This window comes from Sphaerodactylus townsendi, linkage group LG08 (genome assembly GCF_021028975.2).
Source record: "Sphaerodactylus townsendi isolate TG3544 linkage group LG08, MPM_Stown_v2.3, whole genome shotgun sequence".
Lineage (NCBI taxonomy): Eukaryota > Metazoa > Chordata > Lepidosauria > Squamata > Sphaerodactylidae > Sphaerodactylus > Sphaerodactylus townsendi.
The window spans coordinates 73173141-73615324 of NC_059432.1; the positions used below are offsets into that span (position 1 = coordinate 73173141).

The 442184-nt window shown below is 41.9% G+C and overlaps 4 protein-coding genes and 1 non-coding gene across 6 annotated transcripts; 3 read left to right on the top strand and 2 right to left on the bottom strand.

The window, feature by feature from the left end:
- Positions 1-11270: 11270 nt before the first annotated feature.
- Positions 11271-107258, bottom strand: CROCC2 (ciliary rootlet coiled-coil, rootletin family member 2). 2 transcript variants are annotated; one of them, XM_048507049.1, is made up of 35 exons: positions 107037-107258; positions 98249-98399; positions 94769-94914; positions 92456-92614; positions 90077-90160; positions 86824-86930; positions 85031-85196; positions 79791-79897; positions 78432-78629; positions 77828-77924; positions 77559-77648; positions 76074-76286; positions 72160-72359; positions 67968-68150; positions 65429-65573; positions 63898-64044; positions 62232-62462; positions 59985-60178; positions 57605-57732; positions 56139-56308; positions 53275-53454; positions 52294-52428; positions 41825-41968; positions 38154-38392; positions 37874-38033; positions 36294-36461; positions 34796-35147; positions 33395-33579; positions 29845-29965; positions 26593-26756; positions 24603-25043; positions 21432-21581; positions 13637-13762; positions 12665-12820; positions 11271-12408 (listed from the first exon to the last, which is right to left on the bottom strand). In XM_048507049.1, the coding sequence occupies exons 1-35, from the start codon at positions 107088-107090 to the stop codon at positions 12325-12327; spliced, it is 5775 nt and encodes a 1924-aa protein (XP_048363006.1). In that variant the 5' UTR covers positions 107091-107258; the 3' UTR covers positions 11271-12324. The 2 variants fall into 2 exon arrangements, with proteins under 2 accessions (XP_048363006.1, XP_048363007.1); XM_048507050.1 differs by lacking the exon at positions 92456-92614.
- On the top strand, positions 67306-67412 carry LOC125438660. The gene has a single exon (XR_007245368.1). It is a non-coding gene; the product is annotated as a U6 spliceosomal RNA (small nuclear RNA).
- A 6893-nt stretch (positions 107259-114151) lies between the features above and the next one.
- MAB21L4 (mab-21 like 4) lies at positions 114152-138949 on the top strand. Its single transcript, XM_048506274.1, has 5 exons — positions 114152-114683; positions 123413-123635; positions 126628-126781; positions 132913-133269; positions 138136-138949. Exons 1-5 carry the CDS (start codon positions 114179-114181, stop codon positions 138226-138228), a joined length of 1332 nt encoding a protein of 443 aa, XP_048362231.1. The 5' UTR covers positions 114152-114178; the 3' UTR covers positions 138229-138949.
- A 6000-nt stretch (positions 138950-144949) lies between these two features.
- On the top strand, positions 144950-192737 carry ANKMY1 (ankyrin repeat and MYND domain containing 1). The gene is made up of 18 exons (XM_048506839.1): positions 144950-145177; positions 146815-147112; positions 149856-150002; positions 151223-151692; positions 152716-152932; positions 156876-157040; positions 158119-158456; positions 159647-159818; positions 162245-162394; positions 162929-163075; positions 173808-173915; positions 175438-175569; positions 177882-177995; positions 180972-181137; positions 182295-182352; positions 183181-183329; positions 187862-187930; positions 191025-192737. Exons 1-18 carry the CDS (start codon positions 145143-145145, stop codon positions 191228-191230), a joined length of 3141 nt encoding a protein of 1046 aa, XP_048362796.1. The 5' UTR covers positions 144950-145142; the 3' UTR covers positions 191231-192737.
- Positions 192738-193441: 704 nt separating this feature from the next.
- On the bottom strand, positions 193442-438777 carry GPC1 (glypican 1). Its single transcript, XM_048506840.1, has 9 exons — positions 437876-438777; positions 312641-312799; positions 229591-229982; positions 209125-209290; positions 203885-204015; positions 202554-202673; positions 201272-201402; positions 200141-200316; positions 193442-198962 (listed from the first exon to the last, which is right to left on the bottom strand). The coding sequence occupies exons 1-9, from the start codon at positions 438033-438035 to the stop codon at positions 198745-198747; spliced, it is 1653 nt and encodes a 550-aa protein (XP_048362797.1). The 5' UTR covers positions 438036-438777; the 3' UTR covers positions 193442-198744.
- Positions 438778-442184: the final 3407 nt, after the last annotated feature.

Consider the following 442184-nt stretch of genomic DNA (forward strand, 5'->3'; position numbering starts at 1 on the left):
TGATGAGTGGCAAATCGCCACTTCCCCCTCCTCGGGATCACCTTCGGTAACAGCTTTAGACGAGCCCGTTGGAGGAGGACCGGATCTCCGTGGTGGCTTGGCAGAGGGGGTGCGTGGGGTCGGAGCGGCGGACTTCTGTTTTTTCGGGCAGTTGGCAGCCAGATGGCCTGGTCCTCCGCAATAAAGGCACAATCCCAAACGTCGACGGCGTTCGGAGGTGGTTTCGGTAGAGACGGCTGGGCTTGGCTTGCGAGTCGCAGAGGTGGTCGTAGCAGCGGGTTTCGGGCGTGGACGCCGGAGCGAGCTTAATCCAAACGAGCCGCTACTTGCGATCCCAATTCGATCCATTCAGCTTATAGTGCGCGGGATACGGATGAGAAACACCGTTTCTCGAAGTTTGATGTCAATGGCATCAGAGAAGTATTCACATTTCATGCGTTCAGGCCACTCAGGAGGAAGTCGAGCAGCCGCCGCACGGAACTCACGAGCAAATTCGGCAAAAGAACGGTTGCCCTGCTGAATAGACTTTATGGTACGGATGGCTTCATTTTCAGCGTCCGGATTTTGGAAGCGGGCCCGTAAGGCTTGAAGAAATGCAGCCACTGTGCGAGTATCATCCGCTTGCAGCTCAAAAAGAGTCACAAACCAGTCAGCAGCCACCCCATCCAGGACAGACCCGATGTCCCGTATTTTTTCACGTTCAGATCGATATAAGTCGTCATACTCCTCCATATGTGCATCGAGTTGCAGGATGAAGGAGGGGAGTTTAGAAGCAGTCCCGTCGAAACGGGCAGGGATCGGGGGCCTGTAGTATCCCCTCTCCATGGCCCTTGGAGCCCGCTGGGGTTGCGGTTGCGCGGGTTGAGGCGGCGGAGCGGGAAGAGCAGGAATCGGTGGAGGCACGGGGCCTGGCGCCGCTGGCCCCCTTTGGCGAGCAGGACCTTGGGAGGCGGCAGGTGCGCGAGTAGCAGGACCTAGAAGCGTCGCTCCGATAGGAGGGGCATTGGTGTTGGGCGCTTGGGTGAAGGCGTAGGTACCAACTCGGGGCATCCTATCCCACTGTTTCTTCAACTCCTGTTCCAAGACAGCTAATTCCCTCTCCTTGCGAGTCAAGGCATCTTGATGCGCATGCAAGGCCGCTTTTTCTCGGTCCAGTTTGGCTAATTCGTCTCGTTGCATGGCTGCAGTTAGTTCACTTTATGCTCGATGGCTTTAATGCCTTCGCTGGATCGTTCCAGGTCCATTCTAGAGTGTTCCAGGACCTTATCATGGATCGATAAATCCTGCATATATTGCCGTTGCAACGCGTCTTTGGCTCGGTCCAGTTCAAGTTGGATGTCCTTGCGCTGTTGTTCACGGTCTCTTTGCAGGTTTTCACGCTCTTTTTGCAGCTGTTCTCGTTCCTCCTCCCATAGCTGGCGTTCACGGGCCCACGCTTCTTGGGCATCTCGCAGTCGGGCCACTTCCTCGTTCCAGTTTTCCTTGGACGGGAGGGGAAATAAATCCGGATGGGGAGTCAGACTGTCTTCGGATTCCTCCTCATCGGAGAGCAGCACCTCAAGTCCACCGACGGCTCCACGGGGCGCCTCTTGTGCATCAGCTACACTACGTCCGAGATCCGAAGGGCCCGGTTGGGAGCCGGCCCGGAAGCCCCTCCCAATCCCCGGTCCCGCTAAAGTCCCGGTATCAACTGCGGTCTTGGGACGAGCCCCGGTGCTATGCCACTGTGGATTCTTGGGGGCATCATCGAAATACGAGTCAAGGAACCGTTCAATTGACTCCTGGGTTGCCGCATGAAAGGTGGTCAGACCCATCTCCTCCGAGACAGGTTGCATCTGAGGTTTGTAATCCACACGAAAACGGGTAGAGATCCGATCCACAGGCGCACGATCCATAGACAGCGCCCCAAACGACTCATGCAACTCCGCATGATCGTTTCCGCGTCCCTCATCCCAACGAAGTAAGGGAAGACTCGTGTCGAGGCGAGGACGGGAGAGAGTCACCAGCGAGACCCGTTCTTCCGCTGGTTCCTCCAAGTCAGGAAGGGAAGGTTCGGAGCCCTCTATGGGGGCTACCGTGCCTTCCACAGTTTCAGGAATATTCAACCTCTGCATGTCGGAACACCAGAGGTCCACTGATATGTAGAAGTAAAATGAAGTCAGATTCCTGTCACAATGTAAGGAATTCCATAGAGCAGAAATAAAAGGCTTTTTTGGTTGAAAGACCGTTTATTCAGACATCTTAGAAAGCTCACGTACACGACGTGACAGGAATAAAGTCTCCCGCCAGAACCACAGGTTATAAGCTTCTCCGTCCCATCCCCCTCCCAGTTTCCCCAGTCCCATTCTCATGGGAACGGCATTCTCATCTCTTTCGGTGAGATAAGGCCTCTACCAGAGTAATATCTGCCGCTTCTGGCCCATCGCCCGAGTCCTGGAATTCAGTCAAGGCCAAGCGGCTGTGCTGAGAATCAACACCATTGAAACCTTTACACACAGCAAGATCCTTTCATGCTTCCCACCTTCTCTGTTGTAAATGGAGTTTTGTGTAAAACTGCCTAATTTAATCAAACTACAATTTACTTTGATGCCCAAATGCAAGTGCTTTGATGATTTGGAGTTTGTTTAGTCCACACAGAGTGGATCTCAAACTTTAGTTTAAACTCAGTTTAAAATCTCAGTGTGTACGGAGTTAAGCAAGGCAGGTTACGGCAGGTTATGGCAAGGCAGGTTCACAGGTTATGGTAATTAGGACCTTGATCAATTTTTGGATCAGATGCAGGGCTGGAGCGAGGGGGAACTGCACCCAGGGCATGTGTGCACCCTGCACGCCCGCCATGGCTCACAGCCGGTGCATAGCGCCCCCCGTCCCCTTGGCGCTATGCCACTGATCAGATGACATGCACAAAAAGAGGTGGGAGGAGCAAAAGGCACATCTGAACACAGTAAAAATTTTGCTTGTGCACAATTGATATTTAACTGTAGTTTGTCATGACCTCTGAATTCAACTTTCCTCCCTTGTGCAACTAATAATCCCAGGGTGCTATACTTATAGGTGAAATGGCATGCAGGAAAGAGTTAATCCACATCCTGCCCCAGCCCCACTGTTCCAATTCAAATCCCCCACTCAAATGTCTGCTTTTTTACTTAAACAAAATGTTGGGTGATTTAATCACTCTCATTTTTGCATTGTGCCTGTGTGCTTTAAAAACTGTCATTGCCAGTCTTGGTACATAATAGTTGTACAGCAAACATCGTACTGGAATTTTGTTTCTTTTTTATTTCAAAAAAATCTTTTTTATTAAAAAAAAATCCTTTTTTATTTCTCAAGGTGCTAAAAATATGACCAGGAAATTCTTTTTAGCAGCGCAATGGTTTAAGTTACATGTCAAACTCAAGCAGCCCTTTGTTTCAGTTAGTACCAAAACAAAAATCTACATTTATCTTTAAAAAATCTGTTTATCAGGCAGGCTCATATTATCTTTGCAAAGTCAGCACAAAGCTCCCTCACAGAGCTATGAAACTCCCATGGCACCGTCCATTACAATACAAATAAATTTAAATACAAGCTCAATTGAGACCTCAAACATAGCAGTGATTTCCTCCAAAATGCATTCCTTCTGCTTGGTGATTTTTAAATATGACCAGGACAGAAGATAAATAACTACTTTGAAATGACAATGTTAGATTTATGATGCTACAAAAGATTTTATTTATCAGTACCTAAAAAAAATTAATGATGTATATGTGTCACAAATCCTTTTAATTTTCTTTTTTCTTTTACAGCCATAGACTACAAATTCTTATCTACTCACCTCTGAGAAGTCTCAGTTACAAATAAAGACATGAAACAGGATTATTCTACACATAATTTCCCTGATTAAATAAGGAGGGCCAGTGTGATGTAGAGGTTGCAGTGTCAGACCAAATCTGGAAGAACCAGTTTCAAATCACCACTGTGCCCTGGGTGTTTTCTGGGTAACCTCAGGTCAGTCCCACACACTCAGTGTATCCTACCTCACAGTGTCTGACAAGGAGAACTTTGAATCTTGAAAGCTTACAACCTGAAACTCTTGTTGGTCTCTAAGCCACTACTGGACTCAAATCTAACTAGTCTACTGCAGACCAACACAGGTACCCTCTGAAACTACCTCACAGGGTTGCTGTGAGGATAAAATGGAGAAGATAATTATGTAAACAACTTTGCGTTCCCACTGGGGAGAAAAGTGGGGCATAAATGAAATAAATACATAAACTAGTGTCTTTGCACAAATGCACCAAGCAACAAAACAGGGATGAAGGGCTGGAAGTGTCCTTACCAGTAAGAGGGATATGCAGGGTTACTGGAAAATATTGCTTTAAAAGAACAGCTTATCCTAGTCGCCGCCCCCCAGCCCCCGCCCCCCAAGCTGGCAGGGATTGAAGGGTATGTGAATGCATCTGTGAATTTTGGCAATGAAGAGCACCACTCAGGTATCAGCCCTTGGAAGACTGACCATGAGATGGTCTGACTCAATAAAGGAAGCCACCACCCTCAGTTGGCAAGGCCTGAGTAAGGCTGTTAACAATAGGACATTGTGGAGGTCATTAATTCATAGGGTTACCATAAATCAGAAGCAACTTGATGCCATTTAACATACACATATCCCTTTTTACCATAATCACTGACCCAGGCTTGCAGGACAATAAAATAAAGTCCTCAAAATCTACCTCCCAATGCTGTTCCCAGACAATAGCTCCTGGCTATTGTCAGTAGTTCTAACTGGAGTTTCCATGGATTGTAATTCAATCACCTAAAATCAGAACCTCCAGTCCCTCCACCAATGGAGTCTCAAATCCTCAAAACACAACCCACAGTCCAACAGTGAAGAGTTCGAAGCTTTGGCCCAGTGCCTTCATAGATCTTAGTTCTGCAATCACTGACATCAATAACAGGGCTCCTCTGCTGGCACCCAGGTATATCCAGGTATATAATCCTCCTCCTTTGAAGTTTTCCCTCCAGAACTTTTGTCCATTGCCATAAGTCTGAAACAACCCTCTTCAAGACAGGTGAAGTCTGATTTTTCCCCCTTTTCTGCTCACCTTCACAACTGTAACCCTTTACATCTTTTAAAGGGTTTTCTAGCTCTTTCATCTTCCCTTCTTGACCAATCTGCCCTACTGCCAGTCAGTCATTTCCCCATTGCATCCCTTATCTGGCTAGGGACATCTTCCCTCTTAATTCTGACTTTCCCCGTTTATCCCACTTGCCCTTTTTGGTCCCATTCAGGGCAACTATTTACTCATCACTTCTGTCTGGGTTGGTTTGTTCTGGACTAGTCATGGGGGATGAACATAAATTGGAATGATTTAGAATTAGGCTTAAAAGTAGTTGCAATTGTACTCTGTCTTGTATGCTGTCTACAGTTTCCTGCGTTATTTTCTGTATCTGGATAAGGCAATAAAGTTTCTGGTTAAGTGCTTGTCTGCCTTCCATCTTTCTTTTCTCAAAGATTTATTGTGCAAACCTGAGAGCCTTGATTACAACAATTAAAGGGTCTCCCCTTTTAAAACGCTGGGATTTGAGTTCTGGTTCTTTGAGTGTAGGGGACACTCTTCAGGCTTGTCACAGCAACACACTAAGAGGGTCATACTGACCTTTTCTGCACTAGTTGTTTACAAGGTATCTTGCCACCAACTGCTACATTTTTTCCTTTTAATTCCATATGTTTTCCCTCGGTTTGGTTCCAGAAAATTCTTCATTTCATTTTTCTGTGTTGTTTTCCTGAGCGCTTCTACTGTGATCTTTTAAATCTATTTCTGAGCTAGCTTCCTTTGAGCAAGCAGTCCATTTGGTCTTTATTTCTGTGCCCCATCAAATACTTGGCCATTATCTACAGCCATGTGTAGTTGCCCTTCTGCCATTTTCTCCTTTCTCTCATCCTCCATTTCAAAAGGATTTTTTTTAAAAAAAATCTCTTTATCATATCACATTAGTGGTGTAACATTAAGGCACAGACACAAGCCAGGTTGATTGTATCTGCTTTGCCAATTTCATCTTGAATTAGCAATGTAACATTAAGGTGAAGATACATTGTGTCTGCAATTAGGAGCAACTGAAATTGATGAGGAACTGCCACAGAAATGCCCGTGTGCTACTGCATCTCTAATTTGGCCAAAAAATGTGGTTCTTTGAGTATGGGGGCGGGGGCGGGGGCGGGGGCTGCATGTTTCTGTTCCTTCAGATTGTGCCTATTCCAGTAGTGGGTTTTTTTGGCTTCCATTTTGTGCAAATAGCTGGCTTTATCCACATTCTGTGTAATTGCCCAATCTCCCTTTCAGCCATTTTCTTTCTCCTCCTCCTCTGTTTTCAAAAGGAATTTTTATTTTTTCTCTTTGTCATATCAAATTAGCAATGTAATATTGAGGTAGAGATACAAACTAGAATGGTTGATTGGATTAGCTTTGAAAATTTCACATCACATAGAACTTGTGATTTTAACTTTGAGGTAGAGATACAAATTGGCATGGTCAATTGGATCAGCTTTGTCAATTTCATATTGAACTACTGATGAAACAGAAAGGCAGAGAGTGTTCTTTAAGCTATAGGTGATTGAAAAGACTACTAGGAACAAATGCTGCATGAATTTAGGGACTACTGCAATATAATATTGCATTGCTGCAGATGGTTCTTTATGTGTGTGTGTGAGAGGGAGGTACACTATGTGTTTCTGTTCCTTCACCTGCTCCAGAAGTTGTTTTGGCTTTCATTTTGGGTTGGTAGTTCTCAATAATAGAAATGGATGCTGAGACATTTTTGAATTGCTGCTTCAAAATGTACCATCAAGTCACAGCTGGCTTACAGCAACCCCATAGGGCTTTCAGAGCAACACATGAACAGAGATGGTTTGCCATTGCCTGTCTCTGCAGAACAACCTTTGACTTCCTTGGTGGACTCCCATGCAAGTGTTAACCAGGGCTGACCCACCTTAACTTCTGAGATCTGATGAGATTAGGTTAGCCTGGACCATCCACAGGGGGCAGAAAAGTAGACAATTTGCAGTTCAATGGAAATGGAGAGAGTTGGGCAGAGAGCTGCATTTTACTGCGCTGTCTGGAAGCATCTTTAAGGCCACAGAAATCCACATAGTTGCTTTCTGAGAATCTAGTATAGGACAATTGTTATGTTTCTTGTTGTAGGGGTACATGTTTACTTCCACCATACTCTGTTTATATATTTGTAAGCAAGTGGATTTCTCACTGCTCAAGGAAGTGGGGAGAAATGATCCTGAATCTCTCCAGGAGGTGAGAAAAGCATTTCCACAAATACATCAGAGAACTTTTGTTGTGGTTACACTTAACAAACAAAATTTTTCTCATTAGTAATTTGGAATCTGGTTAACTGAAGCAACACAATCACTTTCAAACATATGGTGTTGTTGAAGTCAACACTGAAAAGCAAATCCTGACATTCTCTTTTGTGGGTTTATCCCCCTGGGAAAGTGGGAGCTCGAATAGTCAACTGTGAAGTCATCCAATTTCCTATGCATATGTATTCCTGGTATACAGTTCTGGTACCATCTGTTTGTTCCTGCATTCTTCCAGCTTTGGAACATTTTCACGTGAGGCCCAAATTTTACTGTCTGTCTCTCCCTGAGGGTTAAAACAGACAAGATACTAAGATATCTGAGATTAGATCTTCCCTATGCTGTTCTGAAGTGCAGCTCTTCAGGGCCTCAGTCTGGATAGTGGTCAAAGTCCATGGGAAAGAAGAGATTCAATCCTTAATGAAACTGACTCCCTTCCCTATGCTGTTATTAGCTTCTTTGAAGAACAAAAATGCAGGAACCTTGGCTTAGATTGTCTGTTTTTCCTTTAAAATGCTAATACAGTAAATAAAATTTGAAAAATTCTTTCAATCAGCTTGTACACCACCTCCAGTGAGATAGACAACGCCTCTTGACAGCTCATTCAAGAACTATTGCTGCTGCCATCTTGAGAAATTGGCTCCCAGAAAGGGCAAGGAAGGCTCATTCCTTACCAGTTCTGCAAATCAGTCCACTTTAAGAGAGAATGTAGTTGATAATTTTTTTTGGTTGCTGATGATTGTTGTAATTTTTCTGTAAATTGCTCTGAGCCATCAGAAGTATGAGGTATCCATGTTAAAACAAACAAGAAAACAAACAAAAGCAAATAGAAATGGGGAGGGGGTTGAATTTGCAAACCTACGGAGGGTCGGAAGGTAAAACTCTTTTCTCCCCATGCCATGGCTCTGAAGCCCTACCTAGCTGCAGTTGTCTTTGAAAAACTGCTGTGAAGAACCAGTCATATGCCCTTTCCCCACTTACCTTAAGCCCCGCGCTACTCGAGGAGAGTAGCGCGGGGTCCCTCGGCACTCCCCACTGAGAGGGGCGGCGACAGCGCAGCCGCCCCGACGCTGCTGCTGTCGCGCCCCTCAGCGCGAGGCATTCCTGGCGCTCTTTCAAAGGGCACCTTTTGATGACCCCGCGCAGAGCGCGGCATCGTGGGGACGCCCGGGTGCGCGCCAGGGATGCCACGCGCTGGGAATTGCGCGCAGCAACCCTCGGAAAAGGGTAAGTGGGGAAGGGGCCATAGATGCCTTAATTTGTTTTGATCTTGAGTCAGAGCAGTTTTCGTGGGTGTAATTCAAATGTGTGAATATTAAAATCAAGAGAAGTTCTCCTACCTATGCAAGCCCAGCTTGACCTGCAAAAATGTTTGGGAATATAAACTCTTGTGTAATGTTCAGTCCACTTGGATTTTAAAAAATGAAGGTAGAAAATAATGGGAAAAGTTGCATGAGAATAAGCTCTATGTACAGGGAGCCGTGGAAACTTGCTGGGTGACCTTGGGCCAGTCACACACTTTCAACCTCAACCCTGACAAGTATCTGGATGGGAGACCTCCAAGGAATACCAGGGGTGTGATGCAGAGGCAGGCAATGGCAAACCATTGTGACTCACACACATAGTGAGTCTTTAAGTAAACACTTTATTTCCACAGTTTTAACTAACACTAACCTTTTTCAAGACAACCCTAAATACAGTTACACCCACCAATAGACTTAAAAGGATGTAAATGTTTAGGATTTTACTGTACATTCTTTAGTGTGATCCTTTGCTGCCTGTTTCTTTTCTTGTTTCTTATTCCACTGCATATTTTTGCAAACAATGATTAGGGTCCCAGAGCCTTCCCTTTTTTGCTATCTAAATTTGTTACCCAATTTAGGGAAAGATTCTTAGTGAATATAATCAGATCAGTTTCACTAATGCCATGGTGTTGTGCTAGTATACAGCAACTGGGGATTGAGCTAGCAGTTGTGAAGGTGGGCTGGGCGGATCTTTGAAAAGTTCAGCAAGTGGTGAAAAAGCTGTTTGCTTGCTGCACCATGCACCACAATCTTACCTACTTTTCTGTGCCAGAGCCCAGAAGATACTATGGAAAAAGGGGCATATTTAGCTCATAAGACATCTGAAAGATAATAACATGGTTGCACATGGTGCTCAACTCTACATGTTCTCTCATTTTCACATTTTCAGACTGTAAATATTTTCCTGTGAACTGGCTCTTGTGCTCCAGTTATTCGTATATTTGGCATGACCCAAGCGACGCATGCCAAAAATAAAGCTACAATCCCATAACTTAGAAGTTGGCCTCACTGAAATCAGGGGGGCTGTCTTTCAAATGAGCATACACAGGATTCAGAGTGTCTCATTTTATTGCTTTCAATGGGTTGCACAGCATGTTTTGAGATATATATTTGCTAAGAATCAGTCCCATTAATTGTGTGAAATTTGTTCCCACATAAACATTCTTAGGATGACACCCTTAGTTGCAACTAACTTTCCTGGGATGTACCCATTTACCTCCAATGGCACTAAGGTCCATGCAAGGGCTCTAGTCTTGGTTGCTTTGGTGTTGCTAGCCTGGGCTATGAAGTCTTCTGCACAGCTCACAATACAATGGGGTGAGAAGTGGCATAATAAAGCCAACACTCTTTAATCCCTTTGCATTCTTTTTCTTAAACCCCTCATAATTGTTAAATATTTGCAACAAAAGGAGTCCTTGTGGTTTGTTGGTAGCTGCAACCTAGAATTTAGAAGATAAAACTATTTTCCCATTGGGAACATGCTTTGAAATTCTGCTTGTATTCAATACAAAGGCAATAGAAATATTAGCCATAATAATTACTGTAAGGTCTGTTTCAGTGCTGAAAGGAAGCCAAGGAACAGATTTCTATGAAAGGACTGAAACTGAGCAGAAAAGAACAGCAGGGCTCAGAAGGAACAGCAGCAGATTAGCTAAATTCCCCCATGGAAAGTTTCCTTTACAGAAGCTGGACTGTGCCAGCAATGCATAGAGAGTTGCTGGGATTCCCAGGTCTCTGCCTACACACAGCTCAATACCTGGTGGTGGAAACTGGGCAGTAGCCCACTTCTCCTAATACATTGGCAAGCAGGACTGGTAAGATATGGCCCTTCCTATCTAGTGCTTAATGTTCTTCTAGACGTTACAAGGTTAAAAACATCTGCTAGTGCTTCTGTGCAGATCCTGAGCACTTTCAGACGGAGTGAACCCAATATAATGAATTCTTACTTTATGCTAGTTTAAAGAACTGAGTCAGCCAGCTTTCTGGTGCATAATGCTGCATTTACCAACCAACATCAGTGGAAGTGTCATCTGACACCACTTGCAGTGGCTCTATGTATCTCAAACTAGGTGTGATGCCACACTAAGGCACAGCAGATCCAGCAGCTAGACAGTGACCCAAATGGCTGCTAAACATCAGGGTTTACCAAATATGTTCCATCTTGATGGGAGAACATATACTTCTTATGAATATAAGCCATCCTGAAACAGTTGTAAACCATCCTGGCTTTCTCCAAAAGTCTAGAAATTAGTTTTATGACAGCAATGAGTTCTTTAGCAAATATTAGCTCCCTTTACAGAATTACACTCTCCATGTCTCTCAGCTGGGAACCATGATCATTAAAGTGGGCAAGAGCCATTACTGAGTATGTGAGAATGTGTCGAAGCAATACCACTGTAATAAAATTAAATTACTTTCACCCTTAAGCAGATTAAAATGGGTAAAATAGTCTAATTTTTACTCTATGGGCCACTTTCTGGTTGTGCATCTTTATCCTGCCTTTACTCAAGAAGGAAACTATCTTGCAGTGCATCATGGTACAGGATTCAGGGCTATATACCAAATACTAAGCGAATTAGTGGGGAAATGCTCAGCATTCGTATTAAAAACAATGGAAATTGTTTTTTTCTCAATATCTTTAAGAAATGTTCTTTATTTCAACAATTTGCAGTGCACTTCAGGAAAAACAAACATTCATGGGGAAAAAATGTGGAACAGTACTAACAGGTGATGTTCACAGCAACTCCAATATGGTTCCCTGTTGTCACCAAGGAAACCAAAGTTTGATTCCTAAAGGGATTTCCTTGGAGCCTGTCAGCCGGCAGAGTGGGTGGAATGCTGAATGTTAACACTCTGACATGTCTTGGGGCCAGCAAGTCATAAGATGATTTGGCTTTGAGCTAAGCTCAGCCACCTGCCACCATGAAAATGGCTTGAGGTTCATAGACACAGCAAAGGATTTGATCCCTCCCGGGGGTGTGGTCACACTGTTTATAAAGAATTCTCTTCATAGCACACAGTGCAATTTTGATGCCAGTGGAAATTACCTGCCATGTCCTGTTTTCAGGACGGCTTGTTCACCATGATCTCTGAGATGCTGTAGCTGTATGGCTGCAACCAGACAGCTGCACTATACATCCATCAGATCAGTAAGGTTAGGATATTACACAATATGTTGTATCAATGCATTAGAAACAGCTCTCCAAACCCTGACAGAAAAAAATAAAGAAACCTACCGAGTGATGGAAATGCCGAGGTATTTCAATAATAGGTGCTCCTATCTGGCCCACAGAGTGTTTTAATTTGTACAACTTGCATTCATAGCCCTGTGGAGATCATATGGGGATACACCACAGAGAAACCCAAACAACGGAGAATCCCCTCCTTGTTAAATGCCCTAAATTAATTAGTTAAGCATCAGTGCCCTGGGTTTCAAGCATCTTAGAGAGAACAGCTGCCCCCACAGCAGGGTTTCCTCTTGGTTGCATGCTGCCAATTATTTTTTTCTCTCTCTTGTCATTCCTTCCAAATGTACAGGGTGTGTTCCTCTATTATTCAGCTGAGTGCCCTAATGAAGGAGATTGATGAGTTCAGTGCCTGAGCAACAAGTATCCTGCTGAAGGCTGGTTCTGAGGTTAGTCACGCAACACCAGAACACAATGTCAAAGTTTTGAATCATTTGACTGTATGTAGCATCTGGCTCATGTAGGCTTGTCTTCGCCTCACTTCTTGGTCCAGCTGATCTTTCAAGGCATGCACCTGGAGGAATACAACACAGGCACAGGCACAATGAATTACACCACAAATCATTTACTTCAGTAGTTGTGGTCAGTACTAGGCAATAGAAGAGCATACCCCCACTTATGCTCCAGTTTTTGACCTAAAACCCCACATTTCATGTCAGGTTAATAACCACCAAAGCTTGATACAGGAAATTAAACTGCTCAGTAGCCCCCAAACTTGGGCATTTCTGTGGGATTTGAAAAGAGCCATCCAGACCATTTCTCTGTGGTACCTGCTCCTCCAGAGCCTTCACCCTCTGCCGGTGGCTTCTCTCCCGGGATTCAAGCATACGTTCAGCCTGGAGTTGAGCACTGTGGAGCCTCTCTGTTTCCAGCTCCACATCCATTAGATGCTGGGCATGTGTTTGTTCCAGCTCTCGAACCTGGGCCTAGAATGAGAATACAACCCAACTCTGTGATTTGGTAATGTGAATACTTTTGGTGCTGAGATCTGCTTTGTATTGAGTATCAGGTGACTGCAATAGTATAACATCCCTTTTCTCCATCATGTACAAATGTTGAGGATAGAATCATAGAATCAAGTTGGAAGGGGCGATACAGGTCATCTAGTCCAATCCCTTGCTCAGTGCAGGATCAGCCTATATCCTCGGTATACATTCGTCCAGCTGCTGTTTGAAGACTGCCAGTGAGGCACCAGCTCCCTAGGTAGCCAATTCTACTGGTAAACTTCTGTTACTATAATTTTTCGCAAATATCCAGCTGATATCTTTCTGCCCATAATTTAAACCCATTATTGTGAATCCTTTCCTCTGCTGCCAACAGGAACAGTTCCTGCCCTCAAAAGAGGCAGTCCTTCAAATACTTAAAGAGAGCAATCGTGTGTCCCCCCGCTCCCCAGCCTTCTCTTCTTCAGACTGAACATTTCCAAGTCCCGCAGCCTTTTCATCAGAGGGGTTGCAAGGTGAACACAACAGAGCACACCACCAGTATCTATTCAGCCAGTTCAGCAGTTTCAGCAGAAGTTACTACCATTACTGCTTCCCACCCACCTGTTGTCATTAGGGTGCTTTCTGAGGAATACTAGCTTGTCAACAATGAATCCTCACCCCAGACACAGATAGCAATAGGCTTTGCAAATCATAATGTGTTTATATAACAATGAGAGAGATATGATATCCACGAAGGATTGTGGGGTACCACTCTGTAACCCCCCCCCCCCAAATGATTCAGGGAGGCCAACTGACCTGCAAGTGTTCATTCCGCCTCAGGGTGTCCTCCATTTCCTGTTGTAAGCTGCTCAGGGACCGGTCCAGTTGGCCCCTCATATGACTTAGTCTAAAGGTCTCATCTTCCTTCCTTTCATGCTCAGCCTGTAGAAGACATCAGAATCTCTCAGTACCTGACACATTTTTGTATTTCTATCCACATTTTTTTGCAAATGCCTGTCAGTTCTCCCAGTAAAAGTTCAGAATCAAAAGATTTTGCAAATAAGCAAAGGCACACCACCTTCAAATTACTGGGAAAATGTCAGTGTACCATTCTGGCATTCTTTGAAATAGCAGCCAAGCGCTGGTTTCATATCAGCAAACATAGTCCAGCAAACAAGGGGTTAACTCCACAGCCTATAGGCAACTGCAGTACAATCAAATGAGATTGACTTTTCCCTATTTTTTTCTAAATTTGTCTTCAATCTGAAATGCATGTGAACTTCTCTAATGCACTTAAAAGACACATCTACTCCCTCCAACACGGCAAATTTGGAGTCAAGATTATTGGGCAGGCACTTCCAGATAAACTAATTATGGTCTGGGAAGGATGACTTCCCAGGAAAAAGTGGAAGGAGTAGCCAGAAAAGAGAATGACTAGAAGGGAGAATTAAATGAACTTCGAATGTGATTCTTAAATAAGAGGCTAATAAGGTCACATTTATATGAAGATATGAAAAAGAGATCTTGGGGGAAAAAAGACAATGAAAAAATCAAGCATGACTTGGGATCAGAGCCATTCATGGGCATTACAGGCCAAAGAAAGACAAGAAAGAGCAGTTGCAAGCTGAAAGAACAAAGATTTCCATCCAGCAGAGATTCTGTGCACACTTTCCCAGGTGTGAGTCCCATAGAACACACAGAGACAAGGAAATGGGTATGTGAAGCCATGTTGCATGCAACAAATATTTTGCTGAAGGAACAGGGAAAATATCAGATGGGTGAATTAGCAGTGAAGGGAGGTACGCATATGGCAAGTGTAAAGGTGGATGCTAGGAATGTGTGAGTGAGAACTAAATTTCACAACTTTGTTTGTCTATCCTGAGTCCTAAACATTTAGGAGTTGGGCTATGACCATAACAGGCTTTCCAAACACTGGAAGTTGATTTGCACAGAAATCCAGGAATTAATGGTTTGTCATGTTGTGACTAACATTTCAATGGTTCCTTGGAAAACTGGCTGTTGAGGGTTTTCTGGGCTGCGTGGCCACGGTTTTGCCCACACGGTTTTGCCCACACGGTTTTGCCCACGGTTTTGCCCACTGTGGTTGGCATCTTCAGAGGCATGTCACAGTAAGATGTCACACTGCCACAGAGAGGAACACATATTACCATGACATGCCTCTGAAGATGCCAGCCACAGATGTGGGTGAAATGTTAGAAACAAAAGCTATCAGACCATGGCCACACAGCCCAGAAAACCCACAACAGCCAGTGGATATTGGCTGTGAAAGCCTGGTTCCTTGGAAAAGCATGCTATTAGAACTCATGGAAACAGCTCACCAATCACACAATATAAATTCCTTGTTTCCTTAAGGTAAATCAAATATATGGGGGAGGGGAGGCTTGTTTTCCTCTGTAACATGTTGAGGGTGCAGCATTATCTAGAAGGCAGAAGTCACATGAGAACCAAGCTTAAGTCCTCTTCTCTGTGGTTCTTCAAAGACTCACCCCCACCCCCCGGCAGGATCAGAAGACAAGGAAGGAAGCTGTTGTTAAAGAACATCTTGCCAGTTGAAGAAAGTCTCAGCTGTTTTTGTCCCCTCCACATCTGCAGGTATAAAGGCGAGTCAAGACCATATGCTTGAGTCTTTGAGCATGAGCCTAACTGCAAAAGCCGGAAGGGCCCTTTGGCTTTCAGCCTGTGCTTTCAAACAAGCCAGCCACGGAACTCAGAACTGGCCCAATATTGGAAATGCCTATTGCTGTTTCCTTTGTTCACTGGTTTATTTATATTGTGTGTGTTTTTGTATGGTTGGAGGTTGCTTTGGGTGCCTTTGGGGGAAAAAGCAGGATATATATAATTAAATAAATAATTTTCTACTCTATCAGTCATGTTTTTATCTCATCCATCTTCTAAGGAGCTCAGAACAGAATACATGGTTTTCCTTTCACAGAGAGAGAGAGAGATTGCTACAAGATCATCCAGAGAGTTTCATGGTTGAGTGGGTATTTGAACCTAGGCCTCCACTGTTTCCTATAACACACTATAATACAGCCTAACAGCTGTCTCCCGGTATATATGACTCTGGAGAACTCATAAGAAGCACAAGATGAAGACAATAATCTCCTGTTGCTTGTTCCCAGCACACTGGGTATTAACTGCCTCTGAATATGTATAGGCACAGATATTCCTACCCTGCACAAATCTGCCCAAAAGTCACCCAAGCAGCAGATCTTGTAGAGGCCTCATGAAATTTCATTTTCACACTACAGTGGAAATATGGGCAAGGAGCAGCCATGTGTCACTCATACTTCTTTGTCTTCTTCTATAATGGTGTATGAACTGGCCTTAAATTTGCCGCCAGAAGATCAAAATGAGGGCTTCCTTTCTTGAAAAGAGTCAGCATCACATGTATGGTAACATATGTATGGCAAACCCAGCTCTTTCTGGCCCTCCTCCACCGAATTTCTTTATTGCATATAGAACTGAGATCCAAAAAGGCTAAGCCAGTCTAGGGCCCAAGCAGGACTGCCAACCCCAAGCTGAGAAATGCCTGGAGATTTGGGAGAGGATCCTAAGGAGGAAGGAGTTTGGGGGAGGGCCTTGGCTGGGTATAAAGTCCATCACAGGGTATACAGTCCATCCACCAAAGCAGCCATTTTTCTTCAGGGGAACTGATTTTTGCTGTATGGAGATCTATTGTCATTCTGGAAGATCTCCAGGCCCCACCTGGAGGTTGGCAAACCTGGGCCCAGGTTGCTTTGAAGGATGAGGATCACAAATTAGGAGGGAGGAGGAGAGTGGAGAAAGAGAAACGGATTAAGGGTAGGGATTAGGAGCATGTTGTTTTTCAGCGAGAAAGACACTAACATTCAGTGAGGCTTGTGGAGTATTCTGTCCCTTTAAAACTCCATGCGAAATGCTAGAAGAAAATGTTAAAAGGAGAAGAGAGAGAGAGAGAGAGGCAAAATCCAGAATAAATAAACGGCCACATCCGGATTTCCCCTCTGGAGACATCAATAAAGAGTTTTATGAGCTTGATATGAATTACCCTCCCTGGCCATTTACAGCTGATCTTCTGGAACTCATTAACTAGCTTCTCCCCTTCCTTCAGCCCAGGGAAAGGGGTTGTCCATGGGGGAATTCAGGGGCACTGTACACAAGGCTGTTTTATGCTAGCAGAGATAAAGCTTGCAATGCTGTTTTAGCATAACAGGAAAATATCACATTTGTCACCCTCCTCATTTTCTAGCCAGAAAAATCCATTAGGATGGATAATAAATAAGTTCTAGCAGATGCCAAGCTTGACCCTTCCTACCACTCCTTGAGGGGCCTGGCAAGAACATTTTAACCCTTCCTAATGAGGCCCACGTCTGCTAGTGATGGCACGTCCACACCAGCTGACACACACCATTTTAACACAAGGCTGTGCACAGAGAATATTTCCAAGGCTAACACAGTACAAATAAAACATTTGCAAGAATCAGATAAGCAGAGCTCTATCTCAGAATGCTAGATCAAAATCAGAAAGGAAGAAACTTAATGGGTACAATGTGTGAGAGAAGGGAAATTTGTAGTATTTTATCAAAGTATAAAGTACAGCACCCATGTGTGCCCATTGTGCTTTTTATGGAATGTTATCTATTTAATAGAAAACAAACCCCATAGACTGCTTTTTCTAGCATTCAAGGAAACATTACAAAATATTCAAAAATGTTGAACAAATGTACTGTTTTTAAAAAGATGATTCTTTTCAATAAAAGATCATCTCACTATTCATCCCCCACAACTGATTTGCTTTTGTACAGTCCAGTCAATGATGGAGACATGAGCTAATGCTGCCTTCAGATGTCATGATAAACCATTGTATAATTAAATGTTGCTTGCTGTGGCAACTGAATAATGGCTGCCTTGCTAACTTTACACATGCAGAATAATACACTTTCAAACTGCTTTCAGTGCTCTTTGAAGCTGCGTGGAATAGCAAAATCCACTTGCAAACAGTTGTGAAAGTGGTTTGAAAACGCATTATTTTATGTGTGCGGAAGGGGCCAGAGCTTTTAAACCCCAGTTTGTAGTAAATCTGGTTAACTGTTACATCTGAAGGCAGGAATCTCAAGTTAATCCCAACCTGTTCATCCTACCCCTGTGGTACATAGTCACAACTGTAAAGTGGGAAAAAACCTTTGCTGTTCCCACAGCGGTTTATTCTCACAGGCAGTAGACAGCCTGGGATTTGTAAACAGACTCTGGTGGATTCCACACAGCATAAATATAACGTCTTCAGGAAGTTATGAAAAGATCCATTTTGGCATTTTGTGTTCCTTCAGTGCAGGAGAACACAAGCAATTCTAGCCAAAACGGATATTTTTCCCACCTGCTGCACGCAGCTCTTGTCAGTTTCCCAGCTGCGTCCACCATTTTGTGCTGCAGTAGATTCTCTGTGAAGATTCCCCACAGAGGTTTCTTCTACTTGCAGTGTATCTACGTGGAGTTTTGCTGTACAGTTTGTTTTGCCTAGTGATCCCATACATGTGTTGTTTTTCCTTTTTTTTGTTTTGAGGGGGATGTCTGAGAAGCTATGGTGACACAAATATGTGCATACTGCAGCTTTTCTAATCGTGCCGCTGTAGCTTTGCAGACATCCCCCTCAAAAAAGGGAAAAAATAACACGTGCACAATATCGCTAGGCAAAACAAACTTTGTGCATCTACTTTTTACAGTGTGGATGAGTTGCAAGTAGAGGAAACCTCTGGGGGACTCTTCACAGAGAATCTGCTGCAGCACACAAAATGGTGTGCATGAGCGGCAGAAACAAAAGCAAGAGGTTTGGGCGGGAGAAATAAAGTGTTTCCTGCCTGCTTGTGTTTGCTCAGCATGCAAGAAATGTCTTCAACCCGGGTTGGGGGCGGGAAGATCACGACTTTTGTGATTTTTAAAAAACCAGGTTGAGAGCAATAAAATAGGTGGAAGTCATTTTGGGAGAAGACAGATCTGCCCTAAATGTGAAGATCTGCCCTAAAATGCTTTTTTATAGTGTCCTAAAGATTTTATATTTATTCTGTGCAGAATCAACCTTTGTTTTGTTTCCAGTGTCTAACCATGGTTGACTCAACAAAGTTGAAACTGATTAATAGTGACAGCCAATAGTACAAATTTGGAACATTGCATTGCACAGATGACTTGCTCAAGGCCCCACAACACTATTGAAACAGCCCCACAACACATTGACTATTGAAACATGTCTGCAGGATCCAAGGCCAACTCTCTATTCTAATGAAGCTCACTGGTTTCCAAATTAATTAAATAAAGATATGGTCATGCTTGCTGAAAGCAGTATCAAAGCAAGCAATAATCAAACTCTCAGGTGTTCTTGGACAATGATACATTTGGAGCTGAGGGAAATGGGGATGACTATCAGGTTTCAGTTAGTAGAAGTATGATGAAAATAAGACTTGAATAAAGGAAGGTGCCATTGGTAGGAACACTTATTTGAAAATTTGGAAACCATTGCATGTTTTGGCATCCAAGCAGAAAATCTACATGGCCTCCCTAAAATTCAAGCACACTTTAATGAGCTCCAAGCAATACCTTGAGGCGGTCATCTCACTTTACCATATGGTAGGGCATCTGTGCCACTCAGGGCTACAAGATGCCCAGCTTTAGGATAGAATAGAATAAGTAAGCCTGGCCAACCAATCAGAAGTTCCTAACAGAGAACAGATTATAAAAATAAGATCGAAATACTTTAGTAGGTACTCTTTAGTCTAAATCCTAGATCTATGGCTGTTTCCACACGGGTGGAATACAGCGTCCCAGGGACGCTAAAAACAGCATCCCTGGGGAGGGGTTCGCATGGGTGCCGCTGCTGCCATGCGCAGTGGCTGGAAGGCGCCATTCCCCCCCTTTCCCGACCGCCTTACCATCCCTCCGACCTTCCTGTGCATTGCCCAGGCCAGGGGACACGCCCCCCTGCCCTGCGACTCCAGAGCTGTCGCGCAGGGCAGGGGGGCGTGTCCCCTGGCCTGGGTGACGCGCCGGAAGGTCGGATGGACAGTAAGGTGTTCGGGCAACGGCGCAGCCTCTGTGCAGGCTGCACCGTCTTCCCCGCCCCTACCGTCGCCCCGCCCCATTCATGCGAACGGTCCCGTGGGGGTGCGTTGGCGCCACATACGCCGACGTATACCCCGAGTGTGGCTGTGCGGAAATGGCCAAAGTTAGGGGGAAGGGAGTTTTGATATCCCTGAATCCTGATTTGGAAGTTGGCAGAATAGTTCCATATTTCAAGCACAGACAACGGCAGCACAGAAAAGTGCTATTCCAGTAATATAAATAAGTGGAGACAGAGATGAGGAATGTCTGGCACTTCAGCCTTAAGTTTAACGTTGATCACACACCTTTGTTATATAACAAACAGCAGCTAAAAATCTTTATTTGCTCAGGAGTCAGAACTACAAGATTTGGATATCCAGAGTCCCAGATTCCACGCTGTTCCCATGCTCTTGGGATCACTTCTGGAAGCAACTATCTACATGTTTCACTCACATCGAACTGATTGGAAGCAATAAAAACGAAGCAGGCATAAAAAAAGGGTCCAAGACTGCTGACAGAGAAGCGGAATGGGACAAGGGCTTACTAAAGACATGGACCATTTTTCCATGTATAAACGTTTGGAGGTTATGTGTGCAAGGCATGAAGGTCAGCTTGAAGAATCCTGCATTAAGTTTAGGAGAAGGATCTGCCACATGCTTTGGATTTTACTCCCCCATCGCTAGAGCTAATTAGGCTGATCCAAGAGTGCCCCTGCTGATACCAAACACATGTGTGACAAATTATTTCTAAAAACTTGAACCACTTCCTTGGAGCTATATGTTAGTTGCTTCCCTGAACAGAAGAGGAGAGCAGGTAGCCCAGGGACAGACAGGAAAACTCTGTATATATGAGAACAGAGATTTTATTTTAAGGGAGAACTCTGAAAGCATTATTTGGACTGCATTCAACATATGCAAGAAATCATGCACATACTGGGAAATAATGCGATGGGGCCACAAATCAAAAGTTACTTAAACTTGCAGAAAGGGACTGAAGCTTCGTGCTTCAGTATGATTCCCCTTCCATCTTGGCGTTCTTCATAAAGCTATTGATAGAGATTCTGTGTTTTACATATTCCATATGCAATATGGGTGCATTGCATGTCACTTGCATTTGCACATCTATTATAAAGACAAATGTATTTATATTTGTACCAAATTTACACTCAGCTTCTCCCAGCTAGAATGGCTTCCAAACCTGCTTACAACTCCAAACCAATGAATGGTGACAACCTGCAGAACTCTAACGGAGGAGTTGAATTTGGCATTGGGAAAGAAGAGGTCCCTTGTCTATACTGCAGTGACAGAATTCAGGTATGCTTTGACATCCATCTACTAAAACCATAGCACATAATCACAGCTAACACAGTAAATTGTAAGAAAAACACTTTGCCTTCACCTAGTGACAAAATATTCTCCAACATGTTTGAGCTGAAGTGGTATCCAGGTTGACTGAGGTTAATACAAGAGCAACGAGAACACTGCTGTTTGCATTACCTTTCTATCCCATCGCTCCTTACCTCCTGGAAATGTTCTACCTGTCCCTCCAGGTTTCTGCACTGTTTTTCCACCTCACTCAGTTGACCTTGCAGCAAATGCACTGTTTCTGTTAAGTTATGGTTCTGCCTCTTGCTATCTGACAAGGCCTGTCTCATGGAATCCAAGCGGTCCTGGCAAATAGAAGAAAGGCAATGAGACAAAATAAATCCAAAGCCACTTGATTCAGTAGGCAGGTACAATTCCATGTTCTTTCTTCTTCTGAAGCAGATTCTTTTCTGCTTCAGATACAAAACTGCAGATTTCTGCAGATTCTTTTCTGCTTCAGATACAAAACTAGAGCCCCGCACTTATTTTGGAGCATCCATATTATGTTGTTGTCTAATCATGGACCAATTGGCCTTTTTCTGATCTTGGTATGTTCTTTCTTGTTGGGTAAAATGCAGCCCAAGTGTCATGCCATCTGGGTAAGAAGGTGCCCGTTCTCAAAGGTCCTGACCACACTGGTGACATTTTATTTCTCTCAGTGCCTCACAGTCACCATTTCCCCTGCCATGCCTTTAATGAGCTTTTGGGAACTTTTAGTTTATTTATTTATTGTTTATAATTTAGATTGATTCCTTTTATGACAGTCTCAGGGCAGTTTACAATAAAAGCCATAATAAAATCCAACACAACAGTAAAACCACTATAAAACCAATCCCCAAAACAAAACATTCTAGACTCTAAAACTCCCACCCCAACCACTTGCAAAAGTGAGAGGAGTGTACAGGACACCTCCCCCCTCCTCATGCCAGTAGGAGGCAGAATCAGCCAAATGCCTGGGTGAAGGGGCTGGTCTTTGCCCAGCACTGAAACTCCAAGAGATTAGGCACCTGGTAGGCCTCCAGTGGGAGGACATTCCACAGTCCAGGCACCACTGTTAAGAAGGCCTTCTGGGCTGCCCCTACCCACTTCATCCCTGAAGGAAGGGCAGCCAGGCAGTACTCCCCGTCCAATCTCAGCACCCGGGCAGCGATATATGGGTGGATGCGCTCTCTCAAATACCCAGAATCAAAGCCATTTAGGGCTTTATAGGTTACCACCTGAACTTTGAATTGGGCCTAGTAATACATCAGAAGCCAGTATAGACGATCCAAATTTGGGGTGATATAATCCCTGTATGAAGCATCAATCAGCAGACAAGCTGCTGTTTTCTGTACTAGTTCAAGCTTCCAGACTATCTCAAAAGGCAGTCCTGCGTATAGCACATTACAATAATCCATGCTCTGGTGGTGGTTACCAGAGTATGGATGACTGTAACCAGGTCATCCCGGTTCATGAAAAAGTGGAGTTGGCGCACCAGCTGGAAATGTTGATGGGCCCTCGTGGTCGTCACTGACACCTGGGCTTCCAGAGACAGCCCCCCATCCAGGATGATCCCAAGATCCCACACCTGGTCCTTCTGGGATAGAACCACCCCTTCCAGTAACAGGTGCCCCTCAATTTCCCAGACTTGGGAACTTGGCACACAGAGCATCTCTGTCTTATCAGGATTCAATTTCAATTAAATTTCATCCAGTCCATGAAGGCTGCCAGGCAGTGGTCCAGGACTTGGGCTGCCTCACTTAATGCAGATGGAACTGAGAGGAACAGTGCGTTTCATCCACCTATTGATGACACCCATACCATATCCTCTGATGACCTCCCCCAGCAGCTTCATATAGATATTAAATAATCTAGGAGACAGGACTGAGCTCTAAGGAACTCCACAGGAGAGCTCCCAGGGACTTGAGCACTTGCCCACCATCTCCACTTTTTAAAGCCTGCCACTGAGGTAGGATGAAAACCACTGCATTACAGCCACTCCAGAAGGATACCATGGTCAACAATATCAAAGACCACTGAAAGATCAAGAAGTACCAGCAGGGACAACTTACTTCTGTTCCTTTCTCTGAGGAGGTCATCCATCAGGTGGCCAAGGCTGTATCTGTCCCGAACCCTTGCCTGAACCCCAACTGACAGCTATAGAAAATCAGTTTCATCCAAGTGTACCTACAGTTGCATCACCACCAACCACTTGAAGATCTTACCCAGAAAGATGTACAGGGTGATAGTTATTAAAATCTTCTGGATCCAGAGATGGCCTCTTCAGGAGAGTGCATAGTACTGCCTCCTTCAAGGAATAAGGCACCACTTACGTTCTGGATCCACTACCCGACCCCCTCTCTGCTGATCAATAGCTTTGATTATTCATTGAAAAACACACCTTAACCGCACTACAAACCCTGCCCCCAACCAGCTCCTAAACGGGGACCCCAACAAGCAGTGCCCTTTGACTGCCACCCTTTGGGCACTGTCTGAGGGTGCTGTCTCAGCCCTCGTACTGATTACATAGCCCCCAATAACTGTGACCGCACCTACTAGTGCCTCATTTGTATTTACAAGGGTTTTAGAATTCCCTCCCCCCCTGTTTGTGATTTACAGTACTTGACAAAATTCCAAAGTGGTCAGTCTATTACAATCTAAGATAAAAGAGCAGGAGAACTTAACACATCCCTTTCCAGAGGCGTAGCTAGGTCAGAGTGCGCCCCATGCACACTCTGGCTTTTTCGCACCCCCTGCAGCAGCCCCCCCATGGCACTCCATTCCACTTACTTTTAGGAAGGGAGCAGGCCGAAGAAGCCTGCCTGCATTGCCTGGGCCTGCTGAGAACTACATTTCCCAGGAGCCCCTGGGAAATGTAGTTCCCACCAGGCCCAGGCAATGCAGGCAGGCTTCTTCTCTGGGATGTTCCATTCCTAAAAGTAAGTGGGGGGTGTGCTGTGGGGGGGCGCCGCAAAAAGGGGAGCAGGGGGGCGCTGCGGGGGGGCGCAGGGGATTTTTCCGCCCCCCACGTGACCAGAATCGGTGTGTCCGGTGCGTTGCGCACCCCCGTCCCCTGGTGGCTTCGCCATTGTCCCTTTCCCAAGAAATAGGAAGAGAGTGAACACAAAGTACTTGTCTTAGATTACAGATGAGTTCTGTCAGAACTAGGGATCTCATAAATACTGGAAATGATATTGGTGATGGCTTTACAGCAAAATATTATAAGGTATTGAGGCGGTGGTGCTGGTCTGTACAACTTATTTATATCAACACATATATCGTCCAGCTCAGGAGCACATCTATGAACAGTCAGTTTCTGGACATTTAGAACATTTGGGATCTACTACCTGGAGTAGCCGACGGTCTTGCTCAGCTGCGGTCAAGGCCTTCTGCAGTTGGGAGATGTTCTCCTGCAGGGTGGAGGAGCCAGAAGTAGCCTCAGATAGTGCTTGGGATAGGCTCTGCACCCTGCTTTTCAGATGGCTTTCAGTAGTCTCTGTCCTGGCCAGTGAGTGAGTCAGATGGTCTAGCTCCTGCTGCAAAAGTGCAGATTTGCTCTCCCTGTCACCGAGCTGACAGCGAAGCTCCTGGGTCTGCTCCTGCAGGGACTGGATCTCTGCATCTCGTTCTGTTAGGCTGAGGTGGGCACGCTGTAGCTCTCCTTCCACAGCTCTGCGGCTGAGCTCCAGCTTGGTGGCCCTGCTTTCTGCTGCTTCTAGGACTTCCTTTAACTTCCATTTTTCTGTCTCGAGCTTGGCCTCCTTGGCTTTCAACTTACTTACTTTTTCCTAAACAGAAACAGAACTTCAGGGACAGAACTGCATGTCGCACTTGTCTATTTCTCATACTTAAGAAGAACAAGGGAAAATGAGAAGAGCGGATGCTGCCGGAGCCATATTACACACATCCCAGATCAAGGAAGAACATCAGGAATTGCTCTTACATCTGACACAAGTTATGTGAGCACCCATGTACTTATCAGTGAAGATTTAGAGATGAGTGAAGTAAAAGAAGGGAAGAGACAGATTAGACACAATCATTTCGTAATGAAGAGTTAACAGCACTTTGTTTAATTCCTTTATACCCTGTGCTGTCATTACTGCAAAAAAACCCACTACATATAACCTGAGAGACGAGTCTGGCGTGGGGCCAGAGTCCCTGGGCAGGTCGATGCAGCCAGGAGGAAGATCAACTTGGCCGTCCCCCGGTTCATGTTGGCGGCTGGTGGTAGAACCATTGCCCACCCGTCCATCTCCTTTCGAGATCCAGCTTGCTTCAGGGACAACGGCGTCCACTTATAGGAGCTGGGCATGGATCGGTGGCTGCGTAGCATTTAGGGGGGTTTGCAGGAGTGGCTGGGGTAGAGGGAAGCGTTTGGCGGGAGATGGGGGTAGGTCCCCATGCTCTTGTGGCGGTTTGGCGCATGGGTATGGCTCTGGAAGGGCAAGGAGAAGGGGGCTAGGGAGCTGCGCCTTCCCCTCGGGAACAGCAACAGCAACAAGAGGCGACCGCCCTGTTGAACCGGGCCGAAGGGGAACATCTCTGGCCAGGAGTGGCCGCCCGGCAGAGCCCCACAGTAGACTGAAGCTCGGGACTGGGCACCTGCTCTGCTGAGCTGTAGCACATACCCGCATGACCAGATCCAGACCCATGCTTAGCCTCACACTTCTGCTCAATAAAATGGCTATGACCAATTTATTACCCCAGCAATGGTGTGATGTGTGTCATTATAAAGGGCCTTGGACAAGAGGTGATCCACCCTTGGGCAGCAATACATTTTAAATGGTCCAAAACTTTGATGCCTAACTCATGCACCATCAGCCAAGTAAAGACCATACCTCTCACCCCACTGCCAACATCACAATGTCGATTACAGAAAATGTTTCCAAGGAAACTTACCATATCACAACCTCTTGATAGCATCAGGGAGAGAAACAGAAAAGATAATTATTCTGATGGAGACTGGGTTAAATGTCATCCAGTGCCATTATCACTTAACAATTCATGTTAGCTCATTGAAGTAAAATAGATGGATCATTGCTCAAGGCAACAACTGGCTTAATAATTTCCCATCCCCTTTAAAATATTGAGTAAAAGCGATCCTAAAAAAAAAGAACTAACCCTTTCACTGAAATTTCTCTAGTATTGAAAGATTCTCTTTCAGGAATTGGAATGCATATGCTGCACACATTAAAACAAGTTAGATTAATTTCACTGATTTCTCCTAAAAATGGAAAACTGATCCACTATCCTTAAAAATAAAGATATGCCACATTATTTCCAAGACAAAAGTTATTTAGATGGCTCTTCTCTCCTTGAAAAAAAGCTCACACTCACCTGCAGATCCCTATTTTTTGCCAGACAAATGTGCAAGTTGCGCTCTAAGTTGACCACCTGCTCTGCACATGCTTGCCGCTCCCTTTCTGCCACCCTAATGGACTCCTCTTGTAGCATCAGTGCTGCCTGTGCACTACTCAGACGTCCATCTGTTCCCCGTTTGCCTGGAGGTGAAATAAAAGTCTGTTTTTTTCTTTAAAAGGAAAAGTCATTGCAGATAGGATTTTGTGCAGAAGAAGGATTTATTCATACATTGTTCTTAATAATAGTATTGCTGTATCTTCTTCCAACCTGAATCCATGTTCCGGTAAAGACAGCTATGAATTGCCACGGGGTGGATAGGTGGAGCTGAGCTGGCTGCAACTGCCCAGGTAAGAGCGGAAGTAGAGCCCTGGCCATGTCACTGACAGTGGGAGGGCTGGCCTTTAAAGGACCAAGCCCTCCTTTGTGCCGGCCATGTGCTTCAGCCGGCTGATGATTTGCCCGCCCACCTCTCCCTATCTTTACCAGTTTTGTGAATGCATGTTCTCTTGTCATAGCCAGCGGCGGTTAGCGCATGGGTATTGATTTGGAAGGGTCAGGGGAAGGGTGCTAGGGAGCTATCTCTTCCCCACCCCTTTCGAGTGGCCGACGGTGGCAAGAGGCAACTGACCTGCTGAACAGGGCAAAAGGGGGAACACCTCTTGCCAGAGCGTCCGCCCAGCAGAGCCCCTCAGCGGAGCGGAGCTCCAGTGCGGAGCATCTGCCCGCGGGAGCTTCGCCATGATGCAGACACAATCAGATCACCCATGCTAGGCCTCACACTTCCATTTTGTTTAATAAAATGGCTGTGGCCAATTGATTTATCCCAGCAGAAGTGTTGTGTGGTTATTGGGAGAGGGTCCACCCAGGAGGTTCCCACCCTCAGACGCAATGACAGCTTTAGCTCACACATGAAGTCCCATTAATGTATTATCATATTAGGAAGGAAAGAGCTATGCCAGGCAGCACTTGAAATGGGGAAAACAGCTAGTCTATATTCTTCAAGCCTCTCTTTCAGACCTTCTCACATATAAAGGGAATATAAAGGGAATTAGATTTCTATTTTATGTGACTAACAGCCCAATCACAGCCCCTGAAGCGACCAGGGATGGGCCACCCTGTCACCTACAAAAGGGCTTTTTGACAGTATGGGGAAGTAAAAAATAAAAGAACCCTCCCTACTACCAAAACCCCCCTCCATTGAGCTCAATGGGCTTATGCCACCAAGTCCAAGCCTTAGGCATTGGTGTCCTGGGAGGCAAAACTGGGATAAAAGCCAACTAAGGTTGACTCCACCCCAGGTCATGCCTCCAGAATGCCCCTGCTAACACTGGCAGTGCTCTGTGCCACATCTGGCCATCATAGAGGGCTTTTTGGTGGCAGGGAGGGCAAATATGACAGCACAGGGCCCAGCTGCCTCCACAACTCTCTCCCCACCCCCAATTGGGCTGTAAGTTACATCCTTATACCCATTAGCTTCAATGGACTTAGAATGGTGTAACTCTGCTTAGGATGGTACTGTAAAATGGTTCTGATTAAGATTTCATCAAAAATTGATTGTTATTAGTTCAGAACTACCTACCTCTTTAAGATTTTCTCTAAAGGTTTTAAGAACATTTATTATAACTGACCTGGATGACCCAGGCTAGCCTGTTCTTGATTGATCTCAGAAGCTAAGCAAGGTTGGTCCTAGTTGGTATTTGGATGGGAGATGTCCAAGGAATACCAGTGTTGCTATGCAGAGGAAAGCAATGGCAAACACACACACACACACACACACACACTCTTTCTCTCTCTCTCTGTAACTTGCTTTACTGTAAATCTGTGAAACCAATTCCTACCAACCCACCTGGAAGAAAACTTGGTATCCTGCCTCTCTCAAAACAAATCTCTAACTTAACACATTGAATTAATGGTTGTATTTTTGTAGTTGTTTCCTTTTTTGTGTAACTCTTGTGTAACTCTTCAGTGGTGAACTGGAAGATGGTGGAGTGACCTTATACTAATATTTCATATGTACATATGCAATAAAATGGCTATGGGTGTAGGAGGAATCCCCAAAATTTGGGAACCAAAATCTTAGCTGTGCCACTGCAACAAGACTCAAAGGGGGAAGTCAAGCAAGCCTGACCCCCATATTTCATCTCCTTCTTAGAAGTGACTCTGATAGAGCTTGCTGTTAAGTTAAGACTCTGCCCCTTTCTCTGTGCTCTCTGTCTCAGGGGAGAGGTATGTCAAATCATCCTACTCTTTTATCTTAGATTATAAGAGACTGGACTTCTCCTAAATTTTGTCCAGTGCCTAAAAATACTCTCCCAGCATCAGATAAGCATATAACTGCAATGCGTGTTTTTTTTAAAAAAATCTTTCTACTACACTTTTCAATGAGAAGCCCCTGTGGCAGTTTCTATATTAAAAAATTAAAGAACCTATTAAACTTCCATGGTAGACCAGTGATTAAAATGTGGGTCTCTTCAATTCTAGTCCAACACTTTGGGTTTCTCATTTCTCATTTAAATGAATTTTACTCTCCAGGTCCCCAAACAGTTTAGTTTGGTGGGAATGACTATTGAGATGGAAGGGACATTCTAGGTCCCAGTATTTCTCTTTGTATGTTTACCTTGTCCTTGCCAGGTCTAAGTCGTAAGTTTACGCAGTATGGATGTTTTCCCCATCCCCTGTCATTTCACACACATTTTTAGTGATAGTATTCCAATGATATTATTCTCAAAGTAAGATGGGCCCACACCAACTCCTTAATTTCACAGGGGCAGAGCACTTATTATCTGAACTAGCTGGTAAGGAAATCCTAGCTTTTATTTTAATTAAGCCTTGAAGTGCTGCCATTTTGAGCCAAGAAGCAGAAGGAATTTTCTTCGAGCTATTAGTCCACCTAAAATGGCCTTTCCAAAGCCGTTCCTCTCCCTAAGGAGATCCATTAGTGGAAAAGCAGCTTGGGAGAGAGTGATTTTGAACAGTAAAACATGGAAGACTTCAGCATCCTTATTCTGATCCAGCAGCTCCTCTGCTCAAGTTGACAGCCTCTGATAGCTGCTTTTCACTTAAAACCGAGCTGGGACTTCATTACACACAACATAGAGATCACCACTATAAATCTTTCACTGATCAGCAAGCAAGAAGGCCACATTCACACAAGAAGGAAGGAAAGTGTCCCTTGATCCCCAAAGAGGTGGAGAAAAGGATGAATCAAGGGGAAAAAATAGAACGTGCCTTCTTCACAGTCTGCTAAGAATTTCTGAAGCTGCAAAACACGATTCTTTGTTTGGTCTTGGTCGGACTCCATTTCATTTATCTGACGGCTCATATTCATCACCTGAATCCTCAGGTCATCCTGGGGGAGGGGAGAGAGAGAGAGAGAGAGAGAGAGAGAGAGAGAGAGAGAGAGAGAGAGAGAGAGAGAACCATACTCTTAGTATTCATAGCTTGTGAACAAGCAAGATGGAGAAAGACAATCAGGAGTAAGGTACTATAGGTAATCACTTTTTAAAAATTATTTTGCAATTTCTAGCCTGTCACTCGGCTCAGGACAACTTATAACATTGTCAGATGTAAATCTAACAAGAATATAACCCATTATTTTAAAACTGAAATCAATAACTAAGTATAATATTACTTTAAAAACATGGCAGGTAATAAAAATCAATCTATGTGCCCAAATATCTGCCAAGTTTTTAAAAGAAAATGAGCAAGAGCTTTCCTGATGAATTTCTCTGGGGTAGGATCCATATAGGAATGCCACATCGAGGAGGCCCTGTCCCTTGTGCCAAGGAATCTAGACTCAGAAAATGAACAGCCTCTGAGCAAGGTCTTACTACAAATTTTAGTCTCCAGGGAGGTTATGTAAAATTCAACCAAAAGTTTTTTTTTCCTTATCTGACAAAGCCAATTTTGGTAGATTATACTGAAAACCCACTATTGAACTGTTTATTGTGGTAGAAATGGATACATTTTCAGAAATACTTACATAATATTACTGTGTTTATCTGGTTGTACATAGAAATACACCACTTTGTGGATTTCTGTGTACTTCATCTTAATTTAAACAATATTCCTACTCACTGGACAGCCTATTACTAGAATTTGCTGAATTGGTGGTTTACGCTGCTTCTGAACCCATTTCAAATGTCAGGAAACTGTCTTCAAACATGTGAATGAGGAAAAATGCGTTTGAAAATGAGCAGACAGCAGTATTTTTACTGTCCAACAAACTAGCCAACCAATCCACATATCATCTGGGACTAGTATGCAATGTTTTGCAACAGAAAATAACACCTAATGGCAAACTTGAACCTTTCGTTTTATCAATTTAAGGTTTTCCTTGAGTTGAGACACTTCCAATGCATTTTCTTCATTTCAGTGTTATTTTTTATTTATATCCTACTTTTCTCACTAGTGGGGACTGCAATACCCGTGCACATTTACTTAGGAGTAAGGTTTATTGCACTCAGTGAGATTTAGCATTGATGAAGTTACAAGAGTGTTAACCCAATGATGCTGTTGACTGTAGCTGTTTTGGTTACTGCAAGCCAACAATCAACAAGGCAGAGAGGAAGGAATGCCTTAGATTTTATACAGCCCAGAAGGAATTAACTGATTTCTTCATTTGTCAGAAAGGCTGTTGGATGATCTGGTGCTACAATTATTATGACAACCCATGTTTTTTAAATTATTCTGGTACAGTATAAATATTTATGCATTTTTATAAGAGGCATGCTTTTGAGCAATAAATAGCACATGACAGAGAAAGGCTGAACTGCCCTTGGATATTTCTAAACATGTGTCTTGGAAGTCAACTTGGGGTCAAGCTGAGCTAGGTTGGCTCATGTGGCCCAGCAGAGCAGTGCTGGGATAGCCAGATGGGCTGTAGTGCCAGGTACATGTACTAGATCCCTGAAAGAACCTCAGCATATTAGGGGTTTTGTGCTGAGTCTACTTGGTACCCTTCTTTTGGCTTATACTCAGAGAAGCATAGATGCATTCCTTGAGAACCTTATGCATTCGTAAAGTCTAAAGGTCTATGCTAAGAAATTCTGTACCTTTCATAAATCTGATATCTTTGCACATATTTACTTAATTTGCATGCTTTGGTCAGGCTGCAAAAATCTTTGCAGAAGTTTGGATTTTTCCCCTCCCCCTCATTTTTTTGTTTTGTTAGAAAGTCAGCATGAGCACTGGGGAAGAAAGCTTGGGACCTTTAAATCAAAATACTAGCGGCATGGAGAGCAGGGCACAAGAAGAGGTTGGGAACAATCCACAAAAATCAGAGTTCATAGTCACCATCCAGTTATTTTGTTGACCATTTCTACTGCAATCTTTCCAAACTAGAGCCCTATATCATTTTTATCATTTTCTTGCAAACAGGGAGAAATGTACCTATTTGACAGATAACTGTGGGGCTGTTTGCCCAAACTTTCATAATGTATGCAAACTGAGGTAGGACATGAATGCAAATCTTCTGGACTTCAATTCAATTTTCTGCCCATAATTACACCCACACCAATGTGCTTTTAAGTACATCTGTCTTTTTAAAGCCTGTATATTCAGTGTCACATATTTCACAACTTGCACCATGGTAATATATATGCTAATTCTTTTACATGTTGCATATAATTCTGCCAAGTTTCTGCTCTGTTATGTGGCATAAAATTAATCCCTTTTCCTGAAGGTAGAATTAACTGGAGCATTGCCTTTGGGATCCAACATGGCAGGGCCAACTTATTCCCTATAACCATTTAAAAGCCACTGAATAAAATCAAGAGAAGATAGATTTTGTACACATAGAACTCCCCAGACATCCAAGCACACATCCAGAAATTTTGATAGTTTGTGGTAACACCCTTAAAGCTAACATGGCACTGAAAAAGCAGCATGGCATGTTATCTTAAATGAAGTGCCTGGAAATACAAGCCTCAGATGTGCTTGAACGTGTGCAGAGAAGGACAGAACAGGCTGTGTTTTAAGTAAATGACTTTCTGAAGCCACCCTGTTTCTTTGCCATGCCAAGGCAAAGAAACAGCAAAGTGGGATGGGGAACACCCATGGTGAGGTCTATCACAAAAGTGACCCTGATTGAAAGAGTTAATGCTACCACATCCTAGGGTTGTGGCCTCAATCCAAACTGTGACTGACTGCAACTGCCTTTCAATAAAATGTTGGGAACTACAATCGGAGATATACTATTACATGTCTAATTGTGCCCTAAATCCTTTAAATATGAATAGGCCTCAGGATAGAATTATGCAGTACATTTAATTCTGTGATCTCTGCAACCAACTGTTCATTTCTTTTAACAATATAACTTCTGGAGCTGCAATCTGAATGGGGAAACTGCTGCATATTGATGTAGTTAGAGCACTGTGGCCCTTTCCCCACTTACCGTTTGCGGCGCGCTACTCTCAGTGCGAGTGATTTCTGCCGTGGGGTCGTGTTCCCCACTGCCCCGCGAGTCAGAAGGTGCCGTTTCTTCAGCACCAGAAATGACGCGCGCTGAGGGGACGTGAGAGCGGCAGAGTCGGGGCGGCTGCGTTGTCACTGCCCGGACTCGTGGGGAGCGCCACTGGACCCCGCGCTATTTGGGGAGAGTAGCACGCAGCAAACGGTAAGTGGGGAAAGGGCCTGTCTCTCCTCTTCACTATCAAGTATAGTTGTACCTCAATCAAGCTGTATCTATACTTTAATCAGACTCTGCACCTTTGATGTTTTAATTACTCTAGCGCCAACATGAATACACAATAGAAAGAGCCAAAAAAAGTTCTGTTACCCTTTCTTTCTGAGTGTCTCGCAGCTCTTGAAGAAAGCCCCTCAAAGTATCTCGGACCACTTCTGGGTCAATTTCACTTGTGCTATGCTCCCCTCTGAGAGGAGACGACTGCTTAAATGGGGAACGTGAGCGGCTCCTTTCAGGAGAGCCAGTGTGGGAGGCAGGTGTCTGTCGGCCACTGGTTCCTGTGAAAATACAACATCTCTATTTTTAAGCCCAAACGAAGGACCAAATGAATGCATAATAGCAGCAGAACAGCAATACTATGGACATTCTGTGACTATATATGAAATGGATTTAGTGCCAAGCATGACAATACATAATTCTGAGAATCTTTGCCTTAACTTTCTACAGTAGACCTTCACTTACAAAGATAGTCTTGAATATAGTCAAGTCATTTTATTTACAGTCAGTAGTACAAGATCAAGGTACATCCGTTTCAAGGTACTGTTACCATAGTATATATATAGACAAAAGAGTACTAGAAGCACTATTCAAAATGTTACATGTCTTGAATATATGTGGACAGTAGCTGGTGAAGTCTCAGGAGCCAAACTGGAAGAATGAACTGGAGTTTAGGGTTAGGAGGCAGGGACTTCACTAGTGCAACCACAAGGCATGTGCGACCACAACACAGATTCAGCCAGAATTTGGCCTTCTGTATGCACCCTACATGGGATGCTGAGGACAGCAGTGGACATATGAAGTTGCATTATGCAAAGTCAGACCAGAGATCCCTCTAGATTAGTACTGTCCATGTTATCTGGCAGCAGTTTTCCAGAGGTAGTGGCCTTCTGCAGTCTTGCTACTGGAAACTTGAATTGAAGAAACTAGGGAAAGACCTGGTGGCTGGAGAGCCAGCATGGTTAAGAGCACGTGGACTCTAATATGCAGCACCAGGTTTGATTCCCCACTCTTCCACTTGAGTAGCAGATTCTTATCTGGTGAACCAGATTTGTTTCCCCACTTCTACATTCCTACTGGGAGACTTTTTGATAGTCAAAGTTTGTTCAGAACTCTCTCAGCCCCACCTACATCACAAGATGTTCATTGTGGAGACAGGAAGGGAAAGGAGTTTGTAAGCCTCTTTGAGCCTGTTTACAGGAGAGAAAGGTGGGGTATAAATCCAAACTCTACTGAGCTATGGCCAACCCTAGCCAATTTTCTAAGGTACTTAAGTAGCGACAACCTACTTTAACTTCTGAAAATTTCTTATCTCCTTCCTCTGTCTTGGTCCCCAGAGTTCCCTTTGCACCCCATTACAGATATACACTGATGTCCTGTCTATGAGGCATGTTTCCCTTTCCAAATCCAAAGATGACTATTTTTCATTATCTTTTTCCTTTGCTGAAGTTTTGTGCTCAAGCACATGGGAAACAGCATAGTGAGGAGCATTCTGACCTTTGACTGGGGAGCTGGATCGTTGGGGTGATGGACTCCGACTGCCAAGGCCAAGTGTGCGGCGTAGAGTTGAGTGCAATGCCACCAGCTTCAGCTCAGCCTCCCTCTTTGCTGCCTCTGATTTGGCTAGCTCTATGTCTAAGCCATGGGTGCGTCCCTCACAGGTGCTGAGGCGCATCTGGAGGCTTTCGCCTGTCCGGTGAGACTCCTGCAGCTTCATTTCCAGGCTATGAAGATCCTCTTTCAGATTCTTCTCTCTGCTATGACTCTCTGCAAGGCTTCGTGTGAGATCCTGTTCTTGGCGTCGAGCCTCTGCCTCTGTGGCAGACAATCTTTTCTGCAAACTTAACATCTGTAAGAGAATAAGTTCTTCAGGTTATGGCCCAGGGGAACGGATATAGGGATTTTACGCAGCAGCAGTACATGTAAGTGCATAGACAACCCTACCTATACTTGTGTTGGATTTATATCCATTCACCTATTCCTGTTGCTCAGTTAGCCAAACATCTGTGAAGACCTGCCTACATGTTCATGGTCTAACAATGCAATCCAAAGTACAGACTCTTCTAAGTCTGCTAAAGTCAGTACGTTTAGAAGGGTGTTGCTCTGCTTAGCATATATGTATGGCGATCTAGAGGCACTTCCTCTGCTCAGTCTTAAATTTCTCAAATATTCATGCTCTGCTATCTGCACATACGTGACCCATACAGGCAGCCATTTAAGTGAGGATTCATACTCCTACTAGAGGTGCGCATTCAACTTTTTCAGTGGGAAAAAAACCTGACTCTTTTTAACAGCAGCTGAAAAAGCTGAATTTGAAAACTGACAAAAACAGCTTGTTCAGCTTTTAGGGATTTCCCATAGGCATTTTAAATATCTCCTTTGAAGCCTATAAGGAATCTTTTTGGGCATCTGGGGGCTAAGGTCGAGGCACCAAAATTGCAACACAGCTGCTAGTGATGCTTCTCATAAGAACAACTGAGTTTGGTAAAGATTGGGCCACAACCAGGCCCCAATTTTATTGGCCCCCATTTTCCTCTATTGAAAAGAAGGAAGGAATGGGGCAGTTCTTTGGGGGCTGATAAAATTGCATTCCCTATCCTAATATTTACTAAACTTGAAGGTTCTTCTAAGGAGAGTTATCAGCAGCTATGCAGTAAATTTGGTTACTCTACCAATTTTTGGAAAAAAATCCCCATACTGATATGGGAATTCAGCTTTTTTCAGAAACACCAAAAATATCAGGATCTAATATAACCAAATTTTAAAATACTGACTTATTTTGGGGAGGTGCACACCCCTAGCTCCTATATGTCCTGCATAAACAAAGGTGCCTGCTATGTTCTCAAATGGCACCCAACACATTGTTGCTATTTCATAAATGTTGGAAAATAAAAGAAACAGAATCTGCTTCTTCATGTACACAGATTCCTTCAATACTGTGTCTGTTGCCTTCTCAAATCTCCCAGATGACTCTGTTCTTCTTCCCCAACACTACCTCCTTGTTAGCAGATTCACGGCTAGTCTCTAGGTCATTTATCTTCTGCTTCAGTTCTGCAGCCTCTTTGCTGCTCTGCTGCGATTGCTGTTCTTCTTGCAGCAATCGGTGCTGCAGTTGAATGACTTCTTGGGCTTGCTTGCTGTTCTCACTTTCTTGGGTCCTTATCTGCAAAATGGGAGGAAAACAAGGCACTGGTCAGTATTCAGGAGTCATACATGGGGTCTTTTCTTCTGCAAAAAGAGTGCAATAGGTAGACCAAGTATTTGCTGAGTTTGTCCCATTAAAAAAAATGTTCCATGATTGACTGACCATCTCCTTATCCTTAGATAAGCCCCCCCCCCCCGAATTTGCAGTAAGATCTGGTCTCTACACATTCACTGAAAATATAAACAGACATGCTATTTTGGCGAACTATAATTTATTGAGGGTACCAGATCTGAGAAAGATTCAGATGGGCTGATTTTGCACACTGAAATTGCCCTCCTGTTGGCACAGGGAATGCCCCAATGCAGTCAGGACTTCTGCACAGCCCCTGGCCCTGCAGCATGTCTGTCATGTTTTTGCCGGCTTTGCTCCACGAATTTCCTGAATTGCAAAGGTTGAGACCCTTTTGAAAAGTCCCTTTGTTGCACCAGTGGTTTCTGTCAGAGTGCAGAACTCCTCAGCAGCAGAATCGGGCCCACTTTTCCTTTCTCGCCACTCTGGGCCACCCCATCAATCAGTGCCCCCCTTTGCCCCCCCTAGTACACAAGAGGAGTTTGCAGGGGTGTAAATGGCAAGAAGTTTAAGGGGTGGGGGGGAAGCTGGCCGGCGGTTCTCCTGCATGCCCGAGCAGTCTGCAAGGGGGAAGAATCACCAGTTTCCCTGCCAGCAAACTCCTCGCATATGCGAGAGAATCACAAGGTTTTAAAAATAAAAAAGTTTTAACAATAAAATAAAATACTGCTAGTGAGTTTGGGGGGGGGGGATGGGACAAGATTCGGCCAATTAGAAGGCAGGAAATGGAGCAAGATTCAGCTAATCAGAATGCAGGAAGCTGCCGGCACATGCTTTCCGTCATGCTTAAGGGAAAGCCTCAGGCTTGTGGGGAATCTCTTGGGGTTTCCCACAGCATCCCTGGCTGGAGTGAAGGAAGAGCTGGGGAGTTGTGGGGAGCTATGAGCAGGGTGAGAAGCCCCGCAGCAGGTACGCTCCCAGGTATACCACGGGGAATTTTGAAAGTGCAAAATCAGCCATGGAGAACTATAATAATTGAAGAATTGTTGTATATAGATAAGATATACAATCAAGGACAGGAAAGATGGTGCTTAGATGTTAAAATCAGGATTTATCATGGAGGATCAAGGATTCAGGGAGTTATCAAAGAGGTTTTCAGGGATCCATCAAAGAAGCAACAATGATATTTGGCACAGTGATGCTGCTTCTGTCACAGTTCACTCTGCTGAGGCACATAGAGACATCAGCTGCTGCTGACTTGTGGACTGCATGTCTAGTTATCTCAGATGTCCTCTGCTCAAATAGAATTTTGACTGCAACTATTACATCCTCACATTACCAAAAATGTGGGATGCACAGACCTGTCTGCGCAGCTCCTGTAGTTCCCTTCGAGCTTCCATGAGAGACTTGTCCACTTCCCGCAGATTTGCTCGGAGCTCTTCCAACTCTCTCTCAATTGCTGCTTTTGCTTCTTCCAGGATGGCAGCCTTCTGCTCCTTCTCATCCTTTGAAATCTGCAGACTAAAGTGGATGCATGTGCTGCTATTATTGTTGGCTTCTCTCAAAGTATAGTGCAGTGGACACATTTATGGCTGCAACCTGCTTGTCCTACCAGCTTGTCCTAACTCCCCACCTAATTACCTGAGCCTCTCATTCTCTGCTTTCTTGATGGCTGCTCTGAGTTCGGAGTTGGACTTTTGTAGTGCTTCCTTCTCCCTGCTCTCATCTGCCAGGGCCCTTTGGATTTCCAGAATCTTGTTCTGTTGATGGTCACGGATCTCTTCAGTCTCCTGCAATCTGCAGTGAAGTTCAGCCACTTCTTTACGAACTCCTGCATGGGTATCATCTGCCAACCGCAGTTGTGTCCTCAACTGTTCTGCCTTTAAAGATAAAAAAAAAATATACACTCTTCTGAGTCTGGAACTTTTAACATGCAGCACATGCCAAACCTACTTACTCACAGGCAAGCCAATTTGACTGAATTGAGATTCAAGATGGCAGATCCTAAAAACAGAATCCTTTTTAAAAAAATTGTGCTGCCTGGATAATGTGAATAATTTTTTTTTGTCAGCACAGTCCTCCAATTCACATGTTCGTCATTTTGCATGACTTGGGCAATTTATGTATCTTCCAACTATCCTCAAACTGTGGGTTTCTGACTGTATTTGCCAACTCTGGAAAATACATGTAATCTTTTCATTCAATAAAATGGTGAATATATGTATTGAGAGAATCAAGCTTCCCTAGTACACAAGATAAGAGTGCCAAAATTGTAAATAACTGAAGGGTACTGTGAACAATGGAAATCAAATTTTTCAGCTAATTTGCAGTTTAATGTAGAGTCAGAATGGAAGAATTCCCCTTAGCAACCACAGGATGAGAGAAATGACAGCCATTAAAAGAGTAGATGGTCAGATCCCCAAAAGCATGAAGTCTGAATAAAAGTGAAAGCCCCAGCGATGAACAATGACTTGCCCACGGACATAGTACATAACATGCCCTGGTCAATGCCAGCCAAGGCCAAAACGCCTGCATCCCAGCACAATGTACTATATCCCCGAGACTGCAGAGAGGACTCCTGAGGATAATACAGCTATTTCCTGTGCTAGTTCAGTGTCACTGCAGGGTCTTATTTGCAGAAGGAAATAAGGCTCAAGGGTTTTTTAATTTCACTTCTCTGAAAAAAATCCAAGTCCACTGTACTGTTTGCACTGTGCCCTGTCTGTTACAGAACTGGGTCAGGATATGGGTAGGCACATTCTATATGAACCCCAAATCACTGTTTCTTTTCTTCCTTTCCTGTTTTCTTTCCTACTAACTCTTTACTTAGAAAAGCTCTAACATTGTCCAGATCCTCCCTGTTGGTCTGGTTCATTCCACCCAGCTCAGTGTTATTGTTGTTCTGTTTTTGAGAAGGATTAGGGTGAGCCCCCTTCTCTCCCAGCCCCCACCCACATATGGGATCCACAAATGCACTCAGTACTTTCTGCTGAGCTCAGCAGGAATTCACTAAGAAAGGTCAATGACCAAAGAGAGGGACGATCCATCATAAAATAAACTGTTTTTATTCCCCAGGATAAGGGGGGAAGTTAGGAAGGGGGGGTGGGATTCAAAAGAAAACACTGCGCACAAACACCCCCTCCCCACTCTCTCACACATACTCTCACCCTCCTTCCTGTCCCTCTCCCCCAGCACGGGCAGCTTCCCTCATTTACAGGAACACTGCAACAAAGCTCTTAATGTGATTATTATAATTATTTCTTGACTAAAACTTTTTATAAACAGCCTCTTTTGAAATCACGCCTGGGCTGCCAAGACTCCAGCTGAGTCCTGGACACATGGAAGAGGGTATTTCAGGGTGGGAGAGAAAGAAGATACTACAGCGTGTGTGCGTGAGAAGGAGAGAAAAAAATATATGACTCTCCACTGAATTATTTGAAGCATACAGATGTGACAGCACACATAGGAGTGCCTGCAAATGCATGCAATGGTTTCTGCAGAACATGCATCCTGCATTCACGGACATTCAAGTTTGTGTGTATGGGGATGTGTGTAAGTTCTGCTCTACAGCTTGCATGCCCAAGAGGGAGAATGCATTTATTTGTGTGTGTGTGTGTGCGTGTGTGTGTGTGCGTGTGAGGAACAGAAGAGAGCAAAGAGTGAGCGATGTGTCTTGTTTGAACGTGAATGTGTTGTGAACATGAATGCAGTTACATGAAAGTCTGTGAGCATGCTTGCACGTTTGGGAAGGCAGGGCTGCTCTATGAGTCTTACTTCCTCAAGTTAAAAGGCTGTGAAAATGTTATGGTTCCCATGGCGATAAGTAGGTCAATGCTGGCGCCGGTGAGGATTTTGCTCTGTGTTTCTTTGCCCTCAGCTTGTTATATTAGTCCCACAACTGTCCTCTCCCATTCCCCCCTCTCTCTCCTGCTGTTGTCTCCACACTTCCTTCCCATGCTGAGTTAGTCTTTCTCTGCTCGTACCATGCCAATCCTCTAATATATGTACCCCTCTTCACCCCATCTCCATTCCTTTTGCCCTTCCTACTCTCTGGAACAGCCCCCTTCGGCTTGCTTGTGTGGTCCCTCCTGGGCCTGGACTTTGAAATCTGTTGAAAGGAGACCATTTTTTTTGCCAAAATAAACAGCCTGTCATGTTAAATTACTCTCTCTTCCTCTTTTATGTCCTTTAATTTTCTATTCCCCCCCTCACTCCACCCCATTCTTTTTAGGCTGGGGTCATTCCCTTGTTCTGCTGTTTCGGTGTTTGTAGAGACCCAGACTCCTGGAAGCTTCGGGCAGTGGGTGAGGGTTACCACCTGGGTATGTATTTCAGAGCTGCAGTTTTCTTCCCCACCCCAACTGTTACCATGTAGAGATGGATCCTTAAAAGATGGGACATGACAGGACAGATAGTCATCCCTCATTCTAGTTTAGCTAGTAGCATGACCCTTTGGAAACACAAGACACTGATTGGTTGGGGGAAGGCAGTCTGAAGCAAACCCACGCAGAGATACATTGGCTAGCAAAGCTTTGTACTAGCCCACTTTTATCTGTGTAACTCTGGGCTACATACACACAATAATTTTTCAGAGTCAGAAGCAGTATGATGCGCTCTATGTTGTACACACATACTCATTTCCTTTGTTCTTCCACTGTCTCTGGTCAGAGTTTTTTTTCTGAAACACTACCAACCCCCCTCCCCCCAACTACTAAACTAAATGTCTAGAAGGGAGAGTGTATATATATCATTGGCAAATCTGGTTCCATCTTACAATCTGAGTCCGAAACCTATCATCTACCTCTAACATACAATCTGATGAGGGTCTACAGCTCAGAGATAGTGCATATATGCTTTGCATAAAGAAGATCCTAAGTTCAATCCTCTGGCATCTCCAGTAAATAGGATCAGACAATAGATGATGGGAAAGGCCTCTCCCTGAAATCCTGGAGAGGATCTTGATAGACCAATAGATCTTGACAGACCAATGGTGTGACTCAGTGTAAGGCAGTTTCACTTGTCCATGTGTCCAACTGCTAACGTATTTTACCTGATCTCATTCTGCCCACCATCCTTTAGTATTCTTGAAATTCCTAAGAATAAAAGGCCTCATATTTCTTACTTATTCTCTATGCTATTGAAAATTGCCTGCCTTGGAAAAGGGTGTGTGCTTCCAACTACAAAGCATCTTATGAACAGGTTTCATTAAAGGTATGGGTTGGATCAAATATCACCCTGTTGACAATGGGATATTTAGGCCACAGAAAACCAGTCCATGACAAGAACAGCAGAGCCAGTGGGGTCATACATACCTCCCTCCCTATGAGCTCCTTTTCTCTTGCCAGTTCCTTTATGTGATCATTCAAGCGTTTGAGCTCTTTCTGGTGGGCAGCCACTGCATCTTCAAAACGTAGCTGGAAGGTCCGCAGATCATCAGTGATGCTGGCAACCGTGTTCTGCATAAAAGTAAGATGCCAGAAGATGTTTCTTTTGTGTTTCACAAAGATCTGAAATGTGGGGACTCATCTAGCTGTAGCTTCTTTGACACTTGGAACACGCACGCACGCACGCACGCACGCACGCACGCACGTAAACTTTTACATCCAGAGCTCAATTCTAGAGCAGCATGATTTGAAATCAGCCAGGAACAAGACAAATACCCTTTTAGGATAACAATAAAGCAGCTACATCACATGTTACAAAGTACTTGTGAGGGTTAGTGGATGAGAAGAGGACTTCTTATCGGATGTCTGTAAGAGTTTTCTGCCTTCCAAAAGAAAATCGGCCCTTTCCCGCTCACAGCTGAGCCACATGGGAGGGCATTGCTTCAGCCTTCTCACCCTGCACCATTTTCACATTCTCAAACTGTACCAGGAAACTGCTATTAGCTTCATTGTGAAAATTACATGAAGTCATGTGTAAGTAATTGATTTTGCAACAGAGCCAATGACAACTCCATGGGAGAGAAAATGTATGAAATTCTTTCCACACACTATGGTAAGAAAAAGTCTAGAATACATTTTTCAAGCACAAAATTTCTATCATCTATTTATTAATTTATGAGATTTTTATTCTTACCCTCCCCCAGAATGGGGTCCAAGATGGCTAACAACATAGCAAAACGGTGATAATAATAAACCATAATTTCATACTTTTTATCATATGTACATTTGATATAAAGTCCCTACAGCCCTGAGAGCTTTTATGTACGCGTTTATGTGCTCATGTTATCACGTACTGTCGTGACAAAAAAGTTCCTGCCCCTACACAGCATGACAGCCAATCAGGATAGACGCTCCAAGCCGATCGCGTGTAAGTGGGGATTGTCACATTCTTTGAAACCGAGATAGGCATAGATGCCTTCACTAGAAACATGCTGCAGTGTGGAGGTTGAAACCTCGATGAAAGGGTGCAGTTTATTTTGAAACCTGGTTGTATCTGTATTTAACATTTGGTGGGTATTCGGCCATAGATGTGTGTAATGGGGGGCTGCACCTTGGCTTGTGATGCAAAGTTTGGAAGAGAGGCATGTGGATTGAATTATTGGAAAATAATTGGATCAACAGCACTTAAAATATGGGGTACAAGCAATAAAGGTCAGTGTGAACTAGCTTCAGTTCAGGGCTAGCATTTTTTGGCAAGGAAGCCACAAGTAAAAGTCTGACACTGGGTCACTTTAGGGCAGGGGTCCCCAAACTTTTTAAACAGGGGGCCAGTTCACTGTCCCTCAGACTGTTGGAGGGCCGGACTAAAAAAAACTATGAACAAATTCCTATGCACAAATGATTGTAAAATGTTTGATTTCACCTTTCAGCCTTTCTGTCATGGTCTGTTTTTAGAACAGTGACCAAAGTATGTCAAGTACAGAGTGGGCTCCAAATATTGTTGGGGAGGCTGTGGAATACCTTCCCCTGTAAAAAAAAAAAAAAAGCAAAACTTTCCCAATGAAGCATTCCATCTAACCCAGGATCAGGTATCTTCCTGGGTTCTTTCCTCCCTAGCAGCCAGCGAGCGATTCGCCAGCCTGGCTGATGCCAATGGGAGTGAGGCGGAACAGGAAGCCTGAGAGCAACACATGGAGTAGCTGAGAGGGAAGGGCGGAGCAGGCGTTGCCACATGTAAGGTTTCCAACTCTGGGTCAGAAAATTCATGGAGATTTGGGGGTGCCATCATGTAACTGCAATCAACAGCCGTTGGGGCCAGTTCCTCCTCTCCCTCAAGCCCCCACTGCACATGAATGGAGCCATTGTCGCCATGCCTGGCGGGCTGGATAAATGCCTTCAGGGGGCCACATTTGGCCCCCGGGCTGTAGTTTGGGGACCCCTGCTTTAGGGTGCTCCATTGTACATGCAACTTACACCCCCATCCAAAGCCTGAGCCAGCTGGGGATGGTACTGCTCCCCTTCATGGGGCCAAATGGATTTGGGGTTGCATAAGTCCGGGGAACTGGCTATGGGACTCACAACATGAAAACCCAGATGGAAGCTGACTATAGTTGGCTCTACCCTTGGGAACGCCTCCAGAACGCCCCTGCCGTGCTAACTGGACCAACAATGTGGCCACCTGTTTATCTGAATTGTAACAAGCAAGATAAGCTGCCTTTATTTCCTTGAGCCAGGATGAATCTTTAGTCCCTTTACCAAATCACCCACCACCCATCATTAGTATAGATTATTGGTTCTTTCCCTGAAGCAAGAATGGAGATGGTGTGATCTTGGATTGCTCACTATAGACCTAAAAGGCCTGCCAATAACCTTTATCATTAAAAAGTTACAAGGCAGTATAGGATGCCTTCCACAGATTTAATATCAGCTTCATTTATTTTTTTCCCTCTCTGTAAAAATCAGTCAATGATTCTACAAGTGGAACTACATTTTATAGAATCACAACATGCCAAGATGGAAAGTGACCTATTAGATCATCCAGGCCACCCTGCCTTAATGCAGTAATTCTCAGGACATAATTAAGACTCCGGTAGTTGCTTTGGGTTTCACTGTGTAGACCATGAGCATAATTTGATCCCAGGATGAAAATATGCAGGATTCAGTCAGTGTTAACATAAATTCTATGATTGTGTGAATTGCTCTTAACCCCTTTGTCAAGAACAAGCAATTTCCCATTGTCAGCTCACCCTGCCCCCATTCCCCGGTCAATCATCAGACTGTAGAGGAAACAAAGGAGGCAATATGCATTCATAGCATTAATCAGCTGAATTACTTTTATGAATTTAAGGTGGTATAATGTGGAGTGGGTCACTGAGGGAGAAATAAGATGGCCACAAGAATAGACAGCTTTAAAAAATAATTAGACATAGATCTGTTGCTGGATACACATCATGGTGACTGAAGGGAACTTCTGTGTTCAGAGGTAATAAACCTCTGAATACCAATGCCAGGAGGTAACATCAACGGAAGGCCTTAGCCTCTATAGCCTGTTGTTGGCCCTCCAGAGGAATTGGTTGGCCATTGTGTGGGACAGGATGCTAGCCTAGGTGGACCATTGGCCTGATCCCGCAGGACTCTTCTTATGCTTTTAAGAATCCAAAAACACTAAGATTCTTATCATCCATGGCTTGTGTGCTCTCTCCCCAAGGCGACAGGTTCATTTAAACTAAAAGAATTGTGATGTGCACATTAATCATCCAACTATTGATTGGATCATGGGTCTCCTTTATGGGAAATGACCCACTTGGCAAAAAAGAGAGAGACACAGGAAAACGGAGCCAAAAATCCATGGAAGTTGGGAAATAGGAGACAGATATTTTTAAAAAATATTATTTTGCTGTTGCAACCAGATGACAAGAAATAAACTGAGCTTTAGGGGATGGCGCACAACCAGCTTTGTTTAACCAACAAATACAAATAAAATCCTTTAAGGTATCACAAGGCTCCTCTCTGTCTCAGCTGCTGACATCACAGAAATTTTGAACTGGACTACTGATAGATTGCATGCTGAGCTTGCATGAATGACTAAGAATTCAGTTGCCTCTGTAGGAGCATCAAGCACCCTCCAGTGTTGGAATCACATAATGTATTTTCTGACCCTCATTTCAGCTAAACTCCGGTTCAGATTTCTGTAAGGAGCCAAAGGTGATACCTGCAATATACATGAAAATCATTTTGAGTAAAGCAGTATTTGGAAAGATGTAAGCATTTGGAACCTGCTTGCTAATTAAAATGTTACACCTCTTTGGCTCATTCTGCACAGCATATTTGTAATGAGTTGCAATTGTTACAAATGAATTCATTTTCCATTTATAAAAAGGGAAAACGAGTTCATTTATAGAGATTGCAACTCGTTACAAATATACTGTGCGGAATGAGCCTTTCTGTCTCCAATGCCAGTTCTCCAATTAAGTTCTGGTATAAAACCATGCAAATGCTTCCTGTTAGCTGGTTCACACCAACAGTCCCATGCAGGAATAAGCATGAGGTTTATCAGAAGAGATGCTCAATTATTCCCGAAAGGTGTCCCAGAGAGCACTGCTGCAATAAACAGCTAAGAAGCAGGGTGAGTGGGAACTACCCAAGCTTGAGGCAATAGCATCAAAAATGCCATTCCCTGAAAAGGAAAGCTATAGGGTGGCTGACTTGAAGGACAGTCATCTACTGCTCCACAGTCAGTTGGCATCCTGCATTCGACAAGTAAGAAAATTCCGTTACAACTATTGTTCATAGTCCTTATTGAAGTACTTTACCAAATATTAGTTAGACTGCTCATTGTGTATGTAAAGTGCTGTCAATTCACTATTGACTTATTGCAACCCAATAGGATTTTCAAGGCAATAGACTAACAGAAGTGGTTTGCCACTGCTTTACTCTGCATAACAACCGTGGTAATTCCTCATCCAAGTACTAATCAGAGCCAACGTTGCTTAGTTTCTGACAAGATCTGGCTAGCCTGGACCATCCCAGTCAGGGCAGCAACTGTGAAATTACTTGAGGTAGTTCTACACCTTCAACTGCAAAAAAATAACTCACTTTACTATTTTACTTCCTCTACTACCTCAAATTTCTAAAAAAAATATATTCATTATTCTGCCGCAAACAGTTCCAAGCAAATCATGCTCCTTCAAATAAGAATTGACCAGCTTGTGAATTTCAAATGTCTACTACCCCAGTTAACACACTGCTCTTCTTCCTTGGCCATCTGAATTCTCACAGTGCTGTCTTGGATAGTGCTGGGGTTGGTTTACATCTAACATTTTCTTTAATCTTTTCATGTACACTGTCATAGCAGAACTGCTCTTTAGACTAGGGATGGGATTCACTAGTGGATACTGAGTGCCCCCTAGTGCTATCAAAGCAGCAACTTTCATAACTTTTGGCCCAAATCTGCCCACAGGACATAGCCCATACTAGACTCTCCAGCTAAGCCATTTTTAAAGCTCTATAGTGTGTACTATGAGCATAACATGTACTAGAGTCAAAAGTTCTTAGTATGGCCTTTGAGTATCTGGAAGCTCAAATTCCAACTAAGCCAAGACCCCATCAGGGTAAAATATTAGGAACTTACTATTAATTAGAACAATTTAGGATTGCTCCCTTAGATATGTTTAGTTTTAGGTTAACTTGTGCCATTTATCATCCACACAATGTTCCTTTGGCCAATAGATTACTGGTGGTTTTCAAATAATGCAAAGTATGTATTGCAAATAACAATTTAATTCTGTTACGCAGGTGATGGTACTGTTGGTGAGATGTTATTGTTTATGGTAGAATATGGAGGGGTTATTATTTGTAGGTTTAAAAGCCAAATTTAATGTGATATGGGAGAGTGATGAGAAGGTTCTTCTGTGTTTTGATCATTAAAGTTCCTCAAAATGCTAACGGGATATGGAATGTAGCACTAGGTACCTTAATCCTTCCCATACTGTGGGAGAAGGAAGCTTTTCCTCCAGGTCATTTCCCCCCACCAAAACAACACAAGGGTGGGGGGTGGGGAGCTTTGGGAGGGTTATTTCCTGGCTTGTGCTATAAAAGTATTCTGTGCAAGTGAAGTAGCAAGAAAAGAAGAAGAGTTGGATTTATATCCCCCATTTCTCTCCCATAGCAAGCAAAATTGGTAGTGAGTTCTCCCTTGAGTTCACAAGTCCCTAAGTTTGAGTAACTAACATTTCAGCCCTTTATTTTTGTTTTGTTGAAGGCTTTCATGGCTGGGATTAACTGGTTGTTGTGAGTTTTTTGGGTTCTGTAGTCTGGTAGTTTTAGCTCCTAATGTTTTGTTCGCATCTATAGCTGGTACCTTCAGCAGCATGTCACAATAAGATGTTTTCTTTGTGGCACAGGGTGGAATATTTTGTGTAGTTGCGTACATGTCTTCTCCACCTGCCAGGTCTTGGCCAAAAACCTGAGGGCCTTTCAAACACCATTCAACATCCCACCAGATACTACATATTCATTTCTTCCCTGCAACTGCCTCACTTTGTTCCTGTTTCTGAGAGGAGTCATACACTTTCAAACCACCTTGATACATATAAATGAAAGTGAACATGAACTCCACTTGGACAGATGTAAATGCGCTTCATCCCCCTCCCAAGTACACAAAATACTCCACACTGTGCCACCTTACCATGGCTGATTTTGCACTTTTTAAATGCTCCGTGGCTTAGCCAGGGAGCATACCAGCTGCAGGGCTTCTCACCCTGCTTGTAGTTCCTCACTGCCCGGCTCTTTCTTTTGCTAGAGTCAGGGACGGTGTGGGATGCCCCAAATTTTTTCCCCCACAAGCCCAGGGCTTTCCCATAAGCACTGCTTAAGCACCGCAAGTTCTTCCATAGTCTCTTTCATGCATGTGCGGGTAGCCTGTTTCCTGTGTTCGGATTGGCTGAATATCACCCCACTTCCCCCACTCACTTTTACCATTTTAGTTCTACATGATTTTGAACACAAAACAGGTGCTGAGAATCGGCGCCCTCACCCACCCACATCCAAAATGCAAATTTGAATCCCAACTTGTGCCGTGGAAGTTCACTGGATGATCTTGGGCTAGTCATACTCTCTCAGCCTAACCTACCTCACAAAGTTGTGTGTGCGACAGGATCGCCGTCCTCCACCCCCTCCTCAATCTAAAATGTAAATCTAAAACTCTTATGTGTGTGAGTAAATCGCCGCCCTCCTGTTTGCAGCGCCTGCACACACCGTTTTTCTGCCCAAGGATTCTCCCTCCTTTATAAAAACCAAGGTTTCTTTTTCCGTTTTTTTTTCACTGCAAGGGGGAGGGGTGCCCGCCCATTGGTGGGGCAGACCAAAGGAAAACTGGCTCTGTTTACGCTATCGAGGAGTTTTGCATGCCAGTGGAAGCCTCTGGAGCAACAAAGGGGCATTTCAAAAGGACCTCAAACATTGTGGTTCAGGAAATTCGCAGAGCAAAGCCATTGCCACGGGGAGGCTCTGAAGCAGAAATGTGGCAGTCAAACTGCAGGACTGGGGGCTGTGCAGAACTCCTGCATCGGGGCATTCCCCGTGCCAACAGGGGGGCAATTTTGGCATGCAAAATCAGTCCATGACATGCCTAAGAAAATGCCAGCCATATATTAAATGTTAGAATCTCTGGACCATGGTCACACAGCCCCAAAAACCCAACAGTTCCTTTATTCCTTGTGTCTTATTCCAAATTAATACATATGCAACAAGATGCATTTGGTCATACTGTGGAAACAGGAATATGGTGGAAATAAGATGCTATAAAATGCTTTGCTATTATGGTTTAGATTAGGTGAGGATACAGCCCCACTGATTAGGATGTAGTCACACACATGACAAAAGCAATTTCTTTTTTAAATGGGTTGTCTTTGGGTCCACCTGAATTAGGGTGTGATAATTCACTCCTTTTAAAAAATGAGGTACAGATGACAGGGAAGAAGTATAATAACAATTATAATAGAAAACTGGAAATGAGAAAAAAAATCACTCAGCTCCTAGGGAAATCTCTGTTAGGGGGTCTCATTCCCAGAATGAAACAGGGAGACACATGTTTCATTGCTGAATTTGTGAGGCTCTGTTTTGCCATCTAGGCTGAAGGGAGCTCCTCTGGGGATTCAGGGAGGGGGAACTCCAGGAAATGAGAAGCTCTTGGGCAAGATCTTTTCTTCTGATGCCAGGAACTTGCTCACAGCATTGCAAGCCACACACAAGCTTCTCCGGGGGTGGGGGGGTGGGAGAGACCAGACCATCCATGGAACACAGCCATGCAGCTTCCAGCGATGAATTGCAACATTTCCTCGGCCCTGGGGAGAAGTGCCTGGCTTGGATTCACTGCCTCACCCTCCTCGGTCCCAGCCTGGAAGAGTCCTTCCTATCATGTGTGACCTTACAGAAAATGACACACTATACTGGTCTCTCTGTTTTGATGGATCACGGTCTTTTGCGTAGATTGAACTTTTCTACTGAGCAAAAAGGCAGAGGGACTAGCAGTTCTTACATTTAGCAGGCTACAACAGCTTTTCATCTGCTAGTGCTTGCCAGTAAACCCCCTTGATAGCAAGTCACATTCATTTCTGTCATTTTGCCGTTCTAAGAGTTTGGGGTGGGGTTGTTGTTTACAGTCCTTTGGAGGAATTATTTGTTTTAAAGCTGGCTTCCCTTTGGTTCCCAGTCAGGCTTTCCAGCTGAAATGCTTTTCAGATTTGTTCTGGTGGGGATTTCTCACCCTTGTTGTGCTGTTTGTTTGGTTTGTCTTAGGAGGCTCTGCCTTGTGTGCCTGTGAACTGATTTCTCTGGAGATATGATAGAGCCCTGTGAACTGATACTGCCAATGTGTTTCGTATTTAAAGGCAGAACCAAACAATCTCATAATGGGCTATTTACATACAATCACAGAAAGTTTATGGTACATTTTGGGAAGCAACTAGTGGAGAGAGTTAACATAAGCCTGAGTCAAGCAAGCTCATGACCAGCAGAGTATTCTTACATACAAAACGTCCTCCAGACCCCTCATCCCAGTTACTGCTGTCTGATCAGCTTCTTCTTTTAGAAAGTGTCACACTTCAATATGTAGACGGGGACGATAGGGTTTGTCTGTACCAACTAGTTTTCTTGGGTTACTTTACAGAAACACTTGGGGCAGAAGTTCTTCTTTGTTTTGAAGAGAGATGTTTACTTATTAAGACAAAAGAAAAAAACCTATAATATACACTTAAATAAATATGAAAATGGGAGCAAAAAGGAGAACAGCATCCTTAAGACAAAGAAGAAAGCTACGTGAAATTACAATTTTCCTATAACCTTGAAAAGAATACATAGACTTGAATCTCACAGTACATCTCTGCTAGTGGGAGGCATCTTTTGTCTTCCTAGTCCCACTGGAATTCTAAGGCTGATTTTGTATGTTAAAAGTGTCCCATTGTTGGACAAGGAATACCCTGGTGCAATGGGGAGTTCCCCACAACACCTGGTGCTGCAGCGTGTTTGGTATGCTGTTAACCCGGTGCCGCCCCGCAGCAGTGGCTTTGCTTTGGGACTTTCCAGAACCGCAAAGGTTGGGGACCTTTTGGAATGCCCCTCCATTGATCCAGTGGTTTCCGCTGCCAAGAAACCTCCTCGGCAGCAGAACGAGGCCATTTTTCCTTCCTCGTTCTGGCCTGCCCCTTCAATGAATGGGCACCTTCTCCCCTGCAGTGAAACTAAAAACACGGAGGGAGAAACCTTGCAAAACCTTGCAAAAACATGAGAAACCTTGCAGAGAAGCAACGTGTGAAGGCTCTGTGAATGGGAGGGTGGCAATTCTCTTGCACACGCAAGGAGTTTAGACAGGGAGGGGGTGAGGGTGCCGATTCCCAGCCCCTGTTTTGTGCATAGTCAACTAAATTGGTGAAAGTGAGTGGAGAGAGCGGGGGGGGGGGCGGGGCGGGAGATTTGTAGAAGACATTGCCGAAGACCTCACGGTGCAAGTGGAGGAGAGCCGGGGAGCAGTGCGAAGTCAACAGCAGGGTAAAGAGCACCTTGGCAGCTGCACTCCTGGATATAGCACGGGGGATTTTGAAAGTGGAAAAACAGACTATGGCTCATTCCGCACATGCAGAATAATGCACTTTCAAACTGCTTTCAGTGCTCTTTGAAGCTGTGCGGAATGGCAAAATCCACTTGCAAACAGTCGTGAAAGTGGTTTGAAAATGCATTATTTTGCGTGTGTGGAAGGGGCCTAAGTGTTCTCCCAAATGTTGCTCATGAGAGGCAAAGTGGGGTATGAACTGATATCGGTGGATAACTGTTAGGATTTGTAAATCCATTTGTTAACTACTTACGTTCTACAAAACAACTTACCCACATCTCTTTTCTATTATTTACTCCTATTGAAACATTAAAAGCAGCCTCTTTCAATAAATCTTTCAATAAAATATCAAAAGCAGTATTTATGGTTCACTGAAAATGGAACCTAAAAATGTACCCACAGAAAGCTGTTAGCAGTAGGGAGAAGGCTAAACGGTTAATACTAGGTTACCATTTCAAGATCAGCAAGTAATCTTACTTTTAGAAAGTGATAGATGGATCAAATTAGCACTGATCTCTAATAAGGCTCCAAGTACAACAACAAAAGTTTTTGTCAGTTTTCTAAAAGTTTTCCAGAATTGAACCTGGCAACCTTTCCAGTAAGAAAGTTCTCCAAGATTAGTGCAAAGGAAGGAGATAGATGACCTTTCCCCCTTTCCTACTCTTGAATATGAAAATAAGGTTTTGCCTAATTTAAACTGTGCAGGCCTGGATTCCCCAATAATTTTTTGGCTATTGTGCCATTGCACTCCTTTCCTGAACATGAAAATATAATCAAGAATTAGGCTCACCTTATCTAGTTCATGCCGATTCCGAGCTTCCAGCGTCACTCGGTCAATTTCTGCCCTGGCAACTGTGAGATCCCGCTGAGCATCGCTCAGCTTTTCTAAAAGAAGATTCTTCTCTACTTCCTTCTGGGACAAAGCCTGGAGATAGTGAAAGGGCAAACCCACATATAAGGAGACAACATATTTAGGCAAGGTAATTAATTTGTACTAAACACTGTGGCATAAAAAGGAATTCCCCTTCTGCCATATGTTTAAAAGGTCAAGAAAATAAAGACTGGGGGAAGAGCAAAATAACAGAATACAATTAAGAAGTCTTTGCAATGTTATATAGGCTAACTGGGTTGGGAAGTGTCCAGGAGCCTCATCAGATAAATTCAGAGATTACATTGATTCTTTCTCCCAATGCTCTGGGTGTCTGACAGGTACCTGGCTGGCACCACAAAAACCATTAAAGTTGATCTTTGATTAGTTCTGTCAAACTGATCTTGTGTCAAAATAAACTGAACTAAATTGTTCAGCTCTGTTGGAGTTGTGAGTTGTCATTGTAGGGCTTGGACAAAATGTATGGTTTAACTGGAAGTACATTCTTCACTTGTGTAGAAACTTGTTTTATATTCTGTGCTGTGGAAAAAACTTCTCAGAAGAATGCTGTTTGATTCATGATATATCCAAGTATCATGAGATTTGCATTCTGAAGCTGGTAATTATGAATTTCAGCACTCTCATTAAAGCAGACCTGTATAATTTGTGATCTGATTGCAGATCAGTAACCATATGATGTTGGCCTGCTGGACCCACACAATTGGGCCAGTTTGTTAAGAATGAGGTGGACAGTAAAAGCAAGAGTCCCTGCTGGGCTACCATACATGGCTGCTGGGTTGCATTTTGATTGGTGGGTCACACGTTTTGGGTAACAAGTCCTAGATCCCCACTGAGAAAAAACCTATCCTTCCTGCTAATGTCCCTTCATGTTGTTCTCATTACCTTCTGTTTTTCATTTTCCAACAGGAGGAGGTTTTCTTCCTGGTTCTGCTGCAAAGTAAGGATTTCTTCCATCAGTTCTCTCTTCTCGGCTTCATTTTTAAACATTAGTTCTTCCTTCTCCTGCTGAAGATGATGTACAATCTCATCCTTTTCATCAGTCAGTGTTTGACGCAGGATCTCCTGGGAACAAAGCAACAGGATATCAAGTAAGCTAGTAGATCGCATAAGCAAAATCTCCCTGATTGAATTCCTGACTTCTGTAAGTGGCTGAAAAGAGCTACAGTGTACCATGGAGAAGCCAAGATGAAGAGAAGCAGCACTCTGAGAGAAAGCAAACATTCAAAATCTACAGTACCACTTTGCACTATACAGTTCTTTACATGGAAACAAATCTCTAAGCATTAAACATATATACATAGTGACAAGGGCATGAAGCATGTGTCTCTCTTTTTCACTCAGGGAATGAGAAATCTCTAACAGTGGGCCTTTCCCCACTTTCGTCCTTCCCCTCTATGCCGCGCGCTGCTCTCAGTGCGCAGCATCCCAGGCACGCGTCCCCATGACCCGGCGCTCTGCGCGGGGCCATCAAAAGGCACCGTTGAGAAGAGCGCCTGGGATGCTGCGCGCTGAGGGGCGCGACAGCAGCAGCTTTGGGGCGGCTGCGCTGTCGCCGCCCCTCTCAGTGGGGAGTGCTGAGGGACCCCGTGCTACTCTCCTCGAGTAGCGCGGGGCTTAAGGGAAGTGGGGAAAGGCCCAGTGACTTCCCTAGGAGCTGAGTGATTTTTTTTCTCATTTCCAGTTTTCTAGTGTAATTATTATTACACTTCTTTGCTGTCACCTGTATCACATTTTTGCTCAAAGTATTTTTGTTCTTTGGTAGGAAATCAATACATTGTACTAAGAGGTCCCAAAGAAACATTCGATAACGTCCCATCACAGCAGTGAAACTGGATACTCTAAGGCCAAGAGCACTAGAAGAATATACTTTCCCTTCCAAAGTGTTTAATTTCCTAGCCTCTTTATCCATGGGGGGGGGGGGGGGGGGGGCAGATGGGATTCAGATCTGTAATGTGAGGGGAGTGTCTCAGTTGATGTGGGGTGGTGGAAGAGGAGTTCTGACCCTTCCCACTTTATCTAATACAAATTCTCTACTTATATGTTGGAAGCTTGGCTACATGGTCTAACCTACATGCCTTCAGCTATTTCCTGAATATTGTTGATTAAAGGGAGGGCAATTGGTTGTGTATTGGCACCATTTTATATATTCGTTATTGGCTATGAAGACTTTGGATCCAACTCAGGACAGACAATGTCCAGAGCCTTCAGTGTTCAAATTATTTGCTTTGCTTAAAGGCTTCCATTGGCAAGACTGGTGCACAATCCCCAATATTTTCCTCCAGGGAAGGCACTGATGTGTTCCCAGACTCTTCCTCCAAGTTTGAAGGATCATGAGGTGGATGTAGTGAAGTAGAAACAGCCTCCTCATGTCTAGATGTCAAAGGGTGCTTGTCAATTGACATCGAAAATCAGCAGAAAAGGATATTGCATGGCAGAGGAATGTCCCAATGGGCACACGGGGGCACACACACCCCTGAAATACAACCACATGAAGGCTAGCAGGGATGAGAGGTGGAACAGATGAATGAGGTGCAGTCTTCAATTGCTTTCATTGATCCAAGGGAAGTAAGGGGGCATTGAAAACACCACCTTCTGAGGAAAGAGAAGATTCTCAACCAATAAAGGGGAGGGTGTGTTTTCAGATAATGGAGGAGCTCTTTCTGTTGGTTGACTGAATGACAGGAAACAACAATGTTCAATATTGAGGGGAGTGGAGATGTCAATGTTGAGAGACACCCCCCCCCCCCGACTCTGACCTCAACTGTGACAAGGACTTTGTCCAGGTGAGAAGATATACAATCAAGGAGACTGCAGACTTCGAACAGGAGAATCTTGGCATCAGTGGTCAATGTCAATAGGAGACATTCAGTTAAACTGGAGAATCAGACTGTGGATGTGCCAGCGATGAGCTTTGGCATCAAGGAGACAATGCCTTAGATTAAGAGATATTTTTAACTTTCTTGAGACCTGTTCATGTCTGGTCTTTGGAATAAAAAGCAGCAAGATAGGCACATCTCAGAGACACGAGTCTCACTGAGGCAGAAAAAATGTTCATATGCTCATCATTTTGAGGAATCTTTGTTCCATACTTAGAATATTTTTGCCAACTCAACAAAGAAGATGAAAGGAAAAATTCTGAGGTAAATGAAGCACTCAGCTGAAGCCAGTCCTCTCTCCATGGTGGCAAAGAGAGGACTGAGAGGGGAGCGCTCTCCTCACCTCTGTCACGAGACCATTTGTGTGGGGAACTGGCCCACTATCAGATTTGGATGAGAGGGGAGGAATGCTCCAAGTGCCCTGAAGCTTCTGGAAGCTCAGTTTTCCATGGCCATCCTGGGCCTGCCCAGTCCCATGCGGGAGTGCACTGAAGACATGTCAATGAACCAAAGTTACCCTCAATGGTAGCAGCAGATTCACCAGCAAACTGGAGAAGCATCACATTAAATCCTATTGCCTTTCAGAGAGTCTGAATGACTTCACTGTCCTCATATTTAGAATGTTATCCTTCATCCTAAATAAAGAGAATTACCAAGGAGCACACAACACATATATGAATGAAGTTTTAGGCTGAACGATCTCAAAGTTCAGTTAATGCATGTGATCTAGCGATGATAAAGCAAGTTTGCCATCACAGGTAAATTTTCTGTTTGGTGAGTGGATACTGTGCCTTTAGATATCATTTGATTGCCACTGTGTATCATCCTAGCATCATTGTCTGCACAGTGTCAAAGGCCTGAAGCTCTTACCTTCTCTTTTCTAAGGCACCCTAGGTCCTTTTCAAAAGTCAGCTTCTGGTTCTTTATGGCCAACTGGCACTCTTGTTCCACCTCAGTTAGCTGGTGTTTCAACATCTCTATCTCTCTTTTCAGTGTGGTTTCCTGGAGCTCAAGCTCATGCCGAACTTTCCCCAATTCCGCTGTGAAAGAAAACAAGTCTTCATTCTGGGCATATCATCTTTGTATGTTCCCTATTACAAGCAATGGGAAAACAATTTCAGTAATACCGAATTCAGTACAGGGAAGGAGTGGTTTTAACATATCTACCAATGTTTCATTTTCACAATTGTCATCTTTAATTAATGGAAGAAGAAGATTTTAAAACATGGGTTGGGTCCAACCAATTTTTCTGCTGGTGAAAAAGAAAGGAGGGGTCCACTTTGACCACTGAAAAAGGCTATGATGGGGGTAATGGAATCTGCATGTACAAAGGCCATATGGAATGGGGGCTACAGAATACTTTCCCACCTTCTTACAGGGGAGGATCTGGGGATCTTGCTAGATAGCAGTAGATAATTAACATCTCATCTGTTTGTCTTTTTTCTGCACTTAGGCATTTAAGCCTGAATGTGACCAGAGACAGAAGATGAACCACACTTTGGCTCTCCACCTGAGGGTTGAAATCTAGAACTGAGCAGAAGATCAGCTAGCAGAAAGAGAAGACTGCTTGGCAATCAGAAGCATCCTCTCCATTTCTCATTTATTCTGTTGTATTTTTTCTGTCTATTGTTAGCTGCTTTGGTCCCCATCAGAGAAAAAAGCAGATGGTAAATATGCAAAATGAATAATATAGTGAGGACGATAGGTGGGCAGGATTTAATGAAAAAGCTGTCTGGATCCAACTTATGGTATTTGTGTTCTGATGTGTTTTATTAAAGCTGGTTTTGCATGTATATAACAATGCTGTAAGTCACGTTAATGAAGAAAGGTGGGATAAAATGAAGAAAGGTGGGATAAAAATGTTGTCGACAAAATTATGCCACTCACCACCAGTTATCAAACGAATGTTTATTATAATAATCTCTAAGGTGCATTCTTTTAAAAAATACACAAACACACCCAAAAACACACAAATGTAGGCTAAATTCACACATGCCCCAATGCAGTTTTCAACACTATATCTGTGTGAAAAACAAAAAGGCAACTAGAAAGGCAAGCATATCAAGTTTCTGAAGTCTGAAAAACCGATAAGCAGTTTTAAATGTATTTGTAACGCCTTTCTAAGTTAATTGATGGCTATGTAGTAAGGCTGATTTCCTGCTCTTTACTATGCATCTTTGTTTTGGGTTACACTCTGGCATTCATGATGCACCTTATTCTAAATTGTTTAGTCAGGGTTTAGGGGGTAGCTTCTCTTCCCATGCAACACAGCAATTCAATGCAAAAGTCAAGCCTACAAAAATTCTTAACTGGATTTAGAACTCTACATTCTGTACCTTGGAGAGTCTGCTTGGTAAGTTCAAAGCCTTGCTTCTCTCCTTCTAGTTGGTCCTTGCGGGCTTCCAACTGAGCTACCAGCTCTTGTGTCTCAAAAAGGCTGGTTTCCAGGGATTCCTTCTCCACTCTAAAGCACATCAGCAAATAATCAGGTTATTTAATTAAAAATTCACTTTTCCTGTTCTACAGGTGATTTTGAATAGGGACTCATTTCACTGGACAGCCCATCCAACATTGAACCCTTCCTGTCCCTCACCATCCACAACATGGGTTGGTAGTAAAAAGCAGGTTTAACACATGTCCAGGGACTTTGTAGAACAGGAACTTGTACAACCAGCTTGTCAGGAAAGGTACATCTTTGAAGGTACCCTCTTGGTTAATTTTTCTATGCTTGTGGTATAGCCAAAAAGTACTGAAACACATGTAGAAGAACTTGCCATCTGGACAGCCAAAAGAGGAGAAAGGAAAAAAAACCTTTGGTTGAAATGAAGACACAGAAACCAAGACACTGGTCGATTACGTACAAGGTGTTTGCTGTGTGGTGGAGGCAAATGACCGCCACAAGATTTCTTGTATGGATGTATTTCCTCTACTCCCACTGTCACTTTCCACTCTCGCCGTGGCAAGCAAATCCGCTTATAATACCATTTTAATTTTTCTTCGCTGCCAGGGTGGGACAGATTTGCCAGTGGGCACAGCTTTGCCTAATACCTCTTCCCTCTGTCCGCAGCCAGCATGCCTAGCCTTACCCCCCACTCTCTTGTGCTGCTTTGCCTGCTTCCTTTTTGCCCATCTCCCTGTTCTTGACTACTTCCTGCTTCTTGTCCTGCCACATCATTTCCATTGCCCATAGTCTCCCCGCTCCTGCATATCTTTAGATCTTTAGATTTAAAAAAAACCATATTCATAGATCAACAAATCAATACTAACATTAAAAAAAATGATAGGACTAGGTAATCAGTCCAAACAGTCCTGCATTTGATCAACAAACTAGGGTGTCCCCAGACTCATAGTTTTATATACAATCAATCAGTGATTCCAGATCACACTGGGATAAGCCTGTCAGTCTTGACGCTTGGGTTGACAGCACATTGGGAGACGGACAATCGGGAACCTGGGGAGGTTTGCAAATGGCAGGTCACGTTGTCCTTTTGAGATTTTGCTGTTTGCCCACCACCATTACTCCCCACTCACTTCTTGCCATAAAAGCCAGTGTTTGGGCAAAGTATACAGATGCTGTATTCAAGACTTTTCCTTCATTGTTCACCTTTTTATGTTGATATATTGATCTATCGATAGATTGATCTATTGATAAGATTAAAGCTTAAAATGAAAGATCATGTTAAATATTAAAGCGTGCATGCATGACAGAGAACCCATAAAACATCGCCGCTGCCAGATGCAAGGAAAAAGCCAGGTGATGAGCAATGCCTGTCCCAGTGTAAACAGGGCAGTGGGTAAATAATGCTAAAAATGCCCCCAAACAAAGGCCCCTTTCGCACACGCAAAATAATGCATTTTCAAACCACTTTCACAACTGTTTGCAAGTGGATTTTGCCATTCCGCACAGCTTCAAAGAGCACTGAAAGCAGTTTGAAAGTGCATTATTCTGCATGTGCGGAATGAGCCAAATACTCCCTGGCCAATTCTCTTTGAAGTTGCGGGAACCTCACCATGCTTGATCAGCCGTTGGCTCACTTTTCATCATGAATAAAAAAGAAACTTCATGATATGCAGAAATCTGGCTATTAGCTGAGATCTTGCTCTCCTTTCTCACTCTTCTTCTCAAGTGCTGCACCGAAGAATGAAGATTGAAGTCTTCAACTAACATCAGTTTGTTGTGTGGGATCTTAATGCTGGCACTTTAACAAGTTAGAGACTGTTTCTTTCTCAGTAACTGGTATTCTTAACCAGAATTAAACTGCAGTTAAGAATTTTAGTGACTGGAAAGGAAAGAAATTTCATACCACATTTAAACATTACAACAAACTGGAGTTTACTGAAAAATTCTCTCCATTCTTGTTATGACCCCTGTCCTGAGATAGCCAAGGGGTCTACTGCTCAGAATGTTCTGTCACCACCCAGAGTGGCTCCACTAAGTCCCCATGGTCTCTAGGGATGGTTGGGAGACCCATGATTGCCTGGAGTTGCATCACCTTACCCTCCTCCCTCACTTTCCTGAACTCTAATCTTTCTAGTTTTGTTACTTATCTACAGGCTCTTGCATAAAGCAGATAAGAGGAAAGGCATGTCAAGTAAAGACCCCATCTTCTCAGATCGCCACATTCAAAAGACAAAACCCTCAATTTAATTCCCAGTGAAATCTGCAAGGGACCACCTGTAACTCCAAGCATCTTCTTTTTAGGAGGTAAAGAGTACCTAAGACTATCTGCTTCTTCTGTTAGCAGTTTGCCATGTCTCTCTAGAGCAGTGAACTCCACAGCCAGTTGTGCCTTCTCTTTAGCCATCTTTTCTTTTTCTTGTAGGGTGCTGGACAAGGAGTCTGCCTGCAACTCCATCTCTCGTTGGCTGTGTGCCAGTTGCTCACCTAGAGTTTGCTTCTGACTGCTCAGCTGGTACAAAGCAGAGAAAAACAGTAAAGACAGAGACAAGGGCAGGCACCAAAGATCCCGATTATGAGCTTGGCTGCACAGCCCTGTAAACCCTCCATGTTGAAGGTGCAAGTGTGGGTGAACTGTGCCTCCAACTCAATGCTGAATCAGGTAATAGGGTATCTCTACACAATCAGCCAACAAAGCCCAAACAAGAGTGTATCACTGGAGGATCCTCTTAACAAAATACATGATGAAAGCTCAATTATACGACAAACACGTTACATGTAAAGGCTCTTGATATCCAACTTTAAATGATCTCATGTAGATGGACTGGAAAAGGCCTCTGCCTGAAAATCTGAATAGGTTCTGTCAATCACAGTAAACCAGTAGTCCCCAATATGGTGAACCATGCCACCAAGTATTTTCAGAAAGTGGGTGGGGCCAGGTAGAGCTATTGGCCATTGGGGATTTGATTGGCTGTACTGATTTTTTAAAAAATTGCTTTGGTAGCAGTTGCTACCACAACACACAGATCTTCATGGTATGAATAAAACTAAGCTGTAGAAGCTATTTTGCGGCTGGCTCCTCCTCCCTCAGAAGCCATTTTTCATTCTTTCAACATTTATTACAATTAAGAGATCAGTCAACTTCAGTTTAACAGCACAGCAGCCATTTTGTGGCTGGGCCCACTATACTTCATCAGAATTCCAAGGTGCCCACAGGCTGAACAAGGTTGGGGATTCCTGCTGTAGACCACACAGGTCTGGATGACTCAGAGGCATGACTCATATCTTTTTGAGGCCAACAGGAGGTTTGGGATAAGTTACTACCCTTGATAGAGAAACAGGAGTCCAAACTTTGTTTACAGCACTAAAAGTTGCAAACAGCAAATCAATATGAGACAGATGTTACATTATATTATTATGTAATATAGATTAAATCCTGCTGTTCATAAGAGTGCTCTGTCTATACTGGCTACACTGTACTCAGTGCAATGGCTTCAGCATTTCCTAGTTGCATTCCTAAGACATCAAGTATCTTTAATATCATAACCATCCCAAATGTGAGTTTTAGTCCTGTTTAGCAAATTTACATGGACAAAGCTAGTGAACTAGCACCATCCTATAACCCTTTTAAACTCATTGGCTTCAGTAGGCTTAGAGGGGTACTGTTGGTCTTGTAATATAGCTTTAGGTATCTTTTCCAGAAATCTTTTTTTTAAAGAAAGTTGTTAGTCTTCATGGTAACTGAGAACTCCCTAAAACACTTGGAAAAGTTTCTGCTAAAATTTAGAAACCGAACAGAAGTTCCTTGTCATAGTGTTCTCCTTGGCTTATACTACTCATTCATTTTATCCCAAGTTTAACAGTGCAGTCTTAAACAGAGTTACACCCTTCTAATTCCACTGAACTCTGAGAGCTTAGGAGGGTATAACTCTGCATAGGATTGCTGTAAATGAGGTCAAATCTGCCTTGCAAAGATCTAAGCAAAAATTTGGAAAAAATATTCCACATTTAGTTATGCACACTCTCTTCCCACATTTTCTCATTACTAGGAAGACATTCAAATTCAGATTTATTATTAATACACCCACTGACCAGAAAACAATAAAAGCCCTGGATAAACTGAAGAATTAAAAATCCACATTAAAAACAACAAAAATAAAAACCCTCTAAAATTCCAAAATGTTAACACATAAAACTTAGCCCAGCAAGATCTGTCAAATGTTGTACAATACTGTACAAAAGTTTGCAGTTTGTGCTGAGACCTGCAAATTTTCATCTGAGAATAACATTTTGGCCAGCACCGAATCAGAATGGCCAGGGAACCTATTGTGCAGAAAGAAAGCAAAATCAAGTTTGCATATTTCATTCCAAATAGTAGTTTTTCCTGGATACAGAATGTGGGATTTTATTGTCTATCATCAGCTTCCAGAGGCATCCAGATGGAGACAGAGTGCTAAAGCAGAAGGACACAAGATCCAAAACAATTATTTTGTTCTTATCCATATCCTTACTGCATTCTATGATAAAAGGCAGTCTTGTGTCCTCTTTCGATGTCTTTCTCCTACCTGCATTATTTGGTCCTGCAGCTGGATTCTCTCCTTGCGCAATAATGCCATCTCTTCATCCAGCCTCTCCCGCTTCTCTTCTGAGGCCTGGCAGCTGTGCTCTAGACCTTGCTTCTCTGCCCTTGTGTGCAGCAGCTCCTGCTCCAAGTGGGCCAGCTGGTCACGCCAACCGCCTTGCTCTTGTTCTAGTTCCCGCTTCCTGCTCAGTAGTCTGCTCTTCTCCTCTTCAAGCTACAATGCAAGAAGGCAGCACCTGGGCTTATAAGATTGAGAACATGGGATTGTAAAGGAATATGAAAGGCAGACAAACCCTGGAGTTTTGCCTCCTGAAGGGGAAGACTGGTGGATCGTGGCAGACCTCACAGTGACACAGAACATCCATGTGTGAGATTTAAATTGCCTTTATGCCTCTCTCTCTCTCTCTCTCTCTCTCTCTCTCTTGCTGTTTATTAGACTGCACAGCTGTTAGCACAGTATGGAAGAGAGAAATGTTCAAATGTACATTCTTGACAATGTAGGATTTGCATTTACACTGAAACATAATTTAGTTGAAAATTTGTGTGCAAAAATGCACTGATCATGCAACAGGGTTGTTTTATTTACCCCTCCAGTTTTATTCTGGTTTTCATCCTGCCTGCCTCGTCACAATAAAGTGCCTGGTTTAAACAAATACCGATCTCCAATGGAGGTACATAGATAGGTAGACCCCTTGCATCATCTCAGCTTCTAATATTCAGTCTCATCTATGATCGAAAGGTCATGTAATTCTGAGCTTCAAAGTTACTTTGGTTTATTTTCCTTGCCTGTATGTGCTTCATTTCTTCCTTGTCTGGCAGGTGCTTCATTGCTTCATTGAGAACCCAGTCCTGAAGGCTATGCCAGCAGGATCTGAGTGAATTTTCCCATGTACTGTGTAAGCGGGTTATAAGATTCTATTAGGCAGCAAAATCAAGCTTGAAGCCTTCCGGAAGCTATAAGTGGTTGGCATAAGCTGTAGTGTGTGAGTACTGTGATTCCACCCCCCGCCCCCATTTCAGGCTTCACTGCAAGTTACAAGCTCTTGGCAGTTAAGAGCCCTGCAGGGATGGTGCTCATAAGGCTGAAAGTTTTCTGGCACATCACGGGTGTAAAGAGGCTCAAGGAAAATGTGTAATTTGGCAGCCAGCAAAACTACTGATGAGAGCTCTGTTTGCTCTCAGCAGTGGACACTCAACGACTGGCAGGAGACCCAGAATCCAGGGTATACGCTTGCAATGCATGGCTATCATGGCTTTAGAGAAGACTAAAACACTAGACTAGGATGCAGTGGAACTGCATTTAGTTTTCAGTTCTGGTAATTCTGTGATGAGGCTGAGTCAGAGAGACAGAATTACAGGAATAATCAAGGCTAGTTAGTACTAGCTACATACTGCCTTCTAGGCACAAATTTAAAATGGCAATTTTACACAACACAAGCTGTATCAACTTCTCTGCAATATGCTGTTATACTCTCCTAATGGGATTGTGCCCTTGTGTCAGACCTGCATCTCCTACTCGGCAACATTCCAAGGTGCCCAAAGTCCACTGGTTGAGGTGGCTATTCCATCCTGTCTGATGATTGGTGCATAGGTTTGTTGGCTGCATGCATTAAGCTATGGCCTAGCAAGTTATTTCAGTGTCTTGCTACCTGAAGGATTATGTGGTTGAGGTCGACTTTGTCTTGAGCCAATCCTTCATTCAGAGCTGCCATCTTGGCCAGTGAGTCTCTCAGTTCAGCATCCTCGGATTTCATCTTGTGGATGGAGAGCTGAAGTTCAGCATTGGTGGCTTCAACCTGACGGGGAAAAAAGGGGTAACATGCCCACACTGAAGCAGAGGAATCAAAACTGCACAGTTATGTTATTCAGATGGTTGTGGGGTTCTTGGAATTGGTTTTTTTAAAAAAATATCCTATGCCCTTTTATGCTCCACTTGGCTAAGTCCATTCTGTTGGCCTGAGCTTTTAACAACATTTAGTTTTTATTAGTTCTGGCTGCTTTTAAAGCTCTGTACTATTGGTTTCTGTACCATATTTTTTGTTTTGTTTTTTGTAGATTTCTTTTTTTTCTTTGTATTTGACATTGTTTTGTTGGCTCTGCTAGCCACTTTGAGAGTTTTTATAGTGGAAAGATGAGGTAAGGATTTTAAAACAAAAATAAATAAATAAAAGACCCACAATTGCATTGCACATATGAATTATCCAAGGCTGGGATTTAAATAATAGGTTTACAAAACACACTAATAAAATAATTGTATCATTGCACTCAACTCAATCCAAGGTCACTCCCCATATTTAATTATAAGCAAGGAAGGGGAAAGTATTCATGTTTGGAAAGGTGAACACAATATATCAATGTAAAAAAACCCATCCATTTTTAAAAAAAGATAAATTCATTATGTTGTGAGGAAAATAGTTTCTTGGCATTTTTGTCCTGGCCAAAGTGTGGGTGGCAAAGAGCTCTGCTGCTCATTTCAGCTCAGCCAATATGACTGCTTGTGCATTCTTCAGAGGAATGTTTTACCAAAATACTTACTCATTCAGGACCTTCCCAAACACCCTATTGGATCATGGACTCGATGGGCATGTTATTTCCAAGAAAAGTGATTAACTTAGCACACAGTTTACTGTTTGGAAATATCAAACCCTGACGATGTTGTAGCAAGTGCTGGTACCTCACCCATGGTTTCTTTTTTCCTTCTGATATTTACACATCAGGGCTGAAAGCTGTTGGGAAAGAATTCAGAGTTCTAGAGTGTCAAGCTGTCTCAGACACTATTACTCTGACTTCCTGGTTACGTCTCTCAGTTTACAGCCACAGCTGAAATTGATGCTCAGTGCTGACTATCAGGATCTTATATTCTCACCCTGTCCCCGCCTTCCAAACAGCGGGGGGACCCACATGGAAAGCAAGCATCCAGATATGTTTTCTGGTATTTTGCCATTCAGTCTGGCATGGTTCTGCAGAAAAGCTAGTTGCAGAAGCCTTCTGCTGAGAGCTAGTCACAATATTTCTCCCCAGAATATTTACCCAGCGATCAGCTTCTCTGGGGCCCTGCTAGTCTAGAACTTGGTTAATAAAAAAAACCCTCTGGTCTGAGCCTAGCCTAAGGCAATAACAGAAAACTAGTCACAGTATAGAGCTCTTTGGCAAGAGAATCACTCCTATTACCCTCCTTACTTTGGAAAGTGCTCTACTCAGACCCTCCTTAGCACTCTCTAGCACATCCTTCTCCAGCACTGCCTGGTTCAAAGACTCCTTGATGGACACCAGCTCTTTCTTCAGGGTTGACATCTTTTCTTCAAGTTGTTCCAGGGACTTTTGCCTGAGGAAGAAGACCGAGTCTAGTTAGTGTCTTACACCTTATTTAAACAGGACACATTGCATTTAGTATATTTCTGATTTAGACAGTCTTCACAACTTTTTATGACAACAAATTAATGTAGCTCCAATCCAGTTCTTTTTTTATTTTTCACTATTACAATTAACTTCCATTCATATGGAAGTTTTTTGTTGACAAAAAGGGACCAAACCTAATTTTTAAGACCATTTTTCAGAAAACTAGAGTAGATAGCCAAGCAAACTACATCCATTTGCTATTCATAAAGTCACTGCCGTAGGGCAGGGGGATAACAGTGCCATCCTAAACAGTGTCACACTACTATAAGGGCCAAACAAGACATGTAGTTGGGGTGCTGTGTGGTTTCCGGGCTGTATGGCTGTGTTCCTGCAGGCAAAACGTCAGGAGAGAATGCTGCTAGAACCACGGCCATACAGCCTGGAAACCACACAGCAACCCAGTGATTCCAGCTGTGAAAGCCTTCAACAATACAAGACGTGTAGTTATTTAAAGCATTGGATCCATGCAAGGAATACACTATATGGAGCAGCACAAATGAACAAATACCTCTCCCCCCACCCAAGAGCTATTTCAGCATGGCTCAACAGCTTGGGAGAAGGCAGGAGCTATCACCCCAAGCGTACTGGCACTCTAAATCCCAACAATTCTCCTTTAGGCATTCTCCACAGCTGGTGTGTGGCTGTGGGGAACTTGAGCTGTGTCTAGGGAACCCAGACCTCATTCATTAAAAATCTGCACGTTTAGTTTGGCCCTGAGTCTGTCAAAGTAAATGTAACTCTGCTTAGGATGGCAGTATAAGAGACTGAGCTACATGAGCTGAGCCTAGGCAACATGCACTCTCAGCTTTCCATCTGCTTAATACTCTACAGCAATGGTTCTCAACCTTCCTAATGCCCCGACCCTTTAATATAGTTCCTCATGTTGTGGTGACCCCCAACCCTAACATTTATCCATTTTACAGATGGAGAACACTGATGCAGAGAGTCTTAGGCGACCCCTGAGAAAGGGTCGTTCGACCCCCAAAGGGGTCCCGACCCCCAGGTTGAGAGCCACGGTTCTACAGGGTGCTGTGCTAAAACCATGCTTATAAACATTTTCTTTGTAATAAATACTTTAAAAATACTTTTAAAAATAAATAATAAATACTTTTTAAAATTCGAATGCTGGTATCAGTTCTCTGTACCACCACCTTAGTCACATTATTTAAAAAAGGGATACCAAGAGGGGGAAGGCTGGCAGTTGGCAAGTGGCTATTCCTCCAGGGCAGGGGTGTCCAACTCTGGTGCCCCAGATGTTCATGGACTATGATTCCCATCAGTCCCTGGCAGCATGGAAATTGTACTCCGTGAACATCTGGGGCACCAGAGTTGGACACCCCTGCTCCAGGGGCACACAAGGTAGTAAATTGTAGGGAAGAGGGAGACACAGAAGGAAGGCTCAGAGTTAAAAAGGAAGCTGGGGTGTCCTGAACCTTCCAACGGGCAATTCCTGCAACAATCAGGTGCTATCAACAATTATCCGAGAGAGATTCAAATTCCATATTTTTATATACACAAATATGAATTTTCATAGGAGACATTTTTAATCCACGAGATTGCAAGAGCATCAATAATTGAACAGATTTGGGTTGTGAATCCAAATGGACTACTTTTGAAGAGATCAGGTACCTCATGGCAGCTGAGCAACACCAGCTGCTGTGCTTGCTTCGGCAGCACATATACTAAAATTGGAACGATACAGAGAAGATTAGCATGGCCCCTGCGCAAGGATGACACGCAAATTCGTGAACACCAGCTGCTAAAAAACCTGGGTCTCCTGCTTCTTTGATCTTGCACTGGAGGGCAGCTCCTCTGCCTCTGCCAACTTCCCATCAATATCCTATTCTTTCCTGTTCCTGACCCCCCCCCCCTTTCTCTTTGCAGTTAATCTAATATGTTAGTCATTGTCTTTACAAGACATTGTCACTTCAGCCACCCAAATATTGTATGCAATGATCAAATGCACTTGACTGGATACAAATACAGTTTGCATGCTTTACTGGCAGAACCAGGGGCTCCTGGATGCTAAATTTTGGATTTGTGATTTACTATGGACTAAGGTGCTTGTCTGCACTTAACATGCCAATTTTCTGTCATGCACACAGGAAAGCACCAACAGTGCATTAGTAGATCTCCTTTGTACAACACGTCTGGCTGGCCAGTGTGTGTGGATGTATCACATTCACTCAAGTCTCATCCTGGTCAGACTGTCTCCTTGAGCATCAAGAGAGTATCATTGTGTCACCACTCACTACCATGGTGCAGAGAGCAGGATTGCCAAGTGCATCACAGTGCTATGGGGACAACTGCAGCACCTCACCCCCATTCCAGCTCCTTCCTTGTTCTCCCCCTGTCTTTGATCACATCTTCCTTCTGCTCCTGCAGGAGTTTCTGCTGTCTCTGCAGATCACCATTTGAAATTTTCAGCCTCTCCACCTCCAAGAGGGAGGAGTCAAGCTGCTGAGTCAGGTTTTCCACTGTTAACTCCAAGGCTTGCTTCTCCCTGAAAGGATGAGAAAATTATAAGCAACGGAGGGGAAGATAACACAGTCCTTGGGGAAAGCTTGGCCCTGGCTTATCTCAAGACAGAACTATATGTTTTGGCTCCACTGTATGCCTTTAAAACTTAGCTATTACTTCTGCTTTGTAAAAGAGGATCAGGAGGGCTTGGTTTCCAGTGAGGAAGACCAAGTGGTTCTTAACCCTTTTTTCAACCCATGCTTGGTCTTTCAACCCAAAGGTTCACACTCTTTTGACAGCAAAAGAATCACTGGTCTGGAATCCTGCGGTAGAGGAGTAACAATTGTATGTGTGAGGGAGAACGGAAGGGGAAAAGCACTGAACAAGAGTAAAGGCGTTCTTAGACTGAAAAGCCATAGCCTAGAGCTGGAAGGACTGCATATTATGAAGAAAGGGGAGAGGAAGACCTGTTCTGTATTCAGAAGCCCTCTGCTGCCTTTCTCGTTTGTTTCTTTTATTTTCTTCTTCATGTTGCAAGCCACTTTGAGTCCCCACTGGGGAGAACAGCTTGATATAAATAATGCAATACATAAAAAGGTTAGGCGCCTTCTGTACTGAAAATTGTAACCCTCCTGGTCCTGTTTTGCAAAGGAGAAGGGGTAGTTAGCCTTTCATGATGTCTTGGAGGAATGAACAGTCCAGCCCCCAATCCTTTCAGTATTTATTATCTGGGGAGAGACAAAGACAGGAGTGGAGCCTGTAAGAATACTAACTAGCAGGATGTGAGAAAGTCTGGTGTGAGAAGGGCTTGGAGTAAAATGAAAGGACTCCGGCTAGCTGACCAAAAAATTTAAGAAGAATCCTTTTAACAGCATGCCAGCAAACCTGTGGCCTTGTTTAGGAAGAAAAAAAGCTATCTAAGGAAGCATCAAGTTCCCTCACACATCCTGCTTTCACTAAGCTTTCCATGAGTAGAAAGATATATATAAATTGGTACAACATAATGGTTTTATCTGTGTTTGGGATCTCTGTAGATCTGCTCTCCATCTACAAGTGGCAAGAAAGGTATAGAGAGGGTTCATCATAGAGGCAGGCTAGATCAGGGGTAGGGAACCTGCGGCTCTCCAGATGTTCAGGAACTACAATTCCCACCAGCCTCTGTCAGCATGGCCAATTGGCCATGCTGGTAGGGAGACTGATAGAACCAACAGTTCGACTCTATTTAAGGAGTCTGGAAACTAGATAGAGATTAATTCAATGCTGTATGATTTGTCTGTTACATTTTGCATACAAAGAGCAATGGGATATATAGCTGAGATGAAGGTTTGCTTCCTTTTCACAGCAGGTAGAATGTTTTTTTTTAATCTGAACAAGTCATAATCTGAACAAGGCATAAGATGGTGAATGTTTGCTGTCCTGGCTTGTCAATATTAATGCCCTATTAATTAGAGCTGGTTTTAACAAAAATGAAGTTGGTGCTGATATCCAAGCCAGGAAGGCCTTGGACAGACAGCACAAAACCGGTTTTGACAATATGAGATGGTTTCATAGAAGGAAGAGTTAAGAAGTCATTTAGTCAAGTCACCCTAAAGACAGGAACACCATTTGCATCTCAGACCCATGTGTGCCGAACAAAAGAAACCAAACTGCCAGAAGAGTCTCTGCAGCATAAGAACATTAGCATTATTCAAGTAAAAGGAAATAAGCCAAAAACACAGTACAAGACAAAACAACTTTAAGGTAGCCCAGGGGTCTGCAACCTGCGGCTCTCCAGATGTTCACGGACTACAAATCCCATCAGCCCCTGCCAGCATGGCCAATTGGTCATGCTGGCAGGGGCTGATGGGAATTGTAGTCCGTGAACATCTGGAGAGCCGCAGGTTGCAGACCCCTGAGGTAGCCTAATCAATTTAACCCGGTAGAAAAAGTTCCTTTTCAGCATCAAATATGGTGACCAATCACTCTTGACCATGAACTCTTGACCCACACTATTGTCTCCTCCAAATATTATTGGGTGTTGTGCCATGCCTGATTTATAACCAAAATGTCCAAAATAAATAATACTGCTGCAATACGGATGGGGCTAGTTTGCAAAGGCATTCAGTATCCTCTGGCAACAAAAAATGCTAATGCATTTTATTCCCAGATCCAGTGAAGACTGTCTGCTACCTACATTGCCCCCTTTTAGGCATCAGGCCAGAACTTTTCTGTTTATCCAAGCTTTCAATTAAGGAATCGATTTTTTAAAAGCCAGAGTGGTGTAGTGGTTAAGAACAGTAGATTCCAATCTGGAGTACCAAGTTTGATTCTAGACTCCTCCACATGAAGCTGGCTGTGTGACATTGGGATAGTCACAGTTCTCTCAGAACTGTCTCAGCCACACCTGAGGGGGGGGGGTGATTGTAACCCACTTTGAGACTCCTTAGGGTAGAGAAAAAATGGGGTATAAAAAACAACTTTTCAACTCTCAACCCCTCTTTACACCATTTTAGTGTCTTTTTTGACCAGAAACTATTATTTTAAGCTGCTTAGTAGTCTATGTTTTTATGGGCTAATTTTAATGCTGTAGCTGGGTTTTTATAATGAATTTTAATTAATATCATGTAATGTTTTGCTTTTATTTTGAAAGTCACTTCCCTAGAGAGGTGGCATAATTTTTTTCTAAATAAATATATGTTAATAATGAAAAGAGCGTTGTGCTTTAGTTTCTCCCATTCATTTACCAGTGCCAAATTGTGCCATTTTCATTAATAATGATTTTTGTACTTGTCCTCAAGGACCTGGAAACCATGTTATGCATGATCTTCTCAGCAAATACACTGACCATTTTTTGTGAGTAGGCCAACACATTTTCCAGCTTCAGTACACGTGGATGCGTGCTCTCAAAAAATCTATGTCTAATCACATGTACTGAGGCTGGAAAATACACCCTACTCACACTAACTGGAAAACAGGTATTGAGAGTATTGTGTGAGGTGAACTTTACTGGCACAGGAGGTAGGAATACCAAAATCATAACCTTGGCCCCAGTCTGGTGGAACCCTCTGTCAAATAAGATCAGAGACCTGAAGGACCTAGAACAGTTCCATAGGGCCTATAAGACAGAGATGTTCAGCCAGGCTTATGGTTGAAGATTGCAATGGTTCTTTTAGCCTACCTCCCTTCCCCTTCCCCTTTCCTACTCCTTCCCTTCCTCTTTTCTCTTTTGAAGCTTTCCCCTTCCCTTTTTTTTGACGCCCTTTCTTCCCTTTCCCCTTCTGCTCCTCCCCCTTTCCCTTCACCTACTTGTTTTCCCCTAACCCTACTTTATGCCCATCCACAAACTCTTGTGCCTCCTCATGCTGAATGTGCATGGTTTCTCTGAATCTGGAAATGAAAACATAATTTGACAGCCATGATCAGGGTGCTATTATTGTTATTAATTTAATCTTTTAATTATGTTTATTATTACAGCTGCCAGTTCTTTAGCTGGTTGTTGGCCTTTCATTACAATTAGAGCCTCACCCAGAGGCCGAGGAAGTTGTAATGTATCAGCATAATATTCGTGGGGATCCTAGCAGGGCTGCCTTCTAAATCTGACAAATGTTGACTTTGTCAATTTGAAGATGTTTCAAGTGCTGCCCTAGTGTTTTTAGAATGGCGCCCAGGGTGCTGATTACCACTGGAATGACCTCAGCTGGTTTGTGTTGATAGGGTATTTATTATTTTAATATTTAATCTTTCTATTATTGATATGGTATTTATGATTTTAATTGTAATGTAATGGTTCTGTGTTGTCAGTGCCCCTCAGCTTTGCTTTAGTAGGGAAGGGTGGAATAAAAACATAATAAATAATAGTAAATAATAGTAATAGTCATAACAATGGGACAGGGCTCTAAAAAGTGGTGTACCACAAGGAGGTTTTGTAGTCATAGATATATAGTGAAGAGTGACAGGCATCCTTTCTGGAATAATGATTCAAAAGTCACAACCACCAGGAAGCTGAGTTAGAGTCATATCACCTGAGAACAGGGATAGATCTTGAACTTCCCTTTTCCCCTGTCTGTCTTCACCTTCCTAGATTTTCCACAGCAACTTTCCAGCGTTGCAGTTCCCGCCTGCAATCTTCCAAGGCCCCAATCAGCTCTTCACATTCCTCTCTCCGTTCCTGCAGCTGCTGTTTCACTGCCTGAGTTTCCTGCTGGCAGTCAGAAAGCTGCTTCTTGACAGATCCCAGTGCATCTCGGCAAGACTCCAGCTGCACGTGCATCTCCTGTTCATAGAAAGAGATCAAATATGAGGCTGCTTCCATGTCATATAACATAATATACTCAGGGGATCAGGCACCCCATTTAACAGATGGACCAAGTATTATGAACAACGCCTCCATCTACCATGAGAGCCTCATAGCAAAGAAAACTAGATTTTTAAAGATAAACATCAAATATGTGCTTGGGATAAATCTAAGGTAGTGAACATACATTTATTTAAAAACTAGTGTGAAAAAGATAGTGAACATACATTTATTTAAAAACTAGTTCAGATGAACTAGTTTCAAATGAACTGCACAGATATAAGATGGGTGACACTTGGCTTGACAACAGTACATGTGAAAGGGATCTAGGATTCTTAGTAGACTACAAACTGAACATGAGTCAGTAGTGTGATATGGCAGCCAACAAAGCCAACAAAGCCAATGCAATTCTGGAATGTATCAATAGGAGCATAGTGTCTAGATTGAGAGGTGTAATAATATCATTCCATTCTGCATTGGTCAGACGTCACCTGGAATACTGTATCCAATTTTGGCCACTACAGTTCAAGAAGGATATTGACAAGCTGGTCCAGAGGAGGGTGACCAAAATGATAAACGGTCTGGATTCCATGTCCTATGAGGAGCAGCTTAGAGAGCTAGGTATGTTTAGTCTGGAGAAGAGAAGGTTAAGGGGTGACATGATAGCAATGTTTAGATATTTGAAGGGATATCATATTAAAGACGGAGAAAGCTTGTTTTCTGCTGCTCCAGAGACTAGGACAAGGAGTAATGGATTCAAGGTGCAGGAAAAGAGATTCCACCTAAAAATTAGGAAGAACTTCCTGACAGTAAGGACTGTTCGATAGTGGAATCCATTGCCTCAGAGGTTGGTGGAGTCTCTTTCTTTGGAGATTTTTAAACAGAGGCTAGATGGTCATGCTTTCACATCCTGCATGTGAGCTCCCAAAGGCACCTGGTGGGCCACTGCGAGTAGCAGAGTGCTGGACTAGATGGACTCTGGTCTGATCCAGCAGGCTAGTTCTTATGTTCTTATGTTCTTATCTGTTAAGGGTGCTTTTGATTGTGTATTCCTGAATGGCAGGGGGTTGGACTTGATGGCCCCCGTGGTCTCTTCCAGCTCTATGATTCTATGCCCACATGAAGATACCTTATGCTGAGCTAGATCATTGATCTATCAAGGCCAGCACTGTCAACCCTTATTGGCAATGGCTCCCCGTGGTCTGACTTAGGCAGAGGTCTTTTACATCACTAATTCTTCTAACTGGAGATGCTGGGGATTAAGCCTGGGACCTTCTGTATGCAAAGCAAACACCCTACCACTGAGTGATGGTTCTTCCCATGGTTTTCAGTATTTAGTTATGGCACCCTATGGGTGCGGTGTGCCTGCCTGTCTTCCTGCCATCTAAAAGATGAGTATACTGCAGGATCCAGTGCAAGAAGTGATGGCAGGAACTGCCCCACCACATGGAAATGGGAATGAGGAGGGAAACCCTGCCCCTACCTGTCACTGAATCAGTGCCTGGCCATTATGGGTACCTTTTAGTGAAGCCTGGATGTATTTTCATTCCCTCCAACAAGGTTCTCTATATTCCACAGTCCTTCCTTACCCATAATGATGTGTATTATGTTAGTAACAAAATAAATGTGCAATATTAAATAGCACATTTTATAATTGAATATTATTATAGACATATCACTGTGCAAGGTATTATTCAGGGCCCTGCACATAGATTACAGTTTATATCAACAGTGAAATTGGGGGGGGGGGGGGGGTATTGGGATCTTGCAGTCAGTAATAGGGGAAGCTGGTAAAATAGCCATTTATCATATTTACACACCTGCCTTTCTCCTAACCAGGTACAGGAGGTTAAGAGCTCGTGTATCTAATCTGGAGGAACCGGGTTTGATTCCCAGCTCTGCCGCCTGAGCTGTGGAGGCTGATCTGGGGAATTCAGATTAGCCTGTACACTCCCACACACGCCAGCTGGGTGACCTTGGGCTAGTCACAGCTTCTCGGAGCTCTCTCAGTCCCATCTACCTCACAGGGTGTTTGTTGTGAGGGGGGAAGGGCAAGGAGATTGTAAGCCCCTTTGAGTCTCCTGCAGGAGAGAAAAGGGGGATATAAATCCAAACTCTTCCTCTTCTTCTTCTTCTACAAGAAGGGAGATAGGAAATGTCGGTAAGATGATGGGGCAATTTAGGCAAGGGCTTGTTATTGTAGTGGCTTTGAGAACTGACTAGAAAGAAAAAATGGGGTGCTCTGGCTATGGGAAGACTTAGACATGATGATGGTTATTCTTTGTCTTCATGCATGACTTGTGAAGAACAGTTGTGGAGCAAGGTGCTGGGAAGGGGAGACTTCAACCAGAGAAGCAGTGGGGAGGAACAGCTCCTCCACCTGCCACTTTTCCCTCTACAAGCCTTCCCCCATAATTTTTGTCATAGCTTGCTGGTTTTGAGAAGTGATTTACAGAGGACAACTGAAAGAGCAGTTCTGTCTCTCTCTCTGACCATTTCCACCTGAAATTGCTACCTTCTTTTGAAGTATTCAGCTCCACCTGTAACTGAAGAAATGGATCTGCCAGAAGACACATCCTAAGCACAGTTACATGCTTCTGTCCATTGAAGTAACTGCTTAGAAAGGAGTAACTCTGTTTAGGTCTGCACTGAATCTTACATACGTGTTACAGGGAATGCCAGGAATTTGGCAACTGATGACATTCACATGTGATTTTTTGTGAATGTCAGAACACTGAGAATTATATTGGTAAATGATAACAGCCTCCTCAATGTGATTGTCATAATGTATTGTCAAAGGCTTTCATGACCAAAATCAATGGTTTGTTGTGGGGTTTCTGGGAGGTGTGGCTGTGGTCTGGTAGTTTTGGCTCCTAACATTTGTCCTGCATCTATAGCTGGTATCTTAGAGGTATGTCATAGCAAGATGTGTTTTTTCTAGTGGCAAAGAAGATGCAGGTGAAACATTAGGAGCAAAAACTACCAGACCACAGCCACGCCACCCAGAAAACCCACAACAGCCCACTGATTGTCATAATTCACTAGCCGCCAAAGTTTTATAGATATAGCTACAGATGTGTATATTTTGAGGCATTCTCAAACTTAATCAGGAATTATGAACAATCACATGAAAAATTACAGATCTTAACTGTTGCATATTGATAGGCATTCCTCATTTTTCCAAACAGTAGGGAGTCCAGAGGCAATGTGACAAGGTTTTGTTTTATTTTGATGAAAAAGCCCTGGAGATATATATCTTTGCAATATTTGTCTAATGCAAACAGAGCACAGTGGAAGGAAGTAGACAGAAAATCTGCTAACACAACAGCATCAGATTCCCAGAACCCCCCCCCCCCCGCCGCCACCATTCCACTTTCAGCCAACTCAGTTTTCTCCATCTCCAAAGTCAAAGATATAAACTGTTCCCAAGCTGTATTTTGTCAAATTTTCACAAGTATTCAAATTATCTGCAAGAACCTTCACAAAAAACCACAGTTACAGAACATTAATCATATTCAGAACATCCAAACTCATAATACTAAATACAGTCTATTTTTAGGACTAAGAAGCGGACAATTGTACAAATATTTTTAAATAACATTTTAGCAACTTTTTTCTGATGATTATATTTTAATGTTACCATGTCATATTTATTTTAACCACAAATGCAGTGTACATTACAATCAAGCCAACCTGTTCACGCTGCTGTGATTTCTGGATAACAGCCTGTACTGACTGCAATGCTATGTTTGGACAGGGAGAACGTGTCCGGGATGGTGATGACCACCGATGATGGGGAGAGCTGGAGTGAAGAGGGGAGGTATGCCACTGGATCTCTTCCTCTGTTGTAGTTTTTGCAGTTTCCAAGGAGGTAAGTCTTGTGCTCTTAGATTCAGCCATTGCCAACTACGAAGAGAATAAAAAGGAAATGAATCCCACTCAAGCTGATCTACTAGGCAGCTACATTCAGCAAGCTTCAAAAGGCAGGGCTTGAAACTGAGATTCTAAACATTTCATTCATTCATTCATTCATTCATTCATTCATTCATTCATTCATATCCCACCCATCCCCAAAGGTCTCAGAGCAGTAACAACACCAAAAACATTAAACAATAAAACCACAATAAACATATTAAAACAATGATAAAAAACACTTACTAAAACAACCCAAGATGGTGACTTACTGACCCCAAATATATCCCCCTGGGAGGCCAAAAAAATAGATGTTAACCCAGCTGGCCTCAGGGAAAGCCTGGTGAAATAGCTCCGTCTTACAGGCCCTGTGGAAATTACCCAAGTCCCACAGGGCCCTGATCTCAATCGGGAGCATATTCCACTAGGTAGGGGCCAGGACTAAAAAGGCCCTGGCTCTTGTTGAGGCGAGCTGGATAGTTTTTGGGCCAGGGATTACCAAAAGGTTCCCCTTTGTTAATTCAGATGCCAATTACATATGGCTTTATGGAGAACAGAAATTGACCCATCCCTAATAAAAGTGATTTATTTTACAGTCACAAACAAGGTTAGCACAAAGTAATATAATTTGGTAATATTGGTATCATATTCTTTCAGTATTCTCAATTACTGTAGCTTTCTCCTGTTGCAATAAAAGAACAACAACAAAACTACCCCCTAAAGCTATATTTAGGACATTGATTGCTTGTTTTATGCATTCACATTTTAATTGACACTTATGAGCCCAGTTGAAATCTCAGATCAGTACTGGGGAGGGGCAGGTCACGTGCTTTACATTCAAGACAAGAGCTGTCTGGATCTCAAATGTGTCTGAGCTGTCTTTCTGTTGCCAAAGGCATGCTTCAGAAATACAAAAGTCCTTCTGCAAATATATGCCCTTGTAGAAATGTGGAATAATATGCATTTCAAGCACTTCCACTGAAGGAATATACACTTGACCTGAAAAGACGAAACATGCACAAAAGGCCTGTGTATATCTCCTCAGTAGGAAAAAAGGTTTGTTACACCGAGAAGGACTTTACAGGGAACTCATAACTTCCTGGTGAACTGTGGCCCTTTCTTTATTGACAATTATTAATTAGATTTCTATCGTTCGGCAACAGGTACTAAGTTATAGCTGTGGTGAAATTGGACCTTCACGTAAATGGACTTTCTGTAATTCCTTTATCCTTTAATGGAAAGGGGACAGGATGAAATTGCACAAACCTGTGCGACGCTGCTCAAGGTACACTGCAAAGAGTCAATTTCATCCTTGAGGTCCTTCATCTCCTCTAGATCTCCAACCTTACTGGCCTCCTAGTGTTCAAAGATAAGCAGTCTCTCAGAAATGGACATGGGGAAAGGACAAAGAAAGTATGTGTGGCAGGATGAACAAATGTTTGCGATTGTGTGCCTCTTTGTGAGAACATGTGTGTTGGCAGAGGTATGTGTGTCATATGACAGCAACAGAAAGAGGGTTTGGTAGATATGTGTACCAATTTCTGAATGTCCATTTTTAGGGCACAGATGGTCTTCTCTTTCTTTGTGTTCTGTTCTTTAAGTTTATCTCCTAAAGCAGCTAGTTCTGTAATCCTGGAACACACAACCAAACACAGATTAATTGATCACAAGGGAGAAAAAGTAACCTAAGGAGTTCCATTTTGTTGAAGGAAATAGGCTCATTAAAGGAAACAGAAATTGCCAGTTCACACATCACCTTGAAATAGAAGGCTAGAGAAAAACAATTTTGAGGGAGGTGAAAGTGGTCTCACTTCCTATGGTACACACATATACTTCTTTCATCCCAGTGTTGCCTGGGATTGTATTTCAACAAGATGTTGAAATAACACAAAAACCTGCAAAATGGTAGACCACAAATACCAGTGGGATTAGTGTTCAAACTACTAACAATAATCTCCTTCTTTGAAAGGGCCTTTTGTTTTATTTGTTTGCCCCACCACAATATTCGTTATTGCCATCTGCTGAAACAGATTGAGGTCTGTTTCTATATGGTAACTGAACAAGGAAGGAGTCTATTTATATGTCCTTTCAACCCCGCTAACATTCTGGAGACCACAGATTCACTAGTGGTCTTCTCACCTGGAGTTTAGGCCAGCTTTTTCTCCATCCCAGATACTCTGCAGCTGCATCATTTCCCGGGCTTTGTCCCGAAGCTGCTTTTCCAGCAAACAAACAGAGCTGCTCTCCGAGAGACGCAGGTTAGAATCCAAATTGAGACAGGCTGTCTGGAGGCGGCGGGCCACTCTTGCCATGTCAGTTCCAGTTTCAGCAAGACCTCTGGTAATAAAAGGGTTAAAAGTTGTTTTTTGTAAGATTTTACGCATCTCATGATCTCACACCTCCAAGCCTAACATGTACTGTTATCCACTACGCTGCCATATGCCTAAGATGTCAGCAACCACTAGGAATACATATAACTATTCTAATTGTGTATATGTATGTACATGTATACAAAGAGTGAAAGATCAGGTATATCATAATAAAACATTTTTGACAGTTTTCTCCTTTAAATTCTCTACTTTTGTCCCCAAAATTGTGCTCATATCTTTCAGAAATTCATATTTGCTGATTTCAAAGAAGTGTGCCTTTTCAGCAGCTAGTTTTCAGGAAGGCTTACAAACACTATGTTAAATTCAGAACAGATTCCACTCCACCTCAAAACAAAAAACTACTCAGAAGCCTTCAGGCCTCTGGCTGGTGGCAGAAACCAGTGTCCATTCCCTTGTGTCTGCTTGCAATTTAGGAACCCAAAATGTGAAACGTGCCATTGCTACATGTGGGATTTAATTAATTTGGCATATACCTGAGTCACAACCATGTAAAAATCCTTGTCATTGGAGTTCCCTTCATATTTTCTGCAGTGTAGCACAGCAATTAGAGCTTTAGCTAAGCCTGGAGGAGATTCAGGTTCTTCCAAAGCCTGCTTGCCATGAAACTAACTGAAGGACTTGGGACCAGTCATTCTTGTCTAGTCTAACCCATGTCAAAGAATTGTTTCAAGAAATAAAACGGAGAAGTATGTCACCCTAGCTCCTTGGAGGAAAGATAGGCCAAAAAAAGTACTAAATAAAAATAAATAATGGCCCCTTCCGCACATGCAAAATAATGCATTTTCAAACCACTTTCACAACTGTTTGCAAGTGGATTTTGCTATTCCGCACAGCTTCAAAGAGCACTGAAAGCAGTTTGAAAGTGCATTATTCTGCATGTGCGGAATGAGCCAATGTTATTTAAACCACATGGCTATTTAAATTAACATTCTTGAAAGCCATTGGAATGTCAATGACTAGACCCCACTGTAGTTTTGGAGCTGATGGGACTGAATGCCTCTGAAAAAAATAAGGTCGGGCAGCGGCAGAATTGTCAAATCTTTAGTGTGTTTCTTTCCTTGGTGTCAGGACTCCTTTTGCAGCAAGATTGCCTTTATGCAGCACCTACCTCTCCACAGTGGTGTGGAGCTCTGCAAAGTTGCCACGAAGTGTTGCAGCTTGCCGCCATAGCAAAAGGATCCCACTGTGTTCGCTGCTTAAATACGAACCATAACTCTGGGAAGAACAATGATAATAGCATGACTGGCACAGTGCAGTTCCAACACTTCATAACTTTCTCTTACATTTGTAATACCTACTGTTCCAAGGCATCTTCCAAGATCTCCTGTGTGAGTAATTTGACATTACGTAAAGACCTAGGCGATCTAGAGCTGATGCCACAGAAAACTCTATTCTCATGTAACTGAAATGATTTTATGGCATGTCTTGTTCTGGAATTTGTAATGCGTTTTTGTGAAATGCGAGAGAACATTTTAAAATGAATAAATAACATATAACCTAACCTTCAGTTTCCAATACACTGTACTTTCCAACGAAGCAGTGGTATTGTGCCATCCCTGAACACACACAGCAAAACTGCACAGCTAAAATATAAACCAGCGACTCAAGGAAATGCATTATTCCCTTCCAATACTGCAGTGAGGCTGGCATCAGCTCTGGCTGAGCAAATAAAATTCTGAGCTCAGAACTTGGCCAGGATACAAAATGAGCTAATTTTGCTCCATAAATGAGTATGTCTCAGTGCTTGTAAATCCATGTGTATGGATTATTCTTATGAAGCCCAATAAATAAATAAATACACTTTGCAGTTTAGAGGAGAGGATTTCTCACTAGATCTAGGCTTCTTCTTACAGAGGAGTCATTTACAATAATTTGTAGAGTTCCAGTAATGCCATGGTGGTCCCAAGGCCTGTGAAAGTGTAATACAACATTTAATTTTAATTGAGGTACTTCTACAGCAGGTTAGCAGTGGCAAAAATGACATTATTAATGTTTATATCCCACCCTTCCTCCAAGGATCTCAGGGTAGCGTACATAGGGTTACCTCATTTTATCATCATAACAACCATGTAAGATTGGTTAGGATTGGATAAAATTGAGTGATCCAGGGTCCTCTTGTAGGAAGTTTTGATGACTAAATTGAGATCTGAAACCAGTTTCTATGGCCCATTTACTATACCATATTGATGACAGAGGTTCATCTACCTGAGTGAAAGTATTATAAAGAAATGTCAAAAACCAAAGTGAAACCAGAATATTCTGAAAGATACAAATGGCTTCCAAATGAAGACAAATAACTTTCAGTGAAATCATCTAGCAATCAGCTTGTAGCCAAATGAAACCATTTTTTGTGACTATATACACATAGTATACAAAAAAGTTGCAGAGACAGATGTAGAACTCATAGGGGTGGATAGGGGATCAACAAATAAATTAATTGGCTAAAATGTCTAACATACAGTACAGTCCTATGCTAAGCTATTTTAAAAAATCAACATACTTATACTAGAACAATTCTGCATCGGATTGTACTGATGGAAACTCAATGCCAACTCAATACGGATCCAAAGAACCACTGACTGATGTAAAGCTCTTGCTTTAACTTTAATTGACAATATTGACCCAACAAGTGATAGCTGAAGGCCAAGCATTATATATTTGGTGCACAGCTTGTTTACAGCAAGCATTTTCAAGCACACTATTATGAGGAATAAGAATATTTATCTCTGAAATGGCACAGTGGAGGTCAAACCAGAGGCGTAGCTAGGGAAAATGGAGCCTGGGACAAAATCTGAGTTTTGCGCCACCCACCCCATATGGGTGGCCACCCTTCCCCACCACGACCAAAAAACATTTTTTTGCACCAGGTCATCTCAAAGTCACCATCACATTATGGAACGTGCCCCAACACACAAATCTGAACACACCCAGGGCTCCCTAGTTTAAACAACATTGAATGTGATGCTATTTTTGAAGGGGAGGAAATCCACCCTGAAACAGTAATGCTGTTTCAGGGTGGATTTCCTCCCCTTCAAAAATAGCATCACGTTCATTGTTGTTTAAACTAGGGAGCCCTGGGTGTGTTCAGACTGTGTTGGGGCATGTTCTATAATGTGATGGTAATAGCATCACTATTAATGTTGTTTAAACTAGAGATCCCAGATTTTCCTTTTAAATCCACCTTAAAGGGAGACTCTGGGCTCCCTAGTTTAAACAACACTGAAAGTGAGGCTGTTTCAGGGTAGATTCCCCCCCACCCCACCCCCAAACAGCATCATTTTCAATGTTGGTTGTTGTGGGTTTTCTGGGCTACGTGGCCGTGGTCTGGTAGATCTTGTTCCTAGTGTTTCACCTGCATCTGTGGCTGGTATCTTCAGAGGTGTATCACAGAGAGAAGTCTGTTATACACTGTGTCCAGATTTCTCTTATAACAGATTTCTCCCTGTGATACACCTCTGAAGATGCCAGCCACAGATGCAGGCAAAACGTTAGTAACAAGATCTACCAGGTCATGGCCACATAGCCTGTAAAACCCACAACAACCAGTTGAATCTGGTTGTGAAAGCCTTCAACAATACTTTCAATTGTGTTTTTTAATCTAGAGAGCCCTGATTCTCCCTTTAAATCCACACCAAAGGGGGTGGATTTAAAGAGAGAACCTGGGAAAAATTTGAGGGTGAACGTCAGGGGAGTAATGTTTAAGCAAACAATACCAAAAATTTAGGCTATCTTCAGGAGACTCTCCTGATGAAACCACCCAGGTTTAGTGAAGTTTGGTTCAGGGGATCCAAAGTTATGGACCCTCAAAAGGGTAACCCCATCTACTAATAGCTTCCATTGGAAACAGTGGGAGATGGGGACACCCTTTTGGGGGTCCATAACTTTTGACCCCCTGAACCAACCTTCCCCCAAACTTGGGTAGTATCAGCACGAGACTCTCCCCATCTATTAGCTCCCATTGGGGGTCCATAACCCCCTTTTGGGGGACCATAACTTTGGACCCCTGAACCAAACTTCACCAAATGTGGCTGGTATCATTGGGAGTGTCACCTGACAATAGCTGGAAATTTTGGTGCCGCTAACATAAAAACTGCACCCCCTGCTGGCCTACAAAGTAAAAACACTAAAAATACCCAAAAAATTAGAAATGAGTCCAATTTTTCTGCGCCCCCAACGTTGGGCGCGCTGGTCATTTGTCCCCGGATGTCCACATTGTAGCTACACCTCTGATTAACACAAGGGCAGGGGCTCAGGCTTGCCTTACTGTTATGTTGAGTGGGTAGTATCAGCAGGAGACTCTCTGGATGAAACCACCCAGGTTCAATGAAGTTTGGTTCAGGGGGTCCAAAATTATGTACCCCCCAAAGGGGTGTCCCCATCCCCCACTGTTTCCAATGGGAGCTAATAGTAGATGGGGCAGATGGGGACACCCCAGTTTCCCACTGGAAACAATGGCGGATGGGACAACCCTTTTTGGGGTCCATAAATTTGGACCCCCCATACCAAATTTCACCAAACCTGGCTGGTATCATCAGGAGTGTCACCTGACAATATCCTGACATTTTGATGCTGATACCCTATAAACTACGCCCCCTGCTGGTTGACAAAGTAAAAACACTAAAAATACCCCCTCCAAAATAGAAATGAGCCCAAATATTTCTGTGCCCCAATGGTGGGCGCCCGGGTCATTTGTCCCCGGATGTCCCCATTGTAGTTACGTCTCTGGGTGAAACTGGCTGAAGAGTTTAAATATGAGTATTGAAAGATTTGCTATTTTGATGACCAAGAATCGTGCTGGTTTTCCTCTAACAGTATATTGATATATATGACAATGCCAAGCAATTTCAGACATAAGAAAAAGATGCTGGTCATACAGACCGGCTCATGGTCATTGATACAACTGTGAATTAAAACAGGTGAGGACAAAGATAACAGAGGAATGATGTAACAGAAGAATATTTGATACAATGTTTTCCTTGATGGTTTCCATCTCTTTCCTCCCCTCCAAGATACTATATATATAAATATAATTTCTTTTGGATAAGCCACTGAAAACATTGAATATATCAGATAGATCACAGGTATTGAACAATGGGAAAAGGTTGCAATGCCCTGAATTCTATACACATAGAAACAAACACGCATTGATTATTAGCCGTCACCCTGAATTCACTGATTCTGCAAAAATGGTTCTTAGAGACAAACTACACACAACTTACATTTTTAAAATACCAATCTTATATTCTGTGATGTGGGATGAACTACTCAAAATGTAAGCAATCACAACAAAATGGATCTGTAGTGAAAATAATATAACAATTTTCTAGAAAGATAATTGCAGTTTGCTTTTTAAATAAACAAAAAGGAGGTGTCAACAAGGACCAAAGTGAAGGAAAGGGGAGATATGAGGGTCATGAGAGTGTAATGGGGAAAAAAAAGGAAATGATGGACTATGGATCCTCAAATGATTGAATCTAGAAAAACAGTAATTTATTTAATTCTGACACGTGCTAGAAATTGTCTCCCTTTTTGTAACCCCAAATACAGAAACATGGAAAAGAAGTCCTACATGATTTCTGCCAGTTTCAATGTCACCAGGAAGACTGAGAGAGAACCAACTACATTGTTGTTTTAGTACCAGCAGCAGGACTCAGCGGGGGTGGGGATGGTGGAGAGCTTCTTTAGCTATACCTTTTTCAACATAAAGATGACAGGATATCTGAGAATTCATCCACCATTTCCAGGACAATATTTGTTCCGTTTGGGTCCCAGTGCCTTGGGGACAGAACTAGGTAGGCCAGTGGCGTAGCACCAACCGGGAATGTGTGTGTGACTTCCCAGGTGCGCACCAGTACAGAGGCATTCCAGGCTGGGTGGTGCTGTGACAGGGTCGCAGGGCATGCGCGTTTCCCCGGTGCAGTTTCCCCCCGCTCCGCCTCTGAGGTAAGCACCAGGACACAAAAAGAACATTGTAGAGAACAAAGACAGTCCAGGAAATTGTGGATGAATTCTCAAATCTCCTGTAATAATGAAAAAGGTATAGGGTTCAACGGCAATCAATTCACCATCTATCCCTCCTCATTTAGTTCTAAAAGATTTTTAAAAAATATGGAACTGATTTAGAAAAAGGGAAAGTGATGAAGCAGGGATAGCTGATGTTCATGGAATTCACTGGTCTTGGATTTCTGATCTTGTCAATGGCTCACTTTTCATGCTGTCTGAAATTGTCAAACTCCCACCCATGATCCCTTGCCTTTTCTTATGGAATACTCTGTGGTAGCAGGAGAATGAATAGTATGTTCTTAAAGCATGGTTTTGCAAGGTAGTTATGAAGTTAATAGGATTTACCTCCCTGCCCTTGTGCAACTGTGATTCTTTCTGTTCCATTTCACTCCTCAGTATTTGCATATCCATAGCTGCCTTCTCAAGCTCTCCTGCTAGTTTCTGATTTGAAGATTTCATCTGATCCAGCTGTTCCCGCAGTAGACTATTCATCTGGGAAAGGTTGGTACTCCTATGATAAAAGCAAACTATAGATAATATTTTCCTTCCTGACCATCACAGGGTAGATGAGTTCTATTGTATTACTGAATTCCTGCATTTCTCCATGCCCATTTAGCAAAACATTTCAGTAATGACCTAGATGGAACATTTTCTCCTACAGGGGACATTTGGAAAAGGAACTCATCCTCTTGGCATACACTACTTCCTCAACCCACCAACACTGCCAAATAGGTACAATCTTCTCCAAAAAGATTGTTTATGGAACAAAATAGATCCAAGGTTCTGAGGTCACTCTCAGTGGGCCTTGCATTGATCTGGCCAGCTCTACTGACATAATAGGCACAGTGCTGGGGGCTTCTGCCTGCATCATTCATTCCAAATCCTTGCTCTAAAGTCCAGGCTCCCAACGCATTGATGCTTTGCATGAGCCACAATTGCTAAAACATTCATACTTTATAACAGTGACTGCATTCAGCCATCATGAGCAAACTGAGTTTGTGAGAAGACAGAATCTGGTTTATTTTCAGGACTGCACACTCACTCCCCACCCCTGCTCTCACATGCACAGCCAAGATGAAGACTTCCTGCTTTAGGAATTTCTCAATCGAAAGGAAACTTGTTGTGATGTCTCACGTGGATGCTTTAACAAATTGGCAATTTCCCTTGATTCGTTAGTAAAAAACAATCTAAAATTTGTTAATTTGGCCCCATTTGGACATTATGCAAAGCAAGACTATAGTAAAGCCTTCTGAAATTAGGAATTCTTTAATCTTGCCTGCATGCTCAAGAAGAGGGACTGACTGAGCCCTAAAAGAAACCAGGCTTAGTCTCATCACTACCAAACCATTTATTCATGAATACAGTTAGCACAAGAACATTAATTGATTATACCTGCCAAGTTATTATTTATTATATTGGATTTCATAGACCGCCTCATCCCCAAAGGACTCTAGGCGGTTCACAGTACAGTAAGGACCAATAAATTACTTTAAAAACATCTAAAAACATTTAAAATTCAATACGCAGCAATAATAACAAACTAATAATAATAATAACAAACATATTTATTAATATTTCTATTCCTGCAAATCACTCCTGTGTCTTCTAGATTCAATCTTCTCTGAGGCTTAATCACACAAATGAGAGTGAGAACAAGTACCATGGCAATGTTTTGTTCCCAGATCCTTAAGTAACAGCTCTGACCAGAAGCACCATATTCAGTGTGTCTGGCACTCTAGCTGCACTCTCTCTTTGATTACTCGGATCTCACCTGAATGATCCACACCTTGGTAATTTACACTGTAACATGATTTAGAATGTTCAGCCATTTATTATCACTCATACTGTGACATTGATCTACCCTCCACTCTTTACAGAGAATTTGTTAAATAGAACAAATCTAGATGGGAACTGCCCTTGAAAAAAAAATCAAAAACAAGTTTGTATAAAATACAGTGGACAGCTTTCTAACCAATACAGGCTGCAAAGACAGTGCAATTCAGTCATGAAATCTACCTATTGAAGGAGCTTGTCTTGCCCCTTAAAGCGACTTATGACGTCACTGTTTAGAACCTAAAGAAATGCCTTCCCCATACAGCCCGTGGGCATTAATCACCCTAAGCAAACTGTTACCTCACCTCTGTTGCTCCTCCTCCAAGCGGACGAGGGAGCTCGCCAACTCTGTACTGCGGTCATGCTCAAAACGACGTAAGCGCAACTCTGTTGAGTCTAAACGTGTTTGGAGCTAAGGATGAGAAAAGAAGACAGGTCTCACCAATTCCAGAGACCAATTTGTGCACCTAGAGTTTGGATTTATACACAGCTCTTCTCAACCTTTTCCCTGCTTCTGTCCCAGTAGTTCCATGCAGATATTAAGCAGCATGACAAGAAGAAAATGAACCTTGTAGAACATCATGCCACAATTCTAATGGTATTTACTAGAAACAAGGAGCCATGCAAGATTGAAACCACTGGAGCATGGTGTCCCCAATTCCCATACTAGCCTCATGGTCCAGAAGGAAACAATGGTGTGTATTATCAAGAACTGCAGAGAGGTCCAACAAAATTAACAGGGATGTACTTCTACTGTCCCATTCCTGGTAAAGGTCAGCAACTGACTGAAAATTATTTTGATCCTTGAGATCTAAAGAGGCTTTTTTCAATATAGCCTGAACTATCATCTTCTTTAGGCCTCATTCTCTCTTTTTAACAAGCACTGGTCACCTCCAGGATCACCTTCTACAAATACTCTTTACATTTTGTTATAAATGATGAAGGGCAAAGATCAAGTGAGGGCGTGGTAGGCTACAACTCTCCAAGCAGCTTGCCAATATCCTTGAGTTTCAATAACAGACAAGAATCAAACAGAATGTGATCAAACTGACAGGGACTGAGATTTGACTACTGCAATTGCAAAGACAGTTTTATCTGCAAAAGGCCTCACAGGCTTGCTATTGTGAGTTACTGAATCTTTCAATGAAATAACCTCTGTGGATGACATTCAGAAGCCCTTCAGTATTCAGAACAGTTCAGCTGGATGGCTACCTGCAATGCAATTGTGGCCAAGCAGTAAAAACCCTTCATTTACATCACTACCACTGAGCAGGCATGATACTGTGCTTCCCCTCATGTTCCTCTGAGTTTAGCAGCAGCACCTGACTATCTGGCAGCAGAAGGCTGAGAGAGAGAGTCCAGAACAGTCAGTGGTTGTTTAGTATGACTTTCTCTTAACTGATACCCCCCCTCCCAATTACCATATCTCTCTCTGGCCAGAGCCACTGAAAGAGTGGCAGCCCTCTACCCTAAACCATTCAGCCACTGCCAGAAAGCTGCATAAAATACCAAGCCCTTGTTCTCAAGCTCCACAGATCTCTACAAAAATAAGCATGGGGCTGGAGTCAGGAAGTTAAGAGGGTATGGACTCTCTCAACACTCCCTCCATGGCCATTTGTCAGGCAGCTGTTTTCTCCCATTTCTCCAGTAACAACAAAGGTGAGTTAAAAGGCTCAGATGGAGAACTGCTTCATGACAGTTTATAGATAGTCTGGTGCCTGATTTCATATCCTTTCCTTTTTTGAATCCCAAGCAACAGATCACTCTAAGAAAGGGGCCAAAACTAGAGTAACTAGAACTTTACAGGGTGAAATGGCGAACAGCCTCTCCTTTCACGGTATAGGCAGTCTAAACACCGACTCATTCCGCACATGCAGAATAATGCACTTTCAAACTGCTTTCAATGCTCTTTGAAGCTGTGCGGAATGGCAAAATCCACTTGCAAACAGTTGTGAAAGTGGTTTGAAAACGCATTATTTTGCGTGTGTGGAAGGGGCCACCATTTCTAGGAAGGAAATGGAGATGGAACTCTAGAGCTGAAACTCTTCAAGCTAAAATGGCCAGAAGCCTCTCCTCTCCTCCCAAACCCAGGCAGCTGGTCTTTATACCTCCATCTAGAAAGGAAGTAGAAAATGAAGCTTCTGGAGCTCTGCAGACTAAGATGGTAAATAACTTCAAGCCAACCAAAGGACATGCTTGCCTGGCATAGCATGAGCCTGGACTCATATATAAGAATGGCAGGGAGTGCAATTAACAGTCAAATATCAGTCAGATAGTCAACAGACTTGCATAAGAGACTGAAACTGCAGTACTTATCTTACCCTTTACTTTTACCACAAGGATATAATGCCTTGGACTTCTGAGATTATCTGCACTGATATGACACAATATGTAAATACCCAGAAAGAGGGAGAATCAGCAACTGGGGAGATTGAAAGGTGGACCCCAACCTTAAGGAAGTTCAAGTAAGAGAACACCACTCACAAGACGGCAGAGCTTGACAGGAGACAGGTTAGTTGATTGCCTCATATAGAGAAAAAGGCAGAGATTTAGTGGTTGGTGGCCAGGAGCCGTGGCAGAATTACTAGTTCCCTTAAATTTCAGTAGGTCTTGGGATACGCAGACAACCACCCTGCCAGTTATCAGGGGGCTGCAATGACCTAGACATGAACATTAACTTGGTTTTCCTTGGCCTTAAATTTTAAATATATAAGAGTACTGACAATCCTGCCATCACAGGATGAGATGTTTCTTCCCAAAGTCCTACTCTGGCTCCCTTGATCTTGAATCCCTTTACTGAGATCCTATAGTTTTAGTCACTACCTTGAGCAGTCCTGGTAGATTAACAGTGGTACTGAATGGTAAAACTGTTTGTTTTCAGGTAAGCCCTGTGTGTGATCCATTATGGATATGGAATTAAACAACTATGATAATTGCCTTCAGATGACCACGTGTGCTTGGGATTCACATGTATATTACACTCCTGTGCAGGCTTCCCTCCAGGAACTACAATCCTGTCTCTAAACCTCAGGCAGACTGTAAATTGCACTCAAGTGCTTTACTTATCTTTCAGAGATAGTTTGTACCCTGCTGTGAAAAAGGCTCTGTGCTCAATAATGCTTTCATGAAATAAAGTGCTTGGCTGGATAGCTATGTGACCCATGTATTAGTAAAACACTGGACATCTCGAAAACCTAGGGAAGCCTCCTAAATGACATGAACTATACCAGGGGTAGGGAACCTGCGGCTCTCCAGATGTTCAGGAACTACAATTCCCATCAGCCCCTACCAGCATGGCCAACTGGCCATGCTGACAGAGGCTGATGGGAATTGTAGTTCCTGAACATCTGGAGAGCCGCAGGTTCCCTACCCCTGAACTATACAAAGGAGTATTTGTACCAGATATGCCATTAGGCTAGGCTGTCTGCCAAATTCTTGCTCCAATTAAATGTGCGTGGCATGATGGGATAGTGATATACAAATTGCCCATGATGTTAAGAGTCAACTTGCCACATGCTTCATGATTATCATTTGCAACATGAAAAAAGCCATACAGACCATTTGTTTCTGATGCTCGCACTCAGAAGTTTTCTCCAGCAGTTGCTGCTCTAGCTCCCCACATCTTTTCTTGTATTGCAGCATCTATACCAAGAAGGAGAAAGGTCAACAGATTCAGGCAGAGATAACTGAAAGAGAAAGCAAGAAAGAAGTTGATGAGGTGATCCCAGATTAAGTCTGATCTTTAGTCCTCCCAAGAACTAAAATCTAGGCCAACAGTACTTTCTCCGCTTATTTTAATGGGGTTTCAAACAATCCTTAAGAGAAGTATAAAAGCCTCCTTGGGTTACTACTAAGATATTGCATAGGATGGGGGTGATCACAGTGCAATAAAAATAAACCAAATAATTGGAACTGTACTTCCAAATCTAGAGTCACACTGGGGTGATACACATCATATTTATGTTGACAATCTATATCCTAACATCCACTCAATCCTATGCAAACTCCACATTACAGAACATGTTCGAGCCCACTTGTCTGAAACTCAAAGATTTTCAAGAAACACTTCACTAAGACTGAAACTGGTACCAACACCGAATAAACAATCTCCTAGAAACATTCCCCAATCCAAACCATTTGGCTCCAGAAAACGCAGCGTTCATTGGTGTAAAAACAAGAAGAAATAAGGAGGTGCCCATTCTCTGATGTGGAGATGCAGAATAATTTAGGCTATTCCATGTGCAGTCCCTCACTTCCTGTCCCCACATGCAGTTGCAGCCAGTTTGTCTTCTATTTTCTCATTATGGTGATATACCACAGTGGATATATGCCACAGTAACCTTCTTTGACACATTTCCTTATGCAAAGTGATGACAACAAGTGGTTGTCCTGGTTCTCTTCAGTTTGTTCTGATCAGTTTTGTGCATTGCAGTCACTAACTACTCATGAGCTCCCTGCCTGAATCCTACTTGTTAAGATGGGTGAACAACCGACATTTTAATTTATGGTGTGTTGGGCCAAGTCTACAGCCAGAACTACTGGGCAGCAGAAGCCATCATAAGTTAAAATCCATGACCATCTCAGAAGCCAGAGAGAAGGGAACTCCAAGCAACTGCTAAAACTGGAGTCTTTGGGATGGGTTGTACAAAAAATACCAATTGTTACAAGTGTTCGGGAAGAATGATAGCTTAGGAAACTAAAGTTGTCTTCCCTGTCTGAGAAAAACAGCTACAAGGGGTGAGGGAATGACCATATTAAAGTAACTGTCTGGAAGAAATGCATCTGATGCAGTCCTGCTACAAGCACTAATGACTGGAATCTAAGGTCCCTTCTGCACACACAAAATAATGCATTTTCAAACCACTTTCACAACTGTTTGCAAGTGGATTTTGCTATTCTGCACAACTTCAAAGAGCACTGAAAGCAGTTTGAAAGTGCATTATTCTGCATGTGCGGAATGAGCCTAAGGCACAGGAAAATCACAATCTTGGCTGATTAAGCAGAACCCAAGAGAAACTGTGGCTGTCAATGTGGTTAGGAATGAGAAACATCAGATGAAAGACCTGAAGATGGAAGGGTTCTCTAGGACCTTTAAAAAGAATGCAATATTTATTTATGATACTTATACCACACCTCATACAAGCATCTCTAGGTGGCTTACAAAGGCATCAGGTCCACCAGTCCTTTAAATAACCCAAAGTCTTTCCATTCCCTTCAAGAAGATTTGAAGAAATATAGATGGGAGGGATCTCTCATTAATGTAGCATTGTTTGCCAGGCAGTTTAAAACAATACAAATACAATACTAAACACAATACAAATGGCTATACTGGTTCCTGCACCTTTAATGGGAATTGTTGCAACCTGCTGATTGGTCTTGCTTTCTTCTTTCTTTTCACCCCCTCCCATTTCTCCCTGTGATTCTCCCCTCCATGTTTCAATCTGCAGTCTAATCAAAATAAAAAGCACATGACAGGTGTCACTGCATAATGCCTCTCTCACACCTATTATCACTTCACAGGACCATTAAGCATGAACTCCACCACCCCGCCCCCTACCCACAGACCAGTCTGTATCATAGTCAGGCCAATGGTACAACCCAACCTACCCTGAAAGGGCATGCAAAATTGTAACTTTTAGCCATGAAAAATAATTTGGACGACCCATCTGCTATTTTCAGGCAGCAATCTGTGCAGAACCAAAAATGATCAGCCACGTGCAGTCATTATTTGAACAGTGAAGCAGAAAAGGCTAGAGCCGTGAACAGGCTATATTTTACTAAATCCATGAAATATATCTGTTAAACCTCAGAACGTCTGTACAAAGTTTCACTGTTCAGCCCTCCTGAATCCTTTTGAAGACTTCCAGTTCAGGCTCCTCCTGAAGAAACCTCACTATTTTCCTGCGCGAGAAACCTGGCCAAGGTGCCACCACCCACCTTATTCTGCATCTTCTGCACTAGCTGTGCCTGGCGCTGCTGCCCATCCTGGTAGGCCTGCAGCTTGTGCCTGTACGCCTTCTCATCCTCTTTGAACTGCTGTCTCATCTGCAGGAAAAGTGTGCTTCCTTCATCCTCTCCTTGCCGTGCTTGTTCCAGCTACAAAAGCAAAGACCTTCTCCTATTCAGTTGTCAAAATAAGAACCAAGAGCCCACGGACCTGCTCTTGAAATGCAAGGCAAGGCCAACAAAGCAGGATAGAACCATGCAAGTGAACAAAATGAACTCCAAGGAAAGCTCCCAAAACAACTGACATCTGTCCATAAAATGGCCGATTTTTCACAGTCAAAATGCCCCATGGTAGATCCAGGGAGCGTGCCTGCCATGGCGCTTTTGGCCCCGCTGTTGACTCTTCACTGCTCCCCAGTTCTTCGTGGGATTCGAGGCAGGGTTGGCGCATTATGCCCCAAATGTTTCTTCATGAGCCCGGTGCTTCTCCATTTGCACTGCAAGCTCTTCCGCAATGTCTTCCATGCATGTGCGGACGACCTCCATTTCCCGTGTTCTGATTGCCTGAATCTCCCCCCCCCCCCGCATTTCCCCCACTCACTTTCACTATTTTAGCTTTAAATGACTCTAGCTTTATGACTTTAGCTTTAAATGACAAAACAGACACTGAGAATTGGCGCTCTCGCCCCCTCCGTCTAAAATCCTTGCATGTGCGACGGAATCGCCATCCTCCACACCCCCATCTAAAATCTAAATCTAAAATCCTTGCACGTGCAAGAGAATTGCTGCCCTCCCATTTGCAGCGCCTGCACACACCACTTTTCTGCCCAAGGTTTCTTCCTCTTTTCTAAAAACCAAGATTTCTTCCTTCATTTTTTTCACTGCAAGGGAGGGGGAGGGCGCAGATTCTCAGTGCCTGTCCTTCCCCTCCCCCCTTTTGCTGCCTCCCCACGCTCCCTGGAAGCCCTCTGGAGGTGGCTCAGTGGACTTAACATCCTGTGGACTTTGCTGTTAAACACTAAATCAAGAAGTCTCCCATTCATTCTGCTTCTGCACTCCCATTCAACTATAACACTACAGTAACATAAGCAGCTGGGAGTAGGGCACCAGTCCCAGGCCTATTGGAATGGCTTTTGGGAGGGCTTGATGCTGAGTCAGGCCTGGAACTTCGTGCTCATCATGAGGATTGGAGTAAAAGATTGTTTGGACTTGTAATTATTTATGCTTCTCTGGATGGGAATCACTGTTGGGCCAAGAATGTGCTGCATCCTTGTCCTCTCCAGGCAGCAACCCAAGCAAGTTTCCCCAGAGGAAGAAAGCAACAGAGTTAAGCACCATGACTGGCTGCAACTGCAGGCTCCAGAAAATAGAAGTGTGTGAAAACAGGAGCTAACATCCTCTCAGCTTGAGCATGCCTGAGGAGTTATCACAAAAAGCTGGTTGGGTTTTAAATGGAGCTGCCATGATCATTCTGTTTCTCAGCCTCTTCATATATTGTTTTATCCCCGGTCAGTAGAAAATGCAGGGATCATTTTGCCTGAATATCATTTCTTTGTTTTCTATTATTGGACACCCCCCCCCCCATATTTTCACCAAACAAGGTCAAACAGTTTACTAACAATGTATTGTTGAAGACTTTCATGGCCGGATTCAAATGGGTTTTCCGGGCTGTGTGGCAGTGATACACCTCTGAAGATGCCAGCCACAGATGCAGGCGAAATGTTAGGAACAAGATCCACCAGACTACGGCCACACAGCCTGGAAAACCCACTACAACCAGTTCATTAACAACCCATTAAGTTCCTTCTAGTCCTCACTGGTCCATTCCACACAGAACAAATAAGATGTCTGGGGGATGTCTTAAAAAGAGGAGACTTCTTAATTTCACTCCACAAACTAAGTGGAGTTTCACTCCACAAACCAAAATAAGATGTCCTGGGGACATCTTTAAAAAAGTAACCTCTCATTTGTTTTCCGGACAGCACAGGCATCAGAGGAGGAAAGAGGTATTTTTCAGCATGGAGGCAGGGAGAATCCCTTCAGCAGCGCACAAAATGTTGAGCGCAATAGGAGGGTGAAACTGACCAGAGTGCAAAACGATCGGGCAGGAAAAATAAGATGCCTTCTGAGTTCTGTATTCCGCATAGTCAGACAAGGGATGTCTTGCAGGTGGCTTAGGGAAAAAAGGTGCACTTTAAAGCATCCTCAAAATAGGATGGCTTGAGCAGAAATACAGCATTTTGATGACGTCTTTGGGGGGGGGGGGAGTTGTGTGGAGTTCTTCCCCAAGATGCCTGATCTTACCCTTTCATTAACAGCCTGGTATTTGCTAGCTAACTCATCTTTCTCAGCCCGGGTTTGTGACAGCAGGTCTTCAAGGCGTGAGAGCTCCTTCTGCAACAGGCGGTTTTCTTCTTGCACGTTCATTGGAAAGGTTTTTTCCAACACACCTGGAAACAGTGAGAAAGGGATAAGTTAGCTGAGTGAACCAACCCGAACTTAGGACTGACTTGTCCTTTGTACAAACCAGATACATGAATTATTCTTTTATCCTACCAGGTTTAAATACTACTGAATGTGACTCCAAAACATCAGTACTGGAAAAAACAAAATGGATGAACCAATGCTCTAGCCTGACTAAAAGCAAATACCGGCCACACTACACTAGTAAAACAGAAACACATTTGTATATGTGCAGAGGAACTTTCCCCTTCAAATAACTTCCAGGTTTGGATAAAAATTCTGCTGTCAACGTACATTTGTTTTGCAAGAACCTGTGTCCATTTCTGTGCTCCTCCCTTAAGCAAACCTTCTGCTTTTTATGACTTCCTAGACTTGGGTTGTTAACTATGTAGGCATCTTTCGAGATGTAGCAATACTTTTTTCTAACTTCAGGTATGATTTCTATCTGAGGCCCCTTCCGCACACGCAAAATAATGCATTTTCAAACCACTTTCACAACTGTTTGCAAGTGGATTTTGCTATTCCGCACAGCTTCAAAGAGCACTGAAAGCAGTTTGAAAGTGCATTATTCTGCATGTGCGGAATGAGCCTGAGCTTCAATTAATGTAGTTTTAAACAGTTTCCAGGCATCCTGGAGGAAACTGAATCTCTTAATTCTCCCTTTTAACTTCCTTCTGACCAGTCTCCTCATATTTTTTTTTTGCAAAGTCCCCCCTTCTGAAATCAAAAGTGATTGTTTTGGACTTTAGGGGCAACTTTCCATGTTACAAATATCCAACTTAATAGCACTTCACCGTTACCAGTCAGTGCAACCACATCAACATCTCACTCAGCAGGGCTTGAGAACTGGATTCTTCTGAAAGGAAACACGAAGGAAATGGAAGAGACCAGACCAGAAGCTGAAAGGTGAGCCTGAGCTCTCTACACTCAAGATGGGGACAGAGTTCTTTTTTGAATGAGGGATATTCTTTATTTGTGTTGTGAGTAAAGTGTTTTTATTAAAACTTTTAGTGTTTTAATCTGGAAAAGCAAAGTTTTCCTCGTTTTCAAAGAGATTGTGCCTTTAAACTATTCTGTAAAACAGAAATAACAGTGTTTGAAAAAAGTGCTTGCCCTTTTCTTCAGCAAGAGATATCCGTGCAAATGTTATATTATCTCACTCCATATGTTCCTAATGATAAAACAGATTAGTGGACGAAGTCCTGCCTCAAAATATGTTCAGCCAATTCATGTGTTTTCAAAGTTGTATGGGAAACTGCCCAGAGAGGGCCTTTTAATCAGAGGCATCATGATTCCCTATTATGAGGGAGAAAAAAATTATCGTCTACATTGGGACTGTGGGGTAAAAGGCCTAGGAGCATTTTCTAACTCTGTCCAGACATCATTAGTGCTGTTACAGGTTGTTTAAACTTGCTGGTCCTCATATATACAGGGAAGGCAAATCTCTTGTCTTCTCTATGACTTCAACATAAGTATCTCACATTCTCTACTTGACTATCACTTATTCTTTTTTATTTACTAATATTCATTTACTAATAAAATTTCACCATAACAATTTTTTTAAAAAGAGTATACAGAAAAAATACAATATGCACACTGTTGCTAGAGTGTTTCTTAAAAAAAAATAAAAACCACCATGTAACTATTAAAACATAGCAGAAGCAATAACCAGACAAGAGCTGGGCAGGGGAGAAGGCATCTGCATGTGGTCAAGGAGCAAGGAGCTAGCAAAGAACAGAGGAATGGACTTGACTAGATGGGCACCCAGGTTCTGACAGTAGGCAGGTTCACATGCCTTCCCGTCCCATAGCCCGCTGTCATGCCCGCCCCCCTGTTGCAACTGACAGCTCCTTTGAAGAAGCCCCTGCAGTAGCTGATAGCTCGCCTGAGAAAGGGTTAATGGAGCCTTGCAGAGAGAAGCCAGCTGAACCCACACAGTAGAGCCTGAACCCACACAGGCTTCTGGCTCAGAACTAATCAGCAGGGCTAAAGACAATGCTAGCAGCTCTGAGTCTCCAGATGCAAGCCTGAGGTGCAGATGAAGATTGGGACTGGCCTTAAAGGAGAGATGCAGATGCTGCTCAGCAAGACTACAGGCTAGGCCAGGGGTAGGGAACCTGCGGCTCTCCAGATGTTCAGGAACTACAATTCCCATCAGCCTCTGTCAGCATGGCCAATTGGCCATGCTGGTAGGGGCTGATGGGAATTGTAGTTCCTGAACATCTGGAGAGCTGCAGGTTCCCTACCCCTGGGCTAGGCATTACCCAAAGCCTTTGCAGGACAGTCACAGGCAAGTAGCTCTGAGGAATAAAAAGCCTTGGGCAGGAACTGCAATTGTGGTTGCAAAGTAGATTCTACCTGCTCTTATCTGCACATCACTGCTGTCTCCAGACCTGACTGACAATGGACCGGCTTCTGACCTAGATTCCTGGATTCTCCTGGTTGCTGTATGTATCCCTGGCAATTGACTCCTGGCCTAATTGACTTCTCTTTGGACTCTCCCACAGACTTGGTAACCTTGGACTTTATTCTTGGTTGAACTGTCAGCAGCCCAGCCCTGAGCCTCTTCAGTACTGTGTGTTGCTGTGGCAGCACACCTGTCTCGCCCAGTCATCACACCCACACTCACGAGCAGCGCTCTCCTGCGGGCAGGTGGTGGAGGATGTGGACAGTGCAAAAAGTTGGTGTCGGATGGATGGCGAGGCCTGGCCCGGCAAGTGTGGTGGAATTGCAGCAGTCTCTACCCCCTGGAGGCATTACCAGCACCACCTTGGCCTGGTCAAGACACCTGCTGCAGCCGCACAGCTCAGTAGAAGCCACTTCCTGTGCTGGCAGCCACCTCCCACGGCAGCCTGCATACCACTGCTGCAATGGTGCCTCTGATGGCCTGGCGTCCCAGGGGAATGTATGGGAAGAGGAGACCAACTAACCCTGACTGCTGCTGGCTGGGGAAGCAGACAGCACTGCAGCCTTGGACAGAGCACATTGGTAATGCACCTGGCCCAGCAGAGCTGAGCAACTGGGTATCAGGGCAGCGGCCCTCCTTTTTCCTCCAAAGGGGTGGCCAGGGTGTGCCCAGTCCTGTGGTGCCTGGGGCACAAGCCCTGGCTTGCCCCATTTTTGTTATACATCTGGTGAGAGCACCCAAAGTAGAGCTTTGTAAGATTACCAGAGTGGACAGATAGTTTGTATGGGAGAAGTCCTTAAGGTATGCTAGCCAAGTTGAATAGGACTTTAAAGGTCAATTCCAGCACCTTGAATGCGGCCTGGAAACAAAATGGAAGCCAATGTAGATGGGCCAAGACTGCAGTAATACAGTACCTTGAGATGATGGTTCAGACAAACTCTGTGTGATGATCTGTCGAATCCTGGCTGGGACAGTTGTGGGTACAGCCCCTTCTCCTTCGCTTTGCACAGTCAGTGTTTTGTCGTCCTTGCTAGCTCTGGGATGCAGCACTGTATCCTCCAGTTTCTAAAACACACCCAGAAATCACAGCTTGATTATAAGATGTGCTTTGCCATTGCTAATTACTGTCCAACAGTGATTTCTAGAGGATTTTGGACTCACTTAAATATGAAAAAGAAGAATTTGGATTTATACCCTGCTTTTCTCAACTATAAAGAATCTCAAAGCAGCTTACAAACTCCTTCCCGTCCTCTCCTCGCAACAGGCATCTTGTGAGGTAGGTGGAGCTGAGAGAGTTCTGTGAGAACTGAGACTAGCCCAAGGTCCAGATTAGAGTCCACCACTCCTAACCATAACACTACACTGTCAGACCAATTTTAAAGGTACACCTAAGCCCACCAAAATGTATGGGGTTGCAGCTACATAGGATAAGGCTTGTATAGGGTTATGCATAAAATAGCTGGCAGGGGCTGATGGGATTTGTAGTCCATGAACATCTGGAGAGCTGCAGGTTGCAGACCCCTGCACTAGTACATGGTAAAAAAATTCACTGAACCCAATAGCAAGTTCTAAAGCCAACCACAAAGCATATCTTCTCACGTCAGAATAGGATTATTATTTCTGCTATATTTGGTATCTTTGAGTGCAACGAAGATACCTTTTGATTTTTTTTCAGGCAAAGCCATGGGAAATCAAGGAGCACTAACTTCAGATCTTCTGAAGATGCCAGCCACAGATGCAGGCGAAACGTCAGGAGAAAATACTACTAGAACATGGCCATACAGCCCGGAAACCACACAACACTCAAGGAGCACTAACTAAATGGAAAATAAATCTTAGAATAATTTACCCCATTTTCATGTGTAAGACATTTTTTTTTCAAAAGCCATGACAAAACTATTATCACATGGAAAATTCTATACCATTGTGGTACAACAGAATCCTCACTATTGTCTTAAAGTAATCAATGATGTGAAGTAATCTGTTAATGGAACTCTAACACTGAAGCAGAATATTCAGTAGGAGTAGAATGGAACAGCTATTAACAAGTTTTCCCAGTAAGCTTCAGGGTAGACAAAAGAAGTGTAATTAACCTTTAAACAAACAATATAAATCAGGAATTCAGATCCTCTTTGCAAGGATTCCCTTTCCCACAGTCTGTTTTGGTATCCTCTGGACAGTATGTATATTGTTGATTTGGATTGCTAATGTCATTTTAAAGTAGATTTGCCAGTGAGAAAAACAAGGCCTACTGAGAAGAAGATCCAGCTTTCCCAGTTTTGGTCATCAGTCTTTAACAGTACTGATTGAATGTCCACCGTTCAATTAAACTTGTAGGAGGGTGAAATAATGGCTTTGTATCAGGGACTCATCACAATTCAGGCCTGCAAGTTTTCAATGCCAGGGCTGAACCCTGGAATTTACAACGTGAAAATAAATTGCACCTGAACAGGTTCATGATGGATTTCCCCCTGTTTATCATGCTTCTGCCCCAAGATCATGATTTTCCATAACATCAGAGAAGAATGATTGGCCAAAGTATGATTGGCCACAAAGTTTTCTTGTCATCGTCTACTAATCACCTGTGGCCAAACAAACTCTTCACTATTCTCCCAGACATTTGTAAATTTTGTTTTCGGGGCCTTCTGTCACTTGCTTACTTAATCTTTATTGGTGGGCTTTTAAAATCTATTTTAGTTCATGCTGACTCATGTTTGCTGTTTCAACTGCATTATACTGCTTTATGTCCCATGTCTACTGAGGCCCATAGAGGTTCTCGGTGGTGGTGGGACTCTTTCACTTTTAGAACCTCCCCATGCCACTGGCAGAGGCGTAGCTCCAGGGGAACGGTGGGGAGAACATGATGCACTGGGCACGCACCCCTGTGGGGGTGTGGCGGGGCGTTCCGGGGTGGGGGCGGTGGACGCACAGGTGCACTGGGTGCTTTTCCCGCTTGCTACACCTCTGGCCACTGGGAGGCCTCTTTGTGGGTGGCTGAGCATGGCTTCGGTGCCACAGCCAGGAGTCTTGCTCTTGGATGAGGCTGCCCACTTCCTTCACCTCTTGGGAAGAATTTGGTTTCCAAAATCCAGGTACACTCAGCACATTCCTCCACTTCTGCAGTCATTCCTGGGACATTTTGTAAAAAAATGTTAGATAACTTCCAAAGCTCCTGTTGGATTATGGTCTTCATCAATGGTTTTGTCCTAGAGATTTTGGCTTGTGTTTTTAAAAACTCTGTCCTATCTTGTAAGGTTAGATGAAGTTTGTTTTTAAGCTTATTATAACAGATAGGGTGTCCACATCCAGCGATAAAACTTGCAAAGGTGTCTGGCTTTGATCTTCTCTTGCTTGCGTTGCTAGGGATTTGATGCTTTTCACTGTTGCTTTCTCAGGCTTTTAGAGCAAGAGGCAGAAAATGAAAGATACATTATGCTGTTATAATATGGCACAGAATGACAAAGGAAAAAGTAGTTGGTTGTTGTGGGTTTTCCGGGCTGTGTGGCCATGGTCTGGGATGGTTCTCAACCTTCCTAATGCCGCAACCCTTTAATACAGTTCCTCATGCCGTGGTGACCCCCAACCCTAACATTTATCCATTTTACAGATGGAGAACACTGATGCAGAGTCTTAGGCGACCCCTGTGAAAGAGGTCGTGACCCACAGGTTGAGAACTGCTGGGAGATCTTGTTCCTAATGTTTTGCCTGCATCTGTGGCTGGCATATTCAGAGGGGAATCACAGAGAGAAGTCTGTTACACACTGTGTCCAGTGAGAAGGGAATGTTTAGTGGGGTATCTATTGTTCATGTCCCAGGGTGGGGAACCAATCAGTAAGTGTTTGGATGGAACTATTTTGAATTTTTTTCAGTGGTTGCCCTATTGGTTTCTAGGTTCAGTTGAAAGTGTCAGTTCTTACCATTAAAGCCCTATACAACCTAGGTCTATCTTCTCCATCTGATTCTGCACATAGGGGTGTAGTGTTATAAAATGGCACCTGGGTCTTGCCCAGGCGTGTGCCTCACCCAGCTGAACCTTGCCCTGAACTCCCCAGTTTGAGGCAGGAGAGCCATGAGTGAGGCTTGCTCCTCCCCCAATCTCCACGTGGAATTTGGGAGTGGGACCAGCCACCTCTGATCTTGACGTGGAGGCTGGGAGTGACAAGGGGCCTTCCGGGTTTCAAGCCTGCACCTGTGTTTTCGATGTTAACCCCATTTGACAAGTTATTTTTTAAATGGAGAGTAATTCCAGAAACAATTTGTAATATATAAATCATATGAAGTCTCTCACACTTAGAAAGAAACTAGATTGTTTACTGCCATGTTTTCTGCCACACTCTAGGCCTCTAGCAAAGGCTACATTCTCAGCAGTACGGATTCTGAGACACAGTAGTACAATTTCCATCTGCCACATAAGAAGCACGGAGCTCTGGTCAGAACAAAAAGATGACACCCCTAAGAGAAATGGGCAGATACATTCACGTTGCTCAAATATCTTTATTTAGGGTTTTGTAATGTGTAAATGGGAGGGAAGGTGGGATCTCGTCAGATCTTGGAAGCTAAGCAGGGTCAGTACCTGGACGAGAGACTTCCAAGGAAGACTCTGTAGAGGAAGGCAATGGCAAATCACCTCTGCTTCTCGTGTGCCTTGAAAGCCCTGCTGAAGTCACCACAAGGCAGCGACAACTTGACAGCACTTTGCACACACATAATGTATAAATGTTATTGTAAAAAAAATATTTTATTACTCAAAAGTGTTGTTTAGGCCTTGAAAAGTTGGTTTTGAAGTAATATTTTTATCCCACTGGAGAGCTTTGGAATGATTTCTGAAGAAGAACAAGAAAGATAAATGAGCAAGATGTTAGATTCATACAGGCTCCATGTCATTTGCATGGACAATCCGTGCTACTTTTCACTTTCAGTCTCATGTTGACTTTTTGACAGAGAGTTTCAACAGATGCTAGAGGAAGCTAATAAAACCTGTTCCCCGATCTCTCTGGGAATACCTATGGATAGACTAATTGCAGCCCAGTGGCGTAGAGCAATCACCTTAGCTAGGTGTAATGCCCTGCCTTCTTCCTTTAGCCTTGGACGCCACCTTGGAATCCCACATAAAGAAAGGAAATGCCCGTGTGGCATGGGCTCTGTGGAAACAGTATCTCATATGCTGTTGGATTGTCCCTTTTATGAGATAGGTAGGAAGAAGCACATAATCCTGCATGGAAGTGAAGGCATTACAGATAAACAGAAGGTTATATATCTTTAAGCATTTTAGCTTTGCGAGCTGTTGGAAGCGGTGGCTACATTTTTAAATGGTGTTATTTTAACTCGTCAGAAATTGTAAAGTTGTAAAGGCTGTTATTATCTTGCTAAGCTAATCTTAAACAATCTATATGCCATTAAAGGTATTCGAAATCGAATCGATTAACATGCAGTCTCATGTTTTCCATAGCATTCCCACAGAGGGCAAAAATCTTTCATTAAGACAAGTCCTAACAGTAGAAGGGTAAAAAATATTTTAAAGGAAATGTAATTTTATAAAGATATCACATCCCTTTAATAACTCAGCCATTCCATCTAAACTATTTAAACATCTCATCTTTTAAAAGAACAAATGCCCTATGCGAGCAAAAAAACTGCAAGACCTGCAAAAATTCCAGTCATGAAACTGTCATATTCAGGGCCACCAATCAGCAAAGGCATTGATTTAGAACACTTGATTTGGCTAATAAATTTCAGCCACAGCATGCAGGCTGTGAATAGGACCCATGGAGATACCTATTCCATATGCAGCTGATGATGTCAGCACAGTTGGAACAGCTGCAGAAAGAGCAAGATTGGTGAGGTATCTGCAAATCAGCTGACACTAGGCTTTCCGGCATTCTCATTTTTCTCACTTGTAAGCGCCTGTCTCTTATGTTTTGCTCCCTCTAGTGGTTTCTTATGTTTTGCTCCCTCTAGTGGTTGATTTGATATCACACAGGTTTATGTCCACCATATCTCTCTGCAGATTTAATCTGCAGGTTTTTATGCTAAATATGAACCTATGTGCAGTGGTGCAGCGCCAACAGGGTGGGGGGGGCGACGCCCTGGGTAGAGCCCCGGCAGGGACATGGTGGGGGCACCCCGGCAGGGGTGCAGGGTGTGTGAGTGCCCCGGGCGCAGTTTCCCCTCGCTCTGCCTCTGCCTGTGTGCCAACAATTAAACCATTAGAGGGTGCAAAACATGTGTGTAACCAAACCCCCCTTGTCCCCAAGAAAAAGGAACTTACAAGTGAGAATGTAGAAAAGTCCTGTGACAAAATTGGGAACAGTATTCAAGAAAGGATAGCAAAGAACTGTCCACCAATAAATGTAACACTTTGCAGAAGTACAAACTAATCTCCTGAGAGGTAACAAAACTACATTAAATGGACATTCCTCCTCTCAGGCAAGCAGGCCTAAGAACACATGAGATCATTTAAATACTACTAATTCAATTTTATTTCAAGCAACACCAAAATATGGATGTTTTCAGACAAGATGTTTAGAGCTCCAGTATTCATTTATTTGTGTAAAACGTTTATTGCCCTTCTCCCTAGAGGAACTCAAGGCAGCTTAAAATATAAATAAAACATTATAAAAACACAGTAGTCCCAAACAGAGCACACTGCAATAGTCCAGTCTAGAGGTATAACTAAGGCATGGATCACTGTACCTAGATCGGACTTACTGAGGAATAGATGCAGTTGACGCACCAGCTGGTGCTTAGCAAACACATTCTGAGTCACAGCAGCCACCTGGTTTTCCAAGGTGTCAAGCCACCCTCAAGCTGGAAACATGGATTTTCAAGTGGAGTGTTACCCCATCCAAGGCAGGGGAGATCTGAAGTCCCTTGGTCTGCTTTTATAATAATCCAGAGAACCTCTGTATTGACAGGGTTAAGTTTCAAATTCTCCACCCTCATCCATCCCATTACTGACTCCAATCACCATTTCCAAACATTAACAGCATCTGGTTCTGGTGGGTTTTCCGGGCTGTGTGGCTGTGGTCTCGTGGATTTTGTTCCTAACCCTGTGACATCCCAAAGATTAACAGCCACAGGACACAGCTTGAATCCTCCAACACTAGCTTTTGAGACCGATCTCCCCAGATAGGACTCAGACTACTGTGATATGAAGCCCTTTAGTACCAGTGCTGAGAAGCTGGTCAGTTAGATATTATGTTCGATAGTATCAATGGCTTCTGAGAGATCCACCAACACTAGCAAGGTCACATTCCCTGTCTAGTTCTCCATAGAGGTCATCAAGGTCATCAAACTTATCTCTGTTCCAAAGCCTGGCCTGAAGCCAGATTGAAAATGTGTGTTTATAAAACACAGCCTCTCCAGAAATGTACTTGAGTCAGCTAACCAATAATAAACCAAAACATGAAAACTAAAGCATTAAAACAACAATAAATCAACACCACCAAAGCACAATCAACTTTTTAAAAGCCCACCATTGGGTAAAATGTTCATTCACAGTACAAATGCCTCTGATCAACATGACTATAAACACTATTAGCATAGCTCATAAGCTACTGACAGCTTTGTCCTAAATTCTAAGGGGAAAGGATCTAGAATGGGGACTATGGCAGCATATCTCTGTTATGCTGGTATATCTGCAGATATAGTGGTGCTGATTCTGCACTGGTATAACTTCTACACCCGCATAGATCTGGGCAGCGTTGGGGGGCATGGTACAAGAAAAGCATGATGTCGTTATATTCTCAAGCACCCATGGTACTGATTCAAGCCTTGGCTCCTGTCAGTATTGTCTGTATTCAAGCCTTGACTCCTGTCAGTAAAAGGCATAGAGAAGGGGGTTGGTCCTTACAATAGCTTTTTTGGGCCTTGAAGGCAGAATCATGGGGGCAGACCTGACAGGAGACCTGACAGACCACTGAGCAACTTGATACCACGATTCATCCAGGTCCACGGCTGCTTGCTACAACAGCAGACACCCCAAAAATCCAGTGTGGTGTAGCAGTGAGAGTTTCAGATTAAGATCTGAGAAACCCAGTTTTGAATTTCCACTCTTTCATGAAAACCCACTGAGTGACCTTGGGCCAGGTACACTTTCTCAGTCTATCTTACCTCACTGTTGTTACTTATATGGAAGAACAGAGACTGATATAAGCTGCGTTGGGTTCCTATTGTGGAGAAAGGTGGGGGATATATGAAGTAACTAAATTAATATAACTGAAGATGGGAGGCTGATAAAAGGAAGCTAATGGGAAGGAGATAAGGAAACAGAGAAGTGTGACGATATGGGAGTTGCCAGAAGGAGGGGAATAGTGTGGGAAGCTGGATATAGAGGAAAGTGAGATGTGTTCCGCAAGTTCTTGCATAGTTTGTCCACTGTATTACTGGGTGCAGTCCAACCTGGTGGCTAGAACTGTGTAGAGTTTTCTCAGGAGCAGGCTGACAGGGGAAAAAAGGACAGAAAACTGAAGACAAGGCATGTTTGTGACAAATGCAGATTGACTGGTGCATGGGAAAAGGAAGCAAGAAAGTGGGAGAGGCCCCAGGAAATTTCATGGAAGGGAAAGAGAGCACAGTGGGGGAGGAGAAAATGAGATGTCTCCACAATACCTTGCAGGTCCCCACTTGTTATTTACAATTTTGAAACTACCTAGTTTGCTTAATAATGTACTGACAATGGAATCTATTCATTGTTATTAATTTTATGGAACAGTGCGTCTTTAAAGATGGAAAAATGCATACAGGAACATTTTCCATCCTATATCTCTGTGTGTTCTCCTGTTGGAATTTAACTGGACCTGAGAGCCATACAGTGTTGGGCAATCCAATTCTAAAGTTGCAATTCTTTGCACACTGATTTGGGAGTAACTGCCATGTAACTCAGTGGGACTTCTAAGCAACATGTTTAGAACAAGGCAGAAAATTTGTTTTCTTGTTTGGTCACTTTTATCAAACCACTTTTGTCCCTTACAACCATTTCTGAAACTTTACTGCCCTCTAGAGCTTCCTAAAATGCCAGCCACTCTAGAAAGCAATTTATAACCCCATATATCACTGCTTAGAACCCTGCATGCCATTTTAAAGTCCATTTAAGTACAAATACAGCCGAAACCAGCCACTAGATACAAAAAGGCTTCAAACGTAGACTTTAATGGGCCATTTCTTTACAATTTCCCCAAATACAATCCTGTTCCAGGACTGCAAAGGGAGAAAACGATCTAACAGTCAGCAGCAGTGCTCAGGGTTAGCACAATTTCACAAACTTACGAGACAGGATTAATTTCTCGATACACTTTCTCACTGACATGATCATTTCCTATCATCAAATATAACAGCAGCCCTTCTGGAGCAGCCACTGCACATTTTTCCTGGTCTCTGAAATCGAATCGAGATCTAACGCAGCAGGAAAGCCACGAAAAGAGAAGGCCACGAAAGGGACTTCTTTTTTTGCTTCCATAAACTTCATCTCCGCTGTGCTGAGGGGAACGTAGCGCTTTCACAACGGCGTTATTAGTGTATTTAAACATCTGCCCAGCGTCGCCCTGCATATCGTAATTTTTCTGCAGTGCAGAATACCGGGGCGGGATTCATCATTTCCTCTGGCAAAGGGTTAGAAAGTTACTCACTCTATAGAATTACTCCATTGAACTCAGAGTGCTTAAACTGGAGTGTGTCTGCATACTATTACCGCTACTGACTGACCTGGATCGCAGCCTCCAGCCTTAGTTTCGGCTTCTCCTCCCTCCCTGTATTCATCGCTGAAAACCCGGGGAAAGGACAACCGGGGCAGACTCAGCGTAACCCGAGCCTCTCTCGTCAGTGCACGCGCGCGCGGCCAGATTGCAGACTTGTGCCTGAAGCCCGAGGGCGACCCTCCCGAGGCAAAAGACGCCTGAAGGGTCTCGCTGCACAGCTCCGCGTTCTCCTCCACTGTCTCTCAGCGCAGAAGAGGCGCGTGGCAAGGCCCGGCGGTGGTTGCTCAGGCGACGGGGACGCTGAGCGCGCGCAGTTGCCGGGGAACTGGAAGGCGGCCCCGGGGTTGCTGTGGAGATGAGGCAAGCCAAACTGTTTCACCGGGCCTGAATGTGGAGGAAGCGGGAGAATTTCTCTCCCCCTTAAAGTAGCCAAAGAGTTTATGCAGCTCTGGGGTCACTGTCGGTTTTCACTTTTCTATATCATAGAATCATAAAGTTGGAAGAGACCCCCTGGGCCATCAAGTCCAACCCCCTGCAATGCAGGAACACACAATCAAAGAACTCCTGATAGATGGCCATCCAGCCTCTCTTTAAAAATCTCCGAAGAAGGAGACTCGCTCCACCACCAACATATCTTAACATGGCTATCACGGCTCCTCTTAACCTTCTCTTCACCCAACTAAACATACCCAGCTCCCCAAGTCTCTCCTTGCATGGATTCCAGACCTTTTATACATCCCTCCTCCTCCAAAAAAGGGTGCATTGGTGTGATTCATATATCTGTGCACATATATATCTGTACTCACACACACAGACACACACAGACACATGAATCACAGTAATGTACACTTTTTTGCAGGAAGAGGGATTTGGTCAACCACTGGGTGGTAATAATTTCTATTAAATTGAAATTATAAATAAACAAATAAAAATAAATACATAAATAAAATACAGTGTGTGTGAGTGTGTGTGTGCGTGTTTGTGTGTTTGTGTGTGTGTGTGTGTGTGATAACATTAATGACTCATGATCCTACAGACTGCAAGCCTAAGAATACTTGCCAAGACACAAGGCTACAATCTAACACATACTTGTTTGGGACTATGTCCTATACAGGTCCATTCTGCACAGTACAAATAAGACATCCTGAGGACCTAAAAGGGGGGGTCTTGGGAAGGAATTCCGCACAGTTCCCCCCCCCCCCCCCCATGCATCTCAGGATGCCTTATTTCAGCTCAAGGAATCTTTTTTTTTTGAAAATGCTTCAAAGTGCACCTTTTTTCCTTAAGGAGCCTGCAAGATGTCCCCTGCCTGGCTGTGTGGAATGCAACACTCAGGAGGTGTCTTATTTTTTCTGCCCAACCATTTCATTTTCTGGTCAATTTCACCCTCTGCTTGTGCCCAGCAATTTGTGTGCTGCAGAAGGGATTCTTCCTGCCTTCATTTGCTGAAGGTTCCCATCGGATGTTTGCTCTGCAGGCTGTGATCTGGGGCACCTTTTCAGGCTGAAAAGTACATAGTTGTACTCAGTTCATCCTGATGAGTCCAGCAATATATAGTTTTCCTATTATTTTATTTTATTTTTGAGCGGCTATCTTCAAGCAGTTAATATTCTTTTATGCATGTCTGTGTATCTTTGAATATGGCTACTTGAAAATAATTTTTTTTAAAATAGTAAAACTATATATTGCTGGAATTGGCAGGATGAGCTGTGTACAACTATGTACTTTTTGGACTGAAAAGATGCCCAGGATCGGCGCCTGCAGAGCAAACGTCCTGGAGCAACCTTCAGTAAATGGAGGCAAGGAGAATCCCTTCAGCTGCACACAAAATGTCAGGCACAAGCGGATGGTGAAACTGACCAGAGAGCGAAACCATCTGGCAGAAAAAAGCCTCTTTTCCCCTCTGCACATTTGCTGTCCAGAACCAAACCAGCAGCTGCCTCTTCCCCCAGACATCTTATTTTGGGTGTGCGGAGCGAAAAGAAGCAGTCACCTCTTTTAAAGATGTCCCACAGATGTCTTTTTTGTGCTGTGCGGAATGGACCACAATTACACGATCTCTAAACTGACTTCGTATATATATTTGAGGCACTGTATAACCTTCCCCTCTTGAACAGCAATATCCTCCATCTAAAATAAAATATATTTTTGAAAAACCCAAACCATAACATTATATTTTGTGTATGTGTGATATCTGCATCACAAAAATAAGCCTGAGAAGGGGCAGAGAGCAATAACAAAAAAAGAATATTAATTCATTTCTAACTAAAGCATCATGAACCATATCTTTAAAACTTTCCTTCTTATGGGGGGTATAATACAGTACAGGTGTGCCAAGTTTCTTCTTAGAATATTTTTCATCCAGCCACTTTAGCCTGGCAGCACAAGGAGAACAGGCTAGTCAATGTCCAGCATTCATCAATATGTAAAATATTTGAAAGGCGCGAAAGGAATGTGTGTTTAGCTGCAAGAGCATTTGCAATTTCTTTCCACGGTACAGGCAAGGAAAGTGTTGGAATGTTCTAGTGCCTTCATCTGGTGAACTGATTTCTAAACATTATGTAAAGCGTATATATAAGAACTGTATCTTCCTAATCAGGCTTCTGCCTAAATAATCAACCCATGAAAATATTTATTGATATTTAAGAACTTTTCTACATAGGTAATAAGGTTGTACCTTAACAAAATGGTTCAGATTACTTGTGCAAAGGGTTAGGGACTGTAGTTGTGGATCATGTTACATGTAGCTGTATGTGGTGATAGAATCCTGTGATGTATCCTGTGGTGATAGAAAATAGTGTCAAATTGCAGCTGACTAAGGGTGACCCCATAGTAGGGTTTTCAAGGCAAGGGATGTTCAGAAGTGGTTTGCTATTGCCTGTTTCTGCATCTTGACTATGGTCATCCTTGGAGGTCTCCAACAGAAATACTAACCAGGGTCACCCCTGCATAGTTTTTGAGATCTGGCAAGATTGGGTACCTTGGGCTATCCAGGGCAAATAGGATCCTTTTATGTAACTTTTGCATTGTTCTAACACGTAATGCTAATATTTATGGTTTGCTTTAGTTTCCATATCCCATTGCATTATTAGATGTCCCATCCTGTTGATTGTATTTAATTACTACTCTGTGTAATCCATCTTGAATCTCAATGAGAAAGATGGACTATGAATAACATAAATAAATTTGAATAATGCCTATGAATCTTTTTGGCAGCCTGCTCTTTAACAGTTACAAGAGAGATATGGCTCCAAATTAAAGTTGCCACTTGTTTTATTAACTAGAGACTAGCAATGGTTACCCATCTAGAATTATCAACAATGCAGAAGAAGCCTTAGTTATTGTAAGTAGAATTTGGTTTATGTTTTTAAGGTCCCACAAGATAGTTTGCTGATTTTTGCTACAACAAAGTAAGATGCCTGGAATTAAAAAAAAATTATAGCTTTGGCTATAACTATTAATAATGAAACCACTAAACAATGTTACCAACAATGTTACCATAGAATTATTCACCATTCCTGACTACACTCTTGTTATTTTGCATTCACATTCTTCTGTATGAACTCATCCTACCCACCCACATATTTTACTCCAGCATTTACAAAGAGACTAATTGAAATCCTTTTCTATGCATGTCTCAGTCTTCTGTTTCCAACAAATTTATTATAATCCATAAGTAGATATGAACAAACAAAAAAAATCTGATAGTACGACTGTTTCTGCATGGGCCAAAATCAACTGTTTCAGCCCGGTAAAACACCATTTTGGGGGGAAGCCTTCGCACAGATGCTGCTGCCAAATTTTTGCAGTGGCGCTCCCCCCCCCAAACGGTGTTTTTGAACCTTGCTCGGGGAGCGAGGTTTTTGGAAAACACCGGCTTCCATGCTGAGCGAATAGCACCGGGTGAAAGCCAGTGTTTTTCCTGTGGCCCTCCCAAATGGCTCTTACCATCTACCTCCTTTTGTCACTTTGTGGAGGCCAAGGGACACGCCTCCTGGCCTCCGACCCCAGAGCTGTCACTCTGACCACGGGGGCATGTCCCCTGGCCTCTACAATGTGACAGAAGGTGGCAGAAGGTAAGAGTCATTTGGAAGCGGTGCAGCCTGTGCAAAGGCTGAACTGCCAGCTGCGCAGCCAGCAGGACGATCCATGCAAACGGTTCCGGGGGTGGGGTACATCGGCATAAACTATGCTGATGCAACCCCACTCAGCTGGCTGTGCAGAAATGGCCTTATACACATGCTACACAAAGCTTATGCTTTATCTTAAAAAAAATACTTTCATGAGAATGCACATCAGTTATACTAGATGGATCTACCAATGCAACTTTTCTAGTCCAGCTATGTATCTAGGGCTCATTCCGCACATGCAGAATAATGCACTTTCAAACTGCTTTCAATGCTCTTTGAAGCTGTGCAGAATGGCAAAATCCACTTGCAAACAGTTGTGAAAGTGGTTTGAAAACGCATTATTTTGTGTGTGCGGAAGGGGCCTAGGGAAACCTCAGCAATTATACAAAAATTTAGGTGCAACCTCTCTCAGGTCTCTGGTATGCACATGTTGTCATCCAATCCTACTTCACTGATTAGGCATTTCTACCTTAAAAATATTTAGAGAGAACAAAAGGAGTAATAGAATAATATAGTCCCTAGTAGATGAGAAACAGTGTTACCCACTTAATTAGATATGTGTTGAGCCTTAGGTGTAAGAAGCATCTGACAAGGATAAGAATGTATCACTAATGTATCACAGGAGTGAAGACATATGGTTGGGGTCAAAAAGATGATAATGTGTGCAAGAAACAATCATATGTTACTTCCACCATCTAATATAGTACCTCCATCTATTATAGGATCTAATATAGTAAAGGTAACTAGATGCATAACACTGCAATCCTAAGTGAAGTTTGCATCCTTCTAAAGATCGAACTACACAACAACATATGAGAACTCAAAGTCATATTACTTGCAGAAGTTCCCAGTGGAAACTACATTCAAAAGTTTTGCAGGTACCCAATTTGGATGAAGAGTGAGGTGCAGGAGAAGGAGGAGCAGAGGCCTTTTCCACATGCTGTTTGGTTTGGGAAAATGGTACACAGGAGATGGCAGGAACCCTTCCCTCATGCCACAATCCTGACCTGAGTCAGGACCCCATGGTATTTTTGAATGGAGTTCTCGCTGGGAACTAGCAGCAGGAGTATGGCAGTGAGCATGAAAGTTGTAATGTGTACTTTGACCCAAAGCTCAATAGACTTAGAACCATTTAATTCTGTTTAGGATTGCCCTACAAGGGTTCTTATGTGCACTCCTTGGTCACTGTCATTCAGAATACCTTGCTGTCTACACACGTGCACAAGCATTGGATCTCGGAACTCAGCAGCTGTGCCTCTGCAATCCACCAGAAATTCTGACTCAAGGGTTGAAGACTGATGACTCAGAGAATAGTTGAGGTAAAGACAACAAAACCTTTAGATACCAAGGTGCTGATGCAAGGATTACCTGTACTCCTTTTGGAGCTACATCATGAAATCAGAAAGACAGTCCTTCACAAGGCTGTTAATCCTTAGACATGCAGAGACAGCCTCAGCTGGCGGTACACACGAACCATTAGTTGTCTGTGAACAGCCCAATTCCACTTCATTTAGAAGGTTCCTGTCATCCCATTGAGATGTGTGGTATGATAAAATGAATGGAATTGTTGAGAGGCCAAGAACAACACACTAAGGCAGAATGCGTCTGAGAATGATCAATAACAAAAGAACTACATGATGAAAGTCATGAATGAAGACTTAAAATGGGAAAATAGCACAAGACTCGCTTTTTAGTGTGCTGTGTGCTGCCTTCATTCATCATCCATCTTATGCATGTTTGATGAATGCCATCTTTCAATGCACGTGTGAATGTTGTTCATTTTGGGGCAGAAAGCAGAAATTCGGGCTATGTCAATTTTATATCTACATGTCAGACAGTGGCCGTTTCCGCACAACCAAAATAAGGTGCGATTCTCATATCATGTTTTTGTGTCTTCAAAGACAGCTCATCAATGTTTTTTTTAAACATGGAAACTTTATATTGCTGGAATTGGCAGGAAGAGCTGAGCTGAATCATCTACTTTTCGAGCTAAAAAGAAGCCCCTGCATGCAGAGGACCCCCCCCCCCCCCACTTTAGCAAATGGTGGGTGTGATGGAGGTTTCAAGCAGCATCAAATTGCTGGCAGGAGAAAATGAAAGTGAGACCTTTTTTGATTGGGTAGGAGAAATAAGTCATCTCCTGAGCTCTGTACAGCAAGCAGGAGATGACTTTAAGCCAACTTGGTAAAAAAGAATCTCTGCTTTACCATTTTCACAAAAGCCCAGGTTGAACAGAAATAAAATGTCCTGAACACGTACTGAACACATCTCCCCAAAATGTGTTTTTTCCTGCCCTCAGGACATTTTATTTGTGCTGTGCAGAAAGGGACACAGAAAACCAAAAGTATTGTAGTGTAATATGCGAATGCCCTGACATAAAGCAGCCATTCACGTAGAAACTTGCACACAAGGTAATGGCAACGAATATATACCGCCAGTGGCACTATAAGATTCACTAGTGAAATAGATCATATTCTTCCCATTGGACTCACAGAAGGTAATTTATTCCATTCTTCTGGAATATTGCTGGAGGTGTAAATTATCAGTTGTGGCAAGCTAAAAATCTTTGCAAGTTTGAACCACACATTTTAATAGAATATTGCTTTCAGTGCCAGGCATGGGTTAGCCTCACTTTAATTACAGTGAACCATGTGGACTTTATACCTGTTAGCCCAGTTTTTCAAGGTTGCTGGGTGGAATGGTTTTATGATACCAGAATAGGAAGTGAGACAGCCAGATGCCTCTCTTGGTTTACCTTAACATACCAGTTTGACAATGACTGTTTTAAAATAGCTTGGCACTCTATCAAGTATGTTACAGGAAAACATTACATTTGTTAATGCTTCAATGAAATTTCACTCCACACTCTGCTCCTCCCTGTTCCAACTCGCTCTACCTTGCCATTCCCCTCCCTTTTTCAGACATATCCATGTGTATACAGCTGCATCAATGTGTTGTCTGCTTCCATACAGCATAAAGCAGCTTTCAGAAAGGCTTTCTTCTCTTCTAGCCTTTAGCCATGACTGCCAAGGTTCCTCAGTGGCAGAGCTATCTTCAAGTGATTCTGTCTCGTGAGGACCAGAGAATGGAGTATTTCCAGAAGGCAGAGAATATTCTGCTCATTGTGCTGGAAAGAGTCAGTTCCATGGACCCTAGGTTCATGGTTGATTATTCAAGAAATCTGGAAGCCTTGGAATTTGCACTCCGTGCCACGGAAGATGAAGTAACTATGGAGGTTCCTTTGTGCATTGATGCTGATGCTCTTCTTGTACAGGAGTGTTCAGGTGAACAGAGTGACTCTGAAAAAGTTACGTATGGAAACTACCAGATGCCAGGCTCTTGCTATTTGGCAGTTCCGAAGGAAGGAGATCAGCTGGAAAAGTGGACCAAAGAAGATGTATTCAGTACAGTAGGCAGCACTGAATCCAGTGGCCACATTGTACCAGGCAAGATCCTCCGACTTCTGAAAGACCTGCTTGTGGCTGCCATTGTTCACTGCAAGCGTCAGTTCCTCATCAAGCCAGGTAATCTAGGAGGAAAACAGAAAATCTATGAGTTTGGGAGGGGAGGGAAGAAAAGAGGGATTGGACAAAGAATTGACAAATTATATAAAAGAAGGTTTGCTATAGGGATTCATACACGGCAGGGTATGGCTTTTAGATAGATGATGTTTGACTGAGCTGTATGCACGTGTTTGTGCTGGGGGCACATAGTGACAAACAAAGCTGACTTGAATTGTATATGCTAAGGCAGGGTATGGCTTTTAAAATAAAATACATTGCTTGCATAATGGTAATACTCATAAACAAGGATAGCCGTAGGATGGGGTGGGGCTCCTTTTGTGCAGTCAAAATATCCGTTAACTGCATTTCAGCCTTTATTCAGTAGGATTCCATAGTGGAGTAACCTATTCAGCCACAACAAATGGGTTGATGAGGATAGCCATGTTGCTGCTGCTGCTGCTAGTAATACTTTAATGTCTAGCTATTCCCACGCAAGAGGGGTGATCTATTTTATTAAAAATAAAATAAAATGAAGGTTGCTGATTGCTTCTACATTTTCCCCCCAGATTTTTTTTAAATTATGCAAGCATTAGGTTGAAGAGCTGTGTATCTCATCATTAATTGAATCATACAACCCAACCCCCCCGGTGATATTCACACAATCACAGACTTGTATTATATCTAAGGCTGCAGTATATGGTAAAATATTTTATTTTGCTAAAAACAAAACACTGTATTTTTGAATACACGACAAAACTTATATCACTACAGCAAAAATACAACCCTGAGGGAAGCCTAGAGGAATGTGAAGAACCAATGAGCAACACATGCTGATTTATTGTGCAACTATAAATTGATCATGGGCAAAGAAAGGTTCTCAGTGAAATAATCCCATTTATATAATGTGAAAACAACATGAAAAGTGTGTGTGATCAGTATCAAGTTAGAGGTCTGGAAGCTGTGTGATTGCTCTGAAAAAAAATTCCACAAGTCTTGAAGACTGCTGGATCACTGTCTGGATGGATGCTCCAGTCAAATCATCTCTACATGACCATCTGATCCATTGTTCAAAAAACCAAAGGCAATGTATGGTAATCCTGGCCACAGCCTTATTATATTCCATACATCATGGAAGCATGGTAGAGCTAACTTCAATAATGACAGAATGGAACAAAGCTGTTAAATGTCAAAATGATGCCAAGCTGAAAGAAAGTCACCATCAAGGTATTGTAAAATAAGGTGGCACTCATGGAACTTTGTACGTTTCGGAGTTTTGCTCCTGAATTTTTGTGTTCTCTCTTTAGAGTAACTATTCCTTTTCCTTGTTGCTAAAAGGAAGGGTGTAGAATAGATTGTAACTGGAATTGCATCGAGCAGTTCAGATTTTATGTAAAATGCCTTCCTCTGTTCCATTTCTAAGATTCTGTGTTGCCCTGGCAATAGCATAACGTAAGTTGCAAAATTTGCAACATATTCCCATAAAGGGAGCATATCAAACCACATTGCTAACTGTTGGAACAGGTTCACCTCCGTGGTTGTAAGTAACAGAGGATATGGCTGGTAGGGATCCAGGACTCAGGAGACACTTCTTGGCAACATGTATTTGGCAGTTTGCCAACACATCTTCTTTGAAAAATGTGGACTTGGATCAGACACTGAAGGAGGCCGTTCTATATTTACACAGGGTGTGGTGTCAGTTCTTTCTCTAACCCTCCTTTCCCACCTGAAAATCCTCTCCAAACTATTTATGTATTATTTCTTCAAGCAGTGAAGGGTGTTATGTTTTGAATACTATGATATATTCTTTTTTTAAAATTTAAAGGCCTACCATTCTTGCAAGGAACTCAGGGCAGTGTACATGGTTTTTTGCCTTCATGGTGGCCGTGTGAGACAGGGTAGGCTAACAGAGAGCAAGTGGCCCAAAGTTACTCCATGAGCTTAATGGCAGACTGATTCCATGCCATCAGAAAAAGGCACTGAAATTTGGCAGGCAGGATCCTGTGGATGGGAAGGGGTATAATTATGGTGGCCAGCTTTTGGTTAGGAATTACCTGGAGACTTTTGGGATGGAGCCTTGGGCCTTTCCCCACTTTCGTCCTTCCCCTCTATGCCACGCGCTGCTCTCTTGAAGCGCCACAAGAGCATCCCAGGTGTACTGAGCCGTCTCCCACGCACCCCGCCACTTCTGCATGGGGTCATCAAAAGGCGCCGTTGAGAAGAGCGCCTGGGATGCTGCGCGCTGAGGGGCGCGGCAGCAGCAGCTTCGGGGTGGCTGCGCTGTCGCCGCCCCTCTCAGTGGGGAGTGCTGAGGGACCCCGCGCTACTCTCCTCGAGTAGCGCGGGGCTTAAGGGAAGTGGGGAAAGGCCCTTTGAGGTGGAATCTGGGGAGGGGGAGAGACCTCAGCAGGCTATTATGCAATAGAGCCCTCCGGGGGTGGGCGGTATAAAAGTAAAATAAATAAATAAATAAATAAATAAATAAATAAAAAGATGATGATGATGATGATGAGGATGATGAGGATGATGATGAGGATGATGATGAGGATGATAGTAATAGAGTTCACCCTCCAAAGCAGCCAGTTTCTTCAGGGCAGCTGATCTTGGTTGTATGACAGGGAGATTGGCAACCCTAGTTTCAATCCTCCAAAATTCTGTCCCAGTTGAAGGGCGGGCGGGGGGGGGGGGGATTACAGCCAGAAATGTGATTTCCCTGAAACCAAAACAAACTGAATAACTATAATAAATGAAGCTATTTGAACAAAACCTAATAATATTTTGAAAGGAAAATGGATTGTTTTGTAAATTGTACACATTCTTACTTGCTAGACATTCACAATGTTCACTGATGCAGTTCTAAGCAGAGTTAAATCTGTTTAAGCCCACTGAAATCCCGGGCCAAAATTACAATATATTGTTCCTTAGTGACCTTTGCTCTATCTCCTCTGTTTGGAAATAAAGACTATGCTGTTGCTATGCAAGTCTTGACTGGCTGGTAAGGGGAAAGTTTGGATGGAATTTTTGCTTGTTTTGAGCCAAAGGACGCCCCCCACCCCCACATTATACCTTTGTTAGTTTTCCATGTCTTCCTTGCTGATGCTACATCCTGTACTCCTTCATTGAGTTCAGTCCTGGTATCTTTGGCAAATTAGGAAGAAATCCCAGGAAATCATTGAACACTTGAATCACTGTGATGATCCCCCTTGAGTCAGATTTGACAGTGCGGATGGGGAGTCTCAGGTATTGCCTTATTTATTATCACTTGATCCTAGGATCACATCTCAACACTGAAGGATTTTGGCTGTTCTATGGTAGACATCTCTGCTGGAGGATTATAGGGGTTATCAACAGGGTTTTTGGGGCTGACTACAGAATTTGTTCAGTTCCATTTCTTCCCTGGCACAGACCTGACCCCATGTACTGCTCTGAGGTCTTGGAAGAAGATGAATAGAATAAAAAAGCAGCACCCTGTGAAATGAATGGTGCAGGAAAAGAACCAACAGACACAGCTAAGAAAATGAATGCTCACAAACAAATCAAAGCCTAAACACATCCCCAGCCTTTTCCCCTGTTGCTCCTACTGCACCCATGATGGTAGGGGATCTGTAACAAGATATTCCCAGGGTTTTAAAAAAGGGAATAGTGCCTGTGCAAGGGCTCAGTTCATGCTACAGCTGTGGTATGAGGGAAGAGGGGGCTTAATCCTCCCTCTATGCAGTTTTGTTGGTTTAAACCAACAGCCCTACCTTTATCAGCACCATAAACGGTAAGTAATTGGCAAAGGCAATAAGAGTTTTTGTATTTTTTTCTTCTACCAGGATTTATCACCCCAATAGGCTGGGGATTATTTGATCAGCAAGACTGCATGGGGGAGGAGGAGATTACTTCCTCTTTCCCTTTGCACTGTAGTCCCAGTTCAAATCAGAGTTGTATGCAACAACTATTTCCTTTTAAGAACTGGTGGGAAATTGGACTCAGTTTCCTATGTATCCTTCTTGCAGGAGTCCTTTCAGAATGGTACCTTTATCACTTTTAAGGATTCTTTCAACCTGTTTTGATTTTTCTGTAATGGTTTATGTTGTAAAATGTTGCTACTCAGACAAAGTTCTGTTGTTATACTACTCTTCCGGCAATGTTCCTTTGGTAGTCAAGGTATAAATTATCTCACTTGACAGGGGGCATATTTTGCTAGTTTTTAATTGCTGCTGCTTGCAATAGTCAGAGTTCCTGGAGCAAATTACTAGGATTGCTTGTTCAACTATTTGGCGAAGAAAATGTCAGTGTTAAACCCCTCAAGGGGACTAGAGCCCAAGAAGCAGCAGCTTGTTCAACTATTGTGTGGGTTGATTTATCCATGATTTGCTGTGAAGCAAGCAAAAAGTAATTTCACAACCAATTTACACTTCAGCTTATATTTTAGAAAGAATGCTGAACTCATTTAGTTTTGCACACATAATGTATGGTTCTACTCATTGTAGGTTTAAAATAATACTGCGTTTTATGCAAAAGAATTGAGAATAACAACACAATCAGTCTGAGAAAAATCAAACTATAGATCATGTCTGTTAGTGTTACTAAACTACAAAGAATGCTCAAAACCAAAATTACATCTGAGATTCTCTGGGGAAACAACATGACAAAGTTGTCATAACAAGCTGAATAAGGTTTAAAAATTAGTAGGAAGGATAGAGAACAATAGAATTGGCATAAGGAGCTCAATGGCTATGATTCAATGGCAATGAATCTATTTTTCGACTCTCTTAGTACTCCCATTCTCTCATAGGAAGATTACTACAAGGAAACCAGGGTTCAGTTCCATTATTCCTTGAAACTAACAGTATGATCTACCTCATGGGGTTTTGTTTATTTGTTTCATTTATATCCTACCTTTCTCTCCAGTAGGGATCGAAAGCATTTTACAGCATTCTCCTTTACTCCATTTCATCTTCACCACAACCCTGTGAGGATGAACAGCCACACATGTATGACTGTTCTAAGGTATGACTGTAGTAATACATCTAAGAGCAGTAATACATCTAAGATTGTATTACTGCTCTAAATGTATGACTGTTCTAAGGTCACTAGCAAGTTTCCAAGGCAGAGCGGGGATTCAAATCTGGATCTTATAGATCCTAGTCCAGGGGTAGGGAACCTGCGGCTCTCCAGATGTTCAGGAACTACAATTCCCATCAGCCTCTGTCAGCATGGCCAATTGGCCATGCTGGTAGGGGCTGATGGGAATATGGATATCTAGTGAGTTCCTGGATGAGTCACCACTAGAACCATTACACCAGACTGGTATACTACGCAGAGCTCCTTGAATGAAAGGTGGAATCAAAATGTTGTAGTAAATTAAATGGGTAGAGTCTGCCTCAGTAGTTTAGATTATGTTCTGCCAGACTACATTTAGAACCCGTTGGCATCCTAGTATTTTTTTTCACTTAAATAAATTATACCTTAGGGATTCTATACACCAGAGATCCAGAATGTTATGTTTCATATCTAATGTACATGCAGCCTAAGTACACAAAGGAACAGCTTTCAAGAACAATGGCTAGCTTTGCAGTTGTCATAATAGTAAATGAATATGTGGTCAGGATTTCTTAGCAACCTATCAGTCAAACAGAACCTGAAATACTATTGTAGAAATGGTATCATGAAGCAACGTGGGGCTCTTAAACCTACTCACTACAAGTTTATTTTTATCCACTTCTCTTTATATGGATATGAAGAATACTTTGAAATGCAGTATTCAGCAAATGCTGGATAGTGGTGGCTTGAGTCTTTAACCTACCATGAAAGTTACCCATGGAAAGTTACCCATGGAGGTCTGTTGGTGGCCAGGGGCAAGCCACGCTGAGGCTGAACAGCACTGCTAGTATTGTCGAAGGCTTTCACGGCCGGAATCACTTGGGTGCTGTGTGGTTTCCGGGCTGTATGGCCGTGTTCTAGCAGCATTCTCTCCTGACGTTTCGCCTGCATCTGTGGCTGGCATCTTCAGAGGATCATCTTCAGGATCCCTCTGAAGGTCTCAACCATCAGGCTCTAATGCTGCTAAGGAACACGGAAAAATGCTGCTAAGCTATTGTCAATACAACACCTGCTTACTATGAGTGCTAATTTAGTCAGCAGCAGAAGCAGACAACAAAAGCTTACCCCATGCCTTCTCCCGTACCTCTACTTGGTAGGCTGGTGCTGTTTGGCTCAGTTGCTCCTGGGACATTTTGATGACTCATTCTCCCCCTGGTCTGGAATATACAAAAATACCAAGAAAGAATCTTGGCTGTGGATATCAAGTAGCTAAAATGTCATGATAATAAGGAAGCAACTACTTCAGAAATGCAAACTGGTTTGGATAGCATGATAGTAAAGTATATGAAGAAAATGTGAAAGAAGATTGAGAAAGCACCTCCTCCCTCGCTGGTCACTGGATCTTTTGGATCCAGCCAACTACTGCCCAGTTTCACATTTGGTAAGGTAGTTGAGAAAGTAGTGGCTGATGGGTTTCTGCAAGAAATCAGAAGTAACAAGAGTAAAAGTGAACAATTTTTATTAAAAGGGTAAAAATAATAAACACACAAGCACACAAATCAAAGCAGCAGAAAATTCACACATTCCTAGGATATAGATAGTGATGAGGGTAAAAGAACAGTGAGGGATTTTTGAGGAATAAAGGTAATAATTACTTGATGTAGAAGTGGATTAGTATGATGAACAGAGTTCAGCGATCTGTATTGAGCTACGGTAGAAGAAAGGCAATGCGTTGGGAACAGTATCAACCAGACAGAGAGATGTCCAGGGAAATACTGAACACTAGGTGCTTGGCGAGGGGGCTAATTATGAGGAGAAATGGGCCCTCAGATTATGCGAAGTGACTCTAATCTCCCAGGGCAAAGGCAGTCCTTAATCTAAGTGGTGGATGCTTAAATTACGTGATGGGTACTGAAAGTTAATGTTTGACACTTAGACTTAATGTTCTAAGCCAAGGAGTGTCTGAAGATATTTAGATTTGGTGGTGGTGGTGGTGGGGAAGCTGACTCAGTCATAGCTATGGGTCAAATCCAATGTAAATGAAGGTGGTCTTGGGAGAGGTTATTCAGAAACTAGAAGACAAGATTAGTATTTTAGAAGAATGGCTGGCAGGAACTTCTTGATGAATCATATTAGCATAATCTTTGTTCACAGAGGCAGGTATGCTGAGGTTGGAGGTGAGAACTGGCTTTCCAAACTGTAGGTACTGTCTTTTCCTTAATCTCTTTAGGAAAAGGCATCATAGGCTTGCTTTGCAAGCTGATGTTATTGGGGGCTATTCAGAGGGGAAATTACGCCTGGGGTGCGCGTGCACCCTGTGCTCCTGCCGTGGTATTGCTCGTCCTGCCACACCCCCTTGATGGCCTGGCTACGCCTCCGCCGCTGCTTCGCCTGGGCGTCATGTCTCCCCTGCCCCGTGGGTGCTACACCACTGGGGCTATTTCAGATAGGACTCTATCCTTGTGGGTAACAAATGCAGAGGATGGTCTATGCCACGCCAAGGGTTGGCAGGATGGGTAGAGACATTGTTCTAAAAAGGGGGGCTCCTCCACTCACCATAGTTCTGTATGGTAACATTGGGATGGATGACACAGAGTCAGTTGAACCTAAATCCATTGAAGATGCAGATCTTGAGGCTGAGCCAGGAAGGGAAGGATTGGGACGCCAAGTCCCAGCTCTTGACAGAGTGCAATTGACACTAAATTGGTGTTTTTTCATTTGCAGGACAAGTTGTGCCCTACCTGTCCTGCCCTGACCTATCCACAGTGATCCATGCAATGGTCACATCCAGGCTAGACTACTATGACTCTCTCTTTGCAGGTCTGCCCTTGAGACTGCTCTGGAAACTTCAGCTGTCCTGGTTGTGACTTGGATGCTGTGGAAAACCTATATTAATCCTGTGCTCCATTAGCTGCATTGGCTCCAAGTGGAGCACTAAATCAGGTTCACCTTTCTGGTGCTAACCTTCAAAGCCCCAAATGGTCTTGGACCGTCGTACCTGTGAGACCACCTCTCCCAATACACCTCCTAAAGATCATTACACTAGGCAAATAACAACTTGCTGGTGGTTCTTGGCCCAATGGCTATCTGGCTGTCCTCAACCAGAGCCGGAGTCTTCCATCTCTGGCTCTGACCTATTGGAATAGTCTGTCAAATGAGCCCAGGGCCCCGTGGGATCTATCACAGTTCCACCGAGCCTGTAAGACTGAGTTGTTCTGCCAGGCCCAGTGTTGAGGATATCAACGTTATCTATTCAGCACAGCTGGCCTCCCTTGCCTTTAAAAAAAAATTAAGTATGAATACATTTAACCTAGCCCATCATTTGCTGGGTTTTGTTTTATTATATAACTCCATGATTGAATACTGACCATTTTGTATGTTATTTTATTGTATTTTATATGAGGAGTAATGTTGTAAACTGCTCTGAACTTGTGTAAGCAGGGGAGAGCGATCTAATAATAGAATGAATGAATAAATAAATAAACAAACAAACCCTCTGAGTTGGAAATTCCTGGGGATGTGGGAGTGGAGCCTGGGGAAGGGGGGATTGGGGGGAGGGGCCTTGGTGGGATTTAATGCATTAGAGTTCACCCTCCAAAGCAAAGAATCAATTTTCTTTGGGTAAGCTGATTTCTACAGGAAATAAACAGTAATTCTGATATCTTCAGGCTCAATCTGGACGTCAGGTTGGCACCCTAGTTCATTGTCTTGCCCTTCTTCAGGTGAACTCAGCGCAGAGAGGCTAAAGGAAGATGATATGCAACTTCCATTGCTGATATCCAGTGGCTGGAAAATGATCTGCTTCAACATTGTCCCTGTAGTGAGAAAAAAACAGAACGCTCTGAAGTTCAACAACAATTTGCAAGACAGAGGTTTTCCAGAGGGCATCATGTGGAAAGTCACTCAGGAGGCTGACTACATCCCTGCCAGTTACTATCACTGGAGGTAAATGTGATTCTGTGTTGTTCAATATAAGTTGGCCTGAGACAAAGGCCCCTTCCGCACATGCAAAATAATGTGTTTTCAAACCACTTTCACAACTGTTTGCAAGTGGATTTTGCTATTCCGCACAGCTTCAAAGAGCACTGAAAGCAGTTTGAAAGTGCATTATTCTGCATGTGCGGAAGGAGCCAAAGGGTAGATTTCTGAGAGCCTTTATGACATCCCCCCTTGCCAGACCCAATGGCCAATCTTTGCAGTCTTGCAGGATCACCCTCAGGCTCACCAGGCCTCAAAATGGGAATTTTCTAACAGCATGCAGAGAAGGCTGGAGGACATACTCCCACAAACCTGCATACTGGCCAAGTCTAACCTGTAGTACAAACAGCCTTTGTGCACCTGAGGCATGCATGAGGATAGCAAAAATTCCATGGATTCTACCAATCACTTTTTGATGTAACTCTAAAGTATTCTAGTTATTTTCTATGATAATATGGGAGAGTAATGAAAGAAAAATGTTGCACAAACATTAAACAGTGTGCTCAGCACTCCATATTCTGCCATATTCTGCCAAGGCTTTATTTAACATTTTAATCAACTCCAGAGAAAGGGACATCTATTTTTGCTCCACTTCCCAGCTTCGCCTAAGACTTATTTACAGAAATGCTAAAATATGGATTTTATGTTGCAAGTAAACATCATCTGGGCTAATTCACAGCTAGGCTGTTTTCAGCAATGAAATAAAACCCATGTCCACATTTCTCAAGCTTATAAGCAGAACAAAAAAAGCAATGCTGATTATAATGTGCATTTGATTTAAAAATGGGTCTTACCCTCTATAAACTATTCAGCAGAATTCTGTTAACAGACCAAAGAGTGTTACCTGTAAAATGCTGTTAATACTGCAGCTTGGAGTTCAGGTTAGCAAAATGCACATTTTTTTGCCTGCAGAAAAATGTTAATTCCTTCTGAAACTATTCATTACCACAGAATGCATGCCATATCATATTCCCTAATGAGATATAAACAAGTTGGATGCATATTCCTCAAAGATTATTTAGGTATATGGTTTAGATTAAAATAAGAGTTTGGATTAGATAATCAATTCGAGCTGTAATTCAGTGGTAAAATTCTATAATGTAAAATGACAATTCTTGGGACAATTAACTCAGTATCAAGAGTCTGCAGTATCCTAAACCATGCTTGATATTTTTTAATTACTAGAGAAGATATCTCCATTACTTTCCAAGTTAGCTTGTTCAGACATGAGTATCTCCTCCTCATCTCTTCATAAAATCTCTGAAGGGTGGGAATCAAACAGTAGGCTGTATACATTTTATAAAAATGAACCAGATGCTATTTTAAATTCTTAATTGCAGTGTTTTGCTCATAGGAATGTACAAGATGTTACCACTTTGGTGTTGAGAGGTATAGAACTGAAAGCCAGTACTGATGTTTTGCAAGAAAACTGTGCTATTTAAGCTCAAAATAATGACCTACACTTGAGACATCATTCCCACAACATGAATCCCTGTTTTCACATAACCTTAGCAGCAGCAGGGAGAAGGGAGTATAAGACCTGGTTCTTATCAGCCACTGGAGAGATTTTGAACTGCTCTTTGGAGAACTTGGTGTCTATCTGTGGAGGATTTAAATATTGTCTGGACAGTACTGTGACACTTGTTCAGATGATGTCAGTAAACAGGTAGAACCAAAGCTTTGTATAGTTCAGCATAAATAGATCCACTGGGTACATTGATCTTCACTATAATAAATCTGTCCCCACTTGCCCTCTCCTTAATTCTCACTGTAATGCCCACCTCAGAAACAGAGATGCCCATTCTTTGGAGAAGTGCTTGTTTAACAAGTTGAATATGTGGGGGTGGAGGATGAGGTACACTTTGCAGTAATTAGCTCTCAGAGGGCAGTTAACCATGAGAAGTTAACCATGAGAAATTATTTGGTAACCATGAGTTGTTAGCCATGAGAAATTATTTGAAACCTATGTGATTGGGAAGTCACAGCACAACATTATAGTCTGACCTGTTTAAAAGTAGCTTTTCTTCCACATATAGAAAAGGTCCTCCATTTAAATTAGACAAAGTGACCACCTTCTCCATATTTGCTGTACTCCCCATATAGCCATCTGCACAAAAAGCTTGGTGTATTAACAGAGAAGGATCATTGTTAACTTGTATCACCAACTCACACCATAAATGACAGTAAGCATTTTGGCACTATGTTTCATACATATACAAATAGGAACTCGGAAGGACTTGCAGGTGGCATATCATTTACCCCACCACTGCTATTTCCTCTTTCCTTTTCCTGTAAGTCCCCACAGCCTTTCCCTTTTCCCCACTTTTCCTCTCTACCCAACAACCAACCTACAAACAGCCAGTATGGTGTAGTGGTTAAGAACAGTGGACTCTAATCTGGAGAACTGGGTTTGACACTCCCCCTGCCACTCCTCCATTCCCAAACCTTGCCCTCCTCAGACATCAACACAAAATCTCCAGGAATTTCCCAACCTGGAGCTAACAAACCTAGTAAAAATGGGCCTGGAAAGGGCCCTGCCTTCTCCCCATGCCTTTTACTAGCAGAATCAAGACTGGAATCTCTGGCTGCCTAGTAATGGTCGCTATCCGTTCCCACACTTCAGTAGTTCAATTTATCAGTTTCAACTTGTTAAAAATCCCCAATTATTTTTTTTTTTTAGATTTCAGATTGGAAACCGGGGAGCCCTTTTTAGGTTTGCAGAAAAGTCTATCTTTCCCGTTTACAACTCCAGTCACCAGATATGATTTGACTGACCTTGCTATTCTAATATAAGATGATATTAGTTTGTTGTTTCATACCATTCCTTGTTTCATGTTTTAATGTCATGTGGTTGATCTGGTAAACTCAACTGCATTCTATGAGTGCAGAATTAAATACTGCTCTGAAACAAATGGAAAACAAATGATTTCCTCTTCTAGTGACATCTATCTCTTGTTAGATATTCTACCAATCGTCCCTCCCTGAAACTGCTTCAGATTGTGAGCACCCTAAAGGGTTACTATCTGGACAGTCTACGTCTCCTTGACCAAGTCAATCATGAATACTGGAGAGATGAAGACAAGAAAAACTGTCTTACTTTTCACCACTTAAAGGTAGGTGTTTCTGCATTGCTTATCTCCTGATCTTGTGATGTGCCAAAAATTGCCATATATATCCAAGATGTATGGATGAGGCAACCAACTCTAACCCATCTGCTGTTTTTTAAAATCCCACCCTGAAACAGCATCACTTTCAATGTTTAAACTGGGGACCTCAGATTCTCCCTTTAAATTCATGCCAAAGGAGGTGGATTTAAAAGGGTAATCTGGAGACATTTGGGGGGTGCCTGCTGTCAGAGGTGCAATTCTTAAGCTAGCAGCACCAAACTTTCAGGGAATCTTTAGGAGATTCTCCTGATGATACCACCCAGGTTTGGTGAAGTTTGGTTCAGGGGGTCCAAAGTTATGGACCCTCAAATGTGTAGCCCCATCTCCTATTAGCTCCCATTAAAAACGATGGGGGCACCTCCTTTAGGAGTCCATAACTTTGGACCCCCTGAACCAAAACTCACCAAACCTGGGTGGTATTGTCAGGAGACTCTCCCAACAAATCTCTGAAATGTTGGTGCTGCTAGCCTAAAAACTGCGTCCCCTTCAGGCCAAAAACTGAAAAAACCACTTAAAATACAAAAAAACACAAATGGGGGGGTGGAGCTTGGGACATGTAATGGATTTTTTAAAACCTGGGTAACCCCCCCCCCCCTACCTACATCCTTGCTATAAAAATATGAAGACATTAAATTCAAGAAGCAAAATGCCCTGTAAAGAAAGAAGGTTCTTCAGAAATCTAGAAAACATTCTTAATACATTTTGGAGATTTTAGAAGGCTGCTAACATTTGTTTGTTGCTTTTGTCCTGTTCATTTTTAGTGATGTATTTTTGTTAAAAAATCTGCACTCGAATACAGAGTTTTTTCAGTCTAAGATCCTTAACTGGACTAACTGTACATAGGATTGCACTGCTGGTCTTCTGCATTTGAACCATACTATTTTTATCACGTATATTGTTTTTAATATTATTATAAAAGGATTATTTCTGTTTCTTTAGTTTGCATCTATTTTTATTGTAAACCATCTTGGTTGCCCTTGAGCAGAAAGGAGGGGCATAATTGTCTAAATAGAGAAAGAAATGCAAGGTGGAGACACAATGTTCTGATTGGAGAAAATAGGCAGGTTGGTGGTGCACTGCTAAGGCTTCACATTTCTCAGGGAAGTTGGCTCCACAGTTCAAGGCAGCAATTTTGAAGTACCCATGTCGTGTGCCTTGGATAATCCATGTGGATATTTTGGGCCATTTTTGCTAGTATTGTTGCAACTTCACACCTATTGTTTTTACAATGGCAAGTCTCAACATGCTAACTTCAAGAGATTCTATGTGGTTGGCTGGTTTGTACTACTGTTTTTAAAACATGCTCTATCTGTCAACTCTCCAAGGGAGATAACATGGAGGAGCTGAACACGTTTTGCAGAATCTGGGTGTGTGCCATTAACCTTGCAGGCATTTTACTTCTGTAGTTGTTACACCTTGTAATTCTAGCTGGCTGCAATATTCTAGGAAGAATGCCAGTTTTCTAACGAACACATTTTAATAGTTTTGTTTGTTTGTTCTGCTTTATTTGCAAGTTCTACTCTTAATTGGCTTGAAATTGACAGAGATTTCCTTTTTTTGCCTTAATTGCACAAGCACCTTTGTGTCTTGTATTATTTGTATCTTGTTTATCTTATTAGAACTACCTGGGAAGTAATAATACAGTGGTAAGCGACAAATGAACAGGTTGAAAGGCCCATCTCATTAGATAATTTAGACTGGCAAATTTTTGGATATCAATCCTCTGGACACAGACTCTGTCAGTTTCTTTCTAGAGGAGAAGGGGAGAGCCAAGTTGGTACCTATCTACAGCAAGCTCCCCAGGAAATGAATAAACAATTATGATGGTGCTTTCTGGATAATGCTGTTGTTTGTCATATGATGAGACCAATGCTATGCAGCAGTGGGATCAGAGCTAGAGGCTTAGACTTCTGCATTTCTTGGGGGTGGAGTGTGGGATATGAGGCTGAATCTGGTCCAAGATCTAATGGAAATCAAATGGAGATCAGATGGAAGGGGAGGCCAAAGTTGTTAACTGTTGCCACCTCAGTTGTATTCCTGGTGGAATAGCTCTGTCTTACACACCTCTCGAACTGCATCAAATCCAGAAGGGCCTTGGTCTCATTCGACAGAGTTTTGAACCAGGTCAGGGCCAGGGCTGAAATGCCAGGAACCACAAGCAAATTTTAATTTGCTGATTGAGGCCTCCTTTGGAGGATGTAATGGGAGAGATGCTGGCCCCAGACCATTTAGATCTTTGTACGTTAGTACCAAAACCTTGAACTTGATCCAGTACACCATCTGGAGCCAGTGCAGCTGGCAGAGCACAGGTTGAATGTGTGCCTGCCATGAAGTTCCAGAAAGGAGCCTCACTGCTGTATTCTGGACCAGCCGGAGTTTCTGGAGCAGGCTCAAGGGTAGCCCTGTGCAGATGCAGAACTACAAGGGGACCAGGGGGTGCGTATTGCACCAGGCATGTGCCTGGGGGGAAAGCAAAAATTTCAGGTTTGTTGTATTTTTTAGTGTTTTTCAGTTTTTGGCCTGCAGGGGGCACAGTTTTTAGGCTAGCAGCAATAAACTTTCAGGCAGTTTTTGGGAGACTCTTCTGATGAAACCACCCATGTTAGGTGAGGTTTGGTTCAGGGGGTCCAAAGTTATGGACTCCCAAAGGGGGTGTCTCCATCCCCCATTGTTTCCAATGGGAGCTAATAGGAGATGGGGCTACACCTCTGAGGGTCCATAACTTTGGACTCCCTGAACCAAAGTTCACCAAACCTGGGTGGTATCATCAGGACAGTCTCCTAAAAATACCCTGAAAATTTGATGTTGCTAGCCTAAAACTGCACCCCCTGCAGGCCAAAATACAAACTAAAATACAACCACTAAAATACAAAAAACACAAACGAACGGGGGGGGGGGGGGCAGCAAAACTCAGATGTTGCACCGGGCCCCATTTTCCCTAGCCACGCCTCTGGCCCTGTGTAAAGTGAGTTACAGTAATCCACTCTAAAGGTTACTGTGGCGTGGATCACTGTGGCTAAGTTGGTTTGGGGCAGATTGTGTGCCAGTTGCTTCGCCTGGCAAAGATGATAAAATGCCATGTGAGTGGCATGATTCACCTGAACTTCCATCGGCAAGGAGGCATCATGGAACACACCCAGGCTCTTGATATTCAGTGCCGCAGCAAGCTGCACCCTGTCAAGAATCGGCAACTGACACTTTCCCACCCACCCTCTTCGGCTCAGCATTTGTCTTTGCTGGATTTAACTTCAGCTGGCTCTCTTTCATCCATTCCATCACAACCCTTAGACCAGGGGCGATGCAAGGGGGGAAAGCGCCCGGTGCATTGGTGCATCCTCCACCCCCATCCCGCCCCAGAACGCCCCTGGCTTGTCCCAGAACACCCCCGCCACACCCACGCCCACGCCACGCCCACACCACACCCCCACAGGGGTGTGCACCCGGTGTGTTGCGCACCCCTCCGTCCCCTTGGAGCTACACCTCTGCCTCAGACAGCTGACCAAAACACTTGGGGCAACATCTGGATGACTGTCCATCATCAGGTACAACTGGGTGTTATCAGCATATTGAGAATAACCCAGTTTCAAACCACCGGATCAACCCAGCCAGAGGGCAGTAATAGCCAGTAACTATCAATAGCAATATCTGTTGTTTTCCCTTTTTTTCTTTTCTGTCTCTTAATAACAATTAATAAAAATACGTACATGAATAATTAGGATGTATGTGTATTTCTTAATATTTACGTAAAAGGTTTGTTCCAAAGTATGCATGTAATGATCAAAACATATGTGTGATATTTTCTCATGACATCTGAAGTTTATTCTATGTGGTTCTTACATTATGCAAGTTTGGCCACCCCTGATCTAGGTAGGAAGAGGGTCCTTGGTAACACTCCCCCATATAGCAAAAGATAAATTGGAGATTTGTTTCTCTAAGGCAGGGGTACAAGGACACAATAATAATGCAGTTATTAGTATGCCATCTGTGAAGTCAAACCATAATTATCTTGATCCATTAATCACATCAGTTCATTTCAGAGGTACCCATTTTGATTTGTAGTAGTACAGCTAGATTCAGTAGCACTTTGGAGACGAACAAAATTTTTGTGGTATAAGCAGAGGCGTTCCTCCCATTTGGCAAAGTGGGCAGTTGCCCAGGGTGCCCCCTTGTGGTGGGCGCCAGAAATGCAGGTTCGTTTGTGGGATTTTTCTATTTTCAGAGTTTCTTTCCTGTTTTTGGCCTGCAGGGGGCGCAGTTTTTAGGCTAGCAGCACCACAATTTCAGGGATTTTTCAGGAGAGTCTCCTGATGATATCACCCAGGTTTGGTGAGATTTGGTTTAGGGAGTCCAAAGTTATGGACTTCCAAAGGGAGTGCCCCATCCCCCATTGTTTCCAATGGGAGCTAATAGGAGATGGGGCTACACCTATGAGAGTCCATAACTTTGGACCCCCTGAACCAAACTTCACCAAACCTGGGTGGTATCATCAATAGGTGCTCACGAAGATACTCTGGAATTTTAGTACTGCTATCTTAATAATTGTACCCCTGACAGCAGGCACCCCCTAAAGTTCCCCAGATTCTCCTTTTAAATCCACCCCCTTCCTGCCAATGCTTGTTTTCTTTATTTCCACCTTTGACATGGATTTAAAGGGAGAATCTGAGGTCCCCAGTTTAAACATTGAAAGTGATGCTGTTTCAGGGAGGGAGAGAATCCACCCCAAAATAGCATCACTTTCAATGTTGTTTAAAATGTTGTTTAAGGTGGATTTAAAAGGAGAATCTGGGGTCCCCAGTTTAAACATCATTGAAAATGATGCTATTTGGGGGTGGATTCCGGCATCACTTGTTTAAACTAGGGAGCCCAGATTCTCCTTTTAAATCCACCTTAAAGGGAGAATCTGGGGTCCCCAGTTTAAATAACATTGAATGTGATGCTGTTTCCCCCAATTGGGGGGGGAGGGCTGCATACAACACCATAAAATGTTTTCATAGCAGTAATAAAACATTTTGAAAGCATTTTGAAATTGATCTCAAAAATTATTTCTGCTGTGTGGCGTGGCCTATTGCTGTGTTCAGATTTGTGAGTTGGGGCATGTTCTAATGTGACAGTGACTTTGAAATGACCTGGTGGAAAAAATCATTGTTTGGTCATGGTGGGGGAGGGTGGCTGCCCATGGGGGGGCCCCCCATCAAACTCAGGTTTTGCCCAGGGCTCTAGTTTGCCTAGGTACGTCACTGGGTATAAGGTTTGGGAAGTCAATGCTCCTTTGACACTTGAAAGCTTATATCCCCAAATCTTATTGGTTTCTAAGGTGCTACTGAACATAAAATTTAGCTGTAGTTACATCAGAGTTTGTTGCAGGCTACAGGAAATACATTCTTCAGTTCAACCGCTGATTGCCAGATGGATTGAACTTTCTCTTCCCCTTCCATGCTTTTTTTCTCTCTCTATGGTTCCTTCACAGATAAAATTATCCACTGAAGGTCCCCTCCCCCTCTTATCTTTACCAAAACAAACCAAACAAACCAGCCCTGTGTCTCCTAGGAATTTGTGAAGTTGCTACAAAGACAAATAGGACTTGCTGAACATGAGCACTGTATAACATGAGCAGGCACATGGCAACCTGGAAGAGGCATTCCCCCAACTGGGAAATCCAGGGGAGGGTGTGGTGGGAAGAGCATGAACCCTGCTTTCCATCAGGAGCTTAAACCCTGAGTTTAAGCTCCTGATTACAGCAGGCCTTGGGCTGGGGAATGCAAAATAGCGATTGCCATGTAGACCACATATAAAATTTGGGAGCTCTTCTGCCCTGAAGGTAGATTTGGCAGTTCTGAAGTATATTTTGCCTGCTCAAAGGGCTTATCTAGTCTTTTATGCTTTAATTATCCAAGGCAATAGCAGTGCTCCCCAGGTAGTAGATTACATAGCCAATCAGCCTCCCCTACCTCTGTTGCTTGCCTCATTCAGATTCTGCTTCTTATTGAGAAATACTAGACTTTGATAAACACTCAAAATATAGATTGGAACCTTTTTTTCCACATTGACTTTAGCAATTGTTTATTCTTTCCTCCTAGATGGTGTTGCTCTGGGCCACTCGCTTTTTCTCTTCCCCCGAAGACTGGATGAACCTGGAAGGGTCAGTGTATCGTCTTTTGGTGATTTTGCTTTGCTGTTTAGTGACCAACAATCTCCCACATTTCCTGTATCCTGAACAAAATCTGTTCCAAGTAGAAGGTGCTGACCTGAGTTCATTGTACCCTAAAGTGGAGACCTTTGCTAACAACCCTAAGCGTTTCCTGAAGTTCCATTTTGCTGGAACAGAACACAAAGCACACCACCAGATAGACAATGATCTCAAAGCCTTACTTCACCTCCCAGCTGAAGATAAAGCCTACTGGGACACTGCTTTTTTTGATATGCTGCTTAATAAGGTAATTTGATTCATAACTATTGGGTTTGAGGTGTGTATGATGGCATTCAAATAATAATTTCTTGTCTGCTTCAGTAAATAGCCATGTTGATCTAATCTGAGTCCAGTAGCATCTTAGAGATCAACAAGATTTTAGGGGTATGAACTCCCAAGAGTCAAAGTTCCCTTCATCAGCTACCTAGTCTAAGGTGCTACCAGATTCAAATCTAGTTCCTCACTTTTTATCTATTAATGAGATGTTGGGACTTATCTATGCCCAGTTTCCAAGTGTAACCACTGAATCAGATGACTGTGATAGACAGGAGGCTGTACTGCCTTTGAACGGAAAAACAGTTACTCACCTGAACCTATAGGAGTGCTACTCCAGTATCTAATCACCTTTGAGAAGTGGGATGGAATATTGGAAGGAAGGAGTTGAATTCAGGTCTACCTCAAGGTCTGATTCAGCATAAGAGCAGATAGAGTGAAGGGTAGCTCTTCCTGATAGTGTGGCAGAGTAGATGAGCTCTATATTTAGGAGATAACAAAGTCAATGATTGTTAGGTCTGTCTCTGGTAATGAGCAGTACTTGTACCATTTGGTTTGATTCTTTGGAAGGAGCAGGCTGATGTGGGTGGAATCGTCTGGGGATCTGACCTAATAGCTGGTCAGCAAAAGCCTGTTTGAAAGCATTAAAGGAAATGTATTAAACTACTCAATGAAGCCATAATTTTTAAATTTATGTGCCACAGGCAGGTTTCTCCTCTGTCTGCCAGGATACCTGTGCTGTTGAAACCAACCTGTATATAAATCTTTGTTGTTTACATACTAATCCTGTGTGAGTGATATCCATAATCTCCTTGTACACCACAAAACTTGTGCATTTGCTACTTTTAGAATACCCAAAAAGGGGAAGGTTTGTAGTTTAAAACCAACCTAGATCCTCAAAAGTCATAGGAGGCTGCGTGGGTCCCCTCAGTTGATAGAAAAGGTCTGTCGCAATGATCCATTAACAACTGGCTTATAGGGTTCTTCGGAAGCTGCTCATAGGTAAAACGCCTTTCATAAAAATAAATACGGGGAAGTAATTTTACATGACATTGTATGACATTAAATCAACAGGTAGGTATCTATACTGAAGTTTTTACCACCTTTCAGTGTTTCAACACATAGGTGTTTGAGTTTTGAAACTGTAATTATTGCATTTACATAATCTAAATTTCACATTGAAGAGAGATTGTTAAAAATTATTTTAAGCAACTGTTTTGAAAAATGGACACACCTCCCTGATGAAGCTAAATGTCTTAAGTTATGAAACCATCATTGTCTTAATGAATTTGGCTTAGCTTCCTTTTTAAGATAAGTAATTGAAACTGTCCCCCAGGCTCCTGGGAAGAGTTAACGGTGTGTCTAATTGATATATGGGAGTTAATGAAAAACACACACAATTAGAAGTCAGATTGAAACCAACAGTCCTTCCATGCCTCAACTTGCTATCTTTTCTCAAGGCTACAGTCAAACACAGTGGCTGTGCTTTTCTCCAGAAGCAGTAAGGCATTTATTTTATTATATTTCTGAGATTCACTTTGGATACCCCCATAATGTCTCAGTCCTGACATTCAGAGGGGATAAAAACAAACTATAAGATGTGTTGGAGGTCATTAATTCATAGGGTTGCCATAAATCTGAAGTGACTCAACAATACTTAACACACACATGCATTGCAGTGCAGTCATATGTAGAGAAGTCCTAAAATCCTCCATTGTATTTACAAGTGAACACCTCATGCCAGAGGAGGTGTAGGTTAGGAGATTAATCTTTTTCACTGCCAAACGTATATCCCCTGAAATTTCCCCTTAGTTGCTTTTATCCCTGCCGTATTCTGGATCCATGTCTACCTTGCAAACATTGACCTGGAATCCTGCAGTGATGGAAAATGGAAAATAGGATTAAGCACATGGCACATTCTCTGGTGCAAAATTTTCCCTCTTAAGGTCACTTTGTCATATCTGGATGCAGTGTAATGTGTTGTTTGAGTCACAGGCCCATTGTTGAGGTAAAAGGATAATGAGGAGCTGACTTTCTCCTCTGTTAATAGGTACCCCAAGAGGTAAAAATCACCATGTTTTCAGGGGAAAGAAACTAGCAGCTTTATCATGTGCAGCAGTGGGAAGACATAAGTTCACAAGACAATTTTATAAAATGAATGTTGAGAGGAAATCTCTTCTAGGGCAACCCAGTTCAAAAATGGCAACGCAGATTGGTCCTCAGATCACAGAGATCATCAGAAGAACTATATGACTTTTTCCTGATTTATCTTTTTTGTTTTAAGAATAATCCCAGGATGCAGAATTCTCGGAAGTCTCACGTAGTCCTACAATGGCTTGTCTTTTTAAGTGGGATTGCAATGAACAAGCATCAAGATGCTGCCAAGAAGTAGAAGGTTCCCATAAATCATTGTTTATCTAGATGACATGAGGGAGACAAAGTGTCTCACAGCAGACTACAACTGAAGTGAAAGTCAGACTAGATGAGACAAAGGGGAGATCTCTGACAGAATCTCATTTTTTTAAAGTAGCAGAAAGATGAATAATCCAGTTTGGGGCCATGAGGCTGGGAAAAGGGTGGTTTAACCCTTGCCCTGCCTGTGTCATTTTCCCAATCTAAATCATGCCCCCCTCCGCAACTGCTTTTAGTCATGCAAGGGAAAATATACAGGCATGTGTTTGATGCTTGTTTTTTTGACTGCAAGATAGGCAGATGTATATAAAATACTGTGAGTGGGAAAGGTAAAGTCTTCTCCCTCAACCTGCTTTTAACTTTTTAAATTTTTTTTAAATGGGAGACCTAATAAAGATATATCATTCTATATAATCCTGTCCTATACAGTTCTATATTGTGTCATTCATTTTGGACATAGATGAGTTGAAATGAGGTTTCATATCAACCTTGAGGTTACAGCAATGTAAAATGGAAGTAAGATCAACTTTATCACTAAGTGACCATGATTTCCCTAGTCAGGAGAATTTTTTTGTTATAGTTGTAGATGTGTGGAGTTCTATTCACAGTAATATCAATCAATCAATCAATCAATCAATCAATCAATCAATCAATCAATCAATCAATCAATCAATCAATCAATCAATCAATCAATCAATCAATCAATCAATCAATCAATATGCCTTTTATTAGCATAGTATAACAACAAAATATATAAACATTTAAATAACTAATTAGATATAGATCGGCAGCAACAAGCAAATAAAAAAAAAGCTATCGTTTTAAAATAATGGCCAGGAAGGAAGGAACTGCACAAGTAACATCAAAAGAATGGTCCTGTAAAAGAAAATGTGCAGCATAAGTAGAGTTTTGTATTTTCTTTGCCAATAATAGAGGGTGAATCAAACTTGATCGTACATCGGTATTTAGGACACATTCAAGCAGAATATGAGTCAGGGAGTCAAGTGAGCCACATCGACAGAACCTTTGATGTTTCGGGATTTTTTGGTATCTGCCAGATGACACAGTTAAAGGAAGGCTATTAAATCGGGCCAACATAAAGGCCCGTCGCTGTTCAACAGATAAGGTAGAAACTAAGTATCTAGCTGGGACTCCATACTTAGGAGAAATTCCCAGTGCTCGAGGTGAACAGGTTGGGATCATGATTGAGTAAAAAAAAATGTCTCTCGTGATCTCTCAACCTATCACTAGTTTGAGTCAAAATGAATTTTTCGTTGCTATTGTGTAATGCGGTTATGTCAATTCCAATATGCCTAATTTTTTGGATAATCATTTTAGACCATTTTGAAATATAATTATCTGTAAGAAGATAGTACATCATAGTACTATCATATCATTTTGATTTGTTCTAAAATGAATCTTAAGCCAATACTTTATTGTAGTGATCCAAGCCTTGGTCTCAATTAATGATAAGCCAGCTTCAAGGCATAGTGTGGTAAGGGTTACACTATTAGGAACACCCATAACTCGCCTCAAAAATTTTGTTTGAACATGTTCAGTAAAGGCTTCTATCCATATGGGGATTCCATAGAGGATCTTTGGGACTACTTTAGCTTGAAAGATCTTTAAAGCAGCATCCAGTGAATGATGGCCCTAGTAATATCTTGGTAGCACACACTTCCGCTTCTTAGGGCAGTGATTGGCAGTCGGATGGCAGCTTGATGCCAAATGTATTTACTTAGTAAATTTATAGGGGACGCGTTCCATAAAAATGCTCTAGGGGCTTATAAAATCAAAATACAAAATAACAATTTTAAATAAAATTATATAAAAATATAAATAAATAAAAATAGCAGATTTAAAAAGTAATAAAACAGATTCCAGACAGTCATTAAAACAAATCCTAAAGAAAGACAAGGCAGTAGGCAAAATGATTCTACGTGACACAGAAGAGGGATTCAGTGATCCTGGGGGCCAGCTTTGAGTTCATATTAGTAGACGTCCACTGGAGTCTGAAGAGCAGAGGACTACTGAGAGGACTGTGGTGGAACAGGCAGAAAGAGATGTAGATGTGGGATGCACATGTGTGAAAGAGAAGGAAGAATGGGTCCTAGAAGAAGCCACAGGACAGGTGATGAAAGACCATGAAGTCCATAAGGACACTGACATGTGTTGAAGGGATAAGAATAGGCGTTATGTTTATATATCTTGAGAAACATCTACTGCCTGCCAAAACAGGAACTATTTTCTTCCATTCATCAGAAATAAATACAAGTCACCAAGAATGCATGCAAGTGAAGGTTATCTACCTTAGTTAGTATAACTAAGTACTACCTGTGGATTTGTTTAGAACATTTAATCTTTTGCCCAGCTGCAGTGGTAAAGTCCCAGATGTGTCACACCACTGAACACCTAATTTTTTGTTCAGTTTCAGATGTATGAGATTACGGACACACAGCGAGTTTCCGCTATGTCAAACACCCTGTCAAAAACCAAGAAAAAGGTGACTAATCAGAGATGAAAACATGGAGATGAAAATCCCTGGAATCCCTGACTGGATTTGCTTATTCAGCTTATTTTCTGTGATAAAAATCTGTCTACTTAATAGAACAAGTGAATGCACACAGTATGAGCAAGTTTTTTGCACAATGTAATATACAATCTGAAAGTATTTTGAATCTCAGAGAAGCAAGAGCTGTGAAATACATGGAGAAAGGTGTAAGCTACTTCCACATCCAGCAAGGCAGATTTCCTTTACTGCCTTCCATCTTTACAGACCTGGTGATAACAAGGACAGCAGATGTACTTGCCCTCACACAAGTGAGGCCTTTTTGTGTTAAAGCTCAAGATGCTCTATCTGAAGGAAAAACAAACAGGCTACTGTTTCTGTAGGCTGGTGACTTAAGGGGGGGGGGGTTCTACTGCTCCAGAAAGAGTTTCTAATCCAGCTCCTTCCTTTATCCCAAAGTTCTAAAGAGCGTATTCAGAGTATATCTGATTCCATATCCCTGCAATACAGAGTACATCTGTTTAGAGGACCGTATTTGTGGGCTCTATCTGTGCATGTTTATGTATGCTTTAATAGCAGATGTGGGGACTCTGACAGTTCCAGCCTTAGTGGAATTGCATCCAACTACAACCTATGTTCCTGATGCTTTTATGTGGATCTGGTTACTTGTAACATTCATTATACCTCTGCTAATTCTTATTTGTGGGAAAGTGTACAATATTAAAGCAGTCCTTCATAACCACAAGGCCTTGTGTCTGGTCATTAAATCACTCACTTCTTACCCGTTTCTGGCTCAGAGTTCTACTGTTATATTGTAAATGCATCATTTTTAGATGCTGGCAAGATAAATTGGGTATTATATTTTTAATACAAATCTTTGCCATACATTTGTAATGTACTAAAAACATGTTTATATGCAAGTTTACTACCTATGTGAGGTTAGCCTACAGTGCTAAAAGTGGGCCTGATACCATAGGTTAAGGTCTAAAGTTATATGCAGGTATTTGCAAATTATACCTTTGAAAGGATGTGTTAGGAGAACCTACAGTCCTAGAAACAAACTGACATAGTAAATTGCATTTCATATGCCATTGCAAAGTCATTACTAAAATGTCCGCAGCCTAGATCCCTTTATGCAAGCCAATATACTTTTCTTCCTAAACACCCAATCTGAATAACTTTCACTTTTCCAAGAATGCTATTTGAGTTCATAGCTTCCCTTCAGCAAGGTAAGTGTGGATAAGATTGCAGCCTTACAGAACAATCCTGAACAGGTTTACTCATAAGGAAGTATAGCTGAATTCTTTGGGGCTTGCTCACAGGTAAGTGTGCCTAAGAGTCCAGTAATTTACTCACATCCACTATGCCCTCTAGTAGCAGCTGCCCCTGGATATTCAGGACATAAATTCAGTCACAATAAACAGACGTCCACTGGCACCTTAACAACTAACAAAATAATTGAGCTTCCATGAGTTTGAGTTCTCCTTCTAAAAGGCATATGAAAGTATTGAACTCATGAAAGCTCATGCTAGAGTAAATTTTGTTAGTCTTTAAGGTGCCACTGGACTTGTTTAGTTTATTGTGTTAGAATAGACTAACACAGGTACTCTACAGCAAAAATTCTATCACCATCTCTTTGCTGAATATTGATGTGGAAAACACATGAAAATTTGTTCCTATCTGAGATCCAATTGAGGCCAGGCATGACTGGTAACAGGAATTAGGTTTATTTGCAAATAGACAGTGCTGGCCATTGGGGCTCCAAAGGACTGTACATGCCCACAGGAATCAAAACTTTTTTATACAGTTCAGGTTGGGTCCCAAGATGTCCTTTTTTTCTTTTCTGTACATGTACTGGTTGCTTGGAGTACACTTTGGGCCTAATGTTAGTGGACATATCATGGGGGGGAGTCTCTCATTTTCCACAAAAATATGAGAATGTGAGTGGGAATGTCATGTTATGCTGTGCCCCATTGTTTTTTGCAGCTGCTTGCTGTGTTGAGGTTTGCGCTGGGCCCTATCCAGAACTGGAAAAGGGGGGCTTGTTTCCCCCCACTGCTGCCCCAAAACAACAGCCAATCAGAACGTAAAACACCGGGGATATTTGCGCATGCGTGAATACGTTTGCGGTGTAAATACAAAAGACCCAGGCTCCTGTGAAACAAACTGGAGTATTTTCTCCCGGTCTTCACTCGATTCCTTCACAGAAATGGGCAGCCATACGAAGGGAGAAGCTGGGATAAAACAGACCTGGATTGTAAGATACTGATTGTTACCCAGTATAATTGTGCCATGCAGAAACGGCCTTGGTCACAAAATGTAGCAGATAAGTGGTACACACATGGTAATAGATGCAAGTTCAGTGGTTTCCCAAGGCATTCAAAGTTCATGATATGTTCTTTTCGGTTAGTAAGACAAACCATAAGCTCAGCTAGTACACCACAAAAACTCTTTGGACCCTCTCCGCAATTGTTCTACAAGTTTGCTAGTTTTAAAACCATTTCCTCTTATTTTGTTCATCCTGCTTGCATAAGTCAGAAATTGCTTTTAGAAGTCTTTCCTGCAAAATGGCTGCTGCTGTGCTAAGTTATGCTAATAACAAAGAGAGGCCCCAGAGACTGGCGTTTCTATCTCAATATGGAACAGAAAGACATCTTAAGTACAAAACAGACTTTTAAAAATGAAAGGCATGGTTCAGTTACTCATTTCAATTTGTAACATTCGTATTTTCAATTAGATTTTAAACTGCTTTCCCATTTTTAAAAAATGGGAAATGTACATTAAAAATGTTTTGCGTCCAGGTGTTGAATTGTTGTAGGCATTTCCCCTGAAATGTATATAGATTGTACTCTTCATCAAAAAATTCAGCAAAGTAAATTTCATACTGTGTTGTAACCCACCCTGAGCCCTTCGGGGATAGGGTGGGATATAAACAAACAAACAAACAAGTAAATAAATACTGATATAAGAAATTTTTATTATTTATGGAATTGAATGTTCACAGTTTTAACAACAAATATATAGTCCTGTCATCAGCCATCTGAAGATAACACAGCACATAAGAGCCCAGCTGGAGTAGATAAGTGATCCATCTAGTCCAGCTGGGATTGTCAACCTCCAGGTAGTGGCCGAAGATATCCCAGAATTACAGTTGATCTCCAGGTGATAGAGATCAGTTCATCTGGAGTGAATGGCTGTTTTGAAAGGTGGATTCTATGGCATTAGAAGTCCCTTCTGTCTCCAAACCCTTCTTTTCTCGGGCTCCACCCACCCCAAAATCTCCAGATATTTCCCAACCCAGAACTGGCAACTCTAAGTCCAGACTTCTGTTTCACACAGCAGTAGCAAGTTTCCCTGGAGGCATCGAAGCAGGGCATCGAAACCAACAAGAGATGTGGCTCCTAGTGCTGGTATTCAGAAGATTAGTACATGTCAATATGGAGCTTTCTTTTAGTCTCATCTCTATGGCTAGTAGCCACTGATGGATCAATCCTCCACGAATCTTTCTAATCACCTTCTAAAAACATTGCATCCATTTGATGAAAGGCTGCCACAATGTATTTGTTAATCTTTGAGGTACTACTTTTTTCCCCTGAGCAACACAGTCCTACTTTTGAAAAACTGAAATGGGAGAACATAGGACCATGGAGACAAAACTGACAGCATAAACTGCAGTTCTAAATGCCATTGTGAGGTCATTTTTTGCAGATTCTTTCAACTCTCTCATTCGCTCTCATACCACACACAGGGACGGAAATGAGGCTGAGTGGTTCTTGAAGTCATGGTCCCATAAACACAGGTTAGCTTATAATTGTGTATAGCTGATATTGTCAAACCTTTGTAAGTGGTGATTTGTTAAAAATGGTACCCATTTTTGTCTTCTGTCTCTCAAAGCCTTAGGTTGGCTCCTACAACCCTGCCTATTTTCCTTTAAGATTGTCTCTCTCATACTGAAGGACTTTATGAATCTTGGCAAACACTGCTGCATCATATTTTGAGAAGCTGTACCCTGTAAGGGGAAGGTTGGCACATAAATCCAATGATAAATATATAAAATAAAAAGTATGAAAAATATTGTAAAACTACTCCTTCTAATAGTAAAGTGACTGGCCCCAGTTATAATCCCTAAAACATCAAAACTGGATCAGCCACTGACAAAGTATCAGTCTACCCATACTTAAAGAACTTTCTGGATATGTAAAAAAATACAACTTTGTACATTAATTTAAAAAAAAACAAGCAGAAAACTTGGCCAAAATGGCACAATGGGGACAAAGTATGCTTCAGAAAGCATAGCATTTTGAGAAGTCCAGGAAGAAAAAAGATGGGGAAAAGAAGACTAGCCCGCCAAACTCCTGACTTCTGTAGAGAGAGATTTAGGCCCCTTCAGCACACGCAAAATAATGCGTTTTCAAACCACTTTCACAACTGTTTGCAAGTGGATTTTGCTATTCTGCACAGCTTCAAAGAGCACTGAAAGCAGTTTGAAAGTGCATTAGTCTGCATGTGCGGAATGAGCCCTAGGCATTGTGGTTTTCCAGACAGTCCCTCCCCATGATTCTTCACAGACTCCCAATTTAGCAGAAAATCTAAGTGTAAAGTGTAAAAAACCTCAGGGTCTCTACATACTCATGGGACTCACCAGGTATGCAGAAAAATGTGATTTTGTAAATTAACTATAAGAAAACAGCAATCTCCTCCCCAAAAGACTGAATATGCTTCAGGAACATAAAATGTTGAGAGCACTTAAAGTTAGAGTGTCAGTCTCCAGGTGGGGCCTGGAGATTTCCTGAAATTACAACTAATCTCCGAAGGACAGAGGTGAATTCCACACAACATATAATATCAGGTTGCAGCCATTATTTTTGAATCTGTGTCCATTTTGTTGCATTTTTGTCCTTCGCATGAGTGCCCTTTTCTGTGAAGGAATTGGGGGGGGGGGGGGGGAACAATACACTTTCTTTGTGCCCTTTGCATGAATGCCCTAGTTTTTTTTTTACAATACAAACTTTCCCCCCTGTATTCCGATTGGCTGTTGCATCACCACAGCCACCCTTCTGCCTTTTTCTGCCCTCTGCTAAGGGAACGCTTCTGATTGGTGGAGAATTTACAGGAACCCTGGGAGCCCAAGCAGGATCTCTTATTTCTCCAGTGTGGAAAAAAAGCTTAGGGCATTGAAACCACAACACATGTAAACATAAAGCATGCAACACCCACTGTCCCCCACCCCCGTTCCCGCACACATTTGGGTGAAATGGCGCTCACAGTTGCTGGCGTGGGGAAAAATGTGATTGGAGGACGTTTTGGAAATTGCAAGGTATCACACCAGCTGGAAGCTCAGCAGAAACGAAACTGACATGACATAAGGTGGGAGAACAGGTGGTGGGTGGGAAAAATAATATGGTTGGGCACCTGTGCTATTTGCTTGGGAGTGGGTTCAACACAGGATTTTGCAAAAAGATTGTGATTTTGGTGATTTTTGAAAAATGTGGTTTGAGGGAAATATAACTAGTCAATCCCGCTTTGGAGAAGGGACCTGTGTGAAGTTCTTCCCTAAACCGAAATATTTCCCTTCATCAACATAATGGTATATTTCTACCATGCAGAATCTACCACAGATCACTTCACCTAGACAAAATGGCTGCTTTGGACATTATAACCCCTTTGAGTTTCCTCCCCTCCCCAAAACCCAGAGTTGGCAACTCTAATTTAAAGAGGTTTCTTTGGGGGTGGGGTGGGGGGGAATTAGCATGTGCAATGCCCGGTAAATGTATACATTTTTTTTCCCTGCATGCAATTTGTCCCTGATCCCCATTTTATAATGTTCACAGAATATTAGATCAGAAGGGAGCAGGCCTGGTGATGTAAAATCCTGCTTTTAAAAAATGTTTGGTTTATATGTATAAAGCATTGAAATGACCTGACAAGGGAGTTTACAGCTTTCAGAGATTAATAAAGAAGTAAACATATAGAACGCTGTTAAAGTCAGAGCAAATGTAGACATTGTTCTTTGAAAGTTCACATTTCAAGTTGTGGAAAGAGGTCGTATCAATTGGGCAGTCGTTGCACTATAACCCGTCTTTCAGAAAGAGGCTGAATATTTTAAAACCTTTTTTCCCAAATAACAGCCACAATGTGACTATATACCATACTGAACTAGATAGCATTATCTATATGGAAATATGGGTCCTCCTCACTGTCATACTTCGGAATAAAAAAGCATGTATAAGACTGACAGTACATTTCTTCCTTAATGTTAAATTCCAGATTGCAAGTTTCTCAGACTTGTTACCTTGAACACTTTAAAGCACCATATATACATTCACACAATTAATTTCAACAGCCACAAGTAAAAGGCTAAATGCCTGGAGTATAAATAAGTCTGAATAACGAATCGACATATCATGAAACTGATGAAGTGAGCTGCTGCATGAAAGCCCGGGTTGGAATAATTTTTGTTAGTCTTCAAGGTGCCCGTGGGAGTTTTGTTTTCATTTCCTAACCACAAGCGGTGCATTTCAAGTGTGACTTTGACGGGGGGGAGGGAGAAAGAGCGTTCTCTGCATTTATAAAGCTCGTTGTCCGAAGAATCATTTTCAGAAAAAACAATCTGGGAGTTTCAGCAGGACAGGGAAAAAATGCACCGGTCATCTTTGACCGCGGGACAAAAGACCGAAGCTCCGCCTCATAATAAAACTCCTTCTCGGTTCCTATAGAAACGGATACGCGGCTCAGCCCCAACGGCGGCGGGGACGGGGTGGCCCGAGCGAGGGAGCGCAGCCTCGGCCTCGGCCTGTGCGGTGTGGCTTTCGGTTTAGGGTCGGCCGCGCTCCTGTCCTTTGCGACGTCCCTCCTTCCTCCCGCCCCGCTTGGGCTGCGGTGAAGGCCGCGGACGGAGCCTTGCTCTTCCTTCGGTGCCTGGCCGGATGGAGGTTCTCCAGGCTGCTGAGGCGGTCCCGGGGTGGGTACTCGGTCGCTCCTGGAGCCGGCGGGGCTTGTCATGGCCAGGAGTTCTTCATAGGATTAGAATTGCAGTGAGGACTGGAAGCGCCCAAGAAGCGGGCATATAGTGGGTGGGGGATGAGCACGCGTGCACGCTGCCTTGGGGTCGTGTGAACCAGGGGCACTGTGGAGCGAGCTGCACGCTCGCGGTCCTGTCAATGACAGCCCTGTTGGAGCTGATCTGGGTACAGAAGTCGGATGCAGATTTCACATATTATCTAGTAACACAGATTAAACCCGGGGTCCTCAGCCTGTGTCCTAGGTGTAACAGTTACACGTAACGTGTGTATGCTTTTCAACTAGCGATCTGGGTTACAACTGTGGCGTGCATGGTGGGAGTTTAACAACCCCCCCCCCCTTTCCTAATCTGAAATTATCTTGGTGCAGTATTGATCTTTTGGGGAAACACCTGGGCCACTGCTCACATACTTCACTGCAGGACCTATTTCAGGTAGAGAAAGTGATGGTGGTGGGTAGAAGGCTGAAACCCCTTCTCTACATACACTGCAGTAACAATCTGAATCTGACACGATGTGCATGGAAATGGAAGAACAAAGGCAGGTGTGACCATAATACTGGATACAGGTTGGGTACCTGGGATCTAGCTTGTACTCTGTAATATGTGAGGACGTGTGTGTGTAGAAGTATGAGGTGTGTGTTTTGAGTTATTATGCAGGGTTTTTTAAAAAAATATGTCCACAAATAGCATCAATAATAAATCAGGATATACCATGTATGTTACCAAGTAACTAATATGTAGGTGTGTTTGGGTTTTTTTTTTTTTTTTTGCAGATCTACTTATTAAAAAAAGAAAGAGATAAAAAAGTAAAAGATAAGAAAGACTAACGAGGAGGAAAACAAAGAAAAGGGGGAGGCTGTTTCCAAGATCTCCATAACTTCACTTACAATGGTGCTTCTGGATTTTTTCAGAACTAGTGGGTCTAAAATCCAGACTCTTTCAGTCTACCTGTCAAATTCAAAGTCCCCAATATCTGGGGAGGCGAAAGCTAAGGAAAACTTGTTCTAATGCTGACAAAGTAGCCCCTATCAGCAGTATGAAGTCTGGGAGCACTTGGAGGCTCAAACAGATTGAAACACCATTCCACTTGAAGTCCCACTAATATGTAGGTGTAAGTTACCTTAGAGAGCCAGGTGATGTATTGGTTAAGGTTGAAATCCCCACTTGACCCCTGGAAGCTTGCTAGGTGACCTTGGGCCAGTCACACATTCTCAGCACTCACCATAGTTAGTATTTAGGTGGCAGACCTGCAAGAAATACCAAGGTCATGATGCAGAGGCAGGCAATGGCAAAGATCTGTTGCCTAGAAAATCCTGGAAACCCTAAATCAACTGTGTTTGATGGCAAAAAAAGTTGTTTTGAGCCATGAAGAAAGGCTGAAAAGGGTTTTTGCTGTTGATTTTTTAAACCTTGAGTTTTTAACAAGAGGTATGATAAACATGCTGTGCAATCAGTCAATCAATTAATCTCCTTTTAGGTTAGATAAATGTGGGGTTTGGTGTATTTAGGATTGCAGAGTAAGATAATCTTAGTTTGATAAATTAAAAATTGAGGCTCCTTCTTAATTATTATTTCAGAGTTTTGAAAGATGAACTAGACAATGGCATTTTACAAAGAGAAGAGAAAATAGAAGAAAATGAAACTGACAATGAGCCAGTGTCTACTCAAGATTATGAGGCTGATGAAGAAGAGTCAGAAGATTATGAGGAAGAGAGTGGTGGATGGCAAGGCAGGTTTAGTGAAGAAGACTTCAACAATAATAGTATTGAACTTAAAGTAGGTGTTCAAGAATGGCCTGATGGCTCCATCTATAAAGGAGAATTTGGATTTGATCTAAAACTTGGATATGGAGAGTTTGCGTGGGACAGTGGTGAGGTAAATTGATTTAGACATTTGTGCACACTATGTTCCCGCACCACAAATAATGCTGTTGCTAATAATAACAATACTGATAGATGGCAAATAAGAACATTCTGGCAATTTTTCACTTGAAATCTCTGCAAAGTTGTTTAAAGCTCCAAAGGCCAAATTTGATATAGGCTTCTGCTCCAAGGAAGAGAACAACATTCCAAAAATCCCAGTAGTCTTATCCATCAAATATGAAATATGGAGTCGTATTTAAAAACCAAATGCAAAAGGTTCATTGGTTTGCTGTAGTGTTATTGTAAATTGCTGTTGTCTACAATCAGTTTATCATTAACTATGAAATACAGTTCACAGCCACAGTGTTTGAAGAATGCAGTTATTTCATTTTGAATATGTATTTGTTTATTTAAAACATTTTTATACAACCTTTCAACCCAAGTAGGCTCCACAAGGCAGAGAACATAAAAACAGTTAAAATACAGTTAAAATTTTGAAACAATTCAATTAAAAATAAACAGTGCTAGAGGGAAAACCAATAACCATTACTGGGGCCTCTAAGGATGACTGAAGTGAGTGGGTAGGTGTATATGATCCCAGTTTGTGTAAGGCTTTAAAGGTCAATACCAGCACTTTGAATTGAGCCTGGTATCAAATTGGATTGTAGACAGAAAAAGACTGGAGCGATGTGGTCCCTATGACTCGCTCAGTCAGCACGTCTGGATAGTTTTCAAGGGTCACACAGAGCGCATTGTAGCATCAAAGCCATCGTTACATACTTAGAAACTCTCATGGTCTGTGATGCACAGAGGACTTAAATTCCTAAGAAAGGTGTGTACATTGCAACAATAGGATGCTTGTTATCAACAATCAGTGTTTGTAGTCTTTGTAGTTTGTCTATATGTGTTGCTGCACCTTTGTATATGAATCAAGCACTGGCACTTTTCTCCTTGTGGGGTTTTTGTATGTTATAAGTTGGACAGCCAATGGGTATTGTGTGTTTGTTTTCTATATTTAATCACATTGCCCTATAGTATATTGTAGCAATGTCTAATGTGCAAAGGAACTGAGAAGAGGATCCGGCAGGGGGCAGGCAAATGGTCAGCTAGAGAGGGCTGTAAAATTAGTGGCTCCTCTATCCTTTTGTGTCACCTCTTGTCTGTCCTTAGACTGACACTCTCAGGTCTAAAATCCTGCTTTCTTCTAGGAAGTTAGTTGCAGAGACTTTTCCTATCCTTTATGATGTACATTATAATAAACATTTACTTATTACCCTTTTAATCAGTGTGTTAACTGCTCCTCTGAGTGGTAAACTCCAACAATACATTTATTGCACTATGCACATTTCAAATTTGGTATAACTGCTTGCATTCTGTTTTTTCCTTTTGTCAAGTAGATTGTTTTGACTTTATTGATTATACTTAAATCATGTTTACTAGAGAAGTACATCAGAATTCAATAAATCTTTATAATAGTGGGTGTATACTTTCCTCCTGTTTTTCTGATTACAACGAAAGTAATTCTCAGTAATAATATTAATGAAATTTTCCAAGGCTGCAAATCCTGGGTTGAGCAGGGTTACTAGCTCTGTTTGAATTTTATCCTCTGTATATTCAGTTTTTATTAAATGTTGTAATTCTCAATATATTTCTTTACAGTCATTTCCCCTGAATGTAGTCAAGTGGAATAAACCCCCTGACTTGCAAATGAATGGTACCATGTTCAATCTCTCTTGAAAATATGAGTTAAATCCTGTCTTTATTTCTTTCCACAAATTCTTTGTCAGAGCGGCATGAAAGGTAGCGGTAGTCACTTGGAAAATGCCATTGTACTTCACCTCTTTCCATCTTTCTACTGCTTGGTTTATTTGGACATCCCTGGTCTGAATGCAACCAAACTCTGGCCCAGGGCCACTGCCAACCCCTAGGACCATGCTGGCAATGCTGGCAGGGGCTGATGGGAATTGTAGTCCATAACATCTGGAGTGCCAAAGGTTTGCCACCACTGCCCTAGGACATTTTCATCCAGCCCCTGAGCTCTCCCTAAAGTCTCCTAGCTCCACTCCTGTTCCCAACTAGAGTTCTTTAGTGGCCAGCTGTCCTTGCCAGCATTGCCTGAGCCTTAACACCTGACTCCTGAAGCTCTCAGACATTTGGAGAATGGTTTTTATTGAGTATTTTTTGAAAGGAAGAATTATACCCTTCTCCATATGTGGGGACAGAACATAATGCACGGTGCTTTAAATTTTCTTAGATAATCTAAGGCGAGGGTAGCGTGTACACATATTTAGAAGTAAGTTTCACTGAACTAATGTATCTTACTTTTGAATAAGGTTACGTAGAACTGGTAACATATCTCTTTGGGTTCCTCTGTTCAAATTCCCTGCACATATCCTTCGCCTCTTTGAACATACATCACATCCACATGTGGAAAACTACATTCTTTCACCCTGAGTTACTAACTTTCTGCATGCAGGAAGATTTAAATGTAATTGAGCATTTAGTCATGAAGTTCAGCATCTGTATGAACTTTCTGGAGACTGCATCACATCTCGTTTATTACTATTTGAAATGGTGTTTCAGTTCAGCAATTCTGATGTATACATTTTACTGTATATTACTTTCTTTAAAGTGCCAAATGAACACCTTGTCATGAAATAAATAAATTCATGTTCTGCTTACATTTTGTTGAAGAACAGTGATGGCTTGTGTTTTTATGTTTTAGTATCTGCATAATTTTTTCTCCTCTGTTACAGAGATATGTGGGTCAATTTTATAAAGACCATCGTCATGGCAAAGGTATTTACTTTTGGCCTGATGACTCTAAATTCACCGGGTCATTTTTTCTTAGCCATAAAGAAGGCTATGGGACCATGGAATTTAAAGATGGAAGAATATATCAGGTAATTAGATAGAAACAGAGTAGTGATATTATAGTGAGCAAGTTTGACAAATAATTGCAGAATCCATTTTTGTCTCAGCTATGCATAGTTCGTGCAGATTTGCTTATTTAAAACTGAAAATTTAATATATTTCAGTCTGTTGGTATATGTTTTCCCCAAAATAAGACCTACCCTGAAAATAAGTCATAGTGCATCTTATTTTCGGGGAAACATGGTAATTTGTTCAATGCCAAGAACAGTATTGGATATACATCTTCAGGTGGTGATTTAGGCGTTTTCTGCATGGCCAGTATATCCTGGGGGAAAACTGGGATCATTTTTTAATATTATTATTATTTTATTCGATTTGATAAATCGCCCTACATACCAGGATGTTTCTATCTTGGTTTCTCCCTCCACACGGCAGCCCATCAGCGTGTTCAGGCCAGGAGGAAGAACTTGCATAGCCCCTGGTTTAGTTTCATTTTCCTTGCCGACGTTGCCGCACATGAATGAACTGTCCCGTTTTTCCGATGTTCTGATTGGCTGCAGGCAGCGAGGCAGGAAAAATAACCGGTCCATCTTCCGCAGTGTTTCCATGGTTTTTTTTTTAAAATAGCCAATTGTATCGTTTTTTGAAAGGCACAGGATAAGTGAAATCTTGTGGGGTGGGCCCGAGTTAGACCCGGAAGCCATGCGGAAGTCATGGTTGAACCGAGATGTTTCACCTCCTTATCCCAGGATATATTGGCCGTGGGGAAAATGCCTTATAGTTCATCTGCACAGTATTCAGAAAATATGTATGAAAATAGCAGATCACAAATTATCACTTCTGGATGTATATTGAATCTTTTGCCCTGGTACAGATTGTACAGAATGAAGTGCAGGAAGACTGAGAGACTGGTGTCCTGGTCCGAATGGTAGTGAAGGTAACACTGGGAACAAGCCACAGTTAAGCTTGATTACCTGATGCTATAGTTTAACTGTAGGCAATAAACCAACTTCGAACTATAGTTTAAGTTTCTGGTTTGACTGTTCCTAGCTAACCATAATTGATGGAGCGGCCTGCGTTTGGATGAGTGTACTAAGTATAGTTAATTTAATTTACCCATTGTTTTGCCTATGTCGGAAACCCTAATGTGATCATTCTAGGGATATGTTTTGGCAATCTGAACACATTATTTATGGAAATATACTTAAAACTGTGTCATTTCACATCTTTCCCCGTTTTTCTTCCAAAGGGACTTTACAAGGCTGATGAGCGATTTGGTCCAGGGATTGAAAGCTACCCAGATGATAGTCAAGATGTTGGCCTATGGCATCGAAATCATATAATTAAACTGTGTACTGAAATTCCTAAGCATTTTTCTCTTCTGCAATTCCCAGAACTCAAAATCTATTTTGAGACTGAGGGCAATGAACAATATATTTCAGAAGAGAACAGTACAGTGTGGAATCTGAATGAGGAGAAGGACCCATTTTTCTACAGCTATAAACATCTTATCTTAAACGATGACAACTATACGTTGCCTGAAAAAATGTATATATACTCAATTGATGCAGATCATCTACCTATTACTCACACCTTCAGGAAGGACTTTGATTCCCATTATTTTAAGAGAAATAAACTGTTGCCGTATGAAAAACTGTGGCCGGTTACCAATATAACCCCTTTACTGATCAGAATGCTTAAACACATCTATAAATACAGGTAAGCTTTGGTGGGTGGGATGGAGTGAATGCTAGGTGAAATCTGATCTTTTTAGGTGACAGCGTAGAAGTGCAATGCTAAGGAGTGTTAATTGTTATGTTTTTTTTCTTTTGAGTAGTATACTGCAGTTCACCTTGCATATTATTTTTAAAATCTTACACTACCTTTCCATGTTCTTACCTGTTCTCTTAGCTGCTGCTGAATTACTAGAATACTCTGTATTTACGCAACATTGACCTAACTGGCTCCAAAGAGTCCTGTCACTGGTTTTGTTTTTTCTCTTTATCCTACCAGTAGTGGTTCTGTTTGTCAGGCATTCATAGTCTTCTGGGAATTTTTTTTAATTTTAAAGTATGAGAAGTGACCTTTTCATCAGACTCTCTCCCATTTAGCTTGAGGAGGATGGAAGAGGTATTCAGAGGATATATAGAAATTTAATGGCCCTGATCTTTTTGACTTTGCATGGCTGTGCCTTCTTTTATCCCACTGCCAAAGAGCCATTGTCTTGGAACTATTGGAAGAAGGGAGTGATAGAGGACCAGTTTTCACTGAAATAATGCAGGACTGTCTGTTTCTGAAGCTGAAGCACTTATGATTTAATGTTAAAAAAGAGCAAAATCTACAAACTAAACTAGCATGACAACAAGAAGGCTGTTTTGTCCTGTCATCTAGGAGCAGCGATGGCATAGTGGTTAAGAGCAGGTGTATTCTAATCTGGAGGAACTGAGTTTGATTCCCCGCTCTGCTGCTTGGGCTGTGGAGGCTTATCTGGGGAATTCAGATCAGCCTGTACACTCCAACGCATGCCAGCTGGGTGACCTTGGCCTAGTCACAGTTCTTCTGAGCTCCTTCAACTCTCAAAGTAATGAGAGAATTACCCACATATGTAGATGAGAAAATGGAGAATTATGCATCCTTTTAGCTGAAGAAAGGTGAGGCTGAGAGAACGTTTTGGGGAGGTTAGAACCATGGAGATTATATACTTGAATTGTTTTACTGTTTGACATTACTGTTCACATTTAGGCACTGTCAGGCAGAGATCGACTGGAATGTTAATTTCATTCTGGAAGGCCATCGCATTGGTTTTGGCCCCAAAGGCCCCAAAGAAATTGCATCTGAACTGCTGATTGAGAAGTCAGCTGGAGGGGACTATCATAGAGTATATGCAATTTTGAAGGACAGCCTGGCCCACCCTGATATTGCTGACGTACATGGCTACACAGCTCTTGCTGCTGCTGCTGTAAGACTCCAATCTTACTACATATATTATGCTGCTTTAGGGCAAAATATGTTTAATTTAATTTTCTCTTTCCTGCTGTGACAGTATACCTCTTTGTTAATAGAGTAGCTGTGAAAAAAGTGATGATAAACTTCACATCAGCAGGTGTGAACATGGGCAGTACGTTCAGGTGGAATCTCCTATTTAGCAACATGAACATCTCTGTGTGGAGTCGAGGTTCCCAAACTTTTCGGGTCGCCCCCCCCCCCACCACTTGGTTCCATAGATTCATCCTCAGCACCCTCTACCCTACCCCAGCGATATGGACAACCTACCTAAAGAAGATCATAATAAATTACAAAACTGTAACAGTTAATTGCCCATTTATTCAAAAATTCAAAGTGTTTAGTTTAATTTATTCAACACAATTGATGAACTTGATCCAATTATACCAGTTTTTCAAAGTCTGACAGTTATTTTGCAACAATCTTAGCAGATTTAGTAACTAACTACTTCCTGGTTCAGTTAAATCTTAATAAGATAGATGGGCTTGATGAAATGATACTAGTTTCCCAGTGACTGCTTTAAAATCAGCAAGAGTCTTAAATCGCCATGTTAGGTAATCTGGAGTCAATTTCTTTGCTTGGAGTGAATTTAGATGACCACACTGAAGTCACGTTCCACCAAATTTGTCAGAAATGCAACAAGAAGCTTCTTAACCACTGTCCACAGTTCCAGAGAGTGATCAGAAATTTCCCTCTGTAACCTAAACTCTTGGTACAATTTGTTAAGGATTGGCTTCAGCTCAATGTCATTTTGTAGCTCAACTTGTTCTTCCTCAACTACCCCAACTGAAAATGATTTATAAGAGGGGAAGTCCTCCTATGGATTAAAAACTGGTTGAGAAACAGGAAACAAAGAGTGGGTGTAAATGGGAAGTTCTCACAATGGAGAGATGTCGGGAGTGGTGTCCCCCAAGGATCCGTTTTGGGACCAGTGCTCTTTAACCTATTCATAAATGACCTGGAAGTAGGGGTGGGTAGCGTGGTGGCCAAGTTTGCAGATGATACCAAATTATGTAGGGTGGTGAGAACCACAAAGGATTGCGAAGAGCTCCAAGCGGACCTTGATCAATTAGGTGAGTGGGCTCAGAAATGGCAAATGCAGTTCAATGTAGCAAAATGTAAAGTGATGCACACAGGGGCAAAAAATCCAAACTTCACATACACGCTACAGGCGTCAGTTCTATCAGTCACATACCAGGAAAGGGATTTTAATGCCTTAGTTGATAGTTCCATGGGAATGTCAACTCAATGCATGGTAGCTGTGAAAAAGGCAAACTCTATGCTGGGGATCATTAGAAAAGGAATTGATAATAAAACTGCAAAGATTGTCATGCCCTTATATAAAGCAGTGGTGCTAATGCGACTTGGAGTACTGTGTCCAGTTCTGGTCGCCGTGATCTCAAAAAAAGCTGGTACTGATGAGATAGAAAAAGTGCAGAGAAGGGCAACAAGGATGATTGAGGGACTGGAGCACCTTCCCCATGGTGAGAGGCTGCAGCGTTTGGGACTCTTTAGTTTGGAGAGGAGGCGGCTAAGGGGGGATATGATTGAAGTCTATAAAATTATGCATGGGGTAGAAAATGTTGACAGAGAGAAATTTTTCTCTCTTTCTCAGAATACTAGAACCAGGGGGCATTCATTGAAAATGCTGGGGGGAAGAATTAGGACTAATAAAAGGAAACACTTCTTCACGCAACGTGTGATTGGTGTTTGGAATATGCTGCCACAGGAGGTGGTGATGGCCACTAACCTGGATAGCTTTAAAAGGGGCTTGGACAGATTTATGAAGGAGAAGTCGATTTATGGCTACCAATCTTGATCCTCTTTGATCTGAGATTGCAAATGCCTTAACAGACCAGGTGATCGGGAGCAACAGCCGCAGAAGGCCATTGCGTTCACATCCTACATGTGAGCTCCCCAAGGCACCTGGTGGGCCACTGCGAGTAGCAGAGAGCTGGACTAGATGGACTTTGGTCTGATCCAGCTGGCTTGTTCTTATGTTCTTATGTTCTTATCACCCAGGGTGGAATTTCCATCAAAAGAAAATCCTGATATTGCTCAGATGTATCTTAAAGCAGCATATCCAAATGGTTACAAAAAACGTGTGTATCATCATCTTGTATCCCACCTTTCTCTTGTAGCTCAGATCTTTCTCTTCTGTCTCAGACAGGCTTGGGAATTGGTATAGCTCATGATGGCCTCTATTCAGATGTTAACTGAATAGAGTTAACATTGAAATAAATGAAGAGATGGTCTTAATAAGAGTGACCTAATTTCCTTGCAACTTAAAATTCATTCCATTGAACTTTGGAAATAGTTCTGATAAATAAGCAGTGTTATACCTGATCTCTTTGAGTTCATCACTGAGTAGAGTATTCACAACAGTGTCAAAGAGATCTTGAAAGCATCTCACAGAATTGCCTTTTGACAGAAAACTAATTTCATTATGAAGCAGCAGATGTTCAAAATCTTCATAATTCTCAACACAGAGCTCCCAATCATTGAAGCTTTAATTTTATTCACTACAGAATGTGTTTTGACTTGTACAGGTGATCACTGATGTTTTTTGCAATCAGATGTGTATTTCCAATATAATCTTAGATGGCATTTCCAGATAATGCAAGCCATCAAATCATCCAAACAGAAGACATCAGCAATAGCTAAATGTTTTCATACAGTGGGCAATATTTTACAGCTGCCATCAAATTATTTTAGACCCAGCTACTACCCCAAGCTCTCTACGGAGCTCCGCTTTGGATTTGTGGTCTTAGAGCTAAAATTGAAATTATACAATCCCATTTTGCTTGTTGCCTTCTTGGCATCCCAAAATGTGTTGCTTATTTTGTTCTCTGTTACGAACTTGGTCTAATGTTGATCGAGACAAAAGCATGGTTGCTTACCTTTAGATTCTGGTTACGTCTCCACTCCAGGACTAAACCCAAGAGCCTTACATATTACATGCTGTCAGATTCTTTCCAGTCAGCATGGTATAATAACAACAAAGAAGACACAACACTCGTTTGACTGCTCAGCGTCAGTCAGGTCTCAGCTATGATGGAAAGCATTTGCAGGAACTGGTCTGATGCCAGGTGCACAGCATCTCCAGCAGCCAAGTAAGCATCTGGCTTAAAAGAGGCCAAGGAAAGAGCTGCCATGTGGTCGCAATGTCTCTCCTACATGCTTATACCACTGACTTTGCTGTGGCTCCTGCTTGCTTGCCTCCCCTCCTGACTTCAGCTTGTGCTCTGGCTTCTGTTTGCTGCCTCCTGGCCTGACCTTGGCTTGGGCTCTTGACTGTTGCCTTTTCACACGTTAGGCACATGGCCAGCTGTGGTGGCAACAGTTTCTCAAAATGTGGTATACTGGTTTGACTGGGCTCTGGTGGTGTATTTAATAAAAATTCTGATAGGTTCCACCAGATTTCAGCATTATGCAGAGGCAGATAAGAACTGTAAAGCTTCCAAGATAAAGTGAGGATGGTGTTTTGCTCTAGTCCAGGGGTCTGCAACCTGCGGCTCTCCAGATGTTCATGGACTACAATTCCCATCAGTCCCTGCCAGCATTGCCAATTGGGTTAGGGTTAGGGTTGGCCATGCTGGCAGGGGCTGATGGGAATTGTAGTCCATGAACATCTGGAGAGCCGCAGGTTGCAGACCCCTGCTCTAGTCTGATCAGTTGTAAATAAGGGAACATTGTGGTTGAAGGAGCCCACCTCCAGCACTCTGTTCCTCCTCCTTTCCTAGGTAATCCCACTGCCCACTTTGGAACCACTGGGGTAGAGTATGTTTCTGTCAGTAAACGGACACCTGAAACTCTTTTCCTCAAATGAAAAATATTAGGATTCAGAAAAAAAAATGAAATGACTGTATGAAAATGACTCAGTTTTCTTCCTTTGTCAGATAAATTGCCATGATGACATCATCAATCTTCTTCTTGATAATGGGGCTGATGTGAATAAATGCAGTGATGAAGGATTGTCAGCTCTATCTATGTGTATTATTCGTTATTTCCCTGCGCAGTCATTTCAGCCCAATATTGCTGAAAGGAATCTTCTTAGGAAAGAGGTTAGTCTTTCATAAACCTGTAAGCCTGAAATACAATTGTATGAATTGTACAATTGCATGAATTGCATTCATACTAGATTCTTTAACAAATTGCTTTGGGTTTACATTGTTTACTTGAATGATTTTGCTATTCACTCAATGCTGATTGAGTGCAAGACACGATAACAATGGGACAGCTGCTTTGTCTGGCATCCCAAGGCTTTGTCTTGGAGTTCAGTGAGTTACTCCCTGGTTGTGTAGTTAAGTGAAGTGTTGAACACAATACACAGTACAGCGGTCAAATCATTGGATTAACAGTTGGGGATGTTAAAAAAATCATATTTCAAAACAGGAAAAGGGAGTCCAAATCCAATTTTTGGCAAAGTGCAGTGCATAAAAAAGGAGAACAAATCAGATGTAGACCCTGAAGTGTGTGTTCTCAACTTTAATTTCAGTGATGCTAGATAGTAGGCTGGAATGTGCAATTATCACATATAACAATTAGTGTGAAATTATCACGTGTAATATGATAACAATGATCATGTATAACAATTAAATGACATGTCTTCGAAACTTTGCAGACTCTATATGAGAATCCAGGCTGAGCACGCTCAGTCCTGCATGCAGGGTCACTCACCTCATCTTGCTTCCCAAAGTCTGTGGGCCTTGGGAAGCAAGGTATGGGGAAGGGGGCGGGGCGGGCAGGAACAGACCAGCCCCAAAGGGGCAGAGACAGAAGAGGCAGGAGGTTTGAGATAGATGCATGCATTCCCCACCATTATGTTGGATTCATTGGAGTGAATGTGTTGAATTTTGTATAAAAAGTAAGGATCCCTTCTCGCTTATGACTACTAGATAGTTTCTTTACTTGCTTACTAGCAGTTGTCTCTTCTCTGCTGAAGGAGCATATAAACATATTTTTTGAGAGTAGTGGTTGAATAAAATCCCTCAGTAATGTAACTTGATCAGACTTTTGATGCACTTTCCCGAATACATATGTATTCAAATTTGAATTCATAAAAATGATGTGGTCTCTTTTGTTGGCACAGAGTTGTCCCTTTCTTTGAAGTAGCTGTACCTTGTGTTTTTCCTTATATAGGAACCAGAAGAAACAGGTTCAGCCGCACAGTCAGAGGCTCCTCAGCTTTCTACGGACGCTGCAGAACACAGGGAGTTTTCCGATTCTGCCCACGGAACCCCTGTCCACAAGTCAGATTCTGGCACAGAATCTGAAGGTGGGGGGTCTCGAGCTGGAGAAAAGAGGACTGCAGGCAGCACTGAAGGCATTTGCGACTTTAAGGTGGCTATTTCTGCAGAGATGTTGCAGCATGGTGCAGCTATTCTCAGCCGACACATGTTATCTGTACCCTACACCCCTGATGTTGAGGAACTTCAGCATGTAGGCACACTGAGAAAGATGGCGATGTCCTTAACAGAGTAAGTGGGAACAGAAGAATCCAGTGGAGCATGCCAAGGTTGCTCATTGAGTACCTGCAGTGTGACACATGGAGAATGACCAGAATTATCCAGCATGGGAGAGGGCTAATGATATCACTGGTTTCCTGTAGGGCAATTTGGCTACTGCCTCGGTTGTCTACATTACTGCTGATCTGCCTTCCTGCTCCTCTGACAAACAAATAATAAGATATTACTGTGAGACATATATAACTTTAAAAAAAAGAATAACCAAAACATACTTCCAATCTTCAAAAGCACAGACAGGTGGTATATATAGATGTCTGGTTGCAAAGAAGGTAGATATTTTGTAGGTAGCTGTTGAGATGATTAGCATTTGTTGCAGCCAAATATAAAGCAGGGGGTTTTTTGGCGGTGGGAATTTAGATGAGACAACAATTTATAGCAATTGCATGCTTGCAGTTTACATTTTGTGATGTATCATACTGTATCAGTTATTGTGCTAAGTTTTGAAATCTTCCAAGAGGCTTCTGTGATCATTATGGATTTCAGGCCTTTGTCCTGTCCAGTCACATCCAGAAAATTGGCTCCTGTGTCTTTTGTTTGCATTCTCCCTTCTCCAGTTGTTAACACTGTACAGGATGTAGACTGGAGTAACCGTGGCCTGGATAACTCAGGCTGTCCTGATCTCATCAGATCTAAGAAGCTAAGCAGGGTCAACCTTAGATAGTATTTAGATGGGAAACTTCCAAGGAATACCAGGGTCATGATTAAGACTCTGAGGCCCCTTCCGCACACGCAAAATAATGCGTTTTCAAACCACTTTCACAACTGTTTGCAAGTGGATTTTGCCATTCCGCACAGCTTCAAAGAGCACTGAGAGCAGTTTGAAAGTGCATTATTCTGCATGTGCGGAATGAGCCTGAATGTCTCTTGCCTTGAAACCACACTAGAGGTTGTCATAAGTCAGATGGAGACTTGACGGCAGACCCCCCCCCCCCCCCAAAAAAAAAAAAAAAAAGAGCCTCTGCATAGAACTACTTTTTGAATGCAGGCCAGCCTTTTCCTCCAGAGTTATCACAGCTCATGAATGTTAGAATCTTGTTTTTAAATCACCATGTGTCACTCTGGGATTCAATATGATGATTTTTTAAATAATGTTACAAGAGATTTTAACAGTTGATAGGATTCGAAACTTCTGCTGATTTTAGGCACCAAAGGAGATTGTCTACAATCAAACTGCTCCTAAAGAGAGGGGCAGATCCCAATATAAGCTGCAACCCTATGCATGTCCTTCTGTTTGCTGTGAAATCTGCTGATGTGAAAATGGTGCGGCTACTTTTATTAGCTGGAGCAAAGACAAGTTCAAGACTTCCAACCAAAGTAAGGATGACCTGTTGGCTTAATCAGTATCAGTACAAAGAGTAGAATGTGGTCGTGAGTTATCAGGCATCAACACTCTTCCGTTAATTTTAGAATCTAGATCAAACTGGCTACAGGGATGGTGGTTTGACATATGCTAGACTAGCTGTGTTTTTACAGAGTGGAAATCCATACCAAGAGATTAACTGATCCCTTGCTGGTTAATTTTATATTTCGCTTGATAGATCACAGCTTGTGAATACCTCATCTGCTGAGATGCTGGCTTTCAGATTCAGCTTTGGTAGTTCAAGAAGAAATTAATGAATTGACCAGTTCACTATTAAAATACTTTCTTCCCTAAAATTAGGTCTTTAGAAATATTATCAGACCAAAAAAGAAATCATGACATTTCTAGTTTTGAAAAACAAAAATAGAATGGCTTTTAAAGAGTACTTGGTTTCTTTAGATTTGTAGTGTGTATTGAAAATAAATCCTACAGTATTCGCACACAAAGTGGTTTATGTTCTTAAGTGCACCCATTCAATTGTGTGCTTCATCCCCTTCGCAACTGAAATTTTTGTTTCAAGTCATCATCCTTTGTGATGATTGAAATGTATTTTAGGTGATATGTGGATAAGCATAAACTATCTCTTTTTCACTCTTTGCTGTGCAATTCCACATGTGGCAATGAGAGGTGTAGCCAGTTCAGTAGTACCAGCCTATCTTGTTTGTGGAACTGCTGGGCAGCCCAATCTGAGGCCATGCCAGTATGTTTGCCCATTGCCTACCCAGTTGCCTGGAAAACTGCCTCCCCAGTTTTCATTTATTTTTATTTATTTATTTTTTAAGCTTTTATACCGCCCCATCCCCGGAGGGCTCTGGGCGGTGTACAGCAGAGGGAAAACAATGTAAATAATTAAATTAAAACATTTAAAAGCAGCGACAACCATAAAACATTCCTAATAATATGATAAACTACTGTAAAATAGATGGCGTTCACTAATCTACTATAGTAATTTCGTCACCTCCCCCAAAAGGGGGGGCGTCCAGCATTCTAACCTAAAAATTCCCTCCCCCTTCCAAAAGGGAGGAATGGCGAGTCTGAGATGACAGCTGGCCCAGATGTCAGGGCCCGGCCCAAGTATCAGGGCCGGGCCAGGGGCGGGGGCACCATCAACGGCTGAGTCCTCCAAAGGCCCGGCGGAACAGCTCCGTCTTACAGGCCCTGCGGAACTCGCCAAGGTCCCGCAGGGCCCGGACAGCTGGAGGAAGAGCGTTCCACCAGGCCGGGGCCAGAGCCGTGAAGGCTCTGGCCCGTGTGGAGGCCAGCCGTATCATCGAGGGGCCAGGGACCACCAGTAGATTGGCCTCCACCGATCAGAGAGGCCGTGCAGGGACGTATGGGGTGATGCCTCCCCCAGCTGCCTGGAAGCCTTTGAAGGTGGCACAGCGGTGCAGCAGCAGTGCCTTCCTTGGCCACCGCAGCCCCTGGATTTGGCTATTAGAGCAACAGTTTTCACGGTGCAGCAATAGATGTAGCAGGCTGCTTTTATTTTCAATTTTATCAGTATGGAAAACTAGTTTTACAAAAGATCCACTGTTTTTAGACAGTTTGGTAGTGGATCAGATTCCAAATTATTTTAGTTAGTTTCCACATGGAAAAGCATCAGTAACTTAGAAGCCCAGTAACAATTTTGTGTATAAATTGAGCTGGACCAAATTCCCTGTATCCTCAGTTGATCTTGGGCTGCAGAGGCTGTGAAGATGCATTAAGCATATGGAATAGTTTTGGGTTTTTTAAAAATCCTGGATTGTTGTACAGAATGTTCCCAAGGAAAGGGTCAGGCAGGAAGCGTTGCTTTGACATAAGCTGTTCAGAGTCTTTTAAAACCAGCATGCAGCGTATATGGCCATGGTGGCAGGGGCTGTTGGGAATTGTAGTCCATGGACATCTGGAGAGCCACAGATTGCAGATCCCTGGTCTAATCAATCCATTCAATGGAGGTTGGCTCTTTTCTGATTGGAGTGTCAGAGTAGGATCTGGGAGACCCAGGTTTGAACCTTCACTCTCCCCTAAAGGGTACTTTAGTCACACACTCTCAGTCTTATCTACCTCACAACATTGTTTTGAGAATAAAATAGTGAAGAGGAGAACTATGTATTCTGCTTTGGGTTCCTGTGGGAAAGAAAAGTAGGTTGGAAACGAAGTAGTAAATAAAATAATGTAAAATACAAATAAAAGGTTTCCAGTTTTCAACGCCCAAGCGTCAGGCAATTATTCTACCTTGGGCTTTGTTGTCTTTAACAAGCTTTAATCGTAGCTGACATGGTTTATATACTTCATTTTAAGCAGGGTGACTCCGTGCCATAAGATACTTTGCTAGGAACACATATTAGTGAAAGTTTGTGTGATTGATTTGGGAGTAAATATAACATTTATTTTTCAGCTTGGTGGTGTAGCTCCTCTTCATATTGCTGCTGCCCTTCTTGATGAAGAAGGGGTGAAAATCACAGAATTGCTTCTTCATTCAGTGACAGACCCTGATGTTAGGGCAGAAGATTCAGATGACATATATAGACACGACAGGGATGTCCAGGTATGTTTGTCTTTCCCTACCACTGCCATCTAGCTCTATAAGAGTGTAACTGAGCAAAGGTTTGGCTTTTTTTGCTTTTGTTATTTTGCAAAGCGATGTCTAAAACAGTTGCACTGTAACACTGTATAATTCTACTGCTGATTATGTAACTGCTTCAGAAAACAAAACGCAAAAATAAAATGGGATCACAACAAATATAACTTGGTTCATTCAATTCCAGACTGTTATATGACTCCTAAGGGACTTCAGGCAGTGTGGAAAGGAGGGAAATTTAAAAACCTTCCTGCTGCCCAAATTGCTCCGTGGCATAAGCAGGCTTACACCAAACGTTTAGGTGTTGTAAGTGTGCAGCCTCGGAAAATTATCATTTCTGGGCTGGAATGCCGATGGAAGCCAACTAAAGTTAGTTCCACCCTGGGAATGCCCCCACCCTGCCCCATCATTGAGGGAGGATTATTCCTGACTCCGTAACGGGGAACAGACTGTGACTTCTTGAGGTCCCTGCAGCCTTCTGCATTTGTGATTTCCCTATAGGTTGATTCTCTTGATGCGCCATCAATGTTGAAGCTATATAATGAAGCTGGACCACCCAAAGCCTTTTGCCCACAATGCCCCATTATCCCAGAGGAAGGTGGGAGGACACCCCTTCATATAGCCTGTGAGAGGGATGACAATTATAAGGTGAGTGGTCACTGTACGAATCCTCTTTTCCATTAAGTTGAAGTATTTTGCTAACAATGATGATCTTTAAACCTGCCAGTCTTTCAGTTGTTATCTTGGTAAGGAAATAATGTTTAAAAGTGAGAACTGTATATTGGTTTTCTATAAGAGACATCCAAGTATCTCTGCTTTGCTGATATCTGATCTCCAAGCCTTAGGGCCCAGTTATTTGAGGAATTTCAGTCATCTGGGAACTGGCATCCAGGCTGCTACAGTTAATCATAAGCTCAGTCTATGCTGCCAGATGTGCCATCAGCACTGAGCTACTTGGAATCTTTTCTGCTTCTACAGGTATCCTGTGCAGGGATCTGAATTCTTGACCAAGAATGCTAGATTGCCAAGCTGGATAAATATTTTTATTCCATTTTTATTAGACATGTCATTTTGCTAGACATTTTTAAAGTAATGGAAACAAAGATATTATTACATGCAATTCCTGTAATGTTTTACATTCAAGAAAATAGAAGTTTGCTTAAATCTAACGGGTGAGTAAAACCTCCAGAGTAGAAAAGGAAGCGGAAGACATTGTTTTAGTCTGTTCGTTCACTCATTATTTCCCCTAAACTGTTTGGAGCCCTGGAGTTGAACAATGTCGGCATGATTGGTTTAGTTCAGTATTGCAGGTGTATCTAAGATGGTGAATCCAGGCAGTGGTGCCTACCACTAGCCATCTAGTGATGAGAGAAATTAATGCTAGAAAAGTTAAAGAGGGTCTGTGTGTTTCAGGGTTGCTGAATACCCAAACTTCGCTTATTCAGACCAAAGGCAGAGTGAATGCAATGTAGGCCAGGACAGTGGTTTAGCTAGAGAGGACCATTTATGTATGTATGTATGTATGTATGTATGTATGTATGTATGTATGTATGTATGTATGTATGTATGTATGTATGTATGTATGTATGTATGTATGTATGTATTTATTCATTCATTCAGTTTTGTATACTGCCCTATCCCAAGAGGGCTCAGGTGGGGTGGAGCCGTGGGCAGGGCTGCAACCCTCCTCTCAACACAGCAGGGCTGCAACCCTCCTCTCAACAGCACCCCATGCCAAACTTTTGGCAGGGTGTAGTTGAGCTCACCCCCCCCCTCCGCCCTCATCTCCAGATGCAGGCTGGAAATGGGGCCAGCTGGCTCACCCATCCCCGATTCCCATGTGGAAGTTGGGAGCAGCAAGGTCCTATTTCCGTGGTGGCGAACCTTTGGCACTCCAGATGTTATGGACTACAATTCCCATCAGCCCCTGCCAGCATGGCCAATTGGCCATTCTGGCAGGGGCTGATGAGAATTGTAGTCCATAACATCTGGAGTACCAAAGGTTCGTCACCACTGGCCTATTTGATCCAAGCTTCATCCCGACTTGAATCAAGCCATATGCTCCAGGCTTTCAGCCTGCATCTTATTGCTCAATCCAAGCCTGGCTTAGACCAGGCTCAGACTGACCACAGGTGCCAAGCCTGTAGCTTTAAGCTGTTGCCATCACCAGCCAACAGTATAAAACCAGGCACTTGAGAGCACCTACGGTCAGTCTGAGCCTGACTTCTGCCAGGCTTGGATTGAGCTATAAACTGCTGGAAGCCTGGAGCTTATAGCTCATCAAATTCTGGCTTAGGAATGGGTACTTGCTGCCTCAGACCTCCACATGGGGATTGAGGGTGGGGCAAGCTGGCTGGCACCATTCCTGACCTTCACATGGAGATGGGGGCAGGGCAAGCCTGGCTGGCCTCGCTTCCGATCTCCACATGGAGATTGGGAGTGGGGTGAACCCTGCTTGCTGGTGCTCAACTGTGCCCCACCCCAGATTTCCTGGGCAGGGGTTCATGGTGAGGTGCAGCTGTGAAGGGGGGCATTTTATTAATTTTATTAATTAATTTTATTAATTTATGCCCCTGGGTCAGGAGGTTGGATTTTGAGACTAAAGCTGGAGGTTCAGCAACAAACACAAGAAGAATTCTGCAACACAGAAGCTTGTGGACTTGAAGACAGGTAGTCAGGCCAGTAGGTATCTCTTGAGACATGAGAGAGGGACATACATTCCACTTCATTTCTGGGCTTACATTTTGAATGAGCTTCTCCTCTCACTGTTGAGAGAGGTCACAAGAAAAGGTAAAGCCTCACATTTCAATAGTCAAATCTAGAGTAATACTGTCCTAGCTGTTCTGCTTTGATGACTTGATGTAAATGTCCTGTTGTTTGGGAGCAGTCCAGCTGAGTCAGCCAGGCCACCAAAATAGCAAGGGAGCTGTCCAGCAGTCCTGGCAAGCTGGGCAAAGATTCCATGGGGTGCCTTGTAACAAGGGAGCTATTTAGGTAGTGCAAGAACTAGATAGTAGGAGCTGGTGCATAGGAGTGTTGCACTTTTGTAGCTTGCTGACCACTCCATCTTTGATGGTGCTTAGAGTGGTCTTGGTTTTCACAGGGCTTCAAGCAAAATAGCCTCTTCTCAGGCAGGGTTGTGAAATGGGATGCCTTGTGCTGTCAGATGAGCACCAGATCTCTAGTTCAGCCTTGTTCTTGGCTTTTTATGTTCTTGAGGATTGTGTGTGTGAGATTACAACAGATCTGGAAACAAACTAGTCTGTGGAGTGCAGTTGATTTCTCAATTCTTCTGGGTTCATGAGAGAGACTCTCTCCTGGGTGGCACTTAGAGTTTTCCTCTGGGAAGATACCAATGTGCAGCAGGGCGTACAGAGGGAAAGGGCTCCTTTCTTGGGAATATCTCACCTTGTTTAGATGTTGGGCTTGTTCATGTCCTGATGACAATTGTCCATAAATGCATTTATATAACATAGACATATAATAAATTAGTATAAATGATATCAGTAATCAACAATGATATAAATATTTGCAAGGTGGTTAGCGAAGAAAAATGTAGAATTGTGAAAGCAAGCAGAGATTTTGGATCTTGGGGCCCAGGGATGCCCACTGCCCAGTATTGTACTCCCAAAAGCCACAGTGGAAAATAATATAACCAGTGGACTGACATAGAAATGGAGATTTATTTGCGGTTCTGGTGTGAAAACAGAACAGTTTCTCCAGAAGGCCACCCAATTAAGCAAGCAGAGAAAGCCAATAAGGTCCCTGGAGAAGACTGGCCCCTTCTGGCCAGTAAACACAAAATAGAACATCTGACCAGAAAATTTAGGAAGACCCCTAGGGCAGACAGTTAGAAATGGGATTGATGTTAACAAGCCCAGAAGAACACCCGTGGAACACTTAAAGATAGGTTTGCCAGTAAAGAAACTTTTCTGTACAACCTTCCCTTCTGGTTTTCAAATTTTCCTGGGCAACAGTGGAGGCACCTGGGCTAGCTCCAGCCAAAATACTACTCCAGATTTCATTCTGTCTTTTCATTGATTACTGTAAAGAAACTGCGGACCAGAGGGGGCATTATTTTAAGATAGAATTTTAAGATAGAATTTTAAGATAGAATTTTAAGATAGAAGCTGCAAACATTTTCTAAATAACCTGAAGTGTCCTGCATTTAGATGTGATGGCTCAAAACTTGACAGTGTGGATATACTCAGGAAAGACAAAAAGTAAATACTTCTTCACACCGCACTTTATTAATTCATGGGATTTGCTGCCACAAGATATAGTGACCGCCATTAGTGTCAGTGATTTTAAAAGTGGATTAGTTGATTAGGCAAATTCAAGGAGGCTAGGTTTCTCAACAACTGTTAACTAAAACAAGTTAATGGAAACTTGATGTTCATAGATAGTGTGCCACTAAATGCCAGGTGCTTTGGGGGGAGGGGCAATACTGAAGGAAGACTATTGCCTTCTTGCCCTGTCTGTCAGCTTCCTAGGGCATCTGAAAGGATGGTCCAAAGGTTGGTTCTCAGGCATCTGAAAGGTTGGTCCAACATCTGAAAGGTTTCCGGAAGTGACCTATCAGTCACTCTGGGAAACAAGATGTCAGACTAGATGGATCTTTTGTTTGATCCAGAAGTCCTCCTCTTACATTTTCAAGTACTGTGAAAATATTGCTTGCCAAATAGGGCTGCAGTTAAATACTGTTTATAATTTTAATAAAAAGCTTGTATTTTGTATTTTATTCATTTGCATTGATAAGACTTTTCTTGATTATCAGTCAGTTGCATTTATTACCATCCCACTACAAGCGCTTCAGAAGTCCTCTTTAAGGGTAATCGGTATGTGATATTGTATTTTTCCATCACTCAAACTGCAGTGACTCATTCTGTGCATTTGTGTACAGTGCAATCAAGTCGCAGCTGACTTTTGGTGACCCCAGCAAGGGGCTTTCAAGGCAAGTGAAAAACTGAGGTGGTTTGCTAGTGCCTTCCTCTGCAGAGTCTTTCTTGGCAGTCTCTCTTCCAAGTACCAACCCTGTTTAGCTTCTGAGATCTGACAAGATTGAGCTATGCCAAGCTGCCTTCTCTCAGGCCCCTTCCGCACACGCAGAATAATGCACTTTCAATTCACTTTCACAATTGTTCGTAAGTGGATTTTGCTATTTTGCACCGTAAAATCCAGTTGCAAAGTGCATTGAAAGTGGATTGAAAGTGCATTATTCTGCATGTGCAGAAGGGGCCTCAGAGATGCATTCCTGGAGAACATTTCATTTTCTCTGTTATTTGCTCACCAGTTGCCATGGTCATGACTCTTGTGTGTGTCACATGTGGGAAGAGCCTGTGGCTCAGTGGTAAAGCACTTCCCCTTTATGCAGAGGGCCCTGGGTTTGATCTTCACTTGGAAGGTAGTAGGTGAAAGGGAAGAGGAGGCCTCTGCTTGGAGCCTTGGAGAGCCGCTGCCAGTCAAAGTTGGCAATACTGACCTGGATAGACCAATGCTCTAATTTGGTGTAAAGCAATTTCAGATCTTCATCTGTGTGTGTGTGTGTGTGTGTGTGTGTGTGTGTATTGCTATCAAGGCACTGCTGACTTATGACAACCCCACAGGATTTTAAAGGCAAGAGACTTTCATATGCGGTTTGCCATTGCCTGCCCATGCATTATGACACTGGTATTCCTTGGAGGTTGTCCATGCAAGTACTAACCAGGGCTTGAAGTCAATTTTTAAAAATTGTTTTATGCATGTTTGAAGAAGATTATTAGTCCTGTGGTATATGCCCATGTAACTGAAAATCAAAAGATGGCAAACAGTAAGGCTCATTACTTTGTGGGTCTGATGTTTTTAAAATAGGTGATTTGATCATTTGACTGTTGTTTCCTGCACTTTTGTGCACCTGTCTTCTCAGTCTGCCCTACTCCAAAAAATGAACATGGATGTAGCTATTCAACCTCCTCCCTGCAAGGCTGTTTCACAATATTGGGACTTCATATTATGTTGTTGGCTAGAGGGAGTCTTGTGGCAAGACAACAATTTGGCGCAATGTGAAGCTTTGGCCAATAGAGGTCCTTAGTGTTTCGTTAGATTGGAAGGCAAGTTTCTTTTTCAGCCTGCTATAAATCTGTAATTTAAACCGTTTAATGGCAAGGAAACCCTGCTGGCTTATGATGCGGGGGAAACAGGCAGCCACCAACGTAGCTGACAAAAGAAACAGCAAACAAAAAAAAAGCTATAGAAATTGAGTATAATTTAATGCTTGAGCCAAACTGTAGTCAATTTGGCTGTGATCATGTCTGATGGCTAAGGGCAGTTTACACAAATGCCTTCTTATGAGATGTGTGTGGGTGCAGGGAGGAGAAGTAGTGTTCAGGGATGGATGAATGAACATGGTTTGGCCTGTTCACTGTCTTGAATAGAAAGCATGGAACAATTCATAACTTCCTGCTACTATTTGTAACCTGTAAAGCCACTCAAAGTTTGGGTCAACAGCATATAGAACGTTTGAGGTTCTTGCAGTTGTTTCCTGTGTTCAAATGGCTTTCTCAGTCATTCTTCTATATTGCAAAGTTCTACACCAAACTGGTTCTCGTGGGTTTTCTGGGCTGTGTGGCCGTGGTCTGGTGAATCTTGTTCCTAACGTTTCGCCTGGTATCTTCAGAGGTGTATCACAGAGGGAAGTGTAACACCTCTGAAGATGCCAGCCACAGATGCAGGCAAAACATTAGGAACAAGATCCACCAGAACACAGTCACACAGCCTGGAAAACCTACCAGAACCAGTTGAATCTGGCCGTGAAAGCCTTCGACAATACATTCTACACAAAAGTTCAACCATCTATTCTAGTCTTGGATCAGAGAACTGAGATGAGCCTTTTGTTTTTTCCATTGGAGGTATATTCTATCACTTTAGTTAAAACATCTTTTTTAGATCTCAGATTGCAATTGATTCTAAAACAAAATATGATGAATCTATTGGCCACCAAACAACTTTTATAAATGTTGATTAACTATGACATAGCTCTGAAGGCCAGTGGAATCTCAAGATTCTGAACCTGTCATCTTATTTTAATTTTACAGTATAGTTTAGTCTGTGCCCTTGTTATGTAAGATTTATTGAAATACCCCAAAGCCTGCCTACTCTATAAGAATTTTCTTGTAATGTTAGAAGGCAAGCTATTCCTCTGGAAATGAAAAATAAGTGAAGATCTCTTACTTCTGGCAAATCACAGAATGGAATTCTGAAATAGGAGAGATGCCCACAATAACATTCAGCAAATCAGTTTTCCATTAGAATAACTGAAACAGCTTTGGATCTCCTTCCTTCCTTCCTTCCTTCCTTCCTTCCTTCCTTCCTTCCTTCCTTCCTTCCTTCCTTCCTTCCCTTCCCCTTCCCCTTCCTCCTCCTCCTCTTCTTCCTCTTCTTCCCCTTCCCTCCTTCCTTCTTCTTCTTCAACCCTTCCTTCCCTTCCTTCCTTCCTTTGGCCTTCCGCTGTACATTTACTTCCCTTCCTTCCCTTCCATTGCCTTCCTTCCTTCCTTCCTTCCTTCCTTCCTTCCTTCCTTCCTTCCTTCCTTCCTTCCTTCCCTCCTTCCATCCCTCCCCCCTTCCTTCCTTCCTTCCTTCCTTCCCTCCCCCTTCCTTCCTTCCTTCCTCCCTCCCTACTTCCTTCCCTCCTTCCCTCCCTCCCTCCCTCCCTCCCTCCCTCCCTCCCTCCCTCCAGTATAGTTTACGTTGGTGGACCTGTGTTGGAGCAGCCCTGCACCTCTTCCAAGGCTCCATTTGCCCCCTTCCCCCTTTGGTTACACTTGTGGACAAGCAGAGCGGTCAGGACTCTCTGCACGTTTTTACTCTGATTTGCTCTGCTGTTGTCTCTTTGGCCTTAGACTGCTGTTGTCAGGGAGCAACAGCAAGATACGCCTGTCTTAGCATTGGCAGATAGTTTAGAATATTATCCCTGTGTAATATGTAGTTCCTTATAATAAAGAAATACAATTTTAATGCTGAAGCATCAAGTCTCCTGTAAACTTATTTCCTAATCAACCGTGTAATTCTGCTGTTCAAAGGGGTTCTCTCTTAACATCAGATAGTGGGATGGGAGGAAAGGAAGGAAGAAGAGATGTGAAAAATGTTTATTGGTGATTACATTGTTAAAATGGTTTAAAAGATGGGGGGAATTGATTGTTATGTTGAAAGCATTTACAGATTTCTCATTAAACAACTAGGGTTTTTTTGTTAATTACTTTTGATGATTGTTCTAGTGCAAATTAGCAGACTTGGAAAAAGTCCTACTTGATGAACCCTAATGAGTTGTGACCAATACTCTTTCATTCAGGAGTTGATTACTTCATTGACATATATTTCTTACCTTGCGGTTTTTTATTGCTGCCTTCAGTTGCATAAATAAAAAGTCAATAACTTTACCTCTTCATTCTCTCATACATAATTAAGAAACTGTAATTGCAGTAGGTCTTTATTTACATCAATGCAGTTCTTTTTTTAAGCATCATTTTGCTGCTGCTGTTGAATTTTCATGTCGTAATAGAAAATCCAGCTTTTAATGCAGTGTTTCTTCTGTGTTTCTGCTTTCAGTGCCATCACCTAAAAATGTTCATTTGCTATGTACAATTCTTTTCAAGTTGAAATTTGGGACAAGCTCTTGGAGGATAGTTTTGACTGCAGTTGCCTTTTTGGGTTTCTGTTTGATGGATATTCTTCTGTTTCCTTTCTAGCTTCCTTAGAAACTTTTGTGCCAAGGATAGCTCTAGCCACTCACAAAGCACAGCCTGATACAATCACTGGTTGGCTATTCTGGCTACACTCTCCATTTCAATGCAGTATGTCCCCAAGGCATGGCTACTGCCTTCTTGCATGTTGCACTAACTACATGTAAAAAAGATCCCAAACTTTTCATCTACTGAGGAAAATCCTCATGAAAATCCGCATTTAATATGGGGCAGGGTCCCAGTCCAGAGGATTGCTGCAGTGTGCCTGAGGGTCTTGGCCACACCCAACATAATTTTTGACCCCATACTATCCCACAAGCTGCTTTGAAAGTTCCCTCATTTTCAAAATGGGTTTCTATGTGTCCTGTAGTGCAGTTGCTTGAGAGAATCAAAGCCCACTTCGATATGAGGTGCTAGGCGTGTGGTTCTTTGGTTCCTGGCTGTTGTCCTATTCATTACTCTGACAACATTTACGAGCCATTCATTTAAAAAGCTATATCAATATTTGATGGCAGTGAACGTTGCTTCTTTATGTGCGGTCAGTTCTGTGTGCGTAGGGTTTCAGCGGGGAGGAGTAATAGGCTGAAACGATTGCCTAAAAGCTTACTTTGTTTTATTAGCCACTGCATGAAACTCCAAATATTAAAGTTCAAGGTGCTTTTTGTTTCTTGATTGAGATGAGCTTTCCAGAAAGCACCAAAGGAGCCTCTCTTTTCGTTATCGTTTATTAAGCACTGCCGTCGGTGCCTGACATTGCTTTATAGAATAACCAACATAAGTAAAAAAGAAATACAAGTCCTTGCTCCGTGGCACTGGTATTTAAATTCCGGTAGCAGACAGAAGTGGGGAACTGGAGTCAATGATAAAAGGAAACTCTCGGGCATAGGTGTGAAACTCGCGGCCCTCCAGATGTTATGGACTACAGTTCCCATCATCCCCTGCCAGCATCATGCTGGCAGGGGATGATGGGAACTGTAGTCCATAACATCTGGAGGGCCGCGAGTTTCACACCTGTGCTCTAGGGTTTAGTTTAGCTTCAGTTAAGGGGTGGTGAAATCTTAATGATTAATCCCAAAACTTCACATGTCACCCTAACATGCCCTCTTCTGTTACAGAACAGGTATATTCTATCCAGGCACTATGATCCAGAACCCTTTCTGTGCTGAAATGTACAGAGCTCTTCTGTGCACAGGTTCATCCTTTCACTGCAAGAAAGTAAGGAAATCTACACATGCAAAGGAATGTACACGGGGATCTTTGCTGAAGTGAGAGAGCACATATTTGTGCATGGGGGATCTTTGAATGAATTGGAAACTCCATGTTAATCTCGCTGAATGAGGATCTAAGAATTTATTTATTTGTTTATTCACTGCATTTATTATCTCCCTTCCTTGATCAGACTCCAGGCGAATAACAGAATTCTATAAACCATGCAATAAAACTAGTACAATGTATCCAATAAATAGTGCAATAAAACACTGTTAGGCAATTAGGAATGCAGTAAAGTGAGCTTTGAGAGCTGGTATGGTAGTGGTTAAAGTCAATTCCATTCAATGCCTTTTATTAGCATACCGTGTTTCCCCGAAAATAGGACAGTGTCTTATATTAATTTTTGCTCCCAAAGATGCACTATGTCTTTTTTTCAGGGGATATCTTATTTTTCGGTGTTCTGTTCATCCGGCATGCTTCCAAACAAAAACTTTGCTACGTCTTACTTTCGGGGGATGCCTTATATTTCGCACTTCAGCAAAACCTCTAGTACGTCTTATTTTCGGGGGATGTCTTATATTCAGGGAAACAGGGTAGTAGTGGTTAAAGTGTCAGACTAGGATCTGGGAAACGCAAGTTTGAATCCCCACTTTGCCTTATAAAGTTGCTGGGTGACCTTGGGCCAGTTGCAGTCTCTCAGTCTTGACCCTGGCAAATATTTGGATGGGAGACCTCCCAAGGAATGCTAGAGGCATGGCTCAGAGACAGGCAACAGCAAACCACTTCTGACTGTCTCTTGCCTTGGAAATCCTGTGGGGTGGCCATGAGTCAGCTGTGACTTGACTGCAAAAAATCAACAACCAGGGGTCATTTGTTTACATTATAGGTGGACAATATTAGAGAAGGCAGAAGTGAAAGCAGTAGAATATATAGTAAACAAAGCAGTAGGATGAGGGAGGGAAAAAGAAGAGGACGCTTTCTGAAAATACCCTCAGACAATTCAATCTACATCCCAATTCCCGGTATTAAAAAAATGTTTTCCACATTCCTGTTCCCTTTGTAATAAGCAAATAATCAGTGCAACCCTCAACAGAGTTATACCCTTCTAAGACCACTGGCTTCAATGGACCTCAGACAGTTTTAACCATGCTGGGGCTTGCGCTACATCTGTGTATTTTATGAGCTAATGTGACACCTGTGGGGTTGCATTCCGTGTGTAGTTTCTGCCAAGTCAATTTGAACTATTTTTGCTGAAGGGTATAGAGGTGAGTGCCTGTTCAGCCTTAGCTTTGGTTTATTGCTTCAGATTAAGAAATGCCTGCATGTTGTTGTTTTTCATTGTAGCCTATTTTAAGTGTCCAACTTATTAAAAACAAACATTTAAATCCCACCATTCTGATAAATGTGCATTGTCTTTGTTGATTTTATTTTATTTTGTATTTTCATTTCAGAATGCCAGTGAGGTTGTTCATCTTCTTTTAAGTCATAATGCGAATCCAAATCTCCTCTGGAGCGGCCACTCCCCTCTTTCGTTGGCCATTGCTAGTGGAAATGATCTGGTGAGCATTACTCTCTCCCCATGCACAAAAAATATTTTTCTTCTTGCAAATAGATTAGGGTTCCTTTTAAATAACTATTTTGAGTACTGCTTTCCCAAGTGGACGAGGGACACAAAAAACCTGAGGATGGCATAACACCAGTTTCCATTTTCTCCTTGCATCCACCCTGTCGGGTAGGTAGGGTAGGTTGAAGGTGAATGACTGGCCCAAGCTTCATGGCAGAATGGGGATTTGAGTCCGGCTGTCCAGATGATCATCTAACAAATCCTTCCTCTCATCATGCTGGATCTCCAATTGGGATAGAACTGATAGAGAAGCAGGCTGATGTGAAGTTGCCGACTGCTAGTGATTTATTTTACACGAGAAGAGCCCTACTGGATCTAACCAAATGTCTCACTGATCCAGCATCCTGTTTCCCACAGCAGCCGATACCAGATGATATCAGAAGGCCTACAAGCTGGCCAATGTAATCCAAAGCCTTCCCTATTAGTGCCAGCTCTCAGCTGGTACTCAGTGGCACACAGCCTATGAATGTGTGCGGAGGTCAGTGGTGGGATTCAGCAGGTTTGCACCATTTTGGCAGAACTGGTTGTTAAAATGGTGCTTGTAAACAACCAGTTGTTGGATTATTTGAATTCCACCACCGGAACTGGTTGTTAAATTATTTGAATCCCACCACTGGCTGAGGTCCACTATGTGGACCTGTCCTGCCAGACCAATCACTGGTATTTGGAACGTGGGACACTTTGCTAACATATCCCCAGAGCAATTTTAAATGGTTGTTCTTGCTCTGGGTTGAGCAAGGAGCAAAGGATGTGGTTTACAGATCCCTCCTTCTTCTGGCTGCTTGGGGTGTTCCACTTTGGGTTGAGTGGTAAGAGATCAAAAGGGCTGTGAAAGGGGAGTATTTTTTCATTTTGTTAAAACTGTTCATTCTTAATGCTACAGCAACTTGGTTGCTCTGAGGGAAAAATGTATTATTCTTTTTTTTTAAAAATCAGGGACATGTTCTTTATTCAAAGCAAAACTGTAGACCAGATTCAGCAAATGCTTAACAAAAGGGGCTTTTGTTTCCACTGGAGCCTATGGTGCCTTAAGAACAGGGAAGCGAGGCTGGAGGCTTTCCTACAACCCACTCTTGCCATCTTGGCGATAACAGCATTGGGGCTGAGCTGAGTTCTGATGCTGATGCCTTTGGTGCAGTAATAGATAGATGAAGCTGGTGTTGGTCTTCCTGTGCCCCTTCTCTTTTGCTTTGGTGACAGTGGAAGAATAACATTTTGCAGCCTAAGCAAGAAGAAAATGGTGGTCATGGTGGGGTGGGGGAAAGGTGAAGAAGATCCATTGGCTTAGCTTTGCTTGTCTCTTGCACCAGTAGAGATTTTAACATTTAGTGACCAGCAGTTCAGCAGCTGTCTGTCTGTCTGTCTGTCTGTCTGTCTGTCTGTCTGTCTGTCTGTCTGTCTGTCTATATATATTCATGAGATAGACTTAACTGACTCCACTCTTTCAATTTACACAGGCTGTGGCTGAGCTTTTGGCTTCGGGAGCCGACCCAAATCTCCCATTAGGCCAACCTATTGGAAGTGCCCTGTGTGCTGTTGTTAACCCTGCATATGAGCAGAACAGGACATTGGCAAATAAAATTTCTTTGGTAAGAAAAGTGGTAAATGTTCTGATCATGACTTTCCAGATATAAATAAAGGAGGATGCCTTATACTAGATATATTATTATTATTGTTATTATCTAGTTCCAAATTGTCTACCCTCATTGGCAGTGGCTCAGGCAGATAAACATTTCCCCCAGCACCTGCTACTTTAAATTTTGTAACTGGCGTTGGGAGGAATTTAACCTGGAACTTTCTGTTTGTAAAACACATGCTGTGTCACAGATGCAAGGTCCCTCCCTACAGGTGGGTGGGGAAAGTGAGTAAAAGAGAAGGGTTGATTCCGCACAACACAAATGGAATGTTGTACGACTGAAATATAAAAGGTTTTCTGTTGGAATTCCACACAGCTTCCATTTTGTATTTTTCCCCTGAACAACTTTTAATTTCGAAAACACATTCTAGTGCAGAAAGCAGGAAACGTTTCATTTTCCCGCCCGTTTTTGCAGTCTCCTCTACACTTCTTCTTCTCTGATAGTTTTGATAGTTTTCCTGCCGGCTGCCATTTTGTGATGCTCCCCAAGCACAGTTTCTCCCCTGGCAGCAAGGCTGTTTGTGATTTCCTTCATCTACGTGCAGTAATAAACTCATTGTAGTCTCCCCTTTCAGGAAAATGCTGTATTTCTTTTTTATTTGTATTTTTGTCTGTGGAGGATTCGATGCCATAGAGACGCAAGTATTCAAACCATTGAATCCATGAAGGGCCACTTTATATGGGGATAGGGCAGATTATCACAGTTATTAGTATTAAATTCTTACATTCTTATTTAAAATGCCATTACTTTTATGTATTATAAGGGGTGGTGATTTGTTTGCATGGTATTGAACTGTGGTGAAGAAAAGGAGGGATGGGGGGCAAATCAGGTCCACTCTTGAAAGTCTTGAAAATTTGCCTTTGCTGTGTGTGTGTGTGCTGACCAATGGAATCAAAGCAGACGGGCAGCAACACTTACATCCAATCATAGCACAGGCAACAGTAAGATCCAATTAGAGAGCGGGAAAAATCTTTGTGGCTTTGAATCCTTCTATGCAAATTAAAAGGAGGGGGAGAAGTGTTTTCTACGTGGAGGAGCCAAAATGTTTTATGTAAGCTAAAACATTGTCAGAATGTTTTGGTTTGGCACAATGTGGAACAAAAACATGAGAACAATTCTTTTCAAAACATTTTCAAAACATTTTGCAAACATTTTAAAGCCTTTGTATGGAATGGACCAAGGAGATGAAGATAACAAAAATGATACAACTGTGTTTCTCCGAAAATAAGATAGTGTCTTATATTAATTTTTGCTCCCAAAGATGTGCTATGTCTTATTTTCAGGGGATGTCTTATTTTTCCGCTCCACAGCGGTATGCTCTGGTGTTCTGTTCGACGGGCATGCTTCCAAACAAAAACTTTGCTACGTCTTACTTTTGGGGGATGTTTTATGTTTAGCACTTCAGCAAAACCTCTACTACATCTTATTCTCAGGGGATGTCTTATTTTCCGAGAAACAAGGGAAGTATAAAAGATAAAAGACTTGCTTGTCAACTCTGCTCAGTTCAATTACTGCTGGACCTTTCCTTCTGTTCGGAGGTTGATTTGGCCTCAGTGAGGGTACTAGTTTCTTGATGGTAGCCCCTACCCTGTGGAACAGTGTGTCATAGGAGGTGTGCAAGGTGCATTTGCTACTTACATCCCACAAACTTTGTAAATGTAAGTGGCTTTATTCCAGAAGCATTTGCCTGCTTATTTTGAGAGTTACAGCTTCAATTGAAGGTAGTCTGGTTGACCATGATTTGCAATTTTGTGGGGAAAACAGATTTCTGTAGTTTCTGTTAGGGCTGAGTTGCACTAAATGCTCTACTGGAATTGATATTTTGTGTATTTTATTGTACTCGTTTTATATACCATTGAAAGCTGCTTTGAGCACAGTAAGCAGCGGAGTATAAGTTTTTTAATGAAACAGAGACGATAACTCAGAAAATGGCAACCATCGAGAGAATGGGAGACTGTGGGTAAGAAACAGGAAAAGTAGAGTTAATTGATGGCAAAACCAGACATGATGCCGGGAAGATCTGTTCATTGGTTTTGCACCACTGTGTCTTATCTGGCTCAGAGATATGGGAAGCAGTGCTAGAAACTGGGGATAAGAAAGAGAGATAGAGATTCAGGTAATAGGTAGTGCGTGGTAAGAGAGAATGGAATGGGAAGTGGGTAGGAGAAAGATGAAAAGGTTAACTGTGTTCTGAGTTCATGAAAGCAGCCCCAAGATTCTTTGTGTCCTGCATTTGTCTATTTTTGTTTCTTTTGTCTCACCAGATTAATACGTTAATAGCTGGAGGTGCGGACATGCTGATGCCCATTACCATTGGGGACAACATTAAAAGTGCAGTGGGAACAGTAGTGGACTATGCATACTTCAAATTCTATCAGGTATTTCTTCAACACCTAGAATTTCAAATTCACTTGAAAATTACTTGAAACCCATTCCAGTAATTACCTAAAGTGCTAAATACTACAGATGTTCTTGCATCTGTTCATACTTTCATTAGCTGTCTAATTCATTTGTCCACTGACCTTTCAGTGGAAGAAGATAAATAAACTACTTTTTTTCACAGACAGTGTTAATGGGAAAGAAAAATGGTGGGTAAGACTCAAGCTGCCCATGCATTTCTCTCCTATATGCACAGATATTTTGGGACCTTGGCCAATATCTGTCCATCTTCCATGAACTATTTTTGGAACTTGTGGCAGTGGTGGGATTCTAAAAGATTAGCCACAGGTTCGCTCCCCCGCCGCGCCCTCCTGCTGTGCCCCCACCGCCCACATACATGGTTGCTGTGCCCTGCCCCCCCTTCTGATGTTGGGATGAGGGAAAGCAGTGGCTTCAGGGGGCTGGCTGTGGGAGACTGGCAGGGGTGCAGTTGCTGCTCAGGTCATAGATGCCTCTGGGCCAATGGTGCAGCCTTTGGGAGAGGCCTGCTAGAGTGCTAGCAGGCTGTGCCACGTGTGTGGCCTGATCTGCAGCCTGTCAGCCCCCCCCCCCATGGGGGGCTGACTGACTGCCAATCGGGCCGCAGGCACCTCTGGGCCGGCTGTGGGGCCTTCAGGGGAGGGGGTTTCCAGGTGGTTAGCTACCAGTTCGGGAGAACCAGCTGAATCCCACCTCTGACTTGTAGGCAATATATGGTTTATGCCAGGCATGCATATTTAGGTTTGCTTGCTTGTAGTAGCTTACAGAACAATGAGAATGATTTTTATATTTGCCGAAAGCAAAAAAGAGCACTTAGAAATGGGGTAGGGTGCTCCAAGCCTCCTCCTCTGGGCACTGATGCAGTTACTCCAGTGGTTAGGCAGGAAGAACCCCTGCAACCTTCCTCTGAACATGAAAGTTTTGACCTTTTCCAAGGATGGTCTTGCCCCCTCTGGGTGCCGTTCTAAAGAGGACCTATATCCAGTCAATAATTCTAGAGAAGGTTTAAACCATAAATCACATTTATTAATTAACGGAGTACTACTGACTGCAAAGTACCCAGTCCAGGCAAGGAAAACAAAACATAAACCTCATTAACTCTATCCAGGGTTTTACCAACTATAAACTTACATACACACAGAATACTACCATCAGCATATCTGTCAAACCTCTTTATAATCCCATCAGCACTTTAAGACTATTTTTGTGCAGGAAAACAGGATGTTGCCCAAAAGTTCCCAAAGGTTCCTCCCTGTACTACGAAAAGACTAGTCCTTTCTAACTCAGACATCCCACCCAGTAAGCCAATTAACCTGCAAGGCTTGGGCGTGAACAACATCAGCTGTAAGCAATTATCAGTTCCCCAGATGCTTCTAAACAGGGCAGATCCCAACAAACCTTAGAACCCAAGTCTGAGGTTCCAAGTTCTTTTCAGCTGCTAATATTTGTACGATAACATCACAGTGGAGCAGGAGGTCTCAGATATTCAGAATTTTCTCACAAATCACAGTGGTCGGTTTTTTCACCTAAAATATTGCAGAAATGAGAAATTTCTGGGTTTTTTAATGGCTGTTCTGTTCTCTGTAGGGAGCAGATCTGTTTTCCTGCACAACCTGCTGTCATAAAAAAATGGTCAGGTTTTATTTTTTAATAAATCATCACCAATTGCACCAATTAGCAATTATGCAGCATTTGTATTGCTGCTAGCCTGTGCTTTACATATAGCTGAAATGGAGATATAACACTAATGTAAAGTGTTTGAAAACAATTTTGGATTGGATTCAATCAGCTTTTCTGCCGACAAAAAATTAAGGAAGTGTTCCTTTCGTCACCCAAAAAGGCTGTAGTAAGGAGATTGAATGAAAAAACTGCCTGTGTCCAATCCTTTGCTTTTCTGAAGTCAGCATTTTTGTTATACTTGGATTGAATTTTGGTGCTGGATATGGTACTTCCTGGGGACCAGATGAAAGTAGTTTGGCTCACAGTACTCTAGTTCGTCAGCACTGCTCTGGAACAACTCAGCATGGCACATCAAGGGAAAATCAGAACTGGATAGATGTGAGGCACCATCAAAACGCCCATTGGAGTAACCCTTGGTCTCTAGCAGGCAAGATACATTTATGGAAATGGGATATCAATAAACATTTATTAGCCAAAGGCCATCTACGCATACATAACCATAATCAATAGCCCTGGAGGTGTTGCTCCAAGGGGACGGGGGTTGTGATGCACCAGGGGTGCACCCCTGTGGGGGCATGGCGGGGGAGTTCCGGGGCATGGCGGGGCATTCCGGGCTGGGGTGGAGGCGTTCCGGGCTGGGGCGGGGCATTTGGGGTGGGATGGGGGTGGAGGGCGCACTGGTGCACCGGGCGCTTTTCTCCCTTGCTATGCCTCTGAATAGCCCAAATAGCCCAAATAATTGCCCAAAGAAACATTTAGCCTCAAAAGTTTAAAATACTAAATACATAAACACATAGTAAAATCTAAACCTAATTTCAACTTCGTAATTCCATCCATCAAAACATACTGTCAGTTTTTATATATTGATTTTGTACCTATTTGTCTACTGACTGCACTTTCATGGTCCCTGCAGAGTTGGTCACCATATTGAAGGCTTTGTGCAAAACTTGTGTCAATGCATGTTTACTCCTCTTTCCAAGTAGGAGAGAAAGGGCCAGCAGAGAATCCTTTTACACACATACACATCAGAGCGGGGATAGATCAGGCACTGATTTGTGAAAAAGGGCCTCTTTTCCTAAGAAAACTCAGCACCTGAAATGGATTCTGTTTCTTCTCACAAAAAGATGGCAGTTTACTGAGCATTCTGTCTGGTATTTTCAGTGCTAATCTTTACAAGTTTTACATTTGTTTTCCTGCCACACTTCCAGGCCTAATCACTGCTACTTGTGTCGGCTGTATGGTGTTGTGTGTTGCAGGACAAGAAACTGATGCACACCCCATTCCATGCTCTATCGCTGTCCGAGCGGGAGACCTTCACTAATCGTAAAAAGTTGCTGGAGTACCTTAGTGACAAGCTTCGTGAGTGTGTCATCGCAAAAGAAAAACTGTGGGACAGGGAAGAACTTCGAAGAATCAAGCATGGTGAGCTCAAATTAAAACTTGTAAAGCTGCACAAATGTTATACAGTGCTTTATGAAACTGGCATACACTGCAGTGGGAATGGAACGCCTGGTAAAAATGCTTCCCCACCAGTTAGGGTGGCTTTAAAAATCAACAACAAAAAAATGAGAGCTGGCCTGTTGGAAAGTCAGAGTGTCGGAGTAGGATCTAGGAAGCCCAGGTTTGAATCTTCATCTGCCATGGCCTCTTGCTAGGTAACCACAGGCCAGTCACCTCCTCACAGTCTCATTTAACTCACAGGAATGTTGTGAGGATAAAGGGCAGTGGCGTATTTGCTTAGGGACGGGGGTACCCTCTGTCCCTGGGCGTCACTGATCTGGTCATGTGGGGAGCACAAAATCAGCCCCCCACATGACTAGAAAGACAGCAAGGCAGCAAGAAGTCCTCAGGGGCGTGGCCCTACTCCCAAGCTTATAAAAGCAAAGGCCCCAGCATGGAGCCTTCCAGTTGCTTCTGTCCTCCCTAGAGGGGAAGGCAGAAGGGACTGCCGGCTGCTGGCTCAGAGCCAGCACCTAGGAGGGGGAGGGGCTTGGGGTGGGGCTTGGGAGTGGGGCCGGGGGTGGGCCCTGCCCCAGGCATAGCGGGGTGGGGTGGATAATGGATATCTCCGGGAGCCATTTTCCCCTGGTACGTCTCTGATAAAAGGTAAGGGAAAAGAAGAGGGTAAGCTGCTTTAGGTTCCCATTTAGGGATATGTATCTAAATAAAAATAAACCATTGCACTGGGAGTTCCCCTGCCTTTGCTATTTTCCATTGCAAGGGGTGGGACAATTTGCAGTGTGATGTCAGGCCATGTGTTTTAGTTTACTAGATGTTACAGGGCAGAGGGAGAGGAGAGGAAACGCGAAGCTGCCGCAGCCTTTGGTGGCAGCCATTAGTCGTCTTAACATCCGGTTTCAGCTTCAGACTTGAATGGTTTGGCTGACCTCTCCTTTCCATTTGAAAGACTGGATGATTCTGCCAGCAGTCCAGAGACACATGAGGGAAGGATTTGTGGAACAATAAGAAGACCACACTGAGCAAGTCATTCGAAAGCCCTGCAATAATTCTTATATGAATGTAAATCCAGGTTTTAAGGTGAAAATCTTAATTTAATTAATTTTCCCATTCATACGCAGCAGGTTCAAAAAAGAAAGTAGGATCCGGCGGAGCAACACACGAAACTGATGCAGCAAAGTAAGAGCGAAGTAACTAAATGCATCTTGTCTATAGCAGCATGAATAGTCTCTAGCTAGCTATGGGCCAGCCTTATATTGCAGGGCTTGTGTTCCCAACACATTTAAGCAACTTTTTGGGTTTATTTTGTTGTCCCAGAAGCCAAAATTTCCCTGCCGTTCTAATCACAGTTTTCTTGATTGTACCTTTTTCCTGCGTAGTGTTAGAGCAGCCCGCTTCCTCTCCAGTCAGGTTCTAAAAGGGCAGTATTTAAAGTATCTCTTGTTCATGGCCTGCGTCTGTCTCTGTGATATCAAGATTGCTGCAAGAACTGTCACTGTTAAGCATGCTGATATATGGCCCATTCTGACTTCCCCTTCTTACTTAGCCACATGACTAAGAACATGAGAAGAACGCAGCTGAATCAGACTAATAACATCCTATTTCACACAGTGGCCAACCAGCTGCCTTGGAGTATCAACAGACAGGGCATAGAGGCCAATATATTGTATTGAAGCTGCCTAATGCCCTCTTATCAATACAGCAAGACTGCCCCCAACAAAACTCTGGCTGTCCTGTGTGTAGAGTTTATGTCCAGGAATAACTATATCCTCCTCATTTTCCCCATTCCACCAGGTTTCTGAAATACCCACTATAAATATATTATCATTTAGCATCAAGCGTACCAGTGTCTCTAACTTGTCTCAGAGGCTTGGCATATAGGCATCTGTACCTCATTTCCTGGTCTAAGGATCCCCACCTCCCTCCCTGATTTGTGTGCTGTGTTCATTCCAGAAAGTTAATGTGTAAAAATTGACTGACTTTTTTTTTTACATTTCTCTATTGCAGTCAATTCTTTAAATATTGCTATCAATGTGGGCGATCTGTAGGTGTGAACCTCACTCCCTGCACACGCTGTTTTGACTGCTTTGCCTGCAGCAAGTCTTGTAAAGTGAAAGTGTGGAATGAGCGTCATAAACGAGAGTGTTTGATATCAGGTACGGTTTGTTTGATGGTGGGATGCAAAGCCAAGGTGTGTGGCCGGTGCTTATTGCAACAATATTGCTTGGCTGAAGGTGTTGTTAGCGGTAGTGCAAAGGTTAGTTGCTCTTTGGACAACTTCGACTCACTCTTCTGCTTTGAGGCAGCATCTATTTATTAAACAGTCTAGTAATTTGGTGATGGTAGCAGCATCAGTTCGATCTTGTTAAGGAAAATGAATCAAAGTGTGATAGATTGCAATGGATACACATATTGATTCATTCTACATTTGGTTTTTTCAAAGAAAAATGATCTTTTATGAAAGCCTTCGACAATACATTGATCTTTTATTAACTTTGGTGTTTAGTCTTCATGGCTTTTTCCTACCTCGTTGACTCGGATGCATCATGTGATTGGCGCCATCTGTCAACAGTCAGAAAGGAAATGCAGGCTTTATCACAAGAAAATGGTCAGCACTTCATTGGAACTACTGGACCTACCTACAATATATTGTGTTATCCTGAGTCTTGTGGGAGTGCATATATTAATTTTACTGAGAAACACATTGAGGAAAATGAGCTATGGAATCTACTTCCATTTCTCCTGTAAATGTAGTTGACTCTAGAAATGAAAAGAAAAAAACAATCTGAAATGTTGCAAGGCATGAATAATCTCAACACAACTAATGTTTTTTTTGTGCAAAAATCAGTTGCATTGCTTTTCTGTGTGGAAAGTCGTATACTTTTAGACACAGCGACTGCAATACAAAGCCCAGAAAGTGCTGGAATTTTATTTGTCTTTTGTGAAAACAAATGTTCTGTGTACATACAGGAATCTAGGGAAGCTTGAGGTGCTTATTGAAATTACTGAATCATGGTCAAACTCTGTGCAGTATTTCACAGTATTTTTGTGTAATACAGAACAACAGTACACATTTGTCACCTAACTGATTCAGACATTCAGCCTTTCAGAAATAGTTGTTTGGGAGCTATAATACTGGTAGGCAAGTTACTGTGCTGAGTGCGCACATAAAACTCCCTGGGACACATGAAAGTGCTTTATAGTAGTCAAAACTGTTGGCCTTTCAAGGTCTTTGTCTTCTGTGACCTGACTCTCCAGGACCTCACAGTCTTTCACATTGCTTAGTACTGATCCTTTTAATTGGTGGTGCTGGGAGTTGACCCTAGGACCTTCTGCACTCAACACAGTGCCACAGTGTGAGCCACAGCTCCCTTCCTAAATTTGTCTCATTAATTGTGATTCCACCAGCCATCTCCCTACTCTTTCTGGGGAGCTACTGGTGGGACACTTCATGTGATAACCAGTGGTGGGATCCAAAAATTTTAGCAACAGGTTCCCATGGTGGTGGGATTCAAACTGTGGCATAGCGCCAATGGGGCTGGGCGGGGCACGACGGGGGCATGGCTGGGCATTCCGGGGGCGGGGCATTCCTGGGCAGGGCTGTGGCAAGGATGCAGCCGCTGTGCTGGTCCTTGGGCAGGAAACGAATGCACGCAGGTGCAGGCTGCCATGCACTCCGGTGCACCTCCTGCTAGACTGCTTCAAGTTCTGCGCGCTACAGCTGAGAGGAGGGGCGTAACTAAGGCAAAAATCACGTCGCAAAATCACCAATCAGTAACCCCCTCTCGACACACACAAATAATTAGTAACCTACTCTCGGGAACCTGTGAGAACCTGCTGGATCCCACCTCTGGTAACCTCTAGTGATATGGTAACTTGTTACAAATTGTACAATTTCAGCATGAAATGCTTACCACACAGATACTTTGGGCAACTCCTTCGTAGCTGTTGTATGGCTTGAAGAAGCCCGTTGTATATCAGCATCCAAGTTTTGATTTGCAAAATCAAGGAATAACTGTGCACTTACTTCAAAATCATGGGCTTTAACTTTAGCCTGTACAAGGTTTTCACTGATTCTGCAGACTCCACACAACATAATGAACATAAATGGGTCATGTTGTGCCACCTTGAGCTTCCTTCAGATTTTTTTTTCATTATCAGCCTTACATCTTTTCTGTATAGTCTGGATTCCGTAAAAATGTTGTTGACTTAATTTGAAATTCAGGTGCAAGTTTGTTTAAACTAACAGTCATGTACAGTGTATCCAATGCAAAGTAATGGACCTAGAATCATTCACACATGTACTCTGGTTCTGTGACTGAAACAAACGATGCAAATAGCATGAGATTTACTTGATATAAATATTTATACCCCTCTGTTAGATTTTGGGAATTATCCATGTACGCTGTGGATAGTGAACAGAGTTTACAGAATGTCAGTTCCTTCTTTGACTCCAAAAAGGCACAAGAATTTCTGGAAAAGCTAGCCTTCAAGGTCCTCTAGCTGACTGATTAAATGTCATCATTGCAAAGACCAGGTTCTTTAATGTAAACCTGATACATGTTAATGATATTGAAAAAGGATTTCTGCTATCATTTATATAATCTGTAGGTAACAAGCATACAGTCTTTACAAACCTAGGAGGTGCTTGTAACATCTATGGGATCTTGCTAATTGGTAATTGGTTCTGTTGAGATCAGCTTAAAAGCCTTATTCAAATGAATGAAAACTATGGAAGAGGATACATAAATGGGCTACATTCATTCTATGCATACAGAAAAAGCGAAGATTGCATAGTCTGTAGATGCCTATGAAATGGACCTGACATTGTGTTTTCTAGAATGGGTGCTATTCATTTCTTCTGCAGTTACATTTGGAAGCTAATGTGATTAAAAATGCTTATAAAGTCCATAAAGTATGATTGAGTTGTGAAGATACAAAGAAGATAACTTGCCTATGGAAAACCTGGCATAAAAGTCTCATCACTTGAATAGTACAGCCAAACACAAGACTTTTCTAATCTCTCAGATATTGAAACAGAAAGATGCATTTTTTTTAGTTGTACTGCCAACAAGTATACTGGAAAAGCAAAGACCTAAGAAGGAGCTGAACTATTGTGCCATAGATTATACTGGTTGAAGATTTCAGTTTATTATATTGGAAGATGGATCTAGCATTCCTTTAATTATGAGAAACTAATGCAATACTTGGATGAAAAAGAACTGTGCCAGGAGTAACAAACTTGCTTCAATCTGAAAACCATCTTAGTTGGTTATAATCCTCAAGTGTAGCTGCATTTCAAATCTACAGGTAAAAGGCTGCGTAGGCCAGTCTAATTGAGAAAGCCAGCCAGCAAATAAGACTATTTTATAATCTGCTCTACAGAAGCATTCACTGTCCTAACCTTTGCCCTCAATGCTGATGCTGAGAATGTAGAGGAAGGGGAGCATCATTCCGGAGGAGATATCCCAACAGCATTATTATTGGTGTTACATAGTTGTGGAATGGGGACTGAGAGTCAGTGCCTTGCCGGAAATCAGTTTGTGATTCCTTGGTGGAGCAGTTGGTTGGAACCAGGTTTATGAGCAGCATTCCTTCACTGGACTACACAGGCTGTTGAGGTTTCCATTGGAACAAACCCCTGGATTGTTGAGCAGGATTTAATAGAGATCGGGTTCACTTCCTCTGCCCTACTTCTGCTGAACAGCAAGAGAGACCAAAAAAAGCCTCGTCAAACATCACGTCAAACATCCTCGTCAAACATCACGTGAACAGTTCAAAACATTATAGGAAATGTGGTTTAACTGAAGATAAGTCAAAAATTGATTAGTAGCTTTCAACAGCAGTTTCTAATTATTAATTGGTTGAGTTTCCAATTAATATTGCTGTAGAAACATAAGGCTATGTTCATATGGACATTACTGACTAGTTTCAAATAATGATTTTAGGCCTTCGACAATACTAGCCTTTGACAATTCAATGATTTTAGGCTTTATGCCATTGTTAGCCACCCTGAGCCCTTTGGGGGTTGGGTGGGGTATGCATAAACAAACAAACAAACAAATAAATAACAGTATGTGCTTTATCATTGTGTATGAACACATTGTCCACTTTTCTCCTTAAGGAGTAGCTTGTTTGGAGAAGCCATGAGGTAACACTGAATTATTCTCATTGACCTTGCCTCTTAGAGGATGGTGGTAGAGAACAAACATTTCCACAAACAAACTGTTCTGGAATAGAGACTGCACATTTCTTTTTAAAGAGAGGTGCCTGTGTTTGCTATACCTTCGTATTTTAAACTTTCGCTCAAGGACAGAACAGCTCTGCGTTGAGGTGTATTCCAAATACTAACTTGAAATTAATTGTTCATATGAACATAGTCTCGAAGAACTGTGTCTGTGTAAAACACACTGATGGTTTAAAACTATGCCATTTCCAATTGCTGTATAATACGTTTTGAAATTATTGCTAAAATGGAATCATGTGTACTGTATGAAATGTATGTAATATGATCAGAATACTTTGTTACTGGCAGGATTGCAATAAATTGAATTTATAATTAATACTGTATAGAAGCAACTGTATTTCACATATCCATAGAAGAAACAGTTTCTTTGAGGCAGTCACAGTATTTTCTTCCTTTGAACATTCTGAAATGTCTTTGCACCTTGTTTTACTGCTGCAAAAGAGGTTTCATCTTCATCATCCTCATCTGATGATTCATCACAGGTGGAGCCGGTGATGGACCACATAGAAGGTAAGTCGGTTTTCATTAAGCGAACTTTGCTTTTTAGTGTTTCTTGTTGTTCAGTGATGGTACCCATCTGATGCTGCTGGATTTTTCCTTTCTTTGTAGCTAGAATTACTGTACCACTTATTATTGGTTTCAAGACTGCTGCTAAGATCCCTGTTGTTATTGGTTACTTTTAAATGATGATACTTTTGTTGATACTTATGCACATATGTTGTAAATGGAGGAGCATTAATTTGAAGAATGCTGTCATTTAAGCAGTGAAAACAAAGCAACATCTCACAGTTCTTTTATTGGTTAGTAACTGGCTAAACAAAGAAATGTTCAGGTGTTTAAAGACTGAGAAGAGGGAGGCTGGAAGCTGCTAGCTGGCACAAGATGCACAAGGAATATTAAATGTGAGGAAAATAATGCAGCATATTTTTGTGGTAGTACATATTTCTAATGGGACTATGTTGAAGGTTTGATCACTCTGTCTTTGGGGCATGAAGAATAGTATGGCAATCCCTCTACCAATGAGAAAGTTTGTCATTTTTCATGCTTGTTCATGATTGGCTACTACTTTTACACCATTTTTTCTTCAGGGTTTCTTTCTCCTACACCGCAGTTTCCCAATAAATCAGGGGTCGAACCCACACAGCAAATGTAAAGGAACCTGTTTTCCTTTCCCCCATTCACATGCAAGCTATGCAGGCAGTGGTTGGAGCCCATGGGAACAATCCAGGTTACTTTCGTGCCTTCACATGGAGATGCTTCTCTTTTTTTTAATTTCATGCAACCCATGTGTAGCTGTGCAGGCATGCAGAAATGAACCCCCACAGCCATGCTGATCGTCCCACAATACGATCAGCTGCATCTGTGTAGCTGTGCATGTGCAACAGGCAAAATGAAAAAGGGGCCTCCCTGCAACAGCAGGATAATGGCAAGCGGATTCAGTGGAAGGGAGGGAAATGAAGTGGCTCCTGCCTGGCCATTCGCGCAGGAGCAGCTCCAACCCAGGATTTTACAAAAGTATCACTTGTTTAGTGGTTTTGAAAATCCTGGGTTGAAGGAAATGAAATGGGCCACACTTATTTGGGGGATGGGATCTTTGCGATATCCACACCCCCTCCCCCACCCAAACGGTTTGTATTGTGTCCTACACTCATTGTATCTGCCCTGTGTGGAATCCACTAGGGATCATCTCAGGGACATGTTGAAATTGCTATTCTTTGTACAAGTTTTAGATGTGACTGTGCTGGCAAACAGTAGCCTTCCAAACCTGGTTGTTTGGGTGATGCCAACTAATCAGAGAAATGAGACCTACTACTAAGTGTGTGAGTTATTTAAGCCAGTGGGTTTCAACTGACAGGGTGTTACCCTTGGGGGAAGGGGTTATGGATCCTTATTATTTGGGTTGCAAGGTACTACTTTTTCTTATTTTATGAAGAACTTGCTTGCTAGTGTGCATGCATAGCGGTCAGGAGCACTATGCCTCCAACTTCGCCATGCACACATGCTGAGAGGAGCAGTAGGTTGGAAAGGGTGGAAATGATTCCTTTTAACCACAATAAAAGAGAGCCTCCCAAGCCCTTGCCATCTACCATACCCACAATCTTATCACTTTGTTCTCCAGTGTTCTGTGCATATGTGAAAACTTTCCCCCCCTCCAGTCCAGTCCAGTCAGTCACAATCACCATCTCCCACAACTCAATCCTCCAGGGCTACACACATACTTATGCTTTGAAGCTCTCCTCCCTACTAGTAAGATTGTAAGTGTGGCTTCTCTTCTTATTGTGTGACAGTGATGTCATATTCTTTCAGCTCAGTAGGTTCCATGCTGCCTCTTGGGGTTAAATGTAAATCCTGAGTTTGAAAGGGTGAGGAAACAGTGGTGTACAGAGGTAGTTTATTCTGCAAGTGCTGTATAGCTACTATGTTTATTCTCCCATCCATAATCTCCCCTTTCAACATATTTCTCTTTCCTTATGGCCATTAAAAAAAGATATTCTCTTACTATCTTGTTCATTAAAACAGAATTACTCCCTATCCAGTTCTTTGCTCACAATTATTAAAATAGATTAAATCCATTTAGTGTTCCAACAGGCAGTTGGAAAATAATGGGCAGTCATTTGAAAGCTACTTACCAAACCTAATATCTACCAAAGATACCTACCAAACCTAATCTGTGAATTTGTGTGTGATAGTATGGTCTGCTAACAACATTGCTGTGGATACCATGGATGACTGGAAACACAAACCAGTGTCACAGGAGTAGGCAAGGCAGTTTCTTAAGAGACATGCACTAGGGAGCCTTGTGGTTTTGGATTTAGCTGTAGGATGACTCACCTAAAGGCCATTATGGGTAAGAGTCAGGTCATAAGTAAAGAGGAAGCTAACATCCAATGGTTTAAATTGTTTTGATGAGGGTTTGTGTGTGTGATCCAATAGCTCAAGTGAACTACACTGTTGTGTCATATGAGCAGTCTAAGAGCATTCTATTCCAATTTGTTGAGAGTTTTGTTAAGCATGTGGAGCAAAGGGGAAGAAAGGAAATACAGTTACACAAGAAAATAAAGCCATAACTTTAGCTGAATCATGAATAAATGTGATGAACAGCATATTATGTACAGATTATTTTGTCACCAGCCAATGGTTCAGCATAGGGCTTTGTTTGTACCTGATGACTGACAAGTGATCATTATTTTCTTGAGACATTTGAGAGGTTTCAGGAGGGGAGGGGGATTTGGACTAATCAAAAGGAGGAATGGTTTCAACGCTTCTTATATCAAATATTTCAAGCCAATAATGTTTTTTTTACAAGATAGGATACTGTTTGACAGGTTGGGATGGAGGATGAAGTCCTTATTTCTTTTGGCAAAGATATGCAAAGGATTTGGGCTAGCTTGACTTGTGCTAGGCCACCCGTGATCAGTGGATGGTACCATTGTCGCTAGAGAATGTTCTCATTAAGAATACTTGTCTAAGACATTCTGAAATTCTTTGTACAATTGACAGTCTTTCTTAAATAATTACTCCCTGTAATTCACTTCATTGAAGAAATGCATCTAATACTTTATGGTAGTTCCATGGCTGATTTTGTTTTTGTTTTCTCCCACAGTAAAGCGAAAAGTCCGGTCAAAAGCCAAAGACAAAGAAAAAGACAAAGCCAAAACAGCTCCCACCGTAAAGCGGGAAAAAGAAGACAAAGATGGCAAACAAGATAAAGTGCAAAAGCCACCGAAAGAAGAAAAGCTGTTGAATGTTACTGGGGAAACCAGTGATCGTGCGGATCTTCCTTACACTGGGAACTACAGTTACATTTAAATGCCAGCATTTGGTATCTTTTAGCTGTAATCTGATGCAAATGATGTTTTATAAGGAAGATGAAATGAATAGAAAATGTGATTTTGTGGACCACTTGCATTCTTGTATCAGGAGTAGTAAAAAGCTACTTGATATTTTAAAAGTGACTGATGTCGGATAATTTAATTGACAGATGTAGAAGTGATTTACTGAAACCCACCTTTGTTGCAAGAGCATGAAACCAGTCCCTTTAATATAAAGTGTATAAAGTGTTTAAAAGTTGTTAACCTTGGATTTGGTGGCTGACATTGTGCAGTTAGAAGCAGCTAGGGCCGAAAGTCCTTTTGTCTGTGACATTTCAGTGCCAGAACCTCTAACCTAATATATCTACCTGTAAAAGGGATTTCTGTGTTGGGGTATATTTGTTGGTGTATATTTTGTATAACATTGCAATTTTCAGTGGAAGGTCAAGGAAATACCCCTTTTCAGTATGTGTGCTCCCTTCCACAGTGAATACACCTCCAAAGGAACTGAGGACTTGCATTATGCCTTTGTGGAGATCTAGCCATTTTATTTTCAAGAGGTATGAGGAGGAGCTGATTATGGAGACTCTTTCCCAATGTTGATTTAGTGGGAAAACAAACAGAGCTGGTCATAAGGCATGCCTGTCCGAGTCTTCAAACCCATCTGATGTAAGGAGCAAACCCTTTGCTGCTTGAGAGAAGTAGCTGATAACCCTTTACTGAAAGATGTAGGGTACGGATTTGAGGGACTGAAATAGAGGACTCTGTGAACCAAATCTTCTGTTTTAGTTAAACAGAAAAATATATAATTTATCTTAACAGAAGTTTAATTGTTGAACATTTGTTGATCTTATTGGCAACTATTATTTTCAAATATGGACTGATCAGTAGTGAATCGTCTCAACACCTATGCCGTAGTGACCTTGCAATTATAGGTCCTATTGCAGTTTGTGAAGTCTTGGGGAATTTAACAGACCTTTGGATTTGTAGGTCATGAGAAAAGAAGGCCACATAAACCTTCTGGGCTGTATTCCAGCAGAGACTCAAGTATTTGAAGATAACCAATTTATGTTACTGTGGTCCCAATCTTTCTATATTGTACATGATTTGTTTGTGTGATTTTGTGTGTATTACGATTTTAAATGTTGTATTGTAAATTTATTTTGGAAATATTTTCATTCTCTATTTTAATAATAAACGAATAGAACATGTGTTATTTCATTGTTGTTTTATAGAAGTACAATTCCATGTAAAATATTTGGCTTTTAGTGCAATATTCAGCTTGTGTCCTTAATTATTGTTGTGACTGGTCATTATCATAGCATCAACCAAATTCAGACCAAGTCTGCTTAACTTCATGTACTGAGCTGAATAATGCATTGAACCATTCATCCTGATTTTTTAGATTATTGTGGAGACTGTATATAATTCACGATTATCTCTGCAAACTTTATATAGTACATGCATAGGAATCTTTTAAAGAACGGTTTAAATCAATAAATACTTTTTAAAGAACATGTGCTCGTATTTGGTTTTTCTGAGATTAATGTGTACACAGTACAAAGTTCTTACTTAACAGCTGTGCTGGCTGCAAAAGCAAAGTGCTGGATAGAGATTATTTTCTGCAGTGGCAGGTTGTTGTGCCCCTGGCTGCAGATCTGTGTGTGGAAAAACCTGTTTACAGATATGGATCTCTATTGGTTGATCTCACACTTTGAATACAGTCCTCATTCTGAAATAACAGCAGCACAAACTTTTACGTTAGCCTGTTTTACACAACACTGCAGAAATGTGTGCACAGCAATCTTGTGATTCTTGGACTTTAGCATACTCAAATTTCAATCCTGAACCCATTTCTTCTGAAGTGAGAAGTGATGGAACAATCCCCTTTTGCTTGTCTCAGAAGTGATTTTTGGATTTATGAATGTTCTTGTAGAATTTTTTGGAACTTCCTCTGTTTTCTTGGCTTGCAGTGTGAAGAAATGCAGGCTGGTGGTGCTGTATGCATTGTATTTTCCTATGAGTTGTTTGGTTTTACCCATCCTGCATCTCTTTCCTCTACACCAGCTACAGAGCCACTTGGCAACTGAATCTCCTCCCTAAACACACACATACCTGGAAACAGGACAGAGTTTTACACTTGATGGGATATAGCTATGACATAAAACGTGTGCTGGAAACGAGAAAGTCAGCAAAAATTGAGACGATACCAAGTAAAAGTCAGTTTACTTATCTTGTCACAGTGTTCACAACCATAAGTGACAGATTCATTGAGTGTAATGGAGTTAACATTAAAACTTTTGTGTATGGGCCTAAATAGCAGAACATTTTGTAGAACAAGGCACTTGGCCATGTACCTATTGCTGCTACTTTGACCTTGCTACTCTGATGTAATGGCTGGAACATGAGCGAAGAGCCCTGTGAATCACCAACCACAGACAGGTCCATTTCAAAAAGTCAAGATGTATTCTGGATATAATTTGCTGTCAGAGTTGAATCAGCCTATTTTCACTGCAAGGAAAATTAATTGAATCATAGAACGTTGGAAAAGACCACACAGTCCATCCCCTGGAATATACTAAGAGTCAATGTAGTGCTTAAAATCCCCACTATGCCATGGAAGCTTACTGCGTGCCTTTGAGCCAGCGATGTACTCTTAGTGTAACCTATCTTGCATGTTTGTTGCGAGGGAAAAAAATGAGAGGAGAATGATGTAAGCCACTTTGGGACCCTAATGGGAAGAAAGGCAGGGTATAAATGAAGTAAATAAAAGGAAATGAAATATGAAGCTGCCTTAAACTAATCCAGACAATTGGCACATCCAGCCCAGTAGTCTCTATTCTGGCAACAGTAGGATCTCAGGGAGAAAATGCTTCTATACCACCTGCCTCTTGAGATTTCTTAGCTGTATATTGTAGAAGTTTCTGCATGTCAGTCATGGGCTGTAGCTAACTCTCGACCCCTTCCACAGAGCAGTTCAGACCTCATGGAGAGGACCGTGCAGAATATTAAACATGCTTGCAGAGCAAACAGCTCTAGATAACACATTTTTGTTTGAGATTTCTAGTGTTAGAGAGCTTGGGTTCCTACCAACACAGGTCTTGGGCAGAATGGCCAATGCCTATGTAGACATCATAACAACTTTGCCTGTGGCATATACATAGGCATTACATAGTGCAAGCTGGCGCGTGCTTCACTATTAATGCTGTTCCCCTGGCACACGTTGCTGTTGAAACTCAATAAAAGTGTAAGAAATAAAAGAGCCTTTTGTTTCAAGTGGCATTCATATAGATTTAAGTCTCCAGCCTTTTTTATTTATATAAGGATTCAAAGAACATAGTTCAACAGTGCAAGATAGTTACAAGTACCTTGGTAACCAAAAGAAATATATAAATGGCCAAGTATGCCAATAAGTGAAATAAATCTTAACTTTGCAGAGAGAACTGCATTTTAAAGCCAAGGTGCACACTGGTTATAGTTGTACTTGAACTCCCTAATAAGCCCACCAGAATACTCCCTAATAAGCCCACCAGAAAACAACAGGTTGTTTGTCATTTGTAAAGGATAAATATCAGTGCTTGAAAAGCCTGTATTGACCTACCCTCTGCTGAAGTAGACATTATGGCACGAAAAAAGAAAAGAATAGCTTGTATGTCCACGATTTTGGCTTCTGGTTGACAGCTTTTCAAGGGGTATTAGTGCTCAGTTTCTTTCCTTGATTGTTAAATCTAACAGTATCCCTTGCAGCAAAGTGCTTTTAAAAATCAAAATGAGGACCGCCATCTACATGACAAAAATAAAGTTTAAAACAAATGAAAAATACCCTCAGATCTTGTGATCATGGGACACCACACTTATCCAGAAACTTGCGACCCAACCATGTATGACTGTACCAGTCTTCTTCTATAAATCATATAAGGAGAGCAAGAGATGCATGTGTGTCCCTCAATTATTAGAACAAATAGTCTCAAGGTACAAGGGGCTCTCCCCATGGGGTATTTTCCCATGCCCTCTCCCCAGTGCCACTTTTTCTTTAGCCGGATGCTATTCCCAGAAGAGCTATACTGGTCAGAGACTGAACAAACATATTGATTGTAAGAGATGCTGGCTGGGGAAAAAAAAGTATTCAGTACAAGAGGCTATGGAGACATTAAGCCACAAAAATGGAAGGACCCAAGAGTCCCTTGTTTCCAGCCTTCCTTGACTCTAAAAATTGTCCCTTGCCACTCTTTGCTTTAGATATGATTGGGGAAGACCCATGATCAAGTCTAGGTTGAATCACAGGGCCCAGGAACTGTTTACAGCTTTCCATCAGATTGGCAAATATTTTTTACATGGGAAATGGCCGGGGTGTGTGTGTGTGTGTGTGTGTGTCCCCTGCAGTATCATTCTCTCCTGCACTGTGAAGGAGAAATTATCTGCCAAGTTTATCAGTATTTTTACCATACACAAAACTGTTTGAATGTGGAACTCCAATTTGCTCTGGGATGTGAAATCTTATATTAAAAGGAGGCAGGATATTTGATTTCCATGCCTCATTTGTATTAGCTATTATTTTAAGACTGGCATAAATGAAAACAAAAATTAATGTAGTAGATTGAACAAGATCAATAATGGAAGCGGATGGGGTATTGTTCTATTCCCAAGGCAATGAAAACAAATGTGTGCAAAAGCAGGTGTGTTTTGGAACAAAGACTTCATGCTGGCACCAGATTTTGCTTGAGTTTTGAAAATACAATATCAATATGATTGGCAGTCTCCAATACTGATTGGGGTGATTAGGGGAAAAAATTCTCCCAGCATTAAAACAAACAAGAAGAATGATAACTCAATAGAATTAATTTTCTTGCATTCACCGCCTCTAACAATGTGATGCTAGAAATACTTCCTCTATCTGTTTTGCAATTGATGCTAGCTTCAGTAGTTCTGCCTTTTAAAACTCTCTGATTAGGACACACAGTTGTCTTTGATGCAAAAAACTGAACAGAAATGTTTCAACATTATATATAGACTATAAAATTTTAAAAGAAAAAAATGCCTTCACACTGCCCGTGCTCCACGAAATAAAATAAAATTTAAAATCATGATACACAAATATGAATTAATAGCCAAGCTTATGCCAAAGTTGCCTATCATTCAGTTGTTCAGTAGAATTGCCTTGATATGCTAAATAATTTTGTAAAAGTAAAAAAAAATACGGTTATAGATCAAATAAACCTAAGGCCCCAAATAGGGAACTATGGAAGCATAGATGTCCAACAGAGAAAGACATATGCATACCTGACTGTGTAAATGGACAGTCAGCCACTCGTGTGGTCAGTCTTTCACCACTCTACCACCCCTCAACCTCTTGAATATTAATATCCCTGGCAAATTTGTAATAACGATTAGAAAGAGAAATAACAAAAGTGGTGAGGTGGTGCTAAACAATGGTTACACAGCATAGGATTGTTTGGTTTGCTGTTCAGTCCTAATAGTTACACCATTCTAAACTCATTGGTTTTTACACAGCTGTTGGAACATGGGGCAGAATAAAGACCTGCAAATCTTTGAGGATCTGATGTTGCATTCAAGTAAACTTCTAGGGATATCTGAAAGTGGATGCATTGAGATGTCATCATAAACCAGTTTATAAACAGTGGTTTGATTAAGTTTGGCTTGTTGTGATGTCTGAATGCAGGCTGCCCAAGCTGTGGTTTCAAAACCATGGTTTGTACATGGCATGTTTACTGTGGCTTGTATTGATTTTGGTTTGTGGTGTTGTCTGAATGCAGAAATCTCAGTTCATTCAATAGTGCCACAACTTAGCCATCTGCACACACAAGAGGAAGTGCACACCAGCAGAAAACCTTGCTGATCCAGCTGTACTTAGCTATAAATGGTACTCTAAGCACTCCTCTTCAGTCTTTCCATCTACTTCCCTTTATGCTCTCCCTCTGCTAAGGATGAATCAGCAAACAGGAATGTGCTTCAAAGACTTCAGCCTCTTCTGAGGGGGAATGTAAAAGCAGTGAAATCACATAAGAGAAGGGGAGAGGGCTGTAAAAATATACTTTGTGTGAAACAGCAGTTTGGGGGAAACACTTAAGTAGCTAGTTGAAAAGGGGGAAGGGGAAGGCAGGCTATAATTAGAAAGAAAGAAGGCATATGGGAAGGCTGTAGAAAGGTATTGTTTCAGAATTTTAAAATTCAGGAATTCCAGGAAGCACCTACACAGAAAAGGGAAAGGGAAGGGAGGGGATGGTACCTAGCTAAGAATGAGGAGGTGGAGACAACTTAGCCTGCCATAAGGTTCTCCTCCAAATACCCCTCCATTTATTGCATTTGACCAATAAGCAAGAGGGTTACATATACAATGAGGCTTTGCCAGCAGTCAGGCAATGCAAAGGAACTTGGGATAGTATCTGGGGATTCTGCTTAGAGGTCAGAAAGGAGGCAAACAGCAAAACTAACTGGGATTTAGAAACAAACTGTGGTACATTATGTTCAACTAGTAGACTACACAGAGTTTGTGCAACTATCTGTGGTTTAAACAAACCACAGCTTATTGTCTGAATGCAACCAGCATTTTTACTGTTCCCTGGTCCAGCCAATGAGCAGCCTTCAGTACTTGCAAATGAAACAAGTAATAATACATAAACCTCAAAACAGTTTCTTTGCATTATCCCTTTGGTAAAAGTCGTCTGTTATTAGTGATAATAACAAGAAGGTTTTCATCTTCCAACTGGAAGCAAAGCTTTCCAGACAAAAGTTTCCCCATGCATATTTTTATCGTAATAGTTGCATATTACGACTCTATATTGCATTTCATCAGTTTGACTGCTGTTTTCCCATGAACATGCAAAACCTCAATCTCACTTCTAATTGCTTCTCTGTAGGAGAAATAATAACTGACTTTCAGTACCCATTTTTAGCACACATAAGGATTTGTGAGTTAAAGGATTTTTGTTCCAGCTTCTACGATAGTGAAACCCTTTACTGATCAGGCTTACACTAACATATAGAATAGATAATCCTACATCGAGGGAAGGGAAGAACCCTTTGCCATTTGCGAAATGGACAATTATGAACTGACCCCCTATCATAGAACTTTGAAATTCTTTAAATTAAAAAAGGTATGTTGTTCTCAATCCATCAACTTAGCACACTCATGGCTACCTTTAAATAAGACTAGATACTTGCAATATTTTATTGCAGTCAATAAAAATGATGTTGACTTGTGGGTCATTTGTCCTTGTTCCCCATTAAATCTTTACGCCAAGGACTGTTGTCGGCCTCCAGATGCCTCTCTATGGCAAATTAACGGCATTTTAAAAATGAGGTACAGAAAGAAGGGCCCAGCATTCAAAAAAGACCAAAAGAAAAAGACCAGTTCTAGCACTGCCAGGTTATCACAAACAATCAAGAACCTTTATCTCCCTTGTTTTGCCAAGATGAATTAAATATAGTCCACGTTTTTGGCAAAGTTAAGATTTCAACCACCACAGTCTCTTTCACGGCTGCAGCAATGAGTTATCGCCACAAGTACTGTGTCGCAACAGCACCCAGAGAAAGTAATAAAAGGAAGAAGGAAGGCAAAACTGTGCTGCCATTTCCACTGACGCCTTGTCCTGACAGTTTAGGCATAGGATGTGTCTCTGGTTGCCGGGTGCTGGAGCTCTTGGACTGTTTTTTGATGCAGACGTCGTCAAGGCAGCCATCACCACTGCCAGACCCACTGATGTCGTCACCTGTGCAAGAGAAAATTCAGGTAAGCAGGTGGTTCTGCTTGTGCTGTCACTTGTGCAATGCCTAACAGCCAACACCGTGAAGCCTGCAAAATGCTAATGCATAGGAATTAGCTAGCATACTAGTTAGATTAAAGCAGCATTTAGGGCACCGAGGAGCTGTCGTTCAATTACATCTTGCTACCCATGCCCTCCATATTCATCAGACCACCTGAATGTTGCTGAAAGTGGATTTAGTGATGGCATAATCAAGGTGGACCAAAGAGAGCACAGGCAACTCAAACTGCATTCAAAACTCAGCAATTCGACAGTTCTCCTATTGGAGCTTGTAGAACTCAAAAAGCTTGCAGTCTCAAAAAGACAGGCTTGCCAAGGAACAATAGAGGAAGGAAAAAAGGTGGTGAACTTATAAACACACAGTCACAGAACTCATTTCACACTTGATTATGCTCAAAGGCATGTGCTTGTATGTTATCAGTCCTGAACTGTTACTGCCCAGACTCTATGGTACAATTATCTTGGGGATGCCCCTGAAAACCCCGTCTCCATTAACCTTGGTCTATAATATTTGAGACTACCCACTACTGGAATCATTATCATGAAATTAAGTTTGTTCATGCCAGAAACATCTGGTTCTTAAAATTATGGAGGTGATCTACAGAGTGATTAGTTTTAAACTTTATAAGTGGGGCAAGGGTCACTTGCCACAAGGAGGCTATGTCAGTAGCATCCCCACATCAAGCTTTCAGTGCTTTAAAATGCTTTCAGTATCAGCACCAATATCAATATCTACTGCAACAACTGACAGGTCAAACAGCACCAAAGAATGCATCAGACCTTTTTTGGAGCCCCACAACACTCTGTGATGTAAGACTAGGCCAGGCAGGCCAGAATCAACTGGCATGGATGAACAGCTGAGAGACAGCAGTTCTGGCCCACTCCACAAGCTCTCCGACAGTGCCTTCTTCAAGAATGATAGAGCTTGAAAGTCAGCAGACGGGGACAACAGTTTTATTGCCTACTTGCAGCTGCCTCTGGATATAACTACTATTATTAAAGAAAACACATTTGAACCCCCTGATATTTCACAGAGTTCTGGAGACCTCTGACGTCTGACTATTTAATAATACATGTCATCGCTATAGTACCAGACTGACGTCCCCTCCTTGCAGCTCACTTACTTGTATCCTGGAAATCCACATCATTTCCTTTGTAGGCATTGCGCAGGCGATTTGTCATGATCTTTAACTGCATGATTTGCTGGCGAATGGTCATATCTGGTTTTGTAATGTCTACTTCCACTTCTGGGTTATTGATCTGATTGGCAAGCCCATCACCCATCACATCTGGAAGATACCTGCAGGAAGATTTCAAGCAAGAAATAAGCTCTGGAATATCAAATTAACACACTACCTTTAGAAGATATAGGAACTTTTGCTGCTCACTGACATTACTTCAGTCTTTAGTCCTATTCTGGGCACAACATTACAGTGTTGACCTATTTGTACTTTCAGTCCCTAGCAAAATAAGGTTCTATTATGTATTTATTTTTTTTAAATTATACACTGCCTTTCGGCCCTCATAAGGGCCACAAGGCTGCTAACAAATTAAATCATACATAATAAAATCATATCTTAAAAATAGTTAAAATTAACCAAAGTATCTTTGCAACAATTAAAACAAAAAAAAATACAGAAATATAAAAACAACAATTAAGACATGTTGTGGATGTGGGCATTACATCCGGTATGATACTCTGACATCACAGTTTAGGGACTATGTATGAATTCCACACCCAGTCCTATACTGGTTTGGTGTTAGTCCTATTACCAACTGTGGGGATGAGCATTCTAAACCTGGTTCACAGTTGAACTTTAGGTACACTTTTATGAAGACTTGTCGAAGATGCACTGCTATGCTGATCCATGGCAAAAAGGAGGGTGTTTACATGTGCGGTTGGAGTGCCATGCCCTGCAATATCACATGATCTGAACAGGCCCTAAGAAACAGAAAACTGGATCCTTTGTTTTTTATATATAGGAGCATTTTATAAATATGAACATTTTATAAATATGAGCATTTCTCTGGAAATTTTCTAAATAAATAAATTGGGGGAGGGGGCAGAATGAGGCACGGGGGAAGAATGGCGGGGTTTTCTTTCTAAGCAAGGAAGAAGACAGGATTCTAGGGACATTATTGTGTTGACTCCCCTGACTGCCTTTTCTCTCCCACCCACCTCCACAATAGAGTTTACATTTACTAGCATTGTAATCAGGTTACCTTCACGTTGTGACCATGTTCTGTATCCTTACCTGGCTCTGGTCATTCCATTCCAGCACTTGTCCTCATTCACAGAACCAGATATTTTCTCATTGCAAAGTGTGACTGGGAGAGAAACCCAGAAGTCCCTTACATCCTTCAGTTTCCCTTTCACATCTGAAACCTGCCAGACAGAGGAGAATTGGGGCTCAAAAAAACATGTGGTGTCACCGATGCATTAACATTCTAAATGCTTGCATAGTCAAATGTAAGGAATTTTTCATTCCACTAAAAAGGCTGCTGTTATCATTTCTGCATGTTTATGACAGTATTTAAAGACAGACCACTCTGCCAGATGTATTGTCTGATACAGAAAAAAATATTAACACCAAATTTATGAAACTCCTATGATGAAAAATCAACGCAGAAAGAGGACGACACAAACGGCATCAAGGATGCCCAGATGAAGAACAGTTGAAGAGCTTGTCACTGAACTGGGATAAAAAGGTAGGTGACCAAGTAGTTGGATGACTCAGGTTAGCCCAATCTCATCAGATCTCAGAAGTTCAGCAGAGTTGGTACTCTCAGTACTTGGATGGGAAATCACCAAGGAAGTTCAGGGTTGCTATACAGAGGCAGACCACCTATGGGGTCATTATGAGTTGCTATGACTTGATGGCACTTTCCACCAGCAAAGAAGACAACTGATGACAACTTTGGCCTAAATCAACAGCAGAACTTGCAAGTGCTACTTTGGTAACCCTCCTGTATCAGATGAAGACTATCTGTTCACTTAGACTTTGTGTTGAAAGCTGGTTCATACTTGGTTGCTTATACTGCTGTTTTTGTATACTGTTGCTTAATTGCCTTGTATTTACTTAAATTACCCAATCTTCTGCTATTTAATTTGTTTAACATGGGAGCATGGGAAGAAAAAAAGACAACATTTTAAGAGTTTTCAGGAGAATCAACTAGACTCTTCCAAGTCATGTGCTGATCATGGTGCATGATAAGTGCATGCTGTTAGATGGACTTAGCATGGTTATATAGAAGGTGCTTCATGTCCCAATATGTGAATGCCAGTGTGCAAGAAGCAAATGAGTGGCACCTCACATTCCACCTGCTACCCCAGCTGTTTTTCCAAACCATTAACCACAATACCATCTGATACTAAAGGGTCCTTAAACAGAAGACGAATCCTACACAGCTGGTTCTTAAAATAGCCATGAATGTCCTCAGTAAACCCAACAAGTATTGTGAAGCAAGAGATAACATGGGCCATTCCAGCTTAGAAACATCTTTAAATCAGTAGGAAAATCCTAATGCTGTACTCACCAGTTTTTCCAAACCTAGAACTGATGATTTATCTTCATTAATGGATTTTACCCGCCTCTTCTTATCTTCAACATTAGAAGGCTTTGTGTTGAGTTTGGGGTTTCCACAACCTTGAAAGACCTGGAAAAGTGAGAACACAACCCAATATTTTGGTAGGGGATTCAACAAATTTCTCCAGTAATTCCTGGGTACATGGTATTTTTCCTGTTAATCATATTCTTCCTAATTCCGCACTGATTTCTACACACACATGATTTGTATACACCAACAATCCAATAGCAAGTGAAGGAGAGGCATGTAAGTTTTCTTAATGGAATGACTGGATGCAGGCCAGTGTGCCAAAGTAGATGGATTGGGGAAATACTCACAAAAGCAAACGCACTTCCTACTAGGGTTACAAACCTGAAAAATTCTGTTCGTCTCTAATGCACATGTTAACTATAGCACACTCTGGTTCACAACAGAAATTTGCACAGCAATAGAGATAGTTTCTTTCCTTGCTAACCAAAGGCTATTAATAATTGTACCCAAAATATTCTAGGGGGAGGCAAAGGTATCTAGCTTCATCACAGCAGCTTGCCTATTTAAAGTTTATTACTGTGGTTATTACAAAGCAATTCTTCAAGGGGTATTAAAACATGCAAGAACAATGAAAAATACCTTCTGGGAGGTATAGATTTATTCATCCCTTTGTACTCTCTTTGTGTCTCTCTCTGAACTGATGGCTTTATTTCTGCACTGTTCAACATTGTATTTTGTGGCTGCACTGCTGAGCTCTTTTCCTCCCTCTCCCTGTAGGCCTATCAATGACTGATCTACTTGCCAGTCAGTTTAATTCATTCTCCACCAGAATCTGTTAGTTACAATTCTTAGGTGTCATGGGAAAAGCAGTGGGGTTTTGGAACACAAATTATTCTCTTCAGACTCTGTCAGAGGAGAAGTAACACAGTTCTAAGAATGATGGAGCTAATTCCTCCCATGAATCATATTCTACCCAAAACTGCTGTTGTGGGAATCTACTGAGGTTGATGGGGATGAGGAGGGGTCCAATCAAACCCTTAGAAGTGGTTGGGCCTGGTCCTGTGAAAAATAGGTTTGAACAAATGCTTACAACTAAAGAAGACAGATCTAGCAAGAAGTCCTCATCAGATAACATGCCAAACCTTCTTCAGTATTCAAGACAGAAGTAACCAGGGAGGAAGCCTTCCTAGTCCTTACCAGCAGGAATCACTGGACACCCACATGTTTGATTTGCCTTGAGAAAAGAGGGTGCTGCTGAAATGGATATGGATGAATTGTACTCATAGCTGCAAAAATAAATCATTTTTTACCTTGGCTGTTATAGATTCTCTGTTTTCCTGCATGGTAGAAATGGCTTCCGCAATCTTGCTGTGAATTGTACCAATGACTGGTTCTACATTAGATGGTCCGTCAAAGCGCTCAGCTACCAATAGCAATGAATCTGGGGGAGTGAATAACCAACAGCTTGTTTGAATATATGCTGTGTATCAACAACCAGCATATACAGCCAGACTAGACATTAGAGTTTTCATTTATTTACTTCATATCTACCCTACCATTCTCCCAATAAGAACCCAGAGTGGCTTATTCTTCTCTCCTCCATTTTACCCTCATAAAAACTATGTGAGGTAGGTTAGGCTGGAAGGTCCAAGGAAGGCCTGAAGCCAGAACATTTTTATCGGGGGGGGGGGGGGGTTAATATGTCAGGGGGCCATCCATCACTATTTACTATATTTATAGATTCCTTTTCTACTTGAGACTCAAGATGGATTACATGGTATAAAGCAGGGATCCCCAGCCTATGGCCCTCCAGATGTCCATGAACATCTGGAGGGCCATAGGTTGGACATCTCTAGTGTAAAGCAATGTAATCAAACAGCATGAGAGACATCTCTAAAGTACTGAAACAGGACTAGGGGTTACAAAAATTTTAAAAAGTGCAAAAAAAATCAGACATGCTATGTCAGGCAATGCAGAAAATGCAATCACAAAAAATGAAAACAATGGTATACGATCATGACAGAATAGAATACACTGTGGCATAGGCTTCAGTCCTGTTTTCTATTAGCGTGGTGTAGTGGTTAAGAGCAGGTGGTTTCTAAGCTGGAGAACCAGGTTTGATTCCCCACTTCTCCACCTGAATGGCAGAGGTTTATCTGGTGAACCAGATGTGTTTCCGCACTCCTGCATTCCTGTTGGGTGACTTTGGGTCACAGTTCTTCAGAACTATCTCAGTTCCACCTACCTCACAAGGTGTTTGTTATGGGGAGAACAAATTAATTTAGTTTTCTAAAAACTCTTGGTCTCTGTTGCAGTTCTATTCTTGAAATGTAGCTATTGCTGGATTATAGTTGGGAATTTATCCATTTTCTTACAGGATTAAGTTGGTAAACTGAGGCCAAATTAGATTAAAATAACAGTTTTAAAAACTTTTATAAAATAATTTACAAATTGATCACAAAACTAAATCATCAGCTCAAGGCTTTTAATGGCGCCATTCAATAAATGCATAAGATCAGCAACTGCACATAGGTAGGCATTTTCTGTGGAATGGCCTTTTTAAGGATGTTAGCAAAGCTTCTACACTTTTGCTATTCTGCAACCTATGTAAAGCAGAACGGTTCAAGAAAGCATTTTAATAAAGACAATAGAGCTACATGATAATGGAATAATTCAGGAGGGAGCTTTTATAAAAGCAAAGGGATTGTGGATTACATCATTGTATGATATTAATTATGTTTGCTGTATATATTATCCTGCTCTTACTTAATTCCTTTCTACCTTTCCAAACAGCTATAATCCTAGTCTTATTGCATTGTTTATTAGTTATCTAATTGATTGCATTGAGTTACACTGTGTAATCAATTTTGAGTCTCATTGAGGAATGTGGACTATAAAGTGAATAAAATAGATTAATAAAATACATAGTAACAGGCTGTGAGTTGGATTCTTTTCTAAGTGAACATGAACATGCCAAGCAACAAGGACATGATCCCTGAGTTGCCCACAGATAAGGGATACTTTCCCTGCAACTTTCCATCTTCAAGCAAAAACCACAACCTTGCCCTGTGAACAAGATTCCTGTGGGGGCACATAAATGAGCAAAAAATTTGTGCTCACTTATCTCTGGACCCAAATGCCTTATTGTCTCCTGGCCTATCAAAAATAACTTCCTCAGCAATAAAAGTTCTTTAGGATTATTGTGGAACACTGTCCTGTTCTCTTTGACTTTTTCTTTGTTGAACATGATTTTTACCCCTTCATTACTTAATCTCTGTCTCTCCTTTTTCCAACATAATTTTACTTCACTGCTTGCAGGCTTTTAAAATCAGGACTCTTTAGCCTTGCAAACTATTCATTTCGTTTTAGCATATTGCATAGAGAATTCACACTGGGAAAGATTTATGACAGGACTCACACCTCTTTGCCTCAACTCTTTCCTTTTCCCTTTCCCTTTACATAGAGAATTTATACTTGAAAGGCTTGTGGCAGATTTCACACTAACCTCTAGTGCTGATTGGAGGGGCGTGACAAATGATTCATGGGCCCCCGCCCTCTTTTGCCCCACTGTGGCTATGGGCCTGGTCCAAGGTCACCCAATGCAGAGAGGGGATTCAAACCTGTGGTTCCTGGATCCTAATCCAACACTCTAACTAATACATCACACTGACTATCATATACCTCACTAGATATATTTAAATTTATTAATTTCTTTTGGACAGTTAAGGGCCATTTTTCCAATGTATTAATTTGCAATTTAGTTTGTTTGTTCAAAGCAGCTCACAATTGACAACATAAAATAATTATTGGGGTGTACCAAAAAGTTGGTATTTACTGGTTTTCAATATACTGGATTTGAAAAATATTGGTACTCTCAATATTCTAATTCCCATATCGATATGATTTTTTTGGGGGGAATCCAAAATTATGGGCTCCATTATTCCCTTTGGGAGGTTGCAAGAGAGCTTCTGGTACTTTCACTTTAAATAACCCCCAAATTTCAAGTAGAATGGACAAGGAGTCCGATTTTATGGGCTCCTGAACAGGGTTCCCCCAGCCATCCTCCATTATTTCCTATGGAGGGGAAAACAAAGAAACCTCCAAGTTGCTTCCGGGGCAAAAGATCTGCTTCCATGATCGGATCAAATGTCTCCCATAGAAGAACTAACACAACAAGGCCAACATAACCATTGCAGAAGCCAGTAATCCCAGTGGAACCACAAGTCAAAGTGCCATGCCAAACAGAACCAGAATCGACCCAGAGAATTTCTGCAGTGAAAACTCAAAGGGTTGTGGTGCATTTTTGCAAGCCCAGAAGAACCAATTGGAATGTGCAGTTGCCCAGCAGAACCCAGAGACACATTGGTAGTGCAAAGTACTACTGTCAAACTGGAGGATCATTGCAGAACAAATCCAAGCAAGGATTGGGGAGGTGGGGTGTGCGTTGCAACCTCAACAGAGCAAAAGGCAGCGTACAGAATGTCCAGCAGAATCCAGTGCAGGGAGAAAGGACAAACAGTCCCTGGAAAATGCTGGTTTCTGATCTTTTTGGTAGATCTCAAATATTTTCAAGATTTTTGGGGGGACCTTTTTTCATTTTTCTGGAAATTTTCCAGATATATTTGGGATGCTGAATGTACCCCCCAAACACTGATAGGGTATTTTTCAGGTTTCTTTCTAGTTTGGGTGTATCTGAATGCACACCCCTAATGATGTTAAAGCAACAAAATCCAAGTTAAAAGCAGTTACTTCCCGCAACCATAGATTGGATCTAGACAAGCATTTCAAAAGATAGAAGGGTTTTCACCCATGAAGCGTGATTTTGCTGCCCCTTCTCCCATGACAGCCCAAAATTCCCACTCTGGATGAGATGCGAAAATTGTGATTTGTGAGTGGAAATTGCACGCGCAGAAATGCTAGTCTAGACTCAAGCTATATGTTTTTGTCAGTTTGATGGGGGAATAAGTGAGTCAAATATCTGTTCCCTCAGCTAAAGAGGCTATAATGATAAAGGCACCTTTATGGCTTTTAAATATTAAATCCATTCAGATGTAGCCACGCAGCCGTTCATCCAAAGCAGATCAGGTGGAATTTAGTTTATAAGAAGCAGACATATATCCTCCTCATGTTCTTCAGATCACAACCAAGCACGTACAGCAGGGAAATACTTCTTTAAAATGTATTCCTTTTCTACGACTGCTCTGCAGACAATTCCTTTTCTCAATATATATATATTTGTCATCTAATCACAGCTGACTTATGGCGACCCTATAGGCTTTTCAAGGCAAGTGACATTCGGAGGTGGTTTGCCATTGCCTGTCTCTGCATCATGATCCTGGTATTCCTTGGAGGTCTCCCATTCAAATACCAGCCAGGGTCAGATTCTTCATATACAGTGCTGTATATTCCCACATAAATGCTTTCTTTTCATAAAAGAAGTCTCCTGCACATACATGGACATGCAAGTCTCAAACGTCCAAAGATCAGGAGACAGACTGTGCATCATCATGCCACTGTGCCAACCATCACAAAATGGCATAAACAGATTAAATATGTTTTTGGGATGTTTGCCAGCAGGGGACTTTTGTAAACCTTTTTTTTCTGGAAGAAAGAAGAATGGGAACTTGTTTTGAAGAAGACACAAAGCAAAGAAATCTGAAAACAGAGACTACAGTGATTTCAGCCACAAAACCTTTACAACAGCGCCTGTTGCCATGAAACTGACGAGCTAATTACAGAAAATTAGCAAATCTAGATTAATCTTTCGTTCTTTAGTAAGCCCAGCAATCTTCATTGTTATTTTGTTGATGACTCTTAACTGTGCTCTGCTCCTTTGTCTGAATGCAAAAAAACCTTCCGTATTCTTGGGAGAGAAGGGAGGCGTTGCTACTGAATTGTGACTAATTTAATTCAGAGACCTCACTAGCAAAGCTGACATTTAGCCCAAACAAGGATCTGCTTTGAATTTTCAAATGTTTTCCAATGGACTTTCCACCTTCTCTCACAAAGGCTACACATGCTGAAGGCTTAACATGTGCTGACGCTCCCTTTCTTCCCTTTCCAAACAGGTGCAGCTGAGGGATCACTGAAGGCTATGCATTCTGCACAACATAACCCTCAACACTGGCCCAGGCATCTCTCAGAAGAGAAGGATTCCCCACGGCCATACTTAGTGTAGTCTTCAAAGAACTATGTTCCAAGAGCATGGGTAGCTAGGATGCAGATATGCTTGGAGAGTGCTAGAATGCAAAGCAGTGGAGGGCACAAAAGATTTAATAATTACTTTTTTCTAGAAGCATTATAAAATTTTCCAAAGCTGCTGAAGAACACTGGAGGGTGAACTTTCCAAAGGACGGAGTACCCCTTCAAAAACACACATGCTGATTATGTTTAGAGCTTAGGGCAGAGAGATCTTCAATACATTCACTAATTGCGGTTATAGTACTGCTTGCTCTCGACTGTTCTCTGTTGATCAAAAAGAGGATCAGAAGCTATGTACAAAAGCACAGAAGATACAAAATCCTTCTCTCAGGCTCTCTGCAGCTCTTACCTATCAGATTCCTCCATTCTGGGTCCAGGTCTGCTTGGTTGGCCAGACACCCTTTCAAGACGTTGCGGCAGTAGCTGTTGCATGACTTGACATTTGACATGCCCCGGCAGTGTGAACAGTACACCAGCTTCATAATGGCTCGAGTGCAATATGGGCTCAGAGGGACCTTTAAAAACACACACATATATATTTGCTTCAGCAATTAAAATATGTGCTGTATATAAAAAAGAGGACCATGAAAAGTCACTATCATGCTAAATATAATATAGAATTGTGTATACTTACAATGTATGTGCAAAGATACACAGAAATGTACATGAGTCCAACTGATTATAACATTATAAATTCAAAAATAGATGTACAACTTGACAACAACACTGCAAAATTCCACAGAGAAGCTGAACTTTATCTATAATCTGATTGGAAGTGTGGGACTTCAACCTCAAAATGCTGGGTGTGGATTTCAGACTTCAGGAATGAGTAGCGCAATCCAGAGGGAGGAAGGAGAAGCTGAGCTCAACTAAAGACAACACAGCAACGGTGTAGCTGAGCTGCCTCCTAAGCGGGCTCCTGTGCTGTGGTGAGTGCCAGAATGGAAAAAAAGGTAACAGTGGGGAAAGGTGGAGCATCAACCTGGAAAGGGTGGGATGGGGTGTGCCTGAAAGGTTGGCTAGCAGCAGCGGTGCGGAGGAATGGGGGAGGAGGAGCAAAATGCAGATGGAAGCCCGGGGAGGAGGACCAGCAAAAGGAGAGGGAGCAAGGGGTTGCCCCAATGCACCCCTGAAGAGGGCCACCAGGGGAAGGTGGGCACCAGTGAAGCACCAGGGGTGACAAGGGATCAACAGCATCCTCACCAGTCTGAGGGATAGCCACGCTAGGGAAAGGGACCCCTCTGGACAGACCCAGTGGGTGCTGCTGGCAGGAAGGCATGGGCTAGCACTACAGGGGCCTATAGAGAGAGGCACAGGGCATCCAAGATCCCCTTTATCTGTCCCTGCTCTCAATGGCACCCTGTACCATGGCAAGCAAAGCCTCAAGATGGTGTGAGGCTCTTCAGATGGTGGCAGATAGACCTTCCATTCAGCTATCCATCTGGGAGGTGAACTTCAGCCACTCTCAGTGTACCTCAGGGCACTTCTGCTTGATGGCAATTTGCATTAGGGCCTGGACTGGCTGGGACCCCAAACCTGAGGGTTGGGAACAGGGCCAGACTCACTGTCCGTGGTGGAGGAGGCTGGCTGGAGGTGACTAAGGGCACTGAGGAGCTGTGAGAGGCATCAGGCCCCCAGTAGGAGCTGAATCAGGAACAGGGTCAATATCAGACTGTAGGGACATTTCAGCACCCTCAGTGACCCCTGGTAATGCAGCAACGTTGAGAGAGCATAGAACCCCTCCCTTCAGCCATCCCCATCTGCGGCCACTGTAGTGTGTTTTCCACCATGGATCATGTTCCCTAACAAGGGTGCAAGGGTGTCCAGAGCCCGAAACAGCCAGTGGCAGAAAATATTCTGGTTCTGCTTTGTATGTGAATCTTTGAAATTTGCCAGAGGACTGATGGAAGGGAAATTCTGAGGGGTGGCCCCTCCCTATCGCCCATGCAGGCTCCTGTCCTTTGTTTCCTGGGAAGACCCACTCCAAGCTCACAAAAGACCTAACCACCAGCCAGTCTACCTTCATCTATCCCAACTTCTGCTTTCCCTCTTTCCCTTCCCCTGGTTGCAACCCCCTGAGAAAATTCTGTGTAGAGTTCCCTGCCAGGCTGGGCCCAGTGGAATACTGGTGAACCTGCAAAAACTTGAGGAAGCACTTCGGTCCTCCCTGTATCCCCTTCTCCTCAGTATTTCTGCTTTTCTTTCCCCTTTCAACCCCCATATTATCATCTGTCTTTGCTCATTCTTCTGTTTTTCAACTCCTGCTTCCACCCATTTGGGTGGTTTTAACCATGCAATGTTCATGACTCCAGTCTCTGGATTTAAGTATCCACAGATTTTGCCACATTGAAAAGTAGATATATCGTTATGGAAGGGAAGAGATAAACAGAGGGCTGGATGCTATAAGCAGATGTTTCCTACTTTCCCTTCTTCACATCAGCATTTTGTGACTCCTAACAAAGTACTGCCGGGCATCAGAGGACCCCTGCACATAAAAAGCTAACATCAGGAATTCCAATGATGGAGAACACGATAAAACAGCCATACCCCTTCAGTCAGGTTCTGCTAGCAGAAGAGAGAAGCATTTAAAAATTGATATTATCAGAACTGAAAACTGCCTAGTGCTAAAGATATTCACCTTTTAAAATGTGACCGCTTAATCAAAGAAAAACAAATGTTTACTACACAAATGCAGATATAGAGTTGGATCTTATGGAAGATTTCCATGTGGGGAGAAACCATGGCTCAATGGTAGAACATCTTCTTGGCACGAGGAAGGTCCCAGGTTCAATCCGTGGCATCTCCAGTAAGAATTAAGTCATGGATGATATGAACAACCTCAGCCCAAGACCCTGGATAGCTGCTGCAAGTCTGAGTAGACAATGATGGACCACTGGTGTAATCAAGTATAAAGCAGCTTTATATGTTCAACACTCCATGCGTACATGAAGTGAAAAGGGTCGTATCTTCAGTATCTCTTTCAGAAGTACAAGGCATAACACAAGGTATTTCTTCCAATAACAATTTCCAAAGCAAATTAAAACAGAACCATGCAACCCATCTATTGTACATTCCATTAAAAAAGTGTAGCTGACCCAAAATAATATTGTTACTTTGTTAAAAATTTCATTGAAGTCCAAGATATTGCTGCAACTGCAAGTTGCACTATAGCTTGCACTATAACTGCACTATAGCTTGCATAAACAGAACTGCACTAAGTACATCTTCTTTTCCGCTCATTGGAATCCAATCCAATGTCATGGGTAGGGCATTGATAGAGCTGTAAGGGCATTTTTGCAAAAGCTAAAATTCCAGCAAGGAGCTATTTGGCAAGCGAGGTGGTGCAGGGCTCTGAATCTAGCTCTCCACTCTTTCTTGTAAATGGACAGTTATCAGGAGGGGAGTACTGGAAACAGCGTGCACTCCCTTGGCTGCTAGACTGAAGATGGGACAGCATACAAGGCATTTAATTATTTATTTTATTTTATTTTATTTATTTCTTAAATTTATATACCGCCCGATCCCCGAAGGGCTATTATGCACTTAGTTCCCATTCAGCTTGGGATATATACATAGAAATCCACACCTGCCCCTAGTTGGATCGGAAGGTAGGAATCTATTGTGTGGAATTTAGTTCTACCTAGATGACACCAGTACCCTTTAGGTATCACTGGGTGGCGCTTTAGTCCTGTCAAATGATAGCAAGGCAATTAAAAGATGTTAAGTTTTCAGGAACAAAAAACAATCAACCAAACAGAACAACACACCCCAAATCCCATCCCTTTCATTATTATACTGAAATAGCAAGGCCCATTTAAAAGTGTTATTTAAAATGCAAGATTTTCATTTAACTCCCTGGGCTTGACTAAACATTACTACAATGTCAAGGGAGGGTGACAAACTAGAATATTAATGCTTTAAAAAGCGGAAAGCATGGCAGAGGCAGGCTGTTCAGTTGACAAATATTGTTTATAAAGCATTAGGAGAGGCTTTTTCTGCAGCTAGCCGTTTGCCGTGCATTGGCACTGAACCCAGTTTGTCTTAATGGAGAGGGGGGAAAAAACCATGGGTAATTTTTTGTTCCTTGTTCTTATTCAAAGAGGCCTTTAACTGCATATGACAAGCACAAGATGAGCACAGGAACTTCCCGTGGTATGAGGCCACTGAACACAAAGGGCCTATTAAAAGGAACATCATTGTATCAATTCCGCGTCTACAAGAAACTACTATAAAACACAGCCTGGGGGACTGAAGGGTAATGCAACCCAAATGCAATTGAAACCCAGCTCCGTTTCTCCTCAACAGCTGAGCCGGGTGGTTCTGTGGAAACCTTGAACATGGAGATGGTGGGGATTAGGGCCAATAAATTGAAGTTCAGTCCTGGACATGACTCAGGAGCTGCTGGTCAATGACAAGGCTGCTTGAGGGCGGAAGAGCTGGCCCGTCTTAAAGACTCTAGTGTCCTCTGTAGCACTCAGCACATTTTCTAGCTATTCCTCAAAAAGCATGATCTGGCCATGGGGATCGGAGATCTGGTAATATCCAGGCTAATGTACTTTATACAGAGTTGTCTTTTAAAAATGTCCAGGAAGTTCCATTGGTCTGGGAGCTGGACACTACGATAATATCATTTCTGTGCTGAAAGCTTGGCACTGGATACTCAACTGTTTTCATGCACAATTCTAAAATTAAAGGCCCTTATGACTTGAGGCCAGATCATCTCATCTCATACTGTCTAACTTGCCATTCGAGTCCTCTTCCAAGCCCTGTTCTTTGTGGCCTGAGGTAAGGCAAGCAGGCTTTTTCCAGTGGCCACACCATGTCTTTAAGGCTCGCTTGGCACTTACGTTACTCTACATTAAGTGCCACACCAAAACTTTCTTTTTATCCACTTTATTAATTGAGATGTTTGTTCATTTAAGCTGTCTGCTTCTGGTCTGAGGTCTGATATATTATTTATGCCTTTCTGTCCTCAAAAGGGCTATTAGGGTGGCTGACAATGTAAAGCATACATGCTAAAATCACATTTTAAAACGATTAAAATCAACCCCATCATAAAATCATTGAAACAAATAAAAAACAGTTAGGTCGTTTCCGCACGGGCATTTAATGGCGGCCTGGGGACGGCAAAAACGCCGTCTCCAAGTCGCCATTCGCACAGGGGGTGCAGCTGCATCGCAGCCGCGCCGCCCTCGGGCTGCGAAGCCGGCGTTTCCCCAGAGCGCTTGGAAGCGCTCTTGTTGGGGAAATGCCGCCTTGAAACCACTGCCGAGCGAACGGCAGCGGCTTTGAGACGCCTCCCCCACCCGGCACTTACCTTGTCCCCGGGCCTCCAGCGCGTCGCCGAGGCCTGGGGACACGCCCCCTGCCCTGCTGGAGGGCCAGGCTGCCCGAGGGCCCCAGAAGTGTCCCCAGGCCTGCTGGCGACAGCGCCGGAGAGCCAGGGGACATGCCGGAAGTCAGGCCGAGGCAGAGCCAATGGCATATCTTCCAGCAAGCGCCGGCTGCCCCGGGCTGCTTTCCAGGAACCGGGCCCGATGCTTGAGGACCCGGGTCCCAGCGTCGTCGGGTGGGCGTCGGAAACGCCGACCCGGCCGCTTCCGCCTTCGTGCGGAAACGGCCTTAGAATACTCTCTCTCTCTCTCTGGCTCATTCCGCACATGCAAAATAATGCACTTTTAAACTGCTTTCAGTGCTCTTTGAAGCTGCGCGGAATAGCAAAATCCACTTGCAAACAGTTGTGAAAGTGGTTTGAAAACGCATTATTTTGCATGTGTGGAAGGGGCCTCTCTCTCTCTCTCTCTCACACACACACACACACACACACGCACGCACGCACGCACACACAGACAGACAGACAGACAGAGCAATTAAACATTGGACAGGAAGGAGGGACCATTGAGGGAATGCCAAATAAAACAAACAACAAAAAACCCTTTTCACTTGTTAGCGGAAGATGTCAACAGAAGGGAACATGCAAATCTCCCTGGAGAGGACATTCCAAAGTGTTGGTGCCATAACTGAGAAGGCTCTCCTCAGGTTGCCACCCACCTGACTTCAGAAGGTGTCAGCACCTGAAGCAGGGCCTCCACAGATTACTGTGGAGGTGGATTCATAAGGGAATAGGTGTGGTGTGGCCTAACCCCTTTTGCAGGCATATGTTTACATCCCTAGCTTGTTTTAATATTGAGAATTCTCATGTTGTTTTTATAGTTTCATTGTATTGTTTTTTATTTTATGAATGGCATTGAGCAAGTCTCTGGAAAAATGACATATACGTTTTCTAAATAAACTCATCCAACCAGCTCAGAAAGTGACAATACTCAGGGGCCTTAAGCTCTAGAAAGCTGAGCACCCTAAAGTTCAAATGACTTCAATAGCCTGCAGCAGAGAGCATCTGCCTTTTGCCAAAGGACCAAAGCAACTTCACCTGTGTCAAAAACCAGGCTCTTTTCAGTTAGCCGGACAGGCAGAATCTGAACTCAACAGGCTTAGAAGAATGCAACTCTGCTGAGGGCAGTACTGTAATTCTGCCTCTAACTCACTCAGCAGGCTGCAAGAAGCCAGAAAAAAATGACTTCAGACTTTGGGGGATAAAATTTGAGCCTTGAAATATGTCACACAAACACAATCCTAAAGAATCTCTATATATGAATGGAGAATAGCACTGTGTGTATAATAAAACCGGTAGCAGGAAACCACTTGCCTCATTTTAGTTTGTATGACAGAATTCCTGTGTTGTTCTTTTCTCTTGTGCCTGTCAAGTGCTTATTTATAGTCAGTTCTGAAGTGCTTGGTTTCTTAAAACTGCCATGTTAACATTCTGCATGTTGACATTTTCCAGTCACAGTTTCACTCCTGAGAGCGATTCCTACGGAAATATTAAAAAGAAAGACTCTGTCTTTGTAGCACCTTAAAGATGTTACTTATTTTATTTTAAGAGCATGAACTTTCATAGATTACAGTCCACTTCAACAAACGCTTTCCCCCTCCAGATGTTTCACAGTGAACTGTAATTCTGAAAATGAAAGCTCCTGCTCTTAAAATGAAATAAGTTATGTGTATAGGCGCTAGAAAGGCCAAGTTTTTCTGCTTTTAATGAACAATCTTAAATGAACATGATTTTGAACCAGAATTCCCTATGGAAATAAAGAGGGTGTGTTCCAAACATGATATTTTACCAGTCCATGAACTTGCATGGGTTTCTCAAAAACAAGTCATGCCAGAAACAAACAAATCTAATGTCTTTTTTTTTTAGAGTTACAAGTTTGGTAGACAAAGGGGATGGTGCGGATGTAGCATACCTTGACTTCAGTAAGGCCTTTGACAAGGTCTCCCATGACATTCTTGCAAAAAAGCTAGTAAAATGTGGGCTAGACAGTGCCACTGTTCGATGGATTTGTAATTGGTTGAATGACTGAACCCCAAAGGTGCTCATCAATGGCTCATCTTCATCCTGGAGAGAATTGACTAGCGGAGTGCCACAGAGTTCTGTCCTAGGGCCAGTGCTATTCAATATTGTTATCAATGACTTGGATGATGGAATAGAGGGCACGCTAGTCAAATTTGCTGATGACACCAAATTAGGATGGGTAGCTAATACCCCAGAAGACAGGGTCAGAATTCCAGATGACCTAGACAGATTAGAGAGCTGGGCCAAAACTTTCAAAATGAATTTCAACAGAGATAAATGTAAGATACTGCACATAGGCAGAAAAAATGAAATGTGCAGATACAGGATGGGTGATACCTGGCTTGATAACAGTACATGTGAAAGGGATCTTGGAGTCTTAATAGACTACAAACTGAACATGAGTCAGCAGTGTGATGTGGCAGCCTAGAAAGCCAATACAATTCTGGCTGCATCAATAGGAGTATAGTGTCTAGATAGAGAGATGCAATAGTACCACTCTTTTCTGCACTGGTCAGACCTCACCTGGAATACTGTGTTCAGTTCTGGGCGCTGCAATTCAAGAAGGATATTGACAAGCTGGAACAGGCCAGAGGAGTGTGACCAAAATGATAAAAGGTCTGGATTCCATGCCATATGAGTTGTGGCTTAGGGAGCTAGGTATGTTTATTCTGAAGAAGAGGAGGTTAAGGGCTGACATGATAGCCATGTCTAAATGTTTGAAGGGATGTCAAAGCTTGTTTTATGCTGCTCCAGAGACTAGGACAAGGAGTAATGGATTCAAGGTGCAGGAAAAGAGATTCCACCCAAACATTAGGAAGAACATCCTGACAGTAAGGGCTGTTTGACGGTGGAATCCATGGTTTTGGAGGTTGGTGGAGTCTCCTTCTTTGGAACTTTTAAAACAGAGGCTGGAGGGCATCTGTCAAGGCAGCTTTGATGGTGTATTCCTCATGGCAGTGGGTTGGACTTGATACAAACACTAGATACTTTTTCCCTACCAGCCACCTACACATGTATTACTTTTTAGGTAGCTAATCCATTCTGATTGAACAATTGTAGTGAAAATACGTGGTGAACTTTAATTAAACAGAATACTCCAATGAATAGGAGCTATTGGGATATTTATTAAAATATTCATACCCTGCCTTTCCTGTTGGCTCAAGGTGGCTTAGAGTTACCAAGGCAGGATTAGCACTATGTTATGACAGAGTTGTGTGTATATATACACATACAAATTTTGTCTCAGCCACAATTAATATTGCTCTTAGTTATGAAAATGATAAGACCATTGCATAATCTCCACATTTTTCATTAATATTGAAGTGAGAATATATTGCAGCTTTTGAGATGTGAAACTGGTGACTGATAACCTCATCCAAAGCTATTACTTCAATAGTACTGCACTTGAGCGACCTTATTGATGTAGGAATATCCTGTTAGGAAAGGGTTAGGATATCTCAGACACTGGTTAAAGAATATAATTGTTTCTCAGTCTACTCACTAGTGATGTTCAATGAACTTGCATATTTTTAGTCTTGATTTTATTCTCTAACTCTGATTTGGATTATATTCTTCATCTAGAAAATATAATACCCCAAACTAGAAGTCTGCTTCAAACCACTTATAAAGATGAAATAGATACCTTCTATAACAGGTACACACTCACACAAGAAACTGTAATGGCTGAACCTTCTGCTCACAATATGGGGCAGAATCTAACCATTGGCCACTTCATTGTTTTCCCCTGGGTGGAATAAAGTGAACATCACTACATATAACATCACTGTTGAAATCAATGGAAGTTGGAAGTGCTCAGTTTTGGCTAGATCATATTCATGATTTGCAGAAATTTTCACATTTGTGGCAGCTGGAAATAAAGTGCTGCTTTGATCTAAGAAGGTGCTTCCAAAACATACTCCCACCCAATTCTGAACTGCTGAAATAGATCTGAAAATGCTGCTTAACTTTTCATTCAACGTGCTGACAAGTCCAACTTCTGTGGCTAATTAAAAACTGATGAAAAGTTACATGGGTGTGGAAGGAGAGGGCTCCTTCTAAAACTATAATGAACAACGATCAGCAGATCAATAATTAAATTAAAACCTGCCATTTCTGGGTGGCTGACCATTAGGTCAGAAGGACTGTAGCCAAAATGAGTACCCACATAATTTGTTCATCTTTAAATAATCCGCTGCAGCATTGTGTACATGACAACAATTGATTTTGTCAAGCACCATCAATCCTGTTCTGGTGATGGCGTCTGCTGAAATACCTGTCTGCACTCCTGTCAATGCCATTTTTATTAATATAAGAATTTCATTAACATCAGTTCATTTGAGGTCAAATCTCCAAGAATGTAAAGTCTTTATTAATGTCATTTGACATCTCAGTGAAGAGAATTAACAATGCAATCTTTATACAAACACAGATCCTGTAAAGTTTCTTATTCATGGAATCACTCAGCAGAACTTGCTGCAGGGATAAATCTTGGCATTTGGGCTCCTCTCTCTGACATGTGTTCTTGCATGATTACTTTGAGCAGGTGTGGAGGAATGCTCTGCCAGACACCTGAGATATGTCTTTACCTTTTAATTGAAAGGAATTAGAGGCACTTTCCAAGGGCCATATTAGGGAGGGGTTAGGGTTAAGAACTTGTTCAGACTTGCCTACATTTTTTGTGAAAATGCTGATCAGGAATAGACATTTAACCCCATCAGAATAAATATGTAACTCATGAAAGACAAATCATGGCAAATGCAACACACTATGTTTTCAGTGTATGTTTCATTGTTTGTGTGCCAAGATATTCTAATTAAGAAGTTAACTAGAGGCTTGCTACTCTCTTCAAACATACAACACATGGGTCTCCCTTGATATAATCGAAGAATAGCTGAATGAAGTTTTACTTCGGCACCAGTTTCAGCATCTGTAACAATTTCCCACAATAAAAGAGAATATGAAGTTTTAGTCACTCCCCTGTCAAAGGTGAAACCACAACTTATCTGGGTGTATAGAACTGGTATAGATTAGGGAGGTGTGATCTACTCCCAAGAATTCTTTACTATCCTGGCTGTCCATATATATACTACCTGACAAAGGTACCTGAGTTTCTATCTACCTCCTTATATTTTTTATTTTTATTCTCCCCCACCCCCATGCTACTTCCAATTCTGAACTGGCTCAACTGGGACCTTAACAGTGATACTTCCCTCCTGAAGAGAAAGGAAACAGGGCTGTGTGCTCTCTCATATACTGCACAACCTAATGAAGGTCTATCTGTAACACAGAGGACTTCCCTAATCATACTCCTTCAACATATGTGCATATAAAACCCATTGTGATGATAGTTGTTTCACAAGTTCTAGTATTAAAAACTTTAAAAATGACGACAAGTTGTGTTGCTAAACCTTGATATTCCCTTTTATTGTGGGCTTGTTTACATTGTCTTGGATCCTGGCTAAACAAAGGCAAGGAAACAAATGGTGCTGAAGGAAACAAACTCTTTTATATTTTTGCAACTCCTATGTGTTTTGCATGCAGCTTCATCAGGGGGAATCTTTAATCTTTTTGATAACATTTCTACACATGCATTAACTCTCACTTTTGCTTGAATGCTTTGATGCATAAATAGGAATGTTACTTAACAGAATCTGAAAGATTCCTCCTGACAAAGCTGCATGTGAACTTGCAAAATTATTACAGAATTTGGTTCCCTCTGCAACATTTGTTTCCTTGCTTTTGTTCTGTCTGGGTGCAGCCCCTTTCTTTTCCTCACTTGAATCCAGGCTAGATATTTCCACAGGTGGAAGGATTCCTGCCCATAAAGAACAATCTACCTGCCTCTCCCCTCCTGTGGCAGCCCAAAATGTCCCCTGGTATTCTGTTCTTGGGAGACAGAAAATTCCCAGGCGCTGCTACAGAAACAGGAACTGCATTTTGGGCTGCTGTGGGGAAATCCAAGAGTTGAAATCCTTGTACCCCTGGAAACTTTAGTCCAGAACCAATCCATGATCAAAAACATTGTGATGAAACTGACCAAGGGTTTTGGCCAAAAATACTGGGTGAGTATTCCTAGAATAGTACATTTCTTCTAAAGGAAAAACCGCAAATAAGTGATTGGTATGAATTTTTTTTTATGTTTATGGATTTAGATCTAATATAATTATCATGACAGACAAATGAGATGTGGAAAAAAGAAGAAAAGTGGATGACATTAGAATTTTTTTTTTCAGGACAAATTTAACATCGCCCAACAATGAAGTTAGGAGAAGTACATAATATGCAGTTTGAATAATTATAAAACTATGCAATTTATATCTGATTATGTCTAATAAGTAACCTTCTATTTTGTTCTTATCTACGCTTAGGAGTGGGATAGAGAAGTCCACCAAACTACTGATTGTAAATTGTATATTATCTATTTTGCCTGTGTATGACTGGAAACTCCAATTAGAGGAATCTCCTGTTTTGGTTTTACTATATATATATGTGTGTTTTTTTCTTGTTGTATACTGTTGAATTCAAATAAACTTTTTCAAATAAAAAAAAGAATAGTACATTTCTTTTGAGGAGGTCAGCAGTACGTCAGGAACCTGAAATGAAACCACCAAAGCTTTTTTGGGAGGTCGTGGAAGTGACCGACCATGTTCAGGATATAGACAAGCTCACAAGTAAATTTTTGAGGGTTATCAAAGGGGGTGGGGCTTAACTGAACAAAACTCAGGCAGTTTGAAAATGGTAAGTACAAATGTCAGTTCCAATTTTAGCCAAGTTTTCAGCACTCTTGCTGCAAAGTCAAATCGGTGAAGTAATGTGAGGACGAGGACCTGAACAGGACCCTAACCAGGATGAGTGAGGATGGTATGTTATTATATATGGAAGTTGATTTCAGAGGCTAATACAACAGAACACCCCTCCCCACTGGCAGTGTCTTGTTTACTATAAACACTGACATTTCAAGAAGGCTGTCACCAACCATTATTGTGCAGCTATGATACAAACAAAGAGACATGCTCGACACCCTTCTGCAGTTCTTCTAGGAGTATGTTAATTCTTTATTTAAACATAAACAAATAAATACCCAAATATCTGCCTTTCAAGTGCCACAATCAGCTGTAATAGAAGACATTTACAGCACAATTCTGGGGGAAGGGAGAATGTACAGGAAGGTGACTAGGCACTAGGCAGAGCAACCCAGCAGTACTGTACCTAGGTAGGGTGCTAGCAAGGCAACACCGGCACAATCCCCTGCACTGCCAGGGAAAGGGGTGGACCCAGGAGCATGGTGGGAGTTAGTTGGCTCACTAACCCACCCCAGCTTCACCCTCTCTTCCCAATCTGTGGAAAGTTACACCATGAAAAGCAACAGCATAGCTTGTAGGCACCCATACAATGAAAACACCCAAAGTTGCAGCCCTGCTCATATCCCTGGCAGGGTACAGGATGCCAACTGCAGCCACAACCTATCACCTCCCCCTTCCCAGAGGGGACCAAATCCCCTCTTTTGCTCCCAATAACTCCCTCTCAGTGCTAATTCAGTAGGGTGAATGGCACTGGAGCTCACTACCATGCACATTTACATTGAACGGCGTTGCACTTCAGTGGTGGAAAGGCACAGCGAAGGCACTCACCACCACTGAGGAAATACTTAGCACTAATGCCCAAGAGGGAGAGCAAAGTCCATGCCATGTGGTGAATGCGTCTCATTTCAAGCCCCTAACAGGTATTCCATCTCTGGAGGCTTATCCTGAAGGCACTGACAAGTGAGCAAGGGTGGGAATCTAGCTACAAGTTTCTCACATGTCCTTTGCACAAGCCTGGGCACTACCCTGACAATGCTGGCTCCCACAGTCGAGACCACTAGTGGGGGCTTATAGAGTCAACCTGAGCTAGATGACTAAGGAGTGATGCCCATGATGGAGGAGGGCAGGGACACTGGCAGTCCATACTGGACTATTAACACACTCCTTTGCCAGGATATCCTCTCCTCCCAGATGGCTTTGGCAGCCTGGCAGCTGTTCCACAGTTCTCAGTGGATCAGTTGGCCAAGCAATCATGAGAAACATTGCCTTGCAACAGCAGCAGTAGACAGAACAGCTGCAGACTACCCACTCACGTGATCAATACTTGATATTTGGATCAATACATGTCACAGCATGTACCTCAAGAGGATTTCCTGGCAAATTAATATCCCGTGGAGTGGAACCACATACCCTGACAAGGCCCTACAAACATGACTGTGGCTACTATGGGGGCTTGTGATGTTCACCATTGCTTCACATGTTTATGTTAGCATCTGAGCAGGCAGTGATTCAATAGGGAGACATGGTAGCATGACCTGTGCAGTTCTTCCCATTTTGTTCAATCACCAGTTTTATCCTTCAGCAGCCTTCTGACCAGCAAGTGGAGTGCCCAAAGCCTGCTGTTGTGTCTCCTTTGAATCTACTTCCTTGGCCCAGTGGTTAAGATTCTGGTCTTGTGTGTGAGGGTTTATGACTGGCCTCTGTCTTTGTGCTGTTATTGACCCAAGTATAATGTGAATAAGGCATGAACCAGCAATGCTGTGTTTGCAGCAGCTGCTGGCCATGACCACCACAGAGGCCCTCAGGATTGTACTGCCCATGCACTTCCATGTTGCATCTAGCTTGGTAGCAAAAATGTGCATTTCACAACACTATAGCAACAATGCTCCAAGATTTACTATATGACAGTTCATTTTCGGCCCCCTTCCCTTTAAGTCACTGGATCCTTCACAGAAGAAAGGTAGTTGGAGCCAACAGGATAACAAAGCAAGAATTTATCCTGAGACTTTGTATGTGAGAGGTCATTTGTTCTCCTCATTCCCATACTTACCTTCACAGTATGTATTACTCAAATCAGTCATTTCAAAAAGAAAGGTGGGTGTGTGTGTGTGGGTGCCATTCAGCAACAAAAAACAGCATTCTGATGCTACAGGGTTTACATATTCCCCACTCCTCCCTTTTCATATGTGATGATTTGGCTCTCTGAAAATGGAGAAAGCATGAGCTGGTCTATGAAGTGGCTGTTCTGAGATTGAAAATATCAAACAGGCACAGAGCAGAATGAGGCAATGCAATTTTGAAGGGCCCCTGGACTGTGCCCATTCACACTCGTGTGCAATGCCATTTTAGAATGTTCCCTAACCTTAAAAAGCCATTCAAGTGTAAAACGAGTACAGACAGAGTGAAAGAGACTACCTCTGCTGTACTAGTTTCCTATGTAAAAAGGGGGAATAAAACATCAATATATTAGAGCTTTCTCCAAGGACCTTTGAACATAAAGCAGAATTAAAACAGTATTTGTTACCAGTGAACTGAAGTGGTACAGTCCATTCTATTTCCTTAGAACTCAACCATCCCATTCTGATGATGGTGCAGAAAATGCCTGGGCTAAACATGATGCTAGCAAGACAAACCTACATGACTTGGGTCGAACGTCTTGTTCAACATGGGCTCCTTCCCACGCAAAACCCACATAAGGTTAGTTAGGACAACAGTGCAACACCCACATGGGCTATAGTCAGTTGCACAATTAAAAATATGTAGCTGTTTTACACAGGAAGCAACCCAGCTTAAACAGGAACCTGGGCTGGAGCAAAGTTACACAAGAGAAATGCTTTTTCCTCCCCAGCAACATGTAAACAATTCCAAGTTACTATCTGTGAGAGTTCTATGAACCATAGCCAAGGAGATGGCAGGAAATTTATGTTTCATTAATCTACGTTAATATATGCATTTAATGGCATCGCACGTACATATTTTCTAAGCTCAATAATTAGTATTAGATTTCTTTTCATCCTTTGCTGTTCAATGTGTAGATCATTTCTGCTGGGAAGGTTATACCATTAAAGATGGGCAGAACGACGGGTCGTTGAAATACACCAGCAGAGGCCATTGAATGCCCAGTTTCACAAACGACTCCAAGAGTGCCTTTTTACATTGTATGTGTATTTGATTTGTAAGTATGGCTAATGGGTATATAATTTGGAAACACCCATTTCTAATGGCTTTTGAGTTCGAACAAATCTGCACGTACATATTGTTCCTAAAATAAGATGAAGTCTGATTCATTGCCTGCCACTCTCTTTATCACAGACAAACACATAATCTAAAATGTGTGTGGCGGGGTTATCAAGGAGCTTTCTTTCTATCTAGCTTAAGAGAGGGTTCCTTGTCAGGACGTCTTTCCTTATTTTAACTGCTGGGAAGACAAAGATCAAATGACGCAGGCGTAATCGTAGATATTTGAATAACTGCTGTTTGGATTATAGTAGGGGGTCTTATTAATAGATTGCAATTTTACTGGTTATATTTAATATAGTATGATGTTATGTTGTTCGCCACCCTGAGCCTGACTTTTGGGGATAGGGTGGGATATAAATTTACAATACAATAAAAACAAAGTAAAATAGCATTTGTATGGGTAAGTTTGGGGTAGAACAGGTAACAAAGGACATCTGTGCTTCCACTGTACTTGTTCATAATCTCTGCATTTGGGCTCAAATTAGGCATCATGGAAGCAGATCCACTTGTTTAAACTTAGGCCTGCTCCAGTTAAGGCAATAGACTGATGGTCCAGTCTATGAAGTGCTAACCCAGACTGCGAAGTGCTAACCCAGAGGTATCCAACATGCAGCCCAGGGGCCATACTTGGTCCCCTGAGAGGGCTTATCAGGCAAGATTGAGTGTGGGGGTGGGTTTTGCCTCAGCTGGCTCATGGGCCTAATATGCCCTCTCAAGATGAGGTAGTCACACACCCCCAGTGCCAGTCTGGGCTGCAGAGCCTGCTGGGGGCTCACCAGCTGAAGCAGCCATGCCCCCCCTCCCCAGGACCCATTTATGTTATATCTGGTCCTCGCAACAAATGAATTCAACATTCCTGTGCTAATCTTTCCCTCAGATTGCATCCTGAGTTTGTCCTCTGCAGATGCTATTCTCATCATTTGATTTGAAATACCAGAAGTGAGTTCACCTGAAAAAAGGGATTGGAAGGAGAGGCTACAGTGGAAAATAAAAGGAGAGTTCAGTTCTCATTGTCCACCTGCAATAATTGATCTAAAAGTTGGATCCCTCCTTACCTTCCATGTATAATAGTGAGATGACTGAATTTAGAAAATGGGTCTCCTGACATTGTGTGTCATTTGATCATTGGTGCTGCACTACAACTAGAGCAGGTTCCAGGTTTGGGAGATGTCTGGGCAGTTTCCATGGGTGCCCTCTCTGCCTACCACCAGGCCCCACTGACTGCACTTCCCTTTCCACCCTCACTTATAGGTTCCACCATCTGTCTGTGAGTCCTTCCCCTGCACACAAGCCTTCCTACCACCTGCATTCACAGCTGCCCACACCACATGCATGTCCTTCACCTGATGACACTAGATAGATCCCGCCAATGTAGTTGGTAGGGCACCATAACCATGCTATTCCTCAATAATGGTGGGCAGCATGTTTAAATGGGAGCATGGTTGGTGGAGCACGTGTGAGCAGGTGGGAGAAAGGGAGTCAGTCGACAAGGTGGGTGGATGGGTAGGTTAATGGCAGTGGGACCCACCAAAAACCATGGGTCTTGGCAGCTACCCCAGTTCAGGGTATGCTAAGATCAGCCCTAACCACATTAGTGATAAACTAAATGTATTGTGTTTTTAAACACTAGTGTGATTTCTAAAACACGCTATCATGTACAAGTGAAACATGAGGAACAGTTCTAGAGAATCAGCATAAATCCATAGAATATATGAATGAAGAATGGGATGTATATATAAAACTATTCTGTTGTTTATGTTACCCAGCCATATTAACATTAAATGTTTACATAAGTAGCAAGCAGTCTTAAATGTACTAACATATCAATAACCACTTACATCCTTTATTCTTTTGCAAAAATTGTCCTTCCATCCCTAGGAAGGCAACTTAGTCTCAAAAATCAGTGCTAATTGTTAGACTGATAATAAATGAAAAGGAAATGGTGAAGCAGAGATTGTGCTGGACTCTGCCAATCATCACTTAGAAGCTGTTGTAGTCAAGACTACAAATGTGACAACTAGAGAGAGATCTATAAAACCATAAGCTTAAAAACCATGAAGATTGTACACCAAGACATTTCTCCTAACACAGTGCACCATTTTAAAATAACATGCCAAACTGTAGACCCCACTGCATGCTGGGTCTTCTACTTGCCCTACTTCTATATCAATCTCACCACAGGGTGACTGACAAAAATAATAACGTGGGGTGAGAAAAGAAGCTGCATGAAACTATTAACAGTTTCTCGTCTGCAAAGGGGCAAGATGATACAAATCAGGGTGATACAGAAAAGTTTGCTGGACAGTGGATAATACAAGATCCATCACAGTCTGTTTAGGAGAAAGGAAATGATATTTCAGTCACAGACTGGAGTTCTTGAGGAAAAGCAGGTGGTGACACCTTACCAGACAATGTACCAGGATGTGCAGGTTCACTTTAGTGAAACAGCTCAATAGGCAAATGTTCCATTCTTCTTAAGTAAAGCAATATTTACCTAGCTAATTAATTAAGTTCAAAGTATGACATAGTGGTTTCCATGAGAGAATGGTTTTCATCAACTATTGGGAAAGATATCTCTGGATGCCCTTTCTGGAGAGAAAACAGTGTGGTTGTAGACACAGGGCTGTTCTAATGCTTGGTACTCCTTAAGGAGCTTCCATTCTGTCATTTCCCCTGCGAGGTTTGCACACTTGCCTTTCAATCACTGCAAAAACGTCTGCAGCACACGGAGCCTACTGAAGTACAAATTGAAAAGGCAGATGGCTGAAATGTTAGAGGGATATGAGGTCTGGCAGCTGGTGGCAAGAAAATAAATTTGATTGGGCAAAACGTGGAGGCAGGAGGTCATTAAAAACAAATAAATCACTGCATCCTGCTTGTCATGTGGCCAGCGATATATTCTCACTTGCCAATTACTTGCTGGCTTCCTCAGAGACCCTGTTATGAGTAGCACAACATCTCTTCCTTGTGTTTGTTCCATAACCTATGGGGAGGAAACTATCATAGCTTTCACGAGGAGGGAGACTTCAGATTGACAGATACTTGTTTGTGATTGCAAAAACAAACACAGGTGAACTCATTTACTAGGCTTAGGTATCAAATAAATATTAGACGAATCAGAAAAGTAGTTCTTACTAACAAGGCATATGGAGCAAACTAACCCTGTATTTTCAAACTTTGGCATACCACTTTTTGTTTGGCTACCCTAAGAGAACTCTGCTTTACCTCCAAACAGCTGCAAGCACACTTTTAAGTGATGGCTAGAAGCAAATCATTAGAAAGTGATTCTATGAGGGTAATGTAGCCAACTTCTTCAACACAAGGGCAGAGGGCAATTGAGACATGAACATATTTACCTAGTTCAGGTCCTGATGTGCATTTTGATGATTCCAAATGTGAGTTGCTTCCGAACATTTCATGGGAAGTAACAGACTAGTCACTAGTGGGAGGGAAGGTGGCGTGATCTAGCCCAATATTGTGAGTTCTCAGGAGTTAAGCGAGGTTGGTACTTGAATGGGAGATCACCAAAGAAGGCAATGGCAAACCACTTTTGCTGCTTCCCTGGCAAGCCCCTTGCTGGAATTATTGTAAGTCAGTTGTGACTTACCAGCACTTAGATATGCAACAGGCTCATGTGAGCAAACATGGTCTTTCTGCATCTCTTCAAATGAATGGGCCACCCTTTACAGATAGGTGAATTCCCTACCCTGTAAGGAACGGATGGAATGAGGAACTGCCCGCTATAGTCTTGGAAATAATATCAGGTTCCCTGAAACCCATCCTGTGGTATTTATACTTTCTACTCTCTCCTTGAACACTGGAGACAAGGGGGAAGGAGGAAAGAGAAAAAGCCTGATTAAAGTCAAACTCATTTATTCAGGCCCAGCACAACAAGGCTGAAGTGATAATGCAAATGAGGATCAAATACAAACTGCACCACAAAAGAGATGAATAAAAGGTTTTACTGGGCTCTCATTTCAATTTTGCCATTTCCTGCTCTTCTTTATCTTCCTTTTTCCCTTAAAGCTTCTTGAAGGGTCACAAGAGTGTGATGCTAATGAGATATACCAAGGCTTTGGTGCTTTTGAATGATTTTATAATACCACATTTATAAATGAAAGATTGTACCACTGTTAACATATGAATATTTCTCTTTCTTCAGATTGAACTTAAGAGCATCAAAGGATCACTAACCCTTCTTTCTGATGAGATCAATTGCTAATACAATTCATGGTTTTACATTTTGGTCACACTATGACTATTTTCAAGGCTGGTGAATCTCATGGTACAAAAAGGTAAGTGTTACTGGTCTTCCTCCCTCTTTTCTTTCAAGTCACCCCTTGCACCTATGATCTGAAGAATTATCTAACAAAAAGACAGCACACGTATGCTGAGAACTAACATAACTTCATGGTACAAAGCATGTCAATATACTTCCTTACAGTTTGCACCACTCCCAGAATATGTTTGTGTGTACATGAAGTTGTCCAAATGTTTCTGTATTCAGAAAGACAGAAAGTATATGAGATAAATTATTTGCCCATGCTTGGGAACCAACTTGTTTTGGAAACCTTTCCGACGTTGCATACATTGTGATGTGGATCTTTTCTAAGGCACGCTAAAACATCAGAAAACTATAAGAGGAAGACGAAAAGTTGGTTTTATACCCCATTTTCCTCTACCTTAAGGAATCTTACAGCAGCTTACAATCATCTTCTCTTCCCTCTCTCCCCACAACAGGCACCTTGTGAGGTAGATGGGGCTGAGGGAGTACTGAGAGAACTGCAACTAGCTGAAGGTCACCCAGCAGACTTCATGAGGCAGAGTGAGGAATCAAACCCAGTTCACCAGATTAGAGTCTGCCGTGCTTAACTACTACACCACACTGGAACATACACCACAGCATCATCACATCACACTTTACCAGACTTTCTGTGAGGGTGACATTGACAGGAGGAGGGGTTCTGATGCCGGCTTCTCACACATGATGACAGATATCTGACATGAAGCTTTGGGGGAAGAACCATGTTGCAGCTACTCCCATATCACTAAAGGTAAGACTACAATGGCCTTTAGACAAATAATAATTTTATGAGAGTGACCAAGGCATATGAGTATTTTAGGGAAATTAGTTTTTTTTAAAGTCATGCTTATTCTGGTTTCCTAGGACTGTCCAGAAGCATGTGATGGGCCACTGTTGTTACACTGTTACAGCTTCCTGCTAATGGCAGCTGAACCTTATATAAACTGAAAAAGAACCATCATCAACAGGCTTGGTTGTCTTCCTGATCAAGAGATAACAAACACTTAAAAACTTCCAGGAAAGGTGACTATGGAGGAACTCTTGCTAATGACCTACCTGAGAAACCTTTTTGATAACATCATTGGCCACCCCGAGTCCCTGCACAAAGGAGCGGACAGCAATGAAGGCTCTTGTTGCCTTCAGCTTCAGGTCCCTTGGTACTTCTCCAAATGGCTTATGTTGCTCAGAGTGCTTCACCATACATTCCACGTAATCATCAGTCAGGTGATACTGAGGATTCATCAGTTTGAAAAGCCTCTCTAGCAGGTGAATCCAAAACTCATTGAGGGCCTCTTCTAGGTTGATGTTGGCGCCTCGGTAGTAACGCCGGAGATCACTATACAAGTCTTTGAAAACCTTGACGTTCTGGTTGTAAAGGTCCCCATACATACCAGGAAATGTTTCATAAAGGGACTTCTCTGACTTGTTTAACAAATCTTGGAAATAACCTGCAAACAGAAAAAGGTAGGGGGATTTAATTAGTGAGAATTGAAAATCTCCAAAAAGTATGCAGACATGAATAAATAAAGTGTTCCAAGGTAGCATCCCAAATTATCTTTGCACTTCCCACCTTGTAATTTCTACAACATTCCTGGAAACCTGCTTGGCACAGGGCCATGTTTACTCTTGGTTAATATACATGTGGAAACCAGCTCTAGATTCACCTTTGGAAAAAAATGATAAAGGCATTTATCCATGTGAAATCTGCAAGATTAGAAAAAAGATACCAGCGAAAATTAAACATAATTGCACTTTTTCTGACTGTTTAATTCCTCAGGATAATGTATGCAAATCACTGTGTAAATCAGTATGACAAAAGGCTGACAGGATTAAAACATGCTAAAAGCTTCTTTTCCATGCCATTGCTTCTGACAAGGAGTTGTGCACATAAGCTAACAATCCCATTTAGGAGAATACACCAAAATTCACACTCACAGGAGGAAAAAAGCCCAAGTGGCTCTTAACACTAGTTCACAGTTTCAAAAAGACATGAAAAAATGCTTGATATCTTACAAAACATTTGCCTCCAAGAGAAACTGTAGAGCAGACATTGAACTGCTACATAATTCCTCAGTTCATAATTAGCCAATGAGGAAAAAAAAGTTCTTTCAAAGCATTCTGCCAAAGTGTATTTGACATTTAGGCCATGGAATATTTCCTTTCAAAACTCATTGGTGCAATTAACATTAAGGATGGGAACAGCAAGTGAATTAAAGTCCAACAAAATGCTGTTGGAATGTCTTAATGCAAGGTTTTCAATATAAATGGAAAGTGACTTCAAGGATTTATCAGTTCTATGTGCCCCATCCCTGTAAATAAGCAAAGCTGAGAGAAAAACAGAGGAGACCTTTCCCATCTTTGGTAATCAGCTGCATGATGTATCATTCTACATCCTGAACTCCCAGATTAGATCCAAACCAATCCAGAAACCTCCAGGCAAGTTCAGTTTTGCAATAATGATGTACCTAGACGGAATAGTGATGATTTATTATTTTAATATATTTAACATCAACTCTGTTTTTTTTTTAAAACTATCATTTGGCCTACACAGTCTGCTTCAAACTAGGTGCCCTTTTAAACAAACATTTAATCCTAGGTAAGAGGTAATGCTTTCCCTGGAACAGCCCCCCATTTTAAACTATTGACCTGCTACAGTCATGCATAAATTGGTTCTTCTCAAGCAATTTGCTTTGTAAGCAACTTTTCTGTAGTGCAGCTGCCAATATTCTGGTATACTGCTGGCTCCCTATCATTACTCTTTCTGTGTCTTTCTTTCCCTCTCCCCTGCTACTCTGTGGCTAATAAGCATCCGAGCCAACAGCTTTGAAGAATCTGTAAGTTTATGCAAATGTACAGCCTGAGACCTATTCTGTGTAAACAAAATATATCACACACGTAAGTGTACCACAAGTTCTTTATGGGGAGTAGACTGGTTACTGAAAGATATTCTAACTCTCTACAGCCACCACCTGCTACTGGAGGTTACCAGAGTTCCTATATGTACTAATGTAATACATATGGTAGTTTTGACAGGGAAAAATATCTTTGAATCCAGAGAACTCAAAGAATCTTTTAATTAAGTCCCCAAAGTGCATTTGACTAATGGTAAAGTTAGCAAAAGAAGGAAATAAATTACCTGTGATAGAAATGTGAGGAGAGAGAGGATTGGGAAAAACATGGTAACAAGCAAAAAAAAAAATCAGCAATTTTGGTATTTTTGTGTGTGTGTGGAACCCTAAACAAGCTTAGTCTACTGACTGAGAAAAAAAAATTAAACCAAACACAATAATTACCCAGAATCTGATTCACTCATAGACAGTGACTTCCAGGGGAAAGCATAGTTTTAAGGTGATGTCAAGTGACTAAAAAGCACTGTCTGAATATGTCTTGGGGATGGCTCTTGGGTTGCCAACAGGCTGGAGAAATGTCCTCTCTCTCTGTGTGTGTCAACTGCTGTCAGGTCATTTCCAATTATGACTCTAAGAATGAATGTCCTCCCAAACCACCTATTGTTAACAGCCTTGCTCAGGTTTGCAAGCTGAGGGCCATGGCTTCCTTTACTGAATCAGTTCACCTCATAACGGACATTCCTCTTTTCTGGCTGCCTTCAACTTTTTCAGCCTTGTTGTCTTTTCCAGAGACTTTTGTCTTGTAAGTAGTAATTTGCTACATTCTCACACACTGTGGGATCCATGTTGTTCAAAAGCATAGGTATCTTAAGAGCATCAGTTAGATTGTTATACAGAAATGGGATAAGTGCAGATTGTGACATTCTGATTTTTGCAAACCTTACACAATGAAAGAGGGTATGATCGAGTGTCTCCACCTGACCCATATTGCATGTTTATCAATTTGTTGATATCTGCCATAGAGCAGCATAGAAGGCATTAGATTGAATCTGGCCAGTGTTAAAGCTCTTCTTAATTTAGGGTTGGTGATCCACTGTAAATAATTGGCCATGTGTCCTTGTTCAATTGGAATAAGCAGGGTCAGGGGGGAACACGTTTTCCTCGCAGCTGTTATCATATCCCGATACTCTTGTTCTAATAGCTTAGTTTTCAAGCAGCTATATGCTTCTGATAGGGAAAGAGGGACTAACGACTCTAATGAAAAGCCAAGAGTGTTGATTTTTCCCTCAACTAGTTTCAGCCACCTAGAATTTGCATAGTCGGAAAGCATGAGGTGTAAACAAACTGGAGTGATCCTGCAAATAGTGGGATCATTAGCCAGTATCTGACAGTTCTCAGCCAGGCCATGTCGTGGCATATGATATTTGGCCCGAGGTTCTAAACACATAGGGGCTGCATACATGAAGCACAATTTGAGTAAGCCCATGGTACATTTTGTGGGAAGAAACGTGGACTGGAGCTGTGTTTATATTTTTGTTTATAGCTCTGATCCAAGTAGGTGCTCCGTTGAGAAGCTGAGAGCCGCATTTAGCATTGGAACACCTTCAATGCGGATGGGTATATACTGGTGGCCTCAGCAGTGAAAAAGAACGGCTGAATTGCTAGGGCACTGTTGTTAGCTGCAGGCGAGTGCTAATTTCCTATGTACCCGCCCAATTAAGGTTGCTAGTAAGAGTTATGCCCAAATATTTGAACTGGTTTAACTTGTTCTATGGGTCTGTTATTGATGGTCCATGTATGACTCAGGGGGGGTCTTCTAAGCGAAGCACCATTATTTTTGGTTTTTTTCATAGTTAATTACCAGTTCGTTCCTCCTTACAATATTCCCAAAGCACAGCAATTTAAGAGACGAAAGTGAGACCAACTTTAGTGTGGGGAAAGAAAGAACGGGTCAATCGATCAGCATTGTACAATGCTTATGTGGTGCACGTGTTTAGTGCTTAGTTTGGGAACATGCCCATTGGCCTTCTGGAGGGTTGGCACTAGATCACTAAGGAACAGATCACTAAGGAAGTGGGGGCCAATGTACAGCCTTGTTTGACCCCTCTGGTTGTGATGATATTTTCTGTGAGCGGTCCTTTTGTTGCGGCTCTTATTCTGCAGCTAGTGCAAGTGTGTAGCTGTTTTATAAGAAACAGTAGTCTGGGGTCCCATGTGTAACTTGATCAATTTTCTCCACAGTAGGGCTCTAGATATGGAGTCAAATGCCCCTTTTACAAATCCAGGAAGGCTGCAAACAGTTTACGGTTATTATAGTGAGTTATACTTTTGTTAGCTAAGTTATTGCTAAAACTGTTACATGATCCAGTGTTGATTTATTTTTAGTGTAGATCCAATTTGCTCTGGTCCTATTACTTCTGCTTGCTTGAGCCCAATCTTCCACTCTCCTAAGGAGAGTAGTTTTGCATATTAGCAGTTTGCCAATTACAGATAATAGGCTTATAGGGGCCCGATAGTTTGAAGGATTAGTAATATCACCCTTTTTTGTAGATTGGGGACAACTATAGATGCCAGCCCCATCTTTGGGATGCGGCTCGATGTTATTTACATGGGTAAAATAAGGAAGCCAGGAGTTGTAGCCCACCACTGGTGAGGATTTAAGTATTTCTAGGTATTATTGCATCAGGACCTGGGGCCTTTACCGCTTTTCAAACCACTGATTAGTTTACTCACTTCTTGAGGATTAACCTCAGGCCAATCTGGTAGCTCCTCTGGTATTGAAGAAGTGGAATCAGGAATTATTCAGTTAAGGCTAGCACTTCGAACAGATTAGAAGCGCAAATAACTGAACCATGCGATTTAATTGCGGAAATATGGGGCAACTGGATACTCGTACGTTTGGGCCCTTCTATTTATGATCTGCCAGAATTGCTTAATGTTATTTGTTAAAGTGGCTTGATATAGTTGTTCCCACTGCTGTTCGAATTGATTTTTTTGTTTCCATTGTACCATAATTTGAAAATCCTTTTTCAGTTGGGTTATATTGCTGAGTAGCTTTTCCTCACCTGTGCTGCAGTAACTTCTAGATGAATACCAACCAATGTCTATGGCCGTTTCCGCACGGCCAAAAGCAGCAGCGATGGCATTAAAGCAAGTGCGACGCATCACGAAAAAAAAGCGTTCACACAGACGAAGCCCGGGCCTAGAGCGTCCGCGGCCCACTTAAATGACGGTTAGCACTGAAGCGCTCTGCGGAAGCTGGCGTCTCGGGTAGCCTGCGCGCGAAACGATGCAGGCCAGCGTCATGCCCAGCAGTGCGATGGACAGCGAGCACCCTGATGTCCTGCCGTCCCCATCTGTCAGTGCCTCCCCTCCAGCTACTGTCAGTCCAGTTACTGCATGGGTCTGGGAAGGTTGGCAGCCATGCAGGAAAGCACCAGGAGACGAGCGTGTGTGTGGGGGGCAAGGAATTTGACCCAGCGGCGTCTGGCGGTCGCCATTTGAAGGCGGCTCCCTTGCGTGTTCGCGCGAGTGCGTCGATGCGTCACAGGGGGAAAAGAGTGGTTTAAAAGCGTTTCTGAATACGGTCTTAGCCCGGTTTAAGCGTTCAGCGGTAGCGGTCGCAGCACCTCCGCTTCTGGCGTGCTGACGCTCTACGCTCTCTGGCGGTTCTTTTACCCGTTCCGCGGCGTCATATTTGCATGCGTCGCGGAAGCGGTATATGGTCGCTTCAACGCCAGCAGCTGATACGCAAATTTTAATGCGATAATGAAGTTTCATTACCAGACATGGAGCTGCTGGCGCCCGCAGAGCCCCGCAGAAATGCGCATTTTGCCCGCACTGAAGCTGGCGGAAGCCGGGCGCTCGGGCTGATGTTGCTTCGGCAGACTTATGGTAGTCGGTGGTCTGACGTCAGCGTCATTTAGCAGTGCGATGTGGACAACGGATTCGTTCTGATGTCCCGCTCCGCCCCCCCATTCCGCCGTGCGCCTCCTCCCAGCTACCGTTGTCAGTCCCAGTGCGTATAGGTCTGGGAAAGGTGCTTGGCCATGCAGGGAAAGCACCAGGGACGAACGTGTGTGTGTGTGGGGGCAAGCAGACTCCAGCTTTACCTGCCTTTGGCAGTCGCCATTTTGAAGACGGCTCCCTTTGCGGTTGTTCGTGACCGAAAGTGCGGGGCCGTACGCGCTTCAAGCAGGGGAAAAAAGAGGGTTTAAAGCGTTTGAATATCGGCGCTCGGTTTAGCTGCTTCACACGACGGCGCTGAATGCGCATCTCTGCCGGCTACAAGCGTGCTGCATAACGCCTCGCCTGGCGTTCTTTTACCGCTTCCCATCGTATCGCCAAGCCATTTTCACTCGCGGTATGCAAACGCCTATGTATTGGTTATGAATTCACATATAGCCAGCAGTAATTTTTCTAGCTTCTGTCAGTATCCGATGACGTTTAAGTGAGTTAACTTAGCTGAAGGAATGTCCTATAGTTACAGAAGGACCATGTATATATTTTAGTATTTAGTATTTTAGTACCAGTGTCTTGTAAGTAGTGTCATCTACATATCTCAAATTGTTAATATTCCTTCCACCAATTTTCACTTAGTGTGTAGAAATGGGCAGGTGAAGATTTTCATGGCAAGGAGGGAAGTAATATCACCTGGTGAATAGCATCCTATTAAGCTTTTGTTTCAAAGAGACAGGACATTTTTTCTCTCCATACTGTTCACCACACTAGTTGTTTCACCTATGCAAATCATCACTTGATCAGGAACCAACCTATTGTTCACATCATTTCACTGTTAAATATGTGTACAAATTGAAACTATACTGATGGACTTACACAAATCAGTTTTGAAACTAAGCTCTAGTAACTGTTTTGACTTCCTGGACTCTGGAAAATTGAACCAAATTGAGTTTTGATTGGGATCCTGGGCTCTGATGCATCATGATGACATTATCATGCCACATCAGAGTTTAGAGGCCTTGGTCCTTCCCACAATATTCATGCTTCCTCAGTTTAGACATTGCTTATTGGAAGCAGAGAAATGATGGCACTGGAAACAGGGAGAGGATGGCATAGTTTGGAGAAAGAATGTGAACTCAGATATTTCCAATCTGAACATATACCTGAAAAATACCTTATTGATACTTTTAGATATATTTTAAGTGTCGGAATTTTGCATAACAACATTAAGTGGGTTCTGAAAAATTCCAGAAACATTGAGTATACAAAAATGTCTCGGGTCAGAATTTTAGGGCTCCAAGGGTTGTTTTTCTTCAGTTTTATAATGTGTTTGTCAGTGTCTTTTTGCCAGGTGTTGTTACTGACAAGTCAAGTTGGTTTGGCTTGGATTCTCTGGTTTATAATTGGCTGAGCTGGTATTGAAACAATGTTGCTTTCTCAGAGGTGTACCTACGGTGGGACAAAGCAGGACATATTCCCTGGGTGCTATTCCTCAAAGGGCGCTGGCCCATGCCTGAAGCTCCTGGAAATGATGGTGCATCCCACTCTTGAACTCCATGTGGAGTTGGGGGTGGACGAGCTCAGTTGAACTGTGTTCAACTGTGCACCTGCCCCAAACTCGAAGTCTGCAATTTAAAGCTTGACCCAGTCGAGCCCAGCATCAAGCAGGTGTGCCCTGCTCCTGAACTCCCTGTGAAGTTTGGGGCAGGCAGAGCTGTAGTACTTGCCCTGGGTGCTGTTTTCAACAAATGCACCCCTGTCCTTTCTTAAGTAGGTTCTGTTGTGCTTGAAGCAATGCTGCTTGCTTCAGTTGGTGTGGCTTAGATTCTCTGGTTTGAAATCGGTTCTGTTTGTATTGGAAGTCTTTTGATCAATGATTGCTCGTGTGTGTTTTGCTGCTGGCTTTCAAAAGCACGAAATTCCCCCTCCAATAGAAAACAAACAATATTGGGGTACTCAAACAACTCAATACCAGTATTTATGACCCTCCCAAAATCCAAATCTGAAAAATACCAACTTATTTTCAGAGCCACATCTCTAGCACAGAAAGCTCCATTCCAAGTCCCAAACAACACATGAAAGCTGGAGCAAGGGTAGGTCCATAAATAAGGACATTGTTGTAAGGATATTGCTGTAAAAAATGAATTGTAAAAAATCTGTGTGTGCAGGCGCATGTGTAAAAATGCCAGGGAATACTGCTGAAATGCCTGCTTCCGGTGAGGACACATCAGCAAAGACAGCGGCCTCCAACTATATGGCACATTTCATGCATTCAAAGTGCTTCACACATATTACTTCACTAATCCTACAACAGTCAAATAATACATGTTAAGATTATTATCCATTTTTCGCCAACAGGAGGCTACCAAAGGTCTGGAATCTCGTGCAATTATTTACCAGAATGTCAATATTTTAAAAAGAAACATTTACAAATCTGATATTTGTGAATGCTGTTTAAAAAAGGCATTTAGCCTGGAGGAGGTAATTTCTATCTGAAGCTGCTGTGTTATGTCAGAAGTGAATGTTTTTAAAGTCAATTTTGTTTGCAAAGGGGATCACCTCAGTGAGAAGAATTCTGATGCTCTTTAAAACTATTGACATTCTATTTACATTGAAAGAAGTAATAGAAGAAGCAATCTCGAAATGCAGAAGGAAAAACTAATTTCCAGTTCTCTGCAAAGAATACGCTCTGGGCTGTAAATTCAGATCTCCAAGAGAACTGTAATGCATTTGTCCTAATCAAATTCTTCCCTTAACCCAAGGGACCATTTTTAAATATGCAGATGTTAATTTCGGGAGTCATATCCTCCCTCTAGGAATCTTCACAGGACCATGAATTTTTCAGAGTTTACAGTTCCATTCTGAGTTAGCATTCTTCCTCCTGCTGCTAGTTGATAGACTGTCTGTGCTTTAAGGCACTCTTCTTTTTATCAACTCCAGCAGTGATGTTCAAGATACACTCTGAGACTCAAAAGCAAAATGTGGGAGCTTTTTAAATTTATAAGTCACGACATCCTAAATGGTAAGAGTTCACAAAACCCACTACCCACCTGCAACAACCTTTTGTTCAATCAAGGCACACACTTCTGAATAAACTTCTTTTTTAATTTAGGCTTGGTATAACTATGAGTCTATGTTCTGCTACCACAGCAATATGGGTCTACGTTACCATCGTGCCCAGTTCCTGAAATATCTATTTGACTGAACCCATACTGACGTAGACAAGTAATTGGTATAAACTGGCATAGCAATTCTGCTATTCTTTGTATACAGTGATTTGTCGAAGGCAACAAAATACAGCCATTTAAAAAGTGTGATATTACATAATGCCAGCAAACCCAAATAATTTAACATCCAGGCAACTAATTAATTTAAATCAGAGACTTTTTAAAAACCGGAGTGCTTTACTACTTATGAAAGGCAGAGAGGGAGGGTGTGGCCTGAACATTTGTCACTGAGAAAGCCTTGAACTGAGTTGTCCCAGTTTTCGTCTTTCTAAAAGGTGGAGCAGAGAAAGGAATTGACATGATGATTATAAAAAGAGCATAAGCTCACACTGAGGCTTTCAGATATGAAGATTCCAATCCAGGCTATGTCAAGAAATTGACTCCAAATTACTAAATATGCTGAGTACTTTAAACCAGACTTTGGGAAACCAGTAGCACTTCATTAACCCACCCATTGCATTAAGAATTTACTGAAGAGTGAAATATTTACTAAAAAGGGGTATCAAGGATTCTTGCTAAATAACTATCAGACTTTGAAAACCTGATATCACAATCAAGTTCATCAACTTTACTGAATAATTCAAACTAAGCAGTTTTAACTGGATTTTAACAAATGTGCAATTAATTGTTACTATTCTGAGTTTTTTGTTATTATTTTTCTTAGTGGGTTGTGCAACCTGCTATTCTGAATCTTATTTTTAAAGAGTAGGGTGGGGGCACTGATGATAAGGCCCTTTCCGCACGGGCAGAATACGGTGCCCTGGGGATGGCAAAAACGCCATCCCCAGGGAGCCATTTGCACAGGGGGTGCAGCTGCTTCGCAGCCGCGATGCCCTCACTCCACCCGAGCAGTGCGAAGCCGCCGTTTTCCAACCTTGCTTCCCCAGCGAGGTTTATGGAAAACGGCAGCTTGGAGCCGCTGCTATGCGAACGGCAGTGGCTCCAAGGCGCCTTCCCTTCCCCCATGTCCAGGCGACCTACCTGCCTTGCGGCCCTCCGGCGCATCGCCGAGGCCTGGGGACACGCCCCCTCTGCCCTGCGACTCCGGAGCAGTCGTGCAGGGCAGGGGGCGTGTCCCCTGGCCTTGGTGACGTGCCGGAGGGCTGCAGGGCAGGTAGGTCGACCTGACGACGGCGCAGCTCTGCGCCGTCATCCCGGGAGGTTCTTGGGATTTGGCAAGTGTTTGACCCACAACTGAGCTAGGAAAGAGTTAATATGTTAAATAGTTGCTGAGGTCACTGCCTAATTAGAAAGACAATTTATTAGCTATTGGTTAGTTTTAGCCTGATATTGCTAGGGAGCCAGACAGCATGTATGACCAAGTTTGTAAAGGCTAACTTGTTCTCGTTGTTCAGAAATCCTCTTGCAGCAGACAACAGAGAGATTAAGAGAGATAAGAGGTAACTATAGACCACATGTGTAACCCCTCTTTTTGTATTTTAATAGCTAGTAAAGTTTTTCTCATTTTAATAGCAACTAAGACTCTGACACATTTATTCTTGCAGCTCTGCTAATGAGCATATACATATATATCTATACCATCTCTCTCTCTCTCTCTCTCTCTCTCTCTCTCTCTCTCTCTCTCTAAATATAAAACAATAATAAGTTTATGGAACCAAGACGGCAGTGACCTGAAAAAGTTTGGGAACCATTTCTCATGTCCAGCCAAAATGAACCTACAAAGCACATGATGGCTTATGGGTCTCCATGTCTTTTGATGTTAGAAGTCTCTGAATGTGTATACTAGGTTTTCTCTTTAAATGGGGGGGGGGGAGCATTTAATGTTTTGCTTCCTTTTGCCAGAAGACATTTTGACTTCTCTATTGAAAGCTTTGAAAGAAGTGTGCTTTCACAACAGTGCCCATAATGTCAGGGAGTCCTTGTGATATTTAACCCTTTTTATCAGCATACTTTGTAGTGGAGGATTCTTGTTAAGGAGAAAAATCAGATGCTGATCCATTACTGCATGCTTTAGCTGAATTTTTTGGCCTAATGAGCAGTGAGAGTGCATGAAGCACAAGCTGATAGTTAATTCATCAGACATTCTATTTATCAAAAGTTGCTTGTTCATCCTAAATAACACATCAGACGTTTCTTTTTCCCCACTTTCTGTGTCTCCACTTTTTCCCCACTTTCTGTGTCTCCATTTGCAAAGAATGAATTGGATTGGCACCCAATTCTAACCAAAATTATTTGGAAGCAGTTTTTATTGATTTAGTTGAACATACTTAAAAGACAACAGTTTTCATGTCCTAATGAAGACAAAGTTAACTTAGAACGAAGCTACGTAAGCTTAAGGCCTCATCTCATAGGGTAGCAGCGTGTGATGATAAGATATTGTTCGGTATGAATTCTTGCACAGCTCTTTAAGTAAACTAGGCCATAAAAACGTCTTTCTGAACCTGTTTTGTTTAGGTAGATCCCTGAGATATTCACACCACAGAAATACTATTTCATGGTGCTTAATTTTTTGTCCTCTTTTAAATGGTTAGCATACGTATGCCTTAGGTTGCGATAGGTATTAAAACAAGTCTTTTCCTGGGTAATTTTGCCACTGGATGCAAAGCGTTACATGGTATTTGTTAGTCTTTAAGGTGCTACAAGACCCTTGTTTCTTTAAAAAGGGGGGAAAGTTCTACAGAAAAGAAACTGTCATAAAGAATCAGGGGGAACAGTCTTCCAAAATATTAATAGTTTATGGGATTTTAAAAACATAGTTTTCAGAATTTTATATAGCAACAAATATTCTATGTAACTATCATGTTCTAAGGGTATATCTACAAGTACTGATATATATTATATATTTTATATATAGGTCATAGTATTTTAACCATCATGGCTTTCCCCAAGAATTCTAAGAACTGTAGTTTTGAAGGTATTAAAAATTCTGCATTAGAGACTCCTACTCCCTTTCCTCATACTATTCTTAAGGTACTTTGGGATGAGGAAAGGCTATAGAATCAAGTTTGCACTGCCAGTATGACCCAAGAGGCCTTGGCTACGGTTTATAACATAACTGCTGCATGTCAATCAATTTGAATTGCTAAGGGCAGATTTAGCTAACCAGTATTACAAGTTTTGTAAGTATAAAGCTACGTAAATATGTTACCACCTGGGTTATCAGTCATATTTGACATACTGTATATACTCGCGCGTAAGTCGAGTTTTTCAGCCATTTTTTTCAGGCTGAAAAATGCCCCCCTTGACTTATACGTGAGTCACGGAGGCTGCCCAGCTTGCTGGGGAAGAGGAGAGATCTTCCCCTCTTCCCCAGCCAGCCGAGCGACCTCCGTGCAAGAGAGGAGCCCCAGCCAGCAGCCCCAGTTGAGGGCTGCTGACTTGGGCACCCCTCGTTTCCATGGAGGCTGCCCAGCTGGCTGGGAAAGAGGGGAGATCTTCCCCATTTTCCCAGCCAGCTGAGTGACCTCCGTGCAAGAGAGGAGCCCCAGCCAGCAGCCCCAGTCGAGGGCTGCTGACTTGGGCACCCCTCGTTTCCATGGAGGCTGCCCAGCCTAGCGACCTCCATGGAAGAGAGAAGCCCCAGCCAGCAGCCCCAGTACTAACTAAGCTGCTGCATTTCCCACCCTTGACTTATACACAAGACAATAAGTTTTCCAAGTTTTTTGTGGTAAAATTAGGTGCCTTGACTTATACTCGGGTCGACTTACACACGAGTATATACGGTACATACAATTGAGCAAAATTCTGTAAATTTTGATTTGCATGTGAAGTAAGAGAGAGTACTGTATACACACCATCATAAATTAATTAGGGAGCAACCCTAAACAGGTCTGTTTAGCAGTATCTCCCATTTTAGTCAATGGGACTATTGTGAAATGAGGCCAGTTGGCAGGATGCTGTGAAAATTTTAGTGATGAACAAGGAGAGGTAGCATCCCAAAGACTGGCAATGTATAGGGAAACATATACTTCACCAGATAGAGAGAGTAATTTACAATCTAAAGGGGAAAGCACCATCTCTTTGCTGTATTAGAATCTCTCAGTTTGCTGCTCTGATTGTAGCTGACTTGAGACCAAGGACCTGGCGTGCAGATTGGTGAATGCCCCATGAGCCTATGAGGGAGGGGGTCTGTAAAGGGGAGTTGTTCCTTTATTTGGGTAAGTGAGAGAGAGAGAGAGAGAGAGAGAGAGAGAGAGAGAGAGAGAGAGAGAGAGAGAGAGAGAGATCAAAACCCTGTTTTTTCCATATATACATCAAGAAAAAGAGAGGTCATTTAAAATTTGCATTCAAACTGCCATTATGCATAGTAATTTAAATATTCTAATCCATATTACCATTTTCTAGGGGATCATTTTACATTCAAGGTCATCTACTTATCTTCCTTTCAGGTAAACATGGCAATGTACTTAACATGGAGCTTTTGATATTTTGATATTTATGTATATGACATAATGCTTCTCTTTTTATGCTATAGTCCAAGTAGAAGAAAACTGCACTGTGAACATGTAAAATACTGTGAATATTTAATCCAACTGCATAGATTTCAACTTGGCCCAAACCTTGATTCAGTCTAGTAGAAGTTTTTTTTCCCCAGTAAAGGAGGAGTAGAATAAAAATAGCAAACTAGTAACAGTTATTTGTCAGTTCATTTTAAGACTGTATGTCAGAACAGTCTAACTCTCTAGAGCTCATCAAGCTAGAAAACAATATACAATTCAGCTTGTTTTTGAAAAGAACCATGCACAAAGAAAAGACAAACAGAAAGCTATCAAATGCAGCATCACTGTTTCTCAACTCCAAATGAATACAAATCTTTCAGGAATGGATAGATGCCAAGGAAGATTTTTCCCCCCAAGACTACCACAGTGAAAGAGACATGAGTGAAATACACTCCCTGCCAGTACAGCTATCATATCTCAAGGATTTTGGTTTATAAGAATTTGAGGAAGAAAAATAGACTGTGAGGTGTCCTACATAACAATAACAAAGGCAAAAGAAACAGGCAGGTGTTTCTTTTCTTTTTTTATAGTTCTTAGAACTCCTGTGGAGAGGAGACTACATCAGTGCGAAAGCTAGAAGCGCATTTGAAGTCTGTATTTATTATCCCAAATTCCAACACCTTATCATTTCCAACATGCTTCTCAAACTGGCTTTTATGCTGCAACATGAGAAATGATGCAGGAAGTACAAAAATAGGTTTATGCCTTATTCTCACCACCCCCTCTACCAATTTTATCTGTTTTGTTTATCTGTTTGCACGGCATTCTTTTATTCATACTGAGAACATAAGAGTAGCCCTGTGGGATAAATGCAATATCCTTTTTCCAAATTTCCAACAGCTACATGCTTCTACAAACTTAGTCCACAAGCGTAGCACAAACACCCACCTCTGGAGCAAGTGAGAATAATCAGTTGTTATGGCCAACAGCTATTGGTATACCTATCCTCAAAGCAGTTGTCAAATCCTTTTTTAAAAAGGCATCTAAACCACTGTCGATCACCACATCTTGTGGTAAGAAATACCATTTTAATTATGAAGTATTTTCTTAGAACATAGTATCAGAATAATTCTTTGTAATTAATTTACAGGCCAAATGTGTTGTTCTTCTAATTACTAGCTCTTACTAAGAGAGTCAGGCCGCTTCCGCACGGCCACGCTGGGGGGTGCATCGGCGTATACGACGCTGATACCCCCCCGGGACCGTTCGCACGAACGGTCCCGGTAAAGCCAGGGGAGACGGCGCAGTGCTGTGCCGTCGCCCGATCGACGGCATCTTCTTCTAAGAGCATCTCTGGCCGGGCTGCCGCGTAGCCGAACCAGGGACACGCGCCTGCACCCTACTGCACGACCTTGGCTTCTGGTGTTGCAGGGCAGGGGTGTGTGTCCCCAGGCCCGGGCGACACGCCGGAAGGTTGCAGAGAAGGTACGTCGATCGGGAAAGGGGGGGGGGATGGCGCCTTCCAGCCGCTGTTTTCCAAAAACCTCGCTTGGGAAGAGAGGTGAGAAAATGGCGGCTTTGTGCTGCTGGGGGGGAGCGAGGGCGGCGCGGCTGCGATGCAGCTGCGCCCCCCATGCGAACAGCTCCCATGGGACGCAGTTTTGGCCGTCCCTAGGGCGCTGTAAATGGCCCGTGCGGAAAGGGCCTCAGTGTGACTAGAACGCTGGACTAGCATTTGGGAGACTCAGGTTCAAATTTCCACTGTGCCATGGAAGCTTGATAGGATTGCCTAATCATACACTCTCACGTGAATCTACTTTACAGGCTGCTGTGAGAATAAAATGAAGGCAAACGTTGTGGGCTACATTTGATCCCCACTGTTATGAAAGGAAGCCTATACATGAAGTCTCTCTCTCTCTCTCTCTGATGAGGTGGCATGTAAATGTTAGAGTGTGAGACTAGGGTTTGGGTTCAAATCCCAGTGCCATAGAAGCTTGCTGGGTGACCTTGGGCTAAACACACTTTCACAGTGTTGTTGTGAGGATAAAATGGAGGGGGAAGAAAATGATGTAAGCTGCATTTAGTTTCCTTTGTGGAGAATGATGGAGTACATGTGAAATAAATACAAATACATTATTTTTTTTATTGTTCATTCCCAAATGTCAGGGGATTGGGATACGTAGCAACATCACTTGAATTGAATGTATTCTTACAGGGTTACATTTTATAGAATGGGAACAGAAATTCCATGACCAAATTCATCAAAATGTATTATCCTTTCAGATATTAAGCTTATTCAATGATCTGATTTTCAATATCTTTGATCTGTTAGACTCTTCCAGGATAGAGGCAGAAGAAGAGGAAGAGTTGGTTTTCATATCACACCTTTTCACTACTTTTCAAGGAGATTCAAAGCTGCTTACAATTGCCTCCCCTCCCCTCCCCCTCCTCAACAGGCACCTTGTGAGGTAGGGGGGGCTGAGAGAGTTTTGAGAGAAATGTGACTAGCTCAAGGTCACCCAGAAGGCTTCATGTGAAGGAGTGGGGAATCAAACCCAGTTCTCCAGATTAGAGTCCACTGCTCTCAACCACTACATCACACTAGTTAAAATAAGTTAATTGAAATCTCCAGTGTATTTATTGAGAAGCAGGAAGATCAGCTCAATAATTTATGCCTCATTATTTAAACAGCATTATCATGCCTCAAAATTCTGTCATCCCATGCATCTGATATTTGGCATGCAGAATCTACATCATTAGGGGGTCTATTTTGACAAAGCTAAGAAAAATCTGCAGAATAATGACACATTACAGGAAGTTTTTTTAAAAAATCAGATACTAAGAATCAGATTCAGAATCTTTATTACAATCATAAACCAGTATAAACCAGCAGTCAGCCCCATCCAAAGCTGGAGGCAATTGGATTCAGCGCAAATGCAGCCCCCCTCCAAGGTCGATTCCCCACTGGCAGAGTCGACCTAGGTTCGACCTAGGTTCAACCTAAGTATTCCCCACAGCAGCTGAGTTCAATGCAGTTCCGTCCCAGCTTCGCTTCCTCTAACTGTCAAAGAGGGCTTTCTGGAGGTGCAGGAAGCAAAAAAACCTAAACAAATTTCCAACCCCTCACCCCATGAAAGCCCCAAAGGACTTACATGATTTGAGTGGCATAAGTCCGAGGACAGGGGCACCTTGCTACCAGCCTGAAACCCCAGAAGGGAGACAACCAATGTCAGCTCTGCCCTTGGGAATGCCCTCCACTCCAACTGGTGTCCATTTGGAATGCCAGGGCAACCCTACTGCAGTCTGGTCTTCTGGGTTTTGCTGTGGCAGGAGTGGGCAGTCACCAGTGCATCTGCCTCCTCTGCCAGGGTAAATACCCTGGAAAAGGCAAACATGATACCACAAGGCTACACCACTCCCTCCAGCCCTTCTTTCCCCTTTGGAAGGGGCTCATAAACACTATGAATGGTTGTTGTTTGTAATGCACTATGAATTTTTGTAATTTGCTGTTATTGCAATGAAGTTATATTAACTTTATACATGGGTATTTTGCTATTTTTTGTTTCTATGTGCCAGTACACACAGTGCACACTGTTTTACTTTGTTGCAGATTTACAATGACATTGGGGTGCTGTGTGGTTTCTGGGCTGCATGGCCGTGTTCTAGCAGCATTCTCTCCTGACTGTTCGCCTGCATCTGTGGCTGGGCTGGCCTTCGACAATACAATGACATTGTCTCTCCTGGTAGCTCCCCAAAGGGCCAGTAACAAGACTCCCCCTCAACACTCCCACGCCCCAGTCCAAGTTATTCCTCAGAGCAGGGAGGTGGCGAAGAAATTCATCTGGTACAAGCTGTCTGCCCTCCCCAAAATCATAATTCTCAATCTTTCCATGAGGTCTGCCTATTGTTTGCAGAAATTCTGATTGTTCTACTGCAGTGACTAAATGAAACTGCAGCCAAGGTGGACACTAAATTTGCAACTGATGTTTTCTGTAGAGGAAACCTTTCTTTGATATTTTATTTTGGTTTGAGAAAGACGGTTGAGAGAAGTACATAGTATGAAAGTTCTCAGCATGATTCTGTATTCATCTAAGTTATTTGCATCTCCATTTAAGGAAGGAGACAATATGTCTTTGAGATGGGTGCTGCAGGGCTATGCTGCCAGGAACCAGAAGAATGAAAAGCCCATAGCTTTGTTTACAATTTCTGTGCTTTATGAAGCATGGGCATATTGACTTGTGGTTTAACTCGCCTCTTAAATGAAAGCATTTTTAATCCTAAAATATTTCTCATTGTACACATGAATAATGTTAAAAATTTGGCTTAGAGGTGTCCATTCCAGTATAAAAGAACAAACAATGGCAATGGTTGGCCTATGTCATCATCAATCTGACTTTTGTCACCTCTTAACAACTTTTGCCTATGCATACTTTGGATAGAAGCTCCATTTGTGGCATGTTGACAACTGTGTTCTAGGGGAGGAAACAAAAGCTATAGAGCAGCTCCTTATGGACAGAAACTGCAAAGTTCCTAAAACATTAGGAACTTGCATGTTCATACCATGCGAGTTCTGTGATGTTATTGTAAGCTCTTTCCTCTTCTAAAAATATCATTTTAAGAATGAATGAATTATAAATTTATTGTATACAGCTCTAGGCCTTTACAATCTAAAACATATAACCATCAAGTAAAATTTAAAACTAGTAAAATTCCCCCAAATTTTAAAACTATGGCAATCATTAAAATTATGGCAGTCATTAAAATTCTAAAAAAAAACTCTATTTGTACACCAAAGGAATAAAATCATAGAATTAAAACTGTTGTTAACATTCTCAATAAAACTATTTTTATAACCCAAGGAGATAGATATAACCCAAGAAGAAGAAGAAGAGGAAGAGGAAGAGGAAGAAAAAGAACATCTTTGAAGACTTGTGAAGTCTTGCTTCCCTTGTCTCTTTTGTCACTGCTTTGTTCCTTCTTATATCATTTTACTTCATTGTTTGTTAAATATATTATCCCACTTTTATTGTACGTAGGATTTTATTATATTGTATCATATATAGTATTTATTGTTGATTGTATACTTTTTAGTTTAATAAATTCTGTAATCCACTTTTCACTATATTGTTGATGGTATGTATACTGCTACTAGCAGGATACCCGTGCTTCACTACGCATACTTAATTACAGCCTCTCTATGAATTTCGGGGTGACATTCAGCATACTTCTTTACAGCCTGTTTGTGAACTTTGGGGTGACATGCAGCATATTTCCTCACAGTCTGTCTGTGGACTGACGGGTTGGTTTTCACATATTTTGCAGCAGCTTCCTGTAGTTGTCCTTTTCTAATGCAATGTGTAAATCACTTTCTCTTCTCCCTTTAGCGGTTTCAGCAGAAGGAACAGGTTTGTATGCATTGAGGAGGGCGGTGTTAGAATGTAGTTGGCGCACCATTGGATCAATCGTGCTTGTTGTTTATATATATATAAAGCGAAATACCACTGACTGGAGCTGAGCTGGACTGGACTCATCAGGGAAGGAATTTAAAAAACCTAAAATCCAAAAAAAAAATACTCTTACATGTTGAAGGACATGCCCATAAACTCCCGTAGAGGTGAGTTTAACTGTCACCCTTAGAATGTTTGTGCAGATGGCCACAGTTGAACAGTAAATATTTAGTAAGTCGAGTGGAAGTGAATATTTTGGAAAATCCTTTCTTAGCGAGCACCTGAAGCACATAATGAACCGGTGTGTCAAATTTCAACTTTGTAATTTCGGTGGTTTTTGAGTTCTTTTGATGAGTCAGTCAGTCAGTGGTATTTCGCGTTTATATATATAGATGATTCCATTAGCTTTAATTGCATATTCCCCCATGAATCAGTGGGAAAGGCAGATTTGAGCAGCCCCACCCACATGGTGGGGCACCTGAATGTGGTGTCACAATTGCCCCTCTGCACCATTCCCAGGAGGGCTTTCTGATGGCATGGGGAGCCAAAATAGCAACAGAAACCACCCACTACCAGAAAACCCTCCAAAGGGCTCCCATGGAATTATGCCACCAAAAAGGTGGTGTAAGTCCAAGAGCCGGTCACTAGCGTTTCTGGTGGCAAAGCAGGGGAGGAAGCTAACTACTGTTGGCTCCACCACCAAACATCCATCCAGTAGGCCCCGTGACACTGGTGCAGGCAACGGGAGTGCAAGGGTACTGGCGTAGTGTGGGCCACAGCGGCTGCCCACTTGTGGATCCACCCCTCCACTGGGGCAAGCGCCCTGGGAAAGCAAACTTGTCGACCAAAGCCTATGCTGCCTCTACTGCTGGATTCAGTCCCTCCTTTGGATGGGTCTGTCAATGACATAAGCAAACAAATAATATTCTGATACATCGGTCCATAACTTGCTACTTCATCTCAGCAGTCCAGAGTTCTGCTATTACTGCCAATGACTCTCACTTTCTACTTTGTTGCCCACTGAACCTAGAACTGGCTCCCAGAATGATTGCATGATAACACCTCTCTCACTTTTTTCAGACCCTTCCTCAAAACTATTATTTGATATAACTCATGAGTCCCCATTCCCAACTGAAACCAAGACTACATTCGTGTCTCTGATATAAACACATGTTCTTCCTCAGTTTATCGTGATCTCCCTTCCTTGCCTGTGCTTTCTGCCCCAAATAAAATGTTAGACTACAAGCTGCTCAGGTCAGGGACCCATCTTTTTGAACTCTTTAAAACACCACCCACATTGATGATGCTAGATAAATTTAAGTAGATAAATAATGCCAAATAGAATCAAGAGCATATATTTCAAAGGTTAAACCAATTAATATAAACATATAATACTACTGTATTCCACACAAGGCCACTGGTCCTTCTAGTTCAGTATAGTAGCTGACAGCAGCTCTCCAGGGTCTCAGGCAGAGAAAAGGCAGAGATCCTTTTAACTAGAGAGGCCAATAATTGAACCTAGGACCTTCTGAATGCTATGAGCACATTACATGCTGCAGGCCCTACAACAGGATGCCAATAACACAGCTAGAGCTGTTATCAGTACCAGGAGTTTTCAAGCTTGGCCTCCCAAAGTGTAACAGACAGCCTCTTCAGATGTCAAAGAAACAATGGAAATTGCTTTTCACTGCTCCATGTGGTGGCTATCACATCATGATGTGACCTGTGTCTCCATGTAGATTAGGCAATTATCCCCACAACACTGCAGACCACAGTGGTGGATGTGTAAGTCTGTGGCTTCATGGAGAAAATCCCTGAAATAGCTAGTGAGCTAGTGCACACAACAGCTAACTACTTGGAGAGAATTCAAAAAGCCTATACCTTCAAATGCCAGAAAACGTCATCACATTAAAAGTTTCACTTGATAAACTATCTCTTTTTTTCCTGGCATACTTTGAATGCTCCTATGTCCTCTACTTTTAATCCATGATCCGGACATTAAAAGCAACCCAAAGAGAGTTTTGAAAGGCTTTTTTTTAGTGCTCCAGGGACTCCCTGAGTAGACCACAAAGCAGCAATTGGTGCCCTGAATGAACATGTAAAAGACAAGAAAAAAAACTTCTTGCAAAAAAAAATCTTAAGAGTAAGGTAAGCATAGGCAAAGTTTATCTAACTATTCTCTAGGAATGCTCTGAGTAAGACTTTTCCTAGTCTGTACGAGTATAACAGCCAGTCAGAACTGGGTCCAGATCTTTTGGGGTCCTGGTGTGATAGCACCAAAGTCAACAAGCACATGTATCAAATGTTTTTCTGAAGATCTTTCTGAAGAGTGTTCAGGGCCCTCTCCTCTCTTTTGCCTCACCAGGCCCCCCTCAGGCCTCTCTTCCCAACTACTGACCCAGAGGCCTGTGCCTCCTTCCGCCACCCCCTCATGAGCCTACTTACCACCTGCACTCACAGGTGTCTGCACCACTCACCTATCTGTTCCCTGATAATTCTGGGCAATACATATGGTTGGGAACATGGATAGCAGTGTTCTTGCAAGCAAATGGGTACAGGGAGGGTGGATGGGCAGCAGCAATGGCACACAGTCAGTGGCAGTGGCCAAGCCACAAGCCCTGGGCCCTGCCCTTCCTCAGCATATGTTGACACCAGTCCTGCAGCCAATGTGCCCTAAGCTGAACATCCTATGGGGTAGCTGAAGGATTACACCGTTCATTTTGAGCTTGTGTGAGTGCTAGTTGAATGAGTGAGTGCCATGCCCAAGTCACTAAGATGTGGAGTGCTCAGATTGACTGAAGACATCATGTTTATGTAAATACTGTGCAGATCCACTGAAATGTATTAAAAACACTAGCCAGCATTACAGGATAAACCACTGGCTTCTTGCTGTGAACAAAATACTCAGTGGACCTAAGTTGCTAAAGCGATCCAATGTAACATATTCCCGTCCGCCCATGTCTGAGTTGTTCCACTGGGGACTTTCAAATTGGAAAGATTAAAAGCATTTTTATTATGAGATACTGATGATTAAAATCACCTTTTAAAAACTTTGCACACATGATGTGGTGTAGGAGATGCAGTGGCTTTAAACCTTTAAATTAAATAGACACTACAGACTATTTAAAATCAGCAGAATTACAAAAAGCTTTAAGTATTTCAGCAGCGAACTTTTGGAACAGCTATCTTAATTTTTGTTTTCCTGAAATATAATTACAGCACTGTATTCTTTTTCCATCTCTAAGGAGGGCACAGTGGATTTACTGTTTAGTTTTTCTCTTGTAGAATACACTAGTGGCCACCATGGAGAATATTGGGCTGATATCTTCAGATCCCCTCTGTTATACTCTTGCCCTGAATAAAAGTGCTTTATGAAGATGAGACACTGGAGAAATCAATAATTTCAAAGTTAAAAATAAACTTCTTAGCCTAAAGTGGTAGAGAGAGATGAATATGGTATGAGTGCCTTCACTTTAAAATGCTCTTCCTCAAAGATATGAGTGAATTTTCATATATTACTTTTCACATATAACTCCCTCTTTTGAAATTAAAATTTGAATTTCAATCTTATTTCAGTGATTTTTAAAGAAGAAACCTTGTATAAACTTATTCTACTGCAAAGTTCTGAAAATTCAAACTTGATATAGAAATCAGCTCCACAGAACCCTTAAATAGGCATAGTCATTGTAAGTTATTTCACAGTAGGCACTGAAAGTTCTTTTCCACAAGCCAGTGAGCATAGTGCTTAGAGTGTCAGAACTGCAGTGCAGCCGAGAAGAGGCACTGAAGCCCACGGTGAGTGGGTGAAGAGGGGACTCCCACCCACAGCAGAACTCAGAGCTGGGTAAAGGCTGATTGATTGAATGGTGTTCTAACAGGTTGCCTTAAGAACAGAAGCCAGTCAAGATATGCTTTGTAGGAGCAGAACCATTTTAACAGTTATAGAATATAATAATATCCTGAAGGAAGCCTCTAGCCTATTTTCTCCAGAAATCTGTAATGTGCCAAGAGTGTGACAAAGCTATGCTGCAGTTTTTCCAATAATGCTGGGGCCTTGTTAAACCCAAGCTCAGTGGTCATATGGTTCTTCTCTGGTAAAGAGGCAAGCTACCACGTTTTCCATTCAACCAACCCTAAGGTTGCTTTTCTTAAAAAAAAACTAGCACCTAGGCTCTGCCATACATATTCACACATAAAATGTAGTCAGTCCTTCATAGTGCTATTCTGAGCGGAACTACCCTTTTCCAAGCCTACTGAAATCAGGCTTAGAAAGGTGTATCTTTGCTTAGGATGATACTCTTAGATTCTCTGGAGTTTGCTGACAACATGTTTCTATGTTCAATTGCTTATCCTAATATTGGAGTAGCCTGGAAACACTGAACAAAAGAAGATGATGACTGTATTAGAATTGAGCACCAATACAAAATATTGGTAAATTTTGAGTTCAGGTTTTTTTAATCCTGAATTTTTTGGTAAAGCCGAATAAACCGGATATCCATCAGCTTTATTCAGGTATTACTGAAAATATTCGGGTTAAAAAAAACTCTGAACCCAAAATGTTTCAGTTCTCCCTCCACCCCGTCTAGGGCTTGGCAAAAAAGCTCGGGTGGGAGAAGGAAGAAAACTGCCCCCATCGCTGTAGGTGGGGGGACAGATCCTGCATGTGGGACTGACCTTCATGCAGCATGCAGGATCTGGCCGGTTCTTCCTCCTTCCTCCACACCAAAGGCCTTGAAAAGTGCTGGCAGGGAAGATCTCCATGCTTGCTCAGAACTGCAAGGAGATCACTGTCTCCCTCCCACCCCTCTGCTGCCTCCTATTGACAGGGGAGGGAGATGTAAAAAGCTGAATGTCATTTGGCTTTTTTGACCCCAGGTATATTTGAAAAGCTGAATACACCTGGGTTTTTTTAATCAGCAAAAGAAAAAGGCAAAAAATGTCGATATGGCTTTTTCGGGTTTTTATGTGATTCAGCTTTACTGAATCACCAAGCCTAGACAGTACAGCTACCAGGATTGCTTTATCATTAAAATATACATAGAAGAGCTGAACTTTTGCCAGGCTCTTCTGATAAGATGTGTAACCATTGTCCCATCTTTCAATAACCCAGCCTCTAGAGACCGAGCTAGCAAAGACATGGGAAATCAACATCAGCAAAGCATGCTAATTTAGAACATCAGGTTGTATCATATGACAGTGTTGCTGGACAGATTTAGGGACCTGAGATATTTGAAACACTCTGCATTGTAACTATAAAATGCGTACAAGCCTGCTGTTACTATAATCTCTAATAAATCCACACAACAATATCTGTTTGGGAAGAGGTAACACTTCATTGCACATCCAATGCAGCAGCTGACTCCTATTTGCTTCAAAGGAGTGACAGCACCAAAGCCAGTGATCACACATCTCAAAGATTTTCTTCTGAAGCTCTATCAGTTGTTGCCCTAAGGGCCAAACTCTAGCTTTTACAACCTCCTTTTGTGCACAGCAATCTGATGCTAATTTCAACAAGGGAGCTTCAGATTTCTTTATTTAAAATGTCACTGCTTGTTCTTTTGAACTCTATTATGCGTTCACCAAAAGAATAAGTGATCCAAATTTTGACACCGTCTTTCTTGAAGATAAAGCACTTTCCAAGTGCATGGATGAAAAGGTGGTAGGGTAGAAGACGAGAAGTAGAGCAAAGGCCAGCATTTGGTGGTGTGATCACACCCTTGAACTATATCTTTTTGTGAACAACTGTAGTTCCTGGCTCTGGACACTGGGCCACCATATGCAGCCAAACATTCTGCATGTACAGAAGCCCTAACTGTAAAGATCTGTTCTTCATGAACCCTGGTTCCAATATAAACACTTAACATTGTTTCCAAGCAGTGGTGTGTTTTTATATTTCCAGGTGCTAACTGCAATCCAGATGAAAACTAGCAATAGAGAAGGAAAGTGAAAGTAATGATGAAACTCTGTGCCATCATCCCACAGTATAACCCTCTAAAATGTGAACTGCTTTGTTAAGAAATAAAGAAGAAAGCAAATGATGGAGATCTCAAGGTATATTCTGTAATACCCTTAAGCATTTTATTTTTCTAATGTTCTCGTAGTATTCCATCTATAATTCTTAGTAGTAGCAACAGTAGGGAAAAGGTCAAGCATCTTCCTCGAAGGGGCTGGTATAGGCCATACATTATTATCAGACACCCACTTTTAACAAAGTTGCTTACAGTGTAGTTCATATCCTTCTAAATTAACTGAAGTCAAGGGGCTTAGAAGAGTGTAACTGTTTAGGATTGCACTGCAGGTAAAAGGAGAGCAAAAAAGACTGTTGAATTTAGCATATTTTCAGAACAGAGAGTGCAATGTTACTGGCAGCAGAGACTTAGACTATCAGCATATGAATTACCGCTGTATCATGGAAGCTTGCTGGGTAATCTTGATCCAGCCACACTCTCCTTTGAGACCTTGGAGAGATTCTGCTAGACAGAGTAGATAATATCAAGCTAGTTGGGCCAACAGTCTGATTGACATGGCAGCTTTATATGTTCATATGAATTCACATTGGCTGACAAAGGAACAGTCAATATTGCCATTTCTAAGTCCAGACAGCTGCACAAAGTAGCACAACCCAACAAACTAATTTGTTATTGTAACAAACCCCAGTACAAACTGTAGTTCACAAACCTGCTAAATATCCTATTTTGAAATGTTTGTTTGGAACCAACCATCAAGCCATGGCTTGCTGGACCATCAGAATCCAGTTATCACAACAAATCACAATTTAATCAAGCTGTGATTTATTACAATAGCTGAATGTTGCAAATAACTTTTGTGCTGTCCAAGCAAACGCTGTATTTTTTTTACATTAAAACAGTGACTCATAGTGAGGACAGGCAAGAAGGGAAGAATGAACAACTTGATCCATACCATAACCCGTGCTGCTCCAAAGGTGGGACTGGCTCCTTCTCCTTTCCCCAAACTTGTCTACACATAAGTCACTAAAAGAACTGTTCCTTTATCCATTACCAAAAAGCTATTTGGAGTTGAGGATAGGCAATAATATTTTTGAAATGTTAAACTGGGATGTAAAGCTTGTCCATATGGAACAGCTACACACAGAAATATAAGGGATCAGACTCCACTGCTATATTTTTATTTCTTTATATAGGACTAATATGAAGGTATCCAGGTTGCTTTGCTCTGAGGGGGCTTTTGTCTGCCAGGGTCTACAGTTTTAGGTGAATAGGCCCTCCTCCCCCTTTTGCTCCCAAACTAGTCTTAAGGGCACTATTGATACATTGACTCAAGTAGTTTTTATTGTGGGTAGAGGAAAACTTGTGGAATATAACTTTGATGTCTAATGTTATTATACATTAATATTTTCTGTCACTTGTGTGAGATCAATTGTATGCACATTAAAAGGTATGTACCTTTCATAAGAGGCCTACATCTTACCATAGCTGCATTTGTCTATCTAATCAGAAGTTATAGGACTGTAGAAACATCATTAAATATAGTCACCACTGATTCAGTATTAGTTAAAACTTGTGTGTGTGTGTGAGAGAGAGAGCCATCAAGTCACAGCTGACTTATAGTGACCCTTCAGGGTTTTCAAGGCAAGACACATTTAGGTCAAGGAGCATGCAGAAGTCTTTATTCTTGATATTTTTAAAGCTTTCAGCATAATTTTCAATAGGATTCCTTTGATTTCCTATTTTTTAAAAAAAGGCATCCAAAGTCTCCCTAGACAAAGTCTGGAAAATAGGGATCATTGGAATGTATGTATTCTAATACAGTATCTTGCTTTAGCATGAAAGTATCACAATGAAACCTGGTATACAAGTTTATTTTCTTTGAAGTCTGAGCACAGACTTGATTCCTGTTCTTGTGTGCATGTGAGAGAGAGATGACAAGATGCAAAATACATTGTAATGAGAGTAAAGGCAGAGATCTGAATGAAAACTGAAGTGCACATTCACAACACAGTTCTGTAAGCCTCTGCACCTGTTGTTAAAGTGGGGGGAGGGGAGGGAAGATATAAAACATTGTAATGCGATCTCTGCCTTGAAGACTGAGAAAACAGAATAAAAGTTGCCTTGCATATTTGACATAGTGCTAACGTCCCACACCTGTTTGGAAAGAAGAGGAAAAGAAAAGATACACAATATGTTGTAATACAATCACAGAACAATTTTATTGCTATAAGATTTAGCATTTACATGGTGTAAATTATTCAAAATGTTTCCCACAATTATTTTACATCCTTACAACAGGGCTAAATGTAAAAAAGGTTTTTTTTAATTTTTTGATTCATTTTTTTTTATTCTTACTTCAGGAGGGGGTGGAGTGGGGTGGGATGGTTGGAGGATGAGATTAGATTTGCCTAATGCTAGTTTGCCTAAAATTAGGTTTGCTTTTGGTTTGCCTAAGGCTATCTAGTTAATTTGCTGTTGTGTACAGCAGGCAATGCCAAAACCATCTCCAAATGCCCCTTGCCTTGAAAACCTTACGGGGTCACCATAAGCCTGCTGTGACTTGATGACACACACACAAAGCTTCAAATCTATCCTCCCATCTGAAAGCCCTCTCAGTCTTAGCCCTTTCTGCATGGGCCAAAAGTGGCAGCGTCAGGCCGGTAAAACACTATTTTGGCGGGGACCGCTTGCACAGTCGTTGCTGCCAAATCGCTGCAGCGGCGCTCGGTTCCCGCCAAAACGGTGTTTTTTGCAAATGCCTCCTTCCATTCGGTGCCATGCGAACGGCACCGGGTGGAAGCCGGTGTTTCTCCCCCGGCCCTCCCAAATGCTGCTTACCTCCCGTTGCCTTCTGTCATGTTGTGCAGGCCAGGAGACACGCTCCCCTGGCCTCATTCTCCAGGGTCGTCGCTCTAGCCAGGGGGGCGGGTCCCCTGGCCTCCACAATGCGACAGAAGGCGATGGGAGGTAAGCAGCGTTTGGGAGCGGCGCAGCCTGTGCAAAGGCTGTGCTGCCGCCGCCGCTTCCAGTGGGACCGTCCATGCGAACAGTCCTGCAGGGGTGCACTGGCATAAACTATGTCGACGCACCCCCCCTCAGCACCCATGCGGAAAGGACCTTAGTTGCTATGATTAACCAACTGTAACTGGACCCTCTATGTATTGCACTCTATGTACTGCACTCATTACTATTTTCCCTTCCTCTGTATTGAGCCAACACAGAAGAACAGAAGTATGGTCTGTAGCCCACACCAAGTAGCAGCAACAGTAGTAGCAAGCACTGTAAGAGAGAGAGAGGAATTCTGTTGATAGATATATAACTATACTGTAGGGACGTACTAGAACAACCCTATAAAAGTGGTAATACCATTCATTACCTGGCAATCTCAAACACCAGATACCTCTCATTTTAGAAAATGTAGGACCACAACTTATCACAGCTCCCTTCCACAGGAAAAAAAATTACTAATGATTAAGTTGGATGTCCAGTTCTAAAAAAAGGGATCATATATTGGGAAGTTACTAGGACATCTCAGAGGTAGAGAGGGGCTTGGCCTACTTCCATTTTTTGAGACTCCTGGTGTATCAAAAAATGAAGAAATGCCAAAACAGGGTTACAAAAATTACAAGTAGTCTACATTTGAGGCAAGGGCCAAAGGGCCCCTCTGACTCAACTGTGATAGTCCCTTGAGTTTACTGGTTGGTATGAAAGTTACATTCTAATGTAATACCAGCGTCTGTATCCAAATGACCATGGACTTTGCAGAGAAGAAACTTTCCACCTTCTTTCCTATACCCCCTGAAATTTTCTTCCTGGAGAGGTCAGTGGAACCTGAAGAACTGCATAAGGGGGGGGGGGGTGCGCAGGGAAGAAGAAATTGACAGAAATCGTTGCCCCCTCCTCCATGAATGGAAAAACCATTCTGTTGGAAGGAATGTATACATGCTACTAGCATTGTTTCTTAAGCACTTCAGTAAATTAGTGCTTCTAATATATTTAGTTTTACCATGAGAGAAGTGCAAATACCTGAAATAAGGCTTGAATAGATTATAAACAACAGGAATTGAGTGAGAAATTGCAGTTGGAAGAGCTGTTTTTTTACTACTTTCCCCTTACAAAAGTCAAGACATGGTATGGAATTTCCCCAGTAACTGGAAAATATACTGTCTCTCACTATAATGGGAAGAGAGACCATTACCAGCAGGAGATAATGTAATCTTCATTGTTTCTTCAAGGTTGTCCGTTCCAAGGTTTTTCAAGCCTTTCTCCCTGGGGGGGCTCTTTCTTCTGGACTTTAATATCTTTTATTATAGGAGGAGAGGGGAGGAGCGGAATGAATCTGCTACCAAATTGGATATTGACTTCTGCTGGAGCTCAAGTTGTCTCTCCTGGCTCAGAAACATCTTGAATTAATTTGGCCTGAACAAATAGACAATAAACCTAAAACACCCAGAACACGAGAAAAGCTTATTCTATATTATTCTGTCTAAATGAAAAGAAAACAATCCCACATTTTTTTTATTTTAAATGTCCAAGCTATTCCCAGTATTGGAACTGCTGAGGTCAAATCTTGCCTTGTACTGCCAATAAGGATTTGTTATGGGAGAATTCTATGGTCATTATTCATTCCTGGAAATAACTTACGGTACCTAGAAGATTATTAATATTTCCCACAATTTGTAGAATTGGAAGTTTGTATATTATTTCTGACTTATTCCCCTCATCCAATTAAATATATTGCCCAGGTTGTACTCCATAGCACATTTGATGTTCCCTTTTTTGATCAGCGTAAAGCGTTTATGTTAGCTCGCCATCTCCTGCTCCTGATCATTGGCATGTTTATAGGAAGATAATTTTGATCGTGTTCAATGGGGGTTTATATCTGAGTAAACATATGTAAAGTGCCAGAGGTGGAGCTCAAAGCTATGCATGTTTTTTTGAAAGTACTGCCCACTGAGTTCAATGGGATTTGCTCTGAAGTAACAATGCATAACACTATGCCTTAATCTCGAAGTCCAACATATATCTGAACATAGTTGGTCTATAATGAGATCCAATTTACTTGGAGTGAACAAGAGAAATGACAGGAAGCAGTCTGCAACAAAAGATGTCAAAAGAGAAAACAAAAAATGATGGAAAAGGAGGCAGCTAATGTATTTTGTTTGAATGTACAGTGCTTCTCACTTTTGGAAAATGCAAAGACCAGAATAAATTTAAATGACAGATGAATACTGCATTCCTGGGTAAAAAGATTAAACATCCTCCCTTTAATTTGGAGCATGCAGAGGAATGCAACCACACTTGTCTGTTCTTTAGGAGTAAAGGAGATTATGACAGACAGCTGTCAACTGGGTTCCTACAGCTGGCCCTGCTTCTTCGGTTGTGGCCTTCCTATAAACAACTGTTTTGGTACTAACCAGAGCCCTTCAAAGCACCCTCCATCTGTTCATATCACTGTAATCTAGCTTTGCTTACTGGTTACAGCTGCTCATCACAACTGGTCTCTCTTGGTGCTTGTGCTCTCCGAAACGGAGGCAACTGTGAAGCCTGCCCTCAGCTGTAGTCCACCACCACATTCCACAAGGTCTGTCTACAAGTAACTGGAACTAACCCGCTCACAACAAAGCGAGCATTGCTGAACTAATATATTCCAACTGTGACAACCAAGACATCTGAGCCTGACTTTTTGAACTAACCCTAGCACCACAGAGAGATTACATCTTTTATTTTAACAAGGTTATTATGGTTTCCTTGGCAATTCAGTCCACGTAAACAATGAAACTAAACAAAATATCATGGATAGACAGATTGTTTTAGTTCTCTCAGACTGTAAAACATCAATTTCCTCAAGGGGGCTTTATTGTGGAAGGAAAAAAATAAGTTCAAGGGACATTTAATTTTGATGAAGAAGCCTCGAGACTGGCAGATGGCATTGGACCTGCTTCTTAGGGAATGCAGTGCTGAAGGACTAGCTCTACCTTTTTCTAACAATCTGTTCTGCTGAGGAACATCGGCTTTCCTGAAATAGTCTGATACAGAATGAAAAATAAAATCTGTGCATATTTTTCACACAAGGAACCTGTACAAGGAAGACAATGGTATCAGGAGACAATGGCATTGAACTTAGAGTCACATTTATGTTTTCATATTGTGAAGCAGTTATTTGAAACACTATCTATTTCTGTTTCAGTGTCCTTCAAAAAGGTTTTTAAATGTAACACCCCAGCTGAGATCCAGCAATCATTTCCCACATATGGAACATTCACCAAAAATGCAAGCAAATGGTTTCTTCAAATGACCATTTGTACATAACAGGATTATTTTTACACAAGAGACTTTTTATATATTGTGCAATGCTGGTGTTCATGAGAAGTAGTAACAGCATTTTTCTCTTCCACAGCATTTTTGCTCAGTCCATTGAACCTAGTCAGGGTAATTTTGTCCAATGTTTGGGTTCATTTTATAGACAATTCACTTGTTTTACTGATCTGTCAACACTCATCAGATAGTGGGCCCTCCCCTCTGTCTCCAGAACAGGCTTTCAGCTACCGCTGGCACCAGCAACACAGTTGCCCATGGTTATTACAACTGCATCTGCAAAATCACAGACTGCCAAACCTGATGACAGCTCCATAATCAAAGAGCAATCAGATATATGACCATGCCACAGTCAGCTGGTTTGTGTTGGAGGTTTGGGCTTCACATACTTTCTGACTAATGTAATGCTTCAGATTCAAGACGGAAAGACGGAAAGAAAAAAGAAGCAGCCAACCTACAGTTTTCGGGCCCACTGTGGTCTGAAGTAGTGGTTCAGACAGAAGCAACCACAAATAGCTCGAAAACATCCAATGGTCTCTAGGTAGTGTACACAGGGCTGGCACACAGAAAGCAGCCTTTTAACCCTAACTGCAGTTTCGAGATTCACCATGCAAATCTGCTTTAAACCCTGGAGATGTAGTAGGTGCTCTTAGTACACTACTAACATGCCTTGAAACAGAGCTAGAAAAATAAAAGTTCATTCAACTTTGAAAAATGTATTGCAATCACTGATCTCCTGAGTGATATAACACCAGATCGTACACTTTAGTTCAGCTGTTCAACCCAAATCTCATTCCTTCATGTATATATATTGCATTTTTATTGTCTTTTCTTCCAATAAACTGACCTATAATGCAATCCTATGCAGAATTACTCCAGTCTAAGTCATTGAAATGAATTGGCTTAGATTGGAGTAACTTTTCTCAGAATTGCACTCCTGTTTTACTCTCTCAGCAATACTGTGAGCTGAAGCTGAAAGGGCAAGTGTGGTCTAACAGCCTCATGACTGTGTGGGGATTTCTGAACAGTTTTCCCTGTTCAAGCATTTTAGCCATTATACCACTCCTGGCTCCTGACAGGCAAAAGGGACTCTTGTCCCCCTCAGTCAGCCTTAGTCTACCCTCTCATCTCCTTGCTGCAGAATCTCTTTACATACAGCTCAATTGTCATGGGGTTGGGAAACACTGCATTTTAAAATCTCTCTTTCTGAAATATAATTTCAGTTGCTTTCTATAATTTTATTATTCAATATTACCCAATGATTTTGGGGGACATGCCCACCATTTACCTTCTCGTTATCCTAAGGTGAGTTATTTTAACAGCTAGCTTTTAACCTAACAACAAGGGCACATGTTGTTGATGAGATTACTGGGGCAGCAGAATAAGAACAACCAAGTGACAGTACCATTATAGTAAATTATGAAGATGGCATGAGCTGCAAGGAGCCAAAGTATTCATATATGTGCCAGAATTTGAAAGGAACCCCTATTATATTATTATACTAATGTATGTGCACACTGTGACAATTACCAATACTTAGCCTTATTTAATGCAAGTGGACTGCAGCCCACAAGGAGTTAAGTCAGGACTGCTTGTGATTGGCTAGCTGCAAAGAGCAGAATTCTAAAGACTGTGTGAGGAGATTCTGAAGTAAAGTTTTGATCAGAGTGGCAGAGTGAATGGGTGTGTGCTGACTGGGCTCTGTTCTAAGTTGGTTAAGCTACTCTATTTGAGGTACTGGAGGGTCAGATTAAAAGAAGAATCTGTACTATATCCCTGGTGAAAACAAAAACAGTAACACCAAATAAACACATGGGTTACTTGGTTGTTTTACTCAGAGGAAAACCCCACTCAGATACAAAGCAGTGAAGCTCGTGAGAGAATGGGATTTTTAATATAGAAATAAAGAGAGGAATTGGCTTCCTGAGGCATAGCTGGAATTCCTGCTCTTTGAAGCAATGTGTGATCTAGACATATCTAGTGGAGAGGATTGTTTGGAAGTTAGTGCTTTAAAGAACTGTTTTAGAAATACTTACCTGAGGGTAAGATGAAGATCTTTTCAACCAAATATTAAGATCATATAGCATCACCAAAACTGGTTGTGTATGTCTGTTTAAATTAAATTGAATGTAACATCTTGAAGGCACAAAGCTAGTGACCGGAACCAAACATGTAACACTTATGAAGAGAGATACTGCAACTACTTGTATATAAGAACCACTCAATACCAGCCTCTTGTTCATTAATATTTTCTTTTGCCAAAATCCACTTCCTTGGTTCCTGTAAATAAAAACTTCTTGTTTCATCATTTGACTTTAAAAAGCCTCTGGTGCCTGTTTTTTATTATCTGACAGAAGGAAAATGGGTTATTTTGGGGCTCCCTCAGAGCAGTTTTCTCAGAGTGACTGAAAGGTGCCAAGCTGAGCAGCTGAAGAACCTTTTCAATGTTTATTATAAATATAAAGGTAGGAAAACACGAAAGGGAGAAAAATAAAGTACAATGTATTGTCGAAGGCTTTCACGGCCAGAATCACTTGGGTGCTGTGTGGTTTCCGGGCTGTATGGCCGTGTTCTAGCAGCATTCTCTCCTGACGTTTCGCCTGCATCTGTGGCTGGCATCTTCAGAGGATCCTCTGAAGATGCCAGCCACAGATGCAGGTGAAACGTCAGGAGAGAATGCTACTAAATTCGGCCATGTTGTCTCGAAACCACGCCATACAGCCCGGAAATTGGCACTAAGCACCTAAAATAGTAGCGCCAACTTCACCATATTCACGCCAATGTATCACAATATTAATAGACCAAAGGGCTGCTCAGGCAAAGCATACATGACAGTTAAAACTTTTGGATGGAAAATCTCCTCAGTGCACTAGTGGGCAGAGGGAAGGCACTTGGGGTTGCCACACACATCCATACCCAGACAGTGACTGTGTATAGAATTCTTCTTTACATTTAAAAGACACAAATGAACTTGGGTGTCAAGATACAGAAATTTCAGTTCAGACTGCATGTTCATTTTATGCATGTTTCTTGAAAAACTTCATTAAATTTTCAAACCTGTATTGTAATAACAAGTGAACTGGGACACAGGAAAGTGTTGAAAAGACTAGTGAGGGAGCACAGAAATTTCCTTTGCAATCTTTGGTTTATATTAATTTTCAACATTTGTTGAGAAGGATTTACCATATACACCAGTAACTTTGCCAACTGGCAGATGCTCAGCAAAGGGTAAAAAAGGAATTCCATCTGTGAAAGGTCTGAGAAACTTTAGAAACAACACAAATTCCATCACCTTAACCAATCACGCCCTAAAATAGTGACTCACAATCTAGAAAATAAAAATACATTTCATAAGAAGTAATGGTGCAGTGGCAGAATGCCTAGAACAATATTTATTTATTTTTAAATTCTGTCAGCAGGAAATCTGGAATTTGTTCGCAAGTCAAATTAACACTGTCTACTTTCTGTAACAGTGGCACAGTTATTTGTAGCACAGAACATGCCATCATTTGTTTCTTTTATTAAGCCATTTCTACTTTCTTTAAAACCAATTATTTTGGCAATGTTATCCTCATTTCTCTCATAACCACCTCTCTTGAAAGGATTCGACTGTACTGGGTGTACTCAGAAGTAAAACTTATCAATAATAATGTGATTTAGACACCCTTTACATGAACTTTAATCTGTGTTAACTACTGTGACCACCTTGGTTCCTCCCAATTCCCTTGGTCCCATATGAAGGTCTGCACTCATGTGATTTCTCTCAGTGTGTGTTCAACATACCACATACACAGCATCAGACATCTTGGGAAGTGAACTGCTTATACAGTATGTTAAACACACAGTTGCAGGATCCACAGGAGTGGAAACCTTTACATAGTAATTACCATATAATTTGTAACTGCAATGATTGGGGCATATGCACAACTAGATGTTATAGCATCTATAGATCTGATTAAATATTTTGACACTTGAAAAAGTGCATGGGGAGTATAAAAAAAGGAGCACCTGGCCTCACTGTGTATTTTTAAATGACCTGAATTCAGCCATAAAATGGTGTCATCACCCATGGGTTGGACATATGGACATCATAGCTTGTAAAGTGGGTTCTGTTTCTCAGGTAAACCTGCTTATGATTGTAGCCCTTATCAATATTTTTGTCCATAGCAATGTTCTCATGACAAACCAATTCAACATCTATCTTCTTTTTATTGAACTGATTTTTGGGTTTAAAGTGAATGCTACTGTTTTTGGTTGTTGAATTTTACATCATGATTTATAAATCAGGCAATATTTGTTTTAAAAATGAAACTACCTTAATGATAATGTCCCATTGATAGATTCAACTGAATAACATTTTGGCTTATCAAAAGAACCAACAAACATTACAGTAGGGACTTTTGTCTCACCTTCAGTTTACAGTAGGCTGACCAGACGTCCCGCTTTTGGACAGTTATAAAACAACTTGTCCAGCACGTCCTGTGGGTTTTCAAGTGTCCCGATTTTGGAAGGCTGCCGCTGCCTTCTGGTGCGCATGAGCAGTGCGGCAGCCTCGGCCCGCTGGGCCTTGCACCTTCTGGGGCTCCCGTTTCCGCCCTGTCACAGGGCGGAAATGAGGCGCCCAAGCTCAGCTCCCTCTTGTCTGCTATCTTGCAGGCTACGCATAGCCTACCCGCCCATCCCCGTTCACAAAGGTGACCATCTGGTCACCTTAGTTTACAGCCTTGTTTATCTGACCAGTATGTATGCGTAAAATGTGGCAAATCTTATAAAACAGAAAAACAAACAAAAATCAAAGAAATCTAGCACAAGGAAAGAAGAAAAAGGACTGCAATAAAGACTGTGGATGCAATTTGTACAAAAATGACGGTATCTGATCAAAGATCAGTTCTACCTTTTCATCCAGGAGCCCAGTTTTAATCCCAACCTGTAATATAAAGCACACTTCTAATTTTACTGAACAACTTTCTCCCTCTTACTTTTTCTCAAATGCCCTCTTTTTTCTCTGCCTTAAAAATACTCTCTGCCACTGATATACCCAGCATAGGTTGCAGGTTGCATTACTAATCTGTGACGTAAAATATAAACATCCTGTATTATTCAAGCAATGGGCATCAGATTGTACCAGACAGATTATTAGCTCCTTGCACATGAGTCATGGAAAGAAAATACGCAACTACAGAAGAAAGTGGATTAGATCTGGAGTCTGGAAAATGTCGTGGAAAGGCAGAAAGATTAACAACTTTAATAACTTGTTCCACCTTTTAGAAGGTCCAATACTTGTGAATATATTTAATTTTGTTTGCATTGTAATTCTCTTGTGTCATGTATTTGGATGGGTCTAGTAATTACATTTTGTAGAAAACCTTCTGCTACTAAGAGGTACACGTCTCTAAAGCTTTTGGTGCTACAGGCCTTTCAAAGACGCTACATTTCTGCCCTCCTTGCAGGAAATACATTCTGTTGCTAAAGAAAACAACAAAATCCATAGAAGATCCTGGACAAACATTTGTCAAGGGCAGGAGCAAGAACAAATATGTATTAGAAGAGAGTTACAAGGTCTAGACCATCATCTCAAGACTGCGACTTTTAGCAAGAACCACTGAAGACAAGCTGACATTTCCAAATTATAACATCATTTTAATGGATCTGAATAAAAATTAAAGCAAATGGACAAAATTTCACTGCAGGTTTTCTTTAGCACATTAAACTAATTTAGCATCTAAAGAGACAAGATACTGCAAGTCAATCAATCAATCAGGCCTTTACTGGCACAATAAACAATAAAAATAAACACAGTAGGAAAAAAACTGGTAAATACATGGATACACAGAGCAAAGCATAAAATGTTAAGTAAAAAATTGCTGCTGCCTTTTGATAATTTCCAAAAGGAAGTCTGCTACTATCGCACAGAAGGAAGGATCTGGATTATCCAGTAAGTAAAGTAATCTAAATAAATCAGGGAGATCAGCTGAAAATAAGGGAGTAAGATTCACATACTGCAAGTCCATGAATGCAGCTCTCAAGTCCCCCCTCCCCACTTTAAATAGCTGGAACATAGCACCTCACTTAGGAACTAGTACTATTGGGGGTCAAGACCCCCATCTATCCATTTTCTCACCCAGCAATGACCCTGGGAAAACAGGCACAACATTTCCAGCATCATCTGACTTGGCCTCTATTTCTACTTATTTTCTTCATAGAGAAAATGCTTTGTGTGTATGTGAAATGCTCAAAGGGATTGACTCATAACAGTGCTCTGGGTTGTTGCACAAGTAATCAAATCTCATTGAATGCACAGTCACTAAATTCAGCTGAAAAACAAGAGTCATGCTGTAACTCTCCATGAAGAACTGGTTCAATTTAAAGAAGTATGCCACAAACAAAAACAACAACCAGAAGCCATATGGTCAAAGAAAGGATAATTTAACGGACCATGATCTATTACTTGCATGTACTGGGATGCATTATTTAGTAATGCACAGTTCACACGGTTCATACATTTCTTTTCCCCAAGCCCCTTGAGGACAGCTGTGTTATAAAGGCAATAAGTCTGTTTTTGTATGTGAAAAAAATGACAGATGGATAGAAGTTATGGTAATGAAGAATGTATTTGATGGGATTAATTTCATTTCGGTAATGATTCATGTTTTATTAACTATTTCTTTGGCTTCTCATACTAGGAAGTCCTTTCTACAAAACATAGCCAGGTTTCTACAACGAGCTCACTAAGGAATGTTCTTTTTGGGGGGATGGGGGTGGGGTGGAGAGTTGCATAAAACAATTAAAAGGGTTTATTCCATCTGTGCTCATATCTAAACAGGAGAGGTGATCTTTTCCCAAACAATATCCTTAGGCAGTTATAAAACAGTTTGCATCAAAAGAGTTTCGCTGTCTTGCTCCATAAGAGGATGCAGCCATCCCTGTACACTGTGCACTGGGAGCAATTGTGTATCCCAGGAGTCTTTATCTAACAAACAGCTGATACCTGAAGGAGTCAAGGGGTTCTGTAAGGAATAGCTGACCTATGCACATGATAAATAAAAAGCTCTTCAATAATTATGCTACCAACACAAAAAATCATTTTCTCATGCAAAGATGCTATGTGCGAAAGTCCAGTTTTAAGACTGAATGAACTTAAGAACACAGATGACAGACTTTTAGCTGATTTTGATGGCATTCTGACCTTTCCATATTATTTGATCTGTAAGATATTAGTAAAGAGATTTGGGAAATAGCTTAGAAACGTAGAGGTTTAAATGACTCAGAGGTTATGTGGTGCTCCCTGCTGGCAGGGGACCACTTTCTGCGCCCTTGGACAGGAGTGGCTCCAGTCCTCTGCTACTCCCATAGGCCTCAGAAGTGAGGAAGGAGGATCACAGGCTGCCTCTCCCTCCAGGCTTGGCAAGTTCCCCAGCTCTGCAGAAACTACCAGCCCAGGCTTCCACACTGGCCTTCCCTACTCTTCCTTCCTTCCTTCCTTCCTTCCTTCCTTCCTTCCTTCCTTCCTTCCTTCCTTCCTTCCTTCCTTCCTTCCTTCCTCCCTCCCTCCCTCCCTCCCTCCCTCCCTCCCTCCCTCCCTCCCATCGATCCATCCATCCATCCATCGATCCATCCATCCATCGATCCATCCATCGATCCATCCATCCATCGATCTATCTCTTCGATTTTTATACCACCCACCCCCTTTTTGTCCCACCTCCAGGTACCCCACCCTCCAATCAGAGCTTCTGGGCATGGGCTAAACCCACTCTTCCTGGGCCTAGGGGCTGCCTGTCTGCCTTTAACCCCACCCCCTTGAATATCTCATTGGGACCCCACACCCTCCTTCCTGTCTGCATTGAAACCTGTGCTGACCTCCACCCCATCTCCACCGTGATCAGTGCTGTTTGGGGTTGTATGCCAGTGGAATGGATTGGAGGGAAGGGAGCTGGGGAATCCCTCACTCTGAGGCTCGTAGAGAGTTGAGGTGGTGTTTGCGTGGCTTAGCGTGGCATTCCCCGCCACCCTGGGAGCCATTGGAGCAGGCCAGCACAGCCTCAGGCAGCTCGGGGCTTCCCCCACCCAGCCCTGGAGCAAAATGGTGTGGCCTCAGGTGGCTCAGGGCTTACCTCACCACCTTGAGAACCACTGGAACAGACTGGCATAGCCTTGGGCAGCTTGGGGTTTCCCCTGCCACCCCGAGAGCCACTGGAAAGCAACTGTGGGACCCTGGAGGCATCCCGGATGGTGATGAAACCTGGTCATCTCAGGACAGGTTAAGCCATTTTGCCCTGGGCGCCATTTTTCCTTCCTATGGCACTACCTAGAGGTAAAGCTGATAGCTTAGAGGCACCTCCAACACCTAACTCTGAGGCAGCCAAGGCAGACTAGCCACCCAGCCCCAGCTCTTCAGGGTCACCAGTGTCACCCCCATTGAATCTCATAAAATGAAACTGAGGGCAGAACTGCAGGCACAAAGATGCAGTGCGTGCTTGGGTGCTCAACGCAAGCTACAGATTGACAGTGGAGATGAGTCTTCACAGGATGACTCCTGAGAGATAGGCTGTGTGCTGAGTTGTGGGTGGTTATAAAGCCTTCTAGAAGGAGATGCTGGGTGTGGATGCAATTAACACTGAACCTGTTGACACCCTCCTGATTGATTCCTGGAACTTTGACCCTTTCACTATATAACTGGCTTCTGTAACTTCTCTTTCTTCCTTGACCTGAACTGTTTGGCTATCCTTGTGGCATTCCCTCTGGACTGGTCTTGCTAGAGCTGAGAGAGATGTTGTAACCGGAGACCAACAGTTGGCAAACAGCCAGGACAAGGTCCCCCTGGACGTTCCCAGAACCGTTAAGAGTTATGTTACAGGAGTACACAAAGCGCTTCTCTTAAGGGGGGTGGGGTGGAAGGTGGAAGCTGCACCTGTTAAATTTCAACCTGCCAAGCAGGTATTACACACTGGATTAGATTACTTACTGTTCCCACACATATAAGACATGTGTGCTCTTTAGCTAGATTTAATCTTTTGTTAAAGACAAGACAGTTTTCTAAATGCTTGCACTACCGACAGAGGATGAAAAATAACCTGCTTTGCAATTTGCATGTGCAATTGGTGTCGATGCTGTTGATCACAGAAAGTTCAAATTCTCAGTAATGAAAGTATGGAGTTCTCAGCAACTTGCATGGTGCGCCAGGAGAAACTGCACCATATGTTATTGGCAATAAGGCTCTGTTGGCACAGGCTGCAGTTGGCTGGAGCAGCTATCAGCAATGATAGCTGCAAAAATCATTTTAGTCTTCCCTGTGCAACTTATATCTCTCCTTTCACTTTCTCTTAGTAGAATTTTGCTTTTCTGTGCAGCAGCGAAGGCAAGATAATCAACTCTTTGGGCACTTGTAAAGAACAGACCAATAAAAAAATCAGTCAACTCAAGTTTTAACTTAACTGGGATCAAATACTAGAGTAGCTTTATTATGAGTTTCTGGGGCTATAGCTCTAGAATGGCATTTATCCTATAAAGAAAATGGCTATAGATAGAGGTCTCCCAAGACCATTAATTCCAGTGTAAAGCGCTATTCTCATAAGTAGCCCATTTTCTTCTGTCTTTCAAATATGAGCTCTTTATCTTCTCAGACAAGCTCCAGCACTATGAAGGTTTGTTAAGTGAAAATGGGATAAGTTTCTCTTTTACAAGCTACGCTAAGTAATAATTCTTGAGTGGTGAAAGCCTTGATGACAACTCATGCACAAAAGAGGCCAAAGCCAAATGAATGCATAGTAACAAACATGAAAGCTGATGCAGCAATAGCAAAAATTTGGTTTCCCTCATTTGGCCTCTTTGTCCATAAATATTGAATCAGTTGCTAAGGGGATTTTGTTAGACAATATGATATCACTTGGTTATTTCAGTTGCAGCCATAGATCATCCTTGGAAAACAAAGGAATGTTGTTTAAACCTGGGTCATAATTTCTTGTCAATACAGCAGGGGTGGGATAGTTTCAGGAATCCATTTTGTAAACTGCTCTCTTCAGCCTGCTAATCCTGCCAATATTGTTTTGCTCGCGCAGAGAATATGTTTCTCTTTAGAGTGCAATATCGTAGAATGTATTTTAAAGGAGAGAAAGGATAGTTTGCAAGCAACAGCTTTTCACAGAAAGAGCAGTTTACAAAAGCTGTAAGTGATTTATTCCAAGATTACCAAGACCCTTATACTGAAAGACAAACAATTCTGCCTTTCTTTCCCACTCTACCATACCTTCCCATAATACTAAATACAGCGCAGTTTAAAGCTGAAGAAGGAAAAGGATGCTGTTGTGTTATAAATGCCACCATAAAGAAATCCTATCAATAATTCTTTCTTTAAACCAGTGGTGGCGAACCTGTGGCATGGGTGCCAGAGGTGGCACTCAAAGCCCACTCTGTGGGCATGCGCAAACACAATGCCCCCCCCCCCCCCTGCACATCTAGGCTGGCCTGGGCCGCTGGGCTTGATTATTAGCATTAAACCTAAGACCTAGTTTTGAGGAAGCAGTGTAGGTGCGCTATTAAACCCTACTGATTTTCATGTGAAGAACAAAGCACGATTCTTTACCTGGGAGCAAGCTTGGTTGCTGGCAATGGGGTTTGCTTCTGAGTAAACCCTCCTAGGGTCATGATTCACCCATTGGAAGAGTTGCACGGTTGCTTCAAAGCAAAGCCACTGACTACCACCAAGCTTATTCCCGAGTAAAGCACGCCTCAGAGCCAACTGTTTTTTCTAAACTAAAACCTCAGTATTTGGGTTAAATTGCCGTGTTGGCACTTTGCAATAAATAAGTGGATTTTGGGTTGCAATTTGAGCACTCGGTTTTGAAAAGGTTCACCATCACTGCTTTAAACTATCCTTTTTCCAAATGATCCCTTCCGCATACATCTCAACTGAGAAGTATTTGCTAATTACCTTCATTTTACAAATCTTTCTCATCTATGTTCATTGACTGCAACGATCTCATAGTAAAAGGACAATCTAGGCATTGGCTGATACAGGAATCCAAGATAAAAAAGCAAATGGAAGGGGCAGATGAACAGGGCTTGAGGACAAAGATCCCCGAAGTTCAGACACGAACGGCCCTTCTGTGTCCTTAAGGATTATATAGAATGGATAATTCTGTCTGAATTTTCACAATTATTAAGCAGCATTATAAAACAGGCAAGGGCCAAGGAGCAGCAATGGCGTAGGAGGTTAAGAGCTCGTGTATCTAATCTGGAGGAACCGGGTTTGATTCCCAGCTCTGCCACCTGAGCTGTGGAGGCTTATCTGGGGAATTCAGATTAGCCTGTACACTCCCATACACGCCAGCTGGGTGACCTTGGGCTAGTCACAGCTTCTTGGAGCTCTCAGCCCCACCTACCTCACAGGGTGTTTGTTGTGAGGGGGGAAGGGTAAGGAGATTGTAAGCCCCTTTGAGTCTCCTGCAGGAGAGAAAGGGAGATATAAATTCAAACTCTTCTTCTTCAATAGGCAGAGTTACAGGGGCTAGACTTCCTATATTTATTTCAACCAATCAGTCAATACTTTGACTGCACCATTATCCCTTATATAATGAAGCTAGGGGGAAGTTCCTGGCACCTCTGTTGATTGACAACAGTATTCTCACAGACCAACAGAAACCCCTCTTCCTTCTGGACAATGGCTCAAGAGAAGTCTTAGACTTTACTGCCAGATTCCTCTGTATTGTTATTGCAAGGCGTTCTTAATGTGACCTTTGAAACATTTAATTCAGTTTTTAAATTATCATTTTAGGGGATTTTTAAAAAATATAGATCACTATTTTGTTATATGCTCTTTTATAAATTTGTATTTTAAGTATGTATTATTGTTGTTATCTAAATGCCATTAAAGGTTTCAGTTCAGTGTACTTTGACTGTAGCCCTCTCAGAATTCAAAAACACAAAGACAAACAGTTCAATCCAGAGAGGGGGGCTGAATCTCCGGTGGGAGCAGCATGGTTGTGCACCAGCGGATTTGCCCTCCCTAGGGCACTTGTCCCACTGCCCTCCCTGGTAATGGGACACAGCAAAGGAAGCGACACCAGAAGCTCTGTTGTAGGAGGAGCAGTCTCCTCCTGTTGTAGGAGGAGCAGTCTGGAGGCATAGCAGGGGGAGGAGCTGATGTTAGGGTACTAAACTAGCACATTCTGAATTTATCTACACACGGTGGGTAATCTGTTTCTGTCCCTTAACAGAGTGATAGAGATGTTTTATCAGGAAAAGCGTCAGGAAAGACAGTGAGGGTGTGACTCAATTCGAACATGGAAATAAGCAGGCGGCGTTAGTCAACCTCAAAAACTAATCATAAATGAAGTCACCAAAAAATGACACTGTTTATATTTTTGTGCCGTTTTAACATTAAAAAATGACCTCACCCAGAGCAATCAACATGTGTGTGGTCCTGTTTTTGACACTGACCCTTTCTTTTTGCTGTGCTTCCAGATTAAAGTTATTTCTTGAAAGCAACTACTAATTTGCTCTTTTCAGTCAACTTTACTGAGTGAGAAATTCCACATAGAACAAAAATGCAACACACTTTTTCTTTGGTTGTTTCACTTTTTCTGTACCACTGGCACCATAACAGTTGGATCACTTATATAGAACTTCTGATTCATCATGTGTTTTAATTAACTATGCTCTGGGATGGATCCCAGTGGCTGATTCTCTTTCCTTTCCAGCCACAGGTGAGTTCCTTGCATGAGAACAAACAATAGCCCTGCTGAGTGCTGCCTGATCTAAGCAGATTCTGAGCAGCATAATAGGACTGGCTCGTACGTTAGTCAATTTGGCTGAAGTTATCTATGACATATCAACTGCAGAAAATATTTTTTTGGGGGGGAGAGGGAAGCATTTCTTTCACAAGCATGGTATGTGCCTGTGATTTGCCCTGTTCACATTAAAACCATCTTCGTATCTACTAAAAAGTACAGTAAAGAAACAGCAACTTTGAAGCTCCAACAACTGCGGGATTTTAACGTATACAAGGGGAGGTGCTTGTAAAAATGGATTTATTGAAACAAATTACTCTGTTTTTAACAGTGAAATCCTAAGCAGATGTCAATAGACTTATAAGGGTGCAACTGTTTAGAATTGCACTGCATAGGACCTACCAGTAGTTATAAAAGCAATACATATTAGATATTTGCCAACATCTCTTCTATCTCAAACTTTTCCCTCTACTTTTACAGTTAAATGAAAACTGTGCAAGATGACAGCTCTTGCATTTTCTGGAATGTGTGTGTGCTCTGTCATTTTCCTTCGGGGTAAAAAATAAACCCCAAACACAAACAGGCCAATGTTATTTAAAGTCTAAAATTGCAGTACAGATGTTTGGAATGTGCAGCTTGGACTACAGCTGTTTGGTTTTTACAAAGCCTAAGGTGTGGCATGACCCACCCACTATGATTTCCAAGATTATGAGTTTTCAGCTTCACTCTTGCACTGATGCAAAGCAGAAGCTGTTGAAAGCAAGGATTAAAATCTAAAGAAAGGAGAATGTTTACTGCTGAGTCAAAACAAGATAGAAAATAAATAAGTGTAACTCTTTCAAGTTTGAGGGGGGCAACCCTTTGCAAACCGTGAAGAAGCACAGAGAGTATTTCCACATGAATTCTTTGACTGGATATATCAGCCCCTTTACATTTTTATTGCATCCAAACATAAAAGATTTAACAATCATACCTGCATCTAAGTTTTTCCCACCTAATTTCTGGATTAAATTAAATTCTTCAAATACTCTTTATCACCCAGTAATAATCATTTAAATCACTGTGTCCCCATGGACTAACACCCAAATTTTATGTACTTTACAATGACAACATTCTAAGAGTCAGGGCATTCACCCCAAAAGACCGTCAGCTTATTTATGTGATTGAGTGACTCTGTTGCTGTCCTGGCCCTTTGCAAACACTATATGGCATCATGATGATTCATCGTACTGGGTGAGGTTTGTTGTTTGGTTCCAAAGAACCCACCCAGTATGTTTTCCAGGATTATGGAAGAAGTGCTGTATGAGGCCTTATCCTGTGGAAGACCAAGAACCATTTTAGATGTGAAGTGGGAGATCTGTAACCCTTGCCCCTGTTTTGTATCAAAGATGCCCTTTTCACCAGATTACTACACATTGTTTATGCATTCAAATTTTTATTATTAATAACAAGAAGCATGAATATTTGTGTAGATGTCAGCAGACTGCTGTATTGTCTGACTGCTTCTGACAACCATTTGTTTAAACTTCCATTCATTATGTATAAATGTGGTGCATCTGGAACTGTGCCCCTTCAGTCAGAATATTTCTCAGATGCTTGATATGGATTTTTTTTACATAAACAGTAACAAATTTTAAAAGGGGATTGGACAAATTCATGGAGGAGAGGGTCATAAATGGCTACTAGTCATGATGACTACTAGTCATAATGGATATCTGTCTTCAATGTCAAAGACAGTATTACTCATTATATCAGTTTTTGGGGACTTCAGGTATGAGGATGCTATTGCAGCCATCCTGCTTGCAGGCTTCCTAAAGGTAGCTGGCTGGCCAGTGTGCCTTCTGGCACATGAGGGTTGCGTTAAGAGTGCCCAATGCCTAAAGAGAGCCTCATCTTAAATCAAAATATAACAAAACTATTAACCCATTTGATCAAAAGTGAACATTCAGAGGTCAATGATGAAATGTTAACTTGAACATAATCCATTTTAGAACAATATTTTACTGTGGAATCCTTTTAGCTAGTAGTGTGATTTTTGCGGCTGTTTTCTGTTAGTCAAGGAATTAATGTCCAAGTCAAGGTTTGTGACAATGTCACGTAAATGTTCATCTATAAGTCTTGACTTTGTTGGAAAAAGCAACGAGGCCTAATTTGCATTACTGTTTATGGAGGGAGGGGGCTATTTGCTCAGAATGTTCACTTCAGAACTAGCCCCTCCCCTCTGTGTCACTTCAACTATCAGTAAGTGTCATATTCTCCTCTGAGAAAGATGTTTGCCTTTTGCTCTGTGTGCTGTTTTACTATTGCGTTTCGATAACATTGTTATGAAGTTATTATTTTTTTCTTCAAAAGAAACACTGTTTAATATCTCTCTACAAAAGCCATCCCAGAGTGATTTTTTTTCCTGAAAATAATAACCATGGCCACATATGCAGAAGCTCTGAAAGTTTTGGAGTCTGCTGTTTCTATTCTTACTTCAAGAAACTATCCTTTGTGGAGGTTCAGGATAGAAAATTAGCTTGTGAAAAAGGATTTCTGGGAGACAATTGAGGAGTCTCCACCAACAGAAGAAACCCAGAAAGTCCAGTGGGAGAAAAAGGACAGTTATTTACATACCATAAGAGATTTCAATACTACCAAAGAACTGTGGCTGGGTTTGAGAGGGTTTTATGAACGAAACACTCTCAATGAAAGATTATATTCATCTAGAAAGTTGTTTAATTTGAAATTAAATGAAGAAGATCTAGAAAAATATATCTTCATTGCTTACCTTGCAACTAAACCATTTTTACATCCCACCATATTTCTTGTACCATAAGTTGTGCACATACATATCACTGCCTGCCAGCCAAGCCTCAATTATGAGAAGCAAAATTGCAGCCATGGGGAGGGAAACTTGGCTGGAGGAAGATGTGGGAAGATAATCCCATAGGCTTCCCTGAAAATAATACTCCTTTCCTCTCAACTCAAGGGGCACCCATCGGCTCCTGCAATCACAGATCCATGAGAAGACTCTTAGCTAGAGTGAATGGGGGAGGAGAAGCAGAAGCAAGCAAAGCAAGGAGTCAGAGCAATTGACTCTTGTTGAGGAAGGAATAATGCTTTTGCCTGCAGCAGCAACCTCACCAGTATCCTTGGAAATCACTTCAAGAACCCTTGATGAGTGAAACGTTTAGAAATGAACAGTATGCAAAACACTTTTTTTTGTGCAAAAATACAAACCCTTTTGCTGTCCTTCTCTCACCTTTTTTTCAAAAGCCGGCCAGACATTGAAACAGCTGCTTTATCTTCCTTACATACATATAGCCTTCAACATGGTAATGCATAGAAAGGGGCAGTGGTGGGATCCAAAAAAATTAATAACAGGTTCCAATGGTGGTGGGATTCAAACAGTGGCACCGCCACATACACGCACATCCAGTCCCTATTGGGCAGGGAGGTTGCTTTAGTAACCCCTTCTCGGCACTCAGAAAAAATTAGTAACTACTTCTAGAGAAGTGGTGAGAACTGGTTGGGTCCCACCTCTGGAGAGGGGGTATAGAAAGGCTGAGTGGTATGGTACCTGTACTTTGCTGGCTAGTGAACACCCAGGATGGCCAAAATGCTACTATGCAGATAAGACCAAGAGAGGGCTGACAAAAGGAATCAGGGACACTAAGGAAAACAATGCTGCCGCTGTGTTTTTCGCAAGAAAGGAACAGGAAAAACAGCTGTAAGCAATGCCTCTTGAGGCAGGGAGAACAGTGTTGGTCTGAGGAAAAATACCTGGAGGATGTTGGCAGCAAACAAGAAGATTGGAGGGCACATGCAGATCTTGCGGACCCCTACTGTAAACAAAATACTCAATGAATCTGATCCAGCATGGCTGTTCTTAAATTATAATAGAATATGGCTGTTTTTGATTACTTTCCTGAATTCTATAGCCTAAAAAAACCTAAACATTGTTGCCAATAATAATAATTTCCAGAATATGAAGTATTACCAACAAACACAATAATGATAGATACCAAAGTCTAATCCTCCCACTCTCTCCAGTGCATGAAAGGAAGGTGTTTTGGGCACAAGGAGTATTATTTCCTTCTCTCAAGGCTCATTTGGAACCCATTTGAAGAAGGTTTTCCTTCTCTCAAGACTCATCTGGACCCCATCTGAAGAAGGTTTTCCTTCTCTCAAGACTCATTTGGAACCCATCTGAAGAAGGTTTTAGAGGAGACTGCCACTGGAAGGGGAAATTTTTTTTACAACAAGAATTTCATATACAGCACTTTGGAATCTTACTTATATCAGGGATACTTCAGTACGAAAGCACAACAGATTCCATTCATAAAACAGATTTCAGAACTTCTGATTTCTAACAAGTTGAGATGTACAGTCTTCCCAATGAATTCTGTATAATTTAAGAACAATTTACAGCTGTAGTTCAAAAAGCAAACTTAAAGTTTCCACGCCCAAGAACATGGGTGGGCAGCAGGGAAGAACAGACATGAGTTCTGAGAAGTAATAAAAAGATTATTATATAAAAATTGTACCCTGCATACATTCAGCAACCTCTGAAATATTCACTAGAGAACTGTATGTTAATTTGGTTGGAACTCATAAACCAGAATAACACCAAAACCAATGAACAGGAACATCTTGAATTTATTAGTGGATGTATAAGCAATCTGAGCTTTTACTTTTCAGAAAGAATTTAATATTTCTTTTCCCTCTTTCTGTCTGCTAATGAGAACATAGAAAACATCTAGTTTTGCAGTGCCATTGGACTTTTGAAGAGCTGCAAACTATTTCCAAGGAATGGGCAGTGGATTTACTTTTATTCTCAACCATGTTGTATTTCAGTAAAGGTCCTATTCCCAATGAGCAATCTGGAAATGTTCTGGTCTGTGCCACACTGATTTCACTGTGCTCTAGCCCTGAACTACTTGGCCTTGAAAACTGTAGTCAGAGGCATTGTTAATTCCTGAGTTCTCAAGAGATTCCAAAGTCAAAGTCCCAGATTCTCCAGAGCTCATATCTCATTCAACTACATCACTACATCTGAACATGACCTAAAGCCCAAGAACAGATCCCTTATGGCAGTGATACAAGCATAAACAAGCATTTATTTATTTAAACTATTTCTATCCTGCCTCAAGGGAAGGAAGGTGGCATGGTAAAGCCGAATCTTGTCAGATCTTGGAAGCTAAGCAAGGTCAGTATTTGGATAGAAGACCACCAAGAAAGACTCTGAAGGCAATGGCAAACCACTCATTTCTTACTTGCCTTGAAAGCCCCTTGCTGGGGTCGGGGGGGGGGGCGAGTTGAGAGAGTTCTGAGAGAACTCAGCCAGCAGGCTTTCATGTGCAGGAGCACGGAAACAAAATAAGCCTTTTGGGAACCCATAAAATTGAACCCCCAGAAGCAAAGGTCTCCAAACCTGGATGCTATTACCAGGAGGGCCTCCTGGAGCCACCCTGAAAGTCTGGTGTCTCTATCTTCAAAAATGTGCAGCCTGCCTACACACTCAGAAATTCCCCATTGGCTACAATGGAGCAAAGTCACTGCGAAACAAAGCATCTTGGGAAAATTTCTTGGGGTGCCTGTAAGGGGTGTATTTTTAAAGCTAGTGACACCAAAATTTCAGGGTATCATCTGGTAACTATTCTTATGATGCCACCTAAGTTTGGTAAAGTTAGGTTCAGGGGGACCAAAGTTATGGTCCCTCTAATGGGTAGCCCCCATCTCCTGTTAGCTCCAATTGAAAACAATGGGGATGGGACACTCCCTCTGGGGGTCCATAACTTTGCTTCCCCTAAACCAAACATCACGAAGCTTTGGTGGTATCATCAGGACAGTCTCTGGATGATACCCTGTAATTTTGGTGCTGCTAGCTTTAAAAATGCGCCCCCTGCAGGCCGAAATGTAAAAAACACTAAAAAAATTTAAAAACACACGAACAACCCTGAAATGATGGCGCCCCCCCCACATGACCAAATGGGGGCGCCCGGGGACATAGGGTACCCCCTGTCCCTAGGCAGGTACGCCACTGACATGTCCCCGTGGGCTGTACGCCTGTGTTTGCTGGTTCATAAACATTCATGTGCAAATTAAGCAAAATGTAGTGATTCAATCTGGATTGGACCAGAGCACAGATAACTGAGTAGATCTGCTTTTCCAATACATACACAATAACCAAATCTGGTTAAAAGTACTAAGGTCAACAGATGGTATATGAATTTCTACAACATTTCTACAAAATGAGACTTACGCCTTTGTGTGGAGTCCAACCGCACTTATACAAAGCTGGCTGCTCCATCCATGGCTTGTCGTATTACCAATTTACAATTCCTCAGTCTTTGTCTAGAGTGACCTTTCATTTTTTGCTCCTCATCGCACCATTTAGCAATTCCATATTATTGCCATTATATTTAAACAAGACCTCAATGTCCACATAACCTACCCTGGTACAAAAATCCCCAAACCATAAAAGCAGGAGGTTTAAAAAGGTAGATTAAGAGGTTCCAATAAAGAACACAATATAGATACACAAGAGAAGCTAAGGGGCACTTTAAAATCTATTTATGATCTCCTGAGTAAGCAAGTGGACTCTCAGAGGAGGAGGCATTAGCAAAAGCTAAGAAGAATAAGTTATTATTCTTGTTTAATTGATAAGGGAGGGCAATTAAGCAACATTACAGAACTGATTCTGGAAGGCTTGGAGAATGATCTCACAATTGCCAGAGCAACCCAAACATAGTTCTTAGGACAGACCTTCTTCAGATTCTGCCTGAAGTAATGCAGTCTTGAGTACTGGCTTTGCTTTTATAAAGTCTATGGCAAAAGTCTATGCACTAATCCATACAGACCAGTAAAAGTGATGGCAAACAAGCAAGAGGTAACACAACACATTTTGTGGGACCCAGATTTTTGACAGCTCAGATGTTTACAAGTTTGTGTGAGACGCTGTGTGGCAAGGTTCCAGCTCTGCAGGCAAGCAACAGCAATGGAACGAGAGGAGGTACAAGACCTGAAAAATAATGATGTCAAACCACAATGGGTTGGCTTCTGAAGAATGAAGGACACAAATTAGAAAGCAGCCATACAACTAATCAGTTTTAGGTTTAAAAGGGGTTAATTAGATAATTTTAATACATTGTTTTAATAGATGTCAAATTTTTGAAATACAAGCACACTCTGGGGAGTTTTTATGTTAAAAAGTTATGGCCCTTGAGAACGGTTTTATAAAGATTTCCTTTTTCAGACTTTGCCCACAGCTGAAAGGTGAAAATCCCTGTAGTACATTTATGATAATTGGATAGTAGACTGTGGGGAGCAGATTTTTGTCTGAAATTCTTGACATGCTTGCAGACTTTTGACAAAAGTTGTATTTTATTCAACAAGATGGGCAACATATGTAACAATTTGTGCGTTTTTGTAGCAGAATCCCACTCCCCAAACATATGTGTAACAGAACCTAATATTTTATCACAGAGAACAATTACTTTATGATGTTGTGCTTTATGCTTGAGGTCTTATTTATTTTTTCCTTTTGTAAGAACCGTTGGTTTTCAGCAACTGAATTCAACTGAACTATCCTAGTCCTCCTTTGCTTTCTTAGGAAGGCTCTCTCATTCTGAAAACTATGGCTTTATTTTGTACAAAGCTCTTTCTCTCTTTCTCTCTCTAGGTTCCAAAACAAATCTGATACTTCTCAGAATCTGAAGTGTCACCAAATAGAGGCAAGATGAAGACTCATCACTAATCCTCTAGGACTACTCAAATGGCGAACTGACTCATGGTGACAACAGAATGGTGAAACTAATGGAAAGGCTACAAAAATGATCAGTGTCTTTATAGGGTAGAGGAACTTCAGCCTGATGAATTTGAAATAAAAAAGTTGAACTCTGATATAATCCAGGAAATCTGGCTACATCATCTGGTTCACAGTAAAGGGCTGCTACCCATACACAGAACAAATTGAAACCCAGAAGCAGCTCAAAAGAAACAGCTAACAATTATACCAAGGAGGTTATAGGAAATACACTGGTTAGATCTATTTAGAGATATTGCAAGCCTTTAATTTGAAAAGTAACTATCTTCAGTTTCTTTTCCCCCCTCAAAATATTTCACCCGGAGTAGCTCAATATTGCATATGTTTAGACACACATACAAAAGTGTAGTTTCTGGAGATAAAGCTTGGTATAAACATCAGCATTGCTTGGCTATAGCAGAGCCTTAAGCAGAGACATTGCTTGACCACTGCAATGTCTACTACATGGCTGGTCCTAACTTTCCCCAGGAAGCTATATGACTGAAGCCACACATTTTATCCAGGTATTGGTACCTGGTTTCATTTGTAAAATGAAGGCACATTGGCTCTTTCTTTCAAACAGATATATGTCCAATATGTCCAATGTTCACAGCCGGATTCGACTGGTTGTGGTGGGTTTTCTGGGCTGTGTGGCCGTGGTGCCACACAGCCCGAAAACCCACCACAATCAGATATATGTCCATTCACAGTAACACATGAATAGGGATGTAGACTATCACATGTCAGAAAGAAGATAGCTGTAGCAGAATGAGTAATTTTTTCAGAAACAATGTTTTTACTTATTTATTTTAATTAGAAGTTTCTAGTCCTCAAAAGAGATTAAATAGAGTCAAAGATGTGACAGTGTTATTTTTCTGACAGGTTAGGAACAAGATGCAAGCTTTCTGTATGGTTCCCAAAACAAACAAGGGCAAAATTATACAAACAGAAAAAATTTAAATAGTTCTGAATCAAGAATATGAGTTTTCCTGGAACAGAATTTGCTTTTTTAGCTCAGAAGCCAGATCAGCTATCAGTTTAATCCAGTATGTTGTTGCCACTTTGTTTATACATTAAATCTTCAGAGCAGACAGGTCAATAACCTTTAAAGTCCAAGATAAATGGAAGACTGTATGCTTGTAGTCTCCCCAGAGCAATTCTTCACATGCCTTCCCACTGATAGATCCTGTTCCAATAAAAGATGTGCCTTGGATACTTGCTTCCACTGGTGCACAACTTCCTGAAGAAGCAATGATAGGAGGACCAAAAGGACAACTGGTTTAGTAAAGTAATATCACCTTTCAAACGCTGGATTCCATGTTGAAGTCCCAAAAATTGACATTTCAATATGCGTTTACTACTTCCACACAGAATGCACAGCTTTCCCCCCCTACTACAGCACAAGAGACCTTACTTTGATACATTATCAAAAACCTTCAAACATAGTTGAAGATCAACTGTGGAACAGAAAACCTTAGAACATCATCCAAAAAATGGCGATAGCACTCAGTATCACCTGATTAGGATTTTTTTTAAGGAGTTGAAGTGGATTTGAAGAAACCGAGTGCTATATCTATGTCTCAGCACCCCCAAGATGAAGACATGAGACACCAAGCAGGGCTTCAACTAGTTTGTTTATTTAACTTTATTCAACTTATGTAAGTGGCTGATCTACATCACTACTTTTAATAAGCGTTGGTACAGTCTACTTTCTGAAACAATCCACCCCAGCTTCAAACTCAGCAGGCATTTACCTCTGGCCTTTGCCTATCACTGCCTGCACAGCCCTATGTGCAGAGAGGTTCATCCCTCTTCCCACAATGTACCACAAGTCTCTTACCAGGTTCAAAAGATGTTGCTCAGCACCAGGGGCACTCCTTCACAGCACATCCAGCCCAAGGCATGTAACTGCTTGTCCTGGACACTCCCCTCAGCACTTGAGATGCCCTGGGGTGCTTGCTGATTAATTCTACCCACCAAAAGAATCCACTATATTCCTGTTAGCTAGTTGTAGCCTCATCAGTTATAAAAAGCGGTCCTATTTAATAGGAAAAACCCACCCAACAACAACAACAACAGTCTGGAGAAGGTGAAAGAGAGGCTCCCAGCATAGCCAATTCCCAGGAAGCCACCCCATATAGCAACCAGCTAATCCTGTGCTGTTCCCAGGGAGCAAAGAAATGAGAGTGAGCAGCAGGACAAAACAGCTAGGTGCACTCATCTGATTAGCTGGTCTGTTTTCTCTGCACCCAATTGAGCCCTACAATTCAATTAAAGTAATGCAATGTAATATAAGTTGAGGAGCTAGAATGGTATAGTGGTTAAGAGCAGATGATTCTAATTTGAAGAACCTAGTTCTATTCCCTGCTTCTCCACATGAAGCCTGCTGGGGTGACCTTGAGCTAATCACAGTTCTCTTAGAACTCTTTCAGCCCACATGGATGCAGGCAATGGCAAACTGCTTCCAAAAGTCTCCTGTCTTAAAAACCCTATGGAATTGCCACAAACAAGCTGTGACTTGGTGGCACTTTCCACCACCACAAAGTTCAGGGTCAGAGTAGATCAACCACCTTTGCTGTGAGTTTTGCTTATTACTAAACGTGGTGAGTTCTCTATTGTTATTGTGAAAATATATGCCTTTGTTGTGGAAATGAAATATAGAATTAAAATATTTTCCGAATCTCCATAAGTGTAGTCCTTTCTGAGCATATGTATTTCTATGTTCCTATGCGCTAAAATGTATTCTATAGTTGCTAACATTAAAAATGTAGGTCCCTTTTCATTTCCATCTTGCTCCCTGTCGCCATACAAATGTAGAGTTCTTTATGTGGCATCAATGGTTTACTGATGGTTTATTGAGAAACCATCAATCGGTCATTCTGTCGACATACTGGGCATCTCAGGATTGTGGTCTGTCAGGAAAACCACTGTGTTTGAAGGCAATACTTCAAACTGCATTTCAGCAAATACTTCTGGATTACTTCCAAATTCTAAGAGAAAGCTCAGACTTACAACAGCCTTTTGGAAAGTTAATGGTAGTTTTCAGTCTACTATATGAACAAAAAATTTGTTAGTTTTGCAACATGCCCTTGTCCTCAAAAGTACCTCACATTTTTCCTCCCCACTCTGAACATTTCTCTGGATTTACAGCTGTTACTGCTAGCTTGCCTATTTTAAATAATGCTAAAAGCTTCAGGGCTAATATGCTGTATTTGCTTTTACTTGTAATATATAAAAGTCTATAATTATCCATGCTTAGTATGTGTATATATCTATCAATATCTATCTAAATATAGCTAGTATTGACTTGTATACTTACCTTAATTATAATCTATGGTCAGAAAAATAAATAATTTAATTTGTTCCACTACTGTACTTTCTTGTGTAACACAGCCCTTTCTTGCACTGTTCGAGGAGAACTTGAAAAAATTTACTCAAATTCTTAATGCAGTACCCAAAACCATAAAATCTAAATTTTCTTTTAATGAAAACTCATCAAATTCTTAGAACTCATGTTTACATTACTGAAAATACATCCCAATATAGATGTTTTTTTATTTTTACATGAAAGTTTAAGTCAACAGGTATATGTCTAATTTTGGATAAGGTTGGCAACAATGCAACCAAGTATTTCTGCCATACTAAATTATCACTTTAAAGCACAGTGAGAATACTGCCAGTGAATTAAATAAATTGAGCAACTGATATTGAGCAAGCCCCAAAATGCTGCCTAGCTTTCAGAATGAATTATAGATAGGATGTTTGAGGAATAATTAAAAAGTATATCTATCACCGATGAAGTCATTTTTGATGTAGTATTTCTCTCCCATAATAGAACTAGCCAGCTGTTGTTCACATTTCAACAGAATTAAAGAACAGAGTTTTTTTAAAAGTAATCATCTTATTGTTTATGACAGTAGGATTATTTATAAACATATTCTACAAAAAGCAAGTACAGTAACTTTTAAAAGCCAGTAAAAACTACAAAACATCCAGTGGGAAGCACATGATTCTATATTGGAAAATTTTGAAGATGCATTAATCTAGCTTAGCTGAAAATTTATTTTACCTTTCTTGTACCACAAACACCTGACAGCACACAATTTGGAGAGATTTAAGGGTAGTGTCTAAAACTAAATTATAAGGCTATTTACAAATTATGTCTCAGGGAAAGCAGCAAACACTGAGAAGAGCAGGGGTGCACCTACTAGTGTGTTCATTCTACGAATGAAATGCTGTGTAATTGAATAATTGGGAACCCTGGCAAATGCAAGGCACCAGTCATCTCTATGGAGTGTCTTCAGTGGCAAGTATAAATACTTGTCAAATTATAGCAAACGTGTATGAGGGGGCCCATTTCCTCATGTGCACTTGTAACCTCAGCTTGTGGGTTCTGTGGGGCAGTACTTGGAATGAGTTGCAACAACAATTTTTAAACAACAAAATGGTTTACTTTTCTTTACAATTTACACTTTTAAAACATCAACATTTAACGTTACAATTCAAGGTCCTGTTCAGGTTGCATTTCAAGTCCTTCTATTTACAGTCTACTGATATTGCCAAGTCCAATTTCTTCTTTGCGAGTTGGCTGGCTCCTGAAGACTCCAAGGGCTTGATGAACAGGTTGCAACATGATGAAGGTTTCCAGGAGAACTCTCACCCATTACAACCACAAAAGAAAACCCTGAAACAATAAACTCCAACATTTACAACACAGCAAAAACAACAACTACCTTCCCAGTAGTTTCCAACAATATTGCAATTACCTTAACAAGGTGTTAAGGGCTTATAGAAATCAAGGTCCGAGTCTGGTAGCCTTGTTCTTCTGCAAAGAGCTCTTTCAGCCTCTCTCTGCTGCTCGAGTCTCTCCACTCCCTTACTGGGTCAGCCCATTTCTGGAGCCAACTCCATTCTGGGCATGGGGTTACATTCTCCCCACACTAAAAAATTCTGTGCGTCTCCTAACAGTAATTGCAATGCTAACTTGAAATCATTAAACAATGATTTCCCCAGAGATTCCCTGTACTTGGAGGGACCACCACATTTGGTGCATCTGAATGCAAGAACATTGTCTTTCCCTTAAGCTTTATGCTTTGCACTGGCCGTTTGCAAAAGACTCTTTACAGCAATTGTTGCAGTTCAGCCAAGCAGCGGTTTGCAGAAGGGATGGGGAGATTGCAACTGGAATCCCTTCCTTCATGCAACTTCTTCAAACAGTGTTTCAAATTAACACAGCAACATCTCTTGAACTTACATCACATAACAAAACAATTGTATGGGGATCAAAACCCTGAACTTGCTGCAGGCACACTTCCATTGCAAGCAATTTATATTTGCAATCTCACTTCCAGTTTCCACGCTGAAGTTTCATTTGTAACCTCAGCTTGTGGGTTCTGTGGGGAAGTACTTGGAATGAGTTGCAACAACAATTTTTTAAACAACAAAATGGTTTACTTTTTCTTTACAATTTACACTTTTAAAACATCAACATTTAACGTTACAATTCAAGGTCCTGTTCAGGTTGCATTTTCAAGTCCTTCTATTTACAGTCTACTGATATTGCCAAGTCCAATTTCTTCTTTATTGAAGTTGGCTGGCTCCCTATGAGAGACTCCAAAGGGCTGGGATGAACAGGTTGCAACATGATGAAGGTTTCCAGGAGAACTCTCACCCATTACAACCACAAAAGAAAACCCTGAAACAATAAACTCCAACATTTACAACACAGCAAAAACAACAACTACCTTCCCAGTAGTTTCCAACAATATTGCAATTACCTTAACAAGGTGTTAAGGGCTTATAGAAATCAAGGTCCGAGTCTGGTAGCCTTGTTCTTCTGCAAAAGAGCTCTTTCAGCCTCTCTGCTGCTCCGAGTCTCCACCCCTTACTGGGTCAACCCATTCTGGGCCAACCCATTCTGGGCATGGGGGTTACACACTCATTCCAGATTATTCCTTCTCACCAGTCCTAAGATCAATATTATGGACAGCTGCATAAGATAACAGTCAGAATTTGTATGAGTGGTTTTAATTCCCCTTAAAAGAGAAATTGGGGAATGGAGATCACATTGGAACAACAACACAGTGATTTTATGGGGATACAAGTAGAAAAACAAAACAGAACAGTGATAACATTTTCAAGATTCCTAGAGTTCTTGGACAGGATAAACATGCACACAGAGACCAAAATATTCAGTCAAAAATTTGTGAAGAGTTTTTTAAAAATTGTAGTTTTATTGAAAAAGCTATAACTTTCATGCTATGTGAGGACAGCACTGGACATTCTATTTTGTGACTTTAAGTGAACTATGACAACTGCCCCAACAAAGGATGAACCAGCAATATGATAGGCACTGGGAAGAAACATAAGGCATAATTCAAGGGAAAAAACCCCTTCTTTATACCATTAATTTAAATTGCAGAGCTAGGCTTAACTCGCTGATTATTGAACTCAATGGACCTAAAAGTGCTTAACTGGCTGGATCATGCCCATTATGTTTAATCTAGAAAAAGTGCATTATTACTGAAATATTATTAACACAGCACTCTTGATATGAAGCATCTAATGATTATATACAGAAGTCTATGGGATATAATTGTCTCTGCACACAGTTAGTAATCATAGCTATCCTTTCAATTCAAATTAATATTGATTAAACTATAAAGTCACCAGTAAGATGCAAAAGCATGTGAAGGTGAGCACAATCTTTAAATATTGTACTGAGTTTTTAACGAGGCTTGTTCAAAATCCTGGTCTTCAAGATGCTGAACCAGTGATTTTTAATAGAGGCTACATTGCCCACTCTGAGGGGCAATGTACAGATGAAGGGAGAATTCAGCACTTTGGGGAAATATGAAAGCATATAATATTTTACGCAAATCCTTCTCCACACTCACAATGACTTCCAATAGCAAGCAGAGGAGACTAATTTTTTATGCCTGATTCTGAACTGAAGACAGAATTCCAGTTCCTATAGTTTTTCTCTCAGATCCTTTGAAAAGTAGCAATCAGCACATGAATCAGAGAAAACATTAAAAATGTGGCTGATGGTCATTCAGCAACCTTGTATGCCCAAGATCTGTGCACTGCATACATCTATATAATAAATACACCAATATAAATAACATTTCTTCATCTAGGGGCCTAGTTTAATGTCCTATTTTTTATGTCTGGCTTACGATCATTTGATGACAGCCTTGAGTATTTGGTAGGTGGTAGTGAATGGAATATCAAGAACCATTGAGGTAAAGTCTGACCTTATTGACGTTTTTAAAAAATCACTCTTCTTTGAATTCAAGAAAATAATTGGCCTTTTTATTGCCAATTGCAATGCTCAAGACTCTAGAGTAGATGCCAGTAGTGCAGTGAAAATGGGAATGTGGAAAGGCAGTCTATGGATAAAGTTTGACATGTTCATATTAAAGTTACCCTTGTAGTGACCCTGAATCTAGAAATTAAACTAGAGAAAACAAACCCCTGTAACATTAGCAGTATCCAGTACCTCAAAAGAAAATGTAAATAACAATATTTGGTAATCTTACCGTTCAAATTGCTCAAATGACATACGTCTTTGCGTCTGACAGGAATATTAGAATATGCTATAATGGTTAAAAAAAACCAAGGTGTCCTCCAGAACAGCTACTTGCCTGCAGAAAGATGCAGTATGCCTTTTTGCTTGCTAGCAGCTTCTCCCTTTAGGACTGCACTGTTAAGAGTGTAAAATCCTAAAATATTTATATCACCTATGAACATGGACTACTCAGTCCAGAGCTGAGGTGGATGGGGACGGGCCCACTTGAACGCCGGTCTGCCCATTCCACAGGGCTATCCTGTGGTGATGGAAGCCTGAAAAAGTTTAAAACAAACAAACAAAAACTCCAACTCCCTCTTAAGGGAGAATAGAGATCTGCCAGCAGCTCCACTGGTATATGGGAGCCAAGAGGATTCTGGAGACCAACTAAGGTTGACCCCAACCTCAGAATGCCCTCACAATGCTGGTGTAACTGGGGGAAGCATGCAAACACTGACATGAGGCCAGGTGTCATGGCCAGTGTCACAGGGTGCCACAGTGACTGGGTGCCAGGAGGTTTGTCCCTCTGTCAGCATAAGGGCCCTGAAGAGGGCATTCATACTGGCAGGAGGATTTGGCCCCCTCTTCTGAATTGTGCTGTTCATCAGAAATAAGCTCCCTATGATCAATAGGGTTAACTGTCAAGTAAGTGTCATTGATTGGAGTTACAGACTTTATACAGTATGTCTGAGTTGTTATAAAAATACCGTTCTTGAAAATCTGCAAAGTGATTAATCTTTTCTCACCTCAACTTTCTGAGGTGAATTCCTCTAAGGTAAGATTTCATGTTACCAACAGGAAAACTGTGTTGAGATGTAATGTGAGTTTTAGAGCTAATTTAGGAGTCCATGGATATGCTGGAATATGAAACAAGGTGTACAGGTCCATGTCTCTCTACTTTTCAATAAAATGAGGGGTTCAAGTAACAGAGGGCTATAGTGACGCTGGCAAGTGTTCCCTTCTCTGTATATACCAGAGGTGCCATGTTTTGGAAGTCAGTACTGTAATGGTATGATCGTGATGCAGAATGGAAGTCCAAAAAAGACACTGGAGAATGTTGTCTTGTTTCACCAATTGACACCACTGTCCCCTCAGAGAAACATTTAACAATTGAAAAGGACTTGTGAAGCATATAGTACACTGACAGGTTCCATGGAAAAGTAATCAAATCATATGTGATTCTATTTTAATATAGGACAAATAAATCCAGCCACACACAACAGGAAACATCCAAGTCAACAGAATTGCCAATTAGTGTTATTCTCTCATGGCGTGTTCGTTCATGAAACTAGCAGCATCAGATGTAACAATGATCATGATAATTTGCATTAAATTACATACAGCATACACAAAAGCCCTGAGAGAGAAGGGCTAACAGGTTTAATTCTCCAGCAAGCAAGCACTCAGGGAAACAAACACTGCTAATTGCTGCTTGCACTATGAGTGTAAAAACATGCATGTCTGCAACCTGCTGGAATATAATTTTCTCCTCATCAGAACTAAGCCATTAATCTTTTCTGCTTCAAACTTGCCTAACAGTATTATATTAATTCATCTGGAGCAGGGTTCAGGTGGCCAATGAACACCTATTTTGCACAATTCCTACCTAGCACCCCTGTGTCTTCTTCCCTTTTTGATGTGTCCAGAGAAATAACATTCCAGGGACCATGGTCATTCCAGGACTCCATGGAGCCTAGCTAGTCAAGGACCTTGGTCTCAGATTATGTTTGGTTTAGGTCTGGATGGTGTATGTGGGAAGGCCCAAAAGAATTTGTCTGAGGACCCATGGCTGCTCTCAGAAGCAGCATCCCTTTTGATATCCACCCGTAAGAACATGGGATCTTTTACAGTTTCTCACTTTCTACCACTTACAAGCTGCTTCAAAGGAAAAAGAGATTCTTCAGGTTGTTGACCTGACAGCTCTAGAAAAGTTTATAATATTCCCTAATGGGGAAAGTTTCAGAGGGTTACAATGTTGGACTGCAGCTACATTTGAATCCAGTAGCATCTTAAAAGACTAACAAAAATTATTTCAGAGCATAAGCATTCTAGAGTCAAAGCTCCTGTCCTCTGATGAAAGTAGGAATGGGAGATCTTGGAGTATTTATATGCTAGTCAGAAGGTGGGAGGAGCGTTGTAAAGAAGAAGCTCAGGATGCAAAGGTACTGTGTATATTGTAATCAGCTTGATTAGAGCAAAGGGGAAATGCTCAGGGCCAGAAAATTAGCACCTGTGGCGACATAAGGATCCAATGTCCCTATTCAGTCTTAGGGAATCCATGGTTCTGAATTTGGGAATGATCTCAAATTCAATAACCTCACATTGTAATCTCCCCTTGAAGTTTTTCTGTTGGAGGACTGGTTCTTTTAGGTCAGCAATGGTATGACCTGGAAGATAAGGATGTTCTCCCACGAGTTTTTGAGTGTTGTGGCTGGGCAGCCTCATCCACAATGGAGGTGGTGGGCTGCAACAGTGCCCCACTGCCCCCAAAGAGGCTTCCCACAGGCATGGGAGGCTCACAAAGTGCAACAGCCTCACCAAAATGCAACTGCCCTCTCCACTCTTTGGAGGAACTCTATAATTCCCGCTGCTTAAAGAAAGTTCAGAATATTCTGAAAGACCCGTCTCACCCTGCATACTCTTTTTTTTTTAAAGTTAACGTCTGGAAGACGATATAGGACCATAAAAACAAGGACAAATAGGCTCAGAGACAGCTTCTATTCTAGAGCCGTGGCTATGCTAAACTTCATGGTGTCGCGTTGACGTGACTGGGATGGTTGGAATGAGGAGGGTGGAAGATGGGGTGTGAGGATTGAAGTAGTGTGCATCGGGGAATGTGTATAATTTCATTGTGCGTGCACAATGACAATAAAGTTTTATCTTGTCTCTTATCTTAAGAAGCCTCAATGGGCTGTAGTGGATTTACACCAGTCAAAAATCTGGCTTTAGTCCAGATGGCATCCCACCAGTGCACCACCAACAAAGGCCAGGAGGAAGCCAACTAATGTCAGCTCTTACCCCGGCTCACGCTTGCTACGCCAGTGGTGGAGGTGCAGGGACACTGCAGTGTCTGCGGTGCATCTCACTGCCAGGGGAGGAGGATGGTGGCTGCATGGTGGTGATTTTGACCCTTTGCTGGGATAGGTTCCCTGGAGAGGGTGAATCCACCAGCTTGGACAACCCACCACTCCCACGGGTGGATTCACCCTCCCTCTTTGGATGGGGCTCTTAACATCAGATTTATGTCCATTTATACAAAAGAATAAATAAAAGTTTTTACTCATGAAAGCCTGTACTCCAAAAATCTTGTTGGTCTCCAAGGTGCTGCTGGACTTGAATCTAATTGTTCTAAAACAGAAAGGCTCTGAATCAATGGTATGGAAGAGGATAAAGATTTACCTGTTCTGTGCTATAACAAGTCTTGTACCTTCAACAGAAAGTGACTAAATTCCTGTGCCAAACATGAATTTTACTTGCTTAGTGGATTTAACATGTATCAAAGTGAAGCCTACAAAATAACTTAACTTTTAAAATTTGAAATAATTTTATATAGTGTATTATTTTGTAAATGCGTAAAAGTGCAGTCTTGCCACGGCTGACTTATGATGACCCCATAGGATTTTCAAAGCAAGTGATAAAGCACAGAGGTGGGTTGCCATTGTCTTCCTCTGCAAAGTCTTCCTTGGTGATTTCCCATCCAAGTACTGACCCTACTTAGCTTCTGACGAGCTGACAAGATTGTGCTGTACTATACTATTCCACATCCTATGTATTACTCTTTTAATATTTATGATATATAGCAATATATTCTAGTCTTATTATTATGCTCTCAGTGCAATCTTATCCAGAGTTATTCCAGATGAAGCCCATTTATTTCAGTGGGCTTAGAATGGAATAATGCATCATACAATTGCACTATAAATTATCCAACATAAAAATAAATGAACATGTACAGAAATATCTAATGGAATTTGATCATCTGAAGCATTTAGATCACTCAGGAAACTGTGCATTTAGCCATGAAGCCTCATAATTCAATAAAAATTCCATCAACTGACAATATACCATCCCATTGTGTAGTTGTCAGATTCTTCTCCATGTTTCTAAAAGAAATTCTAGTCAACATGGAAGTATTTTTTATTTATTTCCAAACATCATCAAAATATTTTGAATAGACTCAAACTCTAGATGTAAATGAGATTGCACTATATGTCTAACCAATCTTTGATGTGAAATTGTCTGAAAACATTTTCCTACCAATTCTCATTTTGTCTTTTTATTCATGGATAAGTCTTTGAACTTGTTCAATATATGTACCATATATTTTAAAAACATATTTGCACCAAATGCTTTATTTCTAATTTATTACCCTATGCTCCAGCATAAATCTCAAAATGAGAGTGTTAACTAAAAAGAAGTTGAAACAAAAAGAGGGTCTATTTTATTTTTCAGAATGCCTGGAAGCTATTTAAATTTACAGTAACTGATGGTCAGATAGAATTAATATCACAGGCTAGGTCCAATCCAGAGCGGGGAGGCTGAAGTAACTCCTGGAGGTGGCATGGCTCTACACCAGTGGAAATGCCCTCCCTGTGGCATTTAACCCTGTGGATGAAAAATATGCTGGCAGGCCTCCGGAGATGCCCCAATTCGGTGCTGAGTGCTGTGTCAGCACCCCGTGCTGCTACCATCTCCACCAGTATAAAAGGGGCACTCTGGAAGTGTGCCTGGGGATTAATGTTGGCTCCCACCCTGGGACTATACCTCCAGGTGCACCTCAGCCCTGGGCTCTGGAGTCCATAGAGCCCCATGAAGCCCTATAGAGGGATTTCAGGTGATGGGAGATTTACTTTTTTTTTGCCTCCCCACACTGCTGAAAAGTTTTCTGGAGGTGGTAGGTGGTGTGGCAGCACCACCATCCCTGCCTGCCTGGACCCATGGATTGGACTGCCCAAAAAAGCACCATCAAAATTAAGGATACCAGTATAATTAACTAGCAAATAAAGGAAAAGAAAGTGCAGTTTTCAGTTCTGGACAAGGGAAGGGGGGAAGGATGAAGGAGGTTCAGGGGCAGACACTGGTTTAGTCTTCTCCCTGATCTGTTTGAGCCTGGGAATTCCTCCTTTCTGTGGTGCAAAGTCCCATAGAGCTCCATTGTAGCTATTTTTCTGAGGCTCCCAAAGGTACAGCTTCGCCCACATGGTCCATAGCAGTTTAGGATGCCAACTAAGCAGCTGATCAATAGAGAGGATTCCAAGAACTGGCCATATCATCTCCCCAGGCACCTATGGTGGCCCCATGATAATAAGAAATCCTGATGCACCACACCTCAAAAAGTAGGGCACGCAGCATGTGTTGCTGACAGTTATCTCTCATCTAGACTTAGAGTGAGTAGTGCAGCATCTAGGGGGCAGGATAAGCACACAGAGAGCACTTGGCACCACAGGGCAAGCATTTTGCACCAACATCCTGCCACAAAAGTAAAGTCCACACACTCTGTGGCTGAACTCTCCACGTTCAGAACCCTTACATAACCCTTCTGAGCTAGGACTTGATGGAGCAGACACATGCTGACAGGTAAACTGGGGACCACCCCAGCTCTTTATGCTCCCACTTTTTTTCACCTGCGGGGTGGTGCCCTGGGCATGACATCTTTCACATGCCCAGCAGCTTGCAAGGCCAGCAGCAGACTTAACCTCCAGAGAAAATTCCACTGTTCTTGTACATTTAAGATCTGCAAATGGGCAAATACATATTGTCTGTCAAGCCATGCTGAATTTGATTAGCTATTAGATAACTATTTTGTTGAAAACATGTGCCATAGAAACCAAAACGATTTTACCTTAATTTCTAAATGAAATACCTATTTTTTTTAATCCAGCCCTTCCACAGAGAAGTGCAGGGCAGTGTTTATTATTCTCCACTTCCTCCATTTTATCCTTAGAACATCCCTGTGAAGTAGATTAGGCTGAGATAGGATGACTGGCCCAGGGACATCCAGGGAGCTTTAGGACTGAGCAGGGATCTGAACGCAGGTATCCCAGATCATAGTCTGAGACTGTACCTGCCATACCACACTAAATAAAGGCTGCCTAGCTAAGCTTTCTATAACAATGGTCGTTTGTAAACTACATTAATTTGGAACTAGCAAAGTCTCTAGTCAAAGAAAAACAGCACTGTGTAAAGAGATTCTTGCTTTATTTCTGGACTGGGAACTCTGTAGTTTACCATTCTGGGCAGAACTTCCTAGAACAGGATTAATTTACTGAGCAAACACTATATTTACAGATTTATTGTAAAGATTAATATACAGTAAAATATACTGCTTAGGTCTGCAAAGATGTAAATTTGCTGATGTTGGATCTTGCCTTTGTGGCCTGTTTGGCATAAACACAACAGGAAATATCAAATGGTTCAATGGCAATGACTACAGTGCTCAGTTTATGTGCCACAGCCAATCATGCTGGCCTGGTAAGGAAACATTTCATCCATGTTGTGCTTTGTGGCCTGCACAGATACCAGCCGCTATCTTGGAAGAGTTGTCCTTTTCAAATATATCACAGAAGAGGGAGACAGCCATTTTTATGACAGCACAGATTCCAATCTATTTAATCCTTTCAATGAAAATTCATCAGTGCATCCTTTCAGAAGAGGAAATATTGCCCACTGACACACTGCTGTAACCCATTATTGCTGTAAATGCTCTTTTTGTTGTTGTTTCAGATCTCCCCTTTTCCCTCTCTCTCACTGCAATATTGTCAGCTGTTTCAGAAATAATCAGGTCGGCTCTTTATGTTTTTTTCACAGGCAGTACCTGTGTCTCTGGGCTGACAGACCTTTGAAAATTAGTTCAGTTTTAGCATGCAACAGAAAGGATACAGAGAAATCTGAAAATCCATTGGGATTTGGTACCACTGGTACTTGGCCAAAGTGCCCATGTTAGGGGAGGGGCAGCAAATTTACTGAGTCCTGGTTCGTCTTCTCTCAAGAAGAACCAATGAACTGAAGTTTCATGACACTTGTGTGGTAAATGGTTTAGTATTATCTGTGAACTAGTTCAAACAGTTGGTCCAGGCCAGAACAAAAAACTTTACATACAGCTGATTCCAAATTAACTGAAAAAATTAACCAGCTGAGCTTCTTCCCAACAGGAGTTGGGTCAACACATTAGTGCTTTGGGGCTACATAAAATTATATTCCCCTTAATATTTGAGAGTGGGTTCACATTTTTAACAACCAAAATGCTGGTCATAAAGCTTTTGACCTCATCAAACCTTCCTGAAAAGAGTGCTGTTTAAAGGGTAAAAGGATTACTTTCATCTTTTCAAATCATATACAAAGTTTGAAGGCCAAAAGGCTCTACAGAAATCACATGATTTCTCTGTAGCCAGGGCAGAAAATGATAAAGCCTGTTTTCTTCATTTTAGATGAGAGTAAACATGACAGTGTTTTATGCTGCTTTTCTTTTGTCAGAAAATGTTATTTTTCATGCCACCTAGTTATTTATAAGCATTCTTTGTTCTCTTTAGCTATGTCAGGATTAAACTTAAGGTCAATTGTATTTTGACAATATAAACTTTTTTCAGGTGAGCACTTTCAGAAACACAAACTCAAGAATAAGAGCCGAGCATAATTCTGAGCAATACTATCCTCTATTTAAAATTAAAAGGTACCGGAAATCAATTAGTAGTATTTAATATCTATTATTTAACAGGATATCTTCTACAACTAATACACACAAACAAACCAAGGCACTCCTATTGAACTCAAAATAAAAGTTCTTTCGTATTTTGTACACTGAATACTGATTTGGAATGCTAATCCTGTAAAAAAGCCACAGGGTAAGTAATAAATGTTGAGCCTGGGAAATCATCTTTTTTTTTTTTTTTTTTACCAACCATCACTTAAGAAAGATCAAATGTATTTCCTGTGTTGTTTCAGAGCTGAACGGGTCACACTCTTTAAAATTGTATTTCATGGAGCTTTAGGCTTATTGCTAGGACATTACATGCATTTACTTTCTCAGTAGCAAGTCATGCAACACAAAGCCCCTGGTAATCAGCTGATGACTATGTGTACATTCATTTGCAAGGATAACAATAGCGGTGCACTTAAAGGCTACACAATGCTTGCCAAAAAGTGATGGGAACAATATGAAAACAAGTTCATACATAATTGATTACGGCTCTCTTACTGGGTGTCTTGGATAGTATCAAAACAAAGAAAAGGGAATTTGGACATTCTTTCAGAATCGCTTGTTTATTATGAAATGCAATACTGGAAGAACAAAGCTGACCCCAAAATCAGAGCAATATAAAAATATTGGTAAGCTTATTTATACTTGTCATTCATACTCTATGCAATGACTTTAATATCAACTAAAAGAGGACATTACCATATACGACCCCAGCATATACTTGAATACTGATCTGGAAGGTGTTGTATTATAGATCTCATGTAGCTCAAGCCAAGGAAGAATATTCTCCAGAGAAAATGGCAGTATCAAACAAGGTCTAAGAGTCAGTATCCTATTATATCAGCACAGCCAGCCAGATCTCCAGATACTAGAATCCCAGCAATCTTTGTGACTCAAAAAGGGGAGGCAAGATTTTGCTCAGACATCAGTATATCAACCTGCCTCAGTATATAAGTTCTCACTCTGGATCTGACAGTTTTTGGAACCGGATGGTTTATAGTCTTTCAACAGACAATAATGAATGAGTACATTCTGCTAATAAACTAATACTTGATTGACTATCTTTTGAAATCAAGACTTTAAAGTTGTCCTGCATTGTTCCATCTGCAAGTTATTGCTCCCTACTGCTTGAACTGCATGACTCAAATCTGTCCTCACTGGCTTCTGTATGGGTTCTGGGGCCCTCAATGATCAAGAAAGAACAGTATCAAGCAATGCACTGTGTTTTCTCTTAAGGTTGGCTGTAACTATACCCTTATTGGCTGTATGGCCGTGTTCTAGCAATCTTGTATTATCCTCCTGAGTGGTCATTACAGCCGGGAAACCACCACGGCATAACACCCAGTGATACCCGGTACCCAGTGAAAAGCCTTAGACCTTAAATACATTATACCCTTATTATTTGGCTCTAGCATAAAGGAATGCCTACTTAAACCCTATTCTGCTTATCATCATCAAATCAACATGCATGATAATCTACATAATAGAAAGATATTGAAGGTGATAACAGAAGAAGGGGAAGAAAGTAAAATGAGCAAAAGAAGAAGTCAGAACTGTCATAGAAAAGGAAGGCTTTCAGGAGGAATTTGAAAGAAGGTGACCGCGGTGTCAGTTTTGGAAGGTAGTTCCAGGCATAGGAAGGGAAAATAAACTGACTAGTTTTAGAATAGGAAAACTTTGGGCCAGTGAAGGACATAAATATTTGAAGAAGGAAAGTCAATAGAGCGGCCATAACAGGAAATAAAGGCAGAAAGAGGATGGGGGCAAGGAGATATAAAAGGTCAAAGAAGATCCATCAGATAAAGAAAATACTGCTGCCTGGAAATTAATGTTGGTTGGCAATATTTAAACGTGAGGCAGTTTGAAAATAAATTTCAGCATATGCTAAAGAATCAAAGGACAATTTGACACAGCTACTTCAGAGGTGCAAGTTAACCAAACAGTACTCCATTCCCTACTGAAGAGAATCTCAACAGCAACTCAACCACATTTTGCAGAGCAATATCTTTATTGCCATTTGCTACTCCACAAAGACCAATTAAAACAAGGATTTACATTTTATAAGGAAACAACTCTGCTATCTGAGACCATCACAGTCTCCTGGTTGACTCCAGCATTTTCAACACCGAATCCAGAAATCGTAACAAATATTTTCTCATCTTAATTGAGGGGTGCTATGACCTCTGATTTACAGCACCAGTAAAGCCCACTGTAGGGAAAAATGGTTGTTCCCCCACCATTTACTAGAGACCATTGTATCTCTCCCACAGTGGGCTTTGCTGCTAGATTATATATATAACAAGTGGTAGTTAATAATACAGGCTTGGATCCTACTTTTCTGTTCCATCATGTCAGATTCTTCTCTTCACTGTAACCACTGTCCTGCATGGGCTGTGTTCCCAAATAAGTACCGATTTCCAGCATAGCTTAAGTGGTCTCTTTAAACTGAAGAAAGACTGGTAGGATGCAACCCACCCTAAATCTATTTGTTAAGTCAATATTAAGGCTTCAATTGAATAGTTACCAGAATCAACTATTGTCTGCCACTTTATGCTGTTTTATTTTTAAGGCAAACTGCACTGGGTACCCTTCATAAAATGGAATGGAAAAGTAAAAAAAATGTTTACATAAATAAGAAATTTAACTGAATCAACTTTTTATGGGAAAAGGAAGAAGGGAAGACCTGCATAGGTCTTAATAACAGTTAATCAGGATCCGGTGCAAAAGGATTCTTTGAAATAGTATGAAGGAAGAATTTAGCTGTTCCTATTATATTTTTACAATTTCGACCCTAAGCCACCTGGCACAATTGTAACCATATTCAGCAGTAAAGTGTCCTTCAGTAGCTGATGGCAACGTTACATATTTATAATCAAAGCTAATTGTGTGTATACTCTTTGAAACAGAAGGTTCCAAAAGGATTCAGACATTAGTCCCATGAACATTAAAGTAGAATCCACCAATTCTATCCTCTGAAACAACTGACTGTACTTCATTAATTTAGCGTGCCATTGTATATCGCAGTAAAACTTGGCTATATTTGAAGTCCCAAAACAGATGTTGTTCCACTGTTGCCTGAAGACTGCAGATCCATTTGAGACACAACATGGCAACATCTGCTATACTAGTGCATATAGAGGAAACACTTTTCTGACCCAAATTTCAGTTATTTTAAGCACAGCAGATTGTGATATATGTCAGCGATTGCTCTCTCTTGTTGGTTTGTTATTCCTTGTCCAGTGAACCCACAAGCATCATCTTCTCATCCAGTTGGCAAGCTTTTTTTTTTGAAGAAAGAGAGAAAGATTGTGCTCATATCATTCTTTAAAACAAACTGCTGCACACACATAAAACCATGCCCTGCAGCCTACAATGGAGGCCGACAGCTTTAATGGGAGGAGAAGGGGCTTTAAGGAGAAAGCAAACCTCCAGGTGCTCAAGCTGTTACAGGTGAATAGAAGCCTTCACTTCCCTGAGGCAGCTATCTGTCAGGTTTAATCTCCCCAAGTTCTGGAATGTGCTTTTTGATAGACACCTTGCCCCATTTCAGTTAAACCATAAATACTGAGAGGGCTGCTGCTGCTCACTTTATGAGAAAGAATTGACTCTTTGCCAAAGCTTGATTCCTGTTGAAAGCAGCAGCAGGGTTGTCATAAATCACTTGTGTTGTTTGTGTTTTCTGAAGAAGGATTCGCCTCCCTCCTTCAAAAAAAAAATCCAACAGGGCTGCTCAAAACTTCCTCTTGCTGTGCTTCTAAGAATAAAAGGAGGGCTTGCTTTGTTCTGAGCCTTGTTTATTTCTCCTATGCTAGTCACAGACTCACCACTCTGTGGGATAAAATGCTATGTTTGTCAGGTTCATAAACTGCTTCCCAAAACAACAGCCACGGCACAAGAAAGAGAGATGATTTCAGAGAACTGATTCTGAAGTTACCTTTCAAGAGTTCCGTCACTGAGTTATTACGCTCCTGGGTTTTCATGGCTCTGACAGGAGTTTCACTGTTGAAGCTAATAGATTGCTTCCTATATTCCACTTTTCTTACATGAAGATGATATCTGAAGAGAGTCTGCATCTTGAAGAGAGTCTGCAAACAGTGTGATGCAGTGGTTAAGAGTGGCGGACTCTAATCTGAAAAACTAGGTTTTTCATTCACTACACCTCTACATGAATAGCGGATGCTTATTTGGCAAGCTGGGTTTGTTTCCCCACTCTTCCACGAGAAGCCTGTTGGATGACCTTGGGGTAGTCACAGTCTCACCTACTTCACAAGCTGTTGTGGGGAGGAGATGGGGAGGGGAGGGGAAGGTGATTTATCTCTTTAAAGGGAAAGAAATGTGGGGTATAACGGCGCCGCGCCATTGCCTGATCGACCTACCTTCCCTGCAACCATCTGGCGCGTCGCCGAGGCCAGGGGACATGCTCCCTGCCCTGTGCGACCGCTCCGGAGTCAAAGGGGGGCGGGGGCGTGTCCCCAGGCCTCGGCGACGCGCGGGATGGTCGCAGGGACGGTAGGTCGATTGGGACGGGGGGAGGGATGGCGCCTTCCAACCGCTGCCATTCGCACAGCAGCGGTTGGAAGCCGCTGTTTCCCAAAAACCTCGCTTTCGAAGTGAGGGTTGGGGAAACTAGCGACCAGCTTTCGCGCCGCTGAAGGGAGAAGTGAAGGCCCGAGACAGCTCCCTGGGAGACCCGGCGTTTTTACCGTCCCAGGGCGCTATCAATTAGGCTTCCTGTCTTGGAAAAGGGCCTATGATCATTTCAGAACTGGTAACTTACAACCAAGACAAACTGGTTTATGTTGAGAAGGGCTGAGGGCTATCCTGTGGATCTAGCTGTCCTATATAGGTGGCTTAAAGAAGAATCAATTAAAATCAGCTAAGAACATAAAACCAGTGGCAGTAATGAAACAGCAAAAATAAAAGCAGTGTCACAACAATGGTTAAAGAGCAATCAATAATATCAATAGCAAATAAAAGCTGCAGCGTGCCCAGAATAGAAACCAAATAAATTAGCAATAAATAAGCAATAAAATAATGGGACCACAATGACACAACAATTAACAGCAATTAAACAATTAAAGTACCAGCAATTAAGCAATAACATACTGTCCAGATACCAAACACAGTTAATATGTCATCCACTAATGTAACACTGAAAAGACCTGGGCAAAAAACCCACCTCTTTACCAGCAGCATAAAAAGAAACTAGGCATCAGGAGAATATTTGTGGGAAGGGCATCTCATAATTTAGGGGCCACCATTTAAAAAAGATTGCTCCAGAAGTTAGTGGTATACTGAGCAGGGCGTGAGAAGCTGATCATAGCTGATAAGCATGTTGGTACAGCAGAAGTCAGTGATTCAGCTACTCTGGTCCCAAACATTCTGAGGCTTTAAAGGTGAAAACTAGAGCTTGGACTGTGCTTGGAAATGAGCAGAGAATTCATGTAGTTGGGACTGGTGTGAGATTTTTCTTCATAATACATGTCAGTCAACAATCTAACTGCTGCATTTTGTAGCAGTTCATGTTTTCATAGTGTTTTAAAAGGCTGCTTCATATAAAGAGCCTTGTAATAGTTTAACTTGGATACGATCAGGGCCTTGATAAAAGCAGTCATATCTGACTTACTGGCAAATGATGTAAGATGTGGGTAAGTGGGTGAGGACTTACCAATAGCAAAATGAGACCTGGGTCTCTGTTGCCAGTGACTTGGCGATGTCATTTCTGGTGCACACTGAAAGTAGCGTCATGCTGCTGGTGTATTGGGGACTCTCTGGTATTTGGGCAAAAACTCTATGGTAAATGCCACTTTTACCATAGAGTTTTTGCCCAAATACCAGAATGTCCACAAGTTGCCAGTGATGTGATGACATCACTTATGTTACATGCCAGACTTGATATTTCTGCATCACTTTGTAGCCTGTAAGTTTGTTGCCCATAAGTCCCTCCACCGACATGCTGGTTGGCCTCATTCTCAGTCCTGATTCTAGCTAGTATTTGATGGGAGACCTCCAAGGAATACAAGGGTCATGATGCAAAGACAGGCAACGGCAACTACCTGTGAGAGCAATTTTTCTTGAAAACTCCACAAGGTGACTTGATACCTCTGGCCGTTTCCGCCGCATTGCTGTAGCGATGGCGTAAAGCAAATTGCGGCATCCCAAAAGCGTTCACACAGACGGGTGGAGCTCTTGATCACTTATTGCCAGAAATATGACGTTGCGGGCGCTGGGCGGCGTCTGGCGGCGATGCGCCTGCGCGCCTTAACCGTGCAGGCCCGGCATCATTTGTGGCGGCAGCTCCTGGCGGCTGTTCGCCGCGAAGTCGCGTCGATGCGTCACGCGGATGGTTTTAAGCGTTTTCTGAATACACCGTCTTGGCGGTTTGGCGTTTTACGACTGACGCATTCGCCGCTCTTGGCGCTGAGCATTTCGCTCTGGCGGCTTCTTTTTTCCGTTCGCGGCGGCGTCATATTTTGCCACGTCTTGAGCGGCCTCTGATTTTATCAGGACAATGTAACTCTCCAGGAATAATGTGCTTTAGTATATGTGGTTGCACTTGTATATATTCACATGCATAATTCTTAAGCTATAGGCCACTGGCCTCTAGGATGTGTTATTTTAGGGGATTCATTAAAGACCCATAACTGTCTAAGGTGGCCCAACAAAAGTGTTTTTTTTGGTGAATTTATCTCCTCTTTTAAACAACAGTGATTAAAAGAATTACAAAAATTCTGCAATCTCTTCTCCAAATCAAAACACTAACTCATTAGATGTTTATTTTTGTTCTTATCCTTTCTTTCAGATATAATTCATCTACACTCTTAGAATAGCTGTGCTGAATCCTTCTGCAGAGAAGAACACTTAATATTTCAAACTGTTTGCTAATATAAATGAGTTCCTTTTTCATAGAGGCTCTGGTTTGGGCTTGAAATTTGAAGCAGGAATGGTGAAACAGGAAATTTTAATAAATCAGACTTTTAATCTTTAGTTCATGACAACTTCCAACATAATCTCCCTCAGTATGTGAATTCACTAATTCACAGTTTTAAGAGCATATATGACTATCAAATAAAATGCCACTGATGTGGTTTAAGCAGTCTGCTTTGCCTGGTTCATTAATGTAGAACTTTTAAGATGGCAACGAACTTTTAAGATGGCACCGAATAGCTTCGTAGGCTACCTGATAAAAATAATTATTTATTTATTATGTGTGACAAAAGCTGTTTACAAATACAATAATTTGTCAGCCTTTAACTACTGTGGAAATTATTCAAATTCTTAAAGGAACTAGGAACTTTTAAAATTGCACATTAACATTTTCTTAAAAGGTCCCAGTGGTTTTGAAAATTCAAATTCCTGGCTCCCAACTAAAGGTCAACTATCACACCAAGCTTTTCAACTAAACAACATCCAATTATTTGGGAAGAGTTGACCAGTATAATATTACAATCAAAGAAAGAGAGGAGGGAGGTGGGGGGGAGGGGGATTTGTGTAACAATGGGGCTTTGATTAATGCCATAAGAACAGCCTTGTTCAGCTGAAAGTGCAGCCCCTCTTTGTCACTTCCTATTGACACATGTCTCTCTTATTCATTGCTTTTTGCCAACTATGGTACCAGTGTGAAGGATACAATGGTATGTTGTACCAGTCCTAAAGACATGACTTGCTAAATAAAAGGGGATAGCCCTACTATTGGTGATGAGTCACATTCAAACGTTTAAAGATCCTTCTGGCAGTTATTAGCAAACAGCTTTTTGAGTTGTCTTAAAATTCTTTTTTTGGCATATGGGTCTGATCCGTCTGGGTCTGATCCATCCATTGATCAGTCCATTGATCAATCTGCAAATATTCCAACTTGTCCCAGGGTCTGCCTTATATCCAGGGCAGGTAGTGTTTAGGGAAATATACATGTAGGCAGATATGTCATGGATGATATTAGAAGAAGAAGAGTTTGGATTTATACCCCCCTTTCTCTCCTGTGGGGTACTCGTTTCCGTTCCTGTCCGCACAACAGACACCTTTTGAGGTAGGTGGGGCTGAGAGAGTTCCGAAGAACTGTGACTAGTCCAAGGTCACCCAGCAGAAATGTAGGAGTGTGGAAACACACCTGGTTCACCAGATAAGCCTCTGCCACTCAGGTAGAGTAGGGAATCAAACCTGGTTCTCCAGATTAGAATCCACCTGCTCTTAGCCACTAAACCATGCTGATGTATTCTTTCTAGGCAGTAAGTCTCATTACTTATGAGTATGCTTCTGAATATCAGAGGGTTAAGAATTCTGGTAGCAGTTTCGGCAATATTTTGCCCGACTACCAGCAGAGGGCACACCAGTCACTATATGCTGAGTTGCACCGTTCTTCCTTCCATAAAGAGCCAGTTGTCACTGTTATGTTAAAAGTGGGCGTGAACTAATTTTCCTTAATGAGTTCAGAACATTTTAAACCAGGCAGATTTTGGGGATCAAATGCAATGGTTCTCATGGAGTTGCAGTCTGACTGCAGTCTGCAGTCTGGCTGCAGTCACCACACAAATGCTTGGAATTGTGTACCTACATCAAGAGTCTACATCAAAGGGATAGCTCACACAACAGACACCTGCATGTAATCTCAGTCAACCTCTAAGCCCACTAAAAACTCCATGAAAGGCTGAGAGTTACCAGTTGTATGCAGACATTTCTGATACTTTTTTTCCCTACTGAAGCACATGACTTTTTTTTTCCCTACTGAAGCACATGACTAACGCCTGGAAATATTGATCCTGGCTCCTGTAACAATGCTGTTATAAAAAAAATTCTGCAGGATTGTGTTGGTGATGTAAACAGATACACAACAAAACATCAAAACATCTGGGATAGCACTAACAAATACTGTTGCTTGATGTTGTACTAATGGGAACATTAATGATAGAACTGGGCACAAAAGACACATTAGAATGGCAACAAATTTGGTACTATGTGAAGGCTGATTTTTTTTAACCTATATGGGGTCCATTGAATCAGAGCTATAAAACATGACATATATTGCTGCCTGCTATTAGGGGGATTGCAGCTAATAGCCAGTACAGGACAAACTCAACCTTAGTTAAATAGGGCATGTTTACACAAGTAACTGTTCTGATTTGTTTCTTTACCCCCACCCCAATTTATTAATATAAAGTATGCTTCAGAGGCTATAGGGAGTATGTCAGCAACTCCTTTCAATATGAAGGGATCTTAATTAATTGCTTTCATAATTAGATAAATGAAGTCACATTGGGGGAAGTTACTCTGTGTGCCACCTGTGAATAGAAGAAGAAGAAGAGTTTGGATTTATATCCCCCCTTTCTCTCCTGCAGGAGACTCAAAGGGGCTTACAATCTCCTTGCCCTTCCCCCCTCACAACAAACACCCTGTGAGGTAGGTGGGGCTGAGAGAGCTCCAAGAAGCTGTAACTAGCCCAAGGTCACCCAGCTGGCATGTGTGGGAGTGTACAGGCTAATCTGAATTCCCCAGATAAGCCTCCACAGCTCAGGCGGCAGAGCAGGGAATCAAACCCGGTTCCTCCAGATTAGATACACGAGCTCTTAACCTCCTATGCCACCACTGGCGTAATGCCCATTGGGCAAGGTGGGCAGCTGCCCAGGGCATCACCTTGTGGGGGGCATCAAAATGCTGGGTTCGTTTTTGGGTATTTTTAGTGGTTTTCCATTTTTGGCCTGCAGGGGGCGCATTTTTAGGCTAGCGGCACCAAAATTTCAGCGTATCATCTGGAGACTGCCCTCATGCTACTCTCCAAGTTTGGTGAGGTTTGGTTCAGGGAGTCCAAAGTTATGGACTCCCAAAGAGGGTGCCCCATCCCCCATTGTTTCCAATGGGAGCTAATAGGAGATGAGGGCTACAGTTTTGAGGGTCCATAACTTTGGCCCCCCTGAACCAAACTGCACCAAACTTGGGGGGTATCATTAGGGCAGTCTCCTGATGAGACCCTGAAAGTTTTGAGACTGTGCATTCAGAAATGTGCCCCCCCCCCCCCGCCTGCAACCCCCATTGACAGCAATGCAGAAAACTCAATGCAGAACAAAGATTCTTGGGCAAATTTCAGGATGTTCTTGCAGGGAGCGCATTCTTGGACGTATCAGCACCAAAATTTCAGGGTATCATCTGGAGACTGTCATGATGGCACCCCCAAGGTTTGGTGCAGTTTGGTTCAGGGGGTTATGGACCCTCAAAAGGGTATCCCCCTTCTCCTTAGCAAAGAATGTGGGATGGGGTACCCCCTTTGAGGGTCCATAACTTTGGACCCCCTAAACCAAACTGCACCAAACATGGGGGGTCCCATCAGGACGGTTTCCAGATGTTACCCTGAGGCCCAATACATCCAAAAATGGGCCCCCTTCAGGAACATCCCAGAAATTTGCCCAAGAATCTTTGTTCTGCATTGAGTTTTCTGTATTGCTGTCAATGGGGGTTGCAGGCTGAGGGGGGGCACATTTCTGAAACAATGGGGGATGAGGCACCCCCTTTGGGAGTCCATAACTTTGGACTCTTTGAACCAAACCTCACCAAACTTGGGGAGTAGCATAAGGACAGTCACCTGATGATATGCTGAAATGTTGGTGCTGATATGTCTAAAAATGCACCCCCTACAGGCACCAATGTCCTGGTGCAAAAAAAATTTGGTCGTGGTGGAGAGGCCACCCATGGGGGGGGGACATCCAACTCAGGTTTTGCCCAGGGCTACAGTTTGCCCAAGGCTGCCTTGTTACGCCCCTGTACGCCACTACGCCAAGAGAGTAGTAGTCACTTCATCCAGTTAAGAAGATAGTTACAGAACACTTCTGTTACTAATGACAAAACCACTGTTTGGTCACTACAGCTTTTGCAATCAACAACTTCACACCAGACTTTTCTCTGTGATACGCCTCTGAAGATGCCAGCCACAGATGCAGGCGAAACATTAGGAACAAGATCTACCAGACCATGGCCACACAGCCCAGAAAACCCAACACAACCAGTTGAATCTGGCCATGAAAGCCTTCGACAATACAACTTCACAACTCTTCCAAACTCATATAATAGGACAGTGCATTATATGTAGTCTTCCAGATATGCATGGTTGCTATTTTGTGTGAATAGGACAACGTGCATATTTTCCAGCTTTGGTATGCATAAATATGTACCCTCAAAAATCTGGGCTTCAAATCACACGTATCAAAGCTGAAAATTACACGTTATCCTATTCACACAGTGAGGGAAGTGTGTGGCGGGAGGGGGAGAAGAGAGAGAGGGAGAGAGGATCATACGCAACATGACTCTGCCTCTTACATGGTTGGATTGCGAAAACAGAGCTCATATCTGAATGCATCCTGTCTCTTTGGATACTCCTCAGTTCTTCGCTCAGTAGAAACTGAGTTCATTTTAAAAAGCAGTAAAATAAATCTTTGAAAGGGACAGGAACTGAAATTACCTTAAAGAAAGCAGATCCATTCTATACAGCACTTTCTACTTTTCTGCCTGTCAGTTGGCTTGGAAATGTCAGATGTTTTAAAATAATTGTAGGAGGGTAGTTTGTTACAGGAAAATAGAAGAAATGGTCTTATGGCAAATAAACAGATCTACCATTTATTGTCATAGAAGCTTCTGTGGCCAAGAGCTCAATTCCTTCAATTGGAAGACTGTACTGGGCTGGATCCTACATATCCCATTCCATTTAGGGCAGAATTTGCCTCCAGGGCATGTGGTGCAAGATGCTGGTGTGGGACTGTGCCACAAATAGGATGGATCCCAAAGACCTATATATTTTATACAGGGCACACAAACACATGTGGTAGATAAGAGAAAATAGTAAGTAGTGAGGCCAAAAGTTCATGAAATACAGCAGTTCAATGATTTAGAGATTTCCTTACAGCTTGCAATATGACAGATTATACTTCTTGTATTTCATGAACTTTGGGCTGTTCTTTGTACCCAGTATCTGTGGACTGCGGATACACCATGCAGCTGATGAAGTGGACTCAAATTCACAACAATAAATCTGTTCTTTAAAATCACTGTATTATTGTAGGAGTTGCTGTTAAATTGCTTTTGGTTCCTCATTTAAAAGATCTACTTGTATTAAAAATCATGTCATTCATGACATTTCTCAGTGCCTTTTTTACTAGCTCCTTTTAATGCAATAGTAGTCACTATAAGGAGCCCTTTAAAGCAGCAAAGATTTATTTAAATTAATTGCAGTGATTTGGTACTTTCACTAAAATAAATGTGATTTGTAGCACGCTGGAGGGCATGCTGTGATTTGGAAAGCTTGGTGGGATTCTCTCCATCACTCAACTTCTCTTTTAACATACAGAAAACCATGCCCTCTCCCATACACCCCTGTTTGAAAGATTAGGTAGCACTGTCTTCATGTACCCATTTCCTTCAGTCCACAGCTCCCTGATATATTACACTGTCCTACATATAGAAATATGTGTCAGAGTTAAAATAATAGATCAAGCTGAACATAAGTTGTGTGATGTGTTGCAAAAAAGGTGAATGTAATGTTATTATGTAATGTAATGTAATGTAGTTAATGTAATGTAATTAATAGAACCATATTACTGAAGTCCATGAGACATGACAGTTCCCCTAGTTTCAGGCACAATATTCAGCTTCTGGAATTTCAGCAAAAAACCCCCCACAACCCTTAAAAAAATACAACAAGCTTGCCTGCAATTAAAATGGAGTTTTTGGAAGTGCGTCCTCCATAGGCAAGAGTGGGGAAGGAAGGAGAGCATGTTGGCACCCTTTTAAAGGGACAAGGCCTCACTATCAGCTGATAGTCAAGCTTTGTGAGGCTCCAGAACTTTGTGAAGCCTCCTGAAAGCTGTGACTCCCATGGCCCCAACCCAAGTCTTACAGGAATGCAAACAGACATCCCATACCAGCTGTTGGTGCCCAGGCAAGCTCTGCCATGAAAAGGACCAGCAGTTGCAACACAGTCCCAGCTCGCAAAGTGGTTGTCCTTTTCAATTAGGAACACTGAAAAGGCCACTGTGAAGGAAGCTTGTCCCTTTAAATGGATGCTCTCCCTCACCACTCATTAAAACACTCATGAAATACTGGGAGATAACTTCTTGTTGCTCTCAGAATTCCAGGATTATTGTTGTGTTTTTTTGCTCAGATATACTGGGGCCCAGCCAAAATGTCTTAACTATGGGTATATTTCCTGGAGCTGCCTACAAATATCCAGGGATTTTCCAAGTTGTAGCTGGTAACACTATTTACATTTTTTTTCCCTAGTGAACAAACAGCAGCTCCCCAGAGCTTTTTCAGGGATGCCAGACACTTAATCCTTTCATGTCACAGTCCTGGTCTGAATCAGAGCCTTATGCTCCTAATAATTAAGTTTTAAAAATGCTGGGAGTTGTGGACACTTCTGGTTTGACTCCCTTGCCTAACATTCTAACCATAACACATTTGCTTAAGTCATGAACAGTCAATTTTGTTTTGTTCGGATATACCTGGATACACACGCTAATAGGAGGGAAGAAAATTAGGAGACAATTCCTAATGGGTAAGGGTGACTTGACAATAAGACTACCTGTGGGGAGTGGTGATCTTTAAGTAGAGGCAGGACAACCACAAGGAAATGCTCCAGCATTGGACAGGGACTATATAGCTTTTTTTTCCAATCTGAGAACTCTACGATCTTTCACCTATATTGTGAAATAGTACAATTCTATGAAAACTGTACTATGTGACATTTCTGAATGAGTTTGGCATTCAATATTGAGTCTTTCTATAGGTCATGCATACATATGTCCTAATATCCAAGTTTTTTCAAGCCAGTCACCAAAGAAATAATTTACTACTAAGATTTCTTTTCTCTAAAACATCTAGAAACTCTAAAAATAATTAAACTATAGTTTAATCCAAATTACACTGCAATCCAGATGGGGGGAGGAGATCAGAGGTGGCTGAGGATGGCGCGGTGAGGGCAGCGCTGTGATGCCTCCACAGGGACTTTGGGAGGTGCAGAAAGGAGGATCTTTTGAAAACCTTCTTGCTATTCAAATTGCCCATAGTCCCAACCGGCTTACACCACACAAAAGTGTGTGGTGTAAGTGTGAGGACTCTGATGGCAGCATTCCTGAGCTGGAACAGTAGTGGAAGCTGACTACAGGTGGTTCCACCACTAGGAATGCCCTGAACTACCCCCACTCCCATGCTGGCATGCCAGCATAGCTCTACAGTGGCCCTGACTTGGGTTTTGCTTCAGTGAAGCTGAGGGGCACCCAGGCATCAGCTTCTTTGCCCTCTTTACTGGTGGGGGTATCTCAAGAGCCAGTGGAGTGGGCAAATACCCCAGTGCCACCCTCTACCAATCCGTAGCCCATTTATTCCCCCCCTTTGAATGGCAGCATTAGTCCTAAAAAATCAGCCCATGAATGATATTAACTTGTATGACTTGTTTACTGTATATACAAAACACACATCTCAGCAGTAGTTAAAAGCAATCTGAAAAAATGTGATGGAAGTAGAAGACATCTTCTCTGGCCTAGGGGCTCAACTGAGGTTATGCATGCCAGAGAGAAGAAATCATTTGTATATTATGGTTTGATAAAGTAATATATTATTTGTTCTAGAGAGCACAGATGTGGTTTCATGACTGAGAACAGAAATACATCTTACAGAACTAAAAGGAACATTTTTTTGAACCACTGAAAAAAAACCACACCCTAAAGTCAAGGAAACATGCAACTTCAGCCAAAAGACCACAAGACTATGGTTTGAAAAATCATTAACCCAAAATGTATATAATACGTTGCTATCAGGCAATCTCTGTTTATCATATTGCATGGCCTAACCCTGTTTTTAACTATTTCAGTGGTGAGAGGCTGGATTTGTTGGGGTAGCCTGCACTTTAAACAGGTAAGAAGTCCATCCTTTTGCCAAGATATTAAATGAATTAGAAATGGGCGGGGACGGGGGACAACATGCTTTTGTTGAAGTATGTCATTTTAAATATCCAAATGATCAATATACTTTAGACCTAGGCACACACACATGCAAAGTTTATAGCTTGTGGAAATGAGGAATAGTATCCATATATTATACCACTAGCTCACTTGGTGTGGAATACAATAGTTAACATGCATAGAGTCCAACACAGGAGGCTCAGTCGTCATGATCCTAGGGTAATATCCTGCTTGAATGGATCCGAGGCAGGCAGTGGCAGCATGCAATAAGGTACATATCTCTTCTCTTGCTGCCTAGACAGCACCTGACAGGCAGACTACAGCAGAACCACTCTACAGTCCCCATTGGAACTTTAGGATTAGTGGCAAAAATGCTAGAGATGATAGCAGGAACACCACATCTGTTGCCTTTTCCCTTTTGGTGTGTTTCTTACTGCTCTAGTAGTCTAAGTAGCCACTTGGGTGACAAAACAACCCTGGTTGTGAGTGTAGTGAGGGGAGGAATCTGGAATCAGGAAGTGGCCCATATAATTTCTGGGTCAATTATGTTTATATCTGGTCTAGCTGAATATATTATGCACAACATTCCTTGGGAATACAAAGAGAATAATCACCCCAGCTAAACAGGTTGTGGTTAAAAACCCAACCAGGTTTTCATATTGTATAGAAATTGAAGATGCTTGACAGATATTGTGGACTAGTCATTCCTCTGGATGCTACGGTGCTCACCAATGTGTTTCCTGGTCTTCTTCGAAGCATCTTTTTCCTTAAAACAAAGAGTCAGTTCTGGTCTTTCCCAATTTCACTGGAGTAGATGTTTCAGAAGACCCCAGGAGGCAACACCTTTGTGTGTACAGGCACTACCGCTTTAGAAGCAGCTATATTTATTGCAGGAGAATGCTTGGCTTGTAATCTCCTAAAATTTCCATTTTGCAATTAGACCCTTCCCCATCCCCTCCCAAGCAGACATTTTTTTGAGTAGTGCCTATTTCCAGTTCACAAAATTCCAAAAATGCCTACAGGTTCATCAAGGGATTTTTGTTCTAGACCTAAACTTTCTTCTCAGTGTTGTTGAGTGTTTTACATCTGTATGGATACTTCACTTATACTGATGTTTTAAATCAATTACAACAAACATGTACAGCTTGGCTTGAAAGCTGCAGGTCAGCGCAGGTGTTAAGCCAAACTGGGCCCGGTTATATCTTCTTTGCTTTACTTACCATCAAAGCTCTTATACTGGGATGTTAAGTTTATCTGCACTGAGCGAGTAGCTTCCTTCAACATACTTTCGAATTCAGTCCTACTCTTGTTGGCAAAGTTCTCCTCCATCTCACTGGTACAGCAAGTGTAGCCTTGTGGGCAAATCCTCAAGTGTTCTCCTGAAAATAAAATAAACATACAACTGTATAATTTACTACAGTAGATATTAACATTCCTCCATCTCACTGGTACAGCAAGTGTAGCCTTGTGGGCAAATCCTCAAGTGTTCTCCTGAAAATAAAATAAACATACAACTGTATAATTTACTACAGTAGATATTAACATTCAAGAATATTTTACTAATGAGCTGCTCGTGCAGCGTGAGTACAGAATGGGTTTCTTTTTCCAGGTATCAAAGATCATCAGTTCACTCCCACTAGATGAAAAACTAGAAACTTGTGCAGTATACCTTGGTTTTTTTCTCCTCTTTACTTTCTAATAGGAATTCACTTAGCTGAACATCATATACTCTAATAAATAACTTGTCTATCCAGGCACTAGATAATCCAATTACAAGCAAGTCAACACATATCATGTAATTCGATGGCAACTGCCAAAATCTTGCTGGCACTTCTGCAAAATGGCTGCCTTTAATGTCATCCCAGAGAGAAGGTGATTATTGAAACCCAAGTTTAGTATGGTGTGTTTTGCAGCTTGTTCCTAAGAAGTTGTAAAAAACGAAAGCATGTCATCAGAATACACACATGTTCTTCTGAATATATGTTTTTCAGTGCTGGGGGCCTGAGGTTCATGTTCTTGAAGATGACTCTTAATCACTCTGTAAATCACTGAGTAAACTATGGTGCCGGAGAAAATATTTTCAGTGATATTTCAGATTGGCTGGAAAGAAACCATTCAATATTTGGCAGCAAGATCATATGCCTGTCAAGATTCACTTTTCTCAAATGCATAGCAGGAACACCAGGCTTCAAAATCCATGCTGTGTATCCTTAGGGCCTATATTACCTGTTTTACTCATTTCTGGAATGGATAATAAGTTCTGGGAGGTAGCAGGTGGGCAGGGTAGAAGGAGTTCTACAGTTAGACCTTTGGGAAATACAATTGGAGAAAACCAATGGGGAAATTAACTCTCCCCTACCCCCACATACCCATAAATAATAGAAATGTTGCCCCCCAAAAGACTTTAAAAACTTGCCTGCACTGGCAGAACATGGGAAATATTATAAGGAAATAATCAACTTTGTGATGCACACCAGGAAAATGGGTCATGCCATTTTACCTGTCCAACCAAGTAACTTTGTCTCGCATTACAGTGAAATGATGAGTTATGAGAGGCAAACTTTGCTTGCAGCCCTTTCCAGACTGTCTGACATTTCTCAGGTGAAAAGAGTGACATGCCTGAAATGCCCTTATTCTCATACCAAGTATAACTGCCTAGGCTCCCACCTCTGACACAATGATACACAGTTGATGAAGGCTCTGCTATGGGGGCTGAGGCTCAGTGGAAGAGCCTCTGCTTGGCACACAGAAGAAACCAGGTTCAATCCACACCATTTCTGGTTAACAGATCTGGCATAAGGCGATGTGGAAGACCTCAGCCTAAGACCCTGGAGAGCTGCTGCCAGTCTGGGGAGATATCACTGACCTTGATGGACCAAGAGTCTAATACAGTATAAGGCAGCTTCAGCTGTTCCCAACCATTGTTAACTGTACTCATTTACAACTGCAACCATTGATCCTGCAGTGTTTCAAAAGCTAAGAAGGCATTTGCTCATTAGGACAGTGGTATGCTAAAAAAAGTTGCCACAAAAAAAACATAACCATCCGTTAAAAATGAACCTCACCAACATGTGAAACAGCAACGCATGTATTATGTGACAGCCTTAATGTTCATTAGGATATATTTACATGCGTGTGCAGCAGAGAGAAGATGCACCCCTTCTCTGCTCAAAGATCTAACTTCCAGTAAGCCATGAAAATAAAATCTTAACAAAGTGCTCCCAAAATAAAAAATGGAAACAGCATAATAATTTAGGAGGGGCATATTCCAGAAAACAGAGACTGCCTGCTATTAAGTAGGACAGTTGGAGTGTATGTTTTCCCTAAACCCTTTATCATTGTTGTTGCTGTCGTTGTTGTTTGGTGGGGGGGGGGGGAGAGTTTAAAAGGCAATGAAATTTAAAGAGTAACCAGTGGTTCACCTTTCCACATATACACTAGGCTATACTGTTACAGGCTCTAGTAACATCAACTACACCAGTGGTTCCCAACCTTTTTTCACTCACATACCCCTTGGCAACCCATTTACCTAAAACTGTACCCCTCTATTAGCAAGCCTATAATGTACTTTTACATGTATCCCCCAAATGCTCTGGGAACCACTGAACTACGCCATCTGGAGCTCATCCACGGTACATCATCCAATTTAATGTATGCCATCATGTGCCAACAAGGGCCTCCTACTATCTACTTTGGCCTAACATATCAGACTTTGAATGAGAGATTCAGTGAAAACACACTGGGGAAAAAGAACCCACTGGATGCAAGAAACTCCTGAAACCAGCAAAAGAATATTTTAGTCTTCCAGGATATACTACTACAGACTTGAAAGTCACTGCCTATGAAAAAAATCCAATCATATATACAATGAGAAATTACTGAATTAGAACTCATCAAGAAATTAAACACTACATGTAATCCTGACTTAAACAGAGACTTGGATTTCCTTAGTACAATCTCAAATCATTCTACTGGACCTACTTTTTATGTTTATCCACAGTCCATTTTATAAGAGTTCATGGACAGAATGCATTAAGTACTCTTGAGAAGGCAACAGCAGGAGGAGGAGGGACTTCTGATGCCACCGGCATAGCAAGGGTAGATGGGGGTGTGGTCAGGGAAGGAGCTGACGTTTGTCGGCTCTCTCTCAGCTTTTGCGGGCATTACGCCAGTGGGCCGTTCCTCAGACTTAAGCCACCCTTTTGGTGGCATAGGGCTATTGAGGCCTACAGAGGCTTCTTGGTGGCAGGGAGACTCTTTCACTTTTTGAGCCTCCCATGATGCTGGGAAGCCTCTTTGGGGGGTGGGGGGTGGCCGGGAGCAACTTTGACACTGCAGCCAGGCGCCCAGGTCTTGAATGGGGCAGCCTAAAAATGAAGGGTCAAATAATTTTCTGGCTTGTTTTGCTGGCAACGGAGAGGAAAACGGAGAGGAAAAAAAGGAAGACATTTATAAGAACTACATTGTCTAATTATGGGCATGCCCAGTATGCTCCAGACAAATTCATTTGATTTATCTTCTAACAACCATCACTTTGGTTTGGGTGCAATTTATATTTAACCCATTTCCTTTACAATATATCCCAAAATTGTCACAGAGTCTCTTCAGGCCCACCTTAGTCAAGGAAACCAGAACCATATTTTCTGCATACAGAAGGACTGACACCTTTGTCAAACCAATCAGTGGTGACATAAACTCTGGGCCTTTCAGCTTATTTGCTATGATATACAGATTAAATAGGAAAGGAGTCAGCATGTACCCCTGCTTCACACGCCTGCCCACTGGTATTTCCTAGGTCAGAGAACCTGATTTTCCTACCTTGATTCTTATAGAGCTGGTTAAATGACATTGCTGTATCAGATAGACTAAATGAATCCTGGCTTTAGTGGCCCTTTCTTACATGCTATGGTGTTGGGATTTGGCAAGTGTTTATCACACAGCTAAGCCAGGGAAGAGTTAACTGTTAGTATGATAAATAGTTTCTGAGGTCACTGCATAATTAGAGAGTCAAGTGATTACCTGTTGGTTAGTTTTAGCCCAACATTGCTAAGGAGCCAGATAGTACATATGACCAAGTTTGTAAAAGCTAACTTTTTCTCCTTGTTCAGAAATCCTCTTGCATCGGACAACAGAGAGAGAGAGGATAAGGGATCTATAGACCACATGTATAACCCTCTTTTTGCACTTTAATAGCTAGTAAAGTTTTTCTCACGTTAATAGTAACTAAGACTCTTGTCTCGTTTATTCTTGCAGCTCTGCTAAGCTCTGCTAATGACCATATATGGTATATATTTAACAATACATGGGTACTGCCAATTGCTACTTTGGGGTCACGAATCCTGGAAGTTTCTTCTTCTGTATATGCAACAGTGGCCACTGGGAGAAGGGGAGGGGAGGTAGTTGTGAATTTCCTACATTGTGCAGGAGGTAGGACTAGATGACCCTGGAGGTCCCTTCCAACTCTGTGATTCTATGACTTTACCTCAACTCCTTGCTTTTCCCCTTATGCAGGCAATTTACAAGTGAAAGATTCATGATGGAATTCACACCAAGCCCCTCTACCTCAATTCCTCCACTTCCTCTCCTTGTAATTTTCCCCATTAGAATTCTATGAGCTTCCTTTCACATATGTCAAGAATTGAGCTGTGACTCATGAAAACTTACATTGAAATAAATGTTGTTAATGTAAGGTGCTGGACTTTTGCTTTACTAACATGGCCATTTTCAGCCACCTTTTTGAAACACTGTTAAATGAGTCATGGTTCCATGGTGTTATAGGCAAAGATATTTCCAAAGAACTGAGGAAGGAATAAATAATTCTTAGAATCTAATTGCATGCCCATGTTATTGACATCAACTTCTTAATAGCCAGATGGGTCAAGAAAGCTAACTGGAAGGATATTGAAAATGAAGAAATGTAGAAATTTGTACTTGCCTCTTCACAGCTCCAACATTACGCCTGACAAAAAAAATTTCCCCCAGAAATCTATAGGATACAATTCATGAAGCCTTCAAGTCTCTTCTTCCACCCACAAAACAATTACCTCAGATATAATTACAGTACATCGGAGACAAAACCGAATAAAAGGCACAGCATCCTCAGGATATCCAACAAATACTAGTCTTTACAACCTACAAAGCTGTCTTTCCAAAGAGCCTGAAATAGCATCAGCTATTTTAAGAAATCCTAATATTTATTTAAGGACATATATGTGGCATTCAGCATAATAGTATGCACGCTCAACAGGAGGACAACATTTTCATATTTTCCCTTTGCAATTCAGATTTCACACAACGTAAAGGGAATTTGTTTCAAAGACATGATTTATTTTTTGATCTAACCCCATGGTGGTGGCAGTCACTGTCATTTTTCAGCATTTATTAGTTGGCAAGAAATTATGGATTGCCTGTGTTTTTGCTTCCTTGGAATCTCAGAGCACTGCCTTGATCACTTGGCTTTGTTTTGTCATTTCTTTCTTGCTGACAGTGCATTCTTAACAGAGAAAATTGGGGGGCTTTCTTCTTTGCTTGGAAGCATGCAAGCAACTAGATAGGTAGCAGCTTTCGTGCTGGGACCATAGCCAGAATCTCACAATGATTAACGGTCAACGATCCTTGGGGCTGGGCAACTATTTCCATCTTTGAGGCCACAGCTGACTAAGCAAAACAGCAATGCCGACTCCAATGAAATATTCTGAGAATGGTATAATGAAAGGATTAAAGAGAAAGCATAACAGGTACTTGCATGGGGTAGAAATATTTCTCTTTTAGCCACAGGGCCATTCCTGTGATTATAACATTTTCTATGTTGGTTTGCATTTTAGCAAAGATTTTAGAAAGAAGTTCTCCTGTGGCTATTGAAAAATAAAGAAGGGACTTCTCAGCAATAAGACTATATTTTCCTCCTCAGAAACCAATGATTTGATATGTGATACCCCAAAATAAGTCATTATTTTATGGGAAGCTAAAACGGGGCAACACTTGTATTTTCTTCTTTGTTAAGATAGCAGTCTAAATGGACCACTAGCTGGATCCAGTAGGATATCTGTTATGTTCTTATGAAATAAATTAAGTCCTCTATATAATATTCTAAGCTCCATGATAACATTATCTGATAGCCACACACACACCCCCCCACACACAATGCATCAACCTAGGATCATGAAGTTCCAAAGAACAACAAGCAGCTCAGTATAGAATAGTGTGTAACTTGAGTGCCACTTACTCGTGATTCATCCTACTCTGCAGACAATGCACAAGTAGGATTTTTCTTACAATATGACCACATAATCTATTTTGCCACCAAGATAGGCAGGTTCTACGCCAAGGAAACTCTAATTAATTAACTCAAAATAAATTAAGTAATAAATTATAGCACTTATACAAGTATTTTTTCTTTTGTACAAAGTGCTCACATGTATTTTTCAATAATTTACTGGCACTTTTAAAAATAGCGGCACTAGAATCAACTAGGCAATAATTGTGACAGGGGGCAGGGCACATGGTGAACTCTGGAGCAGTGAGCATACATGCCCTGGGCCGGCTGTGGTGCCGAGCCAAACTAGCCTGATCATGTGATTGTGGAGCACGCTCCTTATATATTACGCAGCACGCGGTTGCTCCGGCCTTCTTTGATGCCTGGAACAAACTGACCCTCCCACCTCCCTGTTTGGGCAGGGTTTGCTGCTTACTTTGTTGCAGCCTTGGTGGTTTGGGCCTCCCTGTGGTTGGAGGCCTCCATTAGAGGCTTGGGGTGGGGCAGGCTCATGGTGCATGCCGCGGAGGTCTTTGCAATTCCCAGCAGGAAGGGGACCACAATGGGAGAGTGCCCAGGTGGCCCAGTACCTCTCTGTCCCCCCCATATGAATTGGGGTTGGTGCCAGGGTCAGCCATGGGTGCTGACTGGCTGCTCGGATGTGCTCCTCTTGCTTGCCCAACTTCTGCCTCAATAAAAAGGGCTGCAGTCCATTTTAATTCCAAGACGTGTCCTGTGGTTATTCACCAGATGGAATCTCTGCACATCTGGGCGCCATTTGTTTTTCCCAATACTCAAAATATTTTTGGAGGCACAGTACAGAAATGAAAGAAGTAGGTGAGAGATGGAAGAGATATACCATAATGATATTTTGAAAAATAGTCATGAGGAGGAAAGGTAATCAGGCACAGCACAATACTTCTCTGAACACTAGGATATTTTACTAACAATGGCTGCATTCAGATATCATTAACAATATTAGTGTTCTTGTGATTAAAGTCATATTTATTCTCGGCCCCAAAGCTTCCTCATCCATTGTGCCAAAACAGAAGACAACCTAGGAATTTTGAACAGCAACAGCCTAGGATATCACAACATATTTTGTTGTGATATCCAAATTGAAATGATTTTCACATTACAGACTGGGCTTCTAAACTAGGATTAATCCGTGGAAGCTTTTGAATGCCTGGTGATCATTTCATAGTTGATCAGACTCTAACACCCAATCCATCAGTGCATCTAAAAGGGCATCCAAACAGAGAGCGGGGGGGGGGGGGGGGCACATAGCATTTCAGCCCACAAGTAAAGATTTCTCAGCAAATAGTTTGATCAGTCTGACAAGGGCTCTCTAAATTTTCCTGCTCCTTTCATTGGCATAGGGCTAAGTCGATCCTTTTACATGTGCCTAACTCCCATTAATGTTTGTAAAAGTCAGATGATGACACTGATAGGAAAATCAAACTGTCAGTCACAGCATATTCTACTGACTGTTCAGGCTTCAGGTTATGTGTAATATGTGACAAGAAATGATGTCAACAGATGTGACAGCAATGATGTTACAGCAGATGTCAAAATACATTTGAATACATTTTACACAGAACTGGGGAAAGTGCTCCATCAGCTTTAGGGTTAAAACACAAATCCCCTTCATTTTCAAATTGTATCCACCTTCTGCCTACGAGTCGAAGTCATGCAATACCTCTCCAAACCTCATGCAACCAGAGGAGTGTCTACAGAAAATGGCACTTGGGGCAAGCTCTCAAACTGCCCCAACCCAACCTTTTGCGATCTGGACAATATGCCCCCATTGATACTCCCCAAGATCATGTCAGACTTCTTTGTTGCTGCATTATGCTGACTGCCCATATTTAACTTGACTTGGAGTCCACCTGTACCGCAAGATATTGTTCTCACACTCAGTAGTATATCCTCCATCTAGAAAGAAAGAGGGGGGAAGACAGAAAGGGGGGAAGGGGAGAGAAAGGTAGGGAAGAGAGAGAAACAGGAACATCCACCCTCCAAAATATCAAAGGAAAAATGAAGAGGAAATCTTTCTGGAACCAAATGGGTCAAAAATGTGCAAAATGGAAGCAATGAAACAGCATCTGGTGGCAGGAAACACTGTAAAAGATTTGTGCAGAAAGGCCTACATTGTGAGATCATGGTAATTGCTGAAGCTTCTAAGTCTCAGTTAGAGTCAATTTAGGGGCAGGAGGAGAGAAACAGAGCTAAAAAAGGTAAAATATAGGAGGAAGGGAAGGTAAACAAGAAGGTGGGAGGAGCAGAAAAGGTAAAAATGGAATGCTAAAGAGGAGTGAAGGGAACAGAAAAAAGTGGGTAGATGAGCAAGTGAACAGGGATCGAAACTTCCAGGAGAAGCTGCAAAACAGGTAGGTAGGTAAGTGAGGGCGATTTTCCACTGGTGATTAATCCCGGGATAGTCAACCGAAATATCCAGGTTTCCTCGCGATCTTCCCAATGCTGAACTGCGGAACACAGATCAATCCCGGCTCTGTCGCTCCCCCTCTCCCTTATCCCGTGTTTCCCCAGTACCTGGTTGCTTGTGCAACTTTTGGGCAAAACAAGTTACCAATCTGCATCAGTGGGGAGGTTCGGGGGCCTGATGTAGTTCAATTTCCCGCTGTTCACAGTGACGCAAATGCTGCCGGCCAATCAGAGCGTGGCGGCCTGTGCGCAATGCGTGCACAGTTATTTCTTTTTGTTTTCGTCTCATTTGTTTTCTTTTGCTTGGCTTCTTCTGTTTTGGTCTAACATTTAACCTCTCTGATGAGAGAATGAGAGTAAGGGGATATAACGTTTAAACTCAGAGTGGGTGCCTTGCTCACGGTCTCACATCCAAGTTAGGTGAGGCTTGGTTCAGGGAGTCCAAAGTTATGGACTCCCAAAGGGGGTGCCCCCATCCCACATTGTTTCCAATGGGAGCTAATAGAAGATGGGGGCTACACCTTTGAGGGTCCATAACTTTTGACTCCCTGAACCAAACTTCACCAAACTGGGTGGTATCATCAGGAAAGTCTCCTAAAGATACCCTGAAATTTTGGTGCTGCTAGCTTAAAATTGCATGTCTGACAGCAGGCACCCTCAAAATTTCCCCAGATTCTCCTTTTAAATACACCCCTTCGGCATGGATTTAGAGGGAGAATCTGAGGTTGAAACATCGAAAGTGATGCTGTTTCAGTGTGGGGGAGAATCCACTCCAAAACAGCATCACTTTCAATGTTGTTTTAGTTGGGGACCCCAGACTCTCCCTTTAAGGTGGATTTTAAAAGAGAATCTGGGCTCCCTAGTTTAAACACCATTGAAAGTGATGCTGTTTGGGGGTGGATTCCAGGATCACAGCGGCTGCCAATAGGGGAAGGGAACTCAGATTTTGCACAGGGCTCCATTTTCCCTAGCTACGCCTCTGGTGCAGAAACAGCAGTGTACAGGTTCAACTGTGAGGTCTGCATACTTCTTTGCATTCCCACTGCCACAAGGACATATGAGAAAGTTGTCAAAGGGTGGGATGGATTTTTTTTTGGGGGGGGGTGATAATATGCAGAGAGAGAATAGTACTTGGGGAGGGGAGGAAGCCTAGCAGGGATGTCATGCCATGGTGTCTGCCCCTGAAGATCTCATGTCCTCTAAGGGAATAGATCTCAGTGGTCTGGAGATCAGCTACAATTCTGAGAGAAATCCAAGCCATACTTGGAGGATGACAACTTTAATTGAGGCCTCATCAGCCATGGCCTACATGCAATTTCACTCAGCCATTTGTATTGTGAAGATAATTGTATTACTCTGCTTCAGAACGTTTGATTAGGTTCCAAGCACTGGACAAAATGATATTTACTGTGACAAATTACCACTTGGGAAATGCTGTGTTTATGTGATCATATGCTACTAATAAATATGGGCAGCAACAGGAACTACTTTCAACAGGCAGAAAAGAGTATTAATTAATTTGTCCATGATACACAATTGTGATCTCAGTTAAAACAGAACCATTGTAGCCCAAGAAACATTCTAGGTTTGTACATATTCAGTATAGATATAGAGGAGATTTTTTGGCAGTATGGGGAGGAAAAAAGACAAAAGATCCTCCCTGCCAGCAGAAAGGCTTTCACAGGGTTCCATGGATCTACATCATTAAAAACACCAAAACAATTCTCTCATTGTATGAAGATAAACGTCGTAATATTTAGTACATCTAGTACATCTCTTTGGTTCTCTCAAGTCAGGAAATTTAAAAGAAACCTGAAACTGTAGTAATTTAACAACTTTTTTATTTGCAGGGGTATTTCCAGATCATACCATCTTCACAAATTCACACAAGGACGGGGCATACCACCTATAGGAACATAGGGTCACACAATGTCCCTGGGCGCACACCTTTCGGTCACATGGGGGGTGCTGGGTGGGTCTCTGAACCCGGCCTCTCCCATGGTGCGGAGACCTGGACGGTGCCTGGCGGCTCTCCCCGGTGCCAGAGCACCGTTTGCTGGTGCCCAAGGCTAGGACCAGCCAGAAGGCCTCTCCCCTGCTGGGGGTTTGCGCCGGCGCACGAGGCCATGCCCCACTGCGAGGCTGGGAGCCATCCCTCTGCAAAGCACCCGCCAGCTAAGGTAAGTGGGGTGCAGCGGGGGAGGGGTGCCTGGAGGAGTGTTAGGATTAGGCGCCATTTTCCCCAGTACAGCTCTGCACAAGGATCTGATTTATTTTTACAAATAGTATTTCTAACCTCATTTTTTCAATAGCTCAAGTGGTTGACAATAAAAATGCAATTGTATTTGTGCAGTCAACAAACAAAGCAGCTCTCCTAAGCTCTTTTGTTGGCAATTACTATAAGCTGTGCAGCTGTGTTGGAAAAAGAGAAGCGCAGCAAACAATCTGAATGAGGGACAGGTAGAGAGTCTAAGCTTGCCCATAAAGGATAAAACTAAGGGACTGTGCCAGTTTAGTGCACAAATACACCCTGTTGTAGAATACAAACAAGTCTTGACTTGAATTGGTAATGAGCAAAAAAGAAACCTGGCTGAAATGGATGCAGATAACACACTCACATTTCTTGGAGGATTATCATCTTCTACAACCACATTTTACCACATCTAAACATATTCATATGTCATTTTAAAAATCTATTTTATTGCAAAATTTAAAAACAGGGAACTGATTAAATTTGACAAATCAGGTTCTACGAGGTATAAGCAAGAGATTGGTAATGGCCAAAACACCTATATTAGCTTCTGCTCAGTTGCAAACTTCTGTAGAATATTTTATAACTCAAGATTACATTCTTTGCAGAAACAGTTATTTTTTAAAAAACAACTATTTGGAAAAAATCACATTGAAAATACAATAAGGAAGGATCTAGCAGGTTTTTTGGTTCAATGGAAAGGCCTTAATATATAACCAGGATTTATTTTTTTTAACCAGTATTGGCCATTCCATAAAACTTCGTGTTGGGACTCTATGCAATTCTATATATAACTTTGACCAACATCATGCACAATCATTTTGTGGTTAATCATAGCTGTTTGCTCAGCTCCAGTCAGCTTATAGAAATCTGTGCACCAGAAGTCAAAGGAACGAAGAAAAACAGGCCACATATAAAATCTACTCACCAAACCATCAAACAGCAAAAATGCACAAGTTCTAGCATGATAAGGTCTCGGTACAATCATGTGGGAAGTAATTACAGTAACTCTATTCATAATACCATGTAGTTACTGAGTTAGTCAGGGTTTCCACTTAAGGGTCTTGCATTTAGAAAAGTGTATAGCTTAGCTGCAAAATTAAAATTAGTCTCTGATGAAACATGGCAAAGGAGGCTCTAGTACCAAAAATGATATTTTTATTTGTAATCTATTTTTAAATTACATTGTTAACAAAATTAATCCATCCTTCTTGTCTATATACTATTGGATGCTTTTGACTTGTTTTGTTTTTGAAGTTCAGCCAACTCTAGGAATTGTAAAACCAAACTCAGGTTGCTTTGATTAATTCTCACAAGAAACATAAGGATGCAGTCATAAACCACTCACCAGGGCCAGCTGGAGAAGCTGGCACAGTTGGACATTTGCCATGACCCCATACCCAGCAAAAAGCACCATTTCACTTTGCAATGGAAAGGTCAGAAACACCTTGCAAAAAATCCTCTATTTGCATATGTGTTAAAAGCCCTTTATCTGAATCCAGGTTATTAAAAAATCTGCACTGCGCAAAATCATAATCTCTGTTCTCCAAGTGGCTCTTGGACAGTGTGGTCATTTTTAAATGGTAGTACTGTTTGCTCAAATATCCTGATGCTGTTCCAGTATAAACAAATAAGTACCATTGTATTGCACTTTATATAGTGTTGATTTCCATGACCATGTCAGATAAAATCACTAAGCAGGTAATCCATCCATTCTTTCGGGAACACAGTTGCAATGCTTTGTCCACAGAGGTCCCTTCCACAGGTCACAATATCAATGGTCCAATTTATCAGCCTTCTGAACTGTCTTCGGTCTCCCAACAAATAAACAACACATTTAATTTGTTTACATCTCACAAACTGATTAAGACAGGAAAGATATCGAGATTCCTACTGGTTTTCACATGACATTGTTTGAAAAACCAAATGAGCTGTGGGGAAAATAAGGCAAGAAGACATACGGTACTGGTTCTGCTGCCGTATTTCTTGGATTCTGCAGAGAATAAGGGGGCTGTATCCTTTTTGCAGTTTTCTACAGTTTGTGCTTCAAGGTTATGCTTGATAGCACGAAGTAGAGTGTTCTTGTGGTGCAACAGAGCCTAGAAGGCTTGAGAAGTTACTTTCCATTGTGGCATGTGTACTTCTCATACATACCGTTTCACGTGCCAGAAAGCTTCATTTTTCAGTTTTCCCCTTGCTACAATTGCCCTAATCCCCCATGCCAGCAAGATACTTTTAAAGATCACACATCTTGGGCAACATCATTGAACGAGAACTTTCTGATGTCCAAGCTGGATTCTGCAAGGGCAGAAGAACCAGGGATCACATTGCAAACCTGAGATGGATTATGGAAAAGGCAAGGGAGTACCAGAAGAAGCTCTACTTATGCTTCATTGACTACACCAAGGCTTTTGATTGGGTTGAGCACAATAAGCTCTGAGAGAAGCATTAAGAGAGGTAGAAGTGCCTATACATCTAATCAAATTGATCAAACCCAGAGGCGTAGCAAGGGGGGAAAGCACTCAGTGCACTGGTGTGTCCTCTGCCCCCGCCCTGCCCTGGAACACTCCTGCCATGCCCTCACCACACCACCACAGGGCGCGCACCTGGTGTGGTGTGTGCCCCCACCCCTTTGGAGCTACACCTCTGATCAAATCACTCTGTGACAACCAAGAAGCCACAGTGCAAACCAGGTATGGGGACACAGACTGGCTCAAGATCAAAAAGGGTACTAGACAAGGATGCATCCTCTCCTTTTCTGTTCAACCTCTATGCAGAAGTGATCATGAGGAAGCTGGACATAAATACTGGGGTGAAAATTGGTGGAAGAATCATCAGCAACCTGAGGTATGCAGATGATACAACCCTAATGGCTAAGAGTGAGAAGGACCTGAAGAAACTGGTACTAAAACTAGAAGAATACAAAAAGATGGTACTTCACCTAAACATCAAAAAAACCAAGATCATGACCACTGCCAACAAAGTCAATATTAAAATCAACAACGAAGAAATAGAAGTGGTTGACAGTTTCATTTTCCTTAAATCCCTCATCCATCTTAATGGCGGCTCAACAGTAGAGCTCAGCCCTTGGGTGCACAGCCATGGTGAGTATAGACCAATTATGGAAGTGCAAAGATGTCTCAATTACCATCAAACAAAGACTGATAACAGCCATCGTGTTCCCAATCACAACATATGGTTGTGAGACATGGACACTGTCAAAAACAGATAGAAGAAAAGTGGATGCCTTTGAGCTGTGGTGTTGGAGAAGACTTTTACAAATCCCATGGACAGATAGAGTCACCAACAAAGCTGTCCTGGAGCGTATTAACCCAGAGATGTCCCTGGAGGGCAAGATCACTGGACAGAAGCTGACCTACGTCGGCCATGTAATGAAGGCAAATTCACTGGAAAAAGAGATACTACCAGAATGGACAATGATAAACGGAAACGGGGTAGCCCAATGACATCAAGAGGGACATGGGCATGAACATCAACCAATTGAAAGAAGTTGTGGCAAACAGGGAAGCATGGAGGGGACTGGTTTACAGAGTATCCAAGAGTTGGACACGACTAAACTGATAAACAAGACTGCTCTACAAAACTTGGTCAGGGGAGGGGGGGATTTTTGACACAATCAACAGCAGCTGTCATAGCAGTCTTAGAATGGCTCCTCATTTCATACTACAGTGTTCTTGTCCATGTTTCTCAGCATTTACCCCCACTCCCAATTTCAGTGTCTATTGTCAATTTGTATTTTACATAGCACTGGCCAACATTATGTACACTTCCCGATATGTGCAAATAATATATTTTTTTAAAAGGCTTCAGTCTCTGAATATTTTCCTGCCTCCATACAAATGGCATGGGCAAGTCCAGCAGCATCAGGGAAGGCCCTGAGCAAAGCATGCCTCAGATTGGCTTTAGATTCCATACATACTTTTCTATAATATTGTATCATATTGTGTGTGTGTTAAGTGTCTTCAAATAGCTTTTGATTTATGCCGATTCTCTGCATTAATAACCTCCAAAACATCCTATCACTAACAGCCTTGCAAATTAAGGCTGTGATTAATGAGTCAATCCATCTCGTGTTGGGTTTTCCTATTTTCCTGTTGTCTTTTTCCAGTGATTCCTGTGTTCTCGCAAATGTGAACAGCTTGGTCATTTTAACTTCCAGATAGAGTTTAGGCTTGATTTGATCTAGACCCCACTGATTTGACTTTTTTGGAGGTCCATGGTATCCATAAAACTCTACTCCAACACCATTTTCTTTATTGTCCTTTTTTACACCCATACATAGCAATGAGAAATATTACAGTATGAATTATGACAAGACATAGGTATACAGAAATGTTAACGTTGGCAAAGGGATTCTTCAAATTTGACTCTCACATCACCAGCTTTAACAGTGACGACTTTGTTTTGTTCTCTGTGAGGGGACATATGAGGACCAGTTGGACCAATGGCTAACAAAGCTGACCCCTAAAACTGGTACTGTCAAGGAATTAAAAAAAAGATTGGGGAACTGAATTTCTGCCACAAGTAACACTTTGCAGACCTTCTCTGACATTCCTACCCCATCAACGATAATTTTTTTTTTAACTTTAAGTCATTCATGTGCTTTTCAGAAGGCTGGATCTAAAACATTTCTAATTGGCAGCCTCATTTGCAATGTTCAGATCCCATCTGGACAAAAGGGCTCAAAAATGCCACAGGGATTTACAACCTGTGCCCAGAAAACAACTCATGGGATCAGGAACTTTCTCATAATTTTAAATATGTCACCAAGGCTCATAGCTTAGCGGCAGACTCATGGCAGAATGCAAGAGGCTACCACTAAGTGGCATGTGTGGAACGAACAATGGGCATTGCAAGTTATGCACAACTAATCATGAGACTCCTGATACATCTGCAATCTAATCAATGGTACTGAATAAGTTACAAGTTGTTGCCCCAGTCCAGGGTTTCTCAATAAGTCTAATAATTTATCCTCACAAAGAACTTCAATCCAATTTACTGCTGTGGAAAGCTGCTAAATGTAACATTTCACCTTCAGTGTTCATTTCCACCTTACAAATCACTACAAACCTTTCCCACCCTGCCCTCAAGGAGTTCTACATCTGTCTCGATAAGATATTTATAAATAACAAAACCTGCACTTTGATCAGTAGTTGCCTTAAGCAGAAAGAGATGATGAAATTACCACCTTCTGAAGCTGCATTTGATGAGGCAAGCACACAGGAATTTATCTCATCTTTCAGAGGAGCTGCCTTTTAAAATCCTGCTCCTTTTCAACATGATGGGAAGCATTTGCTTTAATTTTCACTTGCTGTTCATCTAATGCAGGGGTCCCCAGCATTGTGCCCATTGGTTCTCAACAACACCTTTTTCTGGTGCCCACCAAGTGTTTTTAGAAAGGGAAAACCACAGTCTCTATAACTTTGAATGTACAAAAGGGAAACAGAAAATAAAAAACCTGTCGAACCCAATGTGCTACATGCTTGATAAGAATAATAATAGCAATTACAGCAAGTTTAAGACTTTTTCCTGTAGCAAATGAAACTACGTTGTCCCTTAACTTCTACCATTAACTTGGCACCCAAATGCTTTCTCCCAGTTTGGCCCCAAGCCAATTTCTAACAATTTGTTCCAACAATTTGATGGCACTTGAAAACATATTCTGCATCTAGCAGAATCGAAGGCCCCTTCCACACACGCAAAATAATGCGTTTTCAAACCACTTTCACAACTGTTTGCAAGTGGACTTTGCTATTCCGCACAGCTTCAAAGAGCACTGAAAGCAGTTTGAAAGTGCATTATTCTGCATGTGCAGAATGAGCCTAACACAATCCAAAGTAATTCATTGTAATCTCCACAGCATGCTGTTTTCTATTGCAATTTTGAATTTTTCCTTTGTCACTCCCTCCTTTCTATATTACACATGATGCAGAGTTCTGGAAATGCAAAAGCTTCCATACTGTTTTGCGATGCACTCCCAGATAAACATATGAATTCCTTATGCGACTTAAACTAATGTTCCAAAGACATTTTTAGAAGAAATTTTACATTTCCTTCCTGAAACTGAGGAGACCGGGACCAAGGACACATTTGTGTATTGATTTTGTTCCACTGACTCAGCTTTCAAAGGGGTTATGAATCAAGTGAGGAGATATAAAGGAGCATCATTGTGTCTTAATGACATCACACCACCTTGTAGGAGATCATTATGGTATACCTTTTTCTACAGAAAGATAAAAGTAGAATTGGATATCCATCTGCCATATCCTAGACCTTCTTTGTTGCTCTGCTTGGGTCCTACTGCCTACCTAGTTCTGCTCCCCACCTCCATTCTAATTTTAAAATAAAAATTTAAAAAATCCACCCTCAGGGTTTTCCCTGTCTGCCTCAGTCACCAACAAAACCTTGAGGGCTGATTTTTTTACTTTTTATTTTTTTATTCGAATGGAGGGGCGGGTACGTTAGCCCTGTATTCTCTTTCCTTGACCTGTTTTCACTTATTCCTCCTCTTATTTGATTTTCTGTACCTCATTCTCTTTCCCCTCAGTCTTAGACACGCTTGACAGACTTTTCAGCTAAGCTCTTTTTTTGCACCAAAAGGCAGCTCCTGCAGAATGGCTCATAGAGCAAAGGGAGACGGCTTCCTTGCCGAAGAAAAGCTAATGGCTGTGGAAGCCACTTCAGGGAGTTTAACACTTGCCCAGGACCAAGTCTTCTGGGCTATCCTGAGTCTGGGAGTGATATGCTGAGGCAGCATGGCATGAAGCTGTGCCTTTCTCCCCAGCCAAGGAGGGATTCTGCTGCCATTTAAGGGCGAAGAGAGTTCTCTGAAGAGTTTGAAAAGCCCACTCCCACTTCGTCAGCCATTTTTTCAACAGGAAAGAATGACACTTTGAAAAAGGCAAGTTTTGCTGATAGTTGTTTGAGGCAGTATAAATGCTTTTAAAAAATCACTATACCATGTTTAATAATGCAAAAAATGATGTTTTTGATGAAGGCTCCACTTAACAATGAATTTTAATGTTCATAGATATTTAGGACTAATTTCTACTGTGGAAGCACACTTTATCTTCTCCCGCAACACTACTGACAACCCTTTTATCTTTAGGTGGAAAATAGTATAGCTGTCCCACTGATTGGAAAACTCTGACTTGCAAGAATCTTCTTTATTAGTTCCAACATCCAACAAAATAATATAGTAAAGCCGCTCAGGGAATAAGCAAACATCTTGGCTTCTGCACAGCATGTGACTCTTTGAAGAACTGATACATTGAAAGCTACCAAGAATTGTTCTGAAGCCAGAATTACAAGAAATGTTTTTTAAAAATCCATTTCAAGTCTCTTTCTATGCTGTCACATGAACAGTTCTTAATTTGTACAGAATTCACATCATTTATTTCTTTAAGTCCTTGGCATCCCATGCCAGCAAACATTTATTGGAAAAATTTATGAGGAACAGATATCCTGCATTACAGCATGAACAGAGGTATTATACACTTGAAAGAACTATACTTCTGGAAGAAACTTCATTTTCAAAGCCTCCTTCTCTCCCATTTACATCTCAAGAGGTAAAGTTCTCTAATACCCAGTTCAGATACACAATTTTAAAGCTGCAAAAATGTATATAATATTTGACCATGGGAAATAATAGTGATTTAAATAAAAAAACTACATTTTCCTCTGATGAAAGGTATTCCTGCCAGCAAAAGATTTGAGGAAAATACTTGCTGCTGATTTCCCCCTCCCCTCTCACTCCAGTACCCCATGGCACTGTTCCACATCCACCATCTTTTAGAGCAGTGGTTCTCAACCTTTGTAATGCTGCGATCCTTTAATACAGTTCCTCATGTTGTGGTGACCCCCAACCCTAACATTTATCCATTTTACAGATGGAGAACAATGATGCAGAGAGTCAGCAGCAGCAAGCCTTTATTGGCATAGACAACAGTAGAACAATAGTAAAAAACTGGTTAAAAGACATATACAGTACAGGAAATAAATGTTAAGTGGAAGGAAATCTACTGGCATTTAGTAATTTCCAGAAGAAAGTCTGCCACTATCATACAGAGAAAAGGATCAGGATTGTCCAGCAAGTAGTGTAATCTAAATAAATCGGTGTAGTAATTGGTGGGCCAGAGATTCAACTGAGCCATCATTACACGGGCACAATCTATTAGCCTTTTCTTGCTTGTTAAATCTGCCATGTAACAAGGCAGAAGGGATAACATTAAACCTGGTGAGCATTATGGCTCTCCTTTGAGCAGGGTTTATTAAGCAATACAGGTAGTGTGCCAAGTGGCCCTGTTCAAATAGGAGAGAAAAATACAGGGGGGAGCATTCTTTCTTGGCTGTGGTGATTAGGGTAGTGAATAGTGAATAGGCTACAAGCTTCTGAATAGGACAAAGGGCAAAGTGAATCCACTGACAGTCCAATAGAAGCCATTTTTCTTTGATTATGGAAAACCAGGGGTTGGAATGGGTGTCAGAGAGCAGATGGTGGACCAGGGAATTACAGTCCGAGAGAAAATGAATTTGCAGTCAGAATAAAAGCCCTCAGCCAAGCAGCTAATTCCAAGGAGTTTTGACCTAACTCCAGACAAAGGGCTGCATAGGGCACGCAATTTGGGAGTCCAGTTATCTTATGAAAAAAATTGGATTGAAGGAAATTCAAGGAGTGGTTAATAGCTTGAATCCAAATTGGGACTCCGTAAAGCAATCTCGAGGCGACTTTGGCATTGAAAAATTTGAGGGCAGGAGGGATAAAGGAATGGCCGCAGCTGTAGAAGAAACATAATAATGCTGACATACTGTTAGATGTATCTAGGAGAGTGGCCTTCCTATGGGTTGCCCATGAAAGGTTATGGGAGAATGAAAGGCCAAGGTACTTATAGCACTTAACCTGTTCAATTTGGGTGCTATTCATTGCCCATGTGAGCTTCTTGAAGCGCCTAGAGAAGACCAATACCTTGGTTTTTTCATAATTAATTGTCAGTCTGTTAGATTCGCAGTAATCCACACAGTGCTTCATTAAGCGTCTGAGGCCAACTCTGGATCGAGAGAGAAGGACAGCGTCATCTGCATAGAGCAGAATTGATACATGGGATGTACCCAGTTCACTGCTGAGAGAGCAGAGGGGAGGTCACTTAACAAAAGATTGAAAAGAGTCGGGGCCAGGAAGCAGCCCTGTTTGACCCCTTTGGAAATTGAAATACTGTCTGTCAATAGGCCTTCGTGGGAACACTTGATCCGGCAGCTGGTATTTGTGTGTAGTTGCCTAATTAAGAACAGGAGTCTGGCATCAATGTTGAGGGCAGCCAGTTTTGCACAGAGAAGTACTCTCAGCACAGAGTCAAAGGAAGCCTTTAAATCAATAAAGGCAGCGTAGAGTTTGTTATCTGCACTGATTATTTACTGGCTAGGTGTAATAGCACCAAGACGTGGTCCAGAGGAGATTTCCCCTTACGAAAGCCTATTTGTTCAGTACCCACTGCACCAGAGTGGGAAAGCCACAGCTGAAGTTTCTTCAGTAACAATTTAGCATAAATCTTCCCTATCACTGAGAGGAGGCTAATGGGGCAGAAGTTGGCGGGCTCTGAATGACTTCCTTTTTTATGAATGGGAAACACAGTCGCAGACAGCCAAGTCTTGGGTAGCATACCTGAGCTATTTACTCGGGTAAAAAGAGTGGCCAGGATAGGGGCCCACCAATCAGTATGAAATTTCAGAATCTCTGGGATTATAGAATCAGGGCCAGGGGCTTTCCTTCCTTTGAGGTCCTCTAACAGCTCAACTACTTCTTGAGTTGAGACAGGAGGCTAACTTGGCAAAGGGATAGATGAAGGAGATCCATTGCTTAAAATATCATCATTAAAAAGTTTGCTAAAATAGTCATGCCAAATATCAGGGGTAATGCAGGTAGGGGTAGGAGGCTTGCTTCGGTTAAAATTATTCAGGACAGCTCAGAGTAGCTTGGAATTGTTAGAAGTTACTGCAGAGTGGAGATGTTCCCATTGAGTAATGACATGTTCCATTTGGTTCTTCCAAACTAACTGGCGAAAGTTGTTCCTAAAATTTATTAGTAGGACGAGGAGGTCCTGGTCTCCTGAAGCCAGAGGAGGGATCCAACCAGTTCTCACCACTTCTCTAGAAGTGGTTACTATTTTTTTTCTGAGTGCCGAGAAAGGGTTACTAAAGCAACCTCCCTGCCCAATAGGGACTGGAGGTGCATGTGTGCGGCAGCGCCACTGTTTGAATCCCACCACCATCAGAACCTGTTATTAAAATATTTGGATCCACTGCCTGAAGCCCTAAAGTTCCGATACAAGGAGCGAATTTGACTATTGTGTGATGCAGAGAGTCTTAGGTAACCCTGTGAAAGAGTCGTTCGATCCCCAAGGGGTCGCAACCCACAGGTTGAGAACCGCTGTCCTAGAGGCAGCAGTTGGCTGGCAGTGGAATGAGCTGGGATGTTCTGGCTTCGTATGTTTTCTCAGCCATTATCTACAATGTACACACAAAAGTATTTTCTCCTGGAAAATTTGGGGGAAATGGAAACATATGCAGTACTTATATTTCAATCAACACTAATCTAATTTTATTAATAAAATGAAATGTATTTATTAGTAAAATAAAAATAACATAAAATGCATTGGTTAGAACTTAGACACAAGACTGTGCTATTTAGCAAATGTAATTTTCATTAATGAAAAGGGGATTCAGAAATTTACCATCATTTTTACCTTTCTTATAAGGCCCCAATTATTTTTTATTAATTGAAAAATCACTCAACATCTTAAACAGTAGTCTGTTCTTATTTCACCTGCTCTATGGTTTTATTTAAATTGCCATTCTCCGTTTGATTAATATCTGATTTAATTACAAAACAAAGATCAGGTTAATTTTATCTTTTATTCTGGATTAACTGTTTCATAAGACAAGAGCTAAAACAAATCATGAGACGATTCCTGTAGGTGAAAGGAAGGTTTCTTCAGTGATAAAAGCAGTTTACATGTTTTGACAGAACTCTTGTGTTGTTATTACAGTACTCTAAGCAGAGCAAGGAATGCATGAACTGTATTTTGACAGCCTTCTTAATTTCTTCTGGTACATCATACTTGTCCATTCTTGTCTACCTTTTGTGGGTTTTGTTAATAATTGGAGGGATGAAAGATTAAACCATATTTCATTTATGAAAGAATAATGGTTATGTTGGTATATTGCCTCAAAAGTGAACAGCTGAAGGGAAATAAGTTAGCAGCCACCTTCAAATCAGATGCTATACTGTGCTCTTCTAAACTGAGTTTAACCCTTCTAAGTCCACTGAAGTCAATGGACTCAGACCGGTGCAGCTTTGTTTAATGTAGCTCTATCTCCAAGCCCTACTCTGTTTTAAGGTGAGTTCAGATATAAATGTTTTTCTATCAAACACATCAAGCTTTCAGTTATACGCCTGACATAACAGCTCATTCTTTCACTCCAGTACCCAAGAATGATGGAGATCAAATAAGTTAATACATCATGGCAAAATATCATTAACTGAAGGCAATAAGAAGAAACTTCCAGAATCAGAGAGTATGGAGATGACCATGGATCCCATGAACTATGTAGCACTTACAATGTGTACTTTTTCTGGCATAAAAATAGATATTCCCCAAAGAATTCCTGCATTACTATGCATTTAAACAGTGTTAGAAACACCTTATCTGTTTTTAACCTAATGGGCAAGTTACACAATGCAAAGTTGATAAATCTATTTAAGTGTCTGCCATGGTGAGCACCATAAAATATGAAGGAGAGGTGCTCATCTGTATAAATGAACTGGACACACATCACAAAATAATGATTAATTGCAGATTCCCAATGCATGATTTATTGCATGCTTACCAGCTCATATCTCCTCTTAATGTTTTATAGTGTTCACCAGGAAGCTCAAGGTGTACAAGTGGCAAAAACATCTGACCCTGGAGTGAAATTGGCCCTACAATACAGCTGCAACAATCTGTTCTCTTGAAAGTATTAAATTTTGTTTGAAGTCTTGTTTAGAAGGAGGCAATGGCATTAGACAGATAAAGAACAGTCTCACTGTATAATTGTTTCAGCATCCAACCATCAACCACACACTTTTTGTAGTCTGTTGGGACTTGGAGATATCATCATTTTTAATCGCCCTTGCTAAAGTCCTTCAGATACCATTTAACAGCTTTATTCAAACCTACAAAGCACAATTTGGAGCTGTCTGTCATTGCTACCTGCAATCATTATTTGGCAGCAACATCTTAAAAGAGGCTGTGACAGTTAATTGAACCTACAGTGTTTCTCTGTCCCTTTGGGGGGAAAAGAAAATAGACATAGGAAAAGCATTTCATTCTACAAGTTCTTACAGATTCTTGGGCTTTCCAAAATCCTCATCAAGAAGCTTTGATTTTTCTTTCACCTATACACAACACATAAGCAACACAAACAAAAAATCATACTTGGTCAATTGCTTGCAATTATTATCTTCATAATTTCAATACATTCTATGTGCCAATCTATGTCTGAACAAAGAGGAAATCAGATATTTTAGGCAGAGAATTATAGTACAAACTATTTATTAAGCTGGATTTATTCTAGCCAAGAGGAAACTTAGATCACGCCTAATGGAAACTGAAAAATAAGTGAATAACAAGATACTTTCTCCATTTTTCTAGCAAGTAACATTAGTTTCCTTCAATAATGATGACCTGATTAGTACAGTGGAAGCAGTAGGATCCTTAGGTGGGAGTGATCATGTTCTCCTGGAGTATGTTGTGCAGTGGAAAGGGGGTGCTAAGAATAGTCATATACATATTCTAGATTTTAAGAAAGCAGATTTCAGTAAGCTTAGGAATCTACTGGGTGCGATCCCATGGTATAAAATACTAAAAGAGAAGGGAGTGCATGATGGCTGGAAGTTTCTTAAAAGTGAGATCTTGAGGGCACAATTTCAAACTGTTCCAATGAGGAGAAAAAATGGGAGGTATCTAAAGAAACCAAGATGTCTGTCTAAAGAACTTTCAACTGATTTTAAAAGGACATGTTCAAGAAATGGAAAAGGGGGGAGAATTCAAACCAGGATGTGTAGGGAGAAAGTCAGAAAAGCTAAAGCTCATAATGAGCTGAGGCTTGTCAGAGAGGTCAAAAACAACAAAAAAGGCTTTTTTGGTTATGTACGTGGCAAAAGGAATAAAAATGATAGGACAGAGTCACTGCATGGAGTAGATGGTAAAATGCTAACAGGGGGTGGAGAAAAGCCAGAACTACTGGCTATTCAACACCTTCTTTGCTTCTGTCTTTTCCCAAATAGGAAACAGTGCTCATCCAGAAAAAAATGGAATAGAAGATACAGTAGGAGAAATTCAGCACAAAATAAATAAAGAGGTAGTGAAGGAACACCTGGCTACTTTAAACGAATTCAAATCTCCTGGGCCTGATGAACTGCATCCAAGGATATGAAAAGAACTGGCAGAAGTAATCTCAGAACCACTTGCTATAACCTTTGAGGACTCCTGGAGAACAGGAGAAGTCCCAGTGGACTGGAGGAGGGCTAACATTAGGTGGCAGTTGAGCCAAACTGAGATGAGCAGCAAGCATGGGCCAGCTGGGCAAGGTTGGTTGGGGCTGTTGTGAATGCTCTACATGCCTTCACATTCAGAGACCTGACTGCATATTTAAGAATACCATTTACATTCTAGCACCCAGCTTTTATAAGTGAATAATTCCATGAGTTCACCTATAACTTCCAAATGGCAATCATCAGCAAAGTCCTGCTTATGAGCTTTCAAGGTATACTGGCTAGGTCACTGTTGGAAACAAAGTACTAGAGCAGATGGCTCCTTGGCCAAATCCAAGAAGGGAATCCACATTCATAATTACACAGCATTTGATGTGTGATGAACAACTTCAAATCTTGAGAATCTTAGATTTTCAATTCAAAGAAAATAATATTTCTAGTCCTTAGGCCCCATGAAATTAGTTGGAAGTCCTCATCAACCATTTGCAGACTGCCTTTTAAATAAAGTTATGTGGTTCCCAGAACACTTTTCTTCATTTTCTGGTTTTTAAAAAACCTTTGAAGCCAAGACTAAGTAGTCTTTTCAATATTTAGATGTGGATTTTAGTGTTCCTTATTATCCCTGTTATGGCTAACAATAGCACAAACTGCTTTTTTTTTTCAGAAAATGATAATTTCATATACTGTATTTGTTCAATTTCTTTGCTAAAACTGTAACTGGAAAGGTTCCAATAAACTTTGAAATGTTTGTGATAATTGAAGGACAAACTGTTACCAAGCAACATTGCCAGCAATCTACCATTTCTTGATAGGAGATCCTGTGATCAGTGAATTCCATCTCTACATCCATGATATCTGATCATAGCAACTATTGTGCAAAGGAACAGTATATTAACGATTCATTATGCCTTAGCATTTAATATGCAACACACAGATACCATTATACCATTATATAGTACCCCACCTTAGAAAACACCAGAAATATCTAAAAGTAGGAAATACACATAACCTGAAGTAAGCCAGCAATAAGCCTCCATAGATTCATCCTGTCAGCTCCATTCCAGAGCAGTAGGTTAAAAATGAGGGAATTAATTCCAGTAATTAATACATAGCAAACTGTTTACATTGTTCATTGTCCAACGAAAATCACTGACCAGAGTCTGATCCATACCCCTTGGAAACATTAAAAGCAAAATGAAAGCACTGCATAAAGTCCAATTTCAGAACAAACCCTCTTTTGTCACTTAACTGCACAGCTCACATGGCGAAAGTACATTGAAGTTTAACTGAACAGCGAGAGCCAAACCTCAGTGGTGAATAAACAGGATGCAACCTTACTGAAGATACATGCTGAACCCAAAGATAGAAGAGCGTTTTCAATAAAAAAAACAAGCCACGTGTGGATCACTAAATCTAAAGAACAACAACACAACATGGAAAATGTTCCAGATCACCAATCAAAACTGGGAACATGGCTTAGAAATCAAAAAGAAGTTATTGGTAATCTTATTTCCAGTTACCACCAGAAAAAAGTCTTCTGGAGCTGGTAACCATAGTGCCACTTTACTTCTGTGCAGGAAACGACAAATAGCTTAGATTTCAGTAGCTTGCAAATACTTCCCCCAAATTCATGGGTTTAGGACACTCTCTTCTGAAACATGCAGTATAACCACCTTTTAGTAATGTTTCAAATAAATATCTTGGAAGGTGCATAAGCAAGGACAGGTGAGTATTCTATTTCTTTTAGTTTTGCGTAAGACATCAGAAAAGGGGGAAAAGGTTTAATGTGATTCCAGTTTATCAGCCCATAAAATAATGACTTCCATCCCTTCTGGTATTAATGAGCTTTTCTTTAAAAATTGAAGGTTCTATTCATTAAGATATTGTTGTTATTTCATCTCCATGTTTAAAGTCAAATATTTACAAGAAAAAATGAAAAATAGAATTGGATTTGATCTTTTTAAAGGTTTTAAAATGAGTTCCTACCTGCACTTCACTCAAAAGCAAAGAGACATTATCATAAAAATGGAAGGAAGGGGGATTTATTACATATTCATGTCACATCAGTTGTAATGGGCACTTTAGTTTGAATCACAGCTGAATGAGAAATCCAGATGCAAACAGCTGACCTGTGCCTACCATCAGAAAAAACTCCCCATACTGTATGTTCCAATTCTTACTAAGCCTCTAACGGGAGCCCACTTTTAATTTTAAATCAAAATTTAAAATACCAGTAGTATTTTCTTCTGGTAAAAACAAAAGACCATGCACACTTACTAATTCTCCATTCAGACATAATGACGAATCACAATGTAATCAAACCTCAGTTGTGCAATGTTTGGATTCAGGTAATCCAACAAACTATGGTTTATTTGCATGTATCAAACTAGGATTTCAATCTGGATTTAGTCTATAGTCATAAACAGTTACACTCCTCTAAATCTATTGATGCCAATGGATTTAGATATGTTAGGATTTTTTCCACCAAAAGAACTAAGTAAAACTTCATCCGCCACATGCTGAACTGTTTTTGTTTTAGAATGCGCTGCTTGAGTTCTACTGCCTACTTAACCAGGTAGGCACAAGGGCCCAAATGGACCATTCTAAAACAAAGACAGTCTAGCATGTGGCAGATGAAGTTAGTTCTTTTAGTGGAAAAGGATGTAGTTGTTCCAATAGCAGTTCTATGGCCACTTACGGAGCACCCTCTTGCAAGCTCATTTTAGCACCACTTATCCTTCACTGGATAGGACCAAGCTGGTGTTCTGGAAACACCAGAGAGAAACAAGGAAGTTCCAAGGAGTATAGGAATGTTTGCGGGGGAGGGTGGGCAGAAATGTTACTCTGAAGCCTTTAAAATTCCTGAAAATATGCCTGCAGATTCCATAGCTTAGACCAGTGATGGCGAACCTTTTTGAGACAGAGTGCCCAAATTGCAACTTAACCCCCACTTATATATCGCAAAGTGCCAACACGGCAATTTAACCTGAATACTGAGGTTTTAGTTTAGAAAAAACGCTTGACTCCAAGGTGTGTGTTACTCAGGAATAAGCTTGGTGGTAGTCAGTGGCTTTGCTTTGAAGTAACCGTGCAACTCTTCCAATGGGTGAATCACGACCCTAGGAGGGTTTACTCAGAAGCAAGCCCCACTGCCAGCAACTGAGCTTACTCCCAGGTAAAGGATCGTGCTTTAGTTCTTCACATGAAAATCAGTGGGGTTTAACAGCGCTTAACGGGGTTACCTACACTGCTTCCCCAAAACTAGGTCTTAAGTTGAATGCTAATAATCGAGCCCAGCGGCCCAGGCCAGCCTAGATGTGGGGGGGGGGGCACTCTGTTTGGCGCCGCTGCGGCCCACAGAGAGGGAGCCTTGAGTGCCAATTCCTCTGGCAATCGTGCTATAGGTGGTTCGCTTTACCACTGGCTTAGGATCGACACTTCTGCATAACATGTCTTATACTCAGGTCTTCCAATTCTAGGTTGAGAAAATCCTAGAGATCAGGGGGTGGAACTTGGGAAGGAGAGGGAACTCAGCAGGAATATGATGCCATAGACTCCGCCTTCTAAAGCTGCTATTTCCTCCAGGAAACTAACCACTTTAGTCCAAGGATTAATTTCAGGAGAACTCAAGAACTCACCTAGAAGTTGGCAATCTTACATCTTCTTTGGAGGTCTAGGCCGCTTCCGCACGGCCACGCTGGGGGTCGGGTCGGCGTACATGACGCCAACCCAACCCCCCCAGGACTGTTCGCACGAACGGTCCCAGTAACGACCGGGAAGACGGCGCCGCACTGAACTGTCACCCGATCGACTTACTGTCCCTGCGACCGTCCGGCACGTCGCCGAGGCCAGGGGACACGCCTCCCTGCCCTGCGCAACTGCTCCGGAGTCGCAGGGCAGGGGGGCGTGTCCCCAGGCCTCGGCGACGCACCAGACAGTCGCAGGGACGGTAAGTCGATTGGGCAAGGGGGGAGAGATGGGGCCTTCCAGCCGCTGCCGTTCGCACGCCAGCGGCTGGAAGACGCCATTTTCCAAAAAATGGGGAAATGGCGGCTTTGCGCCACTGGGGAAGAGCGAGACGCGCCAAGCCGCAAAGCAGTTGCTCATGTATCAGGCTCCCTCGGGACGGCGTTTTTGCCGTCCCCAGGGCGCTGTAAAAGGCCTGTGCGGAAAGGGTCCTAGTCTAGGTAGAAGACAAGTTATAAGAGGGGAAACTCTTTAGAACCAAGAATAAGGCAGAGGAGGTAGTTGTTATTTCTGTTAACACTAGAGTATATTTTTAATAGTTTTCCATCCGAGTTGACATATTGCTCACACCAGAACTGTAGCCAGTTAAATGAAGCAAGTTCAGCAACAAAAATACTGACCATACTGCCCAGTATCAATTCAACGTCCAAGTACTACCCATGTTTCCCTGAAAATAAGACAGTGTCTTATATTAATTTTTGCTCCCCAAGATGTGCTATGTCTTATTTTCAGGGGATGTCTTATTTTTCCACTCCACAACTGCATGCTCTGGTGTTCTGTTCGACGGGCATGCTTCCAAACAAAAACTTTGCTATGTCTTACTTTCGGGGGATGCTTTATATTTAGCACTTCAGCAAAACCTCTACTACGTCTTATTTTCGGGGAAACAGGGTATCAACACATGATAGAATTCATTCCTGCTGTGGTAGATGTCCTGAAAGTAGCAGTGCAGTCAAGAAGAGACTTGGCCAGGAAGAGCAGAGTGACCTGCTGGTGTTCATTTTGGAGGGCTTTTCTCAAAGCCACAGCTTTTAAAACAGTGTTATTTTAACAGGGGTTATCTCTTTTTCTCCTTGTAAGGCTGCTGAATCTGGAAGGTGGGGCTTAACAGGGGTTAACAGAGTTCATCTCTTTTTCTCTCTCTTGTCCCAGAGAGGTGGGGCTTTTGTCCTGAGAGGTGGGGCTTTAATTCAGTCTCTGGAACCAGCAGAGAGGAGTAGCAGCAGAAGAGACTTGGCCAGGAAGAGCAGAGTGACCTGCTGGTGTTCATTTTGGAGGGCTTTTCTCAAAGCCACAGCTTTTAAAACAATTTTTTTTAAAAAAATTAATAAGGACATATTTGACAGATAGTACGTGCAGATAGCTCCAGGGGGGCAGTGACTAAAAGCTTAATATCTAAATATCTAAACAAATCAGATATGAAGGCAGAAAGCCAGCAGGGGGATGGGGGCTTTCCAGTGTTTTGCTCTGAGTGTCACATGTATGATTATCTGCCACTAGGACAGAAGTCGTGGGTGTGCCCCCGCTGCAATGCGCTCCTGGCACTCAAGGACCGTGTGCGTTCTCTCGAAGCCAAGGTGGCAGACCTTGAGAAGCTGAAAGAGGCAGAGAGGGTGACAGACGAGGGCTTTCAGGGACCTAACAGCCGGGTCCCACTCCCAAGGTGACATCTCTTCAGATGTCATGGAGAATGAAGGCCTTGGGACGTGAGGGTGCCAGTCTGAGGTGGGGGAAGATGCTCCCTTAGATGGGGATCCTCCTTCCTTAACTGGTGAGATCACATATCCTCTCTGCACTGAGGATACCCCTCGGGGAGTGTGGGGGGCTCCTTGTAGTGGGTGATCTGGATCATTAGAAATGTAGAGAGTTATTTGTGAGAGAAGTGATGACCGTGATGGTGACTTTGCCTGCCTGGCGCTAAGGCTGGGTGGATGTCACGCTGCGTCTAGATAGGCTTTTAGACAGTGCTGGGGTGGAGTCAGCAGTTGTGGTCCACATTGGCACCAACGACATTGGGAAATGTAGCCGGGAGGTTCTGGAAGCTAAATCTAGGCTGCTAGGAAACAGGTTGAAGTCCAGGACCTCCAAGGTGACATTCTCAGAAATGCTAAATTCGCCCAGACGCCAGCAGGGCTTGTGCCAGGGCAAGCCGGAGATACAGGGTCTCAATGCGTGGATGAGAAGGTGGTGTAAGGCAGAGGGTTTCAGATTTGTCAGGAACTGGGGAACCTTTTGGGACAAGGCGTGAAATTGTACAAAAGCGGGACGGGCTTCATCTTAACCAAAGAGGAACCATAGGGCTGCTGGCTTCAACATTAAAAAAAAAAAAGGTGGCAGAACAGCTTTTAAACTGATCACTGTGGGAAAGCCGACAGGAGCTGAGGTGACTTCGAGGTTCGGAATAATAGCATCTATGGGGATGCAGACAGAGAGGGAGGTTTTCTAAATCAACCACATGGCCAAGCCGGTGAACATAGCAATGTGCATGTGACAAGGGATAGCGGCTCACAAAGACTTGAGGGTAAAGCACATAAACCTAGGTTACAGACAGAGATAGGTATACAAGTGTCTCTATGCTAATAGTAGAAGCATTCGACCTAAAATGGGGAGCTAGAATACAGAGTTTTGAAGGAGGACTTTGATATAGTGGCATTACAGACATGGTGGAATGAGGAGAACCAGTGGATGCTGTTATACCAGGCTACAGGCTCTATAGGAAGGACAGACAGGGCGCAGACAGTGGAGCTGTCTCCTTACATCAAAGAGAGCATAGTATCACATAAAATAGACAATGCAAGGGGAGCTGGTTCCCCACAGAATCACTGTGATATCAATACCAGGTGTGAAGGACAAGCCAATATTAGAATATATTTATCGTCCCCGACCAAAGTGCACAAGAGGATTCTGAGATGGAAAAGAAATTAGAGAGGCCAACAAAAAACAAAAATGTAGTGGTAATGGGTGATTTTAACTATCCCCATATAAACTGGAAAAAATGCATGTTCAGGTCATAGTAAGGAGAGAGCATTCCTGGATATGCTAAATGACTGTGGTTTAGGAGCAGATGGTTGTGGAACCAACCAGGGAGAGAGGTGATCCTAGATTCACCTCCCATGTGGGACCCAGGCAGGACCTGGTGCAGGAAGTCAGTGTTGTTGGAGCCGATAGGGGAACAGCCACCACAATGCTGTCAGATTCAGTATCTCAGCATGCTAACAAGTGGCAACTAATAATGTAGTTACATTCGCCTTCAGAAAGGGAAATTCTCAAAGATGAGGGGATAGTGCGCAGGAAGCTGAAAGGGAAAATCAAGAGAGTCAAAACTATCCAGGATGCTTGGAGGCTATTTAAAACACAGTAATAAAAGCTCAGCTGGAAATGTGTTCCACAGGGTTAGAAAAGGCAGCACCCAGTCCAAAAGAAAGCCACCATGGTTAACAAGAGAGGTTGAGGAAATTATCAGAAAAAAAGAAAATGTCTTTTAGAAAATGGAAGTCCAGTTTTGTCTGATGAAGAATATGAGAGGGAACACAAATGGTGGCAAAAGAAAAGCAAGTTAGCTGTAAGGGAGGCAAAAGGATTATGAGGAACGATGGCTATGAACATCAAGACCAAAGCAACAAACAGTTCTTCAAGTACATCAAAAAAGCAGGAAGCCAGCAAGAGAAGCGGTAGGTCCGAGATGACAAAGGAACAAAGGGTGTGCTAAAAGATGGCAGGGAGATGGCAGAGAAGCTGGAATGAATTCCTTTGCATCTGTCTTCACCCAAGAGGAGGTGAGGAACAAGCCTAGGGAGGCTTAATCCGAGAACCAGCCGGCGATAGTGGTAAGATGCGAAGAAGTTCTGGCAGCCACTGGATAAAACTAAATGTTACCAAACTCTGGCCCAGATTGGTATCTTTCACCCAAGAGTTCTTAAAGAGCTCAAGCATGAAATTGCTGATCTTCTCACTTTAATATGCAACTTATCCCTGAAATCAGGCTCCATCCCTGAAGACTGGAAGATGGCCAATGTCACACCAATCTTTAAGAAAGGATCTAGGGGGACCTGGAAAATTACAGGCCAGTCAGTTTGACATCTGTTCCTGGTAAATTAGTAGAATCTACTACAAAGATAAAATTATAAACATGTAGAAAAGCAAGACCTGCTGAGAAAGAGTCAGCATGGCTTTGCAGAGTAACCTGTCTTACAAACTTATTAGAGTTCCTTTGAGGGTGTAAACAGGTACGTGGACAGGGGTGAACCGGTGGACATTGTCTACTCTGGATTTCCAAAAGGTTTTTGACAAAGTTCCTCACCAGAGACTGTTGAGAGAAAACTCAGCAATGAAGGAATAAGAGGGGAAGTCCTCCCATGGATTAAAAAAACTGGTTGAGAAACAGGAAACAAAGAGTGGGTGTAAATGGGAAGTTCTCACAATGGAGAGATGTCGGGAAAGTGGTGTCCCCCAAGGATCCGCTTTGGGACCAGTGCTCTTTAACCCATTCATAAAATGGCCTTGGAAGTAGGGGTGGGTAGCGTGGTGGCCAAGTTTGCAGATGATACCAAATTATGTAGGGTGGTGAGAACCACAAGTGATCATGGTGGCAGCTCCAAGCGGACCTTGATAAATTAGATGAGTGGGCTCAGAAATGGCAAATGCAATTCAATGTAGCAAAATGTAAAGTGATGCAATATAGGGGCAAAAAATCCAAACTTCACATACATCGCCACAGGGGTCAGTGCTATCAGTCACAGACCAGGAAAGGGATTTAGGCGTCTTAGTTGATAGTTCCATGGGAATGTCAACCTCAATGTAATGGCAGCTGTGAAAAAGGCAAAACTCTATGCTGGGGATCATTAGAAAAAGGAATTGATAATAAAACTGCAAAGATTGTCATGCCCCTTATATAAAGTAGTGGTGCTAATTGCACTTGGAGTACTGGGTGGTCCAGTTCTGGTCGCCGCGATCTCAAAAAAGGATATTGAGGAGATAGAAAAAGTGCAGAGAAGGGCAACAAGGATGATTGAGGGACTGGAGCACCTTCCCTAAGGAGGAGAGTGGGCTGCAGCGCTTGGGGACTCCTTTTTTTTTTTTTAGTTTGGAGAGGAGGCGGCTGAGGGGGGATATGATTGAAGTCTACAAAATTATGCATGGGGTAGAAAATGTTGACAGAGAGACATTTTTCTCTCTTTTTCACAATACTAGAACCAGGGGGCATTCATTGAAAATGCTGGGGGGAAGAATTAGGACTAATAAAAGGAAACACTTCTTCACGCAACGTGTGATTGGTGTTTGGAATATGCTGCCACAGGAGGTGGTGATGGCCACAAACCTTTATAGCTTTAAAAGGGGCTTGGACAGATTTATGGAGGAGAAGTCGATTTATGGCTACCAATCTTGATCCTCCTTGATCTGAGATTGCAAATGCCTTAGCAGACCAGGTGATCGGGAGCAACAGCCGCAGAAGGCCATTGCGTTCACATCCTACATGTGAGCTCCCAAAGGCACCTGGTGGGCCACTGCGAGTAGCAGAGAGCTGGACTAGATGGACTTTGGTCTGATCCAGCTGGCTTGTTCTTATGTTCTTATGTTCTTAATGTGTATTTACAGGGTCATTGACAGCACAGCAACCTAATAACAAATAGCTGGTAAAATACAGGCTTAAAACACAGAAATGCATCTCCTATCTATTTCAAGAGTCCACACGTTAAGGGATTTTACAATTGCAGTAACTGCTTGACAGTTGTATGCAAATAAGACTTGCATTTTCATGCCACTCAATCTTTATATTCCTTCTAGGCACCATATGATAGCATTGAATGGAATACTACAAGGATTAGGAAGAGTGGTGTCAATGAAACTTATTTTCATTTTTCGAACTGCCAAAAACCAAAGAACCCTTTTCCTCATGAAATTATACTACAATGAAAAACAAATACCTTACATTTCCAAGAAGCACTAAAAGAATGCAATATACCTGTTAGCCATTTCATAAAATCTCTTCTGACCCTACTATCACCTGGGGGTCAACAGCTATGTTACATAGCATTATAAATCTTACTTTATATGCTGAGCAAGTACAGCCACATATATTATCAGATCTAGAACTTGCAAGAAAAAGTCTATAAACTGAGGGGAAAAATGCACCATTAATATTTGCTCTACAAATTGGCCAGCTTACTCCCAAATAATAATAATAATAAAAATAAAAAATATTCCTAATTTATACCAACAGGCTGAACAGTGATACAAACAGTGCAATCTTGGAAGGGATGTACAGTGGAACCTCGGTTTTCATTGCCTTCGGTTTTCATCGGTTTAGTTTTTCATCGATTTTTTCAGTGAAAAATTTGTCTCGGTTTTCATCGATTTGCAGTGAGGTGCAGGGGTTTGTGGAGAAAAATCACCCGGGAAAAGCTGTTGCAGGCCGTGTCTGCAACTTGTTTAATGACAATGTCTTGCCCCATTTCAGACAAATCTTAAAGAGGCGTCAGAAACAGACCTCTTTGGACAGCTTTCTGGTGCGACATTGGTCCATTGGCTCTGAAACTGGTCCTAGTGTTATTGTTATGTTTTCAGCTTTCAACACTATGTTTATTCACCAAAAAATGTTTTTTTGGTATGTTTTTTGGAGTGCCTAGAACGGATTAATTGGATTTACATTGATTCCTATGGAAAAGTTTGCCTCGGTTTTCATCGGTTTCGGTTTTCATTGATTCTTTTTGGACGGATTACCAACGAAAACTGAGGTTCCACTGTATGTGAAACCCCTTAGGAAGCAGCGTGACATTGGTGCCTGCCAAATGCCATTTGTGCTGGCATAAAGGGCATTGACAGTGGCACAGAGGCACTTATGCTAGCACTTATGCTAGCCATACAGGAGTGTGACACCCATGAGCCAGGCCAGCTGCATCACCAGTGTTCCTCTGGTGCAGGAGCCCATGCTATAACTGAAAGTGCATTCCCAGGGATGTAGCTGATTTTTGTCAGCTTCTTGACCCCTTTAGGCTTGGGAATGCCCTTATTTGCTGGTGCATACTTACACTGGCAAAAAGGTAGGTGCAGCCCATTGGCTGCATAAGAGAATTTCACAGAGATTGGGAGAATGGTTTTGCTTTTGGCTTACTGGCCACAGCATAGCAAGCCTCTTAGGCAGCAGTGCAGCTGCACTATCCCTGGGCAGGCTACAACTACTCCCCCACCCACTCAGGATTTCACTGCCCGTCTCAGACAGAAACTGTCTGGAAAAATAAAAAAAACTTTCCTCAGTTGCACTGTAGAATTTTGTGGATGTAAATTAAGGGTCAAATACGCATCTGGAGGCTTGTTTAAGCTTCCTGCAACCTTGATATAACTGGAATGTTCCAACTGACCAAACTAATAAAATTCATTATCAAATTATTTTTCATGTGAAAAGCATTAAACTACTAGAGATACATTTAGCCTGCAAAGTTAAAAAGAATTCTAAATGAAAAAAAAAACCTTCCTCAATTACTGGAGAGCACTAATTAACTGAGTGAAAATAACACATTCGCCATTTATTATGCTTCTTTTGTTCACTGTTCAAGGAGAAACTGTTCAGCTTTACGTTCTAACAATCTAAAAAGTTCATTCAGATAAGAGCTGTTTGCCACTGTGAATAAACTGTGAAATTTATTTCCAATGGATAGGTTAATTACATTGTTTAATTATGCAATAACAAGGGTGCAGCAAGCTTGACAGCCCCCTTCTGGAATACTGTTAGAGTATGGTAACAGCAGAAGATTTGCAAAACTCAGTGGGCACAATCTACCAGGAAGTTTTGCATGATCCAGAGTTAATAAACATGATTTTCAAAATGACCATACCAACAAGTTTCCCAATCTTAAAAACACAGCCTGAAAATTGGTTCCATTGGATTTAACATGTTCAAGAGCAGGGCAGAAGACATCTAATGATAGTATGACAGTTATTAGTAGGCTGTAATCATCTACCTCAATTTATATTATGTTTATATCCCAACTTTTTTCCATCATGATGCTCCCATTGTGGTAATGACTAGATCCTTCCTTGTTTAAGATTCAGCAAGATTGTTCTGTCATGTATAATCCGATCACACTAAGGCCGTTTCTGCACGGCCACGATGGGGGTTGGGTCGGCGTACATAACGCCGACCCAACCCCTGCAGGACCGTTCACACAAACAGTCCCGGTTGCGATGGGGAGGACGGCGCAGCATCCGCACAGGCTGCGCCATCCCCCAAACGGCTCACCATGTCCTCCGGCCTCTGGCGCATCACACAGGCCAGGGGACACCCCCCCTGCCCTGCACGACAGCTTGGAAGTCGCAGGGCAGGGGGGGGGGTGTCCCCTGGCCTGTGCGACGTGCCGGAGGCCGGAGGACACGGTGAGGCGTTTGGGAAAGGGGAGGGGGAATGGCGCCTTCCAGCCGCTGTTTCCCAAAAACCTCGCTGGGGAAGCGAGGTCGGGAAACAGCGGCTTCGCGCCGCTGGGGAGGCGCGAGGGCGGCGCGGCTGCGATGCAGCTGCGCCTCCCATGCAAACAGCTCCCTGGGGACGGCGTTTTTGCTGTCCCCAGGGTGCTGTTTATGGCCCGTGCGGAAAGGGCCTAAGTTTCCATGGGTAACCTTTGAGGTGTCTCAGCAATATTTCTGAATTTTAGACAATGGCACTGGTTTCACTAATGCACACATCATGCCTGTTCACAGAAGAACACTATGTTCTTAAAGATGTCTGGGCATGATGCTTTCATTTGAGGGAGAAAAACATGGATACTAGAAAAAATAAATTTAACAAAAACATTGTTGGTATTGAAATTGAGAAGTCAATAAGTAGTGATCTTCATTCAAATTGTAAAAGGCTGTTTTCCCCAGTAGGTACTACAATTTTAATCATGTTCAAAACAAAAGCATGTTCATGAATGGAGCCACCGTCTCACTTGTGAGTGAACACTTTCTGAAGAATATCCAATTATGCCCTTTCTTCTTCTATTCCCAGTCAAGTAATGGTACACTGCTTTTTTCCATCAAGCAAGTCACCCTAAAGGACACTCCTGAGCAAGTCAACTTTGATTAAATATGTGACATCTGGATCCAGAAGCAGCTCTCTGATATGATTCCCTCTACTGGTTAAATGGTAAATCTTAAAAGTCATTTTCAGTCATGACTTTTTACCATTCATATGGGAAAAATGTACTAGAAGTGAGCTCATTTGATACACATGATCACCATTTTAACTGAAACGGTATATGTGTGCTGTCACTGACAATACATGTTCACTGTTCAGTCAAAATAATGAATTTCAATCAAAATAATGATTGCATGTATTGGGAGGAACATGTATAGTGTGTTCTTCCCATAATAAAAATTAAGCTGTGTCAAGCTGCAATTGACTTACAAGCATCCCTCTCCCCATGTACGTAATCCAATGTAACATCTAAGAAAACGCTGAAGTAGTTTTTAAAATGTATACTTCACTCTAAACCAAATGCTTCTAATTATGATGAGCCCCCTTATAAATACAGCAATTTCCTGGTTAGAATTTTTAGGGGCAATTTCATGAGATTCAGTTATCTGTGCATTTTAGATGCTTCCCCAAGACATATTTTGGATGCTTTCCCAAGAGCTGTGCAGATAAATGTTATTGCATTTTGGTCACTTTACAGTCTCTCCATTAGAACGTTATGATAGACAGATGAGGATGATAACTTGAATCTTTCCTAATATGCTTTTCTCACAATGCTTTTCAATGAGACTTAAAAAAAAGTTTTAAGCTCAGTTTATCTCTGTCCTTTATTAGGCTAGTGAAAAGAAGCCCTGTGGTGTCTATTCCACTATAATAAAATATACTCTGTTGGGTTCCAATAAAAATATGCATTTTATTAGAGAAAGAGGAAATACCCACTTGAACCAGTTTGATTCCTCATTTAATGACCCCGACTATCTATCCATAAAACAAAGCAAATCACCCCGACTCTTGGGTTTGCTAATTTATGCAACACTATGATCTACACACAGTATTAAACAATCAAGTATACCCTGGACCTTTAAAGAAGGACTCTGTATGACTTCATTAGTGGAATGACTTCTATGGTAATGATCAGAAAGAGTTTCTTCAATGGCAATTTTCTTACAGTTCATTTCTGAGGCCTGAGACAATCTGCTTCAAAGAGGAAGAATTGTAATAAAACCATTTACAAATCTTCAAATATTACAAATTACACTATCACAAATATTACAAACTACACTATAATTTTGTTTTTATTATCCTGTACTCATAGACTATAATTAAAAGCTGAAAAGCTAGAGAAAAGAACAATCTCAATAACTTAGCCAGAAACTCATTGTTTAGGAAAGTCTGTAATGTGCAGAAAATAAAGGCTATTGAAATTTTAAGCCGATGAATATGCATCTGTTTTCTAATTGATTGGGTGAGGGTATGAAATCTTTTCAGCATGAGGACAGTATTGGAGATCATTACCATCACACAATCACATCCATCTCTGCCACTGTGATGGCTAGGGATGCCTGGAGGGCTCTTGGGGTTCTAACAGTGAGAAAGAAGAGTCATGCACAGTAAGCAAACGTGGTCAGTGGACATCTTATCATGGATGAACAAAGCAGTCCTCTGAAGTGTGTAGCTCACTGATGTGTTAGAGTTTGTGATGTCCCCTTTTCAAAAATTCCATTTTAGATTAAACCTGGGTCTAAATTATCAGAAAGAGTTTTTCCAATGGCACCCAATTTTCTTACAGTTCATTTCTGAGGCCTGAGACAATCTGCTTCAAAGAGGAAGAATTATAATAAAACCTTTTACAAATCTTCAAATATTACGAATTACACTATCACAGAAAAATCTTCCTGAAACGACTGTGTTACACATTCTGCAAAAGATACTAGTAGGGCAACCTTCCTGACATTATCAAATAGTTTGTTCTATCAAGAGAAAACTTGGTTATGGACAGCCACTGATTTTACCTGTTCACAGAGTGGTACCTTCGAAGGGCATGCTCAGATAAGCAAAGCTGTCAGGGAAGTACATTGAGAGAAATGTGTTACGTTTCCTCTCTGAGGACAGGAGTGGAATAATAACTGAAATGCTAAAATAAATGCTAAAATTTCTGAGCCCCTTTTTGTTTTCTTAAGGTGCTGTCTTTGTAGAAACAAATAGTAATAAAAGAGCAGATTAAAAAATAGTACAGCTGGGAGTCCTTGATCTTGGTATATTGTACTTAGTGGGTTAAACATAGGTCAAGGCACAGTTTATTCCAGAAGAAAAAGCTGTATTTTGATTCAGCCAGAGAGGGAAAAGGCTTAGTGGTTTATCAGTACTGGGCTCAGAACTGTACAATACAAGCTGAGAATATACAATTCAGTAACTGCTGCCTTCAAGCTTGGCTTTTACTAAAGGATGTCACTAAGAGCTTAATACTCATTAGAAGAGGCTTATGATTTTCTCTTCTCCAAAGAAAAGCCCTCAGTGTGAGGAATTTTGAGGCAGGTCAGTATTTCCTAACTTTTCTACTTTCTTTTACTCAGCCCTATTTGGCAATTTAACTGACTTTGTCCATCCCTCTCCCAACTCTCCTGAGTGGCTGTTTCACTACTGAGTGGTGACTGGTTGGTAAGCACCTCCTGGAGGCTGTACATGGCTTTGACTGTCACACAAGATAATCTGCAAACATGTCCTCTGGCTTCCCAGTGCACTAGTGGGGGAAAAAAAACAGGGGTCGGGCAGTGCAATCGCAGTGATTTAACTTCTGGTCACGTAACCGTAACTGACATCATACATCAATGGGACACTCTACCAATCCCCCAAAACTCTATGGTAACTGCTATCAGTTCTGGTTGTGCAACCAGAAGTGACAACATGGCATCATACAATGCTGCATGCCTAGCCCTGCATGCCTAGCCCTAGCCCTGCATGCCTAGCCCTGCCCCTCCCGAGGGTTGCCAGTGTTGGCAACTCTAGTCCCACCCAAAACAACAACAAAAGGAAGGCAGGTGTAGCAGAACAAGCTAATTAAACCAAAAGAATACCTACTACAACTGAGCTACTGGCTTGTGAAAAAAATACCAAAAATACCAATAATAATATGCAAAGTGCCAATTTAATAACAAGGTGTAACAGTTCCGTATCATAAGAACAACATATGAACAAGAAGACAGATAAATGTAAGTACATGCATATGTATCTGCTAACCAGCCAGTAAGCAGTATGAAAGCCCCCTTAGGGAAAATCAAACTGCAAAAATGTACAGTAGGTCATCAAAACATATACTGGATCAAGCTTCAAACAAATGCACTCCAAGTAAGTGCAGGTAAGTGAACAGTTCACAAAAATCAATGTGTAATAACAATATGGATGGGATTTTCCAGATGATCCCCATTTGCTGTGCATAGCTTCTTCAGGAGGAAATAGATTTTTTTATACTTGCCCAGATTGGAACCAACAAGTCAAGTCTGAGGCAGTTTATATAAAAATTCCCAAATACCAGGCTAAATGCAAACGGATGACTTCTCATCAGTTACATATTATTGGTAATTTTTTCACTAGGCAGTAGCTTGGGTGTAGTAGGTACTCTTTTGGTACAATTAACTCTAGTCCCAGGGCAGTGGTGGGATCCAAAAATTTTAGTAACAGGTTCCCATGGTGGTGGGATTCAAACTGTGGCGTAGCGCCAATGGGGCTGGGTGGGGCACGACGGGGGCATGGCCGGGCATTCCTGGGCGGGGCTGTGGCAAGGATGCAGCCGCTGCGCCGGTCCTTGGGCGGGAAAAGAATGCACGCAGGCACAGGCTGCCACGCACGCCGGTGCACCTCCTGCTTGACTGCTTCAAGTTCTGCACGCTACTGCTGGGAGGAGGGGCGTAACTAAGGCAAAAATCACGTGGTAAAATCACCAATTAGTAACCCCCTCTCGGCACACAGAAATAATTAGTAACCTACTCTCGGGAACCTGTGAGAACCTGCTGGATCCCACCTCTGTCCCAGGGCATGAACAACTTTAGAAGTAATAACCACATCTTGAATTGAACTTGGAAACTAGCCAGTAACTAATGAAGTGACACTAAAATAGGAGTAACATTATCATTCCACCTAGCTCCTAGCAGCTTTCTATACCAGCTGATGCTCCGGTATTGCCTTCAAGGGCCGTCCCACGTACAGTGCATTAGAATAATCTAAATCCGGAGGATTTTTTTGTGCAGATTAAGCCCTCTGACATTTTAGATTTTTTGGATGTTGAATATCTATTTCTGCGACCTGTTTAATGTTGAATTTGATTTCTGCCCTTTTCACGGCTAATACAGGCTATCCATTTTTTAAATTTTTCTTTCCACAACTGATTTGCGGGTTGACTGAAACAAGTCCACATGCCCAATAAGATAACATCTAGGAAAAGTCATGTTATAGGGCTTTTATACACATGTGATCTCCTTTGCATTCATTCGAACCCCTCAGATTTGATTCTCAGTTACGCCCACATTTTCTCTTCTTTGGCAGTTACTCTCCATCACATCAGAGAATTCCCGTGTTTTCCACAAGCTCTTAAAGTGTGATTTTCTCTCTCTCTCTCTTTGCAGGGAAAGTGAAGGAAATCACCATGTGTTACTCTCTCTTTGGATTTTCTCACCCTTTCCTGACTTCTCCCATTCATACCACAACAATTTCTCCCACTCTTTGGGCCACCATTTCAAAATGATAAGAAGGCTTTCTTTTTAAAAAAAAATGCTGAATGTGTATTGCTGGAGCAATAGACCCTGTGAAACCCTCTGACTGACCAACTATTGCAGTACTGAATAAATGATCAACACAGAAACTCATATGGTATATTCAGAACTACTGCACATATCAACACCATTTCTTGAAAGTTATCTTAGTGTACAGTAATTATATATCTACTCTTGTAAACTGCTGACTACTACATGGTTGCAGAAACATTAAGCTCAAATAGATCTCAAGATAACAGAAGCAAAATTCAAAATCGCTAGTTGCCTGTTGTTTTCTCTGCTGGAGAAACAGAACAAACAGTTCACTTAGCATGACTGTGGGAAATAGAAGACCGCCTAAGGAATGAATCCAGACAAGCCACAGGGTACTGAACGGAAATGGAGGAAAAACTGCAGAAATTAGTTTTGGAATGCTTTTCAAACAACTCCATTAGAGTGGTTAACACCTACAGTTAAAAATACATAAATAAGGTGGGAAAGAAAATGCAGTCACATTAAGAAAACATGCTGGCCTTTGCCAGTTCTTGTTGTGAATTCTGACCACAGGCTGTTAAAAAATTGATTTGGAATAAAAACCACCCAGAATGCCTTCTAGCACATTTCCCTGGCAAAGTTTTTTCTCTTCTTATTCAAAAACATTATTTCTAGTGCAGAAAACCAGGCTGGTGGCTCTGAATAAGGGAGGAGACCAAATGCAGTTACATTTGAAATGAAGTTGATTTAGAAGAAAAAGAGGAAGAGGAAGAAGAAAAATGCTGCAGGAAAAATAGAAATAGAAATAAATGTTACAGTGATTATAACTGTGATTGGAAGCTGTTTTCTACTCTTTGCATGTTCCAGATATTTGGGATGACAATTCTAGGTAGATTTGAGGTTTAAGTGAACTCATGCTCAAGGTAAGTTGCAGTGGGCCATGACCAGCGTGGCTAACATTATGTAAAACTTCAGGTTTCCTTGTCCCTTTCTAAATTATTAGAGGAGCATAAAAATGACTGTTTCCCATAATTATTACCATCACCAGTTGCTAGAGAACAACTTGCAAGTCTGATTTCTGTACATCACCTAAGTTTGAATGCTGTGAAAGGAATTTTGGCATGATGCTTGGCAAAATCCAAACTGGCATCAGCACCCAGTGTCTTCTTTTAGAATTAGTTTCTGCTACTCAAAGGATAAACTGTCAAAGCAGACTGCTCAGCCACCATGACAATGCATAAGTGAGTAGTGGTTATCTACATTCACTATGCACATGTACATCCACAGCCACAAAACATCAAAGCATAATTTGGTTCTTGGTTTGCCAGGTTTTCTGTACAGTTGTGTTACACACCACATGCCATGCTCTCTCATAGCACATTTTTCCACAAAGAGATCCTGTAATATAATGGCATCATGACTACACAACCCCTCAGGAAATCCTTCACAGGGCCCAAGAATGGGGGGCAGGGGAGAGAAGGTAAAAATGGGTACACTTTACCTGTGGAGCAGGAGGGTCTGGTCTAGACTGCAAAACCATTACCATGACATGTTTTATCTATTAAACTGCAGAAATAAAGTAGGATGTTTTGCTTTCATGACTATGTGTGGGTTTAACAGTAGCCCTGTTCATAACTTACACAGTGAATAAATGTACAGTACATGTATAGCATACGTTTGATTTTTCTTTGTGTTGAGCAATTCTCAATGCATGTATTTATTTATTTTCTCACATTTCTTAATTGCCCCTCCCAGACTGACTCTGGGCGATTTACAGAATGAACAGTGGTACAATAAAACTATCTCAGCATGCTTAAAGCCCATAAAAGTAAAGGCTGAGTAGGGATCTAAAATGTATGTAGTTAATTCAATATAATTAATCTAATTTAAAAATTAATAATTTAATAAATTATGTACAGTTGAACATGTGTTTTAAACCCCACATTTACCCAGATAACAATGCCTAGTTTCATTTGTGAATTGAACACACAATGGCTGTTCCTTCTTACAAACGGATGTACGCATACAGGTAGAACTGTAACAGGTCAACATGGCTTATGTGTTGGGAGGATATTATAAGTTTGCACTGGACCTAGAGAAATTATGATTCAGTTCTGCCTAGAGCACATTCCTCATGGCCACGTAAGGGATTATATCAAGACACACACCATCATGGCAACAAATAGTGGCTCAGATCTTACCAAGTGCAAGTGAAGCTGTGCTCTATCTGTAACTTTATGTATTCCCCCCAAAATTATGTTGCTGGGAACAGTGTTCAGGTCAGCGAGATCTGCCATGAGGAACTAGCAAAAATCTCTGGGAGAAGTGCCTTTTGCAAATAGAAAAGAACATTAGGTACTAAGGGGGTTCCCAGCGTGGTGCCTATGGGCAACAGGGAGCCTGCTGGCACTTTTTCTAGCGCCCAGCAAGTGTTTTTAGGAAGTAGGTAGGGATTTTGTCCAGCAAGGCTTCTGATTTACTATTAAAAATTGGTTGTGCTGATTTTTTAAAATATTGCTTTGGTAGTAGCTGCCACCACATCACAAAAATCTACACTGTGTTACTGATATTAAGCTGTGGCAATAATTTTGTAGCCGGCTCCACCTCCTGTGGTAGCCATTCTGTGGCAGCCATTTTGGTGTTGCTTCCACCATGCCATGTCAGAATTTCAAATGTGTCCCCATACTCAGAAAAGTTGGATCCCCTGGTCTATTATGCAGTAGAGCTAGAGGGTCATTCATGTGCCCCACCAAAATGTAAGTGCCAGAACAGTCTGAAGGTGACCTACCCAGTATAGTTTATTTAGTTATCAACATTTCTAGATTTGTGAGGTTTCTAGGCATTCTTAACTTCTTATTGAAGCTTTCACTGCTACACCCATTTTATAACTAAATTGCTGCAATGATGATAATTAACTGCAATGAACTGCCCTAGCCAAGGTTAAATTAATTAAGACTGAAAACAAAAGAACATTAATTAAGGGCAGGCTAAACTTGTCTTGTGACAACTCCTTCCAGCTTTTTTAAAGTTTGCTAGCAATATATAAAACTCCAACTGATGAAACAAAAGTCCTTTTCCTTCAATGTGGGTTTTCTTATAGTTGTGTTAACCAATTTTGACACCTTCAAACAAGCACCACACACATTATGTTAGGTTTGTTTAGCAAAACTATGAACCTGTTTATGTAGGATGTTTCTAAGGATACCGACTAAAACAGACTTAGTCAGGGAATAACTAAGTGCTGAGGAAATTCCTAAAGGACAGAATGCAGAGCATAGCAGCTGAGCGCATTTTATTTGGGAGAGAAGCTTGAAGCTTCTTTAATTGTTCATCAATCAATTAACTGGACTCTCCAATGTCTAATTAAGCAGACTACTGGAATTAAACAAAGGGCAACTATAAAAGGCCAGCCTCTCTCTGGCAGACACTTCCTGCATTCATGCAACCACTTGATTAAGGTGTGCTCACTGGAAAAGAGTAGTGCATTTTAAAGAGAGCCCTCCGTCAACCGATTAGTATGCCTCTCAGGCAAATATATGAGGGGAGGGGATCAATCCTTTGTAATGAAACTTAACCTTCACATCTACCAGCAAGTGCTTAAGAAAGGCTGTGAAGTGCAAAATGAATTAGCCTCACTTAGCATAGAGGATTGTGGCATAAACATTGAAATGCCCTCTCAGGCAACATTCCAGGATTGAATATGTAAAATGATAGCAGCCACAGCAATATGACTAACTGCAACAAGAGAAATGAAGATTGGCAAGTGAGCTGTGACTCACACATGCTCATACTGAAATAAATGTTAGTTTTTTAGGGTGTCACTGAACTTCCATCTTATTTCCTATAACAGACTAAAATGGCTACCCTTTAGCAAGGACAAAGGCAGCCAGAGGATATCGTCTGCCATTCCCTAACAGCCACCAGCTGCAGGCGGCCATGTCAAACGAGGGCTTGACCCTCTTATGCATAAGGAAACTGGCAAGCTTGAAGGAAAAGGCCATTAATCAGTGACCTCCTCAACAGGGGCAAGGAGTTCAGTGGTTCAGCAGCTACTGGTCAGGACACATCAATCAAAACTGTGTGGCGGGGGAGGTAACAAAAGAAGAAATATGTCTGCTAGTATAAAGCTGTAATATTAACCCTGGCAAGTCATTAAGTCATCTTGCACAGCCTCATACCAGGGTGGTTACTTTTACAAAACTAGGGGCAACTCTTACATTATTTTTGCTGTTTAAATCCAATGGCCCCTGAAATTTATGAGCAATAGTTCCTTCAAAGAAAAGTGGAAATGCTAATGGAAGGAAATGCTGAGGAATAGAATGCACTAGGTAACACTAGCACTGCTGAAAAGGAAAGAAGCCATATTGTCATCTTGGATCTGAAGTGTTTATTCTTTGAAAAGAATGTTACTTGCAGAATGTTACTTGAATATAATATAGCACTGTTTAAAAAAAAAAGACTGGGGCAGCTATTTTGTTAGCAGGGTGTGACAGATTCCAGGATGCTACTAAACTTGGGTGCTGTGTGGTTTCCGGGCTGTATGGCCGTGTTCTAGCAGCATTCTGCTAGAACACGGCCATACAGCCCGGAAACCACACAGCACCCAAGTGATTCCGGCCGTGAAAGCCTTCGAAAATACATGCTACTAAACTGTTACTAAACAAAGACAACCTGAATATAAACAGTTAACTATCGAAACATAAGCAAGAGAGAGATTGCTTCTGATTGGCTGGAGGAGAGAGTGCCAGTTAATCAGTGGGTAGTTATTTTGAACAGTAAGGATGGTTGGAGGGGAGTTTTGAAGAGGCAGAGGTTGAATGAACAACTCAACTCTTGGCAGAAAGCTTTGCTTTCTGAGGGGATTGTTAGACAGACATAGCTAGTCTGATCTGTGTTCCCTTGTCACAGTTTAACACACACACACACACACACACACACACACACACACACACACACACAGGGATATTGGTTATTTGAGAAAGACATACTGAAAGAGAGAGGGAAGGGTTTCTTCTGAGGGACGGAAGGGAAAATCCTGATCATAATCCATATGAAGAAGAAATAATCCTATGTTTGATGGACTTTACCTCAGGATAAATGTACGCTCTCAAGCTATCTAGAGGTGAACTAGTTCTGATAATTCTAGCATCAAGAGGGGACAAACCTAACTGGAATTATAAATTACTAAGGAAAAGTGAAAGCATTTAAAGCTCTCTCTAAATTAAGTTACTTCCAACCTCTTGTCAGTGATTGAGAAACATGTCCAAATCGGGTAACAGTGTCTAAACTGTTTTACAGAGCAACATTACTCTGTAAATAACTGCCTGATTTTGAAACTTACCTGTTTTATCTTTGTGAAAACACCAAACAATTTAGTTGGTTTTAATAATTTTTTTTCTAGTTCTTTTTGTTTAAACTGTTCAAAAGCCTCTGGTGCCAAATCATTTATGACAAGGAATAGAATGTGGAAATTCAGTGAATCTCTATGATTTTCTGGCAAGGTCCTTAGACAGCGATGGGAAAGCTTAATTCATTTAATATATGTATTTTAGTTAAGGGTGGGACAAGATTTGTATACCTATGTAACATCGCTCACATGCTATACTCATAAAGCTGCTCATTTCCTGAGGGGACAAACTGATTATTCTTTTGAGAGAAAATTTCCTCAGTGCATCTGAAACCATAGGGGCATCGCACAAGGCATTGAATAAATCATTCTGATTGTTTAAAATCATATTTCTTGAAATCAGCAGGATGGCTTCCAGTATGATTTAAAATTACAGGTAGCCACTCTGATCCTATAAGGAGAGGGGCAGGATGTAAAACAATCAAACAAAATATCGCAAACATTTCAGTGGAATACAACAGGCCTGTCATGATTTCATCATGTAAACTGGTTCTATTCAAGGCCTAGTTCTAGCACCTGAGGTTACTTCCAAGGGATACTATCATTAACAGCCTTCCTCAGGTCTTGCAAACTGAAGGCTGTGACTTCCTTTATTGAGTCAATCCAACTCATGTTGGGTCTTTCTCTTTTCCTAGCATTATTGTCTTTTCCAGTGAGTCTTGCTTTCTTGTCAGAAGTGACTTCATGACATCTAATACACACACACTAAAACATTTAACTTTTGGAGAAGGCTCAGTCAAGAGTTTTGCTTACATGTTAAAGCTATGACACGACAAAAACTGTTTTTCTGCTGCACGAACAAGCCTTGAAGGGAGCTTCTAGCTCATTCACACGAAGCCTGCTCCTCTCCCTTTATAAAATGAGATAGTTAGTTACTTCTGCCTTAAAGGCAAACCAGAAAATTGCAGAGTAGACTTTCTCCTCCAAATCTGAATCATACCACTGTTTGGAATCATAATCTGGAGGGGGAAGCACAGCTGTTGTTTAGTAGTTGAAAACAGCAAAATATTGTTCACTAAAAAAGTGGAAGCAACTGTCTAAAGAGACTGTGCAAGGGAAGCAAAAGGGGGGTTTGCATGAGCTAGCCAGAAATTACCCCATGGTTCTTTCATATATGGCAGCAAGCCAGGTTGTGCCATTATATCTAAACCTTGAGTGACTGCTTGGTTTTATACCAGGGAGAAATATTTTCTTGACATCCATTGTTCCTAGTCTGTTCTCTGAGTTAATGACTACTAGCAGGTGTTTGCCTTTAGAAGAAGAAGAGTTGGATTTATATCCCCCCTTTCTCTCCTGTAAGGAGACTCAAAGGGGCTTACAAACTCCTTTCCCTTCCCCCCTCACAACAAACACCCTTTGAGGTGGGGGAGGCTGAGAGAGCTCCGTGACTCCGTATAGCAGCAGAGTATCTCTGTCCTAGAGGAAGGCAGCTGTGGTTTAAAATTGCTACCAGTTGTCAATCTTGAAACTCTCTGCAGCTATACCTACAGGACAACGATGTCCAGTTGTTCAGGCACAAGGAAGAGAAACATCAGGCTAATAGCTACAAGTAAAATCTTGATGATCAGGAGAGAAAAAGTAAAATATTCAATGACAAAAGTAGTATGAAGTTTATGTGAGCAATTGCAAAACTGAGGCAAGTGGAACACAAAAGATGTCTAATGACCTAATCCAGGGGGGTGGCCAAATAGATTTGTGGACTACTGCCCTCCTTGGTGCACTTACCATGGTGGAAGGGCAAATGCACTGGCGAGTGGATGTAAATCGACCTGAGGCCCCAGGGAATGAATAAATAAAGTCCTCCGGCTTGTGGTCCAGTCAGTGAGAGTCTGCAAGTCACCTGCAAGTACTAATCAGTGGTGTGAAGACCATTGTTCTAGAATCTAGATTGACACATGCAGGCAAACAAAATATAATAATATCATCTGTAAAAAAGGCAAACTCTATGCTGGGGATCATTAGAAAAGGAATTGATAATAAAACTGCAAAGATTGTCATGCCCTTATATAAAGCAGTGGTGCTGACCAAGCATTTACTTTGGAGTACTGTGTCCAGTTCTGGTCAGCCGCATCTCAAAAAGGATATTGAGGAGATAGAAAAAAGTGCAGAGAAGGGCAACAAGGATGATTTCGAGGGACTGGAGCACCTTCCCTATGAGGAGAGGCTGCAGCCAGCTTTGGGGACTCTCTTTAGTTTGGAGAGGAGGCTGCTGAGGGGGGATACATGATTGAAGCTCCGCTAAAAAAATTATGCATGGGGTAGAAAATGTTGACAGAGAGAAATTTTTTCTCTCTTTCTCACAATACTAGAACCAGGGGGCATTCATTGAAAATGCTGGGGGGAAGAATTAGGACGAATAAAAGGAAACACTTCTTCACGCAGCGTGTGATTGGTGTTTGGAATATGCTGCCACAGGAGGTGGTGATGGCCACTAACCTGGATAGCTTTAAAAGGGCTTTGGACAGATTTATGGAGGAGAAGGTGATCTATGGCAACCAATCTTGATCCTCTTTGATCTGAGATTGCAAATGCCTTAACAGTCCAGGTGCTCGGGAGCAACAGCCGCAGAAGGCCATTGCTTTCACATCCTACATGTGAGCTCCCAAAGGCACCTGGTGGGCCACTGCGAGTAGCAGAGAGCTGGACTAGATGGACTTTGGTCTGATCCAGCTGGCTTGTTCTTATGTTCTTATGTTCTTATCTATTGAGCTACTACAAATTTTATATGAGTGCTTGCTCCAGCTGGACATCCCATGAAAACGAATCTGTTCATACCAATGTGGATTGGCTATACCACTTCATCATCATCCTCTCATAACAATGTTTGTAAAACCACAGGGATTTTTTGGCAAATTCAGTATGACAGCAGTATTCATCTATGAAAAGTTAAATCTCAATAAACTTAGCTCTCTTCTACTTGGTGGTCATGTCAGTTAATCTATTAGGGGGGGATATTAGTCACATGATGTCCTAAATAAAATAATACCTCAGTGTCTGCTAATTGAAAGATTTGACCTTTCCCACTGGACACAGATTTTGTTTAAGTGATCCAAAAGGGAAAAAAAAAAACAATACCCAACACAATATAAATTGGGACAGCAAGTGGGAAAACATTTTTATTGGATCAGTTAGGCTGTAAAGTATTGTTAACAAGTTTCTGAATTATTCTTCAGGTTTCAATTGTGTTGTCTAACACCACAGTCTAAGCATGCATAAAATTTTTCTTTAGTTCTTGCCTCCCTGAGAAAGGCTTGGGAAATCACCCATCCAAGATTCTCTCAGTCGCCTTCAGGAGAACAACTGTCTACATTTTCAGAACTTTTACAATTAAGATTAGAAAAATCAATAGGTGAAAATTCTATTTGCAATGTTTTTCATTAGGTGGAAGGGCTGTGGCTCAACCATACAGGTTCAGTCCTCACCATCTCCAATTAAAAGGATCAGGCGATTTGTGATGTGAGAGGAGAGCTGTTGACAGTTAGAAAAGACAGGGCTGACCTTGACAGACATAATGATCTGACTCAATCGAAAGCAGCTTCATGTGTCCCAAGAGAATGTGTCCTGAACCTACATTCAAAAATTGTTTGATGGTGTATGAATCCGTGGACAAAGGCCACTGATTCCAACTAAGCATAGTCAGCCTAAAAATGCGTGTGGGTTTTTTTTGCTGAAAGGAAAGTCAGAGTGTGTATCTTTTTAAAAAAGGATTTAGTTTCAAATCAAAAGTCATCTTTAAGTTTATTTTTTCATCAAATTTAGGACCAGAAGGGTGTGTCTATGTAAACAGTGAAAGGTTGTGCTCTTCCATAGTCCTGCCCACTGACTGAGGTACAAATTTTAATCTACCATTAAAACATCAGTGTTTTCATCTACTGATTTAACTGACCAAAGCTTGTAGCACTGTTCTCTCTCTCATCTTCTCTTCCTTTAAAACACACAAAACAAGAATGAGAGACAGAGAGAGAGCTTTGTCTGATAAAACTGAGCCATTAAGTTTAGAAAGCAAAGACAAAATTAAATGCCAGCAATGCTCTTTTTTTAGCAATGGGTTTCCTCTCCTACTCCCCCACTAACTCCCTCCACATCTAGTTCTGTGGGAAGCTGAAGAAAAACATTGCAAGGATGCCAGCATCACTTCACCCCACTGAACACACACTGGAGCATTCAAAGCAGCCCACAGGGGGAAGAGCTCTACATGTCGCTATCTGCATACATAACCACCGTGGACATGTTAGCATTGCAGATCAGCTGTATCTCATTCTTAAGATGAAACATACGCAATAAAGCATTAAGTCTGACTCTGCACCAGAGGTTTGGATTAGTAACGTGTTAAAAGGTCATAGCAGGCATGGGCAGCCTTGACAATACAAACATATTCATCTCCACTCAAGCAGCCCCCATGAAATATTCATCTTTACCCCCTCCCCACCAATTCAGTTATGTTTCTTTGCCACTTTCTAATAATAGTATTCTGAATGCGAGAAAAAATATTTTACACAGCGAAGGGTCTCAGAAAACTCTTTCCTTTCCTCCTTAAAGTTAGGAAATATTACATATATTTAAATTTCCCTCATGTTTCCATTTTTGTCTGACTCCCTCAGAAAAAAACTTTTCCTATAGCATCAAAAGTTCTACAAATTGTACATCTAATTTTAATACACATTTATTTTCCCAGCTATATATGCCACATGTAGATAAGAAAGCTACAGTACAATATGCTTCTAGTGATTACACTGATTTAGAGAAGAGCTCGGTGACCTGCTCAGTGACTCAGACTTGGAGCCAAGGCCACCAGTTGAGGAGGATCAGCAGGACCAGGGAGAGCCTAACATAGCCAAGCACCTGTTGACAATGGTCAAGCAGCAGCAGAAGCAATGGAGGTCTTGCTACAAGTCCTTAAACAGTCACCAGGGCTCTGTTGGACAGGTCATGAACCCGAGACCATAGCTGCCCCCCGCCCCAGACTCTTCCACTCTGCAGGAACATCAACAGCAGAATGCCAAAGTCACAGCCAGAGAAAGAGAACAATACTTTCTCACAGGATCCTGCCCCAAGCACAGGACAACCACAGGTTAGACAGGGAAGCTGAGCTGGATTACATCCAAGCCTATTTAAGCTGAGGCTTGGGAAAGCTGCGTTGCAAGATCAACCGGACCATGCAAGCCTATGCGCCAGATCCAGCTCTTTGTCTCCAGTTCCTACTCCTGGCTGCCTGCACCTAGTACTAATGCTCCCAAGCCTCACCACCTAGCCCTGAGGGTATTGCTTCAGAGGAGACCTGACTGGGCTGGCTTGCAGAGCACAGATTCAAAACTCAACAAAGAACTGAGAGGCATGGCAGTGATGTGACTTTGTATAATCATAGAATCATAGAGGTGGAAAGGACGCCAAGGGCCATCAAGTCCAACCCCCTGCAATGCAGGAACACACAATCGAAGCACTAAGGTAGCTAGCAGAAAGAAATTGCAGTTTTCAGTCACTGAGAAGAGAACCAAATTTTCCCTAAACCCAGTCTAGGAACTGTTTTCAGAATGAGATTGTACAAATGAAAAAAAAATGCTCTGCCTCTCTTCTTCCTTGAGACCCATTCCTGGATTGGGACGATAATAAAGGCTGGAGCACACACAGCTGAATTGCTTCATAAACTTTGTATGTTATAAAGTTGTTACAAAAACATTAGTTGGAATTGTAGGACTGAATGTGAAGTCACCCAGTGAACTGGCCCAAGAAATTGTGCATTTAGGGAAAGACAACAATAAGATAAAAACTGGTGTCATTTTAGATGGGTGTTTTTAGGTGAAGGACAATGGCTTTAAAAAAAATGCACGCACACACCTTTGGAAGTGTGCTGTAATGTTTTTCAATATGAGATTCAACACCAAGTCTATTTGACTGCTGAATACTTTCCCACTGAGAACTAATAAAATAAGTTTAGCTCCAATAGTTTCTATACACATTCTCAATGCTGCTCTGGTCAGTTAACAAAGAAGAGAATGTAAAAAACTGATCTCCCATGGGAAGTGGAATCCAGAAGAAAAAAAGGAGGAAACTTTCAATCATATTATTGAGAACAGTGACAAAATCTGAGTTTTCTGAAGATGAAAGAAATTAGAAAGAGGAAAACGGTGAAACTTGAAATGCTACCCATTGTTTTCCTTCACCTTTTCTGCTCTTCCTAAATGTCAACTACAGCCATATTTAATAGATATGGAATCAAATTATGTCCAATACTCCGCAAGTGTCAATCATGAAAGGAGGCCACATTCACTTGCCAATTATTTTGCACTCACAAGGCACAAATGACAAGAACTGGGAGTTTATGCGATGTAGGCAACTGTCCGCTTGAAAATTGGACAAAATCAATTTTGAGCACAACACTCCAAGCCAAAAATCGGGCACTGTATTAACAACGGTTGGTCGCTAATAACCTCAGGCAAATTCAGCTCACACAGTATAACTTTTCCAGTTACCTAGACACTGTGATTTAAAGCAGGAATCCTATAAAGCTTTTCCAGGAGGTTACTATTCTCAAACGATTAATTAAACTTGGCATCAATTTTTTAAATAAAAAATTCTTATCTATTCCACCATTCATGCAGGTGCTACACAGGCACAGCAACACATGCAAACATTCCCATTGCCATCCTGGGGACATCAGTATAATAAGTAGATATGCTCTGTACCTCCAGCACTGCACATTTCCAACACAGAAGTAGTGTTGGTTATGTAGCTTTAAGCAAAACCTTACAGGACACAAGTTGGAAGTCCATTAAGAGGTAGGGACAGGAAATCTAGTTCCTCACAACAGCTACTCCATGAGTGAGCACAATACTTCTGTAGTTTTCAGGTTATTTTCTCTGTATTTTGATATTCCCTTCGTCATTATTTGGAGTAGGTATCAAGTACAGAGTGCAATGACTTGTGCCAACTCTATTAAAACACAGTGCTATAAATTCTCTCACCATGTAAAAGCATTTGCAAGGCAGCCTTGCCACCAGCAGAAAGAGGGTGATGATGAAGGTGACTCTCAAATGGAGAGAGCTTGAGCAGAATCAATGTGTTCAACTGATAAAAATGGGCAACACAAAGGATGAATGGAAATTCTGAGTAGCCGTGAAGAAGAGAGACATGAACTGGGATGATACTTTTATCACATCAGGTCATTTGAGGGAAAGCATCTCAAGGGAATTGTAGACCCAGAAAAAGCTGGACCTAAGAACTAGCATGACCTTCCATAGGCTAATGGCAGAAAAAAGACTGATGAAGAAAAGTGGGGATGGAGTCAAAATACAACAGGTCAAAGGTCACATCAGTGCAGAATATATAAGTCAAAGTGGCACTTTACTATGATGTGTTAACTGATAACCCAACCAGCCAGGAAATTGTATCACTCTGTTTCCTCTGTGTTTGACTGCCAGAACGGTGAACATAACCACTTGGGAAACCAGCTAGGTGGAAAGCAGGAAAGATTACCACTTGCTGAATTTGTTTATGATCTTTAAATCTTGCTTTGGTTTCCAATAGGAACCCAAAATGGTTTACATTGATCTTCCCTCCTCCTTTTCATACTCTCAACAATAATTCTGTGATAGTTTATGCTGAGAGAAAGACTTACTGGTCCAAGGTCACACTGTAAGTTTCCATGGCAGAGTGGAGAATAGAAACCTGTGTCTTCCATATCATAATCTGACTAAACCACACTGGCTCTCTCGAAACTGTAATTTTTTTCCAGTACTATCCTACAGACACATTCTAGGGAGTATGCCCACCTGAATAAAATGGGACTGAGTAGATCTGCTTAGGTTTAATCCCTTTGTCCACTCATTGCCAATCGTAGTGTTACATGAGAACTGAGGACCTAAAGGAAGTATAACCACAGATGGACAGAAGGCTGGATCAGAAACAGGTCCTGAGATTTTTGGAAAAGAGCAAAACACTGAACATTAACATGAAAGAAATCAGTGGAAACCTTTTTTATTTGTTATCTCTGAATGAAAAAAAAGAATGATTTACTAATATCAATTCAACCCATACAAACCAAGGTGGGTGTCCCTGTGCTTATAGTTTTCTAGTATGCATTTTAAATTAAAATTGTGAAATAACTGGTTCATACTGATGTGCTAAGCATGTCTTAAGAAGGGAGGGAGACTGTCATCACACGAGGAGGTATGCCATCGAAAGTACACTACAAAGATATTACAAGAGACATTTAAAAGGTAAAGAACCTAAAGACCTCTCCACAGAAACTGAAGTAGACATGAAATAATCTATTCAAAAGGAGAATGTTCTTCGACTAAGTGGGATTTGAAATCAGCCAGGTGAAATTCTAAGTAAGCATTCTCCCTACATATGTATAAGGATCATCATAAGCAAACACTACTTGGTATTGGCTGAAAGTACTATCCTGAAAGATTACAGGGTCAGGCAGGCAGGGGTGAGGTGCAAGTTGTGTGCAACCATCAACCCTCTTGAAGTGAAAGAGATTTATTCAGGGGGTAGCTGAAGGGAGAAAAAAGGGCTGTGTGACTTGACCTGCTATAATCTTCCATAAAAGCTCTAAACATAGAGACAGAAAAAGGTTAGGGTTCTACTAAAAAGCGGCAATAAAAGTGAGGATTTATATCTCTAGAACGGCTTCATCCCAATTATATTAAATATCAAATACACATGATGGGATGAAAAAGATAAAACCAAACTGGAGGAGATGTTTGCATCTGACCTTGGCCTATCCATTAGTTTTAAGTATCTTGCTTTATATTGATCAGCAGGTACAACATCAGAATCAGATCCAGTTCCAGGAGGGGAATACATTTAGACTTTTTGATTATGGCCACAATCCAAATCTCCATGGGTGGGTGAGTTTTCCATAGGTCACTGATTTCCAACATGGGCTCAAGGATGCATTAGCATTGCATGAAAGAGTTGCTAGTGTGCTGCAAAAAACAGATTTAATTAAAGGCTCCAGTGAGCCCAAAGCACCCACCCACTGAGATGGCTGATTGTTTCATTTTTGCATTATTTACTGTAATAGTCTTGCTATTTCTTATCAGTCTCAACTAGGACTGGATAATTTGGCATCAGATGTGGATCAATTCAACTCCTCATACAGAGTTTCAACACAATGAATCACTGCTTTGGACCTGATCCCTTTCCTTCCAATCATGCTCACATCAGTTATTTATGGAGAAACATTGCAGTAGGCTGATAATTTTTCTTTTTGTGAAAATATTGCTGTTTGAAGAGTGCAATGTTCTTCAAGTCAGAAAAAGATGTGTGCCCCAACTAAGAAAACCCTGAGAACTATTTTGAGGCATGTGCATCTCTGAATGTTGCAACTCCCCCCTCCATTTATGCAGAAAAACAAGTGTACCTTTCCAATAGTTGCTCAACCAAGGCTGCTCCCTGAGGTTGCAGCCCTTGTCACCCCCCCTCCCATCTCTCACTGTCCCCAGTCCAGCCCAGGAGCAGCTACCACAACATGCTTCTTTTTTACCCAAATGTTTGTAAAGACAGCACAGTAAACTGCCCTTATCCATTTGGGGCTTCCTAAACTCTAAAGCCTAGCATCTGGGCGGCACTGATAGGAAGAGTCTGAGGCTCAAGCCCTCCCCACAACTTACCACCTGACACCACTATTCCACTTTGCCTTATAGTAGAGCTGGTGTTGAGCTTTCAATGGTGTAGTACTGGTCCAAGTCTGCAAGGATCCAACTTACAAAATCCCTGTTCACAAGAACCTCAATAGTTGATCATGGACAGGAGGTTTTTTAGACTACCTGACAGAGCTGAAGAGAGAATCAAATGGAAGTTGGGAGAACCATACATGCTGCTGGACTGAGCCCCACCGTTGAATGGCCAAGTAAAAATGAATCATCAGACCAAAAATATTGGGGTTGGGATGCTGATGAATGTAAGCTGAGCTCAATTAAAAACTCAAGTCACTGGTACTTCTCTTGAAATGAAATAGTGGTCACAAAAAAATTAGGATCTTGATTATATGGTGTTACTTCACGAAAGGCAGGATGGAGTTACATAAGTAAATATTTCACAAAGAAATCAAAATAGTTCAGATCGTTCTTGTTTTACCTGCTAGCCTCGCTGATTGCTACCTTCTTACCTAACACGCTAGGGAGAAAAGAAGGGAAGATTCAGTCCTTATTGTGAGAAAGGTAACCAACTACTGTATATAGAAATAAGCACCCCCCAGGGCATTTTGGGGGACATTCAGAATAAGTGGGATAAATTTTAAATGTTTAGACAGACAGCCTTGAGATTTAAGCAATCTACTAATATTAAACCTGAAATTAAAGAGAATGCGGATGGCTACTGACCAAGAATCTATGTACTGTATGTATCATAAATAAAGATGTCTTGTCTGGAATGCTGTGTTTATGTCCCAACTTTTTACTTATAGCTTGGAGGATAGTAAATGATAATGTCGCAAACTTTGGCAGTTGACAGTGGATTAACAGTTAAGGATAGGGTTGCTAGTTTCCCACTTTCATTGACTGTCACTGCTCAGCTGGGCAGAAGAAGGACATTTTTAGACAAAATCGGGGGAACTTACACCAGGTGACTTTATTTCTGGCTGGAAGTAACATCCTCAGATCAGGTGACACTTTTGTATTTGTCCAAAAACCTATGTTAAAACCATAGAGCTATTATTTAGTTTTTTGAGTAAATGCTAGAGTGTTAGTCCCCCACATGAGGAAGTCACTTCTGGATTGCACTAGAAGTGATGTCATTGTTATTCCCCCCCCCCCCCATTTAGCTTGGAAATTTCCTCCTGCTGCCCAGCTCAGCAGCGGTGGCCAATGAAAACAAGAAACTGGCAACCCTATTCGTAACCATTAATTCACTATCAGCCAATGTTATCATTAAATGGCCCCAAGCCATAAGTAAAAAATTAGATCATTAAAAAACAATTTCCTGCCCCACTCTAAATCCCTGCCTCCCCCATTTCGTATCTGTTGCCAAGCAGCCCTAGTTAAGAATTATTGCTCTAAACTAACTGTCCTACTTGCATTTGAGCTACCAAACATGAACAGCAAGAGCAGTAAAAATGTTGAACAAAACCCAAGGGGAAAGACCTGTTATATTCAAACAGAAGAAACTACATCTTTCTTGACTTAATTTATCAGAATTCTATTTTATATGCTCCTGATTAGTCTGCCTTTGATGGCTGGCAAAAGAGCCATTTTTGGAATATAATGGAATATGTCCCATTACTGAATGGTTGAAAATTTTCATTAAAGGATCCAAAATGAGCAGAATAATTGGATGCTAAATTACATACATATAGGCTATGTTTTCTGCTTCCTCTTCAGAACACAGGTACTAGTGATTTGCTCTGGGTGCTTTTAGCGAAGATGTAACCCATGAGAATTGTAAGAAATAGGGAAGAAATATTATGAAGGTCTAAATTTCTCATTTGCCATAAAGTGATGACCAGGTCAAATTAAAGGTGAGATTAAACAAGCTGGAGGAAATACTACACACCTCCAAATATTATGCTGAAGGAAAGCTTAGAAAGCACTATGAATGTAAGATGAATTAATGCAACTAATGCAGCGTCAAACAAGATTGCTGAGGTGGACCCTATGGAGCCATTTGGCAAACAACGAATGCCTCTTAGAGGAAAAATCTGTATTATAAGAATAAGTATGAGTGATTAAAAGGCCTTTTCCAACTCCTCCCCAAGTGTTATTTCTTATTATTTTCCAATAACCATACAGTATATTGAAACAGCATATTAAATTCTTGCTGGCCTTTAACATTTCAGCTTACAAGAGTTTAATCTTTCTGTCTGTCCAAGAAAGGATGAGCCAGCAGAGGTTTGAGCCACCTTGCTTAGTGTAAAGCTTCAGTGATTTTTATTTTTATTTTGCAATTGAAAAGCTATATAGTAAAATAACATTCTAGCTGACTTGAAAGAGCCTTTCAGCCTCTCTGTCAGTCACTATGAAAGCTAACTATTAAATGTGAAAGCAACACACTGAGTTAAGTTTCAATTTTTATAAACTGAATTGGCCTTGCAAGGTTAACTAAACCTCTGTACATGAGCTCTTAACTACTTCACAAATACTCATGCTCACACACATTCCACCTTTCTCTTGAGATTCAAGAGAAACTTATTATTAAAGACAATAAGCAGACTAGGGGTCCCTGATACGGTGCCTATGTGGACTATGACGCCTGCAGACACTTTTCCTGATGCCTGCCAAACACTTTCAGAAAGTGTCTGGGGCCAGGTGGGGTTTTCTGATGTTTATGGAATAATGCTGACAGTGGCTTTATGCAAACTATTTTACCAGCACAAAAAGGGAATTCTAAACACACAGTGGGACTTCACTCTTACTAAAACAATTGAGTTGAATGTGACCAGAATCTCTCTTAATGTAGACATGTGGAAGATGTTCCCCTCAGCTCTTGTTACAAATAGTGCAGATTAAAAATGACTGGCCTTGTGAGAAGGACTCATATAAAAGGAATAGCCAGGAAAAGTCTTTTTTCCTTTCCCTTGTACATAAGTGTGTTAGTTGCCTATAAAATTAAGACAGATACTGACAGATAAGGACTTTGTTGCTAACTCAATAAGTATGCTTGTTTTGTTTGCATACAAGAACATCCTTTTGAACATATCTTTATTTTAAAATGCAACCGTTTAAGCATGGCTGATTCCTGATATATTGAAAAGCGACTATCAGAGTTATACGTACATTTTGTGGATGGATTCACCTACCACATCAGCCATTTTGTGGCAATTCCAACCACGCTATTTCAAAATCCCAAAGGTTCCCACAGAGTCAAAAAGTGTAATAGAAAGTGTAATAATATGACCAACAGTTGAACAAAACAGGATTACCTATTTTAAAGGCTCATTCCGCACATGCAGAATAATGCACTTTCAAACTGCTTTCAGTGGTCTTTGAAGCTGTGCGGAATAGCAAAATCCACTTGCAAACAGTTGTGAAAGTGGTTTGAAAATGCATTATTTTGTGTGTGCGGAAGGGGCCTTAGGGAACAAATCACAAAAAAACCACTCCAGTATAATACATAAAATAGAACAGTATGATACACAGAACAAACAATACCACAAAGCTGGATTGCAAAATTAGAGAACAAAGCAATAAATGCAGCATAATGGACATAACATGGAAAGTGCCTACAGTTCCAAAGACATTAACTACAATGTTATTTGTCCTATAAAAATTGCCCTCCTTAACAATTCTGTTTTATATGTTCTGTGAAAAGATAAAAGAGTAGAGCTCTTCTGATCTCAACAGGACCTGGACCTAATAAGTGTGACAAGGTTATCCAATACACAATTTCTAAATATTTGTAAACACAGTGTTATAGCACGCTTCCCACTCAAACAAGCTTTAGTATTTATTCCATAAGTAAATATAAACAGCTTAATTCTTTCCTGTTTTGTGCCAATAAAGCTGGGTCCTCAGGCTGAATATTCTCTCTAGATATCAATCCCTTTGATGTCTTTCTGTAGGGTAGCTCACACAACAAATACCTTAGGTTATATGGTATCATTTCATAAGAAGTGATGCTGGAAGATAATTCATTCCAACCCAAGCAGTCACAATGACATTAGACGAGACAGCCGCGTGCTGCACTATCAAATTAATTATTTTGCCTTCAGGCAACTTATTTTAGCACAAAAGAGCAATTCTTCAAAGGAAAGCTTTCGAGAGTGACTTATATAAATCCAAGGTAAGAGTTTAAAGCTTGGTTTCATATGCCCATCTTCCCAAGTCCCAACATGTTTTCATGCTAAGAAAACATCTGAGATTTGCATACTCTTCATTTTAAAAGGTGGAGTGGAAAATGCTTCTTAGGAGAAAAATGACCTTGGGAATATATGACCAAGCAACAACATTTGATATGTATCATAGCTTGTTCAGATTTTTATTTCTATCATATTTTTAAAAAAACAAGTCACAGTTATTGGTGTAATTGTCCTTCGGAAAGAAAAAAATTCATTCAATGATTCTTCAGAATGAAAATATTTCAAAATGTTTATTTCTTTTATTTATACTCCTGCCTTTCCCCTAATGTGGGAATTCAGAAGCCAGGGAAGTGGAAAGTAAAGGAAACTTACCGGTATATTGTGGCCAAAGGTCAAAGTTGGGGTAGAGTCACCTCTGATGACTACAGATACAAACTCATACAGGCTCCCTGCAGGGTTTTCAGACCGTGTGGCGAAGTAGAGCTGAGCACAAACAATTGAGCTCAGAAAATTTCAAGTTCAGATTTTTCAAACTCAGAAATTTTCAGTAAAGCCAAATAAGGCGCAGATGCTGTAATCCTTTTGTCAAGACCCAGAATTGGCTTAAAAAATATCCTCAACAAATACAATGAGTACTATAGTAACAATTCTCTGGTACTGAACTTTGCAAAATCCAAGATTATGGTCTTCTCATATGTATACAAGCTGGTTAGATGGTTATTAAATGGTAATCCCCTGGATCAAATTAAACATTTCAAATATTTGGCCCTTAACTTCCATTTCAAAGCAAACTGGATCACACACAGAAATCTAGCAATTGCTGAAAGTAAAAACAGCACCATGGCTTTTATATGTTTCTTTTAACCCAAGGACAATGCCAAGGTGACCAAGCAACTGCTTTATGGGGTACCACTATGGATAGGAGCTTGGGACCGCTCAGTTGAGCAGATTTAATCTTGCTTCTTATATAAGATACTAGGTGTCCCCCATCGTGTGCCAAATGCTGCTTTGCATTTGGAAGCTGGTCAACATCTTCTTGAAACCAGAGCATGGTTAGTGACCTTCAAGTTCTGGGTATGTTTATGCTTCAATCAGGAGGTTCCAAGTTTAATGTATGAAGCTTTGTCTGCCCTCCGAAGACTGAGTGGTGGGCTTGCATAGAAGCCAAAATACATACTCTAGGTTAGTCACTAGAGGCTTTGGTGACGTTGCCAGTCAACGAAATCCTTCAGATCTTGAAGAGAAGGTTGATTGACCAAGAGTTAAAAGCTGGGTTAAAAAAATTTCACCAGAGAAGCCAGTAAGTTCTGTTCCCCGCTATACTTTGAAATCTACTCCAAGGTAGCTTCTATGGCAAAGTATTTAACAAGGACGTAGGTAAGGGGGGGGGATCCCAGGTTCAGACTCCCCCATTACATTTCCGAAGCTCTGCCCCCTGTTCGTGGTTTTTTTGCATTTTAGTGGGGTTTTTTTTTTCCAGTTTTTGGCCTGTAAGGAGCGCAGCTTTTAGGCTAACAGCACCAAACTTTCAGGGTATATTAGGAGACTCTCCTGATGATACCATCCAGGTTTGGGGAGGTTTGGTTCAGGGGGTCCAAAGGTATGGGCAGGGACGTAGGTATAGATTTTTTATGGGGGGGTTCGGGAGTGGGGCCACACCCCCACCCGCCCCTAGGGCATGGCCATGCCTCCCCAAGCCCCGCCCCGGCCTAGCGCTTATAAAAACAGCTCTCCGAGGTCGGGGATGGCAGACTCCCCTGCCCTGCCCATCCCCTCTGGGCAGAGGAATAGAGAGAAAATTGAGCCTGGTGCAAAATCTGAGTTTTGCCCCCCCCCCCCCCCCACGGGAAGCCGCTGTGATGCTGGAATCCACCCGCAAACAGCATCACTTTCAATGGTATTTAAACTAGAGAGCCCAAATTCTCCTTTTGAATCCACCTTAAAAGGAGAGTCTGGGGTCCCTAGTTAAACAACACTGAAATTGATGAAACAGCATCACTTTCAATGTGGCGTAGTGGTTAAGAGCAGGTGCATTCTAATCTGGAGGAACCGGGTTTGATTCCCTGATCTGCCACTTGAGCTGTGGAGGTTTATCTGGGGAATTCAGATTAGCCTGTGCACTCCCACACATGCCAGCTGGGTGACCTTGGGCTAGTCACAGCTTTTCGGAGCTCTCTCAGCCCCACCCACCTCACAGGGTGTTTGTTGTGAGGGAGCAAGGGCAAGGAGATTGTAAGTCCCTTTGAGTCTCCTACAGGAGAGAAAGGGGGGATATAAATCCAAGCTCTTCTTCTTCTTCTAAACTGAGGACCTCAGATTCTCCCTTTAAATCCATGCCGAAGGGGGTGGATTTAAAAGGAGAATCAGGGGAAATTTGGGGGGTGCCTCCTGTCAGGGGTGCAATGGTTAAGCTAGAAGCACCAAACATTCAGGGTATCTTTAGGAGTCTCTCCTAATGATACCACCCAGGTTTGGTGAAGTTTGGTTCAGGGGGTCCAAAGTTATGGATCCTCAAAGGTGTAGCCCCCATCTCCTATTAGCTCCCATTGGAAACAATGGGGGATGGGAGCACCCCCTTTGAGAGTCCATAGCTTTGGACTCCCTGGACCAAACGTCACAAAACCTGGGTGGTATCAATAAGAGACTCTCCTGATAATACATCCCAGGTTTGGTGAAGTTTGGTTGAGGGGGTCCAAAGTTATGGACCCTCAAAAGTGTAGCCCCCATCTTCTATTAGCTCCCACTGGAAACAATGGAAGATGGGGGCACCCCCTTTGGGAGTCCATAACGTTGGATCCCCTGAACCAAACCTCACCAAACCTGGGTAGTATCACCAGGAGAGTCCCCCAAACAATCCCTGAAAGTTTGGTGCTGCTAGCCCAAACAATGCGCTCCCTGCAGGCCAAAACCCAAAAAAGCACTAAAATGTTTTAAAAACCCACAAACAGAGGGGTGGAGCTTCGGACATGAATGGGGGGGTTCAAACCCGAGAACCCCCCTCTTACCTACGTCCATGGGTATGGGCTCCCAAAGGGGGTGCCCCATCCCCCATTGTTTCCAATGGGAGCTAATAGGAGATGGGGCTACACCTTTGAGGGTCCATAACTTTGGACCCTCTGAACCAAACTTCACCAAACCTGGGTGGTATCATTAGGAGAGTCTTCTAAAGATACCTGAAATTTTGGTGCTGCTAGTTTAACAATTGCACCCCTGACAGCAGGCACCCCCCAAATTTCCCCAGATTCTCCTTTTAAATCCACCCCCTTCAGCATGAGACAACCAGATTAAATATTTTGTAACTGGTTCTGGCTAAGAAAAACAATTTGTCAGACCAACAAAAAATCTTATACCTGTTGAATGAGGTTGCTAATATAACCAGGACAACAGCCAAATTTCTACGTCTCGCCATCGTGATGCATCTTCAAACACAGAGTAGGAGTTCTATAGAACTGCAGCCAATTCTCAAACTCTTATATTATGTATGACTTTTCCCCCTTTGTCTGTCTTGATGCTGATATGCTAACGAAGGTTGTCTTGACTTAACTTGGCAGTTAGATATGTACTGGCTTTATTTTGTTTTTTACAATTTTTTTCTGGTTTTAAAAACCCAACCCACCCAAAATTCAGTTCTCCCTGCCACTGCTTCTCAAGGCCACATGGACTTGAGAAGCAGTGGTGGGAAGAACTTCTCCCCTCCCTCCTGCTGTTTCCCAATTCGATGTGGACTTGGGAATTAGCAGGGGAGGGGCATTATTTGCAGAGAGCGGAGAGTGCCAGCAACCCAGCTTGAGTCGCTGTCTCCCTCCCAACTTTGCGAGTGTGGGGGAACGGGGTGGGGGAAAGGCTGCCTGGGGGCTCAGAAATTCCCAACCCTTCAGGCAGTTAAAATACAAAAAATAAAATAAACCAACCTGAAGCCTATTCAACTTTTTCAGTACTAACCTAATTTGGCTGTTCAGATCTGGGATAGAGCCACCACTGATGACTATAAATACAAACCTATATGGCCCAACAAAACCTGGTAAGGGGTTTTTGGGGGGAGGGCTTTTGTGATGCGGGGTTTACCTAGTGCAAAGCAGTCTTACACAGTGAAATTTTACTAAGATGTTTTCTTGTGGTACAGAACGACAGCAAGAGTGGTTTGATCTGGTGTAGTGATTGCCTTATGATTAAGTGAGTCCTGTTTCGAGATCTTTTTCTCAAAGCAGGTTAGCAGTAGATTTACTAAGACAGGCTAGAATATATTGTTGCAAGGTACACTGTTAACGAGGCAGAATTTTCCATATACACTTATGTGACTTTAATTCTCTTCATGATGGAGGCCAAGGGATCTTATTTTCTTCATCACAGAGGCAAAGGTTTTCTTTTTCCCATCATTTCCCAGGGGTAGCCAAAGAAGCTTACATCTTTCTTCTCTCCTCCATTTTACATCTGGAAGGTCACCCAGCAAGCTTTCATGGTAGAGTGAGGATTCAGACCTGGGTCTACCAGATTTTAGTCCAACTCTCTAACCCATGCACCACACTGGTTCTCAAGTTTCACACATTATTCATTATTATTTATTCACAAAAATCCATTTATTATACAGTGGAATGGCAGCTATTAAACAGTAGGTTGAAGCATGAGGTTAATCCTCAAAAAGCAAGAAAATGCAAAAACAAGCAGTTTCTGTCTTTTGTATTCAATGTGGCAGTCATAACTGTGCACTGTGACATTTTGCAGTAAAAAATAATGTGTTTTCAGCACACCCATAAACCAATCATTAATTCATGGCTGCAAGGAGCAATGGGCCAGGACCCCGGGATGCTTGGTTGGCTGGAGCAGAGAGTTGGCAGCTAGGGGAAGCAGGTGGGAATGCATTGTGGCTGGTGCAAATGCTTGGAGCTCACCCAAGCAGGAAAGAGAGCCGTAAGGAGGCCAGAAGAGGCAGAACAACACAGGTGCTGGAGAACCATGCTCACCCTCATGACCAGGAACACTGAGAAGATCCACAGAGGCTGAAGCAGGACCAGGTGGCAGGCTGCTCCTAGCCTCAGGGCCCAATATCAATGGAGACTGGGCTGGGAGGGCTGGCCATGATACAGGCCAGCAGGGAGGAGGCAGCTTGGCCTAAAGGGCAGCTACCAAGTAAGCTGCCTTCTGCAAAGATGCCTCCTGAGAAAAGGAGGGCCTTCAGACGGAGAAGGAGTTTAAGGGTGGGGTGGTGAAGGAACAAGGATAGAAGACCGTCAGGCCTGGATGGCCAGGCAGAAAAAGAGCTGGCTACCAGTGGCTGTCTGGCAACTGGAAGCCCAGAGTAGGGGTCCATTGTGAGGACAAACCCATGTCTGAGGCCAAAGAAAAGGCTTGACAGCCGCAGTAGGAGGGGCCAGAGACTAGGCGCTGCCCAGGGGTAGCAACATAAGAGATCTCTCTGAATTATCACCGCTTTCTAAATTTGAGACCTGACCTACAAATGATAGTTGGAGAAATGGTTGTTTGGAGGATGAACTCTATGGCATTAGACCAAGCTGAGGTCTCTTTCCCAACTCCATTCTCCCCAGACTTCATTCCCAAATCTACAAGAATTTGCATCTTTAGACATGAGCTGTGTTTAAAAAGAGAGCTCAATCAAAACTGGTTCTCCTTTGCCTTTGTTGGGAACTTTTGCTCTCCTTTGAAGTATCTGAAGTCAGCAGGTAGTTGTGCTTGCTGGGGTTGCAAAGGTAAGAGATTTTCCCCCCACCATGGGAGGGGGAACAGAGAAACTTGGTCTGGAGAAGAAGCAACAAGTCTTTCAGTCTTCAACCCACCTTTAGTGGTATTTGAATCATTCAGATCACAGCTAGACTTGATTGTGAGTTCTTTTACATTCAGGCTGGGTGTACTAATTACATACCCAGGAGTATGATCAAGATTTGCTGAATCACTGAAGTGCGGGCTATTGTTTGAAATTTATTAATTCTCTTTCCCCTAGGACTTTATGCTTGAACTGAAAAAAGAATAATTCTTGGGCATTTTTCATCCTTTACTTCCAGTCTAGTTAAACAGCAGTTCTAGTGGTATCAGTTAGCTTACCTTACAACAGTAGCTTAAGCAAAAAAGGCTCGAGTCTGCTAAAGCTCATTTGCAATACATGTCTTTTAGGTGCCATATGGTTCTTGTTTTTGTTGACACAAACTTAACATGGTTATCCCACTGGAACCCATTAATTTAGGCCCAGTTTGTTTACATTCCGCTGAATCAAATGGTGGGGTTTTTTTTAATTACACAGAACAGTCAATGTGCATGTGATGCTTTACAGAGCACAAGAAGGCAAGTCACTGCCTTAAGGAGCTGACAGTCTAAAATTTGAGACCAGGAAGATGACAGAGGTAGGGGAGAGAAGTTGGAAGTGGGAAATAACTGGGCCAGAATGTTTACAACTAACTGATGTTCTTACTTCTTAGAGCAGAGTCTGACCTGCTGAATTTAGAGTTGCCAACTAGAATAGAGAAAAATGTCTTTTAATATAGGCTGATTCCGCATGGGCCCAAAACAGCAGTGTGAAAACTGTGTGAAAATGGTGTAAAAGGGTTTAAAATGGTGTAAAAGGGTTCATACTGTTTTCACACCGTTTTCACACTGCTGTTTTTGGCCCATGCGGAATCAGCCATAGACTTAATGTGTGGAAATTGTCTGTTGAAGCAATTTACCTCTATACCACGATAAATAATGTCATATTAACCGTCTATTAAAGGGCCAATCGCACAATAGCCCTCATCCCACATGCAAGCAAGATCCTTCTCAAGATAATACAAGAAAGGCTAAGACCAATCGTCAAAGGGCCAAGACATTTTTCTCCAGGCCAGTTGGCCACACCATGTATAACTTAGCGTCAACATTAAACTTGGGAGAGAAAAAAAAGTATTTAGCATGGATAACTCCAGGCTCCTTAATTTTGCGGCTGACTCTTAGGTCCAAAGAAAATTTGCCAAGGCCTGAGTAAGACTTTAGAAGTAAAGCTAGCACTGTTGAAAGTGCTTCGAAGACAACAAAAAGCCAATGCATTTGCAACACTGGCAACCTGGTGTTAATTATGTGGAATGTAACTGCATTCAGTAGGTTTCCTCATTTTGCTGTTGCTCAGAGCTGCTGGGTGCATGTTCTCTTACATGTATCAATTTTACTTCTATCACAATAATGCTGCAGCACATAGCTGAGGATATGGTTAAGGATTTGGAAATGAGAAAAGAGCTCTCCCACAACTAAATAGCTGAATGCAATTATCCAGCTTCCAACTGTCATTTATGGCATCATCAGAAAGAATGCAGGGAGCAGCCATGCATCCTATCATCACACATGGATCTATCTTCAGCTATTAATCTCCTTTCCACCGAACATCTGCAGCTAAGTGCCGTTCGAATTGATTTTTGCTCTAGGGAATTGCATCAGGAGCCAATTTTGGCTGAAAAGTGGGATTGAAATGTATTTATTATTAGTAATATGAAGTAATACAGTAAGTGGGTCCATTACTTTTCTAGGATGGACTAAACACCATGCAGCATGTAAGTCACATGTAGATCAGTTTAAAGCTAATTATCTCTCCTTCCCTAGACTAATTGCCATTGCTCTGTCTGTACACCACTTAGCAAAATTTTATCTTTTGTATATTATGCCCTTAAGTCATTGCACTGAAGGTGTCCTATGCTTGAGATGGAGATACAGAATTCAACCAAGCTCCTTCACAACCTCTACAGCACTTTGATCATCTCCAATCCCATTACAGATTGAAGTTATTGCAGATTGAAGTACACGAAAAAGAGATTCAAGCTTGAGAAAGGGTCAACCATGAAATTCGAATCTTGCACTAGACTAGACTTTGAGAATAGCACTCTAGCTTTCCCATATTGCACCTCTGCTAACCTGTGGGGTGAAAATTCAATCTAGCCCAACTCAGTTTTAGGTTTTAAAAGATGGGTGAAAAAAAGAATACCCACGACTCAGGTTTTAAAGAGAGTATTTTTACTGTTCAGATTTAGTCTCTGTACAGGGTGCTCTACGCTAGATCTGAGTTCTTATACTTTCAAAATGCATATGTCATGATTTTCTTATGTACATACCCTCCACCATAAAATCTAATTTTGCTAGTCTAACAGTTTAACACAAACACAAATTTTGCTTTGCCAGTTTTGTTTGCCCCTTCCATAGGTCAGGCAATAAAACTGTTTTCAACCTTTCCATCAAATTAACCAGTTTCCCACATTCCTGAAGAGGGCTATGGTCCAAAGTAGCCTCTTCCAGGATTAAATTATTTCACCTACATCTTATTCACTAAAAACAGTTAAAATGATTATAGCCATTCTTATAATCTGTGATTCCAATAGAATACATGTTATATATACTTTTCATATTTTTCACTATCATTTCAGATAGAAAAACACATTTTATCTCATTAGATTTTACCTGTCTTCTAACCTTCAAACATTTGTATTTGACATCTGTATTTATTAACTAAGTCTATCTAGCCAAAATGTATTTTGGACTCTGAGAGATGCTGTTTTTTAGTTCTTAGTCCTGTTCCAGTATGTTATAAATTCCTTAGTGATATGATACGATCTTCCTACTTTGTACCTTTGCTGACTTATTTACTTTTTACTACTGAGAGAGAGACTCCTTGATTTTAGTTCATGTAGATGCCTTATTCCAGTGGTGGCGAACCTATGGCACTCCAGATGTTGATGGACTACAGTTCCCATCAGCTACTGCCAGCATGGCCAATTGGGGCTGATGGGAATTGTAGTCCATCAACATCTGGAGTGCCATAGGTTCACCACCACTGCCTTATTCTTTTATATCAAATATAATATTCAGGCTATTTTCTGTTCCCATAAACCCAACTCTCCTCCAACCACCTTCACTATTCACCATCAAACTTTAGGCTCCAAACCTTCACATTCATTCCTTTCTTGTCATTCCTCCATAAAGAAGAAGGTGTTCTAGTACACTAAAGTATGTTCTTCCTCTGGAAACTAGAAATCCAGACATCCCTGTAGAAAAATTACAACATAATTTTGATGTTTAGTACAGTCCCTGGTTAAGGGTGGGCACATATATTCATTAATTAGTAGCTGCCAGTAACATTTTATTCTCTCTCAATCAAAATTCCACTAAGAATCACACTTCATGTCAACCCTCCTTTTACGCAATCTGGAAAGCCTCTGGGGGCACATAGCCCTTTATGAACCCTAGAAGTCTCTACATTACAACACTTGTTCTCAAACAGATTTAAAGGATAGAATAAAGAAATTAGCAGAACTGTACTCAAGCCATTCCCAAAATCAAAATGTGTCACAATCACAACAAATACTTGAATAGCCTAAAGGAATTTTGTTTGTGAACACAACATATCTGGAAGGGAGGATGGGGTGGAGATGGATAAAGTTTATAATAGCAAGCATAAGTTTGGCAGCTATAAGCCTTTACCATTTTCTAGGTCACAGAGCTAACATTTTCCTTGCAAAAATTTGTAACAAAACTTGCTTTGAAAAAGAATGAAGCAGAATTCTATTACCAAGATCCCCTCAGAAAGGTCAGATGAGAAACTAAGCTTAACCTTCGGTACCAGGACTCTGTGTGCTTAAAAGTAATTTTTAAAATCAGCAACGGAGACTCTACAGCCTTTTTTTCAGGGTTTTCTCCATTTCATACCCAGCTATGTTGTCTCTAAGTCACTGAACAGAAACAGTTACCCATTCAAATCAGAATTTAATTCACAGGATAATCAGAAGTAAAGGAATATAAGATTTTGTAACAGAGTGAAAATCAAGGCCCTTTACAGATTCGCTAAGTGCTACAGTGCTACAGAAAGCATACTTGTACATTCTGGAAAATCTTGTGGAACAGCCCTTCCCCTCCTTTGCTACCTTCCCGAAAGACAGACCTTTTCTCTGACAAAAGCTCTCAATGAAACCAAGCCCTCGAAGAAAAGCACCAGGGGGTACAGAAGCCTTTATTGTTGTCATTGTTAAGTATAAGTTTTCCATAGATAGCATGGATTTATACAGTCTCCAAAGGGAGGGAATTTTAGTTAGCCCCTGTCCCTTTAAAAAGTTTCCCAAGAGGCAATCTTTCTGTTATCTCCCAGCAATGCCCCTGTTTAACTCAGTTCAGTTCAGTGACAGGTGCCTAAGGAGTCAGGTGGAAGCAGTAGTCAAAGGTGCAAAGAGCACAAAGTTGAGTTTTACAGAGAATAGTAACCAGATAAAGACTCAAGAAACTTAAAGAAGTGGACTTTCCTGGAAGCAGTCAGAGAAAGAACAAAAGTCTACAGTTTCTACTGTCCAGTCAAGCAAGTACTTTATTTTAAGCAGACTCTGGGAGAAATTAGGGTCTCCATTTTTCTAAATATTAAACCTTTTATTTGACCTGTTAAACCTTGCTTGTGACTTTCCCACTGTGTTCTGGCGGGGTACAGGGCACCAGAAACAGTTTCGCTTGGGGAACAGAACAGGTACAAACTGACTCTGGCACATAATGAACAAAACAAAAATGAACACTATTTAAACTGAAACTTCAGATTTTTCATCTTCACTAGATCTGTAAAGAAAGTTGACAGAAGAACACATTTTCTCTCAGCTGATATACAGTCAAGAACATTCCTCCTCTCCCTCCACAAACCTAATATTAGCTATAGTTCATGCAGACAATATCGAGACAGCTTTTCTTGCTATAGTACCGTGGCATTTAGTATTTATGGAAGTTCACACTCAAAATTAGACATCCAGGGCACAACCCAGCCAACTTGGTATGTGCTCAACTCCCCTGAGGGCATCAAATCATACATGAGTTTGACTCTGCTGGCTGGTGTCCCTGATCTTTAGTCTTGTCTTGGGGTGGTCTTTGTTTATATTGATCCATTCATATTTATTTCTAACATATTCTGTAGCACACAGTTTAGGCCAGGTCACAAGAAACAGCTGTTATAAATGAGCTTTGGGACCATGTGTTCCTTCCTCCCCCCTGAATATTCAATTCCATGGCTGATTTCCAACTTTGCAACTATTTGAAGTGGGTTTCTAGTTCTGGCATGCATAAACTGGCCTGCATAAAATGTAGTTTTACAGATTTGGCTGTAATGGCAAACAATGGTTTGCCATGAATCTGAAACCTTGGTAAGAATTCAAAACACAGAAAGAGAGAAAGGAGCCCATGATCCCAAAATCACATTGCATACATTGCAGTTTGGTCATTAAATGGAAACCAGCAGAATATATTGACTAGTTTGCTGTATTTCTGTTTGGATCCTCATTAGGTGGAAGTCTACTGATGACTGAAGAGTTATTCAAACACAGCATTAGATCATTACAACAATCAGGTGCTGCTTTAAAACACATTAGGCTTCCTGTAAAGGCCAAATGCTGTCTAAAAACACCTGTAATTCAGAAAAATAGTGATCAATCAGAGTTTCTTCAACACTGTGTAAGATGTTTATAATGGCTATTTCAATGAGGCATTCTACTGTTTCCAAATTACACAGGCAGGCAAAAACTGCTGAAGAGGTTTAGCTTACTCCACACAAAGCATTTTTCCAGTCATACGAGAAAATCACTTTGCTGTCTAAATCAACATTATATGGATCATTTCTAAGAACAACTTACACCAAAAAGATAATGGGATTGCAAAGCCCATTGAATGGCGCAACCTATAAATCAAATAAATGAAAGCTGTACCAGGAACATTGTCAATATAGCTGCATCTTTCTTGCAGACGATGTCATACTTTTCTTTGCCTGTGTTCATCCACATGGCTCTAATTCAGAGGATCAGAGCCCTTGAAGAATCAATGGGAGCTCAACAATCCACTTACTGGGTTCTTATTCTCTGGGTCAGACAAGATACTGGTACCAAGTCTAGGAGGAATCTCTTGTTTAAGTAGGCTCTGACATACAAGTAATCTGTGAAAGAAACTAAGTTTAAATTCTAAAGCAGGAAATGGTCCCAACATTTTATTTTGTTAATTACGCCTCTGATTTTTTAAACGTTCCATTTGATATCCCAATCTTTGCAGCTCTTTGAAGCAAAGTTTTCTTTGTAGCCTTTCTAATTTGATGAAAGCATTCAGAAAATACAATACTGTTGTGTGAAGTCTTCCTCCAACCACTTTCATTCATAACAAATACTTTACTAATCAATGGTTGTGCTGAAATGGCAATGCACAGATGGTACTCTTAGTTGGCTACTGGACTTCAGAGGTGCTGGAAAGTATTTGGTTTGGTTCTTATGCTTCTAATTGCACATTTGCACAATCTGACAATATTTTAAGATTGACACAGGGCACCCTGTGCAGAGATACACTATATTCTGCATTATCCAGACCTTTCAAAATGTTTATTTAGAAATCCTGAAAAGGAGGACAATAAAGATGAATTATTTTCTGCAATATAAAGAACAAAACCAATGAAGATAGATTGGGGTGGGGGGAAGAATTAAAAATATAGAAGATTTTCAAGAGTATCAATGTTGTTGTGTACCTCACTGAACCATCATGCATATGAAAATATTTCACTAAGTGCAAGAGTATTAGCATCCCAGTTTCTCTTGAACACCTACAGTCCCAGAAGAGTTTGCAAAGAATATTAAACTGCAGATCAACTTATGATGAGCCATTGAATGACATGTCATTAAGATATGAGATTGTCAGATTTCATTCATGGGATCATTTAATGAACAACAGATTTTATTTATAACTAAGTTACATTCTTTGCCTTTCTGACATCCCACAGCCAATAATTTTGCAGGCTGTTTACTGTGCCGTGTGTTGTGCAATGTGTGGATATGAATGTGGTCTGCAATCTTCCAAAGTATTTTGGGTACTTCCATGTAAAAGTCATGAGGATCTGTGCTTTGTATCCATGTTTTTGTGCCATGGTGACACTATGAAATGGTGGATGCATGATTTTCATCCTGCGGCCAAAAGATTAAAATATAAACTACAATAGGATGGCAGCTTTGTTGTACATAAAATCCTACAGATTAATGAGGATCCTTTTCAAATCAGCTAGATCTGACTTTTACCTGGTCCCTCTCACAGTGATTGGGATATAGGGCAGTGATGGCAAACCTATGGCACGGGTGCCAGAGGTGGCACTTGGAGCCCTCTCTGTGGGCATGCGTACACAGAGTTCGTCATGTGGGGAGCGGAAAATCACCCCCCCCCCCATGAACACATCTAGGCTGGACTGGGTCACTGAGCACGAGGTGCGTGCACCGCGGTGAGCAGGGAGGACTCGGCTGGCGGGGTTGGGGTAGGGACGCAGAGGAGGCAGAGATGGTAGAGAGGAACAGAACGGTGCGCACAGGACTTGCTGGAGGCTAGAGCAGGCTGGCCCCTGCTCGAGCGGGTGGGGCGAAGGAAGAGGGAGCCAATCGGTTTTTTCTAAACTAAAACCTCAGCATTCAGGTTAAATTGCCAGGTTGGCACTTTGCGATAAATAAGTGGGGTTTGGGTTGCAATTTGGGCACTCAAAAAGGTTCGCCATCACTGATATAGGGGATAGATTAGTAGACTACTTCTAGCCAAGCTGAACATAGCTTTCAACTCTTACCCACTCATGCCCAAAAAACCACTGAATTTGGGGAAGGCTGAAACACAGGAAGCTAGAGAATATGCAAAAAGACAATTGCGCTGTATAGTTAGGAAGGAACATACCGGTAGTAAAGCAATCTGTCAAACACGATGTGTTCATCAACCACCTACTGAAACAATCCTGTTTGCAACCAGTGAACAATGCAAACTAAACCAACAGATATTCACACATTTGATTTCAGAATCCAGTGCTCTATACACATTTTTGTGGTGTTTGTTATCAATCCCATGTAATTGAATTACAAGCTCATAAATCTGTACAATTTCTGTTATGGAGGATTAAAACACTGTGTTTCTTGGACTTTTGATGAACATTAACAATACCGAAGGCATTAACAATAGCCTTGCAATGGGACTTTCAGAACTGCTAGAGTGTACCACAAATAAAACAATACAAAAAGACATGTTATACAAGAAACATAGAGGATACAACACATAATAGTAGCTGTTTTAAATAATGTTTTTGTTATGTAAGTGCAGTTCATGCAGCTTGCACATTTTGGAATTTTGGAAAAAATCCCATCCAATTTGTCTAACAGGAAGTATTTTTATTCAAGCTAAGAAGTTTCAGGCTGTTGTGTCTCTTCACTGTCACAACTGCTAACACAGCATCACATCAGATTGTACACAAGTGGAATTTGTAATGTGTACACATCCTAGGCATTCAGTTGAGGTGGATTTTATTTCAATCACAATTTAAATAACTAGTCAGTAGGACTAGATTTAAAGCACGGTTTTCTACACGAAGACACATTTTTGCTGGTAGAATATTGATATTTACAACAAGAAAGTTTCATTTTAGAATATATTTTCAGATTAGTTTCACAGTTGTATCAAAATTGCTGAATTGGTTATACTATTAGAAATACATAAATAGATAATTATGAAATTATTGCAAGGTAAACTATCTCCACTTTAATTTGGGTCATCAGGCCTTGCATTTCTTTGTAATAGTTTGCATGCCTGCCTGCCTTACCCATAGGTAGAGAAACTTCATATTCTTCATTAAAATATTCTGGGTCTCTTTTACAGGCTGCTGCCTTTATAGATTTGCTCCTCCGCAGAGAGAATAATATGATCAACCTGATGCTCAACACACAAAGATCCCAAGACTTGTGGAGCACTCTGCTCAAAACGTTTCATTGCTTGCCCCTCCCTCCTCACACTTAACTCCCTGTGCAGATCTATTCCACTCCAAACAATCTTCTATTCATTGAACTTCTTGAAACTTAGCACCTAAGAGCCAAGGGGTTGATTCTGTGTACACAGATTTGAAAGGAGCAATGGGATTGAGCTCTTTTTCTCAGCGCTGTGTGTTTATTTTATAACATTTTTTGCTTTGAAGAAAAGGCATGTTATCTCTGCAGACACTAATTCACAGTTTTGAGAACTGTAAAAACCAGGCTGTGTGATAATATCTTCGAAATAGAAAAACTGCCCAAAATAATCTTAAAGAAACCTTCGGAAGAGCATGACATTGTGAATGGATAATTGGAATTCATTTACCAAAAAAGTTAAACTTTGCATGAATATACAGCCTCATCCCACACAATTAAAATAATCCTTACTTCATGAGTAATAATCTTTGGGCTATAATGCATCTTAAATAGAGAACGATACTTAAATAGATTTTTCCTCAAAAAGCCTTTTATTTAAAAACCTGATTTTATTTTTTTTTAAATCATTGATTGTAATCCACTCTGGTTCAGTTCCTCAATGCTAGATCCTTAAGTATGCACTAGTCCGCTGTCTGTCTACATTGCATAGAAGACTGCAGTAAGACTTGTATGGGCTCTGCACCACATACAGTCCAAGATATGCTATGGTATAAGTACTCAAAACTGAATGTACAAACATATTTTCAGAAGCTTAAAAGCACTTGACCACATTTTTATTTACCTGTGATTCAGCATACAGCATGATAACCCTAAATTCTGAATGAAAAATGAGGGCATTGTGCACATGCTTCTGCCTGTCATTTGTACACATTGTCTTGCTCAAGGCTTGGGAGACAAGACAACAATATATAATAGACACTGTTCCACCAAAGGTTGTGGGTGAACTGAAGTCTTAAATACTACTGCAAGGCGGTGATGATACAGGCCCCACCCTTCCAAGAGCAGGCTACCAGTAATTAAAGGTTATGGCAGCAAGTACTGCTATGGGACAAGTTGGCTCAGGGCTGGGAGAGGACTGAGGTGTCAGCTTGGGAGAAACTCTGGTTCAGAAGCAGGCTCCAGGGTGGAGGTTTCAAAGTCCACATCCAAGTCAGAAGGCAAGGCAGTTTCTCAGGATCAGCAGGCTGCTGCAGACTCTTGGGGTCCCTCTACTCATCAAGGGGAGCTCCTGGAGGTGTCCTTTCCCTCCCCCCCTCCCCCAACAAACACCCTGTGAGGTGGGTGGGGCTGAGAAAGCTTCGAAGAACTGTGACTAGCCCAAGGTTACCCAGGTGGCATGTGTTGAAGTGCACAAGCTAATCTAGTTCACCAGATAAGTTTCCACAGCTCCAGTGGCAGAGCAGGGAAGTCATGTACAGCCCCAATCTGACACCACACATATAAAATTTTAGAAACTAATCCAGGCCACTAAGCAGATACTACACAAAGTGTTGATTCTGAAATTTAAGTAGCGCCTATTACAACCTTCTGTAGCAATCCTGAATCTTCAGCTTGTCCTTAGGGCATACTATATCAAATCCCTATGTTATTTGGAGTTGGGGAGGGGGGGTGACTCCAAAACTATGGGAAAAACTAATTTGTAAATTCAAAGAAGATGAGGATTGTTCATACTTGTTACCCTATAGGAAGACAGAATGTTGAGAGCAGCACTAATCAGTGTGAGGTGTGTACTCTGCTGCTCCCTCCTGTGATAAACCCAGACGCCTAGATTAGCTTTCCAGCAGAGAGAGAGAGAGAGAGAGAGAGAGAGAGAGAGAGAGAGAGAGAGAGAGGGGGGGGTGAGGTGGGGTGGGGTGGGGTGGGGTGGAACTTGAAGCAGAAAGATTGCTAGATGCATTTTCTTCTCCAAGCCTTCCTTTCCTGTTACACAAAACTGATCAGGGCTTAGAATGGACAGTCCATTTGGAATGTCTCCTGCTTGAACTCTCACCTCTACCACAACTGGCCAGCTGATCTGGGTGTGTGGTCTTGGAGCAAAAAAGTGCACTGGGAACACCTTGTACTCTTAGTTGAGCCCCTCCTCCCCCGCTCACCATTTAACTTGTTAAGATGGGGAGGAAGTCTTGAACCAAAGTGTGTTTTCTATTCAAACCTCCCCCAGCAGATACCTGATAGGGGGTTCGCCAAGCACTTCCTGCTGCAAGTCACTGATTGCTGCAAGTCTCTTGGCAGAATGTTATGAGATCTTGCTTTGAGTATTGATGTATTTGTTTGTGCAGTTATTATCTGTTTTTTTGTGGGGGGTGGAGATTTAAAACACAGAATTTTTACACTTTTCAGATTTTTCTGTAAACCTGAGGATTTACACAGACACGTAGAAACATTTCATCTGTCCCTTGGTCCCACTGTACAGGTTTTGTGATCTTCATGCCAAGGCCAGATTCTGAATTAGATGTACAGATACATTCTCTTGAGAACTGTTACCTGGAAAACAGATCTATGCCATTTCACAACCAAAGGCAGATAAAGCGTAAGGTGAGGGTGGTAGGAGCATTCTGACCATGGCTTCCCCTCCCCAAGATCTTGTTCTTCCTATAAGGAACATACTGAACCATGCAACTTTGAAGTGTGTAAACATGCATAAACCACTACTTTTCTCCTCATGGAAGCAGCTGTGGGGAGATTTGGGTCTCTGCTTCTATATCTTGCAAACTTGCCTAACTGTGCCATTAAACATGATGCACAAATTTCTTTACAAATATACCTAGTCCTGTTGCTTGGGACTGCACAAAGTCCTTGCATCCTTTGTGGTATTTTTCTACACAATGGGAAAAATGAGGAAAAACTCCCCCCGCCCCATCTCTTTCTTTAGGCTCGGCTGTGTGACAGTGTAATGCATCTGATGCCATCACAGTACTGTGACGAACTGCAGTACTTCAATGGTGTTCATCTTCCATAGATTTCCCTACATCTCATCTGCTATGTGACTGAAATAATTATGTCCTTGAATTCTCTAAGCCTGCACAGTAGACTGAGCAGGTTGGGCACAATCATAAATTCAGCTCTTAGAAATTGAGAGACACGTGGATTGCATATGTCTTTCCTATTCCATTCCTCTTCTCTAACAGCTCTCTTGTGATTCTTATTCACCTTCAACTCTGTGGAATGCACCCAACCCTTCAATTGCTTTTAATTTATAACACTTCATAATGACTGCAATTAGTCCTCATTAAGTTAAGAAAGCATGTACAGATCATACTGCATGGAAGCAGTTTTCATTTGCTGCTCTTGCGTTAGGTGTAGTGTTTATTAGCTGGCTGCGGTACTAAGTTATTAGGCAAAAATCCACGATGGAAGCTCTTTATAGTAACCCAAATATGACTGCATTTCTCTACAGCAATTAATACTGATTTATAAACATTTAGGATTAGAGAACAAATACTTAATTCTCCTCTAATCCTTCAGCCAGCAGCAGCACGCTCGGTTCGATGTTCAGGAATATAGATTAACCAGCCTGAGTTAATAGCATTTGAAGGACAGAGCTGATCAGCCATGCATAGCACCAAGATATTATAGTCTGTTTTTGGCTCAAATTTACTGTAACCTTTGGGATTAGGACAGATTCAGCAGACTGCCATATTTCTGTTTTATGTCTAATGCAATTTTCAGCTAAGCCCATGTAACATAAAAATTAGAGGCATTTAAGACCTTAAAATTATCCAGCAAGATGGTGTTTTTAGTAGCTCAGCCTAAGCAGACTCTGCTGACTCATGGGCAATATGCAGTTTCTCTTCAGTAGCAGTGGAATAGATCCAGTAATTTTATTTAAAAATATAGGTTCCATTATGGTTTGTCGGGTTAAAATTTCAAAATTAAGGATCATGCCTATACTGAGAAATCTGAAAAAGCAACATCTGAAGGGAATATGACTGGCAACCGTACTTTGGCTTGTTTTATTATTTTTACATGTGTATGTATACATGTAACCTAGTTTCAAATTATTTCTGTACTACTCTTTCCCACATATCTTTAAGTTGTCGTTGTGTTTGTTAATATATTATCCGTAAAGCAAGGACTATTAGTCCATAAATACAGTGCCAACACATTGTTGGATAATACAAAATTATATTAAATACAAATAGCAAAACATATTAAAATAAGTAGATCTCTACCGTTATTAGCATATCTGCAGCTTCCCGCAATTTTTGACAGGGCTTCGTAGCCAGACAGACTTTTTAGTGGCCAAGCTGTTCCTCCTCCTGCTCAGAGAAGGGAGATGGGGGTCTCATTTCTAACATTGTGCTGACAGAGTTCCTACAGAGCATGCCATCAGGTCATGGACAATTCCAGTATCTAAATCCCAACTGTACCCCATAAGAACATAAGAACAAGCCAGCTGGATCAGACCAGAGTCCATCTAGTCCAGCTCTCTGCTACTCGCAGTGGCCCACCAGGTGCCTTTGGGAGCTCACATGCAGGAGGTGAAAGGAACGGCCTTCTGCGGCTGTTGCTCCCGATCACCTGGTCTGTTAAGGCATTTGCAATCTCAGATCAAAAACTTCAAGATTGGTAGCCGTAAATCGACTTCTCCTCCATAAATCTGTCCAAGCCCCTTTTAAAGCTAATTAAAAATACTTAAATCCACAGACTGGGGACACACACATTCTACGGGTTTTTCTGGAGACTCATGGGATACCCTGTCTGCAGAAAAATCTGACATTTTTAAAATAATGGATGTGCAAACAACACTCTTTCAAATGTAAGCTGCCAGGGTAGGCCTCGGTGGCAGATGCAGAGAGGAGCTGCTGCCAGACTGACCCATGTTTTTAAGATAGCAGTGTGTTTACCTATCCTGCCAGCCCTTGGGGTGCCTAGCATTGCCATGCAAAAATGGGGAGCCCATTCTCTGCATCCAGAGGCCAGCACCCAGATGGCTCCCACTATCTTGCTGCTCCAGGTGTTGGTTTTTCCCCCATGCATTAGGCTGGGGGGAGATTATTGCTGGGGGACAGCAGACAAGCTGCCCAGTGCCAGATCCATTCTCTCTGCTGCGCCTCTGCTTCCTTCAGCCAGCATACCAATAAACAGGTTGTGGCCAAATTTTATTCCACACAAAGTGGTTGTCTGTGTTGTCCTCCAGCACCCTCGAGCTCATTTTCCCCTCCTCCTCCTCCTCCTCCTCCTCCTCCTCCTCCTCTGAAGAGTTTGGATTTATATCCCCCCTTTCTCTCCTGTAGGAGACTCTCCTGCAGGCTTACAATCTCCTTGCCCTTCCCCCCTCACAACAAACACCCTGTGAGGTAGGTGGGGCTGAGAGAACTGCTGTGACTAGCCCAAGGTCACCCAGCTGGCGTGTGTGGGAGTGCACAGGCTAATCTGAATTCCCCAGATAAGCCTCCACAGCTCAGGCGGCAGAGCTGGGAATCAAACCCGGTTTCTCCAGATTAGATACACGAGCTCTTAACCTCCTACGCCACTGCTGCTCAGGCAGCAAAGCGTACACACGACATCTTGTATTAAGCCTTCGACAATACATCTTGTATTAACTTATTTAGAATCTTGCTTCGATGTATTGAGTTCTGCTTGAAGGACCAATAAGAAAATCAATGTAATTTTATAACCTTACTCTCATTTCTCTCCCCACTTCCCCTCTAGTCTGTTGCTTTGAATTAAAGGTCTACTGCATGACTGCCTGCCAACTAAGTACCAACAAATACACATTAAAAATGCTTAGTGAGTGGAGCCAAATTGTGTTTTTCTTTGTTTGGAAGTTCACCTACTGTATCATTTATAGTGGAGGGGAAACAAAGTCCAATCTTGGCCAAAGAAGTACTGAAGCCTCAGACATAACCAAGCCAAGCCTAGGCTGACTATGGAACTACAGACAAAAACAAAGTAAAACAAGCACAACCAGAAACATGTTCGAAGTATGAAGTGGCAGCAGTCTCGTAACATACTGTACAGCAAGAAAAGAGTTGGAGATGTTCAAGGAGGCCCTCCTTGATCTGTGGGCTGAATAAGTGCCTGGAAAAATACAAGTCATTTTTTTTTTGCTCCAAATTAAGATGGTTTTCTAAAGTAAGTAAAATATGGAAGCTACCAGCATCACCAAAGAACCAGCACCTCATTTAAATGACTTTTGCTTTTGCATTGGGGTCTCCCCTTTGCCTTTGGTGGAATTCTTTTGTGGCCTCTTGAGCAGTCAGCCGGAGTGTTTATTGCACTACCTTCCATTGTGACTCTTCGTAACAACAAACTACAGTAGGATTTTGCAGATTTAAAAGTACAAAATAAAACTATTTGTACAGAGAGAGCTTACCTTCCTACTGAAACTGTGCCAGGTTAATGATGCAAAACAGTTTTAAATGGAAGGAAAAATGATTTCCTTTAAAAGGTGAAATTGATACCTTGAATTGCTTGCTTCTGTTCCCCAATCCCCACAGGGCCGCACCAGGAGTCACAAACAAGCTCTCCGGTCTTGGTCTACCTGCTCTTCTAAATGTAGCCTATTCAGCAAAAATCAGACCTGTATTCACATTTGGAATCAGTATTCCCTGCTACTGAAGTCACCTGAAGGAGCCCTACTACAGCTGAATGAATGAACTCTTCTGAAAGCCAGAAAATCCCAAGAGATCCAGGCCAAAGTAAACCATTTAAACACCTTTGTATTTCTTTGCCTGGAACTGCCAGACAAATAACTCCAAACTGACTTTCATTAAAACATCCAGGGCAAGTGGGATTAAACTGCAGTAGCTGGGCTGAGATAAGACATAAGCAATTCCAAAGTGAGTATTAACAGGCAAATAGCTCATCTTTATGTTAGATACAGCACATGTGACAGCCTAATGGGAAATTATGTATATCCCTAGGATGTTTACGACTTGAGGCACATGAGCTAAGTAATTCCATTATAAAGTGCTGCATTCCAGTACAATACTGAGGGCAGAAGGAAAGATGCACAGTTCTGATTCAGATTCACATTGCTGCTGTAGAGTTGAATGCCTTACATTAACTAAAAGGAGAAAGGTCACAACTAATACTTCTTAATCCTAATATCTGCAAAACTTTGCGTGCAGAATTACATCAGACAGTTGTTGAAAACCGAGAGCTCAAGTGGGAAAAAAACAAGCTAATTATTTTAGGAAGAGAAACGGTTATATGAACTGTACAGTTGAACACAAAGAAGTATGGTTCACAGAGAAGAAATGCAAGAAATTTGCAAATGCAGTGCCACCTAATTAATGTTTATATAGCACTGGAATACAAGGTACTTTACAGAGTACAATAGGAATGAGATTTTACAGTAGATGGGGAAGACAAAGGTAACATGGGATGAATGCAAATTATGAGTGCAATTATATGTATTAAGGCTTTGTTTCATCTGAGGATGAAGACTATGGGATAATGCAGAAAAGGCAGTTCATTTTCTTCAAATTGTGGAAAAGTTCTGCTATTTTAGGGTATATTCAGGATGCTTGCTAAACCTGCACCCTAGCACTGGTCTATGCAAACTGTACATGAAAGCATACTCAGCATTCCTCTGGTTATTAGAAATGGTAGGTAAGTTATCTTTCGGGAAAGAATGTTTTACAACTATGAATCTTCTAAAGAACCCACAGAACAAAGCTTAAAAATCTATCATATATGTGGTCTGAGAAGCATTTACCAGTACATTTAACAAACAAAATACAATCAAGTATAACATTGCATCTTTTGTACAGATTGTCTTCTGGATCTGCTGTTTACCCAACCAGAAGATTTGTATGGGTTGAATTTCCCAATTCAGATCCTACAGAAGCTGATTTTATCATTTGGTTAAAAAAAAAAACCTACAGAAGATCTGATTATGGACCTTCTGAAATCATGTCCATTTTAGCAAATAGTTCCCAGTGAGATACTACACATTTAATACGGGAAGTAAAAGTATAGCAACGTCAAATGAAGGAAACAGAAAGTATGAGTGGGCCCTTTAAGTGCCCAGGTTATGAGACTAAGCTACATCCAAAGGGGGGGGGGATCCGCTTCAGGGAGCTGAAGTGCCACCAAGCCACCAGATCTGCCCTTTCTGGGGCCCCTTACCTGCCTTCCCCACCCCCCAGTGTTGGAACATAGTGCTGAGCATAGTGGAGGTGGGCCAGGGATAGGACTGTGGGAGGAGCCAACATTAGTTGACTTCCTCCTGCCCTTTGCCAGCATTATGCTGGTGGGCCGCAGTCCGCACTATGTCAGTTTTTTGACTGACATAAATCCACTGGAGCCCACTGAGGCTTCTTGGAGGCAGGGATACTTTTTTACTTCCCCATGCCACCAGGAAGTCTCTTTGGGGGTGGCAGCCAGGTGCAGCCGCAATCGGGTGCCTGGTTCATGGATGGGGCTGTAAAGCAAAATGATGTCATGGAACCAGATTTTGCTCCATTGTGGTCCAGTGTTATTCAGAGTTAGATGTACTCCACATCTTTGCTGGAGGACCAGGTCACGTTTTTCCACCTACAACAGCACGGCAGCTGACCACTTACCTCTCCTGGGCCAATTTGTCACAGTAATCCATGCATTGGTTACCTCTAGGCTAGACTACTGTAACTCGCTTTATGCTGACCTACCTTTGACGCTGATTCAGAAGCTAAAGTTTGTACAGCATGCAGCTGCTAGGCTCCTAGTCGGAGCTTCTAGCCAGGACCATCTATCTTAAAAAATCTCCACTGGCTTCCTGTCAAGTACTGAGTCCACATTCAAAGTCTCACTATTCCATGTGAGAATGAGCTAATCTGACGTTTAGACAGTCTAGATCTCACACAGAACAAATATTATGACCTGAAATGTCATGACAATAAACTAGAAAGACTCTAGGTTTCAGCTGAGTAACAAAGACTGAAATAGTCAGCATAAATATGTAGTATAAGCAGATAAAAGTACTCTCAGCTTCTTTAAATTAATGGAAGTTGGCAGGGAACAAAATAGCTCCCAGCTCACAAAGCATTTCCTTGTTATAGTAACCTAGGGGTGGGGTGTCAGGTAAATTCTTCACAACCTTCATATCTAAAGATCTTTTAATAATAAATCAAGAGAGGTATGCACCGTCAATATAATGTAGGCTGTCGCAGAACTAACAAGAAATATATTGAGCTGAAGAGCTTAGCTTGGATATTTATTTCAGTATCAAAGTTCTCGCATTCAAGTGGATTACTAGAGATTAATTTCTACATAATGTGTTATGGATAGGTTAGGTAAACTACAAGCCGAAACACACTTACCTGGGAATAAACCCTGCTGAACGCAATATAATTTACTTCTGTGTAGACTTATTTAGAACTGCTATCTATGTACCTTAAATGCAGAATAGCACCTGTACTGAACATCTGTAACAAAGACATTGTATTTCTGAATGTCTTTTGCCTAGAAAAAGCACTTTATACCACCACCATCTACCACCACCACCATTCTAACTGCGCCAAGTTTCCTGGGAAACTTCTGTTTACCAAATGAATGTGTTAGTATTAGAACTGTTCTCAATTCTAACCTTTCTCTAGCTACTAATTGTCACCACAATATCCCATCCCCATAATTAGGCACTAGGAAATATTAAAATGTTATGCAGGGAAATTTGATCTAGCACCTTGACCGGGATGGCCCATGCTAGTCTGATTTCACCAGATCTCAAAAGCTCAGCAGGGTCAGTCCGGCTGGTACCTGGATGAGAGACCACCAAGGAATTTCAGGGTTGCTGTGCAGAGGAAGGCAATGGCGAATCACCTTTGTCAGCCTCCTGCCTTGAAAACCTAACTGGATTGCCATAAGTCAACTGTGACTTGATGGCACTTTACACACTTGATCCAACACAAAAAGGCCACCTGAGACAGTCACCTTTGGTGATACATTTTCTAGGGTGGAAACCTCTTGTACCACCTGCCCACCGTTGAGCAGGAAAGATAAGCCTTCTTGCCTCCTCTACCCGCTCTCTACAGCCTCTTTAAAAACAGTGCAGGATGCCATAGGTGCCACTTCCTGGGCCTTCATAAGAATCCTCCTTCTTGAGAGAGTTTAGCCACCATTTATAGTTGCCTAGGCAGCAAAAAGAGTGGCTGAATGCTCATGCGATCGAAGTTGCATGGGGCATTTGGTGGCTGAATGCATGTTTTGACAGGCTCCTAGGGAGGAAAGAAAGTTTGTCTTCTCCAGCTCCCAAACAGGGCATCAACATGTAATATCTGCTGCCACTGCAACTGTATGGAGAATCACATTAGTATTATTTATTTTGCCAGCTTTTCCAGCAGACCAACTTGTTCTCTTTGACACGCTCAGAGACAAAAAGGAATAAAAGAGAAAGGCTCAGATCTGAAGCCATAGCATGATGGTTTAAACTGTTGTTTTTTAAACCTGAGGTGGCTGTTTCTAATCTCTCCAAAATTCTTGATATAATTATTAACATTTTTCAATTCTGATTATCTCAGGGAAAAACTCAGTGAGATGCTGGAATATCTGGAAAAAATAATTGTTTGGAAATCAGATAAATTAGACTACATTTTATTGAAACAAACAAGAATGCAATATTGTATGAACCACTAATTTAATCTGATTAATAGGAGTTGCCTAACCACACTAAAAAAAACACTGTCTTTCAGCTGCATCACGAACTGGGTATTTTTTATGGATATACGACCAGACAGTATTACTGTTCAGGATTATTTGATATATTATCCTTCCATCTTCAATTTTAAAATAGGAGAAAGGAAGACTGTATTCTCAAATTGCAACACTCTCTCATCTGCCTTCTTTTTCTGCAGATGTCATGCACACAGTTTAATTTTAATTTATTTGCCTCCTCCTTACTTCTCTTCTATTTGGGCAGGTTTCATCAAGAAAGAGTCTTTATTAGTTTACTGTAGACTCGTATCATATTGTCACATCAATTCATGTACTATCCATTTTCAAATGCTAGCATTTTGACTCTTAAAATATTTCCCATTTCACTTGGTTGTTTCTGGTGAAGAAAGCAAGTGGTAACTTGAACAGAGTATCTTTAAGATTCTATCTGTCCATAGCAACAGGAAAGTGAAATTTTTATTAACAGAAAAACGTTAAGTGCCATATTTTTAGGATCGCCAGTGTGCTTTCTCCGCTGTGCCTCGTGACTTGTGAAATGGCCTGACTGAGGAGGTCAGGAAGGCTTCCACTCTCCTGGCTTTCCACAAACTATGCAAAACTGAATTATTCAATACAGAATGTCTGCACTATTATAAGATTGAACTGTAACAAATGGTTCACAAACTTAACCTGGGTAAATCCTTGGGACTGGCATCTGTATTACTGCAAAACTGATTGGAGTAGGGTCCTATTATGTAATCTCTATTCCACTAAATGAATCATATTAATACTTTTGCTACACTTTAGTTCTTTCAATGGTTCCAGGCTTCTAAAATCTGAATGCACTGGTTACTGAACGTTCCATTTTGCTGATCATTCTGACTCACTGGCTCATTCCGCACATGCAGAATAATGCGCTTTCAAATTGCTTTCAGTGCTCTTTGAAGCTGTGCGGAATAGCAAAATCCACTTGCAAACAGTTGTGAAAGTGGTTTGAAAATGCATTATTTTGCGTGTGCAGAAGGGGCCACTATGTGAAATTCACCTTGAGTACCTGTGAGAAAGGCGAACTGTAAATCACATAAATAAAATAAATGATGGTGTTCAATGTTGTATGATGCCATAATCCATTCATAAATAGTTAAAAAGGAAGGGGTGTTCTTAGCATTATGTGGAAAAAATGCTTATAGACAAAATTTCCCATTTTATTGGTAACAAACTGACCTTTCATTTAATGAACACAGAGTTAGAACCCACCCTCAGCGCAGACAGCAGGATGTATAAAACCTAATATAATAATTTGACCTATGGAAATGCTAGAGCACTTTCCCATATTCTATACAGGGCAGTTGGCAGTCAATATAGCTATGTCATCATAGATTCAAGGGCTATAGCTCTATCATTATGAACGCAAGTGTCTTTGATCTATTGAAAAGAATCACAAAAATTATGTGATAGTAACATTACATTTAAAACAGAACTGGGTCTCCAGCATGCTTCTTACCCTAATGACCATGCTCCATATGATGAAGCCCCTGAAATTCATAGACATATACAGGCTTTTAGTATTACTTCCACATCCTTATGTAGTTTCCTCAATATATTTCATCAAAAAGACAGGCCACTTTAACATTGCAAGAGCACTGGAGTCATAAATTGCCAAGAAAACTGACAATTCCTTACTATAAACAATTTGTCAGGAAAAGTAACACTGAAGGCCAAATCTGAATATACTATTTCTTAGAGTTTTTTCTTTTGTTTCTCCCATTGAGGTAAGGGTATCCACAAAATTCTCCTCCTGGTTCAGTATTTTGTTCTCAGAGAAATTCTGAGCTGAAAAAAAATCACAGAATTCCTGAATTTAAATCTTCAGCACAAAATAACTAAAATCACACATGCTACAGGATCTTGATAATTAAAATATAGAATGATGTTAACCATATCAAATGTTCACTTAAATGCAACAGTTAAGAATATTAAGTTAAATAAAGACATTATAATAACCATATGTTGAAAAAGTATCTTAAACCACCTATATGTGGCAAGGAAGTTATTTCATAACTACCAACCTCTTTCTATGGAACAATTGCTATGTATCAAAAAAAAGAAAGAAATAGTGCTGTCCAGCTTTAGAGTTGAGCCACAAACATTTTTGAAAGGTTTGTAAAAATTCTCTGTTGCATAATGTTAGGTCACAAAAACAAGTCATATCAATTTTAGCAGTTTTGTCAGTTTCATCCCAGATGAGTGATACATTAAGGAGAAAATATGTCTCCACAGTAAGGAGTGAGTGAAATTGACAATGGAAGTTGATTTTGCAGGAGGAAATTGACAAGGGACAACCACAGTAAGGATACTGCTTTGTTGCACCAGTCTCTTGTAATTTTCCTCCTGCAAAAGCAACTTCCTTTGTCAATTTCACTTTTTCCTAACTGCATCTTCACCTTAAAGTGACATCATTCGTTCAGTATGAAATTGACAGAGATGACACAACTAACCTGGCTTGTGTCTATGCCTTTATGTTATATCGAGGGGGTTGTTCTTCTGTGTACTGGATGACATTAGAAATAATACATGCAAGTAAAGAGACAAGGGAAAAACAACAACAAGGACAATGTAGGTGGGAGGGACGATTTCCACATACTTCCAAGACACAAGGTCTGACCAAGACACAAGGTTTTGCCACTGGGAAAATCTGTGGTAAACTGTATATGCAGAAATGGTCATATTCCAGTATACCTGATTATCAGCACAGACTTTTGTGTTAACATTCCATATTTTGAATTGTTCTAAAGCTAAATGGCAGATGGAGTAACCAATATTCTCCACTGCCTGGGGCAAGGACATATTAGCACTTCTAATTCTTGTTTTTTTTAACATCTCCATTTTATTAGTAATAGAATCCCCACATAACATAATACTTAAGTCTGTCTTTACCAGTGAATGTTCCCCATTTGCTTATGAAATACCAGGAGGAGACACCAGTTGCTGGGATTCTGACACTCCAAGTGATTTTGATTAGCTTTAAAAGTGACAGGCTAGAGAAAGTTGAGGGGGCAGCGGTCAAAAACTAACTTGTCACTCTACTATCATTTTGAAATGGGTAAACCACTGTATGTTGTATAAAAGGCCACTAGCAAATTAATACTAAATATTGTGTACTTCAGATGCAAAAACATTAGAATGTAAAACTTTAGAAATTGTAGCTGAAATATTAATTTACTGTGAAGGCATAACAGACAAAGTAGTCTTTTAAATGAAGCGAAACCAAGCACATTTACTAAGCACCTCCTTATAGGGAATACCCTGACAACTGGCAAGCCACCTATGAGCTTTTGAAGCTGTTACTGTCTGGGGAGCTCTTAAAAATAAATTAGCAATGAAAGTCATTAGAAGGGTAATGATGCCAAAGAAACTCAACTCTCGACAGCAGAAAGTGAATGAAGAAATCATAATTGCAGGCAACAGGGCAAAACGACAGCTTTATCAGACAACCATTTATTTCCTTAAAAGAGCTCTTAAAAGGTATGGGAAAAAATGCAGCTCCCCTGAAAAGGTAGGCCTTTTTTTTGTTCTCACAGGGTTTTGGACAATTAAGAGCTCACAGACCTAACCCAGATGCATTGAAAAGACAAATCCCTTCACTGAATTCAATACCTGTGTATCCAGGTTTGAAACTGATCCTGAGAACAGCATGGAACAACATGCTAATCTCTTTCTGTCATATGAGCCATTCTGAACCTATTGGATGTTAGACATGGTAGGAATAGGTTGGTGTGCAGTATGCAAACACAGGAATATTACATCACTCCCCAGCCCTGTCAGCCTGCACTCAACAGCTGTGTCCAGCAGAGCTATTTCTGCTTTAAGCCACTACAGGCCTTGTCTCATTCGTCAGGAGGCAATAATTTTTCCAAGAATGACTAACATTCATGGAGAAAGAAAAGCTGGATACCAGAAAGTTGGATGATGACCTTCAATATACAACTTGGTGAAGCTTATCACTAAGTATCACTTCTTTGCTAAAGACTGTTACCCAGCTGTCAACTGTTAAACTGTCAACTGTTTTAAACACAGCTCAGACAGGAGGAATGTTTAGAAGCTAGAACATAGCTGAAGTGATTGCTATACCTTTATTACTATACTCCCACAATAGTTTGCAGAGAACCATCCAAACAAGTGGCAAAACTGCAGACTGTGTTTCACCTTCCCTCATAGTTTATTGATGGTACATTTTATTTATTTAAAACAATTCTATGCTGCCTTTCCCCACAGAGTCTCCAGAGTTTTTCTAGTGGTTCTATGCCAGAGGAGCTCATCCACTATTGCCTATGGTGCCAGCAAACAGGGATCCTGGACCCAAAAAACACTTGCCAGGGCAACCGGCAGTCCTGAAAAGCAACTCAAATGCCATAACCACCAAGTCACCCTGTTCACCCCGCTCACCTTTTCCTGTGAAGCAGGGAGGGAGGAAGAGCAGGTGGTCAACCTCTTCCCTCATTTCACAGTGGTTCTAGAGAGACAGGCTGAAGGCTACCAGTTCATACAGTCCTTTGCCACCCAAAATCAGAACATAGATGCACATTAAAAAAAGAAACAGGGAGAATTTAAAACAGTTACTAGTCCCCATCAGTAAAGACAGGAAGATCTACAGAGGAATTTATATCTCCAGTGAGGAAACAGGGTCTATAAGGGATATAATATAATCATATGAGTTGAAAATAACCCAAAAGGTGTCAAGTTCAATTCCCTACTGTAAGGAATTATAATAATCTACCAGCCCACCACAACCTATATAATCCATACTATAGTAGATTACAAACAGAATGCACAGATGGATTGAAACAATTCACACAAACATCCTCAGTTCTACAAAAGTGTTCTAATCGTCTGTAGAAGTCTATCAGAAGAAACACACACTCCTTCCAAAGCACCTCCCTTTCACCCTCCAAGTCTTCAGAGATGCAAGTTTTCTGATATGTGATAATAAATTATTCAAAACAAGTTATTTTAATTTAACATGCAAATTTAATTAATGCATAACATATACATGCCAAATGATTCAATTTTTTTGTTTTGCAGAGTTTGGACTACTAAGGTAGTAATTTTATTGCAATTAGTACAATAGTGTCTGAGCTTATAATTATATCTAATTGATATTGGATATAGCTGCAAGATGGCCAACAGACTCTGTGCTGCAGGCAGGCAGGGCGTGGCCAGGTCCAGTCTCACAGGACAGAACAGGTGGCAGACAAGAGCGTAGTCAGAAGACAGTCCAATGGGTCAAGGCAGGCAGCAGGCGAAGGTGTAATCAGGGGTCAGTTCAACAGGTCATGGCACAGGAGATCAGGTAAACGGGCTGGAAATCAGCAGTAGACCAGGCACACAGAGGCAACAGGAAATACACTTGTTACACCCAGGCAGAAGCAAGCTCACAGCAAGGCTTACATAGAGAGCCTTGTCCAAGGGGTTGAGATTCTGCAAGGAGTTAATCCTCATCAGATGCAGCTTCTATTTCCTATATCTTGCTGCAGTATGAGTACTCCTCCTGTGTTTCTGCAGCAGCTGCCTCTGCTTCTGCCTCCTGCGCACAGTTGACTCATTACTGGGTTCCCTAGGAGGATCTGCAGGCTCCTCCACCTGCACTCATCAGGCAGCAAAGGGCTGGAAGTTGGCTCTGCCGCCTGGTCTTCCTCAAGAGCAGCCAACTCTGGCTGCACCGTGTTGTCAGGTTCTGCCTCAGAGTCCTCTGGTAAGTACCCAGGGGCTGGTTCATGTCAGAGTCTTTTAAGCACTACAAAAAGTTTACCAAGAGAGAAAACAAGTGTGAAATCTTGAGATATTCTGAAATACCTTTTTAAAATAGATGTTGTGTTAATCAGTGATCTGTATTTTCTAATTATAAGGAGAAAAACCTATCCAATAGGAGACCTTAAAACAGGCTGTTTAATAAGAAGACCAGGTCACCTGCTTCAGTGGGAGACCTCTTAGTCTTCTTTGTTGACCTCTGACCCACTGAGAGCCAGTGGGGACATTTTTTAAGATGGTGTCATGCTGATTACATGATAAATGACATCATGTCACTGGCAAGATGACAGTAAAATGCTCTAGGATTTCGAGAAAACTCTGGTATTCACTGGAACAGGTATTTCCCCCATTCCACCCATTGGTTATTAGCTGATGGCTGGGAACTCTACTTGTTAGCTGTGTAAGAAATTTCTTGTAAAAAAGTGGTTAAATTAGACAAAGGACCAGAAATTATACAGAGATGGAAAAAGAATGAACAGGACATATCTTCTGAAAATGCGTCAACAGATCCCATTGCCTGAAGGTCTGAAAACTAAAAGTAACAAAGGCCCTTTTAGCTATTTTGTCAGATCTTTGCAGTCAATTATGCCAAACCCAGCTGCTGGTTCTTCCAACTTGAACAGTAATTCTTGCAGTGATATATTGCTGAAAAAACTAACAGTACCTCAGCTTCTTGCCTGACATATAAAAGATAATTATACAAAAGGGTTCTTTAAATTGTTTCACATGATATAAACTAGAAAGATCTTTTGATATGTAAACTGAAATTGAACTTTTTTCATTTGTTGTTCATTCCTTGCGGCAATCTGAAGTACTTCTATATTTTTATCTACTAGTGAGAAATCATACCAATTCTACTGCAATGTTAGAACTTAACAAAAGTTAGTAATTCAAAGATTTCACTTGATCTTCCTTCCTTCAAACACGAAGGATCAGAAACATTTTTAAAAATGACATTTTGCATACTGATTATTACAGACCCATGTGGAGTAGTCACAGTGTCAGATTTGAGTTCAAATCTCTACTCATCCAGGAAGCAATTTTGGGCACTTTGGCATAGTTTCTCTCAGTCTATCCTAATTCACAGGACAAAATGAGAGAAATCATACATGCCATCCTGAGGTCCTTGATAAGGACACATAAACAGATGGATGAAATACCAGGGGAATTACATAGACCCTTGTTATTCTCCCTTTGATATTCTTTTTCAAAATGATAAGGCAATTGGGTTAAAAAGAAAGTACATAGGCATTTTCCTCAAAAATCTTGAGACAACTCCGTGATCTGAAGAAATTCTGTGGAACTCCTTGCCTCAGCAGGGAAAAGAGCCCAAGAACACTTTCTCAAGAAACCGACTACCTCAATGCAGTTTCTTGTTCTCTCAAACATTGGTTCACGCTTCAGGCCTACACATGAAAAGTTGAAGAGTGGACAGTAACTGTGCTGTTGCTTGATTCAGCAAAGCTGTGAAGTTTTGCAACCTTGGTAAGAATCCAGGTGCTGGATGAGGGAGTTTCCATCTTAACTCCCTTTTAGGAGAGAACTGCAAACCTCATCCCAATTAGCTAGCAGTGAATTTATGAGCCTTGTCATCTGTGAGAAATAGGTGGATTTAGCCTGCAAAAAAATCTGACCATTTTATCTCATTCTGACCTTTGGGTCACCTGGTTAGCAACAGGATTACATGATTAAGTGACATCACCAGCCCAAGCTCTGATTAGTCAGTGGGCCCTGACCAATTCAGACCCAGACCATAAAGTTTTAGCCTTTTCAGCCTAGCTTTTGAATTCTTTTGGTGCCTTCCCCATGGCTCCTTGATATACCTCTTGGACCTTGTGATTCAAACATATGGTCTGACATTCTTGATGTCCAGAAAGAATAGCTTTTTGAATACCGAAGTTCAGCAGGAATGGTACTATTTTTTTAACCAATGCTATTTACTATCTAGTTAGGTCTTTGCAGTGCAATCTTTGTTAAATCCAGGGCATGTTCCTGGGGCTGACTGTTCTTTCGGGAAACAGTGGCTGAACAACCCTCAAGCTGGTTGTTCCCTGAAATGCTGTTTTGGTTACTTTGAATACACTATTTTAAATTGCTTTGGATGTCTAACAAAAGTATTTACTAATACTATTTCTTACTCAAATGCTGTCTATAATAATTAAATTCAATGTCATTCATATCTGCTAAAAATCTTTTGTCTCAGCATGAAAATAAAGTAGATAGCTTACATCTCTAGGCTTCAAAACAGTCCTCAAATACAGCAACCAATGTAATACAACTTCAGGCATGCAACAGTGAAAATCATTGCTAATTGAAGCTTTCAAAGAAAGGTGATAGACACTCAAAGGCTAAATTCTAACTCGTGAACTGAAGGACTCTAGAGATTTGTTCCCACTAACAGTTAAAGTACTTGTTTTAAATGGCTTGAAGTCCTTTAAATACCAGTAAGCATTCAGACCTGCTCTTTCCCATTTCAACTGCAATGCTCAAGGTAGTTTAAATATACATTTTCCAGGAAGCCTCATGCAACATGTTATGGGCAATGTGCATAGACTTTTTGTCTTTGCTCATATCTCAGCAACAGGTCAATTTTCACCAAATCTTTCTATGGTATTCTGCAGAATGTCATACAAACACAGGCTAGGTTTTCTGAAGGGCAACCTGTTCTCATATGATACTCCCAATTTCATTAAGATCTACTTCAGAGAGTCTTTGTGTTTTAGTGGCTGTGCAACACAAATCTGTAGCATACACCTATTAACTAGACCAGGGGTAGGGAACCTGCGGCTCTCCAGATGTTCAGGAACTACAATTCCCATCAGCCCCTACCAGCATGGCCAATTGGCCATGCTGACAGAGGCTGATGGGAATTGTAGTTCCTGAACATCTGGGCCGGTTCCTACCCCTGGAGCTCAAACAGCTCTGTTTCAGAGCCTGAAAAAGTCTCCGGGAAACTAGACATCCAAAGTTCCTTTTTAACTAGGCTTAATCACTCTTCAGTTTTGGCAATCAACCTGAACAAGCAGAAATGCCTTCCTTTATCCCTTTAATTACCCCAAAAGACTGCACAAATATGGGACCAGCAGAAGAGGCAACTGTGTGTTGAGGTAAGAGGCTTATATCCAATGATATTTCAAAGACTGAGAGCGCATAAGCTTTCTTAGGAGGCTCTGGTAATTTCTGTTGATTTCCCTCTCCCGATGAAGATAGAGATGTAAAGTCCCCAGAGCTGTAAAGCTCCAACTGGTGGTGGGAGAAAACAAAAAGAAAACCCACCAACATTATAGGTGTGATGACACTTCCAGGGAAAACTCAACCATGAAAGTGGTAGCTGTAGAAACTCTATGGTAAAATCATAGTGTCCAGCAATTCCTAGAACAACCACCATTGCTTCTGAATTTCCCCCAGAAACTATGCTATCACACTCACGACACTCCCTACCATGTCCTCTACCATGTCCTTGCCCCCAACCCTCCCATCAGTTGGCAGACTCAACTTGACAACCCTAAAAGCTGATTCTTCTACAATACTGTTTTTAAGGATGCATTGAGGGCTGAGAGGGAGGTAGGAATCAGGGAGATCATTGATCTCTTCCCTTTTAAGAAAAGGGGCTTACATTTTTTTAAACTATGTAGTTGACAACAACCCAGTGGGAATTTTCTTGAATGACATCGTCTCTTTGCAGTTACTACCAGGAGAATCACTATACACAGCTATCACTAAGGCAGTGGTTCCCAACTTGGAACCAGAGACCCCTGGGAGGCAAGGGAGTTGGTGGATCCATATGTGTACTAAGCATTATAAATTTGAACTTTTTTCTTTATGTATTTTCTCAGTCAACAGATACTACCAGCACAACTACTATCAGGTGGGTGGCCCATAAAATCATTTGATATTAAAAGAGGATCCTCGTATTTGAATAAGTTGGGGACCACTGCATTATACTTAATCAAGGAAATTTTTGCGTATATTTCTAATTATTTTTAATTTCCCATTTCTCTTTATGGACAATTCTTCTGAATTTATCCCAAGACTGGAGATTTACCAGGTCCTGTAAACAATCAGTGCATTTGTAGAACACAGTAAACATCTTCTCTCACCCTGCCAAAGCTGATTAAGAAGAAAATTTCACCAACTGAACTTGATAGGTAAAATAATTATTGTGGTGATTTTTTTAAAAAAGGAATCTATCCCAAATCACTCTATTTTTTTTTTAACTTCAGCATTTTAAAGCACAATTAAACTCTTGTATGAACATACTGCAGATTTTGAATTCTGACTTGCCTGAGTCTCTAGAGGAAAGGTGATGTTCTGCTTTATTTTTCTCTGCATGTATCAGCCTGGGAGGCACATTAAGATGTTTTCTGCCTCACAGAGAGCAGAGCTCATTAGCTACTGAATTAAAGTTGGAGTAATTAGTTGGCAATAAATACGGGGTGGGGGCAGGGAGATGTGCATTACAAAGAACTGATGTTCCTTTTGGAGCATGATGTGGATACTGGAAGCTGGCAGTGCACCCAATCCACTCATCTCAATGTGATATAAGTTGCCTTTTCGTAAGCTTTTCTGAAAAAGTCTCTAGTGGGTGGGGGGAGGGGGAAGTTGAACCTTTCCCCAACAGTTCTGAAAATCTCAGAAAGACCTGCCTGAACTCTGGAACAATCTTTTTTTTTTTTGAGGGGGGGGTAGACTTCTAGGTGATACAGTCTGGAGCAGTGGTCTGCAACCTGCGGCTCTCCAGATGTTCATGGACTACAATTGCCCTCAGCCCCTGCCAGGTAGGAAATTATTTTAAATTGTTATCATGACTAATCTGGAAGTCCACATAAAGCAACTATAAAGGAACCAAATGAGGAAGATACTTTCAGAAGTGGTGTCTCCCAGGCAAATCTAATTCAGTATGTCAAGATGCTAAAATGCTGCTAGTGGTAGCATGGTAATGCTGGGGATCATTTTTGCAAAATGAACCCACCAGATATAGTGCAGATGGATTTAGAAATACCACGCCTAAGTATTGCTTTAAACATTATCAGTAGCGGAACAAAATATTTAATTTATGACCATGACATCAGATAGCTTTTCCACAATGCAAAAAGGAATGTTACTGATAAGGATGTAAATTAACCCTCCCCCCCCCCCCGACAGCTGGCCCTGAATTCTGTGGCAAATACTCTACCACAGCAGCTTTATTTCATTAATAATAGGAAAACACATCTCATATAAGAAGCATTCTTTTGCCATTCATTTACAGGAGAACCTATCATTTTTGCTCCTCTTTGCCTGGGAACAAGCATACAAATGTATTAATTACATTTTTTTCATTTGGGCTACAAGGTGTTCCTCTGTTTATTTTCGGGGGGGGGGGGAGTAGGCCAACGGACAAACAAGTTTAATTTTTTTTGTCACAGATTATTCTAAGGGTTTAAGCAAGAGAAGACAGGGATCAAGGGTCTGTACTCATCTTTAAAACTTAAATTACATACCATGTGGGGCTTTAGTTCAGATTGGGACCATGTAGGGAGGAGAGAGACCTTAGTATACAATTTTACTAAGTAAAACTGCTGCCTAGCCTCTTGTTATTATAATCACTCTAATGGAAAAAGATGGGCACATCTCTACCCCTATTTACCAGACTAATTAACTGCAGTCTCAGTAAAACCATGTAGAACCATATAACCCCATCTCCTTTTCACATGGCTATGATCTGAAGCAGAGACCCACACAGCTGTCATACAGCCGATAAAGACAAAGGGAAAGCTGTAGTCTGCATTTTACATTGTATGACATGAAGCCAGCAGTTCTATGACTGAATACAGAGACTAATATTATGGTTTTTTTAAAAAAATGTAATATTGTTTCCTCTTTTTCCCTGTACTAATTGGGTCTTGGAATTTCTATCTCTTGTGACAACAGGAACAAGAGAGAAGGCACCATACCCAGGCTGCTTAAAGTCTGAAATTACAAACACAGGTGTAGGTGATTTAATACAATTTTAAAATGCAATAAAGTAATCAAACTGCTCAGCACATCCAATAAATAATACAGTAAATATACTACATGAGGGAAACACTCCCTTCAATTTACAAAATTAATTCTTAATTCATCAATGGGTAACAAACTGGGGTTTCATTCTGTTTAAGCCCAATGTCCATATAGTTCAATAGTAACATATGTAGGACTAAAGCAGGGGTAGGGAACCTGCGGCTCTCCAGATGTTCAGGAACTACAATTTCATCAGCCCCTACCAGCATGGCCAATTGGCCATGCTGACAGAGGCTGATGGGAAGTGCTGGTCCATTTTATCTAGGCTACTGGGTCTATTCGTAACCAGAATGGCACAATCACAAAAACTTTCAAGTGGATTCTTTTGCTAAGTAGACAATTTCCCTGTTAGTTGGCAGGAACGTCATCCATGCTATGGCCATGTTTTTGGATTATTCCTATCAGTGTACAAGTAAATCTTGCTGGGATTATGCATTGAGAAGGAACTATCACAGAGATGAGCTATGTAGGGGTCATATGGCATACGTTAATGGGCTCCAACAATACAGCAGAAAGAAAAGACAATGATTCTCAGCCCCACCCCCCTCATCTTCCCTTGCCTCTCTACCATCCCTGAACTTCCTTCTCGGCACCATTTTCTGAGCTCACTTTGTTCTCTCTCTAGTAGCGTAGCTACCACAGGACAAGGGGGGGGGACTTTGCCCTGGGTGCATGCCATTGGGGTTACATGGGGGGTCAAAAATCACCCTCACACTCCCTCCCCTTGCTCCGGCTGGCCAGACCCGGCAGAAGCTGATGCTGGGTGACCCTTCCCAGCTTCGCCCCACTAGCCAGGCCCCATGGCCGTGGAACTGGGCTGGGCAGTGGCCCAGCCAGGCTGTTTTTTCAGCCAGTTGCTCTTTACAGCTGGCTGAACAAAGGTAAGTGGGGGGGAGAGCATGGGTGGGAGGGAGGGAGAACAGGGAGGAGAGTGGGAGTGGGGGAGCTGCAGGGGGTGCCCCCCACTTGCCTTAGTTCAGCTGGCGGCCAGGCAGACTGCTTTTTCAGCCAGCTGCTCTTTGCAGTTGACTGAACTAAGGTAAGTGGGGAGAGAGCAGGGGTGGGGGCTGTAGGGGGTGGAGCCTGACACCTTAGTCCAGCCACCTCCCACTTACCTTAGTTCAGTTGGTGACCCAGCCAGGCTGCTTTTTCAGCTGATCTAAGTGGGGGGGGGAAGTACCCACAGGGGTCAGGGCCCAGGTGCCATTTTGCCCTGGGCGCCATTCCCACCAACACTCCTATGCTCTTCCCCTGTTTATTTTATTTATTTATTTATTTATTTATTTATTAGGTGCCTTACGCCCCATCCCCGAAGGGCTCTGGGCGGTGTACAACATTTAAAACACAATATAATTAAATAAACATTTAAAAGCAGCGATAAAATTTCCCAATATAATTACTAAATATAAAACTCAAGTTCAGATTTGAATTTAAATTCAAGATGTAGGTGGCGTCCAGCGTTCCAAAAATATAAAGTCCCTCCCTCCCTACACGGTAAAAGGGAGGCATGTGAAGTCTCATTAGGTGGTTAAGCGGCCCAGATGTTGGGGGCCAAGGAAGGCACTATTAGGCTGGTTCCTCCAAAGGCCAGTGGAACAGCTCCGTCTTACAGGCCCCTGCGAGGAACTCCCCAAGGTCCCGCGGAACCAGGACAACTGGTGGAAAGAGTGTTCCACCAGGCCGGGGCCAGAGGCTGTAAGGTCCTGGCCCGTGTGGAGGCCAGCCGCATTGCCGAGGGGCCAGGGACCACCAGTAGATTGGCCTCCGCCGATTATTTACATGACCATTTCCTGTTTTTGTTTTTAATTTTGGGGGGCTAATCTTCAATGTCTTGATTATATGAGGAACATATGAGGAATCATCGCAAAAAGCTTTGTGGAATTGAAGCATCGATTCATCAGAGAACTTTTTTAAAAGAGGAAAATCATGTAATGATGACGAGGAATCAATTTGAGAAGTTGTGAAGAAATGCACTGTGATAAAAAGAGAGGGGGTGTGAAAAATTTTTCAGTGATTTATGAAGAAAGGCCCATAGCAGCACAGCCACATTTTCAGTGAATGAAAATATTCCCCTTATAGCCAAAAAACATATTCCTGATAGAAAGTTTAGTAGACTGAATAATTTTAGAAACATTAAATTATAAATGACACTGACTGCTAACCCCATAGTTTGGAATCAAACTGTGGGTATAAATCTTCCTGTTTAGTTCAGGTAGGTGTATCTTGATTTTATTATTTCATTAATACACACAAGCCCTGTTCACATTACAGTGAACACACATTGCATCTACGTGTACATGTGTACAGCTCTTGTAAGAAACAGCCAATGTGTATTCACTTTACAAATGAAGTTGGGGACTAGTATATGAATATATGTGGCGATTCAATCATACATTCAGCTTCACGTGTTTTGAATGCAACATGAAAATTACTGGATGGCTATACAGACTGAACATGTGTTCATGTTAGCTTGTGAGCAGGGCTGATATCAGACAGCAGTGTCTGCTGCTTCTTTTTCGTTCACAAGGCTTAATCACAGACACTTCTTCAACTTCAGACCAAAGGTCTCAGTAGTATATTCCAAATGTGCAGAAAATGCACAAAAAACAAAAGGAAAGGAAACTTACCAGTAGGAGAGGTATTTATACAGAATGGCACACTCTAATGAAAATGTGCTTCACATTTGAATACCAAGTAGTATTATTCAAATTTAAACTTTGCTTTGGACGTTTGTTTTAGCACGACTCAAAAGTTCATTTTGCTTAAGTGGCAAGCATACTAAAACAAGCATACAATAGAAATGCCATCCTAGCAGTTCTGGAGAAAGAACAGCTTTCACTTACCTGCTCACAGTAATTACTGAGCCTGGGCCATAACACTGATTTCAGCAATGCATGCAAGAAGACTAGGAGCCCCTCACACAGACACAGCTACACATTCCAGAGAAAAATGGGAGTGTGATCTTTAGGGTAGTTCACAGTTGCTACAAACTTACTGCTTGTATTTGGTGGGGGGGTGGGGGTGGGGAGAGACAGGGACACCTACTTCAGCCGTAAATACTTGTTTCTTCCTTTAAAATGACTGCCAAGGGTTGTAAGTTGTAACTCAGAGCTGTAAATCTAAATTTAAAGAATAAGTTTTCTACTTCATCCTTTTAGATAGTCAAACATCTCTAGGTAGAGTTGCCAACTCTGGGTTCAGGAATATCTCTGCATTTATTAATCAATGCAGTCCACTTCCAAAGCAGCCTTTTTATTTCCAGGAGATTAATTTAAAAAAAAAATTAACTATGTGTATAGTTTGGAGATCAGCTATAATTCCAGGAGATCTCCAGCCCCCCATCTTGGAGCCTGGCAACCCTACCTCTGTTTATCTACTTAGCGGAAGGATCCACCTGAAAGTTCTTGTGATTGTGTCATTCTGCCAAGAGGATCCTTGTGTCTCATTTATAAAAACAGACACTTAAGAACATAAGAACATAAGAACAAGCCAGCTGGATCAGACCAAAGTCCATCTAGTCCCGCTCTCTGCTACTCGCAGTGGCCCACCAGGTGCCTTGGGGAGCTCACATGTAGGATGTGAACGCAATGGCCTTCTGCGGCTGTTGTTCCCGAGCACCTGGTCTGTTGAGGCATTTGCAATCTCAGATCAAGGAGGATCAAGATTGGTAGCCATAAATCGACTTCTCCTCCATAAATCTGTCCAAGCCCCTTTTAAAGCTATCCAGGTTAGTGGCCATCACCACCTCCTGTGGCAGCAAATTCCAAACACCAATCACACGTTGCGTGAAGAAGTGTTTCCTTTTATTAGTTCTAATTCTCCCCCCCAGCATTTTCAATGGATGCCCCCTGGTTCTAGTATTGTGAGAAAGAGAGAAAAATTTCTCCCTGTCAACATTTTCTACCCCATGCATAATTTTGTAGACTTCAATCATATCCCCCCTCAGCCGCCTCCTCTCCAAACGAAAGAATCCCAAACACTGCAGCCTCTCCTCATAGGGAAGGTGTTCCAGTAAAATATGTTTCTCTTCATGCAGTAAAATATGTTTCTCTCCATGACACTGTGTGGAGTGTTTTGTGTAGATGGGTATTTATCTTTAGGGGTGTGCTCCATTTTTAAACTATTTTTCAAATTTGGCTTTAAAAAACCCAGACATTTTCAAAAACGTTTAACCCTCGTACAGGCTTTTTTGGGTCTTTTTAAAAATTTTTTCAGGTTTTATTTCACAGCTATAAAGTGAAATCTGAAAAATTCTGAGCTGCAGAGCTGAATGCAAGGATCTGAATGCAAGGAAAAGAATCTGAAAACCAACAAAATCTGCCTATTGGTGCTAAAAAATATCAAATCCCAAAGTCAGGAACTTTTCAAACGCCCCTCAACAATCCACCAGATGCTATTAAAAACGTCCCTCTCCTCCCCCACACCCGCCCTGACAACCACCTCACTTTACTCCAATTTCTTAGATGAGCCACATACATTAAAACCATTAGGACATGAACATACAAATGCAAATAAACTCCACCCAGGCACATGAAAATGCGCCTTATCCCCCTCACACCTCAGTGGTTGACGAAAGAAATATCCAACTACACAGAACACGCCATATTTTGCCACAGAAACACATTTTACCATGACATGCCTCTGAAGATTTCAGTCATAGATGCGGGGCAAAACATTAGGAGTGAAAACTACCAGACCATACAGCCTGGAAACCCATAACAGTAAGTTGATTCTGGAAATGAAAACCTTCGACAATTGCTTCACTCTCTCTTACTAGGTATATAACTTACTCTAACCAGTTTGGTTAATAGGAGTCAGCCCAAGCAAGGTACTAGCTGTTAAGATCTACAGCTGCAGTTTCACCACAGCATGGCAAAACTACTTTATGGAACATGGGCTCTCACTGAGACTATTCTATGCCCCATGCCTGCTCATGAGAACTAAAACATTTATTTGCTATTCCAAAGCAGTAAATGTTTGGGATGCAGCATATACTTTTTGCTCTTACAAGATGAAATAAAAACCATAAGAGCTGCCAAGATGCTATTAAATGCAGTATGCTGACATCTTCTTGGAAGAGAATCTAATATGGATGATTTTCTTGCTGAGGTTACCTTGCCAGTGAGTGGAACATGGATTTGACAGGGAGAGGGAAGGTACTAAAAGATTAAAGTTAAAAAATGATCTGGGCATGTGTATTAGTGCATAAGGATGATGAGTTTATACCTTTAACAAGCTACATCCATGAATCATGTAGCATTACAGACCAATACGAATAACATTAATTAATCTTACAATAAATCTTCTTGTGCTCATATATCACTGCCAGTATGCTGCTTTGACTCTGTAAAAATGTTTTGGTCTTACTGAATAACGTGATTAAAATATTATCTAAATACGAAAAGCCCACTGGAAATCTCCAAGAAACAGAAAAACTTCATTGAAAGCACAGGGTGTGGTATATTAAAACATAAAATGTGTGGGGTTTAAAAATGGTATTGTTTATACAAATATTCTTGCAATTGGATCTAACCCAGCTAATATACATCAAGACAGTGTACTCCTGTGGTGCCCTTATGTTTTTGGCATCGTGTAGTATTTCTGTTTTTATCTGGACAATGTTATTTTAAGCTGTTCAGCGGTCTGTTTTTATGGTTTATGTTTATATACTGAGCTGGGTTTTTAATGCTGGATTTTAATTAAAATGTTTAACGTCTTCGTATTATTTTTATGTTGTAAGCCACATCATGTTGTAAGCCACCATACACAATTTCTGGATAAATAAAATACATTTCACATTCATGAAAATGAAGCCCTACAAATATCTGTTCTGTAATACAGTCATACAGAATTGTTCTTTTTCATTATTTTACAAGGATGAGGAAGAAAATCAGAGGCAAACAGTCCTATGATATGCCAGACATAAGTAAAGTATACTTAAGCTCATTCTTACCTAAGAAATGTTGCAAGCCTAAATTGTTAACAGAAACTGCAGCCTGATGGGCCAGAAACAACTGATGGGCGTTCTTGAAAGAAGTTGGTGCGAAGGGAAGGACAATTGGGAACGCCAGAGTGAGCAAGTTAGTCTGACATAGATCTGTACTCTGTATGCTGAGGGCCAGTTCTGTGAACTGAACAACTTGGAGTAAGAGCCAATAAGGACAGATTTCTGTGAAGGAATCTGCACTGAGGTCCTGTTGGTAACCATTACATGGAAACCTGAATTAATCACACTGGTGACTCAGTTTAGTTTCTCTGAGCTCACCCAGATATGGGGCAGTGAAGCTCCTAAGGGTGGTGGAAGTATAGATAAAGTATTAGGTTTTTAAAATGAAAATCACAAGTCCTTCTCTAGTAAGCACCATGTAAAGCAGATGTCTCAGATAAGGAGATAGTTGACTAGGAGCTAGTGGTTTAGGACCTGGGTAGGTTACACTTAACTGAATTGAGGAATTATGTCTTGTCAGCACTGGAATTAGAGATTTCCAAACAGTAAAAGAATCACTTGAGGGTTAGGATAGTTGTTTTCTAAGCGACTGTAACAAATTTGAAGGCACTGGAGTTAGTACCCAGTGCTACCCTTGTAACAGCAATTTAAAGATATTGAACCATAAACAAGTATCTTCTCTGAACTATCTTCTTGCACATATTTAATAATGTGATTCTTGGCTTAAAATCCTTCCTGATTTACTTCAATTTCCTTTTAATAAAAACAAAATTCAATCTTTGAACTCTACATGCCTCTGGTGGCATACTATGTCATATACCAGGTGGTATCTCCTCCAATTAATACATCTCTATATGGTCATTTCCTGTAATTTAACGTTTCTCTGACTGACAGGAATAGATTACTGTCCATACAGAGCTACCCATCTTCCTGAATATAAAGTGCCATGTGTGTGTGTGTGTGTGTGGGGGGGGGTGTAATCTATGATAACATGTTTCACTACCAAAACAAGCCCTACCCAGTAGACAGGGTGAGGAAGCTTGACTTAGACTGGTATATTATTAAGGCACAAATCTATTTATATTTTTCAACCTGAGATTTTCTACCTCAAGTTTTACATTGTCTCAGGCAATTAGATCCAATGGGGCATTTCCATAGATTGAAGGATTCCTGCCCTGATTTTCCACTCTTCATCTCCCACTGCAGCCCCAATGGTACTCCTTTGAAGAAGAAAACCCACACCAGCATTCTCGGCTGTAGGGGAAGGAGGGGAGTAAGAAAGTAATATTCCAATGGCAGAAATCCTTCCATCTGCAGAAATGTTCCCTTGGATCTAATCCAATATCTCTTCAATTCAAATAACATTGTTAGAAACGTGGGTCCAAGGACCCTCAAAATAATCTGGACAAAGTTGGTGAAGCAGATAATAAAGCTTTTATTGGTTTACGGTCTTGCAAGATCGGGTGCCTACCCAGTAGTAGGCACACCCTTCCTTTGTTCTACAACAGTTTATATTACTTTTTCAGGACCACCCAATCCCTCCCTCACTTCTCCATTGGCTAGGAGGTGAGGGCCATAGCCTATTACAATTCATCTAGTCATACTATGTCATATACCAGGTGGTATCTCCTCCAATTAATACATCTCTATATGGTCATTTCCTGTAATTAATATTTGGTTCTTCTTAACTGTCAACCCTTCGGTAGTGCCTTCATGATATATATCCATGCCGTGTCTTCATGATATATATCTTCATGATATATATCCTTCCTCTGGATGCACCTGCCACGTCTTTGGTTCCCTTATCTTACTGTGAAGACACCATCATATTTTACCCCTTCATCCAAAGGCCTTCTATCTTGGCACAGGATCTTAGCCTCCTATAAGCGGGTACTTTTTGGCACAAGAACCTAGGTTTTCTTGACCCACTCCCCTGCTTTGAAGACACTATCCCAAGCTTGCTAGGGGCCCTCTTATCAGCAGGTGTCTGTTTGGCTGGGAACTCATGTTCCTTTATTATTTATGACTATTGAAACCAAGCTTCAGAAGCATCTTAGAAAAAGACTTTAGCTAGAGGCTTTAAGAAGCTTCTGAATGGAGTTTCTGTTTAATAGCACCTACTGATTAGGATCTAGAGAAGCAAGCGGCTTTAGCTATTTTACACTTTAAACTGAGCGAATAACATTTATAGCAGGATTCATTACACATGAAGCATTAGGATACATATATTGAACATGAGTGATTAACATATTCTTTAAGTTTCATTATTTAGCTACAATATAAAAGCATTCAAATATACAAACATGATTATAAACTACTACATCACCACATCACCTATTATTCCCCTCTAACTCTTGACCTTTCTTCTTCTGCTAGCAATAAGCATCATACTCCCATCTCTCTTTGGATTCCATCCAACTTAACAGGCTTTCAACCTCATTATATTCAAGTGTAGATACTATACATGAACTTTATATTCAGAGTCCACCTACTAAATCTTGTGATTCTGTGAAGGGTATATTCTTTGTGACTTCTAAATCCCATATTTGTGCACTAAAATATGTTTATGTGTGTAGATAACTTAATATAGTCTTACACATTATGAAAACACCTAAAGATACCTTCTTTTATAACTTATAAGGCAATCATTGTCCCGTGTATACTTATGTTTATAAAAGTAACACCTCTGTGGTATATGTAAAAGCAACATTTTTACCTCTAACAACATGTTCTTAGCAGGATTAAGAACAGATTCTATATCATCCTATTCTATAGTTGTATGACCTTTTGGAGCAGTTTTCATACCTCTACCAACTAAGACAACTCTGCACTATTTCAAGAGTTTCTGGTAATTTGCTACTACCAAATTGTCAATACTATTGCAAGCCACATCTCCTCTAAAGCTTGTTCCTTTACATGTTTACGCAGAAGCATGTCTCCCTGAATTCAACACCACATCATTGACGCTACTGACAGTGAGGACTTCAAAATGAAATTAGTTTCATTGCAATAAAATTGTAATTAAACTTCATTTTGGAGAGGAAAGAAGAAGAGTTTGGATTTATATCCCCCCTTTCTCTCCTGTAGGAGACTCAAAGGGGCTTACAGTCTCCTTGCCCTTCCCCCCTCACAACAAACATCCTGTGAGGTTGGTGGGGCTGAGAGAGCTCCGAAAAGCTGTGACTAGTCCAAGGTCACCCAGCTGGCGTGTGTGGGAGTGCACAGGCTAATCTGAATTCCCCAGCTAAGCTCAAGCAGCAGAGCGGGGAATCAAACCCGGTTCCTCCAGATTAGAAATGCTGTTAAGCAGAAGCCTCTTCCCACAAAAAAAATGATAATGAAGAATTGTTGGATCCCATTTTCCCTGAAAACACTGTTACTTCTAGCAGTCAGTAAGCAATGCTTAATACTTTTGTATTAAGTAACTCAATCCAGATATTGCTTGTTGGCTCAAAAACGGTAGCGGCAAAATTGTATCTTTACGTCTTCTATCTGCCCTGCATAACTTCCAGTTGGATGTGCATCCACATTCTGATGTAACTAGAGCTGGATAAGAGCAAAACTACACAATAAAAATTTCAGAAACATGCCAAGTCAATTATATAGCACAGTTTACGGTTCTGTAAAATGCCACAATTTTTGTAAGCCAAAACCACTTGCCCATACAGTGTGTAGCATGTATAACTGCCATCATATTGTTCCACTGCAGTACCTAAAGTACAATACTCCTAAAATCGAATGACAAGGAAATGGAAAGATTTGTTTTGTTATGAGCTGCTACTGTAAAACTTAAATTCTATTCTGATGTTTGGCATGTAAACTCTCAAAGAAAGGAAGGAGTTCATTCTATTATCTTTGTGCATGCAACACAACTGTCATTGATATAGTAAAAAATGAAATTGGAGAATTTTCAGCATATAACACAGAATACAGGGCCGGAGCTGGGAGAAACTGCGCCTGGGACAAGTGTGTGCCTTGCACCCCTGCAACCCCCCACCCTTACACTGATGCACACCCAGTGCATTGCACCCCCCACCCCCCTGCCCAATTGGTGCCACGCCACTGACAGAATACAGCATGTTTCCAGTTATATAACATAGGCCGTTTCCGCTTACGACGGCATGCATACGCCGCTAAGAGTTCTGCGGCGTGGGCAAATATTCTTCATGGCGTGCGAGCAGGCTGCGAAAACCCCGAAGGGAGAGGCGACTCGCGCGGGTGCCTCTTCCTTCTCGCCCACTCCGCGATGTCGCCCGTGCATTAAGCCTGCTGGCCATGGAAGCCCATGCGCTGCCCTCCGACCCCTGGAGGTCGGAGGACAGTGTGAAGTTCCACTCCAGCAGGCGGCAAGAGTATGGCGGAACGTCTTCCGGCGGTTACGCGCTCCACGCCGCCAGGAAGGCGCTTCCCCAACAACAACCCTTTAAAGGGTTGTTGTTTAGAAGCGACCTGGCCGCCGCCCTGGGGAAAAGGAAGTGCAGTCAGAAGCGGCGCTGCTGCGTTGCAGCAAAGCGCCCATGTAATAAACGGCAGCCTGGGGCGGCGTTTTACCGCCCTAGGCGCCGTCGTTTTGAGCCGTCTTGAAGCGGCCATAGATTCTTTATTGAAATTGTTACAAAGTTTTCACCTTCTAGTGCCTGTGACTTAATCTACAATTTGGTCCTCATGTATATACAAGTATATCAGTGTCTGCTGACTAGAGCTGTATTATTATTTCTCATGGAAATAATCAGATTCCATTAGGGAATTCAGCATTACTTGAAGATGTGGTTTCATCTGCAATTGACATAATGTTCTGAAAAATTTGATTTCAGGAAATGCATTGGAGGATAACGGGGAAAGCTGGCCTTTAGAGTGAAAAGAAACAAGATACCATAGCATTGTGAAAGTCAGTGAGACCTGAATGTTTCTGTATGTATAAACAAAAAGTGAAATAAAAATGGATTATTCATTATCTCAGTAATAACTTCTTATAACTATATAAGTAGCTACTGCAGATACTAAGGTATGCCTCAAACATTTATAATGTAGAGCATGAAGGTGATTAAAATAAATGAAATGGATCCTATGAGCTTTCTGTTCATACAGTAGGCCTATGAGCTTTCTGTTCATATAGTTTGTTTCATCCATAAGCCTTAACATGTTAATAATAGTATAGATTATTTATAAAGTGCTTTAGCAGAGAGGCACGGTACTATAATTATATTCAAAGGACACAATCCCTGCCCTCAGGCTTACAATCCAACATGTCCATGTAAAATGGGTATAGTTAAAAATTCAAGACAGCTAAGATAAACACTGTATAATTAATACAGTCAGAACTGTGCATACACATCCTATAAAAGTCACATGTCCAAGTAACAGCCAAGCACTTATGTGTTCACAATTTTTATGTCTTGCTCTGAAGTTGAACCAATGCTTACTTCCCTTCAGTCAGTCATGGGGGAATCTGAGCCTTGCATTCTCTGTTAAAGGGCAATGGAATCAGCATGACAAAGCCTCATTTGCCCCATCTCCACAGACAAAATGTTGCAGACTGCAAGAAGCTCTGCAATATTTAATCTAATATTGTCGATGGCATTAACTGAAAGCTGAAACGGGTGAGAGCTTCTCAGCATGAAGTTATTCAAAACTGTTAAATAATTTTCAAGCCGAGACCTATATTAAAACCTACTATCGCGGTAGCAGTCCCTGCAACAGGGTTTAAAAAAAAAACCCCAGGTCATTTGTTCATCCATATTTACAGATCAATTTTTGCATCTCTGCTCAGAAGCAATCTTTCTAGATGGGTGCAACTAGATTCCTGAAATCCGTATGTACAGATTATTTACACAACAGTACCATAGCAGTCATTCTATTTAGTCATGCTGGATCAAGTCTTTCTTTGGATTCTTTCTGCACAGCACAAATAAAGTCATGAGGAAATTAAAATAAGTGTTTTGGAGAGGAACTCCACACAGTTTTTCCCCCCAAATGTCCTCAGGATGCTTTATTTTGGCTCAACCCAATTGTTATTGGTATGAGAATCACAGCTGATTGTCAGACACTGAAATGATGCACGGATGAGCTGCAAGGAGAGGTAACTCAGTGGGAACACTCTGCAAATGGTAGTGGCATGGAGGCTCCTAAAACTGGCAGAAAATGGCGGTCATGAGCTGCTCAGAAGCTGAAAGTTAGAGATGTGTGGTGGGGGGAGATGGGAAAAATAACGGTTTTACTGCCAATGCTTTTTTTGTCTACACTATACAGACAGAAACGCCAAAACGGTTCTTTTTAAAATGTCCGTAAAACATTTTATTTGTGTTAGCACGCACACCAATCTGTATCAATAACTTTAAAAGGTGTAATAAAACTCTTATTTTTACTGGGATAATTTATAGGTGTGCCTCTTCAGAAAAATTGGAAGCATGCTTATTTGCACTTATAATATTGTTCTCAAAGTTTGTTCTGAGAAGACCAGCTGTTCCATGATATCCTCAGATCTCCATACCATGAAGAAAACTGAGGGTTCAACTTCAAAGCTAAAATCTTTTTTAACTGTGAGAAACTGCATGCCCATATATATCCTCCAGAACCTCAGAACTTTAAATGAGCAACAAAGGGATGGAGTTTCCATATCACTATTGCTGGATTATTAACTTCCCCAATGTGGTGTGATGGCTTGAGTGTCAGACACAGATCTCAGAAACCCAAGTTCAAATCTCTGCCCAGCTATGGAAGCTTGCTTGACCAGTCACTTGCTTGACCTTGGACCAGTCACACACACTCCTCACAAGATTGTTGTGCAGATAAAGTGGAAGAGAGGAGAAATGTTTTGGGTTCCCAGTGAGGAGAAAGGAGGGATATAAAGTTTAAAAAAGTAAAATTAAAATAAATAAAATAATTGCAAGGATTAGTATAACTTTACTTTTCCCATTCTAAAGAAATCTATTACATAGAAATCCAAGCATGATATGTAAAGATCCATTTTTTCCCAACCTGAATAATCTCAATGCCACGAAAGGGTTTATTGTAGAGGTTTTTCCCTACTATGAATGCAGCTTCGAGTCCAAGGAAGCAGGAAACTCAGGTGTCTATTAATGTAAAATATGGGCAAAGACAATCATTCATTGGGGAATAGACCAACCAGAAACTGGAGCCTGACCAAAAGCATTGCTCACTGATAGATATTTTAAATATTTCTACTAGTCAATGGCTAGCTTCTGTGGGGATGGCAAAGGCCACAGAACAAGACCACCTACAAACAAGATAGGGGTCTCTGTCAACTTGTGGGAATTCCCCAAGTAGGGAGAAAAAAATGATTTGTAAACTGAAAGGAAACAAATCTTTAAAATCAGCCTGAGGGGTAAAAATGCTCCAGAGATGAAAGAATGTTTAAAGCAGCTGCATATCACTTAAAGGTTGGGGGGGGGAGGGGGATCAGTGCTTAAGCGTCTGACAGCTTAGAGAATCTTGAGAATACTTTTTGGTTTTTTGCCATCATGTCACTGCCAACTCATAGCAACCCTGGTACTGTTGCAAGGCAAGAGACATTCAGAGGTGGTTTGCGATTGTCTGCCTCTGCGTAGTGATCCTGGTATTGCTTGGTGGTTTCCCATTTAATACTGGCCAGGGCCAATCATACTTAGCTTCTGCAATTTGACAAGATCAGGACGGCCTGGGCTATCCAGGTCAGGTCAATGCTAGATGGTGAGATTTCATGGTCTAGGATGGGATTTCCAAACTATTCTCCCTTGATTACTTGCAGGCCAACAGCTTGTACATGTTTTCTCTCATCCTGTCCAGTTCAAGAAAGAGTTTCAAGACAATAGTTGTTCCTTCTTCTAGATGGCAAGTTCTATTAAGCAATTTAAGGAGAGACTCATACTCTTTGAGGGATATCTACTGCGTAGAACACAAACTACAGCTTTCAAACTCTGGTTTTGTATATTATTCTCTATTTTGTACATGACTCTGATTTTGTGTCTTTGTCCACTGTATATTTTACACTACAGTAACAGAGACTATTAGAAAATCCTTTAATTTGTAAAGAGAAAACTCTTGTAAAGAGAAAACTATTTACAAAAAAAATGTAAAGAGAAAACTATTGAGAAAACTCAGCAATCAAGGAATAAGAGGGGAAGTCCTCCTATGGATTAAAAACTGGTTAAGAAACAGGAAGCAAAGAGTGGGGGTAAATGGGAAGTTCTCACAATGGAGAGATGTAGGGAGTGGTGTCCCCCAGGGATCCGTTTTGGGACCAGTGCTCTTTAACCTATTCATAAATGACCTGGAAGTAGGGGTGGGTAGCGTGGTGGCCAAGTTTGCAGATGATACCAAATTATGTAGGGTGGTGAGAACCACAAAGGATTGCGAAGAGCTCCAAGCGGACCTTGATCAATTAGGTGAGTGGGCTCAGAAATGGCAAATGCAGTTCAATGTAGCAAAATGCAAAGTGATGCACATAGGGGCAAAAAATCCAAACTTCACATACACGCTACAGGGGTCAGTGCTATCAGTCACAGACCAGGAAAGGGATTTGGGCGTCTTAGTTGATAGTTCCATGGGAATGTCAACTCAATGCATGGCAGATGTGAAAAAGGCAAACTCTATGCTGGGGATCATTAGGAAAGGAATTGAGAATAAAACTGCAAAGATTGTCATGCCCTTATATAAAGCAGTGGTGCGACCGCACTTGGAGTACTGTGTCCAGTTCTGGTCGCCGCATCTCAAAAAGGATATTGAGGAGATAGAAAAAAAATTGCAGAGAAGGGCAACAAGGATGATTGAGGGACTGGAGCACCTTCCCTATGAGGAGAGGCTGCAGCATTTGGGACTCTTTAGTTTGGAGAGGAGACGGCTGAGGGGGGATGATTGAAGTCTATAAAATTATGCATGGGGTAGAAAATGTTGACAGAGAGACATTTTTCTCTCTTTCTCACAATACTAGAACTAGGGGGCATTCATTGAAAATGCTGGGGAAGAATTAGGACTAATAAAAGGAAACACTTCTTCACGCAACGTGTGATTGGTGTTTGGAATATGCTGCTACAGGAGGTGGTGATGGCCACTAACCTGGATAGCTTTAAAAGGGGCTTGGACAGATTTATGGAGGAGAAGTCGATTTATGGCTACCAATCTTGATCCTCTTTGATCTGAGATTGCAAATGCCTCAACAGACCAGGTGATCGGGAGCAACAGCCGCAGAAGGCCATTGCTTTCACATCCTGCATGTGAGCTCCCAAAGGCACCTGGTGGGCCACTGCGAGTAGCAGAGAGCTGGACTAGATGGACTCTGGTCTGATCCAGCTGGCTTGTTCTTATGTTATGTAGAGGTGTGCAATAAGCCCTTTCTTGGAACCAAGTGGACTGACACAAACTTTTACGATTTTGGAGAACCAGGTGTGTTTTGCACTGTAAACCTTCCCCTCACTTAGAAGATGTTATTGGGATGGGAACTGTAAATGCTTTTGGTTTGCTGCCGTGAGGTAAGTGTTGTGATGAACAAGAAAAACATGGTGATGATTGAAGCAGAGGTTGTAGGTAAATAACAAAGATTTATATAATCACTAGCATGGCCCGGCCACGCATTGCTGTGGCTTATTGTGGTGAAATGGGAAAGGAACAGTAGCAGCAAATCAATTGCAGAGGCCAGCAGTACGTGCTCATGCAAACACGCAGTCTGATACTGTGTGATGTAAGTGATGTGTGTGTCCGCATTCCTTGGGGGGGGGATGAAAAGGCACCCCTCCCACGCATCTAAGCTGGCTGGTCATGATCCTTTACCTGGGAGTAAGTTTGGTTGGTGCCAATGGGTGCCGCTTCTGAGGAAACCCTCTGAGGGGCGTGACGCAGCCATTCAAAGTATGTCACAGTTGCTGTACTGAGTAATGCATGCCTGGTTTTCTTAACTGTAATCGCAGTATTCAGGGAATCTAGGGTGCCTGGCCTCTCCCTCCCATCACTTGCATGTCGCCCCTCACTCTCTTCCCTCCCTCACTTCTCTTCCCTTGCATGCCACCCCTCCCTCCCTTCCCTTCCCTTTCCCTCCCTTCCCTTTCCCTACGCTAGGGTGGGTGGGTCATATCAAGATGCTGGGCCCCCTGCCTCCCCTCCCTTGCATGCCACCCCTCACTGTCTCCCCTCTCTCACTTCTCTTCTCTTGCATGCCTCCCCCTCTGTCCCTTTCCTCTCCCTCCCTCTTCCTTTGCATGCCACCTCTCCCTCTCCCTCCCTTCCCTCTCCCTCGTCTGTATGTGTGTGTATGTGTTTCACTTCCACTCGAGTTACTGCCTATGTACTGTTTCCACTGCTCATATCTGGCCATCTGAGTGAACATTCTAAGCAGCACAAACATTCTAAGGGTGACAGTTACACACAGGCAGCTGCATGTCCTTCACCATGGAGCGCCAGGAAAAAGGCATTTTACCTGGGCCAGGTGTGAAATTTCAGGCATGTGAATATCTAAAAATGCTCTCGCCTGGCTGACTATAGTGGCTGGGAATTTTCAGAGGAATTGGACCAGCAGTTACTGAGGTATACTGTCATCAACAAAAACACTGTTAGCTTTTTATATACCGTATATACTCATGTATAAGTCGAATTTTTCAGCACATTTTTAATGCTGAAAAAGCTCCCCTCGACTTATATGCGGGTCATTAAATTTTTTTGTGTATTTTACTTTGCTGGCCAGCAGGGGGCGCAGTTTTTATGCTAGCTGCACCAGAATTTCAGGGTACCCTCAGAGGACACTCCTGATGATACCAGCCAAGTTTGGTAAAGTTTGGTTCAGGGGGTCCAAAGTTATGGACCCCCAAATGAGGTGCCCCATTTCCCATTGTTTTCAATGGGAGCTATTAGTAGATGGGGCTACCCTTTTGAGGGTCCATAACTTTGTACCCTCTGAACCAAACTTTACCAAACCTGGCTGGTCTCATCAGGAGAGTCTCTTCATGATACCAGCCAGGTTTGGTGAAGTTTGGGTCAGGGGATCCAAAGTTATTGACCCCCAAAGGGGATGCCCCATCCCCTATTGTTTACAATGGAAGCTAATAGTAGATTTTCCATTTCTGATAATATCCCTCTTAAAATCTAAGTTGGGTTACATTTGGACATACAGATGATGATGAGGAATCTAGTTTTGGAGGATTTTAACTCTTGTGTTTTAGCTTGGTTGCTGGTTGAGCTAAGGTTTTTGTACTTTTAAAGTTATTGTTGATACCATATTGTTCTTGTTGACCCTCTTTTCCACTTACAGAGCCAGTTTACTGTTTTTCTTTCAAATAAATATTCAAAAACATTTAACCTACTGATGCCTCAATTGATGTAATTTTATTGGCATCTATTTTTATTTTTGAAATTTACCAGCAGCTGCTGCATTTCCCACCCTCGACTTATACGCGAGTCAATAAGTTTTCCCAGTTTTTTGTGGTAAAATTAGGTGCCTCGACTTATATGCGGGTCGACTTATACGCGAGTATATACGGTATATAGATAGGTTGTTTTTAAAGACAGATCAGCAGCTCAGGTCTCCAGACAGTTAAGGGTCAAACCTGGCTGAGGTTCATAAATTTAAGCTAGTTATGAATTCTCTTTAATGCTTGCAGGTACAAATAGGCTTTCACTGATTAGCCACTAAGTTGGATACCTTTACACACACACACACACACGATTCCACCCACACCTACCTGCCTTTTCCTAAAAGTCAGAGTAAGTGGTACAAGGTCTGATCATCACTAGAGACAAGCTTCACAACTGGGTATTCTGTCTTCTCACAGAAATAAAATTAAACCACCTTGCCACACTACCAGGCAAAGTTACCCTTGTTGATAATGCAGTACCAGACTACTGACTCCCTTGTTGATAATGCAGTACCAGACTACGTTGATCTCTCCATGAGGCAGACCTAAACTAAAACTGCTACTGAAAGGTGACTAGATGCTGGAGTAGCACGTCTACAGGCTCAGAAGAAGAAGAGTTTGGATTTATACCCCATTTTCTCAACCATAAGGAGTCTCAAAGCAGCTTGCAAACTCCTTCCCTTCTTCTCTCCACAAGAGACACACTATGAGGTAGGTAGAGCTGAAAGAGTTCTGAGAATTGTGACTAACCCAAGATCACCCAGCCCAAGGTCACCTCATGTGGAGGAGTGGGGAATCAAACCTGATTCTCCAGATTAGAGTCTACCACTCTTAATCACTACACCATGCTGGTTGACTGGCTGCTTTTCCTGTCAGGGACAGGAAAGGATTTTCCACCATCATAAAGTGGAATGAAATCAGAAAATGCTGACCCCTAGAAGTCCAAGTGCAAATGAAATGAATGTGATGTTCATATTGCATTACTAGAGGCTTAATTTCTACAGAATTCACCTATGGTTGGCCCTGTCACATCCCCTCAGATCAGAAGCAGTACAGATGCTTTGGTTCACCTGCCCAAAGTCTAATAAGCCAGCCATGTCTTTTGGCAACAGACTGTGTTCTCACCATATTCCCTGACAGTCATAAACTCTCTTTTATACAGTAATACCAGTTAAGCATTTACATACCCACAGATGTAAAATAAAAGCTGTACAGAGTCTTTTTTTTTGTTTGCTCAGAAGTAAGATTCAGTGATTAAAATGGAACTTTTTTTCCAAGTAAGAATGTTTGGGATGCTTGCCCAGGATGATAGATCAACATCTGAATCAGGTATGGAAGGAACTGGAATTTTATAATTTTGCTAAAAAGTAGCTAAGTTAAAACATGAGAAGTCAAGTGAAAGAACTACATAAACAACTGAAACATTCGAGTCTACATAATTTTTTCCTTTCACTCATCTCAATAAAAAATTCTCATAAACCTTTTAACGTGGAGGTTCTCAAAGTGGAACTCTTTAAGATTCCATCTAAAACAAAACTATTTTTTAAAGACAGACAATTTGGCTGGCTGCATTTGGTCTTGTTCAAAGGGGCCAAGGGAAGTATCTGGACTAATTAGACTTATAAGCCCCCTGGGGAAGCTAATTGTCTGTGAAAGATAAGAGGGTTGCCCAATGGCCCTTAACCCAGCCTATGCACATTAGGGAGGCGCACAGGCAAGGCATTCAAGCAGATCCCTCTTAGCTTTCTCCGACATAAAGGATAATTCACTCCCAAGTATAAAAGTTTAGTAACCTCCACACACTGTTTTGTAAAGCAAGTAAATTTTAAAAACACACACAGAATCTAGGATAAAACTTTTTTAAAAGAATGTTGCAGTTGTGAGCACTGTCAATAGTGTTCAGATTTGATTATGCAACTCCCCTCTACTTATTTATTTATGATACTTATAATCTGCCATTCTTGCAGAAATTCAAGGCAGATTATGTGGCAGAAATCAATATGATCAACAGGACAGGACATCCAATAAACAATGCAATGACGTTTGGATGGCTGAAATCTGAACACAAGCAGAAATCTAAAACACAGCCAAAACAAAGCAGTTTTTTTGTTGTGAAATTACACAGTAGGAAAACGTCATTGATCAGCCTTTGCTGACCTGACTGAGTTTATAATATGGGACATACACAGAGATACACTGGGCACTGCTTTACCTGCATAAGTCATGTTTTACCACATAAACTTTGTAATGTGATGATATTTTTTGAGTCAATGGGCAAAGTTAAGCCAGAACTGGAAAAAGCAGTTAGAACTGGGGACTGGAAGAGAAGTTGGGAACTTCTGAGCAGCTGTTAATTGTTCCTGCTGTTAGCTGTAAATGAACCTGTTAAAACCTTGTGCTGCCATCCGTCACAACAGGTAGTGTTATTTATGAATGGGGGCAAAAAAACCCTCCAGAATAAGGGGTGTGTAGCATGCCTCCACAAGAAAAATTAACACTTGGGAAAATATACATTGTCTAAACACTATCAATGCAGATATAATGAAATTAACAAATATAAAAGTGTGAACACAAGGAAGCCAGCAGGCTTCACTCCTCCATTTATCCAGATCTTTATAATTACTATGCTAATAACAGCCTTGGCGTAGGTGTCTCTCTCAACAGGCTTGTACACTCTAAAGCCTTTTGCTGAGCAGCGGAGACTTCTTAGTCATAATCCTCACTTAAATCACAACTAAGACTGACGATTAGAATGTGCAGAATATGCTATAAATGTTCTAGAACTTCAGCAAGTACTCTTAACTCATTCGGAACCAAAACGACTACAACACTAAGGGGTTTGGGCAATTTTCCAAGTGGGCTTGAAAGAAGCACTTGTTCAACCACATTCGTAACATGAATGCAAAAACGTGTGAATTAGCATTTTGGATAATGCACTTCTCTTCCAGTACTTTGGCTGGTATGACTAATTAACAGATATTAACAAAAATAGCAGGGTAATAGCCTCAATATCAGGGCTTAGTGATTTAAGCTGCATGATGAAAGCACCTACACTGTTAGTTAAGCAGTGTGAAGGTAGCATGCTTCTGTGGAGCAGGCAGACTCTCCACCTCATGATCTGATAACCTTCATGTTTTGAAGATACTTTCCTAGCACGATGTATAATTCACAATGTCTCTCTTTAGTTATTCTTTCTCTAAACCACTCTGCCCCCATGGAAAGGGTTCTAAACCTTTATCATGCTCTGTACACGTGCACTTGAAAACAAGAAGCTGCCTTATACTGAATCAGACTGTCAGTCCATCAGGGTCAGCACTATCCACTCATACTCGCAGGCTGAGGTCCTTCATACCACTGACCACTTTACCCTTTTAACAGGGATTGAATTTGGGACCTTTTGCAAGCCAAAAAAGATGTTCTTCCACTGAGTCACAGACCCTTTTCTATACAGGTTTCCAGTTCTGCTAGGCCCATTTTAAGCAGTACAGTAACCAACAGTTGTACTATGTGCATACATGATAGAGGTTTGGGTCTTAAGCCTTGATTCCACTTGCACCTTTTATCGCCTGTGGAGGTGCTCCTCCACTCTTTTCTCTCTTCTCAACAGTCAAAGCCAGAAACCCTAGAATACAAGTTCAGCATTTGTAGGGGAGGGCTACTGAGAAATTTAGAAGAATTTTTTGCCAGTATATACTATATTAGAACAGAAGTAGAAACAACTAGAGAGAATTCAGAAAGGAGGGAGAATGGCCCTTTCCTCACAAACCTTTTAAAACGTTTTGAGGCAGGAAATAAAATATTTCTTCAAAAAGTTCCATGTTGTTTTTATCCCCAAATGTTTAATTTGAAGCCTTACAATGTTTTGAAACCTTACAATGAATTCCCCTTTAAAACAATTTTCTGGCTGAAACATTTTGAAAATGTGTTTAGTTGCTATGCGATCTACTGACTACGTTTTCCATGCTTCTCTGCTTGCCTGATCTTCCTCCATGGCACCATTTTCTGAGCTCCCTCTGTTCCCCTCCACCTGTTTATTTGCAGAATTTCTGTTTGTTTTTTTATTTGGGGGGGGGGTCAATCTTCAAAGCGTCGAGTATACGAGGAGTACAGAATCACAGCACAAGACAGTGAAGCATTGAAGCATCTATTCAACACAGAACTAAAAAAAAAGGGGGGGGTAGGGTTAGCAGCCAGGAATCATTTTGAGGGGGTGAGTAAAGGTATACATCGTTGTAAAGGGGTGGGTGGGTTAAAATGTTTTAGAAATGTTTTCGAGGATTTGTGGGAAAGGGCCAGTATGATCAAATGAGGAAAGTGGGGAGCTCAGAACTCTTGGGTGCTTAAACTCTTCCCATAGCTAGGATTAGTACTCCTATCAATTGACTGGTCGAATATTGTAAATTCACTGCCTATTAATTGATATCATTCAGATATTCAAGGAAGCCAAGAATGCCACGGTCTTGGCAGAAGCATACATTGATGGATTCCACACAGGCCAAATATAACACATGTGGGATGGTATATAAACCTTTTTGGGGGGGGAGGGGGGCTTTGCACAGGTCCTGTTCCCAAAATTAATTTGGCTTGTTGTATTCCCCTCAATCCAGGATTTTCGAAGATTGCTACAGCAGCAATTATTTTGCATACTCCCACACGAACACAACAGACAGAAGACACTTTTTCCCTCTCTTCTACCCGTTCACTTTAAATTCTGTGCTGTCCACTGTCAGGGAGAACCTGCCCACGTGCCATTCTGTGCAGATCACCCAGTAGGTTGTGGGCAGATTTTCTAAGTGCCTGACAGGGTACAAAGTCCCCCAAGCACATTTTGTCTCTGAGGCAGTGAGTATGACTGATCTACAGCAACACATTCATTATTGCCTGGCCACTGTATAGGTGTCCCTTTTTCTTTTTTGTGTTGCACATGCGCAGCCACACAGGTGCAGCTGATTGCATTGAGGGACTATTGTCATGGCTATGGAGGTTCATCTATGTATGCCTGTACAGCTACACATGCGTCGCAGGAAATAAAAATAAGAAAGAAGTGTCTATGTGTGAAGGTGTGAAAGCAACCTGGATTGCCACACAACACCCCAGCAACCTGTATTGTTTCCATGGCCTCCAATCGCTGCCTGAACAGGTAAAGGACACACATGTGAATGGGATAAAGGAAAACAGGTTCCTTTATAATGACTGCAACCTGCTATACATTCGCTGTGCAGAATCCACCATTGTGTGTTACATTATTCATAAACAACTAGCTACTTTTATAAAAGGATTTTTTTTAAATAGTTGATGTTCCTTTGCTTTATAACTGATTTAATTTATAATTCTGTTACTGGACACTCACTGTGATATTCCAGAGTAAACCAAAGAGAAGAACCATCTGATGTATTGTTCATATATATAGAAACCTAACTTAATGCTCCCAAGTAATAACAGTTCTTTACAGTTATATTATTTTGCAACACCAGTTTCTTAATGTTTTTGTATTTAGTGTGCATCAAACCTATTAATGGTTAAAGTATCTTCGATATAATAATCAAATTAAATCTTTAAAAATCCTTGAGGGTGATGAACATTTGCCCAGCCAATAGATTAAATCTTTTTTCACTTATCAAAAAGCCAAACACTACGTGAACACATTGTCATGTCCACAGCATGTTGACTCATAGTGTCTGAATATCAATTTTAAACAAGAAGCCGCAAGTTCTCGTTGACTCTTGTATTCACTAGACGACTTATTAACAAAACGCAGATGGGACTTTCTAAATTCTTATCAATTTGAAGGACATATGGCAACCACCAACTAGGAACATGAAGCATTCCTTTTAAAGTACACAGCTGGCACTGCTAAAAGCAGATGGCTCATGAGGCAGCCTTCTCCCATTCTTTCCTCTGCTCATTTTCCACTTGCAATTCTCCTTCCAGCTTTCATAATGCTAACTGTCTAACATCACCATGCATGATGAAATGCTGTCAAAGGCACAGTTGTTCCTGACTTCTGTGATTTCTATATGTGCTCTAATTCTTTCGGCATATAACAGACATTCCTAAAATTATCTTGCCACATTTTTTGACTGATTTTGTTTCAAAATGTGTGAAATAATAAGACAATGGACTTCAGACTGAGGATACCTGACATTCTTTATCTGTGCAGCAAATTAAATATTTCAGTTACAGTATAATTACATTCTGGGGACACGGTATACCTGGCAAGCAGAATGAATGAAAATTGATGTTTTAAACCAATTTGAACAGATTTTTAAAATTTCAGTTGTAGTGACAAAACTGCATAGTAATTATTAAACAATAAATTAATTTGAAAAGAAATCTAAATATCAATGTTTTAAAACCTACACATAACCTCTTAAAACTGAAAATGAACATCTATTTTAAAAACAGACTGAGTTAAAGGCTATATTTGTATGTAAGAGATAAAGTGATGTTGGAAATATACTTGAGTTATTACAAGTGACAGTTCTATACTAACTGTGGAGATCCTACCGGACCAAGGAGTGGCAATTCACTACAGAATCTAAGAGCTGCTCTCCTGTAAGTCACCTGGATCATCTAATAACAACTCTTTTATGTGTTCCATTCTCAAATTATCAATGTCTATGGTTCTATTATCTAAGCAGAGCAGACATTTACATTCTATGAAGAAACAGTATTTTGCCCAAATTACTAACATCCATTGCCTCTGAACAGCCTTCAAGTAAGTATCAGTGTGTTCCCATCTCCAGTTTTGACAATTCCTCATAGAGTCCACCCTCCAAATCAGCTATTTACTCCAAGGGAGCTAATCTAAACAGGCCAGAGATCAGTTGAAATCCCGGGGGATCCCTAAGGGCCCACCTAGATGGAGACAACTCTTAATTTCTTATATATGCGCAGAGTATCAGATTAAATTTGTCTCTAGAAATAATTTTGCTTTGCTTGTGATCCAAGATTTAGAGTTAGGTTCCAAAATTATACTATGACTAGACTTAGTTACAACCTAATATGGTTTTGTTACAGCTATCAGTTAGTATGCATGTTTGTTCAAGAAATATGAATTTCCAAACAGAAAATTTGATCTAAATCTCTCTCTCTCTCTTGTTCACTTTTGGTAATTCAAATTAATACTTTAATCAACTTTTAAGTCAATAAATTCTGCAGACAACAGATTTAACAAGAAGCTCAACAAAAAGGCTCCTAAGCAGCAGAGTCAAACAGAAACAATGAAATAGAAGACAAACAAATTTCCAGCATATCATGCTCCAAAAATAATGGCACTGTTATTTAATGTCAACCAGACGATGCCGAATGATGCTGCTTCATCTACAGACCCTTTAGCATATTATTTTAATGTTGTGATTAGAGTTCAAATTATGATCTGCAGACCCAGGTTCAAATTCCTACTCTGTTATAGATGCTTAATGAGTGATCTTGAGTCAGTCACATACTGTCAGAATATGTGAGTCTCAACCTTATATCAGAGAGTTGCTATGAGGATAAAATGAGAAGGATAAAGAAAGATAAGTTGCTCTGGGACCCCAGGGGGGAAATGAAGGGTATAAATGAAGTAAATAAGTAAATAAGCATTTAATGATTTGTGTGTAGCATAATTAATGCAGATGGACCAATACTCAAGGCAAACCTATCTGTTTTGCAGGAATCTAATATTGAAATGACCAGAAGGGAAAAAAAATAGTTGCAATTCAACTTCTCAACAATTTCTATATGCTCACTGTACGTAGCTGGGGAGGCAGAACTGTGATCTAAATATGTTCATGTATGATAGGTTAGAAATATGCCCCACTGGCTTCAAAAGAACAAACTCTCAGAAGAACAAACTCCCAAGTATTCATGGTATTGAAATTAAGAGCAAGTGAGCAAAGTCTGCTCACTTTGCAAAGTTTTGAACAGACAAAGCAGTTCCTTGTTTCTAACAGGTATGTCTTAAAGGTCATTTGCCAATAAAGTTAACATATTTCAGGACTAAGAAATAAGGATCTAAAGAACCTGCAGATATTGCACATACTAACAATGCAACTGATAATGTTCTCTAGGGGGCAGCCTTTCCAATGCAAAAAGGTATGTTTGCTTTACCTCATTATAATGCACTTACCCAGAAGGCTCATTTGCCCTTAAAAGAATGAATATTGGAGCATTTCTGCTGAAGGGGCTATCAGTCTTCTTACCATGCACCTCCACATTTAAAAATAATAAACATTCTTACTAAGATGTCATTATGAGATTTGATTAAATGGAGTAACTAATTGTTGATATTGGTTTCATCAGAACTTTTGACTGCTCTGTGGAACACTCTTCATTGTAAACCACCTTGTATGCTCCTTTATAGAAGGAGATGGTATAAATTATCTAAACAGATGGGAAAAAATTAAATGAAAATTTACCCATGTATATTCATTCCCCATAATTATGCCCTGCCTTGGTGCAAAATTATAACTAAGGCTGTTTACAGCATATTCTAATTACAACCACCAATTCCAGTCCTTAAAACACCCATCCAAAAGATCAATCCAATACACACAAGGACTAACAAAGCCATGTTTATCTTCTTAGGCAAGAAGAAAATTATAGAACTTCACACACTTCATGCTGACTTATCCAATTGAAATTTATGGGGCTACAATGCACCTGGGAGTCATGTCACTGAAATCAATAAGATTTACTTCCAAGTAAACACAACCAGGACTTGGTGTGATCTTGATAGGAAACTTGCGCTGGTTGGCTATTGCTGTCCACCCTGCGGTAACCTCTGGAGTTTCAATGATGAAGTTCCCACAGCCAGTCAAACTTACAAAAAATATCATTTTTTGCTCTTAGATTTCATAAGTGTCAAAAGAAGTGTAAAACCCCTGTGCTTTAATTAGTCAAAAAGTAGAAAGAATCTTAAATATCACTAAAGGGCTGCAGAGAGTTTCCTCAGCTAGAGTTGCCCACTTCAAACAGTTGGGTGGTTGTAGTTTCAACAACTGTCAGTTGGTTTTTAAGAAAACCATGTCGCATCTTCTCCTTTATTACCTTGTGGCATCCTCTAACTTAGGAACTAATCACAACAGTTTTTCATTATCCACCACACTTCTGACTTAAATCCTCTAGAGCATTACTGCCATATGCTAAGGACAGAGTTTTATTTTTAAAACCACATCCCCAGTATTATGCAGGGAGGAGAGAGAGAGGGTTGACGGGGAAAAGAACCTCTCTGCCTGACAAAAGGATCACATAAAACTCAGGGAACAATGCACACTGTGAGGCAGTGGTGGCACCAAGGATGATCCTGCGTTTCCCAGGAACGCCTGACACACAGAGATTCCAGCCCTTCTTTCAACAAGGAGGCTCCAGCAGATGCTATTTTTTTGCAAGAAAAGCCACAGCACATGCTGAAGTTCCCGGAAAGACTGACTACTTGCAGACAGTGGAGGTTATATTGTGGGTGACAAGCAGCCAACATCAAGTGGCCATAGCACCATTTACGGAAAGGCATCAATAGGAGTCCCACAAAGAACTTGGGGAGGGGGGAGAGCTTAACGAGTAACGCAGCGCCGTTTTCAAGCGAAGCTCCTGCTTTGTGAGAGACTTCACAAAGGGGCCTCCAAACAGTCCTGAAATCACGCCCCGGCCTGGGAAACCTTGACCCTAATCTCAGCTGTGCGAGGCTGCGATTTGCTGACTGAAAAGGCAAGGGCCCTCTCCACGTGCTCAGAGGCGCTCTTGATTTTCCAAGGGTCCGGCGCTTGGGGCTAGCTGCCGGGGGTCGGAGAAATCCTCCTCTCATTGTGAGCGAATCCAAAAGCCGGTTGCCCGAATAGCGCAGCGCAGCCCCACGACGACTCCTGGCGGAAAGGGGCAGCGGGAGCAGCTCCCCATCTGGCCCACCCGGGGCGGGAGGGGAGCAACCGGCCGGCCCGGCCCTACTCACCGGAGATCTCCGCCTGGGGGACGCCGCTCGGGCTGAATCCCTTGGCTCCGTAGAGTTGCCGGAGCTCAGAGCAGCTCCTCGGCTTGTTGCCGCCGTCGCTCCTCGCCGAGACGGACGCGGCGACCCACAGCAGCCAAAATCCCCACGAGAAGAAAGGCATCCTGGCCGCAGATCCCCAAGCGGGCTCTCTCTCTGTGTGTGTCTCTCGGCGCGGGCTCCGGCTCGCTCGCTCGCTCTTCAGCCCGGCTCCGAAGGGTGACGGCGAGGTGAGGGCGACCCGGGCGCTCAGTCCCACCTCCCCCCCAGCATCCCTGCCTCCGCCCGCAACCCTCCCGGGGGCAGGCAACAAACAATGGCAAGCCCGAGCCAAGCGAGCCAGCCGGGTGGGAGAGGGCGAGCTGACCGGCTGCAAAGAGCGCAGCGGGGGCAGCAGGCACTTCCGACAAGCGCCCTCGGGGCCAGGGAAAGGAGGCGGGCACGGGGGTCACTTCGAACTGCTGCTTTCAGGAGCGGCGCTCGGGAGACCACCGGACGGGCAATCCGCGGGCCGGGTGGATTTGCATCGAAGACCCGGTCCAAGCTGTTTTTCCCCCTTGCCCTTTTCTTTCTTTCTTTGCGGCGCTCAGCGTTTGACTACAAGGCAGCTCGCATCTTTCAGGTCTCGCCCGGCGGTGGAGAAAGGGGGACTTCTGCCAAGGATGCTAAAGAGGACGCCCCACGCTGGCAAGTCCCAGTTCGAGGCTGGAAGCCGGCCGGGCTAGGGAGGCAGCCTGGGCAAGCGGCGCCGGAGAAAAGCGCTCGTGCGTCCGTCCGTCCGATCCGGCGGCGGCGCCACCACCTGCGAAGCCAGCCAGGCACAGAAAGAGAGGAGGCTCCACGGCGAGGCAGGGCTTCCCCTCCGGACGTGGCATCACGCCCCCCAATAACCAATCGGCGGGCTGCGTGGCCCTTGTCTTTCGCCCCTCCCTAGCTCCACCCCCGGCTCGCTCCATACTCCGCGCTCGGATATGTCTTCTTCTTTCAGAAGTCGCTGCTGCTGCTGCTGCTGCTGCTTGGACTGGTCTTTGATGGACAGGCGGATGCTACCGGCCTCTCAACTGCGCTCGAAGTGCGGCCCAAACTAGGGTTGCGCGTTGCTGGCTGTCAGACGAGCTTGCCTCTGAATGGAGCCTAGTGTGTATTGTGCGCCGCTGGATCTGGTGCGGAGGGGAAGGAGTCAGAAGGAAGGGCTGGGCAAGGTTTTGTGCCGGGCCGGCGATGGTTCGCACACGTGTCCGCCCCCCCCCCCCCCCCCATAGCGTGCCCGCGTATCCATTGCACAGCTCATAGGCAAAGCTCGCTTTGCAGTTTGGAACTCCCTTAGGTGACCCGCAGGGTTATTGATCTCTTCGCCAGCTCTCGCTCGCTCGCTCTCCATCGTGCGTAACTCAAAAAGCGTCCCCGAAGATCTGCACGGCGGCCGCACACCTCCGCTATTGTTTCAGCTTCGCTGCATCCCCCTCATAAGCACGCTTGATTGACTAAGATGCTGGTGCAAGCTTCTTTCATTTCACTCCTGAGCTGCTAAAAAAGATTAGCATTGACTGAGCAGATACCACGGCTCCAGTTTCCAGAAAGGCATTTTAAGGCAGAGAAATATTCACTGCGTGGGAAGAAGGGCAGGGGGAGGCTTTTCTCTTCCAAGATGTTGTGTGTTCTCCGTTGAAAATGTGCCGGTACATGCTGGTGGTCTCTCTCTCAGCAGCAGGTCCAGCACAGGAACAGCCTGCCTGAGTTCTACAGAATGCTAAATTTGCCAGTGTCATTAAAGCAGGAGAACTGTGGTATTCTGGCGACAGACCACGTGCTACTTCTTGAATTAGTTCCCTGCAATGGACTGTAATCCAGGGGAATGGTGCATATAAAGATGCTGGAAGTCACCCCTATATAATGCCTTTATACAACTAGAGAGTCTGAGTTCCACAAGCCAAAGAGTTGCAGCCAGTTTGGTGCTAGACATCTCCCACAGGTTGAGACAGCTCAGGACATCTTTTCTGTGTGATGCTGAACCAGATTCTTGGAGCCAGATTCTTGGTAGTCCAAAAGCAGAATCTTTGCAAAACCTGGAAGGGAAATGATTAATACAGGGGAAAGCGGCTTCAGTGAAATGAACATATCACAGAGTGGGAAGTGTCACAGCCTTAAGAAAGACTTGGGCAAAAGGGCTGATTCAGGGGATATACTAAATGAAATGACAAGAGTGCCCACGGGGAGTAAAGAATATGCTTGAAGGACCATTGGATATACTGGGAGTCAGGAATGCCAGGTGACTTGCATGAGCTCCATTGGAAAAAAAATACAGGATAAAAAAGTTGTAGTGAAAGTGCAAGATAGATTCTGATAAATGCAGGATACATTTTGAGCACAGGTCCCCAGACTGAGATGATGGTCCCTGGGCAAAGATAAAAATGTTCAGGGACAGTAATGGTAGCCCCAAAGTGGAATGATTCTTTAGATGGGAATCAGTACTCTGAAACTGGAATGACACCCCTCAGAATGGAATGATGGCCACTGGGATCCTATAAACTTCTCTGGAATTGGCAGGACAGCCTCCAGAGAAGAAGGATGGCATCAGAAAGTACTACTGCATAAGTGTTCTAGGACTGGAATGACAGTCTTAAAGGATGAGCCAAAAGCAGAATCTGTCTGGCTCTAGTGCAAGGTTAAAAACTCTATTTTTAATGAAAATGACTAAAACATTCAAATAACAGACCCACAACTCTTAATCAACAATAAAGTATACATATTAAAGATAACACCAACAAAGCAATGAATAATACAAATACAGGGTATCCCAAAGACAATACTAAGATATCAAGTCTTCAATAAAGGTATAACTTTCAAAGAGATCCGCTAATGGTATAGATGCGAAGGATACCAAGTGTCTGATGCCAGTAAGTATTCAAATGACAGCCACTGTGAACATATAAACTACTATGGAACTAAAATGGCAGCTGTTAGAGCGTAATGCTGGTCCTTGGGATTGGCATAATTATTCTGGGACTGGAAAACCAACCACCAGAATGGAAGGACGGCACATAGAAGTGGCATAGAATTCTGGAACTGGACTGGTTGCATAAAAGTTCTAGTCTGGGAGTAACAGCCCCCAGAGAGGAATGCAGCCCTTGGGTGTAGCATCACTGTTCTGAGACAAAAATGACAGTGCTCAGAGTATAGTGACACTCCATGGAAGTAATATAAATGTTTTGGAACTACAGTGAAAGTCCCCATAGTGGAATGATCTTCCTTGGGACTTGATAGTCTGATATAGAATCAGGATGACAGCACCCAGAATGAAATGATGACTTTTGGGAATGACGGTAAATCTTCTGAGACTGGTGGTCAAGACCCCCTCCAGCCAGCCCATTAATTTGACCCCAAGTCCTCTTGAGGAGAATCTTAAGAAGCCAAGTTTAATAACAGGAGAACAGAGCAGTTTCCACGCTCCTGAGCTGCCTGCCAAGAATGCATCAGTGCCGAGGATGTACCAGTGGCATCTGAATGCCAGACTCTGCAAGGGAAACTCACTGCCAGTCCTTGAATCAGCCTCTATGCTTCCGCCAGGCAGATTCAAGCCCAGGACTGTAGCCCCACACAGGACCCTCTCCCACCATAGGAACAGTGGAAGCAGAAGTCCTGGGTGGCAGAAAGGGAGCAAAATACCAGATAAGCTAGGTATAACCCTGTTTTCCAGTCAGTTAGATGTAACCTTGTTTTCCAGTCAGCTAGGTGTAACCCTGGCCGTTTCCGCACGGGCAAAATATGACGTCGTCGCAACGGAAAAAGAAGCGTCAGAGCGAGAGCGTTCGCACGCGCAGCGGCGGAGGTGCGCAGTCGCGCCGTCGCGAAAACGCTAAACCGGCGCGAAGACGGTGTATTCAGAAAACGCTTAAAACCACTCTTTTTTCCCCATGTGACGCATCGACGCCGCACTCGTGCGAACAGCCGCCACGGGGCTGTCGTCAAAAATGGCGTCCAGACCTGCACGGTCGCGCAGGCGCAACGTCGCGAGACGCCGCTTCCGCAGCGTTTCCGTGCGAACCGTCACATTTCTGCGGGGCTGCGGACGCCCGCAGCTCCGCCTGTCTGTGTGAACGCTTTTTTTGGGATGCGTCGCAATTTGCGACGTCATCGCGTCGCTGCTTTTGGCCGTGCGGAAACGGCCCCTGTGTTCCAGCTCTAGCTTATAGACTCCAGTTCCTTGCTTCCAGCAGCGTGGATGAATATATCATAACTAGATACATGAGCATGGATCCATATGTTATGTGAT

Bases quoted from the DNA above. Each gene is read 5' to 3' on its own strand.
- CROCC2 (XM_048507049.1), bottom strand. From the start codon at position 107,090: ATGAATACAGGGAGGGAGGAGAAGCCGAAACTAAGGCTGGAGGCTGCG. The intron at 38,034-38,153 runs GTAATTAGGTGG...CATCCACTTTAG, and splicing joins GCAGAGAATGAGAGGCTCAG to TCTGCAGATTTCAAAGGATG. The intron at 25,044-26,592 runs GTGAGTGTGAGC...GTTTCTGTTTAG, and splicing joins CAAAAAATAGGGATCTGCAG to GAAAAAGTAAGTAAGTTGAA.
- MAB21L4 (XM_048506274.1), top strand. From the start codon at position 114,179: ATGACTGCCAAGGTTCCTCAGTGGCAGAGCTATCTTCAAGTGATTCTG. The intron at 114,684-123,412 runs GTAATCTAGGAG...GCCCTTCTTCAG, and splicing joins TCAGTTCCTCATCAAGCCAG to GTGAACTCAGCGCAGAGAGG. The intron at 123,636-126,627 runs GTAAATGTGATT...ATCTCTTGTTAG, and splicing joins GCCAGTTACTATCACTGGAG to ATATTCTACCAATCGTCCCT.
- ANKMY1 (XM_048506839.1), top strand. From the start codon at position 145,143: ATGGAGGTTCTCCAGGCTGCTGAGGCGGTCCCGGG. The intron at 151,693-152,715 runs GTAAGCTTTGGT...GTTCACATTTAG, and splicing joins AAACACATCTATAAATACAG to GCACTGTCAGGCAGAGATCG. The intron at 163,076-173,807 runs GTGAGTGGTCAC...TTTTCATTTCAG, and splicing joins AGAGGGATGACAATTATAAG to AATGCCAGTGAGGTTGTTCA.
- GPC1 (XM_048506840.1), bottom strand. From the start codon at position 438,035: ATGCCTTTCTTCTCGTGGGGATTTTGGCTGCTGTGGGTCGCCGCGTCC. The intron at 229,983-312,640 runs GTAAGTAAAGCA...TTCTGTTTGCAG, and splicing joins CCAGTATAAGAGCTTTGATG to GTTATTTCCAAGATTTGTTA. The intron at 200,317-201,271 runs GTAAGGATACAG...ATCTTCCTGCAG, and splicing joins AATGGAATGACCAGAGCCAG to GTATCTTCCAGATGTGATGG.